This window comes from Schistocerca cancellata, chromosome 9 (assembly GCF_023864275.1).
Source record: "Schistocerca cancellata isolate TAMUIC-IGC-003103 chromosome 9, iqSchCanc2.1, whole genome shotgun sequence".
In the NCBI taxonomy this organism is placed as follows: Eukaryota; Metazoa; Arthropoda; class Insecta; order Orthoptera; family Acrididae; genus Schistocerca; species Schistocerca cancellata.
This window is the reverse complement of record NC_064634.1, coordinates 317,381,363-317,925,464: the sequence shown is the minus strand read 5'-3', so window position 1 is coordinate 317,925,464 and position 544,102 is coordinate 317,381,363. Positions and strand designations below refer to the sequence as shown.

The window sequence follows — 544,102 nt, the reverse complement described above, 5'->3', positions numbered from 1 at the left end:
AAAAACCGTTTACAATAGGCTGCATGATGCGCAACGTCCATGGTGAGGTCCATCTTTGAAACCACAACACCATGCAGTGCAGTACAGATGGGCCCAACAACATGCCGAATGGACCACTCAGAATTGGTATCGCATTCTCTTCACCGATGAGTATTGTATATGCCTTCAGCAAGACAGTCGTCGAAGATGAGTTGGAGGCAACCCGTTCAGGCTGAACACCTTAGATACACTGTCCAGCGAGTGTGGGAAGGTGGAGGTTCCGTGCTGTTTTGACGTGGCATTATGTGGGGCTGACGTACGCCGCTGGTGGTCGTGGAAGGCGCCGTAATGGCTGTACAATACGTGAGTGCCATCCTCTGACCAATAGTGCAACCGTATCAGCAACATATTGGTGAGGCATTCGTCTTCATGGACGACAATTCGCGCGCCCATTGTGCACATCTTATGAATGACTCCCTTCAGTATAACGACATCGCTCAACCAGAGTGGCCACCATGTTCTCCAGACATATGAACCCTATCGAACATGTGTGGGATAGAATGAAAAGGGTTGTTAATGGACGACATGACCCACCAACCACACTGAAGGACTTGTGCTGAATCGCTGTTGAGGAGTGGGACAATCTGCCGCGTGGGGTTAGCCGAGTTGTCTAAGGCACTGCAGTCATGGAGTGTGTGGCTGGTCCTGGCGGAGGTTTGAGTCCTCCCTCGGGCATGGGTGTGTTTGTTTGTCCTTAGGGACTGATGACCCATACGATTTCACACACATTTGAACATTTTTGAGTGGGACAATCTGGACAAACAGTGCCTTGACAAACTTATGGATAGTATACCACAATGAATACAGGGCTTCATCAATGAAAGAGGTCATACTAATAAGAGGTACCAGTGTGTACAACAATCTAGATCACCACCTCTGAAGGTCTCACTGTATGGTGGTACAACATGCAATGTGCAGTTTTCATGAGCATCAAAAAGGACAGAAATGATGTTTATGTTGATCTCAGTTCCAATTTTTTGTACAGGTTCCAGGACTCTCAGAACTGAGGTGATGCAAAAGTATTTTTGATGTGTGTATGATCTTTGTGAGATTAGCACTTAAACCGCCAGTTGTGAACCATTTGTGAGCATTTTCAGCTATCATCTGAGCTGTTTCTGGCAAGGCTGAGTTTGGACGCTCGATCAGCATACATGTGTCATCAATAAATATTACAGTTGTTTAACTGCCCTTACGGGTGCTGGAAGATCATTGATTCATGTTAAAAGTAAGAGTGGGCTCAGTACTGGTGCCTGTGGGGGTCACCATGGTATGTATCCCATTCTGAGGCTGTCTATGTGACCCTCTGATTTCAGCTGTGAAGGTAAGACTCCATCAGTGTAAGAGGAATATGCCATTTGTGCCATAACGTTTTAGCCAAGTGGCATTTAGTGGGCTTCACAATCAATAGCATTTCAGAAATGGGTTAACATTCCTTGTTTAGCTCTACCAGGACTTGACTTATGTGGTCTCGGATTGCTTCCTCTAGTTACCTGATACTCATTTTGCAGATAGTTCCCTTGCCATTTCTAACATTCACTTCTAACGATCTTTTCTTTCTTTTTACCATGGAAGTTATTCTGTGATGTCTTAACAGATGTCCTACCATCCTGCCTCTTCTCATCAATTCTCCGGAGAACCTCCTAATTCATTACCTTATTAGTCCACCTAATTTTCAATATCCTTCTGTAGCACGACATCTCACATGCTTCAATTCTTTTTTTCCCTGGTTTCCCCACTTTACTTGTTTCACTGTTATACAATGTTGTGCTCCAAATAAACATTCTCAGAAATTTCTTTCTCATATTAAGGCTTATGTTTAATGCTAGCAGATTTCTCTTGGCCAGAAATGCCCTTTTTTGCCAGTGCAAGTCTGCTTATTATATAGTCCTCCTTTCTCTGTCTATCATGGGTTATTTTGCTATCTAGGTAGCAGAATTTCTTAACTTCATCTAAGTCGTGATCACCAATCCTGATATTATATTTCTCATTGTTCTCATTTCCACTGTTTCATGACTACTATTCAGTAATAATGCCTTCTTGTCCTCCTTAAAGTTTTTCTCCTATACTGATACTTAGAGTGCACCCTGTGTCATGTACTGTTAGTTTGCTTCTGAACGAGGAGACTGAGTTGATACTGCAACATATGAAATATTAGATCACTTTATTTCAACTTGAACAAAATGAAATACTTAACTTTGTAACAATCCATGTCTACAGGCACGTCACGGTTATTTATCACTGTCACTGAAATTGGAGTATCACTTGATGCAGAATAAGATACTAGTCTCTTCTCAGATAGTACAAATTACAACAAACATTTATCCAGAGTTGTCTAACACAATTAACGCACTGCTGGCTCGGTCGAGAGACGATGTTGTCGTCTTCGGCAATGATCGCTGATTGGGCTGAGTGGCACTGCGCTCAGATGTAAGCAAACGCGCTGATGCTGTGGCGTATGGAAACTCTTCTGGGCGTGCTTTCGCTGACTCCACTCATTCATCATTGCATCCGACAGCGACTATGGTTGCTTGTGGTTTCGTCGCGAAACACCAGTCTCGCCTTGGCACCTCGCTCTTCTGAAGACACCACATAGTCTGAATGCTTTTATCCTCGGTCTCCAAAGCATTGAAACTAACAGAGACAGACTAAACGTGTCAAGCATGCTGTGTCTCATGGATCTCTTTACTGATTTGGAAACCCTAGCAGTAATCCAGTTTTCTGATCTGGACGTTACTGTTTAATATACCGGTAACAGTTCAGAAAACTGCTAAGTCCTCTTGCTCCACTGTCGTTCAGTTCAACGTTTCCAGATAAGATGCTATCTTTCTAGTACTGTGTAGCGGTAGAGACAGTCACTGAATGACCAAAATTTTATCGCTCATTACGTTTAGAAGTTTATTCTATGTGAGTGAAGTGGAAGTCTGGCTACATTCCCTCGTTAGAGGTATCTCAAGTAAACAATTTAGCTGCAGATATCAAAAATATGTACAGTACGCTGAATGATAACTGTTTGCAGCTCAGGATCAACCAGTGAACAAGCTTAGTCGTACCTATTCTGTTCACCTTTGTTACATGGGCTTTCTGATTACACCACTTTACGAGCGACAATTGCGGCCGTTAACATTCCTGTTGTCATTCTTTTTCGTCGTGTGATTTGTCCTCAGGGCTGATTTTATTTTATTTTTACGCAACATTACGTCTGAAGTGAGCAGAAAATAAGCCTGTGATGGTCCTGTAACTGCCCTTGTGGTTTTTTTATACGTACTATAACGAGTTCTAGCCTTTTCAGTATTCCGTGTGCGAAGTGTACATTCCTCTAACACATTTCCATTCTCTAACAAATTTACAGAATATAAATAAAAAACACTTACTAAAGAGGACTCACTTGCTTTGAAGTATGGTTGGTACTTAAAAGTGACAGCAGAAATAGTTGTTTTATGAAAAAGAGCTCTCCATATATTTATAGAATGTGGCATTTAGAGCAACGTTTCTGAATATTTGTTGCTCACGAGGCATACGAAAAACAATTTAAGCCGTCTGAATAGTGTTGTTGGATTCATCTAACAAATTATTGTTACGAATTTCCGCTAGTGCAAAACGCTGTCTCCCGCACTGGTAAACTAACATATACCAGTACCACTCAAAAATCAAAACGAGTACGATGATATCTCCGAAAGGCAACTTGAAATCACTACATGAAACCCTACATGCGATGTTTAAACTCCGTTGATAAAACAGTTTCTTTGGAATTACGAGTTTTATTGGGTTCATCTGTGCATTTTCGTAATAGTACCATACTGAAGTCCTGATGCATGCGCTTGAAGAAGTACCGCAGTAGAAAAGAAATAGGTGAAACAAAACCAAATGAAAAGTTGCTATACAAAATTTGACAAATATTGGCTTTACATAACACTTTTATTTGGTATATCGGAATATGCCATCGAAGTGGCTAGCCCAGTGGCTGTTCATCCCGTTTATATACAGCACTCCATAGTTAGCATTTTAACAGCATAATTAAAAATTCGTATTTGTTCATTAAGTGTGTCAGTGTATATTTACAGTTGCCATAAAACTCGTTAGTAGCCAGGGCGACAAAGTTTGCATTAGACGCAAATTACGTTGCGGTTCTGCAATAGAGACAACGCTCCTACGAAGATTGTCCGTTGGCGTACGCTTCTGACTGTGGTATTTTCGCCACGCCAGCGTTCGGATTACGTCGCTGCGCTCGAGCGCACTCGACGGCTCTGCGCATGCGCACTACGTGAAGGTCGATGCAATACGTCCGACATATTGTGAGTCAGCGTTGAGATGTAGCGAACGTATCACGTTCTTGAGCCGGGCGTCTTAACTCATTGTAACTGATTTTCTTCGCACACAGCAATACATCATCTTACCATCTTAATTAAAAATGTTAGACAACGCAACATTAATCCTCGCAGTGAAAAAGCGACCTTGTTTGTGGGATACGTCACATAAGTACTACACCGACCAAGCAGTTAAACGGAGAGCATGGGAGGATATAGCAAAATCATTTTTCGAAGACTGGGATGAGATTCCTCCTTCTGATCAACAAGCAGCAGGTACGTAAGCGTTTTGCTTGTAGATAATATTATTTAATTGTGTTATAAATGTTTCTTACCATATCTGTACTGACAATTCACTTTTTAACTGTGGGGCGAAGGGTGAAATATTGCACCGATCTTAAGGTTTCTTAAAGATGATACATGTGAAGAATTTTTGTCTGCGAGCTGCTATAGCCTGATTGAGCCTCGTGATCTCCATGGGAGCGATGTCTAAGTGATGAAGACGATTCACAGCTATGGTCCTGAAAGCGGTTGCAATTCCTGACTAGGTGCTCGGTAGACGCCAGGCATCTTATTTCACGTACCCCTCTCTTCAGTTTTTGTAGAGTTACTGTGCGCTTCTACGAGTCGAACAAGCGTATAACCATTCGCCCTGCCCTATTGTGTACCTCGTACGTTTCCTGTTTATACAACCTGTTTAGTTCCCGCACACCTGAATATCAGTAACGGGATTTAACTATTGTTCTGTAAACAGTCTCTTTCGTGGGCAGTGTGCAATTTTAAAGAAGAAAAAAGCGCTTTATAGAAATCTCGCGTTTTGTTTGCGTTGCCTACAAGGAAATTCAGTACCGGTCCAACGTAATAGCTATATTTCAGTCGTTGCGGTGACGTAATTTTAGCGAGTATCATCTTCCACTAGTCGAGTCAAGTATTTTCGCCGACCCGTCTCCCTCATTCTTGCCCTCTTCACTAAAAAACAGAACCGTCGATTCTCCAACATGTATTATTATATTGACGAGAAGAAGGGATGGATTGATAGGACATAACTGAAGTAGAAGATGTATAGTTAATTTCATGTTGGAGCAGGGAGGCACAAAAATGTAATTATAATTATAAAAATTTTCTGGGCTTTTTTACGAATATGGAGAGAAGGAGAGCAGTATCAAATTTTAAAGAGTTATATGAAGCCAAGGAATAACATTTGCTGACCCACAGCAACTGTTTGGAAGTAAAATGATTTTATTCCCACAAACTTTTATTTTCGTTTTTATGGCAGTGAAAACTATTTGAGGAATTTCTGCTACAGTTTTGTCAGAGTAAAGTTGAAGTTTTCCAAGATTCTTTTTAAAAGTATAGCACGCGGAACATTGTTAATTGTTGATGGGGATGGTGGTGGGATAGGCCTAATAATCAGTGTAAAGTGGAGCCCGTGAATATGGATACTAATCATCTCACTCATTCACAGGAGCCAGCAACAGTAAGAACTGTGTAATTACTAATTAAACTAACTGGAACTAGCGTGTAATTTTAGGAAATGAAGTTAAGCACTTGGTCATAATACGATTTAAAAAGTAATCCATCACTCTTGTTTAAATCTTTCTAATAATAGATGAATTGCCTTTGAGAGATACATATTTTAAAAAATATTTATTCTAACAGTGTCTGCTGCAAATTATCAGAAGTGATACCTAGTCTCGATCAAGTAATGATCAGTTGTGACAATTTGTTATGAGACTGTTACAATGAATATCTTTTCAATTTCGAGCGAATGGATAATCGGGCTTGGCCGGAGCTTGTGTGGCCACAAGAGTTGGTAACTTCGTCATATTATACTCACCAGATGCAATAACAACTAACATTTCAAACATACAGAAAATCTCATTTGTTCCATTAGGCCTACGTCCACTATTATCTTCCCCTTAGCGGCTGCCTACTTCAGCAACTGTATACTCGGTGGAGTTGATCCTGTCGACTATGTTGCACTGTTGTGACGAAAGAGATGAGGCTCGTATAAGTCGGTTGAATGCTGCCCTCCATTATTGCATAATATTTAGAACCTACGTCCTACCAAACAGGTGATACAAAATATCTAATTTTTACGTTTACACAAACAGGGCTTCGTATTTGAAAAAGATACGTTGCGAGGAGTTTAGAAAAATTCCCTAAATTTGCAGCTCCGGATATACGATGTTCCCGGACCGGAGCAAAAACTTGATCGTGGCACCCCCTCCTCTCGCCTCCCTCCCACTCGAGAATTTGAGATAGGACAACAATTTTTTTTTAAAATTGATTTTTTACAAACATGTTCATTTTGTAGCGCACATCTTTCTGAAAAATTTGATGTATGTTCGAGGAAATGTAAGACATGTTATTTGGTCTCAAGTGTGCCAAAGTGAAGTGCGACGCCTATTCATACAGCGTTCTTCTGTCGCACGTCACTGCGTTTCGCTCTGTGGAATTCAAACGTGCATATTTTGTAATGGAAACCATCAAACCCATATACAGGCCAGAGAAAATTAAAATGTCCTGTGGTGCCTCTCCTATTCCCAGTCGCCGGTTTGACATCCTACCCCCCTCCTGCCCCTCCCCCCCCCCTTTCACAAAAAAAAACACAATACTGGGTGGGCTTATTTGAGACCGGGAGAATAAGAACTCTTCAGAAACTTTACGCTGTTTATTGGCTGTTAGCTAATACCTTTGTCTTTTGTGTGTCATAAAATTAAATGTAGGAAACATAAAACCAGTAAAGACAAGAGACAAGCAAAGCAGTATACATTTCTTCACTCTGAGGTCCCAGCATTTTTTCTCTCTATCTTGCTACAGCTTTACACGGCGTGCTTCCCTTTCTGCAAAAGAATCTGTTAGCTCATCAAAATTCGTTAAACATTTTCCTACATGAAAAATCAAAATGTCGCTGTCCAATACTGAAAAAGCTGTTAATACGTATAGTACCCAAGAGTGGTGTAGTTTCTCGATTTGATTACGTCTATTTTGTCACTGTCTGCTAGATAAAACGAAATAGGCCTTTTTAATATTGCGAGACTGTATGGGCACAAATGGTCATTTTTATCTGCTTCATTTACATCAATAACACGAAATAATATAATTAACGAAGTACCAATCCCTTTTAGGCCTATTACAAGCAAAAAGTTTTATGTTAGGAAATAGTTTCACATTTCATTCATATGCTCCAGTTTCTCCAGCATGACCTCGGAAAGTAGTAGTAGTACGAACTTACTATATAAGTTTGGAATTGTCATGCTCTTCCATATTACTTGTGTGATGCCCCCGCTTCTTCTCCTTCCTCGTTGTAACAATCTTGTCATCACTAATTCTATAACTGTTCCTGCCATTGTCAAAACTTATTCTCCGGTTAATTTCACTAACCCTGCCAGAATAACCGGTTTAGCTATCCCTCGTTTATTCTCCTAACAGGCGTTATTACGTGTTCGCACAACACATTTTCCGCCATATGCCAAGAATAGAGCTTAAGCAGCTGCTAACTGGGGACTGTACAACTGGTCCTTGGTAGTGTAGCGACCTGGTAAGAATTTTCTGTCAGAATTTCATTTTCTTGGATACACTGAGAGGGTAATATGTAATCTTTCTTAACTGTTAGTCGTTTATTTCCACTCTGATAGTCTGAATCTATGGATTTTGCTTGTAATTATAACAACGCTTATCATTATTTGGAAATTTGTGGTAATGTCTTATAGGACCAAACTATTGAGGTCATCGGTCCCTAAGCTTACGCACTAATCTAACTTAAAATAACTTACGCTAAGCACAACACAGACAGATACCCATGCCCATGCCCGCGGGAGGACTCGAACCTTCGACGGGGAGAGCCGCGCGGACCGTGACAAGGCGCCCTAGACCACGCGGCTACCCCGCGGGGCACTTATCTTACGTACACTCAATCATTCATATATACAAACAGCGACTGGTTTTCACCCATTCGGATTTATTCGGTTAGCTTATAGTCCCGTCCGCTTTTGTCTTCGGGAAAGTTTTTTATTTCTTGTTGTGAAGGGAATTCCCCTGGCAGACACATCACGCACTCAATGCACGCAGCCGGCCGGAGTGACCGTGCGGTTCTAGGCGTTACAGGCTGGAAACGAACGACCGCTACGGTCGCAGGTTCGAATCCTGTCACGGGCATGAATGTGTGTGATGTTCTTAGGTTAGTTAGGTTTAATTAGTTCTAAGTTTTAGGCGACTGATGACCTCAGAAGTTAAGTTGCATAGTGCTCAGAGCCATTCCGTCATTGCGTTTTATCATTCCACTTCTCTACCAACAACGCAAATGCTTTACTGCAGTACACATCCGCAGAGTCACAGTTACGGCGCGTGGCATGCAAACCACTAGCCGAGTTATGTCTCTCACACAAAAGGCTTTCAATACGTCGTAACCTACACGCGTTCGTTGCGTTTTGTACTGCACTTCAGAGTAAAGACACGCCGTCCGTTTCGAGACATAAGTTTGACTTATTTTATTATTCCTTCTCCTGTCAGCAACAACTTCCTTTCAGTTTGTTGGCACAGTTTCTATCAAGTTGGATATTATTGTTGGTAAACATGGTTCTTCGAAAGGATTTGTTAAAGTTTTCATACACATGCAGACAGAAGGAACCGGCGACTTCCAGTCTAGAGTGCTGAACTGAAGAATTCAAGTACTACAGAAGAAAATTTTTCGTTTACTTACGAAGTAAATTTATTTACTCCATAACTGGTAGAGAGCACCATCAGAGATTACGCTACTACGTTAGTAACTTGACAGAGGAAATAAGGCCAAAATTTTCTCCTAAGCAGCAGTAGGAGCACAGGTGTTTTCTTTGGCTTCTGCGAGTTAAATCTCGAATTCTATAGATTACCTGGACTACGAGCAATATATAGGGATGGAAAAGGAAGTAGACATTCCAAAAATGAGAGTTTTAATGGAGAGGAGAGACCTGTTTGCGATGTATAGCCACAATGATTTCAAACAGCGGTTTGTGTTTCCTAAGGAATCTTTCTGGAGTCGTTATTGGGGCGTAATTCTGACAGGAGCCGTGCTTTGTCTCCTAGGTTTCAACTTCTTTCTGAACAGCGAATCTTTCGAATATGGAGCAAATAAAATATGTTTTATAAATATAAAACGTATTGATATTTAATTACAAAAATCTAAATTTCTTGAGCACATGGCCTGAAGAACTGGAACCGGAAGTTTGCTGCATTTAGTTCTTGAATTTGTCGTAACTTCCATTTTATGTTCTTCAACGATTTCTCTTTGTCTTTCAATTAACAACATTTTTACACTATATTCTTCTCGTATTGAAAGCATTTTTGACGAATGAAGCTTGTCTGCTTTTTTTGCAACAACTCCCTGTTCTTCACTAGAACTACACGTTCTCTGCCCTTTTTACATGGACGCATCTTCTGATAACCTTCCACATTATCTTCAGGTGTGTCATGGTCGTTAACTCCAGTTATTCCTCGAAAACTTGCGGGATCACATCAACAACCATATGGCTTATATCGTCTACCTTCGTCTCAGCTATTACACCGCCAGTTTGTGATTGTTCTCGATAACATTCAGCTTTCATGTTCTTCCAAATTGCTTAAGCTGCTTTTGTGATCTTCGAGTACGAGCTTCGGAGTTGTATTTTCCCGAAGAATCCTTCTTACTTTTTAGCATATTGACTTAATGCTTTTCAGATCCAATATTAGTTACGTAATTTTTCATTATTTCAAGAAACCGCTCTTTTTCACTTTCTGGTATGTTTTTTGAACGTTTCTTAACACTTAAATTTTCTTAGCTACCTTGATGTTGCTTCCTGCTTGTATCTCAAGTTGCACAAAAACTGTATGGAAAATGCCTTGACGATCGCTCCCGTCAGCCACCGCGCCGAGTGCTAACTTAGTTTGCGCGAATAATATATGGTGCCGCTTAAATTAGCACGTGTCATCCATCAGTAAAGGACGGTGGTAATTGTAGATGATGGTGTTAAGTACTGAACAATAGATTGATCCATTAATAGCAAGTGTCATTTTCATTAGATACCTACCTCATCATTGGTACAAGAGCATTTAGCTTCTTTGAATTTTAATAACCCTTTCTAGCTTAAATTACGTTACTACGATATTATTGTTAAATATGATGGAATAATGTCTGCCAACAATCAATATTTTCCGAGAAGAAACGAAAAACTAAGAAAGTAAATAGAAATTCTGCTCTCTAACAGTTACTAAAAGAGTATATTACTACGGAAGTATTTTACTAAAACAGTCCAGACTAGCCGTGTTAGTACAAGAGTAATTTAGACTAGTTTGGTGCTCGCCACCCTGCGCCAGTAATTTAAAACAGCAGTCACTTCTCTCTTTGCACTTAATAACCGGATAGATTAAGATATACAGGACATAAAATCCCGTCTGAAGCCTGCGATCATTTTTATGTTAATAATTGGCAACCAATGCTGTACAACCGCAATAAAGTCATGAGACGTTCAATTGACTCTCTTATTAGAACATGTTACGCGTTCCGGGATTACACCCATCTTCGGACATCACAAACTTCAACTCCTTCCTAATCAACCAGGCGTACAGCCTTGACAACTCGAAGAAAGTATCCAATAACATATGACTATAACTGCGACACAAGCAGTCTTGAAGCGGAGCGTATACGGTTGGTTAGAAAGGAGTTGAAGTTTGTGATGTCTGAAAATGGGTGTAATCACGAAACGTGTAACGTGTTCTAATAAGAGTCAATTGAACATCTCATGACTGTATTGCGAATGTGCAGCATTGGTTGCCAATTATTCGGATAGATTAATTTACACGTAGACGTATTAGCGGCATTTAAAAAGTTGTGCACGCTTACAGTATTCTGCCTATACACAAACAAATGTGTGTTGATGACCAGACCTAAACTTGGAGACATACACACTAATAGCGATTACCGTAGTTACACCATTCGCAACAGTGGGTCCCTCCACATAGGCCGACCGACGTGGCCGAGCGGTTCTAGGCGCTTCAGTCTGGAACCGCGCGACCGCTACGGTCGCAGGTTCGAATCCAGCATCGGGCATGGATGTGTGCGCTGTCCTTAGGTTACTTAGGTTTAAGAGTTCTAAGTTCTAGGTGACTGATGACCTCAGATGTTAAGTCCCATAGTGCCCAGAGGCATTTGAACCATTTTGAACCTCCACATAGGGCGCGCAAGGACAACACGTGCTCAAAGACATGTTAGCCGCCCTGGTGTCATACTTTGTAATGCACTGCCAACACACAGGGGCTCGGCAAAACTACGGAATAACAGTGAGAAACGCCTGGTTGGTTAGGAAGGAGTTGAAGTTTGTGATGTCCGAAGATGGGTGTAATCCCGGAACGCGTAACATGTTCTAATAAGAGAGTCAATTGAACGTCTCATGACTTTATTGCGGTTGTACAGCATTGGTTGCCAATTATTAACATAAAAATGATCGCAGGCTTCAGACGGGATTTTATGTCCTGTATATCTTAATCTATCCGGTTATTAAGTGCAAAGAGAGAAGTGACTGCTGTTTTAAATTACTAGCGCAGGGTGGCGAGCACCAAACTAGTCTAAATTACTCTTGTACTAACACGGCTAGTCTGGACTGTTTTAGTAAATTACTTCCGTAGTAATATACTCTTTTAGTAACTGTTAGAGAGCAGAATTTCTATTTACTTTCTTAGTTTTTCGTTTCTTCTCGGAAAATATTGATTGTTGGCAGACATTATTCCATCATATTTTAACAATAATATCGTAGTAACGTAATTTAAGCTAGAAAGGGTTATTAAAATTCAAAGAAGCTAAATGCTCTTGTACCAATGATGAGGTAGGTATCTAATGAAAATGACACTTGCTATTAATGGATCAATCTATTGTTCAGTACTTAACACCATCATCTACAATTACCACCGTCCTTTACTGATGGATGACACGTGATAATTTAAGCGGCACCATATATTATTCGCGCAAACTAAGTTAGTACTCGGCGCGGTGGCTGACGGGAGCGATCGTCAAGGCATTTTCCATACAGTTTTTGTGCAACTTGAGATACAAGCAGGAAGCAACATCAAGGTAGCTAAGAAAATTTAAGTGTTAAGAAACGTTCAAAAAACATACCAGAAAGTGAAAAAGAGCGGTTTCTTGAAATAATGAAAAATTACGTAACTAATATTGGATCTGAAAAGCATTAAGTCAATATGCTAAAAAGTAAGAAGGATTCTTCGGGAAAATACAACTCCGAAGCTCGTACTCGAAGATCACAAAAGCAGCTTAAGCAATTTGGAAGAACATGAAAGCTGAATGTTATCGAGAACAATTACAAACTGGCGGTGGAATAGCTGAGACGAAGGTTGACGATATAAGCCATATGGTTGTTGATGTGATCCCGCAAGTTTTCGAGGAATAACTGGAATTAACGACCATGACACAACTGAAGATAATGTGGAAGGTTATCAGAAGATGCGTCCATGAAAAAAAGGCAGAGAACGTGTAGTTCTAGTGAAGAACAGGGAGTTGTTGCAAAAAAGCAGACAAGCTTCATGCGTCAAAAATGCTTTTAATACGAGAAGAATATAGTGTAAAAATGTTGTTAATTGAAAGACAAAGAGAAATCGTTGAAGAACATAACGTTAAAGTGGAAGTTACGACAAATTCAAGAACTAAATGCAGCAAACTTCCGGTTCCAGTTCTTCAGGCCATGTGCTCAAGAAATTTAGATTTTTGTAATTAAATATCAATACGTTTTATATTTATAAAACATATTTTATTTGCTCCATATTCGAAAGATTCGCTGTTCAGAAAGAAGTTGAAACCTAGGAGACAAAGCACGGCTCCTGTCAGAATTACGCCCCAATAACGACTCCAGAAAGATTCCTTAGGAAACACAAACCGCTGTTTGAAATCATTGTGGCTATACATCGCAAACAGGTCTCTCCTCTCCATTAAAATTCTCATTTTTGGAATGTCTACTTCCTTTTCCATCCCTATATATTGCTCGTAGTCCAGGTAATCTATAGAATTCGAGATTTAACTCGCAGAAGCCAAAGAAAACACCTGTGCTCCTACTGCTGCTTAGGAGAAAATTTTGGCCTTATTTCCTCTGTCAAGTTACTAACGTAGTAGCGTAATCTCTGATGGTGCTCTCTACCAGTTATGGAGTAAATAAATTTACTTCGTAAGTACACGAAAAATTTTCTTCTGTAGCACTTGAATTCTTCAGTTCAGCTCTCTAGACTGGAAGTCGCCGGTTCCTTCTGTCTGCATGTGTATGAAAACTTTAACAAATCCTTTCGAAGAACCATGTTTACCAACAATAATATCCAACTTGATAGAAACTGTGCCAACAAACTGAAAGGAAGTTGTTGCTGACAGGAGAAGGAATAATAAAATAAGTCAAACTTATGTCTCGAAACGGACGGCGTGTCTTTACTCTGAAGTGCAGTACAAAACACAACGAACGCGTGTAGGTTACGGCGTATTGAAAGCCTTTTGTGTGAGAGACATAACTCGGCTAGTGGTTTGCATGCCACGCGCCGTAACTGACTCTGCGGATGTGTACTGCAGTGAAGCATTTGCGTTGTTGGTAGAGAAGTGGAATGATAAAACGCAATGACGGAATGGCTCTGAGCACTATGCAACTTAACTTCTGAGGTCATCAGTCGCCTAGAACTTAGAACTAATTAAACCTAACTAACCTAAGGACATCACACACATCCATGCCCGAGGCAGGATTCGAATCTACGACCGTAGAGGTCTCGTTTAGCCATTGTAATAGATGTTTGTTCCGTGGCCGTGGGTTGAAGTACTTGACATTACAACAATCAGCCACTTTTTAGGGTCTGTACAGATCCTTCATTTGGAGTACTACCCTTATGTCTTTGTCAACACGTTTTTATCGACAACATTCTGAGCGCTGCAGCTGTTTTTGCTCTGTAACTTGCAGCTCTTTTAACCGCGTTTATATACATAGCACTAACACTTGTATTTTCACTGTAGCTTCAGCTGCAGCCATCAGAATGCAGTCGATAAATCAGTTGCACTGAGGAAGAGGTAAATGTGTTATGGCAATTGAAGATGGGTGAAAGATCGACACATGTCTTTGAATAACTAGAGCTATATCAAAACTGTGTGGTTGTCTTTTGCTTTAGAATAGCATGAGAAGGCCAGTTGCGAGGTAGATGTGCAACTGTTGTAAATGCTCTTGCTTGCAGATTAATTTAAATACTCCATAAATTGTTGTTGTACATTATTTATTAAATACACAAGCCATCGAAAAAATATTTTTTCAATACTTTGCAATGGGTTCTAGCTAAATCTTATTTATGGTCTTTTGGCCGTGAACACATCTCTGCCCAGCAAGCCACCTTATGGTGTGTGACGGAGGATGGTTTGTGCATCACTGTCACTTCCTCCTTTCCTGTTCCAGTTGCGAATGGTTCGCGGGAGGAACGATTGTTGGTAATACTCCGTGCGAACTCGAACCTATTAAACTTTATCTTCATGGTCTTCTCGCGAGATATACGTAGGGCAACTCAGAACATTGGCTGAATTTTCTAGGAATGAATGCTCTCGGACTTTTAACGGTATACCACACCTTGACGCGCAATGTCTCTTGTTAAGACTGCCACCGGAGTTGCATGAACATCTCTGTGATGCTTTCTAATCGTACGCGCTGCTCTTCTTTGGATCTTTTCTGTTTTCTTTACCAATCCTGTCTGGTACGCACACCAGACTGACGAGCAATCTCTATATTTAAAAGGGCAATGTCCTGACTGACTCAACATCGCCCAGCCCAAATCGCTAAGGATAGAAACTTGAAGTTTGGAGAGGGTGTGGATCTTATACTGTATGCGTCGTTTAAGAAGGGATTTTTCGAAATTCCAACCCTAAGGGGGTGAAATAGGAGATGGATTTTTTTGAAAAATGTCGCTATTAAGGCAGTTTTGAAGCTAGACCTACAAAAATTGGTATTTGATCTCTTGGTCAGAAATAAAGAAATACGTGTTTCAACATTTTCAATGTAACCCTTTGGGAGTGAAATAGTAGGTGAAAGCTTTCTTTTGAAAATATATCATTATTAAAGAACTACTGAAGTATTTTTACAGCTACATCTGTGAACACTGGTATTTGACTTGTCGGTTACAAATACAAAAATAAGTGTTTCGGTGTTTTTCGAAGTTGAACCCCTCTGGGGGTGAAATAGAGGATGAGATTTTTTATGAAAATATTTTATTATGAAAGCATTTTAAAGCTAAATCTATGGCTTCTCTGTTAGAAGTAAAACATACGCATGTCACTACTTTTGGAAGTTCAACCCCTAAGGGGGTAAAATAGGGTGTGAAAAGTTTTACGAAAATATTTCATTGCGAAAGCATTTTTAAAGCTAAATCTTTGAAAATTGGTGTCTAGCTTCTCGGTTAGAGATGAAAAAATACGTGTTTCACTATTTTTGGAAGTTCAACCCATGAGAGGATGAAACAGCGATCAGACTGATTCACTGACTCATCATCGCCCAGTCCAAATGATTAAGGATAGAAATTTCAAGTTTGGAGAGGATGCGGATCTTATACTGTAGGCATCGTTTAAGGAGGTATTGTCCGAAATTCCACTCCTGATAGAGTGAAACAGGGGATGAAAGGCGTTTTGAAAGTATGTCGCTATTAAGGGAATTTTGAAGCAATAACTAAGAAAACATTTTTATGTGTTTTCTCAGACAGAAAACAAAAAATACGTGTTTTTTTAAAATTAAAACACTAAAGGGGTAAAATAGTGGGTGAAATTTTTTGAAAATAAATCTTTATTAAAAAACTGCTAACGCATTTTTAAAGCTACATTTATGAAAAATGGTATTTCACTTCTCGGTTAGATCCCAACTGTCTGAAGTGGCGAACTCTCTTGAACCTCATGCCATCTATTTCAAGAAATTCTTGCTGCTCGTATCTTCTTAACTGCATGAACTCCGCTCTGTCTTGATTCACCTGTAGCTCAACTTTCTGTGCACCATTTTCTGGCATATTTTTTTCAACTCATGGTTTGATTCAATTAGCAGTACTGTATCATCTGCTTATGCAGGACAGTTACAAGTATCATCCATCTGTATTCCAGAACACTCTATTTGAGTACATTCCTTTATTACTTTCTCGAAGATGACACTGAACAGTCTGTCTCGTATGTGTCTGACATGACACGTCGGAAACGCACTGCTGTCCTTAGACCCGTCCGTCCAAGTTTCACAATTCTCGCTAGCCGCTCAGAGATTCTGAAGTCACGTAGTGCATTATATAGGAAATTCCTGTGTATGCTGTCGTATGCACGTCGAGAATCGACGAAAAGACCCTATGCTGTATCCACTGTTTTTCAAACATTTGTCTTAGGGTAAAAATGTGCTCTATTGTCGATTGATTTGGTCGAAAGCAAGCTGATGCCTCTCTACAGTAATATCCATATTCCGTTTCCCTTCCCTTCTTGTGTATACAGCATATTACGGCCAGTTTCCACTGTTCTGGCAATGAGTCATTCTTCCGTATCAACTGGACCGGTTTATATATCTCTAAGTGCAAGCTTTCACCTCCGTCTTTGATTAATTCTCTTGTTATTCTGTTCTCCTCTGGAGCCTTGTTTCTGAGTCTTTTGATTGCAATCTTCACATCTTCTTCAGTCATTTCCCATTCTTCATCTTTCCTCCGTAGTATGTGCAGGTAGCTTCTCATCTGGGTCTGGGCGATTCAGGACTTCTGAGCAGTATTCTTTCCATCTTTCTACAATTCTTCCCTTGTTATTTGTCGAGTTGTCGTTCTTATTGCTAATGAATTCCGCATTTCCTGTTTTTGGTGCACTGGGAAAACTGTCTTGAATTCTTGTTGTGACTCTCTGCCTCAACTTGTTCTAATAAACTGGTTAGATATATTCGTTTCTCTGTTCTCATTATTCGCTTCGTCTCCTTTCTGATGCTGAGAGAAAATGATCTCTTTTCTGCTCATTATCCCTGCCAGGCAGTCATTCTCTCTCATCTTCCTCCTGTATTCTACAACCTCCTGACATGTCCCGTTGAACCATTTCTCTTCTTAATTCTTTTCCTTCTTCTCAACGTATCCTCTGCTACACTTAGTACCGTGGACTTGGGTATGCCCGAAGTAACTTTTAAGTCTGAAAATTTTTAATCCTGTAAAGAACGACATGCTGTGTTTTGTTTGCAAAAAATACTTCAATTTCACACTTGGTCTGATACTCCGTACTGCTGTATTTCGCTCATTAGGCGGCAGTGCGGAACTTTATCGAATGCCTTACGGAAGTCAAGAAACAAATCAACCCGGGCGCCGGTATCTACAGCTTTCTGGGCCTCGTGTGCGAACAGAGTGATCTAGGTTTCACACGATCGTTGTTTTCGGAACCCATGTTGATTCCTACGGAGGATATTTTCGGTCTCCAGAAAAGTCGTGATACTCTAGCAGAAAACGTGTACCAAAATTTTCCAACAGGCAGACATCAGCGATATACGCCTATTTTTTGGTGCGTCTGTTCTACGACCCTCCTTGAAAACGGCAGTGACACATTTTACAAATCATTGGGGAGTGGACCGAGCGAGGTAACGCAGTGGTTAGCACACTGGACTCGCATTCGGGAGGACGACGGTTCAATCCCGCTTCCGGCCATCCTGATTTAGGTTTTCCGTGATTTCCCTAAATCGCTCCAGGCAAATGCCGGGATGGTTCCTTTGAAAGGGCACGGCCGACTTCCTTCCCCATCCTTTCCTAATCCGATGAGACCGATGACCTCGCAGTTTGGTCTTTCCCCCCCCCCCCCCCCCCCCCCCCCAAAAACAATCCAAAACTGGGGAGTGGGGACGCTTCGCTTCTCCAGCGAGCCTACGGTATACTGCTGCTAGAAGTAGTTCGTTCGCGTGCAGTACATAGCCGTATAGAGATCCTGTATTCTTTCCTCAGATGAGCTATTTGAGGTGATTTTCTATCCCTCGGTCACTTACTTCGATGTTACTTTGCCGTTCGTCCAACCATTTGAAGGGCGAGCTGCAGTAGACCTTCCTCAGTGAAACAATTTTGCAAGAAGGAATTTTTCAAAGCGTGATTTTCCTATAATTTAGAAAATTAGCGAAACACGTGCACTTGGAATGAAAAATAATTTAGTTTTTCAGTACGAAAAAAGTTTTTATTGAAGTACAGATCTGAACACTTTATTACTTAGGAATCATGTGTTTGTTGGACTATATTTCTTTTCTGTCTCCGGTTAATTGTCTGTTGTGCGTCTCCCTGAAGTGCTAAACAACAGACTTCCATCACACTGGTATTTCAGCACTCCTGATACCGCCTTTCCACCACTTCGATGTCTCGATGAAAGATGTCACCTTGTTTCCAAATGACACCAACCATATTTTTTGAGAAGGAACTCAAAACGGCTTTTCAAAAAGTGAATTTGGAGGCTCATTAAACAACCTAAATTTCCTGAACATTTCCGACTTGTTGCTTATAACAGGAATATAATGTGGGCGGCGTTTGCTGCCTAAAAACTTAACAGTAATCTTCTCGAGTAATTCACAATCCTCTCTCTCTCACTCAGTCATGTTTATGATGCAGGCGGGTAAGTGAGAAACTGTGCGCATTCATATCCGTAAGTCTTTTATCTGTATCCGGGGGTATCAAAAAATTGTAAACTATTTAAAACCCTTTGGAATTCTGGTGTTATTACGGTAGGCTTGCGTCTCGCCTCAATTTTCGTCTGCTGAATTCGGACCTCGTAATTTATATTTTGCAGACATACGAACGCAGAGGCTGATGAAGACTACATTTTGATACAGCATAGTCAGCCATACTCTCGATTTGGATATTACGTTACAATTCCTTGTCGTGATTAATGAAACGGAGTTTGTGAAATTTTCCACACAATATTTATTCAACATCGGTAAGTCATATGAAGTCGTGTTACAAGTTGCCACATCTTGCATGCTGGCGTGCACACAAGAGGGCGGAGATGGGGCGATACGCAATGGCAGGCTACATTGTAGATCGAGCCGATAGCGTCATTGTGCCGCGTCCGTGGTGAGCTGTCTGAGGAAGATGGCCCCAAAAAGATTGAATGTTGTCAATAGGATACGAGCAAGAGGGGGCAAGATTTGACGGTTTGAGCAAATATTCGGCATTCGGATGTTGACGGAGCTTCATGAGCCAGCCACACAGCCTTTAGTGTGCACTATTTATGTTTTCAGTTAGTCTTTGAGCATAAAATCTCTGATTCACTTTTTCAAGAAACTCGGTAACACAAAAGTTTCAGTAGGACTATGCAGAGGTAGTCGCATTTACTGCTTTAAAATGGTCAATAGAGGATTCACTAAGAGATTGCTTTCTTTATTATCTAGAAAACGTAGTACGGCTCGCCATTATACACGATGATTGCGAAATACATGGGAGCTTCAGCACTTTATCACCAAACGTAAACAAATATTTTACTCTAATTACCTGAATATGTCATTGCAGGACAGGTAATTCCTTCACATGCTTCAATAATCGTTGTATTAATGGTACTAGCTGATATTACGACACTGAATCTCAAAGCATTCGATTAACCTACTGTCGCCTAAAAGGCTCCCAAGTCTGAAACTTCCTGGCAGATTAAAACTGTGTGCCGGACCAAGACTCGAACTCGGGACCTTTGCCTTTCATTCTAACATCTGAACTACCCAAGCACGACTCACGCCCGGTCCTCACAGCTTTACTTCGAGAGCTTCTGTGAAGTTTGGAAGGTAGGAGGCGAGGTACTGGCAGAAGTAAAGCTGTGAGGACGGGGTATGAGTCGAGCACTTGCTCGCGAAAGGCAAAGGTCCCGAGTTCGAATCTTGGTCCGGCACACAGTTTTAATCTGCCAGGAAGTTTCATATCAGCGCACACTCCGCTGCAGAGTGAAAAATCTCATTCTGGAAACTCTTCCAAGTATCATCTAATCTTCTGTCAACTGCTATTGGCTCTCCCATTAATATATTTTCTTCTCTATTATGTCGTATCAACATTAACAATTTGCCGTAAGATGCAGGTCTCAGCCGGAAACAGTTCCATAAAGTCTTTCGGTCCCGCGTTTATGATTTTAGTCACTAAATTAACATATGACAAGTCTCTTCTTTTTTCAGTTTTTCTCAGACCCATTTCCTAATTGTTTTCTGTTATTTACCGGCTATAGCTAAAATCATTGCGGTACTTGCTTTCTTTTGGTTGTTCAGTATCTTAACCTTGGAAAATCTCCTTTCCAAATAACAATATTATTGACGGTGTGATGGTTGCTATAATTTTTGAAGGTTTGATAAACTAGTGTTGTTAATAAATACTGAAAGTGCGCCGCCCCCAGAAGCAGAAACAGTGGCACCAACGGCTATAGCGTGAAGCATGGGCTAGAGACTATAGCGCACTGGCTCTCTTTCTCTGCGCGGAATGGATCACGCAACTGCCTTCTAAAGGCCGATTCACACTTGATAGGACGTCTAGTCACATCACAACATTTCACACACACTCGCACTTCAAATGGCGGCATTCATACAGGCCGTGAATGGGAGGAATGGAACGTCACGTCACGTCGCCGTCAGAGTTTCTCGCGAAGGAAGTTTTGAAGCTGACGATAGTGGGGGAACTGTGTCGTCATCTGCTAACATCGGAGTTAACATATATTCGCCCTGTTCATTAATTTTTATAATAGTATATTTTGTGCTTTTCGTTTTTTCCTTTTTATTCCTTCGCTTTGTTTTCGTGGAAAATTGCAAATGTCCCATAACGACTCGGATGTTTTTTACATTGCATGCTCTTTCATAAACTGTGGCTACTTTGGCCCTAAATAAACTTTATCATTGTTAGTTCCTCAATTACGATACTATACTCAGTCTTTTTGTATCGCGGATGGTATCTTCTAACCTCACCTTCACCTTTCGGTCGATACTGGGCTAACAGAATCGACGCGATCCAAACATTTCTCCGTAAATTTTTTTCTCATCGCTGGCAACAGTTTTACCTTTAAATGCCTCAGTCTTACAGCTCCTACGTACTCTCACCATCAAAACATGCTCTTCGCAATGTCAATATTCCGAATGAACTACCCCTGTATCGAGGAACTGATGACCTTGCTGTTTAGTCCCTTAAACCCCAATCAACAAACCATCCAACTAGTGTGCACCCGCTAGCGTTTGATAGTGACGTCACGTGGCAGTCTGTTCCTTTAATGTGCATTACTGGTAATTCACCAAGATGTACGCAGCTCTTTATCTAGTGGTTAGTGGTCAGTGTTGCTGTCTCAGAATCCTGGGGTCCGGGTTTGTTTCCTAGCTGAAAAAGTCATTTTAAAGTGATGCATTTCACAATATAATAAGCATTGCTTTGTGTAATGGTATCGTAGTACAGAGAAACATTGATAACATGAGTGATTCACATTGAAATTATAACAAATCATCGACACCTCCTTACAAGAACTAGGTGTTGTAATCACCTGATCCGGTCCTTATCATCCATTTATCCGACTTATTCCTTAGAGATTTATGAGTTAAACAGATCAGCCTCCCCTTTTCTTGTCTGTAACAAAACCCCACCGGAGAGGGTCGCTGCTTCCGTTCTTCAAGTCATTGTAGGGACGCCTGGTCCCACGTTGCCTCGTCGACCATTGCAGTTTTCGCTGGACCAGGTGAACCAAGATTTTTTAAAGAGTTGTTACTCCTCCCGCCTCCTCCTTCCTCTACGGCGGAGTTAATTATGACGTATGATATATGTGATATGAAAACAAGAATCAGACCATGAAGCGAAAATTCCAGTGGATAGAGTAATCGACAACAGCCTTGACGTCGCTTTGTGGCGGCTTTTGGTGAGGAAGAAAGGAATATCGCCATGTCACCGTCTTTAACCTTTGCAGAAGTCAACAACCAGGGCCGATTTAACCCTTTCACACATGAATTTTTTTGAGAGCAAAGTAAATTTTTCCTTATATGGTGGTACTCTTAGGTGATTTTTTAATGATTTTAGATACAAGGTTTATACAAAAATATGTACCCATTTTCAAAAATGCTTTGTACACTTTGCTTCATTTTTTGGACTAAAATAGGCAGAAGGCACCGCTTAGTGCGCCAAGCTCAGAGAGGCGCCAGATATGCAACAACTGTAAGATTATGAAAAATTCTCTATTTTCATAATCAGTAAAATGATCATTCAGTAGTTATGCAAAATGACAATAACAATATTCAATTATAAAGCAGCACATAGCCAACCAACCACATTTGTATTCTGATGATCTCGAGCTTCTGCGCACTGCTGCATTGACTTGCTGATATTTTCATAGTGATGCCCAACAGTTTGCAGCACTTGCACAGGATGGAAAGGTTGAACATTCACAAATGGGTACCTCGGCTTTCCTTTGGGAAAAAAATACTTCTGTAAAAATTAATGTACACAGTTGTAGCCAGAGGGTCTGAAAGGGTTAAGGCAGAAGGCACCGCATAGTGCGCCAAGCTCAGAGAGGCGCCAGATTTGCAGCTCTAAGATTTCTCACAGGCAGTACCACAGTTAGACGTGCCGAACAGGGAGGGGTGTCCAATGCAATTTTTATTTACAGTGTGTATCTCTATCAGCTTCGTGATTTCCCTAAATCACTCCAGGCAATTGCCGGGATGGTTCCTCTGAAAGGGCACGGCCGACTTCCTTCCCCATCCTTCCCTAATCCGATGAGACCGATGACCACGCTGTCTGGTCTCCTTCCCCAAACAACCAACCAACCAATCTATCAGCTTCGAAAACTGACACGTGTGAAAGTGTACGAAAGAAAAGGGGAGATGTGTGGAAAAATATTCTGCAACCAATCCTGTCAACAATGCATTCCCCTTCTTCATGATATTGCACATTCAAGCCAACATAGTGATGTTCCTTGCTGAGAGGGTGATTATTGTGATTTCCAAAATAAAAAAGGTAAAGATCTCATCTACCCAAGATTTGTTCGAAAAATTCACTGCTTTACTAGGTAAGGTCTTATTGGAGGTGGGATGCCGTTGCAGTCCTTCGTACTGACTGACCCAGCCAGTTACAGGAGGCCTACAGTTTAACGTGGACCTCAAAGCACGACGACCTCCTAATATCACGTCGGAGCTCCTTTTACCCGGTTTAGCGCAGCAACTCGGCGCGGCACGGACTGAAGAGGTCGTTGGAAGTCCCAGGCAGAAGTATTGAGTAATGCTGCCTCTGTAGCCGTCCATAGCTGCGAAAGTGTTTCCGGTGCAGGATTTTGTGCATGAGCTGACCCGTCGATTATGTCCCGTATATGTTCGATGGGATTCAAGTCGGGCGATCTGGGTGGCCAGATCATTCTCTCGAATTGCCCGCAATGTTTTTCAAACCAATCACGAACAGTTGCCTGGTGACAGACGTCGTTGTCTGGAAACAGGAAGACCATGAAGCCTGCTAATGGTCTCCAAATAGCCGAACATAACCACTTCCAGGATCCAGCCCATTCCGTGTAAACACCGCCCATACCATTATGGAGCCACCGCCAGCTTGCACAGCGCACCGTTGACAACTTGGGTCAATGGCTTCGTGGCGTCAGGGCTACATTCGAACCTTACCATCAGGTCGTATTAGCTGGAATTGGGACTCATCTTGCCAGGCCACGGTTTTCCTGTCGTCTACGGTCCAACCTATATGGTCACGAGCCCTGGAGAGAGCTGCTGTTAGCAAAGACACTCGCGTCAGTCGTCTAATGCTGTGGCCCATTAACGCCATATTACGCCTCACTGTCCTAACGGACACGTTCGTCGTACGTCCAATATTGATTTCTGCTGTTACTTCACACAGTGTTTCTTGTCTGTTATCACTGACAACTGTACGCAAACGCCGCTGCTCTCGGTCGGTAAGTGAAGGCCGTCGGTTTTTGCGTTGTCCACAGCGAGACGTAATGTCTGAAATTTGGTGTTCAAGGCGCCCTCTTGACATTGTGGATCTCGGAATACTGAACTGTATAACGATTTCCGCAATTGAAAGTTTCATGCGTTTAGCTCCAACTGCCATTCCGCGTTCAAAGTCTGTTAATTCCCATCGTGCGGCTATAATCATGTTGAAAACATTTTCACGCGAATCACCTCAGTACAAATGACAGATCTGCCAGTGCACTGCCCTTTTATACCTTGTATACTCGATACTATCGACATTTGTATATATGCATATTGCTATCCCATGACTTTTGTCGACGCAGTGTAATTGATCACTTGTAATAATATATAAGCCCGTGGTCTCGCGGTAGCGTTCTCGCTTCCCGAGCGCGGGGTCCCGGGTTCGATTCCAGGCGGGGTCAGGGATTTTTCCTGCCTCGAGATGACTGGGTGTTGTTGTGTCGTCTTCATCATCATCATCATCATTCATCCCCAGGGTCGGAGGAAGGCAGTGGCAAACCACCTTCACTAGGACCTTGCCTAGTAAGGCGGCGCTCCCCTACGCTCTGTAAAGCAGTAGGGGACTCATCATCAATACAGAAGTAGACAGACGTCTCAGTACTGATACTGCCCTTTAACATTTAACCACAAGGCAGTTATTATTGCGCGTATTCGCATTTGCACCCACCGATGTCTGCATTTGGCGCAGTCATTTACTCGCAAAGTCATCATTACTGCTGACATACCGTCGGATTCACGTAGATCCCTACATGTTCCGAGAAACATGCCTTCTTTCAGTTTCGCTTCTGACAGATGAGGAATCTTCTTGCAGACATGTTTAAAATGTTTACCTTTTGCGTAAGGCTGAGTTTCGTTGGGACCAGCGTATTGTAAAGATGGTAATAGAACTTTTATCGGATCCACGAGGTTTTTTCACAAAATGTTTTCCTCACCAGCCCTGATAATATTCTTGCAGGTCAATGTTTACGGATGAGTGCTGAAATCTCGCCCTACTTTCCCATTACACTCAAGTATTTGTATGAGTTACTGATCCCAGTTGTAACTCATTGATGTTGTAGCAATAGAATATTACTTTTCTGCATTTTGCGAAATGCACAGATTTACAGTTTTGAACGTTTATAGCAATTCGGAAGTATCTGCACCACTTCCCAATCTTATCAGTCTGAGTGCATATTTGTGCAGCTTTTGCATATTTGTGCAGCTTTTGCATATTTGTGCAGCTTTTTTTCAGATAATACTTCATTGTAGCTAACAGCATCGCATGCGAAACGTCTGACGCTGCCATTCTCACTGTCTGCCAAGTCATTAACATACAGCATCTCTAGTCACGTCCCCAACACTCTTTTTCCTGGGTCACGCCTGGAATTATTTCCACATTTTCTATGACTGTCCGTCCGAGATAACATGCTGCGTCCTGCCTATCAAGATATCTTTTGTAAGCGTAGGCTTCCGCGGCCGTTGTCATCTTCAATAAATTTCTTCAGGGTATCAGACCGCATCGTCATAATTTAAATTATGACGATGCGGTCTGATACCCTGAAGAATTTTATTGAAGAAGATATCTTTTATCCAGTGACAAGTTTCGTTTGATACCACGGCAATTGAAAGGACAGCACTATCTCCAGAGTAACACTTAAATTTTCCATTTAAAGAAACTATTTGCTAAGTTCAGCTAATCTTCCTCTGATAGAATTAAATTGTTGTCGGCAAACCTCAAAGTTATTATTTCTTCTCCCTGGACTTTAATTCCCTTTCCGAATTTCTCCTTTATTTCTTCCTTAGCTTGCGGCAAGGACACCGTACGAATTTCTTCTGACCGATTTTATTGATAGAAGCTGTAGGGAGCGACTAGGATTTCTACATATATAAACAGGAAAACGCAGCTTCCAATCGTTTTCGAGAAAATCGTGCTTTAAAATTTTAGGTGTACTTATACGCTTGATAAGTTCGCTAGCATTCAAGAATGCAATAGATTTGTTTATAAAAAAAATTTCTGCTACCAGTCATGATTTTTCTTTATTTACTTTTCTCACGGCGCGTTTTGGGAAATGATTCCCATTTTTTTCTTTATTTACTTTTCTCACGGCGCGTTTTGGGAAATGATTCCCATTTTTAAGTGCGTTTTTCGAGTGTATTAAGCCATTTCTATTAATGTTGTCAATATGTGAGGAACTGCTTCATTTCGTTGACTATTACTGCAATATATAAGAAACACGCCATTTTTAGTTGGTTATTGACTCTTTTGGTGAAGTTAGTGGTGAAATTTAGAAGAATTTGTACTTACAATTTTCTGATGGTCGATTTGTGCTGTCTCACACACATTAAACATCACACACAACTTGCTGTACACTTAACACATCGAAAATGTCGTATTACCGTGGCTGTTTGCTGATGATGCTGTGCTGTATGGGAAGGTGTCGTCGTTGAGTGACTGTAGGAGGATGCAAGATGACTTGAACATGATTTGTGATTGGTGTAAAGCATGGCAGCTAACTCTAAATATAGATAAATGTAAATTAATGCAGATGAATAGGAAAAAGAATCCTGTAATGTTTGAATACTCCATTAGTAGTGTAGCGCTTGACACAGTCGCATCGATTAAATATGTGGGCGTAACATTGCACAGCGATATGAAGTGGGACATGCATGTAATGGCAGTTGTGGGAAAGGCGGATAGTCGTCTATGGTTCATTGGTAGAATTTTGGGAAGATGTGGTTCATATGTAAGGGAGAGCGCTTATAAACACTAATACGACCTATTCTTGAGTATTGCTCGAGCGTTTGGGATCCGTATCAGGTCGGATTGAGGGAGAACCATTCCTAGACCGGCAAGGGAACTTGCTGTTCCAACAGGAAAATGCACGTCCGCATGTATCCCGTGCCACCCAACGTGCTCTAGAAGGTGTAAGTCAACTACCCTGGCCAGCAAGATCTCCGGATCTGTCCCCCATTGAGCATGTGTGGGACTGGATGAAGCGTCGTCTCACGCGGTCTGCACGTCCAGCACGAACGCTGGTCCAACTGAGGCGCCAGGTGGAAATGGCATGGCAAGCCGTTCCACAGGACTACATCCAGCATCTCTACGATCGTCTCCATGGGAGAATAGCAGCCTGCATTGCTGCGAAAGGTGGATATACACTGTACTAGTGCCGACATTGTGCATGCTCTGTTGCCTGTGTCTATGTGCCTGTGGTTCTGTCAGTGTGATCATGTGATGTATCTGACCCCAGGAATGTGTCAATAAAGTTTCCTCTTCCTGGGACAATGAATTCACGGTGTTCTTATTTCAATTTCCAGGAGTGTATTTAAAGTACCAGGGAAGCAGGTTGCTAGCCTTACTTGCCCCGAGTCCCATTGGGTTTTACCCCTAACGGCTGAGGGACTAACCGGTGGATTTGGTAGTCTTTGCCGTATGAGCACAAAGGTGACCACGACTCAGAATATGTCCGAGATGCCCAGCCTTATTCCAAAGTAACTGGTATCCCGACTGTCGGGACCATTTACTTGGCCACTCATACGTTGCCCGTGGTTTTCATGAACTAGGACATGACTACAGGAACCCACACCATGAACCACGAAAAAAGGCACGAAAACATGCACTCTAATAATAACAGTAATAACTACTACCTCATACTAAGGTTACGAAAGTAACAGAGTTGTAATTATACAAGCTTTGTTTCCAGACGTATAAAAAATATAAGTCCCACAGTGCTTAGAGCCATTTGAACCATTTGTCCTCTAAAATGTTTCGTTGTCCCACAATGTTTCATTTTTCACCGGGTCCCTCTCAAGTAGCGTAAGTTTAATTATAATCGCCCTGCACATAAGCAACTTAGCAATTTGCTCTAAACGTGGGAAAATGTAGGTTAATGCAGATGAGTAGGAAACACAATCCCGTTATATTTGAATGCAGTATTAGTGGTATGTTGCTTGACACAAAAACATTGATTTTATATCAAAGTGTAACATTGCAAAGCGACATGAAATGGAACAGTATGTAAAGTCAGTTGTAGGGAAGTCGAATGGTCGACTGACTTTCGTTTATTGAGAATTCGAGGGAAAGGTTGCTCTTCTCTAAAGTAGACTGCTTACAGAACACTTATGCAACCCATTCTTGAGTGCTGCTCATTTGTTTGGGGCCCCCGCCAGGTCGGCAGAAGGGAAGACATCAAAAGAATACAGAGGTGTGCTGATAGATTTGTTACTGGTAGGCTCTATCTACACGCTAGCATAACGGAAGTGCTCCGTGAACTCAAATGGGAATCCCTGGAGGGAAAGGCAGACTGCAGATTGATTCTACTGTCATCCATGTAAATCTCGTGTGATCCCCACGAAGAGAAAGTGTGACAAATCAAGGTTCGTGCAAAATAATATACACAGTCCCTTTTTCCTTCAAGCCATTTGCTAGTGCAAAAGGAAAAGCGAATTACTAACAGAAGTACAAGGTAACATCCGCCACTCACTGTATGGTGGCTTCCGGAGTATGTATGTAGATGTAGATATGTGTGTTCTTGTACGAGTGATGGTAAGTTTACCTTAATATTGGAACACTGAAACGTATTAAACACATTTTTACATAAACCTAAAAATTTGTAAACATGCAAATTATTCTTATTTTTCCGGAATTTTTGCATCCGAAACTGTCTGCGTCTAGTTTTATCTCATTTGAAAGTATGCCAACGTTTTCTCGATATTTGCAAATCGTGTAATAGAGGTGGGACGTGGGTGTCGTCCCAGTATTCACCCAGTCAAACATTGGAAACCGCCTAAAAACTACATCCATGCTGACCAGCACACCGGCCCACGTCGTTGTACACGGCTTCGGTTCTGGGCCAGCGCGCCTCCGCGAATCCCAGAACCGGCCTGCTAACGCGCGTGGCTACCAAGCCTAGCACAGTATTGTTCCCAAATTTTAACTTGTCACATCATCACTGGGATGTGGTGATCGCAATACTGTTAGTCGTTTAAATTTTTGCTGTCACGATCACAAAAGTACACTCCTGGAAATGGAAAAAAGAACACATTGACACCGGTGTGTCAGACCCACCATACTTGCTCCGGACACTGCGAGAGGGCTGTACAAGCAATGATCACACGCACGGCACAGCGGACACACCAGGAACCGCGGTGTTGGCCGTCGAATGGCGCTAGCTGCGCAGCATTTGTGCACCGCCACCGTCAGTGTCAGCCAGTTTGCCGTGGCATACGGAGCTCCATCGCAGTCTTTAACACTGGTAGCATGCCGCGACAGCGTGGACGTGAACCGTATGTGCAGTTGACGGACTTTGAGCGAGGGCGTATAGTGGGCATGCGGGAGGCCGGGTGGACGTACCGCCGAATTGCTCAACACGTGGGGCGCGAGGTCTCCACAGTACATCGATGTTGTCGCCAGTGGTCGGCGGAAGGTGCACGTGCCCGTCGACCTTTTTTTCAGAAATATATATTTTTTTCAGAGTTCTTGATAGATATGAAATAGTTCTAGAGTTCTTTGTACAAAATTTCAATAGTTCTGCAGAATTTAGCGAAGAAAACAACAATACTCGAAAAAATTTTCGTACCCAAATCATTCTTTGTCAATTTCCGCAAAATGTAAATAAGTATGACAGTACTGAGCACAGTTCTGAATAGAGCTCCAAGAGTTCTATCGAAAATCCCAGTAACATTTTTTTGTGCAGCTAATAGTTTACGAGATAATTGCAATTTAAGGAGAAAATTCTTTCACTTACTGTGAAGTTGGCACCCTTTTTTTCAGAAATTTATATTTTTTTCAGAGTTCTTGACAGATATGCCATAGTTCTAGAGTTCTTTTTACAAAATTTCAATAGTTCTGTAGAATTTAGCGAAGAAAACAACAATATTCGAAAACATTTTCGTATCGAAAACATTCATTGTCAATTTTCGCAAAAATTAAACTCGTACAACAGTTCTGAGGACGGTTCTGAACAGAATCCCAAAAGCTCTATCGAAAATGCCAATAACATTTTTCTATGGCTATAATAGTTTATGAGATAAATTGATTTAATGTGGGACACACTTTCTCTACAGAAAATATAAATATATTCGTACAACAGTTCTGATGACAGTTCTGGACACCACGTGAAGAGTTCTATCGAAAATCCTGGTAGTATTTTTTTGTGCAGGTAATAGTTTAAGAGGAAATTGCAACATAATTAAGAACTCTATAAGAGCTCCCACTGTGAAGCTGGCACCCTTTTTTACAGAAATATATATTTTTTTCAGAGTTCTTGATAGATAATCCATAGTTCTAGAGTTCTTTGTACAAAATTTCAATAGTTCTGCAGAATTTAGCGAAGAAAACAACAGTACTCCTAAAAATTGTGGTATCGAAACGATTTTTGGTCGATTTTTGCAAAAAGTAAATTCGTACAACAGTTCTGAGGACAGTTCTCAACAGAGCCCCAATAGTTCTATCGAAAATACAAATAACATTTTTTTGTGCAGCTAATAGTTTGCGAGATAATTGCAATTTAAGGAGAAAGTCTTTTCACTTACTGTGAAGTTGGCACCCTTTTTTTCAGAAATGTAGATTTTTTTCAGAGTTCTTGATAGAAATGCCATAGTTCTAGAGTTCTTTGTACAAAATTTGAATAGTTCTGCAGAGTTTAGCGAAGAAAACAACAATACTCGAAAAAATTTTCGTATAGCAAACATTATTTGTTAATTTTCGCGATAAGTAAATTCGTACAACAGTTCTGAGGACAGTTCTGAACAGAACCCCAATAGGTCTACCGAATATCCCAATAACAGTTTTTTGTGCAGCTAATAGGTTACGAGATAATTGCAATTTAAGGAGGAAACCTCTTCACTTACTGTGAATTTGGCACCCTTTTTTTCAGAAATGTACATTTTTTTCAGAGTTCTTGATAGAAATGCCATAGTTCTAGAGTTCTTTGTACAAAATTTGAATAGTCCTGCAGAATTTTGCGAAGAAAACAACAAAATTCGAATAAATTTTCGTATCTAAAACATTCTTTGTCAATTTTCGAAAAAAATAAATTCGTACAACAGTTGTGAACAGAACACCAAGAGCTCTATCGAAAATCCTAATAACATCTCTTTGTGGCGGTGATAGTTTATACGGTAACTGTTTTGATGGAAGACCTACTGTATCCACAGAAAAAAATTAAATCTTGCAACAGTTTTGATGAACAGTTCTGGATAACACCCCAAGACATCTATCGATAATCATAACAACATTTTTTGTGGTTATAATAGTTTGTAAGATAATTGATTAATTGTGGGGCTCACTTACTCTAAAAAAAATTATGTCTATTCGTATGCTCTGATGACAGCTCTGGATAGCAATGTAAGAGTTCTATCGAAAATACTGGTAACATATTCTGTGCAAGTGTATTGATTACATAGTGTATTGTTTAGTGTATCCTGAAGAAGAGTTGTTGACGGACCTGTACATCACAGCCTGTAGTTTTTACTGGTACTTTGAAATTTAATAATGCAAGACTGTCAATAGATTCAGGAATGAAACTTTTATCAAAGAATTGGTATATTGTGAGCTCCAGGTGAAAAAAATTGTAAATCTCTGGAATACACTGTGCAGTGAATATTGATGTTTTCTTACATACTGAATTACACGTAAATGTTATTTTAGGTTCAATGTACTTAACGCTATTCCAAATAAAAGATAAAAAACAAATTTTATTCTTTGAATTATTACATTGTTGAAACAGCAAACCAGTAATATTTACGTTTCATGTTTTGATTATTTAAAAAAAATGTATTTTAAGAGTAAATTTTTTCTCCTAATGATTTAAGAACATAATATGAGATACTGCAGCTTAAAATACTTAATCCATTGTTGAATAATGTGATTCAGTGTGTATGCAAGCACTATATTATTATTCATCCATAGCTTTGTTTATGTAGCTTTAATAGTGGATGAGATACCGGTAACAGTATCTCGGTATGCAAACACGTTGATTACAGAAAACTGAAACTAAAGATTTGTATCTTTTGTATCTTTGTATCTGCTTATCACTAGGCCGCTAATTTAGTCTAGTACTGAGTGATAAAGGAGCTCAGAGTGTTTGAATGACATTGTTTCTCAAGTATTGTACATTAATATAGCGGTGTATTGGTGTCCATCAAGTAAGTTGCATAGTAACCACGCCAACCGCACTCCACCAGAGCTCATTGTACCTCTGGTGCGCTTCTCGACAGGTGTGACACCACCTGGTTAGTGGCGTGTGTGAATGTATCTGCCCTCTCAGCCATCTGATTTGCACTGACGAGCCTTCTCTCTTTGAATCATCTAAGCGTGCACATCCCACGCTTCCACCTACAGTTACTACAATCAGTCTTAAGAAGGTGTACCGGCATTTGTACAGTGCTGAACATTTAGACTTTTTGTATTTAGTAGAATATATATCCGGATTTTCGGTTATCCGGATTACTTCCGGTCCCACATAGTCCGGATAAAAGAGCTTCTTGTGTACCGCACTGCACAAAGTAACATTGTTTATGTCTCACATAATTCCAAAATAAAGGTGAGAATTTACGATCCGTCCTCATAGCTGTACTTCTAGCAGTACCTCATCTCCTGCTTTCCCAATTTTGCAGAAGCTGTCCTACGAAAATTGCAGAAGTAGCACTCCTGGTAGAAAGGATATTGTGACGATGTTCCTTCGTCACAGCCTGGGGTTAGAGACCCGGCCCAGTACACAGTTTTTATCTGCCAGTAAGTTTTACATTGGCGCACACCCACTGCAGAGTGAACACACAATCTATTTCATAATCTATTGGCACCATAAAAATGTTATTAGGATTTTTAAAAGAACTCTTTCGGTGCTATCCAGAAAGGGTTGTGCCAATTTATTATAATGTAGACCAAGTGGATCTCTCGTAAATGATATTATCTCATTAATTGTTATCCCCACAAAAAATGTTATTACAGTTTTCGGTAGAACTCTTAGGTTCCTATTAAGAAATGCCATCAGACCTTTTTTACGAATTTATTACTTTTACATGACAAAAGTGAGTCTCACATTAATTATCTCATATAATGTCATCGTCACGAAAAATGTTGTTATAGTTTTTGGCAGAACTCTGTAGGTGCTATTTAGAACTGTCATCAGAACTATTCTACGAATTTTGTTTTCATAGAGAAAGTATGAGATTAAAACAATTATCGTATAAACTATTATCGCCACAAAATTGTTTTTATCAGTTTCAATACAACTCTTCTGGTGCTATCGAGAAATGCCAATAGAACTGTTATACAAATTTATTTTTTCCAAACTGACAAATAATTTTTTACTATACCAAAATTTTGCCCAGTTATTGTTTTCTACCCGAAATTCTGCAGAACTTTTCGTGTTTTGAGCAGGGAAATCTAGAACTATTGCATACATATAAAGAACTATTAAAAAATGTATATTTCTCGTAAAAGGGGTGCCAACTTCACGGGAAATGCTCATAAGCATTCCTTATTAAATGCAGTTACTACGTAAACAATACACTTGCACAGAATATGTTACCAGTATTTTCGATAGAACTCTCACATTGCTATCCAGAGCTGTCATCAAAACATACGAATAGACATAATTTTTTTTAGAGTAAGTGAGCCCCACAATTAATCAATTATCTTACAAACTATTATAACCACAAAAAATGTTATTATGATTATCGATAGATGTCTTGGGGTGTTATCCAGAACTGTTCATCAAAACTGTTGCAAGATTTAATTTTTTTCTGTGGATACAGTAGGTCTTCCATCAAAACAGTTACCGTATAAACTATCACCGCCACAAAGAGATGTTATTAGGATTTTCGATAGAGCTCTTGGTGTTCTGTTCACAACTGTTGTACGAATTTATTTTTTTCGATAATTGACAAAGAATGTTTTCGATACGAAAATTTATTCGAATTTTGTTGTTTTCTTCGCAAAATTCTGCAGGACTATTCAAATTTTGTACAAAGAACTCTAGAACTATGGCATTTCTATCAAGAACTCTGAAAAAAATGTACATTTCTGAAAAAAAGGGTGCCAACTTCACAGTAAGTGAAAAGACTTTCTCCTTAAATTGCAATTATCTCGCAAACTATTAGCTGCACAAAAAAATGTTATTTGTATTTTCGATAGAACTATTGGGGCTCTGTTGAGAACTGTCCTCAGAACTGTTGTACGAATTTACTTTTTGCAAAAATCGACCAAAAATCGTTTCGATACCACAATTTTTAGGAGTACTGTTGTTTTCTTCGCTAAATTCTGCAGAACTATTGAAATTTTGTACAAAGAACTCTAGAACTATGGATTATCTATCAAGAACTCTGAAAAAAATATATATTTCTGTAAAAAAGGGTGCCAGCTTCACAGTGGGAGCTCTTATAGAGTTCTTAATTATGTTGCAATTTCCTCTTAAACTATTACCTGCACAAAAAAATACTACCAGGATTTTCGATAGAACTCTTCACGTGGTGTCCAGAACTGTCATCAGAACTGTTGTACGAATATATTTATATTTTCTGTAGAGAAAGTGTGTCCCACATTAAATCAATTTATCTCATAAACTGTTATAGCCATAGAAAAATGTTATTGGCATTTTCGATAGAGCTCTTGGGGTTCTGTTCAGAACCGTCCTCAGAACTGTTGTACGAGTTTAATTTTTGCGAAAATTGACAATGAATGTTTTCGATACGAAAATGTTTTCGAATATTGTTGTTTTCTTCGCTAAATTCTACAGAACTATTGAAATTTTGTACAAAGAACTCTAGAACTATGGCATATCTGTCAAGAACTCTGAAAAAAATACAAATTTCTGAAAAAAAGGGTGCCAACTTCACAGTAAGTGAAAAGATTTTCTCCTTAAATTGCAATTATCTCGTAAACTATTAGCTGCACAAAAAAATGTTACTGGGATTTTCGATAGAACTCTTGGAGCTCCATTCAGAACTGTGCTCAGAACTGTCGTACTTATTTACATTTTGCGGAAATTGACAAAAAATGATTTCGAAGCGAAAATTTTTTCGAGTATTGTTGTTTTCTTCGCTAAATTCTGCAGAACTATTGAAATTTTGTACAAAGAACTCTAGAACTATTTCATATCTATCAAGAACTCTGAAAAAAATATACATTTCTGAAAAAAAGGGTGCCAACTTCACAGTAAGTGAAAAGATTTTCTCCTTAAATTGCAATTATCTCGTAAACTATTAGCTGCACAAAAAAATGTTACTGGGATTTTCGATAGAACTCTTGGAGCTTTATTCAGAACTGTGCTCAGAACTGTCGTACTTATTTACATTTTGCGGAAATTGACAAAGAATGTTTTCGATACGAAAATTTTTTCGAGTATTGTTGTTTTCTTCGCTAAATTCTGCAGAACTATTGAAATTTTGTACAAAGAACTCTAGAACTATTTCATATCTATCAAGAACTCTGAAAAAAATATACATTTCTGAAAAAAAGGGTGCTAACTTCACACGACTTCGACCTGGGACCGGACCGCAGCGACGCACGGATGCACGCCAAGACCGTAGGATCCTACGCAGTGCCGTAGGGGACCGCACCGCCACTTCCCAGCAAATTAGGGACACTGTTGCTCCTGGGGTATCGGCGAGGACCATTCGCAACCGTCTCCATGAAGCTAGGCTACGGTCCCGCACACCGTTAGGCCGTCTTCCGCTCACGCCCCAACATCGTGCAGCCCGCCTCCAGTGGTGTCGCGACAGGCGTGAATGGAGGGACGAATGGAGACATGTCGTCTTCAGCGATGAGAGTCGCTTCTGCCTTGGTGCCAATGATGGTCGTATGCGTGTTTGGCGCCGTGCAGGTGAGCGCCACAATCAGGACTGCATACGACCGAGGCACACAGGGCCAACACCCGGCATCATGGTGTGGGGAGCGATCTCCTACACTGGCCGTACACCACTGGTGATCGTCGAGGGGACACTGAATAGTTCACGGTACATCCAAACCGTCATCGAACCCATCGTTCTACCATTCCTAGACCGGCAAGGGAACTTACTGTTCCAACAGGACAATTCACGTCCGCATGTATCCCGTGCCACCCAACGTGCTCTAGAAGGTGTAAGTCAACTACCCTGGCCAGCAAGATCTCCGGATCTGTCCCCCATTGAGCATGTTTGGGACTGGATGAAGCGTCGTCTCACGCGGTCTGCACGTCCAGCACGAACGCTGGTCCAACTGAGGCGCCAGGTGGAAATGGCATGGCAAGCCGTTCCACAGGACTACATCCAGCATCTCTACGATCGTCTCCATGGGAGAATAGCAGCCTGCATTGCTGCGAAAGGTGGATATACACTGTACTAGTGCCGACATTGTGCATGCTCTGTTGCCTGTGTCTATGTGCCTGTGGTTCTGTCAGTGTGATCATGTGATGTATCTGACCCCAGGAATGTGTCAATAAAGTTTCCCCTTCCTGGGACAATGAATTCACAGTGTTCTTATTTCATTTTCCAGGAGTGTATTTTTAATTACTAATGATTGGTTTCAACGTCATATGCACTATGATCAGATATGAAATGCTTGGCAACAAATTGCACGTTAATGCACAATTATAAACATATCCTTCCAAATGACCCATTCTATATCTACTCATAATGCTGACATGTTGCTTTTACTGTTTAAAACTCTTAATGTTTTCCCTGTGGTCGGTGATGATGTTAACGAATATTTGTACGTCACAGTGAGGAGGCTGATAGCTTTATATAGATTTTTATGTGTTGTTTGTTACTTCTCTTGCGAAGAGTAATAACGACACCAGTATTCCATTTTTTGGGAATTTGTAGAAAAATTTTGCACGAACCTTTTGTATAATTTTCTCTCCACCTTTAAACATCTCTATAGAAATATCATAATCCCTGGTCTCTTCTTCACACCTCAAATTGCTTTTTAGATCTCATCCGGCATTACTTCAGAACTGCTAGTAATTTCTTTATTAACCGTATGTGTTTTTTATCTATAAAACATTTGAAGAAATCTTCTTAAGGTTACATAATTTTCTCTCTGTATATGTATGCAAAAAAAACCTTTCAATGTTGTAAAAAACAATACATTTTTCACAACTGTCGAAACGAGACATGACATTTTTATCTCACAATCAGCGCAGCATGCCACAGTTACTGCACAAAATTTGATCAGAAGGAAGTGCAGCTGACGCTTAATGGTGGCCTTACTATGGAAACATGTAGTGTATTTAAATAAATAGTGACCGAGGCATAAAGTCGATGTTACTTTCACATTATCATGTTAGCGGCAGCAGTCGATAAGCTGTCTCGTTATGAACGAGTGTTTTATATCGTCTATTCGTGTTGAGCAAAAGCAGGCCTTTACAACTCTAATACTGTTGTTTTCATGTTTGTTTCAGTTGAAGAAGTACAGAGGAAGTGGAAGTCTATCAGAGATTATTACACGCGGGAGAAAAGAAGAGAAGCGGATGGCCTTTGTTCAATACCTTCTAACAGACTAAAGAGAAATCCATATTTTGAGTTGATGACTTTTTTCCAGCCATCGAGAAGATCAACAAAATCGTTGGTGAAGTACCAGCATGAACCATCTGAAGAATATGTTACTGAAGAATTAAGTGAGGACTTCACAGAAGGGTTCAGCAACCAGTCACAAGAAGCAACTCAACTGCAGGGGTACTCGCTACAGGAGGTTCCAACTAAAAAACGTAGAGCTATTAGCTATACAGAAAGCACAGACGAAGTTGAGGCATATTACCAGGAACCAACGGCAGATGTCGACGCTAACAAAAGCTTCTTGCTGTCTTTTGTACCTGAAATGCAGAGAATGACAGAACGTCAAAATTTTGAATTTCGTATGGCAATAATGCACGCATTAAACAAGATTGTGTACCAAATACCTGCGGACTCGTAATAATTTGGAATGTATTGCAGGCAGCATTCTTGCGACTGTTTACAGTTTAACCAGCCTTCTGGCTAAGCTTGCTACTTCAAAATAATACGACCATTTTCTTGGCATAGAACTGGTAACGATTGAAACATTACAATTGTAACTATTTTGTAATAAAATAAATGAAAATTCATACAAAAGAAACATGAATATCAATGCGAACCACTCCATACCAACAACTAATTTTGGTGTTTTTGCGAGTATCTTCATATTACCCAGTGCAACAAATTTTCACTGAAAATCCATAATTTACTTATATTTAGGATTTTTAGATTTATTTAGATATCATATGATAAAAATTAGCCATTAAAAGAAATTCTTATCTCGGCTTCAGAAGTAAGTGCCCTGTTTAACCATTAGTTAAGTTGCAGTATAACCTAGAAACACTTAGTATAAGGAATTTATAAGTAATTGTGAATTACTGTTATCCGCTGTATGGTGAATGGCAACTATCCTTTTTATAGTATTGTCGTTATTCCATCCTGGATTTTCCATTGTTTGATTTTACTCAAATAATATTAAATCACTGGCACTGATAAAATTCACTAAACATCAACTCACAAAATGACTAAATTAAACCAAAAGAAACTCAACAATTCTCCATGTTTTATAGTTTCTTATAAAAATTAGGAAACATACAAAAATAATCCATTAATTTATATTGAAGAAAGATAATAACGGTAGGTATCACTCTAATACCTTTCATTCAGTACTATAAACACTTTTACCACCATCAATGTTATGACCTGGCATTTTGAAGCACTTTTTATTTCCCCTTGGCTTGTCAGTTATGAGTTACATCTGGAACAGCAATATCTTGAATAATAATAATAATAGTAATAGTAATTAGCTGTAGTCTGCTAGAATAGCAGGAGTACAATACTTACATACCTCTTCTCCAGGGCTGCAGTGTATTGATGATCTCACTTGCTTTGCCTATCAGAAAGTGTGTAGCATGCTGTTTCATATGTTGAGTGTATTACAGCTCATCTGTGATAGCAGTTAAGTGACTTCACTTAAAACAATAAACTAGATGGCATGGCCCTTTAAGCTGTCTCATTACTATTCCCACATAATAACACAGGTTATTTAACCACACAAGTGAATGAACTATTAAAAATATCTGTGTTTTAACATATTCAAGTAAGATTCTCAGGTTCTGGATTCTTTCAGGGTAACTCACACATTTTAGTTATACAGGGTGTTACAAAAAGGTACGGCCAAACTTTCAGGAAACATTCCTCACACACAAAGAAAGAAAATATGTTATGTGGACATGTGTCCGGAAACGCTTACTTTCCATGTTAGAGCTCATTTTATTACTTCTCTTCAAATCACATTAATCATGGAATGAAAACACACAGCAACAGAACGTACCAGAGTGACTTCAAACACTTTGTTACAGGAAATGTTCATAATGTCCTCCGTTAGGGAGGATACATGCATCCACCCTCCGTCGCATGGAATCCCTGATGCGCTGATGCAGCCCTGGAGAATGGTGTATTGTATCACAGCCGTCCACAATACGAGCATAAAGAGTCTCTACATTTGATACCGGGGTTGCGTAGACAAGAGCTTTCAAATGCCCCCATAAATGAAAGTCAACAGGGTTGAGGTCAGGAGAGCGTGGAGGCCATGGAATCGGTCCGCCTCTACCAATCCATCGGTCACCGAATCTGTTGTTGAGAAGCGTATGAACACTTCGACTGAAATGTGCAGGAGCTCCATCGTGCATGAAACACATGTTGTGTCGTACTTGTAAAGGCACATGTTCTAGCAGCACAGATAGAGTATCCCATATGAAATCATGATAACGTGCTCCATTGAGCGTAGGTGGAAGAAAATGGGGCCCAATCAAGACATCACAAACAATGCCTGCCCATACGTTCACAGAAAATCTGTGTTGATGACGTGATTGCACAATTGCGTGAGGATTCTCGTCAGGCCACACATGTTGATTGTAAAAATTTACAATTTGATCACGTTGGAATGAGGCCTCATCCGTAAAGAGAACATTTGCACTGAAATGAGAATTGACATATTGTTGGATGAACCATTCGCAGAAGGTGGCCAATCAGCTGCTGATAGTGCCTGCACACGCTGTACATGGTACGGAAACAACTGGTTCTGCCGTAGCACTCTCCATACAGTGACGTGGTCAAAGTTACCTTGTACAGCAGCATCTTCTCTGACGCTGACATTAGGGTTATCGTCAACTGCACGAAGAATTGCCTCGTCCATTGCAGGTGTCCTCGTCGTTCTAGGTCTTCCCCAGTCGCGAGTCATAGGCTGGAATGTTCCGTACTCCCTAAGACGCCGATCAATTGCTGCGAACGTCTTCCTGTCGGGACACCTTCGTTCTGAAAATCTGTCTCGATACAAACGTACCGCGCCACGGCTATTGCCCCGTGCTAATCCGTACATCAAATGGGAATCTGCCAACTCCGCATTTGTAAACATTGCACTGACTGCAAAACCACGTTCGTGATGAACACTAACCTGTTGACGCTACGTACTGATGTGCTTGATGCTAGTACTGTAGAGCAATGAGTCGCATGTCAACACAAGCACCGAAGTCAACATTACCTTCCTTCAATTGGGCCAACTGACTGTGAATCGAGGAAGTACAGTACATACTGACGAAAGCAAATGAGCTCTAACATGGAAATTAAGCGTTTACGGACACATGTCCACATAACATCTTTTCTTTATTTGTGTGTGAGGAATGTTTCCTGTAAGTTTGGCCGTACCTTTTTGTAACACCCTATATACTCTGTTCATAATAAGAATAAACCTATTGTAAACGTTACACCATGTATTCTTGCGCATTTGCTTGAAGCTTATTGATTTCGTTTCATGTGCAGAGGAAGCTAAGCTGTGTCCAGTAGTCAAGTACGATCATGAGGATACGTTTTGTGCTGTGATACACGCACATAGACTGAGCGATAGTGGGACAACAGCTTTAGCAGCGCATGATTCTTAAAAAAATGATGATGAGTTTACAATTACGAAATGTAGATATTACAAAGCGAACGAAAAAAAAGGACTTAGGCGAGACTTGAACTAGCGATCCATGAACTGCACTAATTATGAACCTACTGCGCCACTGATTCCACTATATATCCATTGTACGTTTGTATCTCAACTCTATCAAATAACGTCCCTCGAGAAACTTCAAAGCCGGTTTTGTCTGTAAATGTATGCAAAACGTAAGAAACTCCCATTTCTCGGCACTTTTTATCCGTGTTCCACATACGCGTTTCACAGAGCACAACAATACAGAGACTGTCACTGCACACGATTTTTAAATAAAAACTTCATAGCTAAAGCATGATTAAGAAAAGCGTTGATGGCTGTGAATGCGATAGTTTCCTAAAGTTTCTTTTAATGTAACTAAGTGATAAGATATCGAATACATAAGTAGGACCCACTTCCAAGAGCATAACAATGCGAGAGTATGTGGGCCGTGGGTTCTGACCAGACATCACGTTTGTGGTTGTTTAAATACATATGGTGAACAGAGTGTAGCAGTCTGGATGTGATAATACCTCACTTGGATAATTACACAACGCTTGGTTACACCTGCCTGTATACAAACCAGACACTGTCCAAACAGATGTGACAAGCTTTTAGAACTATGACTTTTACTGCTGTGATAATAACGTTACCCTAAAGACATGCATAAGAAAATGCACCTCACTTCATAAAATTTAGATGATTTATGAATTGAAAAGAAATTGCAACACCAAAAAATAATTGATGTAGAGTAATGAATCTTCTGGAATACATTTATCTAGGTAACTTATTTAAATGATTAACACTGCAACATCACAGTTTAATGTAAGTGCGAGATAAGCCATTGCAAATGTGAAATGTTGGTACATTAATAACCAGTGTAACTTCCAGGAAGTTGACTGCAAGCATGCAGACATGTCTGCTTTGTGTTCTTGTGCAGGTGCTGGATGTCAGTTTGTAGGCTGAAGTTCCATGCTTGTTGCACTTGGTCGGTCAATACACGGACGGTTAATGCTGGTTGTGGATGACGCTGGAGTTGTCATCCAGTGATGACCCAGATGTGCTCGACTGGGGATAGCTGGTGATCTAGCAGGACAAAGCAACATGTTGACACCCTGTACAGCATGTTGGATTACAACAGCAGTAAGTAGGCGAGCGTTTTCCTGTTGGAAAACTCCTCTGGAATGCTGTTCAGGAACGACTGGAATGCTTTACATGAGAGGCAGCGCAACAGGTCAAATCACTAGACTGGAGATTTTCAATCATCGTGGGTTAGCCATGAGAGTGCTCCTGTTCACCCCAGATAGTAAATCCAGATGTAGATCCAGTGCGTCGAGGCAGCAGTCAGTTTAGTTGCAGGCACTCATCTGGCCTCCTTATAACCAACACACAGCCATCTCCGGCATCAAGGCACAGCCAGCTATCATCAGAAAACACAACAGACCTCCATCCTACCATCCAATAAGCTTCTGCTTGACACCACTGAAGTCGCAAATGGTGGTGTTTTAGAGTCAGTGGAATGCATACGACAAGGCGTCTGGCTTGGGGCTGTCCTTCAAGTAACCAGTTTGTAAGATTTTCTTCTGTACTGTGGCGTCAGCTGCTGCTCAAATTGCCGCTGCGGATGCAGTAGGATGCTCCAGAACCATACACTAAACACGGTCTTCCCTTTCGGTAGTGCCACGTGGCCATCCCGAGCCCTGTCTTCGTGCAGCCATACATTCCTGTGATGACTGCTGTCAGCAGTCGTGTACATCGGCTACATTCCTGCCAAGTATTCCCGCAGTATAGCAGAAGGAACATACAGTTTCTCATAGCCCCATTACATGACATCGTTCGAACTCAGTGATGTGTTGACAACAAACAGCGTTTTTGTCGCCTTGAAGGCATTCTTGATACATAAACTCACCACATCCAATCTGAAAGGTAACCAACGCTCACTACTGTTACAGCGTGTATTTAAAGCAAACTTGTTTTGCGTCCTCATAGTAGCGCCTGTCTTATGCGAGTTCACCACCTAATAACCAATATTTAATATGAAAAATTTGCCTTTTGATCAAAACACACTGAAAATTCATAGTTCTATGCTATCAAGAAATACAAAGTAGTCAACAATTTTATACCAGGATACATAGGAACAATTGTAACCTTCCCAGTGTCTCGTGGCTTTGGTACAAATCTCGACCCATCTTGTAGACACCCATACCAAACTACCAATCAACTCAATTCTTTCAAAAGGCTCTAGACCGTTTTTCTTCCACTTCAAACTTACGCTTGCCATGAAGTCTTCTTCGCCTCCTCCAATAACAACTTGTAAAGTGTACCATCACTTCCTCGTACGAAAACCTTCTAGCTCTACACTCATTCTTACTTAGTAACTTCTCTGGGGTATGTCTTATTTCCCTCTATGCTCTAGCATATCGACAGCTCCAACCTTATTTGGAGAATACCTATTTGCCTCACGAAAATTGGTACATTTCCCCAACTGCGACATACAAACAGTGATCCAATTACTGCAATGACTGTGTGGACGATGTTGCCTATTCTACACCTTATTTTAGATCTACGTGACGATGCTGTGCTGATTATATTTATATGTTTTTACGATGCCATTATGGCCTTATCACCTAGGACATGGTGTAAAAAAGATCTGAGGATGGTCATTACGGACTGAAACCGGTCATCGTCTAAAGAATTGATATTGTGATCAAAGACGAATAAAAAACATTTGGTACATTTCCGTTTATATCCTTAATATCCTGTTCAACCTTCGCAGTAGGTTTTTTCTCCTACTAATAACTATTCTTACATTTATCATTGAACAATATTTACAATCACTTGTCCTCTTCTATAGCCCTGTCCACTGAATCACTGTTACATTCAATTTTATTCCTAACCAAAGCGAATACATACACTGATGAGCGAAAGCATTATGACCACCTGATTAATAGCTTGTTTGTGTGTTTTTAGATCGAAATACATCACTGATTCTGCGTATCAGGGATCCGAAAGTTTGCCGTTAGGTTTGTAGAGGTATGTGGCATTAGATGTCTACGCACAGGTCATGTAATTCGCGTAAATAACGGACCGCTGATATGCATATGCCCGATGCTTGGTTTTTAAGTGGCCTCGGACCAACACTTGAGCCCCCCCCCCCCCCCTTGAAACGAGCATTGAACTATTTTTCATTTAATCTAGATAACTTTCTCTTTAAATTTCTGTTCACCAAACTATGTATTTCATTTTCCCATTCTGCATTCTGAGGGGGACAGTGTATTTTATCTAACAGCCCGTCTCCTTTTATTGTTTTTAGTATAACTTTCCTATGAGCAAGCTCTGTACTATCAATAGGTAAAAAAATTAAGTCTCCACTCTCATTCATCCAGGAATATTGGCCATTTAGTATGCCTATTACAATAATAGGTGCTACACAAGCGATCAGATTCCCACAACACACTCGTGGCCACCTGGCCTGAGGATGAAATTTAGCGGTTACCGGCTGTATCACCTTTTCTCTTAAAAATTCTTTAAAAACATTTGATGCAAATTGAGCATCATTATCGGACAGGAACCGCTTACATTTCTCTAGCTTTGGAAAATATTCATTCTTCAGTATTCTGGTTATGGTTTTACTTTTAGAGGTTTTGACAGGAAATAATTTCCCAAAGTAGGACCACACTTGTAAAACTGCGACAGTATATAACACCCGACCTGATCCACATGGTAAGGGCCCCAAAATATTGATAGCTGAGAAATTCCATATGTGTGTGCAGGTATCATAGGAATTGGTTGAACCTTCATACCCTTGCTCAGGTGTTTGATTTGTTGGCATAGTTTTGGACGATCTTGTATAATCCCTTTCCAAAATAACAATTTTGAAAATGCGCCAACCATTTTTATGTCAAAATGGCCATGCATATCATGTATATATCATACAAATCTGTTTAGGTACACCATCGGAATACATATCAGCCATCGAGGTTCTACTATACAATTTCTATTAAATAATACTCCTTCGTGACATATGCAATTTGAATTTCACTTATTCGGTTCAGTACATTAACATAAACTACCTCACTACGTTGTGAGCCGTTGATACCTCTGTTGCTCATGTTCAATATTTTTCATCTATATTTTAACTCCTTTTCATGTTATTGTCTACTGACTTTATACACAGTGAATTATTTCTCCAGTTTGATGCAGTTTAGATCACCTTTCATTCCTAATGGTAAATGAGGTTAAGCATCTCGTATTTTTTTTCTTTTATTTTGCTGTAGCATATTTGTAAATTATGTTCTTGTAGAAAAACTAACCACCTTATCAGTTGGCAGTGCAATATCTTCCTAGTCATCAGGAACTTCAAAGCTTAAATTTCTTAACCGCCCACACTACAGCCAGAGTTTCTTTCGCTGTAGTTGAATAGTTTTTCTTAGAAGAGTCATCGTACTACTAACAAGGGCTAAGGTTGTAATTTTATTTCCTCCCTGAATTTCATATTTTTGAAATACTTCGCATACAGTACCATAGCCTGAAGCAACTACAGCCAAACAAAACTGTATACATATCCGGATGTCCTAAAATCTATGGATTCCTTGGAACCTGTTTTATGAATTCCTACCCCCGTTTATACATTTCATTCCAAGACTAGGGCACGTTATTTTTCAATAAAGCATGGAGGTTAACACAATTCATTATTTGATTCGGCACACACTTCCCATAAAATGCAATTAGTCGCAGAAACGATTTTTAATTGCTTCTTATTTCTAGGTTGGGGACAATAATTTATGTTTTCAGTTTTTTTCAAATTAGGTTTACTACAGTGTTGACTTACTCGATGCACCAAAAAATTTATCTTTTTGCACCCAAAGTAAGCTTTCGGAAACTTAATCTCAACTCCTTTCTTTCTCCATCTCTGTAACACTACTTCCAAAAGCGAAATGTTTTATTCGCAGTTTTTGGTCACAATCATAATGACAGACACATAGATAAATCCCTTCTCTTATAACTCCTTACATAATGCTAAATCGAGGGCACAAATAAACTCTGCCACTGTTACATTCAGTCAAAAGGTTAGGACTCTGAACTGATAGCACCTCTCCCCGGATAGAAATGTAGTATGCCTTCTAGCATCTGCGGCAAGAGGGACCTACCAATATACCGCAGTCAGACCGTGCTTAAATATTTAACGTCATGGAATCTTATAAAATTTCTTCCATGGGCAAGTGTCGATCTCTTTCTACACTCCTGGAAATGGAAAAAAGAACACATTGACACCGGTGTGTCAGACCCACCATACTTGCTCCGGACACTGCGAGAGGGCTGTACAAGCAATGATCACACGCACGGCACAGCGGACACACCAGGAACCGCGGTGTTGGCCGTCGAATGGCGCTAGCTGCGCAGCATTTGTGCACCGCCGCCGTCAGTGTCAGCCAGTTTGCCGTGGCATACGGAGCACCATCGCAGTCTTTAACACTGGTAGCATGCCGCGACAGCGTGGACGTGAACCGTATGTGCAGTTGACGGACTTTGAGCGAGGGCGTATAGTGGGCATGCGGGAGGCCGGGTGGACGTACCGCCGAATTGCTCAACACGTGGGGCGTGAGGTCTCCACAGTACATCGATGTTGTCGCCAGTGGTCGGCGGAAGGTGCACGTGCCCGTCGACCTGGGACCGGACCGCAGCGACGCACGGATGCACGCCAAGACCGTAGGATCCTACGCAGTGCCGTAGGGGACCGCACCGCCACTTCCCAGCAAATTAGGGACACTGTTGCTCCTGGGGTATCGGCGAGGACCATTCGCAACCGTCTCCATGAAGCTGGGCTACGGTCCCGCACACCGTTAGGCCGTCTTCCGCTCACGCCCCAACATCGTGCAGCCCGCCTCCAGTGGTGTCGCGACAGGCGTGAATGGAGGGACGAATGGAGACGTGTCGTCTTCAGCGATGAGAGTCGCTTCTGCCTTGGTGCCAATGATGGTCGTATGCGTGTTTGGCGCCGTGCAGGTGAGCGCCACAATCAGGACTGCATACGACCGAGGCACACAGGGCCAACACGCGGCATCATGGTGTGGGGAGCGATCTCCTACACTGGCCGTACATCACTGGTGATCGTCGAGGGGACACTGAATAGTGCACGGTACATCCAAACCGTCATCGAACCCATCGTTCTACCATTCCTAGACCGGCAAGGGAACTTGCTGTTCCAACAGGACAATGCACGTCCGCATGTATCCCGTGCCACCCAACGTGCTCTAGAAGGTGTAAGTCAACTACCCTGGCCAGCAAGATCTCCGGATCTGTCCCCCATTGAGCATGTTTGGGACTGGATGAAGCGTCGTCTCACGCGGTCTGCACGTCCAGCACGAACGCTGGTCCAACTGAGGCGCCAGGTGGAAATGGCATGGCAAGCCGTTCCACAGGACTACATCCAGCATCTCTACGATCGTCTCCATGGGAGAATAGCAGCCTGCATTGCTGCGAAAGGTGGATATACACTGTACTAGTGCCGACATTGTGCATGCTCTGTTGCCTGTGTCTATGTGCCTGTGGTTCTGTCAGTGTGATCATGTGATGTATCTGACCCCAGGAATGTGTCAATAAAGTTTCCCCTTCCTGGGACAATGAATTCACAGTGTTCTTATTTCAATTTCCAGGAGTGTATTTTTAATTACTAATGATTGGTTTCAACGTCATATGCACTATGATCAGATATGAAATGCTTGGCAACAAATTGCACGTTAATGCACAATTATAAACATATTATCCTTCCAAATGACCCATTCTATATCTACTCATAATGCTGACATGTTGCTTTTACTGTTTAAAACTCTTAATGTTTTCCCTGTGGTCGGTGATGATGTTAACGAATATTTGTACGTCACAGTGAGGAGGCTGATAGCTTTATATAGATGTTTATGTGTTGTTTGTTACTTCTCTTGCGAAGAGTAATAACGACACCAGTATTCCATTTTTTGGGAATTTGTAGAAAAATTTTGCACGAACCTTTTGTATAATTTTCTCTCCACCTTTAAACATCTCTATAGAAATATCATAATCCCTGGTCTCTTCTTCACACCTCAAATTGCTTTTTAGATCTCATCCGGCATTACTTCAGAACTGCTAGTAATTTCTTTATTAACCGTATGTGTTTTTTATCTATAAAACATTTGAAGAAATCTTCTTAAGATTACATAATTTTCTCTCTGTATATGTATGCAAAAAAAACCTTTCAATGTTGTAAAAAACAATACATTTTTCACAACTGTCGAAACGAGACATGACATTTTTATCTCACAATCAGCGCAGCATGCCACAGTTACTGCACAAAATTTGATCAGAAGGAAGTGCAGCTGACGCTTAATGGTGGCCTTACTATGGAAACATGTAGTGTATTTAAATAAATAGTGACCGAGGCATAAAGTCGATGTTACTTTCACATTATCATGTTAGCGGCAGCAGTCGATAAGCTGTCTCGTTATGAACGAGTGTTTTATATCGTCTATTCGTGTTGAGCAAAAGCAGGCCTTTACAACTCTAATACTGTTGTTTTCATGTTTGTTTCAGTTGAAGAAGTACAGAGGAAGTGGAAGTCTATCAGAGATTATTACACGCGGGAGAAAAGAAGAGAAGCGGATGGCCTTTGTTCAATACCTTCTAACAGACTAAAGAGAAATCCATATTTTGAGTTGATGACTTTTTTCCAGCCATCGAGAAGATCAACAAAATCGTTGGTGAAGTACCAGCATGAACCATCTGAAGAATATGTTACTGAAGAATTAAGTGAGGACTTCACAGAAGGGTTCAGCAACCAGTCACAAGAAGCAACTCAACTGCAGGGGTACTCGCTACAGGAGGTTCCAACTAAAAAACGTAGAGCTATTAGCTATACAGAAAGCACAGACGAAGTTGAGGCATATTACCAGGAACCAACGGCAGATGTCGACGCTAACAAAAGCTTCTTGCTGTCTTTTGTACCTGAAATGCAGAGAATGACAGAACGTCAAAATTTTGAATTTCGTATGGCAATAATGCACGCATTAAACAAGATTGTGTACCAAATACCTGCGGACTCGTAATAATTTGGAATGTATTGCAGGCAGCATTCTTGCGACTGTTTACAGTTTAACCAGCCTTCTGGCTAAGCTTGCTACTTCAAAATAATACGACCATTTTCTTGGCATAGAACTGGTAACGATTGAAACATTACAATTGTAACTATTTTGTAATAAAATAAATGAAAATTCATACAAAAGAAACATGAATATCAATGCGAACCACTCCATACCAACAACTAATTTTGGTGTTTTTGCGAGTATCTTCATATTACCCAGTGCAACAAATTTTCACTGAAAATCCATAATTTACTTATATTTAGGATTTTTAGATTTATTTAGATATCATATGATAAAAATTAGCCATTAAAAGAAATTCTTATCTCGGCTTCAGAAGTAAGTGCCCTGTTTAACCATTAGTTAAGTTGCAGTATAACCTAGAAACACTTAGTATAAGGAATTTATAAGTAATTGTGAATTACTGTTATCCGCTGTATGGTGAATGGCAACTATCCTTTTTATAGTATTGTCGTTATTCCATCCTGGATTTTCCATTGTTTGATTTTACTCAAATAATATTAAATCACTGGCACTGATAAAATTCACTAAACATCAACTCACAAAATGACTAAATTAAACCAAAAGAAACTCAACAATTCTCCATGTTTTATAGTTTCTTATAAAAATTAGGAAACATACAAAAATAATCCATTAATTTATATTGAAGAAAGATAATAACGGTAGGTATCACTCTAATACCTTTCATTCAGTACTATAAACACTTTTACCACCATCAATGTTATGACCTGGCATTTTGAAGCACTTTTTATTTCCCCTTGGCTTGTCAGTTATGAGTTACATCTGGAACAGCAATATCTTGAATAATAATAATAATAGTAATAGTAATTAGCTGTAGTCTGCTAGAATAGCAGGAGTACAATACTTACATACCTCTTCTCCAGGGCTGCAGTGTATTGATGATCTCACTTGCTTTGCCTATCAGAAAGTGTGTAGCATGCTGTTTCATATGTTGAGTGTATTACAGCTCATCTGTGATAGCAGTTAAGTGACTTCACTTAAAACAATAAACTAGATGGCATGGCCCTTTAAGCTGTCTCATTACTATTCCCACATAATAACACAGGTTATTTAACCACACAAGTGAATGAACTATTAAAAATATCTGTGTTTTAACATATTCAAGTAAGATTCTCAGGTTCTGGATTCTTTCAGGGTAACTCACACATTTTAGTTATACAGGGTGTTACAAAAAGGTACGGCCAAACTTTCAGGAAACATTCCTCACACACAAAGAAAGAAAATATGTTATGTGGACATGTGTCCGGAAACGCTTACTTTCCATGTTAGAGCTCATTTTATTACTTCTCTTCAAATCACATTAATCATGGAATGAAAACACACAGCAACAGAACGTACCAGAGTGACTTCAAACACTTTGTTACAGGAAATGTTCATAATGTCCTCCGTTAGGGAGGATACATGCATCCACCCTCCGTCGCATGGAATCCCTGATGCGCTGATGCAGCCCTGGAGAATGGTGTATTGTATCACAGCCGTCCACAATACGAGCATAAAGAGTCTCTACATTTGATACCGGGGTTGCGTAGACAAGAGCTTTCAAATGCCCCCATAAATGAAAGTCAACAGGGTTGAGGTCAGGAGAGCGTGGAGGCCATGGAATCGGTCCGCCTCTACCAATCCATCGGTCACCGAATCTGTTGTTGAGAAGCGTATGAACACTTCGACTGAAATGTGCAGGAGCTCCATCGTGCATGAAACACATGTTGTGTCGTACTTGTAAAGGCACATGTTCTAGCAGCACAGATAGAGTATCCCATATGAAATCATGATAACGTGCTCCATTGAGCGTAGGTGGAAGAAAATGGGGCCCAATCAAGACATCACAAACAATGCCTGCCCATACGTTCACAGAAAATCTGTGTTGATGACGTGATTGCACAATTGCGTGAGGATTCTCGTCAGGCCACACATGTTGATTGTAAAAATTTACAATTTGATCACGTTGGAATGAGGCCTCATCCGTAAAGAGAACATTTGCACTGAAATGAGAATTGACATATTGTTGGATGAACCATTCGCAGAAGGTGGCCAATCAGCTGCTGATAGTGCCTGCACACGCTGTACATGGTACGGAAACAACTGGTTCTGCCGTAGCACTCTCCATACAGTGACGTGGTCAAAGTTACCTTGTACAGCAGCATCTTCTCTGACGCTGACATTAGGGTTATCGTCAACTGCACGAAGAATTGCCTCGTCCATTGCAGGTGTCCTCGTCGTTCTAGGTCTTCCCCAGTCGCGAGTCATAGGCTGGAATGTTCCGTACTCCCTAAGACGCCGATCAATTGCTGCGAACGTCTTCCTGTCGGGACACCTTCGTTCTGAAAATCTGTCTCGATACAAACGTACCGCGCCACGGCTATTGCCCCGTGCTAATCCGTACATCAAATGGGAATCTGCCAACTCCGCATTTGTAAACATTGCACTGACTGCAAAACCACGTTCGTGATGAACACTAACCTGTTGACGCTACGTACTGATGTGCTTGATGCTAGTACTGTAGAGCAATGAGTCGCATGTCAACACAAGCACCGAAGTCAACATTACCTTCCTTCAATTGGGCCAACTGACTGTGAATCGAGGAAGTACAGTACATACTGACGAAAGCAAAATGAGCTCTAACATGGAAATTAAGCGTTTACGGACACATGTCCACATAACATCTTTTCTTTATTTGTGTGTGAGGAATGTTTCCTGTAAGTTTGGCCGTACCTTTTTGTAACACTCTGTTCATAATAAGAATAAACCTATTGTAAACGTTACACCATGTATTCTTGCGCATTTGCTTGAAGCTTATTGGATTTCGTTTCATGTGCAGAGGAAGCTAAGCTGTGTCCAGTAGTCAAGTACGATCATGAGGATACGTTTTGTGCTGTGATACACGCACATAGACTGAGCGATAGTGGGACAACAGCTTTAGCAGCGCATGATTCTTAAAAAAATGATGATGAGTTTACAATTACGAAATGTAGATATTACAAAGCGAACGAAAAAAAAGGACTTAGGCGAGACTTGAACTAGCGATCCATGAACTGCACTAATTATGAACCTACTGCGCCACTGATTCCACTATATATCCATTGTACGTTTGTATCTCAACTCTATCAAATAACGTCCCTCGAGAAACTTCAAAGCCGGTTTTGTCTGTAAATGTATGCAAAACGTTAAGAAACTCCCATTTCTCGGCACTTTTTATCCGTGTTCCACATACGCGTTTCACAGAGCACAACAATACAGAGACTGTCACTGCACACGATTTTTAAATAAAAACTTCATAGCTAAAGCATGATTAAGAAAAGCGTTGATGGCTGTGAATGCGATAGTTTCCTAAAGTTTCTTTTAATGTAACTAAGTGATAAGATATCGAATACATAAGTAGGACCCACTTCCAAGAGCATAACAATGCGAGAGTATGTGGGCCGTGGGTTCTGACCAGACATCACGTTTGTGGTTGTTTAAATACATATGGTGAACAGAGTGTAGCAGTCTGGATGTGATAATACCTCACTTGGATAATTACACAACGCTTGGTTACACCTGCCTGTATACAAACCAGACACTGTCCAAACAGATGTGACAAGCTTTTAGAACTATGACTTTTACTGCTGTGATAATAACGTTACCCTAAAGACATGCATAAGAAAATGCACCTCACTTCATAAAATTTAGATGATTTATGAATTGAAAAGAAATTGCAACACCAAAAAATAATTGATGTAGAGTAATGAATTTTCTGGAATACATTTATCTAGGTAACTTATTTAAATGATTAACACTGCAACATCACAGTTTAATGTAAGTGCGAGATAAGCCATTGCAAATGTGAAATGTTGGTACATTAATAACCAGTGTAACTTCCAGGAAGTTGACTGCAAGCATGCAGACATGTCTGCTTTGTGTTCTTGTGCAGGTGCTGGATGTCAGTTTGTAGGCTGAAGTTCCATGCTTGTTGCACTTGGTCGGTCAATACACGGACGGTTAATGCTGGTTGTGGATGACGCTGGAGTTGTCATCCAGTGATGACCCAGATGTGCTCGACTGGGGATAGCTGGTGATCTAGCAGGACAAAGCAACATGTTGACACCCTGTACAGCATGTTGGATTACAACAGCAGTAAGTAGGCGAGCGTTTTCCTGTTGGAAAACTCCTCTGGAATGCTGTTCAGGAACGACTGGAATGCTTTACATGAGAGGCAGCGCAACAGGTCAAATCACTAGACTGGAGATTTTCAATCATCGTGGGTTAGCCATGAGAGTGCTCCTGTTCACCCCAGATAGTAAATCCAGATGTAGATCCAGTGCGTCGAGGCAGCAGTCAGTTTAGTTGCAGGCACTCATCTGGCCTCCTTATAACCAACACACAGCCATCTCCGGCATCAAGGCACAGCCAGCTATCATCAGAAAACACAACAGACCTCCATCCTACCATCCAATAAGCTTCTGCTTGACACCACTGAAGTCGCAAATGGTGGTGTTTTAGAGTCAGTGGAATGCATACGACAAGGCGTCTGGCTTGGGGCTGTCCTTCAAGTAACCAGTTTGTAAGATTTTCTTCTGTACTGTGGCGTCAGCTGCTGCTCAAATTGCCGCTGCGGATGCAGTAGGATGCTCCAGAACCATACACTAAACACGGTCTTCCCTTTCGGTAGTGCCACGTGGCCATCCCGAGCCCTGTCTTCGTGCAGCCATACATTCCTGTGATGACTGCTGTCAGCAGTCGTGTACATCGGCTACATTCCTGCCAAGTATTCCCGCAGTATAGCAGAAGGAACATACAGTTTCTCATAGCCCCATTACATGACATCGTTCGAACTCAGTGATGTGTTGACAACAAACAGCGTTTTTGTCGCCTTGAAGGCATTCTTGATACATAAACTCACCACATCCAATCTGAAAGGTAACCAACGCTCACTACTGTTACAGCGTGTATTTAAAGCAAACTTGTTTTGCGTCCTCATAGTAGCGCCTGTCTTATGCGAGTTCACCACCTAATAACCAATATTTAATATGAAAAATTTGCCTTTTGATCAAAACACACTGAAAATTCATAGTTCTATGCTATCAAGAAATACAAAGTAGTCAACAATTTTATACCAGGATACATAGGAACAATTGTAACCTTCCCAGTGTCTCGTGGCTTTGGTACAAATCTCTACCCATCTTGTAGACACCCATACCAAACTACCAATCAACTCAATTCTTTCAAAAGGCTCTAGACCGTTTTTCTTCCACTTCAAACTTACGTTTGCCATGAAGTCTTCTTCGCCTCCTCCAATAACAACTTGTAAAGTGTACCATCACTTCCTCGTACGAAAACCTTCTAGCTCTACACTCATTCTTACTTAGTAACTTCTCTGGGGTATGTCTTATTTCCCTCTATGCTCTAGCATATCGACAGCTCCAACCTTATTTGGAGAATACCTATTTGCCTCACGAAAATTGGTACATTTCCCCAACTGCGACATACAAACAGTGATCCAATTACTGCAATGACTGTGTGGACGATGTTGCCTATTCTACACCTTATTTTAGATCTACGTGACGATGCTGTGCTGATTATATTTATATGTTTTTACGATGCCATTATGGCCTTATCACCTAGGACATGGTGTAAAAAAGATCTGAGGATGGTCATTACGGACTGAAACCGGTCATCGTCTAAAGAATTGATATTGTGATCAAAGACGAATAAAAAACATTTGGTACATTTCCGTTTATATCCTTAATATCCTGTTCAACCTTCGCAGTAGGTTTTTTCTCCTACTAATAACTATTCTTACATTTATCATTGAACAATATTTACAATCACTTGTCCTCTTCTATAGCCCTGTCCACTGAATCACTGTTACATTCAATTTTATTCCTAACCAAAGCGAATACATACACTGATGAGCGAAAGCATTATGACCACCTGATTAATAGCTTGTTTGTGTGTTTTTAGATCGAAATACATCACTGATTCTGCGTATCAGGGATCCGAAAGTTTGCCGTTAGGTTTGTAGAGGTATGTGGCATTAGATGACTACGCACAGGTCATGTAATTCGCGTAAATAACGGACCGCTGATATGCATATGCCCGATGCTTGGTTTTTAAGTGGCCTCGGACCAACACTTGAGCCCCCCCCCCCCCCCCCTTGAAACGAGCATTGAACTATTTTTCATTTAATCTAGATAACTTTCTCTTTAAATTTCTGTTCACCAAACTATGTATTTCATTTTCCCATTCTGCATTCTGAGGGGGACAGTGTATTTTATCTAACAGCCCGTCTCCTTTTATTGTTTTTAGTATAACTTTCCTATGAGCAAGCTCTGTACTATCAATAGGTAAAAAAATTAAGTCTCCACTCTCATTCATCCAGGAATATTGGCCATTTAGTATGCCTATTACAATAATAGGTGCTACACAAGCGATCAGATTCCCACAACACACTCGTGGCCACCTGGCCTGAGGATGAAATTTAGCGGTTACCGGCTGTATCACCTTTTCTCTTAAAAATTCTTTAAAAACATTTGATGCAAATTGAGCATCATTATCGGACAGGAACCGCTTACATTTCTCTAGCTTTGGAAAATATTCATTCTTCAGTATTCTGGTTATGGTTTTACTTTTAGAGGTTTTGACAGGAAATAATTTCCCAAAGTAGGACCACACTTGTAAAACTGCGACAGTATATAACACCCGACCTGATCCACATGGTAAGGGCCCCAAAATATTGATAGCTGAGAAATTCCATATGTGTGTGCAGGTATCATAGGAATTGGTTGAACCTTCATACCCTTGCTCAGGTGTTTGATTTGTTGGCATAGTTTTGGACGATCTTGTATAATCCCTTTCCAAAATAACAATTTTGAAAATGCGCCAACCATTTTTATGTCAAAATGGCCATGCATATCATGTATATATCATACAAATCTGTTTAGGTACACCATCGGAATACATATCAGCCATCGAGGTTCTACTATACAATTTCTATTAAATAATACTCCTTCGTGACATATGCAATTTGAATTTCACTTATTCGGTTCAGTACATTAACATAAACTACCTCACTACGTTGTGAGCCGTTGATACCTCTGTTGCTCATGTTCAATATTTTTCATCTATATTTTAACTCCTTTTCATGTTATTGTCTACTGACTTTATACACAGTGAATTATTTCTCCAGTTTGATGCAGTTTAGATCACCTTTCATTCCTAATGGTAAATGAGGTTAAGCATCTCGTATTTTTTTCTTTTATTTTGCTGTAGCATATTTGTAAATTATGTTCTTGTAGAAAAAGTAACCACCTTATCAGTTGGCAGTGCAATATCTTCCTAGTCATCAGGAATTTCAAAGCTTAAATTTCTTAACCGCCCACACTACAGCCAGAGTTTCTTTCGCTGTAGTTGAATAGTTTTTCTTAGAAGAGTCATCGTACTACTAACAAGGGCTAAGGTTGTAATTTTATTTCCTCCCTGAATTTCATATTTTTGAAATACTTCGCATACAGTACCATAGCCTGAAGCAACTACAGCCAAACAAAACTGTATACATATCCGGATGTCCTAAAATCTATGGATTCCTTGGAACCTGTTTTATGAATTCCTACCCCCGTTTATACATTTCATTCCAAGACTAGGGCACGTTATTTTTCAATAAAGCATGGAGGTTAACACAATTCATTATTTGATTCGGCACACACTTCCCATAAAATGCAATTAGTCGCAGAAACGATTTTTAATTGCTTCTTATTTCTAGGTTGGGGACAATAATTTATGTTTTCAGTTTTTTTCAAATTAGGTTTACTACAGTGTTGACTTACTCGATGCACCAAAAAATTTATCTTTTTGCACCCAAAGTAAGCTTTCGGAAACTTAATCTCAACTCCTTTCTTTCTCCATCTCTGTAACACTACTTCCAAAAGCGAAATGTTTTATTCGCAGTTTTTGGTCACAATCATAATGACAGACACATAGATAAATCCCTTCTCTTATAACTCCTTACATAATGCTAAATCGAGGGCACAAATAAACTCTGCCACTGTTACATTCAGTCAAAAGGTTAGGACTCTGAACTGATAGCACCTCTCCCCGGATAGAAATGTAGTATGCCTTCTAGCATCTGCGGCAAGAGGGACCTACCAATATACCGCAGTCAGACCGTGCTTAAATATTTAACGTCATGGAATCTTATAAAATTTCTTCCATGGGCAAGTGTCGATCTCTTTCTACACTCCTGGAAATGGAAAAAAGAACACATTGACACCGGTGTGTCAGACCCACCATACTTGCTCCGGACACTGCGAGAGGGCTGTACAAGCAATGATCACACGCACGGCACAGCGGACACACCAGGAACCGCGGTGTTGGCCGTCGAATGGCGCTAGCTGCGCAGCATTTGTGCACCGCCGCCGTCAGTGTCAGCCAGTTTGCCGTGGCATACGGAGCACCATCGCAGTCTTTAACACTGGTAGCATGCCGCGACAGCGTGGACGTGAACCGTATGTGCAGTTGACGGACTTTGAGCGAGGGCGTATAGTGGGCATGCGGGAGGCCGGGTGGACGTACCGCCGAATTGCTCAACACGTGGGGCGTGAGGTCTCCACAGTACATCGATGTTGTCGCCAGTGGTCGGCGGAAGGTGCACGTGCCCGTCGACCTGGGACCGGACCGCAGCGACGCACGGATGCACGCCAAGACCGTAGGATCCTACGCAGTGCCGTAGGGGACCGCACCGCCACTTCCCAGCAAATTAGGGACACTGTTGCTCCTGGGGTATCGGCGAGGACCATTCGCAACCGTCTCCATGAAGCTGGGCTACGGTCCCGCACACCGTTAGGCCGTCTTCCGCTCACGCCCCAACATCGTGCAGCCCGCCTCCAGTGGTGTCGCGACAGGCGTGAATGGAGGGACGAATGGAGACGTGTCGTCTTCAGCGATGAGAGTCGCTTCTGCCTTGGTGCCAATGATGGTCGTATGCGTGTTTGGCGCCGTGCAGGTGAGCGCCACAATCAGGACTGCATACGACCGAGGCACACAGGGCCAACACGCGGCATCATGGTGTGGGGAGCGATCTCCTACACTGGCCGTACATCACTGGTGATCGTCGAGGGGACACTGAATAGTGCACGGTACATCCAAACCGTCATCGAACCCATCGTTCTACCATTCCTAGACCGGCAAGGGAACTTGCTGTTCCAACAGGACAATGCACGTCCGCATGTATGCCGTGCCACCCAACGTGCTCTAGAAGGTGTAAGTCAACTACCCTGGCCAGCAAGATCTCCGGATCTGTCCCCCATTGAGCATGTTTGGGACTGGATGAAGCGTCGTCTCACGCGGTCTGCACGTCCAGCACGAACGCTGGACTGAGGCGCCAAGTGGAAATGGCATGGCAAGCCGTTCCACAGGACTACATCCAGCATCTCTACGATCGTCTCCATGGGAGAATAGTAGCCTGCATTGCTGCGAAAGGTGGATATACACTAATACCGACATTGTGCATGCTCTGTTGCCTGTGTCTGTGTGCCTGTGGTTCTGTCAGTGTGATCATGTGATGTATCTGACCCCAGGAATGTGTCAATAAAGTTTCCTCTTCCTGGGACAATGAATTCACGGTGTTCTTATTTCAATTTCCAGGAGTGTATTTCAATAATTTTGATTTAAGTTCGGGCATCAAGACCCGGCCCAATATCGCCATTGAACTTTTTTACTGTCATAATGGGATTACAGTAGGAACTATCTGATCGTCCGAAAATGCCCCAATTAATTATCCAATTTATTTCGTTACGCACAGCCTCGCGCTATATGATACAGAGGCTTAAAAAAGAAATATGAGGATAGATTTTTAACTTGCAACCATATCCTTCGATGACACTTGGTTGGTCCCTACATAATTCTCAGTTCCGTAACACTACTACTACTACTAATGGGTTTCCCTTTTTGATATTTAACTTTGACGCACTTGTTTTTCTACACTTCTCCTTCACCAAATTCGCCCATTCATTACTTTCATAGCTTTCCTCTAACTTTGGTCCATCCTGTTCTAATATCTCTACCTTGTTTTCAAACTTTATCCTCCAACTAATCAGTTCTGCTTCACTATGTGTGAGTGACTGCCCCTTATTTAACTAAATAAAAATTTGATAACCTGTCCAAACAACAGCACAGGCAAATTTATGTGGGCCAACGAAAGTGTCAACTGTTGAACTGTTGCATTAGAAATCCTGAAAGTAAGTAATTATGATTATTGTGCCACAGATTTGGTAGATCACCTTCAAACGATTTCAGAAACATAACTGGATGCACTGATGCCTTTGATATGAAACGGGGAAAGTGTAACCCACTATTCTTTATTCCTAGCTTCAGTTCTTCTATCAAATCCCATATACTAGAATCGGACTGACATATCTGTGCATCATTATTATTCGTGGACCTATGGAGCTCCCTCCACTACTATTATGAGCACAGCATGCTTCTTCCGTTACAGACATCATGGCCACAATTTTTATTACATTAATCTGCTAAGAAAATCGCTTCATTTAATCTTCTCAGTTACCCACCTTTTGGTTTTATCAATTCTAGATTCTATAGTTTTACTTAAACTTCACCTGGCTCTGAATTTCTTGATTATTCACTGCTATATCGTTAACATCTTTTACAAAAAAAGACTAATAGGGATTTCCTGTGATTCTTTAAACATTTCAATCTTTACAGGAAGTGTCCTCAGCTCACCTAATGACTTCTTTACATCCAACATCTTCTTGTTAACTTCATATTTTCGGCTTTGTTCAGTACATGAGGATTCTCGCTCCCTGTTTGCCTCCTTGTGCCCTTTTTCTAATTTTTTCTGTCCTGCTAAAATGCATCCGATAAGAGCCTTTAATCGTTCATCCTCTATTGAGCCTTATTATCAATGCAACACACGCTGTGTTGGAAGGTCCTCCAGGAGATACAAATGTGTAAATATCTGGTTAAACCAACAACAGTTGCGATTCACTGAAATGACAAGTATGTGATCTTCACACGATCTAACCGCACGAAGAAAGCACAATCAACATTAAATAAATAAATGTTATACTCAGAGTTCGTAGCTCGTAGTTTTTTGTCCTGTCCTGCCCATCAGATTGTCAGCGGCGTGGCTGGCAGGATCCAGGTGTGTCGTCGCTGATCGAAGGTACATCAGGCCCCACTCAACTGCTACTAATTTAGCATCTGGACAAACTTATAACTATGCCACAGCTTACGAAATTTGTTGGATTACAAAAATACATTTTTTTGCTTATGTAGACAGTATAAAATATTACTTCACTTAACATGATATTTCTGTCGGCAAGATGTAATTCACCTGTGCGCTATAGTTCAGTACCTACTACACAGTACCTACTACACAATGATCCAAATTACTAAAACTCTTCCCGCACATATATTTCAACTTTCAGCATTCACTTTGTACGTCCTGGAAACCCACGGACAACATTTTCTGTAGCGTGGTATTTTATATATTTCGTATTACAGCACATGGGTGATAGCAGTTAAGTGACTCTACTTCAAAGAACTGGTAAAGTACTAGCAGACGGCACAACCTTGCAAACTGAGCCCTTACCATCCCTACTTATTGTCACAGATTCTCTGACCATGCGTATGGATGACCTATTAGCGTATCTGGCTGTGTCATAAAATTTCAAATGAGATTCTTAGGTCATGGGTTTCTCTGGGCTCGCTCACACGTAATTGGGTTATAGCAATGTGGATGTAGTAGTACCAACTCGGATTACTGCACAAAACTGGGTTACACGTGTCCTTATTTAAACTAGACACCGTCTAAACAATTGTAGTAAGCATTTAATGCTATTACTTTTAGTATTATGATGATAACACCTTACCCCAAAGGTGTGCATAAGGAAGTGCACTTCGTTTCATAAAAGATGGCGGTATAAATTTTATTAATATTTAGATATCTGTGAATGCTAATCAGTAGAATTCTTTATTTACTTTATCCTCTGTAATTAGACTCTGATTTTTTGAGTAATTTTTGCTCTTTATATAATATTCCATAGTCACAGGAAATCATTAAGCTAGGGTTGCCATCCGTCTCAATATATCAGGACCGTGACCATTATGGACCTTCTTGTCTCGACAAGACCACATTTTGCAAAATACTGTTATGAGCTTGGCTCAAGTGTTGAAGTAACACCATCTGTTAGCACAAAACGTAAATTATGCAAGTATTTGTTTTCTATTCCCGCACACAACGGCACTGCGAAAAGAGTATTTTCGCTGATATCGGCCCAGTGGACTGATGACTGTTTCCAGGAACTGAGGAATTAGTGTCACGGTGTCAGGTTAATTGCAAGCTAACTTGCGTGGAGCTTGTATGTAAAAGGGAAAATAGACATGCTGAAAAAGGTGAAATCTTCCGAAAAATATGGTGTACAACTACTTCTGCAGCAACAAGTTCCATCATGTGATTGTGTTCTAAATAAAAAGTAATTATATCAAATAAACTTTTTACTTCATGTCTACATTTCCATCTCACAGTGTCCCGACGAGCTGCCAGCTGGATATGGCAACCCTAGATTAAGCGAATTATAGTATCTTGTAAAGAACATAACTGAATTTGATCGTTTCACATAAGCACTTTATTTATCCTTCCAATAGACTACAAAATTACTGTCTTCTTTATGATTAAGAAATGGGATAAAATTATCACCCACAAAATTATGTAATAGCCCAAGTAACTGATGTAAACTCAAAATGCAAAAATAGCGACTCCTCTTTTGTTCATAACTCAGCGATTAATGCGAGCGAAGATTGTTCTCGCGATAAAGTCAGCGATGGTGACTACTTCTTAACAGTATCAAATCAAATATCTATCTGGAAAATAGCAATCTTTGCTCTCATATTATCTGTCGGTTTATCTGGGTGATTCCTATCTCAAACAAATATTAAATAATTCAGTAAATAATTATGTCAACCACAGATATTACCACTGACTACTATCTCTGGTTAGATATAATCAGAACCTGTAAATTCGGCTAAACATAAATTTAATTTTTTTAATAATGAAGAAATTGGTTTCCCCCCTTCTATCCCTATTAGAATCTTTTCTTATGAGGCAATTTTAAACTTTTAAATTAAATATAACTTGCCTATTCTGCACATAACAGCGAATTCTATTTTTTAATGATTTTGACTTCAATTAATAATACCTTACTTTGTAATAAAACATTCTCAGCTTCAAGGGTAGGGTTGAAAGGATTATACGCTCACTACTTTTTCAGTTTACATACGACCATGAAGCTCGTCTTTTTATTTGCTTTCTTCAAATACGATCCACGACGCGTCAGTTGTAAACGAGTGCCTATTAATCCTGTAACGCAAATTACAAAGAAAGCTGCTCTGGAACAAAATGCTTGTTTTGTTATCACTTATTTAGGCCTTAACTTTCACAAATTGCGCAAAGTTTCCCTCTTTTTCAGGCGTTGGCACTACTCAGAAAGTTTCCCTTTAATTAACACCAAGTAAATATGGATCACTCGTCACAAGATTTCCAAGGGTACGATATCGCCAGTCGTGATTCTAATTAACAATTTCTCTGGCAATAACGTTACTAAAACTCAGAATTTCGGATCTCGGCAGCCTGTAAAGTTTTCTTTTATTGAAAATGAAACTCCTCCAGCTGCATTTAAGATTTACTGCCCGCCATCCATGTGGAGCACGTGTTGGTCTCACCGCGAACTTCTAGTACTCAGCCACACACAACTGATATCATCAAAGTGTACGGGCCTGAAGATGACGTTGACGGAACGTCGAAACTAGTAGCCAAATAAATATGAAATCTTAAATACAGCTAGAGGAGTTTTATTTTCAATAAAAAAATTATACCAGCTTATGTCCCACCATCGTCCAATTTAAATATAGATGTACGAAGAATAAAGTTTGGAATTGTAAAGCTGATCCGCAAAATTAACCATCGTATTCACTGCTCATTGCAAATCAACACCAATAATCAGCGACTGAGACTGTACCTTGCTCAGTGCTATTCTTCACATTGCACCAATTAATGGGATAACCTCTTCCGTATGAGAACATAACTCACACAGAACCATTGGCTATTTCACTGGAACTCGTTCGATATTAAGCCGATCAAAAACAATATCCTCAACACACTAAATCCCCAACGCTGTTGGTTACAATACCTACTACCACTGAATAATCCGAAATGAATTTCACTGTCAAATATTTTCTTACGTTGACAAAGATCTCCGCAAGTTTTCACCGTGTACCGTAAAATATCTTATGCCAGCTGCTTCGCTCGCATGGACTGTGTGGTTTGCACAGTATTTTTCTGCTTTTCCTTAATCGAATCTTTATGTTGCTCTCAAATTGCAACACCTTCTAAACTTTCCACGCTAATTAAAGCCATAGAGAGCATGGCCTTTTACGAATGCACTTCTGACCAAAAGTGGTTCTGGAAGCTGGAGCTCGCGGTTTTTCTTATTAACCATGACTTTTGCGTTGCTGTGGAGATATTTCCATAAAAACCTACATCCTGTAAGACGTATTTCTTTTTATCTAACCGAGAAGTGAAATACCAGTTTTCATAGATTTACGTTTAAAATTTTTTTAATATAACGAGTTTCACCCTCTTAAGGACTGAATTTGCAAAAAGACTGAAAGACTTTTTTTCTAACAGAGAAGCCAAATACAAATTTTCATGGAATCTTTCATCCCCTCTATCACTCCCTTAGGGGTTTGAATTTCCAAAACCAATGAAAACTCTGAAACAAGTATTTTGTTATTTCTAACTGAGAAGTCATATATCAATTTTCATAGATTTAGTTTTAAAATGCATTATTAGTTCCTTAATAATGATTAATTTAAAAAAATTCATCGACCATTTTACCCCCTTAGTGTCTTCATTTCCAAAAACGCTGAAGCACGTATTTATTTCGTTCTGACTGAGAAACCTAGCCCATTTTCGTAGTTTTAGCTTAAAAATTGTCTTAACAACGATAAATTTTCAAAAAACCTTTCATCCCCTGTTTCACCCCCTTAGGAGTGAAATTTCGAACAATCCCTTCATAAACTCCACCCCATCTCCAAATTTCAAGTTTCTATCCTTAGCGGTTTGGGCTGGTCGATGATGAGCAAGTGAATCAGTCTAGTTCTTTTTCACCCTTTTAGGGCTTAAATTTCCAAAAAGAGTGAAACACATATTTTTTCATTTCTACCGAGAAGCCAAATACAAAGTATCAAAGATTTAGCTTTAAAAATGCTTTCAGAATGAACTTTTTCATAAAACAGTTCACCTCTATGTCACCCCCTTAGAGGTTGAATTTCCAAAAAACAGTGAAATCCGTATTGTTTTATTTCTCACAGGGAAGCCAAAGAAAAATTTTCATAGATTTAGCTTCAAAAATGCTTCCACAATCAACTGCTCCTATAAAACAGGTCTTCCTTTCTTTCACTCCTTTAGGAGTTAAATTTATAAAAACATGGAAACATGTACTTTTTAAATTTATAATCGAGAAGTCAAATACCAATTTTCATTAATGTAGCTTCAAAAATACTTTAGAAGTTCTTTAATAGTGATTTATCTAAAAAATAATTTCACCCCCACAGGTGTTAAATTTTCAAAAATGCTGAAACACTTATTGCTTTATTTCTGACCAAATACCGAATACTGTAGGTCTAGCTTCAAAACTGGCTTAATAAACATTAATTTTCAGAAATCTTTCGTCTACTATTACACTCCCTTAGGGTTAGAATTTCGAAAAATCCATTCTTAAACGGTGCCTACAGTATGTTTTTTTATTAAAATATGTTAAACTGTAATGACTACTTCACAGACAAACCCCTCACCTTTCGTAAGACTATTTTTAAAACATCACACCTGGCGTTTCTGAAGCGCAAAAGGCAGTTCTTATATTTGTAGACTTGTCTGAGTATCTTATTCTTTTTGCTGAAGTTTGAGCTCCTGCTTGCTCTGAATTATTTGATTTAACGTGTCTACCTAAATTGTTCCTATATGCTCATTCCATGTATTCACTTGGATCTTTTTATTAATATAATATTAATATATTATTATATTATATTATATGTATTATATTATTAATATAAACATGTACAGTTCAGTGATTAATTCAGTTCTTATGTTGAAATTTCCCTATTTTAATTAAATTGGGTGACGACCCAGCAAAATTTTGTGGCACACGAAACTTACAGTAGACTGCAGAGTTCCAGATCGACGAACTTCCCCTAGTTTCTATTTGCAAATCACTTTCCAAATAACTATTCACCCATAGTAACCATTAGTAAGGTATTTTCTCAATGGGCTGTAGTGAGTTTCTTGTGGGATAGTGAGTTTTAGTATAGTGAGACGTATGAGCCGTACTGTCTCGTTCATAAATGAAGCAAAATTTATTTTTAGTGTATCCTCTTGCATACCCAGTGAAAGTGCAACAGATTTAAGGTCACCCTAAATCTGCCACTGAATTTACATGATGATTTCATGTAATTATTTAATATTTACTTCCGACTCTTCCATGTGAAGACTGGAACTGAAGGATTCTTATTACCAAAATGGAGTAGTAAGTATGTTGGCAATAAGCCCGCTCGGCTAGCCGTGCGATCTAACGCGCTGCTTCCCGAGTGGGAACGCGTGCCGGTCCCCGGCATGAATCCGCCCGGCGGATTGGCCAGTCTGTGGATGGTTTTTACGGCGGTTTTCCATCTGCTTCGGTGAATGCGAGCTGGTTCCCCTTATTCCGCCTCAGTTACACTATGTCGGTGATTGCTGTGCAAACATTATCTCCACGTATGCGTACACCATAATTTCTTTATCACGCAAACATTGGGGTTACATTCATCTGGAAATAGACGTTCCCGGGGGGGCGGGGGGTGAGGGGGGGGGGGGGTGTCCACTGGGGGTCGAACCGCACAAAACCCTGGGTTCGGTGTGGGGCGGCGGTGGGGTGAGTGCTATAGCCTTTTGTGGGGTTGTGTACCACTGAGGGCTACGGTGGGGACGAAGCCTTTCCGTCGTTTCTCGGTTCCCGGTTCAATATATACATACATACATATTGGCAATAAATTTCCTCTGTTTTTCTCTATAGGCGAGAATTACTGTTAATAAAAAAATCATACCTGAGTTTCAATTTTCTTTGTGATATTCTTTGTCAGCACAATAAAATTGGTAAGAATTAGTGGTTTTCATGTTCGTTGCTGTATGGTGTGTAAGTAGGCTGTTTATGTTTTCTTATTGGCAACGTTACGTAGCGCTCTGTATGAAAATCACTGGCTGTGCTGTGTGCAGTCTGTGGCTAGTTTGCATTGTTGTCTGCCAGTGTAGTGTTGGGCAGCGGCAGCTGGATGTGAACAGCGCGTAGCGTTGCGCAGTTGGAGGTGAACCGCCAGCAGTGGTGGATGTGGGGAGAAAGATGGCGGAGTTTTGTAATTTGTCACGAACTGCTATATATATTATGACTATTAAGGTAAATACATTGTTTGTTCTCTATTAAAATCTTTCATTTGCTATCTATGCCTATCAGTAGTTAGTGCCTTCCGTAGTTTGAATCTTTTATTTAGCTGGCAGTAGTGGCGCTCGCTGTGTTGCAGTAGTTCGAGTAATGAAGATTTTTGTGAGGTAAGTGATTTGTGAAAGGTATAGATTAATGTTAGTCAGGGCCATTCTTTTGTAGGGAATTTTGAAAGTCAGATTGCGTTGCGCTAAAAATATTGTGTGTCAGTTTAAGCACAGTCTTGTATAATTCTTCAAAGGGGACGTTTCAGGTGATACCCGAATGTGTTTCTTGTTGTAACTAATTACTCATTCTGATTCGTTGATCTTCTTTGTGAGGGGAATGCAAGTCCCAGATAACGATCTATTGTAACCACTCGATAGCAAAATTTACTTTTTCTGTCACTCTGTATCTTGGTCAAATCACACCCATCGACAAGAGGAGTAGCAGAGGCGATCCAGAAAACTGCTATTTACTATCGTTGGCAATAATCTGTTGTATTATGTTATAAAATATTCTGCTTACAAACGCAATATGGTATGTCGGACAGAACGACCTCCTACATACCAAGCAGCGCGCATTCCGAAAACATTGCTCATGCGAGACCCAACTCGCACATTTCTGGCACCTTGACGGTCGGTGCCTGCAGTATTGACTTCCAAAAAGTGTGTGACTCAGTACCACACAAACTTACGATCATAACATGTAACAATTAAATTTGTAACTGGATTAATGATTTGTTTGTAGGAAGGATGCATGATGTTTTCGGTGGTGTGTGATCGACAAATGTAGAATTCAGTTTAGGTGTGGCCCATGGGAATGTTTTGGTATCCTTACTGTTCACGTTGTATATTAATGACCTGTTTCACATTATTAATGCTAGCCTCACACTTTTTGCTGTTATTTATTGTGAGTTACGATATTCAGACTAGATTTGAAAGAGGTGCGAAGATGGGCAAATTAATTGTAATATTCAGAAATCTAAAACTGTACACTTTACAAAACGCAAAAGCATACTGTCACAAAACTAAAATAGAGGTTGGTGCACCAAAAACTGGCCCCGAGTACAGACTGCTTGCCAATTACGCACCAATTATTGCCCACCATGAGCAGGTACAACAACAAATAGACAAACATGTAATAATTAGACGATAAAGAAGTATCAGATAAGTTAATAAAAAGGTCTATATTTCCTGCATTTAGCTTGTCTTTTACATTACATTACATTAGGTGCTGAAAATGCCCATGCGCTTCAATGCACTTTTGCGCATGTCCTAACATGTTAATATACACTTTGAGCAACTCTGCCGCATGGTTCTTCAAATTTCATTACGAATATTGTCCCTCAAGTGTTGTTAAGTTATTGGGTTATTTGCGTAACGTTTACCTTCAGACTGCCCCACAGATAAAAAGATCCGGCGGACGCGGCGGCTACAATTCTTTGCTGACAGTCCTTTCTTCTGTGAATCTTTCAGAATTCATGTGATTGACTTGCATTGAAGTGTGACAGGTCGCCCCATCCTGTTGAAAGACAACGCACGCACGTTCAAGAGTGTGTGTGTGTGTGTGTGTGTGTGTGTGTGTGGAGGTTGGAGGGCGTGGCGAGGGGGGGGGGGGGGGGCGGCTCGGGGCTCAATGCTCAATTGTGCGTAGAATTCCTAAAAAGATTCGCGTATACACAGTAGTTCCTCCTCTTGCTTCGAAAAGTGAGATCCACAATCCAGCTTGCTGACACGGCACACCACACTCCGATTTTTTCACTGTGAAGAGGCTTCTCATTAATCATATAGGGATTGTTTATGGCCATTACCTGATGTTGCGGGAATTCACATATCTTGTCAGGTGGAATCAGGCTTCATCACTCATGCAATTCAACATTCCACTTTCAGTTATTTGACATAGCCACGTACAATAATTCATACGTTTTGGATAACCTTCCTCCTTCAGTTCTTGGATACATGTCATTTTGAAGGGCTTCATCCCAATACGGTGTAAAACATGTTGACAAGACATACCCAATACGGTCAGTTGTTGCGACAATTTACGTGTCGACTTCTTTGGAGTCTTGATCTTTGGTGTTGAGGCGTAGCGCCATATAACGATCCTACCTTGGAGGCGGTTTAAAGTGGGAGATGTGTCTCTGAGCTGGAGAGTGACAGATGGTGACGCGAGACTGGACGCGCACGTAGTTTATGTATCAGCCGATAGAGGACAATATTGGATAGGGGACTGTGATTTTAGTTTCGATTGTGCCCACTAGACTGCACTAAAGTAATAGAATGTTTTTCATAAACTGTTCTAGTATTTTCATAAAGTGTTATTATGTCTTTTTGTGTAGGTAAAATGTTATAAATGTGTTTTAGCAGTATGAATGATGCGTAAGTGTGGTTTAAGATTAATATGAAGATAATTGTTTAACGAGTTGTGTAGAAGGATTTAGTGTGGGAACATTTCGAAGAAAGGGGATTTTTGTACAATAGGTTTATAAAGTAAGTTTATGGTAAAAGGAAAAGTTAATTCAGGTATAAATAACAATAGTAAATAACTTTATGAATAAAGTAAAACTTCAGTATATTAGATAATTACGTCGGTAAAAAGTGCAGTCGTGAGGCTTACTATTTTGCGATTGGTTATGGATGAAAAGCGCGGACTGACGCGGGAGAATGTTGTTTTGCTATTGGCTGTTGAGTAAACTGACCAATGGTAAAGCAATATTCTTCGCGCGCCTTTCTCTGCTGGTAGAGAAGAGTATTCTAGAGAAGAGAAGAGTATTCTAGAGAAGAGTCGAAGCCTAGCCTTGAAAGAGATCGGACGTGTACAGTAGTAGTTCCGATGGAAACGATAAGTTGCCGGATCTAGCAGTGTTTCATACATCAAAAGTGTTGGAAAGTGACGCCATAATTATTCCGATGTGTGTGTGTAGAAATTTCGGAATTTTTAAGTGAATTTTTTGACGAGATAAGACTATATTCCGCGTGGCGTATTGAGCAGGTCGGTGGCTAAAAACTGTGACTGCGTTTGGTACCGACAGACTTAATATTTGGCGAGCATTATAGATATAAAACAATCAGTATTTTTGTAGCTATTACGTTTCCTTGAAATGCAACACCATAAACTTGCTAACGTGAGTGAAAGGGATTGTGAATGACTGTGTTAAGACTAGCACGGGCTTGACAGTGATACTTGTTCATCTACGTTTCAGAATATATTAATTGAGGACAAAATTTCCAACCTTTCATTTCGTGTTTCTCCAGAAACGTAGATTAGTGATTTTAATTGCAGCCTGGTTCAGGTCGAAGTGCAGTAGGTTTCACTCGGCTTTCCTACTGATGATCTGCTGAGACAATGTTCACAGGTAGGTGCAGGTTCGTCGTAAAGGGACGGAAAGAACGACGCCGCCGCAGTGTCGAATATCCGCGATCACAGTAAGGTGTACGAATGGAGAGGGATCGATCCTTTGTGAACGCTGCTGATCCTGTAGTGCGTCACTTTGTCACGAAATTTTGTATACTGCTGTTTGCTGGTATGGAAACGCCAGGAAACTTGTTTGCAAAAATGTGAAGCATTTCCTTAAATGAAGTGGTAGACATGTACGCCTCCACTATTGCCATTCTTTTCTGAGGAGGATACATCTCAGTGAGATATTTACTTTACACATCTTAACCAAGTCACAACGGTTTCCTTACTGACGATACAAAACGTAGTCACCACAGCTTCCGAAGACTAGATGACAATTGGCCGGTTTTTCGTGTACCAACCTGTATCAAGAAATCTGTAAACTCATACAAGTATCTGAGTGCAACAACTGGCAGGGATATGAAATGCAATTATCGCATAAGTTTAATCGCAGGTGTGGTACGTGGCAGTCTGCTGTTCATTGGTAGCATAAAGAGAAAACACAGGCACTCAACAAAGGAGATTCCTTTCAAAAACGCTCGTTATTGCTCCATTGTGAGGGATCCATATCAAGGAAGAGTAAATTGAACGTAAACGACGGGGGACAGCAAGACTGGCCAAAGATCTGAATCACTGGAGAGCATACACAAATGCTGAAAAAACATGTATTGCAAGATACCTGAAGACAGGTGTCAGCAAAATCTGTGAACCAGAATTGAATGATGAATGCTGGAGTAGCTGACAGCCCCTACTTCCCTATCATAGGGATTGCGAAGACAAGTTCAGTCTACTTAACGGCGCTCACAGCAGTATTTAAGTAGTTCACACCGGTGTGTACCACCTGTGTCTCACCTCGATTACCAGTACCTGCAGTACTTAATGTACACTCATGTTCAGAAGAAAAGAACGCCTTGAACGACTACCGATAGGATGTTCGTATTCACAGGACATATACATTAGTATGTTTTGCAGAAATTATTAGTATTTAAACCATGTCAGCATGCGAATCAACATTGATATCGCGGTGCAACGCCACCTACCGGTAAAATGTGTCTGTGGCTCTCGTCGTTGCTATAAAATGAAGGCAATGGATCATTCTAATTGAGAAGACGTGCAGAATGCCTCGAAGATGTATGTTCGAACCGTATCGTCAAATCAGTGACTAAAAAGAGGGCGCATTATTGTCATGGGAGAATATCATGCATTCTTCCGGGAAATTGCTGCTCTTGTGGGACGAAGTGTTTCGACTGTGCAACGGGAGTCTGCAGAATGGTTCACGGAAGGTCGTAGAACACGATAAGATTGGTCGGGTCACACCACCCAGACTCTGAGAAGATCGAATGACATTTCAGAACAGATCTGCATCCTCCTTGGCTCTGACGCAACTGTGGAACAGTGTAACACATCGTACACTGTCAGGGGTGACAGTCCATCGCTGTTTATCACGGTATGCTTAACATGCGCATCGTCCACTTTTCCGTCTACCTTTGAAGAACGTGCAGAAACATGCTAGACGGCAATGCTATATGGAACGACGTCACTGGGGACAGGAGTGGCACCAGATAGTGTTTTAGGACGAGTCCAGGTTATGTTTGTTTAAAAATTATGGCCGTATTTTGGTTCGCCCCTGGGCGAGCATCATCACAGTGACTGCTTTCACACAAGACATACAGAGCCAACCCAAGGCCTTATGGTGTGGGGTGCTACTGGGTACAACCACAAATCACAGTTAGTGCGTGGCCAGGTCACTGTGGCCAGCGTGTCCTACGTGAATGATGTCCTGCGACCTGTAGCCATACCCCTTCTGCACAACACCTCGCCATTTTTCAGTAAGACAATGCGCGATCACATGTTGGTGCACAAATACGTGTCTTCTTGATGTCACAGGATGTCAGCCTTTTTCTCTGGCTCGCCAGATCACCAGACCTGTCACCAATAAAAAATGTGTGAGATATTGTGAAACAACGGGTGCAGCACTGTGACCCAGTGCCAACCGTCACAGATGAACTTTGGAACCAGATGAATACAGCATGGATGGCTATACCACAGGACGCCATTCGCGCCTTACACACGTCCAAGCCATCACACATGGAACAAGTTATCAGGACCCATGGCGAACCCTGTGCCTATTAGGCAACAGACATGTGCTGAACTGAGGTGCCTGAATCATTTCTGCAGAACATAATAATATATTTGTCCTGCAAATAAGAACGTGCTATCGCTAGTCATTCAAGGTGTTCTGTTTTTTTTCTGAACATGAGTGTACGATATATTCCCTATACGTCAGGTAGAAAAAACAGCAGTTAATACAATTTTGTGAGTCCCTTCAACGAGAGAGCTTTCTGAACAAACGAGATATCACATAATTTGTTACTGGTTTAGTGTAAAATAATTTTATGTGATCTCTCGTTGTTTTAAAACAATAGATTTTCAAAATAAAAACTCAGTGTATTAAAATGGTAGCCTAGGGCGTTTGAATTACAGATGGGCAGACTCATTCAACTTTGGGAACTAGTTCACTAGTGACCATTCCTTTTTGGGAACTGTTCATTTTTAATTGTTCCTTTATTATCTGATCGTGTGTTATATGGATTTTAGGTAAATTTCCCGAAAAAGTCAAGTATGCTCAAGTATTATTTCTCCATGATGAATTCACTGATGACCTACTGTAGACTTCAATTTTATTTGCTCAATGTGCTCTGAGAGCACATCATGTTAGTCAGGTGACGTGACAGGCCAATAAGTACAAGCAATCAGGTAGAGCCCAGGACAAGCTGAACGGAAGTAAGAATTATGGAACCTCTTTACGACCCAGTGCGAACAACCCCAACTGTCATTCACTTTTGAGGGAAGCTTGTAATCATAGCAAGTACAATGTCATGGCTTTCTCTATGTTTACTGAAAATTATACATATTCGTGTGTGCAATACTAGCATAAAAAAACTGGAAGTAAACATCGTCTGTTGAACCTAAATTAATAGTTTTCTTTTACAATTTGCAAATGTGTAAATTAACTATGTATGAAGTGTGGTTTTGTGTGGGAAATGAAGATTTACTTGGAAAATTAACGACTCCTGACAAAGGAGCGTAGAAACTGCATTCTAAAATTGGATGTGAAATGACACAATTTCTGAGACTTAACTGATTTCATTCAGATATGGTTTTATGTATATAGACTGCAGCGGCGAGTGAAAACTTGTATCAAGGCTGGGTATCGAACCCAGGTCACCTGCTTACTAGGCAGGTATGTTGGTCACTAAGCCACACTGGCACAGCTGTTAAGACCACTGCACAGATTACTCTGGCGTACCTCCCTCCTTGATACAGTTATATAAATACCTGCACCTAGGTTTCAGACTGGATATCCCATTTGCATTCGATGCTGAGGTGCTATTCCAGAACATAGAAAGCCTCGGGAGTTTTGTTCATATGTAGGGATAATTATTCCGAACAAAAATTTCCAGACCCTAACTGTTCAACCTGTACATTGAAGAAGCAATGATGGAAATAAAAGAAAGGTTCAGGATTGGGATTAAAATTCAAGAGGAAAGAATATCAGTGATATGATTCGCTGATGAAACTTCCTGGCAGATTAAAACTATGTGCCAGACCGAGACTCGAACTTCGGATCTTTGCCTTTCGCAGGCAAGTGCTCTACCATCTGAGCTACCCAAGCACGACTCACGGTCTCTCCTCACAGCTTTACTTCTGCCAGGACCTCGTCTCCTACCTTCCAAGCTTTACAGAAGCTCTCCTGCGAACCTTGCAGAACTAGCACTCCTGAAAGAAAGGATATTGCAGAGACATGGCTTAGCCACAGCCTGGAGGATGTTTCCAGAATGACATTTTCACTCGGCAGCAGAGTGTGTTCTGATATGAAACTTCCTTGCAGATTAAAACTGTGTGCTGGACCTTTCTTTCAGGAGTGCTAGTTCTGCTAGGTTCGCAGGAGAGCTCCTGTTAAGTTTGGAAGGTAGGAGACGAGGTACTGGCAGAAGTAAAGCTGTGAGGACGGGGCGTGAGTCGTGCTTGAATAGCTCAGATCATGCCGGCACGGTAGCTCAGCGTGTTCGGTCAGAGAGATGTTTGGCACACAATTTTAATCTTCCAGGAAGTTTCATATCGGCACACACTCCGCTGTCAAGTGAAAATGTCATTCTGGATTCACTGATGACAATGCTATCCTGAGAGAGAGTGAAGAAGAATTAAATGATTTGCTGAATGGAATGAGCAGTCTCTGACGAAGCAAGCCGGGATATTTTTACTTCCCCCTTGTTTTGCCATCTGCCTCCTTAAAATTCATTTTATCGTTTCCAACTAATTACGATTAACATACGTGAGCATAATTTGCATTTTCATAAAAGAGAAAGGTTGGCCCTCAGTTTTAAATGATATAGCACCAGATCTAACTTTGTGCTTAGTTTTACGTATTTAATTGATTTTCTAATTTATTTCGACTATTACTAATTAATACAAATTCTGTGGTTGATTTATAAGCAAAAATATAAACATTTGCAAGACGAAACACTAGCATTCTTCAAGTATTTATTTGGCTCTATTCAAAAACACGTTAGCAAAGCCAGTCCTTAATTATTCCAAAATAATCAACAGTTTTGTCAAAAGTATTGTTTGCGTAACTATACAGTATATGTTAATTTCGTGATTTAAACAAACAATTCGGCCTAACTTTTGTAGTAGAAGAAACTGTTAAAAAGAACCAGTTTATAGATGTATACAGTTAATCGAATGCGTTAAGTTTTGATTGTAATTTCTGTAAATTAATCCGTAACTGGTGATGTTGAGTGTCAGATACCCAGCTAAATCTTTGAAGCCCCATTATTACCAGATTGTCGTGAGTACATCATTGTTAGTTCCAATACCTTCAAGTCAGTTTGTTGCAAGTCGGCCTGAAGCGCGGTCCTCAACAGAGCGGCGAGTGTTTGATTTTACGCGCGATTTTTTAAAGTTACTGGGTATTTTTAACCCAACCTCACCAGTTGCGGAACTTTTTTTGGAATATTCTCGTATTCTATTTTATAGGTAGTATGGCATCTAGCAGGTTTCCTGTGATAACTAATAACCCTGGATGCAGTTCTCATCAAAGCAGTGAGTTTATTTGATTCGTTTTTACTAGAAACTCTGCTTATTGATAACCACGTTAGTTACCCTGAGATTTTCTCGTTATCCGATTTTCAGCTGACATGCCATCTAAAAGGTGGTCTATGAAACTTAATGATCCTGGATTTGGTGACTGGGCGAGATCTATACTGGATGAGTCTGAGAGTGAATGTAGTGGGGATGAAAATGTTATAGAACAAGGTTTCGAGAGTGCCCATGAAACCGAATCAGAGCAAGAATTATGTGAAGCTGAGAATGAAGTGCTTGGTATACCTAATGCTACAGTTCCTGGCACACCACCAAGTTCACTACAACCACCACATTCCTTTGAAACAGACACATCGTCATCAGAGGAAATGATTCCCTTTCAAAAAGGCAGAATTGTCAATACGAGCGAAAGAAGTATTATGGGAAGAACCGTTTCATATGGTCCAAAAAACCTCCAGCTTCAAATGTTTGCACAAGGAAACATAATATCGTTTCACATTTACCGGGGATAATTGGTCCTGCTAAAGCCCTTGGTCAGATTTGTAGACCCCAGACTGCTTGGACGCTACTTTTTAGTGAGAGAATACTAAATGAAATAATTCTGCAAACCAATAAAAAATTGACCCTCATGAGGGAAAAGTTGTCTGATGATACAAGAACTGACTACAAAGACTTGGAACTGATCGAGTTCAAGGCTTTTTTTGGGGATTCTCATGTTCACAGCCATCTTCAAATCTAATAATTATAAGATCTATGTTTGCAACTGACGGTACTGGTCGTGATATTTTTCGTTGTACAATGTCACTGAAGAGGGTCTTGGTGTTACTGCTCAGTATACGTTTTGATGTGGCCTCAGACAGAGATGTGAGGAAAAAATGTGATGCAACAGCTCCTATAAAATGGGTTTTCCAAGAGTTTATGAAAAACTGTATGGCTAGTTGCTCAATTGGAATGTACCCTTGCATTGACGAAATGTTGGTGGGCTTTCGTGGTCGATGCTGCTTTAAAATGTATATCCCCAGCAAACCTAGAAAATATAGACTCAAAATAATGGCTTTGGCAGATGCAAAAACTCACTACTTGCTAAATGCCTGCATTTACTCCGGAAAGGATAGTGAAGGCAGAACACTCACTGATGAGGAGAAAAAAATTTTCCAAGCCAACTCAAGCAGTGTTGCAATTAACCAAACCCATTATCGGAAGTAACCACAATATCACAGCAGATAATTGGATTTCGTCCATAGCCCTCGTACAGGAACTATGTAAAAGTGGCTTGACATACGTAGGAACACTGCGAAAAAATAAACAAGAAATACCGAAAGAATTTTTACCTGCCAGGGAAAGAGAAGTAGGAAAAGCTATCTATGGTTTCACAAAGGAGACAACACTACTCTCTTATGTACCAAAGAAAGGCATGGCCATCCTACTTGTATCCTCAATGCACCATACCCAGTCAACTGATCCAGAAACCATAAATCATTGCCTTTTATAACAACACAAAAAGTGGGGTCGACACCTTATATGAGAAATGCACAGTATACTCAACAAGTTGACACACAAGGCGATGGCCATTAGCCATATTTTTCACTCTAATGAACATTAGCCTAGTGAATGCCTAAGTTATCTACCGTGGATTCCCAGGGAATCCAGAGCTAATCAGATTGGAATACATCAAAAATCTTGCCAAGGAACTCATAGATCCTCATCTCAATCGTCGACTTCAAAACGACTATTTGCCCCGTGAATTGCGGCTAAACATCAACAGAATTCTCAAGACACCAGTTCCATGTGAAGCCAAACGAGACTTGGGCAAACAAGTGAGGGTTAAGAAATGCCCACCAGACTCTGACAGAAAAACGAAAAAGGTCTGTAACAGCTGCAACATACCGATTTGCGGAGCCTGCACGATTCCTGTATGCCGAGATTGAGTAGAGTAATGGCTTGCCATTTCTTCTGTGTGTAATAACTTGTCAGAAAATAACATGCTTTTATAAAGGTTCATCGTTGCTTTATATTGTAATATTCAAATTTGGTTTATTTGTTTTTAAAAACTTTGCAGATATATGTATTTCATGACATGTTGCAAAATTTGTTTTGGACTTACATATATTTGAAAAATTGTCTATTCTATTCACTCTAAATAATTTTCTGCTGCCAAAAGTTGTTCAGAGATGTCAATAAAAGTTACTTTTGCAATGTATGTAGAAACTTTTCATTTCTCCTTCACCATTGAAGTATGAGGGCCATGGAAATTATTGGGTATCTATAACCCAACTTCACCAGTTCTGTTACAAAAATATCACCTCACCAGTTACGGGTTAAACGTCAAACACTGCGTAATTTCAGTGTCTTTTATTGTAAGGATATATAAGGGCCTGAATTTTGGTCCCGAGACAGTCAGTCCACGACCGAATTTCAGACGGGGAACCAGTATTGGTTAGATCAACAACAATGCATCCGTGAAATACATGTGACACAATTAGGCTATGTGTTAAAACAATGACAGTGTCTGTTCCATACGTATCTTGTTATTCTTCAAGAACTGTGTGGTTAGGTTTTTATTGCCCGTAGATGTTCAATAGTAAACTAGTGTAGCAGTATGTGGATGTTCACCTGTAAACTGTTAATGAGGTTTACTGAAAGTTATCCAATAGTGCACTGGCCATATTAAGTGTGTATATGGGGGGTTGTGAACAGTGAAAGTAAACAACTGTGAAATGCAAATGTGCACCTGTTGGCTACATCATTTAAAGTAGTATGTGTTCGAATTCCACCCCCAGTTTTCAGCCAGTATAGCAATGCAGTATGTGACACTGAGGACAACAAATGAAGAAATAAAGCAGGCACAATGTCACAAGTCTAATGAGTACTGAATATGGTTTGAAAGTAAATTAAAGAAAGACTTAACATCAGGACTGATGGTCATAAAGTAGATGAAGTTAAGGAATTCTGCTGTGTAAGCAGCAAAATAACCAATGACAAACAGAGCAAGGAGGCCATCAAAAGCAGACCAGCACTGGTGAAAAGGGCATTCCTGGCCAAGAGAAGTTTACTACTATCAATTATTAATTTGAAGAGGAAAATTTTGAGAACGTATATTTGGAGCACAGCATTGAATGATAGTGAAACGTGGACTGTGGCAAAACTGGAATGAAAGAGTATTGAAGGATCTGAGATGTGGTGCTACAGGTAAATGTTGAAAATTAGGTGGACTGATAAGGAATGAGGAGGTTCTGCGCAGAATTGGAGAGGAAAGGAATATGTGGAAAACACTGACAAGATGAGGGGACAGGGAATGACTTTCATGGTACTAGAGGGAATAGTAGAGGGCAAAAACTGTAGAGGAAGACAGAGACTGGAATACATCCAGAAAGTAATTGAGAACATAGGTTGCAAGTGCTACTCTGAGATGAAGAGGCTGGCACAGAAGAGCAATTCGTGGTGGGCCACAACAAACCAGTCAGAAGACTGATGACTCAAATAAGTAGCAAAAATGAGACTTCTAAGCTCTGTATTAGGAGTGTGAGGCTTAATAATTATTGTAACAGATTAGAGAGAGAATGAAAGAAATGAGTAAAAATATGAGTGATTGTGCAGCTGCAAACTGTAACAATTATGGCAATAAACCTAGTGGTGTAATATATCACAGATTCCCTGAAAGTGCAGTACAAAGATATAGGATACCTCGTTGCAAGTGAGCAGATAAAATCAGTGTCAACAAGTTTTGAAATGTGCAAAGGAGTTGGTGATACAATTGATCTACGGTTATCAGTAGTGAAAGAGTACTAACATAAGTGGTTCCAACACCTAATGACAGTGCCCTCTGTGAGACCTCAGCAAGCATTACTATACCACCAGTAGGACAATGGGACTTTCAGCAACACATAAAATGATGAAGAGAGTAGATCTTCTCATCTCAGAATGGCATTTCATTCACCAGTTGATTAGGAAGAAGATACAGTATCAGAATTCCAGTGGCCAATGTCTTATTTAGATGAGATGCTGTTTCAAACGTTACACTGCAAACACATGCCACCAAAGTGACAGTATCCAACAAGTATTATCAAATAACAGTGCTGATCAACATTTAACTTTGGCAAGATATTTTGTTATGTGACAGAATTCCACTTGTAGGAATAGGAGATTTATACTGTTCTTGTCTCTGTCTCTCTTTTCCATGAGGGTAATGACAAAATGTTGTCATTATTCTCTGTCATGTTATGTACCTGTATATAACAGCTACTAGAAGTTCATGTAGTGATTATAAGTAATGGTACAGCAGATTTTCCCTAACCAATCTTACAAATACTTTCATAGTTAGTATACATTTGGTGTTCTGGACAATATATTATACAGTATAGGGACCACAGAAAAATGTATCTTCCTTACTGAAGCTTGTATTAGTTTAAGTCACAGGCAAATTTGCTCATAATCTAACATTGTTACTGTGTTTGTCACACTTTTACATCCTATTATTATGATTCTCTTATTGTTTACCGTACATTAATGCATTCAGAATATAAACCTATAGAAATGATAGCATTTTCAGCATTTAAAGTAATCATTTATGTTGCTGTTTGCACTTCTCTTGTACATCAATGGCTCTGTTCCAGTTTATGATAGCAGGGTGTGAAGAACACACCTAGCAACCACTTTTGGTTTGTTTCCAAGCCACAGTGACAGCCTGCAAGAGACAAAAGCCCTTAACATTCTGCCACTACCCATCTGGCAGAACACCATTGGGCAACCATGATTCCAGACATGGTCTTCACAAGGAGACAACCCAAGCTGCTGCTTGCCAGCAGTCAGAAGAAGTGCCCACCTGAAGCTGTCAAGCAGCTGACTTGATGAAGTTCATTGAATTTGCACCCTGTGATATCGCAGCAGTGAGAGCCATTTTCTCATGATACATGGTTCTCACATGTGCTTAGGGAAAGTTTTTGCTTGTTGTGTGGAATTTAAAAAATTGTTGATGAAATGATCATTTATATGAGTTGTGAGCTTCCAGAATGTATAGGAAGCACAAGTAGAGGAGGGATTCTGGGTGAAGGATCAACTTAGTGGCATTTATAATAAGAGATTCTCCAGCAAAGTCTTGAGCCACACGCATAAAGTGTTATATAAGAGAAGCAAAAAATTCCGTTGAGGAGTGACAGAAAATAGATGGAGCCATTTTTGCAGGTTATGAAAACCCAGCATAAATTAAAATCAATGTGTCTAATAATGGAGCCATTCGTGGACTCTATGGCAAAAACCAAAAGATGTGTATGGTTAGTAACATGTTAAGAAAAGAGAAGCTTCATAGATGTGGAATGCATCAAGGTTAACATTAAGAAAAGATACATTACTTTTATAATTTCAAACTGTGTACTGTATTAACAGAAAACTATCACTGTACTGGTACTACCTTGAACTACTTGTGCTTATGACAACTAAATGTCATCATCTTCCTTTCAAGGATTAGACTGTTGTCTGCTCCAAACTCACAAAAAAAAAAAAAAAAAAAAAAAAAAATCATTCCCATCTTTTTCTAGGTCTTCCAATATATCTTTTCCAATTCAGCTCATAGTTAAGGATCTTCCAGGGAATTCTGTGAGCTGGAATTCTTATGAGGTGTTGTCTCCAATCTTCATGATATTTTTCAATTTTTTCATTGATGCTGAACATATTTAATCCTGTTGTAATATCTTTGTTTCCAATCAGATCTCTTATTGTGCAGTCCTTCATCTTTCTTATGAACCTCATCTCTGCTGTTTGAATTTTATTTTTAATTTTTTTTTAAATTTATTTTTTTGTGCTAACCCAACATTTGCTTCCACCATTACTTTATAGAATTTCATGGTAGTTTCTTTTTGTACTTTATGGCCAAATGTTCAGTTAATGGTATCATAGACAGCTTGGAATTTGTGTATTTTATTTTCAAAATCAGGGTCAAAATCAAAAACTTATAGCACAGCCTGAACAAGAGACTTCAGACACTTGTTCTAATATTAAATTATCGTAAACAATATGTGATCTGGCTGGATATTTTCATCAGATGCCATTATTTTTGTTTCGCTGCCAGAAATTTTGAAGTCATAATTCTTGCAAATCTCGCTCAGTTGATACTCTGATCATTGGAGGTAATTTTCTTTCTTTTGAATAATAATGATTTCATCAGCAAACAAAAGTACATCCAGATATTCCTCATTTATTATCTTAATTCCTTTGCTTAATTTCCATTTCCATTTGTGAATTCAATGTAAATATTAAAAAGGGCAGGTGATAATGCACACCCTTGGTTAATAATTATTTCTTGTAATTGATTCCTACCTGTGTTTATTACAATGTGTGTAGTTTTTTAAAGACTTTTACTACTTCTATTAGGTGATAAGGGTACCCACATTCAGACATAACCTTCCATAAACTATCATTGCTCACACAGTCAAAAGCATTCTCAAGGTTGATCAAGGTCATATGGGTTTTTATATTAAATTCTCTGTGACTTTCTACGGTTTTAAGTACAAACACATTGTCTGTGCATGAACAACCTGATCTAAATTCATTTTGCTCTTCATAAATAATCGTTTAGTGAAATTCTTCACTCACACACACACACACACACACACACACACACACACACACACACACACACACTTATATATATAAGTGTGAGGCACTCTTTGCAGATGACATAGCAATGCCGCACTTGTGGCCTTTTGAATGTACATGCATGCGTCAATGCATTCCACCTCTCTTCTAGGGGGATTGCAGATTCTTGAGATGTCCATGCTGTCCTCCTTGTCCACTAGCTCTGGCTAAGGTGTTATGCCACAATGGAAGGTTATGGTCTGAACTTTTTTGGGTGCAGACACATTCTGTGCCCACTTTCCCTTATAAAACTGTATTGTACTACCGGATATGCTGAGGCAGTTTCTATGTCAATCTCAGGCTTTGGCTTTGGTGACAGTACTTGTGGTGCTGAAAATATTGGTATCAGTAGTTATCGAGGAATGGGTGACGTAATCCCCAATAATGGTGTCTGAAGCAATAGAGGAGCTGCTGGCTCAGCCACTGAGGATGGATGCCCTTGCCTGCATGGGAGTGGGGAACCAGAGCAGCAGGTGATGTGGTGCCCGACGTGGATGGGCTTGGAGGTGATAGTGTGACATCAGGACATGCCTGGCTAGCTGTGTGAAGGTGAAGCTGATACCTCATACAGAGACTATCCCCAGTGCAGATGTCACAGAGATGCCATCCCGCCATCTAGCCATGACAGCTGGAATCCATTTAGGATGACGTCTGAAACCATGTTTCCAGACAACCACATCTGGCCAGAAGAGATGCGGTGGCTGCACAGGTTAATGTCCAGGTAAACAACACAGGAGGTGTAGCAGTGTCTGTGGAATAGTTCCATGGGCCTCTTTTGGCCAAATGGGGTGAATGGTACGAGGAGAAAAAAATGAGCTAAGGCAATGTCGGATGAAGAGCTGGCAACACACTGTTTCATCTGAGATTTGAATGTATTTACTAAACATTCCACCTCACCATTAGATTATGGATAGAATGGCAGAGCAAGGATGTAATGCATTCCACAGGAATCGCAAAATGGCACAGATTCTTGCGATGGATATTGTGGACCATTATCAGACACTAATATTGTGGGTAAGCAAGAGCTGAAAAAATTTGGACAAGGGTGTAACAGTGGCTGTTGTGGATGTGAAAACACAATGAATGATATATGGAAAATGAGAATATGCTTCGACGACCAACAGCCAATAACCACTGTCAGAATGGCCAGCGAAATTGATACTTATGCAGCCCCATACACACGATGGTATCGGCCAAGGAAGCAGCAATTCCCAAGGAGCTGTTTGATGCATTGGACGCTGTGAACAGAAGGCAACCAGATGGGTAATGTCACCAACTGAGCCAGGTCAAAACGTGTCAATGGGCCAGTGCTTTTGTGCTTGATACACCCCAATGATCAGCATGTAATAAATGGAGAACCTCCAAATGAAGCATTGAGAGGATCACTAAATGAGGGGCACACAATCCGCATCTAAAAGCAGAACACATCCACAAAAGAGAATCAATGTTGAAAGATGCAATAATTATGGACGGGGTTGGATGCCCAAGAAGATGGAGGATCCGGCAAACATTGTTGTGTGAATACTTTGACTTTCTGCAAAATGAGATCTGAAGCTACAGCCTTTGCAATCCATGTGGTAGTTATAGAAAAACCATCAACCATCTGTTGTGCAATGATGTCAATGTGGAAACAAAGCAATTTCTCCTGATGAACTCCTGGGTTCAGATTGACCAGTAGGTGCGACAAAGCATTGGCATTTGCATGTTAATTCATAGGGCAGAAACATTTCTCGTAGTTGTAACATGAAAGCAAAAGAGCTCAAAGTTGAATGTGACGTGCAGGTTTTGCTGATAACAAAGCAAAAAGACTGAATAAGGAAACCAACGGTTTGTGATCGGCGACCAGGTGGAACTTAGTACCATTGAGAAAAACATGGAATTTTTTCAAGGCATTTACAATGGCCAAAGCTTTCTCATCTCTCTGAGATTACGTAGTCTGAACAGGAGTCAGCATTTTTTAGGCATAAGCAACAGGCCACTCGTAGCCATTGGGATATCTATGAGCAAGTACCACTCCCAACCCATACTCTGAAACGTCCATACAGGGACCAAGTGGAGGCCTGGTTGGTAGTAGAACTGATGCACAAAACTATGTCCAATATCATGGACATCAGTTCCTTGCAGAAGCTAAGAATATATTCTGAGCTCAAACGTAGTGAGGTATCTCGAATAGAATGACCTCCTCAGTGCCAACCAGCAAGGATTTCAAAAGCATTGATCATGTGAAACTCAACTCACACTTTTCTCATGTGACATACTGAAAGCGTTGGATCGAGACAACCAGGTAAATGCTGTATTGCTTGATTTCTGAAAAGTGTATGACTCAGTACTGCAACTACCCTTATTGTCAAAAGATCATGTGGGATATCAAGTAAAATTTGTGACTGGACTGAGGACTTATTGGTAGGGAGGACGCAGCATGTTATCTTTGATGGAGAGTCATCATCAGATGTAGAAGTAGCTTCGGGTGTGTCCCAGGGAAATGTGTTAGGTCCTTGTTGTGTACGAATAACCTTGCAGACAATATTATTAACAAAATCAGGCTTTCTGTAATGATGCAGTTATCTATAATGAAGTACTGTCTGAAAGAAGCTACATAAATATTCAGTCAGATCTTGATAAGATTTCAATGTGGTGCAGAGATTGGCAACTTGGTCTAAATGTCCAGAAATGTAAAATTTTGCACTTCACATAATGAAAAAAATGTAGTATCCTATGACTTTATCAATGTGTCACTGTTGGAATTGGCCAGTTCATACTAATATTTGGGTGTAACACTTTTTAGGGATGTGAAAGGGAATTATCACATTGGTTGTCATGGGCAAAGACGATGGCAGAATTTGGTTTATTGGTAGAATACTGGGGAAGTGCAATCAGTCTGCAAATCAACATTATCATCATTAGTGTTCTGCCAAAAGGCAGGTTTTCATGTGGTAGTTCTCCAGGCTGCTTGGTCTTCTGCCGTCCTCTGCAGGCCCACATAATTTCCTCTTCCCTTTATGTCATCTATCATCTTGTATCTCCTTCTTCCTTTCAGTCTTCTTCCACAAACTAGTCCTTCCAAAGCATCTGCTAGCAAGCACTCCATTCTCAATGAATGTCCCACCAATACATATTCCTCTTTTCCCATCTAAGCCTTTCGCAATAATCTCTTCAAGGTATGCATTAAACAACAGTGGGGAAAGACAACAACCTTGTCTGACACCTCGTCCGATGCTGCTTCCTTCAGACATTTCATTTCTAATCCTTATCCATAGATTCTGTATCAGTCATCTCTCTTTCCAATCTATTCCTTTCCTCTTCAAAATATCCATCAATTTATCCCAATGAACTCTGTCAAAAGCCTTTTCTAAATCTATAAAAACAGCAAAGATTTCTCTACCTTTTCCATATATCCATCCCCTATAGTTCTTAACAGGCCAATAGCATCTCTTGTGCCTTTTTCTCTTCTAAATCCAAACTGCTCCTCTGCAATCCCTGTATCCAGCTTGCCATATAGCCTTCTATTCAACACTCTCAGCAACACTTTGGCTGCATGAGAAATTAGACTGATGGTCCTATGCTCATCACATTTTTTAGTGTTTCTCTTTTTCTCTGTTGGTGTCATAACTGTTGCAAGGAAGTCCGCAGGCCATTCCCCTTTGTCATATATCTCATTATAGAGGTAGACTATTTCTTTTCTTGCCTTGTTTCCCAGGCTCTTCAACAGTTCTGCTGGCAAATCATCAATTCCACATGCCTTCCTATTCTTCATCTCCTTCAGTGCCTTTTCTACTTCTGCTTCCAAAATGGTGAATCCCTTTCCATCTTCCGGCACATATTACTCCTCTTCAACCTTAATTTTGCTTTGTATTTCATCCCTCCTATACAGACATTCAATATATTCTTGCCATCTGTTCACAACCTCCTGTGTTCTTCTGCTAGAGTACCATCCGCTCTTTCTTTTTCCATGTTATTCCTCTTTCTTTTATGTTCAAAAATCTCACTAGCCAGACTACGCATCATTTCACACTTTCCCTTTTTCTCCATTTTCTCTATTTCATCGAATTTCTGTTTCATCCTTTTTCCTGTGCTTCTTCAGTTTCTCTTCTTAATTCATTATTCAGTTTCCTGTACTTCTTTTTGCCTTCTTCAGTTTCTACATTTTTCCACTTTCTCCATTCTACCATATTTTTCCAACATGTTTTCTGTTATCCATTCTTTCCTGGTACTTTGGGATAGTCTAATTCCTAGTACTTCTTTGGCAGAGTCCATGAGCCATTCCCTCCTTTTTACCTATTTGTCATTAACACTTTCATCAACACTACCTCTTTCCTATTTATCCATATATCTGTTTTCCAAATCTGATGCCTTTCCTACCTCTTTGAGTCTTTCTAGTTTAGTCTTTCTTTTGCTTTACCTCTCCAGACCTCTGCAAAGGAGATTGCTTACAAATAACTGGTGTGACCAGTTTGAGAATATTGCTGAAGTATGTAGGACCCATATCAGATAGAAGTAACTGGGGATATTGAACATATGTGGAGAAGGGCAGTGTGAATAGTCAAAGGTTTGTTTGATCCATGGGAGAGCATCACAGAGTTACTGAAGGAATTGAACTGGAAGACTATTGAAGATGACACAAACTATTCTGAGAAAGTCTATTAACAAAGTTTCAAAAACCAGCATTAAATGATTACTCTAGGAATATACTACAACCCCCTATGTATTACTCACAGAGGCCTGTCAGAATAAGATTATGGTAATTACTGTATGTACAGAGGCTTTCAAATAATCATTCTTCCTACACTCCATACATGAATGGAACAGAAAGAAGCCCTAACAACTGGTACAATATGACATGCCCTTTGCCATGCATCTGACAGTGGTTTGCAGGTTATAAATATAGATGTAGGTACATCACTAAGCAGGGTGCAGACTCCAACATGATCTTAGGGGTGGAAGACCTGGTTTCACAAGTCTGTGACCAGTGAAACTTAGTCCCTTTGCACAGCAATGCATGTAATGGGTGCACGATTGTTGCTAGCCCTAGGCAAAAATTTATGGTGGCAGGCGACTTTGCCTAGAAAAATCTGCTTTGATTGACGTAGGGCATGGAACCATCACAATAGCAGAAACATGTTGATGCAGGTGTTTGAGGGTCTCACAAGAAACTTCAAACCCAAAACAATGATAGAAGGTTGAAAAAATTGACATTTGTTTAAATTACACTTCGGCCAGTTTCGCTGGAGAACAGAAAAAAAGAGTACGGAGATTCTGTTAATGTTCTTCAGTGGAGGCACTGGACACAACAATATCATCCAAATAGTTTGCACAACACAGCACAGACACTACAAGTAGTTCCAAAACCTTTTGAAAAATAGTGGGAGTGCTGGTGACTCGAAAAGGCAACCAAAAGTATTGGTATAGTCCAAAATAGATATTGAAAACTAACATATGTTGTGACTCAGAATCTAAATGGAGTTGTAAATAGGCATCCAACAAGTAGATGTTTGAGAAATTTGGACCACCTGATAACTTTGCAAAGAGTGTACCCGGCGCTGTATCGGGTAGTATCTACTATAGATTGTGCATTCACATAAACTTTAAAATCGCCACAGAGGCATAACTGGCCTGATGGTTTCTTTACTATAGCTAAGAGGGTAGACCATTCACTTGAATCAATAGGCTGAACAACACTGGATTCTATGAGGTGGTCTAATTCATCTTTGACTTTTTGCCTGAGTGCTGCTGGAACTGACAGATTTGGAAAAAATGAGGCCGAGCATGTTTCATGGTAATGTGTACTTTAAAATTGTTGGCACAGCCCAATGCAGGAGAGAAGAAAAAGGAAAACTAAGAACAAAACAAACAACTTAAAAACATCTAATCCAAAAAGATTTTCCTTACGTGCATTATCTACAACAAGGAACGTAAGTGACTGGACTACTGACTTGTAGATCACAGGGGTGGAGAATTGGATGAGAGTAAGACTACTCTGTTTACTGTAATTTACTAACTTTCGTGACAAAAGGAGAAGGGGAAGGGAGCCCAAGTCCATATAAGTTTGTGAGTTTAACAAGGGTACCACAACTCCTGTATCCACTTGCATGTGGAGAACTTTACAAAAAAGAAAACCATAACATCAGTGAAAAGCTTGTTTGGACCAACAGAAACAGGCAATACAATATTTATGTTCATTCCCACAACAGGTTTGCTGTGCTGAATTTTTACATTGCAAACAGTAGCAATGTGACCTGTTTTGTTGCAATTATGACAGGTAGCCCACTATTTTGGGTAGTCTGGGCACTCATGGTTAGTGAAACAATAGGGGCAGGATATGAGTGTGGAATGTGTACATTACTGCTCACTGACCTGTTTACTTTGTTGGTGTGGCTGCTGCAGGGAGTGAGACTGGCCACCTCGGTTCTGTTATTGTGTGTGGACCGCCATGACCATGTTTTCCCTCTGAAAATTATCTGAAGATGGGTGTGGACAAGAGAGTTGGACTGCTGACACCTCACAAAGTTACTCAGTTTGGTTACCTGCAACTCGCAACACTTCAGACAACTGTGCAATATCTAAAACCTTGGAGAGGGGGTGGATTTTCACACTGGGAGACATATTCTCACATCTCATGATCCGGAGCTAATGATAACATTCCTCACCATCTAATCAGCATACAGCTCTTTGCACATCAGATATAAAATGATGATGATTACTTAACCCATGGAGTTCAGCCACCCAAGTTTGGTAGGATTGGTTGCTTTCTACGGCAGTAAAACTCAATGTAAGATGCAATAACATGGGTGCACTTACAGTAGTATTATTAAAGAAGTTCACACATTTGGTCAAACATTTAAGAAGATGGATCCTGCAAAGCAATGAGTTGACAAAGATCTTGATCACTCTTCGCAATAACCATGACAGGACAAGGCATGACGTAAAATGGCATCAGTAATCCCAAAAGCTTGAAAGTAATGTTGCAGATGTTTCTTGTAGGCATTCCATTCCTCAATGGACTCATTGTATGTAGAAAAGGGAAGCGGGTGAACCAGGGGGTCATGGAGGGCAAAACACCAGGTGACACAGACTAGGGAGCATGTCAACTAAACAAAACAGTATCCAATGATTGAAGTACTTGAGTTTCATTGTCCTGCACATATGATTGGTGTAAATGCTGTTGCAAATGATTCTTGCCGTTTGATCAACCGACACAAAATGTCTTCCATAACACCATCAGCCATTGCGAAAATAAACAAATGAACCACAGTTGAATTTTGCACAGAGAACAGGACCACAGTTGTCACCAATTGTATTGCAGTTATTTCAAGTACAACATGACCAGTGGACTGAACACAGTTTGATTCCATGAATCATTAACTACTTGAACACAGTATTTAAGTAACTTTCAGCGGGAACCGATTATGTGCACAAAGAGCTGTAGTAATACACCCACAGAACTGAGGCAAAGTATAGCTCGGCTAGCCTTCTCTCTGCCACACACACACACACACACACACACACACACACACACACACACACACACACACACACACCCATACATCTGATTTGAAAGTAAGTGCATGATTCACTGCACTGTGGTTAATTCATTCCTGTAACATCACCTGACACTGTGATTTTCTGCTTAGCTCCCTAAAAGAGGAATGTCACTAATGCCATAACGTTTTAATTGTTGATAACATTAAATGTGTTGCATTTAATGAGAACTGTACGTACTGATTTCACTGATGTTACATTTTCACCACGGGGCAGTGTTATCTAAATTTTGGTTAAGTTACTGTGCTTACTTTTTAACAAAAATTGAAATAAATACATATGAACACAATTCCTTCTATTGACACAGTCTTATAAAAGGGATTTAAAGTGCAATAATTTTATGAATTCAGATGATTTTTGAGTACAGAGTAGTAAAGTCTGGTAGTATAACTTGAGTGACATGAACTGTGGCAGTTTTAGCAAATGCTTGACAATCTAAGCTGTAAGTGCACTGTAGCTATGAAATTGTAAAAAAAATAGGACTTAAACTATTAATGTTGTTAGTCTGAGTAGCAGTTCAGCAATGAGATGTTCCTTTAACACAACTGCCATCTCTGACTCAATGCTTCTGTGTGGAGCATCAAAGGTAATTACATTATGTTGTTCCCTTATGCATAACAAGATGGCTGTAAAAAGACCAACATGGGTGAAAGAGATAGAAGGCAGAAATTTGAAACAGAAAATATTATGATATTAATTCTTAAGATTTTAACAAATTCTTTATTGCACATAAATAATATAAGGTACAAAATTCATGTTAATGTTCAAAGTCTGAGTGCTTGCATTCAGTTTTTTCTTAGCAGGGAAACTATATGCAGCTTGAAGCATTGACACAGGTTATTCTATATGAACATATTATCTTGTAATGGCATTTAAACATTTTGTTTGTCATCATGATTATCTTTATCATCATCATCATCATCACTGCCATATCTCCTTTAAAATACAGCTAGAAACTTAGGTTATTTTAATCACTTTTTTGGCTTCGTATTTATTGTCTCCCCTGTAATGAGTCTTCATTCTTCAAATGAAGAGAAGGAAAAATGGAATGAAGAAAAGTTATAGGAAGAAACTGTTACATGTGTGTGATTTTTGTGTAAATGCTCATGTTTAATGATTAAAAAATCTCCACCCACTCACCTCAGTGCTGTAGTGTGAACTGCTAGAGAATCTAGCACTGGTAACAAGAAGAATCATACTGGGTCACTACATTTTTAATCAATGTTGAAGGTACACTGGCAATGCCTAATCATGACAGATGTGTAGGTAGGAGAGCATCAGGTCAGTATCCTGTATATTTGCCTGAACTCAATCTTTTGGATTTTCATTTGTGGGAGTCCCTAAAAGAATTAATTTACACAAATGACATTCCAGTACAGAGTTGCCATATCTTGCAAACCTGAATAACCATTTGACACCATTTGGAGGTCTTTAACAAGGTGTGGCAGGCTATAAAATAAGTCATGCGTATTTAGCAACAACATGAGACTATTTTGAACATTTGCCATGAGCTTAATACAATTTGAATATTTGCTATATCTCATGGTAAAATGTTGTCTCAATAACTACTCAAATACAAAGCACTTGTGAATACAGATTTGCATTATTATTTTCATTGTTCTCATGGTATGTTTTGGTACACCCCTTACTGTACCAAAAGAAATGCAAGAGGCTACAAGATGCATGTTGAGAAAGCAACAACATATTGTGTACTGTCACTTCAAAGTGCACCAGCTTGCCAGCAGTTCTTTTCCAGATTGCTTGTACAGGAACACAGACTGGCAGGTGCTTACTCATCACTAGTTCCACAAACATTTAATGCGTCTCTGTTTACTGACATAGAAATACATGAAACAACAACTATATTTGTGATATATAACATGGTGAAAAAGACAGCAGCACTATCTGAATGTAAGTTTTATGGAAATCTTTGCAAAGCTTTGTTGGAGGTATTTGTACTTTGTCATAGATGAATCTACAAACTAAACATAGAAAATATTGAGAGATTACCTTGTATGCCATCTATTTCATAATTAAAAATGACAATAACATATTTTTGAGCCTTAATAGAATTTGCAAACAACTCCATTACTTTTTTACAATTGTAATGAATATTTTACTTGTAGGAACACAGTACAGTTACTGTGTAGTGCTTTATGTGATTATACTTCTTCAGGAATTTATTCTTTTATGTATTACACTCACTTATCTCAGGTGTCAATACACACTTCATGCATATATATCAATACTTATTTCCCTACAGTTATACATCCATAACAGGAACACAGTTTCAGTAATTGAGATTACACCTGAATTGGAAAGAGTAGTATGTAATGTGTGCTATACACAATGAATGTAAGGACTTATAAAGCGTATTATGTTGTACATCATCTCCATGTCCTTAACTCATTTGCCTCCTGACAACAAGGAGTGCCTTATGCAACAAACTCAGTACACACTATTTACCAGTGAATCAAAGAAGTGACTTGTCTTGTATCACTGGTGTTACCGATGGTGACTGTGAAGAGCTTGAGTTGAAAACATTGAAGATCTGTACTACAGAGTAATTTAAAAGTCTCAGAAAGGCACGTAGGAAGTCGAAGATGGCATCAGAGTATGACACCAGTGTCCACAATAACAGCCCAAGGAACACAGCTTTTGTTATTTTGTCCACCCAGTACATTCTGAAAATTGAAATGACAGTTTATAAATAACATTTAAAACAATAATTGCATCAATAAATACAGACAACTGATTATTATTTTTACATTTTTAAAGTAAATTAACAGTATGTTAGTTTGTATTCCAGTTATGAAAAAAGGGAGTCCCTCATTCCATTGGCATTCTTATCTAGCAATTAATATACGTACATGGAATACATAAAAGAAGTAAAATATATTTTTAGAAGTTGCATTGAACTGTTCTGCTTTGGCACTCTTCAGGTGATTGCACGCTAAACCTTGACACTAGGTATTGTGCTGATAATATGCAGCCTGTAACTTTTTTTCTCATAATTCCTGTCTGTCATGCAACATATCCTGTGTATAATATACAATGTTATTATGCCAGTTAGCATCATTAAATGTAGTGAATCCTTTGTATAATATACAATGTTATTATGCCAGTTAGCATCATTAAATGTAGTGAAGATAGGAGAGTTAGCCACAGAAGATGATTAGCATAGGAGCATGTTATGTGTTGTTTAATATACCTTGTTCATATGGAGTAGCAAAATTTTTAACTGCACGTTTGGCAACTGAAGGCCAAGGGTAACAACAGGTGATGACAACTGGTATATGCTGTAAGGGACTATGAAGAATGAACCTTCTTTGCTGGATGTTCTGAGCAGGTTCTTCCATAAGGCACTGTGACTGCTCATGTATGTAGAGCAATAGGTGACAGTTTATCCTTCAAGGCAAAATTACTCAACCATGCATGGTTCATTTTATGGATGAATATTGTGAACAAAAAGACAAATTAATGGAGTTATAATATGGACTACTGAGTCTCATACAGATGGCTTATAGTGCTCTCAGAAAATGTGTTGTTGCTCACAACTGTTCTCCCCAGACCAAACTCTGCTGGGACAGCAACTGTGCAAGACGAGTGGTAGTTATCACTGGGGCATGTTACATGTTGTTTGCTGTACCCTTGTTATCATCTTTATCATCACATATTGCTGCAGGTGCATTGTTCAAGAGCAGTTCAATAGGTATCCTTCTTAGGGCTGAAGGTGAAATTTTAAAAAAAGAAACTTAATAATTTTTTTATGTATATACCATTTCCCAGTATTTTGGACATTTTTAAGCCCCTCCAAAAATAGTAAAAATCAAGATTTCTTAAGTATGCCTCTGTTTCAACAGTGATCTCATTTAAGCAGAATTTTTCTGCCTGTAAGTATTTTTTCATGTTTGGAAACAAGAAGAAACAGCAGGGAACCAGGTCAGGCAGCTAGGAAAATGGAATAGTAACTATTTTGTATGCATTATTGGTGGCAGTAGCTTTGGAAATCAAGTACGCCTTGGGAAAAGAAGAAGGCACAATTCAAACAGCTATCCACTGTGGTTCAACTTGAAGCTGATTCTTCTTTCAGTCTCTGGACTGTGTGAAGAAGACATGTGCCATTGGTGCCCAGAAAGTTTGGCAGGAATGTCATAAAAACTATGAATGCACAACTGTACTTGCTTTCAGAAACTACCCACCACTTGTTGCATTTATTGGTCCTGAGGGAAACACAGATGTATGAATCCACATGGACAAATTCACTGAATGTAAGAAAGTGAATTGCCAAGTTTTCATATTCTTAATGAATCCATTCATCACAAAGCACATTTTTTTAAAGGAAGATACAAAAAAGCATGCATGTAAATTGACCAGTGAAAGGAACAAGAGAAGTACAACCATATCACACACATGCACTGAAAGATTACATAAAACCACTCTGTTTTTTCTAGTAGAATGAAGCCTAAAACACTTTTCGTGTAATGTTAGTGTAAGATTAATTAATTAGTTCATGAGCTCTGGCAATATAAGAAAAAATCTTTTATTTTATTGCTACATATAATACAGAGATATCAACATTTTTCAATCATGTAATCTAAAAATGAATTTATCTTCCATTTTATAGCTGTGTTTTCATATGTAATTTACATTACCTATTGGTTAAAACTAGACTAAAATTCAAACAGTTGACTATTACCAACAGTTTAGAGTAACCCAAAGCTAAATTAAAAATTGCACTGCCTACAACATTTTTCTTGCTATCTTTATCCATCAGAGGTCACCCTTGGAATAGACTTCATTCACTGTTACTGTCACACACACACGCACACACACACACACACACACACACACACACACACACACACACACACACATACACACAGCAGATGCATATTGAGATATATGATTATGAATAAGAATCAATAAAAATTATGTCTGTATGTAATACTTAATGATGTATGTGGTAGTTTTTATATTCTTCTTTTAATTGTGCTTTTGTCACACATTAATGCAGGGTTGGCATGATTCTTAACAGATTTGGCATGGTTATGTTAAGTAATGGCCATATGCCTTTTCTGTTGCCGCAACATTACTCCTTGTCTGCGTGTAGTGTTATTCGTGTGAAATGGAATGAAAGTTTTCTAAATATTTGTGAATCGAGTAACTGAAGCAGGAATTTGTTACTAGCCTAATATTCAGCTAGTGGGATGTGGGAAATCACCTAAAAACCATATCCAAGCTGGCCAGCACATTGACCCTCATTGTTAGTCCACCAGACGGATTTGATCTGGGGCTTACACACATTCCCATTCTTGATGCAGTGCTTTAACACACATAGCTATCCAGGAGGGTATTTTTTGTTTTATAGCCCATGTAAAATCTGTTTTGATAGTGATGGTCAGACTTGTGATTATTTCTGTGTTGTACTTTGTGGTTTGATCACTAAGTGGATAAGAGCCACCCCACAACTCCACATTCATGATTCAGTTCTCTGCTAGTGTGGGTTTTTACTGTGAATTATCATTTCTTTCACTTCAAGCAATGATTTTCAAAAGTAACTAAAACCTGACGAGTTGCCCCAGGGCCTAGATTCCATGTTATACTGTAGGCTTCTTTCTACTGTAACTGTGTGGGTAAAACAGTTCAATAGACAGAGCTAGACAATGTAATACTGTCACTCCCACCCCCTCCCCCCATGTGCCCCCCCCCCCCCCTGTCCCCCTCCTCCAACACACTCATGCAAAGTAATGCACTGTTGTTTTCAAAGAAGCCTCAGTTCGGGAGAAGATTTAGTTTATAGGAAATAATCTGCTAGACTAGTAACCTGGACTGCATTTGGTGGGCAATTGCTTGATCACAAGAAAAATGTTTAATTATTATTTATTAATCCTGGTCAGGTGGCAAAACTGCATTGTAGACTAAACTAATGCTTGATCACAAGAAAAATGTTTAATTATTATTTATTAATCCTGGTCAGGTGGCAAAACTGCATTGTAGACTAAACTAATGTCTAACAATGGAGAGTCCAGGATGGATTAATAACAATAAGGGAAAGGATACACTGCTACTCACCACGTAGAGGAGCCATTGAGACACAGACAGGCACAATGAAAAAGTCTGATAAATTGTTATAAGCTTTTGGACAAAGTCCTTCTCTGGGTGTTTGTGTGCCCGTTTTGGTAGAAGTACTTTGTATGAAAGCATATAACATTTTAGCAGTGTACCTGTCTTTGACTCAGTGATCCCTCTACATGATGAAAAGCAATCCATCCTTTCCACTTTGTTGTTAAACTAATGTCTAAGGTTCATTATATTGTACTAAACAAATGTCTGGTACTATACGCAGTAATCTTTGGAATCTGTTAGTGGACATCAGCAGTATACTCGCTACTTTCTACATCTACTTATATGGTCTAGAAATCACTATACAGTGCATGATTACTGTGATCCCTTATAAAAACCCTAATTTGTCTAATTCCCATGATTCCTGTGTTAGATACTGAATGGTGGCAGAATAATTGTTCTGAGGTCCATCTCAAATATTGTTTTCCTGTAAACTGATCCACCACAGTTACATGAAACCTCACATTTCAGCCAGTGATTCTCATTTAAATTCTTCCAGGGCGCTCATGGTTCTTTTGTGAGTTTGTGTGCGGTGCACATGGGGCCCTGAGCTATTGCAGACCATTCTGCCTTCCCAGGCTGCATTTCCTTCACTGCACCCCTTCTTCCCCATCCTGGCTCCTTTGCTGCTGCCCCCTCTTTTGGTGATTTTGTTTACGTCGAGCTAGCTATCTGTCTGGTTCCCTGTATTTCTTGTGAATTTGTTCCTTTTGCCTGTTCTCTTTCATCCATTTTGGTCCCCATTTGTGGTTTGATCTCCATGTCTAAATTTTCTGTTTTTAGTGTGAGCAATTTGGGGAAGAACTTCCTTCTTAGTGCCTACAGCATGGATTCCTCTCCTCCCTTTCCTCCCCGTCTTCCTTCCCCACACAGCCCCCTCCACCCTGCTAGATCACCAGCATGTGTGGCCAGTCCGTGTGGTGGGGCTTTTATGTATCCATCTGGCTGAGCCCCTGGCAACACAAGGATCACACTACTGATACCTATGTTGTTACCTCCACATGTATGCCAAGAAATGGTTGCTTGTTATCCTGGAGCATAAGAACTCCCAGCAATGGTCATCTTGCCAGGTGGTCCTTGCTGTGGTAGGGTGGCACACATGGGGAAAGTCCATGATCGGAATGGGTGGATGTTTGATGCATGAAGCATATCAAGCTGCAAAACTTTGTCTGTTCTCAAACGGCTGTCTCTTTGAGTGGCAGCAGATCACTGAATGCTGCTTTGTATTACTCTGTAGCCTTCCCTTCCCAGGCTACACCCTGGGAGGAGGGCCACACCCACTGTCTTGGGATGAAAACTTTCCCCACTACCTGGTTGTACTAGGATGGACAGGGACACATTCATTGCCACAAAGCCATTATTTTTTGTGGAGAATGTCAAGGACAAGTCCGGCAAAATGGAGTACCTCACTAAGATGCAGTCAGGTTCCCTGTTGATCGAAGCTTATCCTGCCACCCAACCTGTAGCTCTTCATGCTTGTGATCATCTTGGAAATGTTCCAGTTCCTATTACCTCTCATCAGTCCCTGAATATGGTCCAGGGAGTGACTTTTCACAGGGACCGCATCCTGTGAACTAATGAGAAACTCTAGGCTAATCTGGAGAAACGTGGCATTCGTTTTGTTTGACATGTGCACAAGGGTCATAAAGACCTTTATTTCAGCTTCCAATGGGGACATCTTCCCAGAGAAGTCGTGGTCACATGTTACTGATGTGACATGAAGCCATATGGCCTGCCACCATGAGGTGCTTTCAGTGCTTGTGTTTTGGGCGTATATCTCCCACCCTCTGTGTGGTGACTGGCCACCCACTCCATGAGAGAAGCCCTGGTGTTCCACCACTTATGTGTGTAAATTGTCATTACTGTCACTCTCCTTGCTTGCCAGATTGCTCAGGTTACAAGAAAGAAAAGAAGATCCAAGAGTAAAAGGCCCTGGATCATCTATCTTATGCTAGTGTTGATTTATTCTACTTTTGCCTCTGTTACTTCCTTTCCCCTTCTACCTCTTCCTTTTCTCTGTCCCATCCCCCTCTCATATCTCCCTCCCCTACAGTTCCCATGCTCTCCCCTCCGGCTGCCACTCCGCCTGTATAGCCAACGAAGTGCCCCCCTTCTTCAGGACCCTCCAGTGATGGGGCTCCCTGCCCCCCTTTGGAATCCTTCCCTCCAGCATCTCTCAGAACAGAGGCCTGCTACCACAACTCATCCATGGGATGCATCATCTGTGCACCCCAAGGTCACCCACTCTCTTTCAGTTCCAGAGCCTGCAGAAGCCTGCTCTCCCTCTGTGCCCTGCCCCACTCAACCTCCAAAAGAGGAGAAGAAGAAACGTAAGTCCAAAGGCATTTCTGTGATGACCACTCTCCAACATTTTGTGGTTATCAGGTGTTCTGTTCGAGCTGTGCCAGCCCTAGGACAGTATCTGGAGAGGTCTGCACTTTGGTTCACACCAATGCCATTGGTGATTGGACCACCCTTGATACCAACCTGGAAGCAATAGCAGTATGGGTGTGAATGATTCCAGCAATCACCATCTGCAATGTCTAGGTTCCTCCAGGTAGGCCACTTCTTTGTGTTTACCTGCCTAACTTAATACAGAAACTCCTGCCCCCATATCTCCTCCTTGGGGACCTCAATGCACACCATCCCCTGTGGTGGAGTGCTACTTCGATGGGTAGTGGTCTTCTAATTGACCAACATATTACAGACTTTGATTTGTGTCTCCTCAATGATGGTTCCCCTACCCACTTCAGTACCACTCATGGCACCTTTTCTGCTATCAATCTTATGATCTCCTTCCCTGCTCTTGTGGCTTCCCTACATTGGTCACTCCATGATGATCTCTGTGACAGTGATCACTTTCTGGTGATTCTATTGTTCACCTGCCACTGCCAGCAGACAGGCCCCCACGTTGGGCATTCCACAAAGCCAATTGACATTTATCTGCATCTCCTGTGTACTTCAACACCTCTCCCTCAGATTGCATTGATGCGGTCATGCAAGACATCCCTGGCACTGTTCTTCATGATACTGGCACTGCTATCCCCCTATCCACTGGTCCCGCCTTGTCATTGACCAGTACAGTGGTGGCTGTTGACAAGTACTGTGGTGGACCAAGAATGCAGCAGTCACTATCCAGGACTGCTGACGGGTACTGCAGTGATTTACACGACACCCTTCTTTGACCAACCCTATTGCTCTTAAGCATCTCCATGCTAATGCTTGCTACCTCATTAAGCAGAGTAAAAAGGAATGCTGGAAATGCAATGTTTTTCCCCAGATACATATGTGTCTTCATTGCAGGTTTGGTCCATAGCCTTCTGGGCCACCAGAGACAATCAACCGGCCCAGGTTCACACACTTTGCCACAGCATCGGTGTCCTCTACCTTTCTCCAGCAGAAAGACTGAGTTGAAGAAACCTCCCCCTATTTCAACCCTCACCAAACTGAGTCCTATAATGAACCCTTCATTGAATGGGAATTCTTGCATGTTCTTATATCTTCACATGACACAGCCCCAAGCCCAGATTCCATCCACAACCAGATGATCCAACACTTGGATGTTACCCAAAGGCAACATCTACTCAGGGTCTTCAACCGCATTTGGCTCATTTGTTCCCTCCCCTCACTATAGCAAGACAGCATAGTTATCCCTGTCCTTAAGCCTGGGAAGTACCCAATGTCTCCTGACAGCTACCCGCAGATCAGCCTGACCAACATGCTTTGAAAACTGCTCAAGAGGCTGGTTAGCTTCTGATTATGATGGGTACTTGAATCTCAGGACTTTTGCCTAATATCAGTAAGCTTCTGGGAAGGATGATGTAGAACTGATCATTGATCTCACTCGAGTGTGTTATTTTGCATTTATCCATATCTAAGGGAATGGAAGTACTGTATAAGTCATTTTGCATTTTCTTATACCATCTAAGTGACAATACTTTCATGTAGACAACAATACTGTCAACAAATAATTATAGTGGTGCTATGCTATAACCCTGTACACAACTTTTGGATATGATGATAAAATCTTCTCATGTTGACAGCTCAGTCAATGTGTCATTCTCCGGCAACGTTTCAGCAAGTTTCTTAGTTGCCATCTTCAGGTGACTTCGCAGATATGCACTTGATGACATGCATATTGCAATGAGTGTTCCACATAGGTACTATTCATGTGATGGCATGCTACAGCATGTCTTCTTAGAGATGCCCATGTATATTCAAACTCCCAAGGTGTGTTCAAAATGAACGACAACAATCCACAGTGCACTCCCAGAGTTCATCAACACTATCAGCAGGGCTGTAATACACCAAAACTTTTAAATTTATTTAGACAAAATTCAGTGGATTCAATTCAGGGGACCTAGGATGCCACTCTATTGGTGAGCCATGGCACACACATTTGTTATTGAAATGGTATTTAACAGTACTTTGGAATTCAGGGTGATGGTTATAGATTTGTTATTAGTGCATAACTTGTGGTGTCTTGAAATAAAAATAGTCTGATGCATTAAGAGTGTTGTAATGTTGACATGGTTGCACTTATGCATGTATCATATTGTGGAACCCTTTGGTTTCTCAACTTACATTTATTAGGATTATTTGCTTCTGCCATCATTCTCTACTCAGCCTTTCCATTTGCCCCTATAATGGTCAAACACTGTGTACATCTGAGTAATCAATGTTTCCTTAGATTAGCCATAAAGTGTGTTCCATGTGATTGTGAGCATTACAGTACAGGATGAAAACTGCAGCTGCCAATGTAGGTAATTTGATACTTATTGGTGTGATTTGTGTAAAAAATTCCCTGTTCGGCAGAGCTATTAGTAAGGAGCATGTTATTCCTATGTAGCATACATTTATAAAAGTGATGCATATTAAAAGTCCCAGAGACTGCATATAATCTTTTATGCTGGTGTATGTATACTTACATTCGCAGATGTCTTCTGGCAGCTGGAAGTGTTTCTGGTAGCTCTTTCAAGATGTATAATCTTGCAGCCCTTATACAATCTTCAAAGTAAGCATCTATATCCAAATCATCTCCATCGATCTTATAAAGAAGCCTTTCCCTTTTGTTCAACTGTTTTCTAACTTCAAGTGCAGAATCATTTATAAACTGCCACTGATTGTTTGCATAGTACTCAAACACCTCAAAACCTTTCATGATTCTTCGTTGGACTCTCATCATTCTGAAAAGAATAGTCATAAGTCACAATGATTATATTGGCAATGTTAATAAATGATCATTCAATTTTATATTTTATTAGATTATTTCCATAATTGTATTGTTATGGCACTTTAATAAAGAAATGCTTTATATTGGCCATGTTCTGAGGCAGTCAGTTGCGCCACTGAATAAGTGTCTGCTACTCGCGTATTGAGTGGGGTGAATAGTGACATCTCTTATTACACGCCAACAGCAGACATTACTTATATGTGAAAGTGGAAGGCTCTTGTGTGTCTAGCCAGGTGAAAATGTGGAAACCATGCAATATTTTGATGAAACACATTTGCGTTTCCAGTCAGGCAGCAGTGCTGAAAACCATGACTTTCGAGGACTGTCATACTCATCACTATCACCTTCTGGCAATGTGTTGATATGAAACTTGATAAAAAAAAGAATTTATAACCATCTCCTAAACAGGAAGGAGAGCTATTGGTGAGGCAACACATGTGAGAAGCTGTATGTCAAGAGTTCAACCAGCAGAGTTCAACTCACTTTGTGGGTCAAGAATGCCTACACCACCAGCCCAGACAGTGTTTCAGCACTTTGCCAGAAGATGACAGACATGTCACTTGTTGAAATGTCACAGTTTTTCGACAATACCACATGGCTGGTGACCGAAGAGCTTTCCATCAGCAGTATATGATGGCTACACACACAGATACAGACAGACAGACAGCCAGGCAGGTGCACGCACACACAAAACACAAACAAACAAACAAATTGTTTTGTCACCAGAAGTGGCAATGATCAAGGAGTGATCGGGACTGCATGCATCAGATGAAAACACATAAATCAGTCAGACAAATACTGTACAAATGATATCACTGATCTGACTACATTACCAAAAACACATCTTCTATAGGTTTTAGGGACCTGAAAATGTAGCATCTTTTTTTGGCAAAATTAGATCTTTCTTGGCAAAATTAATATCCTTTTTGTACATGGTTGTATACACAAATTTAAATTTTTTCATTGCTGCATGTCTACAGGAAAAATTAATTGCAAAAGAGGTGATTGGGAAGAAAATAATAACATATAATAAATAACTTTTATTCTCTCTGATAAGAGCTTTTTGTGTGGAACATTTCCTTTTGTAAAATCTTCAGCAGTTTTTTGCTTGTTCTGGTACCCAGCTCCAGGGAAACTGAATGCTGTCTAGAGGAAATGAGCCTAGGGCATAGTCTTGCTGCAGCTCTGCTCTTGCAGCATGAGCATACTACTCATTCCGCCATGAGAATACACTGGCCAATAACGTTCCTCACGGCCAATACAAATGTGGCAGCTCAATGAACAGCCAGTTGGTTCTGTACTTGCATCTGATATTGTTGATTACTGTCATCACTGTACCATAGACTATTCAATAACAACCTTGCTTGGTACTTGGTTTTTCTCTTTGGTCTCAATTCAGATTGTGTCTCTTTTTGCTCCTGGCATGTTGACACCATTGTGGTGAAGGTCTCTGATTTGGATTTCATTGCTTACATAGGTTGCTTTGACCCTGTTCTTCCAGGCCTGTTTTTGGGATCAATGTGCCCACTGTTAGTCAGCTGTGTTTAGCTGGGCTACCACTTGGTGTCATGTTTTCTTCCACAGGTGGTCATACCAGTGTGCAACTTCAGATGTTTCTCTCCTGGGTTCCGATGCGCATGCTCAAGGATATAGCATTGTTAATGAGGAAAAGAGAAGTTGTTGAGTATCATGGATGCTAAATTGGTTTGCCTGTTGGAGCAACAGCAGCATCTAATGCAACGGTAGCAGCTTCATGTAGAATTGTTACAAAAGTCACTTGAGCTTCAGGTGGACAAATTTTGAGTGTATGAGGCCACTTTTCTCTAGGCCTCAGCAACCTCTGCAGTCCATGCCCCCATTTTTCCTCTGTCATTTCCACATTTCAGTGATACTATGTAGGACTGGATCACATATTTGCATTGACTGAAGAAATATTTAATTGCATTTCAAGTCACTGGAGATTCATTGATCCATTCAAGTCACTAGTGTTTTTGTCTTGGGAATCATCACAAATATCCTTCCTGCTCCACAAACTGACATATCTGTCTTACCATATTGCACTCTCCATTCAAGACATATGTGCTCTGTTGACTAACTATTATTCCCAAAGAAATCAGGTGGTTACCTACAGGCTTGAGTTTCACCAATAACCTAAATACCTGGACAATCATGGTGCTCGTGAGTTCCTGACTTGCAACCTGTCATCTACAAGTGCAATGTCACTTGTGGACAATCAAGGCTGCAAGACTTCATACATGGACTCTTTGATTTATGATGTGGTGCAGCTGGCACCCAATCCTGAGATCTGCACAGTGGTGCTAAAACTGGACAGCCCATTGTTGGAGAACATCTTATGTATCATACATTCATTCAGGATTGTGCAGGATGCTAACAAATGACTCATGGTGATGCCCAACCTATGGTAGTTAGTGCACCACCATACATTCCAGCCCAGCATCACAGGCTGCAGTGACATTGTGATTCATTATTGTCTGAAGTCTCTATGGTGTCTGAGCCTCCAGTAACCCTTATTGATGGTCATGTTGATCGTTCCCTTCAAGCCCACAGCATTTTTTCGCTCACTCCTGAGCAGACTGTCCAGATTGTTGGGGATCCTGCAGATGCTGTGGCAAATAGGAATGTCTGTGACCAGTTTGCTGAAGTTGTGGAACCCTCTCCCATCCTGCCCTGCAAGTACACAAGGACAATGTACATGTACTGTAGTTGACTCGTGGTCTCCCCAGATGAATCTTTGATGTATAAATTGTTTCTCATACTTCATGTTTTTCACTGGCACTTCAGTTTCCAGGTGGACAGCGGAGTTACCATTTCTTTGCTGAAGAGGCCACACCTGAGTTGTTCCCATCCTCATGGCATTTGGTGGCCTATGAAGATGGTTCTATTTCTCTTTGTGGGCAGTTCTCAATCACTATGATGTACATAAGCATCATGCGTCTCATCATGTTCTTTGTAATGGAACACCCATTTGCTATCAACATTTTCAGCCTCAATGCCTTTACATCATCTGGATTTTCTGTTTGCAATGAATTCAAGATCAAATCAACTGCGGTTTATTTCCAGGAACTGGACAATATCTGCACTATGTTTGCATCTCTGTTTCAGTCAGATCTGGGATGTGCCTCTGGCTTTCAGGCACACATCATCCTAAGGCCAGATGATACACCTTGTTTTTATCATTACAGACCAGTTCTGGTCTGCCACGAAGCAGGAGCTAAATCATCAAGCCACATGGATCACTCCCCTACTTATCATCAGAACACCCACTGGTTCTCTCAGATTCTGTAGAGAGTTCTAGGCTACAATCAACATTCAATCATAGGTGGAAACTTACCCTACCCCTGGCTGGAACATCTTCTCACCAAATATGCTGGAGGGGAACACAGTTCCAAGATCGACCTCACTAAGCCTTACCTCCAGTTACCCTTAGATGAGGAATCATAGAACATCATTGCCATTAGTACTACTTTTGGTTTGTACAAGTACGAGAGGCTCCCATTTGGCATTGCCTCAGCCCCCACAATTTTCCAAAAGTTTCTGAAACAGCTGACACAGCATGATTTACTTGGATGATTTCATTCTGATACAGCCCTGCTACGAGGAGCATTTGCAAAATCTCCATATCCTTTTTATAACCTTGCGGGATGCAGACTTGCATTGTCATTTAGAGAAGTGCAGGTTTTTTCAGCCAGAAGTGCAGTATTTGGGGCACTGTTTCACCAAAGAGGGAACAGGCCAACTGATCAGAAAGTCACCGTGATAGACTCCTTTCCTCGCCCAACAAACTTTCCTAAATTGCAGATGTTTTTGGGCAACATCAACTATTATTCCAAGTTCTTACTCGCGTGGCCCACATTGCACAACCACTCATTCGGCTATGTAAAAAGGTTTTGTCCCACAGCTGGATCCTTGCCTGTGAATGGAATTCTACCCAATTGAAAACCATGCTAAAATTCGCTCACACTATTCTCTCATCGTCACCCGTTGGTTGTGGCAGCTGATGCATCTGCATATGGCATCGAGGTGGCCTTGGTGCAAAGGAATGGGGATGACTCCAACCAGTCTATAGCTTACCAGTCAAAGATATGAAACCTGCACAGTGCACCTGTTCCCATACTGAAAAGGAGGCACTGGGGATAGTTTTTACCATTTAAAAAACTTCATTCGTACCTTTTTGGGAAACAGTTTCCCCTAATTACTGATCAAAAGCCATTGATGGCATTATCTGGGCCATGCTCCAGCCTCCCGGAGTGAACAGGCCAATGCCTCCATCAAGCTTGTGGCACAGCATTCCAATGCTGATGCATTGTCACATCTACCCGCTGGCCCAAAGGAGGTCTTCAGCTTCTATATCAATACTGAGTGGCAACACATTTTGGACAGTTTCCCATTACAGCTGCTTGCGTCACTGCCACCCTGTGCCAGGATTCCACCTTGTAGCTAGATCCCCACTAAATGACCAATGGCTGGCAAACTTACCTCACCCACCAGCTTGGAAATGAATTCAGCTGGAAACGTATTTCTCACAGACTCTCAGCTATTGATGACATCATTCTTTTTCAATCTGAGATGAACATGTATTGAGTGGCCATCCTGGCTGACTTGCACTAACAGGTGTTGAGTCTGTTGCATTATGGACATTGTGGGACGTCCTGCATGAAGGTACTAGCTTGTTGACATATGTACTAGCTGGGGGTCAATGATGACATTGAAGGAATGGTCCATGGCTGCACGAAGTGTGCTTGGCACTAGGCAGTGCCCTCACAGTCTTTCACCCACAGGCCTACCTCTTCCTGCCCTGGGGCCACATCTACCTCGATCTTCCAGGCCTGTTTTTGGGATCAATGTCATTGTTCATTGTGGACACTTGCTTAAAATACTCACATGTTGTATGCATGGCATCCAGCATGATCAATGCCATCTTCAGTGCCATGGCTCAGGTTTTGGCCATCAAAGGGTGGCATCGCACACTGGTCTGTACTAATGGGATGCAATTCATGGAATTTGCTTTTAAAACTTTCTATGAGGCCTATGGCATAAAACAAACCTGCAGTCATCTGTTCCATGCTTCCTCAAATAGTGAAGCAGAATGTCTCATTCCAAATGAAAAATGCAGTTGATTCCTTTGCCAGAATGTCAGACATCATCCTGTTTTTGACCACTTATCAGACCATGCTAATTAACAGTCATAGCTCCTTGAGTTCCTCCTGCTTCATCTTCTGATATGGCCTCCTTTAGAACCACAGTCCCATTCCTCCCACTGTTACTCAACTGGAGCGGTTATATGGGCACATTTTTATTGGAGTACTGAGGATTGAACACCAGTGACAGTGTGGGGACCCACAGGCGGTGGGTTATGTCAATCCAAACACAGGTGAGGCTTGAGCATCATCACCACAACCAACTTTGGCTTCAAGTGCATGCACTGCATCTGCTGCCACCTCCTTCACTGCCTTCTGGTGACAATATAGCAGCATGGTCACCACCCCTGGTGGCAGCCTATGACTCTGCATTGTTGTACCAGTGAACCCTTCTGCATTTGCAGAAGTGGAGCTCTCTGGCACCCCCATTGCCAATGCTATCCCAATGAAGGCCGCAACACCCTCTCTGCAACACTGGAGGTTGAAGGGACCAAGTCTTCATCAGTACCTCCATTTCAGCCACACACACTATCTGGGGCATTTCTGCCCAAATGTGCCTGTTTCAGAGAGGAGGGATCTGGCATCCAGCTCCTCAGAAGCTGACAGGACGAGATGGACCTAGTTGGGCATTGGAAGGTAGAATCTTGCTGCAGAACATCACTCTGCAATGTGAGTGTGCACATGAATACACTAGCCAATAGTGTTTCTTACGTTTGATATAAGTACAGCCACCAGCAAACGATCAGTCAGCTAGTCAGTTCTGTATTTGTGTCTGATATTGTCAATTACTGTCATCACTGTACTATGGACCACTCAATAACAAGCTTGCTTGGCCCTTGATCTTTGTCTCTGGTCACAATTTGGATTGAGTCTCTCTTTGCTCTTGGCCTATTGACAGCATTGTGCCGAAAATTTCCACTTTGCATTTCATTTTTTTTTTTTTACATTAGTTGCTTTCATCGTGTCCTTGTCTGCGTTATAACCACTGTCAATTATCTGTGTTTAGCCCAGCTACTGCTTGGTGTTGTGTTCTCTTCTTCAGGAGGCCCTTCTGCATTGTGGCTTCAGGTGTTTCTCTCCTGGGTCCTGACATGTGTGCTGGTATTTGGCTACTCACAGATATAGCATTTGTTTTCTTCTTTTTGCTCTATATCAGCTTTCAGAAAATTATTGTTTCTTTTGAGAAGCAGCAGTATTTTCTTGTCGGTGAACAGAGCACTTCTCTGATTTAATCACCTACTTTTTGATGCGACAGCACAGCAGAAGTTAACTGATACATTCTTATGTTCTCGCATAGTTGCAGTCTTTCTTTGCACACTCGTTCTTGCACACATTCTTTTTCCAAACTGGGCTTCAGCACATGTTGTACAATTTCTGATACTTATATGAAGAAAATAAAGATCTTTCAAATCATCTCTGATAGAATAGGTCATGTGGATACAGTTCACTATGAAATAGAATTTTTAAGTAAATTTGCATTTATTAATTAAAACTTCTGGGCATTTCTGCTTTTAGAAACAGAATTTGTATCTATCTGGAAAATAATTTTTTTCAGGTTTGTATGAATAACAGACCATTAAATGTGGTATGTTGGTTAATTAATGATCTTTCACATTTTTCTGGAGAAAGATTTAATTTGATGGGAAATGAATGTAAACCATATGTGAAATATTCCATCAGATTGTAGTATATCTATTCTAAGCCGGTAAGAAGGAATAATTATTCACCGTAGAGACTTATTTTATGTGTATTAGATGGGGTAAGAGAGACTTCCATAGAAATCGAAATGAGAGTGAGCACCAGTGGAATTATCAGCTACCTGAACAATGCAGGAGGAGATATACTTTTTATTAGCAGCTTTATAGGATGGAGTGGGTTTTCCCCAAATCCAAGCAATTTGTGTCATTCACACCTTTCAGAAACTCTGGGACCATCACCTGGACTGGCCAGCATGCAGAAGATTTCCTGTCACATCACATGAACATTCCCGCCAGTTAGTTTCCAAATTAGGTTACGAGGGGTTCTACATGGCAGTTGCATTGAACAGAGGGTTGTCATTACCTGTATAAGAGCTGAATGACAAACAAGCCAATAATTTTGCAGTTACTCTGACACTTGCCTAAAGTACTTAATATGCTCAACAGACTTTGAAAGTTCCTCAGTACTCAGTACTCAGTACACATAGAGTTATTGGCAGTTCTGCATTAGATGTCTAGTGCTGTTATTTTAGTGCAGACAGATTTGATTTTCTGGTGATAGCTTTATGGAAGTATTATCTGAATGACACATATGTTGGTTAGCTGGACTGGGTGTGATGTTTTGGTAACATCCTTATATTAGACTGGGGAGCTAAACATTAACATCAAGAGGTACTAACTGAAGAAACAAACTTGACAAGGATTATTAAAGAGATAATAAATTGATGTATTTGATTTTTTGAATGGATTCTTGACTTTTATATCTTTGAGCTACTATTGTGAGACATTTTCTTTGTTGAACTTTATGAGGAAGTCAAAACAGCTAGTTCATGGATAAAAATACCATTAAGTTTTGTATGTTATTAATACAGTTGTTGAATCCTAGAACTTCTCTGAGCGCAATCGAATTGCTACAGGGTGGAAATCAGTAGTGTTAGAGTTGTCAATTGTTAAGCTTCTCTTGCAGCTCAAGTAGAGGTTCTGAACCCTCTCAAATAGAGGTTCTCAACCCTCATCAGAAACTATTTCACTCACACATGGGCTAGTGTAGACAGTTTATGTGGCTGCATTGATTAGCAGGACCTTCACTGAGAGTGGTATAATTACGCTGCCTAGCAGGATTGTGTGTGTTGCCAGCATAGGGAGCATGTGGACTGCGGCATGGACATGTTTTTACAACTTGACACAGCTAAGAAGAGGAGAAGGGGTTAGTTACATGAAGTCTAATAGTAGATAGTAGCTCATGTAAGTTCAGCAACAAAAAATGCATCTTGTACCATTTCCTGAAAATATAACTGACATGTGGTGCACATCCATTGTGTGTCATTGTGGACATCTATGTTGAGCACATCATGAACAAGACATTGAGGTGACAAAAGTTATCAGATAGTATACACACATGTATGGATGGCTGTACTGTTCCATACACAAGGTATAAAAGGGCAGTGCATTGACAGAGCTGTCATTTGTACTCATGTGAAAATGTTTCTGGCGTAATTATGGATGTGTAATGGGAGTTAACAGACTTCAAGTGTAAAATGGTAGTTGGAACTAGATGCTTTGGACATTCCATTTCATAGATCATTAGGGAATTCATTGATTTGTAGATCCACAGTGTCAAGAATGCACAGAGAACACCAAATTTTGGGCATTAACTCTCACAATGGACAACGCAGTGGCTGACAGCCTTCACTTAATGACTGAGATCAGTGGCATTTGCGTAGAGCTGTCAGTGCTAACAGACAAGCAACACTCGCATAAAATAACCTCAGAATTTAATGTGGGATGTACAATGAATGTATCTGTTAGGACAGTGCAACAAAATTTGGCATTAACAGGCTATGGCAGCAGACGACCATACCTTTGCTAACAGCACAGCATCACCTGCAGCCATTCTGCTGGTCTCATGGCCATATGGGTTGGATCCTAGACAGCTAGACAACCATGGCCTGGTCAGATGTGTCCCGAATTCAGTTGGTAAGATATGATGGTAGTGTCTGAGTGTGGCGCAGATGCCATGAAGCCATGGACCAAGGTTGTCAACAAGGCACTGTGCAAACTTGTGGTGGCTGCATAATGGTCTGGGATGTGTTTACATGGGGTAGACTAGGTCCTCTGGTCCAACTGAACTGATCATTAACTGGAAATGGTTATGTTTGGCTACTTGGAGACCATTTGCAGCTACTCATGGACTTCATGTTCCCAAAGATGTCACCAGGCAACAAGTGTTTGCAACTGGCTTGAACATTGTGAACCATTCAAGTGAATGATTTGGCCACCCACATTGTTCAACACGAATCCCATCAAACACTCATGGGACATAATTAAGAGGCCACTTCATGTACAAAATCCCTCTCCGGCAACACTTCTGCAGTTATGTATGGCTATAGAGCCAACATGGCTCAATATTTCTACAGGGGACATCCAACAACTTGTTGAGTCAATGCCAATTTCAGTTGCTGCGCTATTCTGGGCCAAAGGAGGTCCAACCTGATATTAGAAGGCATCATATGACTTTTGTCACCAAAGTGTAAAAGTTAATTGCATGCCAAAGTACAGCCACAATTAATCCCAAGAAAGAGCATGTTCTGGTTTCCCAAGTTCACTGAGAGTTTGACAAGAATGTCATGTGTAAAGTGCGGTTGATGGTATGTCACATGATGGTGTGAAAATGTCAAGCATCCACTCCAAAATCAAGGAAGAAATATGTTACAGTATTTTGTTGGTGATTTGTGTAAAAATTGTGTGAGCCAGCTGTTTCTCCAATGCAGTTGATAGCAGAAGGAAGTACCAACTCTGTGGAAACTTCAGAACTATTGTTCCAAAGAGCTTGAATTTACAGATGTCAAATGAATTTTATTTCAAATGTGGTTTGTCATTCATCACTGAAAGACTCAAAGGTCTGAAAAAGAACCATAACTTGTCCATCTTTTATCTATTTTCTTTTCTGTTTTACAGGTTATGAAGCATTCCCTTGGCAACAATGAGCAAAACTTATCAAGTTGTTATGTTGTAGCAAAAGGTTAATTACTGAAACTCAAAGCAGATACCGGTAACATTTTAGTATCAGACTGTCTCATAGTGATAGCATGATTTTGAACCCGATCTCCCAATCTGAAATAACTGGACCAGTCAGTAATTTTTAGAAGAGGTCTTAAGCATGCTGATGCAGTGGTGAAAGCAGTATGAGTATACTTGAGGACCCACCTGCCCCTACTGGTAATCACTTTTCTTTAAGTAGCCATCAACATTATGTTGATGGCTACTTAAAGCAACAATCAGGAGATTGCAAAAGTTGGTTTAAAAATGTGTCTATACTGCATCCATATAATCAAGGCTTTACTGCCCACAAGATACTCAGCAGCACCTGCGGTCTGCTGTTCCATTTTAACCTCTAACAAGTTACTCTACAACTTGGTAGTGACTCATCAGGCTCATTTCCATTCAAACTGGTACATCTCAAACCAAATTGCAGAGTTTGGGAAGTGAGAATCTGCTGGTACTGCACCAGCAACAGTTGTATCACTAAAAATGCACTGTAAAGTCCAGGTTGGAATATTAACAATATTATTAAAATGAAAGGCTACTATTCACCATAAATTAGGCATGTTGAGTTCCAGATAGGCACAATGAGAAGATTATTACACATTGAGCTTTTGGCCAAAGCCTCCATCAGAAAGGAAAATACGCAAACATTCACACAAGGAAGCACATCTCACACACGTGACTGCTATCTCTGGCCACACTGGAGTTGCTGGAGATAGCAGTCATGTGGTGTGTGTGTGTGTGTGTGTGTGTGTGTGTGTGTGTGTGTGTGTGTGTGTGTGTATGTGTGTGTGTGTGTGTGTGTGAGGTGTGCTTGCTTGCAAGAATGTGTATGTTTTCCTTTCTGAAGAAGGCTTTGACCAGAAGTCCAATACCTGAAAGTCTCTTTGTCATGCTTGTCTGCAACTCAGTGTAGCATCTTTATCATGAGTGGAAATCTAATCCTTTTCATAGTATTTTTAGAAATGTACTGTTGTGGATGAAAGAGTTATTGGACCAAAACAAGGAGGTCAGGCTGTAAGAATTATTGAAGACTTTCCTCACAGACTGGAAATCGAAAGTGACGAGTGTCACAGCATTAATACTCACATCGGTTTGTGGCCAGCCAGGAAGATGAGTGTGTCAATGAGTATGGCTGGGATGAAGTGGAAGAACAGCAGGCAGATGTTGTGCAGCAGGCGGCTCCTCTTCATGCTGCCGCCCGGGTACCACACCACACCGTTGAGCGGCACGCGCTCCGTGATCTTCCTGCCCCGCTCGATGATCTCTGCCCATGAAATTTGGAACTCGGAGCTGGAAGTCATGTTCACAATGCTCCTCTCTTTATCCCTGGAAGCATAGTTCTGTGGTTAGAATTTTCCATTTTGCCTGTACCTCAACAGGCAGACGTCTACAGAGTGTTGCTGAAGGAAACATATCCAATGTATATTTATACATATAACTAAATTAAGGCATCCCACTGTGTTTTTCTGTATGTATTTTGCTGTGGTTTTCACTAATAGGTGGTATGCAATGGAACGAGCATGTGAGAACTATGACAGGGAAGGCGAATGGTCGACGTCTGTTTATTGGGGGAGTTTTATGAAAGAATGGTTCACCTGTGAAGGATGCTGGTGCTACCTATTCTTGAGTACTGCTCGAGTGTTTGGGACCTGTACCAGATTAGACTGAAGGAAAATGTAGAAGCAAGTCAGAGGCGGGCTGCTAGATTTTTTACCGGTAGTTTTGAACAACATGGAAGTATCATGGAAATGCTTAGGTAACTCAAATGGGAATCCCTGGAGGGAAGGCGACGTTCCTATCGAGAAACACTATTGAGAAAATTTTGAGAACTGGCATTTGAAACTGATTGCCAAACGATCTTATTTCCACCAACATACATTGCGCGTAAGGACCACGAAGATAAGACACGAGAAATTGGGGACCATACGGAGGCATATAGACAGTTGTTTTTCCCTCGTTCTATTTGCGAGGGGAACAGAAAAGGAAATGACCAGCAGTGGGACAGGGTACCCTAAGCAACGCGCCGTTCGGCGGCTTGGGCAGTATCTATGCAGATGTAGACGTAGATAGGTAGACCGATTCACGAGCATTGTTTGTGTATGTAATTTATTGCCATTATGTCAGTCTGCGTATGCATGTCTGATCTAGCTAGATACTAGACGACCACCGTATAATTGCACCTGAGAGTGAGAGCACTTCGGTCGGTAACTGAAACGCATCAAAACGTCCTCTGCTTGTTCGTGAAGCTTTTCGGACTTTCCACTATGTATGTCGAAAAAACTGATATGATTTTTGTTTACTGTGATGTCACCCCGTGGGTCAGACGGCTACCACAGAGACAAAGTCCAGAAATATCATGGTTTGGTAGTAATTAGTGCAAAGCTGGAGCGTCTCATTAGTTATACCTACATCTATATTCATACTCTGGAAGGTACTGTGTACGGTGCATGGTGGAGGGTACCTTGTACCACTGCTAGTCATTCCCTTTTTCTGTTGCGCTCGCAAATGGAGCAGGGAAAAAACGACTCTCTACATGCATCCATACGGACCTTGATTTGTCTTACCTAGTCTTTACGGTCCTTCCACGACATGTATACTCCTGGCAGTAGAATCGGTCTGCACTATGTCGCAAATGACGGTATATAAACCTTCTCAATAGGATTTCACAAAAAGTGTGTATCCTCCCTTCCAAAGATTCCCGTCTGAGTTCATGGAGCGTTTCCACAACACTTGCTTGTTGATCGAACTTATTGCTTTCATGTCTTCCTATAATCCGATCTGGTGGGGATCCCAAAAAGTCGAGCAGTACTCAACAATGGGTCGCACACCATTTCACGCCGCATTGCTACTGTATCCCAAGATATTTGAAGCGTGCGCACGAATAACGCTGTATGGCACATTTTGACATTTCGTCAAATCGCGTAGAATAATGCTGTATACGGCAGTCTGCATCGCCTGCTGTTATAGTTGACATGTTCACCGTCCGATGGCAGCACTAAACACCGACGACACGCGCACAGTTTTTGCGCCTCTGCGCGAACAATGCTGTATGTTACAAGAATGGCGGAGTGCAGCAAGGTGACGCTTACCGCAAGTGGTTTGAAACGTGCAAATAATGCACGGAAAAAGGAAAATTAACATTGGTAGTTGGCAGGATATTAAGAGGAAATGGCTTCGTGATGCTGGACTGGAGCATAAATCACGAAAAGGAAAGGTAGTTCCTTCGAAACAACCTCCAACACAGCTGAGTGGAATAATGCTGTATGGGTTTTGTAAAAAGGTGTATGTCTTTAGAGAAGCATATGTGTCCTGTAAAGCGGCGACGTGCCCTGTAGAGTACATGGCTCTAATGGCATGTTATGTGTATCTTCTGAAAACTTTACGGTAAAAGTATGTAATGTGAATGAAATTAACTACAGTTCTGTAGTTATCATTGGCGAAAAAATAGAATACTCAGTCTGAGTAATGCTATATTATTAAAAGAGAATGTGAAATTTGATAATCTAGTTGAATATTAGGTAGTAATAGTGATTGTTTTCGTGATTCAGGATCCTGTATGCAATGCAGACGTGTGCTCAAAAGAAGGATGCAAGGACATAAACCTGGAAATATAAATAAAATCCATGGAAATTGGCGTGCCAGCCAGGCGCAAGAGAGGTAAGACAGACGATACTTCACGGAAACAATCTACTTTCAAATAAAAAGTTTACTCAAAAGAAGTGTGTCAAAAAACATTGCTTGACATATTCTCCATCACCCACCGACGAATGCAGTAAAAGGTGGAATGACCACTCCTAAAGACGGCAGAGGAAAACATTGCAATATGCTACATGCCATATCAAATGACGACAGGGCTCTTATTCGGCAACACATATCGAGTTTCCCAAAGCAGATGAGCCATTACAGCAGGAATAAATCCTCAAAAGAATGTCTGCACCCCGATCTCAACCTCTGTAGAATGTATCGGTTGTTTACCGAAAAGTTTCCTGATAAGTCAATAAGCAGGTCATACTATCAATGTGTGTTTCAAACAGATTTTAATCAGCGTTTCGGAACACCTAGATCAGATATTTGCAGACTGTGCGATTTGTTGTTTAACAAAATGATTGCAGCTTCAGATGAAATAGAACTGCACAAGATCGAAATTAAGAGTCAGTTGCATCATTCAAGGGCAGACCAAGCATACAAAGCCCTAAAAAACGATACGGAAATGGCTAAGAGGAATAAGAATATACATGTTATATGTGTTGACCTACAACAGGTTTTACTTTGTCCTACATTGACTCATTCCACGGTATACTACCAGAGACAGCTGTCGTATAATTTCACGATTCATGACGTTGGTACTGGAAACATCACCGTAAATTTGAGGGATGAATCCACCGCAAGGAGAGGTTCAGCCGAAATAGTTTCCTGTCTGCTTAAATTTGTGATGCACAATTGTGATACGCTTGAAGAAGGTATGGAACGAAAAATGATTGTTTGGTCTGACCGCTGTGTCGGGCAGAACAACTGGAGAGCTTCAGCGCTTAATTTCTATCTGATCAGCTGCAAGTACTTTACAGAAATACATCAGAAGTTTTTATGTTCGGGTCACAGTTTCCTACCTTGTGACAGGGAATTTGGAATCATCGAGAAAAGAAAGAAAGTGTCAAAAGTTTTGGTTCCTTCAAAATGAAAGCACGTCATTGCTGAGGCCTTTGTCGATCCTTCAAAACTGACCATTCACGAGATGATGATGGAAGACTTCAAGGACATAGGATCCATCGAGTTGCTTTTGAAGAAGCCGCGTGCTTTGAAAATTACCTATGTACTTTGGTTGAAGCTGTGTAGTGACGATCCTCGAGGTTTAAGCGTGCGCCGTACCCACAATGTGCTTCGCCCATGGGAAAGACACTGTATTGTAAAGCACGGTTGTGAACAGCAAGTAAAAAATTGTCCATTGCCTTCTGAATTCCGGTTGCTCTATAACGGGACACTGAAAGTTCATAAGGAGAAGAAAAGGGATCTATTGGACATGACGAAATATATGGAACCAAAATACTGGCAGTTTTATGAAAATCTGCAACGTGACAACTGACTATAATGTACTAGATTTGAGCCTAAACTTGATAAACTAATGTTGTATTTTTTTTAAGATCAAGCAATTCAGTTTACAATAAATATTATTTAGTATCTTGTTTTAAATCTCTTACTTACTATTTTTGGATTCTAGACACCTTATAATTACAGCAGAGCACTGGCTGATCTGGAATAACGCTGTATATCCATTGCCATACAGCGTTATTCCATTTTAAAACTTACTTATTTTCGAAAAATCTGTGCTCAGCGCAATTTTAAAAACCAGAAATTACTATTTTTCACAGTCTGTATGCACAAACAATACATATCTGCTATTACATTATTATATCGTATTAATTCTCTGGAACTAACAGTTTTTGTCAATTTCCCAAGAACTGCAAAATGTGCCATACAGCATTATTCGTGCGCACGCTTCATTTAACTGACGTTATTGTCAGCCGCAAACCATGCAAGGTGATCCGGGTTTAAATGATCCGGATCGCAAAAATATTAGTGTACTCTCCAAAATGATGACTGAGGAAATTTATGATTACTAAATGAGGCACAAATCACAATCATTATTTAGATATGTATTTCAGAGCCCATGTTTACTGGACTTTTTTTATTGTTTTGGTGTAAGGATCCTGTCCTCCAAATTTTTAAAACGTCATTCTGAAACACCTTTTAGATAAATACCTACATATACTCTGATAGCACCTGATTTCTTTTCACTCTTCTGTATTACGTGTACCACAATTTAAGAGTGCAGCTGCCACAATGGCGTCTATGCAGAAGAAACCGCAATGCGTTTTGTGGTTTCATTAAACACGGTCGCCTGTTATAGTTCAGCAACAGTTCGAAAGTGCCATTGGCCGGCATCCGCCAGATGTGACTAGCATCAGTGGATGGTCTGATAAGTTTAGGGAGACTGGCAGTGTTGCTGGCAAGACAAGAAGCGGTAGAGTTGGAGTGAGTGACGTCCCCGTTGATACTGTGTGTACATGGAATTTCAACTCAATTCGCGGAAATCGACGCGTCGTGTTTCCAGCGACATGGGCATACCTCAGAACGTTACGGTCAAGATTTTACATAAAATGCTGCATTTTCATGCATACAAAGTGCAATTCCTACAAGCTGTGAAGCCGGACGATAGGCTCCGAGATGCTCAATTTGCTAGTAACATGCTGGAATGAATCGATGCAAACAATAGTTACCCAATAAAGTACGTTTTTCCGATGGAGCCACTTTTCACAACTCTGGGATAGTAAACGGGCATAATGTCCGGATCTGGAGGTCGGAGAACACACATATCGTGGTACAGCTCATAAGGGACAGCAGGAAACTTAATGTGTGGTATGGCTTAATGCACAACACAAATATTTTACCTCTCTTTTTGATTGCATCTACCATTAAGTTCGCCCCTCTGCAGCTGAGTAGTCGGCGCGGCTATGTGGAGAACCCGGGTTCTGTTCCCAGGACTGCCAAGAATTTTTCTTTAATAGGAGGAATGGAACGGGATGCACTCAGCCTCGTGATGTCAGTTTCCAAGAATTTTCTATGCCACTCATAAATCTACTTGTGTATAAGCGGCTTCTTGCTCAGTCGACAGAGGAATGCACTTTCCACTTGAACAGTGCATTGACTTCGCCCAAATATAGTCGCCATATTGCTACAAACAAATAACAGCGGAGCTCTGTCAAAACTCTGTCCAGTGACATGCGCAAAGTGTTTCTATATTTTATGGTTGGTAACAAACAAGTGAAATCCGTTTCTTATTTTTAAACCACCCGCATAGTCTCTGGCTAATATTGTACATTTTTGGCACCCAGTCTCGTACACCGCACTATTTATTTTGCATGACTTGTTATTTATTTTGCATTATTTGTTGTCTTCCGAAGTGGAAATGGCTTTGAAATCAGCGGAACGCACGTCCGTTTGGGAATTACTGGAAGTATACAGCGGTTGCTAACCTTATGGTGTGTTAAACGAGTATAGCAATAGCTAAAAGAAAACGGTACAATACGGTTAGTTGTTGTGGAAATACAGGGAAATGTACCTGGAAGCATTTGAGCCTCAATTAGTACAGAAATTAAACTTATTGCAGGCAAATTATAGCACAGATCTGGAAAGAATTATGAGTGTTTCGAAAAGCAGAGCTGGTCCTGACGAGCTACTAGAGGCAGCGCATCGGTATTTTGATAGCAGGAACTTTTTGCAAGGGTAGGGAATTTTTAGCGCAGTTCATATACAAATATGTGTACTTGTTTTTTAAAATTGGATTTAAATGAATAAATATTATATAAATATTATGCAGACACAATCGCAGTTACCGGTGTAACCATTTGCAAAATACACTCCTGGAAATTGAAATAAGAACACCGTGAATTCATTGTCCCAGGAAGGGGAAACTTTATTGACTCAATTCCTGGGGTCAGATACATCACATGATCACACTGACAGAACCACAGGCACATAGACACAGGCAACAGAGCATGCACAATGTCGGCACTAGTACAGTGTATATCCACCTTTCGCAGCAATGCAGGCTGCTATTCTCCCATGGAGACGATCGTAGAGATGCTGGATGTAGTCCTGTGGAACGGCTTGCCATGCCATTTCCACCTGGCGCCTCAGATGGACCAGCGTTCGTGCTGGACGTGCAGACCGCGTGAGACGACGCTTCATCCAGTCCCAAACATGCTCAATGGGGGACAGATCCGGAGATCTTGCTGGCCAGGGTAGTTGACTTACACCTTCTAGAGCACGTTGGGTGGCACGGGATACATGCGGACGTGCATTGTCCTGTTGGAACAGGAAGTTCCCTTGCCGGTCTAGGAATGGTAGAACGATGGGTTCGATGACGGTTTGGATGTACCGTGCACTATTCAGTGTCCCCTCGACGATCACCAGTGGTGTACGGCCAGTGTAGGAGATCGCTCCCCACACCATGATGCCGGGTGTTGGCCCTGTGTGCCTCGGTCGTATGCAGTCCTGATTGTGGCGCTCACCTGCACGGCGTCAAACACGCATACGACCATCATTGGCACCAAGGCAGAAGCGACTCTCATCGCTGAAGACGACACGTCTCCATTCGTCCCTCCATTCACGCCTGTCGCGACACCACTGGAGGCGGGCTGCACAATGTTGGGGCGTGAGCGGAAGACGGCCTAACGGTGTGCGGGACCGTAGCCCAGCTTCATGGAGACGGTTGCGAATGGTCCTCGCCGATACCCCAGGAGCAACAGTGTCCCTAATTTGCTGGGAACTGGCGGTGCGGTCCCCTACGGCACTGCGTAGGATCCTACGGTCTTGGCGTACATCCGTGCGTCGCTGTGGTCCGGTCCCAGGTCGACGGGCACGTGCACCTTCCGCCGACCACTGGCGACAACATCGATGTACTGTGGAGACCTCACGCCCCACGTGTTGAGCAATTCGGCGGTACGTCCACCCGGCCTCCCGCATGCCCACTATACGCCCTCGCTCAAAGTCCGTCAACTGCACATACGGTTCACGTCCACGCTGTCGCGGCATGCTACCAGTGTTAAAGACTGCGATGGAGCTCCGTATGCCACGGCAAACTGGCTGACACTGACGGCGGCGGTGCACAAATGCTGCGCAGCTAGCGCCATTCGACGGCCAACACCGCGGTTCCTGGTGTGTCCGCTGTGCCGTGCGTGTGATCATTGCTTGTACAGCCCTCTCGCAGTGTCCGGAGCAAGTATGGTGGGTCTGACACACCGGTGTCAATGTGTTCTTTTTTCCATTTCCAGGAGTGTACATACACGCTCCGAAAGTTCCGATAATCATCTGGCACGCTTATACTCAAGTCACTCAGTAAATTTCATAGCGTCAATCTTCCTCTCTTCTTGTACCACTTATTCATCAGTCTACGTTTCCTGTTTCCCTTATGAGACTGAAAAGCCTGTCCAAGAGCCAAATAACAGCCCGTGTCCGTAGCTGACACTAATATTGCGCAATATCGATTCGCTCTGGAGCGAACGGGTCGTTACGCTGAATATTATTATCCAGTATTACTGATAGTCTACGCACACCTAGGGGTCGCTTTAGCCGGCCATCAATAATGTGAGTCGGTGTTATAGAAAGTATATGACGTATTTCTGCTTCTGTTGCTGAAAAAATGGACGTCCTTTTTAATCATTACTGTCGCGTTTTTCATGAATGAAACATACGTTTTTCTTCAATCGGCCTACAGTATTCTGACACTTGGAAATACTGAGTGAAACATGTACTAAAATTACTAGTGCAAGCGGTTATGATCATTCACGTTGCCAATCGTTAGGCACAAACATGCTCTAAAATCGTAACGCATTTCCACTTACCCATTAGCAACATAATTCCACGTAGCAATCATTATTCCGTTCACTGCGATGTCTACAGGCAGGTAGTCAGCATAGCCGTTCTGGTCGCAGTACATTGTACGGATCACACCCTTGCCTGCTCCGATCAGCAGACCCGTTGGTCCGTTTATATTGTCTGTCCATCCCGGTAGAGGCTCCTTCCATATCGGAATCACTGGAAAAAATTATACTGGTTCAAGGTCTAAATTTAAACACATAATGTGAAGCGTATTTTACGCCTCATAATTTTTTTAAGTAATCAGTTTCGAAGCACTTGTGGAGAGGTTCAAGCTTAAGCGAAATATTTATTATTTGTTTTGAACTCACCTACAGAAGGCCGAAGTATCAACACTGGTAAACCTTTCTCCATCGCTTCGACGCAAAGGCCTTCTGCGAGGGCCTTTGTGAAGGCGTAAGTGTTCGGAAGATTTCCCAAAACACTGCGGATTAGACATAGTCATGATAATTAAGTGCCCATTATTGTCAGGCTTAATTTCTTTTAATTAGAATGTAGTAATGATGTAGCGATAAAACAAAATACACATACAGATGTAAAAATTGGATACGAGATAAAGGGAGGAGGTACTAATTGTTGCACTTGTGATAAGTTACGATGCTAAAAATTCGTCAAGGTACCGTTACTCTCCTCACTACCTATTAGCATGCGGGATGCATCACCTAATGCGGTTTTTGACTTGCTCACGCCTTGTGCCCTAGGTATGTACGACCGTGAACCACCACCCATCAGCTAAATTAACCTTGTCGATGTTCTGAGCATCCATTGGTGGAGTTCCACCGCTGATGCCAATATGACATGAAGTGCGGTGAGCAGAGGTACAAGTTTGAGGCAGATTTCAGAGGAAGCACTCCTAAATCTGATAATCCATGTAACTCACTGTCGATCGTAGAAGTATCGTTTTTCGTTTCTGTGTGCTGAATGGTCTTTCAGCCTACGCCACAGATTTAGGCAGTGAAGAAAACATTTTTACAGTAACGCTGTTCTTGCACAATGTCTACAAAGAGCGCCACGGGGAATGTGATTAATCCAGCAACGGGGATAAGCTAGGCGGTCAACTTAACAAGAAAATGTAGTAGGAGGCAATAAGGAAAGTCGGCAGAGCACAAAAGAGTCGCTTTTTACTCATTTCCTTTATTTCGCGGGAAAAAACTTTTAAAGAAAATGGCTCGCAAACTACAGTAAGGATACCAGACTGCCTGTTGTTACCTTTTCTCTCTGCTTTCTAAAGGCCACTGGACCGTGAATAGCATTGCACAACATTTCCAGATGCCCAGTAATCATCAAAAACTTTTTAAATATATTGCACTTCGGAAATATCTTACCGTCTCTAGCAGTATTGACAACGTCCTTCCCAATCCCTCGCGCGCTACTGGCTCTGGACATCTTTTGTGTTCACAGTTCTTTGTTGCTTTTCTTGTTTCGAAAACAAGACTGCATCAAAATGTGCAAATCATTGCGAGCATTGTGGGATGATGAGGCAGGTGAGCACAAAAACAGAAATATTAAGAAAGATTCGAACAAGTTGTTGCTCACAAATTGCGGAGAACGGCAGCCTACAGCCACGAAGGATGCTTTAAAAGCTAATCAATGAAAAGTTTTCACTAAAAGTATATATAGATATTTATGTATAAGTATACATTACTTACGTGAATATAATCCCTTAGTGCACGTGTTATTGCGTGACATATTTCCATAGCTCTGTCTCAAATACTTATACTTTGATTGAAACTGCGCTAGTGAAGTCTTCGAAGTAATTGCCATTAGCAAGATATCGAAGCATGGAGGTATGATAAAAACTGTCATGACGTCGCAAATCTGAAGTCGGCGTCTCCCATGTTAGTAGCCCCAAACGTTAGCTTCTGGTCGAAGTGTTTTGATAAAAAAAAGGACAACTTGTACTGTTTACATGTATACTAGTCGTTCTGATTGTAGTCTAAAGTGTAAAGGAATCACATTTCACTCGTAATTGGACCAGTTCAAGCGATATTTCTTTTATATATATGATTTTAGTTGCACTGGTTACTTTTAAAGTAATTGTTTATTTCTGCAATTTGACTTTAGATTTTCTATCAACACGATTCGAAGAGCGCTCTAGTTGAACGCTGTGAGAAGGAAATATTGCAAACCACTCAGACGTAGCAAAATACCTTCTCAACATTTTCGGGAAGAGGACATAGACGGAACATTAGTTTCATCATTCTGTATTCAGGAAGATCCTGGGTTACGAAAGTAACTTTTCACATCACATACTTCGCTTCTTGTTTGTCCGAAACGTGTAACAAAAAGAAAGTTACATTAAAGAGGCCAATGAGTCATATTACTGGATCAAATATGGTTTTAAGGCCAAACAACATCTGAAGAAACCTTTATGACGATGTGTTACTCACGAAAGCGCTGTAATACTTATTATTTGTAACAGCTGTTGCGTGGACGCGACAGAAATTAACGATAAGAAGCAATAGCAAACTATAGTCTGCTAATATTTAGGAGTTGCTATTATGGCAGCGCCATCTTCAAAGCAGTGTACAGCGTTAAGTACGTAGCGTCATCCTCCACTCTGCTGTATCTCCATGTATGGTAGCGCATTAGATAAACGCTGAATTGGTGGAGTCGCATCTCACACTGTTGTGTGTGTTTTTTTCACCATTGGGACAACCATTTTCCAGTACTGTATCAAACGTTGGACCATCAACACGTAAAAAGTCATGATCTCTTCTGTTTCGTTCAACCTCAACTCTCTCAACAAGAATGATTTCAAAAAATCAACTAACCAGTTGCAGGTATAAAGGTTTATTAACACTCATTGACCATGGTTTTGGTTTCAACAACTGTAACATTGTCTTCTTTAGAAGTACATGGACGCGTAAAATCGCATTCTGGGGACGATAAATTTTAGAGCAAAGAAGCTCATGTCAAGTAATATGGAATGTGTGAACATCAGTAAAACCAAATAAAATCCATTAAAAGACATTCCCAATGGAGCTGTCTTCACATTAAAATGTACATCTTCACATTAAAATGTACGTTGAAGTGAAAAGCAGTGAAACGGCTCATGTGGCTGGTGCATGCGGCGACCTCACAACAAACACAAATACCGTATTTGGCTTTGTGGTTCCTGGCAGTTGGCGTGATACATCCAACGTTTTATTTAGAATTTTTTTTTCGAAAATCGAGTTCATGAAGAAAGATCTTCAGAATTTTTTCCCGTATTTTGCATGTAACTATTGATTTGATTTGTTTCAACCGGGGAGACAAAACCACAATGATGTTAGTACCCTATTGCCCGCACCGAAACAGAACGTATTGTGCAGTGTTTCTCCCTGTCATTTCAGTAAAGCCGACCAGTACTCTTAAAGAATAGTAGGAATGCTGTTATTGGGTCTCTGTTAGTCACAATCTCTTCAGGAATTAGCGACCCAAGCATTTTGTGTCTTTGGTCGCCAGTGCTTCGCTTTGCAAGAGTAAATGTGATGCGGTTTCATCTGCAGTATCTTACAGTATGCGCTTGTGTGCTTCTTACTCTGTTCCCATCACGTATAGAAGTTTGTTTAAGTTCCCATGCCAGCCATTAAACGTACCACGAGTTTAATAATCCTCCTGCACATGTCCAGGATTACAGAAATTCTCGTTAAACATGTTTCAGCACCATTAACTCGCCATGTTTTTGTTTTTGTGTTTTAGACCAGCGTTCTTCATGCAGCCTCTCGATACGAGCGCTCTACGTATTTTAGATTTTACCGTCCCCTTAATGAAGGTTATACCAGATTCCGGTCAAACAAACGGGAGTCATCGCCCCTGGCTAGCTCATCAGTTTGTTCATTTCCACTGGTATCTGAGTGACCATCGACACGCAGTGGGTTTACACTGTAGCTTTTCACTAGTCTCACAAGGGCTTCACGGCATTCTGCAACGACCTTTCATCTCAGTGCAGGGACTGATAAGGATTTCAGAGCTACTTGGCTGTCTGAATGAATGTAGACGCTACGACCCTTGTACAATCTCGTCTGCGCATACTCCGATGTCGAACATCTCTGTCTAGAATAGCATGGCCAGCTTCTCTTGAGACAATGGGCTCTTTGGTCAAGGCTGTACCGCTATACTCGACCCCGGCACCTTCGTCTGTTTTCGACCCGTCAGTAAACCAGACGATGTCAGCTGAACAGAGTTGTTCTTTTTTGTTTTCACTGTTCCCTATTACCTGTTGTTCCATACAAAGGCCTGTTGAAGCATTTGGGATTATTTTACACCCAGTGGGCATTTTCATGACAATTCCCATATATTAGTGCAGGATTCTTGATATCGTAAGATTTCCAGTTTTTAACCGGTGTGATCACAACGGTGTGTAGCCATCATAACGACAACACTTGCAGCAGCAATGAGAAGCATTTTGTAAGTGAGTTGTCCTACAGCACCCCGACAGGCTGCAGCTGAGCTCTACCTGTGGGTCGAAGATCGGCTGTAGGTAACGGAACACTGCATACAGGTGCACGGCTTCACCTTCCGTGTGAAAGGGAGTTGTGGATCTTTCCCAAACCGATTATTAAGCTAAGTAAGAGACACAGAGGACGGACTTACCTTTTGGTCATCGAATTGCAGATCTCGTCGCTCATATTTTCGCAGAATTTTATCGTTTTGTGTGGATCTGCGGGAGGCGGGTACGCTTTCTCGTGGAGCACTTTCTCCTCCAAATGGCAGTATGCCGTTGAGATGTAGACGAATGCCTGGAAAATAGAGCAAGGTGTTGCAGGTACAACAGAGATGGCGCCAGTTTGAAGCAATACGTAAAATCAGCAACTGAGTAGGACAGGAGCAGCAGCTTCCGTCAAAGTACCGTCAACTAGGACGACTTTGCCCTAGGGACAACTTCATCGGCTTATAAAAACGATTATATTTGGTGCGCTGCCAAGTTCCTAAACTATCCGCTAGGAGCGCCACTGTTTCCTAACGCACAAAGAGGACTTACCATCGGCCAATTCACGCGTTTTCAGTACTGTCACGCTTTTTTAGGTCTTGGCCGTGTTTTAGCTTTCGTTTTGAAGGTGACGATTTTTGGTATTCAATAGAAGTGCCTAGCCTTTCTTATTTGTTCATGTCTGAATAAAAATTACTTGTTTTACTTAATAGAATATAATAATATACAGTGGAACCTCGCACAGCGAGCATAATTCGTTCCAGAATATTACTCGCAGTGTGAAACACTCTTTAAGCGAAACAGTTTATCCCATAAATCAATATAAAATACGATAGTGCGTTCCTTATAGAAAAAGTACTAAAAGTTTTATCTTATTCATGCCATTTATTCAAAAAAGCTACGCATACATAACTAATTCTTTTTTACTAGGAACCTATCTGTAGTCATTTGTTTCTGCCGAGACTTGGACACTTGGCAAAAATGCGACACTGCATCATCGTCACGTAGAGCTCGTAGCCACTGCTTCATTGGGGTGATGATTTTCATTGTATGATGCAACTGATTCCCATGCTTTCCTCATTTCTCTTATTGACTCAGAAGATTGCTGCTTTGTTATTATCACCTTCTTCTCCTCCTCCTCCTCTGAAGCACTCCTCTCCACAACTTCCTGCTGTGAAACACACTGCAACTCCATAACCTCTTTGGTGGTCATTCCTTGGCTGTGATCTTCCACAAGCTCACTGATATAATTGTTACCCTAGCCCCTTGCTCTTGGCCAAAGACACAATCTCGTAGACTATTCACTCCACAGGTACTGACTCAAGTGCCTCAGAGTCACATTCGACAATGCATTGCGGCCAAGACTTCTTCCGAGCAGAAGTAAGGGTTCTCTTGGTAACCCCTTCCCACGCCTTTTCGATCATCTTGACGCAGGCAACGATGTTGAAGTGATATTTCCAAAACTCTCTGATAGTGAGATTGGTAGCTTCAGTCAGCTCACGGCAATGCTCTAAGAATGCTTTAGTGTAGAGCTTCTTAAAGTTAGAAGTAATCTTCTGGTCCATAGGCTGGAGTAACGGAGTGGTGTTGGGAGGCGGAAATTGGATCTTGATGGATTGAAATTTTTTAAGGAGGTGGTCTTGTGGGCCTGGAGAATGGGCAGGAGCGTTGTCCATAACAAGCAAGACATGGAGTGGCAGATTCATCTCAAGCAAATATTTTTTTCACATAAAAAAGCTTATGTGCCACCCAAGCTCTGGTACCGCGCGCCGCAGAATTTGAATGCCCGCCAGACGTCATGGACGTCGAAGACCCCTAAAGGTCTCTGCACCATCGCGCCGTAAGCTGTGGTGGCGCGCGCCTTCTGGCCTGCATTTAGTGTGAGGGCGCCACAGTGGAACACGTGGTTCCAGCGGCCAATAGCGGCGCCCCCCGATAGAGTACTTAAGCGCCTGCCTCTCGCTCAGCCAGCCCACCTTAACCAGCACCGCCTCCTTCCTCTTACCCAATGTGGCTTCCGGCCTTCCTTCTCTGCCGACGACCAGTTCCTTAACCTTACCAATCTTCTTTCCCTCCAACTTAACTCCCGTCGCTCCGCTATCTTTGTTTCCCTTGACCTCCAGAACGCCTATGACCGTGTCTGGCATCCCAGGCTCCTCTTCAAACTCCAGACCTATGCTCTCCCCATCAATTTCTTCCGTCTCATTGCTTCCTTCCTCTCCCATCGTCCCTCCTATGTGACTATCCACAATTCCAACTCAAGTACTTTCTACCCCTCTGCCGGCGTGCCCCAAGGTTCTGTCCTTTCTCCTCTCCTCTATCTCCTGTACACTGCTGATATGCCCAAACCTCCCCCTCCTGTTCATCTTCTCCAGTTCGCTGATGAAACCGCCTTCCTAGCCCTTTATCCTACCCTTCAACGGTCCCAACGTACCCTCCAAACCCACCTTGACCAATTCACCACTTGGTGCAACCAGTGGTTCCTCTGTGTTAATCCCTCCAAGACCCAGGCGATCATCATAGGCCACACCACCCGCTCCTTCCGCCTCCATGATTTCTACCTCACCATTTATGGCCGTCCTATCCACCTCATTCCTACCCTCAAATACCTTGGCCTCACACTCGACCGACACCTCACCTGGACTCTCCATCTCCTTGCCATCCAAAACAAAGCTCACAACCGTCTCCGCCTCCTGAAACTCCTGTCCGGCCAGACTTGCGGTCTGCATCCTTCCACCATCCTTCACACCTACAAATCCGTGATCCGCCCCATCTTTTGTTATGCCAGCGTCGCTTGGATTTCCGCCCCTCCCCAGTTCTATAAAGCCCTCCAAATCCTCGAACGCTGTGCACTCCGCCTCGCCTTCCGCATCCGCCTTCCGTCCCCCACGCGTATCCTCTACGACCTCATCCCCTTCCCCCACCTACTCCTTTTCCTTGAACACATCCGCACACTATACATTGTCTGCCGCCTTGATCCCCATCACCCCCTGGTGTCTCCCTTCCTCTCCACCCCAACCAGTAGCTGCGCCTTTACCGTTGTGTCCCTCCCTCTCTCCATCTCCACACCCTCCATCTCCTTTCCCAACACAACTTCCACCGTCTACCCCTCCCGGATGATGAGCTTCGCCCTGACATCTACCCTTACTACCAACTCTAACCCCCTCTTCCTGCCTCCTCCTCAGGGCTCCCTCTCCTCCCCCACCCTCTTTCTGAGCGGCTTTCCCCTCCTACTTCCCCTCCATCTCTTGTGCCTCCTTTCAGTGTCTCTGCGCTCCCTCCTGCCCTGTCTTCCCTTTTCCTCTCCCTCCCCACGTGTCTCCTGCCTCTTCGTTAACCCACGGTTGCCCCTCCTCTCTTCATCCCGCTGCTTCCGCAGCTGCCCCATGCTTTCCTCTCCTTTTCCAACCTCTCTGACCTTTCCCTCGGCAGGTCCCACCTGGTAGTTTTATTCTTCGTCGTGTGTGCTCCAAGTGGGTTTTAAGTGTGTTGTTTCGGAGTGTTTTTAATACTGTGGCCAACTTTTAACCTGTGCATGCGCATTCAGTGTCTTCTCTGTGTTTTAAGAATCGCCAACTGTGTTTTTTAACTTTCTGGTGACTGTCCCCCATGAACGTCTACATGTCAGTGTATTTTTACCTCCATTTTCTCCCCTTACTCTGTTTTATGTTCCCCTTTTTTATCTCCTTATGTATGTATCATTTTATTCTTGTTTTAGTTGTCGTGTCACTCGGCTGAAGAGCGGCGAATTGTGCCGCTGACAGCCCTCCCCTGCCCATACGGGGGGAAATGAAATCACAATAAAGAAAAAAAAAAAAAAAAGCTCAGCCAGCCAGTCTAATCTTGTGTACGTCTCTGGACACATCGCCTCGCGTTAGACAGCTTACTTAATTTCTTGTTCTGTGTACGAGTGGACGTGGTTGTTAGGTTTCCTTGTGACTCCGCTGTTTCGATCTTGTTGTTGTTCGTTCTTTCCTTCGTCGGTCGTGTCCATCCTCTCCCATTGTGTTATTGTTCACAGGCCTGTCCGCAGGCCCCGCTACGCTTTCCGTCATTTCAACCCCGTGAGCATCCCGGTCGCAGTTACAACACAAGCCTTTTTGGACATCCACAACACATTTAACCTGCTCTTCTGGACTTTACACTTCTTGAAGGCTTGTGGAGTTTCTGAATGGTAAACAAGCAGTGGCTTAATTGTCAAGTCGTAGCTCGCATTGGTCCAGAACAGCAGTGTGAGGTGGTCTTTCATTGAATTGTGACCAGGCAACGCATTCTCCTCTGCTGTTATGAAGATACGCCTCGGCATCTTTTTCCAGAATAGACCCGTCTCGTCACAATTAAAAACCTGTTGCGGCAGATAATGCTCAGAATCTATGAGCATCTTGAAGTTGCTGATGAAGTTCTCTGCTGCCTTTGTGTCGGAGCTGCTTGCCTCGCCATGCCTCACAACGCTGTGGACGCCGGTTCTTCTCTTAAATTTCTCGAACCACCAACGGCTTCCCTTAAACACTTCTTCGGCCGCTGATGATCCTGGCGTCTTCTTCACGAGATCGGCTAAAGTCATTCTCGCTTCTCACAGATGATGTTCTAGTAAATAGTGTTGCCTTATAATTGCTTTTCATTTATCCCTATAAGGAACAACCTTTCGACATCGTCAAGAATACGAAACCGATTTTTAGATACTCTTGTCACGCCTCTGAAGCATCTAGCTCCTTAATATTGATCTTAGGGATAGTGTAAATGGTTGATATAGACCGATTGTATTGTGCGCGTGCTAAATCAGCAACGCTCACACCATGTTCGCGTTTTTCAATGTTTTGCGTTTCATTTCTAAGGTCCTTTTCTGTCTCTTAAGGTCATCTTCTTGCGGCTTTATCTTCCGGGACAGTTCTAGGAAAGTTATTAAAATTTGGACACAAAAAACTCTGTGTGAACACAAGGTTAGAAAAATGTGTGCACACAAGCTGCACTACGACGGTAACAGAAAGAACGCTAAACCCAGACTGCAGCACGTACTGAAGACATTGTTCATATCTCGCTACCGACAGTGAGATGTGTTCATATTGTCGAACGTTTCCCCCGCCCCGCGCGAACGGCTGGTAACATCACACTAAATCGTCGTCACTCGTTACGCGAAACATCGCTCTTTAAGCGAGTGTCTTTTTTTTTTTTTTTTTTTTTTTTACAATTGGTTTTGCTCGTTATGCGAATTGCGCGTTATAGGAGGTGCTCGTTAAGCGAGGTCCCACTGTATTCTATTTCAGAATGAATTTTACGACGCTTCGAGCGATTCTTCATGAAGCGTTTGGTGACAGTTTCCAACAGCTTTACAATCGATGTCAGAAGTGTGTTGTTGCTAATGGTGATTACTTTGAAGGTCAGTAACGGGGCTTTTTTTTTTTTTTTAGCTCTTCAGTCATATCATTTTCCGATCGAGGTGGCAACTTTAATTTATAAGAAGTACAATGTTGCACCAGAAAGCCTGATGGAAACGGGACAGCTTCGCCAACCCAAATTTTCAAAATTTTCTTAATTTTTTCCGTAGTTGTTTTCAGATCGTGCTTTTTCCATTTTGTTTTACACGCTGTTAAAATGAAGAGACGCATTAGGACCAATAAGGTATCAAAATTATCATAATGTTACTCTGCAGCTACTGGACTCGCATTCAGGAGGACGATGGTTCAATCCCGTCTCCAGCCATCCTGATTTAGGTTTTCCGTGATTTCCCTAAATCGTTTCAGGCAAATGCCGGGATGTTTCCTTTGAAAGGGCACGGCCGATTTCCTTCTCCATCCTTCCCTAACCCGAGCTTGTGCTCCGTCTCTAACGACCTCGTTGTCGACGGGCCGTTAAAAAACATTAACCTAACCTTACTCTGCAGCTTGTTGTCCCTCCAGTGGTTAGTACGGAAATGTATAGCTGAGAAGCAGCTGAAATGTATAATACCCCTGTTGGAACTATAGACAATAAAGTGCCTCCATCGAAGGACACACGAGGCCATATTATATTGAGCACAGAAGAGAAAGTTTTTACTTCTCAAACATTCTTGATGAACTTTTACTCAGTGAGAAAGATATTATTAATCGCTCACTCTGAGAAGACTATCGGAGCGGTGGATGACGGAAGTAACTGCTTGTACAAGTCTGAAGGTCCTGTACGACTTTGGACCGATATTCACTTGTTTCCGGTCGCTACCAACTGTAGTGTGCACTACACGTGGTGACAAACATTGATAGGTTCCGCTGAGCGACGCCAGAACAGTAGGAATAAATGTTTTAATATTGTATTCTAAATTTTGTATGAGTTGATGTACTGAAAATGTGTTTTGTATTTGTTTCATGACCCACGATGCCACGATGGGCAAAGTATTCCAGCGCTATTCTTACGACGCGGTAGCGGGTGTTCTGGGAGCCAGTGGACGGCTGACGACTTAAAGGGCATTGTCGAGACTGAATGTGATGAAAAATGTCTTGCTAATAAATGAACATAAAATTGTGTTCACTTCTGTATCTGATGTCCGACTGTTAACGTTAAACAATTGTGATATATCAGATCTGCACGTGATGGTGACTGGTTGCACGTAGTAGGTTCTGAAAAGACGTATTAAAACAGTTCAGTTGCGAGAATCGGTTGATGGGGCAATATTCAATTTTGAGATTTTCTACTTGGACGAAGATTAGCTAGGTAACTTTAAATGAATTGTCAGTTAAACGACAAAGTGTTCTTAAACACAGAATAAGATCGGAAGTGTAGCAATATCCCTGACATTTAATATTACGATGATTTAGACTGGTTATTTTGCACTTCAGTACTCAAAGAGTATTGAACTCTAATGAAGCTTTACGACCTGTTAATGCTTGTTTAACCAGTTTAATAGTGATTTGCTGTTTAGAGGAAAATCAATGAACGATATTACTGCGATTGTGAATTCAGAGCTTGTGATTTACGAATAGAATTATTAACGGCACTAAGGCATTATTGAAGAACTTATAAAATCTAATTGAGATGTTTGGTAGGTTTCTGGGGTCTTGCAAGTCAGCTAGAATTAATATCGGAGTGATATCTGAACACGCACTGTTCCGATCATCAATAAGATTCTTATCTCTGAATGTGATTGTAGCTGATATGTACACTGACCCTGAAACTCTATTGACGAGCTCCCGTTAATGATATCATTAGAAGTGAGTTGTTCAAACGCTTATTTAGGTAGGAAAAGGCGTACCGTTAAATACTATAGTTACCGAATAGAAGTACTCGAAACGGCATTGTGTGCTCGATAAGGTACTCTAGGTTGGCTGCGCCGAGAAAATTCTCGGTAGCGCATGAGGCCTTTCGACTTCTGTCGATACATTTACTCGCGTCGGACACCATGCCAGTAGTCTTCTCGGTGTAAACAAATAATCTGAATTATTAAATGGCTAATAGGAGCCGCACAGTTTGAGGCGCCATGTCACGGATTGCGCGGCCCCTCCCGCCGGAGGCTCGAGTCCTCCCTCGGGTATGGGTGTGTGTGTTGTTGTTAGCGTAAGTTAGTTTAAGTCGTGTGTAAGTCTAGGGACCGATGACCTCAGCAGTTTGGTCCCTTAGGAATTCACACACCCACCCACACACACACACATATACACATCACTAATAGGAGCAGTTGCACGCTGCCTATATGACAGCTTTCAGGAGCAACAAATATTCGATTCTCAGTATTATTCATATAGGAGGGCTATTCATTCCCATGATTTAGATGGTCGCTTTCAAAGTAGTCTGAATGCGGTGCATTTGTCCCAGCGTGCCGGCCGCAATGGCCGAGTGGTTCTAGGCGCTACAGTCTGGAACCGCGCGACCGCTACGGTCGCAGGTTCGAATCCTGCCTCGGGCATGGATGTGTGTGATGTCCTTACGTTAGTTGGTTTGAGTAGTTCTAAGTCTAGGGGACTGATGACCACGGCAGTTAAGTCCCATAGTGTTCAGAGCCATTTGAACCATTTGTCCCAGCGTTTCTGCCAGTCTTCAAATACATGCTGGAAACCATTTTTTGAGAGGTCCTTCAAAATCGCCTCCGCAGCCTTCACTACCGCTTCTAATGATTGATAGTGCCTCCCTTGAGGGCGTTACTTCATGATAGGGAACAGAAAAAAGTCACACGGGGCTAAATCCGGACTAAAGGGAGGGTGAGGGATGCACATCACGTTGATTTTTGCAAGATATTCAGAAACAACATTGGCAATATGCTCCGCGCATTATAGTGGTGCAGCATCCAGCCTGTTTCACGAAAATGTGGTCTTTTGCGCCTGATATGGACTTGCAATGTTTCCAGGACATCCCTGTAGTATTTTACAGTTATTGAAGTGTGTGCAGGTACAAAATGCTGATAAACCATTCCATGAATATCAAAGAATGAGATGACCATAACTTTCCCAGCAGAAGCAACCACTTTTGCTTTTTTGGGAGTTGGTGATGAAGAAGATTTCCACACCGAGCTTTACTGTTTGCTCTCAGGATCAAAATGATGTAGCCAAGTTTCTTCAGCAGTGATTACATTTGAAAGAAATTCCGGATCTTCCTCTAATATCAACTTTAACTGCATGCAGACCTGCACGCGAATGTCCTTTTGTTCGGGAATCAACAGTGTTGGAACCCATCGCGCACAGACACGTGTCATGTGCAAATTTTCTGTCACCAACGTGCGGGTGACACCCAATGAAATGTTCAGTATTTTGGAAAGTGAGCTTAAGGTAATTCGTCGATCCTCTCTCGCACTGACAGCAGTAGTGTTGATGTTTTCTTCCTTAAGAGCAGTAACTGGAACACTGGATCCATCTTCCTTTGAAATTAATTGTCTCCCCTCTTTAAACATTTTAAACCACCTTCGATCTGTGCTCTAGTGAAGAACAGACTCTCCACAGGCATCCTGTAACATTGTATAGGTCTCAGCTGAAGATCTGTTGAGACGAAAGCAGAATTTCAAAGCCACATATTGCTCTTCGGGTGTTACCACCACTGCAGCGGTAGGCGATACTGACCATGTCTGACCTTGCCTGTCTCTCACATGTGGGAACCAGGAGTCCCAACAATGAAACTACTACGGCCGGCGTGTTTGTTGCACATTAAGCTAACAGAATATCATAAGATTAACTTTTAGCTCGAGAAATTATGACCATAAAAAAATTATGATCCATCTTTATTGAACAGCCCTCGTAATTATTGACCAGATTTAAAAGTTTAAAATGCTGTCATAATCTGCTCACTAAGAGATATATATAATCTTAAGTCAAAGGCTTACAAGAATAATTCAAGTGTTAAAATTAGAAACTGTGTGTGTCTTGAGGCACGTAACTCAAGGCGTGCAAATTACCCAGACTATAGTCATCCAGTTAAGAAAGAGAACACTTATTGATTTCCAAAAGCTTCTCACATAATTTTAAACCTTTTCGAAACATTTTCTCGCTGAAACCCCCACCAAACAATGGAAGACAAACAAGTTTAGCGCTTATTACGTTTTCGCTGTTATACAGTAAAATTTCAGCATCAAGCTTGATGTTTTAGTTTATTATTTCTTCACCACTATCTCTATAAAACAAATTTGCACGTATACCACTCCATATCCCTGCAAAGTTATATCACTGTACATCACATAAAGCAGGAGATATGACGTCATAAGCATTGATATGCGTAGTGGACTAGCTTTTCTCAAAAGACTTTTGTAAAGCACTCACATGTTTGATACTGTTTTATTCGATGGAGTTCCGATCTTTAAAGGTGATGGGGTGGGGGGGAGGGGGGAAGGGGTTACTGGTGTGTATATCATTGACCCTCCTTGCAATAAATGAGGAAAAACAATGTGCCTTTTTTGGGAAATTCCGGAATTTTCTTTGAAGTCCGAAATGTTACCTATTTTCGTGTTTTAAATACATAATGTATGTATTATGCCATGAGACCAAGACGCTGCTGTGTTCGGTTACACTTTTTATTACAACAGGCCTATTTCGGCGAGATTGTCATCGTTAGGTGATATCAGGTGGTCTTGATGTCCATATGATGTCGCTGTCTAAGTTGCTGTCACTCACTACTGTATAAGTTTGCTCCTTTGATGTTGATGGAGCTATAGTGGGTGTTAAACTGTAACTGGAGCAGTTATTTCTGAAGTCGTCCAATATCATGAAAGTTTGTGTCATAATGATGTTACTTGAAAGCTGCATTGACAGATGAGTGGGCGATGGTATATAGTTACAGGCTCCACCAACATCAAAGGAGCGAACTTATAAAGTAGTGACAGCAGCTAGAACAGCAATATCATTGGGACATTAAGACCAGCTCATACAAGCTGACGTATATATATATATACTCCTGGAAATGGAAAAAAGAACACATTGACACCGGTGTGTCAGACCCACCATACTTGCTCCGGACACTGCGAGAGGGCTGTACAAGCAATGATCACACGCACGGCACAGCGGACACACCAGGAACCGCGGTGTTGGCCGTCGAATGGCGCTAGCTGCGCAGCATTTGTGCACCGCCGCCGTCAGTGTCAGCCAGTTTGCCGTGGCATACGGAGCTCCATCGCAGTCTTTAACACTGGTAGCATGCCGCGACAGCGTGGACGTGAACCGTATGTGCAGTTGACGGACTTTGAGCGAGGGCGTATAGTGGGCATGCGGGAGGCCGGGTGGACGTACCGCCGAATTGCTCAACACGTGGGGCGTGAGGTCTCCACAGTACATCGATGTTGTCGCCAGTGGTCGGCGGAAGGTGCACGTGCCCGTCGACCTGGGACCGGACCGCAGCGACGCACGGATGCACGCCAAGACCGTAGGATCCTACGCAGTGCCGTAGGGGACCGCAACGCCACTTCCCAGCAAATTAGGGACACTGTTGCTCCTGGGGTATCGGCGAGGACCATTAGCAACCGTCTCCATGGAGCTGGGCTACGGTCCCGCACACCGTTAGGCCGTCTTCCGCTCATGCCCCAACATCGTGCAGCCCGCCTCCAGTGGTGTCGCGACAGGCGTGAATGGAGGGACGAATGGAGACGTGTCGTCTTCAGCGATGAGAGTCGCTTCTGCCTTGGTGCCAATGATGGTCGTATGCGTGTTTGGCGCCGTGCAGGTGAGCACCACAATCAGGACTGCATACGACCGAGGCACACAGGGCCAACACCCGGCATCATGGTGTGGGGAGCGATCTCCTACACTGGCCGTACACCACTGGTGATCGTCGAGGGGACACTGAATAGTGCACGGTACATCCAAACCGTCATCGAACCCATCGTTCTACCATTCCTAGACCGGCAAGGGAACTTGCTGTTCCAATAGGACAATGCACGTCCGCATGTATCCAGTGCCACCCAACGTGCTCTAGAAGGTGTAAGTCAACTACCCTGGCCAGCAAGATCTCCGGATCTGTCCCCCATTGAGCATGTTTGGGACTGGATGAAGCGTCGTCTCACGCGGTCTGCACGTCCAGCACGAACGCTGGTCCAACTGAGGCGCCAGGTGGAAATGGCATGGCAAGCCGTTCCACAGGACTACATCCAGCATCTCTACGATCGTCTCCATGGGAGAATAGCAGCCTGCATTGCTGCGAAAGGTGGATATACACTGTACTAGTGCCGACATTGTGCATGCTCTGTTGCCTGTGTCTATGTGCGTGTGGTTCTGTCAGTGTGATCATGTGATGTATCTGACCCCAGGAATGTGTCAATAAAGTTTCCCCTTCCTGGGACAATGAATTCACGGTGTTCTTATTTCAATTTCCAGGAGTACGTCAAAAATATATACACACTTTGCACTGTCACAGACAATTTATTTCCCGTTCTACAAGGTTAAATATTTGTGAGAAAGTAATGTTATGTTTCTTCAACAGGTGGTAGCAGTGGCAAGAAAGTAACTGCAACATGACGGACGTGCGTTTGAGCTTTGAAGCGCGGAAGCAGATAATTAAGTGGTACTGGAAGTTTGAGAATGTAGCTGCGGTTCGAAGACAGTGGAGAAGTGAGTATGGTACAGAACCACCTTCAAGGTTAACAATTACACGTCTACGAGACAAATTCGAAATTCATGGAACAGTGTGTGATGTGCATAAAGGTCGATCAGGGCGACCTCGTACAGCTACAAGTGATGATTCCACAACTGCGGTCTTGGAAGTGTGTCAGCGTTCGCCTCAAAAATCTTCAAGGCAAGCGACACGTGAGAGTAATGTAAGTGCTAGTAGTGTGCTACGCATTCTGAAGAAAGGCAAGTTTCTTGTGTACATTCCAAGGCTGGTGCAACAGCTAAGTGACGACGATCCAGATCGAAGGTTAGAATTTTGTGAATGGGTTCGGGAGATTGTGAGACGTGAACTGGGATTTATGGGTAGCATAATTTGGTCGGATGAAACCCAATTTAAACTCAATGAAACTATCAATAGGCAAAATTGTGTTTACTGGGCTGAAGATAATCCTCACATTACAGTTGAAAAGGCTGTGAATTTGCCTGGTGTAAATGTGTGGTGTGGTTTGTCTGCAAGGGGACTCATTGGGCCTTTCTGCTTTGAAGGTACTGTTACTGGAGAAACGTGCCTAACAATGCTTGCTGACTCCATATTCCCTGCCATTAGTGAATTATACGGTAATGATGAGTTTTATTTCCAACAAGATGGCACCCCATCGCACTATCATCGGGACATACGAGCATACCTGGATCACAGTGTGCCAGGCCAGTGGATAGGACGCAGGGGACCAATCGAGTTTCCTGCACGCTCTCCAGACCTCATACCGCTGGATTTCTTTTTATGGGGCACAGTAAAAGATGAGGTGTACAAACGTAAACCACGTACCCTGGACACACTTTGGAATGAGATTCAGGCGGTGTGCGCAGAAATCTCATTGGACACTTTGGTACGATGTACGGCATCAGTGGTGACTCGAACTCAGAAATGTATTGACGCTGAACGCCACCAGTTTGAACATTAATCACATTTGCAAAGTACATTTATTTTTACAATTGGACTTTAAGGTTTCCATTTCCAGAAATTTAACATTGTAGAACAGGAAATAAATTTTCTATGACGCTTCAGAGCGTGTATACATTTTTTGACGCACTCACTATACTTATCTGCGCCCGCTGCGTCGTCATATAAAGACATTATATATTATGCCATGAGAGTTTTGATAATTTTGTTCCTCCGCCACATTGCCTCCTTTGCTTGCAGATACTGTATGTGAGACTCGTGTCATATGTGTATTTTTGGAGCGTAGGTGAATGTAACGTCTACGTGTGTAATTCAGTGTTATGTTTGTACCGTATTATGAGGATGATGAGAGAAGGGAGAGGGTGAAACCTGGTGCCGACACATAGTTCCTCTCCTCTCAAATAACACGGAGCGGGCCGCAGAACTCAACGTTCCCATCCAACGGACGGATCACCGTCAACAGCGTCACATAACATCACTCCTTTGTCCTTAAACCAGGACAATGGCGCAGAGTCTGGTGATGAGGAACTTCACGCCGCCACCTCTTCTCCCCTTGCTGGACAAACACTGGCGGTGAAAACCGTGTGCAGTGGCTGCTCCTTGCCTGTCAATGTATGACTTTCCTTGTTCCAAGGCTCTCCTTCACGTTGGAATTTACAGAAGACGATGTGTGAATGAATGAATGAATGAACAATACTTAATCAAACATGTTCCAGTGCAGCTGTTATACACTCCTGGAAATTCCTTTTAAAAACTTTCACGAGTTGTGTGTATTTATTCCAGTAGTACGAGAGATTAAAGGAGCCACGAAGCCGTGCTAACGAAGTACTCGAGGCATTTCTATTATTTTAATAGCCATCAGAAAGTGGAATACATGTGTAGATGATGTATAAATACACTCCTGGAAATGGAAGAAAGAACACATTGACACCGGTGTGTCAGACCCACCATACTTGCTCCGGACACTGCGAGAGGGCTGTACAAGCAATGATCACACGCACGGCACAGCGGACACACCAGGAACCGCGGTGTTGGCCGTCGAATGGCGCTAGCTGCGCAGCATTTGTGCACCGCCGCCGTCAGTGTCAGCCAGTTTGCCGTGGCATACGGAGCTCCATCGCAGTCTTTAACACTGGTAGCATGCCGCGACAGCGTGGACGTGAACCGTATGTGCAGTTGACGGACTTTGAGCGAGGGCGTATAGTGGGCATGCGGGAGGCCGGGTGGACGTACCGCCGAATTGCTCAAAACGTGGGGCATGAGGTCTCCACAGTACATCGATGTTGTCGCCAGTGGTCGGCGGAAGGTGCACGTGCCCGTCGACCTGGGACCGGACCGCAGCGACGCACGGATGCACGCCAAGACCGTAGGATACTACGCAGTGCCGTAGGGGACCGCACCGCCACTTCCCAGCAAATTAGGGACACTGTTGCTCCTGGGGTATCGGCGAGGACCATTCGCAACCGTCTCCATGAAGCTGGGCTACGGTCCCGCACACCGTTAGGCCGTCTTCCGCTCACGCCCCAACATCGTGCAGCCCGCCTCCAGTGGTGTCGCGACAGGCGTGAATGGAGGGACGAATGGAGACGTGTCGTCTTCAGCGATGAGAGTCGCTTCTGCCTTGGTGCCAATGATGGTCGTATGCGTGTTTGGCGCCGTGCAGGTGAGCGTCACAATCAGGACTGCATACGACCGAGGCACACAGGGCCAACACCCGGCATCATGGTGTGGGGAGCGATCTGCTACACTGGCCGTACACCACTGGTGATCGTCGAGGGGACACTAAATAGTGCACGGTACATCCAAACCGTCATCGAACCCATCGTTCTACCATTCCTAGACCGGCAAGGGAACTTGCTGTTCCAACAGGAAAATGCACGTCCGCATGTATCCCGTGCCATCCAACGTGCTCTAGAAGGTGTAAGTCAACTACCCTGGCCAGCAAGATCTCCGGATCTGTCCCCCATTGAGCATGTTTGGGACTGGATGAAGCGTCGTCTCACGCGGTCTGCACGTCCAGCACGAACGCTGGTCCAACTGAGGCGCCAGGTGGAAATGGCATGGCAAGCCGTTCCACAGGACTACATCCAGCATCTCTACGATCGTCTCCATGGGAGAATAGCAGCCTGCATTGCTGCGAAAGGTGGATATACACTTACTAGTGCCGACATTGTGCATGCTCTGTTGCCTGTGTCTATGTGCGTGTGGTTCTGTCAGTGTGATCATGTGATGTATCTGACCCCAGGAATGTGTCAATAAAGTTTCCCCTTCCTGGGACAATGAATTCACGGTGTTCTTATTTCAATTTCCAGGAGTGTATAACAGCTGCACTGGAACATGTTTGATTAAGTATTGTTCATTCATTCATTCATTCACACATCGTCTTCTGTAAATTCCAACGTGAAGGAGAGCCTTGGAACAAGGAAAGTCATACATTGACAGGCAAGGAGCAGCCACTGCACACGGTTTTCACCGCCAGTGTTTGTCCAGCAAGGGGAGAAGAGGTGGCGGCGTGAAGTTCCTCATCACCAGACTCTGCGCCATTGTCCTGGTTTAAGGACAAAGGAGTGATGTTATGTGACGCTGTTGACGGTGATCCGTCCGTTGGATGGGAACGTTGAGTTCTGCGGCCCGCTCCGTGTTATTTGAGAGGAGAGGAACTATGTGTCGGCACCAGGTTTCACCCTCTCCCTTCTCTCATCATCCTCATAATACGGTACAAACATGACACTGAATTACACACGTAGACGTTACATTCACCTACGCTCCAAAAATACACATATGACACGAGTCTCACATACAGTATCTGCAAGCAAAGGAGGCAATGTGGCGGAGGAACAAAATTATCAAAACTCTCATGGCATAATATATAATGTCTTTATATGACGACGCAGCGGGCGCAGATAAGTATAGTGAGTGCGTCAAAAAATGTATACACGCTCTGAAGCGTCATAGAAAATTTATTTCCTGTTCTACAATGTTAAATTTCTGGAAATGGAAACCTTAAAGTCCAATTGTAAAAATAAATGTACTTTGCAAATGTGATTAATGTTCAAACTGGTGGCGTTCAGCGTCAATACATTTCTGAGTTCGAGTCACCACTGATGCCGTACATCGTACCAAAGTGTCCAATGAGATTTCTGCGCACACCGCCTGAATCTCATTCCAAAGTGTGTCCAGGGTACGTGGTTTACGTTTGTACACCTCATCTTTTACTGTGCCCCATAAAAAGAAATCCAGCGGTATGAGGTCTGGAGAGCGTGCAGGAAACTCGATTGGTCCCCTGCGTCCTATCCACTGGCCTGGCACACTGTGATCCAGGTATGCTCGTATGTCCCGATGATAGTGCGATGGGGTGTATTATAATCAGCTTCAAGCGGACATGCACATCAGGCAGTAGCATGAACTGGAGGAAATACTGTTCCGTATGATCAGTAGATACTCCAGAACGAAATATGGAAGCCGTGAACACTGACAGAAACTGCCAGTCACGAGTGACGGAAGCATTCATGACAAAAAAGGGATAACACTGAAATGCAGTTGCTGTGTTATGGCGTTAGGTGGTTCGTGTAGACTCTTGTTGCCCTGGTTCTCACAATCCGGAGAAATCTTGACCTCAAAATCAAGAATATAGTACAGACAACATTGTTTTTTCTTTTGTTTCGCTTTGTGAAATATGCTGTTGAACCATTCCTATCACTTGATATAAAGCTGGAAGTATGCTGTACTAAACTTCAAATTACGTCAAACAGAAACGACTGCTTTCACTGTGAAACTTGCAGTGGTATTACTTCTACTACTACTTCTACCAATAATAATAATAATAATAATAATACACTTACATTTACACGTTCACAATGCCACAAATATAGAATACATCACATACATTCAGCAACAGAAAGATTCACATTAAGCAGAAAGGAAGGAGGAAGGGGATTCATCGACATAAAAAACCTACATTATGGACAGGTAGACAATTTAAGAAAATTCTTTCTAGAACGAGCAGAAACTAGCAAAATACACAAAGCAATCAATCATATAAATACATCGGCTACACCACTGCAATTTCATAACCACTTCTACAACCCTTTAGATCACATAACATCAACAGATACGAAGAAAGTAAGTTGGAAAAAGAAAACACTACATGGCAAGCACCCGTATCATCTAACACAGCCACACATCGATCAAGACGCATCCAACACATGGCTAAGAAAAGGCAATATATACAGTGAGACGGAAGGATTCATGATTGCAATACAGGATCAAACAATAAACACCAGATATTACAGCAAGCATATTATTAAAGATCCCAATACCACAACAGATAAATGCAGACTTTGCAAACAACAAATAGAAACAGTAGATCACATCACAAGTGGATGTACAATACTAGCAAATACAGAATACCCCAGAAGACATGACAATGTAGCAAAAATAATACATCAACAACTTGCCATAAAACATAAACTAATAAAACAATACGTTCCCACATACAAGTATGCACCACAAAATGTACTGGAGAATGATGAATACAAATTATACTGGAACAGAACCATTATAACAGATAAAACAACACCACATAACAAACCTGACATCATACTCACCAATAAAAAGAAGAAATTAACACAACTAATCGAAATATCCATACCCAATACAACAAATATACAGAAGAAAACAGGAGAAAAAATTGAAAAATACATCCAACTGGCTGAGGAAGTCAAGGACATGTGGCATCAGGATAAAGTTGACATTATACCGATTATACTATCAACTACAGGAGTCATACCACACAATATCCACCAGTACATCAATGCAATACAGCTACATCCAAACGTATATATACAACTACAGAAATCCGTAATTATTGATACGTGTTCAATAACCCGAAAGTTCCTAAATACAATGTAACATATACCATACAGTTAAAAGGAAGTCACGCTTGATGAAGGTCCGCGTCACTTTCCATTTTTAACCAGACCTAAGGTCTGAGAAAAATAGAAATAATAATAATAAAATAAATAATAAATAAGGTATAGCCGTCATGGGACATTTCGTCTACTGTATGACACAATCTTAGAAGAAAGATTAAGGAAAGACAAATCTACATTTCTAGCATTTGTAGACTTAGAGAAAGCTTTTGACAACGTTGATTGGAATACTCTCTTTCAAATTCTGAAGGTGGCAGGGGTAAAATACAGGGAGCGAAAGGCTATTTACAATTTGTACAGAAAGCAGATGGCAGTTATAAGAGTCGAGGGGTATGAAAGGCAAGCAGTCGTTGGGAAGGGAGTGAGACAGGGTTGTAGCCTCTCCCCGATGTTATTCAATCTGTATATTGAGCAAGCAATAAAGGAAACAAAAGAAAAGTTCGGAGTAGGTATTAAAATCCATGGAGAAGAAATAAAAACTTTGAGGTTCGCCGATGACATTGTAATTCTGTCAGAGACAGCAAAGGACTTGGAAGAGCAGTTGAACGGAATGGACAGTGTCTTGAAAAGAGGGTATAAGATGATCATCAACAAAAGCAAAACGAGGATAATGGAATGTAATCGAATTAAGTCGGGTGATGCTGAGGGAATTAGATTAGGAAATGAGACACTTAAAGTAGTAAAGGAGTTTTGCTATTTGGGGAGCAAAATAACTGATGATGGTCGAAGTAGAGAGGATATAAAATGTAGACTGGCAATGGGAAGGAAAGTGTTTCTGAAGAAGAAAAATTTGTTAGCATCGAGTATAGATTTAAGTGTCAGGAAGTCGTTTCTGAAAGTACTTGTATGGAGTGTAGCCATGTATGGAAGTGAAACGTGGACGATAAATAGTTTAGACAAGAAGAGAATAGAAGCTTTCGAAATGTGGTGCTACAGAAGAATGCTGAAGATTAGATGTGTAGATCACATAACTAATGAGGAGGTATTGAATAGAGTTGGGGAGAAGAGGAGCTTGTGGCACAACTTGACTAGAAGAAGGGATCGGTTGGTAGGACATGTTCTGAGACATCAAGGGATCACCAATTTAGTATTGGAGGGCAGCGTGGAGGGTAAAAATCGTAGAGGGAGACCAAGAGATGAATACACTAAGCAGATTCAGAAGGATGTAGGCTGCAGTAGGTACTGGGAGACGAAGAAGCTTGCACAGGATAGAGTAGCATGGAGAGCTGCATCAAACCAGTCTCAAGACTGAAGACCACAACAACAACAACAACATGACACTGTGCCGAGTCAACGGTCACTTCAACCTGGAAGCTTGCACAGTCGTGAGCCCACTTGTTTACGGAAGATGCAAAGAATTCCGGTGACAAGGAACCGGTTCTGTTCACGCCACTATCATTAGCATTATGCAGCTCTAATCGTTCCACTTCGCGCGGACGCTGTCGTTAGCTCATGGTTAGTAAACTGGACACAACCGTTACTGCAGTTGTGTAATACAAATTACAGCACGTAAATTAATAATTTACTACCTGAAGAGAACCCACTTCGTTGATATTTTCTCCGTTTGTTTTCTGAATTGGAAAAAAATGCGGTTAATCATCTCCTTTGTATAACATTTAACATGCTGTAGGCTAATCTTGCCATAGATTGGTGTTTTTTAAAGCTGAGTGGTAAGTAAGTGGAAATGAGTAGAATTTCTGACAGGAATACTGACTTTCGTTTTTCGTTTCCGGTTATTACCTTCGCTTCTATGGCACCGTTTAAAACCTTTCTTACGAGGGTATATCGGGAACACAGAACGAATTTGGAATCTTCATCTTTACGCTTTCGTCTTGATTCATCTGGCGGTTTTAGTGTATTGCAGAGTGGCTGACTCCTCCCTTTTTTCCTTGCGGTCAGCCAGCCACTTCCATCTGCTCCATTGTTTTAGCTCCCTATACCTTTTTCTTCCTGTGTTGTCCACGTTTTACTGCTGACGCCCTGCTTCATCCCACGCTTCGGTGTGGGTGAGCACATATTTTTTTATGATTGTTCCCTGTGTTTTATGTTCTGTTTGATGTAAATGTTCTGAGTTTTTTTTCTTGACACCCGTCTCACTATGCTACTGAACGGGCGCTGAAGACCTTGCTGTCGTGCGCCCACAAAACCCTTCTACTACTACTACTACTACTACATTGCGTTTGCTGCACTTTGTCGTCCCGACAATGCGAGGTTTTCGAGTAGAGCGCGACTGCGTTTTCAAACATGAGTGCGAGGTTAGGAGCTGAGAATCGATTACGAAAGTGTGGTGCAATGGGAAGAAAAGGGAATGTCGAGTAAAACGAGTTATATTGATTATAACCACAGCTACCAAACGAACGAAGATGGCCGCCTGCTGCAGGGTGCTACCACTTAGAGGCACAGAATGAAACTTGTAGTTGAATGGTAAGGCGTACCTGTGCACGCCACAAACCGTGCACATTGTTGATCAAATCTGTATATATTAGAACCATGTGGCAATTCGTCATGCCAGCTGCGCGTGCGCAGAAGAACCCTTAAAACGTGCGCAACTGAAGATGTGCTTGTGTCCCTGACGCCAAGTTTCAGAAGGTCTACATGAGAAGTAGTGGGGTAGATTTAGGGGCCGTATATTTCACAGTATCTGATCTATGTTACATTTAACAACATTCAGAGAAAAATAACCAATAAATCCGCAAGGTCTCAAAAGAAGGGTGTTCACGTGCTCTTGTGCTCTGACACGGCAACCACCACTGGAGCTAAGTGTCGACAGAAGGCATGAGGCGAAAGTGCGATAAAAGGAAATCTATTAATTAAAGACTTTAGGGAAAAAGTAGTGTAATGAGAAGTTATGAGCGAAACCTGTAGGACGAATGATGGCACAAATGTTCCAAGATTAACAATGCACATGATGAGAAATGGTACTTGCCTGAACCATTATTTGATTTAAGATTCGACAAAATTCATAGGATCTGTCGGCCTGTAAAAAGCAATTGTGAGTGTAAAGTAGTGTAAGCTGTTCGAAATTCTTAAAATAATTGAAGTAAGCTACAGGGAAAACGCATGTTATACAAAATGTATCGCAACAACCCTCATACTCTTCAAGAATTGCCGCAGAACATTTTGGATGAGACTGCAGCAATTCCAGCAGTCCAGCTTCGACAAGGGCCCAAAACGACAGTCACTTTCAATGTCTGCTATAGTCAGGTTAGTACCGTATTGTCTTTCCTCTGTTATGTTTCTTTGTATCGTGGAACTGTTCTCTGGGCGGTTTTTATTTGCCTCTCCCTGTACAATAAGAAGCAGGAGATAATATGAATGAAAAGCAAGACAAACTGAGAAGTGCCTGTGAGTCAGCGACGCAGTCTTACGCCTCTACTGTCCAATCTATACATCGAAAAAACAATGACGTAAATAGAAGAGAGGTTCAAGAGAAGAACTAACATTCAGGGTCAAAGGATATCAATGCTAGCGTTCGCTGAAGACGTAGCTAGCCTCGGTGAAAGTAAGAAAGAATCGCAGGACATGGTAAATGGAACGATTATTCTAGTGAGTATACAACATGGACTAAGAATAAAATGAGGAAACAAATGAGGATAAACAGAAATAGGATTAGCAATAAAATTGTCAGAATTGATTACCACAAAGTAAATGAAGCTAAGGAATTTAGCTACGTTGACAACAAATTGACATGTGATGGACGAACTAAGGGGTGCATAAAATGCAGACAAGACAGCTAATGAGAGCATTTTTGGCTAAGAAAACCTATTGGTATCAAACATCGGCCTTAATTTGAGAATAAATTTCTGAGAATTTACGTTTGGAGCGCAGCATTGTGTCGTACTGACTCATCGGCTGCACGAAAACCGGAACAGAAGAGAATCGATGCGTTTGTGATATGGTGCTGTGTTGAGAATTAGGTGGACTGATGAGATAAGGAATGAGGAGGTTCTGTGCAGAATTGACGGAGAGAGAAACGCATGGAAAACACTGACAAGAAGAAGGGATCGTATGACGGGACATGTGCTATGGCGTCACGGAATAGCTTTCATGGTACTACAGGGAGCTGTAGAATGTAAAAACTATAGGGAAAGACAGGGATTGGGATATATCCAAGAAATAATTGAGGATGTAGGATGCAAGTGATACTCTGAGATGAAGGGGCTAGTGCAAGACAGGAATTCGTGGTGGGTTGCATCAAACCAGAAATCAGTCAGAAGACTGATGACTCAAAAATAAATAAAAAAACTGATGGTAAGATCAAACTGTTGATGAATCTGACGCAGCCAGTGTTGTAACTCAACCATGACTGGGAGTGCGGGCGAAACAGTTGTTAATCAAATTTGTCGTCTGATGGACAGTGATGTCGACTGCAAGTACTTTTTCTTAATCGCTAAGTAACACCAAATGCATTACACGCGGTCCGGTCACATTGATGTGACGATCTGTCAAAAGTCTGAATAACCGCCTTTAGCAGTGCGAGAGTGCAGGGAGAGACTCGTTGAGGTTCTGGGAAGGGGGGGGGATATTAGTGTTTAACGTCCCGTCGACAACGAGGTCATTAGAGACGGAGCGCAAGCTCGGGTGAGGGAAGGATGGGGAAGGAAATCGGCCGTGCCCTTTCAAAGGAACCATCCCGGCATTTGCCTGAAGCGATTTAGGGAAATCACGGAAAACCTAAATCAGGATGGCCGGAGACGGGATTGAACCGTCGTCCTCCCGAATGCGAGTCCAGTGTGCTAACCACTGCGCCACCTCGCTCGGTATTCTGGGAAGTATTGGCAGGGATGTGGGGCCTCGCTAACTACAGTGCCGTGGACAGATGCGCTATGTTTCTCAGTTGAGGATCTGTGGCACGAACAGACCGCTCGACGTCGTCCCACGGATTCTCGACTGAGTTTAGATCGAAGGGGTTTGCTGGTCAGTAGAGTATGGTGAACTCTCTGGTGCACTTCGAACTAAGCACGTACACTGCAAGCTATTCGACATGTAGCACTGTCCCGCCGGTTGATGCCATCGTGCCAAGGAAAAAACAAATTGCATGCGGGGGAGGGGGGGAGGGGGGGAGGTGAACATGCTACCTGGGCCCTTACGACAACTGTCGCAGTGCACGCCAACGTCCATCTGTACGATGGAGCATAAAACGTGATTCATCTGTCACCACTCATTGGACGTCCAGTTACGCTACTGGCGTGCAAATTCTAGCCTTCGTCCCCTATGAACAGTAGTCGAAGGTGCGGAATACTATACGCAGCAACGTTCGTTGAACGGTCGACGAGGAAACGCTATTAGTAGTCGCTTGGTTCATCTGCTCAACATTTGCACATTTATTCGCCCGTACACATTTCTGCAGCCGTCATTCACCGCAGTCATCTATGGTATGTGGTGGATGAAATCAGTTTTGAATAGCGCCATTTGCCATGCGCAGTATACTTTATACTTTAGCCATGGGGGCATGCTAACAGTTTACAAAATAAGCTGTTTCGGAAATGCTTGCACCCTTGGCCTGAAAGCCAATGACCGTGACGTCAGATAAATCGCTCCATTTACAGCTCATACAACAACGAATGTACTATTTTCAACGTAATCCCCCCCTCCCCCACCAACACGCTTTATACGCTGAAGCGCCAAATAAACTGGTATAGACATGCGTATTCAAATAAAGAGATATGTAAACAGGCAGAATACGGCACTGCGGTCGGCAACGCCTATATAAGCAACAAGTGTCAGGCGCAGTTGTTAGATCGGTCACTGCTGCTACAATGACAGGTTTCCAAGATTTAAGTGAATTTGAACGTGGTGATATAATCGGCGTTCGAGCGATGGGAGACAGCATCTCTGAGATAGCGATGAAATGGTGACCTTCCCGTACAATCATTTCACCGTGGATATCAGGAATCCGGTAAAACGTCAAATCTCCGTCATCGCTGCTGCCGGGAAAGGATCCCGCAATAAAGGGACCAACGACGACTGAACAGAATCGTCCAACGTGACAGAAGTGCAATCCTTCCGTAAATTGCTGCAGATTTCAATGCTGGGCGAGCATGCGAACCATTCAACGAAATGTCATCGGTATGGGCTTTCGGAGCCAAAGGTCCACTCGTGTACGCTTGACGACAGCACGACACAAAGCTTTACGTGGCACCTGGGCCCGTCAGCACAGACATTGAACTACTGATGACTGGAAACATGTTTGCTGGTCGAACGAGTCTCGTTTCAAATTGTATCGAGCGGATGGACGTGTACGGGTATGGAGGCAACCTCATGAATCCATGGACCCTGCATGTCAGCAGGGGACTGTTCAAGCTGACGGAGGCTCTGTAATGGCGTAGGGGGTGTGCAGTTGGAGTGATACGGGACCCCTAATACGTCTAGATACGACTTTGAGAGGTGACGTACGTAAGCATCCTGTCTCATCACCTGCATCCATTCATGTCAATAGTGCATTCCGACGGACTTGGGCAATTTCAGTAGAACATTGCGACACCCCAAACGTCCAGAATTGCTACAGAGTGCCTCCAGGAACACTCTTGTGAGTTTAAAGACTTCCGCTGGGGACTCCTGAAACATGAACGTTAATGAACATACCTGGTTCAAATGGCTCTGAGCACTATGGGACTCAACTGCTGTGGTCATAAGTCCCCTAGAACGTAGAACTAATTAAACCTAACTAGCCTAAGGACATCACACACATCCATGCCCGAAGCAGGATTCGAACCTGCGACCGTAGCGGTCGTGCGGTTCCAGACTGTAGCGCCTTTAACCGCTCGGCCACTTCGGCCGGCGAACATACCTGGTGTGGTGTCACCGCCAGACACCACACTTGCTAGGTGGTAGCCTTTAAATCGGCCGCGGTCCGCTAGTATACGTCGGACCCGCGTGTCGCCACTGTCAGTGATTGCAGACCGAGCGCCGCCACACGGCAGGTCTAGAGACACGTCCTAGCACTCGCCCCAGTTGTACAGCCGACTTTGCTGGCGAAGCTACACTGACAAATACGCTCTCATTTGCCGAGACGATAGTTAGCATAGCCTTCAGCTACGTCAATTGCTACGACCTAGCAAGGCGCCATTACCAGTTAATATTGACATTGTAAAACCTGTACCGTCAAGAGCGATGTACACCCATTATGGATTATAGTTAAGTATTACATCAACTCCGTACTTTATTTATTAGGGTCAACTCCTTTAATCTGTTCCAGACCTCACGCCAGTCTGCGTGAGCTTAAACGCGTGCTATTCGGCTACAAGTCATAGTGGATTGGCTGTCGGGTCAGTCCACTACACCTGGCTTGCCTTGAAACGTGCTATTCAGAAGAGAACTCCACACCTTAAGTATCCTTACGGACTTATGGGCAGGCCTGTAGGATTCATGGTGTCAGTTCCCTCCAGCACTACTGCAGACGTTAGTCGAGTCCATTGCACGTCGTGCTGCGGCACTTCTACGTGCTCGCGGGGACCCTACACGATATTTGGCAGGTGTACCAGTTTCTTTGGCTCTTCAGCGTCTATCCTCCACCGCTATTGTTGACATATGCCGTCTGTGAGTTGTTTTTGCACGTGGTGGTCATATTAATGCGACTGGGCTGGACCTTGTATTATCTATTGAATTTCAGTGCACAAATACTGTCATCTCTATCAAAAGTTGACAACAGGGACTTGCGGTTGGTAATAAGCGAACGGTCAAAACTGTTGTACTTCCCTCGTTCACCTGTATGTAACTTCTTCGCTCCCGACTAAATACAAATTCTGGCGTTCCAGATTACATTTTCGACCGCTAAACGAACATTTTAAGCACGACGAGAGGGGGAGGAGTGTTACAAGCTGCCGTTCGACATCCAGTCCGGGTACGGGTTGTTGAGAAGATGGTACGGAGGGTGGTACTTACATCGAGCTTCTTGACCTCCTTGGCGAGCTCGAGCATGAGCCTGGTGCCCCTGGTGTTGAGCATGACGGCCTTTCTGAGCTCCTCGTCGAAGCGGATGGTGGCGGCGGCGTGGTAGATGATGGAGACGCGCTCGCACAGCGTCTCGCGGTCGGCCGCCGACAGGCCCAGGTCGGGCGCCGCCACGTCCCCAGCCACGCCCACCACCTTCCGGGCGATCACGTCCGCTCCGCGCTCCGCCTTCAGCTTGTCGAACAGCTGCAACCGACACGTCGGCACGGTTCAACCACTGACTGCACCCGAGACAGTTTCAATTGCTTCCTGATCAGAACCCTATAGAGTCGAATAGAATTGTGTGATGGAACTCTCATGTTGATGTTGTCACTCTTGGTCGTCCTCAGAAATTTATCCGAGAGGGTGCAAAATTATATACGAGGGCTGTCCAGAAAGTGAGTTACGATTGATCGCGAAATGAAAATCACAGTGCAAATCAGAAATGTTTCATTTGTAACAGTTAGCTACACCTTTCAGCTCAGACATTCGTCGTAGCGTTGTACCAACTTTCCAATACCCTCATCATAGAAGACAGCCGCCAGTGCTTTCCGCCAATTCTCTACGCTGGCCTAAAGCTCGTTGTCTGTGCCAAAATGTTGTCTTCATAGCCAGTGGTTCGTTTGAGCAGAGATGAAACTCAGTGGGAGACAATTACGGGCTGTATTGTGGATAACAAAACTTTCCAATTGAAACGATGCAGGAACATCTTCATTCCCCTTCAGAATGAGGCTGAGAATTGTCTTGAAGAAGAAACCTCACGACAGTTATGTAATGTTGGTTGCATAACTTCAGGGGAAAATTCTCACCAGGCTCTCGTACTTGGCGGGAGACACTATTTTCTATAACATCTTTACGCGCTCACTAAGAGCTCAGGAATGAAAAGAGCGACATAATTCTACCTAGAGTCATACTAGAGACACTGCCCAACACATCTTTGCAAAGCTTTATCGGATTTTCATAGTCGTTTCCATTTCGCGACCGATCGTAACTTACTTTCTGGACAGCCCTCGTAATTTGCCATTTCTTTTATGCAGGCTACTTCAAAAAAATTTATAACATATTGCTAGTCAAAATTAAAAGTTCCTATAATTGCAAGGGTTGCTGAAAAGTGATGCCTCCGAATTTTTATGTGAAAATTATTAAAAACTTTTATTAACATTCTACATCTTTATTCTACATGTCTACATATTTATTTCTCACCGTAGTCACCCCGGCAACGAACACACTTTGTTACACCATAGCTTAGACACTACATACCTTTTGTTGATTCGTTTAGCTTTCTGTTTCATCCCATCGTTGAACTTCTGTAATTAGTGTACGATTAATTCGATACTGTAATGAAGTGTAATCTCTGTAATATGCACAATATGAGCAAATGATCTTTTGTCTTCCTCACATAATCTCCTTGGTTATCTTTAAAATTAAGTAATTTTATTTAAATAATTTTGTGTAGAACTACCAATATATGCAAATGTTCTGTTTTATTTAAAATGTTTGTTTGCTGTTATGTAAACTGCTGACCTTCACTTAGGGTTCTTAGTTATTTTGTATGTAAAATTTGTTGTGGTTCCCCTCAGGAATGGGACTGTGTAGCACGTGCAAATTGTGGTTGGCTTAGGTAGAAAAGGTGGAACAAAGAGTCAGACGGGGACGAGCTACCAAACTGTCAACTGCTCATGTAAAAGTTGTATATTGAGCTGGTTCCCAGAGAGGCTTTTCCTAACGCTTTCCAATGCCTCGCATGGATGGATAAAGAGTTGGAACTGTTCTGGAATTGATAGCTATCATCGCCACTATGAAATGTCAGAGTCCAGCAACTCCACCTGCAAATCCACCTACCAACATGCAATCGCCACCACATTGCGCAATCACTGTAATAGAATAGAAGAGCTATAGTAATGTACAGTGAAGGATCAGCTCATTGGATGTGTTAGTGTGCTCAAATATAAGATAATTTATAACTGAATTTATGTACCTACATTGATTTTTTCCTTATCACAACACCTTTCAGGTTTCTCTCTGTTTGAACTGTGATTACCGAGTGTCCTTTATTGAAAGCATATTAAAATTAATATGGCAATAGAGTGTGCTAAAATTAATATTATTTGTTGAAAAGATCTTACAAATATCTCAAAGTTGTGTTTCACTGCAGTAAAAGTTCAGAACTGCAACTGTTGAGAGTTATATGTTCATCCTTGCTAAGTACTTGTCTCTCTAGTGTATTGAAAGTGTGTTTAGTTTGCTCTGCTACAGTGGTCACGATTAAGGGCCCCCCTCCATTGAAAGTAGTTCAAATGCACAAAGTTACTTAATTAAAGAAAGTTTTAATTACTCTTGCTATTCAAGTCAAATTCTGTACAATAGTGGGCTCCTCTTGTGTATTGACAGTGCATGTTAATAGTGTAATAGGATCCACGGTTTATCCTTTATGCTCATGATAAATAACAACTAATAGAAAGCAGCAACTTCTTCTATTCAAAATTCAGTGAGAAATTGTTTGTTAGTGAAGTACATTTAACTTTCATTCCAAATAGAAAAGTATTTAGCTGAGAGAGACTTAACCCATGACCAATTCATACATTTGCAGTGAACTACATTTACAATTTTTTGTCAGACAGGAAAATGTTTGAAAAGTAATATTGAACCTATGCCCATTTTATGATTCTACAGTGACTATTAATAGTAATGTTATAAAGACCATTCAGTTTGAATAAGCCCTGGAAGTAATAGTGTGTATGATTATCTGTTATATTTATGCAAATACTTTGTTTGCTCTGTCAGCCCCAACCTTACCGTGAACATATGCAATTGTCAGAGATCATTGCACTCTCGAGTGACAAAAGTATATAGGCTGTGTTTGCCCATTGAAGTTACTTATTTTCAGTTCTTGAACAAGAATGTTACTCATTCTCTTGCATAATTAGGCTGGCGACCGTTTCCTTTATTCTTCGAACAGTGTAGATAGGTAAAACATTGTTTGTTACTGTTTAAATATTCACGTAATTTTGACTTTCACTTCCGATAGGCCACCTCCGTTAGGTACAACACAGTCAACATAGCAAAATTCCTCTCAGAGGGTAACACTGCTCTGCTTCTTTATACTATAATTGCTTGAATAAAAATAATTTCATTATACAAACTGCCTCCAGATTTGAGGTTATGGTATAATAGTAGCGGGTGAAAGTGTTATACGTGGCTTTTCCGTGACAGGACTATTTGCTCTGTTGGGGCATGGTACGTAATATACTAAATTTGACATTTGATTGCACAAGCTACATATTGCAGTATTATAACTTCTCCCAACTGCAGTTTGTTAATACCTTCACTGTAGAGTGACTGTCTTCATCAACGGAGCCACAACCTCCATCACTATCAAAGGGAAGTCCTCGCAGGTACTCCTTAAGTTGATGAAACAGATGAAAATCGGATGAGGCCAAATCGGGTCTGTATGGAGGATGATCGATGGCAGTGAACCCAGGGCGTCGGGTTGTTGCAGCTGTCTCAGAGGTCGTGTGTGGTCCGGCATTGTCATGCTGAAGAAGAGGGTGCTACATGCACGAACGAACTCTTCGCATCCCTGCTTTCAGTTTTTCTGAGGGCCTCGCAGTACTTTGCAGAGTTTATGGTGGTGCCTTTAGGCATGAACTCGAAGTGCACCACATCTTAAGCGTCCCAGAGCACTGTGAGCATGACTTTCCCTGCTGGTGACATGGTCTTGCAGTTTTTGGCGTCCTCTCTTGTTTTCGGGGTCAAAATGGTGAACCCAGCTTTCATCACCTGTCACGATGTTGTTAATCCTGGACACTCTCGCTCAAAACCCCAAAGATATTATTGGAAGAAGACTGGTCTCCTCTGTGTCATGTCAGGAGTGAGCATTAGAGCCACCCACTGTGCCCACAGCACGCTGTTGCTCACGCACCAACAGAGTTGCATTACACGCCGCCTTGTCACACTGTACAATTGGAAATTTGTGGTAAGTTTCTGTGGGGCCAAACTACTGAGATCATCGGTCCATGGGCTTACACACTACATAACCTAACTTAAACTAACTTACGCTGAGGACAACACACACACACACACCAATGCCGGAGGGAGGACTCGAACCTCCGATGGGGGAGCAGCGCGAACCGTGACAAGGCGCCTAAGACCTCGCGGCTACCCAGCGCTTCACACTGTACAATTCCGAGTCCTCTAGCAACAGAGGGTTGCAGCCTGCGTCCGTGTTGCGGTAAAGCCGACCAAGTAATATGCATGACACGTAATACCTCAACCGATATTGGGAACGCATTATTTTCCAGCACTCTCTCGTATCTGTCTGGAAAACATTATCTGTTGAGATATGGGCCGTTAAAAGTCAGCAGTTGATAGCTTGATTTTGTTGACAGACGAGGCAGGATTCACAACAGATGGGATAATAAATTACCGCAATACGCACGTGTGGGCATATGCAAATAATCGAACAGTCAGGGAGCTGAGGCATCAGGACCGCTTCAGTATCGATGTTGAAGAGGCGCCGTCTTAAATTAGAATCTATAGATTTGGTACAGTGTGTGTGCTCAAGCTGCTTCTACTACGGCTAGTGAAACAATGTCCTCTCGTCTAATTTGGCCACTGTACGCAAGGGACAAGACCGACGCAGCAAAGCAGAATTTGTTACTACACCAAGTTATCCTTATACTGCCTAATTAGGAAAGCTGTAGGAGAGTCAAGTCTGCTTTAAACAAAATTTTTATTTACTCTAAAAACGAGGAAAATGGGTCAAAAGATACTTTTCATTAACAGTATTTCATTTTTGCTTATTGATAAACGACGGATGCAGCATCTCGTCGACGTCTCCGGTACTAATATAGAACGAAGTGTGAAAGCAGCTGTTAATAACAAAATAAACATTATGCCTCTCTCGTTTATATGACCTTTTCTGCCTGCGTCCTGCTCGTAATTCATTACATTTGAAAACATGTCTATACGTCTTTCATGCATTCACAGCGCCACATTTGCACCTGGTGGCCAAAATTGCAACTAATTTTTTTCAGCGTAAATCTGTTCCGCTTTAAAGCATTAGAATTTGTACCAAGTTTCGCTGACATACGATAATTAAAGCCCACACTGGATAACTGCGAGTAGTTGCATCTTAATTATAAGCACCTGGTATATTTCGTAGCAGTTGGTACTTTTAACTCTGACTGTGCTCATTTCCAAATAATTATTGTAAGATGAAATTTCGTTACAATATTAGAAACTTGGGACTGACATAATCCTAATTCCTCACTTGACGATCGCTTCAGTCTTTTTCACCTAGGCGCTTCCATCTCTATCTTTCAACTCAAGATGCGCAGATAACTACTGTACGTCTTGTCCCCACCACTCTTTCTTTCAGCCACTTACATAAACCAGAGGTTATACAGATGGAACAACTTCGGTAAAGGCGGGACATTAAGCTCAAAGAAAGGACAAACAAAAGCTTCACCCTGGACGAGTTCCGCTGTTTGCATATTGAGTACTTCTGCCAGTCACGCTATAGAGAAAAGACGTTTGTGTGATTTTCACTGATACGAGTTTTTCCCCGTACCTCTGACCGCAGATTTATGTTGAGTGACGCTGTCTACATTTACATGTGGAAAATACGCCGCACGTTATCTGATGCATCTCTTTCATGGTACAGAGAATTTAATAGCATGCCGGTTACCGGCAACAGCAAACAGCAGTGCTGCACCGTGACCTTTGACAAGGCATGTTTATACAAACGAAACACTTGCAGAGGCTACGAAAACAACAGACACAGCCCTTAATCTGCTGTAAAGGAAGACGAACTGGAAAGTTTTCAAGAGGAAACTCCTCTCTAGAAATACGAGGCGCGTTCAGTAAGTAATGCAACACTTTTTTTCTGAAAGGAAGTTGGTTTTATACAGGATTCCAATGCACCATGTTATTCTCCACTCATTTGGTTACAAAATCTTGTTTTTCAACATAATCTCCGTCCAGTGCGAGGGCATTACGCCAGCTTTCTGGGAGGGCTTATATACCCGCATCGTACCACTTTGCTGGTCGACGTCCAAGGCAACGTCTTGCTGCGTTAATAATCTCCCCATCATCCACATACTGCTTTCCGCAGGGTGCATTCTTCATTGGACCAAGCAGATGCAAGTTGGAAGTTGCGAGATGCCGGTTGTGAAGTGGCTGAGAAACAGTCCAATGAAGTTCTGAGGACGTTCTGCAAGCGCCTATGAATATCTGCGATGTTTGGTTTTACGAAAAAAAAAAAAAAACAATGACAGCTCCCTACTTGCAACACAACTCCATTACAGACGCCATGTTGAACAGTACGTATAGCGCCGCCACGTATCGGAACTTCATGAAATGATAGTGACTGAAGTGGAAATATTCCGCGATGTCCGACAACAAATTCCGCATTTTTTCAAACGAAATTGGTCGAGGAATAAAACAGCAGGAGAAATTATAACAAATAGTATAAAGCATGTTTCGTTAACACCACCAGCGCAAATCAGCTCGTAGATTTATGTGAGAGTAATAAGGAAAAAGTCCCTGAAGGTACGACATGAAGTGCTGAAACATATAAAGAGAAACGAAATATAAATGAATTGTGTTTCACATAAGGCGGAAATTTTGGAAGCAAAGAAATTAATAAGACGTATAATATTCAAAAGATAACAAAGTGTATGAAAACAGTGATTAAAGATATACTATGATCGAAACAGGAGTTAGGCAAGAAGATAAAAGCACAGAGACAACGGAGAAGACCTACCAGTGGACCATTATGGAACCATCTTAGTTTTTATGATACCGTGTTCTGTTCATTGCAGGTAAACTTCAGATCACATGAAGAGCTTAATACACAAAAAATTTGGAAGTAGACATGGGAATAAATTATAAGGACACTAAAATAAACCTCAATCAACGAGTCGAAAATTGTACAAATTAACAGCGAAGTCACAGAACCAGTTGAAGAGCTTTTTTCCCTTTTTGAGTCATCCTGTGTCCTCAATTATGTTCCGTGTTTATTACAATATCTGTATTCTCCTAAGTTGTTAACCGCTGCGGCTTCCTCGGGCACCATAGATGTTATTCCCTGATGTCTTAACACATGCCACGACATCTCGTCCCTTCTTTGTGTATACCTTCCTTTCTTCGCCGGCTTTGAGGAGTACCTCTTCGTTCCTTATCTTATCACTATCATCTAACTATAGTGTCATTATCTCAAACGCCTCGATTTTCTTCTTTTCTGGTTTTCCCACTGTCAGTGATTCACTACATACATCGCTTTGCACTAAATGTACATTCTCAGAAATTTATTCCTGAGATTAAGGCCGATGTTTGATACACCTTTTTGGCCAAGAATGGCCTCTTTGCTCGTCCTAGTTAACTTCCTTCTTGCTTCCTCCCTCGTGTGTTATTTTGGTTCCAAGGTAGCAGAATACCTTAACGTCTTGTATTCCGTGGTCCTCAGTTTTGATGTTAAGTTTATTATTAATTTCATTTCTGCTGCCCCCCACCCCCTCCCGTTAATTTCCCCTTTCTTCGGTTTACTCTCAATCCATACTATGTACTCATGCCATTCAACTTTAATCCCTCTCCTGAAGCTTTCTTTTATTTGGGTCATTGCATGTGAGATGTGAAGGTTTTACAAAGACTGCACCTCTGCCTTATATCCTTTTTAACCTGAACACTTCTCTCTTGGTTTTCCATTCTTATCGTACACTCTTGGTTTTGGAACATGTGATATACACTCCTGGAAATGGAAAAAAGAACACATTGACACCGGTGTGTCAGACCCACCATACTTGCTCCGGACACTGCGAGAGGGCTGTACAAGCAATGATCACACGCACGGCACAGCGGACACACCAGGAACCGCGGTGTTGGCCGTCGAATGGCGCTAGCTGCGCAGCATTTGTGCACCGCCGCCGTCAGTGTCAGCCAGTTTGCCGTGGCATACGGAGCTCCATCGCAGTCTTTAACACTGGTAGCATGCCGCGACAGCGTGGACGTGAACCGTATGTGCAGTTGACGGACTTTGAGCGAGGGCGTATAGTGGGCATGCGGGAGGCCGGGTGGACGTACCGCCGAATTGCTCAACACGTGGGGCGTGAGGTCTCCACAGTACATCGATGTTGTCGCCAGTGGTCGGCGGAAGGTGCACGTGCCCGTCGACCTGGGACCGGACCGCAGCGACGCACGGATGCACGCCAAGACCGTAGGATCCTACGCAGTGCCGTAGGGGACCGCACCGCCACTTCCCAGCAAATTAGGGACACTGTTGCTCCTGGGGTATCGGCGAGGACCCTTCGCAACTGTCTCCATGAAGCTGGGCTACGGTCCCGCACACCGTTAGGCCGTCTTCCGCTCACGCCCCAACATCGTGCAGCCCGCCTCCAGTGGTGTCGCGACAGGCGTGAATGGAGGGACGAATGGAGACGTGTCGTCTTCAGCGATGAGAGTCGCTTCTGCCTTGGTGCCAATGATGGTCGTATGCGTGTTTGGCGCCGTGCAGGTGAGCGCCACAATCAGGACTGCATACGACCGAGGCACACAGGACAATGCACGTCCGCATGTATCCCGTGCCACCCGACGTGCTCTAGAAGGCGTAAGTCAACTACCCTGGCCAGCAAGATCTCCGGATCTGTCCCCCATTGAGCATGTTTGGGACTGGATGAAGCGTCGTCTCACGCGGTCTGCACGTCCAGCACGAACGCTGGTCCAACTGAGGCGCCAGGTGGAAATGGCATGGCAAGCCGTTCCACAGGACTACATCCAGCATCTCTACGATCGTCTCCATGGGAGAATAGCAGCCTGCATTGCTGCGAAAGGTGGATATACACTGTACTAGTGCCGACATTGTGCATGCTCTGTTGCCTGTGTCTATGTGCCTGTGGTTCTGTCAGCGTGATCATGTGATGTATCTGACCCCAGGAATGTGTCAATAAAGTTTCCCCTTCCTGGGACAATGAATTCACGGTGTTCTTATTTCAATTTCCAGGAGTGTATTATCCAGCTTTAGCTGCACGTTACACTTATTTTTCTGAGAATTTGGAACACCTTGCACCATTTCAGACTCTCGGACGATATTTCTGTGTGGGTCTTTATTTTTCTTGAATGTTGCTTCAATTTATCAAGCTCAACGTCAGAACTGCCGTGCCCTTATCCTTCGTTAAGACAAACTGATCGTCCTCTAACTGAGCCTCGATTTCCTTTTCCATTCTTCTATATGTTTTTTGTATCTAAGGCGATGAAAGACAATGATTGGAAAGGTAGCAACAGAGATAATGGGAAGAGTATAAAAACGGAGTAAAATGTTTGTAGTAATGAAAACAGGGCTTTCGAAAGAAAGCTTCTGGCTTGTCTAGAAATGAAACTACACAGATACTAATTTTAACATATGGCAATGACATGTGAATTTTTAACGCAAAAACCATTGAAAAACTGAGGCTTAGTCAGCTCTCGATCTTTTTCGTCCATAATCATCAGATTAAAAATTAAAAGAAGAAAAAGGAAGTACATGCTATGGACCCAGAAGTCTTCTATATTTGCTGCACTTTTAATACAAATTACACATTAGTAATTAAACACTACAAAACAGGTGGTGTTTGTTAGGCTACGGTAGCTTAGCTCAGATGTGACATTAGGAGTTACTAACATGAATGAGGTCGTCCTACACGGAATGACCAACCAGTGCAGCGTGTAGGACACATCTTGGCTTGCCTGGCCTCACCATGATTGTACTGGCTAGGTATCTGCAGCAATGTAGAGACGCATGTTGGGAATTACTACGCCTTCATTGGACAGCATATGTCTAATATGACTGATGTTGATTCCTAGTTTGAGTTTCATTTGTAAATAATAGATTGTCGTATATCACCGACATGTTACTGAAAGTGTAACCTTCCTTAAAAATAATAACCTACAGACAGAAATCTGTTCTCGACTTCAGTTGCTCGTGATGAGGAAACTACGAATACAATCGACAAACGGGACAAGTGGGATTTACGAAGCTGGCCAGTTCTCCCAGCAGCCCCACGGTAGTGTCACGTGAACAATTTATGAGCCTATGAATCTCCTCTTCGGCTTTCGCCCTGGAGTTACTGGTTCCGGTCCTATACCGTCCCACACAACTGCATTCGTGCGTAAGCCGCTCACGGGTGCCGCAGTATGAGGGACTCTTTCAAAATGTGGAACTTTCTCTCCTGGAATCCAGGTCCGTGGTCCGTCGAGAACTGGTGTGGACTTCCCACAGGCGTTTCGGGCAATCTGCTCTTTACCGTTCTGTCGACCACCGCGTTCAATTTCAGTGTTCCGTTTGAAACCACTCCCAAGCAACAAAATGTGGCGGGCTCAAAAATGGTTTAATCTCATGTATTTGCACCTACGGAATTCAAATATTACCATAAAAAACTGGCCAAGTGCCCATAGGACTCGCGTTCTGAAGGTTCCGTACAAACTTATGTCTGTGGCAGTTCACTCATCCCAGGAATCGATTTTTGTCTCTTATGGGCATTGAAACTTGCGAGATATCGGTCCCGGAATTTGAAGAAATCGGATAACAATTGGAAAAAAGGTCTTCACGTGTAAAATAATTAAAAATGAACACTTTTCTAATTGTTCCTTTACTTGTACTGCTAAACTTTCCTTCTTGCCAAATTTCATGATTCTATGTCAACGGTAAGTACCCTACAAGATTCTCTGCCTTTGATGAGTGAGTTTGCGAGTATTAAGATATGTGACATACATTGACGTATCTTTTGAATGCATTGAGTTAGAATCTTATATTTATTACTGCGCCAGGGAGCTGTAGACTTGTAAATTTCAACTCAGTACGTGTGCCCGTTCCTGACAAAATGGTAACTTAACAGATGGACGGAGAGACGGACAGTCGGATAACAAATGACAAAATAAATATTTTTTTTCGTATTACGTAATTACATTTTTCGGAAGCTTCAATTATTTACACCTCCAAGGGACCGTAGACCATAGCATATGACATAGATATCAACTTGACATGTCTAACTATTTCTGAGAAAGAGGGTTTTTAACAACTGGACAGACAGACAGACAGATAACAAAGTGATCTTGTGATGATTCCGATTGAAGTACAGAACCCAAGAAATGACCGATTAGGTCTCGCTGTGTCGATAAAATGGCATGTTCTTACTTCCCGATGCACATTTTAGTTGGCTGATTGGATGGTTGATTCGGGGGAGGGGGCCATACATCCGAGGTCATCGGTCCCATTGGATTAGGAAAGGATGGAGAAGGAAGTCGGCCGTGCACTTTCAAAGAAACCATTTAGGCATTTGCCTGAAGCCGTTTAGGGAAATCACGGAAAACCTAAATCAGGATGGCCGGACGCGGGTTTGAACCGTCGTCCTCCCGAATGTGAATCCAGTGTGCTAACCAATGCGCCACCTCGTTCGGTTTTTAGTTTGGAATAATTTTGATTTTGGAGTTGCCACACCTGTTAAATGACAAAACACAATATTCTTGTGTTGTTTATAGGTTACAAATTTTATTACTGTTGCTTGTGTTGTAACTAGTGCAGAATTTCTAGTTTTGAATTTTTCTGAAGAGCAAAGTTTATCAAACCAAAATGCGACGAAAACGTGTAAATTCGGTGTTACGTTCTCCCTGAAATAAATTTTCGTCACAAAAATGTAATTTGGTGTTTGTTGTGGAGACACCCCACCAGCATTATTTTGGTATGAAGGAAGGGGAGCAGGATAAGTCATGGGCTACGCATATGTGTTACAACTTTTGTGGAATTATGCTACGAGAATGCTGCCAAAAAGAAAGATCTATGACTTTTACTGTGCCTATTGTTTGGCGGGGGCCTGCAGATTATACAGACAACTGCTGTTTCTTCTTGACTTCACTTACACTGACAGGTTTGTCAATAAAAAAAGAAATAGTTCAATACCCTAAGCCTCCATCTGCTATTCGATCTATTCCACATTCAAATAGTTTATAACTTCCTACTCCACCCCAAAATTATGATCATGAAGTAGAAAATGAAGTCAGTGTGGAAGAACAAGAATCCAACAGGCATTCCACAACCCACGAGTGTAATTTTGTGAAAAAGATGATAAACCACACAGACGGAGTCACACGAAATCTCATTCGACACCTTGCTTTGTCGAAGAAGAAGACAGAACTTCTAGGGTCCAGACTACAGCAATGAAATCTTCTCCAACATCGTCATGATGATCTGATTCCTTTTCTTCAGAAGGAAGACAATCTTGTTGTTTACTGAGACGTTAATACCTAGATGAAATATTTGAATCATGATCCAACTGATTCAAGGCTGCTCATAGACTCCTCCAAGCTTAATTTGAAAGCTGTGTTACTTCACAACGGCAAACCGTCTTACTTCTGTTCCTGCTGGTCATGTACTTCACAAACAGGAAACATATGCCCACGTGACAGTTCTCTTCGATTCAGTCCAATATGCTAACACAAATGAAGTTTCGCTGACCTCTTAGGAATGCAAACCGTGTACACTAAAGGCTGCTGCCTTTTATATCTACGTAAGACAGTAAAAATAGGAAATAACATTATATTCAAGTAGAATGGCCCGCAGAAAACATAAACTCCTGTGAGAAAGATATCATTGCTGAGCCTGTCCTTGACCCAAAGATATGTTCTTCTTCCATCCCTCCATATAAAGGTGGTTTGATGAAAAATTTTGTCAGAAGTATGAACTGCGAAAGAAATGACTTTAAGTACTTAACAGGCTGCTTTCAGTGATACAAAAGTTATGGAAGGTATATTTACTGAACCACAGATTCGACAACATATAAAGCCTGCGTCTGAACGAAATTTGAAGGATAAGGGAAAGGAAACTTGGAAAGCTTCCAAGGGAGTCATTCATGAATTTTTAGGCACGAGACTTTTTCCTTCCTCGTTGTGTTCTCAGTCATGAACACAAAGAAACATTTAGGTATATATTTCTGTTATACAACAAAGATATCAGGGCCGTTGCAATGAAGCAAATGTTTGCGGATTAGCACTGTTTTGTGTGTAGGGATGCTCCGGAACTCACTTAAATGAGGCAAGCCACAAGACAGCCATCTCGTAAATACACCACATGATTCTCTTAATATCCAACCTACTGCCGTGTATTCTTCCATCAGTTTACAATTCTAGGAAATACTTTCCATGCTGTTGGAAAATGAAAATGTATTGTATTGTATAAATCCGTTAAATAAAATACTTCCACCTGTTGTGTATTACTAAAACTAGAGCTAATTTTTCTTTGTCATATTCGCTTTTCCAACCCTAAAGCTAGTAAGGTTTCACTGATGAAGCGTTTACCAGTTTATTCGACAATCTCTTCATGATTCAACCTGTGCATTCGTTTCCCGAGGTTTCTTTGCTAAATTTAGCTTTCCATAACTCTGAGCACGCCTCTCGCCGAAGCCTCCATATCACCGTCTTGCCTGCTCCAAATAGTCGTAACAATTTCGTATGGTTCATTGGCGTTGTGCAATGATGATGAATGTATCTTCGCTGCAAAACGAGGTTAAAGAGCTCCTGATCTATACATGTCGTAGGAAATGTCTATTTCCTGCCCAGACAGCACAAAAAAGTCAACAAAAGATAGTTATTTATTTCTTGTGTTTAGATCTCTTTCGCTTCCAGATGGTCACTAAGTTTAACGTAATAATATTTTTAGAAAGTTGGCAAAGCGTTTCTTACAGTCTTTCGTGGCTGGCTCTGAGCACTATGGGACTTAACTTCTAAGGTCATCAGTCCCTTAGAACTTAGAACTACTTAAACCTAACTAACCTAAGGACATCACACACATCCATGCCCGAGGCAGGATTCGAACCTGCGACCGTAGCGGTCACGCAGTTCCAGACTGTAGCGCCTTTAACCGCTTGGCCACACCGGCCGGCAGTCTTTCGTCTTAATTAGGTTATAGTGTTGAAATACAAGGTATAGCCGGGAATCTTCTTTGCTTCCTTTTCTTCGGTTAGGAGGTAATGTACTGTCTGGCCTTTTAGTCCGGTTACGGCATTTCTTTTTGTGATGCGTAGGGCACATTACTGGGATTCAAAACACTTGCAGCCATTATATTGTTAAGTGCTGTTTGGGTTATCCTGACAAACATTTGCCACATGAGTGTCCAGATTTCCTTCATTGTAGTGTACACAAATTTATGTTCTTGGGATTCTATTAAGCCGCAACTGTCGCACGTTGGCGAATCCGCTACATGGACGGCGTAAGGTTCCGATTTTGTTGCGACTTTCCTCTTTACTGCCTTGTACGATGAAGCTTTCACTTTTGTTGGTAAATTATGGTCACATGCCAAATTACTTTCCAGACATAACGAAAGTGTTTTTCTTGAATCAAATTTCTACTTTTATCTTCTATTGCTTTCTCATGTGTGCCTTTAACTTTTGTCATAGTCGCTGCACGGACTCTGTACCCAAGTTCTGTTAAAAACTGTTTAAAATGATAAAAGGAACGTGTCGCACGTCTATGGGTGAGTTCAGAGCACAACTGAGCTACAAAGGCGGACGCACAACCATGAAAACTATCCTACTCTTATTATTATTATTCATTTTTTGTGTGATGTAACATTCCTATGCTGAGGATGTTAATAACTGTTAATCGTGTCAGCCGTAGTATGTGTTAGGGAGTTAGTCATTTGAGATAATAAGTGAAAGGATTAACACCGTGCACAAGAAACCGATTACAAAAATGAGCGCACGCGAATTTCTTTCGGCATTAGCAGATCTGTGATCACCTGCAGAGCCAATGAAGAAACTTTGTGGCTGTTGCTCGGTGTCTTCACGTCTTGGGATTCAGAGACGAATGCCCTTCTCTTGAAAGCACCTTGCGATGTGAACGTAGATTTTTGCCTGTCAAGCAAGGTTCGTGACACTTGCATGTAGCGGAAATTCCACTACTGTCGACTGTCTTATAGAGTTTGGCGGCCAAGACGGTGCGGGAACAACCGAGGAATCGATGGGATTTAGATCTGCCTGTTCTGAAGGGTCATCTTCGCATCATGATGAAGTTACAGCTTTCAGTCTGCGGAGATATGTAGGATAAAATCTGTGTCCTCATTATTGATTTTAGGTCGTCGTCAAGGTTTCGTATTTATATCGTGTGACCACCTGTCAAAAGCCTAAGTAACCACCTTTTGCAGCGCGGACTGCTGTGAGGCACGCAGGAGCAGAGTCACTGAGGATCTGGAAGGTACTGACGGGGATGTAGAGCCATGCCGACCCCAGTGTCGTGGCTAGCTGTGCTAGGTTTCTCGGTATAGGATTCATAGCGTGAAAGCCCGATCGAGGCGGTCCCACAAATTCTCGACTGGGTTTAAATCCGGGGAGTTGGTGGCCAGGGGAGAACGGTAACCTCATCCTGCTGCTCTTAAAGCACGCACGTGGAATGCGAATTGTGACACATGTTGGATTATTCTGCTGGTAGATGCTATCGTGCCAAGAAAAAACAAGCAGCGTATAGGAGTGGATAGATGCGTACTTGTGTTACCAAGCAAAGTGGCACAGTAGTTAGCACACTGGACTCGCATTCGGGAGGACGACGGTTCAAAGCCGCGTTCGGCTGTCCTGATTTAGGTTTTCTCTGATTTCACTCAATCGCTTCAGGCAAATGCCGGGATGGTTCCTTTGAAAAGGCACGGCCGACATCCTTCCCCATCCTTCCCTAATCCCGTGGGACTGATGACCTCGCTGTTTGGTCCCCTCCCCCAAATCAACCAACCAGCCATACTTGTGTTGATACATTGACCCTTCTAGAACGACGAGATCGCCAAGGGAATGCCAAGAGAACATTTCCCAGGCCACATCGCCTCCTCCTTGTTGCATGGTGTTTGCCTTCAGACGTTTCACACTATGTTATCTGTCCGATGGAGCTTCAAACGTAATTCACCCGAAAAGGCCACCTGCCGCCACTCAGGGCACGTCCAGGTGCGGTAATGGCGTGTAATTTCCAGCCTTCGTCGCCCATGAAGTGCAGTCAGCATGGATGCATGATCCCCAGCTGTGGCGGCCCATACGCAGTAACTAAGCTGAACGGTCGTTCAGGACACACTGTTGATAGCTCCTTGGTTCAACTGAGCGGTCATTTGCTCAACAGTTGCAGGTCTATCCACCAGTACACATCTCCGCAGTCTTCGTTTACCCGTATCATCTGTGCTCCGCGGTGCGCTATAGTTGCCTCTGCGCCAGTTTTGGACAGCACCATTTTGCGACGTACTGTATACTTCAACCGCGGCGGAACAATAAAAGTATAAAAACTTAGCCATTCCGGAAATGCTTCCCGCATCACGGAATGACCGTGCTGTTAGAGGCGCCATGTCGCGGATTCCGCGTTCCCTCCCGCCGGAGGTTCGAGTCCTCCTTCGGGCATTGGTGTAGGAGTGTTGTTCTTAGCATAAGTTACTTTAAGCAGTGTGTAAGTCTAGGCACCGACGACCTCAGCAGTTTGGTCCTTTAGGAATTCACACGAATTTGAACATCTGAAATGCTTCTCCTTGAAACTTCCTGGCAGATTAAAACTGTGTGCCGGACCGAGACTCGAACTCGGGACCTTTGCTATTCGCGGGCAAGTGCTCTAACAACTGAGCTACCCAAGCACGACTCACACCCCGTCCTCACAGCTTTACTTCTGCCAGTATCTCGTCTCCTACCTTCCAAACTTAGATTCGCAGGAGAGCTTCTATGAAGTTTGGAAGTTAGGAGACGAGATACTAGCAGAAGTAAAGCTGTGAGGACGGGGCGTGAGTCGTGCTTGGGTAGCTCAGATGGAAGAGCACTTGCCCGCGAAAGGCAAAGGTCCCGAGTTCGTGTCTCGGTCCGGCACACAGTTTTAATTTGCCAGGAAGTTTCATATCAGGGCACACTCCGATGCAGAGTGAAAATCTCATTCTGCTTCTCCTTGGCCGAAAGCCAATGACCATGCCCATTTGGACGTCAGATAAATCGCTCCGTCTCACTATTACCACAATGCCTGCACTGTTTCCGCGTCCCACCGACATGTTTTATATACCCTCCACTGCTAGTGCTGCGGCCTGCCGTCAGTGAGTGGTTATTGCACGTTGACGGCGAAGATAGTCGGCGGTCCCATTAATGTGACCGGAGCGTCTAGTTCGTTTTCAAGATCCAGAACTGATTTTCTGAATTTTTCAGTGTGCTCCACGAATTCGTCGTTATCAGAATATCGTTAATGTTATGCACTGCGTATTAGAATGCTCCTCCTATTGCGAGAGCGTCGGAAGTAAAGTTGTTCATTTTCGATGGAAGCATGTAGACAGGTTTGTTTTGCACACTGGGGCAGAAGTATGCGAATCCTCTTCCTTCAGGTCGGTTTGTAGATCCGTCAGTGTATATCGGGATCGCTGTCGGGCATTGCGTCAAAATGTGCTGAGTGATATTTAGTTCCTCCCTGCTAGACGTAAAGAAGGGTCTTGCTTGATACAGCTTAGGTGGTTCCTAACTTGTTCTTTAATTTCACGCTAAGGTGGCGACGCTGGAGCGGCAACGAGGAGACGTTCGCATTGTGCGGAGAAAGCGGGCAGAACCGCATTGCGTGACTTCCACCGAGGTGTAAAATTTCGCGGAGGGTGTAAAGTGAGAGTGCGAAAACACTTTCGACGTCTTGCCGTGACTACACCGCAGACAGAGAAACAGAGAGTCTTGCTTCATACAACAAAGCGGAAGGAAACACACTTCTGCAGTACGCATGTAATGCCCCGCTCGACTGGGAAGTAGTCGTTCGAATTTCGATAGTGGGAACAATTTTGATCGCAAGCGTTTGACTGGCAACGGGATGCGACGTGGTGGCGCCAAGTACTTGATCACAAGATTATGCACCGGGCTGGAAGACATCTCAGCAGCGTCTCCTGGAGGAACGACATGTGATTCTGTTGACGGTGATCCACCTGTCACAGTGGGATGTTAAACTCAGCGGTTTACTTGATGTTATCAGAGAGGGAAAGCAGGATAACTTCCGACGTTGAGTTTCACTATCTACCTTCTGTCGTTATCAACATACTACATAAGCGCGAACAGAACATTATAATACACCCTATACGCATTCAACACAATCATCTGCACTGAATGGGTACAACCACTAACCCCCCCCCCCCACACACACACACCGAGTCCTTAAACAATCGACTTCCATGTATGAAACAGCTTTAAAAATTTGATTACATTATGAATGAATTAATATGTTGAGCATTTGATGTTAAGCGTCGTGTGACTAGGGCCCCCCGTCAGGTAGGCCGTTCGCCGGATGCAAGTCTTTCGATTTGACGCCACTTCGGCGACTTGCGCGTCGATAGGGATGAAATGATGATCTATGGTTACTCTGCTACTCACAATAAAGTGCCTGGCAGAGGGTTCAATGAACCACCTTCATGCTGTCTCTCTACCGATCCATTCTCGTGGGGAAAACGAGCACTTAAATTTTTCCGTGCGAGCCCTGATTTCTCTTATTTTATCGTGATGACCATTTCTCCCTATGTAGGTGGGTGCCAACAGAATGTTTTCGCAATCGGAGGAGATCCTGTCGCATCGAAAAACGCCTTTGCTTTAATGATTGCCACTCCAATTAACGTATCATGTCTGTGACACTATCTCCCCTATTTCACGATAGTACAAAACAAGCTGCGCTTCTTTGTTCTCTTTCGGTGTCATCCGTCAGTCCCACCTGATGCGGATCCCACACCGCACAGCAGTACTCCAGAATAGGGCGGACAAGCGTAGTGTAAGCAATCTCTTTGGTAGACCTGTTGCACCTTCTGAGTATTCTGCCAATGAATCGCAGTCTTTGGTTTGCTCTAATGATGATCAGGACAACACAACAACCAGTCCATGAGCGGAAAAAATCTCCGACCCAGCCGGGAATCGGACCCGGACCCTTAGGATTGTCATTCTGTCACACTGACCACCTTTTTTTTTTTTGTCTCATTTTCTTCGTTGAATTTGTTCGTGGCGGACGTCCGATGACACCCGTTCAGGTTGTTCATTGATCCGTTCACTCAGCTTTTTTATTACAGAGGATAGCTAACCTCTGACCGAACACGCTGAGGTACCGTGCCGGCACCAGTCAGCTACAGGGGGCGGACACGTTAAGCGTGTGAAAAACGTTTATGATTGAGTACGCACAATCTTAATTACGTTGGTTTTTATTAGTTTTGAATCATTCCCCATAGACTAATGAAAAGCTTGAAATATAAACTACGACGAGCGTATTTTTTACCGGCCAATTTTGTTGAAAAATACGATATTTGTTTTGGGACATCGTGGAATATACCCGCTTCAGCCCTTATATTTTAATGAAGTTTCCATAGATGGCGGCGCAGTATGCAGCCTCCAAAATGGCGTCTGTGACGGAGGTGTGTTCCAAGCACAGCACTGTCATTGAGTTTCTTTTGACGGAAACCAGAGCATCGCAGATATTCATATGGGCTTGCAGGATGTCTGCGGAAACCTGGCACCGAACAAAAGCACTGTAAGCGTTGGGCGAAACGTTTGTCAAAGATCGCGCAAACCTGCCCGATGTCCCGCGTGCCGGCCGGGCGTACACTGGCGCGAGCCCTGCGATGTTGGAGCGTGTCGACACTCTCGTTCGAGATGATCGACCGGGAATCAAACACCTCGCTGCACAAAAGGACGTCTCTGCTGGTAAAGCTGACACACCTGTCCACGAGTTGCGGCACTCAAAGGTGTGTCGTCGGTGGATTCCTTCCCGCAAAACAGAAGAACATAAGAGCAACGAAGGGCCACCTGTGCGAAATTGCTTGCGCGTTGCGAGGCTGACTGTGACAAATTTTTGTTGAACATATTCACAGGAAATGAAACGTAGGTGCATCACTTGAAACCAGAAACAAAACGGCAACACAGGGAGGGGCACCGACCACGTCTCCTCCGAAGAAAAAATCAAAGCCACACCATCCGTCGGTAAAGTCATGGCGACGGTGTTCTGAGACTCTGAAGGGCTTACTCCGTTTGATGTTCTCCCTCGTGGTGCAACGACCAACGCAAAAGTGTATTATGCTAACCTTAGGAAGCTGAAGAGCCGACTTCAGCGTGTTCGTCGATACAAAAATGAAAATGAACTTCCTCTTCTCCATGATAACGGAAGGCCTCACGAAAGTCTGCGTAACTTAGAGGAGCCCACAAAACTTCATTGGGCTGTTCTTCTCCATCGATGCTACAACACGGTTCAAAATGGTTCAAATGGCTCTAAGCACTATGGGACTTAACATCTGAGGTCATCAGTACCCTAGACTTAGAACTACTTAAACCTAACTCACCTAAGGACATCACACACATCCATGCCCGAGGCAGGATTTGAACCTGCGACCGTAGCAGTCGCGGGGTTCCGGACTGAAGCGCCTAGAACCGCTCGACCACAGTGGCCGGTGCTACAGCACAGATCTTGCATCTTCCGAATTCCATCTGTCTGGCCCAATGAAAAATCCACTCCACGGGAAGAAGTACGTGGATGATGGAGGAGGTTATTATTGATGCAGCAAGACGTTGGTACCATGCGGATATACAGGCCCTCGCAGTAATGTACGTAATGCAGATGCATTGAACCGAGATTGTGTTGAAAAATAGGGTTCTGTAGCTAAAAGTGAGGAATAATTTGGCATATTTGAATTCTGAATAAAACCAACCTCCTTTCAGAAAATATGTGTTGCATTACTTATTGAACGTCCCTCGTATTTTTCTGTTATTATTTTGTGGTGCAGCAGCCAAAAAAAAGTTCAGAATGGTTTCAAATTGTATTGTAAATTTGTCGGAAGTGATTATCAAACAGCAGATGAGTATAATCTGAGTAATTCGCGCTCCATTTTAAGAAAGGCTAGTTTTTCACTCATCTCGCTGTTTATGACAATATATCCCCTAAACTATGTAGCGTACAATGCTTTAACTATGCAGGAAAAAGTTAGTGGTGTATATGGATGTTGTTTGCAGAATGTGTTGCGAATAGAGTCAGTAGTAAAGAAGCAAGAAATTTAAACGTCGTGCCTTATGCTGAAGTTTTAATGCATGAACATCTAAAATGTAGTGAGGCAACAATAATAAATTACGGGAAGATCAAAATAATGTACTATCAATACACTAAACAGGAATTTACGAGAGATTTACAAAAAATATTGACAAATTTATGTATTCAGCGCAACTGACAACAACAAGAAAATGGACACTGCATGAAATAAACTCGTGGGTAAAAATGATTTGGTGTACATTTGGAAAACTAGATGCTGTATTCAGAAGTAAATTTCCATTGTGCCTTAAACGGAAGATCGACGGTATACCCACTGTAATACTGCCAATACTAACTTCCGGAAGTGAAACATGGGTGCTAAATGCGCAAAAATTTCTGAAGAATGCATGTTTGGAATAACAAGAAGGTGAAGAAGGATACAAACAAATCGAGAACGAAACTGTCGGAGTTCAGCACGTGATATTAACTACTAGGAAACTGAAATGTATCTGCCTCGTGATGACTGGGTGTTGTGTGACGTCCTTAGGTTAGTTAGGTTTAAGTAGTTCTAAGTTCTAGGGGGACTGATGACCATAGATGTTAAGTCCCACAGTGCTCAGAGCCATTTGAACTGAAATGTAGATGGACTAGGCATGTGATAAGACGAAGTTGTGGGAGATGTACAAACAATGCTTCTGACATGAAAACAGCTCGAGGAAGTCTTAATGGGATCTGATGGACTGACGACATAAAGAAACCAACGGGGCAAACGTGAATGCCAGAATCTGATGATCGCAACGTAGGGAGACGCCTGGGATAGATGTACATCCATGAGCGGGCGGTAAATACCTGGTGAAATTGTTACACAAAATTTTCCGTAAAACGCAGCAGTCAAGATCTCTAGTTTAACATATTTGTACTGTTGCAGTTTTAATGGATTGTGTTTGCCATTCTTCTGTTCACCTTTCACTTTCCTCTTTGGTTTTTAAGTGCGACATAATGTCGAGTGTCAGTGTTTTATCACCATGCTCCCGCCTTCCTCGCTCAGTTCGTTTCGCTACTTGGCCTGCCCTGCCGCACAACTTGGAAAGAAGTTTCAGACCAGCGGTTGATCTGCGGTCCAAAGATATACAGCACAACAATGATCTTCTATGGACTGCAGATGGAAGCCGTTGCTTAGCAGCGGTCTCCACGCGGTCTGCGCCCGTACCACGTTCTCTCCTCATTGCGTCCGTCATCTTTCGTAAGCGAGCTAGAGAGCCTATTGCGGAAGATGCGTAAACAGCACAGAAGCTCTCAGTGTGGAAAGCTGTGATTGGTGCCGAAGGGCAGGTGAATCTCTTTTTATTATTTATAACGCTTATTGCTTTACGACATAGATGATGCTTTATGTTCTCAAAAGGAAATGTGTACTATACGCACACATTAAATCAAACTTGAAATGCATTTCATTAAATCAGACTTGAAATGCATTACCGGAAATACTCAAGTTACACCTAACTCCTTGTTTAAAACGCATCTAACAAGTAAACCTAACCAAGAGATGCGCTTCTGTTTTGATCGACTTTGAATATGTTAGTGTGTAAAGCAAAATAAGAGACACGTATTTTTATACGTGTCCATTCGGCCGTTAAGGGGGTGAAATACCCTCTTAAAAAATTGAGTTTAATATTTCTGAATAAATACCATCAAAATATTTTTAGAGCTTTCAAATAAAAGTTCTATTGTTTTTAATATTTTCATTTTTTAAATCCTCTCCCCTCCCCCCCCCCCTACTCTTTTGTTTTACATTTCGACATTGTCTTGTGACAGCGAGAGCGAGAGCACCAGCAGCAGCACAGTACTGTTTGTATAAAGCGTTTATTTTGCATTTTGTTTACGACCTTCCACTAAGGAAGGGATTCTATTTGTGTTTATCTGCTCTGCATAGTAACTAACAGTTCTTGACAAAACTTTACGTAGTTTTCGTGTTAGATTTCTTAGTGTTTTCTTGATCGTTTAGAACAGAAAGCGCCCTAAAACCGTCATTTGTTTGTTTCGCGGCCGTTAGCCACTAGTCACTTGAAACAGCAGTTGTCTTGTGACAGCGAGAGCGAGAGCACCAGCAGCAGCACAGTACTGTTTGTATAAAGCGTTTATTTTGCATTTTGTTTACGACCTTCCACTAAGGAAGGGATTCTATTTGTGTTTATCTGCTCTGCATAGTAACTAACAGTTCTTGATAAAACTTTACGTAGTTTTCGTGTTAGATTTCTTAGTGTTTTCTTGATCGTTTAGAACAGAAAGCGCCCTAAAACCGTCTTTGTTTGTTTCGCGGCCGTTAGCCACTAGTCACTTGAATCAGCAGTTGTCTTGTGACAGCCAGAGCGAGAGCACCAGCAGCAGCGAGTACTGTTTGTATAAAGCGTTTTTGTACTTATTTGCTGCGCTTAGCTTTTAAATAGTTTTTCTGGGAAAACCTAGCGTAGTTTTCGCGTCTCGTATTTCAGTGAGTGTTTCTTGATTATCAGAGTAGCTCATCAGAAGATTATCTTGGGAATTTGTCACCGTATAGGGTAGGGTAAACATAGTCATGTGTAGGGACTGTGGTTGTTGTGAGCGGACGCAAGGAGAATTGGCCACTCTTCGGGGGCAGGTGGAGGCTTTGTCTGTTAGGCTCGTCGAGCTCGAGGCGCAGGCGTCGGCTCGTAGTGGCGTTGGGGCAACTGTGGTGAGACCTATGCCTACTTCGGTGGCCTTGGAATCACATGGAACCCCTGATGTCGCTGCGTCTTCCGGCAGTGAGCATCTTACCGGTCAGCCATCACTCCAGGGTGAATGGCGGACAGTGGTGGGCTCTCGCGTGCCTGGCCGAAAGGCGAAGGTGGGATCTGGCCGCGTGGCAGCTGCCTTACCCCTTTCCAACAGGTACGGGGTGCTTCCTAGTGGTGATGACATCGTTTCCGAGCCACCACAGGATGCCTCGCCTGTTGGGCCAGTGGCCGATTCTCCGGCAAGGTCCCGACAGTCACAGAGGGCGGGCCTATTAGTTATAGGGAGCTCCAACGTTAGGCGGGTTATGGAGCCCCTCAGGAAAATAGCGGGTAGGTCGGGGAAGAATGCCAGTGTGCACTCGGTGTGCTTGCCGGGGGGTCTCGTCCGTAATGTGGAGGAGGCCCTTCCGGCAGCTATTGAACGCACTGGGTGTGACCGGCTGCAGATAGTAGCACATGTCGGAACGAATGACGCCTGCCGCTTGGGTTCTGAGGCCATCCTTGGTTCCTTCCGGCGGCTGGCTGATTTGGTGAAGACAACCAGCATCGCACGCGGAGTGCAAGCTGAGCTTAATATCTGCAGCATAGTGCCCAGAGTCGATCGCGGTCCTCTGGTTTGGAGCCGTGTGGAGGGTCTAAACCAGAGGCTCAGACGACTCTGCGACTATAATGGTTGCAAATTCATCGACCTCCGTTATTGGGTGGAGAACTGTAGGGCCCCCCTAGACAGGTCAGGCGTGCACTACACACCGGAAGCAGCTACTAGGGTAGCAGAGTACGTGTGGCGTGCACACGGGGGTTTTTTAGGTTAGAGGGACCCCCCCTTGGGCGAAACGATAAAATACCTGACGGCTTACCAGAGAGGACATTATCATCGTTGATAAAGAACGTCCGTCCTCAGAGACCAAAAACAGGAAAAGTTAACGTAATATTGGTAAACTGCAGGAGTATCCAGGGCAAGGTTCCTGAATTAGTATCTCTTATTGAAGGAAATAGTGCGCATATAGTATTAGGAACGGAAAGTTGGTTAAAACCGGAAGTGAACAGTAACGAAATCCTAGACACAGAATGGAATATATACCGCAAGGATAGGATAAACGCCAATGGTGGAGGAGTATTTATAGCAGTAAAGAATTCAATAATATCCAGTGAAGTTATTAGCGAATGCGAATGTGAAATAATCTGGGTTAAGCTAAGTATCAAAGGTGGGTCAGATATGATAGTCGGATGCTTCTATAGACCACCTGCATCAGCAACCGTAGTAGTTGAGCGCCTCAGAGAGAACCTGCAGAACGTCGTGAAGAAGTTTCGTGATCATACTATTGTAATAGGGGGAGACTTCAATCTACCAGGTATAGAATGGGATAGTCACACAATCAGAACTGGAGCCAGGGACAGAGACTCTTGTGACATTATCCTGACTGCCTTGTCCGAGAATTACTTCGAGCAGATAGTTAGAGAACCAACTCGTGAAGCTAACGTTTTAGACCTCATAGCAACAAATAGACCGGAACTTTTCGACTCTGTGAATGTAGAAGAGGGTATCAGTGATCATAAGTCAGTGGTTGCATCAATGACTACAAGTGTAATAAGAAATGCCAAGAAAGGAAGGAAAATATATTTGCTTAACAAGAGTGATAGGGCACAAATCGCAGAATATCTGAGTGACCACCATCAAACGTTCATTTCTGAGGAAGAGGATGTGGAACAAAAATGGAAAAAATTCAGAAACATCGTCCAGTACGCCTTAGATAAGTTCGTACCGACTAAGGTCCAAAGCGAGGGGAAAGATCCACCGTGGTATAACAATCATGTACGAAAGGTACTACGGAAACAAAGAAAGCTTCATCATAGGTTTAAGAGTAGTCGAATCATAGCTGATAAGGAAAAGCTGAACGAAGCGAAAAAGAGCGTAAAGAGAGCAATGAGAGAAGCATTCAACGAATTCGAACATAAAACATTGGCAAACAATCTGAACAAGAACCCTAAAAAGTTTTGGTCATATGTAAAATCGGTAAGCGGATCTAAATCCCCTATTCAGTCACTCGTTGACCACGATGGCACCGAAACAGAGGACGACCGAAGAAAGGCAGAAATACTGAATTCAGTGTTCCGAAACTGTTTCACTGCGGAAAATCGTAACACGGTCCCTGACTTCAGCCGTCGCACGGACGCCAAAATGGAAAATATTGAAATAAACGATATCGGAATTGAAAAACAACTGCTATCACTTAGTAGCGGAAAAGCATCCGGACCAGACGAGATACCCTTAAGATTCTACAGTGATTATGCTAAAGAACTTGCCCCCTTTCTATCAGCAATTTATCGTAGATCGCTGGAAGAACGTAAAGTACCTAGCGACTGGAAGAAAGCGCAGGTCGTTCCCATTTTCAAGAAGGCTCATAAATCAGATGCGAATAATTATAGGCCTATTTCGCTTACGTCAATCAGTTGTAGAATAATGGAACATGTTTTGTGTTCTCGTATTATGACGTTCTTAGATAATACAAATCTCCTTCATCATAACCAACATGGATTCCGCAAACAGAGATCATGTGAAACTCAGCTCGCCCTATTTGCCCAAGAAATTCACAGTGCCGTAGACACTGGCGAGCAGATTGATGCCGTATTCCTGGACTTCAGGAAGGCATTTGATACGGTTCCGCACTTACGTTTAATGAAAAAAATACGAGCTTACGGAATATCGGACCAGGTTTGTGATTGGATTCAGGATTTCCTAGAAGAAAGAACTCAACATGTCATTCTTAACGGTTCAAAATCTGCAGATGTAGAGGTAATTTCGGGAGTACCGCAAGGAAGCGTGATAGGACCTTTATTGTTTACAATATACATAAATGACTTAGTTGACAACATCGGTAGCTCCGTGAGGCTATTTGCAGATGACACGGTTGTCTACAAGAAAGTAGCAACATCAGAAGACTCGTACGTACTCCAGGAAGACCTGCAGAGGATTAATGCATGGTGCGACAGCTGGCAGCTTTCCCTAAACGTAGATAAATGTAATATAATGCGCATACATAGGGGCAGAAATCCATTCCAGTACGATTATGCCATAGGTGGTAAATCATTGGAAGCGGTAACGACCGTAAAATACTTAGGAGTTACTATCCGGAGCGATCTGAAGTGGAATGATCACATAAAACAAATAGTGGGAAAAGCAGGCGCCAGGTTGAGATTCATAGGAAGAATTCTAAGAAAATGTGACTCGTCGACGAAAGAAGTAGCTTACAAAACGCTTGTTCGTCCGATTCTTGAGTATTGCTCATCAGTATGGGACCCTTACCAGGTTGGATTAATAGAAGAGATAGACATGATCCAGCGAAAAGCAGCGCGATTCGTCATGGGGACATTTAGTCAGCGCGAGAGCGTTACGGAGATGCTGAACAAGCTCCAGTGGCGGACACTTCAAGAAAGGCGTTACGCAATACGGAGAGGTTTATTATCGAAATTACGAGAGAGCACATTCCGGGAAGAGATGGGCAACATATTACTACCGCCCACATATATCTCGCGTAATGATCACAACGAAAAGATCCGAGAAATTAGAGCAAATACGGAGACTTACAAGCAGTCGTTCTTCCCACGCACAATTCGTGAATGGAACAGGGAAGGGGGGATCAGATAGTGGTACAATAAGTACCCTCCGCCACACACCGTAAGGTGGCTCGCGGAGTATTGATGTAGATGTAGATGATGTAGATGTAATAGCAAAACGTATAGCATCTTTAATGCCAAATTCAATCATATGTGGTGAAGTGGTATTTGTCAGAAATAAGCTAGGTGTCTGCTTCAGTGCCAGTTGTCATGTTGGGCTGTTTCATAAGTCTTTCCCAGATAAATAAAATTACACACACACACACACACACACACACATACATATATATATATATATATATATAGTCCTTTAATTTTATGAAATATAAAATATCTTATGTTGTATTTGTGTTTTCTTTTTACGTTTGTTGTATGTTTCATCTTCAAGTTGCAATGTTTTCAGATTTACTCATGTTTGAAACTGTTTGTGCATTATTGTTGTAACATTATTGTAAACCTGTACAACAATAAGAAAGGCAAAGGATTGTTCAAGAAGTAGCTATACGTTATACAACGTGGACAATATGCAACAAATAGTGGAAGTATGGATTAATACACTGACGATTCTTCGACAAGGACAGAAGCTGAAGTAATGAATTAAAATTTACACCAAGGCCTGTACTTGAACCAGGGAGTCTTACTCACTACGCAGATGCGCTTACCACTACGCCACCTGCAGCCCCAGTGCCATGGTGGTGTAGTGGTTAGCACATCTGCCTAATTAGCGTGACACCGTGATTCAAGTCCTGGCCTTGGCACAAATTTTCATTCATTATTTCAGCTTTTATCCCCATCAGAGATAAAGGTGAGAGTCATATGTCTCCAGGAAAATGTAATTCCATCATACAGTTACTATTGTATCAGCATTGTATTCTTCATTTTCAATCGTTTCACGTATCACATATCAACCAACAAAAGCGTTTCCACAGATATGATAAAGATCAAAAGTCAAATAGTAAATAACTTTTTCAAAGAGTAAATATTTTTCTCAGACTCGCGTAACATTCTTCAAATCAATAACTACCCTGTACCACATACATTATAAAATAGCCTACGTTCTTCCTCAGTGCACAAGTTATCTCCATACCAAATTTGATCGAAATCGGATCAACAGGTCACCCGTGAAAATGTAACAGCCAGAGTTACTTCCGCATTTATAGAATTACTATGGATGAAACTATCAGTTACGGTACCTTTTTGTTTCGTGATGCGATTTTAACGAAATAAAACCTATACGGTGCCCCAAGCTATGCTCAATTACCTGAGAAAACCCCACTGAAATACAACCAACAGGTTTGGAGAATCTTATTTAAACAGACAGACAGACAGATAGACTCGACAACGTAACAGATTTATAATTAGTACAATGTTAGTAGTGCCCAAAAGTCGATTCATTTATCGTCGCCGCGCGGCCTTAAGCGGTTCGCCCCGCCCCCCCCCCCCCCCCTCCATCCCGTTGGAGATTCGAGTCCTCCCTCGCGCATGGGTGTGTGTGTCGTCCTTAGCGTAAGTTAGTTTAAGTTAAATTAAGTAGTGCGTAAGCTTAGGGACCGATGACATCAGCAGTCAGGTCCCATAAGACCTTCCCACAAATTTCCAATTTTCCATTTGGCGTCCCGAATGAAGCTTACGCGGAACGGGTCAGACACGTAGTCCGCAGCTCGTGGTCGTGCGGTAGCGTTCTCGCTTCCCACGCCCGGGTTCGATTCCCGGCGGGATCAGGGATTTTCTCTACCTCGTGATGACTGTGTGTTGTGTGCTGTCCTTAGGTTAGTTAGGTTTAAGTAGTTCTAAGTTCTAGGGGACTGATGACCACAGATGTTAAGTTCCATAGTGCTCAGAACCATTTGAACCATTTTTTTTCAGACACGTAAACAAATCGGGACATCTCGCAAAAGTCGAGAGATATGTCAACATTACTTAATGACCTCGGTCACGGGCACGCGTGTTGATAACCTGTGTCGGTAGCAGTGCGATCGTGACATTTGCAACCGTCCAGCGAAGATGCGTTGTGAAAGCAGCTTGAATTTATGTGTGCTTCCTACCTTAGATATTTCCTATTTACTTTGTAAAAGGTGGCGATGAAGACGGCGTGCTGTTACGTGGCAGGTTACACAAAGAAGAAAACAAGAGCTGCTCTTGAGAAGGCAGCGAGAGGTGTTACGTTTTCTAGCACGTCATGTTTAAATTATATCTTGCAGTGGCAGTAGCAATCGCAAGCGCTCATTTACGACGTCAGAAACTCGTTACGCGTTAACAGGCTTATTAAGCGGGAAGTACTGAAGTCGGTTGTGGCTGCTTTTTTCAGCACTGCAAAACGAAGGATAGCACAAGTGGAGACGTTCGGCACCATATGGACGTGGCAAAGCGTTGGTGCCGGCCAGCGTGGCCGAGCGGTTCTAGGCGCTTCAGTCTGGAACCGCGCGACCGCTACGGTCGCAGGTTCGAATCCTGCCTCGGGCATGGATGTGTGTGATGTCCTTAGATTAGTTAGGTTTAAATAGTTCTAAGTTCTAGGGGACTGATGACCTCAGATGTTAAGTCCCATAGTGCTCAGAGCCATTTGAACCATTTGAACCAAAGCGTAGGTGATCGCCACAGACTGTCATTGAAGAGGCTTGTAACGAGAAACAAGAGGACGACAGCCGCATAAGTAGCTGCAAAACTGATTGTCGCACTCGCGAAACCCACACGGAATTACAGGCTGGGCTGGAATACCAAAACAATTCAGTAGTTATGCAAACATTCGTAACAGGAAAACGTGGTGCGGAAGCCGTAAGACCTGGACAACAGAGCGATGAAAGAATGTCTTTTCGTCGGATGAGCCTTTTTTCACGTTGTTTCCAACTTTTGATCCAGCCTATGCTCCTGGGTAGATGTGGCGGGAGTTCGGTGATGATTTTGGCCATACTGCTGTATTTCACGGGCCCCGTGATTATTCTGCAATGTCGAATTACTGCCATGGATTATGTGACCATTTTGGTTGATCAGATCCATCCCACGGTGCAATGGTTGTTGACCCATTGGTAACGCAGTGTTCCAGACGACGGGTCCCTGTTCACAGAGCTCGTATCATCCATGACAGGTTTTGTGACCACGAAGAAGAATTGTCGCACCTCTCCTGTCCACCACATTCGCCAGATTTCAACATGATTGAGTCTACTTTGGAAAGAACCGTGTGGAATCCTTATCCACATCCATCATCATTTCCTGAACTTGCGACTATTATGCAGGAAGAACGGTGTAAGATTCCATTGATATCATACGGGATCTGTATTTATTCTTTCCTAGTTAACTGGAAGCCGTTACAAGTGCCAATGGTTTCCTTGCACCGTATTAGGCATGGTAATGTGTTTTTCGTGTTTCCACATTTTGTCCCGACCCTGTACATCTGATGTGAAATTTAAAACTCTTCATGTGACTCATGCGTAAAACTTTTGTAACTCTATTACAAATCAATCAATGGAAATGTGACTGTCTGGGACCCTTATCAATCGGAACAGTGGTTTCCATTTAGATACAACTAGGAATCCAGTCACTGAAAAATTTCTAGCTCTGCGTACCCGGTGTCATACCACGATTTGACAGTGTGAGGACGGTCGATCTGATATCGATGAGGTGAGCTTTCGCCATGGAGGGCGCTCACATCAACTGCACAGACTTGGTGGCAGAAGTACATGTTCTCGAGCAACGCACGTGCGCTGACAATTAGGTACACCATGCATGCGCTAGTATTCGTTTGAAGATCGCAAGAATTATCTGCGCCGAAATATCGTGGATGCAAGTTCCAGACACCCGGTATCGTCCGAAATTTCAAGGAATAATCTAACTGTAGTTGGCCGGGACTTTGCAGTCATACACTGCTCTCGAAAACTTAAGAACGAGGTAGATTAAGTAACATAACATATTAACATCTCGGTGGAGATGAATGAAGGTGAGGGAGAATGATAGTAGAAGTCTCTCAATCGTGCGCAAAAAGCTCGACTTCACAAAGTGTGACTTCAGCGTGACTTCAGTGCCATACGGAGCTGCCCCGCAACACTGTATGGAGTGAAACGTACGGGAAAAGACAGTGTGTGCCAATCAGCGAGCAGTTACGGTGCAATTTGGCAGTGTTGTCCATATCAACATGGCACGGAGAAAACATTTGGATTACTCCACACGGGGAAGAATTGTCGGAGAACTGGCAGGAGGACGAAGTGTGAAGAGTGTAGCCCAGTAGTTTGTTATTGTCCACATCATCGTTCCATGTACATTGGGAGCATTCTGAACCACAGGCAATGCTGCTCGCAGGAGAGAAGGTGGTCGAAGACGGTCAACTACAGTAGCGGATGAGCGCTACGTTGTCCAGCAGGCAAGAAAAGACCCGCGTCAAACAGGATGTGCAATTGCAACTACATTTAAAAGGACTGCAAGGCACGCAATCTCACGATGCACAGTGGCACGGTGATCTCTTTGGCCGATGACCAGGAGGTTGTGTTCCGTTGACACCCGCACATGGGCTGTACATTTTGCGATGGTGCCAGGAGCATAGGACGAGTGGGGTCTTGTGCTCTTCTCGGATGAGAGAAGATTCAGTCTGAGTAGCGATTCCGGGCATACCTCCAACGTAATGCAGCGAGGAACATCGTTGAATATAGCCGTTATGGTGGTAGAGATGTTATGGTATTTGTGAGGCATAATGTTAAAGTAGTAAAGGAGTTTTGCTATTTGGGGAGCAAAATAACTGATGATGGTCGAAGTAGAGAGGATATAAAATGTAGACTGACAATGGCAAGGAAAGAGTTTCTGAAGAAGAGAAATTTGTTAACATCCAGTATAGATTTAAGTGTCAGGGAGACTTTTCTGAAAGTATTTGTATGGAGTGTAGCCATGTATGGAAGTGAAACGTGAACGATAAATAGTTTGGACAAGAAGAGAATAGAAGCTTTCGAAATGTGGTGCTACAGAAGAATGCTGAAGATTAGCTGGGTAGATCACATAAATAATGAGGAGATATTGAATAGAATTGGGGAGAAGAGAAGTTTGTGGCACAACTTGACTAGAAGAAGGGATCGGTTGGTAGGACATATTCTGAGGTATCAAGGGATCGCCAGTTTAGTATTGGAGGGCAGCGTGGAGGGTGAAAATCGTAGAGGGAGACCGAGAGATGAATACACTAAATAGATTCAGAAGGATGTAGGTTGCGGTAGGCACTGGGAGATGAAGAAGCTTGCACAGGATAGAGTAGCATGGAGAGCTGTATCAAACCAGTCTCAGGACTGAAGACCACAACAACAACAATGTAGCATGGGCGTGCTGAACTCCAAATTTTCGAACACGGTTCACTCATCGATAAACGTTTTGGTGGCAACGTATTCCTTCCTAACGCGCCTCTTCTCAGGGATGCATTCAGCCCTTGCTTCGTTTTTATGGTTGACGATGCGCCACCGCATCGAACAGCGCAGGTGGAGGGGCGCTTGCAACGAGATAATATTAGAGGAACGGACTGGCGCGCCCGTTCCTCCAACTTTAATCCCATCGCGCACATATGGGCGTAATAGGGAGATGTTCTGCAGGATGTCCATGGACACCAGCAACAATATAGAAGTTGTCGACAGCACTGAGGGGGCATTGGAACGTCCCATCACGAGAACTCCTTACCAACCTTGTTGCCACCATGGGAGAACATTACAGAGAATGCGTTGTTGACCGTGGTCATCACGCGCCCTATTAAGAACCTTTTGTAATGTCCAAGAGATTATCATGAATCGCAGTCACTTCATTGTAATTATATTACTTGAATAAAACTGTCGTTTCTGTACGTATTATGGCCCATTTCTGTCCGTTATCTTCTGCACTATACCGTTGGAGTTATATATACACTACTGGCCATTAAAATTGCTGCACCAAGAAGACATGCAGATGATAAACGGGTGTTCGTTGGACAAATATATTATACTAGAACTGACATGTGATTACATTTTCACGCAATTTGGGTGCATAGATCCTGAGAAATAAATACCCAGAACAACCACCTCTGGCCGTAATAACGGCCTTGATACGCCTGGGCATTGAGTCAAACAGAGCTTGGATGGCTTGTACACGTACAGCTACCCATGCATCTTCAACACGATACCACAGTTCATCAAGAGTAGTGCCTGGCATATTGTGACGAGCCAGACGTTTTCAGTTGGTGAGAGATCTGGAAAATGTGGTGGACACAGCAGCAGCCGAACATCTTCTGTATCCAGAAAGGCCCTTACAGGACCTGCAACATGCGGTCGTGCATTATCCTGCTGAAATGTAGGGTTTCGCAGGGATCGAATGAAGGGTAGAGCCACGGATCGTAACACATCTGAAATGTAACGCCCACTGTTCGAAGTGCCGTCAATGCGAACAAGAAGTGACCGAGACGTGTAACCAATGGCACCCCATACCATCACGCCGAGTGATACGCCAGTATGGCGATGACGAATACAAGCTTTTAATGTGCGTTCACCGCGATGTCGCCAAACACGGATTCGATCATCTTGATGCTGTAAACAGAACCTAGATTCATCCGACAAAATGACGTTTTGCCATTCGTGCACCCAGGTTTTTCGTTGAGTACACCATCGCAGGCGCTCCTGTCTGTGATGCAGCGTCAAGGGTAACCGCAGCCATGGTCTCCGAGCCATCTGTTGACTCAGGGATCGATACGTGGCTGCACGATCCGTTACAGCCATGCGGATAAGATGCCTGTCTTCTCGACTGCTAGCGATACGAGGCCGTTGGGATCCAGCACGGCGTTCCATATTACCCGCCTGAACCCACCGATTCCATATTCTGCTAACAGTCATTGGATCTCGACCAACGCGAACAGCAATGTCGCGATACGATAAACTGCAATCCCGATAGTCTACAATACCACCTTTATCAAAGTCAGAAACGTGATAATACGCATTTCTCCTCCTTACACGAGGCATCACAACAACGTTTCACCAGGCAACGCCAGTTAACTGCTGTTTGTGTATGAGAAATTGGTTGGAAACTTTCCTCATGTCAGCACGTTGTAGGTGTCGCCACCGGCGCCAACCTTGTGTGAATGTTCTGAAAAGCTAATCATTTGCATTTCAAAGCATCTTCTTCCTGTCGGTTAAGCAGTTAACTCCATAAATTATCTGGGAGTAGGCATTAGGAGTGATTTAAAATGGAATGGCCATATAAAATTAATCGTCGGTAAAGCAGATGCCAGACTTAGATTATTTGGGAGAATCCTAAGGAAATGCAGTCCGAAAACAAAGGAAGTAGATTACAGTACACTTGTTCGCCCACTGCTTGAATACTGCTCACTGGTGTGGGATCCGTACCAGGTGGGGATGGTAGGAGAGATAGAGAAGATCCAACGGAGAGCAGCGCGCTTCGTTACAGGATCATTTAGTAATCGCGAAAGCGTTACGGAGATGATAGATAAACTCCAGTGGAAGACTCTGCAGGAGAGACGCTCAGTAGTTCGGTACGGGCTTTTGTTGATGTTTAAAGAACACCTTCACCGAGGAGTCAAGGAGTATATTGCTCCCTCCTACGTATATCTCTCGAAGAGACCATGAGGATAAAATCAGAGAGATTAGAGCCCACACAGAGGCATACCGACAATCTTTCTTTCCACGAACAATATGAGACTGGAATAGAAGGAAGAACAGATAGAGGTACTCAAGGTACCCTCCGCCACATACCGTCAGGTGGCTTGCGGAGTATGGATGTGGATGTAGATGTAGATGTAGACCACGAAGCTTTGTAATGACTGGATTCCTTGGTTCTAGTGGAAACCCCCGTTACGGTTGATACGGGCCCCAGACAGTCGTATTTCCACAAATTCTTTTTAAACCTGCCAGTTTTAAGCACGAGTCAGACGAAAAGTTTTAAATTTCACATCATATGTACAGGGTGTGGACGAATATATGGAAAATCACGAAGAACACAGCAGATTACCATGTGTACTGCGCACTCAAAACAGCTTCCAGTCGTACCGGAAGCGATAAATGCAGATCATGTATAGTTTCAAGAGACTCTTATAGCATTCCTTCCGCAATATAGTGGCAAGTCAAGGTAACGATGATGGAGGTGGATAACAATCAGTCACAGTTCTTTCCAAAGTAGACCATAAAGACTCGGTAATATTGAGAACTCGCGACTGTAGTGGCCTGGGGAGTTGCGACAGTTCATCTTCGTGCTCACAAAACAAAGCAAGGATGATACGAGCTGTGTGAGCAGCGGTCCTGTCTCGTCTTGGAACACAACATTACCAATGGCGCAACAAATACTGCACCGTGGGATGGACTTGAACAGCCAAAATGGCCACAGTAATGTCACCTTGCAGAATAACAATGGGGCCTGTGGAATACCACAATATGACTGCCCATATCATCATTCAACTCCAGCTATATTTCCCCCTCGGGGCATAAGCTGGACCAGACGTTAGAAACAGTGTGAAACAAGATTCTTCCGATCAAATGACATTCTTCCATTGCTCCGCTGTCAAGGTTTTATGCCTTTGACACCACTACTTCCTGTTACGGATATTTGCATAACTGCTGAGTTGTTTTGGAATTCCAGACCACTCACGGATTCCTTGCTAATGAGCTTCCTTCGTGTTGTTTTGGCACTGACAGGGTTCGCGACTGCGACATTCAGTTCTGCAGTGACTTTTACAGCTGTCGTCCTCTTATTTTTCGTTAGAAGCCATTTCAATGACCGTGTGTCACGATTGCTCAACACACACTTTCGGCCGTGCCGTGTCTTAGCTAGTGACGTTTTTCCGCTGTCTCTGTGCTATTGACAAGGGATTTCAGATCGATTCCGTATTTCTGGATTTCCGGAAGGCTTTTGATACTGTACCACACAAGCGTCTCGTCGTGAAATGGCGTGCTTATGGAATATCGTCTCAGTTATGTGACTGGGTTTGTGATTTCCTGTCAGAGAGGTCACAGTTCGTAGTAATTGACGGAAAGTCATCGAGTATCATCGAGTAAAACAGAAGAGATTTCTGGCGTTCCCCAAGGTAGTGTTATAGGCTCTCTGCTGTTACTTTAAACGATTTGGGAGACAATCTGAGCAGCCGTCTTCGGTTGTTTGCGGATGATGCTGTCGTTTTTCGAGTAATAAGGTCATCAGAATATCAAAACAAACGGCAAAACGATTTAGTAAATACATCTGAATGGTGCGAAAAGTGTCAGTTGACCATAAATAACGAAAAGTGTGACGATATCCACATGAGTGAAAAGGAACTCGTTAAACTTCGGTTACACGATAAATCAGTCTAATCTAAAAGCCGTAAATTCAACTAAATACCTAGGTATTACAATTACGAACAACTTAAGTTGGAAGGAACACACAGAATAATGTTGTGGGGAAGGGTAACCAAAGACTGCTTTTTATTGGCAGGACACTTAGAAAATGTAGCAGACCTACTAAGGAGACTGCCTACACTACGCTTGTTCGTCTTCTTTTAGAATACTGCTGTGCGGTGTGGGATCCTTATCACATAGGACTGACGGAGTACATCGAAAAAGTTCAGAGAAAGGCAACACGTTTTGTATTATCGCGAAATATGGGAGAGAGTATCACAGAAATGATACAGGATTTGGGCTGGACATCATTGAAAGAAAGGCGTTTTACGTTGCGACGGAATCTTCTCACGAAATTCCAATCACCAACTTTCTCCTCCGAATGCGAAAATATTTTATTGACGCCGATCGACATAGCGAGGAACGATCACCATGATAAAATAATGGAAAGGAGAGCTCGTACGGAAAGATATAGGTGTTCATTCTTTCCGCGAGCTATACGAGATTAGGATAATAGAGAATTGTGAAGGTGGTTCGATGAACCCTTTGCCAGGCATTTAAATGTGATTTGCAGAGTATCCATGTAAATGTAGATGTAGATACATCTTGAAACACCAAACTCTTTGTCTACCTTGATTACGGAAGCGCCCAGCATACAACCACCAAAAATTTGCCCAAATTCGTCTTCACTGAGCTTCTACGTAATGCAGTCACCAGTACACAGAATGCTGTTCTGGCTACGAATGACACTCGCAACATATTGGCAGCGACGGGGTTCGTGTCCGGCTTTGGCGCACGACAGTTCTAGTGCAGAGCTCCAGGGCTGCTGTCCGTAGCTACAGTTCGCAGTGGAGAACAGTCAGGGAGACATGATCTTCTAGTGGAGTCGGCTATAGCCTTCGCATAGGGACAAGTGTTTACTATAGTGATTGACAGTATGGCGCCCAGGACGGACACAGTCTTGCTGATCCTGTATTCATTAACGCACACCTTGACAGGCCATTGGGTTAGGTGTATCTGTCCGCAAACACATCCAACGAGTTGTTGTACAACTTTAGTCAAGTATCGCAATGCAATGAAGTGTATATTTGTGTGTCACTAATCTGTTTGCACTGTTTCAGTTTCTCCGTCCACCTTGGAGGACCTAAACCTATAGTACAACGTATGCGACCATTCTATCCAGACGACCTGTACACACCATAGCTAATCACAATCTTTCAGATTTTGAGAAAGGCCGACTTATTGGCTTGAGGGACATAGGAGCATCTTATAGTCACATCGCAGATACAGTTGGCTGTAGTGCAATGAAGCAGATCGAGTGGTGGCAAGGAGAATGGCACGGCTCCGCCCAGAAGGCCTACACCACGAGAAGGTCGTAGGATTGTTGCTGTGGTGTCACCGCAAGGCACCACACTGGCTAGGTTGTAGGCTTCAAATCGGACCCGCGAGTCGCCACTGTCGACGCTAGCAGACCGAGCGCCGCCACTCGGCTGGTCTTAGGAGACAAGCTAGCGCACTGGCCAGTTCTACAGCCGACTTGAATAGGAATGGTTCACCTGTTATAGCTTCAGAGATCTCATTTGCAGGGACGCTAGTTAGCATAGCCTTCAGCTAAGTCAGTAGCTACAACCTAGCCAGGCGCCACATACAGTTTATGCATTGACAATTAATTTATATGTCTGAAGCAATCAGAATTGTAAGGAAGTATTCGCAGTTCAGTCTATAACTGCACTTGTAAATATTATTGTACAAAGTCAAGATCGAAGTTCACCGCTCCTGCTGAATTAAAGCTAAGTATTTAATTGTATTCCTGTCTACTAATTTTCTAACCGTGTAAGATGTTTCAGATACATCCCGTCAAGTATAGTTCATTGATCCTCACGTCAGCCTACGTGATCAACGTGTGCAATTAATGGCCACACCACGTGATCAGACTAAGAGTAAAATTGAGTGACTCAGCCACGTCATCCCTTTTTCCCTGAGGCCCATAGTTCCGCCTCATACATAACAGTTCCACCGTCTGTGACGAATAAATGGGTGACAATAGGTGAAATCCGTGCGGAGGTTACAGACTGAGTGCCGCAACAGGCTGGCGGGAACAGATTACTGGAAGCTCAGTTGGTGTCTCAAGTTGCCTAGCGTCGATAACTGCTCACATCACACCGCAAACAGATACTTTCATGGTGTAGACCTAGAGTCAACTGGGACGCTGTCTGGCGCGTTCTGTGGATTCAGCGATGAGTCGCGCTTATGTTTCCGGCACTCAGATCGACGTCAATGAGTCTGTAGACCACACGGTGAAAGGCCACAGCAAGCAGCGATTCTCGAGACGCACAACTCTCACACTTCTGAAGGCATGGCGTGAGAAATTGTTACATATGACAGCAGGATTGATTCGGTAATTGTCGGTGGGAGGCTGAATGCTCGTTAGTATGTGGGAATAATGCTCAACGAACTTGTCATATCCTTCGTGACCAGGACACCAAATGGCATATTCAAGCGCGATAATGGGAAACTCCACGCACCTGCTTGCACAACAAAAGCCTTGAGGAAAGTATGTACAACTGTGTGGCCCACCCTGTCCCCTCATCTGTCACCCATAGAACATGTCAGGCATCTGATGGGGCGATGTATACTTTGATCCCAGCCTCCAGCCAGTAATTTTCACGAACTGACACAGCAACTGTTTCAGGCCCGGCAAGATATCCCTAAAGAAGATATTCACAGGCTGTTTGCTTTCAAATGGTTCAAATGGCTCTGAGCACTATGGGAATTAACATCTCAGCTCACCAGTCCCCTAGAACTTAGAACTACTTAAACCTAACTAACCTAAGGACATCACACACATCCATTCCCGAGGCAGGATTCGAACCTGCGACCGTAGCGATCGCGCGGTTCCAGACTGAAGCGCCTAGAACCACTCGGTCAACGTGGCCGGCTGTTTGCTTTCATTCACAGCTAATACATTAGTGTAAGGTGCTTATTGGGGTCACAATGCATGCAGAGGAACATTGCACTGTAATTCTTAATAACATAAGCACTACTATTTCGCATTTATTTGCCAATACCAGGCCTTCGACTCACAATAAATGTGTCCTTCATGGGTGGGAATATACGAAACGTACGACTGTAGATTGTGACACATGGACGACGGCATATTGAAGTTTGGGCCTGACCATGATTCGTGCTCGGATGGCTGAAGCGCTTAAGGCTACTGACCGCGCAAAGTGGGAAATCCGGGTTGGACTCACGGTACGGCACAAATTTTCACTGTCGTAATTCCCATCTGCAACCAAAAGTGGTTCGTATTCGCAACTGCTAATACATTTCCTGCAGCACAAACGAAAGCGTAGTTAGCTTTATCTCGCCTACCGATCTGGATGCTAACAGCTGCATCACTATCAAATCACAAATGAAATACTTGCAACTGTATTACTGATAAAAGCTGGACCAACACAAGTTGCACGACCGTGGCTGCTACTAAGTTAAGGGAGCGTGCACACAAACAAGAAAATGGCGGTAATATCCGCGCTAATGAGGATAATGACGAGCTCCAACTTAGAACTGCGACCGACTGAGATTGCGAGCTCCTTTCTCGACATTTTTGTTAACGCGGACCCCGCACCATAGTATGCGTGTGCCAGCAGAAAGAGGACTCCGTGGCCAACATAGACAAGGTAGCCGTTATCTTACCTCATAGCTCAGACATTGGAGTTACTGGAGTGGTGAAAATTCGGAGAAGGCTGGTCCATCCGCCGCGAATTAGCAGTGGAATCAACTTCAAAGTGACGGTTCGGTCAGTCTTAGTGGATTTCCGCCATCTTGCAAAATATTATAAATAATTTATGTGGACCGAGCGAGATGGCGTAGTGGTTAGCAGATGGACTCGTATTCGGAAGGACGACGGTTCAAACTTGCGTCCGGCCATCCTGATTTAGGTTTTCCGTGATTTCCCTAAATCGCTCCAAGAAAATGCCGGGATGGTTCCTTCTAAGGGCATGGCTGACCCCCTTCCCCATCCTTCTCTAATCCGATGGGGCCGATGACCTCTCTGTTTGGGCCCCTCCCCGAAACTAACCAACCAACCTAATTAGTCTGGTGTTCGGATAATTGCATCACCCCCCCCCCCCTCCCCCCAAAGAGACGGCAGTCCTTTGATTAGGTAAGGCTATGGTGGTCTCTAATTATTGGGGAAAATTTTACCATTTGTTTAACAATTAATTTCGCCGACTTTTGAAGTAATAATCAGATCAACCCTTGATTTATGTCAATCAATTCTTAATTTAATGGACAATCTGAATCTGCGACCGGAAATTTTTATATTATATTTAATTTTTTAAATATATTCGTATATATTTTTATTTAATTTAATTTTATATTTAATTTAATTTTTTATTTTTCATGTTTTATTTATGTATGTTTTATTTTTATTGCATTATTTATTTAGTCATGTATATTATTTGTTATTTATTTAGTTATATTTTATGTAATTACTCTCTCTTTGTCAGGAAACTGAACAGGGCTGCAGTCGCATCTTCTGCATGCTTTGTGGTACGTTAGACAAAAAGTCTGCTCCGGAAGAAGCCCTCTAAGCACATCCCTCAATTACCTGTGTTTCCCCTTTGTACTATGCATAGCCTTCTGTTGACAAAGCTTTTGCTGGGCATAGGTAGGCCCCGCGTTACAGACTAACTAGTAGCCAGAAGTGACGTCATCACATGAGGTGAGAAAGAGGGCGTGGGTGAGGGGCTCGTCGAGTTTTGAGACGTCATAGCGTGGAATTTCACGTTCCCAGAGCATTTTGAAGAATGACAGGTCAGTCCATCTCTAGGGAGCAAGAATCTAACATGCTTAGCGCATCGCCGATGAGGTGTAATATCACATTTACGTCAGAAGTAGAACCTGGGAAACGCCATAGTGGATTGCCTCGTTTGTGGTTGGGGCCCGTTTTTAGTGGTTTTTACACTATTACTTACGTTTTATGAATATATACTGTTTTATAGCACCGGCACAGTGAGGGTGTTATGGAAACGTGTCACTATCAGTACGATTTGCTATAATGAAATGACAGGAAACGACATACTGATGGTTTAAAGGTTCTTTTTGTACTGAGTGCTATTATAACTTGCGTACTGTGAAAATATGCTGTATCACGGCACTGGCGCATTACAGGTTTATACAAAACATGTCTTTCTGGTAAGATATTACGCAACTAAATCTCGGTTAGTGACATAACGTTGGTTAAAGCTTTAAGGGCATTCTACGCTCGAATGACAAGACCCAAACTGCCGTCTATTCACTGTGTTGTAGTGGACAGATGGACGGTATTAAGCGTCGCAGATTCGCTACCTGCTTTCTGCGCACGATTCTTTATTCACCTTCATGTTTTGAAAAGGTTTCTGTGACTTTGTCATGAGTCCAATAGAAGTATGTTATGTAATATTTGAGATCAGATAAGAGTGTTCTAGAGCTTCAGGAGTGAGTTTGATCGACTGTCTGAACGTCCCAGAGAACACTGAACAATGAAATGCGAGATTGTTCGCATCGCCAAATGTCACTATGGCGCCAGTATATTAGGTCACGTTTTTTATAAGCAGATATGAAGATGGTCATTGCTGACAAAAATCGATAGTCTGAGGACCTACAATATTTGAGCTCATAGACGTGAAATAAAGAAATGTATTCTACATTTTCGGACCACTGTTCCGTTCACGACCATGTCGCAGCTTGTGAGGTAAGGTTTATTACTTTACTTACCGGTCAAGCGGTCTCCGCTGTTTATTTCAGAGTACAGTACTATTACAACCTATCATATAGTAACATATGAAAATGAGTATAAGCTTCCGAATTTGGTCGTTTCCGGTAAATGACCTACGTTTTCTTTACTATTAATGTCTGTAAACAAAGAAAGAAAGGAAAGAGAGGAAAAAAGGATAGCAACCCAAAATAATAGTAGCTTTTGCTTGGCTACCGTGAGGACAGTAATTTTTTAATTTCTACCTTTACAACAGAATTACACAAAGCGTTCGAAATTTGCACCGTTGTGCAAGAATGTATGACACTTCCCCCCTCGGCGAGTGTAGGATCGACAAGACCAACCACTGCCCTTGCGGCGAAGTACCTCATCTGGTGGCGTCACTTGTTTAACATTTGTCATTCACTTTTGGGGTGAATCTCGACATTTGTGGCCCCCTTGTGTCTTATTTTAAAGTACTTGTCGCAGAGGCGTCTACGTCGCTTCGGGTGTTTTTAAACGTTAATAAGACTAAACTGTATAGTTAGTGGGAGGGCAGACAGCGTCATCTCAGATAAACGATTTTTATTTACCATCAAAAATCTCTAACATAACAGTGATCCATCAGCCATGTAATTACAGCTACCGTTAACGTAAGCTATCAAATGATCACGCTTTTCGCATATTTTTAATTTCATTCAGCATAACTGATACAAATTCGTACTTGTTTGTGTTCAAGGAACTGTATTGTGCTTTACTTTTGTAATAAAAAGAATTACAAAGCTTGTGGTAATTCATCCTGTTTGCGCCTAATACTAGTATCTAATGAACTTATCGTCTTTCTCACTTCCCCATTTGATATTGGAATGCTTCGGTAGTTTTCTACCAATCATATTTCCTTTCCTTTGGTATGTGTGATGTCGATCTCTTGGATCCCAGAAGCACCTATGATAATCTATAGTCTTCTATCAGAAACATTAAATTCTTTTCAGACTGCCCCATGACTCAAACCTACAACAGAAGTAGAAAAGTGAGTAATCTTTCTGTACTGCTAGTTACGAGGTGGAGAAGACGCGACCTTCCTCTGATGCTTCGCTAAAAGGCTAACAATCTATGGAACATGAGCGAAGACTAGCGGATGCGGACACCACCGAATGCAGTTCGCTCGCGTTCGCATACCGTTTACACTAAAGAGTGTGCTCGTTGGCTTGCTTTCGCTCCGGTGTAACCCAGGCCTCATGTGTTACGTACCAGCTCGTTTCCGTGCATCCACCAACCACGGTGGAAACCACGTCTGACGTGCTTCGCGGTGAGAAACACGTCGCGTGCGAGGGCGGTTCCAGGCCACAGCTTCATTTGAGAGCCAGTCTGAGGTGATTTAAAGGCGTTCACGCTCGAGTCCGCAGCGGCGAGCGCTGGCGTTTAGCCGGCGTGTGGAGTGCCTGCCACTCGGCCAGTGAGCGGGGTGCAGGTGAAAGTGGCGGCCCGCTTTCTCGTGGGCGACGTCCCCCCTGAAACTGTCTCAAGCGCGGCCGCCGACTGACTGCTTGCATAGCTCGCAGCTCTGCAGTTAGCCAAGTTCCGCGGCATAAGTTCCCTCTGGCTGCCCACCTGCACCGGAAGCTCACGGGGAAGCAGCACGTTCGTCATACGCAAAAACGAAGACTCAGCGGCTGTGCGCACCTTGTCCAATTCTGAATGAGAAGTCCTCGCCATCGGTAAACTGCAGTCTCGACCGGACGAGCACACGGATTCCGCCTGCGAAGTGAGTCACGACACGGCTTCTAGCCACATCAAACGGCTGCAGGGCCATTCGGAATACGGCCATGTGTAGAATATTTCACGTGCCGCTCCACTTTGCAGCACACTATACAGGGTGGTCCACTGATCGCGAGCGGGCCAAATATCTCACGAAATAAGCGTCAAACGAAAAAAACTACAAAGAACGAAACTTGTCTGGTTTGAAGGAGGAAACCAGATGGCGCTATGGTTGTCCCGCTAGATGGCGCTGCCATAGGTCAAACGGATATCAACTGCGTTTTTTTTTAAAAATAGGAACCCCCATTTTTTATTACATATTCGTGTAGTACGTAAAGAAACATGAATGTTTTAGTTGGACCACTTTTTTCGCTTTGTGATAGATGACGCTGTAATAGTCACAAACGCATAACTACGTGGTATCACGTAACATTCCCCCAGTGCGGACGGTATTTGCTTCGTGATACATTACCCGTGTTAAAATGGACCGTTTACCAATTGAGGAAAAGGTCGATATCGTGTTGATGTACGGCTATTGTGGTCAAAATGCCCAACGGGTGTGTGCTATTTATGCTGCTCGGTATCCTGGACGACATCATCCAAGTGTCCGGACCGTTCGCCGGATAGTTACGTTATTTAAGGAAACAGGAAGTTTTCAGCCACATGTGAAACGTCAACCACGACCTGCAACAAATGATGATGCCCAAGTAGGTCTTTTAGCTGCTGTCGCGGCTAATCCGCACATCAGTAGCAGACAAATTGCGCGAGAATCGGGAATCTCAAGAACGTCGGTGTTGAGAATGCTACATCAGCATCGATTTGCACCCGTACCATATTTCTATGCACCACGGCAATGACTTTGAACGTCGTGTACAGTTCTGCCACTGGGCACAAGAGAAATTACGGGACGATGACAGATTTTTTGCACGCGTTCTATTTAGCGACGAAGCGTCATTCACCAACAGTGGTAGCGTAAACCGGCATAATATCCACTACTGGGCAACGAAAAATCCACGATGGCTGCGACAAGTGGAACATCAGCGACCTTGGCAGGTTAATGTATGGCGCGGCATTATGGAAGGAAGGATAATTGGCCCCCATTTTATCGATGGGCAATCTAAATGGTGCAATGTATGCTGATTTCCTACGTAATGTTCTACCGATGTTACTACAAGATGTTTCACTGCATGACAGAATAGCGATGTACTTCCAACGTGATGGATGTCCGGCAAATAGCTCGCGTGCATTTGAAACGGTATTGAATAGCATATTTCATGACAGGTGGATTGGTCGTCGAAGCACCATACCATGGCCCGCACGTTTACCGGATCTGACGTCCCCGGATTTCTTTCTGTGGGGAAAGTTGAAGGATATTTGCCATCGTGATCCACCGGCAATGCCTGACAACATGCGTCAACGCATTGTCAATGCACGTGCGAACATTACGGAAGGCGAACTACTTGTTGTTGAGAGGAATGTCGTTACACGTATTGCCAAATGCATTGAGGTTGATGGACATCATTTTGAGCATTTATTGCATTTATGTCGTATTTACAGGTAATCACGCCGTAAGAGCATGCGTTCTCAGAAATGATGTCACATTGGAACAAAAGAAATAAAATGTTCAAACATACCTACGTTCTGTATTTTAATTTAAAAAACCTACCTGATACTAACTGTTCGTCTAAAAATTGTGAGTCATATGTTTGTTACTATTACAGCGCCATCTATCACAAAGCGAAAAAAGTGGTTCAACTAAAACATCCATACTTCTTTACTTACTACACGAATATATAATAAAAATGGGGGTTCCTGTTTTAAAAAACGCAGTTGATATCCGTTTGACCTAAGGCAGCGCCGTCTAGGGGGCCAACTATAGCGCCATCTGGTTTCCCCCTTCAAGCTAGGCGTTTGATGTTTATTTCGTGAGATATTTGGCCCGGTCACTATCAATGGATCACCCTGTATACAGGGCCCGGCTGAAGAACCGTACGTCGATGACAGAGATGACAGAGGCCACGCTTGCCGGGGCGTACAGCTCACACCCTCATCAGCCAGCTTGAATGGAAAAATGAGGATCATAGCCGCTATAAGCGATTAATGGCACTACTTCATCGGCAAGTAGGGCCCCCTGATAATGAAGAATTAACTTCCATCACCCCTGCAAAGAAGACAGCACCGGGAACAAGAGACGACGAATACACCAGACAACACGAGAATACAAGCAGTCAAAGCCACCAGGTTAGAACTACGCAATGGTCCGCCTCGAGGGCTGCGCAGTCAGTGCGTCGGATTCCTAACCGAAGGAGCCCGGGTTCGGTTCCCGGCAGGGTCGGAGATTTACTCCGCTCGAGGACTGGGTATTGTGTTGTCCTTGCGTTCAAATCGTCGCAACTGACAATAAAATCGTCTCCAATATGTTACCGCATCGTGTTTCCGTGATGGGGAAAAGGGCACGACCCGAAAGCCAAAAAAATTGAGTGAAATTAAATAAAGTACAAACTTTGCTGAGTCCGCATGATGTGTCGCTGCCAAGTAACATATAGCGATGAAATTTGGACTGCGCACAGAAAGAATGCTAGAGTATAGTATACTACAGTATAGAAGATAACCGAAATAAATACGCAACGAGACAAACAGAAATTACACTTTTATTCATAGACAATAGATGCACTGACGTCAACGCGGTTTATGATGATGGTTCCCTAGACATTACAAAAGGCGAGATATGGTTCTCAATAGAGTGTGTGATCACCACGAACGGCACAGTATGCTTCGCAATGTGCTACCATATTGGCTACAATGTTGTTAAAGGGTTCTTGTGGAAGGGCGTTCCAGTCCTTCACCGCCGCCGTTGATGAAAGTTGGTGCATTTGTGCGTGCTGGAATGCGTCTCCCCAACGCATCCTACACGTGCCCGACTGCATGTAAGTCGGGGGAATAGATAGGCCAGTCCAGTCGTCGAATGTCCTCTCGTTCCAAGAACTCTACATGCGCAGTTCGATGCGGTCGCACATGATCGTCCATGAAAATGAAAATGAATTCAGGGCCGAATGCACCCCTGGAAAGACGCACGTGGGAAAGCAATACCGTGTCACAGTAACGTTGCCCTGTGAATGTACGTGTGCAAGGATTTGGAGGTCAGTAGGCTCATACAGTGTTATGCATTATCTTTCCGCGCCCCATAACACCTGGACCACCAAAACCAGCACGTGTTCAAATGGCTCTGAGCACTATGCGACTCAACTTCTGAGGTCATTAGTCGCCTAGAACTTAGAACTAATTAAACCTAACTAACCTAAGGACATCACACACATCCATGCCCGAGGCAGGATTCGAACCTGCGACCGTAGCGGTCACGCGGTTCCAGACTGAAGCGCCTTTAACCGCACGGCCACACCGGTCGGCAAAACCAGCATGTGTAACAGTGTTCCTCGGTGCATTACGTGTTCCAGCCTCTCGCCATGTGAAGGCATGTCTAGCGCTGGTGAAGGAACAGAATGCCCTGGCACACGAAATCCTTACCAGCCTTCTAGCCAGCATGCGAGCGAGCAGCAGAGCATGCATTACCGTCCGCGGTGGTCACACTCCGTATTATCAAGCATTTCCCCTGTATTGTAATGTTCAGCTGAGAATAATAAATCGCGGCGAGTTCACTGTAATTATTGTCTCTTAAAAGAAGTGTGATTTCTGTTCGTATCATTGCGTATTTCTTTCAGTTACGTTCTGTACAATACCATAGCAGTTCTTTATACGAGGCGTGTTTTTTAAGTAAGTACCGCTGTGAAATTAGAAAAAGACGTTCTAAGATATCTCAATAATTTTATTTTTACATGAAAGCCTGTACCTTAATCTACATTTCTACATAATTTCCGTCAATGTTGAGGCACTTGTCATAACGTTGTATCAGGTTTTTAATACCCTCCTCAGAGAAATCTGCCTCCTGACGTGTTAACTACTGCATCACCACTGTTTTGACTTCATCATCGTCTTGAAGACGCTGACCGCCAGGTGTTTCTTCAAGATGAAACACGGGTGGCCTACGTTATACCAGAATCAAAGCAACAGTCTTTGGAATGGCGGCATTCAGATTCATCCAGAAAAGTGAAGTTTAAGCAAACAATTTCAGCCCGGAAAATCATGTGCACAGTTTTTTGGCACATAAAAGGAGTACTGTTTGTGGAATTTCTGCCTCGTAATGAGACAATCAATGCAGCAACCTCCAGTAAGACATTGCACAATCTATGCCGTTCAATTCAGAACAAAAGACGTGGCGAGTTGAGCAAGGACATCTTTTTGCTGCAAGACAATGCCCGTCCCCGCATGTGACGAATCAGATCAAAGATCTCATCACATCTTTTCGATGGGAAACTCTAGATCATCCTCCGTACAGCCCCGATCTTGCACCCAGTGACTACTATCTGTTGCTGCACCTGGGAAAAAAAAAAAAACCTGGGGGGTCAGCGTCTTCATGACGAAGTCAAAACAGTGGTGATGCAGTGGTTAACAAGTCAGGCGGCGGAGTTCTATGAGGAGGGTATTCAAAAACTGGTACAACGTTATGACTAGTGCATCAATATTGACGGAAATTATGCAGAAAAGTAGATTAAGGTACAGGCTTTCATGTAAAAGTAAAATTATTGAGATATATTAGCACGTCTTTTTTTAATATCAAAACTGTACTTACTTAAAAAACACACCTCGTATCTACTGTCCAACTTTCGTAACGTGGCAGTAAGATATCATGCGAAAGTTACTTTCGTCCTTAAGTTTTGCAGTTGTGGATGAATGTCCCAACCAGAAGAAGGATGCTAGCGCTTTAGGCTTACTGGATTAGCGGCTAGAAGAGCTCAACGCCGGCTACTTGACATGCTAGCCACATGATAGGTTCGTAACTGGGTACTTTTTCGTAGGATTATAAAGATAAATAGGGTTTCATATCCGGTCAACGGTGAGGTCATTTGAGCCGTATCACATCTTCAGATTCAATAAGAACACCCGGCGACTGCGGAAACCGCGGCAAATTCGTATCTGAATGGCTGAAAGGGGATGTGAACCCAGGACCTCACGAATGCGACATCGCTCTAGTCTGTCGGTAAACTAAAGACCGAGCTGGCAAGTCCCCACTCTCTCTCTCTAGCCATCTACGTCACACGTAACACCTACATGTTGCTTCTCTATATTAAAGCCGGCTCTTCCGCAGCGCACATTTTAAATCAGTGGCAACGCAGCGCTCAGAATCACCTGGGAGTGTTTATTTTCCACCAAATGCGTTAACAATATACGGAGTATAGATATGAGTGCCTAATATAACTATCGCAAAAAACGCACATCAACCACCGCATGCTACATTCCACTGCTAGATGGAAAGGCTAACTTCCATTTCTCTCACCACAAGCGCTGCTTGTTCAATTTTCAGACAACTACGGTTATATATTTACGAGGGACAGTCTTGAAGTTCCGAATTATAAACTCGATGAAATCGAGCTGAGACTACGAATCTTGTTGGAGTTGTTAGTCCTTCTCTACATATTCAGCCGACCGGGATGGCCCAATACAAGGCCCAAAGGCTTTTATAGAATTTACTAACTCCTTGTCCACACATTGAAGGCCCTAGGGATGCCGACAGGCCGCCGCATCATCCTCTGTCACTCGGCGTCGTTTGGATGCGGTATGGGGGACATGTGGTCAGTACACCGCTCTGCCCCCCGTATCGCTGATTTGCCAAGACCTTGAAGCCGCTACTTCTCCAAGTAGCTTCCCAGTGCGCTTCCTGAGGGTGAGTACCGCTACTCCCAGCAAGAAAAAGTCCTTTGGAGTCCTGGAATCTCACTGACTGGGATAGAACTGTCTTCAGTGATGAGTCCCACTCCGAAATGAGCTCTGAGCTCTGTTAACCAGCGAAAACGTGTCTGTAGACGCCCCGGACAACGGTGGTATACCAACTTGACTGGGTGGTATAAAAAAAACCTGAATTCCTCCCGGACAGGCCATGAAGGCCCAAAGGTACCGACCGGCCGCCGTGTCATCCTCAGCCCACAGGCGTCACTGGATGCGGATATGGAGGGGCATGTGGTCAGCACACTGCTCTCCCGGCCGTATGTCAGTTTTCGGGACCGGAGCCGCTACTTCTCAATCAAGTAGCTCCTCAGTTTGCCTCACGAGGGCTGAGTGCACTCCACTTGCCAACAGCGCTCGGCAGACCGGATCGTCACCCATCCAAGTGCTAGCCCAGCCCGACAGCAGTTAACTTTTGTGACCTGACGGGAACCGGTGTTACCATTAGGGCAAGGCTGTTGGCCAACCTGACTGTGGCCCGCCGTATTTCAGGAAAACCACCAGTGATGGTCTGGGATGCCATTTCTTTTCATAGCAGAATCCCTTTGGCTGTCACCCGTAGCACCAGTACAGTACAATGTTTCGTTGACGATATTCTACGTCCCGTTTTGTTGCCTTTCATGGCAAGCCATCTTGGGCTTACATTTCAGCAAGATAATGTTCGCCCGTACACAGCGAGAGATTTTCTGCTGCTTGTCTTCGTTCTTGTCAAACCCCACCTTGGCCAGGAAGGTCGCCGGACCTCTCCCCAACTGATAACGTATGGAGCCTTATGGCCAGGGCCCGCCGAGAAACTCGGGACTCTGATGATCTAACGCGACAATTGAACAGAATTTGCACGATATGCATATTCTCAAGAGAGGAATGCAGCAACTTAATCAATGGCAAGCTGAATAACTGCTTGCATAAGGGCCAGAGGCAGACCGATGCGTTATTAACTTGCTCAATTTGTGAAACTCTCTTTCTTGAATAAATCATCCAAATGTTCTGAAACTGTAATCATTTATTTCTATTTGTTCATCAATTTATCGATTTCCGTCCCATTAGCATTACTGCTTCATAATGCGTCTTTTCTTGTTTTAGGGTGTAATATACAGAACCAACCAACGGAGGTGAAACTTATGGATCTAACAGTGCTTACAATACCTCCTCCAGAGTTTAAATAAAGAGCACCCTTAAATCCTATCGTACCACAGAAAAGCGGAGATGACCGAAGACATGACGGACCTTCGGGAAAAAAAAGAATCTCGAAATCGCTTGTCAAGCACATTTTGCTATACCTACACTATGTTATCAAAAGTATCCGGGGACACCCAAAAACATTTTCGTTATTAGATGCATTGTGCTGCCACCTACTGCGTGAGAGATCAGAATGGGGCGCTCCGCGTAACTCACGGACTTCGAATGTGGTCAGGTGACTGACTGGGTGTCACTTGTGTCATAAGTTCGTGCGCGAGATTTCCACACTCCTAAACATCCCTAGGTCCACGGTTTCCAATGTGATAGTGAAGTGGAACCGTGAAGGGACACGTACAGCACAAAAGCGTACAGGCCGATCTTGTCCGTTGACGGACAAAGACCGCTGACAGTTGAAGAGGGTCGTAATGTGTAATAGGCAGACATCTATCTAGAACATCATGCAGGAATTCCAAACTGCATCAGGATCCACTGCAAGTACTATGATAGGCGGGAGGTGAGAAAACTTGGATTTCGTGGTCGAGCGGCTACTCATAAGCCACACATCACGCAGGTAAATGTCAAACGACGCCTCGACTCGTGTAAGGAGCGTAAACATTGGACGATTGAACAGTGGAAAAACGTTGTGTGGAGTGACGAATCACGGTACACAATGTGGCGATCCGATGGTAGGGTGTGGGTATGGCGAATGCCTGGTGTGTAGTGCCAACAGTAAAATTCGGAAGTGGTGAAGTGGTGGTGTTACGGTGTGGTCGTGTTTTTCATGGAGGGGGCTTGCATCCCTTGTTGTTTTGCATGGCACTATCACAGCACAGGCCTACATTGATGTTTTAAGCACCTTCTTGCTTCCCACTGTTGAAGAGCAATTCGGGGACGGTATTGTATCGTTCAACACGGTCGACCACCTGTTAATAATGCACGGCTTTGGCGGAGTGGTTACACGACAATAACATCCCTGTAATAGACTGGCCTGCACAGAGCCCTGACCTGAATCCTACAGAACACCTTAGAGAAGTTTTGGAACGCCGACTTCGTGCCAGGCCTCACCGACCGACATCGTTACCTATCCTCAGTGCAGCACCCTGCGAAGAATGGGCCGCCATTCCCCAACAAACCTTCCAGCACCTGATTGAACGTATGCCTGCGAGAGTGGAAGCTGCCATCAACGCTAAAGGTGGGCCCACACCATATTCCAGCATTAGGAGGGCGCCACGAACTTGTAAGTCATTTTCAGCCAGGTGTCCGTATACTTTTGATCGCATAGTGTAAGTCTGTAGCACAACGGTGCGAAATATGAGCAGAATCGGTGACCCACAAACTACAGCCGTCTAGTCAATGCTTGGGAAACCCAGGGGCACATACGAGACGAGACAGCGTGCTTCCGGTGACAGTGGCTGCGTGGGAGGAAGGCGGAGGTGGAAGAGGGGGGAGGGGGGCTGAGAGGGGAGAAGCCAGGCAATGGGCTGCGTTGCTCAGTTTATTGCAGGTCTCGGCGAGCGCTCCTCAAAGCCTGTCTGTCACGAGGACACTAACGACTATTATTACCTAATTACCTTCTGGCGTTACCTAACAGGCGGCAGTGCCTTCCCCGGCGAAAACAGCGGATTTGCGTCATGCGGTGGGCAATAAGATTGATTGCACAACAATCACACTGCGTTGCTTTCTTTCTTTCCCACATCTGTGGTGAATTATACGACTCGTAACTGCATTCGTCGTTATTGAAGCAATATATGCGAGTTATTTCTAATGCACTTATCTATAATTTGCGCATGTTATGGAGGGACGCAAATAAGCAGTCCAGAAATTAAATATTTTATACACGCCAAGTTCTCGTTATCCAGAATGCATAACAAAGGTGCTAACCTTCGGGGTTCTTCTGCATCTACTTCTACATACACTACTGGTCATTAAAATTGCTACACCAAGAAGAAATGCAGATGGTAAACAGGTATTCATTGGTCAAATATATTATACTAGAACTGACATGTGATTACATTTTCACGCAATTTTGGTGCATAGATCCTGAGAAATCAATTCCCAGAACAACCACCTCTGGCCGTAATAACGACCTTGATACGCCTGGGCATTGAGTCGAACAGAGCTTGGATGGCGTGTACAGGTTCAGCTGCCCATGCAGCTTCAACACGATACCACAGTTCATCAAGAGTAGTGACTGGCGTATTGTGACGAGCCAGTTGCTCGGCCACCATTGACCAGACGTTTTCAATTGGTGAGAGATCTGGAGAATGTGCTGACCGGGGCAGCAGTCGAACATTTTCTGTATCGAGAAAGGCCCGTACAGGCCCTGCAACACGTGGTCGTGCATTATCCTGCTGAAATGTAGGATTTCACAGGGATCGAATGAAGGGTAGAGCCACGGGTCGTAACACATCTGAAATGTAACGTTCACTATTCAAAGTGCTGTCAATGCGAACAAGAGGTGACCGATACGTGTAACCAATGGCACCCCATACCATCACACCGGGTGATACGCCAGTATGGCGATGCCGAATACACGCTTCCAATGTGCGTTCACCGCGATGTCGCCAAACACGGATGCGACCATCATGATGCTGTAAACAGAACCTGGATTCATCCGAAAAAATGACGTTTCGCCATTCTTGCACCTAGGTTCGTCGTTGAGTATACCATCGCAGGCGCTCCTGTCTGTGATGCAGCGTCAAGGGTAACCGCAGGTAGTCCATGCTGCTGCAAACGTCGTCGAAGTGTTCGTGCAGATGGTTGTTGTCTTGCAAACGTCCCCATCTGTTGACTCAGGGATCGAGACGTGGCTGCACGATCCGTTACAGCCATGCGGATAAGATGCCTGTCATGTCGACTGCTAGTGATACGAGGCCGTTGGGATCCAGCACGGCGTTCCGTATTACCCTCCTGAACCCACCGATTCCATATTCTGCTAACAGTCATTGGATCTCGACCAACGCGAGCAGCAATGTCGCGATACGATAAACCGCAAACGCGAATGGCTACAATCCAAACTTTATCAAAGTCGGAAACGTGATGGTACGCATTTCTTCTGATTACACGATGCATCACAACAACGTTTCACCAGGCAACGCCGATCAACTGCTGTTTGTGTATGAGAAATCGGTTGGAAACTTTCCTCATGTCAGCACGTTGTAGGTGTCGGCACCGGCGCCAACTTCGTGTGAATGCTCTGAAAAGCTAAACATTTGCGTATCACAGCATCTTCTTCCTGTCGGTTAAATTTCGCATCTCTAGCACGTCATCTTCGTGGTGTAGCAATTTTAATGACCAGTAGTGTACTTCTACGTACATAATCCGCAAGCCACTATACGGTGCATGGCGGAGTGTACCTTGAACCACTGATATTACTTTCCTTTGTTGTTGCACTCGCAAATGGAGCAGGGACAAAACGACTGCGTGTATGCTTCTGCACGAGCCCTGATTTCTCTTATCTCGTCTTCGCGATCCTTACCCCAGCTGTACACTGTCCAGTCGCATTAATGTGGCCGTCTGTCAGTAGCCTGAACAGCCACCTTATGCAGCGCGGGCCGCTGACGTCGCAACTCCAGACTTCGTCTCCGATGAACAGAGTGAGCATGTGTGCGTGAACGAGGCGCCTGCAGCGAGGGCCCACACGCAGCAGCGTTAGCTGAACGGTCGCTGAGCCGATACTGTTGGTAGCCACTTGGTTCATTTGGGCGTTCACTTGCTCAGCAGTTGCACTTCTATTTTCCCGTACAAATCTCCGCAGCCGTCATTCACGCCTGTCATCTATGGCCCGCGGTGGACCACAATTGCTTCGGTGCCGGTTTCGGATGACGTCATTTTTTCATGCAAGGTGTATTTGAACCACGTTCTCAACAAATGTACATTACCGTGACGGCGCTAATGCGCAGCACGTTTGTATGGATTATGTTCAGACAGACGTTTGTGACGGTTGCATACTAGTACGATCGACATGTGGTTATGTCGCATTCGACGAATACGTATTTTTTATCCACTGGTGTACTGTGGAATATTACGGTTTAAATAACTTTTTTGCTTTCCCCCATTCTCTATCTTTCCCGTAAATATTTTACGTTCGCCTCTCTTTTATACCTTATACACTCCTGGGAATTGAAATAAGAACACCGTGAATTCATTGTCCCGGGAAGAGGAAACTTTATTGACACATTCCTGGGGTCAGATACATCACATGATCACACTGACAGAACCACAGGCACATAGACACACGCAACAGAGCATGCACAATGTCGGCACTAGTACAGTGTATATCCACCTTTCGCAGCAATGCAGGCTGCTATTCTCCCATGGAGACGATCGTAGAGATGCTGGATGTAGTCCTGTGGAACGGCTTGCCATGCCATTTCCACCTGGCGCCTCAATTGGACCAGCGTTCGTGCTGGACGTGCAGACCGCGTGAGACGACGCTTCATCCAGTCCCAAACATGCTCAATGGGGGACAGATCCGGAGATCTTGCTGGCCAGGGTAGTTGACTTACACCTTCTAGAGCACGTTGGGTGGCACGGGATACATGCGGACGTGCATTGTCCTGTTGGAACAGCACGTTCCCTTGCCGGTCTAGGAATGGTAGAACGATGGGTTCGATGACGGTTTGGATGTACCGTGCACTATTCAGTGTCCCCTCGACGATCACCAGTGGTGTACGGCCAGTGTAGGAGATCGCTCCCCACACCATGATGCCGGGTGTTGGCCCTGTGTGCCTCGGTCGTATGCAGTCCTGATTGTGGCGCTCACCTGCACGGCGCCAAACACGCATACGACCATCATTGGCACCAAGGCAGAAGCGACTCTCATCGCTGAAGACGACACGTCTCCATTCGTCCCTCCATTCACGCCTGTCGCGACACCACTGGAGGCGGGCTGCACGATGTTGGGGCGTGAGCGGAAGACGGCCTAACGGTGTGCGGGACCGTAGCCCAGCTTCATGGAGACGGTTGCGAATGGTCCTCGCCGATACCCCAGGAGCAACAGTGTCCCTAATTTGCTGGGTAGTGGCGGTGCGGTCCCCTACGACACTGCGTAGGATCCTACGGTCTTGGCGTGCATCCGTGCGTCGCTGCGGTCCGGTCCCAGGTCGACGGGCACGTGCACCTTCCGCCGACCACTGGCGACAACATCGATGTACTGTGGAGACCTCACGCCCCACGTGTTGAGCAATTCGGCGGTACGTCCACCCGGCCTCCCGCATGCCCACTATACACCCTCGCTCGAAGTCCGTCAACTGCACATACGGTTCACGTCCACGCTGTCGCGGCATGCTACCAGTGTTAAAGACTGCGATGGAGCTCCGTATGCCACGGCAAACTGGCTGACACTGACGGCGGCGGTGCACAAATGCTGCGCAGCTAGCGCCATTCGACGGCCAACACCGCGGTTCCTGGTGTGTCCGCTGTGCCGTGCGTGTGATCATTGCTTGTACAGCCCTCTCGCAGTGTCCGGAGCAAGTATGGTGGGTCTGACACAACGGTGTCAATGTGTTCTTTTTTCCATTTCCAGGAGTGTATTTGTATCCTGTGATGATGCTGGTTATAACGGAAACCGGTAGAGAATAAATATGCTGTAGAATTGTACAGCTGATGGTGCAGTTATGCTTTTTTCAGAGTACTTAACAGCCGAAGACAGTCACAGAAGAAAAGTTTTATCATCATTTAAAGCCGGTTCTTGAAACTTTATACTCATGAGGCAAGGTGGCTCATGACTATTCTGAATGGGCCTTGACGTGCTAGACACTTGCATTTGGGTGCAGTTGACATGCGCGTTGGTCCCACACAAATTCTATCAGGGACGGATGTGGGAATCCTGCTGGCCGCAGGAGGACGTCTGTATCACGCAGGCAGTTGATGGAGACACGTGCCATTTGTGGACGAGCGTTGTCCTGTTGAAAAATGGCACCACGATGCTGTCGCATTACAGGTAACACATGTGGACATAGGATGTCCTTAATGTACCGCTGGGCCATCATAATTCCCTCAGTCACTGCCAGCCGTGATCTGAAGGCTTACAAGAACGGGACCTCCATCACTCCTCAACAGTCCATACTTTCCGGTCACTCCAAACGCAACCGGTTGTGTCGTGGTGTTAACGGCAGTCTGCGGAAGGAGAAGCAATTCCCTAGCATGGCCACACGATGGGAGTTAACAGCCTTTGAACGCGGAATGGTAGCTGGTGCTAGACGCATGGAACATTCCCTTTCGGAAACAGTTAGGGAATTCAACATCTCGAGATTCACAGTGTCAAAAGTGTGGCGAGAATACAAAAATTCAGACATTACCTCTCACCGTGGACATGCAGTGGCCGACGGCCTTCATTTAACGACCGAGAGCAGCGGCGTTTGTGTAGTGTTGTCAGTGCTAACAAACAAGGAACACCACGTGAAATAATCGCAGAAATCAACGTGGGACATACGACAAACGTATTTGTTAGGACAGTGCGGCAAATTGTGACGTTCATAGACTATGGCAGCAGACGACTTTAGGTTACAATATCTCCGGATGTAATTAACATTTTACAATGCAACAAACGGCACTGATTACGTATTTGTTTATATGTTCAGATGTGCTAACAAAACTAACGTGGTTCCATTTAAAAAAACGTAAGTTTGTGTTAAAAAACATACTTCCGTGCATTTTTGTATGGTTTGTATTAAAAAATTACACTAGCCCCTCTCCTCACGTTCGGTCTGTGGAATCGGTTCGTCAGTATCAGTATTTGATGTGGTTTACGAAATATATCCAGCGGTAACGTTAGGTGACTCACCCTGTATATCGCCGCGTAACTATCGTGCAAAACGCTTTTCTTGAAATGTGTAGTAAGTTTACACTGTTTATTTTTCCACTATTTGGTATTCTTTTTACGAATTTGACTTACAAAATTCATAACCTGAGACCTTTTCGCGACAGGAACGTGCATTTCACCTCATTCAAGAGCGAAAATAAATCATGTAGTAAGACGATTTACAGCTGATGACGGAGCCACTGGATCCGAAAAGCATCGTGTATTTACTAAAACACGGAAAGATTTGTCACTGAAGGCGTTTTTTAATCCATACTTCCAGCGTATTGAATACAATGACGTTTGCAGCTGTAAAATATGGATAAAAATAAATTAAATTTTCTGAATATTTTGGATAGGGCAACGGTCTTGCCCCGGTTCCCGTGAGATCACCGAAGTTAAGCGCTGTTGGGCGTGGCCGGCACTTGGATGGGTGACCGTCAGGCCGCCACGCGCTGTTGCCATTTTTCGGGGTGCACTCAGCCTCGTGATGCCAATTGAGGAGCTTCTCGACCGAATAGTAGCGGCTTCGGTCAAGCATACCATCATAACGAGCGGGAGTGCGGTGTGCTGACCCCACGCCCCTCCTGTCCTCATCCTCCTCTGAGGATGACACGGCGATCGGATGGTCCCGGTAGGCCACTCGTGGCCTGAAGACGGAGTGAATATTTTGGATAAGGAATAAGGGATCCACGGGCTCCGGTGTCACGTTACAGAGTAATTATATTTTGTTTTACTTCTTACCAAATTTATCTCTGTATCTCTGCTGAACAGAAAATTTGGTGAAAAGCTTGTTGCTTTCATTCGCGGTACTCACTTTGCTCTTTGGCTTCATGCCTGCCTCCAGTACTGCCCGCTTCTCTCCCATATTGTTTCAGCTGCAGTGTCAGTTGTATGTTGACAGTGATACACAGTAGCATGGATAGGTGTACTGACGAAGAGTCAGCCGATGTGCGCCTCGTGTGTAGCGTCGCTGAATGCAGTGCAAGAGCGCCAGAACGACGGCACGCTAAGCTGTTCCCGCAGCGATGTCAATCACACCTGTTCTCGGGTACGCAGCCGATTAATGCAGTCACCTTGGCACAATATTTCAACGTACCATATTGGTGCCCTCTTCAGGTGAGTATGATGATGGACGCTCTCACCGGAACAGTTTCTACAGAATCGGCGGCTCCTATATACACTGTGGCGAGCAGCAGTGCTGTGAAGGATTACTGCGCCGATGGAAGAAATAGATAAAACAACATACACTGACAAAGGGAATGCGCCGGTCGAAATGAAGACTGTTGTTGTCTCATATCAGCTCAAATCGGATTCCACATCTTAGTTAAAGGGAAACCATTATCCCCATTAATAACATTATCAGACAATCGAATCCCAGTAGATTCCTTTAGAATACATTCCCTGTAGCGGGAAGCAGCAGCGATCGTTTGCATCTCATTACACACCATTTTATGTCCCTCGTCATCTACGTACTCATACATCACAGCAATTCTGAATCTGAGAGCTGTTGCATTATTACAAAGATTCTGGGGCGGACATTTTGGTGAATGGACATTGCAGCCTTTTTCACTATTGTGGAGGTATTTTCAGAGGGAAAAAAGGTAACAAACTGAGTAAATCATAATTACACTATTACTGTGTAACGATTCATTGGAGCCCACAGGTTCCGAATACCAAGATTTATCCGTCTTAGCAATATGGCAAAGGCCGTTTAACTTTTATTCTGGACCTCCGTTTCTCTGTGGCGTATTTTGTAGACCTTTCTCCACGTCCCTGTTTTTAGATGTCTTCTGTTCCGTCGATTGGGATTGACGTGTAGTCGTTTTTAACTTCTCTTCGTCTTCGTGTTCTACAGTTTTGACATGGGTCCGTATGACCCAAGTTGTTTGTGTGCCCTAAAAGAAACAAACTCAGGAAATGACGTTGGACAGTCCCCGAAATGATGTCAGCGGAGTTTGGCCTCAGTCTGTATAATTTTCGGCACTGCCAACTTAACTAAACCATTTCGCCCACGTCCCCAAATTGAAGAAGTAATTGCATTCTTTCGGAAACAAGTAAGGTTACGACCCTGTAATTTGTGTGATTTCGCAGCCACAGCCGACGCCCCCTCTTCTAAAAGCTATTACATGCAACCGCAAGTCCCTAGCAATGTCAAGTGCGGTAGCAATTTTCGGATTTAGAATGCGTTCTGGACTTAAGTGGCATGACAAAGGTGATTTGGCCAACTTTCAGTTCCAAAGGTGAATCATCAGTGCGTTCGCAGTAAAATAATTTCTCGATAACCACAGTCGCTTTATAAAAAGACCATTTCATTAAAATTTTCATTGTTAAGGAAACTGCCGCCTCTTCAGTTGTCTTCTGTAATTGTGTGCCATTTAAAACACTGAAACCGCACAAATATGCATATGCACGTTCATCATCTTCGGTAACGCGCATCATGAAAGCGAGTTGGTACGTTTTGAGAGACATGTGATGCGAGATTTCTCGAACTGGCCACTCAGTTCCCGTGGATTATAGGATAGTAATTTGTGGGCGCCTGACTGCGACCCAGACGTGTTCCATGAATTGGCTGAATTCACTTTTATGCTCTTCAAAGAATGTAGCACGATTGTGGCCTTGTATCATGGACAGTTATCCTGCTGGAAAATGCCGTCACCGTTGGAGAACGTATCAAATATGAAGGGAACCAAGTCGCCCATAGTAATATTCACGTAGTCCACAGTTGAGATGGTGCATTCTCTTACTACCGTAGGTCGCACCAAGAAACCCAAAATATGTATGTTTAAAAAAGCATATAAATATTCACTCGATGTCTTCCCAAAAGACAGCCTCCATTCCTTCCGAACTAATTATGAAAGCGTACACCAGATGTGACTTGAATTCACAGAAATACTATCGGCAGCAGTGGAGAGCTTTGTACCAAATAAATTAATATGAGACGGAACTGACCTGCCAGGTTCATAAAACAGGCCAAAACACTGTAACAGAAGCAACAGAAAACCCATGCCAAACTTAAAAGAACGTAAAATCTCTAAGATTGGCGCAGTTGTACAGAAATTCGAAGCTTTGCGCGGATTTCAGTCCTAGATGCTTTTAATACTTTACAAAGCGGAACTCTCGAAATCTGACAGAAAATCCAAAGAGATCCTGGTCGTATGTAACGTACACCAGCGGCATGACCCAATCAATACCTTCACCATACGACAGCGATGGTAATGTTACCAATGACAGTGCCACTACAGCGGACTTAATAAGCTCGACATTCTGACATTCCTTCACCAAACAAAACAGAGTAAATATTCCGGAATTCGAATCAAGAACTGTAGCAAACATGAATAACCTAATAGATATCCACTGTGTAGCGAAGCAACTAAAATCCCTTAGTGAGGGAAATCTTTCGGTCCAGACTGCATAGCAGTTGGGTTCCTTTTAGAGTATGCTGTAGCAATAGCGCCATACTTAGCAATGATATGAAGTCTCTCACTCAACGAAAGGTCCGTACAAAAAAGACTGGAAAAGCTGCACGTGTCACTCCGAAACTCAAGAAAGAAAGTAAGAGTAATCAGATGAGTTACAGACACGTATCGCTGACGTCGATTTGTGATAGTGTTTTGGAACATATACTGTCTTCGAATATTATGAATTATCTCGAGGAAAACAATCTGTTGATTCAGCGAGCACGGATTCGTAAAATATCGTTATTGTGGAACACAACTAGCTTTTTATTCTCACGAAGTAATGGGTGCTATCAATAGTGGATATCAATTGGTTCCATATTTCCGGATTTCCAAAAGCCTTTTCATAATGTTTCTCACAAGTGGCACCTGATAAAATTGCGTGCCTGTATTATCGTCTCAGTTAAGCGACTAGATTCGTGATTTCCTGTCAGAAAGAGCAAAGTTCGAAGTAATTCACGGACATCATCGAGCAAAAGAGAAGTGGTACTTGATGTTCCGCAAGGAAGGTCCATAGGCTCTCTGCTGTTTCTAACCTACGTAAACCATTTAGGAGAAAATCGGATCAGACCTCTTAGATTCTTTGGAGATGATGTTGTCATTTACCATTTAGCAAAATCATCAGAAGGTCGAAAACTATTGCCAAATGGTTTAGGGAATATATCTGTGTGGTACGAAAAGTGGCAATTGATCCTGAATAATAATAACACTAACAGGAGTCCGTTAAATTTAGTTTCGTGATAAATCGACCAAATATAAAGGATGCCAAGTCAACCAAATACTTAGGGATTACGCATAATGTAACTTGGGAGGATCACATACGTAATATTGTGGGGAAGGAAAACCAAACACTGCGTTTTACTGGCGGAACACTTAGAAATGCAACAGGTCTACTAAAGAGACTGTTCCCACTACGCTTTTCCGCCCTCTTCTGGAGTACTGCTGTGCAATGTGGGATCTATGTCACATAGGACTGACGCAGGACATCGAAAATGTTCAACGAAGGGCAGCACATTTCGTGTTATCGCGAGATAAGTGATAGAATGGCACAAATATGATAATGAGTAGGAGTGGCAACCATTATAATAAAGGCAGTTTCAGTTGCGTCGAGATCTTTTTACGAAATTTAATCTCCAACCTCCTCCTCCGAATGCGAAAGTATTTTGTTGACAGCGACCTACTTACGGAGAAATGATCATTGTAATAAAATAGGAGAAATTAGAGCTCACACGGATAGATTTAAGTATTCGTTTTTCCCGCTCGCTGTTAGAGTGTGGAAGAGAAATGGCGTGAAAGTGATTCGATGAACCTTCTGCGAGGCACTTACTCTACGCGTATACAAGTAACTTCCGTACATAAGTATTACATTTGTAAATTCTAACGCATTTTTATTGTTGCACTGCAGTATTTATTAATGTTCCATTCCCGCTTTGTTCTTCATATTTAAGAAGTCGTGAGTAAATGTATACTGGAATAATACAGTTTTCTTTTTGCCTGTGATGGAGATTCGAAACACTCGCATCCTAATTTTTACATAAATAAAAATGTCACTAAGAGTTACTCGTTTGTTCCATCAGAATCTACATTTTACTCTCATTCTGTTACAGGACTTAACTCACATCGAGATCGTTTGCTTTTGTAGTTTTTATACTTCGTTTTCGGTAGCTACATCCTATGGAGAAATTCAACACTGGCCTGACAAGAACTGCAAAATTATCTTACGATAACTGTGAGATATTTTCACTTAGTGCCCTCTGTCTTGTTCGTGTATATTAGTGTTGCTAAAAAAAATCAAAAAATGCTCACTTGAACAGGTGCATGATGCATGCACGCGCATCCATCCACCCAACCCCCCCTCCCTCCCCCCCCCCCCCCCACACACACACACAGAGAGAGAGAGAGAGAGAGAGAGAGAGAGAGAGAGAGAGAAGAGAGACAGACAGACAGACAGACAGAGTGAGTGAGAGAGAGAGAGAGGAGAAAACAGAAAACAAAAGGGAACAAACGATATGGTAGCACAGTGTCACGAATACACGGATAAGGTCCCTCACATTTCTTTTACGGTAAGGCTGTAGTTCTTGCGAGATCAGTAATGGTCAGCAGCTCGTGGTCGTGCGGTAGCGTTCTCGCTTCCCGCGCCCGGGTTCCCGGGTTCGATTCCCGGCGGGGTCACGGATTTTCTCTGCCTCGTGATGACTGGGTGTTGTGTGACATCCTTAGGTTAGTTAGGTTTAAGTTGTTCTATGTTCTAGGGGACTGATGACCATAGATGTTAAGTCCCATAGTGCTCGGAGCCATTTTTTAGATCAGTAATGTTTGCGATCATGTAACTGACTAAGCCACAAAGCATGAAAACTACAAAAGCAGATCTGGACATGAATATGGACGATTTTTCATTAACCGAATTGGAAGTGCTCCATTTAACCTATGACAAGATGAGAACAAATGCAGATTTGGGCAGGACAGCCAATTAACTGTGAGTAACTCGTTTATTTATGAGAGCATTATGTTGTCAACTGATTCGAATCTGCGATAATGATGGAAGCATAAGAAAGGAATTAAAATCTGTGCCACGGCCGGGACTCGAAGCCGGGTCTTCTTATCTGTAAGTACACGTAACACCACCCTCTAGTATTTAATGAATCGAGCTCCCGTGTATAAAACAGCTTCAAATTTCGATTAAAGCTTGTTGGAAGTTGGTAAGTCGTCTCACTATTGAACATTGGATGGGTACAGCCTGCGTAATTGGCGCTCCAATTTGTGAAAAGCTAGTTTTTCGGGCATCTCACTTTTTATGACGTCATATCTCCTGGACTACGTGTCGTACAATGATATAATTGCGCAGGTTCGATCAGTGGTGTATGTACATACTTCCCGCAAAATGTGTTGCGAATACAGGCGGTATTAAAGAAGTAATAAATTAACATCATGCCTGCTGCTGGAGTTTTACTGGCCGAGCAGGGAAAATGTAGTAAGAGATAAACTTTTTCCTTTCTTTATTTTGTGGGGACTGCGGGGGGGGGGGGGGGGGTTTAACAGCAACAAAAAAGTTCAGGAACGTGTGAAATTATGTGTAAAATCTCTTGGAAGTCACTAAGGGTTCTTATTCTCAAATACCGTATGACTATAGTGTCGGTAACTTGCGCGCATGAGGCACGCTACGTCAATACAAATACGCAGTCGCTGATTTCAATAGTTAATGCATTGTGTTAAGCGTTTAATGCAATGTTATACCTCTTAATGAGTAGATTATGACAGCATTTACAATTCTAAATTCGGTTAGTAATTGTGTGAAAACACAGGCAATTCAATTTTTTTGCCCCTGGAAGCCGTTAGAAAGGTAACCTGCACCTGGTACAGGGTGACTGGCTGACCGCTTTAGCCGTTTAGAAGAGACAAAGAAACTAGCACACCGCCTAATATCGTGTAGCATCCCCGCGAGCACGCAGAAGTGCCGCAAAACAACGTGGCATGGACTTGACTAATGTCTGAAGTAGTGCTGGAGGGAACTGACACCATGAATCTTGCAGGCCAACTATAAATTCATAAGAGTACGAGGGGGTGTAGATCTCTTCTGAACAGCGTGTTGCGAGGCATCCCAGATATACTCAATAATATTCGTGTCTGGGGAGTTTAGTGGCCAGTGGAAGTATTTAAACTCAGGAGAGTGTTCCTGGAGCCACTATGTGCCAATTCTGGACGTGTGGGGCATCGCATTGTCCTGGTGGAATTGTCCAAGTCCGTCGGAATGCTCAATGGACATGAAAGGATGCAGGTGATCAGACAGGATGCTTACGTACGTGTTACCTGTCAGAGTCGTATCTAGATGTATCAGGGGACTCATATCACTCCAACAGCCCACGCTCCACACCATTACAGACCCCCACCATCTTGAACAGTCCCCTGCTGACATGCAGCGTCCATGGATTTATTAGGTTGTCTCCATACCTGTACGCTTCTGTCCGCTCGATACATTTTCAACATCAGCAGTTCAATGTCGGTGTTGATGGGCCCAGGCGAGGCGTAAAAAATGGTTCAAATGGCTCTGAGCACTATGGGACTTAACTTCTGAGGTCATCAGTCCCCTAGACTTAGAACTACTTAAACCTAAATAACCTACGGACATCACACACATCCATGCCCGAGGCAGGATTCGAACCTGCGACCGTACGGTCGCGCGGTTCCAGACTGTAGCGCCTAGAACCGCTCGGCCACTCCGGCCGGCCGAGGCGTAAAGCTTGGTCTCGTGCAGTCATCGAGGGTACACGAATGGGTCTTCGGCTCCGAGAGCACATATCGATGATGTTTTGTTGAATAGTTCGCACGCTGACACTTGTCGATGGACCAGCGTTGAAATCTACAGCGATCTGCGGAAGGGTTGCATTTCTGTCACGTTAAACGATTTTCTTCAGTCGTCGTTGGTCCCGTTCTTGCAGGATCTTTTTCCGGCCGCAGCGGTGTCGGAGATTTGATGTTTTACTGGATTCCTAATATTCACGGTACACTCCTGAAATGGTGGTGCGGGAGAATCCGCAATTCATCGCTACCTCGGAGATGCTGTGTCCTATCGCTCGTGCGCCGACTATAACACGGCGTTCAAACTCTCTTAAATCTTGATAACCTGCCATTGTAGCAGTAGTAACCGATCTAACAACTGCGCCAGACACTTGTTGTCTTATGTGGGCTTGCCGACGGCAGCGCCGTATTCTGCTTGTTTACATACCTCTGTATTTGAATACGCATGCCTATACCAGTTTCTTTGGCTCTTCATTGTAGATGGATAGGAAGAAGTGGGAGAGAAAGAAGAAGAAGAAGCAGAGGAAGAAGAAGAGGGCAGCACTGAATCCGCTGACCCGCTCAAGGACAGCAGGACGTGAGCAGCCGGAACAGTACCGCAGGCTGCACGCCGACAGCGATGCCGCGTCTCGACTGGCACCAGGCCGGCACCAGCGCCGGCAGTGACCACTCAGCCGCACTCTGTGACCGAGCGGGTCTAGGCGCTTCAGTCTGGAACCACGCAACCGCCGCGGTCGCAGGTTCGAATCCTGCCTCGGGCATGTATGTACGTGATGTCCGTAGGTTAGTTAGGTTTATGTAGTTCTAAGTTCTAGGGGACTGATGAGCTCAGCTGTTAAGTCCCATAGTGCTCAGAGCCATTTGAAGGGACCACTCCCCCTCACGCGCTGTCCTGCTGTTTACTGGTTGACGGCAACTCTGTTGCTCGCACGCTAGACGGGTCGCATTCCGCGGGGAGAGTGCCCCAATTGCATCGTGTATATGACTTCGCAATTTATTTATACATCCGTTTTTGAACCTTTTTTATCTTCTTGGTATGCGTGTTCCTGATGTATGTTTGCATTTTCAGCTGTTAGTGTTTTCCAGCGTACGGCGATTTTTTACTCTCGAAAAAGATGGAACAAAGACTTTTCATTACATTTTGCTTGAAAACCGAAACAAAGTACAGCAGGGCATTCGATATATTGATTGTAGCTTTTGGCGAATTTACTACGACTTACAAGGAGACGGCACGACCGTGGGGTTGGGGATTTGTCCGCAATTTTGTGTGGTGAAAGAGGACCCCTAACACCTCACGTTTTTAAAATATTAGGACGCACTACTCGGAAAATCCCGAGAAAAATCGATCCATAGTTTCTTAGGTGCCGTATGACTATAAAATGTTAATCCAGTGCCGAGCCGCCGTTTGGCCTACATGGTTAGCGTTCAGACCCTTATGCCAAAGGTCTCGGGTTCGATTCCTCCTCCCGCACAATTTTTTCTTCTGTTGCTTGCAAAATTGCAGCGTATTGTTACAGGAGAATCGTGAAATTAATTCCCGGGACGATTGTACAAAAATTCATTCTATAATTCACCATCAATCTTCGTCACCAATATTCCGAGACATAATTCAATATTCATAGTTTGCCTCAAAATTATCAGAAACTCAAAACATTTTCGTGAATGTTAATGGGGCATGTTTTTGTACAGATTTATTGCAAACGCCCTGTGATTGTAAAAAGTCCGCTTTCATATGTTGTGCAAGATGTCGCAAAAGCTATTGCTTTGTTTGTTTTTACGATAATTACCACTGCGGATCTTGTTTATAATTTTTATATGAATAAAAATTGAATGTTTCCCAATCGATTTTGTTATTCTGATTAAAAACCCAATGTTTCTCCTCATATACTTTACAATGAAAAATGGGAAACCCACCGCCATGAATTGTGTTGTTGGACAAAAAGAAAATAATTTTTATTCAATAATGTAACTAATTTGTTAAATATAATGTAGGTTTGGGAAACTTCCTGAATAATTGGTGGAATAACAAAAGAAAATGAAACAGAAGAAAAAAAGTGCCGGAAGAGGAATCGAACACGAGACCTCTCGCGTAAGAGTCCGAGCCCTAAAAATCTAGGCCAGACGGCGCCTTGGCAGTAGACTAACGTTTTATACTCTTACGGCATCTAAGAAACTTTGGATCAATTTTTCCCGGGATTTTCCGGGTAGTGCGTCCTAATATTTTAACCACGTGAGGTGTTTGGCGTCCTCCATCACCACACAAAATTTCAGAAAAATCCCCGACCCCACGGTCGTGCCGTCTCCTTGTTAGACAAGAATGTACGATTGGTAGAGGGTGGGACAAACATAAGTCGCTCGGAGAACAGAGCTCCGGTTGCGGCGGAGCGGGGTTCGCGGGCCTCGTTTCGCGATTTATTTGATGCCCACCTACCTCAGTATAGTGTCCAATCACTACCCGTTGCACTGCATTCGCTGGTACTATGTAGACGATGAGAAAATCAACGTTCAAGAAAACCTCCGTCCATACTTACGACTACAAAGTCCGCGAAACTCCAGTAACAAGATAAACCTGTAAATCTCTATTGATAACGGGCAAAGTGGGTGCATCCTCCCTTCATTAAAAACGTTTGTTTTTAGATACTGATGTTTTATTGCGGTCCTTTTCATTTATTGTGTCACCAAGCCCACATTTACGTTGGTAGTACATCTACTACTAGTTCGTGCAGCTTATATCACACGTAAGACAGCCAGGACTATGCTAAGTCCAACCCGAAATATTACGAGATTCACAGAGGCAGCACACTGTTACAAAACGAGTTCACATTCGGTTCTTTTCAGTGGATTCTTCAAAAGAAGATGGTCGCCAAAATGTTCTGCACATGCATACGGAACGCTCCACGCAGAATATTCACAAAGGCCGATAGTTTCACACGCGGTGTTTCTGCAACCATAACCTCTCCAAACTTCACCGAAATGTCCGTAATTGCATTTGCTAGCACGGCGATATAAGCCGAGCGCGATTTAGCCGTCATTTCATCATGTTACAGATAATTTTTTCGGACACATTTTGAAGTGTTGGCAGAAGAGCCAACACTGTGTTGCTAGAGGAGGCCGAAATGCACGCGTTTAATTACACGCTGACTGGCGTGAGGTCTGGAACAGTTAAGGGAATTAATAGTAGCAAATAAAGTACGTAGTTGATATAATACTTAACTTTAATCCACAATTGGTGTACATCGCTCTTGACGGTACATGTTATAATCTCAATATCAAGTGCTATGGCGCCTGCTAGGTCGTACCAAATGACGTAGCTAGAGGCTATGCTAACTATCGTCTCGGCAAATGAGAGCGCAGTTATCAGTGATCCATCTCTGGCTAAGTCGGCTGTCCAACTGGGGCGAGTGCTAGTACGTCTCACTAGACCTGCCGTGTGGCGGCGCTCGGTCTGCAATCACTGACAGTGGCGACACGCGGGTCCGTCGTATACTAGCGGACCGCGGCCGATTTAAAAGCTACCACCTAGCAAGTGTGGTGTCTGGCGGTGACACCACACATTTAACATGACCTTTTCGTCCGACAGCGAATCCACGACTGACTGCAAGCCGTCGCTCACATGGCATGTGACTCATTCAATTACGCGGGAGAGACTTCTCTCTCATTGGTTGATCAAAATGATCATCCAGTCTGATTAACCTTTCATGATCAATTTTTCGCGCAAACCACTTTACTCTAATCAGCATTCGCAGATGCATCTACGTCATTTCATATTGCAAAATTTCACAAAATGTTCCACAAAACCAAACGAAACGAAAATAAAAAAAAACTATGCTTGAAATATACTTTAGAAATAAGTATCCTCTTACTATCTTTCTGGCTGCCTTATTACAAAAGCAAACGCTCCTAGACATCCACCAGTCAGGGGGCTCCACCATTTTCAGGACGTCCTGGTTACGTAACACTTGCTAGTTACGGATGGTGTAGTACATTATAAAATTGAAATTTGACGTATGTCCCCACATACACACTCACATTCAGTCTCACCTACTCCCACCCTAACACAAAATATAAATATCAACTTTTAAACTATTATTTTCCTTACGAAAGCAAAATTATTAAATGTTTAGAACTACAATTCTTTAAAAATAGCTTGTGCGCACTGAGACTGCTGTTAGTATTTTCAAATGGCAAAGAAACTTAAACTGTCATGATTCGTATCTGAAGTTACTAAGCGTCGGTTAAGTACTTTTTTATAGGGTTTTTATATTTTCAAAACTATTAAAGTAAGCCATCAAATTTTGACACAAAGATTCTCTGATTAACAAAAGGTGATGTACCAAAATTGAAATAAACAGGTAATATTTAACGTAGTTATTTAGTTTCTTAGGTGAAGTGAATAAGTGATTTTAGTACGCGCCACAGTGAGCATTCTGACGGTCCGCTGTAGCGACAGGTGGGGCTATGACGCATACGGCAGGCCACATGCCGACCGCCACCGAACGCTACGATACTGCAGCCTTCCAAAACAGCTTGCCGAACGCTACTATACTGCAGGCTTCCAAAACAGAGTGCCATAACTTAACAAACTTACTGCGAAAATCTGCAGTCGCATAAAAGCTGCGACGCTACGCCGTGTGGTCGTTCGGTAGCATTCTCGCTTCCCACGCCCGGGTTCCCGGGTTCGATTCCCGACGGGGTCAGGGATTTTCTCTGCCTCGTAATGACTGGGTGTTGTGTGATGTCCTTAGGTTAGTTAGGTTCAAGTAGTTCTAAGTTCTAGGGGACTGATGACCAAAGATGTTAAGTCCCATAGTGCTCAGAGCCATTTGAATCATTTTTGAAAGCTACACCGTGTAGAAAGGAATACGGCAGAGGAAAGGAAATACAGTACTAACCTGACTACAGCAGGTGTTAAAGTGACTGTCATTCATCTCTTGGCCATTTTTGGCCCTGGTCAGCAAGCTGCTGAAGGCGGATCGAATCTGTACTGCTTGAATGGCTGCAGTCTCGCCCTAAATATTCTGCCGCAGCTTTTGGAGACTATGAGCGTTGTTGCGACACGACCTAGACTTGGGGGTTCCCATACACAGTAACTGCACGCTGAGAGATGAGATCATCTCAATGGCTAGCTAGAGCCGCGATCAGACTGACATTTGCTAACAACCCCGGCCGGCCAGAGTGGCCGAGCGGTTCTAGGCGCTTCAGTCTGGAACCGCGCCACCGCTACGGTCGCAGGTTCGAATCCTGTCTCGGGCATGGATGTGTGTGATGTTCTTAGGTTAGTTAGGTTTAAGTAGTTCTAAGTTCTAGGGGACTGATGACCTCAGATGTTAAGTCCCATAGTGCTCAGAGCCACTTATAACAACCCTGTCAAGCGTGAAGACTGTGTAAATGTGCTTCGACGTTCGGCCGGCAGTGTGATAAATTGCTCCATCCTGTTGGAAGTAGCTGTAGGTCTTTTCCTCCTCCCTTAATGCTGCCGCAACTGGTGCGGGCCACTTTTATTTGCTCCACACTGTATAAACTTTTCAAAGAGCGTCGAGAAGACGTTGAAGACGACGCTTTTCCTGGACGCCATATCGCGTCAATCACTGACGACAGTGTGGAAGAAGTAAAGAAAATCGTTCTGGAAAATCACCGAATCACTATCAGAGAGGTTGCTGATGATGTCAGCATAACCTTTGGCTCACACCAAGCATATTTTCTCTCTGCATGCTTTGCGCACGAAACGTGTAGCAAAAAAATTTGTATCGAAATTGTTGAATTTCGACCAAAGACGACGTCGCATAGACGTCGCCGAGAAATTGCTGCGTGAAATCGACGACGACCGAGGACTTCTACACAAGGTTATAACAGGTGACGAAACAGCAGTACATGGGCGTGACGTCGATATCAAGACCCAATCGCCCCAGTGAAAACTGACTGAAGAGCCAACACGGAAAAAATTCGACAAGTTCGATCACATGTGAAGGTTCATCTCATTGTTTTCTTCGATTACAATGGAATAGTGCATCACGAGTTCCTGCCTTATGGTCGCACGGTCAGTAAGGGATACTGCCTGGAAGTTATGCGCCATGGAAACTGTGTCATCATAATGCTGCCTCTCACATCTCAATGCTTGTCAGTGATCGTCTGCCAAAAAACGAAACCGTTATGTTGGTTAAGCTACCATATTCGCCGGCATGGCCCCCTGCAACTTCTTCCTAATCCCGATGCTGATGAGAACCATGAAAGGACGTCGTTTTGCCATCACAGACGACATTAAAACAGAATCGTTGAAGGAGCTGAATATCAAAACGAAATGTGAGTTCCAGAAGTGCTTCCAAGATTGGAAAAAGCGCTGGCTGAAGTTTATTATGTCTGAGGGGGTTTACTTTGAAGGGGACAAAGTTGATGTTGATGAATAAATAAAGATTCTTATAGAAAAAACAAAAATTCCCATTACTTTTTGATCACCGCTCGCTTTGGGCGCAACAAACTCTCGACGTTTCGAAGTAGCATCGACAGCTTAAAACACTGGATTCGCATTATCGATGGGCCACGGATCCCCTAAATCAGTGCCGGGATGCGTGGTTCATGTAGGTGTCTTACAATGTTGGGCAGATGATATTTAACGACTAATGCTGTTATGAAAAACATTTTTCTATCAAATTAGAATTTTGTTTCGTACACTGTTGAGCCATACGATTATGACAACCCGCTTAATAGCGTGTTGGTCAACCTAAGGTACGCAAAATAGTAGCGATTCTGGGTGACACGGATTCGACAAGTCCTTGATAATTTTCCGGGTCGCACGTAGCACCAGATGACTGAGCTAAGGGTCCTGAAATGCCCATCCATACAGGATGGTGATTTGCGGGTGCAGGGCTGCACCCAGTAGCGTCTCATGCCTGCTTTGGTGGCCAAAGACTTTTTACGTCAGCTGACTGTCTTGCTCTTCAAACCACATAAGCATGCTTCTGGACCTGTGGCACGTACATTAGTCCTGTTGGAAGACATGGAGCGTGAAGGGGTGCAGGCAGTCAGCAATCATGTTCACGTAGTCCACAGCTGTGTTGGTGCGTTTGATTGCTGCATGACGGGTCGTAATCTGACGTCGGACGCAACATACTTCATTTAGAAGCTCAAGGGCAAATCAGAGATGAAACAGGGCTTTTGGTCATCCGTTTCTTGGTACATGAGCGGTTGCGTACACGAGTGAAACAGAGTCGGTGTCAAACAGATTTTTCAGGTCTCTGTGCCGGGAGACAGTACAGAATGTTCGGATGTTAGGCTAACGAGGTAGATATGGTGATGATAGGGGGAATGACACTCTGGATTGGCTTACTGTTCTTGTTTTTAATTGCTTCTTCACATGTTAGCAAGTAATGTGCTTGAGAGCACAGACATCGGTTTTATAAGAACTACATTCTCCAATAAATTACCAGAACAAATGGCCAACGTGGTCTCTCTTAGTTAAGAATCAGGTATACACAGTGATGCATGGTACTACAGACCACGAACCATGGAGGTGCCAGATTCTACTTTTGTAATCGAACCCTTTAGGTTCAAAATGGTTCAAATGGCTCTGAGCACTATGGGACTCAACATCTTAGGTCATAAGTCCCCTAGAACTTAGAACTACTTAAACCTAACTAACCTAAGGACATCACACACACCCATGCCCGAGGCAGGATTCGAACCTGCGACCGTAGCAGTCCCGCGGTTCCGGACTGCAGCGCCAGAACCGCTAGACCACCGCGGGCGGCGAACCCTTTAGGCTGAAGTAACTGACGTACAGACATAGGTACACGTAGACAAGTGTATGATGCAAACCAAACAAGTCCTCTTCAATGCACAAAGTTAATTGAGGCTGACTGCTCACTTACATATTATTTGCTGTGCGCTCGTCGATCCGAGACCACTGTCGCTCGCTGGAACTTCTGAACGCTGCCCAACTCTGGCTGGCTTGGCGTTTGAGGCCTCTGTGTATGGTGTTTGGGGCTGTCTGTTTATACATGATACGTGATTACGTCGATTTTTACCTCCGATTTCCAATCAGTGTGCGTCAAATAAGCGGTTTCTCAAAACGTATGACCTATTATTCCACTGACAAAAGCGGTTTCACTGTGCACCTCTACCTAAGTTATAGGCTAACATTCATACTTTGATGATTTTTCTTTTTCTTTCTGGCAACCTTTCGCGGTTGGGTCATTACAACATCGTTTCCGTACACGACCAGTGGCGCAGTGTAACAAAAAACGTAATTCGTCCAACCAGGCGACATGTTTCCATTTATCTACAGTCCAGTCTCGATCATATCCTGTCCACCATTGTCGTAAATGGTGCCGCTCAACAACGTACTCTGAACGGTGTGCTCCAAAACACTTGTGCCTACACCAGCATTATACTCTGTCGTCGGACTTACCACAGATCTCCGCCTAGCTCGCTCTATAGAGCGGGCAAGTCTCCGACCTCTATGTACTGTGCTGAGGTGTGGACGCCCAGCGCTTTGTCGCCTACTGGTGGTTTCACCGACCTTTTCTAGAGATGATCACGACAGGAGCTCGCGAACAGCCGACCAGCTTCGCCGTTTCTGAGGTGATCGATCCCAGGCGCTGGGCCGTTACAATCTCCCCTTTGCCAAAGTCGCTTCTGTCAGGGGATTTCCTAACATCGTGGCTAGAATGACTGCCCATTCATCTCTGCTCCACTCGTGTACTGTCCTGATGATGTCACACGCCCGTAACGCCACCAATCTTATCTGTGTATCCTTATTAAACGTTTCAACAGTATTATTGTGCAATAATCCGCCTTCCTCATCCCCACCGCCCAAAAGCAATAATGCGGTTGGCTTCCGCCACCTACAAGCGGACAGAATACTTACTGGGCTACGCAGTCACCTTGTGGTTAATATCACGTCACCTACAACTGGCATGTCCACCATGTTATTAATTTAACTCTGTGTAGGTATCAACAAATACGCACACACGCAATGAGCTTTCACATTTATGGCTGGCACATATCATTCCAGGAGGACACCCCAATTAGTTCCCATCCCCCGTTTCCGACCAAGTTTTGCGAGGGTTTCCCCTTATTCGTAAAGCAATAGTTTCCCCCTTGGTTGTGAAGCTACGATTATAACTGAAGATCCCCTTCCAAATATTCCCAGCGGCACTGCCTCTGCCCGGCCATCAAGTCAGCCTGGTGTTTTTCAGAAAAGACCCTGATTCGAAAACGGATCGCAATTAGAACAGCATACAATACTTTGAGAGACAGAGTTTTGTTTAAACATTGATGTATAAAAGTTAAAGACGAAAGTAATTTTCGCTGGCCGGTGTGGCCGAGCGGTTCTAGGCGCTTCAGTCTGGAACCACGCTACCGCTATGGTCGCAGGTTCGAATCCTGCCTCGGGCATGGGTGTGTGTTATGTCCTTAGGTTAGTTAGGTTGAAGTAGTTCTAAGTTCTGATGACCTCAGATGTTAGGTCCCATAGTGCTCAGAGCCATTTGAACCAAAGTAATTTTCGCATGATGTGTCACTACCAAGTAAAGTTGCTGGTGAATCATGGACCATACATAGAAAGAGCTGCTGCAGTGTGGTAGAGAAGATAACTGAAATACGCAGTGAGATGAACATAAATGACGCTTTTATTCAAAGACAATAATTACACTGAAGTCATCGCGATTCATTATGCTCTCCTGAACATAACAAAAGATGGAACATGGTTCTTATTAGTGTATGTGATCACCAAGGACGGCAATGTATGCTTTTCAGCGCGCTCCCGTGCCGGCCACAAGGAGGTTGGTAAGGAGAGATTTCAGTTCCTCCACCAGCGCGGCTGATAACTGATGGATTGTCGCTAACGCACGTAGATTCCTAGATCACCACAACGATTATATTCCACAATGCTGAACGTATCCTCATAGGGCGAGAGGTGGAAACAGGTAATGCACCCAGGGACATTTCGAACAGGATCGTTTTGGTGGTGCAGGTGTTATGGTGTGGCGATGTATAATGTTGCATGGGCGTAAAGAGTTCCAAATCTTTGAGTACGGTTATTGTGACACTGTACTCTTTTCTCCATGTGCGTTTTCTCAGGGGTGCATTTGCCCCTGACATCATTTCTGTGAGTGACAATCCACGACCGCATCGAACAACGCTAGTGGACGAGCTCTTGGAACGGCAGGATATTCGGCGAGTGGGCTGGCCTCTGCCCGTTCGCCCTATGTAAATCCCAGCGAGCACGTGTGGGACATATTGGGGCGACGTATTGCAGCGAGTCCCCATGTAGCAACGGCCCATCAAACAGTTCGCGACCGGGCTGCCGGCAGAATGAGAATGCAACGTCCTACCACAAGGACCGGCCGGCCGAAGTGGCCGTGCGGTTAAAGGCGCTGCAGTCTGGAACCGCAAGACCGCTACGGTCGCAGGTTCGAATCCTGCCTCGGGCATGGATGTTTGTGATGTCCTTAGGTTAGTTACGTTTAACTAGTTCTAAGTTCTAGGGGACTAATGACCTCAGCAGTTGAGTACCATAGTGCTCAGAGCCATATGAACCATTTTGAACCACAAGGACCCCCTCCGCCCCCGCCCCCCCCCCCCCCCCCCCCACAACCCCCACCCAAACTCGTGGCCAGAATGGGAGCGCGTTGCAGAGCCTGCACTGCCGTCCATGGTGGTCACATATCTTGCTAAGTAACATGTCCCGCCTTTAGTGATGTCGAGGGGATAATCATAAATCGTGGTGACTTCAGCGCCATTTTTGTTTTTGAATAAATGTGTGATTTCTGTTCGTCTCATTGCGTATTTCTTTCCGTTACCATCTATTCTACACTGTCGCAGTTCTTTCTATATACGATCCAAGTTTCATCGAGTTATTTTAATTGTCAGGGCCACATCGTACGAAAATTACTTTCATCCATAAGTTTTTGACACCAGTTGGTGGCCAGCTCTAATGCGCTACGAACAGATCAGAGTTCAAGCAAGTCGACCGTAATTGAACTTCGATGCATGCGGTATTTTCAAAGGCAAATCCCTTGCTGCCTTATATTTGTCCGGCTGGGTTCGACAGTTCTACAGTCTTACAACGTTGTAAAATACAGACCGGCCTTCCCTGCTTCCCGAAAGAAGTAGCCAAAAAACTACAAACGGGTATCAGCTTTCAGATTTGAAGAAACAGACTAATTTCCGAAGTAAATAATTCTCAGAGCTTAAAATGCAAGAGATCACTATCTTTCTCTTCACAATGAACAACCTGACATGATACTACTCGCAGCTGTAATTTGTTGCAGCTACCATAAGATGCCTTTGAGCTTGCGCAGAAAGGGTATACGAATGAAAGTCATTTTGGTCGCTATCCAATGACCTAGTTGATTGTTAAACGTCTTGTGAGGTGTATGCCAAGTGGTGTAGTCGTATAGTGTACATGAAAGTCATATTGACCGTTATTTAGAAACCTAGATCAATGTTACACGTTATGTTTGGTGAACGTAACGCGGAGTAATTGAACAGTGTAAGTGGGTTCGAAGTATGTAGGAAGTTGTAATTCAGATAGCAAAGAAAACAACCAGAGCAATATTGAGGTTTCAGAATCTGGATGTGTAAGTGGATTCAAAGTGTATAGAAAGTTGTGATGTAGACAGGAAAGAAAACACAACGAAAACGAACATTTAAGTCGTAGTCGATGCAAAGCATATTTTTGACCATCATAAGATGGCAGTCTAGTTGTTCATGTTATAAACGTTTTCTATATCAGTTTGCTCGACATTCGAGAAGAGACGTTGCCATTTGACATTTTTGCGGTACTTTGTGTTACTGATAACTTACTCAGATGATGCTGGAAGAAACTTACTTGTCTGGCGTGAACTTACATATCTACATGACTACTCTCCAGTTCACATTTAAGTGGCTGATAGAGAATTCTTCGAAACACCATTACACTGTTTCTCTCCGCTCCACTCTCAAACAGCGTGTGGGAAAAATGAACACTAAACTCATTCTCCAGGAAATTCTTCCAATCCATATGTCCATCTAGAAAAGTTTTTACTGAATTTAACGAAGGCGATGTTGGCCTGATGTATTCGACGATGCCCTATGGCTAAACTGTCGAAAGGATCGTTTTAAGAAATACCAAATTAAGATCAACCTGAAGATGCCTCAATAAGGCGAAACGCGTAGTTAAAACCTGAAATTGCAACCAAGACTGTTTTTAACCAATACTCTTTCTCCAAGAGCTCTTTTTATTTTAGGATGATCGTTTCTCCCTATGTAGGCTGGCTATATTAATTTTTTTTTCTCATTGAGAGGAGAAAGTCGGTGATTGAAATTTCGTGAAAAGATGTCGCCGAGGAAAACGCCTTTCCTTTAATGATTACCCTCCCAACTCGCTTATCAAATCCCTGACACTCTCTCCTCTATTTAGCGAAAATAAAAATATGTATATATTTTGCATTGGAGGGCAAATAAGTGTACTCCAGTTGTGCCAACAATAAACGTCTTTTCTGTCATACTGTTTCAACGAAGAAAATAAAGAGTTTTCGGCCGGATCCTTGTCGTAGCGGTCCGCTTTCTGTCCAAGAGACTTCGTAGCAGTAACGTGTGTCTATGTTCAGAGTTAGTCATATCGTTGTGGAGACGTTAGGAAAACACAAAATCTGACCACTATTCTCATAGGCGTCATAATTTACAGAAGTTAAGCTCCCAAATTACAGCGTTCAGTACGACGCAGTAGCCAAAATGCTGAGCAACTGAATTAGCCGAAGCCCCACGGCGAGGCCACAGACTGGAATGTCGCCGACCTTCTCCAGGCCGTGGCCGCTGTGAGAGGAACCTAAGACACGCTACATCTGCAGCTACGTCTACAGGATATCTCTGCAATCCACCATTAAGAATTTGGCCGAGGATGCAGTGAGCCAGTTTCAAACTATTTCTTGACCGTTCCACTCTCTAACAGCGCGTGGGAAAAATTAACCTCAGTGTATCCGAGCGCCGGCCAGGGTGGCCGAGCGGTTCTACGCGCTTCAGTGTGGAACCGGGGGACCGTTACGGTCGCAGGTTCGAATCCTGCCTCGGACATGGATGAGTGTGATGTCGTTAGGTTAGTTAGGTTTAAGTTGTTTTAAGTTCTAGGGGACTGATGACCTTAGAAGTTAAGTCCCATAGTGCTCAGAGCCATTTGAACCATTTTTTGTATCCGAGCGAGTTCTAATTTGTGTTATTTTATCACGATGGTCATTACTCCCAATGCAGTTGGGAGCCAACGAAATATTTTGGCACTGGGAGAAGGAAGTTGGTGACTGAAATTTCGTGAAAAGATCTTGCCACAAGGAAAAACACCTCTGTTTCAATGACAGTCACCCCAACTCACCTCTATTTCACGATAATACAAAACTATCTCCCGCTCTAGCAGAGGACGGACGAGCAGTCTCTTTAGTAGATTCGTTACATCTTCTAGGTATTTTGCCAATAAAATGCAGTCTTTAGTGCTTTCCTCACATTATTTCCAAAGTCATCCTTCAAGTTTAAGTTGTTTGTAATCGCAATCCATAGGTATTTAATTGAACCAACAACTTTTAGATAAAAAAGGTGCAAATGGCTCTGAGCACTATGGGACTTTAACATCTGAGGTCATCAGTCCCCTAGAACTTAGAACTACTTAAACCTAACTAACCTAAGGACAAAACACACATCCATGCCCGAGGCAGGATTCGAACCTGCGACTGTAGCAGTCGTGCGGTTCCGGCTTGTAGCGTGTAGACCCGCTCGGCCACAACGGCCGGCACAACCTTTAGACACGTGTGACTTACCATGTAATCGAAATCTAAAGGGATTGTTTGATACTCATTTGGAGCACTTCAATCTTTTTATTGTTCAGGGCCGATTGCTACTTTTCGCGCCATACACATATCTTGTCTAGATGATTTTGTAATTCGTTTTGATCTTCCTGTGACTGTACTATACGGTATACGGCGCCATCATAAGCAAGGAATCTAAGGTGAATGTTCATATTGTCTCCTAAATCCTTTATATACGAGGGTCAGTCAATAATTAAACAGACAACTAGCCGTACAGTAAAAACGGTTTATTAAATCAATACTGTGTTTTGTCTATTTTTTCAAGTAATCATCACCAATTTCTACGCATTTGTGCTATCTTCTTACAACTCTTTTTATCTCCAATGCGAAGAAATCTTTCTCTAGATCCCGAAGCTAGGCTTTGTACTTTTTGCTTTGCTTCTTCATTGCTGTTGAACTTGATGCCTCACAATGCTTCTTTCATTGGACCAGACAAAAATAAATCCGAGAGCACTCTAAGTAATTTCCAGCGTCAGGTGTGCTAAAAAATGAGATCGGACGTTACCTTCATGAAGAAAGACGTCGTTACCTCTAACCCTGGACGTGTCCTCTTCAACGATGATTGACTTTGTTGTCAATCATTTACGAGCAGTATAGACTGTTGATAGTGTCTTGCTCCCCAAAAGATCACAGAAAATCGACTTTCGGACACTCCAAAGGATGGTTTACATGACGATACCACCTGGTGGTTGCACTTTTAATTTCTTACGGAAAGACGATTCAGGGTGTTTCTAGTGCATGCCTTAACGCTTGGACTCTGGCTCAAAATCATGTATCCAAGTTTCATCACCGATTAAAATACTGTCCAAAAGTGCACTACCTTTGCTGTCGAAATAGTGTTTGAACAGATGCGAAGGCGAACCCTTGTACTCAGTGATGAAAGGTACCCAACTTGCACAAATTTTACTGTAGTTTATTTGTTTTGAATTCCGTTGTTCTAATACTACTTACTTCACATTTCCCAGCAACCTGTTCAACTGTAAGTCGCCGCTCTTCTTGGAGAAGTGAATCAATACGAGCTTGCTACATCGAGATCATTACTGCTACTGGCCGAGAGCAGTGGTGCTCGTCGGTTACGCTTTTGCGGCCACTTTTAAACGTTTCCACCAACGAGTAAACACTCACAAGTACTACCAAGTTGTTAATTCATCTGTGAGAATATTTCCAACAGCGGTACGTTTTCCGAAAGTAAAAATCGGTTCATAGTACGCTGCTCTTCAGAGATACGGTGGCGTCTAATAAGTAATGCAACACTTTTTTCCTGATAGCTAGCTGGTTTTATTCAGGATTCCAATATAACGTTTTATTCCCCACTCTTTTACCTATCAAAACTTATTGTTGAACACCATCTCCACTCAATGAGACAGCATTACGCCACCTTACAGTGAGGGCCTGTATGTCAGTATGGTACCACTCTACTGGTCGTCGATGGAGCTAGCGTCTTGTTGCATCAGTAACTTTCCCATCATCCACTTACTGCTTCCTGCGGAGCGCATCCTTCATTGGGCCAAAATCGGGCTGTTGGGTGAATGACGAAACAGTGAAGTGAAGTTTTGTGAGGTCCTCTCGGGTGTACAGCCTTATGTGAGGTTTTGCGTTGTCGTGGAGAAGGATAAATTCGTTTGCGTCCATCGATCACCTCGAGGGAGAGTGTCCGCACGTCCCAACATTGCAGTAGTCATGGCTGTGTGCGGCCGGTCACACGCGGGAGATAGGATAGGTTTGCTGGACGTTACTGCGATGATGATAGACGCCACGCCCAAGTACTCACCGTCTTTGTTCATGCCGGGTCTCCTTAGAATTCTGGAAGCACCTGTAAGTATCTGCGATGCTATGGTTTTCCGCCGAAAGAATTTCAGTGACAGCACTCTGCTTGGAACGCGCCTCTTTACAGACGCCATTTTGGAGGCTACGTATAGCGCTGCCACCTGTCGGAACTTCACGAAACTACAGGGGCTGACAGGAATATTCCACGATGTGCCACAACAAATGTCGCAATTTTTTCAACCGAATGGAGCCGTGAAAAAAAAGTGTTGCATTACTTATTGAATACCCCTCGTACTTTCTTTGTAGCTAAGACTTTAAATGTTACATTCACGGACGAGTAAATACTGATAGAACACGACTAACATTCTTCGCGTAGTTGCCAAGTAACGCAAAAGTTTCAGTTCCCTCCATGATACGTTGCATTTGTAACGATTACATTTCATTCCGTGAAAAAATAAAATAAAAAGTTGTGATTTATTACCGGTGTTGAAGTGTTGCGCAATATAGGAGCCGTAAGCCAGACTGTGGGCGTCATCTATAGGACGAGCAAATACGAAAATGTTTCTTTAATTGATGGAGACAGTAAATTGCCTTAGATATTAATGTTGTTGTTGTTGTCGTCTTCAGTCCAGAGACTGGTTTGATGCAGCCCTCCATGCTACTCTATCCTGTGCAAGCTTCATCTCCCAGTACATACTGCAACCTACATCCTTCTGAATCTGTTTAGTGTATTCATCTCTTGGTCTCCCTCTACGATTTTTAGCCTCCACGCTGCCCTTCAGTACTAAATTGGTGATCCCTTGATGCCTCAGAATATGCCCTACTATCCGACACCTTCTTCTAGTCAAGTTTTACCACAAATTTCTCGTCTCCTCAATTCTATTCAGTACCTCCTCATTAGTTATGTGGTCTACCCATCTAACCTTCAGTATGCTTCTGTAGCACAAGATTTCGAAAGCTTCTATTCTCTTCTTGTCTAAACTACCTATCAGCCACGTTTCACTTCCATACTTGGCTACACTACATACAAATACTTTCAGAAACGACTTCCTGACACTTAAATCTATACTGGATGTCAACAAACTTCTCTTCTTCAGAAACGCTTTCCTGATCATTGCCAGTCAACATTTTATATCCTCTCTACGTCCACCATCATCACTTATTTTGCTCTCCAAATGGCAAAACTTATTTACTAACTTAAGCGTATCATTTCCTAATCTAATTACCGCAGCATCACCCGATTTAATTCGACTACAATCCATTATCCTCGTTTTGCTTTTGTTGATGTTCATCTTATATCCTCCTTTCAAGACACTGTCCATTCCGTTCAGCTGCTCTACCGGGTCCTTTTCTGTCTCTATTAATAGCAACCAAAAATAAGGAAACTAAAGAGTAATTTGGAAAGATACAGTAAAAGCATGTATATAAACGGTGTGTAATAAAGACCACAATTTACTACAACAGTACCAATTGAAAAAAGATGTGTGAAAGCCAGTCCAGGTGGTGTGGGGAGAGGAGGGGACGGGGGGAGGAGAGGAGAGGGCGTGGAGGGTGAATGGAACAGCCAGCTGCCGGCCTTAATCGTAGCGAGTCAGGCGGAACGGACAACTGTGGAATGCCAGACAAGTGGTAGCTGCGGTGCACTTGTATGAAAGAACTCTGTGAGAATTACGTGCGCTTCGCTTCAACTCCATGTTCTACACCGACTGTTTTATGTATCCATGGCAGACTTTCCAAGTTAGTTAATTCAGTTGTTAATCGGACATCAGCTGTGTTTTTGAATGATTACAAACATTACTACTGATCTGTTCACAACTGTCCCAATTGATTACCTGCCTCCTCCAATAGCACATTTACAGTATATAGATTAAATAGACGACAAAAGGTAAGGAGTTGATGGGGATTCAACAGCCCTCAAATTGGGAAGAAACAGACTGTTGTCCAATGAGTCAACTGTCGGTGTATCAGTTCATTCAGTTAATAGTTCATAGCTGACTCAAAATCTGACGAATTTAAGTTTCTGTTAAACAGTTCCATCTGAATAACACTCATTTTAATGTTCTAAAGGTCACAGTAATTAAAAGAAGTAATTTATCTACTTTTACTTTAAAAAATCTGACCACTCGAGTACTATCTCGTTCTTTTTTTTTTGTATGTGATTCCAGATTTATCCAAGTCTGGAGACTGTCCTTTGGCGTTGCCACTGTTGGTCTTGTTATTCATCCAGTGAATTCGAGCAGTCTGACAGTACTGTTCCAGAGTTTACGATCGGTAATTGGTCTTACCAACTGAAGCCTCATACGATTAGCCGCTCCTGCCGACTGCGTGAAAAGCTGAATTCCGCAGGTAACACGCCGTGAATGCAAGGCCGCCGCCCGTTCTCTAGATAGTGACAAGCGGTCTAGGACGGAGGACCAAGGAGAGGCCATTAAGACTCTGCCCCTACCGACCGCCTTGGGATGGCGGATGGGGAATGACAAAAACACTGGCGACGTTGCGGTGGTCGAAACGGCAAGTGCAGACATCCCGAATAGGGTCATACGTCAGCGCTAGCATCAACAAACGTTTGAGTCCAAACCGATTACAGAATCGATGCTGTACATAGCATTCACCATTTAGCTCTCCAGCGGCCTGTAATTACCCCCGTGATCTAAGTGCAAAGAGTAACAGAATCTCGGCTGAATAATAGTGAAGTTAATAATATTTGACGTTTGATTAGCCGTGAAAGAACAGCCAGGACTGACAATGACAACGATGAAAAAATTCTCTTGAGGTTCCAGCCGCGCCAAATGGTTTAAAATCTACGAGCCTTCGGCCAGTTACCCCTCGGCCATTGTCAAGTGTTGATTGTCTTTTGTTTCTGCTACCATTCCTTATATAGCCGCTTTGCCGTCTGTGACGCCACTGGTGCTCGCTCCAACGCCGTATAAGGTAATGTTTTCATTACGCGCCCTCCGCGGCCGGTTTAATCTTCCGATGGTCAGGTCCCAAGCCGTGACCAGCTGCAGGCCACCGTCTTCATTGAGGGCGTGGTCACGAATTTTTATCTCGGTCGCATCTTTATTATGCTATCCTAGAAACTGTAGGTCTGAGCGATAACAGATGTCTCGTCCAATGCAGTACGACGTCCGTTTTGTAGAACACGCTCTGCTACCAAAGGCGAAAACATCCCCCGTGTTCTACACAGCGCTGTTCAATAGCACGCACAGTCTGTCCCACGTAAAACGGTCCACATCCACACGGTGTTCAACATACTCCTGGAGTTTGAGGCCTACATCGTCTTTCACGGGCCGCATAAGATGTTGAATTTTGGCTGGCTCCCTGAAGACAGCATCGATTTTATTCCTCGTTAGGAGCCGGCTAATCTTCTCTGTTACTGAGCCACAGAACGGCAAAAACGGAAGCTTCTTCGGGTCCTCCTCGGAGTCTTTCTGCTTACACGTTTTCGGAAAGATGGGTTGCAAAATCTGGCGGTTGTTGTAGCTGTTTTCCTTGAATACTTTCCCTAAGTGTCTCAGTTCCTTCGACAGGTTTCAGCGTCTGAAACGGCTTCCGCTCGATGCACCAAGGTTTTCGGAACAGAACGTTTCTCCGACGGATGGTGATAGCTGTTAGTGAGCAGTCACAGGTCGTTGCTGGTGCCTTTTCGGTAAATTCTGTGGCTGAGACACCTAGTTGCTTTATATTGGACGAGTAAGCCAAGGGACGGAAAGGCACCATCTGTCTCTACCTCCATCGTGAACTCGATCCTGTCACGGATATTGTTTATATGGTCCAAAAATTGTCCCAGCTTTTCACGTCCATAGACCTGACAACGAACGTGTCGTGACTTAACGAGAAAAGCAACTGGGCTGTGGAGGGGTCGTGTTCAGGGCGATGTCCTCAAAATACTCCATAAACTCGAAATGAGCGTTTGACGTCATTGGTCGGGAGGCCCCTTGCGGAGCAGGTCCGGCCGCCTTGGTGCAGGTCTTATTACATTCGACCCACATTGGGCGACCTGCGCGCCGGATGGGGATAAATGATGATGAAGACAACACAACACCCAGTCCCTGACGAGAAAATCTCCGATCCAGCCGCGGGAATCGAACCCGGGCCCGTAGGACGGCAACCCGTCACGCTATCCACTCAGCTATCGGAGTGGACGGTACACAAACTGATTGACTATAACTGGAGCTAATGGGCTCCCCATCGCGATGCGGGCCGCCTGGTTACAATATTGTCCATCGTACAAAAAATACGACGATGTGTGTCCTTGATTAAATCCACAACAATGTCGTCGAAATAACTGAGAGAGCAGAGCTATAGAATATTATATGGGAAATCGTGTGAATAATGACACCACATCAAAGCCGGCCATAATATGCCCTTCTCCAAGATGCAGGAATTTGATTCGACTTGATGTGGCACACACGGTCAGCAACTTGCAGAGTAAGGACGCTAGCAGCAACAATAGGAAAGTCGCCACTTGATGTTGGCCGAGGAGAACTCGGCCGGAAGCTTGTGGATTTTAAACCATTCGACACGGCTGGAAGCTCGAGAAAATTTTATCAGTACGTATGGCTGCGAAACCATACACTCGTGTGTTTCACGACATATATTTACTGCTTATTGGTCGTGCGGTAGCGTTCTCGCTTCCCACGCCCGGGTTCCCGGGTTCGATTCCCGGCGGGGTCAGGCATTTTCTCTGCCTCGTGATGGCTGGGTGTTGTGTGATGTCCTTAGGTTAGTTAGGTTTAAGTAGTTCTAAGTTCTAGGGGACTGATGACCATAGATGTTAAGTCCCATAGTCCTCAGAGCCATTTACTGCTTATTTTACTGAATGACTCTTGTAGAGTAAGAAGAGCACAGGGCCTGTAACGCTTCTACATCTACATCTACATGGTTACTCTGCAAATCACATTTAAGTGCATGGCAGAGGGTTCATCGAACCACCTTCACAATTCTATATTATTCCAATCTCGTATAGCGCGCAGAAAGAATGAACACCTATATCTTTCCGTACGAGCTCTGATTTCCCTTATTTTATCGTTGTGATCGTTCCTCCCTATGTAGGTCGGTGTCAACAAAATATTTTCGAATTCGGAGGAGAAAGTTGGTGACTGGAATTTCGTGAGAAGATTCCGTCGCAACGGAAAACGCCTTTCTTTTAACGATTTCCAGCCCAAATCCTGAATCATTTCTGTGACACTCTCTCTCGTATTTCGCGATAATACAAATCGTGCTGCCTTTCTTTGAACTTTTTCGATGTACGAGGGTTGTTTTTTAAGTAAGGGCCGTTTTTATTTTTTAAAAAACTGCCCGCCAAGATGGTGTTTCAGGTACCCGAAAAGGTGAAAATCGCTAGGAGCAAGGTCAGGGCTGTATGGTGCATGGTTCAAAACTTCCCAGCCAAAAGAATCAATCAAATCCAGAGTCTTTTGAGAGGTGTGAGGCCTAGCGTTATCGCGCCTTTTGTTTTGAATTGCTCTGCGGAGCTTCTTTAGAGTTGCACAGTAGGCATCTGAGTTGATTGTCGTTCCTCGTGGCATAAAGTCCACTAGCAAAACACCGCGCCGGTCCCAGAACATAGTTGCCATAATATTGCGCTTTGACAGCGTCTGTTTGGCTTTGACCTTGACGGGTGAGGTGTGTCGCCATTCCATCGATTGTCGCTTGCTTTCGGGAGTGATGTGGGATACCCATGTTTCATCTCCAGTGACAATTTGACTCAACATGTCATCCCCTTCTTCCTCGTAACGAATCAAAAAGTCCAATGAAGTGGCAAATCTCTTCCCTTTGTGGTCCTCTGTGAGGAGTCTGGGTACCCACCGAGAACACAGTTTCTTAAAGTTTAGGTTTTCAGACACAATTTTGTACAAAACCGATCTTGAAACTTGTGGAAATTCCAAAGAAAGAGTGGAAATTGTGAATCTTCTGTCCTCACGAATCTTTGTTTCGACTGCAGCCACCAAATCATCAGTGATCACAGAGGGCCGGCCTGAGCGTTCTTCGTCATGGACGTTTTGACGGCCATTTTTAAACTCTAACCAATTGACGCACTTTACCTTCACTCATTGCATTCAAGCCATAAACTTCTGTTAACTGACGATGAATTTCTGCAGCTGATAGGCTTCTCGCGGTCAAAAAACGTATCACAGACCGTATCTCACACGCGGCGGGCGATTCAATAATCGTAAACATTATAAAGTAGCACAGCGATGCGTACACGTCAGCTACAGAGCTGCAACTTGCATCAGTGTGAACGGGAAGGAAGCCGGCAAGTGGCGCGGTGGCTTGTTGCAGCATCCGCGCGAACTACGGGACTATACGCGCGAACGGCCCTTACTTAAAAAACAACCCTCGTACTCCGTCAGTCCTATCTGGTAAGGATCCCACACTGCGCAGCAGTATTCTAAAAGAGGACGGACAAGCGTAGTGTAGGCAGTCTCCTTAGTAGGTCTGTTACAATTTCTAAGTGTCCTGCCAATAAAACGCAGTCTTTGCTTAACCTTCCCCACAACGTTTGCTATGTCTTCCTTCCAATTTAAGTTGTTCGTAATTGTAATACTTACGTATTTAGCTGAATTTACGGCTTTTAGATTAGACTGATTTATGGTGTAGCCGAAGTTTAAACGAGTTCCTTTTAGCACTCATATGGATGACCTCACACTTTTCGTTATTTAGGGTCAACTGCCACTTTTCGCACCATTCACATATCTTTTCTAAATCGTTTTGCAGTTTGTTTTGATCTTCTGATGACTTTATTAGTCGCTAAACAACAGCGTCATCTACAAACAACCGAAGACGGCTGCTCAGATTGTCTCCCAAATCGTTTATATAGATAAGGAACAGCAAAGGATCTACATCTACATCTACATACATACTCCGCAATCCACCATACGGTGCGTGGCGGAGGGTACCTCGTACCACAACTAGCATCTTCTCTCCCTGTTCCACTCCTAAACAGAACGAGGGAAAAATGACAGCCTATATGGCTCTGTACGAGCCCTAATCTCTCTTATCTTATCTTTGTGGTCTTTCCGCGAAATGTAAGTTGGCGGCAGTAAAATTGTACTGCAGTCAGCCTCAAATGCTGGTTCTCTAAATTTACTCAGTAGCCATTCACGAAAAGAATGCCCCCTTTCCTCTAGAGAGTCCCACCCGAGTTCCTGAAGCATTTCCGTAACACTCCCGTGATGATCAGACCTACCAGTAACAAATCTAGCAGCCCGCCTCTGAATTGCTTCTATGTCCTTCCTCCGACCTGATAGGGATCCCAAACGCTCGAGCAGTACTCAAGAATAGGTCGTATTAGTGTTTTATAAGCGGTCTGTCTCCTTTACAGATGAACCATATCTTCCCAAAATTCTACCAATGAACCTTCTCCACAACTGCCATTACATGCTTGTCCCACTTCATATCGCTCTGCAGTGTTAGGCCCAAATATTTAATCGACGTGACTGTGTCAAGCGCTACACTACTAATGGAGTATTCAAACATTACAGGATTCTTTTTCCTATTCATCTGCATTAATTTACATTTATCTATATTTAGAGTTAGCTGCCATTCTTTACACCAATCACAAATCCTGTCCAAGTCATCTTGTATCCTCCTACAGTCACTCTACGCGACACCTTCCCGTACACCACAGCATCATCAGCAAACAGCCGCACATTGCTATCCACCCTATCCAAAAGATCATTTATGTAGATAGAAAACAACAGCGGACCTACCACACTTCCCTGGGGCACTCCAGATGATACCCTCACCTCCGATGAACACTCACCATGGAGGACAACACTACCTTGGGGAACGCCGAAATCACTTCTGTTTTACTCGATGACTTTGCGTCAGTTTCTACGAACTGTGACCTCTCTGACAGGAAATCACTACTCCAGTCACATAACTGAGACGATATTCCATAAGCACGCAATTTCACTACGAGCCGCTTGTGTGGTACAGTGGTAAAAGCCTTCCGGAAATGCAGAAATATGGGATTCGATCTGAAATCCGTTGTCAATAGCACTAACTACTTCCTTGAGGAATTCTAGATACACACTGACTGAGCAAAAGTGTCCGGACATGTATGTGTAATGGGGAATTGACCATTGGGCGTTGTGACGACGCACCTGCCAGTACAGCAGGAGGCGTGAGTATTGCGTTGTCAGCAGAGAAGCAGTAACTCCAGATCAGGAGAGCCCAGTGACACGCAAAGGAACAATCGCAGATAAACCAAGACCAGGTAGACCCCATGCACTGACTGACACCGACGGTCGAGTATTGCGAAACGTGATTGTAAAATGTCACACGCATTAAGCGGAAAGAATGACTTGTGAGTTGCAAAGCTATAGCGGCAGGTCAGCTAGCACAATGAATATGTGTAGGGAGTTAAGAAGAACGAAATCGAGCAGCTCCTCATAGCCACACATTTCTGTAGGCAGTGCTATGCGACGCTAGAAATAGAGTACAGAGCGGCAACACTGGACAACGGATGGCTGGAAACTAGTGATGGATCGTGGACTCTGATGGAGAGGTTTGGGTTTGCCGAATATCTTGGGAACGTTGCTTGCCACTGTATGTAGTGGCAACGGTGAAGTGTCAACAAGGCGGCGTTACGGTATGGGAGTGTTTTTCATCTTAAGGGTGTGAACCACTTATTGCGTTTAAGAAAACGCTAAAGACGGAAGGATACGAACACATTTTACAGCATCGCATCCTGCGTACAGTAAAGAAATACAATGGCGTCCTAAATTAAAGCAACAAACGGAAATTTTGCAAAGTTGACGTGGTTAATTGGAAATTATTATTCCGAACAATGAAGGAACAAAATCTTGATTGGACGGACAGAAGATTAATCTGGAACCTGTATAAAAGGCAGGAAGCAGAGATAGAAGTGAATGGTGTAAAAGAAAAAGGCAAAAATAGGGAGGGGAGTAAGGCAAGGATGTCCATTATAACCATATTAGTTCAACTTATTTATTGAAAAATTGAAAAGAATAACCAAAGTAATTAAAATTAACGGGGAACGAATACACTGTATCCGTTTTGCAGATGATACAGCTGTACTTGCTGACTCAGTAAAGGAAAGGGAGTTTTTGTTGCTAAAATTTGCGAAAATCATAAGAGAATTTAATCTAAAAATAAATAAGAAGAAAACAAAAACTATGGTAGTAGGGAAGACAAAAGAAAATGGTAAAGTTAGTATTAAACTATAAGACGGTGTTATAGAGCAGGTTGAGAACTTCTGTTATTTGGGGAGCACAATGACTGACGACAATAAATGTATCACAGATATAAAGAGAAGAATAGCCTTGGCAAAGCAAGCTTTCAAAATAAAACTAATTTACTAACAGACAATCATATAAGCCTAGAAAGTAGGAAAAAGTTTGTCAAAACTTTTGCCTGGAGTGTCTTAACAAGCCGGCCGCGGTGGTCTAGCGGTTCTGGCGCTGCAGTCCGGAACCGCGGGACTGCTACGGTCGTAGGTTCGAATCCTGCCTCGGGCATGGGTGTGTGTGATGTCGTTAGGTTAGTTAGGTTTAAGTAGTTCTAAGTTCTAGGGGACTTATGACCTAAGATGTTGAGTCCCATAGTGCTCAGAGCCATTTTTGTCTTAACATACGGATGTGAAGCGTGGACTCTGGGAAAAGCAGAGAAAAAGAGACTGGAAGCAATGGAAATGTGGATATGGAGAAGAATGACGAAAACAAGCTGGGTAGATAGAAAAAGTGATGAACAGATCTTAAGAGAAGTGAATGAGGACAGAACGCTGCTAAATTATATAGGAAGAAGAAAGTCAAAAATGATAGGGCACACAATCAGTTCCTAAAGAATGTATTTGAAGGAAAAGTTCTAGGGAAAAAACCAAGAGGCAGGCCAAGAGCAACGTATTTTAATAACATCAAAGAGGATATGGGGATAAAATCGTATAACAATGGAGAGAGGGACATGGCTAAATCGACAAGGCATAGCCTTTAGTTTATGATGATGCGTTTATTTTGGCACAAAACAGTATAAGCAGATTATAGTAAAGTAGAAACAATGTAAAGAACACAGAGCGTAACCAATTGCAAGATGCATAGCGGTAGACAAAAATGTTGTTCGTTTTTTCCCAACTTAACGGATTTGCACACACATTCTGACAACTGGTTAATGTGCTCGGTACGGGGTGTGACCACCTCTGGCACCAATAAAGACCGGACTACGACGGGACGTGCTGTGAATGATGTCATAAATCTTTTGTTGAGGCAATAACGCCCATTCTTCCTGCAGAGCTGCTCGCAGTGGTTGGTAATTGCCCACGTGATGCATCCCAGATAAGCTTTATCGGTTTGAAATTGGGAGAGCGAGCAGGCCATGTCATGTGTGCGATATCTTCCGTTTCCAAAAAAACATCAACCACCCGTACACTATGAGGCCGAGCATTACCGTCCATTAATACAAAGTCTGGGCCCACAGCACCTCGCAACAACCGCGGATGAGATCCCAAGATCTCCTCACGGTACCTGACACCAGTTAAATCATGCAGATTCACCTGTACAATTTCATGAAGATGTGTTCGAGTCGTCAACCACACTACTAGGGATCCTCCTCGGTATCGGTCTCTTTTCACAATCTTTGGGTCTCGAAATCGTGTACTACGTTCTCTTCAGAAGCGAATTCGTCGAGAATCACTCCCCAGACCAAATCGGGATTCATCTGTGGAAAGAACATTGACCCATTGTTCGACGTACAGGTGGCATGTTGACGGCTCCACTCTAGACGTTGTCTTCCTTGAAGACCCATCAGAGGTAAACATACAGCAGAGCTCCAGCAATAAAGGCCACTCTGCTGAAGCCTTCTGTACATCGTTTCCCTCGATACAGCGCGTCCAGAGGATGTTGCGAAGTCAGACGCCAGTTGCAGTGCAGTACTAAGGCCGTATCGTCGTGCCCTTACAGCCAATTAACTCTTTCTTATGGCACACGTGGTTGGCCCTGTCCTGGTCTCCGGGATACAATTTCGGTCTCTATAAACTGTCGCCTCATCCGAGAAACAACAGAATGATTCACATTCAGCTATCGGGCCACATCAGTTTGCGACTCTCCTGCTTCAATTCCTCCTATAGCTTTCCACTGCAGGGAGTCTGTGGGCGTCTTCTCCGTGCCGTACCGCACCGTCTGTGCATGTGTGCACTGCGATTGTGGACATAGGACTACCCTGCAAACACTGCCTCGCTTGATACGGGCCCTGACGTCATTGTTGGCGTGGTTGTCCGTTTATCAGAATGCCATCTTCCGTGGAGAACACGATCGTAACGACACCTTTTGACAGTTTGTACGATTACATCGTGAATTAGACACAGGACGGCGAAACAGCAGTTTGTTGCTTTAATTTTGGACACCAGTGTAGTTCGGAGACGATGATTGTATCAGCATGACAAATTAGCTGTGTCATAAAGCAGCATCTGTGAGGCAGCGGTTTGTGGTTAGTAACGTTCCTGAAATGGACTGGCCTGCTGAGAGTCCTGACCTGTACCAAGCGTAACATCTCTGGGATGAGTTAGGACGTCGACTTCGCTCCAGACTCGAGCGTCCAGTGTCGTTATCTTCTCTCCTTTCGGATCTTGAGGAATAACGTGCTACCATTCCTCCACGGACGTTCGGAAACCTTATTAAATGTGTCCCCAGCAGAGCCGAAACCTTCATAAATGAGAAAGGTCGTGAACACATTTTACGGCTTTGTGTATCGTGCACAGTAGAGGAACACTTCGGAGATGATGATTGATTCTATCAGCACGACAAATGCTCCCTGTCATGAAGCAGCACCTATGAGGCAATGGTTTGTGGACAATAACATTCTTGAACTGGACTGGCCTATCCGGAGGCCCGATCTGAAACCAACGTAACATCTCTGGGGTGAGTTAGAACGTCGACTTCCCTCCAAGCTCCAGTGTCCCACACCAATACGTTCTCTGGTTTCGGCTCTTGAGGAAGCACGGGTCTACAGATATCCAGAAACGCTATTGAAAGTATCCCCAGCAGAGCTCAAGCTGTCACAAAGGCGACGGATGGATTGACTCCATATTAATGTCCACTAATAGGTATCTATTTTCTATTTTCTAATAATTTCTAGAAAATAGATTAAGGAAAGGAAAATCTACGATTCTAGGATTTGTAGACATAGAGACAGCTTTTGACAATGTTGATTGGAATACTCTATTTCAAATTCTGAAGGTGGCAGGGGTAAAATACAGGGAGCGAAAGATTATTTACAATTTATACAGAAAGCAGATGGCAGTTATAAGAGTCAAGGGACACGAAAGGGAAGCAGTGGTTGGGAAGGGAGTGAGACAGGGTTGTAGCCTCTCCCCGATGTTATTCAATCTGTATATTGAGCAAGCAGTGAAGGAAACAAAAGAAAAATTCGGAGTAGGTAATAAAATGCATGGAGAAGAAATAAAAACTTAGAAGTTCGCCGACGACATTGTAATTCTGCCAGAGACAGCAAAGGACCTGGAAGAGCAGCTGAACGGAATGGACAGTGTCTTGAAAAGAGGATATAAGATGAACATCAACAGAAGCAAAACGAGGATAATGGAATGTAGTCGAATTACGTCGGGTGATGGTGCGGGAATTAGATTAGGAAATGAGACACTTAAAGTAGTAGGTGAGTTTTGCTATTTGGGGAGCAAAATAACTGATGAACGTCGAGGTAGAGAGGATATAAAATGTAGACTGGCATTGGCAAGGAAAGCGTTTCTGAAGAAGAGAAATTTGTTAACATCGAGTGTAGATTTAAGTGTCAGGAAGTCGTTTCTGAAAGTATTTGTATGGAGTTCAAATGGTTCAAATGGCTCTGAGCACTATGGGACTTAACTGCTGAGGTCATCAGTCTCCTAGAACTTAGAACTAATTAAACCTAACTAACCTAAGGACATCACACACATCCATGCCCGAGGCAGGATTCGAACCTGCGACCGTAGCGGTCGCGCGGTTCCAGACTGTAGCGCCTAGAACCGCTCGGCCACTCTGGCCGGCCTTGTATGGAGTGTAGCCATGTATGGAAGTGAAACGTGGACGATAAATAGTTTAGACAAGAAGAGAATAGAAGCTTTCGAAATCTGGTGCTACAGAAGAATGCTGAAGATTAGATTGGTAGATCACATAACTAATGAGGAGATATTGAATAGAATTGGAGAGAAGAGAAATTTGTGGCACAACTTGACAAGGAGAAGGGATCGGTTGATAGGGCATATTCTGAGACATCAAGGGATCACCAATTTAGTACCTGAGGGCAGCGTGGAGGCTAAAAATCGTAGAGGGAGACCAAGAGAGGAATACACCTAGCAGATTCCGAAGGATGTAGGTTGCAGTAGGTACTGGGTGATGAAGAAGCTTGCACAGGATAGAGTAGCATGGAGAGCTGCATCAAACCAGTCTCAGGACTGAAGACCACAACAACAGACAACAGGTATCTGTGTAGTTTTGATCAGATAGCGTAACTTCGGTTTCACTAGATGGCTTCCCATCAGGTATATGGTTGTGAGAGTACTCACCGGCGAGCTGAAGATATCGTCGATGCGCTGTCGGGGGTCCTTGCCCTTCTTGGCGCGGACGAGCAGGTAGATGCGCACGATGCCGGGGCAGACGCGCAGCAGCTTCTCGACGAAGACCTTGCCCAGGAAGCCGGTGCCGCCCGTGACCAGCACCTCCCGGCCGTTCAGCATGCTGCTGATGCGGTCCGGCAGCGACTCCACGTCCAGCGACTCCACCGCCCCGTCCGCTGCCGAAGGCTCCTCGCGCGACATCGTCCTCTCGTTGCCGCTCGTCCCAGATTCCTCCAGCCTGTCGACAACGACAACCACCTCTCAGACACTTGTCTGCCATGCGTGCTCCAGTCATGTAACATGGCAGCTTCCAAATACACTCCTGGAAATTGAAATAAGAACACCATGAATTCATTGTCCCAGGAAGGGGAAACTTTATTGACACATTCCTGGGGTCAGATACATCACATGATCACACTGACAGAACCACAGGCACATAGACACAGGCAACAGAGCATGCACAATGTCGGCACTAGTACAGTGTATATCCACCTTTCGCAGCAATGCAGGCTGCTATTCTCCCATGGAGACGATCGTAGAGATGCTGGATGTAGTCCTGTGGAACGGCTTGCCATGCCATTCCCACCTGGCGCCTCAGTTGGACCAGCGATCGTGCTGGACGTGCAGACCGCGTGAGACGACACTTCATCCAGTCGCAAACATGCTCAATGGGGGACAGATCCGCAGATCTTGCTGGCCAGGGTAGTTGACTTACACCTTCTAGAGCACGTTGGGTGGCACGGGATACATGCGGACGTGCATTGTCCTGTTGAAACAGCAAGTTCCCTTGCCGGTCTAGGAATGGTAGAACGATGGGTTCGATGACGGTTTGGATGTACCGTGCACTATTCAGTGTCCCCTCGACGATCACCAGTGGTGTACGGCCAGTGTAGGAGATCGCTCCCCACACCATGATGCCGGGTGTTGGCCCTGTGTGCCTCGGTCGTATGCAGTCCTGATTGTGGCGCTCACCTGCACGGCGCCAAACACGCATACGACCATCATTGGCACCAAGGCAGAAGCGACTCTCATCGCTGAAGACGACACGTCTCCATTCGTCCCTCCATTCACGCCTGTCGCGACACCACTGGAGGCGGGCTGCACGATGTTGGGGCGTGAGCGGAAGACGGCCTAACGGTGTGCGGGACCGTAGCCCAGCTTCATGGAGACGGTTGCGAATGGTCCTCGCCGATACCCCAGGAGCAACAGTGTTCCTAATTTGCTGGGAAGTGGCGGTGCGGTCCCCTACGGCACTGCGTAGCATCCTACGGTCTTGGCGTGCATCCGTGCGTCGCTGCGGTCCGGTCCCAGGTCGACAGGCACGTGCACCTTCCGCCGACCACTGGCGACAACATCGATGTACTGTGGAGACCTCACGCCCCATGTGTTGAGCAATTCGGCGGTACGTCCACCCGGCCTCCCGCATGCCCACTATACGCCCTCGCTCAAAGTCCGTCAACTGCACATACGGTTCACGTCCACGCTGTCGCGGCATGCTACCAGTGTTAAAGACTGCGATGGAGCTCCGTATGCCACGGCAAACTGGCTGACACTGACGGCGGCGGTGCACAAATGCTGCGCAGCTAGCGCCATTCGACGGCCAACACCGCGGTTCCTGGTGTGTCCGCTGTGCCGTGCGTGTGATCATTGCTTGTACAGCCCTCTCGCAGTGTCCGGAGCAAGTATGGTGGGTCGGACACACCGGTGTCAATGTGTTCTTTTTTCCATTTCCAGGAGTGTATCTGGGAGACACCTACACTGCTGCCCATTAAAATGGCAGCACAACGGAGGCGACGTGCAACCAACTTCAAATTGGCATCAACAGAACACAATCGGTCGTACGGGAAAGGTGACTGATGTGAAGTAAAATACAAGATTACAATGAAATGAACACCCTTAGCTGCTTACATGCGTTGACATACGTCAACGGGGACAAATGAGTAATGAATATAATGGGTGGGGGCACTATGAATGTAGTGCGGGACAATAAGTTGAGAATGTGGGTTCCGCGGGAGGCGTGCTAGAGATAAATCCCTGCAGTCGCGCTATCCTCTGTGTCCTCGGTGGCTCAGATGGATAGACGCCGGCACGGTAGCTCAGCGTGTTCGGTCAGAGGGTTAGCTGCCCTCTGTAATAAAAATAACTGAGGGAATGGATCAATAACGAACTTCAATGGGCGTCAGGGGACGTCCGCCACCAACAATTGCAACGAACTATACCGAACAAAATAAGATTAAAAAAAAAAAAAAAGAAAGAAAGAGCGTCTGCCATGTAAGCAGCAGATCCCGGGTTCGAGTCCCGGTTGGGGCACACATTTTCATCTGTCCCCGTTGACATATGTCAACGCCTGTAAGCAGCTAGGGGTGTTCATTTCATTGTAATTTCATTCTAACGAGCTGCATGGTCACCGATGATATCTGTTCTTTCGGACATGTTCTTCTGAGCCAGTACATGACTGCAAGCTTTAGAAAAATTGTTCAAAGCAATTCTGATACTCAGTCTTTAAAATTGCCAGCAGTACCATGATCGTAACCTTCTGGATACATAAAATATTATCGAATCGCTTATCTTCATTGCCGCCTTCAGTTTTGAAAATAAGCAAAAGTGGCACAGAAACAAATGAGGCAAATAAGGAGAATGTTCAAGCACCACGATACCTTTTTGGAGCCAAGAAATTGCATGCGATCTTGCTTTTGTGCGCCGGTGCATTGTTGTGCAAAAACCACCATGTTTCTAGATTACGGTATTCCAGTCGATCCCAAACAAACCCCGCACATATACGATTTGAAAGACCCAAGCGGTGATTTCCATTCACATCTGACCTTGTGGAGCGAATTTCTTTTTGGATACTTCCTTTTGAAGCAAAGGAAATAGTGAACAGCCTCTCGATACGGCTTTCTGGCATGCATTCTCTCTCCGGTCTCGGAGATTCTGGACCTTTTAATTCCGAGCTCTGGCGCTTTGTAAATGGCTCGTACTGGAAACACCACGTTTCACGAATTGTTACTATGCAAGACATGAAGTACTGGTCTATACCGACCTAATTTTTCAGTGTTCCATTCGGCAATCGCTTTGATCACTAGTGAATGTGTAGGACACAAAAAGACAACAGATCTTCGTTTTGCCCAAATTTTCAGTTTTAATGTGGTACACGATTGTTTTAGGAATTTCAGTGAGCTCCTCAATTAACCTGGTAGACACACAACCATAATTTCGAAGAATATCAGGTACTTCTTGAACATTTTCTTGAGTCGCACTGTCGATGATGCTTCTGGATCATCTTCGGTTAACAGTTACTTGAGTATAAACACAGCCACCTTTATTAAGGGGCGGCTTGTGTGCTATATGGTTCGATATGCAAATGGTATTTCAGTGCAGCTGCATAAACTAGGTAGGATCAACAGCATTTAATTACATTCTCCAGTCAAGAAAAGTTTAAACAGCGGGTTTCTCATTCAGAAATCACGTTTCAATACTGTTGTATTACGCCTCGAATAAGACGGATAAACATCTACTAGCATCTATCGCAATGACAGTGGCAGTATCGTGACTTATCGATACTGCAATTTATCGTTCCGCAATATTGCTGCTCGCATTGACCGGAATTTAACGACTGCAAGGCGAATATGCAAATGTAAGATTGGCAGTCTCCTCGAAAAATTTAGGAAGCTGTCGTTGTAATTCTTTCTAGGCCACGCTGATTTCTTCAAGTCTCGCGTTTCCTTTAATATCAGTGAGCTTGGGGAACTGGACCATGTTTGTCAGAGTTTTTCCCTTCTACAATGCGATTTTCTTCTTAAGTGCACATCAAATACACATTAAATCAAAAATAAGTTGTTTCTCACCATGCAATGTGTTACTGTGAGCAGTGTGTAGGAAAGTCCACTTAAAATTCGAGAACTAAACCCATTCGGGATGTTCTAATTTTCGTTTCTGAACTATTTCCTTTGTAAATTCAACAAAAGCGAGTTTTAAATCTAAAAAATCGTTAACGATATGCCCCTTGGCTTCACCAACGTATTTTTCATTATATAAAGTCTCCACATACCTCTACAATTCCATCGAAAACTTTTGCAGTTGACAGTGAAATAATGTCTAAAACTTCAGATATGCTATTACCATTCTTTTTAAGATTCAAAAAATGGTTCAAATGGCTCTGAGCACTATGGAACTTAACATATGAGGTCCTCAGTCCCCTAGAACTTAGAACTACTTAAACCTAAAAAAAATGGTTCAAATGGCTCTGAGCACTATGGGACTTAACATCTGTGGTCATCAGTCCCCTAGAACTTAGAACTACTGAAACCTAACTAACCTAAGGACATCACACACATCCATGCCCGAGGCAGGATTCGAACCTGCGACCGTAGCAGTCGCGCGGTTCCGGACTGAGCGCCTAGAACCGCTAGACCACCGCGGCCGGCCAGTTTTAAGGGTTTGTGATGACAGATAGCCAGATAACACGAAAAAATAGCGAAGGGTAAACAGCGCTGACATCGCGATTCCGCCGAAATGAAGAGAGTTGTGCCGACTGAAAAATGCCGCACTATACCGAGTACTTCCGAGAAGAACCGAGCGAACCCGTGACAGGCCGACCCACGGCCGGCAAGCGGCCCACACACCGGGCTCGCGTGAAGTTTGGTACGCCGTGGCCGGCCCTGCTGTAGCCTTTGGTCCCTCTGATGGACGACACCTTAAGACACAGGATGCACACTGCGGTGGGATCCTTGGAGAAGTAAGAACTGTGTAGGCTGGAGCTTATCTGATGACTATCAGACTTCCCCCGACTTTACGACTCGGTCGACCTCGGGTGACGGCTTGCGCATTGCACTTATTCTCTTTACTGCCGCGCAGCTGAATACCTCGACGCAACTATATGGTACAAAGTGTTCTTTGAATGCTGCAACAAGAACGGCAGTTCTCACTTAAGCAGACATTCGTTGACAACTGCGGAAAAAGGACTCCCCCCTCTCACAAAGAACACTTTAATGCCTCTATATATTACATAAAGTGTTCCAATCTGCGTAGCAAGAAGGACTGTTACGAGTTAGAAAAAAAATCCAATAATTACGGAAAAAAGGCTTCCTTCTTTTAACTGGGGAGCGAACTTCCTGAGTTCTTGTTCTTCGCTGTTTAGAAGTTCGAAACTTTCGTCAAATTACCCTTCCAATGGTTCTGAGCACTATGGGACTTAACTGCTGTGGTCATCAGTCCCCCAGAACTTAGAACTACTTAAACCTAACTAACCTAAGGACATCACACAACACCCAGTCATCACGAGGCAGAGAAAATCCCTGACCCCGCCGGGAATCGAACCCGGGAACCCGGGCGCGGGAAGCGAGAACGCTACCGCACGACCACGAGCTGCTGACAATTACCCTTCCTAAACAGTCTTCCGAAATGCCTTCACAAAAGAAGACTACGTAAATATTCCAGAATTCGAATCGAGAACAGTTACCAACGTGAGTAACGAAGAAGTAAATATCCTCGGAGTAGTGAAGCAACTCAAATCACTTAATAAAAGCAAGTCTTCTGGTCCACACTGTATACCAATTAGGTTCCTTTCGGAGTATGCTGTGCATTAGCTCCATACTTAACAATCATATATAACCGTTTGCTCGACGAAAGATCCGTAACCAAAGACTCGAAAGCTGCACAGGTCACACCAATATTCAAGAAAGGTAGTAGGAGTAATCCACTAAATTACACGCCCATATCGCTAACGTCGATATGCAGCAGGATTTTAGAATATAATTTGGGTTCGAACATTGTGAATTTCCTCGAAGGAAACGGTCTATTGATACACAGTCAACATGGGTTTAGAAAACATCGTTCCTCTGAAACCCAACTAGCTCTTTATTCACATGAAGTGCTGAGTGCTATTGACAAGGGATTTCAGATCGATTCCGTATTCCTGGATTTCCGAAAGGCTTTTGACAGTGTATCACACAAGCGGCTCGTAGTAAAATCGCGTGCTGATAGAATATCGTCTGAGTTATGTGACTGGATTTGTGATTTCCTGTCAGAGAGGTCACAGTAAGTAGTAATTGACGGAAAGTCATCGAGTAAAACAGAAGTGATTTCTGGCGTTCCCCAAGGCAGTGTTATTGGCCCTTTGCTGTTTCTTATCTATATAAACGATTTGGGAGACAATCCGAGCAGCCGTCTTCGGTTGTTTACTGATGACCCTGACGTTTATCGACTAATAAAGCCATCAGAAGATCAAAACAAACTGCAAAACGATTCAGAAAATATATGAGAGTGGTGCGAAAAGTTTTAGTTGACCCTAAATAACGAAAAGTGTGAGGTCATGCACATGAGTGCTAAAAGAACTCGTTAAACTTGGGTTACACGATAAATAAGTCTAATCTAAAAGCCGTAAATTTGACTAAATACCTAGGTATTACAATTACGAACAACTTAAGTTGGAAAGAACACACAGAAAATGTTGTGGGGAAGGCAAACAAAAGGCTGCGTTGTATTGTCAGGACACTTAGAAAATGTAACAGACCTACTAAGGAGACTGCCTACACTACGCTTGTCCGTCCTCTTTTAGAATACTGCTGCAAGGTGTGGGATCCTTACCAGATAGGACTGACGGAGTTCATCGAAAAAGTTCAAAGAAAGGCAGCAAGTTTTATATTATCGCGAAATATGTGTGGGAGTGTCACAGAAATGAACAGGATTTGGGCTGGAAATCATTAAAAGAAAGGCGTTTGTCGTTGCGACGGAATCTTCTGACGAAATTCCAATCACCAACTTTCTCCTCCGATTGCGAAAATATTTTCTTGGCACCGTCCTACATAGGGCGGAACGAGCACCACGATAAAATAAGGGAAATCAGAGCTCGTACGGAAAGATGTAGGTGTTCATTCTTTCCGCTCGCTATACGAGATTGGAATAAAAGAGAATTGTGAAGGTGGTTCGATGAACCCTCTGCCAGGCACTTAAATGTGATTTGCAGAGTATCCATGTAGATGTAAATGTACCACTATTTCATCAGTTAACGTAAAGTGAGAGGGAAAGTCATTTTCTCCAGCTGTTGGCGAACGGTGTATGCTCAGTCCTGGACACTTAGGTGCTTATCTATTGGTTATCCAGACACCTAATTGAGGTTTCTTCAAAGGAATGGTGTCCTGATAGACAAGCGTTGCGTTATGATTGCTAACACTTTACGGAGGAGGTCCTGGAATAAAGTTAAACATAGGAGAAAGCTGATTAGCCATTGGGGCAGGCGCCTCCTTCGTCGACTTGAGATCAAAAGAGTGTTATTCCAGTCATTGGCGAGTGGGTTGGAGAGCGTTAAATCGTTGTCGCAGAACTTGCTGCTATTGTTATGTGACTGAATGCGATACGAAGTACATAGATAACAAATTATCAGCGCCAGATTCGCGGTGACCGTTGCTCATTCTTCCACTCCGTCATGACGAGATCGCTTGTAGCAGGTCTATTTTTGTGCAGAATATGGAAAGAGGCAATAAAGGGTTTTCGGTGATGTATGAACAGTCATTGTTCCCCGGCAAATAGTTCAGCTGCCGATCATCTGTCTCTGGACCGTCCTTTCGTCTGGCTCCGTCTCCTACAACAGGTGTTTCGCTGGCCACAAATGAATCAACTAAACAATAGAGGGAGAACCAGGAAACTACAAATCAGTGGAAGTCAGTAGACTCTGATAATGAAACCGTACAGTATATTCAGAAATTAACGCACAAGTACGAGGTAACCCTGTCACAACGTCTTCCTTTACACCCTCTTGGCGAGTAATTGATTTGCTGTAGGACAAGCTAGAAGTTACAAATGAACTCTAAGATAAAAGAAAAACTTTGGCCGCCGCTGGATGAACGTGTGACGCTACAGCGCAATTTCAGCTCGCAGGTGGCAAAGATAGTAAACAGGGGACATGCCGTTACCAGGTCATAAAGTTTTACCGAATTTCCTTTCGTGTACTCTGTTGGAAAGTAACTATGTCTCGCAGACAGACGCGTGAACGCAGATGTCAGCATTTGAAAGAGGACGTGTAGCTGGGTTGAAATGTGCTGATTGGAGTAATTGGCAAATAGCTCGACGTTTGAATAGAGGCGAAGCCACGATTTTGGCAGGAATGAATGAACCGTGATCGATCTAGAAAGACGACGGAATATGAGGACCAAGCAATGGTCAGAGAGGCAGTCAGAGCCCCGGATTTATTGTTATCATCGATCTCTAGTGCGCCGGCCGTTGTGGCCGAGCGGTTCTAGGCGCTCCAGTCTGGAACCGCGCGACCACTACGGTCGCAGGTTCGAATCCCGCCTCAGGCATGGATGTGTGTGATGTCCTTAGGTTAGTTAGGTTTAAGTGGTTCTAAGTTCTAGGGGACTGATGATCTCAGATGTTAAGTCCCATAGTGATTAGAGCCACTTGAACCATTTGAGCCCATCTGTAGTGCAACTGGTGCTTCAGTGACCACAGGGACCATTAACATGCGACTCAAGAAAGGGAAGTGCGCTCACGCTGCCCCTTGCGCTGACTACCATCGACCTCTGTATACCAACAATCCCCTATGCAGTGGTTTCAGATACATTCGGCATGGAATACCATTGGATGGGGTAGGACTGTCTCCAGTGACGAGTCTAGCTTCGAACGGCTCCCCTATGACCAGCCATGACTTGTCTGGATGGGCCCCGGACAGCAATTGGATGTCAAACTAACGGTCCCCTGTCGTACGGCCCAACAGCCAGCAGTGACGCTCTGGGCCGCCAGTTTATTTCATTGCAGGACTCCTTAGGTTGTCATCCGCGGCACATTTACAGCACAGCAGTACATCGACGATAATCTACGCTTCGTTTCGTTGCCCTTCATGGAAAACTATCCTGGGCTGACATTTGAGCAAGATAATGTCCACCCGCACACAATGAGAGTTTCTACTGCTTGGCTTCGTGCTTGCCAAACCCTACCTTGGCCAGCAAGGTCGCCGGATCTCTCCACAACTCCCAACGTTTAGAGCTTTATGGGTAGGGCCCTTCAACCAGCTCGACATTCCGTCGATCCAACGCCTCAATTGGGCAGAATTCAGGAGGACAGCCAATAACTGTATCAATCAATACCAATCAGAATAACTGCTTGTATAAGGACCAGAGGTGAACCAATTTGTGAAGCTCTTTGTCTTGAATATATCTTCCAAGTTCTACGAGGGCTGGAACTTAAATAGTGGCAGCTATTTATTCACAACCGACACAAAAGAGTTACATGTTTGCACCTATTACTGTCCTTCAAAGGCCGGACGAAGTGGCCGAGCGGTTCTAGGCGCTACAGTCTGGAACCACGTGACCGCTACGGTCGCAGTTCTTAGGTTAGCTAGGTTTAAGTAGTTCTAAGTTCTAGGGGACTGATGACCACAGAAGTTAAGTCCCATAGTGCTCAGAGCCATTTGAACCATTTTGTCTTTCAAAGTAGTCACCAGCGTTGTGTCGAACCCGTTGCCAGCGATGTGGGAGGCATAGTATACCGTCAGCAGAGCCTGTTGTGTTGATGGTGCAAATGGAGCGGTGTACTGCCTGTCGAATCTCTGGAATCGTTCTGAAGCGAATGCCACAAAGTGGTTCCTTCATCTTCAGAATCAAATCAAAGTCTCTAGGACTTAAGTCCGGGGAGTATTGTGGATGGTGCAGTACTTACCAGCCACAACGATCGAACAGAGCAGCTACAGCTTGCGCTGTATACGCCCACGCATTGTCGTGCAAAATTATGGGTGGTTTGCGCAGAAAGTGGAGCCTCTTCTTTCTCAAAGCTGGTCGCAGTTGATGCTCCAAAAACGAACAGTAAGACTGTGCATTGATGGTCTGCCGTGGAGGAACGTAATGCGTTAGGATAACACCATCACAGTTTTACACGAGAATGACCATAACTTTCTCCATACTGGGGCTCTGACGCACTTTCGGCTTTCGCGGCGACCCCTAATGACGCCATTAGTTGGATTGGCGTTTCAGTTTTGGCTCTTACGATGTGGCTCATATCTCATCCAGTGTTACGATACGGCGTAAGAAAGTCTCTCATTCGCCCTCATAGCGCTCCAACTGCGTCTGAGCAGCGTCGTAACGCATTCATTTCTGCATTTCCGTCAAGTCATGCGGAACCCATCGTGACGCAATTTTTCGCATGCCCAGGCGTTCCTTCAGGATGCGAAGCACAGTCGTATGTGCTAATCTGGTTTCGTGGACGAGCTCACGAATCGTATGGCGTCGATCACTGTCCACTAACGCCGCAACTGCATACACTTCTTCAGAGACGCTAGGACGACTTGCCCGATGCAGTTTGCCGACCTTCGTTGAAGGCTTGTACCCAACGTGCCACTGATCTGTACGGCAATGCCGATTCCCCGCACGCCTCTTGAAGACCTTGATGGCACTGTTGTGCTGTACGACCTGTGGCACATTCAACCTTGATCCGACTCCGTTGTTCTGTTTCGAAAACATAGTGACATCGTTGCGTTAGACCGCTCGCTCACAAGTTACAGTGTTTCCCACGATGATTGTGTGCACGCCGGTGACGTTGGACGAGCGAGTCCATTTATTCGGAGGTAAAGTATGTATGTCAACAACTTGTGCTATCAGCAACAATAGTAGATTCCATTGCACAGTGTCTCCACAGCATTGTTGGCAATATTTAAGTTCCAACATACGTATAAATAGTTACACTATCAGAAAAATGTCCAGTCCCTAAAGAGAGTGCAGAGAGTGGAACACAATAATGAAAGAATGGGTAAGGGATTCTACCACAGAAAACAGGGATTGGACGGTAAAGCTTACCACACTATGACATGTGTGTGGATTTGCAATGCCGGTAACTCGCGGTACAGGTTTCGCGATTGCACGGTCGCAACCTCCGTAATCGTGGCGCGCTTCTTAACGCAAATCATGACGGACAGTTCGGATATGGCTAAACACCATGCTGCTCCCAAAGTGATGGATTTCAACACTTGCAATTAAACGGCGGTAACTTCCACGCTATGACTCTCGCGATGCACTGTACACTCGTTCAGGAACTGCAGATGAATAGGTCTGCTACTTGTAACTTCGGATCTTCTCAATGTCCCCTACCAGCCCTATCCGGTAAGATTCCAGTCTGACGAGCGATATTCAAGTAATGGTAGAACGATATTCTGTAAGCTATTTCCTGTGTGGGTGAACGACATTCCCTGAGGATTCTTGCGATGAATCTCAGTCTGCCATTTACCTTACCTGCAATTAGTTGTATGTGGTTATTCCACTACAAATCACTCCATAATATTACTCGTTGATTTTTATGGATGTGACTTCTTCCAGTGATTATTCTGCAGTCGTGTACTCCATACTTTCTTACTAATATTATAAATGCGAAAGTAACAGTGTCATGTGATCACTGCTAAACCGCTGAACCAGATTTCGATGAAATTTGGTTTGGAGAGGAAGAACACAGGCTACTTTAGGAACTGGGGAATGGTACATATTTTTTATATCAGTGAACATAAACCATATTTAAAAAAAAATATCAAATTTGTTGCATAGTATACACGTTGTATAATATAGAGGGTGGAGAAAAAATGTGTCACGCCATTTTAACCCTGGATAGCTGATGCCAGTAGGAACCAAAATTACTAATGTTGTGTAGGTCGGCAACCCAGAATTTTTAAACTACGGAAACTTGGCGCCACGTGCTCCGATTGGTCGCGGGATTGCCCTGTTGCCGGATGCTCTGGACAACGCATGAGCGAGAATGCTTTGCCTGCTGGAGATCGCGATGTATCCAAGGAAGGACGTTTGTATGTGCGAACCGACAACCATAGCTCTGCCTATAAACCCACAAACGGCAACAGAGCACTCCGACGGCCAATCGAAGCGCGTGGCGCGTAGTTTCCGCAGTTTAAAAATAGTGCGTTCTCGAACTAGTAATTTTCGTTCCTAATGGCATCAGCTATCCAGGGTTAAAATTTTGTGCACAGTTTTTCTCCACCCTGTATAGCTACATCAATATCACAACGCTTAGCCATGTGCTCCTGCCTACGACCGACAGCACACACCGATCGGCAGCGAATGCTGCGTCATTGTGCGTTACGCAGACATGTGAGGGCAACTGATGTTATTGAATGTCCCATACCTTACTTACTCACCATCGTTTACATAACCTAATTAGTGAAATGAGAGCACAGTAACGGGCAACAGGTAGTCATACCATGATGCGGGGTCTTTCTGGCTATTATATGCAATAAGTTACATTTGTTTATTTTGAGGATCATCTGCTAATCCCTGCACCAAGCCTAGCATTTCGCTATAATTCTCTAGCAATGCGACTTCCATATTTACAACAGCCTTATCTGCGAATGGAATGGCTTAGACGAGCTTTAGGCCTTACCCAGCAAGTTATTTATATATGTATTTCTCTTCATGCTACGCTCTGTTTGATAGTGAAACGTCCCCTTTGAACAATTATACATGACTGTGCTTAAACTGACATACAATATTTTTTAGCGCAACGCAATCTGACTTTAAGAAATCCCTACAAAGGAATGGGCCTGACTAACATTAACCTATACCTTTCACAAATAACTTACCTCACAAAAATCTTCGTTACTCGAACTACTGAAATACAGCGAGCGCCACTACTACCAGCTAAATAAAAGATTCAAACTACAGAAGGCACTAACTACTGATAGGCATAGTTAGCAAATGAAAGATTTTAATAGAGAACAAACAATGTATTTACCTTAATAGTCATCAAAAGTCATAATATATACAGCAGTTCAAGACATCCATTTTTACAAATTTCAAAACTCCGCCATTTCTCCCCCCACATCCACCACTGCTGGCGGCTCACCTCCAACTGCGCAACGCTACGCGCTGTTCACATCCAGCTGCCCAACACTACAATGGCCGACAACAATGCAAACTAGCCACAGACTGCACACAGCACAGCCAGTGATTTTCATACAAAGCGCTACGTAACGTTGCCAATAAGAAAACCTAAACAGCCTATTTACAATAGGAACTCTTCAATGTAATCACTAAGCTGAGCTGATATTCTATACGCTGGTCTTTTGTTCATATAAATGACGGTAAGGTAGTGTGTTGAACATGTTCTGGAAGTCAAGAAACAGATTAATTTTGGGAGCCGCCATCTGCTGCCTTCTGGGATCCTTGCATGAACAGAGCAATCTGGGTTTCAAAAGATTATTGTTTAAGTAATCCATGTTGATTTCCAGATGGAGATTGCCAGTCTCCAGAACGGCCATAATACGCGAGCATAAAACGTGTACCAAAATTTATCAATAGATTGATGTCAGAGATATAGGACTGTAGTTGTGCACATCTTCTTGTAAAGGAGGATAAACAGTGCATATTAGACTTGTTTCGTACTCTTCTTTATTCCAGCGACGGATATTAGCTGGAATCTGGGACCCGAAGCAAGATGGTCAACTTGACCTCGGCGAGCAACACTTTTTAGAACGGTGGACACGTCATCGCGACGGTATACGAGTATTTCCTTTCATTTGTTGCGTTTACCCAAAAGTGAATATCAGTTCAGTCTAGCCATATTTTGCAGAAGAGATGCGCCGTTTACGTAAGGACTGATGCGCCTAAGTGGACTGCATGGGAAAGGTTAACGAGTTGCCGCTGACTCGTGACAAATGAAGAGCTCGCCCCTGGTCTCCACTGTGCCAGTGGAGAGACCGGTGCGCGCCTGGGACGTTACTCAGGATGGCTTTCCTGGTCGACGAGGCTTTTGCGCTCATTTTCGCTCGTCACGCACCGAAGACGGCGCGTTTCACACCGCCTCCGTGGCGGCACCAACTGAACTCGTGCGACTCGTAATAATCTCTACACAATTCAGGGCTGCGTGATGGTAAACCGAGGAGAATGAAAAGGATCCGCGGCGGTTGCGTACTTTAAGACCACTACAGCTCAATTAAGAAGAATGTCTACATTCAACTGCTTGGGAAGTGTTAGTACATTACGCGTGAAATTCAGATGGTAAACCCAAAGAGAAAATAGTCCGTCTTTGCTTGGGAAAGACAGATCTTTGGTAAGCCAAACGGCATTGCTAAAGGAACTTAGCGGTACTCTTTTAGTAAACGTGAAGACTGGTGAAACCATATTGCATAAGCCTTCATAAACACGAGATACAGTTGATACAGTGACGCAACAGTGAAGAAAGGGGCGTTCTACAAGTTTAGTCTCGACGTGAGACACAGCTTTCTCGTCACAAAAATTGGCGAGCACAGCACGTCTTTGGCCAAAATACTCTACCTGATAAAAAAGTGGTGCGCCAGATGGGGAAGAGGAAACGAAGTGAAACTTCAAGGGTTGATGGGGTATGTGATGTTATTTCAGTGGTTACGAAATCGAGTCAAATTTACAAAGAACTGATGAGTATGCTGTTGCACATTCTCTGGCCTGGATGCATGCAATGATGCTGTTGTGACGGTCGTCATAAAGCCATTGTATCCTGTCCTGAGCCAAGCTGGCCCACAACTGTTGACACTGGTTGACCCGTGTTCTATCGGGGCAAAATACGGCAATCTTGCTGGCTACAAGGAGACCTCTACATCACGCTGACAGCTATTAGAGACACTTGCCGCAAGTGGAGGAACATTGTCCTGTTGCAAAATGGTTCCAGGGTAGCAATGAGGATGCAAAATGTCCTCGACGCCCCATTGGGCCTCCACAGTTCCGTCAATCACTTCCAACCCTGGCCTGGACTCTTATCCGGTGGCTCCCCACACTACGACGCCAGGAGTAATAACATTTCGCCTCTCCAAAGCACTGGAAGAATGGGAATTCTCTGGTCGCTGCCATACTCGCCGTCGATGATCGTCGTGGGCAGTGTAGACCTGTGATCCATCGCTGAACAGAATGCACCTCTATTCACTGACTTTCCATGCTTCCTGCTCCCGGCAACGCGTCAAAAGCAGATGTTGTATTGTATTGTATTGTATGTTAACGTTGGCCCTAGAAATGACGGAGAGGCTCCGTCCCAGCCGCAGCCGCAGTGGTCCACAACCCTACGAGGACTACCGCGCCGGCCGGGGTGGCCCGAGCGGTTCTAGGCGCTTTAGTCTGGAACCGGGCGACCGCTACGGTCACAGGTTCGAATCCTGCCTCGGGCATGGATGTGTGTGATGTCCTTAGGTTAGTTAGGTTTAAGTAGTTCTAAGTTCTCGGGGACAGATGACCTCAGATGTTAAGTCCCATAGTGCTCAGAGCCATTTGAGCCATTTTTTTGACTACCACAGTCCACTTCACCCCACCGTCGCCCGACATCGAACCGCTCTTTCAGGGTTATTGTGCCTTCGGCCGCCGGTGGATTCCCCCCCCCCCCTCCCCACACACACACACACACACACCGGGAACGTCTCACGTCTCACACAAGACGAGTGTAACCCCTATGTTTCTATGTTTGCGTGGTAGAGTAATTGTGGTGCACGCGTATGTGGAGAACTTGTTTGCGCAGCAGTCGCCGACTTAGTGTAGGTGATGCGGAATAAGGGTGTGATAGTATGGCAACGAACTATCGTTAAGTTTCACATGGAACTAGGAAAATTTTCAACTGAAATCTATCTTTTACTAAAAGAAGTGTATGGCGAAGACTGTTTATCGGGTACGCGAGGTTTTGAGTGGTTCAAGCGTTGCAAGGCAGCTGAGAAGACTTAGAAGATGACTCACGCCCTGGATTTTCTTCAACATAAAAAACGGATGAAAACAGCGGAAAAGTCAGTAATCTGACTAGATGTGACCGCCGGTTGAGTACTCCATCGATTGCTGAAACTCTAGGAATTGATAAAGAATGCGTAAGACAAAATTTACATAAACAATCCAACACGAGGAAAGTGTATGCGAAACTAGCCCCGAAAATTATGACTATTGAAGAGGAACAAGCTCGTGAAAATGTTTGGCACTTTGAGTACCACTGAAAATGATCCAGATATCTTAGAAGAGTGGTAACTTGTAACGGAACTTAAGTTTTTCACTCATGATTCAGAAAATAAGTACCAACCCATGCTCCAGAAAGGGCCAACTTCACAGAGAGCGAAAAAAGCACGAATGAGTAAATCAAGATTTAGAGCGAAGATGATAGTTTTTTATTATATTCATGGAATTGTTTATGCTCACTGGGTTCCTGAAAGTCAAACTATTAAACAACATTACTGTCTCGAGATTTCTGCTCAACTCCGTGAGGAAATAGGGAAAAAAGACCCAAATTGCGGAAGAACAAGTCATGAATTCTACATTACGACGGATGAACCGGCTCCTACCACATTGTCTGCTGAGAGGTTGTTAGCGAAGTACAGCAACCCAGTGTAGGATGATATGATTTTAATCTGTTTTCCAAAGTCAAATCTACATTAAAAAGCCGGCCGGAGTGGCCGAGCGGTTCTAGGCGCTTTAGTCTGGAACCGCGCGACCGCTACGGTCGCAGGTTCGAATCCTGCCTCGGGCATGGATGTGTGTGATGTTCTTAGGTTAGTTAGGTTTGACTAGTTCTAAGTTCTAGGGGACTAATGACCTCAGCTGTTAAGTCCCATAGTGCTCAGAGCCATTTGAACCATTTCTACATTAAAAGTAACGCGATTTCATTCCGTTGAAGCAGTGGAAGGTAAAGCGGCACGTGTCATCAAGGAGCTCACAGAGGAAGACTTCCAACACTGTTTCCATCAATGGAAAACTCTCATGGGGCGTTGTAGGGATAGAAGAGGAGAGTATACTGAGGGTGACAGTAAATAAATATGTATGTTTTTTAAATAAAATGTTTTACCGTGATAGTCCCCATATTTTATAGCCACACCTCATATCTTCATTGTGAGTAGGCTGCTGAACACTCCCGCCTTCCAAGATAACAACAGTCTTGTTCACAGGGCCACATACATATGTTCGCAGGTTGACAACCACTCAGGCGCCCTATGGTACCTTGACTGCCTCGTTAAATCATCCGATCTCAATCAGAGAGAAAATGTTTGGGACTGATCGGGTAAGTAGGTATTTGCTGTGGATTTTATAGGCACATGTATATGTGCGTTACCTGTCTGCAAAATGAGCTGGATAACATAGGCTACAGCCGGCCGTAGTGGCCGAGCGGTTAAAGGCGTTACAGTCTGGAACCGCACGACCGCTACGGTTGCAGGTTCGAATCCTGCCTCGGGCATGGATGTGTGTGATGTCCTTAGGTTAGTTAGGTTTAAGTAGTTCTAAGTTCTAGGGGACTTATGACCACAGCAGTTGAGTCCCATAGTGCTCAGAGCCACATAGGCTACATGTAGCAGTGGTTATAAATAAACCTGGTCTGTCAACAAACTTTCACTGTTTGGGAAAGTTGGTGTCCGGTACGGATTTTATAGGCACCTACTTACATGTGGGTTGCGCTTATTCAAAGTGAGCCAGATAACATAGGCTACGTGTAGCAGTGATTATAAATAATGCAGGTCTGTCAAAATATGGAGTCTGCTTGGGAAAGTCGGTGTTTGCTATTGATGTTGTGGGTATCTACTTACTTGTGCGTTGCGCATATTCTTAATAAGCCACGTTATACACTACTGGCCATTAAAATTGCTACACCAAGAAGAAATGCAGATGACAAACGGATATTCATTAGACAAATATATTGCACCAGAACTTACATGTGATTACATTTTCACGCAATTTGGGTGCATAGATCCTGAGAAATCAGTACCCAGAACAACCACCTCTGGCCGTAATAACGGCCTTGATACGCCTCGGCATTGAGTCAAACAGAGCTTGGATGGCGTGTACAGGTACAGCTGCGCATGCAGCTTCAACACGATACCACAATTCATCAAGAGTAGTGACTGGCGTATTGTGACGAGCCAGTTGCTCGGCCACCATTGACCAGACGTTTCCAGTTGGTGTGAGATCTGGAGAATGTCTTGGCCAGGGCAGCAGTCGAACATTTTCTGTATCCAGAGAGGCACGTACGGGACCTGCAACATGCGGTTGTTCATTACAATTTGTGCTGAAATGTATGGTTTCGCAGGGGTCTAATGAAGGGTAGAGCCACGGGTCGTAACATCTCTGAAATGTAACGTCCACTGTTCAAAGTGCCGTCAATGCAAACAAGAGGTGACCGAGACGTGTAACCAATGGCACCCCATACCATCACGCCGGGTGATACGCCAGTATGGCGATGACGAATACACGCTTCCAATGTGCGTTCACCGCGATGTCGCCAAACACGAATGCGACCATCATGATGCTGTAAACAGAACCTGGATTCATCCGAAAAAAATGACGTTTTGCCATTCGTGCACCCAGGTTCATCGTTGAGTACACCATCGCAGGCGCTCCTGTCTGTGATGCAGCATCTAGGGTAACCGCAGCCATGGTCTCCGAGCTGATAGTCCATGCTGCTGCAAACGTCGTCCAACTGTTCGTGCAGATGGTTGTTATCTTGCAAACGTCCCCATCTGTTGACTCAGGGATCGAGACGTGGCTGCACGATCCGTTACATACATGCGGATAAGATGCCTGTCATCTCGACTGCTAGTGATACGAGGCCGTTGGGATCGAGCACGGCGTTCCATATTACCCTCCTTAACCCACTGATTCCATATTCTGCTAACACTCATTGGATCTCGACCAACGCGAGCAGCAATGTCACGATACGATAAACCGCATCACAACAACGTTTCACCAGGCAACGCCGATCAACTGTTGTTTGTGTACGAGAAATCGGTTGTAAACTTTCCCCATGTCAGCACGTTGTAGGTGTCGCCACCGGCGCCAACCTTGTGTGAATGCTCTGAAAAGGTGATCATTTGCATATCACAGCATCTTCTTCCTGTCGGTTAAATTTCGCGTCTGCAGCACGTCATCTTCGTGGTGTAGCAATTTTAATGGCCAGTGGTGTATATGCTATGTTTAGCAGCGATTATAAATAATCCGGGGCTGTCAACAAACGTTTCGTATGAAGTCTATGCAGCAGTACGTGGCGTGATTTGTGTGGCGCAGCGCACAGCAGTGAGAGTGCGTGGACTCTAAAGCAGTGTCATCGTCAGGCGATGGGAGGTAATTTCAGTGGCTTCTGCCGAAACCTGTCTGCGGTGACAAAGATCTTCTCTTGAAGCGTGTTCTCATGAAGTTTTCAAATCTTCTTGTTTTGTCACACCGCACAACTACTTCGTAGTTCTGCAGTTTGCGGGGGTAGGAAGGTGAGATGATCGATTATTCTGTCGCATCGACCGTGACGGAACGGTTAGCTGCGCAGCCTAGGGCGGCGGCAACGCCCATTAAGTTTGCCGTTTGTGAAGTAAATCGCGTTGCCTTGCAATGGATTTTTTTGTGCTGCTGTCTACCTTATCAAATTACATGAAAATACTTCCGTGTCTTCTCGCGGTTGCCGCGAAGTTTGCACAAATTGTAATACAGTAGTGTGTATCAGCGTGCACGACCAGGACTGCGATAATAACGAGTATTAACATGCAGACGCGCCTTACATCACTGAAACACCGGGTCGACCGTGTCAGAGACCTTGGCTGCTTCACAAGGCGAGCGGGAACGGCGTCCGTCAGCCGATGAACCTCTTTGCTAGTATTCTGAAAACACGGCTTCCAGGGCTTCGTCGGTCAGAGTCAAGGTAGCGTTTTCATTCATACTTCAATTGAGTGAAGGCTTTTGTTGTTGATGTGATGTCCGGTTGGTGGCAGAATATTTCTGTATCCTATAGTTTCGATAAAAGCTCAAAGAACTTTCATATAGTACTAGCTGAAAAAGACCCGTTTCGGTTCGTCTTTTTCTCCATTTGTATTCTGCATTAGAAAACAAATGTAATTAATAATCTCATTTGCATGGCATCTACCTTATTAAAAGTACAGTGTTATAAACTACATCCAGTGTTCTGATTTCGGTTGTAAAGACGAGTAAGTTGTGTGCTTCTCCATCACGCGAACACGCTACGTATAATTTTGTTCATATGTTTGTCCACGGCCTCCAAGAATTCTGTGAAAGAAAACGTTGTCTGTAGAATTTCCCTTTATTTATTGTGCGATTGGCCAATTTCGACCCTTTAACTCATTTTCCATCTCCTACAAAAATACATGAATATGGATGACTATTACATTAAAATATAGACACTGTGGAATCTCATCAACTATAACTGTAATTATGTATGCGTTCCACAATATGAATGTCGTGTTCGTGTGGTTTATGCGTAAGATAAATGGTTATTTGCTTCTTGTACAACGTTTTCAATCTCAGATTGCAGTGCAGATGTATTATTCCACGTATGAATGAACATATGGAATGTTTTTTGTTTTGTTTGTTTGTTTGTATGCCACTATAAGGAGGGAATATAGGACATTGCTTATGAGTAAGTAAGTAAGACTGCCTTTGTGAAATGTAAACACAGTGGTAGTTACGGTTAATGATATTCCACAGTGTGTGTATTTTAATGTAATATTCGTTATGTTCATGTGCTTTTTTAGGTGCTGGAAAACGACTTAAGAGACGAAATTGGCCAGTCGCACAACGATTAAAGGATAACAATACAGACTAATATGGACAATATTTTATTTCACTTGTACGACCGAGGAACACGATCTTTTCAAGTTCACTCAGCAACATTGGGACACTGGGTTGTTTACGCTTGTGCTTTATTGGTAGTGATAGTGATGCTAGTCTTACCCGAAATTCTAGCCTTTTACGGCTGAATGGTAAGTTAGTTGAAGTAAGTGGAATTTGTGGTATGATTACTGACTTGACTTTTTCTTTTCCGATTAATATTTCCGCTTCTATGATGTTATTTACAAAGCTTCTTTGCGAGAATATACAGGAGACAGTGAGCGAAATTAGGAACTCTGTTGCCAAAATTTACGCTTTCGTCTTGATTCATCACTGTATGAATAGATTTATATGTTTCTTTCTTACACTGCTATCGTATATTGTATTCACTATTTGTTTCTTGAAGTATATCATTGTTATTGTTGAAACTGTTCACCTATACAACTATTCTTTATTTACGTAGTTTCTCTCCGTAAGCGGGTACACCATTTAGATGAGTTCTTCGTCTGTCTTTGCTAGCTGCCAACTCATCGGTTAACACAACTTTGCCTGAGTTGGGCTCGATGCGATATGTGCCGTTTCCATGTCCTTTTCTAGAACATTCGAAAATATTCATTATCTTTCAAAATTCATTAAAATTCAATAATATTAGTTAACATTCGATAATAAACGCAATAGTTCGACAACATTATAGAACAATCTCGACATTTTTACACATGATGCTCTGATGATCACTACCATGTGACGGGGTCCACATCAGTCACATCTCCGCAACCAGAACAGTTACCACCACATAACAACAAAAACCACCTTTTATGCTACAAGAGAAGTACCACATACGTTAAACTATAATAGAAAAGAAATAACTCTTTAATGGTCAGAGCAACCTGGTAACTGACATACCACACACTTTTTAAATTAATAATCACATAGTGTAATATTAAATATAGACATATGATCCCGCCATTATCTATGAGACCAATTTAATGTCCAACCCTTCTTCTTCCTAACTTCACATCCCCACTACCAGCTTCCAGCTTCTCCCCGATGCCTTCCAAAATAATTACTGTTGCCCTCTCCCAAAATTATAACACACTCATGGCCTCCTTCCCCCCCCCCCCCCTCACTTCACTCACAAATATCTCTACGATGTCAACTGTTTACGAAATTTTGTAAAAATGAAGTGCTGAAAAAAGCAAATTTGGCAGATAAAAATCCGGGTTCGTAAAATCGGAAAGATTTAGAAACGTGAAACGAAGTGTTTTTTGATTTGAACCTCCACTAACAACAAGAGGAACAGCAATGGACTTCATAAAATGTGAAAAAGAGGTAAAAACACCGTAAAAAAAGTACGCCAAATTTATAAGGAAAAACTGTTTTTAATATCTAAGTAGCAAAACGTAGAAACAGAAGATAACAACTGAAAATCCTCTGTAAATAACAGCGGAACGCGCCTGGTAGGGAACACTTTTAAACTGCATTAAGCTTAACTCGTGCTGGCTCAGGGCGAAGACGCACGTTCTTCTTGGACAAGTGTCTAAGGCAGTCGCATCTCAGGATGTTTCGCGTGACGTTTTAGCTCACGAATTTCCTGAAGCTGACTCTCTCTGAAATTGTGGGGTATAATTAGGCGGCAATTAACTCTAGGGACGATGCGAATTATACGGGAGGAGTCGGAAATTGCGGTCGTCGTGCTAAGCTACAAATTAATGATGTTTTCGCACGCGTAAGTCTTTTAAGATGCACTGATGAAATTCTCAGGTAATACTAATGTGTCTGTCAGGCATTACTTAATCATATCTTTTTCTCGGAATAGTGTGATTGTAGTAGTTTCCGCTACCCCTCCGAATAGCAGTACGTGTTAAAGCCCTGCTACCGGAACGAGGATCTGCGCTGGGCCCCGACTCGGCTGATTCCGCTGAATCAGGTCGGTGTGCCGGCCAACCTGGATGTGGTTTTTAGGCTGTTTACCACGGCCCGCTACGTGAATATCGGGCTGGTATCCAAGATCTGCCTGAGTTGCACCATTTGGAAAAATTTCGTACACTTTTACATGAGTAACTTGACACACAGATAGCTGTGGCACACACGTTCCGCCCCAGAGGTTCACAGGATTGTGACAGGAAGGGCATTCGGTCACACCTTAAACTAACCATGCCACAACTGTTCATAGCCATGCCGATCCTACGCCGATGCGGGACAAAGGCACGAGAAAAATAAGAAGTGTGAGTTCACTAGTTTTCCGGCGACTGCAGTGAGCAAGAAGCTGACTACTTGTAGAGTTTTGATGGAGTGTCGTGAACTTTTTGTTTCAGCCGTTCGGAAAGTATGCCAGGAAGACTATTAAACGTTTGTACACTGCAGTCTCACTGTTCTAAGAAACTGAACAAATCTGAATGATAAATTTGTTTTCGATTGGCGTCAACATCAAAGGTTTATCAAAGCATATGCACGGTCGCACGGTTGCACTAAGAGTCAGCCAGTTAATTGCTGCAGGTAGAAGAGATGTGCAAACAGAATGAGGTAGAGGCCTAATCCTCAAAATAAAGAAGTTAATATTGTCAGTTAAATAGCATATTGCCAGCCTTAGTGATCATTTATGGTTAACTTAAACAGTGAATCATAAACTGTCACCAAGACTGACAATATATTATCACATTGACATTGACATTGACCTTGCAAGATACAATATTAACTTCTTTATTTCAAGGCTTAAGCCTTTATCTCATTCCGTTTTCACATCCCATCTACCTGCAGGTTTGCAAGCTAATGCTAATTTCCACTTTCGCGTGTTGCCTAGCCTCTGCATTCTGGCCACGTAATGCGGAAATTACTTGTTCTACTTTCTGTTGGGTTTAATTCCAACTTCAGCCACTCTTTCGCTTGAAATGCGGTTTGTTTTTGCGTAACCTGTTGTTCGTGTCAAAACATTAATTTTTGCGTCTAATGTGTTACCTAAAGCTATTTTTTTTGTTGTTAAACAGAATTATCTCCCATGATGAAGAAGTTGTGGAAGATAAATGATTTTATAAAATGTTAACCATTTTTTTAACGTGCTGCGTGTGACGCCGCATATACTTCCAGAAGTGACAAGTTTTACACAAGGCATTTATTACTATTTACGCTTGTCTCATATTTCAAAGTAGTACAGGATGATACTTTTTCGCTACTCATACTATGTATTATGATTCTATTTCGGATAAGATCTTTGTTTCATACAGTCATCACTTTAGTCTTTGTTTTAGAGATCTCATCAGATTGTTTATACAGACGATTCGAGTAGTGAAGTACATGTTGAAGTCTTCTTTCCTTTTCTTTGTTTTTTGTAAATAATACATTTCAGCAATCAGTCGTCCTTTGGAATTTTTATTGGCACATCTAGATTTCAGCTAGAAACTAGCCATCCTCAATGCACTATCATTTTTGGTCAATGCATGTAATGCCTGTTGGTCGGACTTTGCCCACAGTTCATTGAATACTCAATGATCTTGTAAACAAACTGAGTGATTTGCAAGCTAGATAGAGCCGACGTGACGAAGGCTTAAAACCGTCTCCCATGGGATGAGGCAATTAACATTGACGTGGGCACGGAAGGGACATCTTAAGAGAGCTAGAGCGGGTGGCACACAATACGAGCTGATTAACGTGATTTGCGCTCACAGCGCTTTACTGCTGCTGTAGTCGGTTTTGTTTGGCTTGCAAACCACACAGTTTCTTTATGGAAATGGATGCACATAAAATAGCTGCGTTAACACTGTTAGCGATTGGCGAAGAAGAGTGGAGAGAACCGTGAAGAATATTCTAGGCACGTCAATGGTTCGATCAGCGGATTGCTCCTTGAGAAACATTACATAATGTTGTAGAACTACTTGAAGAAGTTATTCGTTAACTCAATTGCATTTTTATCCCATTTCTAGCTGACTATAGTTAAGGGATAATGTCTAATGTTAGTTTGTGCGTCCATAATATCCATATTCTCGGTTTTGCATAGACTATCAACACACTGAAATAACGCACTTTATCACATGTATTTCAAGATCGAGATTCGTTTCGTAATTTCATTCATATGGAACAGGAGATTTATTTCGAAGCTACTCATCATCAATGAAAAAGATGTTTACCGGCAAGATACAAACGTGAGCCAGTCTATAAACCTAGAGATAGGTATATATATTTTACAGAAAGTTTCATTATAGGAAAAACTACCACCGTGTAACTTGTGTTTACTTAGTGACACTGACTGGCAGTCATCTTAAGAGTTGTGTCCAGTGGGGAAACATTCCAGTCATTGGCTTACGCAACAAGAAGTGGAGCAAAATGGAAACGAACGTATGGCATCGTTGGCCGGGAGGCCCCATACGGGGAAGTTCGGCCGCCCGGTTCTAGTCTAATTTTAGTCGACGCCACATTGAGCGACTTGCGCACTGGCTGTGGGGATGAAATGATGGTGAGGACAACACAACACCCAGTCCCAGAGCGGAGAAAATCTCCAACCCGGCCGGGAATCGAACCCGGGTCCGCTTGCATGGGAGGCGAGCACGTTATCACCCAGCTAAGCAGGCGGACATTGGAGCAAATTTATTATTTATAATAAATAACATCGGGTTTTGAGACACTAATTCTATTAAATTAATTAAAAAGGCCCATAAGGTGAAAAAATGAGGAGGAGGTGGATGGGGACCTCATATTCTTCTTTAAATAACTCAGAGTTCACGACGCTATCAACTGCGCTACAATTTCGACGTAACAACTCCTCCTCAGTATACGGGATACACTGTTTAAAGACGTTATCTGTAAATGTCAAAAATGTTTCAAATGGCACTAAGCACTATGGGACTTAACATCTGAGGTCATCAGTGCCCTAGACTTAGAACTACTTAAACCTAACTAACCTAAGGACATCACACACATCCATGCCCGAGGCAGGATTCGAACCTGCGACCGTAGCAGCAGCGTGGTTCCGGACTGAAGCGCCTAGAACCGCTCGGCAACAGCGGCCGGCTGTAAATGTCATTATTTGATATTTAATATGCAAATTGTACCAGAAAGACGTGTTTTTTTAGATCATCATTGCGCCATTGCATTGAAGCGACAGAGCTACGTAACACACAAGTTGTAACACTGAGAACGTCAACTGCAGGAAGCCGTTACATACCGATATGTAGCTTCCTGTCATTCTGTTATAACAAATAGTAGCTAAATCGACTCGTTTTCGAGAGATCCTTAATCTGCTAACGCACTGAAACAGCTTACATTCCTACCACATACTCTATGAGAAAGACAACCCACCAAATGCGATATTTGACGCCGTGCAACATGGCGGCTCCTCTGTTCCGCGTGTGACGTAAAACGATGTCGTATGTAGAAGACGAGATACTGGCAGAAGTAAAGCTGTGAGAACCGGGCGTGAGTCGTGCTTCGGTAGCTCAGATGGTAGAGCACTTGCCCGCGAAAGGCAAAGGTTCCGAGTTCGAGTCTCGGTCGGGCACACAGTTTTAATCTGCCAGGAAGTTTCGATGTCGTATGTCATTGGCCACGTTTCGCTCCACGAGGCAAAGGTCTAACATGCCATGTTGTTTATTTCGCGCTCTGTAGTGTAATGGAAAGCGAATTCCATGCTATGACGTCGCCAGCTCCTCGTCCACGTGCGTTTTTACGCCTCTTGAGAGGACAGCTTTAAGACTCAGTGAGTCAGAGAACGGGCTCACCTCGCGTGCAGAACTCGCCGCTGACCGCCACGCTGGGCCTTGTACAGGGCAGACGACGCGGGCACGGCCTAGGCCTTTACGTGTGCCACCCTTCGACCATAGATACTAGTAGACTGGCCTTGCTGTGCAGAAGCTATAGGGCTGGTGTGGCTCCAACATAAACCACGTGACTGTTGGCAAAACGTGGCGGGATTTCAAATCAGCGGTCTGCCATCCTATCTTTGTATCGTATTTTACCCATATTTCTCAGTTGACTGCCAAACGCTTCCAACAAAAATTACTTTTTTATTTGCGAAAAATTATGTCAGAACTAAATTTGACCTGGATTTGTTCACAGTACCATTTATAAAATCTAACAAATACATCGAACGCCCCTCTGGTGGCCAGCGGGACGAAATTACTATAAACTATCAATTAAAGTAAAATGTCGTTAAAATTCTTTTAAACGGTAAGAGTGGGCTCGTGTCAAAACTTCTAACATTGGATTCGCCGCGTTTTGAACTCTAGTAACTTATAAAAGAAAATGGGATATGGGAATTACGTCAACTATAGGTGCAAAAATTGTCAACTTTAGGAGCAGGTTCATTTTAGAATATCAATTTTAGGTGCACTGTAAAGGTTCAGTTCCTACTATTTTTACAAAAGTTTAAACTATCAGTTAAAAAAAATGATATTTTAGATGAGAGGTGAGACTTTGAAGTTTCAGAAAATAATTTTGGAGCCTACATTTATTTAATAGTATCAGAAGGTAGAAAGAAAATCTCTTCATGTGTCGACTATAGGTGCTCTTACCTTATTATAATCTCACTTGTATATACAAAAAGGCGCGTATATGCAGATGGCTTAAAGTTTTTCCATTTTCCATTTGGCCTGTATCCAAAGCTGCCTTCGGTTTTCATCCTTAGGGAACCTATCAGTAGGAGCGAGAAACAGTTATACTTACTTCTGTAACAGAATTATCACAGATACTTTCGAAAATGGGATATGAGTCTGACTTTACAGGTATCACTTTCAACACTTTAATTTACGTGATACTCTATTTCAAGTGTAAAAAACATAAAAGTCACTTCAGCAGATTTCCATAAACGCATCTGCACCATCATAGGAACACTTACACGTGAAATGTAATGCCATTTCCGCCGACAAAACGCTGAGTACAGCCGTAAGCGCAACACGAAACAACCATGTTTTGCCAACATTCACGTGACTTTAGCCCTGAGATGTTGGAGCCACGAAAATGACGTCAGGGCCAGTCTATTATATCTATGGTCGAAGGTCCCACCTGATGCCACCGCCTTGCGGCGGGACTCGGCTTCCGGTGTGCGTCTTGTCGACGTCACAGCTGGTCCCCGGGGAAAGCCGCGGCGCGCCGCTTAGAGAAAGCGGCCGCGGACGCAGCCGACTGACCCAGCCACGGCAGTGGCAGCAGCAGGAGCAGCGTGGTGCGAGCCGTCTCACTGCCCACTCCACAGTCCCCCAGTCAGCGAAATGTTGCAGACGTCTCCGCTTGCGCAACTGCCTCTGCTCTCGCCGGCTCCAGCCGCGTCACCGGGCGTTACGCTGCCTCGCGTAATTCCGCGTAACGGGACTCGCTCTGGTGGGTGCTATGCTCCTCTTCTCTGCTCCACTGCGCTCCACGCAGCTCGACCGCAGGGCTCACCGGACCGCGGCCGCCAGCCTTCACCGAGATTAGTTCGATTCTTCGCACTTCACATTTCACAAAAGCCGTCCCCCTTTCTGCTTCTCCTCTTGTTACGTCTCACTGGCAAGTAGTGCAATCGTTCTGGCCGTTAGCAGTAGCGCGAGATCTGGCGGAACCAATGGAGCGCGCCCACTGAGCCACACCTCCAGCGGCTCTGGACTACGAGCATGATATACAACCGCACCAAAAGAGTATTGGCACACGTGCGTATTTATCGTTGCTGGTTACAAACGCCGCACCTTCCTGTACATAGCACATGTACGTGCTACCTCACATACCAGACATTACAATTCTGCCCACAGTGCCTACCATTTACAAAGAAACGCGGTGTTAAGGGCAAACATGTATCTCCTTTGTACACGAAAAGTATTGGCACAGAGCGTGGCTTCTCGGTATATTGCTGGGTTTTCAGGTACCTGAGCCGGCCAGAGTGGCCGAGCGGTTAAAGGCGCTACAGTCTGGAACCGCACGACCGCTACGGTCGCAGGTTCGAATCCTGCCTCGGGCATGGACGTGTGTGATGTCCTTAGGTTGGTTAGGTTTAAGTAGTTCTAAGTTCTAGGGGACTTATGATCACAGCAGTTGAGTCCCATAGTGCTCAGAGCCATTTGAACCATTTTGAACCAGGTACCTGAAAGCCATCTGCTGACGCAACAGACACTGCGTGTTCTTGACGGCCCAGTCGCTAGTATGTTGCTGTATTGCGCGATAGTGGTCAACATGGGGCCGAAGAAGGAACATTCAGTGGCGTTGCGCGAGAGAGTGGTATTGCTCCATTCACAAGGGAGAAGCTACCGGCAAATCGGAGCAGAGGTGTCTGTTAGCTAAATAACGGTACGAGGCATCATTCATAAATATAAAGAGACTGGAATAACAGTGAATAAGTGTCGTCCTGGACGCCCAAAAGTGCTTACAACCCGAGAGCGTCGCCGTATCATCGCACTTGCTCGGAAGGAACCTGCTACAAGTGCAGCAACTAATGCCGAGGTTGTTCGGACAACGTCCGACAAGACGGTTAGTGTTCAAACTATACGAAATGTGTTGAATGAGGCTGACATGTATAGACGTTCTCCCAGGAAAAAGCCATACATATCGGAAATTAATCGGTAGAAACGCTGCAATTTGCTAAGGACTACATCAGCAAGCCGATGGAGTTCTGGAACACTGTGATATTTAGCGACGAATCGAAGTTCATTGTGTACGGATATGATACAAGAAAGAAAGTTTGGAGCAAGCCGAATACGCACCTCGACGTCAAACACATGCATCCCACAGTCAAACACGATGGAGCGGTATCATTGTCTGGGGCTGTATGGCGGCGTCCGGCGTTGGAAATCTAGCTTTAATCCACGGTACAATGGTTCATATGAGATACATCGACGTGTTGCGAGGTAATTTACACGCTAGTGCACTGACATTGGACCTTACTGGGATGTTTCATTTCCAGCAAGACAGCGACCCAAAACATGCCGCCATGAAAACCCCCAGAAGGGTTCTAACACCACCTCAGAGCCCTGATTTCAACCCCATTGAGAACCTGTGGACTCATCTTCACACACAAGGCAGAAAAAAGGCGTCCGTTCGATAAAAACGACTTTGAGTAAGTGCTCCTGGAGGAATGGTCGAAAATTACCCCTGATATCACCCGGAATTTATTACAAATCATTCCTAGGCGTTTATGTGCTGTTATAGATGCTAAAGAGATGCACACTAGCTATTAGAAGGTGAAAATCAGTGAAGAAAACGAACACACTGTCCGATTCATACCCGTGTGCCAATACATTTTTGGCTGCAGAAGAGAGATGTTTATTTTCATAAAAGTGTATGTTACTTTACGGACAGGTGATTTGGACATATTTGTAACCTATGTAATGTAAGGTGGCACGTGTCTGAGTTCTGTTCTGAAATATATGTTTCGTTTAACCTACAACCACTAAAATGTAACTATGCCAATACTTTTTGGTGCGATTGTAGGCAGCCGGTGACAGCGACTTAGCCCAGTTGCACTTGGAGCCTCTTCGCTACGACACCATCGTTCGTGTTAACTCCAGTGAGCCTTTTCCTTGTTGACATTGTGATAGCTGGGCTCCGTTTCTTGCTGCATTATTTGTAATGACTCTTTGTACACTTGGAGAGAGACAAGTTAAGTAAGTCTTCTGTTTATTGTGTTAACTTGTTGGCTAATCATATCTGCTTCTGTCCAGCTTTACTTTGACGTCAGTTGCTGCACCACTCTGTAGCCGAACTCTCCTTATCGTTGTGTATGAGGACGAACACAACAATGATCATCACAATTACATCGAGATCAGGCTGAGAAGACAGTGCACGAGTACGGCGGTTCAAGCGCCGACCGAGCCAGTGCATGTGCCTGCCTACTCTGATTGGTGCTGGAACCCTATGTGTTCACATCACGTGATTTAGTCCCCTTCCCTGTGTCAGTATTTGATCATCCGAGAACGGTAATTTACAACTTCTCAGGGAATGGGGAATCTTAAAAATTACCAATTATAAATTAAATTCGCTCTTGAGTAGCATTATTGGAAATTTGGACCTTGGATTGTGTGGGATGCTTCCTAGAGTTTCTGTTAGTGTGTGAGGCGAGTTTCCTGTTCTATCATAGCTTCCTCTTGGATAACGTGATATGCTGTATAGTTACAGTTAATGTGCAGCTACTCACAGAGGTTCAGTGTGGGCTATAATTACCGCATGACAGCGAAACTTGGTAGAAATGCTAATACAATAATGCACAATAGATTTACACGGGAAAACAGATCAGTTCCAGTTGTGGCCACCAGGTGCAAATCTACTGCTGCCGTTCTTTATACACTCCTGGAAATGGAAAAAAGAACACATTGACACCGGTGTGTCAGACCCACCATACTTGCTCCGGACACTGCGAGAGGGCTGTACAAGCAATGATCACACGCACGGCACAGCGGACACACCAGGAACCGCGGTGTTGGCCGTCGAATGGCGCTAGCTGCGCAGCATTTGTGCACCGCCGCCGTCAGTGTCAGCCAGTTTGCCGTGGCATACGGAGCTCCATCGCAGTCTTTAACACTGGTAGCATGCCGCAACAGCGTGGACGTGAACCGTATGTGCAGTTGACGGACTTTGAGCGAGGGCGTATAGTGGGCATGCGGGAGGCCGGGTGGACGTACCGCCGAATTGCTCAACACGTGGGGCGTGAGGTCTCCACAGTACATCGATGTTGTCGCCAGTGGTCGGCGGAAGGTGCGCGTGCCCGTCGACCTGGGACCGGACCGCAGCGACGCACGGATGCACGCCAAGACCGTAGGATCCTACGCAGTGCCGTAGGGGACCGCACCGCCACTTCCCAGCAAATTAGGGACACTGTTGCTCCTGGGGTATCGGCGAGGACCATTCGCAACCGTCTCCATGAAGCTGGGCTACGGTCCCGCACACCGTTAGGCCGTCTTCCGCTCACGCCCCAACATCGTGCAGCCCGCCTCCAGTGGTGTCGCGACAGGCGTGAATGGAGGGACGAATGGAGACGTGTCGTCTTCAGCGATGAGAGTCGCTTCTGCCTTGGTGCCAATGATGGTCGTATGCGTGTTTGGCGCCGTGCAGGTGAGCGCCACAATCAGGACTGCATACGACCGAGGCACACAGGGCCAACACCCGGCATCATGGTGTGGGGAGCGATCTCCTACACTGGCCGTACACCACTGGTGATCGTCGAGGGGACACTGAATAGTGCACGGTACACCCAAACCGTCATCGAACCCATCGTTCTACCATTCCTAGACCGGCAAGGGAACTTGCTGTTCCAACAGGACAATGCACGTCCGCATGTATCCCGTGCCACCCAACGTGCTCTAGAAGGTGTAAGTCAACTACCCTGGCCAGCAAGATCTCCGGATCTGTGCCCCATTGAGCATGTTTGGGACTGGATGAAGCGTCGTCTCACGCGGTCTGCACGTCCAGCACGAACGCTGGTCCAACTGAGGCGCCAGGTGGAAATGGCATGGCAAGCCGTTCCACAGGACTACATCCAGCATCTCTACGATCGTCTCCATGGGAGAATAGCAGCCTGCATTGCTGCGAAAGGTGGATATACACTGTACTAGTGCCGACATTGTGCATGCTCTGTTGCCTGTGTCTATGTGCCTGTGGTTCTGTCAGTGTGATCATGTGATGTATCTGACCACAGGAATGTGTCAATAAAGTTTCCCCTTCCTGGGACAATGAATTCACGGTGTTCTTATTTCAATTTCCAGGAGTGTATGAAGTATGACATGCACGCTGTGCTTTGACAGGCAATAATGTGTGTGAACAGCAGGGCTCTCGAGAAGAGAGACCATGTGCGTTGATGAAACTGTTTCATGTGAATTGCAATACTTACAGTGCTGGGTAGACAATCGCCCCTGGAAAGTCAGAGGGCAGGCCCATTATAATTAAGTAGTCTAAAGAAGATGACAATGATATTAGAAATCAAGGGTGACCTTGGTGTGGCCTTTGGAAGACGTCGTACCCTGATGGCAGTTATTGACGAGGGTCTGTTGCTACAACTGACCACGCAGCACGTGTCCTGGGTAGTGCTGGTGCTGGTGCTCGTGCAGCGTCATGACAATCGCCCATCCCATCGTCAACAGTAAGGAAAGTTTTGGGGTCTGTTTTACATTGGAACACATACAAGATGCAGACGATGTAGCAGCTGAAGCCTCGTCATCTGCAGCAGTGTTATGAATTTGCCCTTCAGGTTCTGACACGGATGGAAGTTGACGGCATGTGGCCGGCCAATATTCTATGGAATGACGAGGCACATTTTACACTACAGGGAGGAGAGAATACATAGAATTGTTGTGTACGAAGAGCCATTTCACTCGCCGTATGTAACAGTGTGGCGTGGATTCACAAGCGCCTTTATGCTCTGTCCGTTCTTCGAAGAGAACACATCCAGAGGGCTTGTCAGATGTACCGTGAGATCTGCACGATATCGAGATCTCTTTGTACGGTATGTGATTCCCGCTCTGTAAGAGCGCAGCTGTGTAGAAACCACTGTTTCCATGCAAGATGGGATAAAACCTCATGTCTCTCGCCTAGTGAAAGATCTGCTTGCCAGCCACTGTAGCCGAGCGGCTCTAGGAGCTTCAGTCCGGAACCGCGCATTTGCTACGGTCGTAGGTTCGAATCCTGCCTCGGGCATGGATGTGTGTGATGTCCTCAGGTTAGTTTGGTTTAAGTAGTTCTAAGTTCTAGGGGACTGATGACCTCAGATATTATCTCCAGAGCTTTCCCAAGTGCATGGCAGCCAATATCACCTGATCTGAATCCATGTGACTGTTTGTTCTGAGGAGATGTAAAAGAAAGCTTTTAATGGCGACGTGTTCGGTCACTATTTGATCTGAGGAATACGTTGCTCAGATTCCACAGTAGCTGCAGCGAGCAACTGTTGATCAGGTCGTTTTACGAATGCAGCATCTCGTCAACGTCTCCGGTGCACATCTTCAACAAACTATGCAAGTGGCGATTAATAATAAAGTCAACATTATGACTTCTTCACTTGTTTGAAGTTTTCTGCCAAAGTGCCGTTGCTAATTCGTTACATATGGAAACATTTCTATACGTCTTTTTTGCAGTCAGTTTCAGATATGCGTCTGGTGGCCAAAACTGAAACTAATGTTTTCTCCAGCGTAAATGGGTTTCACATTAAAGCATTAGAATATTTACCAAGTGTCGCTGCCATACGATAATTACAACCCACACTGGACCTCTGCGAGCAGCTGCACTGAAGTTATAACCAACCGGTATTTTCGGAAGTTAGAAGTCATTGTAGATATAAGTGCTAGGAAGGAAGTGTGGTGCATCAGTGGCTATGCGGAATAATCTAATTTGCTGCGTCTGAATTCTCCTGATGTATGTGTCTGCAGCCAATGCCCAATTTCCGATCCGTAACTGACATTGGCTGGAGGAACTGGTGGAACAGTCGGATCATCAGCATCCATTTCATTTTATGAGAGGTTAAATTTAGTACATGAGTCCTTGTCCTCTATTGCGGATGTAGTATACATGCTTCCTGAAGGTTAAACGGGAGTCGAGAATTATGCCCATATAATGTTTAAGTTTTGGCTTTCCATGGAATGTTAGTCCTCCTGAGTTGAGTGTGGCATCTTGGGATATTCTTTTGAACGTGAAGACGTTGGCTTGAGTTTTAATTGAATTTATAGAGAACCTCAATATGGGTGTTCGGCCATGAATTTCTTCCAATTGCTTCTTTAGTTTTCTTGCGATGTAAGCTAGATTTGAACTACTCCTGTTGTAAGTAGGCTGTTTAGGTTTTTATGTTGATAACGTCACGTAGCTCTCTGTATGAAAATCCTTGACTGTGCTGTGTGCAGTCTGTGTCTGGTTGGCATTGTTGGAATATTTGCTCGTGTAGTGTTGGGCAGTTGGATGTGAACAGCGCGTAGCGTTGGCCAGTTGCAGGTGAGCCGCCAGCAGTGGTTGACGAGGGGAGAGAGATGCCAGAGTTTTGAGAACAGAAGATCTGGACGGGAGTCCGTCAGAAAAAGGAAATTTGTTTAATTTGGTGTCACAAAATTGTATATACATTATGACTTTTGAACGCTATTAAGGTAAATACATTGTTCTCTATCAAAATCTTTCATTTGCCAACTATGCCTATCAGTAGTTACGCCTTCAGTAGTTAGAATCTTTTATTTAGCTGGACTGGGTATTGTGTGATGTCCTTAGGTTAGTTAGGTTTAAGTAGTTCTAAGTTCTACGGGACTGATGACCATAGATGTTAAGTCCCATAGTGCTCAGAGCCATTTGAACCATTTATTTAGCTGGCAGTACTGGTGCTTGCTGTATTGCAGTAGTTCGAGTAACGAAGATTTATGTGGGGTAAGTGATTCATGAAAGGTAGGTTATTGTTAGACAGGGCCATTCTTTTGTAGGAATTATTGAAAGTCAGATTGCGTTGCCCAAAAATATTTTGTGTCAGTTTAGTGATGATCAGAATAAGTAAAGAGAAAACTATCTGAGTACGTTGAGTTGTCCTCAACTGTTTGAAAATCAAATAACGTAAGAGTTTTTCCAGCACTGTCATTCTTAATTTTTCAAAGGGGACGTTTCACTGTGTATAACCATATGATCCGCGAAAACGGATAAATGACCTCCAAGTTGGTGCAGAATATCGTTTGTGTATACAGACTGGGCCTCATGAAGAAGCCTTGGATGACTCCTGCAGCAGTATTTTGAACGTGGCTGTTGCAATTTTGGACCGTGACGTACGACTGCCTACTGCGTAGGCAGAAGTGATTGATCTTGGCAATGTGAGGAGTGCACTTGTGACGGACGAGTTTTTAAATAATGCCCAAGTGCCAAACGTTATCGATTGCCTTTTCAGCATCTAAAAATGTGGCTCCGATACTATGTCTAATCTACGACGCTTAACAGACAAGGTCTGGCCAATGTGGTAACACTGAAAACACAGCACATTAGCACTCCTAATGCGGTGCAGCAAAACCATAGGCAATCAGAACAGCTTCCTGCCGTCCGAGAATGCAAAAATACGAGACCTGTGTGGTTTCCAAGAGAATCTTATACCATCCTTCCTGCAAAACAATGGCAAGTTCAGGCAACAAAGATGGAGGTGGATAACGATCGCGCACCTCTCTAAAGCAGGTCGGGAAGACTCAATAACATTGAGATCTGATGCCTGTGGCGGCTAGGGAAGATTGCGACAATTCATCCGCGTGCTCAGTAACCAGTCCTGGACGATGCCAGCTGTGTGAACAGGGACTGAGTCGTCTTGGAACACGGTGTCACAATTGAGGAACAAATATTGTGTCACGGGATGGACCTGATCAGCCAAAATCGTCACATAATCTTCGACAGTAATGAGATGTTGCAGAGTAACCATGAGGTACATGGAACACCACGATTTGGCTGCCCACATCATCACCGAATCCCCGACATGTTTCACTCTTGGCAGCAGACAGTCTGCATCAGTGTGCTCCAGATGTAAACTCGACCAGAAGTTGGAAACAGTTTGCAACAAGATTCATCCGATCAAGTGACTTCTGTCCATTGCTCCATAGCCCAGGTTACATGGCTTCGGCATCACTGTCACCTACGAGGTGCATTCAAGTTCTAAGGCCTCCGATTTTTTTTCTAATTAACTACTCACCCGAAATCGATGAAACTGGCGTTACTTCTCGATGTAATCGCCCTGCAGACGTACACATTTTTCACAACGCTGACGCCATGATTCCATGGCAGCGGCGAAGGCTTATTTAGGAGTCTGTTTTGACCACTGGAAAATCGCTGAGGCAATAGCAGCACGGCTGGTGAATGTGCGGCCACGGAGAGTGTCTTTCGTTGTTGGAAAAAGCCAAAAGTCACTAGGAGCCAGCTCAAGTGAGTAGGGAGCATGAGGAATCACTTCAAAGTTGTTATCACGAAGAAACTGTTGCGTAACGTTAGCTCGATGTGCGGGTGCGTTGTCTCGGTGAAACAGCACACGCGCAGCCCTTCCTGGACGTTTTTGTTGCAGTGCAGGAAGGAATTTGTTCTTCAAAACATTTTCGTAGGATGCACCTGTTACCGTAGTGTCCTTTGGAACGCAATGGGTAAGGATTACGCCCTCGCTGTCCCAGAACATGGACACCATCATTTTTTCAGCACTGGCGGTTACCCGAAATCTTTTTGGTGGTGGTGAATCTGTGTGCTTCCATTGAGCTGACTGGCGCTTTGTTTCTGGATTGAAAAATGCCATCCACGTCTCATCCATTGTCACAACCGACGAAAAGAAAGTCCCATTTGTGCTGTCGTTGCGTGTCAACATTGCTCGGCAACGTGCCACACGGGCAGCCGTGTGGTCGTCCGTCAGCATTCGTGGCACCCACCTGGATGACACTTTTCGCATTTTCAGGTCGTCATGCAGGATTGTGTGCACAGAACCCACAGAAATGCCAACTCTGGAGGCGGTCTGTTCAACAGTCATTCGGCGATCCCCCAAAACAATTCTCTCCACTTTCTCGATCATGTCGTCAGACCGGCTTGTGCGAGCCCGAGGTTGTTTCGGTTTGTTGTCTCACGATGTTCTGCCTTCATTAAACTGTCGCACCCACGAACGCACTTTCGACACATCTGTAACTCCATCACCACATGTCTCCTTCAACTGTCGATGAATTTCAGTTGGTTCAGAAAACGAATGATTGCATGCTGTTCAAGTAAGGAAAACGTCGCCATTTTAAGTATTTAAAACAGTTCTCATTCTCGCCGCTGGCGGTAAAATTCCATTTGCCGTACGGTGCTGCCATCTCTGGGACGTATTGACAATGAACACGGCCTCATTTTAAAACAATGCGCATGTTTCTATCTCTTTCCAGCCCGGAGAAAAAAAATCGGAGGCCTTAGAACTTGAATGCACCTCGTATTACGGGTATTTGAACCAGTGACGTGTAGCTTTGGAATTCCAGCTCGCCCTGGAATTCCCTGCTTATGTTTTTTTCGTGTTGACTCAACAAACACCTTCGTCTGCGGTGTGATTTAGCAGGTGATGTTTTTCCGCTTTCTCCTTAGGTAGTATAAATCTTCGATACGGTGCCCCTTGAAACACACGTTCATATTCATATAGCTCCGACACAATGCACTCAGACTGCTCAGAACACTGTTGTGACTACGACTGACAATTGCAACGTGTCGAGGACTAGTTCCAAGAAATGCGTCACTTCCTTGCAGATGACCGTAATGGTCAAATCAGACAAAATTGATCTTATAGGAAAGCTTATAACATTCACTCTTCCCGCGCACCATTCACAAATGCAACATCGAGGAAATGATAGTGTTATTCGAAATACCCTTCACCACACACTATAAGATGGCTGCATTACTGTTTGTGACTGGAGAAGACGTTTGATCTTCCTCTGGCCTATAGTGTTTGAATGGTTGTATGTTTCACCCAACTCGTGGTTTGACGCGTCCGTTGTTTGCATCTTATGTTAGACCCAAGACCTACCATCAGAGGTCCTTTTGATATGACGGAATTGTTTTCGACTGCTCACATACATATAACATCGGCGACTGGATAGATGTGCTACATATCAATATTTTTGAACTCACTCTGCTGGCAAACTACACTCCTGGAAATGGAAAAAAGAACACATTGACACCGGTGTGTCAGACCCACCATACTTGCTCCGGACACTGCGAGAGGGCTGTACAAGCAATGATCACACGCACGTCACAGCGGACACACCAGGAACCGCGCTGTTGGCCGTCGAATGGCGCTAGCTGCGCAGCATTTGCGCACCGCCGCCGTCAGTGTCAGCCAGTTTGCCGTGGCATACGGAGCTCCATCGCAGTCTTTAACACTGGTAGCATGCCGCGACAGCGTGGACGTGAACCGTATGTGCAGTTGACGGACTTTGAGCGAGGGCGTATAGTGGGCATGCGGGAGGCCGGGTGGACGTACCGCCGAATTGCTCAACACGTGGGGCGTGAGGTCTCCACAGTACATCGATGTTGTCGCCAGTGGTCGGCGGAAGGTGCACGTGCCCGTCGACCTGGGACCGGACCGCAGCGACGCACGGATGCACGCCAAGACCGTAGGATCCTACGCAGTGCCGTAGGGGACCGCACCGCCACTTCCCAGCAAATTAGGGACACTGTTGCTCCTGGGGTATCGGCGAGGACCATTCGCAACCGTCTCCATGAAGCTGGGCTACGGTCCCGCACACCGTTAGGCCGTCTTCCGCTCACGCCCCAACATCGTGCAGCCCGCCTCCAGTGGTGTCGCGACAGGCGTGAATGGAGGGACGAATGGAGACGTGTCGTCTTCAGCGATGAGAGTCGCTTCTGCCTTGGTGCCAATGATGGTCGTATGCGTGTTTGGCGCCGTGCAGGTGAGCGCCACAATCAGGACTGCATACGACCGAGGCACACAGGGCCAACACCCGGCATCATGGTGTGGGGAGCGATCTCCTACACTGGCCGTACACCACTGGTGATCGTCGAGGGGACACTGAATAGTGCACGGTACATCCAAACCGTCATCGAACCCATCGTTCTACCATTCCTAGACCGGCAAGGGAACTTGCTGTTCCAACAGGACAATGCACGTCCGCATGTATCTCGTGCCACCCAACGTGCTCTAGAAGGTGTAAGTCAACTACCCTGGCCAGCAAGATCTCCGGATCTGTCCCCCATTGAGCATGTTTGGGACTGGATGAAGCGTCGTCTCACGCGGTCTGCACGTCCAGCACGAACGCTGGTCCAACTGAGGCGCCAGGTGGAAATGGCATAGCAAGCCGTTCCACAGGACTACATCCAGCATCTCTACGATCGTCTCCATGGGAGAATAGCAGCCTGCATTGCTGCGAAAGGTGGATATACACTGTACTAGTGCCGACATTGTGCATGCTCTGTTGTCTGTGTCTATGTGCCTGTGGTTCTGTCAGTGTGATCATGTGATGTATCTGACCCCAGGAATGTGTCAATAAAGTTTCCCCTTCCTGGGACAATGAATTCACGGTGTTCTTATTTCAATTTCCAGGAGTGTATCTTGACCGGCTGTCTGAGACTGAAGGAAGATCGATTTCCGGTTTGAACGTCTCCTTGACATTGCCTCGTCTTTTGAACTCGCTCCGAAGCACTTCATTTCTCTCTTTCGTAGGATTATTTTATAAATAACAGTGTAGCAAAATTATATATACACTCTTTAAAACTGAGCCTTGTGGTTCCAGGCGCTTCAGTCTGGAACCGCGTGACCGCTACGGTCGTAGATTCGAATCCTGCCTCGGGCATGGATGTGTGTGATGTCAGGTTAGTTAGGTTCAAGTAGTTCTAAGTTCTAGGGGACTGATGACCACAGATGTTAAGTCCCATAGTACTCAGAGCCATTTTTCTTTGAAACTGAATATTTCTTTAACTACAAGAGACAGAAACGAAAAGACTTCGGTTTCTTAAGATGTGGCTTTAGGTGGTATATGTTCAAATGAGCATCTTCCAACGCGCTGCATCGTCCACAACGGCTTAGAACGGAGCCACATACCAACTATATTATTTATTATGGGGTACTATCGCAAGCTTGCTCTCTTGGATTGTCCATTGTTTCTGGATTTGCTGCGCACACCGTGTTGTTGGCAGTACCCAAGGACAGAAGTCTAAAGGGGTGAAATCCGACGATCGCGCAGGATACTCCACAGCACATTCTCTTCGTTCATCTCTAAAGGAATGTGCGTTTGAGGAATTCTCTCACATCAAGTTGAAAGTGAGATGCCACCAGATTCCGTTGCAAGTAATAATTTTCATTGTCAAAAATGTCGTTTAACCCTCTAAATAACGGACCGTACCAAACTGATACTCCTGGAAAATCAACATGCCTTTCTTCAGTTAGCCCAGTACGGAAAATTATGCCGGCTAATTGTTCCTTTAACTTTAAAGGTCACCTCGTCCGACCAAAGAATTAGACCTTGAAAACGTTCACTCTGTTCACTCATCGCAATGAACGATTCACAAAATTCAATTCGCGACCTCGATGATTGTTCCGTGCATGCGGAGGTATCGGAATGCAAAGCTTCCACGTCTGAGTCTGCAGAATTCTGCAAACACTGGTTTTGCTGATCTCAGTCGCACGAGAGCATTGTCTCACAGACTTTTACGAGGTTTGTGTGTACACTTGAATCACTGAATCAAGAGTTTCGTTGTCGGTTGAACATCTCTTTCTTCCGCTAGGTTCCTTCTTCACATTATGCACCGTTCTATCGATCCCCATATAGGTTCTTAAAATAATAAAGCCTTGTTTATTTCCTATTCTAAAACAACAGGGAACGTTGTTAAGGTGTTCACCGCCTTCTCAATGATTACCCACAGTAAACTATTTCTATCTGCATTAGTTAAGGATTGAGTTTTAAAGGTGTATTCATTGTTTTGGACTCGCTTTGTTAGTAGATAGTGTGGGTCTCTTCCACCTGCTCTATCTGTATTTTAACAAAATTATGACTTATTTTCTTTTCCATTTTTGCCCCATGGTCAAGCTCTTATTACCACGATATTGACGAGGTGTTAAACGCTAAAATTCTTTACTTCCGTCCAGTGAGACTTTGCCGAAAGATAGTTCTCATTTTGTGTCATGCGTGAAAGCTTGATACTGGAGCAAGGAAGTTGGAAAGAATAAGGAACAGACGGTGCACTGAAGTTGGTTAAGGAATAGGATTCTTCCTGTCGTCGTGTGGAAGCGACCCGTTGCAGGAGCCATGCCTACGGTGCCATTTGAAGACGGTGCCAAGATGTTAGAGGAGTAAAAGGAAGTTTTCAGTAATTCGGACGGCCAATCTAGCGAAGAGAACAAGCGAAAACGAAACCGATAAGATCCAGGTCCATCCACTTCTACCTAGGTCGGTTTCTCGATCACCAGCTGCTCCAATGGAACGGACGGCTGCAATTTACATTTCCACATTCTAGCTGTCTGGTTTCATCGATTAAAATTACCTGCCTGCTACCCGCAAGCATAATATTTGTTGTCTGTCTTAATGTGGCGCCCCTATCTATGAAATCACTTCAATCACATTTTCGTGTGGCCCCTTATATCAGGGATGCGGTACAGCTGCCAACATTCTCTATTGGAATAAAGGGAAACGTGGTGTTATAAAACTTATGATAGTTCAGCTCTCGTTGTCATCGTTTGTTGATCTCAGAAAAGCAGTTGATGAGTCGAAAAGCATTTATTCTTGTAGCGGTACCTAAAGGTTTTTAGCTCGAAATAAACTGTATAAGGCAGTCGGTACAAGTTCAGAACCCTAGCAAAGGGGATAATGATTAGGGGCAGACACCCCTTCAACAAGAAGGCGATTAGAGGCGGACTGGTGAAGGAAATCGATTGCGTCCTTTTCAAAGTAATAATACGAGCATTTTCCTCGCAGCGATTTGAGGAAATCAAGATAAACATAAATGTGGATGGTCTGGCGGGGATCTGAACCGATATCCTCCAGGAAGCGAGCCCAAAGTTTTACCACTGCCCCAACAACGCGCGCTCCTGGTTAAAGGGTATCTCAAACATGTATAAAGGGGAAGAAATACCACGCATGGCGAAGACACGAAGGAACACAAGCTTCTGGACTAACACCGGTGGGTGTTTCTAACGTAGCGGTAGAAGAAATGAGAAAGCGACAACCATCAGAGGAAAGATCACCGAGAGGGTAAACAAGAAGCAGGCGCCTAGACTTGGAAATTCCCCCACTCATTCTTGTCTCGAATGGCCATCACCAGCGGGTAAGTACCGTACATCCTGTGGACAACCAGGGAGTACCTTGTTACGGCACAGTGACTTGGAGAGTGAAAGGAGGCGATGGACAGCAGAAGACTCTTTGCACGTGGGCGTGGGGAAAAGTCTGCGTTCGCAGCAACGCAGTCATCTATGACTGGATCAGAATGGCAAAGTAGCTGACAGTTGACCATGGAAACCGGGACGGGGGTGGGGGTGGGGCATGGAAGGGGTTACCGGTCCGCTGACGCGCGCAAGAGGGACGTGTCTCCCTCCGCTAGCAGCAGCTGAGTGGCCCCGTACTAAATACGTACTACGAGAAACGTGCAGCACTGAGTTCGCTTTACAGCAGTGGTGTCCTCACTAACAATAAAAATGATGATAATAAAAGGCGGGATGGACCAATGAAGGAATAGCATCCTGTGGCGGGAGTTTCAGATTGAAAATCTTTAGTTTATCATAACTTTGCATAAATGGTTTTTTTTCCGATCGTGTACATATGCTCACTTCTTCGGCCGCATTGGTACTTGATTTAGGCCGCATGCTGCCTGCGGGCCGCGGGTTGGTCATCCCTGCTTTACATGATCATAACAGACTTATCACTTTCCTAAGCAAGATCACAACTGGCTTCACGCATTCCGTAAAACAAACGTACTACGCAAACGAAATATGCAAGTAGAAATGACGAAAAATTATGTTACAGGCCGCAGTTGTCGTACGCAGCTGAGGTAGCAGAGCGGTATGGCAACCGTGCACAGGACCAGTGTTGCCAACTCTCCAAACTGAAATAAGCTAGATGTGTCTAAGTAAAAGGCTGCAAAAAGTGAAATATGAAATAAAAAAGGTGTATTATTTTAAGTTTTATTTCTGCAATAATTATACTGTGTAAGGTATGTAAGTGGGGGAGGGACATATACAAAGGTCCAGTAAGGTAGATATTATTGTTAGCTCCAGCTATCAAATTTTACACGCAGACAAACCAAAATGTAATTGACGCTGATGGATTTTTTTCCATTGGAATCAAGTTCTTGCAAAGTAGTTTCCTCAGATTTACTCATAACAGGTGTGCAAGTCAGTTTAAAACAACTTCAGGATATAGCTGTGCACAGGGTTTTGCATTACATCTTAAATGCGCGTACGACGTTTGACGTTAATGGCTTTAATAGCCGGAGAGAAAAACAGAAAAAAATAAAAATTTAGAGTCGTGCCTTATGCATCTGCTCAGGGAAACAATTTTCGAGATACTAGTACTTCGAACGCAGAGATAAAAATTTCGGTTTTTGTTTTTATGATGCGCATTTAAATGTCAGCCCATTTCTAAAACCTCGATATTTCGACACAAAAATTAATTAAACTAAACATCATCATGTCAGTTTCTTTCGCATAACTTTCTTTTTCTCACAACAAAAATGAAATGTAAATTACGTTTCTGCTGGGGATTTACAGGAAAAACTTCACAATAGCTGCACTGTAATATTACATTGTTTTTTACACGAAGCAAACAACTGCACTGAAGTCAAATCCACTGTTCCTCTCCTCACTGCAGCTGCCGGCACGCTAATGTTGCAACTGTGATGCATATGACTTCTGATTCATCCTGCATAAATAAAAACCTGCCTTGCTTAGGAAATTTTCCTTCATTGTTGTGAATATGCTATGGTGCAACAACGTTTTCAGTAAGGCTCTCAACTATTTATTTCTCGTAGTTATGTTTCTGGTCTGTGTATGCTGACTTCCCCAGAGCACATACCAACACAAATTTAGTTTGCTTTGTTGTGTTTTTTAATTCAATCGAGTAATACATTTTCATGGAATATTGAAGCGAGTTTTGAAAGCTTGATTCATTGCAACAAATTTTCCTTTGACAAATAGTGATTTTAATGCTTCCCTGTTTTCAAGAAAGAAGCTAGGAAAAAGCCAAATGATTGTGAAAAATACCTATATTTTCGGATGCCAGGTAAATCACTCATTTGTCAGATAAAGAGTATTTAAAAGAAGTCAGAGTTCGCTCTAAAAAATGCGATATGGCAGTACTGCACGGAACTGAATGTGTGACGAAACTCGTGTTCTGATTGGTTGTTGCTATGGTAATTGTCCTGTAAAGAACTAGAGCTGTCGGAGGCTGTTATCCTAATTCAGATACACCTTGTGAAAAGGTTTTTCAGAGTTCACTAACAGACACAAATTTTGTTGAATTACTTAAATCATCAGAATCACTCTCACTTCCACCAACAGTTCAAGGAAGAAACTGACCCATGACATCCTACAACCAACTGAGAAATTGAACAAATCAGGCATTCACAAAGTGGGATGCTGTCATTGAAACAAGTGCTACATTTTCCAAACGGGCAGCGACTTTAAAACCCGTTTTAAAGAATCTGTTAACTGTTTCATATTTGATGAAGCTTAGAAATCAGCTATAGCGAAGCATACAGTCGGAATAGGGCATAGTGTTAGCATACATAACGATCTTAAAGTGCTCCACACATGATCGTCCATAGAAAATTTTTGTGGGTGAGGGGAGGGACAAAACTCGAAAATTGTCATTTTCTATATGAGGAAGATTCAATAATTAGAGAGATAAACCGGTATAGGAATGAAACATTGTAGGAGGAGTTTTGTACTTTCACGACTTTAGTCAGGCATTACTGGTGTCAGCTGAGAACAGCTGAAGGATAAAAGCTGTTTTATTTTCAAGTCTAATACTGCACTTAACGACAGCGTGTCCGATTGAAGTTTCCACGTTAGTTGAACAGCGTTCAGTGATCAAATTTTTGTTTTCTGAAGCTGAAAAACTGAGTAAAATCTTCTCTCGAATGATTTTACAGTGTGGCTGTATGAACAGCGGGTCTTTTTAAAAATGGATAGAACCGTTTAAAACACTGTCGAACCTCAGCGACTGACGAGCAACGTCCTGGCTGACCGCTTGAAGTGTCAACTCCTTCGCTTGAAACCTGCACTGACGACGTTATTCCTGAAGACATTTATACTATAGAAGAGCATACAGCAAAAACTGTTCATAACGTTATCTGTAATAAGCTCAAGCGCAGCAAAATACACTCCTGGAAATTGAAATAAGAACACCGTGAATTCATTGTCCCAGGAAGGGGAAACTTTATTGACACATTCCTGGGGTCAGATACATCACATGATCACACTGACAGAACCACAGGCACATAGACACAGGCAACAGAGCATGCACAATGTCGGCACTAGTACAGTGTATATCCACCTTTCGCAGCAATTGCAGGCTGCTATTCTCCCATGGAGACGATCGTAGAGATGCTGGATGTAGTCCTGTGGAACGGCTTGCCATGCCATTTCCACCTGGCGCCTCAGTTGGACCAGCGTTCGTGCTGGACGTGCAGACCGCGTGAGACGACGCTTCATCCAGTCCCAAACATGCTCAATGGGGGACAGATCCGGAGATCTTGCTGGCCAGGGTAGTTGACTTACACCTTCTAGAGCACGTAGGGTGGCACGGGATACATGCGGACGCGCATTGTCCTGTTGGAACAGCAAGTTCCCTTGCCGGTCTACGGATGGTAGAACGATGGGTTCAATGACGGTTTGGATGTACCGTGCACTATTCAGTGTCCCCTCGACGATCACCAGTGGTGTACGGCCAGTGTAGGAGATCGCTCCCCACACCATGATGCCGGGTGTTGGCCCTGTGTGCCTCGGTCGTATGCAGTCCTGATTGTGGCGCTCACCTGCACGGCGCCAAACACGCATACGACCATCATTGGCACCAAGGCAGAAGCGACTCTCATCGCTGAAGACGACACGTCTCCATTCGTCCCTCCATTCACGCCTGTCGCGACACCACTGAAGGCGGGCTGCACGATGTTGGGGCGTGAGCGGAAGACGGCCTAACGGTGTGCGGGACCGTAGGCCAGCTTCATGGAGACGGTTGCGAATGGTCCTCGCCGATACCCCAGGAGCAACAGTGTCCCTAATTTGCTGGGAAGTGGCGGTGCGGTCCCCTACGGCACTGCGTGAGACGACGCTTCATCCAGTCCCAAACATGCTCAATGGGGGACAGATCCGGAGCTCTTGCTGGCCAGGGTAGTTGACTTACACCTTCTAGAGCACGTTGGGTGGCACGGGATACATGCGGACGTGCATTGTCCTGTTGGCGTGCATCCGTGCGTCGCTGCGGTCCGGTCCCAGGTCGACGGGCACGTGCACCTTCCGCCGACCACTGGCGACAACATCGATGTACTGTGGAGACCTCACGCCCCACATGTTGAGCAATTCGGCGGTACGTCCACCCGGCCTCCCGCATGTCTACTATACGCCCTCGCTCAAAGTCCGTCAACTGCACATACGGTTCACGTCCACGCTGTCGCGGCATGCTACCAGGGTTAAAGACTGCGATGGAGCTCCGTATGCCACGGCAAACTGGCTGACACTGACGGCGGCGGTGCACAAATGCTGCGCAGCTAGCGCCATTCGACGGCCAACACCGCGGTTCCTGGTGTGTCCGCTGTGCCGTGCGTGTGATCATTGCTTGTACAGCCCTCTCGCAGTGTCCGGAGCAAGTATGGTGGGTCTGACACACCGGTGTCAATGTGCTCTTTTTTCCATTTCCAGGAGTGTAATTGCACTGTGGGTGCCGAAAGAGTTAACGCAACAACGCAAGGAAACAATGCTCAAAGTGTGGATGGACTTGAAAGAATGCTATGAAAGGGAAGGTAACGATTTTCTAAGAAATATTTTACAGTTGGCTGAAGTTTGGGTCTATCAAAGCAGGCACTACACGTAAAAAAGTTTGGCTACACCGAGAAGGTCAAAAAGAATTTGTGGGAAAGTGGCTCAAACAACAAAACAAAGACTCCTTGAATTAGGTGTAAAAAAAAATCCAGTTCATCATTGGGTTAAGTGTATTAATGTCGATGCGGATTATGTTGAGAAGTAGTCAAAATCTCACTCTGCAAAATTAAACAGTCATTTTTCTTCTTCAGTTTGTCGCTTTAATTATTGACTGGCCCTCGTATAAAGGAGTTGATCAGTTTCGAAAGATACACTGATCAGCCAGAACATTATGTCCATCGACCTACTAACTTTCCATGTAAACCCACCCAGGCGATAGCAGCGTCACCTGGCGAGGAATGACTGCTGGTCAGACACACACACGGTGAATGCAGTATCAGTCAGCATGCTGTTCGTGTGTAGAGTCGGGAAGGCGCGTGATCTGCCTGAGTTTGACCGACTTAAGATTGTGATGCCTCGGAGGCTCGGCACGACCATTTCGGAAAATGCACGACTTGTCGGGTGTTCGAGGAGTGCCGTGGTGAGTGTCTTCAACACGTGGCGAAACCAAGGTGAAATCACGTTCAGACGTCGTTGGGTTGGACGACCACCTCCCATTACAGATGTCGGACGTCAGAGGCTGGACAGACTGGTAAAACAGGACGGGCGGTGAACTGGGACAGAACTAACATCAGGTGTTAATGCTGGACAGAGTGCAAGCGTGTCTGAACACACAGTGCACCGAACACTCCCAACGATAGGTGTCCGCAGCTGACGACTCATGCATGTGCCAATGTTAACAACACGATATCGCCAACAACGACTGAAGTGGGCACGTGACCATCGGCGTTGCATAGTCTGATGAATCCCGATACATTCTTCATTATGCCGATGGGAGGGCGCGAATCCGCAGTCTTGCAGGTGAACAGCTCCTTGACACCTGTACTGCGGGACTGAGACAACTGGCAGAGCCTCCATTATGTGATGGGGAACATTCACGTGAGGATCCATGGATCCAGTGAAGCTCGTGCAAAGCACCATGACGGCCAAGGAGTGTTTTGCACTGGTCGCATACCACATACGCCCCTTCATGAAGATCATCTTCCGCCGGCAGTGGAATTTTTGCAAGATAATGTGCCACGTTGCAAGGCTAGCATTGTGATGGAGTGTTTCGAGAAACACAGTGGCGAGTTCTGATTGATGTGCTGGACCCCCAACTCGGCAGATCTGAAACCGATCGAACACATCTGGGATGTGATTGAATGTGACGTCAGAGCTCATCGCCCCCCTGTCCTGAATTTACGGGAATTAGGTGAGTTGTGTGTGCAGATCGGGTGCCAACTCCCTCCAGCGACCTAGCAAGGCCTCACTGCTTCCACGCCACGACGCGTCGCCGCTGTTATCCGTGCCAAAGGTGGACATACCGGCTATTAAGTAGATGGTCACATTGTCCTGGCTATCAGAGTATCACGCTGTAGGAACTATATTTTATAGGTGACTCAGAGAAGTTACTACACCTCAGAGAGTTGGATGTACTAATGAAAACACTGACCGTTGAAATAGAAGGTATGTAAAGACTGAGATTATATACTGCCTGGCAAAAAAAAAGTGAAGTACCCTGAAGATATGGTCGGACGTCAACGTGACTCCGTACACGCGCACACCTTCGGTGGCGATGTAAGTGATTGGTGTTGCAGTTCTCTGTGATATATGGAACGGCCACCAGAGTGCATTACTGTTGCTCATATTATACTGTTATTACCAGGCCTGGTAGCGTATGTAAGGGACGTGAGTGCCCACTGTGAAGAAGACGGAGATACCGCGTAGCCTTCTCGTGTGAGACAGCGTTCTCAGCACGTGACAGGGTTTGAAAGGGGATATCCATTTACCTCGGTGGACGAATCGCGCAATGTCCAGATTCGTGGGGCACTCTTGGCTTGATAGGGCGATGTTGGACTGCATGGGAAGGCATCCTCGTTGTGAAGGTTTCAGTCGGTCACGTCTGACCAGCCCGAAGAAGGATCGACGTACTGTGCACCATACACATCGTAATCTCTTCACATCTGCCCCTACAGTATGAAAAAAAATCCGACAATGTCTTCTGCAAGCTTCACTATTTCCGTCGGGCGGTCTAGAGGTAACTAGGGATACTCAGTATATACAAAGGACACCACGGAGTCACCGGGAGAGCGTGAGAGCATTACGGCTATGCTACATCCCTGAACTTTGAGACGCTCGTAGATAGACGCTAGCGATCCCACGACAGCCTTCTCGCAAAGTGCCAAGAAAGCCTCCTACTTATAGCAACCGCAGTTGCAGCAAAGACAACATTAAGCCAGCTAAGTGCGCACGGAGACATTTATGTAATCATTCCTTCCGCGCTTCACCCAATAAGCAGCTCTAATCCGCGATGCAATGGTAAGTACCCTCTGCCACACGCTTCACAGTGGTTTACACACTAAGGATGAAGGTGTGAACAACAGCCCGCATAGAAGCGTACAAGCCGTCGTACTCCACACTCTCTATCCGTGAAAGTGAAACTTGTTTTGCATCGGTCCAACACAAGTGAAGGAGACTTCTCTCTGGTGTAATCGGGATGTGAGAGAGAGCGCACTGCATGTGGTCGTGTTCGGTTGGCATTCGCTAGTGTTCTTTGGTGTTCAGCTGGTTGTCAGTCTTTTAGCGAACCATGAAAGGAATTTTTGCGCGCTCTCCGCTTCGGCACTAGCCGTACAGAAAGCTTTCGCCTGTTGTCTTGTCTACTTCCGTTGACATGGGTTGCACGAGCGGTGGAGTGGTTTGAGGAGAATGTAATGCTGCTTATAGAAGAATATATATATATGCCATAGGTGCTTCTGAGATACATCAACATCTACGTGGGTACTCTGCAAATCAAGCTTAAGTGCCTGGCAGAGGGTTCATCGCACCACCTTCACACTAATTCTCTATTATTCCACTATCGAACAGCACACGTAAAAAACGAACACCTGTATCTTCCCGTGCGAGCTCTGATTTCCCTTGTTTTTTTATCATGACCGTTTCTCCCTATGTAATTCGTTGTCAAAAAATATTTTTGCATTCGGAGGAGAAAGTTGATGATTGAAATTTCGTGAAGAAACGCCTTTGTCTTAATGACGTCCACCCCAATTCCTGTATCATGTCAGTGACACACTCTCCCCTATTTCTCGATAGCACAAAACGTTCTGCTCTTCTTTGAACTTTCTCGGTGTACTCTGTTAATCATACCTGGTAAGGATGCCGAACCGCTCAGCAGTACTCCAAAAGAGGACGGATAAGCGTAGTGTAGGCAGTCTCTTTAGTAGATCTGTTATACACTATAGGCCATTAAAATTGCTACACCACGAAGATGACGTGCTACAGACGCGAAAATTAACCGACAGGAAGAAGATGCTGTGATATGCAAATCATTAGCTTTTCAGAGCATTCACACAAGGGTGGCGCCGTTGGCGACACCTACAATGTGCTGACACGAGGAAAGTTTCCAATCGATTTCTCATACACAAACAGCAGTTGACCGGCGTTGCCTGGTGAAACGTTGTTGTGATGCCTCTTGTAAGGAGGAGAAATGTGTACCATCACGTTTCCGACTTTGATAAAGGTCGGATTGTAGCCTATTGCGATTGCGGTTTATCGTATCGCGACATTGCTGTTCGCTTTGGTTCAGAATGGTTCAAATGGCTCTGAGCACTATGGGACTCAACATCTTAGGTCATAAGTCCCCTAGAACTTAGAACTACTTAAACCTAACTAACCTAAGGACATCAAACACACCCATGCCCGAGGCAGGATTCGAACCTGCGACCGTAGCAGTCCCGCGGTTCCGGTGTTCGCTTTGGTCTAGATCCAATGACTGTTAGCAGAATATGGAATCGGTGGGTTCAGGAGGCCAATACGGAACACCGTGATGGATCCCAACGGCCACGTATCACTAGCAGTCGAGATGACAGGCATCTTATCCGCACGGCTGTAACGGATCGTGCAGCCACGTCTCGATCCCTGAGTCAACAGATGGGGACGTTTGCAAGACAACAACCATCTGCACGAACAGTTCGACGACGTTTGCAGCAGCATGGACTATCAGCTCGGAGACCATAGCTGCGGTTACCTTTGACGCTGCGTCACAGATAGGAGTGCCTGCGATGGTGTACTCAGTGACGAACCTGGGTGCACGAATGGCAAAATGTCATTTTTTCGGATGAATCCAGGTTCTGTTTACAGCATCATGATGGTCACATCCGTGTTTGGCGACATCGCGGTGAACGCACATTGGAGGCGTGTATTCGTCAACGCCATACCGGCGTATCACCCGGCGTGATGGTATGGGTTACTATTGGTTACACGCCTCGATCGCGTCTCGTTCGCATTGACGGCACTTTGAGCAGTGGACGCTACATTTCAGATCTGTTACGACCCGTGGCTCTACCCATCATTCAATCCCTGCGAAACCCAACATTTCAGCAGGATAATGCACGACTGCATCTTGGAGGTCCTGTACGGGCCTTTCTCTATACAGAAAATGTTCGACTGCTGCCCTGGCCAGCACATTCTCCAGATCTCTCACCAACTGAAAACGTATGGTCAATGGTGGTCGCGCAACTGGCTCGTCACAATACGCCAGTCACTACTCTTGATGATCTGTGGTATCATGTTGATGCTGCATGGGCAGCTGTACCTGTACACACCATCCAAGCTTTGTCTGACTCAATGCCCAGGCGTATAAAGGCCGTTATAACGGCCAGAGGTGGTTGTGCTGGGTACTGATTTCTCAGGATCTATGCACCCAAATTGCGTGAAAATGTAATCAGATGTCAGTTCTAGTTTAATATATTGGTCCAATGGCTACCCGTTTATCATCTGCATTTCTTGTTGGTGTAGCAATTGTAATAGCCAGTAGTGTACTTTTTACGTGTTCTGTCAATAAAACGCCGTCTTTGGTTCGCCTTCCCCACAACATTTTTTGTGTTCTTTTAAATTTAAGTCGTTTGTATTTGTAATTCCTAGGTATCTAGTTCAATTTATGGCCTTTACATTTAATTGATATATTGTGTAACGGTAGTTTAACGGGTTCCTTTTACCACTCGTGTGGATGACTTCACATATTTCATTTTTTAGGGTCAACTGCATATTTTCATATCGTACAGATATGTTATCTAAATCGTTTTGCAGTTTGTTTTTATCTTCTGATGAGTTTACTAGACGATAATTGACGGAATCTCTATAAACAACCTAAGACGCCTGCCAGATTGACTGCTACAACGTTCATATACACTCCTGGAAATGGAAAAAAGAACACATTGACACCGGTGTGTCAGACCCACCATACTTGTTCCGGACACTGCGAGAGGGCTGTACAAGCAATGATCACATGCACGGCACAGCGGACACACCAGGAACCGCGGTGTTGGCCGTCGAATGGCGCTAGCTGCGCAGCATTTGTGCACCGCCGCCGTCAGTGTCAGCCAGTTTGCCGTGGCATACGGAGCTCCATCGCAGTCTTTAACACTGGTAGCATGCCGCGACAGCGTGGACGTGAACCGTATGTGCAGTTGACGGACTTGGAGCGAGGGCGTATAGTGGGCATGCGGGAGGCCGGGTGGACGTACCGCCGAATTGCTCAACACGTGGGGCGTGAGGTCTCCACAGTACATCGATGTTGTCGCCAGTGGTCGGCGGAAGGTGCACGTGCCCGTCGACCTGGGACCGGACCGCAGCGACGCACGGATGCACGTCAAGACCGTAGGATCCTACGCAGTGCCGTAGGGGACCGCACCGCCACTTCCCAGCAAATTAGGGACACTGTTGCTCCTGGGGTATCGGCGAGGACCATTCGCAACCGTCTCCATGAAGCTGGGCTACGGTCCCGCACACCGTCAGGCCGTCTTCCGCTCACGCCCCAACATCGTGCAGCCCGCCTCCAGTGGTGTCGCGACAGGCGTGAATGGAGGGACGAATGGAGACGTGTCGTCTTCAGCGATGAGAGTCGCTTCTGCCTTGGTGCCAATGATGGTCGTATGCGTGTTTGGCGCCGTGTAGGTGAGCGCCACAATCAGGACTGCATACGACCGAGGCACACAGGGCCAACACCCGGCATCATGGTGTGGGGAGCGATCTCCTACACTGGCCGTACACCACTGGTGATCGTCGAGGGGACACTGAATAGTGCACGGTACGTCCAAACCGTCATCGAACCCATCATTCTACCATTCCTAGACCGGCAAGGGAACTTGCTGTTCCAACAGGACAATGCACGTCCGCATGTATCCCGTGCCACCCAACGTGCTCTAGAAGGTGTAAGTCAACTACCCTGGCCAGCAAGATCTCCGGATCTGTCCCCCATTGAGCATGTTTGGGACTGGATGAAGCGTCGTCTCACGCGGTCTGCACGTCCAGCACGAACGCTAGTCCAACTGAGGCGCCAGGTGGAAATGGCATGGCAAGCCGTTCCACAGGACTACATCCAGCATCTCTACGATCGTCTCCATGGGAGAATAGCAGCCTGCATTGCTGCGAAAGGTGGATATACACTGTACTAGTGCCGACATTGTGCATGCTCTGTTGCCTGTGTCTATGTGCCTGTGGTTCTGTCAGTGTGATCATGTGATGTATCTGACCCCAGGAATGTGTCAATAAAGTTTCCCCTTCCTGGGACAATGAATTCACGGTGTTCTTATTTCAATTTCCAGGAGTGTAGGTAAAGAACAACACAGGGCGTATAACACTACCTTGTGGACCCCCAGCGACCTACAACACAAATGCCAAAGGAAAAGAATTATGTCTCGTAGAAAATTGCCGACGCATTCAGAGGACCAATATGGACGTGAGAAGCCGATAAATTCGTTAGATGTTTGCATCAATCAATGGAGTGAATAAGCTTTTCATTAAAAAAGAAAAGCTCAATAAATTTCCATGAATGTAAACGAGTGAGAGTGTATATCTGTTATGCTGATTAAAATTAAATATGTACGAACGATCTGATCATTCTCGTTGCTGAGTGATAGCTGTAATCACACAGTTGATGTATCACTGTTATGTTACAGGTTTTTGATGGTACTTAAAACTGCTTTCTCCGGAATCATGCTAGTTATCCTCCAGCAAACTATACTGCAGATTTTCTCACGTGACAGATCATATTTTATTGACGAATTATTTCTTGTACATAGATTAATAAAATCGCATGTGTCACTCCAGAAACAGTATGATATATATCAGATACTGAATTAAAAGAAGACGCTAACATAAATGTCTCCGCTTGCTAACAATTAGAACAGTGATTCCTAAAAACTTTTATCCCTGAGTGGAGTCAGAGCGTAGCTAGTCCCCGCCCCCCTTCCACACACACACACACACACAACCACTTTTCGTCACCCTCTCTAACTATGATGGATATTTGATCCTAACTAAACTTTAGAATGAAAAGCAATTTTATTTGAAACCTTTCATTTTAAATATGACAAAGAATAAATGATATTTCGCGTTTGTATGAGTTTATTAGCCCCCAAACTAATGTGTGAATGAGACAAATCTGTACTGCTTATTTCTCAAACCGTTTTTTTATAGAATGATGAGCCAATTCTCAGTGCATCGTGATTGCTACCACAACATCTTCTCAGAAAAGAAAGCTAACTATCCTGATTGAGGGTAGAAACTTGTTGGAATACATGGTTCCTTCACACCACACCTCTTTCTAATCACACTTGCTTCACCCACCCTGTACTTCTATTCAAAACCAGTCAAGTAAAAATGCGTGGACTACACTTAGTTCGTAAATCACTTGATTACGAGATTCCTTACTTCTGAGCTAGCAGAAATTGGAAGAATTCAGGTTGCCAATACTTTGTGTATAATTATACTGTGTAGGCAATATAGCAGTGTAGTTGTCCAGCAATTGTTGTGTTGGTCCGGCAGTTACTTATTTTGTTTCTTATGAAGTGGATAATAAAGCAATTTATGGTCCCTTGCAGGAACTATCTGTAACTCAGAGAAGGCATTTTCAAGAGATATTTAAGCATGTGTGATATATACAGGGTGGTCCATTGATAGTGACCGGGCCAAATATCTCACGAAATGAGCATCAAACGAAAAAAAACTACAAAGAACGAAAACCGTCTAGCTTAAAGGGGGAAACGAGATGGCGCTATGGTTGGCCCGCTAGATGGCACTGCCATAGGTCAAACGGATATCAACTGCGTTTTTTCAAGAGGAACGCCCATTTTTTATTACATATTCGTGTAGTACGTAAAGAAATATGAATGTTTTGGTTGGACCACTTTTTCGCTTTGTGATAGATGGCGCTGTAATAGTCACAAACGTATAAGTACGTGATATCACGTAACATTCCGCCAGTGCGGACGGTATTTGCTTCGTGATACATTAACCGTGTTAAAGTGGACCGTTTACCAATTGCGGAAAAGGTCTACATCTACATCTACATCCATACTCCGCAAGCCACCTGACGGTGTGTGGCGGAGTGTACCTTCAGTACCTCTATCGGTTCTCCCTTCTATTCCAGTCTCGTATTGTTCGTGGAAAGAAGGATTGTCGGTATGCCTCTGTGTGGGCTCTAATCTCTCTGATTTTATACTCATGGTCTCTTCGCGAGATATACGTAGGAGGGAGCAATATACTGCTTGACTCTTCGGTGAAGGTATGTTCTCGAAACTTTGACAAAAGCCCGTACCGAGCTACTGAGCGTCTCTCCTGCAGAGTCTTCCACTGGAGTTTATCTATCATCTCCGTAACGCTTTCGCGATTACTAAATGATCCTGTAACGAAGCGCGCTGCTCTCCGTTGGATCTTCTCTATGTCTTGTATCAACCCTATCTGGTACGGATCCCACACTGCTGAGCAGTATTCAAGCAGTGGGCGAACAAGCGTACTGTAACCTACTTCCTTTGTTTTCGGATTGCATTTCCTTAGGATTCTTCCAATGAATCTCAGTCTGGCATCTGCTTTACCGACAATCAACATTATGTGATCATTCCATTTTAAATCACTCCTAATGTGTACTCCCAGATAATTTATGGTATTAACTGCTTCCATTTGCTGACCTGCTATTTTGTAGCTAAATGATAAAGGATCTATCTTTCTGTGTATTCGCAGCACATTACACTTGTCTACATTGAGATTCAATTGCCATTCCCTGCACCATGCGTCAATTCGCTGCAGATCCTCCTGCATTTCAGTACAATTTTCCATTGTTACAACCTCTCGATACACCACAGCATCATCTGCAAAAAGCCTCAGTGAACTTCCGATGTCATCCACCAGGTCATTTATGTATATTGTGAATAGCAACGGTCCTATGACACTCCCCTGCGGCACACCTGAAATCACTCTTACTTCGGAAGACTTCTCTCCATTGAGAATAACATGCTGCGTCCTGTTATCTAGGAACTCTTCAATCCAATCACACAATTGGTCTGATAGTCCATATGCTCTTACTTTGTTCATTAAACGACTGTGGGGAACTGTATCGAACGCCTTGCGGAAGTCAAGAAACACGGCATCTACCTGTGAACCCGTGTCTATGGCCCTCTGGGTCTCGTGGACGAATATGGTTATTGTGATTAAAATGCCCAACGGGCGTGTGCTATGTATGCTGCTCGGCATCCTGGACGACGTTATCCCAGTGTACGGACCGTTCGCCGGATAGTTAGGTTACTTAAGGAGACAACAAATGATGATGCCCAAGTAGGTGTTTTAACTGCTGACGTGGCTAATCCGCACATCAGTAGTAGACAAATTGCGCAAGAATCGGGAATCTCAAAAAACGTCGGTGTTGAGAATGCTACATCAATAACGACTGCACCCGTACCATATTTCTATGCACCGGGAATTGCATGGCGACGACATTGAACATCGTGTACAGTTCTGTCACTGGGCACAAGAGAAAGTACGGGATGATGATAGATTTTTTGCTCGCGTTCTGTTTAGCGACGAAGCGTCATTCACCAACAGCGGTAACGGAAGCCGGAATAATATGCACTACTGGGCAACGGAAACTCCACGATGGCTGCGACAAGTGGAACATCAGCGACCTTGGTGGGTTAATGTATGGTGCGGCGTTATGTGAGGAAGGATAATTGGCCCCCATTTTATCGATGGCAATCTAAATGGTGCAATGTATGGTGATTTGCTACGTAATGTTCTACCGATGTTACTACAAGTGCATTACAGAATGGCGATTTACTTCCGACATGATGGATGTCCGGCACGTTGCTCGCGCGTGGTTGAAACGGTATTGAATAGCATATTTCATGACAGGTGGATTGGTGGATTGGCATGCACGTTCACGGGATCTGACGTCCCCGGATTTCTTTCTGTGGGGAAAGTTGAAGGATATTTGCTATCTTGATCCACCAACAACGCCTGACAACATTCGTCAGCGCATTTTCAGTGCATGTGCGAACATTACGGAAGGCGAACTACTCGCTGTTGAGAGGAATGTCGTTACACGTATTGTCAAATGCATTGAGGTTGACGGATATTTTGAGCATTTATTGCATTAATGTGGTATTTACAGGTAATCACGCTGTAACAGCATGCACTCTCAGAAATGATAAGTTCACAAAGGTACAGGGTGTTTCAAAAATTACCGGTATATTTGAAACGGCAATAAAAACTAAACGAGCAGCGATAGAAATACACCGTTTGTTGCAATATGCTTGGGACAACAGTACATTTTCAGGCGGACAAACTTTCGAAATTACAGTAGTTACAATTTTCAACAACAGATGGCGCTGCAAGTGATGTGAAAGACATAGAAGACAACGCAGTCTGTGGGTGCGCCATTCTGTACGTCGTCTTTCTGCTGTAAGCGTGTGCTGTTCACAACGTGCAAGTGTGCTGTAGACAACATGGTTTATTCCTTAGAACAGAAGTTTTTCTGGTGTTGGAATTCCACCGCCTAGAACACAGTGTTGTTGCAACAAGACGAAGTTTTCAACGGAGGTTTAATGTAACCAAAGGACCGAAAAGCGATACAATAAAGGATCTGTTTGAAAAATTTCAACGGACTGGGAACGTGACGGATGAACGTGCTGGAAAGGTAGGGCGACCGCGTACGGCAACCACAGAGGGCGACGCGCAGCTAGTGCGGCAGGTGATCCAACAACGGCCTCGGGTTTCCGTTCGCCGTGTTGCAGCTGCGGTCCAAATGACGCCAACGTCCACGTATCGTCTCATGCGCCAGAGTTTACACCTCTATCCATACAAAATTCAAACGCGGCAACCCCTCAGCGCCGCTACCATTGCTGCACGAGAGACATTCGCTAACGATATAGTGCACAGGATTGATGACGGCGATATGCATGTGGGCAGCATTTGGTTTACTGACGAAGCTTATTTTTACCTGGACGGCTTCGTCAATAAACAGAACTGGCGCATATGGGGAACCGAAAAGCCCCATGTTGCAGTCCCATCGTCCCTGCATCCTCAAAAAGTACTGGTCTGGGCCGCCATTTCTTCCAAAGGAATCATTGGCCCATTTTTCAGATCCGAAACGATTACTGCATCACGCTATCTGGACATTCTTCGTGAATTTGTGGCGGTACAAACTGCCTTAGACGACACTGCAAACACCTCGTGGTTTATGCAAGATGGTGCCCGGCCACATCGCACGGCCGACGTCTTTAATTTCCTAAATGAATATTTCGATGATCGTGTGATTGCTTTGGGCTATCCGAAACATACAGGAGGCGGCGTGGATTGGCCTCCCTATTCGCCAGACATGAACCCCTGTGACTTCTTTCTGTGGGGACACTTGAAAGACCAGGTGTACCGCCAGAATCCAGAAACAATTGAACAGCTGAAGCAGTACATCTCATCTGCATGTGAAGCCATTCCGCCAGACACGTTGTCAAAGGTTTCGGGTAATTTCATTCAGAGACTACGCCATATTATTGCTACGCGTGGTGGATATGTGGAAAATATCGTTCTATAGAGTTTCCCAGACCGCAGCGCCATCTGTTGTTGAAAATTGTAACTACTGTAATTTCGAAAGTTTGTCTGCCTGAAAATGTACTGTTGTCCCAAGCATATTGCAACAAACGGTGTGTTTCTATCGCTGCTCGTTTAGTTTTTATTGCCGTTTCAAATATACCGGTCATTTTTGAAACACCCTGTACATGTAGCACATTGGAACAACCGAAATAAAATGTTCAAACGTACCTACCTTCTGTATTTTAATTTAGAAAACCTACCTGTTACCAACTGTTAGTCTAAAATTGTGAGCCATATGTTTGTGACTATTAAGCGCCATCTATCACAAAGCGAAAAAAGTGGTCCAACTAAAACATTTATATTTCTTTACGTACTATACGAATATGTAATAAAAAATGGGGGTTCCTATTTAAAAAAACGCAGTTGATATCCGTTTAACCAATGGCAGTTCCATCTAGCGGGCCAACCATAGCGCCATCTGGTTTCCCCCTTCAAGCTAGACAAGTTTCGTTCTTTTCAGTTTTTTCGTTTGACGCTTATTTCGTGAGATATTTGGCCTTGTCAAGATCAATGGACCACCCTGTATACAGGGTGTCCCGGAAATGTTGCGAGAAACTTCGAATGGTTGTACAGGATGTCTTGAGGAATCAATCAAGGACAGGAACCCTTGTCTGGAAACATCATGCTACGACGGTACAGAGCGTCGAAGTTATAGGCGCCTGCGCCTGTCACTAGACCACCCTTTCGGCAGTAAACGTGACTTGCGTACCTTGACAGGCTGTAGGCAGAACGTTTCGCAGTCTTGTTTGTTGGTCAGTGATCGCAATTGAATGCCATGATCGCCAGCGGAGAAGATGGAGTTAGCTGCTGTGTAGACAAGCCTTGTATTCTATGAACATGATGCTCTTTTGCCATGGTGGCTGATGGCTTCAGACACACGTTACCATCAGCACTTTATTTTTCTCCTGTGTACCGATGACACTGAAGATTTTAGAGTAATTCACGAGAAAAATAAACTGCAGTTGGAAGCCTGTGTCCGAAGCAGTCATCCATCAAGGCAGCATCGTTTTCATAGGAGACAAGGCCTGTACATCCAGCAGGTAGCTCCATCTTCTCCATCCACTGTCACTGAACGTAAACAACATTACGAGACATTCCGCCTACGGTCCGTCAGCGTGCAGAGTCACTTTTGCTGCCGAAGGGGTAGCCTCGTATCAGACGCCGGTGCCTTTAACTTCCACGCTCTGTACTGTCGTCGAATGACCTTTCTGGAGACTCATTCCCATCCTCGATTTGTTCCTGAAGATACCCTCTAGAACACCGCGAAGTCTGTCGCAACATTTCTGGGACATCCTGTGTATGTTTCTATTCTAGTGTCATACTGTAGATGCATGGTAGAGAGTACAAAGCATGTGCACAGTGGGTAGACTCACACATTCGTTTCGTAAGCTGTAACCTCGAGCACATAATGTCACAGGTTGATGCTAGCATTTAAAAAATAGTGAAAATAGTAGTGATGTTTTAAAAATGATTTAGTTACGTGACCGAAACACAATCGATCCCTTTTGTTACCCCTCCGGGGGTAATTACGCCCAGGTTTGGAACTACTGAACTAGAAAGTAAATGGTAGCCTTCCTTCACGCTACGTTGTTCGTCAATGTTGTGTTTTGAAATTCCCTCCTCAACTGTAGTAAGAAGCAAGCGTAAAACGCCAACCGATGTTCAGAGTTTTGGAATAATGCTAAGGAAAGATGGAGCTGCAATACAGTGTTACGTGCACTATCTCCTATGATCTCACTACCTAAACTCTTCTTTTCCTGCTCCATTTTGCTTATTTCGTCAGAAATAGTGCGCTCGCCATGCACAGCAATCCTCTCTGAATATCAAAGTTTTGCGTCCTAGCTCTAGCCATATAGTGTCGTATCCCGCATACCGATTTTTAGCGCCAAAGAACAATGACGTAGCGTCAATATGGTTAAAATGGCTATAAGCACTATAGGACTTAACGTTTGAGGTCATCAGTCTCCTAGACTTAGAACTACTTAAACCTAACTAACCTAAGGACATCACACACATCCATGCCCGAGGCAGGATTCGAACCTGCGACCGTAGCAGCAGCCCGGTTCCGGACTGAAGCGCCTAGAACCGCTCGGTCACATCGGCTGTCGAACCAGGCTTGACGGCAAAAAACTTTAGTGTATGGCAGAGTAAACGTACTTTGTGCAACGCACCTCAGGGTAATGCTCAGAGTATAGCTGTAGACGTATATGTAGAAGATTAAAATGCAGTGTATGTACCATAATGAGTCCGTTAAACGTCGTTGGCCTTTCTTTGTCATGCGTACGGCATCAGACAGTCGCTTGTTGTGCAACACGGAAGAGGAAACAATAGTTCTGACCGAATGTTGGTAGTCATCGCCCAGCTGCGTAACATTTTCGCAATTTTCGGGAGAAAGCGTGCGTGACGGATAGGAAATCACCGCCGAGAGGAAAGCGCGTCTCGGTCGGCTTGATGCTCGCGCGCGGCGCCAGCAAAAGTGCGTGGCGTGTCTAGAGCTGGCTACTGCATCACAGACACTGAAAATTTCAATTTAGACTTTGTTCACACGAACGCAACGAGCGCTCGCAATACGTAGGATTGCCTCATCGGGCTCGATGAATCAAGGAAAACGCCAAAATCCTGTTCACACAATTCCAGTAGGTGTCGATTTGTGCCGTAAATCTAAGGTGCGTTAGAAAGCCGTTTAATAATGTCTTCTCACGGTATCTGCCCAGGAAATCTGGCCAGTGATTTACCTGTCCACCCAGCTTTATGAGTTATCCCTCCTTCTCTCCATATCAGCCCTCCTCCTATCCTCTCCCCCCCCCACACACACATACTACATCCTTATCCTTAGCAAAACACTACCCCTCAACAACTCGCCTCACTTGCCGCAGATTTTGTACGTTTCACGAAGAGAACTCGCAAGTACCATCACCCAATTTCCCAGCGACTTTGTTCAGTGAAAGTGGACTAAAAATAAGGGAATACGTGCCTTGCCTTATCCGCAAATACGAAACCGTTTGTGAAAAAACGAAGGTCAAAGTCTTCGAGGTATTTTCGGGGAACTTTATGTGCCTTTTACGCACACTACGTCTTTACAGGAACTGGTGGCTCGGTGGTTAGTGTCGTGGATTCTTAAATTTGCGCCCTATGTTCGAAACCCGATTATTGTTTTTAGTTTATTTTTATTCTTTTCATGTATGTGCGCATGTCTGTAGAAGGTTCAAATGGTTAAAATACCACTAAACTCTATGGGACTTAACATCTGAGGTCATTAGTCCCCTAGACTTAGAACTACTTAAACCTAACTAACCTAAGGCCATCACACACATCCATGCCCGAGGCAGGATTTGAACCTGCGACCGTAGCAGCCGCGTGGTTCCGGACTGAAGCACCTACAACCGCTCGACCATAGCAGCCGGCTCTGTAGAAGGTTACTACACAAAAGTTTCTTGTCAAATTAGGGGATACAAGGGCTTTATATTAATTGTACCACTACAATTGACTTTCACAATAAGTGTCACAAAAAATGAGAGTCAATTCCTAAGGAACCAAACCGCTGAGGTCATCGGCCCCTAGACTTACACACTACTTAAACTAACGTATGCTAAGAACAAGACACACGCCCATGCCTGAGGGAGGACTCGCACTTCCGGCGAGAGGTGACGCGCAATCCGTGACATGGCGCCTCAAACCGCGCGGCCACTCAGCGCGGCAGTAAGTGTCACACATTTATTACGTAATATGTTTGTGTAGGGTTACCTCAGAGGTTACGATCTTTTTAAATTCTCATTTTCTGATATCTCATTCTCATATCAATTCTTGTATTAATTCGTATATTTCATTCTTTTTTTTTCAAAAATAGCTCTGAACGCTATGGGACTTAATTTCTGAGGTCATCAGTCCCCTAGAACTTAGAACTACTTAAACCTAACTAACCTAAGGACGTCACACACATCCATGCCCGAGGCAGAATTCGAACCTGCGACCGCAGCGGTCGCGCCTGGAACCGCTCGGCTACTCCGGCCGTCTCATGTGTTTATCTTCAGGAGGATTTGTCACATCCTCTTGGATGATAACGATCGTACAAACATTCGAAACGCTCATATTCTGAGCACCTCGAGCATCGCGCGAAGGCAGGTTTGCCACGGTGATACTTCTGTGTATGAATCTCAGTCGGGAAAGAAACGTCGTTAACATTGACGAAGATTTCATGCGTTGGCAATAATTTCGCGGCAAACCACGCACAACGGACCTCTTTTCCGAAAACTGGCGCTCGTAGTTGATTATGAATCAGGGTACAGTATAGCAATTTTACTCGATGACAATTTCAAATAATTTTCTCATTTTAAAAAAAATTCATTAATCTAACGTAAAATTAGTAGACGAAGAAGGACAACGTTACTTCAATATACACGGAAAAAATACACGTAATAATCGTTTACAGACATGGGATATAAATAAAGAACAAAAATAAAAGTAATATCAGGTTTCGGACACAGGGCGCAAAATTAAAAAACGCCTTGGCACTAACCGCTGTGCTACCGTTTCGTCTGAGGATCTTCCGCGGTAAAAGGCACATAATGTTTCTACAGAATACCTCGAAAACTTTGACCGTCGTTTTTTCAGAAACGGTCGACTATCTACGAATAAGTCGAGACCCGTGTTTGCTTCTTTTGAGCTCTCTTCCAACGAGCGATGTTTCGAGGAAATCAGGTGGTGGCACTTCCGTGTTCTTCTCGTCAGTCCGGTTGAAATGAAGTAGCCCCGTTTTTAAATAAAGATTATCGTCAATTTTATGTATTTAAAAAAAATTCTTTTCTTTAAAATATTCAATGTACAATCGACCGCTTTAACAGTCTTAAAACTAAGTTCTTATTTTAATCATTTTACTTTTTTAGAAAACTGTGCTTATATATTTTATTTTTTAAAGTTCTCGGACGAAAATGGTAATATACCAATCCTATTTTTCTTCTTTTCCCTAGCCTTTTTCCGCACCTTTACAGGATCGGCATATTAATTTTCATTTGGCTAAGTTAGTGACAGAGGGTGGCAGGATAGCCTTCCTGTCACCAACACTTCCTCCCCCGTCCCCGTCCTCGGACGGAATTTGCATACTCCCTTTGCCTGCGTCTAGTGTTATACCATATCAAAGTGTGAGAATATTTTCGGACTGTTTTTGAATCGTGTAACTGGGACGGGTTGTGAGTGCCAGCCGCGAATACGCCTTGTCGGATGTGGGAAATCGCCTCCAGGTTGGTCAACATCCGCGCCTCTCTTCGTTAATCCACCAGACGGATTCTTCGTGGGTCTGGCGCGGCTCCCCGCATCCTGGAAGTGGCGTGACGATGCGCGTAGCCATCAGGGCTGTTCGACGGGAAAGGGAATGCAATTACGATAAAGGGTAAAACCGTTTAGTAAGTTGTCGCCCAGTAGATGCGATTAATTCATCAATATCACTAAAAGGCCGTCCGATCCCGGTAGCTGAGTGGTCAGTGCGACAGAATTTCAATCGTAAGGGCCCGGGTTCGATTCCCGACTGTGTCGGAGATTTTCTCCGCTCAGGGAGTGGGTGTTGTGTTGTCCTAATCATTATCTTTTCATCCCCATGGACATGCAAGTCGCAGAAGTGGCGTCAAATCCAAAGGTTTGCACTTGGCGAACGGTCTACCTGATGGGAGGCTCTAGTCACACGACATTTATATTTTTACTAGAAGACCAGCCGTCCGTTTCCCGGAAGCCACGATGTTCTGAAGTGCAGAGACTGAGGAGATAATTTTACGGATGTGGCACTCGTTAGAAAACTTGAGCCTGCACCGAATAACAGACAAAAAAGGCTCCTCTGTTTTTTACGGAATTTGCCTGGTTCAGTAGTATTCGATTATTCTCTTGCGAGGTAGCATGGATAATCTGCTGAAGGAAACCCACACTGAACACAATTTGCAGGTAAAGTCACGACGGAAGTCTCGAGGTGGACATGTAAAAATTGGTTCATTGTGTATACCTGCCACAATATACACGGAGGTCACAAAACTCATGGGATAGTGATATGTACATATATAGGTGGCAATAGTACCGCGTACCCAAGGTGTAAAAGGGCAATGCATTGGCGGTGAAAATGTGTCCGACGTGATTATGGCTCCACGACGGGAATTAACATTTTGAACGTAGAATGGTATTTGGAGGTAGACACACGGGATATTCCATTTCGGAAATCGTTAGGAAAATCAATATTCCGAGAGCCAGAGTGTGAAGAGTACTAAATTTCAGGCATTACTTCTCACCACCGACAACGTCTGCGTAGACGTCTCATTGCAGCAGACGACCGACGCGAGAGCCTTCGCTAAACAGCAAGACATCGCCTCCAGCGCCTCTCCTGGGCTCGTGAGAATGTCGGTTGGACCCTAGATAACTGTAAAACGGTGGCCAGTTTGGGTGAGTGCCGATTTCAGTTGGCGAGAGGTGATGGTAGTGTTCCTGTGCGGCCTGGGCACCACGAAGCCATGGACCCAGCTTGTCAGCAAGGCACTGTGCAAGTTGGTGGTGGCTCCATAATGGTGTGGGCTATGTTTACATGAAATGGACTGGGTCCTCTGGTGCAACTGAACCGATCATTGACAGGAAATATGCCGGCCGCGGTGGCCGAGCGGTTCTAGGCGCTCAGTCCGGAACCGCGCGACTGCTACGGTCGCAGGTTCGAATCCTGCCTCGGGCATTGCTGTGTGTGATGTCCTTAGGTTAGTTAGGTTTAAGTAGTTCTAAGTTCTAGGGGACTGATGACCATAGAAGTTAAGTCCCATAGTGCTCAGAGCCATTTGAACCATTTTTTTGACAGGGAATAGTTATATTTGACTACTTGGAGATCGTTTGCGGCCATTCATGAACTTCATATTCCCAAACAACGAATGAATTTCTATGGATGACAATGCGCCATGTCACCGGGCCACAACCGTTCGCCATTGGTTTGAAGAACATTCTGGACAATTCGAGCGAATGATTTGACCACCCAGAATGAGTCCCATCGAACATTTATGAGACATAATCGAGAGGTCAGCTCGTGCACAAAATACTGCGCCGGCAACACTTTCGCAACTACGGATGGCTATAGAGGCATCTTGGCTCAGTATTTTTCAGGGGCTTCCAAGGACATGTCGAGTCCGTGCCCCGTCGAGTTGATGCACTAGGCCAAGCAAAAGGAGGACCGACACGATGTAAAGAGATAATCCATGACTTTTTTCGCCTCAGGCAACAGCCTTGCCGCAGTGGATACAGCACCTCCCGTGAGATCACAGAAGTTAAGCGCTGTCTGGCGTAGCTGGCACTTGGATGGGTGACCATCCAGCCGCCTTGCGCTGTCGCCATTTTTCGGGGTGCAATTATAGTCTGTCGGTAAACTGAAGAGCGAGCGAGCGAGTCCCCACTCTGCCTACCCAGCTACGTCACGAGGCGCTTCTACAGGCTGTTTCACAACTTAGTACCGGTCCTGCCGCGGCGCGCGTTTTAAACCTTTGTCGACGCCGTGTACAGATACGTCCTGGCAGCGTTTATTTTTAGACAAATGCGTTAAGACCATAATGAATCCAAAAGAAGATAGCTTCTTCCGAAACACAACATTATAGAGTAAGTAATATTAATGTAGGAACGGAAGTCAGGATTCTGCTACAAATACAGAACCGAATGCCTGTTCATGTGAATGTATGTACCCTCTACCGCTATTCGCAAAACGAACCCCGTATGGTGCAATCAATCTGTAGAATTTAAGCCTTGTTCTTACTTTATCTTTCTATTAAAAGCTAGAAATTTCCAGGTAAATCCCATTTTACACTGCGTCATACGTAAAACATCTTTCTGTCAAAGAAAACAGATTTTTTTTTTTTGACGGCAGTAAGCAATGTCCATAATGTCGTCATTATTTTTTTGTTTATGTGAAAGTCCTCCATCGTTTGTCGAATGACCGATTTTGTGAAACTGCCTATAACGAAGAGTTTCCTCCCAAAATTATCAGTTTTCCTTCGTGGCGGTTCCAGTAAACCACGCGTTTCTTCCTTATGCGTCCTATTGTGGCGAGACTGACGTTTGCATAAATTGCAGCCCTCTGATTGGGACTGGTAATATTAGCCCACAGTTCTTTTGTGCCGCCTCTTTAACACATGATGTTGTAACATTACAGACAATCGAACGCTCGTTACTCCATAAATACCTCCTCTTCTCCATATTCTGCACATTTTCTTGCAATGCAGGGCGATTATCCATCACTTCCGGATACCGAAGTATATCAGTAAGCATACAAAATTAACTGTCTGACACTGGCAATTAAGATCCCACGAACAGAACGACGTGTATCACTGTTCGCTGATCTACACCGCTAGGCAGGTAACGGGCAACTGATTTTGGGTGCCCCTGTAGGCCAGTGGCAGGGTTCTTCTGGGAAAGGCCGCTTCCCCCACCAAAAGCACTGCTCGCTCTTGAGTTTACAGACAGACTATAGCCTCGTGATGCCAATTGAGGAGCTATTTGACCGCACAGTAGCGGCTCCGTTCAAAGAAAACCATCATAACAACCGGGAGAGCGGTGTGCTGACCACATGCCCCTCCTATCCGCATCTTCAACTGAGGATGACACGGCGGTCGGATGGTCCTGATGGGCCACTTATGGCCTGAAGACGGAGTGCTTTTTTCACCTCAGAGTGTAACTTAATTCTTTTGATCCTAGTCCAGCTGGCATTGGGACAGGAAGGTGTCGATTTGAAATAATAAGAATACTCATAATAACTTGTCTCACGTGGTGTTATTTTTGAGCTTGCAGCCCCTACGTAGTCACGGTGAGGGTTTAGCGACCCGCGGTGCTAGCTGGTCTGTACACCCCTGTATCCTGCGTGTTCATGTCGTTCAAAAACATTCACAAGGCTAACTTCGGCCTAGGCCATAGTGGGTGCCGCCTACTTACTGTCGACCATCTCCACCAGTCGCTTAAGAAAACTGTTACTGCGACCGGAAAATAACGGAGGAACACCACTTTGTCCCGTACTTACACATAGCGGCTTCTCCCATCGGGAAACACGGTATGGAACATCGGCCTGGGGGTCTAGTGGTAAAACGCGTGCCTGGGAACTGAAAGGTAGCGCTATCGTGGGACCACAGAATATTTCAGTCTGCCTTTAACCTAGCTTTCACCTCTCAATAATGTGAAGATTTGCCAGGACGACACGTGTGTCAGATTCCACACTGAACTGTAGGTCCCCTTTCCCCAGCAGAGCTACTGGGATAGCTTAGAGACACGCAAGTCACCGAAGTGCCCTCTAATGGGGAGAGGAAAAAAAAATTCAGAAAACACATCCAGGCATTTGTATATTCCGCCCTTCTTCCAATTCCACGCACTTTCGTTTTTAAATGTCAACAATTGTTTGTATGGGTGCAGGAAGATGAATGATATCTCAGAACAGAAAAGCATGTTAATATTTTTACTGTCTATTAATTTCATTTTAGAAGGTTCTGTAGAGTTCTACTAATTTCTAAAAATTTCCAGAAGGGTCTCGAGATTTCCGTTCATTTCATTCCACAAGGACTCACGCTTAAATGGCAATGGGACTGACAAGACTGACCCTAGTGACCGCCATAATGTTTGATGCGACGATTGTATCCACTGCTTTTGATTATTTTTTACATATTCTGTACGTTCTTATCTCCAATCCCAACAGTACGTTTTCTCCCAGTTAGTAAGTTGTAAGTGTGCCAGATTTACTGGAAACTTCGCTGTACTTTCCCGAGTTATGTTAAGATTTCACTTCCTTCCGTCCCCTACGAGACACACGACATCTCTAGAAGAGCTAGATCAATTACTGTCCTACAATATGTCTTTTATGTAGCAAGTCATATACGTACCAAGTTTTATTGAAGTAGTTCCAGACGCTCCAAATTTGTTATTACGTATCACTACATTTCCACCCTTCCGCCACACGTAAAAATGGAGACACTAGTGGTGTTTACCTCTATGGTAATTGTCCCACAGTATCATGTCACATTTGCGCCAAGTTTGAATGAAATCACTGAAGGTATTCCAGAGCTATGCTGGAACATTCAAACATATAGTCACTTTTATAAATAGAAAGACAGATGAGTCCAACATCCCTAAAATAAGACCAGTTGAATGACTACATCTACTTCAGTGGTTCAACTACGTCAGTCACTGACGAGCACCGGCAGCTGAACAGCTTTAGAAGAACAGAATTAAATTGGCCAAGTAAAGGTGTGCAATTACGTAACTATCCAGGTAGACATGGGAGGTTCCGCGCAGGTATTGCTCATAGTAATTAGCAAATCAGAAATTAGCGAAAAGGTGTGAATCATTTCAGTTATTTTGCCATGTAAAGCGTTTCCACATTGATTACTGTCCTTACTGCCGTCTTGCAATCGGCAATTTTATGCCGTGAGCTTTCTGATTTTACGGATGTTATGGGGACTGTATTTATGACCCGACGCTCATTAATCACCTCATGCCTCCTTTCGGCCTGCGGCGAAGGTGATTCACTGGAGAACGCAACGCTCTTGACATTCGGAGGTCGACACCATCCCGTTTAGTCGACTTCGGCTTTAATAATTGATTTAGTCATATCGCATTCTTAGATAATATATCTCATTTTGCGTTACTGCCTGCCGCATCTTTCAATATACTAGAGGCGTTCAGTAAATAAGGCAACACTTTTTTTCCCTGAAAGTAAATTTTTTTTTCAGGACTCCAATATACCATATTATTCCCCACTATTTTGGCTACAAAACTCTATTTTTCAACATAACGAACGAACCTCGTAGAAGATAAGGTGAGGAAGGATTTGTGTATGCGTTCGCTTCTTAAAGCTTAGAAACAGATGTGTGAAAGGATGCAGCCGATTACGACAAGAAGAGCCAACATATTCAACTAATTTAGTTAGCAAATGCACTCTTTAGTGTTACCGGCACTATCTGGACCAAATTAGTTTAAATTCACGTAGTTCCCCATGCTCGTCGATCACTGGCTGTCTCTTTGTGCCCACACAAGGAAGAACACTTGTTAAAGAAGATACAAAATGCGTTGTGCATGCGTTATTCTCGATGTTGCAGACTTAACACACCAGGAAAGAATGCATCCTATGAGGACAAAAAGAGCCATTATCTTACACAAATTTAATTAATAAGAGCGCTCTTTAGCATAATAGGTACTAGTTGGCGCAAATTACGACCGTAGCAGCGACCTTACGTAACTACGTCCCCTCGTGTTGGTTGTCGAGCTACAAAACGAAGCAAGAGATGTCACCCGTCTCCGATATCTAGGCAACACAATAACCCAATAATGCAACGGAGACATCCACAAACCGCTGTAACCGCAGCTCAGTCATTGCCAAACGTTGTGTGGTTTTCATTACACTTATTGCGCGCTCATAAGGCACATTATTGTTAACGCGTCTGGAAAGAGAGCTTTCATTGTGGCGGGTTGCAGCCAAGGATAGAGTTGGAAGAAGCCATCACGAAGTTGAAGTAAAGGTCCTTGGGTAAATAGTCATTTTCGCACCCACGTATCGTGGCAACTGCCGAGCATGGTACGGTTCAAGTTTCGGGAAACTGTTATACGAAGCGGCTGAGACCTCGAGGAACTATCATTAAATGGTACAGCACTAGACTCGCGTATGTATCCATATAATGGGGATGGCGGTTATCGCTGAAACAACCGGTTTTCTCTTATATCGTCCTTTTCCCACGCCAGTTTAACCTGACAGTTAAAACCGCTCAAAAATACCGGTTCCAGAAATTTCCGATTTTCGGTTTTTTATACCTGTTGTTTCCTAAAATAAACGTAGAAATCAAACAGAGATCGAAAAATTTTGACTCTATCAGTTTCAAGATGTACAGAATTAAAATATTAAATTACATAAACAAATAAAAGAAAACTTAGTCCGTTCACTGTTTTTCTCGAAAAGTGATAAGTTGATTGAATGCTACAATAAATCGTTAGTATTCGCCTATTAATTGTATTTTTTTTAACTTTGCTCAAAAATCATATTGTAATCGTAGATCATACCACTATTTGTGCATTACGAATAGTCAGGGACGCCGGCCGCGGTGGTCTAGCGGTTCTGACGCTGCAGTCCGGAACCGCGGGACTGCTACGGTCGCAGGTTCGAATCCTGGCTCGGGCATGGGTGTGTGTGATGTCCTTAGGTTAGTTGGGTTTAAGTAGTTCTAAGTTCTAGGGGACTTATGACCTAAGTTGTTGAGCCCCATAGTGCTCAGAGCCATTTGAGCCAATAGTCAGGGCGTTGTGGTCGTTTATTCGTCTTTCCACTGCGCAATCACATCTCCAGAAGTCGATTTGGGCAGCTTTAGAGGGTTGAAATGTCTGTGTAGGACATGGTACTCGACACACGTCCAATGGGTGGCTCGCGTTCCAAGTGGCTGAGCTCTCCTAACCGATCCCTTCTGCTGCTACTGCATCTGTACTGACGACGGGGTACTTGCCGCCCCCTGTTATGCTGCCAGGTCCGCGTCTCGTAACGTCTGGCGGTCAATTCCGCATTTCATAGGCGTGTCCGGATACTACTGATGAGATTTAAAGCAAGAAAACTTAGTGTCGAAATTAGCAGGGAATTCCAGAAAACTGCAAACTGCGTTTAACACAGCGGATAATTTTCAGTTTCTTGCTTAACTGCGGGGCCGCGTGGGTGGGTTTCCGGCCTGACCTGCGGCAAAAAATACTCCCGCCAGGAAAGGCCAGCCATTCATAGATTGACCGTACCAAATGTCAACAACAAATACGACACGGTTCGTGAGTGCACATGTAAAATCGGGAAACCACTGGACGCTGAATAAGTCAAGTTTGTCTTCAGCAGTGGATGTTGCTAGTATATAATTTCGTTGGTTAAAACTAATGGTAAGCACTGTGTAGCCAAGAGAAATGTGGACTACAGAACAGTCGGTGAAAAGACACCGTCACCCAAAGAGTGAGCGTCCCTGTGGGTTCCACATTTTCATCCACAGCCTGCGCAGTGGTACGGCCCCAAAGGGCAGCCGGCGTTTGTTAAGTCAGAGCGCGGGACTGAGTGTGTAGACGTATGTACAAGCGATTGGTTTTTGATAGCGGTGTCTCTCCGCCAACTGCTCTGCAGTCGACATTTTTGTTGGCTACACAATGCTTACCAATAACTTCAACCAACGTAATTACCTAACAGCTACACTCTTTGCTAATGGCAAATTTTTATAGCTGCCAATAGATATAACTTAACAATCTGGACCCAAAAAACAAAAGTCGTGGCTTTTAAAGGTGAAGACCCAGTCCGAAGCAAAACTGTAACAAGCGACCAGATAAAAGAGTGATAGAATCAGTTCAACTTTTTGGAAATTCGTGGGTTCAAAACACCTTAATAGTCAAGAACGCAAATATAATTTTATTTGATTACTAGTTTCGGCTTATCTACTTGCTATCTTCAGGTCTGTAATATATAAAAATTTCCTGTAAAACGAGCAGAAGTTTAAACTACTGATATAAAAGTTTCATCCCACAGTACATATCATAATAAAATACACTGATTAGTGTACAACACTGAATAAAAAGTTGCTGAAACAAATAGCTATAAATTTGAACAGAAAATAACATTACCTTCTGTACTTTACAGCAATGTGACTTTGACAATAACAGCTGAAAGTTAACGAAGAATGTAAGTTGCGGAAATGAGGTTTTTGAGAACAGCAGCTGGCCACAAACTATGTAATATTATTGCAATACAAGAATCAGAAGAGAACTATGACTTAAAAGCATAAATAAACAGATCATACAGTACAGCAATAAATGGAGAGATCCTGTCACAAGAATGAAAGCAAATAGAATGCCTCAAATACCAATGAATTATCGAACAACAGGGAAAATATAGATAGGTAGACCACCAAAAAAGTGGAGAGATCAAAATTTGTTCTCTCCATTTATTTCAACTAACCAACAATAGAGGCACTGGACAAGAGCACGTGAAAGGCAAATGCTAAACCGCTGAGGAAAGAGGAAGAAGGTAGTACCATCCATGAGTGTTCCACAACTGCTCGGTCATAAATTAATATATTGCAGATATGAGCAACCTTTATCTCCAACGCTTTATGTAGGATTCATTTTTATTTTCGTAGTATTGTGATAATATCGAATTGCATATGTAGATTATCTCTTCTGTACACGTATAAAAACCTATGTGCTTTGTTGTTAATCTTGCCGGCCGCGGTGGCCGAGCGGTTATAGGCGCCTTAGTCCGGTACCGCGCGATTGCTGCGGTCGCAGGTTAGAATCCTGCCTCGGGCATGCATGCGTGTGATGTCCTTAGGTTAGTTAGGTTTAAGTAGTTCTAAGTTCTAGGGGACTGATGACCTCAGATGTTAAGTCCCATAGTGCTCAGAGCCATTTGAACCAATTTTTTGTTGTTGTTAATTTTTTACTCTTAAGCACAGGATGAGCGAAATAATACTTTCCAGGAACACTGACGGAAAATCGTAACACCAAGAAGGAGTTGTGCGACATAAACGAAAGTTAGTAGGTGTGTTTCTACATCTGAAAGATTATGTCTGTTCAGATTTCGCGCCAGCCGTAAGGAGTGACGCAGCTTGGGGTAGTATGAAGATGCAAGTCAACTTTACTTTAAATACACCATGTAACGGTCGTCAGCGTTATTTACTTTTGAGACTGGACGTGGTGAGCTGAAGTTAGTCAAGAATGACTTTAGGGCGGCAAAGGCGCCATTATCATTACCTCACTGAGTTTGAACGAGGTCGTGTAGTAGGGCTACGGAGGCTGGATGTTCCTTCTGCTATAGTGCAGAAAGACTTGGCAGGAATGTAGCCACTGTTCGTGACTGCTGGCAGCGGTGGTCACGAGAATGTACGGTCGCAAGAAGACCTGGCTCCGTACGGCTACATGGCAGTACCGAGAGGGAAGACAAACGTGTTCGGCGTATGGCTCAGTCGCAGCAATGTGAGCGGCAGTTGGCACCACGGAGACACAACGAACGGATAAAAATTGGTCACTTCTGGGAAAGCTCCGAGGTAGCCCCCCTGTAGCGCGCAATCCATTGACCCTAAACGAGAGCTTATTGGAGGGCAGGGGGGAGTCTGTTGTGTTTTCTGATGAAAGGTGGTCGTGCCGCGATGCCAGTGATGGCCGTGTGTCGGTTAGAAGAAGGCCAGCTGAGGACCTGCACGCAATCTGTTTGCGTGCTAAACACACTGGATCTACACCTGGAGCTATGGTCTCCGGTGCGATTTCGGGTGACAGCTGGAGCAGTCTTGTGGTTATCCCACGCACCCGGACTGCAAATCTGTACGTCAATCTGGTGATTCGACCTGTTGTGCTGCCATTAATGAACAAAATTCCAGCTGGTGTTTTCCAACAGGACAACGCCCGACCGCATATCGCTGTTGTAACACAACATGCGCAACATAGTGGCTACGTGTTGTCTTAACCTGCTCGATCACCAGATCTGTCTCAAATCACGGACATATGGTATATCATCGGAGGACAACTCCAGCGTCATCCACAAACAGTATCTGCAGTCCGTGTGTCGACCGATCAAGTGCAACAGGCGTGGAACTGCATCCCACAAACTGTCAGGTGACACCTGTACAACACAATGCGTTCGCGTTTGCACGCTCGCATTCAGCATCCTGACGTTTACACTGATTTAACAGCGTACCAGCATTTCACATTTACAATGGCTTCTCTCGCTCTTACATTAACTTGCCATCTTGAAATATTAATCTCTTAAGTATCTTACGCACACAAATATATTCCCGAAATATCATTAATCTGCATTTGCGTCATCGTATTTCATGCGCCTAACTGTAGGCAACCCAGCTTACATAATAAGCAGATAGAGTGTATAGAGTATGTTGGGTTGCCTACCTCAAGGTGTCTGAAATATTTTCCAGGAGAGTTTTATTTTGCCTATTGTGTCAAATGCGTTTTTTCCTTCACTAAATTTCTGACTCTTCAATGTTTAAACTAATTTCCAATGATGTCAGTCCAAACTTTTGTTTAATATTTGCATTTTTTTATCAATTAGGTTGAAAATACTGTCACAATAAGAACTGCTGTACCAGTGAACGGGAACGAACATTTCGCAATGAAAGCGCATTTACTGAACACACACGAAAATACAGACGGAGCTGAACCGTCTTCCTCAGCAAAGATTGTCACTGTTTATACGTACAATGCTCTATTAATACTTATTTGATAAATAAGTAAGTCCAGGTGCCTCCAGGAATCAGAAAGGTTAATTGATAAATGACTGCAGAAGGTGAGAAACGAACTTGTGACCCTCACGGCGCCAGCCACAGACTTTAATCGTTATATCAAGGCCGACAACGTCCAGGAGACCGTAAAAACAAGTTGACTTTGACCATGGGTCTCGCGGGTACTAAATGGTTACAGACCGTCATGTTTGGAGTCGGGAGGAAGGCTGTGTCGCAGCACTCGTTGTACACTGGCTGCTGCTGCTGCTGCTGCTGCTGTTGGCGGTACTGACATGCATACCCATTCATTCTTCTGTGGAATCGAATATTTTTAAGAATATTCTTGTTATTGTTGTTGTGGTCTTCAGTCCTGAGACTGATTTGATGCAGCTCTCCATGCTACTCTATCCTGTGCAACCTTCTTCATCTCCCAGTACCTACTGCAGCCTACATCCTTATGAATCTGTTTAGTGTATTCATCTCTTGGTATCCCTCTACGATTTTTACTTCCCACGCTGCCCTCCAATACAAAATTGGTGATCCCTTGATGCCTCAGAATATGCCCTACCAACCGATCCCCTCTTCCAGTCAAGTTGTGCCACAAACTCCTCTTCTCCCCAATTCTATTCAATACTTCCTCATTAGTTATGTGATCTACCCATCTAATCTTCAGCTTTCTTCTGTAGCACCACATTTCGAAAGCTTCTATTCTCTTCTTGTCTAAACTATTTATCGTCCATGTTTCACTTCCATACGTAGCTACACTCCATACAAATACTTTCAGAAACGACTTCCTGACACTTAAATCAATACTCGATGTTAACAAATTTCCGTTCTTCAGAAACGTTTTTCTTGCCATTGCCAGTCTACATTTTATATCCTCTCTACTTCGACCATCATCAGTTATTTTGCACCCCAAATAGCAAAACCCATTTACTACTTTAAGCCTCTCATTTCCTAATCTAATTCCCTCAGCATCACCCGACTTAATTCGACTACATTCCATTATCCTCGTTTTGCTTTTGTTGATGTTTATCTTATATACTCCTTTCAAGACACTGTTCATTCCGTTCAACTGCTCTTCCAAGTCCTTTGCTGTCTCTGACAGAATTACAATGTCATCGGCGAACTTCAAACTTTTTATTTCTTCTCCATGGATTTTAATGCCTACTCCGAACTTTTCTTTTGTTTCCTTTACTGCTTGCTCAATATACAGATTGAATAGCATCGGGGAGAGGCTACAACCCTGTCTTACTCCCTTCCCAACCACTGGTTCCCTTTCATATCCCTCGACTCTTATAACTGCCATCTGGTTTCTGTACAAATTGTAAGTAGCCTTTCGCTCCCTGTATTTTACCCCTACCACCTTCAGAATTCGAAAGAGAGTATCCCAGTCAACATTGTCAAAAGCTTTCTCTAAGTCTACAAATGCTAGAAACGTAGGTTTGCCTTTCCTTAATCTTTCTTCTAAGGTAAGTTGTAGGGTCAGTATTGCCTCGGGGGTTCCAACATTTCTATGGAATCCAAACTGATCTTCCCCGAGATCGGCTTCTATCAGTTTTTCCATTCGTCTGTAAAGAATTCGCGTTAGTACTTTGCAGCCGTGACTTATTAAACTGGTAGTTCGGTAATTTTCACATCTTCAACACCTGCTTTCTTTGGGGTTGGAATTATTATATTCTTCTTGAAGTCTGAGGGAATTTCGCCTGTCTCATACATCTTGCGCACCAGATCGTAGAGTTTTGTCAGGACTGGCTCTCCCAAGGCTATCAGTAGTTCTAAATGAATGTTATCTACTCCGGGGGCCTTGTTTCGACTTAGGTCTTTCAGTGCTCTGTCAAACTCTTCACGCAGTATCATACCTCCCATTTCATCTTCATCTACATCCTCTTCCATTTCCATAATATTGTCCTCAAGAACATCGCCCCTGTATAGACCCTCTATATACTCCTTCCACCTTTCTGGTTTTATTCTTATAAATTATTATTCGTGGTTCTGAAGTACTCGTGGCTGCTAATCTGAGAATGGGTAGTTCACTGACGCGATTCCTTTGTGAAAGTCTTGCGTGTAGGTCGGGAACGGAAACGCCTAAAGACACTTGGGCGGAGGGCCTAACGTACAGTGTACACGGGACTGGGGTTTTCAAATAATGACTCACGCTTCGCCTGTGTGAAGGCTTGAGTGTGGGAAAGACTCCAAGGAGTTGCAAGAGCGAACCGACCACAGCGGTAACACCGTATTTCCCCGAGTGCTACATAGTTAACCTGGTGTGACGGTGGGAAAGGACAAGCAAAGGTCAGCGCAGACGGACAAGGAAGTGCTCCTATAAGGGTTCCGTTTTTACCGGTTGAGGTACAGAACACTAACAAAACATTGCAGCTGCCTTAAGTACAACATTTGAGAGGCATTCGTCCGAAAATCTAGAGAAGTACATGTCTTACGCATTAAAATTGCTACACCAAGAAGAAATGCAGATGATAAACGGGTATTCATTGGACAAATATATTATACTATAATTGACATGTGATTACATTTTCACGCAATTTGGGTGCATAGATCCTGAGAAATCAGTTCCCAGAACAACCACCTCTGTCCGTAATAACGGCCTTGATACGCCTGTGCATTGAGTCAAACAGACCTTGGATGGTGTGTACAGATACAGCTGCCCATGCAGCTTCAACACGATGCCACAGTTCATCAAGAGTAGTGACTGGCGTATTGTGATGAGCCAGTTGCTCGGCCACCATTGCCAGATGTTTTCAATTGGTGAGAGATCTGGAGAACGTGCTGACCAGGGCAGCAGTCGAACATTTTTTGTATCCAGAAAGGCCCATACAGGACTTGCAATATGCGGTCGTGCATTATCCTGGTTAAATGTAGGGTTTCGCAGAGATCGAATGAAGGGTAGAGCCACGGGTCGTAACACATCTGAAATGTAGCGCCCACTGTTCAAAGTGCCGTCAATGCGAGCAAGAGGTGACCGAGACGTGTAACCAATGGCACCCCATACCATCACGCCGGGTGATACGCCAGTATGGCGATGACGAATACACGCTTCCAATGTGCGTTCACCGCGATGTTGCCAAACACGGATGCGACCATCGTGATGCTGTAAGCAGAACCTGGATTCATCCGAAAAAAATGACGTTTTGCTATTCGTGCACCTAGGTTCGTCATTGAGTACACCATCGTAGGCTCTCCTGACTGTGATGCAGCGTCAAGGGTAACTGCAACCATGGTCTCCGAGCTGATAGTCCATGCTGCTGCAAACGTCGTCGAACTGTTGGTGCAGATGGTTGTTGTCTTGCAAACGTCCCCATCTGTTGACTCAGGGTTCGAGACGTGGCTCCACGATCCGTTACAGCCATGCGGATAAGATGCCTGTCATCTCGACTGCTAGTGATACGAGGCCGTTGGGATCCAGCACGGCGTTCCGTAGTACCCTTCTGGACCCACAGATTCCATATTCTGCTAACAGTCATTGGATCTCGACCAACGCGAGCAGCAGTGTCGCGATACGATAAACCGCAATCGCGATAGGCTACAATCCGACTTTTATCAAAGTCGGAAACGTGTGGTACGCATTTCTCCTCCTTACACGAGGCATCACAACAACGTTTCACCAGGAAACTTTTCTTATGTCAGCACGTGTAGGTGTCGCCACCGGCACCAACCTTGTGTGAATGCTCTGAAAAGCTAATTATTTGCATATCACAGCATCTTCTTCCTGTAGGTTAAATTTCGCGTCTGTAGCACGTCATCTCCGTGGTGTAGCAATTTTAATGTCCGTTAGTGTAATAACTAAGACAACAACAGACTCTCACTACTTTAACGACGTCACAATGTACACAGCATCGCACCCGGTATTATCAGAGTTTCACTTAACACCAGGACTGTGAACACATGTTTACTCGATACGAGTATGCAAGCGTGTAAACAGTGATAACGCAGTTCCTTTGAGCCGCCTCCTCCAACGTCCGGGGAGTCGGCTTTTCTGTTATTTATTTTTCTTGGTGGACCGTCTCCCCCTTTCCGTCTTGCCTTACTCAACTTCCTACTTGTGAACTCACGCTGCGTCGGATTTGTTGTTGACAGAGTCGCGGTCTGCCTGTGGGTGGGCGACTTTTGCTGGCTGAAACGTTGCCGGTCAGGCGGTCAGGACGTAAGCACATCCATGAGGGCAGATCCTCGCGCGAAAACAAGTGTCCTGTGTTAAACGTAGCTTATAATTTCTAAAAGTCCTTGCCATTTTCGAGTCTGATACTTCATTCTCCAGGAGTTACCTGAGAAATCTGGAGATCAATATAAATAAAACTACAATCGCATTTACTAAAATGTTGCCTTGTTTGAGGGCAAGGGTATATGACTCCCATGAACCACCATCTTCTGCCATCACCTCTTTGGACCCGCGTCTTCTTTGTGAGTAGTAGAACAGACACACATATGTCATTAAAATCGTCCTTTAGATGTTGTAGCTCTCATTTTCTGTGGTTTCCAAATTGGTACTCTAGGCTTACTTTTCAGCAAGGATAAACGAACCACATCTAATCCCTCATCTCTGTAATATTTGGTTTTAGTTGCATGTATAAATTAATGTAAAATTTAACGCCAAATTATCGCTCCATTAAAGTCGAAATTCATATGACATCCAGAAGACATTATCATACAATAATTTTCACAAAGAACAATAAACGAAATGCAAAAACAACTTGGAGATAGTCGAGATGGTTTTCTAAAGGCAAGATCCTGCACAGAACAGATTTTTAACTTAAAATCAATAGTTCTCCACAAAGTGTTAACCAGGAAAACTATAACTGCTTCAGTTATTGATCTCAAGAAAGTATGTTATTCGGTAGACAGAGGAACAATAAATAAAACCATCAACGAATTTGGTGTTAAAACCAAATCAGCTAACGTAATTCATGAAACTATAAGAAGTATCACATCTAAAGTTAAATTTGTGTGGGAAGTATCACAACCACTCTAAGTGAAAACTCACGTTACACCAGGGGGCGGACTATCACCTTTACTGTTTAACTGCGTTTTAGAAAAAAAAATTGTAAGGATCTGGAATTTGGTGCGAAAAAACTGCAAAACTGCTCCAGTATTTCTGGCAAGTATACAACTAGAATTAAACTGCGTGGCTTTTGAAAACTATTTTACAATACTTTCAGAAAATCTGATTGAAGCACTTACCTAAATAAGACTTCTAAAAGAAATGGCGAACAGAACTGATCTCAAAATTTCAACTTAAAAAAAAAATTAGTAAGAAGTATTTAAAAAATTCAGGAGAACACACAGAAACACAAATAAGCAAAATAGTGCTACTTACTAAATTAAAGTGTCTAGGAGAAACTATATAATAAGATGGACTAGAGAAATTTTCAATAAATGTAAGAGTTAATAAGATAGAAAGAGCATATTAGTGGCAAAAATATCTCCAACAAGAAATTCATATTCAGAAAAACAAAAATAAAATAGTATATCACAGCAGTAAGACCACAATATTTACATGCATATGAATACTAACTTGAAAGACGCGTTGTTAGGAAAATAGTGGGTGTATTAGAAACTACAAATGTTTGCAGAATGAGAAGTAACGAGATCTACGAAGACACATCGAAAATATCAGAAGTAATGGCAAGAGTGGGACTAATCTTGTACGGGATGAAGGAGAACCTGTTAAAGAAACAAAGCATGGATTACACAAATAAGAAAAGAACTAGAAAGAAACATCATCAAAGAATCGGAAATATCAAACTCTTTTAAGTATAAAATATGAAGTTTAGAAGGCTTTAAAGTAGAAGAAATAAGAAATTGGGAAGAATATGCGCAGAAGAAAGGAAAAGACAACCCGGAGAGAAAATGAGGGAGTACTGTAAAAACAGGAAACGACAAAGAAAGAACAGGAATTGGATTTGTTACATGACGCTGACTAGTCAGCACCAAAACAAAAAAAGAAATACTGAAGGTAGTAAAGAAACTATTGAGAAACTATTGAAAAACAAAAGTAGTGTCCTGCATAAGGCGCAATTTATCTCCAAATAAAATTAATTTTATTCGGCTTTAGCCGTTCGATCTGGAAAAATCTAATCGTAAGCAAGTAGAAAAACTGAGCGCGTGTTTGCATAATGTCTGTATTTTTCCGTTTTCCTCACAACAGAACTCCGCAACTACCGGACGAAGCTCTGTGAGGTTCTGCAGACACGACTGAGTTCTCACGAGGGGACGCGCCTACTCGTCACCATCGATTTCGTCCAAATTTATGGTGTGTACACTGGGCGCGGCCAATAATGAAAGCAACGGAGGTGGGAGCTCCAGATGGCTAAACGCTTAGAGAAAATGGCATTCTTGGCCCCTGACGGCTGAGGTATGAGCTATTTATATTAGCGTAGGTTCCAGGCAGTGGTTAGCGCAGCGGAAAGAGTGGAGAACGGTAACCAGGGGTAGCGGGTTCGAGTCTCCATGCGGAAACTATCTTTGTTTTCAGTTTTTACGTTGTTGACACTGCAAATAAGCCGAAACTGAACAAAGTAAATCACTCGTGTTCAGCGCAGTGTGCTGTGACACTTTCTGGAAAATTACTGCGAACAGTCTACGTATGCCTACACTGAAATACTGGTTCATTTGGACAGAGGTTGGTTGGTTGGTTGTTTGGGGAAGGAGACCAGACAGCGTGGTCATCGGTCTCATCGGATTAGGGAAGGATGGGGAAGGAAGTCGGCCGTGCCCTATCAGAGGAACCATCCCGGCATTTGCCTGGAGTGATTTAGGGAAATCACGGAAAACCTAAATCAGGATGGCCGGACGCGGGATTGAACCGTCGTCCTCCCGAATGCGAGTCCAGTGTTTGGACAGAGGATGCAGAACATGGTGGATGAGTAAATAGCAAAATACAGAAATGTCGTCATTACTTCGTCAAAATGTGGGATACTTACAACAGCCTTATAAGTACATTTTCGGTCTAATTTGATGAAGCTCTACGCACCGAAGAACAAATTTCTTCTGTTACTTGATTCGTGGGGAAGACAAATATACACATTAAACAAAAAGATTTTTCAAGATGAAGACGGATTGCCATACGGACTATTTAACTTATTCCCACTAAATTCACTACGCTAGTGAAACTATGCAATGTCTTTTTTGTTTTAGCCATGTGATGAATTTTATGAAACATTTTCAAAACTGCTCTTACCTCATCGAGAAAGAAGAAAAAATCACATCTCGAGAAGACTGCTTCAAAATACATTCCATTGTTATCCTTGCCAATATACAAGGGATGGTCTGAAAGCAATTTCCGATCGGCCGCGAAATGGAAACCACTGTCAAAATCAAAAATGTTTTGTTTGCAACAGTTAGCTATCCCTTCTCCACATAGTCGGCGCTCCGACTTAGAAATCTGTCGTAGTATTGTAGCAACTTTCCAATGCCCTCATCATACAAGGCAGCCGCCAGTGCTTTCCACCAATTTTCTGCGCTGGTCTGGAGCTAGTTGACAGTGACAAAATCTTGTCTTCATAACCAGCGGTTCATGTGAGCAGAGATGAAACTCAGGAGGAGCCAATTACTGGCTGTATTGTGGGTGATCAAACATTTTGTATCGAAAACGCAGAAGGAGCATCTTCATTACTCCTGCAGAGTGCTGTTGATAATTGTCTTGAACGAAGCCAGTAACAGTTTTGTTATGTGGGCTGCATAGCTTCAGGCCAAATTTCTCACCAGGCCTTCGTACTTGGCGGGAGGCGCTACTTTCTATGCATCTTTACGTGCTCACTGTGCGCTCGGATTTTCACAATGGTTTCCATTTCGCGACAGATCGGAACTCACTTTCCGAAATGTCGAAATTATGCGTTACGCGTCGTTTGCTCCCAAATTCTGCTATGAGAACAAACCTTTTACGGATATAAACCAAGTTTTTGCTTGTATGGGATCTTTACAACAAACATGTAATTGTAAATATTAGTACTTATAATATAGTGAACATTATTTCTGCTTATTTTCAGTGTAAGTAAAGTAAAAATTGAAGATGAAAAAATTACAAAAGCTTTCGCCGAGAGACTTGGTCTCACATTTCTCGGATTACCATTCTGCACTCTTTCGGCTGCACCAACCGCTGCGTGGAACATACGCCAACATCGATGGCGACGGCAGAACCATGCTGATGCAAGTGGCGATCTCATCATTTCAAGAAAACTAAGGAAACGCATTTGTGTTTGCTTTAACGAAAGGGATCATTTATTATATTTTAAGATCTAATGAAATGTTAACTAATATGTTAGAATAAGTAAGAAATGTTTTATTGAAGTCTTTTTGTCGGAAGATACAAAAAATTTGGTTTCTTCATCATTAGGTAACCTTAGTACAACCAAAGAATGAAATTACAATTGCGTTACATCGAAACACTGGAGACCTAAGGACGTAATCAAATTTACTCCTCTTCAGATCCGGAGGTTAGCATGTTTTTAGCGTCCTGGGCCTCATCACTCCGTCCTCTTCTGGGTACATGAGGAATCTATAGGTGGAATGGATGATGAACTGATGGAACAAATATAAGAAATTTTTTATGTCTTGCATTTTTTGTATGGTATTGGCGTTGCTGCACTAGACTATACATATATGAATTTCGGAGGCTTAGCAGAAATGCCTGCAAATCTGTTTCATTAGGTGTGAGGTCACTCGCTTTATACTTTTGTGTTACAGTCATCATTTTAATGCATACGGATTGAGTCTTTGAAGAATTTTGTTTTTCGGATTTCTTTGCAGCCTCTCCGAAAACAGTCTGGTAGTCTTTGTAATGACCTGATAGGCTGTCAAAATCCAGGAACTCGTCAGTCATATCTCGATCTATGACAGGCCTACGCTTCCGAGAGCCACGCACGAAGTCCATCCATGCTTCAGGCGGGAAGATATCTGTCCCCTTCTTTTGCTCTTGTTTTGACTTTAATGGAACAAATTACATGAACTCCAAACTATAAGTCACAATCATCACAATACCGCGTGGTCAAAAAGTCAGTATAAATTTGAAAACTTAATAAACCACGGAATAATGTAGATAGAGAGGTAAAAATTGACACACATGCTTGGAACGACGTGAGGTTTTATTAGAACAAAAAAAAGTTCACAAAATGTCCGACAGATGACGCTGGACAGCAAAACTGCTACCGTGACGGGTGAGAGGTACGCCGATATGTTACAGAATCGCATCATCTCCAGCCTGGCTGATGAACACCTGCTGGAACGTACGATGTTTATGCAGGATGGCGCTCCACCCCATATTACTAGACGCGTGAAAGATCTCTTGCGCGCGTCGTTTGGTGATGATCGTGTGCTCAGCCGCCACTTTCGTCATGCTTGGCCTCCCAGGTCCACAGACCTCAGTCCGAGCGATTATTGGCTTTGGGGTTACCTGAAGTCGCAAGTGTATCGTGATCGACCGACATCTCTAGGGATGCTGAAAGACAACATCCGACGCCAATGCCTCACCATAACTCTGGACATGCTTTACAGTGCTGTTCACAACATTATTCCTCAACTACAGCTATTGTTGAGGAATGATGGTGGACATATTGAGCATTTCATGTAAAGAACATCATCTTTGCTTTGTCTTACTTTGTTATGCTAATTATTGCTATTCTGATCAGGTGAAGCGCCGTCTGTAGGACATTCTTTGAACTTTTGTATTTTTTTTTGGTTCTAATAAAACCCCATGTCATTCCAAGCATGTGTGTCAATTTGTACCTCTCTATCTACATTATTCCGTGATTTATTCAGTTTTCAAATTTATACTGACTTTTTGATCACCCGGTATTTTAAGCTTGGAGAACTTCAGCTTTCGCGCTAATCAGAGCTATAACTTGCAGCCATAACTCTCCCAGTGTGGTTTTTCGCTTCGATGAGAACGGCAGGATGTATTTTTAAATGCAAAATCAATTCTAAAGTGGAGGTAGAGACGTTTTTACAAAAGACGGTGGCTTTTGCACGTGGTTCAAGGTGGCACGAAAGTTTATATTTTCTTCTATGCATCCGTGCGTTAAGAACAAAGGGAAACTGTCACTTGGATCAGTATGGTCCTACTGTTCCCAAATGGCTAACGATGCATCTGGCCCGCGCTAAAAATGCTATTTTTCTCTAAACGTTCGTCCATCTGGAGCTACCACTTCCGTCCCTTTCATTCCTTTTGTATCCCGCCTGGGAGGCGGCGCGTGGGTAGGAACGAAAAAAGGTAATACAAGTCGGTACTGCAAGAACGTGGTTTACTGGCTGCGAAAAAAAGGTGATAAACGATTACATAACTTTGTACGTAGGTGCGATGCTGAAGCGAAGTGTCCTGGCTGGCTGCACCTGATCAAATGTGCAGAATCTGTAGCGATGCTCTCAGGGCTCTCCAGCGCCGGCTAGAGGGCGCTGTCGTCGGTGTCGGTCGTAGTGGCAACCTAAGCAGTGGCATCGTAGCTATCGGTACCACAATTCCCGTCCGAGCTGTGCGTAGTCCACAAATATGGACGAAATCTGTGGAGACGAGGACGCTCGATCCCCCCGTCGGTGGCAATGGCGGGTGGCGGCTCCGCCGTTTCGAGGGCCGCACGCCGCTCTTCACGGCAGACGGAGCGCCTCGGCCGGCCGCCGTGAGGTCCAACACGTGTCCAACGGCGAGGCGCGGCGGCGGGACACGTGATGCAACTGCGGCCCAGCTCACTTTCTCCGCAGCACACCACACCACGCCACGCTCCCAGTCGTAACCAAACAACGCAGCCAGGCCTCGCAACTTTCTACTTACGCACGACGGAATTTTGTCGCTCGAAGTGGCTACGCAAAGTCACGCAGAAAACCTTGCAAAGCGTTCGCGTGAAAGCGCTGCCCTCTGTTAGAGCAGCAGCCTCTCACAATACGGTAACTTTTGGTATAAAATAACGTTGCGCAACGGAATAAGAAGTTCTTGAAAGTGAAAGTGCATGTCCGTCTGGACAACTGCATTGTTTGGAACTGAAGCTTAAGATATCTGAAGAAGAATAAGAAGAAGAAGAATACTGTATTTGAAATGTAATGCTACGAAAAGTTGTTTAAGTCAACAGATGAAATAGGAACTTAAGAGGAAATAAACGCAGTCGACGAGAAAATTAAGACTTAATGTTCCGTCGACGATAAGTTCATTAGACATGAAGCTCAAGATGCCATTAGAAAAGGATGGGAAAGGAAACTGAGTGTGTCGTTTGCAAAGGAATCATTGCAGTATTTGCTTTAAGCTATCTATGGAAATCTTAGAAGACATAAATGTGGACGACCGGTTTAGGATTTGTACTGTACCGATACGTTTCCTTACCCACTGCGACTTCTATTCGGATCCTCCTCGACAAATACTATAAGGTGAAAAGTCTCAAGAAAAGTATTTGGGGCAGACAAACATTGGAATACGCGAAACGGATCATGCAGAGTATTACGTATTGTAACTACGTGAAGTGGGAGAGATTAGCGCAGTATAGGAAGAAATGAGGACAATGTCGAATCAATCTAGTCGAATCCTTTCCAGCTAAGTATCGTGGAGCCTTCTTATTTGTAACCTCCAATGTGTTTTATTCGACTGTCGATGTAATTTCTCGTGCAAGAAGACGGTAAAGCACTTGTGAGTCCTACTGACCGATCTATTCTTTTAATCAAGTTATGCCATAAACTTCTTTTTCCCGCAATACGATTCAGTACGCCATCATTAGTTATGCGATTTAACCTTCAGCACTCCAAAACTACATTTCAGAAGCCTCTATTCTCGCTTTGTCTGAAATACTTATCGTCCACGTTCTGGTTCCGTGCGAGGCTACACCCCAGACAAATACGTTAAGAAAGAAGCTCCTAACACTTAAATTCACATCCGATGTTAACAAAAATTCCCATTTTTTCCAGAAATACTTTGGTTCCTATAGCCAGTCTACATTTTACATACTCTCTACTTCGGCCATTGTCAGTTATTTTGCTGCCAACATAGCAAAACTCACCTGCTACTCTTAGTGTCTCATTTACGAATCTATTTCCTTCAGTATCTTCCAATTTAACTCTACTACATTCAAACGCAAATAAATATGCGTATCTCCTACTTATTTTGCGTGAATGACGTCATTTTCATATAACTGTCAGAAACATTATCGTATGCGGTTGTGTCTCTGCTTTTTTGGCAACACTGCGCGGGTGTCGAGAAATAAGAAAATATGCTGCATGAGCACTTCATCTCCACATGACGCAAGGATGACGCAGCGCAATTACAACCGGCTGCATTTCCCTACAATGAATTCAGCTTAAAGTCATCGCTTCTCAAAGGCATCACGCTCGGTAGCACACAGGTACTAGAGTTTCTCACGGAGTTCATATATTGTTACTGATTTTAATTCTCGCCACAACATTGTTGCCAGATCGCAAACACGAGACACCAAGCGTCTGTGGCATTGAAGCAACGACGAAAATTCGAGTCTTTATATTTCAGTACTGCTACATAAACAGTATTGACGAGCACATATGGAGCGAAACGCAGCCTCTACTACTACGAAACACTGCCCAATGTCGAAAGGGTCGACTGATAAGAGTAAGTGGTTGACAAATTAAACTCGTATTCGGAAGAACTGAGGTTTCAAATTATTATATCCCCATAGTGGTTAGACTTATCGTTTAGGTGAAAGCAGCATTGTTTCTGTCATTATAATCACAACCGATTGCCACCCGCATTTATCTGAGCTAGGAATCAGTCTCTAAAACCTCGGACGTAATGTTAAATGTCGATCTTTTATTGGAAATCATGTCACGGAGCATTCCAGAAGTAAACGAGACGTCCTGGAAGTTACATTGCTTAACACGTTTTTCGGAGGACAGATGTTCATATTTTGAAATGATAATTAAGATTTATGTTTTCTGTGTCAATATTAGCAACAACACTCTCCATCATCTCAGCTGTTAGTTTGTATGTAATAACGATATTACAGAAACACACATAAACACCCTGTCTACCCACCCACACACTAACCCCCCCCCCGTCCCTCTACCCCCCTCCCCCCCTCACCAAACAAAAATCAGTCGTTCCTTTTTTTGTTTTGACGTTTGACTGAATAGGACCTCACATTCGACCTATTTGTGAATTGACAATAACAAGTTAACATGATCGTCTTACATTTCAAACGAACTATATTAAATTTCTTAAGATCCAATAGTGGAATCAAACGTCCTTGATCGAGATACGCAGATTTGGACAAAACGTCTTGTACAAACTTTTGTGCACGCGATCTACAGTCTGGAACCGCGCTGCTGCTACGGTCGCAGGTTCGAATCCTGCCTCGGGCATGGTTGTGTGTGATGTCCTTAGGTTGGTTAGGTTTAAGTAGTTTTAAGTTCTAGGGGACTGATGACCTCAGAAGTTAAGTCCCATACTGCTCAGAGCCATTTGAACCATAGTTCACGTCGAGATCAGTTTGGCAAGATTAATTACAGTGTGCATAGAGGCGTTTAAACTGTCGTAATTACCGCGTTCCATACGTGAATGGAACAGAAAGAAAGCTTCATGTTTGGTACAATATAAAGTACCCTCAGCCACCCGCTTCACAGTGGTTTATCGAATACATACATACTGATGTATAAAGAAGGGCATGTGAAGGGCAATTCAAAATGAATATAGCAATTACAACCGGAAATAACAGTTTGATGGATAGAGATACATCGATAAGAAGTTAAAAGAAATTGTTATATACTTTACAGGTGTTTTATGAGACTCCCCTCGGTCACACGGGTAACGTCTAAGACGGTGATTCCCAGCGTTATCACCCTCCCTCCCTACCCCCTCTCCACCGCCTGCGCTTCCCCCACCAGTTTTAGCAACAACTAATCTTCGAATAAAAGTTTCCTTGAACACTTTTATTTTTACAATGTTAAAAGATGAACGATGTTTAGTTTTGGTGGTTGTTTTCTTGAATGTCGAACTACTGACCCACTTAGACAATTGGCACAGCTTTTGTCTAATAACTTTTCTTGTATTTGACTTGTTCTCAGTCAGCGCATATCATGAATCACGCTCCAGTTTCATTCACTTCATTGTTTCTGTTTTCATTGCTGTGATATTCAAAAATTTACTTTCACATCTATTAATCTTGAATGCCGCATGTCTTCTCCAGATGTTGTGTTCGGGTAGTGTGTGTGTGTGTGTGTGTGTGTGTGTGTGTGTGTGTGTGTGTATTAGAATGAATGATGAAGCAAAAAATGGTTCAAATGGCTCTGAGCACTATGGGACTTAACATCTTAGGTCATCAGTCCCCTAGAACTTAGAACTACTTAAACCTAACTAACTTAAGGACATGACACACATCCATGCCCGAGGCACGATTCGAACCTGCGACCGTAGCAGTCCCGCGTTTCCGGGCTGCAGCGCCTAGAACCGCACGGCTACCGCGGCCGGCGATGATGAAGCAATTTCTGGTGCATCACTTGTGCTACCTACAACACCTTCACATATAAGAATGCTAGAGCCACTCGCATCCTGCACCCCAATTTGAAATCAACCAAGTTAAAATAAGTTTACTGTTCGTAAACCATTTGATTGCTGAACCTCTCACTTGTGAACTGGCGGAAATTCTAACAACTCGGGCTGCCAATGCTTTGTGTAATACCTTTCCAATATAACAATAATATTAATATTAATAATACTGTGTACGGCACTAAACTTACTGTTGTCATGCTGGAAATTAGTTCATTTATCTGTTTTGAGGTTAGCAATGAAGCAATTATTTCTCCTCTACTGGAGGAGCTATCTACAATATGTAGAAGACATCTTCGTTATGTATTTAGCATTTGTTACATATGTGCGTCACTTTCATCGTCGTCGATAATAGGTACAAAGCACAAAATATGTGTGTGGTCCATGGTCTGATTGAGGAACCTTAATATCCACCGCACAGAGTTTGGCATTTATGTTAGTAATTGAAAAAAAGTAATTACTCATAACTTTTCAAACGAATATTAGAGTCTTACAAAATTTTGATAGTAGTAATGATGTTTTAAAAATAATTTGGTTTCATAGCTGACACAGAGTCAAACCCTTTTGGTTTTTACCCAGCAGAAAATTCTATTTTATCCCTCAGGGGGAATTACGCCCAGACTGACAACTACTGATCTAAGACGATAATCGATTTCACGCCGTAATTCCTGAAGCGTATGTGGAGTTACCGACGCGAGTATATTAGAAATACACGTTTTGCGTTCTGGAACTGTTTTCTCTATACGCTCATAGACAAGGTCTTGCACAGAGCGTCCTAAACAGGAATCTATGGTTGTCACGTTCGAAAATCTAGGTTCCTAAGCGCAGACCACTGCATCCTCACGTTCAGTACGACCGAGCCAACAATTTGGAAGATACTGATTTCAAAATGTGCGTGCCGATTCTCTGCGTTCGCGCAACGACCGATTTTTTTTTTAAATTTCTTTTACTTCCTCTGTATATTATCGATGTTTCTCTGAGCATGAAACAGTTATAGCTGCTTTTAATCACTATGTTCTTTACGAATTGCCCTGTACTCAGGATAACAAAACAGATTGTACTTAATTTGTTTGTCTGTATAGTCGTCTTCCGCAGCAGCTGTTGTAATCAATTTTATTATTGGTTTTTCCGGGTCACAATTATTGTAGGGAACGAGTATTTTTACCAGACTCGTTCCACTTATTTATAAAACAAATTCTACGTGATGAGCGTGAAACACGTGGAAGCCACAGTACAGTACTCTTTTTGTTCTGAAATTTACGAAGATGAGGTGACTGCGAAAAAGCACAGACGCAACGTAAGAAAAAGCGGGTCCATAAAAGTCAGAAAACAGCGAAACCACCGTTAACAATGAAGGAAAAATACAGGACTTCAGAAAATAAAAAAAGGGCGCAAAAACATCAATGGTCGCAGAAGATGCTTTATAAATGAAAGCGAAACGCGTCTGGTGAAAAATACACTGTCGTTGCAGTCAGCTTAAGGGGGCCGTCTTGGAGCAGGAGAGATACCACAGGACATTTTAATTTCCACTGTCTATACTTTTACGAATAAATTCATAAAACTTTGTCAGCATGACCAGGAGGGATTAAGCATTCACAATCATAGCAGTAGAAAGTTCAAAAAAATAACAAAATAATTGTTTTTACAAGTGAAAGTTCATCATTTTTTCACTTCTATTGGCTGCGTTTGTTGCTATAGGTAAGTAAGAGAGATTCTTCGATGAATTTTGTACAGCCTACAAACCATACTCATAGGTGTATGAAACTCTAGAAATTATTTAATTTATGAAAAAATGAATGTGCTGTTACATTCTAAACTTCATGTTTAGAAAAAAACTCAAATTTTATAGTTAATTATCTCAATTTTTACCACAGTTTTTAATAGATTTGGAAAATTCTAGAGTTTCATACACCTGTACGTATGGTTTGTATGCTGTGCAAAATTCATCGAAGAATCTGCCTTACTTATGAAGAAAAGTGTACCTATAGCAACAAATACAGCCAGTGGTAAGTGAAAAAAAAGGTGAAATACAAATGTAAAAAATAAATTATTTTCTTATATTTTTGAACTTCCACCACTATAAGTGTAAATCCTGAACCCTTTCTGGTCATTCTGACAAAGTTTTATGAATTTATTTTTAAAAGTACAGACAGTGGAAATTAAAAATTCCTGTGGTGTGTCTCCTGCTCCAAGTCGTCCCGTTTGACGTCCTACCCCCCTTAAGACGGAAAAAACAATAACAGTTTTCGCATTTTTGTGCCATGACCAAAACATATTTGTTACCAGTTAATGCGAAATCGGGACAAGAAACCTAGTATCTCCACATTGACACCTAAGTGTACCGAGATATAATTCGGAAACATTTTAAAATGACTTCACATCCGATTTACGGAAAGTATAACCACGCCGATAATGGCAAAAGTTTGTCGAAACAGATTTAGCTGCCAAGGGGACCTCCCCATCGCAGCCCCCTCAGATTTAGTTATAAGTTGGCACAGTGGATAGATAGGCCTTGAAAAACTGAACACAGATCAATCGAGAAAACAGGAAGAAGTTGTGTGGAACTATGAAAGAAATAAGCTAAATATACAAACTGAGTAGTCTAGGAGCAAGATAGGCAACATCACGGCTATTATGAGCTCAGGAGCGCCGTGGTGTCGTTGATAGCGTGAGCAGCTGGGTTCCCTCGAGTGATAATTTTAATTTTTTATTTTCAGACGATTATCAAAGTTCAGGCACTCACACATAATCAACTTCGCTCTCCAAAATTTCAGGACATGTTAAGATTTGCTTGGACATATGCAGGATTTGACGGTCTACACACGGAAAAATATGAATACGTTAAAAACATACGTTTTGACAGAGCACAGGGAAAATTGTGCGACTGTGAAACTGTTGCATTCATTTGTTGCAGTTTATGTGACAAACTGTTATGTTTTCATCACTTTTTTGGGAGTGATTATCACATCCACAAGAAAACCTAAATCGGGGAAGGTAAAAGGATCTTTTTACCCATTCGCCAAGTGTACAAGTTAGGTGGGTCGGCAACATATTCCTGTCATGTGACGCACATTCCGTGACCAGTGTCGTATAGAATATGTCAGACGTGTTTTCCTGTGGAAGAATCGGTTGACCTATGACCTTGCGATCAAATTTTTTCGGTCCCCATTAGAGAGGCACGTCCTTTCGTCTACTAATCGCACGGTTATGTGCTGCGGTCGCAAAACACAGACACTAAACTTATTAAAGTGAACAGAGATGTCAATGAACGAACGGGCAGATCATAACTTTGCGAAAAAAGACTTTTCACTCGAGGGAAGACTTGAACCAAGGACCTGTCGTTCCGCAGCTGCTCACGCTAACCACGGGACCACGGCGCTCCTGAGCTCAGATTATCCTTGATGTTGCCAATCGCATGGACTACTCAGTTTGTATATTTTGCTTATTTTTTTTCATAGTTCCGCACAACTTCTTCCTGTTTTCTCGATTGATCTGTGATCAGTTTTTCAAGGCCTATCCAGTGTGCCAACTTATAACTAAGTCTGAGGGGGGTGCGATGGAGAGGTTCCCTTGTGAGAAGTGGTACCAGAAGTTCTTATATTGTTGCACCAGACAGGGAACAGAGTAAGAAGAAGAAAGCGTCGAATGACTGTTTAATAACACTTTGTGGAGAAGAAACTCACCCGTCGACGGTCATGGCTGCCCGTGTGGTGTGTGAGTGGGTCCGCGCAACGCTGTCCGGTATTCCCGTGTGTAGCCCGCTGCGTGTGTCTTGCCGCCGCCTTCGTCCAGCTGCCGGCAGCGTTCGGGTAGCACTGTGCGGCGACCGCCTCTGCCCGCCACCTCAAAGCGACGCCGGTGGGAACTGACAGCGGCGCCGGGGGGATGGGGAAGGGGCGGCAGGGGCGGAGGGGGAACGGAGAAACTGGACGCGGTCGAGGAATCCGCGCTGCCCACCTGCAACGTGCAGACAATGGCCGCGGGCGTGCAATTAAGAGGTCCTCCTAATGGAAGGATCCGCACGTTACGCAAGGGAACGCACCGCCTCGTCCACTGGGCCCTCAGCAGATTCGCGACGTCCTTCTGGAATCGTCGCCAAAGTCTCAGATTGACGTCACGTTTCCTCAAAGGACAGAGATGGATTTTTCCGTCAGCACAAGAGTGCTGCCTTCTGGAGAATACCTGGAGTGTAAGCTTGGCGAGGGGGGGGGGGGGGGAGAGGAGTGTGAGGAGGGGGGACCCTCATATTGACATCACACTGGAGGGGCGGGCGATTGAGGAGACGAACCATAATTTCTCACAAAATTAAGCTAAATCTACTTCTACATGGATACTCTGCGAATCACATTTAATAGCCTGGCAGAGGGTTCATCGAACCACCTTCACAAGTCTCTATTATTCCAATCTCATATAGCCCGCGGAAAGAATGAACACCTATATCTTTCCGTACGAGCTCTGATTTCCCTTATTTTATCGTGGTGATCTTTTCTCGCTATGTAGGTCGGTGTCAACAAAATATTTTCGCATTCGGAGGAGAAAGTTGGTGATTGGAATTTCGTGAGAAGATTCCATACCAACGAGAAACGCCTGTCTTTCGATGATGTCGCCGGCCGGTGTGGCCGTGCGGTTCTAGGCGCTTCAGTATGGAACCGCGTTACCGGTACGGTCGCAGGTTTGAATCCTGCCTCGGGCATGGATGTGTGTGATGTCCGTAGGTTAATTAGGTTTAAGTAGTTGTAAGTCTAGGGGACTGATGACCACAGATGTTAAGTCCCATAGTGCTCAAAGCCATTTGAACCATTATAATGATGTCCAGCCCAAATCCTGTATCATTTCTATGACACTCTCTCCCATATTTCGCGAGAATACAAAACGTGCTGCCGTTCTTTGAACTTTCTCGATGGTCTCCGTCAGTCCTATCTGGTAAGGATCCCACACCGCGCAGCAGCATTCTAAAAGACGATGGACAAGCGTAAGTGTTGGCAGTCTCCATAGTAGATCTGTTACATTTTCCAAGTGTCCTGCCAATAAAACGCAGTCTTTGGTTAGTGTTCCCCATAACATTTTCAATGTGTTCCTTCCAATTTAAGTTGTTCATAATTGTATTTAGTTGAATTTACGGCTTTTAGATTAGACTGATTTATTGTGTAACCGAAGTTTAACGAATTCCTTTTAGCACTCATGTGGATGACCTCACACTTTTAGTTATTTATGGTCAACTGCCACTTCTCGCACCAATCAGATTACTTTTCTAAATCGTTGTGCAGTTTGTTTTGATCTTCTCATGACTTTATTAGTCGATAAACGACAACGTCATCTGCAAACAACCGAAGACGACTGCTCAGATTGTCTCTCAAATCTTTTATATAGATAAGAAACAGCAAAGGGCCTATAACACTACCTTGGGGAACGCCTGAAATCACTTCTGTTTTACTCGATGACTTTCCGTCAATTACTACGAACTGTGACTGCTCTGACAGGAAATCGCAAATCCAGTCACATAACTGAGACGATATTCCATAAGCACGCAATTTCACTACGAGCCGCTTGTGTGGTACAGTGTCAAAAGCCTTCCGGAAATCCAGGAATACGGAATCGATCTGAAATCCCTTGTCAATAGCGCTCAGCACTTCATGTGAATAAAGAACTAGTTCTGTTTCACAGGAACGATGTTTTCTAAACCCCTGTTGACTGTGTGTCAATAGATCGTTTCCTTCGAGGTAATTCAAATGGTTCAAATGGCTCTGAGCACTATGGGACTTAACTTCTGAGGTCATCAGTCCCCTAGAACTTAGAACTACTTAAACCTAACTAACCTAAGGACATCACACACATCCATGCCCGCGGCAGGATTCGAACCTGCGACCGTAGCGGTCGCGCGGTTCCAGACTGTAGCGCCTAGAACCGCTCGGCCACAACGGCCGGCCTTCGAGGTAATTCATAATGTTCGAACACATTATATGTTCTAAAATCCTGCTGCATATCGACATTAACGATATGGGCCTGTAATCAAGTGGATTACTCCTACTACCTTTCTTGAATATTGGTGAGCTCTTACAACAAAGAAATACATCTCCTGTTTTCAAACTGAGACACTATAATTCTACGGTGAAAACAGATTGCCTGTACGCCAGCGAACGCCTCTCGATGACCTAGAATTAGAGAAGTTGGAGATCCAGAAGGGAAGAATGTGGAGAGGATCTCAGAGAGCGTGCGGAAAGGGAAGCTAACATTTCTTGAACTCGTATCACAGTAGACAAAACCAGAAAACCCAAGAAAATACTTTAAAATCTCTGAAACGAGAAGACTGACTGATACGACTTGAATTAAACAAGCTCAAGAACACCCTGAGAGGTCCTCGTAGAGGGCTGAAGTCTGGAGGGGTTCCAAGTCCAAAGAAGAACTATAAAGAACAGAACGACATGGACTTTCAGAGGCTGTATAAAGAAGTGTTGGAAACAGAGGAAACACTAAAAAAAGAAGACAAAATCAATATGTAGCGTGATCCTCAATGGTTAATTTGTAAGTAGGCTGTGTAAGATTTTATGTTGGTAACGCCACGTAGCGCTTTGTATGAAAATTACTGATTGTGCAGTCTGTGGCTGGTTGGACTCATTCGCTTGAGTAGTGTTAGGCAGTTGGATGGGAACAGCGCGTAGCGTTGGGCGGTTGGAGGTGAGCCGCCACAGTGGTGGATGTGGAGAGAGAGATGCCAGAGTTTTGAGAGATCACTATAAGCGGACGATCTGGACGTGTGTCCTCCAGAAAAAGGAAATTTGTAAAGATGGATGTCATGAATTGAAAGATCTATATATATGATGACTTTTGAACATTATTAAGGTAAATACATTGTTTGTTCTCTGTCAAAATCTTTCATTTGCTGATTATGCCTATCAGTAGTTAGTGCCTTCAGTAGTTAGAATCTTTTATTTAGATTGCAGTATTGGCGCTCGCTGTATTGCAGTAGTTCGAGTAACGAAGATTTTTGTGAGGTAAGTGATTCATGAAAGGTATAGGTTATTGTTAGTCAGGGCCATTCATTTGTAGGGATTTTTGAGAGTCAGATTGGGTAGCGCTAAAAATATTGTGTGTGAGTTTAGTGATGATCAGAATAAGTAAAGAGAAAACTGTTTCAGTACGTTGAGTTTTGCTCAGCTGTTTGTAAATCAAATAACGTAAGAGGTTTACCAGCACAGTAATTCATAATTTTTCTAAGGGGACGTTATAAATTCACCAATAAAAAAACTAAAAACTACAGCAAGTTCCCTGTTATCACGGTGCGCATTGTCTGCGCATAGTTCGAAAATTTTTAATAAAAAGGGAAGGAAGGAACCGGGATCATCAACAAAAGTAAAATAAGGGCAATGGAATGCAGTCCAACTAAATTAGGTGATGCTAGTGGATTAGGAAATGAGACGCTTCAAAGCAGTTCATTAGTTTTCCTATGTGGGCAGCAAAATAACGGACGATGGTCGATGTACAGAGGGTATAAAAAGCAGACTGACAATGACAAGAAAAGCATAACTGAAAAATAGGATTTGTTAACGTGTATACATATTATAAATTAAAATCTTCCCAGCCCTGCTGTTTATTTTCCGACCACGGATTTTAATACGGTTTTCACTGAAAGATTGACTGATTCATGAGAAATGTTTGTGTACATAATTTATAAATAATCGTCCAAATTGGCTGAACTGTAATGAGTTAAATCCCTCTTCCACGTTTTTCTGTCTGTTTGTGAAGGGTACTCCCCTTGAACAATTGCAGGGGTTTTAACACGGTTTTCAGTAATACACAGATTAATTCATGAGGAGGATTTGCCTATACTATTTATTACCGCCACGCCAGACAAGCCACCGGTCGTAGACAGTGATAACCGCGTGAACCCGCGAGTGCTTGCTAGTCAAATGTACACTTTTCAGACAGAACATTATGACCGTCTACTTAACAGCTGGTATGTCTACCTTTGGCACGGATAACAGCAGCAGCGTGTCGTGGCATGGAAGCAATGAGGCCTCGGTAGGTCGCTCTGAGACAGTTAGCACCACATCAGCACACACAGGTCACCTAATCCCTGTAAATTCTGGGGAGGGTGGAGATGAACTCGGACGCCACTTTCAATCAGATGCCAGATGCGTTCGAACCAGTTCAGATCTGCCGAGTTTGGGGGGGGGGGGGGAGGGGGGAGCAACATATCACTTACAACTCGCCACTGTGTTCCTAGAATCACTCCATCACACTCCTGGCCTTGTGACATGGCACGTTATCTTGTTGAAAAAATGCCACTGCCGTCAGGAAACGTTATCGTCATGAACGGGTGTACATGGTCTGCAACCAGTGTCCGATACTCCTTGGCCGTCATGGTGCCTTGAACGAGCTCCACTGGACCCCGTGGATGCCCACATGAATGTTCCCCACATCATAATGGAGCCACTGCACAGCTTGTCTGCGTCCTGCAGTACAGCTGTCAAGGAGATGTTCCCGTGGAAGACGATAGATTCGCCCCCCCCCCCCCCCGCCCAACAGCATGATGAAGACGGTGTCGGGTTTCGTCAGACCACGTGACGCTCTGCCCCCTGCGCCAACATCCAGTGCCAGTGGTCAAGTGTCCATTCCAGTAGTAGTCTCCGATGTCGTGGTGTTGACTTCGGCATATGATGGGTCATCGACTGTCGTGACCCGTCGTTAGGAGTGTTCGGTGCACTGTGTGTTCAGGCACACTTGTACTCGAACCAGTATTAAAGTCTGGTGTTAGTTCACCGACTGTCCAGTTTTACAAGTTTGGCTTCGCCACGTGCTGAAGACACTCACCACAGCACTCTTCGAACGCCCGAAAAGTTGTGCAGTTTCTGAAACGTTCGCGCCGGTCCTCAGGGCCATCATAATCTGCCCTTGATCAAGCTCAGATAGATCGCACGCCTTTCCCATTCTATACACGGACCGCCCACTCACTTACAGTGTGTGTGTGTGTGTGTGTGTGTGTGTGTGTGTGTGTGTGTGTGTGAGTAGCCGTCTTTCCTCACCAGATGATGCTACTGTCACATGGACGGGTTTGTATTGATAGTATGTCAGAAGTCATAATGTTCTGGCAAATCAGTGAAAATGGAAATTCTTTGCTGAAAATATTTGTGTGGAATGTAGGTAGGCTTGTACGGAAGTAAAACGTGGACGAGAAATAGTTCACACAAGAAGAGAACAGAAGCTGTTGCAATGTGGTGCTGCAGAAGAATACTAGAGAGTAGATGGCTAGATCGAAGAACCGATGAACAAATGATGAAGCTAACCGAGGAAAAAGGAAATTTGTGGCACAGTTGCACTAAAAGAAGCGATTAGTTAACTGCACACATACTGAGACATAAAGAAATCGTCTGTTTGATAATAGAATGAAGTGTCGGGAGACCAAGGCTTGAATATAGCAAACAGGTTCAAATTCGTGTAGGTTTCAGTAGTTATGCACTCATGTAGAGGCTTGCACAGGATTGACCAGCGTTAAGTAATGCATCAGACCAATCTTCTGAATTAAGATCACAACAATAACAACAAGAAACTAAACCCAAAATAGTTTGCTACAATTACAAGAAATATTTCAGTGTATAAGTCACGATTACACATGTAAATCACGTTTTCCCACCGGAAGACGATGTGTCGGACCCTGGGACATGCCTGAAATATTTTCCCGTTGTTTCCCACTTCAGGTAGATGCGGGGACTCTAGCGTTGTAACATACCTCCGATCGATTTCCTGTTAATATGTCTGTCTCGTCCCTAATCTCGAAGCTAAAAGTCGATAATATACGAAAGCGATTTTTCTCTGCGTTGAGACGAAATGAAGCATACTGTTGAACATCGCAAGGAGGAATGCATTGTCGATCGTACTTTTCTTGCAGTCGACAGACTTCAATAATACCATACCTTCTAAAATGGATTATACCAATGAGTGCTGCATCCATATCACATTTTTTATCGTTTCTGAAGTTAAGCACTATTTAAATGTGCTTGGACGATGATAAATGCAACTTCTAATGTGTTGTTCTAACGAATGACAAGAAATTAGTGTTATGACCAGACGAAACTACAGTCGTCTGGCCATAAATGTGGGTTCTTTGACTGCTCATCAGAACTACAACGTACGAAATAAAAAGTTCACTTTATTACATAAATGATAAAAGATTTACTTAACATGATACAGTTTCTTGGCACAGGAGTGCTGGATAATTTACAACTGCCACTTTAAAGCATTTCTTGAGACACTACTTAACAAACTAGTCTATTGAAGTACAACGTTCAACGTTTCCAAAAGAGCGTTTCCATCTCATACTTGAATAACTCTTTAGGCCTATTCTGTGATGCTGACTGCTTCAGCTGAGGTCACGAACTGGGGCAGGGTGCTTCCAAGCTCGGCTGTATATTGACTTCCGTGTGAGAGTGCTGTTCTGTGGAGAGAGAGGGCGTGTCTTCTTTAGCCTCTCCCACTCGTCCTTGAGGATTGCAGCGAGAGGTCGGTAATGTCTGTGACATCGATGTGCACCGCAGACTTTCGTGTGGCGCCGCGATCTTTGGGAGATACCTCAATTAGAAGTAAGTTAGAAAAGAACGAACGTGGAGTAACTTTTTATTTCCTTAAAGTGAACTGAAAGTAAATGACGCGAAATATAGTGTGTTTGAAGTGTAGTTTAGTACAAGAAATGTTAAATTCTAGCGAGTAACGTCTAAATAATGCAGATTTCTTTCGAATGTGACGGTAGCATGTCTTGTAAATACAGTAGACAGAAGTTTCCTGCGTAAAACGAGTATATTTTGGATTATCCCCGTGTTTTTTGTCACCTGTGTAGACTCGGGTCTATATTAAACCGTGTTATAAGAACTTTGCTGAATTTAAACACAAAGAGAAGATATGGGTCCACTGAGGATATCTGTTATTCGAAAAAAGTTTTAATCCTCACTATTATCAAATTCCGACTATATAGTCGCAATCTAATGTCCTGAGCATGTGGTTGTTGACGATCCAAAACATGATGGCCACTGCCCACTGTGAGATTCAATGCCATCTGGTGGTGTTGCGCGCATGTGACGCAGTGAGCAACGTATGCAAGAAGAGAAGAGACGCATGCGTAATTAAGGAATTCCAACATTGTTTCTTGTATCCGGATTAGCAATGCAATATATTTCTAATTTATTGATTAAGATTTCTGTCAGAGTTGTAAATAATATTTTTACTAGTCACCGGTCTCGAACTTTTTGATTACTCTCAAATCATTACCTATAGTTGAAGGTACAATGTTGTTAACAAAACATGAAGTACAACATTTTCAAACATTTTATGTGCACAGATTATAGCAGTGCAATAAATCTTTAGTGCCATACCTATATTTGTAATGTTTCACTGTACATAATAGATCTGTTTTTACATCATATCAACAAAGCAAATGTTACATGACTGTATTACTGTTGCCTGAATGTATTCAAAATTCAATAGGCATCTTCAGTTGTGTAGATACAAAAATTTGGCAGGCGGTTTCAGTCGTTTATTGGGTATTCATATGCTCTGTCTCTCAGAGATCGTAATGTTACAACTTAATACATAGATGCTATATTGGTAAAGGTCTCAGAGATTATCGTACTATTTTATAAATTGTTGTTATGTCACGAGCTAAGTGCTTTACTGAGACGTGAATTATTTTTGAGAAGTGCAAAAAATTATTGTATTTAAACTCGGATTTTTCGTTCATCAATTTGTTCGGGTCCTTAATTTTCCGTTTACATGTTTCTTATTCTTGAACTATGTCTAGGTTCATTCCCTTAGGTGTCACGTGTAATGTTTTTACAGTACTGTCAATACCACCCACTTTATCTTTCGAGATTCGAAATTATGTCCAAAAGCAGTTCAGTTTTTTGTATATAAATAGCAGTCTTGTTCCTTGGACCTAGTTGCGAAATTTCGATCAGTTTGTATTGCATAAAATCGATGATTTGTTCTACATTGAAATCTATGTACACCAGATACAAAACACTTTCTAAAAAAATTTTTACGATTTTATATTTTAATTTAAACCTTAACTGAACTGCTCTTTGACGTGCTACTTTGTGCTGCTTAGGGAAAGCGTGCGCTAAGTTTTTGGTAAAACAGCCATAATATTTCAATGTAATAAATTTCTTTCCTTCCATATGTATGTTTTTTTCGCTTGTTAATAATTTGTGTAAGTAAGCTTCTCTTAAAACCAGTGGCTACTGCTACTGGTTTGAAGATGCATAACTTCCGTTGCATTTCCGTTTCATCTAATGGAAGCTTAAACAGACGAATTTCCATAGCAAACAAATAAGTCTTTTTATGTTGTGGTGGTTGGTTTGAATTATCCCTTATTACTGCATCAGAGTGTGTTGGGTTACGATGAATGGAAAATTTCACCTTATTTTGTGCCCTTGTTACTGTTAAGTCTAATACGCTAACTTTGCTTTTTGACTCTTTCTCTAAATTGTATTTAATACTGTGATACTGTTTCATGTTTTGTTAATAACATTGTATCATCTAATACAGGGTAAGGCTTGAGAATGAACGAGAATTTCGAAACTTTCCACTAATAATATTATTATTTGCGACTTGACGGAGCCGGCCGTTGACCGCTACGGTCGCAGGTTCGAATGCTGCCTCGGACATGGATGTGTGTCATGTCCTTAGGTTAGTCAGGTTTAAGTAGTTCTAAGTTCTAGGGGACTGATGACCTCAGATGTTAAGTCCCATAGTACTCAGAGCCATTTTTGACTCTGGCGGAAACTTTAATAAATAAATTACAAATTGGTAATTATTATAGCTACGATACGGGCTGCATGTGGGGGAATCCACTGAGATAAGCGACACTGACAAAAAGAGATTGTCGTGGCCTGACGCCTGGGAACGAGCAACTCGGAAGCGGCGAAGCTGTCGTTGGACATCCGCACCTCGTGATAGAAAGTGGAGGGCAGACGTTTCCCCGCTCTGTAAAGCAAGATATGCGGCGATCTGTGGCATATCTGACGATGGAGTACGGTTCTGGTGCAGGTACAGGTCTTTCAGAGCACACCGTTCCGCGCGTGTTGTTGAACATATGACTCCGGAGCAGACGATTCCTAAGTGTTGCCATGTTAATGCAAGGACATCGTCGGTTACCATTGCAATTGGCACGGTATCATCGAGACTGGACCGTGGATCAATGGAAACGTCGTTCCTGGTCAGATGAATTACGTTTCGTATTGTACTAGGTTGATGATAGCGTCTGGAACGGTCAGTAACGAATTAAGCCAGCGTGGGTCCCGTAGTTAATTCTAACCAAGAATTTCTTCCCGATCCTCTGGGTAAGCACTGATGATAATTGGAGCTACACTCTATGGAAGAAACGACGCACACAAATGGGAAATTTAAAGGGCACAGAAATAGATAGAGGTGATGTACATGTACAGACGGAAAAGTGATTACAATTTCAGAAAAATTGGATGATTTATTCGAGAGAATAACCTATACAAAACTGAGCAAGACAAAAATGCGCAGGTGTACTTCTGACCTTTATGAAAGCAGTTATTGGGCTTGGGATTGCTCGATAGAGTTGTTGGCAGTACTCCTGAGGGATATCGTGCCAAACTGAGCCCAATTGGCACGTTGATCGTCAAAATACCGACTTGTTTGGAGGACCCTGTCCATAATGTTCCAAATGTTCCGTTGCTCACTTGTAAGCCGAGGATGGTTTGCCAAGGAGGGTAACACAATGTGGCATAGAATATCATCGACGTAAAGGTGCAGTGGATGACAACCGAAAGAGTTCTCCTGTGAAATAAAATGGCAACCCAGCTAATCCAGTACCGAGAGAGATGTTTGCATAGCAGCTAAAAGGTTCTCAATGTTATACTGACGTCACAGGTACGCTATAAAAATATGTTCGACTGAGATCCTGTTCGTCTCTGAATTTACCCATCAAACTGCTGCTGGTGTGGGAGCACCGTTCGCCATTGTTTTCTGCAGACGAAACTGCAAAAAAATTATTTTTTTGCTGATCGCCATATTGCACTGACAGTTAAACCCTGCAAAAGTGCCCTACATATCGTTAAATGCGGAAAGACTTTTACTCAATTGCACTGCTCCACTGCTGAGGACGGGAGCAAAGATTGGATGGGAGCAAAGACCTAATTGCAGACTGACTCACCCTCACACAAACTGAAGAAATGCGTTCCATCGCTTTCCACAATAGCGCAGGCTGCTTACTGTTCCTCGCAATCCTAACAGGATATACGAGCTGTGTCTAGCTGTGCTTACCTGCCCAGTATGGCTGACACATCGCTGCGAAATGTGCGTGCAAAGCTACACACCATTGACAGCGTATCTAAAAAGTTGCCAATGTTATACTGATGTCACATGGCTGTGTAAGATTTCGTATGGCACAGGATACGAATTGCATGTTCACTACAGTCATATACTGCTGGGTTGGAGATCAATTCCATGCTCTAATATTCAAGATTCTGTCCTCAGTGGGAGAGAAATTAATTGAATAAGAGTCTTTCCATATTTGACGATATGTAGGGGCACTCTGCAGGGTTTAATTGTCAGTGCAATATGGCGATCTGTGTAAAGTAGTGTTTTGCAGCTGAAAGTCTTGTCTGCATAAAAAAAAGGCAGAAGGTGATTCCACATCAGTGGCATCAGTAATTCGGTGGGTAAGTTCGATAAGAGTCAATCATAATGCTCCATTCATTCACAAGACATCCTTTGTGCTGGGATATAGGAGTCTCTACATAGTGGTCAAACATTTGCATATGTTGGAGCCTCTACATAGTGGTGAAACATTTGCATATGTTGGAGTCTCTACATAGCGGTGAAACATTTGCATATGTTAAAAGCAGGAAGGGTAGCATGTGATGGATGGGGTGCCACATTAGGACAGTGAGGAAGAATGCATTCGACGTTATTCTGTGCTATTTTCGTAAACAGGTTCTGTTAGGGCAAGAATTTCCATGCAGACAAGCTGAGAGATGAAGAATGCTCCTTCAAAAGTGAGCGTTAACTATTTCTGGGACACTGTACAATTTCCGAGAGGTCGACTTGGTTCTTATTTTATATAACTATGTGACATCAGTATAACATTGAGAACCTTTTTAGATGCACTTGTGGTGGTGTGTAACTATGCACGCGCAATTTGCGGTGATGCATCAACAATGCTGAGCAGGTAAGCACGGTTAGACACAGCTCCAATGTCCTGTTAGAATCACAAGGAAGAGAAAGCAACCTGTGCTATTGTGGGAAGCAAAGCAACGGATTTCTGCAGCATCTGTGAGAGTGCGTCAATCTGCAATTAGGTCTTCGCTCTCGTCCAATCTTCGATCCCGTCCTCAGTGGCGGAGCAGTGTAATTGAGTGAAAGTCTTTCTGTATTTGACGATATGTAGGGCTGTTCTGCAGGGTTTCACTGTCGATGTAATATGGCGATCAGTAAGAAAAATAGATTTTTGCAGCTGGAAGTCTCGCCTGCGGAAAGCAATGGTGGATGGTGCTCCCACACTGGCTGCAGTTTGATGGGTAAATTCAGTGATAAATGGCTTGTCCTGTTAGGATTGCAGTAGAATATATTTCTATAGCACAACCTGTGACTTCAGTATAACATTGCGAAACTTTTTACCTGCTATGCCAACAACCCTCTCAGCACTGGACTTGCACTGCAGCTATGCATTATCACGTCAACTATGGTGCCTAGGAATTCTGTCACGTGACAAGTATGAAAGGGATGCCACAGTCTCATTCTTGCAGGACCCAAATGGGCACCTGTGCGTGGCTTAGCAGCTGACAGCCATGTCGTCACTTTGCACAGGGGCTGCTGGTGTATTCCGACTTCTGGGATCGTATGTCACAGCACCCTGTGCAGTCCAGTGGACAGGGGCATTTGGCGGGGCATGAGCACATTGGAGCCTTTTTTTTTTACAAGTTGTTTGTGTTTCTGTTGCACTATTTTGCGAGCTGGTCTGTAGGCTGTGCTATGCATTATTTAGACAGTTTAGGAATAGTGAGCATGTCTGCAGAGCGTTTTACATGCTTTATTTTGATAATTTGGAAGTTGTTTTCATGTCTGCACTTCAATGTACTGCATTATTTCGGTGATTTACGTGTAGTTTACAGGTCTGTATGCTGTGTGCTGCATTATTTCGGTGATTTATGAGTTGTTAGGGTGTCTGCACATCAGTGTACTGCATTATTTACGAGTAGTTTGCAGGTCTGCAGACTGTGTATTGTGGCCCCAAGCCCCCTCCAGACCACCATCTTCGATTACATCATGGGATGACAGCACCCTCTGGTGGCAGTACTGTGTACCGGGTCAGTTGGACTCTGGACCTCATGGTGAACATGCTGGATTGTGGTACTGACTCTAATTGTTTAAATAAAGACATACGTCCAGTACAGGTTGAGTCCTTTTCCCACCATTTTCCCCCTCCAGACCGCCATCTTGGATTATGTCACAGGAGGGGCGATGGCACCTTCTGGTGGCAGTAATGTATACTACATCAGTTGTACTCCAGAACCCATGGCGAACACACTTGATGGCAATACTGGCTCTAATTGTTTACATAAAGACTGAAAAGAAACACATGTCCAGCACAGGGTGAGTCCCTTTGCTGCCAGTTCGTAGGAAGGGGTGGCAGTTGAGTGACTTAGATTAGTGGAGGTAGCCCATGTGCCCTTTTGTCTCGCCATTTTCTGTGGTTAGTGGAGGTAGCCATGGTGTGTAGCACTGTCCTAATGGAATGTGAACTTACCGCCATTTTCTGGGGAAGGGGTGGGCAGGGGGGAGGGGAGGGTGTTAGGTTAGTGGAGGTAGCCCAATTGACCTATCTTCCCACCAAAATTCATACTTCCCACCAAAAGCCGCTATCTTGGATAATGGTACTTGTGTCATCAGCTGATATCACGGCCGCCATCTTGGATGACGTTATGCGCTATTGCCAAGTCTACAGGCTGCCATCTAGGATGACATCATGGACGTCAGCTTGAATAAATTTGGCAACAATGGAGAGTGGGTTGACACATACTTTGTCCCACTACTCACCACCACCTCTGTAACCCACATCCAAACAAGGGATTGGTACCGTCTCCTGATGAAAATAGTTGATTCCTCTAGTTGTATGGGGTCCATTCCCAACCTCAACTCTGATAACTAGGTGGTCATAATGCTTTGACTCATCAGTGTATATAAACAGATCGCACTTCTTCTTTTCCTTAAAGTCACTCCATGTAGGACGAGCTCCACTACACTCAAATTTTGGCACTCTTATTTTATTTGTACTTTGTGGCCAGAAATCCTTTTTTCAGCTATTGCCAATTACATAAATGGCCCTTTACAAATTCCCATTAGTCTGAGCAGACATGTTTGCAATTGCCCACTTCGCTTCATCTACAGTATGCAATTCGGATTTACACCTTTCAATCACAATGCAACTATCCCACAGTGCTTAAGGGTCCAGTCTCCTCAGTCAGTCAATGAAATAAGTGGTTCTTATAATTTTTTTGAAAAAACTAAAGAAGCAATCAATATAAATCTTTTTGCACAATATTTTTTGATTCTCGGACGACATTTTCTTATTTCTTTAACAAATTCACTCATCTTTAGGCCCCTCCCCCATCTGAGTAGATAAAGTTGCTGTGTCCATAACGGAAATCCTCCAGTCTGAGAATCTAATCTCAGATCAAAAATAAACAATTTTTTAATGTGTAGGATATTGTGCACGGTGTAATAGCACAGTTTTTTGAAATCTAAAAAAATTAAATAAGATAAACTGATGGTCGTTTGAAACGACGATGTTGTTTGCCTTGCGTTTTTGGTCACATTTCTTGCAGTAACTAATGAATAAATGAAAATAAAAAATTAACCTATTATTGTCAGTGAACATGTCAGAGAAGTAATACAGTCTAATTTCCAAAACATATCTGTGTTATCATGCCCACAATCTATTCCGTCAGCTTGAAATGTACTGTATCTCAAGCTGGCTGAATGGGCTGTGGGCACACTAACAAAGATATCTTTCTGAATCTTGGCTGAATCACTCCCGTGACCGACTGCGGTGGCCGAGCGGTTTTAGGCGCTTCAGTATGGAACCACGCGGCTACTATGGTCGCAGGTTCGAATCCTGCCTCGATCATGGATGTGTTGTGATGTCCTTATGTTAGTTAGGTTTATGTACTTCTAAGTCTAGGGGACTGATGACCTCAGATGTTAAGTCACATAGTGCTTAGAGCCATTTGAACCATATTTGAATTACTCCTTCTGGTACCGTGTGCCACGGAATTTGAATCTGCGCCAGACGTCATGGACGTCGAAGACCCATAGAGGTCTCTGCACCATCGCCCCGTAAGCTGTGGTGGTGCGCGCCTCCTGGCCCGCTTTTAGTGTGAGGGCGCCACCGTGGAACATGTGGTCTCAGCAGCCAATAGCGGCGCCCCCTGATAGCATACTTAAGCGCCTGCCTCGCACTCAGCCACCCTTCCAAAACCCAGGCGATCATTGTAGGCAAAACCACCCCTTCCTTCCGCCTCCTCGACTTCTATGTCACCATCTATAGTCATCCTATCGCCCTCAACCCCACCCTTAAGTACCTTGGCGTCACGCTTGATCGTCGCCTCTCCTGGACCCCCCAACTCCGGACAATCCAAGCCAAGGCATGCTCCCGACTCCATCTCCTCAAGCTCCTTTCTGGCCGTACGTGGGGTCTGGACCCCTCCACCATCCTCCACACCTATAATTCCCTCATTCGCCCTATTCTCTGCTATGCCCACCCTGCCTAGATGTCCACCCCTCCCACCTTTTACAAATCCCTACAAACCCTTGAACGCCATGCTCTTCGCCTCACCTATCGCATCCATCTCCCGTCCCCCACGTGGATCCTGTACGACCTTATTCCGTTCCCCCACGTCCTCCTTTTCCTCAAACAGATGCAGCTCCTATACACCTCCTGTAAACTAGATCCCCCTCACCCACTTGTCTCTCACATCCTCTCCCACCCCCATCCAATGCCGCGCCTGTATTTCCACATCCCACCTTCTCTCCATCTCTCCACCCTCCTTACCCTCTCCCAATGTGGCTTCCGCCAGCTCCCCCTCCCTGATAACGCCATCCTCCCCTCCATCTACCCCTCCCATCAACTTTTATCCTCCCCTCCCACTTCCTGTGTCTTTTCCTCAGGGCACCCTCTCCCTTCTTTCTCCATTCCCTCCCTCCTCCCTTCCTCCCCCCTCTTCCCACGGGCTTCCCCTACCCCCCCCCATACCTTCATTCCTCCCCCCATCTCCTCTGCCATTGGCATCTCTGCTCTCCCCTCTCCCTCCCCCACCACCTTCTTCCCCTCTTGGCAGGTCCCCGGACTCGCACACGTTACGTGGACATTCGCGCGCCAGTGATCATCGCCATCGGTTTAGTGTGTGTGCCGTCGTGTTTGTGATTCAGTGTTTTTCGCCGCCCACGCTCCTTCGTTCACGTGTGTCGTCTAAATCATCAGCGTTTGTGCACAGTGCCGCCAGTTTTCTCGTTTTTCGTCGAGTGTGAACGGCTTCATGTTTTTTATTTACTGTATCTACTGTTTTTTAACCACCATTACGTTACTTTTCTGTCTTCATTGGTTTTCTCTCTTATTGTACTGCTTGTGGCTGAAGAGCGGAGTAAAATTTTCCGCTATCAGCCCACCTTGTATGAGGTGCAAAATGACAATAAAGAGAAAAAAAAAAAAAAAAAAAGCGCAGCCAGCAGTCTAACATCGCGTTGCGCCTCAGGACATATCGTCTCAGACAGCGTATAGACTTCGTGTTTCTATCCAGTGGACGTGGTTATATGTTCTTGTTGTGTCGTAAGGTCCTCCGTTGGTCGTGTCCGTCCTCTCCCGTTGTGTTGTTCGCGGGCCACTCCGCGGGTCCCGCCGCGTTTCCGTCGCCGTTGCAACACTCCCCACACATGTTCGCAAGGAGTGATGGGCTAATTTTCTTAATTTAATTTATTCATGATATACATTTGATGCTTCGCCTTTATCTTCGGTAATGATGTAGGAGGAAGCAAAGGATTAAAATTATCGTAGATAAAGGTGAGACTCAATATGTCTCAGGAAGGCCAACTGCTTACGATTAATATATGACCTAGGCCTGAGGTATAGGCAGATTTAAACCCATTTTGCTCATTGCTAAGGTGCTATTTCAATATTGGACATCGTCGGCAATACTGACGCGAGTTTAGAAGCTGAACAGCAATGGACTGAGGCGTGGGTTGAAATTTGTATCGGGGAGGGAGATGTTCTAAGGTAATGCGTGTACCTGTACTAGCCGCGCTAGCAGTGTGGCATAACGGTTGGGTCATCTGCCTTGTAAATAGAAGACCTGTGTTCGAATCTTTGCACTGGCACAAATTTTAGATCATTGCTTCGGCCTACATCATTAATTTATTCATTTGTTACAGCAAGAAACGAAACAAAAACCACCCAACAAAACCACATCTTTGTTTCAGACATCTGCCATTTTAATCTATTTTTCAAGTTTCAAAAAACTGTGCTAATACTCCATGTGCAACATCCTATAGATTAAGAAAATAATTTGATGTTAGATTTCAGATAAGGTTTGCAAACGACTGGACTTTTGTCATGGACACAACTCATTTTTACAGAGTAGCTTTAAGTGCTCGGATGGGTGGCTTAATGGCGACTGAATTTCTTTAAAAAGTCAGAAAAAGTTGTCCAAAATCAATAATTAATGTGCAAATGGTTTATACTGATTAGTTAATCAGTTTTAAAAATCGGTTGTTTCATTGGCTGTCTGAGGAGAATAGACCCTTAACCAGTTGTCCGAGACTTTAGAGTATTTTCTGTCCATGGGCAAATTGAGTAAATTTGTTTATAAAACAATTATCCTGTCCAGGGCTATTACTTCGGATGTTTTAAAAACATTAGTACGGAGAATGCTTTTCCTTACGACGACTGAAAGTGGCAGGCAACAATCTTATCTATAGTTTCCTACCTTTCTTTCGTTCTCTTCTAAATTACTAACAGTTTTACTTGACATGCACCATTTTTCTTAACTAATTTGCAGGTTCTATTTTGATTAATTTTTTAACTCACTATTATTACTTTGATCTTTCTTTGCTGAAAATAATATTTTGCATAAAGATAAAATTTATGTTGTTACATGATTGAAAACTAACATGTTCTGAAATATGCAACAAATGAAATGAAAAGTACGGAGAAGGTGGAAAAAAGAATGGCTTCTAAAACGTGCAACGATTTCGCATATTGATCTTTTGAAGTAGCTAAAAACTGTAAGATGACTGGCTGAATTACCTAAGAATGGACGAGAAAACGTTCTTTGTGTTGCAGTTACATTACAACATAGGATGTGGCCGAGCGGTTCTAGGCGCTTCAGTCCGGAACCGCGCGACTGCTATGATCGCAGGTTCGAATCCTGCCTCGGGCATGGATGTGTGTGATGGTCTTAGGTTAGTTAGGTTTAAGTACTTCTAAGTTCTAGGGGACTGATGACCTCAAATGTTAAGTCCCATAGTGCTCAGAGCCATTTGAACACCATAACTTCAGTTACCTGCTCTAGGCGGTCCAGAGGATGTTAATTTTCTTTACATTCATTTCATGACGTGCGTCATATGCATGTATGTTGCGTAAGCTGCGCCCAGTTTGTGATCGTATTTCAGCTGTCTGTATATCTTATTTTCTGAGGCAACAATTGAGTACCAGCCAGACACATCTAACAAGCGTGGGAAACCACCTAAAATCCACCCTCAAGTTGGCTGGTATACCAACCACGAACGTCAATCCGTCATCCTGTTTCGATCCTGGTCTAGCTCACGTTCTTCAGTATTAAGTTAGGGCGCTGTGAGTTACACTATTCGAGCAGGTTAATCGCAGATTGTACATGCATTCAAGATTGGAAAACAAAGTGCTGAGGTACAACTCAACTGACTATACAGGGTGAGTCACCTAACGTTACCGCTTGATATATTTCGTAAACCACATCAAATACTGACGAACCGATTCCACAGACCGAACGTGAAGGGCTAGTGTAATTGTTTAATACAAAACATACAAAAATGCACGGAAGTATGTTTTTTAACACAAACCTATGTTTTTTTAAATGGAACCACGTTAGTTTTGTTAGCACATCTGAACATATAAACAAATACTTAATCAGTGCCGTTTGTTGCATTGTAAAATGTTAATTACATCCGGAGATATTGTAACCTAAAGTTGACGCTTGAAACCTCCGACGTTCAGTTGCGTGTTGTAACAAACACGGGCCACGGTCGGCGAGCAGCATCTGCAGGGACATGTTTACGATGACGACCGTGTTTACGAGTGTGGCTGTAGTGCACTGTTGTGGTTTGGTCTAGCTGTCGCAGTGTCCGCATGTAGCGCTTGCTGCTATTGTTATTCTGCATTCGTCTCCGCACGCAGACCAACTGTAGTACACCGTGTTACCAGACGTCTGTGATAGTATAGTGTTGTAGGAACTGTGACCATGGTGTATTCGAACTCTGAAAAGGCGGAGATGATACTCATCTATGGCGAGTGTCGACGAAATGCAGCTGAAGCCTGCAGGGTGTATGCAGAACGGTACACGGACAGAGAGCATCCAACGTGCCGCACATTGCAAAACATCTACCGCCAACTGTATGCAATAGGTACGGTCGTAGCACGCAAACGGGTCCGTAACAGGCCCGTCACAGGAGAAGCGGGTGCAGTTGGTGTGTTAGCTGCTGTTGCCATGAACCCACACATGAGTACACGGGACATTGCGAGAGCCGGTGGACTGAGTCAAAGTAGTGTCATGCGCATACTGCATCGTCACCGCTTTCACCCGTTTCATGTGTCACTACATCAGCAATTACATGGTGATGACTTTAATCATCGAGTGCAATTTTGTCAATGGGCATTAACAGAGAATGCGTTGCAGTTCTACCTGTTTACCGATGAAGCGGGTTTCACAAACCACGGGGCAGTGAATCTACGGAACATGCATTACTGGTCCGTGGACAATCCTCGCTGGCTCAGACAGGTAGAGCGACAGCGACCGTGGACTGTGAATGTATGGTGCGGAATCATTGGCGACCACCTCATTGGTCCTCACTTCATTGCAAGGGCCCAAACAGCTGCAACACATATCGCGTTTCTACAGAATGATCTGCCGACGTTGCTCGAAAATGTCCCACTGGAAACGCGTCGACGTATGTGGCATCAGCATGATGGTGCACCTGCACTTTCCGCAATTAACACTAGGCTGGCCCTTGACAGGATGTTCGACGGGCGTTTCATAGGACGTGGAGGACGCATAAATTGGCCAGCCCGTTCTCCTGATCTTACACCTCTGGACTTCTTTCTGTGGGGTACGTTAAAGGAGAATGTGTACCGTGATGTGCCTACAACCCCAGAGGATATGAAACAACGTATTGTGGCAGCCTGCGGTGACATTACACCAGATGTACTGCGGCGTGTACGACATTCATTACGCCAGAGATTGCAATTGTGTGCAGCAAATGATGGCCACCACATTGAACATCTATTGGCCTGACATGTCGGGACACACTCTATTCCACTCCGTAATTGAAAACGGAAACCATGTGTGTACGTGTACCTCACCCCTCATGGTAATGTACATGTGTGTCAGTGAAAAAGACCAATAAAAAGGTGTTAGCATGTGGACGTAATGTACTGTTCCAGTCTCTTCTGTACCTAAGGTCCATCACCGTTCCCTTTGGATCCCTACGTAATTCGGTGCTCTCCGATACACACGATCGAACAGCGGAGGAGTGGTACTCAAGCGTCAACTTTTGGTTACAATATCTCCGGATGTAATTAACATTTTACAATGCAACAAACGGCGCTGATTACGTATTTGTTTATATGTTCAGATGTGCTAACAAAACTAACGTGCTTCCAATTAAAAAAACGTAGGTTTGTGTTAAAAAACATACTTCCGTGCATTTTTTATGGTTTGTATTAACCAATTACACTAGCCCCTCTCCTCACGTTCGGTCTGTGGAATCGATTCGTCAGTATTTGATGTGGTTTACGAAATATATCCAGCGGTAATGTTAGGTGACTCACCCTGTATAGTACACTGTAGAGGGGGGTATAGTACACTTTAGAGGGTGAAAAAAGAAATCTTCAAATGGAATATACAAAAAACACACACAAACACGTATTGCTGTGCCGTTTGCATGCAACCTAATGACTAGCCATTTACAAGGGTACAACCATACCTATTTATCTGTAATGTCCGTTAAACAGTACATGACAGCAGAGTACCTTGTTATTTTGTTTCACGACTGTTTCTGTTGCGACCAGGCGAAACTACTTTCGTCTGGCCACAACTGTGGGTTCTTTGATTTCCCGGGAAGAAGGCTCATCAAACTTGAACACGTGAAATATTAGTTCGCTTTATTATATAAAAGAATAAAAGATTTACTTACACTTGATATACTTCTTTACCACAGGAGTACAGGATAATTTATAACTGGTCTGGACTAGCAAAGCATCACTTAGAGGCACTAATTAACGAATTGTTCTCTTGGGATACAATGTTCAACAATAACAACACTACAAGTTCGTATGAAACTTCAACTACTCGTTGGTCCTAGACCATGGTGACTGCTCTAGATGAGGTCGAACTGTCGATCTGGGGCAGAGCGCTTGCATTCTCGACACTATATTAATCTCAGCACTGCTGTTGTTGAGACGGAGGTGTGGTCTTCTGTAGCGCCTCCCATACGACGTTGTGGATTGCAGCGAGTCTTCACTAAAGTCTGTGGCATCGATTGCCGACTCTGTCGTGGCAGTGTGATCTCTTTTTGATACCACAGTATCTGTAGTCAACTGAGTCGAAGGTTTATTTAGACAGTCCCAGGCAGTTTGTTTTTTGAATGGATGTACAATGCGGTATTAGCGTGTACGAGGTGAGTGGCATTGGGATGTAACATTCGTTTCATTTCGTGAACTGTTCGAGATATCGAAACAATAAGTTGATGGAAGAGTTAAGAGGAGTAAACAGAGAATGAAATTACATGCGTCTGTGCATACTATCATAAGCCCATAATATCATTTCGGTATCTTGAATCATCCACAAAATAAATGTTGTCTTACGTGTTACATGACGCACGCCTTATATGATCATTTAGAGGGCGCTTGATAATGAGCATATTGTCAAAATTGATCAACAATGACGATTGAAAGAGTTCATTAAAAAAACAGACAGTCGCAGAGACATCAAGTCTTCTTTTAATCAGTGCTAAACTACTTAAAACGGCTGAAAGCAAGGGGAAACTACAGCCGTAATTTTTCCCGCGGACATGCAGCTCTACTGTATGGTTAAATGATGATGGCGTCCTCTTGGGTAAAATATTCCGGAGGTAAAATAGTCCCCCATTCGGATCTCCGGGCGGGGACTACTCAGGAGGACGTCGTTATCAGGAGAAAGAAAACTGGTGTTCTACGGATCGGAGCGTGGAATGTCAGATCCCTTAATCGGGCAGGTAGGTTAGAAAATTTAAAAAGGGAAATGGATAGGTTAAAGTTGGATATAGTGGGAATTAGTGAAGTTCGGTGGCAGGAAGAACAAGACTTTTGGTCAGGTGATTATAGGGTTATAAATACAAAATCAAATAGGGGTAATGCAGGAGTAGGTTTAATAATGAATAAAAAAATAGGAGTGCGGGTTAGCTACTACAAACAGCATAGTGAACGCATTATTGTGGCCAAGATAGACACGAAGCCCACGCCTACTACAGTAGTACAAGTTTATATGCCAACTACCTCTGCAGATGATGAAGAAATAGATGAAATGTATGACGAGATAAAAGAAATTATTCAGGTAGTGAAGGGAGACGAAAATTTAATAGTCATGGGTGACTGGAATTCGTCAGTAGGAAAAGGGAGAGAAGGAAACATAGTAGGTGAATATGGATTGGGGGGAAGGAATGAAAGGGGAAGCCGCCTTGTAGAATTTTGCACAGAGCATAACTTAATCATAGCTAACACTTGGTTCAAGAATCATAAAAGAAGGTTGTATACATGGAAGAATCCTGGAGATACTAAAAGGTATCAGATAGATTATATAATGGTAAGACAGAGATTTAGGAACCAGGTTTTAAATTGTAAGACATTTCCTGGGGCAGATGTGGATTCTGACCACAATCTATTGGTTATTTACTGCAGATTGAAACTGAAGAAACTGCAAAAAGGTGGGAATTTAAGGAGATGGGACCTGGATAAACTGAAAGAACCACAGGTTGTAGAGAGTTTCAGGGAGAGCATAAGGGAACAATTGACAGGAATGGGGGAAAGAAATACAGTAGAAGAAGAATGGGTAGCTCTGAGGGATGAAGTAGTGAAGGCAGCAGAGGATCAGGTAGGTAAAAAGACGAGGGCTAATAGAAATCCTTGGGTAACAGAAGAAATATTGAATTTAATTGATGAAAGGAGAAAATATAAAAATGCAGTAAATGAAGCAGGCAAAAAGGAATACAAACGTCCCAAAAATGATATCGACAGGAAGTGCAAAATGGCTAAGCAGGGATGGCTAGAGGACAAATGTAAGGATGTAGAGGCTTGTCTCACTAGGGGTGAGATAGATACTGCCTACAGGAAAATTAAAGAGCCCTTTGGAGAGAAGAGAACCACTTGTATGAATATCAAGAGCTCAGATTGCAACCCAGTTCTAAGCAAAGAAGGGAAGGCAGAAAGGTGGAAGGAGTATATAAAGGGTTTATACAAGGGCGATGTACTTGAGGACAATATTATGGAAATGGAAGAGGATGTAGATGAAGACGAAATGGGAGATAAGATACTGCGTGAAGAGTTTGACAGAGCACTGAAAGACCTGAGTCGAAACAAGGCCCCGGGAGTAGACAACATTCCATTTGAACTACTGATGGCCTCGGGAGAGCCAGTCATGATAAAACTCTACCATCTGGTGAGCACGATGTATGAGACAGGCGAAATACCCTCAGACTTCAAGAAGAATATAATAATTCCAATCCCAAAGAAAGCAGGTGTTGACAGATGTGAAAATTACCGAACTATCAGTTTAATAAGTCACAGCTGCAAAATACTAACGCGAATTCTTTACAGACGAATGGAAAAACTGGTAGAAGCCGACCTCGGGGAAGATCAGTTTGGATTCCGTAGAAATGTTGGAACACGTGAGGCAATACTGACCTTACGACTTATCTTAGAAGAAAGATTAAGAAAAGGCAAACCTACGTTTCTAGCATTTGTAGACTTAGAGAAAGCTTTTGACAATGTTAACTGGAATACTCTCTTTCAAATTCTGAAGGTGGCAGGGATAAAATACAGGGAGCGAAAGGCTATTTACAGTTTGTACAGAAACCAGATGGCAGTTATAAGAGTCGAGGGGCATGAAAGGGAAGCAGTGGTTGGGAAAGGAGTAAGACAGGGTTGTAGCCTCTCCCCGATGTTATTCAATCTGTATATTGAGCAAGCAGTAAAGGAAACAAAAGAAAAATTCGGAGTAGGTATTAAAATTCATGGAGAAGAAGTAAAAACTTTGAGGTTCGCCGATGACATTGTAATTCTGTCAGAGACAGCAAAGGACTTGGAAGAGCAGTTGAACGGAATGGACAGTGTCTTGAAAGGAGGATATAAGATGAACATCAACAAAAGCAAAACGAGGATAATGGAATGTAGTCAAATTAAGTCGGGTGATGCTGAGGGAATTAGATTAGGAAATGAGACACTTAAAGTAGTAAAGGAGTTTTGCTATTTAGGGAGTAAAATAACCGATGATGGTCGAAGTAGAGAGGATATAAAATGTAGACTGGCAATGGCAAGGAAAGCGTTTCTCAAGAAGAGGAATTTGTTAACATCGAGTATAGATTTAAGTGTCAGGAAGTCGTTTCTGAAAGTATTTGTATGGAGTGTAGCCATGTATGGAAGTGAAACATGGACGATAACTAGTTTGGACAAGAAGAGAATAGAAGCTTTCGAAATGTGGTGCTACAGAAGAATGCTGAAGATAAGGTGGGTAGATCACGTAACTAATGAGGAGGTATTGAATAGGATTGGGGAGAAGAGAAGTTTGTGGCACAACTTGACTAGAAGAAGGGATCGGTTGGTAGGACATGTTTTGAGGCATCAAGGGATCACAAATTTAGCATTGGAGGGCAGTGTGGAAGGTAAAAATCGTAGAGAGAGACCAAGAGATGAATACACTAAGCAGATTCAGAAGGATGTAGGTTGCAGTAGATACTGGGAGATGAAGAAGCTTGCACAGGATAGAGTAGCATGGAGAGCTGCATCAAACCAGTCTCAGGACTGAAGACCACAACAACGACAAACTACTTAAGGGCCATATGGAAAACTATTGAAGAATTGTCTTTATTAATCACAAAACATAGTAATGCTGCTATTATGTAATACGTTCCTGCTAGCCAAAAACTGGTCGGCCGCCATGTCTTCCTCTGCAACACGGAGTCATTCAGACGCGGAATGTAGGGGCAAGGGGTCAGCACGCCGCTCTCCCGCCTGATCGGCTTTTCGAACCTACGTATCATTCAGGTAGCTCCTCAACTGCCATCATGAGGCTGAGTGCATTCCGCACAAGTCCTCCCACCGAGGAAAAATCGTTGGCAGTACCGGGAATCGAACAAGGGTCCACATAGTACTCAGACGCGCTGATCACACAGCTACGCAAACAGGTACCTGCTGCCTCAGACAATATAAATAGTACGAGATACGTACATTTTATTTTGGTGTCCAGAATATAACTTTCAGATACATGCGAATAATTTCTATACTAACATTTTTACCACATTTTATTATGGCCAGTAACGCGAGAAAAACTCGAATTGACAGTACAACAGTAGTGGATGCTTTTGGAGAAAACGACATTTTGTCAATGGCGTGAGTGATTGATTATTTTGTAAAATTTTATTGTTTATTTATAGACGCAGTCACATTCTTATGACACAGTCATAACCGGTTTCGGCTATGCAATGACCATCTTCAGATTCAATAACAGTACAAAAGAAAATTTATATTAAAACCTAAAAGTAAGTGCAATATTTAACCAGGCTTATTAGTATTCTAACTGAATTTAAGTCTAAATTTTATAGTTCACACCTAAAGGCGGCATACATTGAACTAGGGTTCATGCGTTGTTAAACTAGCTATAAAATGTAAAACACCGGTCTTATATAGACACAAAAATTTGTTAGATTTTGTTCCCCCTCTTTGAGCTGGATGCGCGCGACCTCTATAAGTTAGTCTTTGTTTTTTAAAAGCCTAAAATATGACAAATTTACTATTAATATTTAGGTCAAATGTATATAAAATTTAAAATTACAGAACAGATCGTTACATCAGTGAAATAACATTTCAGAACAAGGAGAAAACATTGCTATAGATGAAAATAGTAGTAGCACTAGTAGAGTGTATTTCTGACGCCTGATGGCTATTGCCTGTTTATGCCGTTGTCCATCACTACGACAGGGACAACACGGGCAGGACGACGAGTGTAGTGCTCTGCTGCACGTGGATGGCACGCTCCTCCACCTTAAGGGTGGTTGACAACTGCTGCGGCTCGCACTAGGCAGTACAATACTCGTCCCCCGATTTACTATATTTATTACTTTTCCGTGGCAAGTTATGACGCGTTAGCCTGTTTAAGTTATCGGAAGTCCTAAATGCAATTTTAACCCCGTTTCTTCGGAATATATGTTCGATTTTCTCTGATGTTTGGCCTATATATTTCATAGTGGCGTACTTTTCCTTTTCGGATGTCGGTTTCGCTTCCCGCTCATTTTTATCTTCTTTTTAATTTTGCTATATATGGAGTTAACTATATCTGGGTCATAAGCATTTGCAAGGGCGACCTGTCTTAATATGTCAAGTTCTTTTTACACTTCAATTTGGCATAATGGAAGTCTTACTATTCTTTGTGGCATTGAATAAAAATATGCATGTTTCTGACGTAGCGGGTGATTGCAGTGGGCGTTGATAATCACGTCCGTACGTGTTGGTTTCCTAAATATTTGGAACGCATGTGTACCATTTTTGTTATGAATCGTCAGATCTAGGAAATTTATGTTTTTGGCTACTTCAATTTCTGTCGTTAATTTTATCTTGGAATGCATACTGCGTAACTTCTGTGCCACATCTTCTAATTGCGTTTTACTTCCTCTATAAAGAATAATTGAGTCATCGACATATCTTCTGTAATTTACCATATTCGTCAAAATCTCTGGATTCGTGTCGAAGAAAGTCTTTTCTACCTGGTTACTAAAAATGTCTGCTATTGTTCCTGCTAAGCAGTTTCCCATAGCGTGTCCGTCACCTTGTCTGTAACATTTATTGTTAAATAGAAACTAGCTATACAACAGAACAAACTACAATATCTCAATCAGTTCTACAACTTCAGCTTGGCCTAGACGCCCAGTTCCCTCCAGGTGGCCCACAGTCATCTTGTGGGTACGTGTGTGGCGCGCACGTGGTCCCGAGCTATTGCAGTCTCCTCTCCTTTCCAGGCTGCCTTACCATCCCTGCTCCTCTCCCTCCCTAGCCTTACTCCTTTGACCTTGCCCCCTCTTTTCCCTCTTAGTGGACTTCTTTATGTCGGACTGACTATCCTCCTGGCTTTGTTTTGGTCTCTGCTATTGTTCAGTTTGCTGTTTCCATCTCCTTTTCGGCGTTTGTGGTCCCCTTGGGGTTTGACCTTCATTCCCAAAATTTTCCGTTTAGTGTGGACCTTTTGGGGATGAACTCCCTACCTAGCTTCCATGGTGCAGATTCCTCCCCCCCTCCCCTCACCCTTCCCTTTGCACCCTGGCCCCCCTCCTGCTAGGTCACCAGCGCAGTAGCCAGTCTGTGTGCTGGGGATGTTAAGTACCCGCTTGGCTGAGCCCCCTGAAGCAACAGGGATCACACTGTTAGTACCTGAGCTGTTAACGCCTCGTGTATGTGCGGGAGTCGATGCTCATCACTTTGGGGCACCAGAACTCCCGGAAATGGCCGCTGTGGCAGACGGTCTTTCTGTGGCTGGGTGGCACCCATGGGTCGAGCCCCTGATCGAAGTGGGTGGTACTAGGGCGGGCGACTTGCACGTGAAGCGACAAAAGCTTCACCATCCTGGCCATTCTGTGGCCGTCTCTAAGAGTGGTAGCAGACGTGACACTCATTCTTCTGATCCTTCGGCCTTCCTCTCCCTGGTCACCCCCTGGGAGGAGGGTCAAGCACGCCGGCTTGGGTTGAAACCTTTCCCTCGGTACCTGGTTTGTAACAGGACGGATGGCGGAAGTTATGCCATGACCAAGCCTTTGTTTTTCGTGGAGACGATTGAAGATAAGTATGGCGAAGTGGAATCGATGAGTAAAGTGAGGTCCGGTGCTTTCCTCATAAAGACATCTTCTGCTGTCCAATCTGACGCCCTGCGTGTTTGTGACCATCTCGGTGACGTCCCAGTCTCTGTCACGCCCCACCAATGTTTGAACTCCGCACAGGGTATTATTTTCCACCGAGATCTTATTCTCCAAACTGACGAGAAGCTCCGTGCTAACCTCGAGCGGCCATGTGCAGCGATGCCCTCCAAACAATCGCACCACTACGGGCGCCTTTATCCTGCCCTTTGAGGGGATGTCCTCCCTGAGAAGGTCAAGGTAATGATGTATCGGTGTGATGTAAAACCTTATAATCCACCATAAATGAGATGCTTTAAATGCTTACAGTTTGCTCACATGTCTTCCCGCTGCACCACTGATCTCCTCTGTGGTGACTGTGGGCGCCCCCTCCATGGGGGAGTGCCTGTGCTCCCCCACCAGTGTGTGTAAATTGTCATGGACAGCATTCTCTGCACTCGCCTGTATGTCCAGTGTTCGTGAAAGAAAGAAGGATTCAAGAGTACAAACCTTAGATTGGCTCACCTACTCTGAGGTTCGTCATAAGTATGATCGGCTCCATCTCATGTCTGTGTCTTCTACTTTTGCTTCCGTAACGTCCATTCCCCTCCTACCCCCCTCCTCTTCCCAGCCCCACTCCATTTGCCCCATGCCTTCAGCCTCTTCCTCCCTCTCCCACTGTTCCTCCCCCTCCCCATCAGTACCCATACCCCCCCTTCGGGTGCTGCTCCCCCTCCCCCACTGGAGAAGTGCTCCCCTCCTTCGGTGGCCGCTGGTACTGGAGCTCCCTCCTGGGACTCCTCTTCTCGGCACCGCCCTGAAAGTCGATCTACGGCTCCACATCAGCAGCGCGATTCGTGGCCGGTGGGCACCAAGATCGCCCAATGTAATTGTGTGCTCGCCCTCGCTGAAGTCTGTCCTCCTCTTCCTTTCCAAGAGAAGAAGCAGAAACGAAAGAACAAGGGCAAGGCCTCTCCAGTACACCCTGAGATGCAGCCTTCCCCTCCTCCAGTCAATAAACCAACAGAGTCTGACCCCACCTATATGGATATTACCCCATCCTTATCAGTGATGGACGGTGACTCAGCGGTGTGACCGACTTGGCTCCCTTTGTTTCCCGTTTGGACTCTGGCTTGAGTATCCTCCAGTGGAATTGTAATGGGTATTTGCGTAACCTTCCAGAGTTGCAGCCCCTTCTTTCCTTCTACTTTGCCGCTTGTATTGTGCTCCAGGAGACCCATTTTGTCAATTCTTACTCACCCACTCTTCGTGGATTCCACACTTTCTGTCAGAACCAAATTGGCCTTTTGTGGGCTTCTGGTGGTGTTTGCACATTGGTCTGCAAGGACATTTTTAGTAAATGGGTTCTCCTCCATACCATTCTGGAAGCCATTGCTGTCAGGGTCCATCTGGCCACTCCAATCACAATCTGTAATCTCTACCTCCCACTCACATCCCATGCCCTCACCACCCTTCTTCAACAACTCCATTCTCCCTTCCTCCTATTAGGGGACTTTAATGCCCACAACCCTCTTTGGGGTAGTCATACGACTACTTCCCTGGGCAGGACAGTTGAAGAAGTTTCTATACCATTGACCTCTCCATCTGTAGTCCCGGCCTTCTTCCCTCCATTCAGTCGGGAGTCCATGATGACTTGTGTGACAGCAACCATTATCCTATTGTTTTGACCTTCCTTCAGTGTCTCTCGCTCCATCACCCTCCCAGGTGGGCCATATCTAAGACTGATTGGGGTGCCTTCTCCTCTGCTCCCATCCCCTCTGTATTGCCACACGACAATGTTGATGAATCTACTCAGACTTTGACTGCTGCCATCCTTTCAGCAGCTGTTTCAGCAATCCCTTCTTCCTCAGGTTCCCCATCCAGGAAGATGGTCCCTTCGTAGACTCCAGAAATTGCTGCAGCCATAAAAGACCGCTACTCTGCTCTTCAACGCTTCAAGTGGCACATTTCTGCACGCTGCAGATCCTAGACCCCATCAACCACTATTGGGTCCGACTTGCGACTGGTGCCTTCCGGACTAGCCCCATACTTAACCTCCTCGCAAAGGCAGGGATTCCACCACTCCGAGTTTTACGCCAACAACATCTGATTTGCTGCACCACAAAGCACCCCAATTATGGTCTCCTTTATCCAGACACAGAGATCACCCTGCCGCAGCAGCAACCACGATGTGGGCTTACCATGGCTGTCCACATTCAGTCGCTCTTATCTGAGCTCCAGCAATTCCCTTTACCACCTCTCTTCTCTGCTCATGAATGTACCCCTCCTTGGTGCATCTCTCGGCAACAGCTCTGTCTTGATCTCTCAATCGATTCAAGGGATTCTGTCCCTCTGATGGCTCTTTGCCACCAATTCTACTGTCTCCTAAGTTCTTTCCAAGGTTCAGAAGTGATTTATACTGATGGCTCCATGATTGCTGGCCACACCGGTTTTGCTTACACCTATCCGCAATGCACAGAACTTCATTCCTTGCCTGATAGCTGTAGTGTTTTTACTGCAGAATTGGTAGCCATCTTGCGCGCACTGGACCATATCTGCTCCTGCTTAGGACTATCCTTCACTATCTGTAGTGACTCATTGAGCGGTTTGCACGTTATAGGCCTGTGCTTCCCTCTGCCACCCATTGGTCATCACTATCCAGGACTCACTTTCTCTCCTTGCTCAACGTGGATGCTTGGTGGTTTTCATTTGGACCCCAGGCCATGTCGGGATTCCTGGCAATGAACTTGCCGATCGACTGGCTAAGTTAGCTACTACCAGGCCATCTCTTGTTACTGGCGTTCCGGAAAAAGACCTTCGCTCTGCATTACGTCATCAGGTTTCGGGTCTTTGGGATGCAGAATGGCACACTCTTTCTTCGCCGAACAAGTTAAGGGCGATTAAGGATTCTACAACATCGTGGCGGTCCTCCTCCTGGGCCTCTCGTAAGGCCTCTGTTGTCCTATGCCAGCTCCGCATCGGCCATACTTGGATGACTCACGGTTATCTCCTATGTCGTGAGGACCCCCCTCTCTGTCGTTATGGATCGATGTTGACTGTGGCTCACAATTTATTGGACTGCCCCAACTTAGCCACACTGCGTCGGACTTTTAGCTTTCCAGACTCCCTACTCCTGGTGTTGGCTGACAATGCCTCAACGGCGGAACGCGTTTTCGTTTTATTCGTGATGGGGTTTTTTATCGCTTTATGTAAGGGAGGGACCTTCCACCTTATCGGTGAATGGAGGGGATGGCAGTCCCTGTTGCTCCCCCCTTCACCCCGGCTAGATTGGCTTCAAATGGGCTTGGTGGTTCATCCTGGCCCTCTGCCTTCCCACTCCTTTCCTTATGGGGTTTGTTATGTCTTGAGCATCTGTCTTGTCTCCTGTGCTTCTTCCTTCACGCCCCAGTCATTAGTCACTTTCTTTCGCTCACCTCTTCTGTGTTTTTCCTTCATTCAGTTTCTCATTTTATGGATATTGTAGTTGCCTCTTTTAATGTGGGATTTTGTCAGTTTTAATTAATCTAAGGTCGGAGGGACTGATAACCGTGTAGTTTGGTCCCTTCTCCACCCAACCAACCAAATAGACTCCCGTTACGTAATAGATTAGTTTTTATTATCTCTAAGGCTTCATCGATGGGAACATTTGTATATAAGTTCTCGATATCCACTGATGCGAGTGTAGCATCCTCTGATAACTCGATATCTTTTACTTCCTGCGCAAAGGCCGCACTGCTTTTAACATGGTGTGATTCTTCGTAAACAAATTATCTTTCAAAATTTTGTTGAGTTCCCTATTAATCTTATATGTAGGACAATCTATATTATTAATCACTGGCCTAAAGGGTTTTTCTTGTTTATGAAGCTTAATTTGCGCTCTTAGGTTTGGTGTACGTGTGTTCATTACCTTTAGGTACATTTTTTCTTTATCTGAAAACAAGAAATTCAAATTATCTATCCTTTTGTTTAATTCTTTCTGGCAACTCTTTGTCGGGTCATTTTTCACTTCTGCAATGTTATTTTTATTAAAGAAATCTTCTGTCTTTTTTATGTAATCGGTGTCATGAATCAAAACGGCTGTGTTGCCTTTATCTGCTCTGGCGACGAGAACCTTTTGATCTTTAAGTTTATCATTGAGCTTTGTAATAACTTTATCCTCGGTGATTTCCTTTCGTGAAAGATTTTGGGATCTTTTTAAGAACTTTTCACTTTTGGCAGTAATGATAAACTGTTCACTTCTGCTCAATTTTCCTACCTCACCTGCAATTTTAAGCTCAGTTACCGCATTTCTAATTGTAGCTATATCTTATTTCTTTCTTATATTATATTGTAATGCTCTGTTTAAAAGCTGTTCTTCGTCAGTGTTTAAAATCAGAGTAGACAAATTTTCAACATGATTAAAAAAATTTTGGACTTGTTGTACTTTACTTTTATGCTGTCTCAAACAGCTGGAATTTAAATTAAAAATAGTCTTCTCGTGTCTCGTCTTAACTAAAATTAGCCCTTTATGTACGTGATCTTCAATCATATCCCACACGTCAGAAAACTGTATTGGTGAAAGCATATAATGTTAAAAGCAGTGCGGCCTTTGCGCAGGAAGTAAAAGATATCTAGATACCGGAGGATGCCACATTCGCATCAATGGATATCGAGAACTTATATACAAATATTCCCATCCATGAAGCCTTAGAGATAATAAGAACCATTCTATTACGTAACGTGCGTCTAGGCTAAGCTGAAGTTATAGAACTGTTTGACATATTGCAGTCTGTTCTGTTGTATAACTACTTTCTATTTGACAATAAATGTTACAGACAAGGCGATGGACTCGCTATGGGAAACTGCTTAGCAGGAACAATAGCAGACATTTTTATTAACCAGCTAGAAAAGACTTTCTTCGACACGAATCCAGAGATTTTGACGAATATGGTAATTTACGGAAGATATGTCGATGACTCAATTATTCTTTATAGAGGAAGTAAAACGCAAATAGAAGATGTGGCACAGAAGTTACGCAGTATGCATTCCAAGATAAAATTAACGACAGAAATTGAAGTAGCCAAAAAGATAAATTTCCTAGATCTGACGATTCATAACAAAAATGGTAGACATGCGTTCCAAATATTTAGGAAACCATCACGTACGGACTTGATTATCAACGCCCATTCCAAACACCCGCTACGTCAGAAACATGCATATTTTCATTCAATGTTACATAGAATAGTAAGACTTCCATTATGCCAAATTGAAGTGAAAAAGGAATTGACATATTAAGACAGGTCGCCCTTGCAAATGCTTATGACCCAGATATAGTTAACTCAACACATAGCAAAATTAAAAAGAAAAGAAAAGGGAGCGAGAAACGAAACCGACATCCGAAAAGGGTAAGTACGCCACTATGAAATATGGCTCAAACGGCTCTGAGCACTATGGGACTTAACTTCTATGGTCATCAGTCCCCTAGAACTTAGAACTACTTAAACCTAACTAACCTAAGGACATCACTGTTGTGGGGTAACAAGACAGCCACGCCACTCGGAAGTAGCCGAAATGCACGCGTTACACACGCCGGCTGGCGTGATGTCTGAAACAGGATACGTAATGAATGCTATAAAGAAAAGTACGTAGCTTCTTTAATACTTAACTTTAATCCATCATTTTTATACAGCATTCTTGATGATACAAGTGAGACTCTCTCTATAAATGGTTAATGACGCCTTGCTAGGTCGTAGCCATGGACTTAGCTGAAGGCTATTCTAACTATCTCTCGGCAAATGAGAGAAAGGCTTCGTCAGTGCAGTCGCTAGCAAATCCGTACAACTGGGGCGAGTGCTAGTACGTCTCTCTAGACCTGCCGTGTGGTGGCGCTCGGTCTGCAATTACTGACAGTGGCGACACGCGGGTCCGACATGTACTAATGGACCGCGGCCGATTTAAAGCTACCACCTAGCAAGTGTGGTGTCTGGCGGTGACACCACAATCACACAACACCCAGTCATCACGAGGCAGAGAAAATCCCTGACCCCGCCGGGAATCGAACCCGGGAACCCGGGCGCGGGAAGCGAGAACGCTACCGCACGACCACGAGCTGTGGACACACTATGAAATATATAAGCAAAACATCAGAGGAGATCGAACATATATTCCGAAGAAACGGGGTTAAAATTGCATTCAGGACTTTCAATAATTTAAAAATACACTACTGGAATTGGAAAAAAGAACACATTGACGCCGGTGTGTCAGACCCACCATATTTGCTGTACAAGCAATGATCACACGCACGGCACAGCGGACACACCAGGAACCGCGGTGTTGGCCGTCGAATGGCGCTAGCTACGCAGCATTTGTGCACCGCCGCCGTCAGTGTCAGCCAGTTTGCCGTGGCATACGGAGCTCCATCGCAGTCTTTAACACTGGTAGCATGCCGCGACAGCGTGGACGTGAACCGTATGTGCAGTTGACGGACTTTGAGCGAGGGCGTATAGTGGGCATGCGGGAGGCCGGGTGGACGTACCGCCGAATTGCTCAACACGTGGGGCGTGAGGTCTCCACAGTACATCGATGTTGTCGCCAGTGGTCGGCGGAAGGTGCACGTGCCCGTCGACCTGGGACCGGACCGCAGCGACGCACGGATGCACGCCAAGACCGTAGGATGCTACGCAGTGCCGTAGGGGACCGCACCGCCACTTCCCAGGAAATTAGGGACACTGTTGCTCCTGGGGTATCGGCGAGGACCATTCGCAACCGTCTCCATGAAGCTGGGCTACGGTCCCGCACACCGTTAGGCCGTCTTCCGCTCACGCCCCAACATCGTGCAGCCCGCCTCCAGTGGTGTCGCGACAGGCGTGAATGGAGGGACGAATGGAGACGTGTCGTCTTCAGCGATGAGAGTCGCTTCTGCCTTGGTGCCAATGATGGTCGTATGCGTGTTTGGCGCCGTGCAGGTGAGCGCCACAATCAGGACTGCATACGACCGAGGCACACAGGGCCAACACCCGGCATCATGGTGTGGGGAGCGATTTCCTACACTGGCCGTACACCACTGGTGATCGTCGAGGGGACACTGAATAGTGCACGGTACATCCAAACCGTCATCGAACCCATCGTTCTACCATTCCTAGACCGGCAAGGGAACTTGCTGTTCCAACAGGACAATGCACGTCCGCATGTATCCCGTGCCACCCAACGTGCTCTAGAAGGTGTAAGTCAACTACCCTGGCCAGCAAGATCTCCGGATCTGTCCCCCATTGAGCATGTTTGGGACTGGATGAAGCGTCGTCTCACACGGTCTGCACGTCCAGCACGAACGCTGGTCCAACTGAGGCGCCAGGTGGAAATGGCATGGCAAGCCGTTCCACAGGACTACATCCAGCATCTCTACGATCGTCTCCATGGGAGAATTGCAGCCTGCATTGCTGCGAAAGGTGGATATACACTGTACTAGTGCCGACATTGTGCATGCTCTGTTGCCTGTGTCTATGTGCCTGTGGTTCTGTCAGTGTGATCATGTGATGTATCTGACCCCAAGAATGTGTCAATAAAGTTTCCCCTTCCTGGGACAATGAATTCACGGTGTTCTTATTTCAATTTCCAGGAGTGTAGTAGTGCGTCATAACTTGCCACGGAAAAGTAATAAATATAGTAAGTCGGGGGTCTACAAAATATCGTGTTATGAACGCGAATAAAGCTATGTCGGACAGACAGGCAGGACATTTGATGTCAGGTTTAAAGAACACACGTATCCCAGTAATAAGACAGCACTAAGCTTACATGCAAGAGGAGGGTCATAATATAGGTAACATCGACGAACAGCTTCAAATTCTACATGAAATTACAAAAAGTAAACGATCAGACATTTTAGGACAGCTGGAGATTTATGTTACGAGACGCAGAGAACCTGACAAACTCCTCAATGAACAGAACGAACTTGCAATATACGTATACTTCAACATTTACGACGATCTGTTCACCTGAGCGAATCGCTTTTTCTACATACGTGCTTCAGCTGAGGATGGTGCCTCCGGCGGTCGAGTATTGCACTGCCTAGTGCGAGCCGCAGCAGATGTCAACAACTGTTCTCACAGTCGGAGAAGCGTGCCAGCCACCTGCAGCAGAGCACTGCACTCGTCGTCCTGCCCGTGTTGTCGCTGCCATACTAACTGACAACGGCATAAACAGGCAATAGCCGGAAATACAGCGCCATCGGGGGTCAGAAATACGCTCTATTAGTGCTACTACTATTTTCATCTGTAGCAATGTTTTCTCCTTGTTCTGAAATGTTATTTCACTGATGTAACGATCTGTTCTGTAATTTTAAATTTTATATACATTTGACCTAAATATTAATAGTAAATTTGTCATATTTTAGGCTTTTAAAAAACAAAGACTAACTTATAGAGGACGCGCGCATCCAGCGCAAAGAGGGGGAACAAAATCTAACAAATTTTTGTATCTATATCAGACTGGTGTTTTACATTTTATAGCTAGTTTAACAATGCATAGACCTGAGTTCAGTGTATGCCGCCTTTAGGTGTGAACTATAAAATTCAGACCTAAATTCAGTTAGATTACTAATAAGCCTGGTTAAATATAGCACTTGTTTTAGGTTTTAATATAAATTTTCTTTTGTGTTGTTATATAATCTCAAGATGGTCATTGTATGGCCAAAAGCGGTTATGACTGTGTCATAAGAATGTGATTGCGTCTATAAAGAAACAAAAAATTTTTACTAGTGGATGCTAGTTGGCAGTATATCCATTTGGGATTTGCAGTGTCAAGGGAAACAGCGTTGTTGTGTTCGCCTTGGGCAGTTGCCCGTTCCGTCTTCATAAAAGTTTATGGCCGCTGTTTTCTTGGTCGGCCGGCCGGAGTGGCCGAGCGGTTCTAGGCGCTATAGTCTGGAGCCGAGCGACCGCTACGGTCGCAGGTTCGAATCCTGCCTCGGGCATGGATGTGTGTGATGTCCTTAGGTTAGTTAGGTTTAAGTAGTTCTAAGTTCTAGGGGACTGATGACCTCAGATGTTAAAGTCCCATAGTGCTCAGAGCCATTTGAACCATTTGATTTTCTTGGTCCTCTGTGGCACAACAGACTTTCGCTGTACGTTGTTTTGGTGCCAGAGTGGGCGGAGCCTGCTGCCTTTTTAAGTAGCCCAGAACGTTAGCGGACTAATGTTTACGAGTGTTTCTTGCTCATTCTTTCTGTCGTGTGCGCGCAATAACTGTTTGAAATTGTAAAAATTATATAGCTTCCATGAATAACATAGTGTCGGGAAGGCAATTTAGAAAGTTTTTCTGTTGTTGTACGCGTATTTCCTCTAGTAATACGCCACAGAATGACGTCACAGAGAAGTGTCACTGCGGTGAACTATTGGGATATGAATGGGCTTGTTAAGACGGCGGATATCGGCTTCACGTTTGTGGCATAATCCATCTCCATTCTTTTTTTACCTCCATGTAATCAATAGAAGTAAAAAAAGAAGGGAGTCGTCATTACGTTACAAGCTTGAAGCCAATGTCCTCCATTTTATGTAGCCCAAAACATTAGGTTTACAGCATATACACTTCCATAGTTCGGGCCGCAGTGATACTTGCCCGTGATGTCACTCTGACGCGCCCGTGCCCATTGTCGACAGTTGAGGATATCTGTCCTCTTTTGTGGTCGTATGCTAAACAGCATCTGATGCTCTGAGTGCAGACGTACCTGATTTATCGAAACTGCCAGCTTGCGTCGTTTACTAGTGTATTAATCGATCCGATCGTAATCTAAAGTTTGAAAGCGCGGCCCTTCAAGCAATATTTTCTTTTGTTTACCTGAATTACGATTGCGCTGTTAATTTTTAGTTTTTCCTTTGGTTTTCAGTGCCTTCCAAACGGCGAAGGCTCCGACATCCGAGCCGCACTGGACCAACGGTCTCGTTCCGCACAAGTAAGTGCATTACGCACGGATACATGACCGTGCTGATTGCTGGTGCAGCAGGCCGTTGTTTAAATTGCTCCCGCCGGTAATTATTCACTGTTCACATTAATTCCCACTTTAAATTAAAAATATTCTGCCTATAACAGCTGGAGACAGCTGTCTTGTGTCTGTGAGCTTTGGGTATATGCGTATATGTATGTGCGTGGGTGGGTGGCAGGGCAAACTATCCATTTTGCGGGATGTAAGAGTTTGAGTCCATTCCCTGAATCATATTTATGGCACTGCTCAATGTTGGAACTTGTTTCAGTAATGGTTCAAATGGCTCTAAGCAATATGGGGCTTAACATCTGAGGTCATCAGTCCCCTAGACTTAGAACTACTTAAACCTAACTAACCTAAGGACATCACACACATCCATGCCCGACGCAGGATTCCAACCTGCGACCGTAGCAGCAGCGCGGTTCCGGACTGAAGCGCCTAGAACCGTTCGGCGGCACGGTCGGTCTTGTTTGAAACATGTATCGTCCTTTTACCCTGTAAATTGCTATTATTGGTCACATACTGAATGAGGAATCATAAGTAAGTTTTCAGAGTGAGTGATGTGTGGTGTCACCGCCAGACACCACACTTGCTAGGTGGTAGCCTTTAAATCGGCCACGGTCCGTTAGTATACGTCGGACCCGCGTGTCGCCACTATCAGTGATTGCAGACCGAGCGCCGCCACACGGCAGGTCTAGAGAGACTTCCTAGCACTCGCCCCAGTTGTACAGCCGACTTTGCTAGCGATGGTTCACTGACAAAATACGCTCTCATTTGCCGAGACGATAGTTAGCATAGCCTTCAGCTACGTCATTTGCTACTACCTAGCAAGGCGGCATTACCAGTAACTATTGATGCTGTAAAACATGTACCGTCCAGAGCGATGTTCACCAGTTATGGATTAAAGTTAAGTATTCCAGCAGCTACGTACGTTTTTTGCTAGTATAATTTCCTTGACCTGTTCCAGACCTCACGCCAGCCTGCGTGAGCTAAAACGCGTGCCTTTCGGCTTCCTCATAGTGGGTTGGCTGTCTTGCCAATCCACAACATGATGTGTAATCTACACTGAAAAAAATGTTCAAATGTGTGTGAATTCCCAAGGGACCAAACTGCTGAGGTCATCGGTTCCTACACTTAGACACTCCTTAAACTAATAACTTAACGCTAGGGACAACACTCAAACCCATGCCCGAGGGAGGACTCGAACCTCCGGCGGGAAGGGCCGCACGATTAGTGACACGGCGCCTCTAACCGCGCGGCAATTCCGCTCGGCAATCTACAGTGAAACTAATGCACTGACATTCTAATAATTCAAGAACTATTTTTTGCATGGAGTTATGCAGTTCTGTTTCTTTGACATTTCAGTAATCAAATGGTTCAAATGGCTCTGAGCACTATGGGACTTAACTTCTAAGGTCATCAGTCCCCTAGAACTTAGAACTACTTAAACCTAACTAACCTAAGGACATCACACAACACCCAGCCATCACGAGGCAGAGAAAATCCCTGACCCCGCCGGGAATCGAACCCGGGAACCCGGGCGTGGGAAGCGAGAACGCTACCGCACGACCACGAGATGCGGGCTTCAGTAATCGCTCACTTTGTTGTCATGCAAAGATACGGTAGCATACCTTTCTTATTTCTCACTGCACACGTTTATGGGCTGATAAAGAACACTAGGTAAGTTTTTTGGAAACGTGAACATAAAAAAATGTTGTGCATACGAGATGAAATCAGAAAACGTAACGAACAAGAAGCAGTACCAGTTAGCAAACAAGCATTTGTTTCGGAGTTCTACCTTCATTTGCCATCGATACAAATATAGAAAAAGTGGAATTAAAGGGATTACGAAACCATGATTTCCGCATCAGTTCCTTCTCTTCTTGGTTATACGAAATTTGCCCACAAAAACAAGTTAGATTAACGAGGCCACATGGGTCGTATTACTGGAGCAAATAGGTATTCAAGGACAAAAAAAAATCGAAATTGCCTTCCTGTCATTATGTTTGTCATTAAAGCACTATAATTCTTAGTATTTCAGACAGTTATTGCGCGCACACGATAAAGATAATAAAAAACAGGAAATCGTAAACTATAATCTTCTAATGTTTTGGGCTATTTTTCCTGAGAAGTGGGCACATGTAATTTATTTATTTATTTTATCGTATGGCTAGGGCCCCCCGTCGGGAAGACCGTTCGCCGGGTGCCCGTCTTTCAATTTGACGCCACTTCGGCGACCTGCAGTCGATGACGATGATAGGATGATGAGGAGAGAACAACACCCAGTCCCTGGGCGGAGAAAATTCCCCTACCCAGCCGGGAATCGAACCCGGGCCCAGAGGATTGACAGTACGTCACGCTGACCATTCAGCTACAGACGGCGGACGTCAAATGTAATAGATATCCACGAATATCTTTTGCTTTCTACGCCTAAGAGCCAAAGAAACTGGTACACCTGCAACGTGACGTGGCAGGGACTCGACTAATGTCTGATGTAGTGCTCGAGGGAACTGACACCATGAATCCTGCAGGGCTGTACATAAATCTGTAAGAGTACGAGACATTGGAGATCTCTTGTTATCAGCACGTTGAAAGACATCCCAGAATGCTCAATAATGTTCATGTCTGGGGAGTTTGCTGGCTAGCGGAAGTATTCAAACTCAGAAGAGTTTTCCTGGAGCCACTCTGTAACAATTTTGGACGTGTGGGGTATCGCATTGTCCTGCATTGAAATCTATAGCAATTTGCGGATGGGTTGCTCTTCTGTAACGTTGAACGATTCTCTTCAGTCGTCGTTGGTCCCGTTCTTGCAGGATCTTTCTCCGACCGCAGCGATGTCGGAGATTTGATGTTTTACCAGATTCCTGATTTTTCACGGTACACTCGTTTTGATGATGATGTTTGGTTTATGGGGTGCGCAACTGCGCGGTCATCAGCGTCCATACAAAGTCCCAATTTTGACACAGTCCATTTTTTTACGCAGTTCAATCTAGCCACTGACGCGAATGATGATGATGATGAAATGATGAGGACAACACAAATACCCAGACCCACGGCACAGAAGATCCCCAACACGATCGGACCCCGTGATCCAGAGGCAGCAACGCTAGCCACTAGATGTAGATGTAGATGTAGATGACACCGTGAATCCTGTAGATGTAGATGTAGATGTAGACCACGAGCTGCGGACACGATACAGTCGTGAAATGGTCATACAGGAATATCCCCACTTCATCGCTAACTCGGAGATGCTGTGTCCCATCGGTCGTGGGCCGACTATAGCACTACCTTCAGACTCACTTTAATCTGTAGCAGCAGTAACCGTTCTAACAACTGCGCCATACACTTGTCTTATATAGGCGTTGCCGACCTCAATGACGTATTCTGCCTGTTTACATATCTCTGTATTTGAGAACGAATGCCGGCCGGAGTGGCCGAGCGGTTCTAGGCGCTACAGTCTGGAACCGCGCGACCGCTACGGTCGCAGGTTCGAATCCTGCCTCGGGCATGGATGTGTGTGATGTCCTTAGGTTAGTTAGGTTTAAGTAGCTCTAAGTTCTAGGGGACTGAGGACCTCAGATGTTAAGTCCCTTAGTGCACAGAGCCATTTGAATCATTTTTTTGAATACGAATGCCTATACCATTTTCTTTGGCACTTCACAGTATTGAAACGGTTATAAAGGCCCTGAGCACTATGGGACTTAACATCTGAGGTCATCAGCTCCCAAGAACTTAGAACTACTTAAACCTATCTTACCTAAGGACATTACACACATCCATGCCCGAGGCAGGATTCGCACCTGCGACGGTAGCAGTCGCGCGGTTCCGGACTGAAGCGTCTAGAACCGCTCGGCCACAGCGGCCGGCCTCAGTATTTTACCTTTACGATTTAAACACTATGTCGTAATGAGAACTTTAGATAGCGTGTCAGTTGATCGTAATTTATAGCAAAGATAACACGATCTTTGAATGTCAACTATAATCCGCAAGTGCTATTAAACTTCGTTACAAAGTGTTATTTACTCAACAGAAAGTCTCAAAATACCAATCTGGTTTTCTTTCGGATAACTTTTTGTCTACTTTTTACGTTAACCAGGCGAAAATATCAAACAGATCTCCAATTATGTATGTAGTTTCACTAAACCCGAATTTATGACTAACGAGCAATTGCTATTTTACGTTCAAAGTGAAATTCTTAACTTTGCTTCCTTTAGCTCTTGCAGATTGCTGTATTCTTTACAGAAACCTATATGTTTTAGCAAATTCACTTACTGATTGTGATTACTATACCGAATTTAGGTAAATGCTACAAATATTAACTCTCTTTCCAGCTCACTTTACCTACGTCAAACTAGCACATTCAATGCAAATTCTATGATACTGAGTTCGGAACTACTACATCTATCTACAATAATTATAATTCAGAACGCAATCTTTCTTTATATTTCAATTACTTAGTCTCTTTATTTGAACAGTGTAATGTATTTCAGTACATTTTTCTCGACTTTAATTCCAGTGCCAGCAACAAATCCACACCCCACGAATCTGTAATACACAATCGACAAAAATAAAACAAAAGTCCTAAACGCCACCGCCTCTTTGACTCTGACAGTTAACAATCAAAGCAAAGCGCTGCCTCTTCAGGCTTTGGTGTGACGCGACCCGCTACAATTCCCTATCTGAAAATAGGCCTCTCGGCACTTTTCATTCAAATAACAGTTTAGTTACGAGCAGTTCGTTAGTGTTTCCATTTTACTACGGTGCGCACTAAAAATCGGCTGAAGGTACGATTTAAAATTAACGAGCCAAATGATGTTAGGGCCCAAAACTCCACCAAAATGCTCTCGAGCCTTTATCACGTTTGGTGCACTTAGAAAGCTTAATCCGCAACTGACTTACTAGCAAACAACCCAATTACGTCTTGGCGAGCTGTAAGCCGCTAACAATTGATCGCGTATCAAAAAATCGGATATCTCTACCACCACAAAATTCAGTCACTATTATCGCATCAAACTTTGCTCTAGCTGTGCTATCCACAGCCTAAATTTACCACAATGTACTACAATCGCCCATAGCACTAAAAATCTAGGAAATGGTCACAACTGCCAGCTTTTCAAGAATTCTGACGGCTAACCGCTGCTATGAAAACTCATAAGAACCGAAATATTCCAAGATAGGCCTTGGAGGGGGAACAATTCTCTCAGCTGTGGCCATTCATGATAGTCTCTTCTAAGAAATCTGATTTCACGCACCAGTAAGCCTGCTACACAGACAGTCTGGTCACGTCAGACAGTTACTTCACCAACGCTAAGGCCTTGCTAAACTTGATCACCTTGCGACTGTCCAAGTCGCACGATGCTCGTGTGTAAACAGACTGAGACGTACGTATGGACTCTCGTTCTCTCTCTCTCATGAAAATAATTCTGGAGCCATTAAAGACTTAGAAACACGTAACGCCACCTCAACTGTTGACATTTAGAGCATTATCGGCAGGGGCCTTCGGTAAACTCAAATTGCGGCCGAATGCTTCGTAGCGCTATTGTTGCATCGCTGACTTCAGCGGCAGCCAGTGGTAGTGTCGCAGCTACAACATGCGTCATCAGCCTTCTGTCATCTTGGCGCGTACTGTGCATCCAAAACATTGTTTTTACACGTCGTCCAACATATCATAAATATCAAATTATACATTTTCACTTGGTTTTCAAAAATGGCTCTGAGCACTATGGGACTCAACATCTTAGGTCATAAGTCCCCTAGAACTTAGAAATACTTAAACCTAACTAACCTAAGGACATCACACACACCCATGCCCGAGGCAGGATTCGAACCTGCGACCGTAGCAGTCCCGCGGTTCCGGACTGCAGCGCCAGAACAGCACGGCCACCGCGGCCGGCGTTCACTTGGTTTTAATAGACATAGATGTTGGGATGCCGAGCAGTAATAAACGCGAATATATGACGTGCGTCTGACACACGACAAGTCGTGTGTCTCTCCTGCCGCCTAGGTTGTAGTTCAGGATTTTTCAGCGTAGTCATCCATCACTCTTTCTGTTCAACTGTTGTTTTCACTTCTCTATGCATTCGGTTATATCCTCATTCAAAGTATTTATTAACATTTATGTCTTTAATTAAATATCTCCTTCTGCTGCCCTTCACTCACCTCAGGAATCTCACCTCTGCTGCTTGTAATTTGCTGTATCTTTATTTTTATGTAATCAACTCTACCTTCAATAAAACAGTAATGATTTCGCATTAGTTGTATAAAAATGATTTTTGTCTCTTTTTCGCGTTTTATGTATATGTGGTGCTCTTCTTTTGGACATGCCCGAAAGAGCAGACACCACATACCAGGTGATCAAAAGGTCAGTATAAATTTGAAAACTGAATAAATCACGGAATAATGTAGATAGAGAGGTACAAATTGACACACATGCTGGCAATGACATGGGGTTTTATTAGAACCAAAAAAATACAAACGTTCAAAAAATGTCCGACAGATGGCGCTTCATCTGATCAGAATAGCAATAATTAGCACAACAAAGTAAAAAAAAGCAAAGTTGATGTTTTTTTTACAGGAAATGCTCAATATGTCCACCATCATTCCTCAACAATAGCTGTAGTCGAGGAATAATGTCGTGAACAGCACTGTAAAGCATGTCCGGAGTTATGGTAGGACATTGGCGTCGGGTGTTGTCTTTCAGCATCCCTAGATATGTCGGTCGATCACGATACACTTGCGACTTCAGGTAACCCCAAAGCCAATAATCGCACGGACTGAGGTCTGGGGACCTGACAGACCAAGCATGACGAAAGTGGCGGCTGAGCACACGATCATCACCAAACGACGCGCGCAAGAGATCTTTCACGCGTCTAGCAATATGGGATGTTTGTTTGGTTCTAATAAAACCCCATGTCATTCCAAGCATGTGTGTCAATTTTTACCTCTCTATCTACATTATTCCGTGGTTTATTAAGTTTTCAAATTTATGCTGACTTTTTGATCACCCGGTATATACGCATAATTGAGACAAAGACGGCCAGTTACACACCAAGCTCGGGCTCTTACGAGAATCGGCGAGAAGCCGCGAGTAATGAGGCTAATGAGGAGGGGCACTACATCGGTAGTTTGTGGTGTAAGTTGGGAATTTGGATCTGAAGGAAGACGTGTCAGGGTCAGGGTCAGGTGTGACCGCCGTGTCTAGATGGCGTAGTGGTCAGCGCATCTGTGTAGTAAGCAGGAGACATGGGTTCGAATCCCGATGTCGTACAAATTTTCAGCTGGCCTCACTGACATAAATCAATGCCCACTGGCAGCTAATGTCTTTAATTCCTTTGTGCCTTTTCGGGTTTTGTTTATCGTATCATATATTGCTTGGAATTTGTTCAGCTTTTCAGTTTTACCATACTCTGTATGACAGCCCAGCTATTTTAAATGCGATACCTGTTCAGTTGTATCGTTGTTAATGTTCGATAGTATTGGATACTTGTCTCGAAATACTGCAAGGTTCACCTGATGTAATGAGATTTTAATAGTGTATGCTGTGCATATTTTATTTGACCGACGTACTACTAGCTAGAAATAATTTTCGTTTTCTTGTACTATTATTTTATCTGCAAATAGTATACCACAGGTATTAATGTGTTTATACAACTGAAATCCTGAGTAGTTAGCCGATTTGCAATTTCTTAAGGATATTGTTATTATAAATGTTAAAGAAAGAGTAGAACAAGGAGAACACCCTCGTTTCCTCCTGGGTTCATCTTCCTTCTTTCCGATTGCAATTATGCGATGTGTCACTCGTTAGTCCTCATAATATATTTCTATCAATTCTGTCAAAACCTGCAAAAGTAATGTGGATTTCATGATTATATTCCATTTCGATTTCCTGTGAACCGTTTTATTTAAAAAAAATTGTCACCATGCGGAAGTCTTCCTGTAAATTCACGTTGATCCTCCTTAGGTTTTTTGAATAGCTCATCTACTCTAATTCAACTTAGTGATACCTCTGAACTTCATCAGCTGCTAATGGCGAAATAGTTTTCACATTTCATGACACATGGCTCAGGGTCTTCTCTTGGAAGGAGGACCTAAGATGAGCATCAACAAAAGCAAAACGAGGTTAATGGAATGGAGTCGAATTAAATCAGGCGATGCTGAGTGAGTTATATTAGTAAACGAGACACATAGAATAGTATAAGAGTTTGCTATTGGGCAGCAAAGTAGCTGATGATAGCCGAAGTAGAGGGGATATAAAATGTAAACTGACTATGCTAAGAAAAACATTTCTGAAAAAGAGAAATTTGTTAACATTGAATACCTATTTAATTGTAAGAAAGTCTTTTATGAAAGTAGGAGCGTTATAGTGTATGGAAGTGAAACATGGCCAAAAAAAAAAGTTTGGACAGAAAGAGAATACATGCTTTCGAAATGTGGTGCTACAGAAGAATATTGAAGATTAGATGAGTAAATCACGTGACTAATGAGGAGGTAATGAACAGAAAGGGGGAGGAAAGAAATCTGCCGAACAACCTCTCCAAAAGCAGAGATCGGTTGATAGGACACATTCTGAGACATCAAGGGACCACTAACATAGCATTGGAGAGAAATTTGTGTGTAAAAGTCGCAGAGTGAGAGCAGGAGATGAATAGAGGCAGCAAATTCAGAAGGATGTAGGTTGCAGTAGTTATTCGGAGATGAAGAAGTTCGCACAGGATAAAGTGGCGTGGAGAGCTGTATCAAGCCAGTCTTCGGACTGAAGACCACAACAACAACAATAACAACAGCAGCTCAGGGTACACTTGCTACTAGTCAGTACCCTCTACATGTTGCGAGTGTTTTCAAACTATGACTGAATACGAGTTCGATTTTTGAAGATCGTAATTTTTATAAGCAGGTCGGAGGAGGAGTGGCTGGTGGTGGGGTGTGCTGGGGAGGAAGGCAGGTGTCCAAACCTGTTCTGCGCTGCCTACGCCCTTGGCTACTTCAATGACCTAGCAGCCGAGTAGAAAATTGACAGCAATTGCGAAAGAGGAAACAACGCCCTGGCAGCAAAATCCTTGTCCGTCATTATGACGTCAGTACCTTCGACCTGCCTGATATGAAGGCTAAGAATCAGAGTGCTTTACTAGCCGTCGTTACGTAGCAAGCCGTCTGGTACGGCTTTGTGGGCAGCCCCTCATACGCTAATAGGGCGCTCCACAGATGTCAGTGATTGCCTCCCAGTGCCTCTCTTTGCACTATTTTCTAAAGTTTTTGAAGAGGTAATGTTCTCCAGTGTTGTCAGCTACCAATCTTATTCAATCACAGTTTGTGTTTCAAAAGGGCCACTCTACTGCGTCACCTATTTATACATTTACAGAGCACGTAATAAAATCTTTAAATAATGAAATATACCAGTTGGGGTCTTCTTTTACTTAGCGAAGGCATTTGATTGAATCAATCATAACATTCTATGGGAGAAGTTAAGGTTTTGTGGATTACATAGTTTAGCACAAGCGTGGTTTACTTCCTATTTTAAAAAAAAGAACGCAACAAATTGCGGTGGCGTATTCGAGTAATGCAAAGAGGGACTCAACATCATCTACATGGGTAGAAATCACAATGGGAGTCACAACGTACATTCTTTGGCCAACTACTGTTCTTTCTTTATCTTAACTATTTGACTTTTGTCTGAATAAAGAGCTACTAGTATTTTTTACAGTGGTAATAGCATTTTTCTGTAACCCAACAAAGAAGCGTCAACACAGAAAATAATAAATGCACTTTTTGTGAAAGTTTGTGACCGGTTTATTGCAAATGAATTAACTTTAATCTTTGAAGAAAAACGTCATTCAGTTTTCTACTGTCAATAATATACCACCTCTTATTAAACTAGTATGTTAATAAGAAATAATAAACAGAATAGAAAGTTCTAAGTTCTTGAGTGTATGTATTAATAGGAACTTAAAGTGAGAAAAACCATACAGTAGACCTGCAAAAAGGATAGGTTCAACAACTTTCTCCAAAAGAATGAACTCCAATTCTGGGGATACAGAAGTCGGCAAGTTAGAATGTTTCACACATCTTCATGCGCTGATGTCCTATGGCAGTGGTTCCCAAACATTCTTAACGAGATCATTCGTCATTCAATACCCTGAATGAAATTTGGGACCCAACTAAACATTACACGGGAAAAATTAACACTCTTATTTTTACATTAACAAATGATTTATAATACTTGATTAAAAATCGTGAAAAAGAAACATTTTATACTTTTATCAGTAAACTAAGTAATAATGAGTCAATGAAATGTCTGGTTATACTTATTTCTAGCAGAAAATTTATATATTTGATTGTATGTCGGCCACTGCACATCACAAGTAACCCGCCAAGTTAATTTAGTTCCTCAAGTTTGTTTTATTACTACAATAGTCGAAGGTCTAGTTTCATGCCTGTAAGATGAGGCGGATGAAATCCGTATTCCGAAGAGTTCTTTTTCTTGTAATAATAACAGGTAGTAACCACCAACGTTTAGCTAGAATAATGCCAGTTCTGTTCCATGAAAATGTCTAAAAATGGTTCAAATGGCTCTAAGCACTATGGGACTTAACATCTGAGGTCATCAGTCCCCTAGACTTACACTTACTTAAACCTAACTAACCTAAGGACATCACACACATCCATGCCCGAGGCGGGATTCGAACCTGCGACCGTAGCAGCAGCGCGGTTCCGGACTGAAGCGCCTAGAACCGCTCGGTCACAGCGGCCTTCCATGAAAATGTGTTTATTAATGTGTTACCTTTCGGGGTCCAAGAAATAGTACTTTCGCTCGAATTTCATCATGTGAAAATATTCATTCATTTACCGAAACAGGTCTTAGAACTCAGATATTTACTTGTCAGTTATCCAAATCAGAAAAATAGTTGATATTAGAAGTTCTTATTGATTACGAATGATAGTACAATGACTAGATGAAGAGCAAAATAAAGCACTGAAAAGGTAAAAGTGGCCTCCAGTGCTCATGAAAGAATAAACTAAATAAATTTTCAAAATGGAGCTTTTACTGTATACTGTACACTAAGCAGATTCAGAAGGATGTAGGTTGCAGTAGGTACTGGGAGATGAAGAAGCTTGCACAGGATAGAGTAGCATGGAGAGCTGCATCAAACCAGTCTCAGGACTGAAGACCACAACAACAACAACAACTGTATATGTACCGAAAGACTATAAACAGTTCGTATGAGCAATTTTTGATCTTAGCAGTGGTACTTCGTCTTTTAACAAGAAGACGATTCAAAATTTGAGAGTGGGTCAACGACTTATGGAGAGCTCAATGTTGCACATTACTGGAATAGACAGGAAAACAAGTAAATGGGTTAGGGAACAAGCTAGAATGGAAGACATAGCCATGACAATGGTTTAAAAAAGTGGGAGTAAGCTGTACAGTAGCCAGGAACATGAATGATAGGTGGCCCAACGAAGCTGTTTTCTGGATTACAAAAAATAACAGAAGATTGACAAGAGAAACTAATTAAAGGTAGGCAGATGACATGCTGGAGCAACAGGGATTGGTATCGCGAAGAAGATCACAACATCCTGAAGAGGCGACTTTTATCCAGCAATGGATGTCAAATGAATGCTGATGATCTGTTATACAGTGACGAAAACAATTGCAATGCCAAGAAGGAGTTGTGCGAAAGAAACGTAAGTTGCTAGACGTGTTTCTACCTCTAAAAGATATTATCTATTCAAATTACGCGCCAGTCGCATAAGAATGGCGCTAGTAACGCTACTACCAGGATGAAAATCAGGTTCGCTTGAAACAGTCATGGGGGTTAGTTATCTCAGACTTGTAGCGGGACTTTGAATTTCGCCGCGCTACACTCGTTCCCTCAGATAAAAAATATCCCGTCGCAGCGGTACGAGCGCTCGACGGCAGAGAAACTACTAAAATTGTAACTTTTTATGTTTTCTATTCGTTTCTTTAATTGTCTCTTGTTAGCGGAAGCTTAAGGCAGACGTGATCTGATGAAGACGTTAAAAAAAACTTATTAGCTAGTCTTGATCTGATTTTAATGTGTAGACATATTGTGGAAGTTGTTAAGAAATTCGGAGGATGGAAGTAGCAAAGTAAATTAAATTGCATACAGTATCAAGATGATTTTAATTGGTATAAATTAGTGATTCCTGGACGATTGCAAGATTTCGGAGCAGACTTTTCACGCCGAAATGAAGGAGATTTTTGAAGACCTGGACGCCGCACGAAAGAAGACAAGTTAACCCGGTAAAGGATGAACTCTTATCTACGCCACTTCCCCCTGTCAGTTACATTTTGTTATTCTCTGTTCTTTTTCAATACTTTTTGTAGTGGAAATTGGTTTAACTTTTGCTCAAAAACGCCACAAGGACCACCCCTAACAAAAGCTTTTCTTTAATACGAAGTCCGATTTGCTTTTCATTCTTTCCCTTTTTTCACGGTCATTAACGATTTAAAAAAAAACCATTTTCACTTACGTTTTCTTCCCACATTTTCAACCTTTTTTCTTTTTCTTTTCTTCTCTTTTCTTTTTTTATTAACCACTACAGACTGTAGAAAATGTTGTCGAAGAGGGTCAGAGGGCGCAGAACATCCCATGTAAACTCAGGCCAAACCGTTATGGAGCCACCATCAGCTTGCACAGTGCCGTGTTGACAACTTGGGTCCAAGGCGTTGTGGGGCCTACGCCACACTCGAACCCTGCCATCAGCTCTTACCAACTGAAATCGGGATTTATATGACCGGGCCACGGTTTTCCAGTCGTCTGGGGTCCAACCGATATGGTCACGAGCCCAGGAGAGGCGCTGCAGGCGCTGTCGTGCTGTTAGCAAAGGCACTCGCGTTTGTCTTCTGATGCTACAGCCCATTAACGCCAAATTTCGCCTCGCTGAGATTTTTGTGGTTATTTCACGCAATGTTGGTTGTCTATCGTCGAGGTGCTAGGGTTGAGAGATGGACATGTCACCCAGATTCATGAAATAAATCTATATTAATTACGATAATACATTCAACCCCCTCCCCCAAACTTTATCTACCATATTTCCTATCACGCAACAGGCAATTTATGGAGGAAGTTACGATATGGCCCTGTTTGTGATCAGTTTAAGAGGTGCTCCTTCGACATAATTCTATTTATACTAGGTCTAAAACTTTGCTTCCGCCGTTTTTTCTCGAAGTTCGGGGGCTTCATTGTGAAAAACTTAAAAAAAAATTGTGATTCATAGTATTGTCCATCGCTGGCCACTACATTCTCCCATCTTTCGGATAGCATACGAATCCCGTGGCGGAAGAACTGGGCGTCTTTTGTGGGGATCCATGAATCGATGCAATTTTGCACTTGTTCACGTGATCGGAAGTGCTGGTCATCCAGACTGTATGCCACTGGTAATCAGAGAGCAGCGTATGGAGAATACGGCGGAAGGGATAGCACTTCTCATTTCAACGTTTCCATGTACACTCCTGGAAATTGAAATAAAAACACCGTGAATTCATTGTCCCAGGAAGGGGAAACTTTATTGACACATTCCTGGGGTCAGATACATCACATGATCACACTGACAGAACCACAGGCACATAGACACAGGCAACAGAGCATGCACAATGTCGGCACTAGTACAGTGTATATCCACCTTTCGCAGCAATGCAGGCTGCTATTCTCCCATTGAGACGATCGTAGAGATGCTGGATGTAGTCCTGTGGAACGGCTTGCCATGCCATTTCCACCTGGCGCCTCAGTTGGACCAGCGTTCGTGCTGGACGTGCAGACCGCGTGAGACGACGCTTCATCCAGTCCCAAACATGCTCAATGGGGGACAGATCCGGAGATCTTGCTGGCCAGGTTAGTTGACTTACACCTTCTAGAGCACGTTGGGTGGCACGGGATACATGCGGACGTGCATTGCCCTGTTGGAACAGCAAGTTCCCTTGCCGGTCTAGGAATGGTAGAACGATGGGTTCGATGACGGTTTGGATGTACCGTGCACTATTCAGTGTCCCCTCGACGATCACCAGTGGTGTACGGCCAGTGTAGGAGATCGCTCCCCACACCATGATGCCGGGTGTTGGCCCTGTGTGCCTTGGTCGTATGCAGTCCTGATTGTGGCGCTCACCTGCACGGCGCCAAACACGCATACGACCATCATTGGCACCAAGGCAGAAGCGACTCTCATCGCTGAAGACGACACGTCTCCATTCGTCCCTCCATTCACGCCTGTCGCGACACCACTGGAGGCGGGCTGCACGACGTTGGGGCGTGAGCGGAAGACGGCCTAACGGTGTGCGGGACCGTAGCCCAGCTTCATGGAGACGGTTGCGAATGGTCCTCGCCGATACCCCAGGAGCAACAGTGTCCCTAATTTGCTGGGAAGTGGCGGTGCGGTTCCCTACGGCACTGCGTAGGATCCTACGGTCTTGGCGTGCATCCGTGCGTCGCTGCGGTCCGGTCCCAGGTCGACGGGCACGTGCACCTTCCGCCGACCACTGGCGACAACATCGATGTACTGTGGAGACCTCACGCCCCACGTGCTGAGCAATTCGGCGGTACGTCCACCCGGCCTCCCGCATGCCCACTATACGCCCTCGCTCAAAGTCCGTCAACTGCACATACGGTTCACGTCCACGCTGTCGCGGCATGCTACCAGTGTTAAAGACTGCGATGGAGCTCCGTATGCCACGGCAAACTGGCTGACACTGACGGCGGCGGTGCACAAATGCTGAGCAGCTAGCGCCATTCGACGGCCAACACCGCGGTTCCTGGTGTGTCCGCTGTGCCGTGCGTGTGATCATTGCTTGTACAGCCCTCTCGCAGTGTCCGGAGCAAGTATGGTGGGTCTGACACACCGGTGTCAATGTGTTCTTTTTTCCATTTCCAGGAGTGTATTTATATTAGGTCTAAAACTTTGCTTCCGCCGTTTTTTCTCAAAGTTCGGGGCTTCATTGTGAAAAACTTAAAAAATAATTGTGATTCATAGTATTGTCCATCGCTGGCCACTACATTCTCCCATCTTTCGGATAGCATACGAATCCCGTGGCGGAAGAACTGGGTGTCTTTTGTGGGGATCCATGAATCGATGCAATTTTGCACTTGTCCACGTGATCGGAAGTGCTGGTCATCCAGGCTGTATGCCACTGGTAATCAGAGACCAGCGTATGGAGAATACGGCGGAAGGGATAGCACTTCTCATTTCAACGTTTCCATGTATATTTTGACGAGTTTTGCGACATGGCGTCGAGCACTGACCTGCTGCAAAATTACCTTTGCGTGTCTATCGCTGTATTGTGGCCGTTTGTGCTTCAGTGCTGGGCTCGAAAGCATCAGTTGCTTTCGATATTGATGTCCTGTGACTGTCTTCGTCTGTTTCAGTAGCTACGAAAACGTTCTGTCTTCCGCCGCCATGCTGGTCTTCGACATCCAAATCACCGTTCTTAAGGCGTTGAAAACATTCTCTGCACGTTCTTGCACTAATAGTTCACTCACCATTGGTCGTAACCAACATTTTAAGAGCCACAGCACAGATTTCTTCATGTTAAAGCAGAAAATTAAAACTTCCCGCAAATGGCAATAAACGGGTACGTAAGTTGACGTACTTAATCGAGAATAATCTTATGATGCAATGACAAATCGACTAATATTTTTATGGAATTATGTTCACAGATACCTAAGCTTATTGTATTACACCTATGACCAACCACCCGAACCGCACTTGCCGCTACTGCCGTCTATTGCAAAACGGCGGAAGCAAAGTTGTAGACCTAATAGCAATTTAACACCTGATTACTCGTATCTGGCAAAGGGCGCTGATAATAAAGGTGCAATTCAGCTGCTAAATAAAACGAAGATTTTGGCGTCACAAAGTGATTTATTGTGAGAATTCCTAAAGTATTACAAAACATAAATATTGAATGGAATATAAATAAGAACAACTTAACCTGGGTAATGATATGTTGTTGAATTCATGTTCAGGAATGCGATTAATTATCACATTATTGAACCTTGCAAGCATTGAGAGTGAGAGTATGCCTTAACACGGTACCACTGACTGTTACAAACAATATAGATCAGGAATGAGAGCCCTTCATACAGATCACACATGCGAACAGTAGCTGTGTATCGCGACAAGGAGGCAGTGTAATCTGGGAGGGGTCAAATTAATTAGACAAGTCCCTATCCCACACATGCTGCAAATACATTATCACACCTGAAAGACTGGATGATGTTGAGCTGTGGCAGTCCGCACCTGAAGATAAAGACCAGACCGAAATAGAGCAAGTGCGAAAGGACAAACAATACAGACTGTTGTCACCACGTGGTAACAAACAGGCTCTGCTCGGACTACACTGACAGTAATACTTCTGACTCTTGCGATCAGCTTCACTCTGGCTGAGCAGGAGGGAAGAACTCTAATGTTCGCTCTGGTGATCCAGATGCGAAACACGACCGATCTCTCAGGCCGCCCAAAAATGAATCCCTTAAACTCCTCACTTCGTCTTCACTCCAAAGGATTAGTGCCTTGTCCCCACTACGAAGGAAAATCTAAAATTGTGGGAGGACGCAGAAACAGCTGCCAATCATACTCTTAGATTCTGCCGCTCCTTTCCCCACCAGACCATTACAATAGATATTTTCCTCCTACCGCAGGTCATCCCACCAAATTCGGATTGCACTATTTTGCACCAGCACATAACATACCGGTCCACCAATCATATGGCGTTTTTCGGTCTATGCGTGGGGAAACATAGGCCTGAAACTGTAAAAAAAAAAAAAAATGGCTCTGAGCACTATGGGACTTAACATCTCTGGTCATCAGTCCCCTAGAACTTAGAACCACTTAAACCTAACTAAGCTAAGGACACCACACACATCGATGCCCGAGGCAGGATTCGAACCTGCGACCGTAGCAGCCGGGCGGGTCCGGACTGAAGCGCCTAGAACCGCTCGGTCACCATGGCCGGCCTGAAACTGTTTCTGGACATTGGACGGCAACGGTGTACGTCAGCGCAGTACTGTCGACGCCCCATGGACGCAGACATTAAAATTATCCGGAAGGATCAGACAGTGCAGCCGTCCGACGTCGTCCTTTAGCATGCTTCTGTAGCGATTTGTCTCTTACGAGCGTAATCAGTTAGCGGCACCCAATGGGAGTCTCAAAAATACCCAGCACCATCTGCCTTTTACGGCATTGGTTAATCCTCGTGTTTCCACTACCTTCTTCGCCTCTCTGCCTCGAGATCAAGACCATACGCCCTGCGCTCGTCTACGGTGAGTAGGAGGCTAAAGAAGTCACAATTGTGTGGCGTGACACAGCCGCAATATTTCCGCTCTTACCTCGGTTCGGAGTGCTTCTTAATGGGCGTGAGGAGTCCCAGAAACCAGCAGTTGGCGACATCCGTCGTGTTCAAAATGTTGTGGGTTGGCAAGAGAGCCAACCCGGTATACCAGAGGAAGCCGAAAGGCACGCGTTTTAGCTCACGCAGGCTGGCGTGAGGTCTGGAACAGGACAAGGAAATTAGACTTTAGCAAAAAACGTACGTTGCTGCTGGAATACTTAACTTTAATCCATAAATGGTGAACATCGCTCTTGATGGTACATTATTCATAATGTCAATAGTAACTGGCAATGGCGCCTTGCTAGGTCGTAGCAAATGACGTAGCTGAAGCCTATGCTAACTATCGTCTCGGCAAATGAGAGCGTATTTTGTCAGTGAACCATCGCTAGCAAAGTCGGCTGTACAACTGGGGCGAGTGCTAGGAAGTCTCTCTAGACCTGCCGTGTGGCGGCGCTCGGTCTGCAGTCACTGATAGTGGCGACACGCGGGTCCGACGTATACTAACGGACCGCGGCCGATTTAAAGGCTACCACCTAGCAAATGTGGTGTCTGGCGGTGACAGCACACAAAATATCGTACAATACATTGAACTGATCCACGACTGATTTTCACTTCTTCCAGTATCGTCCCGATCTTGATAGGCCGGGCTTCGAGCATCAGGGCCGCCAATTATCTGGAGATTCTCGGTTCGTCACAGAAGGATGATTTGCCACTTGGTTCTCCGTCATTCATTCTTGTTTGAGCACACTGGAAGTGTATGAAAACTACCATTCGGAGTCCAGCAACGGTCCGGCGCACATCATTCGGTGCAAGGTTGTTTACCCTTCTCTACCGCCTTCAAGAAAGTGTGTTCATTAAGTTATCTGTCATATCCACGACATCAATGTCAGATTTAGTGCTACGAACTGTTCCCGCGATTTGTAGCACGTGACCAGGACGTTCATACGATCACCCGACGGTACATTTGTGAACCGTTGACAAAGCGTGAATAATTAACGAAGGTATCGAACATCGCGACAACCTGGCAAACTTCCCGGAAGTTATTCCTCATTGTAATGGCACGGTTCCCAATACCAACAGCATCAAGACCCACAGATATTTCCAGAACAACGTCACGACAACGTATGACCAACTGCACAGAAGCTTCACATTGTTCAGGACCCGAACAGCGTCCAGCATCAACAACAGCTCGTTCAGTCCCTGCAAGCAGGAGACCAGCAGCTGCCGCCCACCGACCACATGCCGATGCACTGTGAATCCTCAGCTTCCTACGACATCCAGCTGGCCCAGCGACCATCCCATCAACAGCGGCAGGCAGCAGCTACCCGTTCGACAGGTATGCACAACCCTGGTATCAAGGACTACAACATAACGTGGCAGTTCAAAATCGCCTCGAAGTTGTTACAAATTCTTGGGGCAGTGAAAGTGAACTACCTGTCAATAAAAACCTCCGCAGCCGGCCGGAGTGGCCGAGCGGTTAAAGGCGCTGCAGTCTGGAACCGCACGACCGCTACGGTCGCAGGTTCGAATCCTGCCTCGGGCATGGATGTGTGTGATGTCCTTAGGTTAGTTAGGTTTAAGTAGTTCTAAGTTCTAGGGGACTTATGACCACAGCAGTTGAGTCCCATAGTGCTCAGAGCCATTTGAACCACTTTGAAAATCCTCCGCAAGCAACTAAAAAAGTTAAGATCCCTCCTGTCTTTATGTATGACAGTGAAAGGTGGAGAGATATAGCAAAACAGCTGGAGGGTATCCTTTCTCATTAGTACTTGGCTAGGTCACGACGTAATATTCAAATGTGTGTGGATTCCTGAGGGATCAAACTTCTGAGGTCATCGGTCCCTAGACTTACACATTACTTACAATTACTTATGCTAAGAACAACAAACACACCCATGCCCGAGGGAGGACTCGAACCTCCGGCTCGAGGGTCCGCGCAATTCGTTTCGTGACATGGCGCCGCAAACCGAACGGTCACTCCGCACGGCTACGACGTGATGCTGTAAGTATTGCGACGGAGGCTCCTGTCCATTACGGGAAGTGTGTTAGTTACACAGGAGAGAACCACAACCAGTTTCACTCTTATAAATTTGAGGAGACAAACAAACCTCTAAAAGTAGTCACTAGAGGGCTATCAATCACAATATCGGACGAAGAGATCGCTGCTGAATTAACTAACTAAGGATATCAAAAATACACTCCTGGAAATTGAAATAAGAACACCGTGAATTCATTGTCCCAGGAAGGGGAAACTTTATTGACACATTCCTGGGGTCAGATACATCACATGATCACACTGACAGAACCACAGGCACATAGACACAGGCAACAGAGCATGCACAATGTCGGCACTAGTACAGTGTATATCCACCTTTCGCAGCAATGCAGGCTGCTATTCTCCCATGGAGACGATCGTAGATATGCTGGATGTAGTCCTGTGGAACGGCTTGCCATGCCATTTCCACCTGGCGCCTCAGTTGGACCAGCGTTCGTGCTGGACGTGCAGACCGCGTGAGACGACGCTTCATCCAGTCCCAAACATGCTCAATGGGGGACAGATCCGGAGATCTTGCTGGCCAGGGTAGTTGACTTACACCTTCTAGAGCACGTTGGGTGGCACGGGATACATGTGGACGTGCATTGTCCTGTTGGAACAGCAAGTTCCCTTGCCGGTCTAGGAATGGTAGAACGATGGGTTCGATGACGGTTTGGATGTACCGTGCACTATTCAGTGTCCCCTCGACGATCACCAGTGGTGTACGGCCAGTGTAGGAGATCGCTCCCCACACCATGATGCCGGGTGTTGGCCCTGTGTGCCTCGGTCGTATGCAGTCCTGATTGTGGCGCTCACCTGCACGGCGCCAAACACGCATACGACCATCATTGGCACCAAGGCAGAAGCGACTCTCATCGCTGAAGACGACACGTCTCCATTCGTCCCTCCATTCACGCCTGTCGCGACACCACTGGAGGCGGGCTGCACGATGTTGGGGCGTGAGCGGAAGACGGCCTAACGGTGTGCGGGACCGTAGCCCAGCCTCATGGAGACGGTTGCGAATGGTCCTCGCCGATACCCCAGGAGCAACAGTGTCCCTAATTGGTGGGAAGTGGCGGTGCGGTCCCCTACGGCACTGCGTAGGATCCTACGGTCTTGGCGTGCATCCGTGCGTCGCTGCGGTCCGGTCCCAGGTCGACGGGCACGTGCACCTTCCGCCGACCACTGGCGACAACGTCGATGTACTGTGGAGACCTCACGCCCCACGTGTTGAGCAATTCGGCGGTACGTCCACCCGGCCTCCCGCATGCCCACTATACGCCCTCGCTCAAAGTCCGTCAACTGCACATACGGTTCACGTCCACGCTGTCGCGGCATGCTACCAGTGTTAAAGACTGCGATGGAGCTCCGTATGCCACGGCAAACTGGCTAACACTGACGGCGGCGGTGCACAAATGCTGCGCAGCTAGCGCCATTCGACGGCCAACACCGCGGTTCCTGGTGTGTCCGCTGTGCCGTGCGTGTGATCATTGCTTGTACAGCTCTCTCGCAGTGTCCGGAGCAAGTATGGTGGGTCTGACACACCGGTGTCAATGTGTTCTTTTTTCCATTTCCAGGAGTGTACGTTCTGTAGTACAAATTCTTTCGCCATGTGACAAACTACCACATCCCTTATTCTTAGTAATATAACTCGTAATGCTGAAGCTGCAGACATATACTCTTTGCAAAAGTTATGTCGTATTTCAGGTCTGACTGTGGAAGATTACAGATCACGTAGTCCCAACCTTTGTCATAGTTGTCAAAGATTTAATCATTGGTCAGCACATTGTAACGCGGAACCGCGTTTTGTGAAGAGCACTCAAAGCCACCTACCTTCAGGCGGTAAAAAACCCAGAGACACTCCAGCCTCTTGTATTGACTGCGGCGGAAGCCACCTCGCGTCACGCTAAGATTTCCTCGTTTGCAGCAACCACGCTCGCGCCAGCACCGGCCACGCGTCAGCAGCCAGCCCTGCTGCCACAAACAGCGGCCGGTGCCAAACAAGACACGCCCACTCCGACCGACCAACCACGTTACACCTCCTTTTCCAGGGAGAGTGAATCAGTGTCGACATAATGAAAGGCATTATACCGCGACGGTCAGCTAACCCGCGCCTCCTACAGGCAAACTTGCGTTCTCCGTAACTGTTACGTACTTCAACGGCCCCACTCAGAGATTATCACTATGTCATACCTGTATCTAATAAAACTTTTACAAATGTTATCGCATCCGAGAGTAAAAGGTCTGCTAAACTGGCTCTGTAGAAGTCTAGGAACAGTCATCAGTTCACGACAAAATACGTCAATATCAGAGATGTTATGACATCTACTGACTAACAATCCTTAAATAGCGAACAATGTAGTAGTGGAAAACCGGAATGCAAACGAAACAAAAAACACAAAGCTCCTGAACTAAAACTTTTCATTAGTGAAATCTTACCTGATACAATCTTACTGACTGAAACTCACTTGCGACCTTCAGAAACTTTTAAGACATCACGATTTAAATTCTACCACGCTGATAAACAATTCCGACGGGGTGTGGGACTGCCGTACTCGTCCGGCAAAACATACGGCTCTGGGAAATTCTTTTGCCGCAGACAGTTAACCTAGAAGCCACAGATAGATGTGAAGATACGAACGTGTCCGGGTGACGTAACATTAGTCTCCGTGAACCAGTCGCCCCAAGGGAAACTTCTACCGGCTGGTCTCGATAGTGTTTGGGAGGGTCCTACTGCACCTGTAACAGTAGCAGGTGATCTGAATTCTAAACATCCCATGTAGCATTCGAGGATCACCAACCATAACGGAAATATATTGTTCACCCATTACAATACGTCTAATCTAGCAATTCTTTCGCGAAATGAACCAACTTATTAGCCCACAAATACTGAGTTCCTACCAGAGGTTCTGGACGTCGTACTCTATGAAAATCTGCCGATCTTTATAGCTCTTAATACTTTTTGTACCCTAAATTCTGATCTAAAGCCATTAGTAGAATGTACTGGAGATACGTCGCCTCGCCAGGCAGAGAGATAAGATGCACAGGAATGTTAATTGGGAACTATACAGGGTGTTACAAAAAGGTACGGCCAAACTTTCAGGAAACATTCCTCACATACAAATAAAGAAAATATGTTACGTGGACATGTGTCCGGAAACGCTTAATTTCCATGTTAGAGCTCATTTTAGTTTCGTTAGTATGTACTGTACTTCCTCGATTCACCGCCAGTTGGCCCAATTGAAGGAAGGTAATGTTGACTTCGGTGCTTGTGTTGACATGCGACTCATTGCTCTACAGTACTAGCATCAAGCGCATCAGTACGTAGCATCAACGGGTTAGTGTTCATCACGAACGTGGTTTTGCAGTCAGTGCAATGTTTACAAATGCGGAGTTGGCAGATGCCCATTTGATGTATGGATTAGCACGGGGCAATAGCCGTGGCGCGGTACGTTTGTATCGAGACAGATTTCGAGAACGAAGGTGTCCTGACAGGAAGACGTTCGAAGCAATTGATCGGCGTTTTAGGGAGCACGGAACATTCCAGCATATGACTCGCGACTCGGGAAGACCAAGAACGACGTGGACACCTGCAATGGACGAGGCAATTCTTCGTGCAGTTGACGATAACCCTAATGTCAGCGTCAGAGAAGTTGCTGCTGTACAAGGTAACGTTGACCACGTCACTGTATGGAGAGTGCTACGGGTGAACTAGTTGTTTCCGTACCATGTACAGCGTGTACAGGCACTATCAGCAGCTGATTGGCCTTCACGGGTACACTTCTGCGAATGGTTCATCCAATAATGTGTCAATCCTCATTTCAGTGCAAATGTTCTCTTTACGGATGAGGCTTCATTCCAACGTGATCAAATTGTAAATTTTCACAATCAACATGTGTGGGCTGACGAGAATCCGCACGCAATTGTGCAATCACGTCATCAACACAGATTTTCTGTGAACGTTTGGGCTGCCATTGTTGGTGATGTCTTGATTGGGCCCCATTTTCTTCCACCTACGCTCAATTGAGCACGTTATCGTGATTTCATACGGGATACTCTACCTGTGGTGCTAGAGCATGTGCCTTTACAAGTACGACACAACATGTGGTTCATGCACGATGGAGCTCCTGCACATTTCAGTCGAAGTGTTCGTACGTTTCTCAACAACAGATTCGGTGACCGATGGATTGTTAGAGGCGGACCAATCCCATGGCCTCCACGCTCTCCTGACCTCAACCCTCTTGACTTTCAGTTATGGGGGCATTTGAAAGCTCTTGTCTACGCAACACTGGTACCAAATATAGAGACTCTTCGTGCTCGTATTGTGGACGGCTGTGATACAATACGCCACCCTCCAGGGCTGCATCAGCGCATCAGGGATTCCATGCGACGGAGGGTGGATCCATGTATCCTCGCTAACGGAGAATATTTTGAACATTTCCTGTAACAAAGTGTTTGAAGTCACGCTGGTACGTTCTGTTGCTGTGTGTTTCCATTCCATGATTAATGTGATTTGAAGAGAAGTAATAAAATGTGCTCTAACATGGAAAGTAAGCGTTTCCGGACACATGTCCACATAACATATTTTCTTTCTTTGTGTGTGAGGAATGTTTCCTGAAAGTTTGGCTGTACCTTTTTGTAACACCCTGTATAAGCAACTACTGGAGACAATGACTGATATTGTCCCTCGCATACAGACTGTTGAAGAGCTGGTATTGCAAGCTGTTTTATTTACCGACCTTTTGTCCACAGCGGCCAATCTCAGCACCTTGCCTTCTTCCGTCGCACAAATTACACCCCTGAATTTGCTCCTGAAGTACATAGGGAAACACTTGCAACGGACACATAATACAGTAGTAAAAACCGAATTAAGTAGGGTAAATAGGAAACTCAGCGAAAAAAATAAAGCAACATGAAAACGATGCATGGAACTATAGACTTAAACTCATAAATCCAGGTTCAAATTCTGTCTGGGACGTTACTCAGAAAATCCTTTGCAAGCCATCCATCTATTCCACCACCACACTGTAGCTACTTCACCGAGAGAAAAGGGGTAGGCTTTTGTAAAAGAAATTACGTCATCGTTTCCTCCAAATTCTGCACCCTTCGATCCCTACAACATTGTTACTGTCGATAATGCTGTCACCAACTACATCTATGATGGAAATGAGATCATTAACTTCACTAGTCTGCGGGGAAATTAACGAAGTTCTGTCTCACCTGAAATCAATCAAACTTCTGTCTTACCTAAATCAGATAAGTTCCCTGATATTGAATGGATAAACAACACGATATTACGAAACTTGCCTCCCACTGCCCGAAAAGTGTTTGTCAACTATATTAATTCGGTATTAATACTAAGGTATTTTCGCAGTCAGTGGAAGCATGCTAGCCGGCCAGTGTGGCCGAACGATTCTAGGCGCTACAGTCTGGAGCCGCGCGACCGCTACGGTCGCAGGTTCGAATCCTGCCTCGGGCATGGCTGTGTGTGGTGTCCTTAGGTTAATTAGGTGTAAGTAGTTCTAAGTTCTAGGGGACTGATGACTTCTGAAGTTTAGTGCCATAGTGCTCAGAGCCATTTCATTTGGAAGCAAGCCAATGTCATTGCTATGCCCAAACCAACCAAAGACCTGAGGTATCCCAAAAATTACGGGTCAGTTAGTCTCTTATCATCAATTTCAAAAGTAGCGGAGAGGGTCATACTTCTTCGACTCCGCAAAGCCTGTAATGACAAATGAGTTCTCCAAAATAGGCAGTTCGAAATTCGCCCAAAACATGCAGCTCTGCTATAGTTGCTGCGGCTGCTGGAAGCAATTAGAGGTGCTTACAGTGATGCTGAGCCCGCCGCAGTTATATACCAGAACACTGCTGAAGCATTCATTAGGGTACGGCTAATTGTTTACTGTATAAGTCAATAAAATTACAATTCCCGAGGTACGTTGTAGGATCACTTAGTTGGTCAGAACGCTACATAAAGGAAATAATGAAGAACAAGAAGAAGTAAAAAACAATAACATAATATAACTTGAAACCCGCTACTTTGATAATTGCTGCTACTTTCCTACGCGAAATGCCTGCAATTTAAGTCGTACTCTACTTAATGACTGACCAACCAAAATACACTCCTGGAAATGGAAAAAAGAACACATTGACACCGGTGTGTCAGACCCACCATACTTGCTCCGGACACTGCGAGAGGGCTGTACAAGCAATGATCACACGCACGGCACAGCGGACACACCAGGAACCGCGGTGTTGGCCGTCGAATGGCGCTAGCTGCGCAGCATTTGTGCACCGCCGCCGTCAGTGTCTGCCAGTTTGCCGTGGCATACGGAGCTCCATCGCAGTCTTTAACACTGGTAGCATGCCGCGACAGCGTGGACGTGAACCGTATGTGCAGTTGACGGACTTTGAGCGAGGGCGTATAGTGGGCATGCGGGAGGCCGGGTGGACGTACCGCCGAATTGCTCAACACGTGAGGCGTGAGGTCTCCACAGTACATCGATGTTGTCGCCAGTGTTCGGCGGAAGGTGCACGTGCCCGACGACCTGGGACCGGACCGCAGCGACGCACGGATGCACGCCAAGACCGTAGGATCCTACGCAGTGCCGTAGGGGACCGCACCTCCACTTCCCAGCAAATTAGGGACACTATTGCTCCTGGGGTATCGGCGAGGACCATTCGCAACCGTCTCCATGAAGCTGGGCTACGGTCCCGCACACCGTTAGGCCGTCTTCCGCTCACGCCCCAACATCGTGCAGCCCGCCTCCAGTGGTGTCGCGACAGGCGTGAATGGAGGGACGAATGGAGACGTGTCGTCTTCAGCGATGAGAGTCGCTTCTGCCTTGGTGCCAATGATGGTCGTATGCGTGTTTGGCGCCGTGCAGGTGAGCGCCACAATCAGGACTGAATACGACCGAGGCACACAGGGCCAACACCCGGCATCATGGTGTGGGGAGCGATCTCCTACACTGGCCGTACACCACTGGTGATCGTCGAGGGGACACTGAATAGTGCACGGTACATCCAAACCGTCATCGAACCCATCGTTCTACCATTCCTAGACCGGCAAGGGAACTTGCTGTTCCAACAGGACAATGCACGTCCGCATGTATCCCGTGCCACCCAACGTGCTCTAGAAGGTGTAAGTCAACTACCCTGGCCAGCAAGATCTCCGGATCTGTCCCCCATTGAGCATGTTTGGGACTGGATGAAGCGTCGTCTCACGCGGTCTGCACGTCCAGCACGAACGCTGGTCCAACTGAGGCGCCAGGTGGAAATGACATGGCAAGCCGTTCCACAGGACTACATCCAGCATCTCTACGATCGTCTCCATGGGAGAATAGCAGCCTGCATTGCTGCGAAAGGTGGATATACACTGTACTAGTGCCGACATTGTGCATGCTCTGTTGCCTGTGTCTATGTGCCTGTGGTTCTGTCAGTGTGATCATGTGATGTATCTGACCCCAGGAATGTGTCAATAAAGTTTCCCCTTCCTGGGACAATGAATTCACGGTGTTCTTATTTCAATTTCCAGGAGTGTATATTTATAAAATAAACTACTAAGAATAGGCCTGCAAAGCGAAAAAAACTAGCGCACACTATCTTGTAACGATTAGTTGACTGTCATTATACAGCTTGCAAGAGAACCATGAAAAATAATGAGTGAAGATACGAAAAAACAGGAACGGAAAATCTGTATTTTTCTCTATTACTGTCTCCGAAATTAATTTAGCGAGTGATTACGTGATAACTACTTAATCACATAGGGTGTCGCCAGCATCAAAGCGAGTGAAAAGAACAGACGCATTTTGTCGATGGGAAGCTCGCCAGAGACCACAAACGTAAATAGTGGCTTTAATTGGCAACTGGTAGCGTTTTCTGCGAAACAGCTGACGCAGCGGGAAGTACGGGCAGAGCGCAGTCGGTTGAATAATCAGCCTCGTTCTAACGTTCTTCAAATGGCTCTGAGCACTATGGGACTTAACATCTGGGGTCATCAGTCCCCTAGAACTTAGAACTACTTAAACCTAACTAACCTAAGGACATCACACACATCCATGCCCGAGGCAGGATTCGAACCTGCGACCGTAGCAGTCGCGCGGTTCCGGACTAAAGCTCCTAGAACCGCTCGGCCAGCGCGGCCGGCTGATTTTAAATCCTGAGAGTTTAGTGGCCAGGGGAGTACGGTAGACATATCCTGGTGCTCTTCGAACAGCACACGTACACCGCGAGCTGTGTGACACGTTGCATTTTTATATTGGCAGATGCCATCGTGCCGAGAAAAAAAAATCATGTAGGGGTTAACATCGTCCTCAAGGACAGATGCATGTTTGTGTTGATCCATTGTTAGTTTCAGAATGACGAGATCACGCAGGGAATGCCACGAAAACGTTCTGCAGACCATAACACTGCGTCCTCCGGCCTGGACCCTTCTGACGACTGTTACAAGGGGCGTTTGAAAAGTCCGTGCACAAATAAAAACTACTTACGTGTTTGGCGTACACCTTTTTTATTTTTCGACATAGTCTCCTTTTAGACTCATACACTTCGTCCAACGCTGTTCTAATTCGTTGATCGCTTCCGAATAATAGGAATTAACCAAGTCTGCAAAATAGCTATTAGTTGCTGCAATCACCTCCTCGTTTGAATAAAATCTTTGTCCCGTCAGCCACTTCTTTAAATTGGGGAACAAATAGTAGTCCGAGGGAGCTAAGTCTGGATAACAGGGGGAATGTGAAACGAGTTGGAATCCTGTTTCCATTAATTTGGCGACCACAACTGCAGAGGTGTGTGCTGGTGCATAGTCGTGAAGACTTTTTTGCGGCCCAATCGCCGGCGTTTTTCTTGCAGATCGGTTTTCAAACGGTCCAATAAAGATGACTAATATGCACCTGTAATAGTTTTACCCTTTTCCAGACAGTGCATGAGGATTATCCCTTGCAAATCCCAAAAGACAGTCGCCATAAGCTTTTTGGCCGAAGGAATGGTCTTCACCTTTTTTGGTGCAGATTCTTCATTGGTAACCCATTGTTTAGATTGTTGTTTGGTCTCAGGAGGATACTAATGTGTCCCTCCACAGCGACGAAACGAAGCTTAAAGTCCTGCGGATTCTTCCTGAACAGCTGCAAACCATCCTTGCAACACTTCACACGATTCCGTTTTTGGTCAAGTGTGAGCAATCGCAGAACCCATCTTACGGATAGCTCTCTCATGTCCAACTGTTTATGCAAAATATTATGTACCCGTTCATTCGAGATGCCCACAGCACTAGCAATCCCACGCACCTTAACTCTTCTGTCATCCATCACCATATCGTGGATTTTATCCATGATTTCTGTAGTCGTAACCTCCACAGGGCGTCCACAACGTTCACCATCACTTGTGCCCATATGACCACTCCGAAAATTTTGAAACAACTTATAAACTGTTCTAACCGAAGGTGCAGAGTCACCATAATGTTTATCAAGCTTCTCTTTAGTCTCCTGAGACGTTTTGCCTTTCATGAAGTAATGTTTAATCACCACACGAAATTCTTTTTCGTCCATTTTTTGACAATCACTCGACTTCCTTGATTCACACGAATGCCAAACACAAAGAAATAGACCAATATCGCTGAAACTTGGTGTGCGTTCTTTCCAAAGATGCTACTAACTAAACATGACCTCGATACGCGCCGTTGGTGCCATCTCTCGGACTTTGCACGGACTTTTCAAACGCCCCTCGTACAAGGTGTTTGCTTTCAAACATTTCACGCCATACACGCCAATGGTCAGCTGTCATATGGAGCATAAAACATCATTCATCTGAAAACGACACTTGTCACGACTCACTGGACGCCCAGTTGCGGTACTGGCTTGCAAATTCCAGCCTACATAACTTATCAACAACAGTCAGCATGACTGCGTGGACCAAGCGTCTGCTACGCAGGTCATTACCCAGCAACGTTGTCTGAACGGTCGTTTAGAAGACACTATTTATAGCCCCTTGGTTCATCTGGGCGTGTCAGTTGCTCAACAGCTGCACGACTATTCGCTCTGCAACCGTCGTTCACTCCTGTCGTATATGAGTCGTTGTGTTACACAGTTGCCTCGGAGCCGGTTTTGGGTTGCACCATTTTGACACACACGGTATACTTTAAACATGGAGGCTCATGAACTGTTTACCAACTTAGCCGCATCGGTAGTGCTCCTATCCTTGTCCCGAAAGCCAATGATCATACCCTTTTGGTTGTGAGATAAATCGCTCCGTTTCCACGTTACATGTAATCTATATACATACCCCGGTGCGAGGCGTAGCCTATCCTTTACCACAACTAGTGGTTCCCTTTCCTGTTCCACTCGCAGATAAAGCGAAGGAAAAACGACTATCTATATGCCTCCGTATGCCCCTAATTTCTCGTATCCTGTCTTCATGGTACTTACACCAAATGTATGTTGCCGGCAGTAGGGTCGTTCTGCAGTCAGCTTCGAATGCCGGTTCTCTAAACTCTCTCAGTAGTGTTCTTCGAAATGAATGTCCTCTTCCCTCCAGGGACTTCCAGTTGAGCTCCAGAAGTATGACCGTAACACCTACCGGTAACAATCTAGCACTCCAGGTCTGAACAGCTTCGATGTCTTCTTTCAATCCAACCTGGTGTGGATCTCTAACAATCGAGCAGTACTCAAGAATAGGTCGCCGTAGTGTCCTATATGCGGTCTCCTTTACAGATGAACCACACTTTCATAAAATTCTCCCAATAAACCGAAGTCGACTATTCGTCTTCTCTACCACGAACTCTCACATACTCGTTCCATTTCACATCGCTTCGCAACAGTACACCCAGATACTCAAACTATGTGACTGTGTCAAGCAGGATACTGCTAATGCTGTATCTGAATATTACGCATTTGTTTTTCCTACTCATCAGCATTAACTATCCACGCCCGGTAGCTGAATAGTCAGCGTGACGGATTGTCAATCCTCTGGGCCCGGGTTCGATTCCCGGCTGGGTCGGGGAATTTTCTCCGCTCAGGGACTGGGTGTTGCGCTGTCATTATCATCCTATCATCCTATCATCGTCATCGACTGCAGGTCGCCGAAGTGGCGTCAAATTGAAAGACCGGCACCCAGCGAACGGTCTGCCCGATGGGGTCCCTAGCCATACGATTAAATTAAATTAAAAACAGCATTAACTTACATTTCTCTACATTAAGAGCCACCTACCATTCATCATACCTACTAGAAATTTTGTCTAGGTCATCTTGTATCATCACGACGACGACTGCACTGTTTCTCGTGGCCTCCACACACGCACTTTATACACTTTATATACCCTCCTCTGCTAGCGCTGCCACCTGTCGTTTGAAGGGTGTTTATGGTATCGATGCCAGTGATAGGTCTACTGTAAATCGATGGGTAGTAAAATTTCGTGCTTGCGCGCCTGGAAAAGCCATAATTGTTGGCGAAACAGGCAAAGCACTAAAAGAGAAGGGAGTGGAAAAAAGACAAGCAGAATGGAGGAGACGTAATGTGGAAATTTGAGTATTGTGAAAGTGGAACATGAAAGGACGGCTTGGTTCCAGCAAACAGGTTGTGTGAACCAGAGCAGTGGATTTTCATCCGTCCTCTTCACTATAAATTTGGATACGATAATAACTAAGGTGGCAGAAAAAGCTGGAGGAGGCAAGATGAAAGCAATGGTGTTTGCAGATGACTTGAAGATCTGCGGAAACAGGAGGATGGGATTCAGGAACAGTTGGATGCTTGGGAATGATTTTTAATGTTGTCGAATGTGAGATCCTGGTTAGAAGTAGAAAGAAAGACGAACTAGCGGAATAAGGATTGTAGGAGAACAGTTGAAGAAGATTGAAAGAATAAAAGTACTTGGAATGTGTGGCAGAGAAAAATGGAAGAAATGGGAAAGAGATGAGTGAACGTGGCCGGCATGCGGAAGCATTCCTGCGGAGTGTTAGGAGCGGGGTTTGGAACAGAAACGTCCCACAGAAAAGTAAATTAATAATGTATAGATGTTACTACGTCCCAGTACTGACCTATGCATCAGAAATATGGTTTATGAAGAAAAGAGATGTAAAAAGATTGTAGGCATATGAAATGATGTTCCTAACGTAGGGGTAACAAGGAGAGATAGGATGAGGAATGAAAGGTTGAGGCGGGTAATGAAAATGTAATCCTAGGAGAGCAGGATAGAAACATGGTAAGGGCACTTAAAGAGACTGGAAAAGAAGAGGATTCCCAAGAAAACACAGGAAATGGATGTATGAAAGAAATGACCAAGAGGAAGACCAAGGGATTGATGGCTGAAAGGTGTGGAGGAGTATGATGAAAAAAAAAAAAAAAAGGCGAGTACTCGGCCAGAGTGCACACAGAAAGATGGTGGGAAACAGGACTAGATGGCGAGACTTATGTTCCAAACAGACGCAGCCTTGGGCTAGAAACTGTTCTAGATGATGATGCTGATGAGTATGATGTAAAAGGCCCTACACACATGGCTTTAATGCCAACAGTATGGCTTCGTTCAAGTTCGGTATAAGAATGTTCAGAGAAATTCCAGTTCCATGGTACTAGTTGAAACACAAACCTACCAAAGAGAAATCCAGACATAAACAGCCAAAGTGTAGATCAGAAAAATGGAGTATCGCAAAGGCAGGTATAACATTATACGGGAAACACAGTACTGTTGTGAGATCCATCACTGGATTATTGCATCCTGATGTTATGTTGGAGTCTAAACCCACTGGTTCTTCCTCCAGTACGTTTTATAGCATTTTTCTTCTTCTTCTTTTCCTTTCTGTGTCTCTCGGCACACTTATTTTAGTAATTTTAGTGATTTTTTCCCTTGTCATTTCATTTACCACTCTCCCACTCTGCATTGCGGTTGGGTGCGAGGGAGAGGACGAATTGTTAGCAGCCACATTGATGATCTTTAGGCAAAGAAGTTTGAAAAATATGTACACGAATTGTTTTTTACAGTTACATAGATTAAAATAGTATAATGAAAGTAGAATAGAAATTATTTCTTTTGATTTACTATGAAACACTAGTGTACGACTGTTATGTGTGGTGCTAAGATAATAATAATGATGATGCGTCTGGAAAGTTCCTTGAGGTCAACTCCTGGTAATGCCGTGTGGATCTGAGGGAGAGACAGATAGATGAGGGCCAATTAGTCGATGCAGATAGGGTGAGAAGGTTATGAAATTTGGGGAGGGAGTGGGATATATAAATGGAAGGTGAAAGAGCAAGGAGCGAGGGTGGATCAGGAAGCTGGGAGAGGTAATGGAGCCCTGATCTGACGACAGGAAATGGGGTCTAGGAATGTGGTTGGTAGGGAGGGATGGTGTGGATGTAGAGGAAGGCTGGAACATGTTGGTGTAGGGAGACAGTTGGGGTATGATCTTAGAATTCACAGGATATATAGGATTTACGGCGATGTTCGAGGCGTTTGCAGAGAGGGGAGAAATTTTTATCAACTGTTAGGGGATGCGTATATGGGAGGGAAGACGTATACAAAAGGCGAGGTGGAGTACTTGCGCTAATAAGGACTGGTACTCTTTCGGGCGTGCAGAGTCCTAGGCTACGCTGGAAAAAATGTGGATGTGTATCAGTGAACAGAAAACAGAGCGAGGGAAGAATGTCAGGATGCTGAAACGGTGGGCATCCACAGGATTTTCAAATAAAGAACAAGGTTTAGTAGGTAAAAGTGTCGTACATTCTCCGTATGGGCGCTCCCTAGGTATGCGTGAAAGCTGTGTATGTTTGTTGGGGATATTCAGCCGCCAGATAATTGTTAAAATTCATGGTGAAACTTTCAGCTGTCCTTAATTTAATAATTAGCTCACTAACATACATTGTGTACATAGAACCAGAGATTATAATGTACCTCTCAGTAAATCGATACTGATATTGCTGGGATGTACTAAATTTTTTCCTGGACCTTTTGCCCTTATTACATCTATCAGTGTGTTACTGTCTGTCGATGTGGATTAGCGTTTTGACGAAAACTATTGTACAAGGTATTATTGTGAAAATTTTTTACGTTCTGTGATGGGCTCAAAGGAGCAAACCACTTCTGTTGTGATTGTGGTATATCTTTCGTGGCGTTTATGACAGTAAGTGTTATACTATTGGACCTTACCTCCTCTCCCTGTAAACTGTGTAATCTGTAAAGATTTATTCGTTGTAGTTTATGCTTGATAGTTGTCACTGACAGAAAATAGTAGCGAATTGTCCAAAATAAGGGAGAGCTGAAGGTTTCACCATGAATTTTAACTTGCCTAAAAGCGACCAGTCATCTGGCGCAAGTATCGCAGACGGTAAGAGGTGGATCGAAGTCCAAGAAACAGGAAAGTAACGTGAAGGACAGATGCGCGCTGTGGATTCGCACGCCTGGTACATGTAGAGGGAGTGAGTAGCTAGTTACACCCACGCGCTGCCAGCGCGGTCTGCACCGCAGCTGACTACTCTCCCACGCGCACCTTGGTTGACACAAGTGACTCTCTCACAGCGTGGCCTGTCGGCAGCTCTGACCGGAATTAACAATTTATAGCCCGAAATACAGGCCAACTTTAACGCATAGGCCACGGAAACGTTGCCAGTTTTTGTCACAATTCCAAATGTGGAAGAAAAAATTTTTAATTGCCAATGAACTTCATCCGATAGTACTGGAACCGATAATGGACTGTATGGAAGTGCCGGATACAGATTTTATATTTTTGGTGGTTGACAGAAGCATGTAATCACATATGCAGCTGCTTGTAGACTGATGTGAAAAATCTAAGGATGTGAGTAACTTTCACATGACGTGTCACTGCCTAGTAACATCATTCGAAAAACTCGGACCATGCATAGAAAGAATCGCTACAGTATAGTACAGAAGATAAATGAAAGAAATACGCAATGAGACGAACATATATGTCACCGAAGTCAGCCGCGCGGAGCGGCCGCGTGGTTTGAGGCGTCATGTCACGGATTGCGCGGCCCCTCCTCGGAAGTTCGAGTCCTCCCTCGGGCACGGGTGTATGTCTTGTTCTTTGTATAAGTTAGATTAAGTTAGTTGAAGTAGGTGTAAGTTTAAAGACCGATGACCTTAGCAGTTTGGTCCCTTAGGAATTCACACATTTGAACATTTGAACACTGAAGTCACCGAGTTATAATGGTCCCCTAGACATTACAAAAGGCGAGATGCGGTTCTTAATAGGGTGTCTGATCACAACGGACGGTAGGGCATGCCGTGCAATGTGATCCCATGCTGACTACGAAGCAGGCAAGGAATTTTTTTGGTGTGGTGTTCCATTTCACCACCAGCACTAGCGAATGTTTTGAACTATAGCTGTACTGGACTGGTTTTCCATTCTTAAACTTCGTGTGATTTCCATAAACCGTCCTTCTCTAATCTTCCCCTATCCAAGCTTGTGCTCCGTCCCTAACGAACTCGTTGTCGACGGGACGTTAAACACTAATCTTCTCCCTCTAAACTTCGTGAGTGTTTATGTGCTAATCCTGAACAACGCGGGTGGTGTAATTACGTTAATGAAATCTGGTAAAAAGGGTCGCCAGACAGTCTGAAACTGTATAACTGCATTTTAATTAATTTTTACGAAAAAAACTGTAAACTAAAGAAGTTATCCTGTGAACTCCTATGTTGTGCATTGCAGTGATTGAATAAATAACCAAAACGTTTCTATAAAAATCTACTCTAGATTTACGTGTGCAAGTTGACAAAAGAAAATTCCAAACGTTAGATAACACAAACGCAAATGTGACACTGCACAGTAAGAACAAGTCTGTGTGCATAAGAAATGAGATCTGTGCTAAACTTTATTCAAACTGAACCTGACAATAACTTTGGAATGAAAAGCTTAAGTCTGAATGATTTAACTGTTCCTGACTGAGATACTGAACTAGCCCTAACAAACTTTCCTGGTTTACCCTTGGCGACGGAAAGTCGATATCAGTGCAAATATTTTAATAAGACTGGCGATAATATGAGAGCGCAAAATAAAGTAAATAAATAAATTACTACAAGAACAAACTTCAGGTGATCTGATATCTTATTTATATTTGTATATTACGTATAATACAGGCACTTTATATAATTTTTTTATAATCATGATTGGCATTAACATGAATACCCAGGAATCAATGATACAGAGTTACTGTATCTGCAGTGAGATGCAGCTGTCTGTATGACTAGTACCTTTATATTTAAATTTAAATTAGTAAGTATTTTTTATAATCATGATTGGCATTAACATGAATACCCAGGAATCAATGATACAGAGTTACTGTATCTGCAGTGAGATGCAGCTGTCTGTATGACTAGTACCTTTATATTTAAATTTAAATTAGTAAGTATGCCTATGCCGTATCTTTCTGTCAAGATCTTTGTTACAAGCAACAATTGTAAAGCGCATGCTGGATACCGGAAAAATCTCGCTGTCAGATTGTAAATTAATATAGTTTGTGTGGAAGTGTGTGTAGTGATATAGCAACTGGACATCAAAATGGAGGCAGGCAGATGGACACTAACGGAAAAAAGCTGCCTATACTTTCACAAGCCAGTACCCAGCATTATGCTAGCAATAATGATGTAACTTCCTGAAACCATCTGAAGATGAACCTGAAAAGGTTCGAAAACCGGTTCATGGAATAAACCATAATTATTCAAAAAAGTGACTGGTTGCAGTTTTGTATAACTTATTTACATACGTTCGATGTCAAAGTGGTATAACCACTCCCAGATAGCATGTTGGAGCACTAGTAGTAGAGGGTATACATAGTTTGTCGGGGCGGTGGCGGGGGGGGGGGGGGGGGGGGGAGAGTGCCGTCGTTGTCGTAATGTGGAAAGGTCCTAAATGGCATGATCATTAGCTTTCGGCCCAAGAGTGGAAGCATTTCCGGAACGGTTGAGTCCCTAAATTGTTGACGTGCCACTGTGGTTAAAGTAATATGCATGGCAAAATGGCGCTGTCCAAAATCGGTGCAAGGCAACGGTGCTGCACAACAGGCCGTAGATGAGCAGATGACAGGTGTGTGCGACGGCTGCGGAGACGCCGCAGCTACTGAGCAACTGGGAGCCCAGATGAGCCAAGGGGCTATGAGCACTGTCTCCTCGACGACCGTTCTGCCACAGTTGCTCCGTATGGGCCTCCGCAGCGGGCGCCCGTTTCGTGCATCCATGCCGATTGCCGTTCATCGGCGACGAACCCTGGAATTTATACGCAAATACCGCAGCTAAAGCGGCGACAGGTGGCCTCTTCAGATTAATGAAGCTTTATACTTCATCGGAGGTGAAACGCCTGAAAGCAAACACCCTGCAACAATCGTCAGAAGGGTTCATGTCGGAGGTGGGAGCGTTATGGTCCGGGGAATGTTTTCGTGGCATTCCCTGAGTGATCTCGCCATTCTGGAAGGCACAGAGATCAATACTACTATGCATCTAATCTTGGGGAGCATGCACACTCTCACACGCAGTTCGTTTTTGCTCGGCACGACGGCATGTACCAGCACGACAATGCAACGTGCCAACCCAGCTACCCAGTCGTTTCAACAGCACCGGGGTACTCCACTGGCCATCAGATCCTATGATTTAGACCCAGTCGACGATCTGTGCGACCACTTCGATTGGGTTGTTCGCGCCGTGGATCCTCAATCGAGAAACCTAACGATACTGGAGTCGGCTTGGCTCCACGTCCCTGTCGGTACCTTTCAGGACTTCATTGACTCTCTTCCTAGACGTCTCGCAGCGGTCCACGCTGATAACAATAGTTATTCAGGATTTCGATAGGTCGTCACATTGTGACTGGACAGTGTATTTGGCCATGTTATCGCTTCATCCTAGCTCTGACCATCCATAAAACATAGGCATCCGCAAACTTCTTCTACACTAAATTCTGTACTCATTTCAATGACCTGTTGCAGATAAGGAAAAACTGAAGCACCTCCTTCTATGAACCTCATATATGTAGCCTAAAAAATTAAGATATATAGCCACTTTCTCTCTGTCAACCAGCATAGCCAATGCTCCCTTCTTCTTCCTGTTATGCTGCTCGCCCTCTCTTCATTACTCGTGTTGTCTCACGTTACTCTTTCCCTCGCTCTCCAGCTCTTCTCAAGCCGAGAGCCCTCACTTTAAATCTGTTAACCCGTAATTTGTCTTTGTTGTTCTACTTTTCATAAACTAAGGTACGCTATGGTTTTTCCGGTCTCGCTACTAATGTTTCCATCACTTGTCGTGTAATTATTATGTGACACCCCACCCGTCACTTATCTGGTTTTGGTGTGTGTTCACCCCAGGTAATTGACTAACAGATCAACAGAGAGTGCAAAACTACCACAATGTCGGATAACGCAAAGAAAGTAATAAGGTCCTGTGACTCCTGATTGAACTGCGGTGGCAGTGTTGACATTAATTGGTTCAGAATTGATCCCTTTTAATTAAAAAGGGGTGCACATTGATGTTACATTCAGCTATTGAACACCAGATGCAAATGTTGAACATAAAATTAATTAAGAAAGTGACTTGGGATTTCAACTACTTGATTGAAAACAGATGCAGTCGATTAGCACAGATTTATTTTAACTCACGACCTTCAATCATCACATTATATGACTCTCCTAGCAGGCAGTGGTAATAAATTGCGTTTGCGTGGAGTAAAGCACGATAAATCAAAAGTAATTCCTATCGACTGACCCAGGCATAATGCGAAGTGCGAGAAGAATTCTACAATACATGGCCCATGAAACCCTCATGGAGACTTTGCTGATGTGATCCAACAAATTAATCAGAGGCCGGAGCGGGCGCAATATCACCGAATTCAGTGTGGCGGAGCGGTGTCGTTTTGCGGACGTTGGCCGACCTCGTGGTGCTGCAAGGCTGCGCTCGTCTGTTCAATCCTAGCTATCTTGCTCAGTACATAGCTGAACCAAAACTTCCTATCTCCAAGCTCAATCATTCCATTTGCTAAGTCCTAAACTGCAGAGATGCTCACTCTTTCTCAAGCAAGCTGAGTAAAGAAAGCCACGTCCGCACTCTAGGCAAGCTGGGAACGGAAGACCTCTATGGAGACTTCTCCCAGTCCACTCTTCACCTTGGTTTCCCCTCCAGCAAAATCACTTACGCCAATTACAGCGCAAGTCACGTTAATTGTGCGTCGCTTCCCAGCGCCGACCATTGCCTGATCTGGTAAGTGGACAAATTCCCACAAAATTTCCCTTCCTCTCAACTTCTTTAATTTAGCTCCTCCCAGGCCACCCATCAAGGTTAGCGTCTGCACAAATACCAAGTTTTCCGGAATTCTGACTCCCAGGAGAGTACTTCAAATTCCTTGGTCCTACGTTCCCATCGGAGGCCGGCATATTTCATACTGTCGCTCTTCACCTGATTTACTTCAGACTCTGTGGACCGTGAATTCAGCGTGAAGTTGCTATAGTCATGAACATGCATATTTTGACCTCTGTTTACCGCTCCACCGTAGCTTTGCGCAGCTTTCTCGCATGTTTCACTGAAAACGGGATGACGGACGTTTATCAACAGGCGCACAAGTTCTCCGTTTGCTTCCCGCTACACCAGCATGGGGTCAACCACTCCCCCTCATTGTCACTCATCTTAAGGCAGCTGGAGGCCGCGCCCCGTTACCGCTTTCTAAAAAGTTTGAGCAGCCCTAAGCTGCCTATTGTCGCTTCCCATCGCCGCTCCCAAGCCACACGCCATTGTCAACTCGAATACTTCCCTGGGGTAAACTAGCCTCTAGTAAATCGATGCATTTCCACAAAGTTTTCATGTCGTGTGAATTACTTTAAAACCATCGCCCGACATTAATTATTCCAATACGTCCATACTATACCCTCTACAAGATGCATTGTGCCTTGTCAGTCATTTTTGTTCAGCCCTACTGTTCGCTCAACGTGAGTTAGGTGATGTTTAATGACTTCATGTAAGGGGCATACTTCTTGCCATCTTACAATTACTAAGTGTTGGATTTCATCTTAAGTGTAACACTCCTTATAACGTATGTAATACACTCCTGGAAATTGAAATAAGAACACCGTGAATTCATTGTCCCAGGAAGGGGAAACTTTATTGACACATTCCTGGGGTCAGATACATCACATGATCACACTGACAGAACCACAGCCACATAGACACAGGCAACAGAGCATGCACAATGTCGGCACTAGTACAGTGTATATCCACCTTTCGCAGCAATGCAGGCTGCTGTTCTCCCATGGAGACGATCGTAGAGATGCTGGATGTAGTCCTGTGGAACGGCTTGCCATGCCATTTCCACCTGGCGCCTCAGTTGGACCAGCGTTCGTGCTGGACGTGCAGACCGCGTGAGACGACGCTTCATCCAGTCCCAAACATGCTCAATGGGGGACAGATCCGGAGATCTTGCTGGCCAGGGTAGTTGACTTACACCTTCTAGAGCACGTTGGGTGGCACGGGATACATGCGGACATGCATTGTCCTGTTGGAACAGCAAGTTCCCTTGCCGGTCTAGGAATGGTAGAACGATGGGTTCGATGACGGTTTGGATGTACCGTGCACTATTCAGTGTCCCCTCGACGATCACCAGTGGTGTACGGCCAGTGTAGGAGATCGCTCCCCACACCATGATGCCGGGTGTTTGCCCTGTGTGCCTCGGTCGTATGCAGTCCTGATTGTGGTGCTCACCTGCACGGCGCCAAACACGCATACGACCATCATTGGCACCAAGGCAGAAGCGACTCTCATCGCTGAAGACGACACGTCTCCATTCGTCCCTCCATTCACGCCTGTCGCGACACCACTGGAGGCGGGCTGCACGATGTTGGGGCGTGAGCGGAAGACGGCCTAACGGTGTGCGGGACCGTAGCCCAGCTTCATGGAGACGGTTGCGAATGGTCCTCGCCGATACCCCAGGAGCAACAGTGTCCCTAATTTGCTGGGAAGTGGCGGTGCGGTCCCCTACGGCACTGCGTAGGATCCTACGGTCTTGGCGTGCATCCGTGCGTCGCTGCGGTCCGGTCCCAGGTCGACGGGCACGTGCACCTTCCGCCGACCACTGGCGACAACATCGATGTACTGTGGAGACCTCACGCCCCACGTGTTGAGCAATTCGGCGGTACGTCCACCCGGCCTCCCGCATGCCCACTATACGCCCTCGCTCAAAGTCCGTCAACTGCACATACGGTTCACGTCCACGCTGTCGCGGCATGCTACCAGTGTTAAAGACTGCGATGGAGCTCCGTATGCCACGGCAAACTGGCTGACACTGACGGCGGCGGTGCACAAATGCTGCGCAGCTAGCGCCATTCGACGGCCAACACCGCGGTTCCTGGTGTGTCCGCTGTGCCGTGCATGTGATCATTGCTTGTACAGCCCTCTCGCAGTGTCCGGAGCAAGTATGGTGGGTCTGACACACCGGTGTCAATGTGTTCTTTTTTCCATTTACAGGAGTGTATAAACTATATGGTCTATAACTTTGCTTCTGACATTTTTCCTGAAATTCTGGGACATTACTATGAAGAACTCACAAAAAATTTACAAATTAAAGTATTGGCCATTGCTGACCACTCCTTTTTCCCACCTTTCGGACTGCATACGAATCCCACCGCGGAGGAACTGTGCGTCGTTTGACGAGATCTATGAATCGTTCATATATGGACTAGTTAAAATGACTGGAGGTGGTCGTCGCCCAGGCCGTGTTCCTCTGATAGGGAAAGGTGTTAAGTCACAGGAAGAAATGTCTGGAGATCACGGCGGGCAGGCTAGGACTTCCCATTCCAACGTTTCCAAACACGTTTTGACGAGTGTTGTGACATGAGGTCGAGCCTTGTCATGATGCAATATCACTTTTCCATATCTATCGCTGTATTGTGTCCGTTTGTCTTACAGTCTGGTGGAATGCATCAACTTTCGATAACGATCTGCCGTGATTGTTTCCGTCGGTTTCAGTAACATGGAAAACCTTCCCTCTTTCACCGCCATGCCTGTCTTCGACGTCAAAATCACCGTTCTTGAAGCGCTGAAACGATTCTCTAGCACGGTCTTTCACTAATAGGCGCTTGACGATAGGTCTTACCGTGCATTTTTGAGTCTCAGCCGGAGATTTCTTTATCTTAAGGCAGAAAATTATAACCCCCGCAAATGACGAGAACTGGGCCCGTAACGTAACATATTCAATCGAGAATGACTTTATTATGCAATAACAAGACAGGTAACATTTCGATGTGTGATGTTTACAAATTTCTAACCATTTTGTATGACGTTTACGACCTATCACCTGCACCACTACTAACAGCTACTGCTATCTCTTGTAAAACGGCGGAAACAAAGTTATAGACCCTGTATAAAGTTTTGTTAGAATTAAGAGAGGTCTGCTGGCCCTAATCATCCCAGGATAAACTAATAAATATAAAGTGGTACCAGTATGTTCGTATAATACTTATTCAGTGTTTTGAGCATCAGCCTTAGGTTGTGGCTGTCCTTCTCTACGTCGAAAAATGCCATGGATGCATCTTGGTATTCTTTAGCCCATTACAAAACAAAACGGCAGAACTGTATCTCTGATCCCTTGAGCTATTCTGAAGGCAAACTAATTTTTGTCCAGTAGCTGCAAAAGATCAGGTGGATGTTATAGTTGTTACTTCCCATCCATCCCTCGTTGCCTTGTTTTTATTGTGCCAAATGAATGTGACTGAGCATATAACGTCAATAGGTCTCTCGCTTTCTTCTAAACCTTGGTTGTACAATATTCTCCTTGTGACATCAAGAACGTGCAATGTCTCTGGTTGAGACAGAGTAACCGTACACGCGACGGTTACCGGGAACGTAAAAATCCTTCAGATCTCGCGAGTGCTGCCTGTAATCCAGTAATCTTTCTTCTTCAGAGATGCCTTTCACACGGTCCTAGCCTCGCATAAATGTGGTGCTGAAATTTCGAGAACTGAAGGAAAGCCTTAATTACTTCGCAGTCAAGAGCACACAATCTTTAACAAATGATGCCTTTCATTAATTCTTCTGGTTTTTGATTATATCAGAGACGACACTACATTCATTGTGTTACGCGGCATTAAAATTCTGAAATCACTCTCAGATTAAATCTTTAATTAATTCTAGCTCACATACGTGACCACACTATCCACCGGCCAGCGATTAAGTATTTCTAATACAGTAATAAATCATATTTTTTAGAATAATTCTCAACAGCTGGCCAGAGTAGCCACCGATTCGATTGTCAGCCGTGGTCCCCGCTCCATGACCGACGCCACCAACATTCCCTCACCATCGAATTCCTGCCGACATAAGGGACCTGCTGTCTCGCACGTTTTAGCCAATCACAGCAAAGGAAATGTTATGCTACTATATGTAGTGGAGCCTTACTTGACCAATGGCAAGCGAGGACGTTGTTCCCAGGTGGCTGACGCCTTGCCACGTCAGCAAGGTGACACGCTGGAACCTCTACGTCATTCTGACCAGGCTATAGCCTTTAAGACGTGCTGCACCATATTACAGAATTTAGTATCTGTTTTAATATAAATCTTATAGTTGGTGCTTGGATGAGCCTACATTGAAAGATAAGAAGAACAGTAATACCAGGATCTAAGTATTGGCCTCTACTCTGGGAACTCACAAGTCTACAGCGTTGTAGTTAGACACTGAATGTTTCCCAAGCCGCGTCACATCATGTGGTGATTGGAAACTGTGTGCCACCGCTTTCTTCCTTCCCCCGTTTCCTTCTCGCCCGCCAACTCTTCGCCGCCAGGAACCGTTAATTTTACCACTAAGACGAATGACACAGTGGCCTTCTCAGTTACGACTTCATCTCTGAAGCGTGAGTGCACCAATGCGACATGCTCAACTGAATGAGAGGAAACTTTTAAGTCTTTTTCCCGCTATTCGAGAATACCTAGCCGCACGGGATTAGCCGAGTGGTCTAGGGCGCTGCAGTCATGGACTGTGCGGCTGGTCTCGGCGGAGGTTCGAATCCTCCCTCGGGCATTGGTGTGTATGCTTGTTCTTAGGACAATTTAGGTTAACTATTGTGTAAGCTTAGGGACTTATGACCTTAGCAGTTAAGTCTCATAAGATATAAAAAAAACAAAAAGAAAACGGGAATACCAAGTTTCAAACTGGACTTACTAGCAGAGAATATTATTGCGAAATTTTGTGGGCATTTATGCTGTCTTGAGCCTAAAATTGCACTGTCACTGGCAGATCGTTCTCCACTACGGACCTGCCCTCACAAGACTATTTTCATGTCGATTGACACTTGTCGTGCTTCTGCATGAATCAGTGGAAATGGCTGGCGAAATTTACTTCTAGTTATTTCGTTCCCATCTTTGTTGATACGACTGTAGTAATGGTTACTAATTTTATATTCCTCTGCTTTCCTTCTAATGCTTGCATTGGAACTGATGAATCTATGCACAAAGCAGAGTCGACGGAGAACGCTCTTATTCCTAAGTTAACCGAGAATTCTCCTTCTTATTTTACAGTCTAACAAAAATAAATAAATAAATAAATAAATAAATAAATAAATAAAAAATAAAAAAACGATGCACCACGAAGAAATTACACGAATGGGACGGAAATTGGCAGATGTGATTTACATACGCAGGCAAACAACTGATTAAAATTTCAGAAAAATTGGATAATCTGTTCAAGAGAAAGAGCTTCACACCGTGAGCCCTGGCCCTTATGCAAGTAATAATTCGGCTTGGCATTGGTTGATAGAGTCGTTGGATGTTCTTCTGCGGGATTTCGTGCCAAATTATATCAAATTGGGGCGTTATATCGTCAAAATCTCGAGCTAGTTGCAGGGCGTTGCCCACAATTCTCGAAATGGTCTCAATTGGGTGGTGATCCGGTCACCTTGCTGGTCAATGTAGGGTTTGGCAAGCAAGAAGTCCAGTAGTACAAACTCTCGCCATATGTGGGTGGGCATCATCTTGCTGAAATATAAGCCTAGAATGACTTGGCGTGTAGGGCAACAAAACGGGACGTAGAATATCGTCGGCCTACCGCTGTAAGGATGCAGCGGATTACGATCAAAGGGGTCTTGCCAAGGAAAGAAATGGCACCCCGGACCATCGTTCCTGGTTGCCGAAACGTATGATGGGCGACAGTCAGGGCGTAAGCCGCTACATGGCTTGTTACAAGAGTCACATGCTCAAAACACACCTGGGTGCCCTTCCGACACTCGGGGAATATTAATCCGGAATTATGTTATATTATCACTCTTAGTATAGTCTGCAAATGTGAATGCGGGTCGTCTGCTGACGTATGAGTGGGCTGTCTGCTGTGGGTTCCCTGAATGTGGAGCTGCAGTTTAGCCAACCATTGTATCAAGTAGAGTACGACCGCACTGGACCAGAGAGACATAAGTTCCCCGCGAGTTAGCAGGCCCTGTTAGGTTGGCAAATAGCCACCGTGCAGACTCTCTGTGCCCTTCCGGCCACCGTGTGTGGACCCCGGACGAGGGGAGACGGTCAGGCATTCCCTGCTGAGACTCTGGTGAGTATAGACGCTCTGCGTGATGGCTCCTATAGTCATCTTAGTTAGGACATATAACCAGGTTGCATAAAATTGCTTTTTTTTTTGTAATCACTGATGACGGACCAGCATTCCATATAACCGTCAAGTGAGTGATCAAGTAGTTATTTTCATGATTTTATTAAATAAAATGTTGTTGTTATATAAAATTCGTTGTCTCACAGCAACGCCTTATTTCCGTTATTCAAACTTTCAGCTTAAAGTTAACCAATAATCAGAAATTTTGTAGTGATATTTGCTCATGCAAACGGTCGTAGGCGTCTTTCACAAAAGATACAGGTGCTATTTTCAAGTTGAGGATGCCTGCCAAGGTTTTGCGGAAAGCAAGTATCATGCAAAAGGTGATTTCCCACCGCTGTCTGGGGCGTCCCCAGACGGGTCGTCGGCCTGGAATGACATTGACTGGAGTAGAATTGTCTTGAATGATGAGCCCCACTTCGAACTAACTCCCGATGACCAGCGAAGACATGTCTGAGACACCCTGGACAGAGGTGGAATACCAACCAGAATGTCGTTCGCCATACGGCCAGACAAGCAGGAGTGACAGTCTCGGATACAATTTCTTTTCACAGCAGGACCCCTTCGGTTGTCATCCGCGGCACTGTTACATCACAGCGGTACGTTCACATTTCTCTACGCCCCTTTTCGTTGGCCCTCATGCAAGCCATCCTGAGTTTACCGTTCAGCAAGACAATGCCCGCCCACACGGAGCGAGAGTTTCTGTTGCTAGTCTCCGTGCTTGCCAAGCCGTACCCTGGCCAGCAAGATCGCGAGATCTCTACACAAGACAGAGCGTTTGAAGCCAATGGGCAGGGACCTCCGATTTAACGCGTCAGTTGGACAGAATCTGGCATGATGCCCCTCGAGAGGACATCGAACTGTGCTGTTAATCAATGCCCTTAAGCAAACAGTTAAAGGGCCAGAGATGGATCAACGGGTTATTGACTTGCACAATTTGTGAAGCTCTTTCTCTTGAATAAATTAGCCAGCTTTTCCGAAAATGTACTCTTTTGTTAGTCTGCACATGTGCGTCACATCTGTCGATTTCCATCCCATTCGCACAATTCTTTCGTGATACATCTTTTTTTTTGTCTTACAGTGTATTTCATGCTTTGCCGTATATCCCTGAACTGGTAGGGAACTCTGTTTATTAATTGCGAAGGGACCACGAAGACAAGATTAGAGTAACAATGCAGACTAACACTTCACTGTGGTTTGAAGAGTGTAGAGGTACACTGTTGGTCATCAGAACTGCGGTACAAGCAAGGAGTAAACGGTTTAGTAGGATGACTACATCATTAAATTCCTAGGTGATACGAGGATATAAATAAATTGAAACTTAATACACAGTCGCCATCTTTGGCAGCAACAACAGCTCTAATATGACATGATATCGACTCCATTTGTGCTTGGATGACAGATATGGGTTCGTCATTTCAAGCTGCTTCAACTCTGTGCCAGAGTTCATCAATCGTAGTGGCTGGTGAGTACTGGCGTTCCAGTCACTCTGCAACCCATGTCCGAATGTTTTTAGTGGGTCAGAGATCTGAAGCATGTTCTTGCTAGAGCGACAGTCCAACGCCTCTGTTTCGATATAGGCGAGAAAAGCACGGAAAGCATGAGGTATTGAGCTATTTTTTTTTAAAATAAAGTCACAGCCATCAGCCTTAATACAAAACAAAGGTAACACCAGTTCCCCAAGTTATCAGTTATGCGAAACAGAGATGACCTTGTGTACCCAACAGCACCCTATACATTGCGCTCTTACGACGAGGACGAAGGCAATCTAGCAATGTCCATTCCCCTCGGATCCTCAACGCATGGATATGTCTATTGTGATGCTGTTTGCAGAATCTGACTCTTCTGAGAAAATGTCGCAGTGTTACTCGCGTGTCCGGGCGCTACACTATCGACATGCCCCTCTCTCTCTCTGCTGCCGCATCACATTGTCCATGTGGATTGTGGCGGTGAAATAAAGGACGGTTCCCATATCTAGTCTGACTTTGTGTTCTGTTCGTATTGGTTTCATCGCTGACACCGAGTTAAACCCTTTATCACATTACTACCTTTTGTTGGCACCAGTACTGAATAAGTACCTTGAAGACAAAATGACGTTGGTGTCATCATGTGACATTACTGTTACTGAGGCGTGCGCGGCTCGTGTTCGTGCCGTTTATTGCTTGACATCTCGTATTTGTGGTACTGCCGTCCCGTTTCTTATTCGATTTACTGGCGTCACTAAGTTGCTGGCTTGCCTGCCCGTGAGTGGCAGCAGCAGTGCTTATCGATAAGAGCACTGTTGTACTATCTTTGGAGCGACCGCTAGTATTTCTGGGTCTACATCTACATCTACATCCATACTCCGCAAGCCACCTGACGGTGTGTGGCGGAGGGTACCTTGAGTACCTCTATCGGTTCTCACTTCTATTCCAGTCTCGTATTGTTCGTGGAAAGAAGGATTGTCGGTATGCCTGTGTGTGGGCTCTAATCTCTCTGATTTTATCCTCATGGTCTCTTCGCGAGATATACGTAGGAGGGAGCAATATACTGCTTGACTCTTCGGTGAAGGTATGTTCTCGAAACTTTGACAAAAGCCCGTACCGAGCTACTGAGCGTCTCTCCTGCAGAGTCTTCCACTGGAGTTTATCTATCATCTCCGTAACGCTTTCGCGATTACCAAATGATCCTGTAACGAAGCGCGCTGCTCTCCGTTGGATCTTCTCTATATCTTCTATCAACCCTATCTGGTATGGATCCCACACTGCTGAGCAGTATTCAAGCAGTGGGCGAACAAGCGTACTGTAACCTACTTCCTTTGTTTTCGGATTGCATTTCCTTAGGATTCTTCCAATGAATCTCAGTCTGGCATCTGCTTTACCGACGGTCAACATCATATGATCATTCCATTTTAAATCACTCCTAATGCGTACTCCCAGATAATTTATGGTATTAACTGCTTCCAGTTGCTGACCTGCTATTTTGTAGCTAAATGATAAAGGATCTATCTTTCTGTGTATTCGCAGCACATTACACATGTCTACATTGAGATTCAATTGCCATTCCCTGCACCATGCGTCAATTCGTTGCAGATCCTCCTGCATTTCAGTACAATTTTCCATTGTTACAACCTCTCGATACACCACAGCATCATCTGCAAAAAGCCTCAGTGAACTTCCGATGTCATCCACCAGGTCATTTTTGTATATTGTGAATAGCAACGGTCCTATGACACTCCCCTGCGGCACACCTGAAATCACTCTTACTTCGGAAGACTTCTCTCCATTGAGAATGACATGCTGCGTCCTGTTCGGGAGTTCAGTCGGGACGCAGCAGCAGTGAGGTCCGGACAGCCATGACTTGAGTGGGGACGACCTCGGTTGGTCGTTCAGTCAGCCGTCTCGTCGGACGACGTGTATTCGGTCACCGACCGCTTCTGGGATCTCCATGTGTGTTGACTTGTGATTCGTCCGTGTCATAGTCACTGGTTTTAGTATTGTTCAAGTTGTTTGTGGGATTGGTTTCGTGGAATCGTGTGTAACTTGTGTGGTTTTGACTGAGCAGCTATTTTAATGCTGTCTGCTTGCTGCATGTGGTCAGTCGGTTGGGATGGAGCAGCGAGCAAGTTTCTGCGGCGCGAGGCCGGGCTGGGACTGCTGGCGGCATGCACGCGCTGTCGGATCGTGAGGCGCTAGCTGCGAGAGCGACAAAGTTCGTTGCCCACCGAACCTGGACACCGAAGTTGAGTGATCAGTTAAACTGTTATGTGACATCTCTTCGTTCATTTGCTTGTTGGTGCTCCCTGGGCCGTTCGGACTAGCAGCAACGTATGATGTGTTAGAGTTGGCGAAATCTTGCAGCTGTCTTCCTACATTGTGATTTATCATTAAATTGACTGTTACTTACCGGTGAAGTGCACCAGCAGTAGTCTCTGCCCTGTGGCCGTTAATGCCCCAGTTACCTGCTCTGGTCGTTAGCATAGTTTTGTGGCGGTGTTCCTTTCCTCGCCGTGTTGATGCTGACTGGCACGGCATGTAATTCGACACCCTATTAAGTAATTTGGTTCATACACTCCTGGAAATTGAAATAAGAACACCGTGAATTCATTGTCCCAGGAAGGGGAAACTTTATTGACACATTCCTGGGGTCAGATACATCACATGATCACACTGACAGAACCACAGCCACATAGACACAGGCAACAGAGCATGCACAATGTCGGCACTAGTACAGTGTATATCCACCTTTCGCAGCAATGCAGGCTGCTGTTCTCCCATGGAGACGATCGTAGAGATGCTGGATGTAGTCCTGTGGAACGGCTTGCCATGCCATTTCCACCTGGCGCCTCAGTTGGACCAGCGTTCGTGCTGGACGTGCAGACCGCGTGAGACGAAGCTTCATCCAGTCCCAAACATGCTCAATGGGGGACAGATCCGGAGATCTTGCTGGCCAGGGTAGTTGACTTACACCTTCTAGAGCACGTTGGGTGGCACGGGATACATGCGGACGTGCATTGTCCTGTTGGAACAGCAAGTTCCCTTGCCGGTGTAGGAATGGTAGAACGATGGGTTCGATGACGGTTTGGATGTATCGTGCACTATTCAGTGTCCCCTCGACGATCACCACTGGTGTACGGCCAATGTAGGAGATCGCTCCCCACACCATGATGCCGGGTGTTGGCCCTGTGTGCCTCGGTCGTAAGCAGTCCTGATTGTGGCGCTCAGCTGCACGGCGCCAAACACGCATACGACCATCATTGGCACCAAGGCAGAAGCGACTCTCATCGCTGAAGACGACACGTCTCCATTCGTCCCTCCATTCACGCCTGTCGCGACACCACTGGAGGCGGGCTGCACGATGTTGGGGCGTGAGCGGAAGACGGCCTAACGGTGTGCGGGACCGTAGCCCAGGTTCATGGAGACGGTTGCGAATGGTCCTCGCCGATACCCCAGGAGCAACAGTGTCCCTAATTTGCTGGGAAGTGGCGGTGCGGTCCCCTACGGCACTGCGTAGGATCCTACGGTCTTGGCGTGCATCCGTGCGTCGCTGCGGTCCGGTCCCAGGTCGACGGGCACGTGCACCTTCCGCCGACCACTGGCGACAACATCGATGTACTGTGGAGACCTCACGCCCCACGTGTTGAGCAATTCGGCGGTACGTCCACCCGGCCTCCCGCATGCCCACTATACGCCCTCGCTCAAAGTCCGTCAACTGCACATACGGTTCACGTCCACGCTGTCGCGGCATGCTACCAGTGTTAAAGACTGCGATGGAGCTCCGTATGCCACGGCAAACTGGCTGACACTGACGGCGGCGGTGCACAAATGCTGCGCAGCTAGCGCCATTCGACGGCCAACACCGCGGTTCCTGGTGTGTCCGCTGTGCCGTGCGTGTGATCATTGCTTGTACAGCCCTCTCGCAGTGTCCGGAGCAAGTATGGTGGGTCTGACACACCGGTGTCAATGTGTTCTTTTTTCCATTTCCAGGAGTGTATTTTGCTTAGAGTGGTTATTTTTCCCTTAGCTGTTTTAGTCGCCAATTCCTGAAGACGTAGTGCTGTTCGTATCCTCGGCCTCAGCCGATATTTTCCATCATTGTGCCATTGGTCGGACAGATGGGAATTGGTTAAATTTTTGGTCGGTTCTTGGGCTGTCCCTAGTTTGGGTCACCATCCGATTATTTAACTTCAACTCTTGGCTGCCTGTCTCACCTCACCTCACGTTTGATCTACCTTCTCAGGCTGACCCTTCGAACACTTCTGAGCACCTTTTGTTCTGTTTGTTTTAGATTGTGATTTTCATGTTAGTTTGAAGTATTGTGCGAGGCCTTCGGCCATCTATTAAATCAGTTCTTTTAAATTTTACATTTCAGCTGTGTTAAATTAAAATTTTGAAGATAGATTTTATTTTATACAAAATTTTTTTCCTTAAAATTGGTTCTACCTGTAATTGTATGTAATCCAGGCTCCAAGCCGTTAGTTGTTCGATGTGTTATGTGTAGCCTTCAGCCGAGGATTTACGTCAACCCCTTTTAATATGGCCTTCAGCTGTGTGTGTTCTTTAAAAGAAAAATTTTAATAAGAAGGAAGGGGTTTATTTTAAATTGTTTGTCTGACTTGTTCTTCAGGCCTTCAGTCGTTGTTTCATATTTGTTTGTGGCCTTCAGCTGTGCAATAAATTAATATTTCTTTAATTATGCTTTCGGCCATTCTGTTGTAAGTTTAAAAGGAAATTTCTTGGTTAGTAAAATTGTTTATTAATGTGTTTTAATTATAGTTGTCCTTCAGACGTGTAGTGTAAGCCTTCATCCGCTAATTGTTTCAATTGCATATTTTTAAAAAAATTTGCCTTCTGTTTTTAACTGCTTTTGATTTCTAAGCCAGGCCTTCAGCCATTCTTGTTTTTGGTGTGGTTTTGGGCCTTCAGCCGAGAAAGCATCTCAGGTTTTCTTTAACTTGGCCTTCAGCCGTATTGTTAATTGTGATCTTTAAAGCAATGTGTAAATAAGTGGTTCTTAGAAAAATAAAGTTGTGTGTTTGATTGTGCAACCCACAGTAATTGTTTACGGCCCAATCCACAACCGTAACCTTATCCTGTGCACTCTCTGAGTACCTACCAACCAGGTTTCAGTTACATATTGCTATATGATACTAATTCATATTCTGCATATATTTCAACCAGGATACTAGATCAGTCCGTTTGGAAAGACAACCTTGCAATTGCCACGCAGGGGTGGTGTGACGCCAGAAGCGTCTCTATGGCTTGTTTTGTCGGCAGAAGGCAGTCGGTGACTCTCACTAAGTGGAGAGGGTCTCCTTTGGTAATATAGGCAGTGCTGGAGAAACTGTTGAGCAACCTGCTCTGTGGCTGTTGCATGCTGGGTGGGTAGCTACACCCCCTGTGGGCAGTGAACGCCATCGGCGCCCTGTAGGCTCCAGAGAATAATTATTGAGCACAACATGCATATTTGCCTTTCTGTGTGTACTTCAAGGAGCCGGATTCTAGGGCACCATCTGCTCGCATGGGAGAGTCAGTCACGTTCGCTCTAAGGACTTTGTTCACCAACTAGCGTTGTATTTCTCTGGACAATGTTCACGTTGCGTAATGTTGACTAATCCTGAAGGCACTGCTTCGGCCTGGTACCAAGTTTGTGTTTAAAAATATTTGTTTTGTTTGCAAAAGAAGAGAAGCTGTGTGTCTTTTCCTCTAATTTTTCATGAACTTAGCAAAAATCTCGCCTGTCACACTGGCATTACTTTCGAGTCGTTTGCTCCGTATGGCGCTTTTTGCAAATAGAGAGCGGAGGACCGGGAACAGAGATTCTAGACTTCCTGCTCCAGGCCGTCGCAGAGAGAGGATATCTCCAGTAGCCGTTTGGTACCGATCGGTGTACACTAACTGTTTAGCGGAATGTAAGTGTCGCAACTGCTGTAGCATGATCCATATTCTATGCAGCCCGTTAATTGCCAAATTGCCACGCAACTTGTGTCGTATAATATGGGTATAATTAGTGGCTTCTTGTTGTAACGTTAACTTTGATCCGTGAGCTTTCCAAACAAGCAGATCACTCTCCATACAGCCTTTCACACTTTTTGGCGCCTTCTCACTGTATTAGCGTCAATTTATAGTTTCACTTGAGTTGTATAGTAGCTGTTTGTTAATTTTATTGTAATTTATGTCAGTTATCAGAGCGTTATAAATGTCACTCCCAGTCCGTACTCCGATTTCGCAATACCCTACCTTGTCCTGCAGTTTGTCCTGGTTAGTGTATTATATTATTTTTTGTTGTTTACTGAAATTCTATGCAGAAATAAAAGTATATTCTTGACCTCAATGTATTAGTGCGGTGGATTAAATTCGTTCTTCTTTATATGAAACAAAGGATGTTCATTAGAATCCTACTTTCTTCCAGCTTCTTGTGTCTAGATGCATGTAAGAGCGCGATATTTACGTCTTTAAGTTAATTATGAATAATAAGCTTCATTCTGAGTTAAAAGGACTTAATACATGTTGAATATGTGCCTTAAATATCACTACCTGTCTCCTCTTCTACAGCGATCTCTGCGTCTGGTTTCATCACAGCGGGAAAAATAATAGTAATGCGCAGAGTCAGCTACAGTGCGAGTTCGTTCAAATTATATCTAAATAGAATCGTTGTCTCTCCTGCTGCAGCTTTTGTGACGTTCTCACCTCAAAACAATTAGTATTATGAAGTACAATGGAACCTAGCATTCCATCTTTAGTGCGACTAAATTTTTATGGGAAACACTGCACTTTGTGACCCATTAAAATAATTATAATATGTTGTGTATCGAACCGGTTCACTTCACTGTGTCGGCGTTGTGCTTGTCCACAGCGGCGAGCTACAGAAAAAATGGTTCGCCTGCATCTCGTGGTCGTGCGGTAGCGTTCTCGCTTCCCACGCCCGGGTTCGATTCCCGGCGGGGTCAGGGATTTTCTCTGCCTCGTGATGGCTGGGTGTTGTGTGCTGTCCTTAGGTTAGTTAGGTTTAAGTAGTTTTAAGTTCTAGGGGACTGATGACCATAGCTGTTAAGTCCCATAGTGCTCAGAGCCATTTGAACCATTTTTGAAAAAATGGTTCAAATGGCTCTGAGCACTATGGGACTTAACATCTGTGGTCATCAGTCCCCTAGAACTTAGAACTACTTAAACCTAACTAACCTAAGGACATCACACACATCCATGCCCGAGGCAGGATTCGAACCTGCGACCATAGCAGTCGCGCGGTTCCGGACTGCGCGCCTAGAACCGCTAGACCACCGCGGCCGGCTGCGAGCTACAGAGATAATTTACTTATTATTTTGCTCTCGCCCGTCTTTCATCAGCGTGATTTGGTTGTACTTGTTATCCTGCAACAACAGAAAGCATTGCTGCCGCGCATCTTGTATTGCTACAAGTTAGTTTCATAAACAAAGGGGATAGAACTTTTTACAGGAAACAAAATCCTAAGGAAAACATGTTTTTAGTACAACGAAGGAACAGCGCCGCGTTCCGACGATGTCTAGGATGCTATAGGATAAAAAATATCCCACCATTCTCCTAAAGTGGAAACCACAAACACCTAAATTAGGGTAAGCGGACGTGGATTCTATCTCGGGTGAAACAATCAGACACCTCGCTCTATGTTTCTGCTGCGTTCATAGAACTAATCCATGCTCGAAAACAGAGACATCCTAGGTAAAACGTTTTTGAACAGGGTGTAGTTGTAAACTACTCTACAGTTTCGAAGAGTACAAAGCCAGACATAAACAACGAAATGATTGGAATAGTTGAGTTTAAACGGAGCATGAGCCACAGTCGTAGTAGTTCGTTAGTTTTTTTTAAAGTAACCTTGCAGAGTGTGGTAAAGAAAACAAACGACAATGATGTCAAATTGCAGTCGGATACCAGGGATCCAAATCATATTCGTGTCGTGGCGAGAAAAATCAACAATGGCTATTAAAAATGTACAAAAATGAAACTGGAATAAAAGTTTTCAAAATTGCCTCCCTGTATAGCAAAAAAAGAGAAAAAGTCCATGGTAATGTTGACGCCCAAGGTCTAATGATCGCGAAACGGAAACCGTTCAAAAATGTTTACAGCAATTAGTGGCTGCAACATGCGACAGTGCACCAGAGAATGGGTAGTAGCAGGAAACAGAGCAAATTTTACAAATATGCAGTTACAGTCCTTGACTCAAGATAATACGATAACAACGAAATGAAAGTGTGTTACACTTGTGCCCGGCCAGCGTTTACATATGGTTTATATGGAGACAAAACAACTAAAAAGTTCGTGAATGTAAAATCCTCTGAAATATCTAAACAAGTCTAAGTATTACAGGTGAATTGATGATTAGATACAATGTTGAACTTTAAGTACTTATAAAAAGGTAAGACATGGTCAAATTCATTAAGCGTCAAAGATAATGAAGACTAATATACGAGGAAAGAATGACAGAGGACTGATGCTGAGGAAGAATGGTCACAGTACGGCCAGAACACCAGAGTATTTACAAACTGATAGCTTGCTGGCGTCCTTAACAGGTTGGAAATCTGAGGGTGGTGAAGGAAAACGGAGAACAGAAATGTGGGGGTGCAGACTGTTGAAGAGTCTAATGCCCAATAAGGACTACACTGAGGCGACAAAAGGCACGGGACAGGAATATGCACATATACAGATGGTGGTAGTACTACGTACAGCAGGTACAAAAGGCCAGTGCATTAGTGGATCAGTCATTTGTAGATTCCTGTGAAAAAATTTCGGACGTGATCACAACCACATGACGGAAATTAACAGACTTTGAATGCGGAATGGTAGCCGGAGCTAAAAGCATGGTCACTCCATTTCAGAAATCGCCAGGAAATTCAATATTTCACGATCCACAGTGTCAAGAGTGTGGCGAGAATATCAGATTTTAGGCATTACCTCTCATCACGTACAACGCAGTGGCCGACGGCCTTCGCTTAACGACAGAGAGCAGTGGCGCTTGTGTAGAGTTGTGAATTTTAACAGACAAGCAACATTGTATGAAACAACCGCACAAATCAATGTGGTAGGTACGACGAACGTATCCGTTAGGACAGTGCGGCGAAATTTGGCGTAAATGGGCTGTGGCAGCAGACGACCGACGCTAGTGCCTTTGCTAACAGCACGGCATCGCCTGCAGCGCCTCTCCCGGTCTCTCCTGCGCAAGCAGGTGGTAGCTCCGAAATGGTGTGGTCTATGTTCATATGGAATACACTCAGTCCTCCGGACGTTCGGCTACGTGGAGACCATTTGCAGCCATTCGTGGTGGGTATGTTCCCTAACAACGACAGAATTTTTATATATGACAATGTGCCACGCCACAGCGTCATAAGCGTTGGCAATTGGTTTGTGGAATATTCTGAACAATTCGAGCGAAGGGTTGATCGCCCAGATTGTCGGCATGAATCTCATCCAACATTTATGGGACATAATCGAGAGGTCATTTAGTGCCCAAACCCTGCAACTGCAACAATTTCGCAATTATGGTCGGCTACAGCTGCAGGGGACTTCCAACGACTTGTCGAGTCTGCGCCACGTGGAGTTCTTGCACTAAGCCGAGCAAAAGGAGGTCCTACATAATATTACGATGTATGCGATGACTTTTGTCTCCTCAGTGTGTACTACTGAAGAAGAAACTCATTTTTTTCCGTTATGAGACAGTATCACCTACACAACAGAATCATTTGGGAAGGGGGGAGGGGGGACGGCACAGTTTCACACCTGTAATATTCATTTGCAACTTTGCTAAAGAAACGGACCAGATATTAGTTTACAAGGTGAGACGAGACGATTTCGCTAAATTCAACAGTACCACTTTCAAAGATCCCTTTCCAACCAAGTGGAATGGCTAGAAAATTCTAAAATTACGACATTTGATTTACAAATACCAGACTCGCATTGAATATTTTCTGGGATATCGACGGATTAGTGGTTTCGATGTGTTGAACATAGACTTGAGGAGTTAATATTTGCCTAACTTGAATTGGTGGGCAAACAATTAAACAGATTGAAACTTCCTGGCAGATTAAAACTGTGTGCCGGACCGAGACTCGAACTCGGGACCTTTGTCTTTCGCGGGCAAGTGCTCTACCATCCTTTCTTTCAGGAGTGCTAGTTCTGCAAGGTTCGCAGGAGAGCTTCTGTAAAGTTTGGAAGGTAGGAGACGAGGTACTGGCAGAAGTAAAGCTGTGAGGACGCGGCGTGAGTCGTGCTTGGGTAGCTCAGTTGGTAGAGCACTTGCCCGCGAAAGGCAAAGGACCCGAGTTCGAGTCTCGGTCCGGCACACAGTTTTAATCTGCCAGGAAGTTTCATATCAGCGCACACTCCGCTGCAGAGTGAAAATCTCATTCTGGAAACATCCCCCAGGCTGTGGCTAAGCCATGTCTCTGCAATATCCTTTCTTTCAGGAGTGCTAGTTCTGCAAGGTTCGCAGGAGAGCGTCTGTAAAGTTTGGAAGGTAGGAGACGAGGTACTGGCAGAAGTAAAGCTGTGAGGACGGGGCGTGAGTCGTGCTTGGGTAGCTCAGTTGGTAGAGCACTTGCCCGCGAAAGGCAAAGGTCCCGAGTTGGAGTCTCGGTCCGGCATACAGTTTTAATCTGGGCACACAGTTTTAATCTGGCAGGAAGTTTCATATCAACGCACACTCCGCTGCAGAGTGAAAATCTCATTCTCAATTAAACAGATTAATTGCGCTTAGCTACCCAGCACCGCTAATCCTAATATACAGGGTGTTTTTGCTGAATGGGGACAAGCAACGATCTTTGAGAAGGAGAAAAAATGGTCTTACGGAAATGTGACCAGAAAGGAACGGTGTTTGTGCTACAGGGTATTTGTTAATTCACCATGCGTGCACAGTACAGTGTAGCATCCGACGTGTTGTGATGAGACCACCGTTAGACAAAGCATTTAATGTGACCCCTGCGGACCTCTAAGCATGTGCGAACACGACACAGTAGCGACTGATGTAGTCTACACATTCAAATGTGTCCACTTGTAACCGAAAGGTGTCACCGCCAGCATGAGTGCGTTGTTTCAGAGTCTACACGGCCGCGATGGACTCCATATAGATCACTTCTATCAGGTGCTCCCACAGGCAGACATTTAAAGAATTAATATACGGCGGGCCATGAGACTGGACCACTTCGTTCGATTCATCGAACCTGGGTAGATGTTGCCGACATGACTTCGCACAGACGCACGGAAGTAAGCTGGAGCACCACCATGTTTAGCCATATTACCCACCCACCACAGGTGGGCGCGTGCTCCATCAGGGGAGGCAGGGTCACCTGCTGAAAGTGCTGATATACCTCGCCTGTGAGGCACTGTGGAAGGATCACTGTCCCCCCCCCCCCCCCCCCCCCCACATTGAGGCTGAACCGGTGCTATCTCTTCGCTGCCACGATTCCATGTGGATTCTGCGAAGCCCCCAAGGTGCATATTGTGTAAGGTAGCCTCATCTGTGGATCGGATGGATGACAAAAACGGCAACATAAACTCTTTGCAACGGTGTTTGGCCGTTTGTGTGAAACAGCCACATTTACGGAAATGGATAACAGTGAAAGGTTGCTACGCCCGGCACAAAAAGAGACCTTTGAGGAACCGCTGTTAAACACCGTAGAACATTCTGTTATCAGTACCAGGCATATGGACCACCAGAGTGGGGTAAGCCAGACGACCACGTTGAAGGTCTTATAACACTATCTTCAAGTGAGTGTATCTCCCTTGGAGCACCTTCCGGTTCATATGTCCATGTGGCGTTTTTTTCTCCTAACTGCCTCAAGGATCTTTTCATGCAATTTGCCACCGTTTATCAAAATCATCCTGTACAATTCTCAGAGTGTCTAATATATTAGCATTTGAAGCTTCAAACAAGCATTACAAATCGACACAGAAAACCCTTTCAAAACTGTTTCAGTATAATTCTCTCTGTTCCTTAAACTGGTAGCAAAAATCCAACGTGGTGGTGCAATTCAAGACACGTCAAGAAGGGACATCTAAGTTTTTTCTTTTCTGTTTCTACAATTTTCATCAAAAACTCTCATCCACAAGAAGGAAATTGCCAATTAATTTACCCGCACCCTAAGATGAGGCAAAGTGGAATGATAATTGCATAAGGCAGATTTTAAATTCTGTCTTTATTTCACGTCACCAAATTAATATGGCTATTCTGTTTCTTCACTCGTGAATTTCAGCAGCCAGGACAGTTGCCGTTGTGTTCGCTCTTTACAGTTTTACGCTTTATTTAATGTTGTTTTCATGATTACACAACCGTATTTTTCTTCATGAAAATTGTAATGGTAACCACTATTATCTCCTATTAGACTAATGGATCGTGAATGTGAGCAGCTTATTTGTACCTGCATATACTTTTTTGCTTTGTTAAAAAATTATTCTGAACAGTGGGGTTCAAAAACTGGTATACATATAAATAAATTGTTTTTGAAGAATGAAGTGGTATAGTCCGGCACCCAGATAACAACTTTGCTTCAAGCCACACTTACAGTAATATATATTTTTTTCTTTGGCAGGTGATAGAAACCAGTTCTAAAATGTAAACGCCCTTTATACGTAATTTTTAAAAAAAAGTATACATTTCACAACAGCTTTATTTCACTTGAAAAAAAAGAAAAAAATAAGAAAAAAAAACGTACCAAGAAGTCAGGTTCGAACCAACATGCACCTAAGATGGTTGTGATTTGAACGCAGGCCTCATGTCATTGACATAATTTTAAAACCAGGGCAGCCACAGCTAAAAAGTTACATATAATAAATTGACCAACTCATGTAAAGGTGTTAAAACTATTAAAATGTAGCCGGCCGAAGTGGCCGTGCGGTTAAAGACGCTGCAGTCTGGAACCGCAAGACCGCCACGGTCGCAGGTTCGAATCCTGCCTCGGGCATGGGTGTTTGTGATGTCCTTAGATTAGTTAGGTTTAACTAGTTCTAAGTTCTAGGGGACTAATGACCTCAGCAGTTGAGTCCCATAGTGCTCAGAGCCATTTGAACCATTTATTAAAATGTAGAACTGAATGGAAAGTCCAAGCCGCGCGGTATTAGCCGAGACGTCAGCGGTAGTATCACCGACGTTCCAATCTGCAATATTGGCAGCCGAGGCCAACAGTTCAAGTGGCGACCGCAGTACTGCAACACCAGCAGCGCACTTCTCTTGTCTCCCGCTTTGCCTGCATTAGGTCGATTTCCTTAAACGTCTCAGTACGCGGACCGCAGCCACCGCACACGCCTCGGCGAGAGACTATGGACATATTGTAGCCTGTGTTGTCAGCCGCTACGATTACTACACTCCTGGAAATTGAAATAAGAACACCGTGAATTCATTGTCCCAGGAAGGGGAAACTTTATTGACACATTCCTGGGGTCAGATACATCACATGATCACACTGACAGAACCACAGGCACATAGACACAGGCAACAGAGCATGCACAATGTCGGCACTAGTACAGTGTATATCCACCTTTCGCAGCAATGCAGGCTGCTATTCTCCCATGGAGACGATCGTAGAGATGCTGGATGTAGTCCTGTGGAACGGCTTGCCATGCCATTTCCACCTGCCGCCTCAGTTGGACCAGCGTTCGTGCTGGACGTGCAGACCGCGTGAGACGACGCTTCATCCAGTCCCAAACATGCTCAATGGGGGACAGATCCGGAGATCTTGCTGGCCAGGGTAGTTGACTTACACCTTCTAGAGCACGTTGGGCGGCACGGGATACATGCGGACGTGCATTGTCCTGTTGGAACAGCAAGTTCCCTTGCCGGTCTAGGAATGGTAGAACGATGGGTTCGATGACGGTTTGGATGTACCGTGCACTATTCAGTGTCCCCTCGACGATCACCAGTGGTGTACGGCCAGTGTAGGGGATCGCTCCCCACACCATGATGCCAGGTGTTGGCCTTGTGTGCCTCGGTCGTATGCAGTCCTGATTGTGGCGCTCACCTGCACGGCGCCAAACACGCATACGACCATCATTGGCACCAAGGCAGAAGCGACTCTCATCGCTGAAGACGACACGTCTCCATTCGTCCCTCCATTCACGCCTGTCGCGACACCACTGGAGGCGGGCTGCACGATGTTGGGGCGTGAGCGGAAGACGGCCTAACGGTGTGCGGGACCGTAGCCCAGCTTCATGGAGACGGTTGCGAATGGTCCTCGCCGATACCCCAGGAGCAACAGTGTCCCTAATTTGCTGGGAAGTGGCGGTGCGGTCCCCTACGACACTGCGTAGGATCCTACGGTCTTGGCGTGCATCCGTGCGTCGCTGCGGTCCGGTCCCAGGTCGACAGGCACGTGCACCTTCCGCCGACCACTGGCGACAACATCGATGTACTGTGGAGACCTCACGCCCCACGTGTTGAGCAATTCGGCGGTACGTCCACCCGGCCTCCCGCATGCCCACTATACGCCCTCGCTCAAAGTCCGTCAACTGCACATACGGTTCACGTCCACGCTGTCGCGGCATGCTACCAGTGTTAAAGACTGCGATGGAGCTCCGTATGCCACGGCAAACTGGCTGACACTGACGGCGGCGGTGCACAAATGCTGCGCAGCTAGCGCCATTCGACGGCCAACACCGCGGTTCCTGGTGTGTCCGCTGTGCCGTGCGTGTGATCATTGCTTGTACAGCCCTCTCGCAGTGTCCGGAGCAAGTATGGTGGATCTGACACACCGGTGTCAATGTGTTCTTTTTTCCATTTCCAGGAGTGTATTATACTGGTGACAAACACATATAGGAGTGTCGGCTTCCGGTAAGTCTGACCTTCAGCATAGTCTTCATCCTTTCGATCACTGGTTAAAGCAGTTTTTTCAGTGTACTTATATACATTATAAACGTTAATTTTTTATTGTTCAATCACTCCAAGATGCAATATTTTCATGGATAACATTTACGTGGGGCATCGTCCGTTGCGTGATATAGGCCCACAGGAAAATACTCGTATTTTAATCGGTAGAAGTGGTGACCGTTCGTGATTTTAACACAAGTTAGTTCCGGTTTTTGTTCTACGTCTGTTCAATCACTATTTTAAGGTATAACAGATAACTTCATTTCCCCATTTTCACAGTACTGATTTACAAAATTTTCTGTGCAGGTATACACCAGAAGATTGCAATTTAAAAGTTGCCAAATCGGTTGTGTGCGTCTCTAAGCGACTTCAATATAAAGAGCTACTGCAGACTATTGGACGTCTCATTCAGTTCGATATTTTAATAGTGCCCAAAGATTCTTTCTAAAAGGACGTACCAACTACGACCGATGATCTGCAACGACGTATTACTGCAGCTGGCTCGGACCTCTCCATTGAAATGTTGGCACGTGTGCAGTAGTCGTTCTATACCAGACTGGAAGCTTGAATTTCCGCTGCCGATCGTCACAGGCTTGAACACAACCTGTGATGGTCAGGTGTCTCGTTACTAGTCGGAATCCACATAACTAGCGTACGCACTTGTGTTGTTCTTTAGTGTGTGCTACCACAGGTGCTGTACAAGTGTCGGTGTGGGAACTTTCAATATATATACGTCCAACAGTCTGCAGTATATACATACAGGTGTTAAAACTATTAAAATATTGTACTCAATATATATATATATATATATATATATATATATATATATATATATATATGTGTGTGTGTGTGTGTGTGTGTGTGTGTGTGTGTGTGTGTGTATACTTGTAGTTAATGAGAAGTTTTCTCTCTTGAAACTATTAAAATATCGAACTGAATGAAACGTCCAATATATATAGGTGTATTGATTGTATTAATTGCTGAATCATTTATGCTCACACTATTTGTCTACCATACTTATAAGCACTATTCAACTATATCTGCAAAGGAACCACTAATTCTTCTGTTTCTCAGAGGTATCATTTTGCTGTTCTGGTAACATATATAAATAAAAGTTTCTTGTTTTGTAGTGCTCTGGTGGTCCGTCTTGATCCGAAACGGCTAGCATGTCATGACATTTGACATCGATATTTTTGGAACGGAAGTGTAGTGGCCTAAACGTATTCACAGAAGCTACACCCAAGTACTCCCGATTAGCATTCCGAACCGCATCGAATTCGGCATTACCAGCCCTGGAATCTCATTGTTAGAGTGAATTTGAACACTCAGGGAAAATCTAAGTCACAGTCTGCATTTGAATACATAATTCCTGATAAAATCTGACATCTAAATACAATCTTAAGCATAAAATCATGTACGCATCTGGAAGATGGTTCGTTCAAGAGCCATCAGTCTTCATAAAACAAGGGGTAATTTAAAGCATGTCATGAGTCACAGGTTTCTTATTCGACTGAATAAGGAAGATGTTACTTTACACCACGGCAATGAATGAACTCGTATAGGTGCTGGAAGAGCAATTGGGGCCTCAGATACATGCGATTCAGACTGACCTAAAGTGATCCCTAGTGAAACGCCATTTCCTGACGTCGTCTTCAATTAGGAAACAAGGAACGAGTGAAGATGCCACGTAATGACGACTGCAATTTGTATCCAGCCAAATAAGGACCACCACTTTCCAGCGCAACCTGGTTCTGCAGCTCCATACCGGTACCGGTAGTCTCTTTCTCTCTCTCTCTCTCTCTCTCTCTCTCTCCGTCTCTCCCTCTCTCCCCCCTCTTTTCTCTTTCACTCTCACTCTGTCTCTAGCTGACTCCATATCACACAGTTCTCTGTATGAAGATCCTTAATTACTGAGATTTAGCAGATGACGCAGTTGGCTCACTTTCGCAATCTGCACCTATGTGGATAATTTGGACATCTTTAAATTACTGTGGTGTCTGTTATGGCAGCATTTTATAGCCTAATGAGTGTAATTTCCTTTATGTTTGTAGTTAATGACAAGCTTTCTGTCTGAACTATAAAGTTGTACTTTGATTTCGCTAGTATATTCTGAATCTGAGTCGGAGGAAGGAAACACACTATGGCCTGTAATGATCTACGCACAGATACCAGATGGCAGTTATAAGAGTCGAGGGACATCAAAGGGAAGCAGTGGTTGGGAAGGGAGTAAGACAGGGTTGTAGCCTCTCCCCGATGTTATTCAATCTGTATATTGAGCAAGCAGTAAAGGAAACAAAAAAAATTCGGAGTAGGTATTAAAATCCATGGAGAAGAAATAAAAACTTTGAGGTTCGCCGATGACATTGTAATTCTGTCAGAGACAGCAAAGGACTTGGAAGAGCAGTTGAATGGAATGGACAGTGTCTTGAAAGGAGGATATAAGATGAACATCAACAAGAGCAAAACGAGGATAATGGAATGTAGTCGAATTAAGTCGGGTGATGCTGAGGGAATTAGATTAGGAAATGAGACACTTAAAGTAGTAAAGGAGTTTTGCTATTTGGGGAGCAAAATAACTGATGATGGTCGAAGTAGAGAGGATATAAAATGTAGACTGGCAATGGCAAGGAAAGCGTTTCTGAAGAAGAGATATTTGTTAACATCGAGTATAGATTTAAGTGTCAGGAAGTCGTTCCTGAAAGTATTTGTATGGAGTGTAGCCATGTATGGAAGTGAAACATGGACGATAACTAGTTTGGACAAGAAGAGAATAGAAGCTTTCGAAAAGTGGCGCTACGGAAGAATGCTGAAGATTAGATGCGTAGATCACATAACTAATGAGGAAGTATTGAATAGGATTGGGGAGAAGAGAAGTTTGTGACACAACTTGACCAGAAGAAGGGATCGGTTGGTAGGACATGTTCTGAGGCATCAAGGGATCACCAGTTTAGTATTGAGAGCAGCGTGGAGGGTAAAAATCGTAGAGGGAGACCAAGAGATGAATACACTAAGCAGATTCAGAAGGATGTAGGTTGCAGTAGGTACTGGGAGATGAAGCAGCTTGCACAGGATAGAGTAGCATGGAGAGCTGCATCAAACCAGTCTCAGGACTGAAGACCACAACAACAAACAACTACGGTGAAGTTTTAAATTTAGGTCAGAGATGTCTACAACCTTCTTCTGAAACAGAACAAACCCTTGGCGGCGTGTGATATCACTTTCGGATTCGACGACGCTTCAAACAGAAACGTCTCAACATATAAGAAAAAGAAAAAGAGGCAGAAGCTCAGATGTGAAGTGTAAGGTGGGTTAATGTCTTTACAGTGCACCAAATTTTACCATAATTCCGTGCAGCGCCACAGTGGACATGTTATAACCCTGCCACTAGTGTTGTAATTTAGTATGCTTTTACCTAAATAACAGAAAACACTGTCTCTATGCCGCCACGTATAACCCTATTACTAAAATTTAGTTTAGTTTCCAAATAAAGTACACTATGGGAGGATAGTCCTGTTAATAGGAAAACCTAATCAATAGAGTTACCCTTTTTACAGAATTTCAACGTGTGTTGTGTCTAATGGATAAGTAAATCAGACTAGTCACTTCTCTTACTAAAATCTTACCCATCGCTTAGACAGAAATGCAGTGTGAAAAATACTACACTGAAGCCAGGACAACTCAGTTCCAAGATCATTTAGTGGTTTAAAACATGTACTAATGGTCGCCAGCCTATCCAGGCAATGAAACAGTGAAGTGTTGGAAAAGCAGAAATATGAATTTTGCCTACTTTCTTGCTACTGTTTAATTTGGTTCTTCAAATAAATATTACTCCACTGAAAAAAATGTTGGACTACACCCTTATACATTACGTTTTAAAAGAGAAGAAGTCCAGTAGATAACTTCAAGGAAACTAAAAAAATTTGGTCGGGGGGGGGGGGGGGGACATTTAGAAAAGCGCTTTCCATAATGAACAAATGTAAATACTAAAATACTTAGATACTAACGCATACACTTTTTATACTGAAAATTTCGCTTCAAGAAAACTTCTTTCTTACAGAAATTTCCTATCGAAAGCTATTACCCTTTGAACTAATTCTGTATAGTCATTTAACAGATTCTAGTAACTTTGAAACGTCCCCTTAGAAAAATTTATACATGACTGTGCTTAAACTGACACACAATATTTTTAGCGCAACGCAATCTGACTTTCAGAAATCCCTACAAAAGAAAGGCCCTGACTAACATTAACCTATACCTTTCACAAATCACTTACCTCACCAAAAATCTTCGTTACTCGAACTACTGCAATACAGCGAGCGCCACTACTGCCAGCTAAATAAAAGATTCAAACTACTGAAGGCACTAACCACTGATAGGCATAGTTAGCAAATAAAAGATTTTAATATAGAACAAACAATGTATTTACCTTAATAATCATAATATATATGCCATCCAGTCTTACAAATTTCAAATCTCCGCCATTTCTCTCCCCACATCCACCACTGCTGGCGGCTCACCTCCAACTGCGCAACGCTACGCGCTGTTAACATCCAGCAGCCCAACACTACAATGGCAGACAACGATGCAAACTAGCCACAGACTGCACACAGCACAGGCAGTGATTTTCATACAGAGCGCTACGTGGCGTTATCAATATATAAACCTAAACAGCCTACATATAAGAACCTAAACAGCCTACTTACATAGCCCCCATGCTCCCCACAAAAAATTTTACAAAATGTTTTTGGGCAGTGGCCAATACATATTTGTTAAAATTTTTCATATTCGTTATTACAATAACAGAGAAGTCAAATGCACACACTTATTGATACAATGTTGGTCAAAAGCTAAAATTTTCTCACAGTCCATAAAGATAGTCCTGATCATTCATCATAATAGTAATTACAGTTTTTTTTCTCACAAAGTCTCATTAGTAAAAGAAATTGCACACAGAAGTAGTGGATTTCCATGCAGTCTTGAAGAAGTAGTGTTGTCCTTCCAACGGAAAGACAGTGCTGACTCTTGACATGCAGGCAGGTAATGGGCCACAACAGAGCAAACCCACAGCAGAGTCAGTCGAAGTTTTGAAGAATATTGGTAGGTAGGTCATCACAGAGTAGACCCACTGTAGTCCTGGTAGAGATGACCAGCAGCCATCTGTTGTGACTGTGCGGGTGCACAATCACCAGTGAAGAGTCTTGCAGTTAATATAGCAAGTCCATAACCACCACTTGTGTACTCACAAAGTTTTTTTGGATTTGTCCTTAGAACGAGCAATGCTGTTATCCAGTCCCTTGCTGAATTATCAACACACATGCAAACACTAACAGTCCCTACTTCTCACATATTGTCCATATACTATGACCAACAGAAATGTGTGAAGTGAAATGAAACTTACAAGTTAATAATATGATGAACTCGTGTCAATTACAATTTTATAACATAAGAATACAATTACAAAGGTACAAAATACATCATTAAAGAACATAACAATACAGATAACATTTGTAGTACAGGCTTTACAACAGAATAGAAATAAACACATACATCAGTGTTACAGGAATTATGACATGAGTACAAAATAAAAGATCAGAATCACTTTCAAAACATCAACTTCACACATGAGCATTAAAACAGAACAGAATACATAATGTCTAAACATCTTTACAAAGAAAATACCATATTATTAATGCAAAGTATATTTGAGGATAACAGTATTCCTCATCATAGTGAATGTAGCTGAGTATTAGAAAAATTCTACAACATAAGTCTTATCAGATAAACATATAAAGACAGGAAGAACATAATTACACACGGGTACACAAACACATAGAGGGATAAGACAAAAGGAAAGGACAGGGTTTGTTTTACTGCAGGATTTTGCATGGAGATCTCCGTTCGTTCATCATTATTCTTAGAAAGTCCTATCTATACCTGCTTTCTGTATTCTATACATATTTCTTTCAAAATAATTATTTCTCAATGTACAATACTCATTTTGGCCCAAATCTTTTTCATATAACTTCTCAATGCATTCTTTCCCTATTGTCCATAGTTTCTTATATAGTCTACCCCCTCAAGCTAACTTAAATCTACTGAGCTCAGATGCTAAACTAAGGGACGAGGGAATGCAGCAGCACAAAACAATTAACACAAACATCAATGAAAAAATGCAGATTTGCGAAGCAAGCAGCATTATAGAAATTAGCAAAGCAATTGCAATATTACAACTAATATAAGGCAATGTGCAGCAAACAAGAAAAATAAATCAGTAGTAAACTGGCTTAGCAGAGTAACACAAAGTCAAATTCAGTAACGCTATGCCTGGCATACAGCAGCAGCAAATGAAATAACTTACGTGCAGGTGGTCACTTAATTTTCTTACGGAAATATTTACGACAGCAGCTTCCGCTACAGTGACAGTCTCATATAAAAATTTCACAGGTCGAGAATTTACGTTGCAAATGTGTAGAAACAAAGTCCTAAGAATATAAGAGTGTCCAAAAATTTTCGCCGGCATTGTGATACATTCACACATCTACACACACATTTCATAACTCTTAAAGTACAATTCTTGGTTTCCAACATCCTTTTTCACAAATCAGCGTCCCTAACCACTACTCACTATTCCTTACCTTATTCGTCGACACTTCTTCAATATTTCATCATAACAGACACGTAGATTAATCAAATAGCTCATATAGCATCATCTTATTCATCATAAACATACCTCAGCAGCATAATACACATCGTCATCGTAATAATAACATCATAACACTTCAGTCAAATCTCAAAAACGTCGTAGCTTTCTGCAATAATTTCAAAACCTAAAGAAAATTCTCTGCTCATTTCAGTAGTGTCATCTACCTCAAACGTACTTTAAAAATCGTGATCCCATACCAAATATATCATTCAAAGCACTCATAATATCACAATGGGTCCGAAAAAATATGAACAGTTTACAAAGTACAGACAAAATACAATTTCGTAAGTGTGAAGTTATCCAACGGTGTAATCACGTAAACATCTGTCACTGACGTAATAAAAAAGTTTGTCTCTCCCAGTTAAATGATCAGATAGCTGTGTAATTTATGTTTTAGAGAAATATGGTAACGATGTGTAAAGTTGTATAAGCAAATACCATATTAGCTAGGGCTCCTTGTGCTTGCCAAACACATGGTACACAAAGTAAGCGTGTACCCCCCTGAGGATTATTGTAATTACACCCTCAGGTGTTACAGATTACAGCAATGGAATGAAATGTATCACGGAAAACTTTCTTTGTAATTCAAAAATCTTTAAAAATAAATGTTTTAAGTACAAAATTAATCACTGAAATGAGTGTCCTGTAGCGCTAAAGGTGCATCTTGTTGTAAGATAATCTCTGTGGAAGTGTCGTAGTTATTGTCCTCCGAAAGCTAAGTTCTGGAGAAGTCAATGTACTTACCTCATGATAAACAAAAGTGAACTGCTTTGCGTATAGATTTCTTAGTTATTACGCTTATTGTTGTGATGAAGAAATTACTGTGCTGTAACGTATTGTTGTGCTACGGAAAAGGCTGTCTCATTGTAGCTATACCACAAAAGTTACTGATAAAACATGTTTTGCTTTCCAGAAGAATTCAGAAAAACTGTGCAGATATAAAACAGATACGCCGCAAAAGCAACATTGTAAATTGTCACTTATTAGTAGCGTCGTGATATAATCATGTAGCTGTCACATAAACTAACCACTGTGTCATCTGGTATCTCACAGAAAGTACTTTAAATCCAGAACGTATTTTCAAGTAAACCAAAATATTGCATTAGAATCTCATTAGCAGTACCAGATATAATGTTATTTTTCTCGGAGCCAGCCGGCGCACGTGTATGCCTGCGGTGCGAGTCATTGTCTGTCTCTTTGTTGCCGCGCATCGTTACTGGGATTAGGAGGCCTAACTTCCACAAATTCGCCTTGCCGAGAGGGCCCAGCTCTGTTAGAAACCCGCCAGTCCTGATGAAATTCACGTCTGTCGTTTTGTCGGTAGTTCCTGTAGTTTCTTTCTTGTCGGATAAGTGGTGGAGATCTTCTCCCTGAAATATCACTGCACGGTGGACCGTTGGGTCTGAAGTTATTCTGTCTCCCGTGATAATAATAGTTCTGGTTGCCATATTGTCTGTTTCTATGATTGTCTCTGTCTTATTCATTACTACGGAAATGCGATCTTTCTCTGTAACTATTACTACTCTGCCAACGGTTGTCATAGACACACACTAATGGCTTTTTCTCCAGACGTCTGACACAGCTAGGTGCCCACGATGCATTACGTGCAGGTGGTCACTTAACTTTCTTACGGAAATATTTACGACAGCAGTTTCCGCTACAGTGACAGTCTCATATAAAAATATTTCACAGGTCAAAAATTTGCCTTACAAAACTGTAGAAACAAAATCCTATTGATATAACAGTGTCCAAAAAATTTTCGTCGGCGTTGTAATACATTCACGCATTTACATACATTTCATAACTCTTAAAGTACGATTCTTGGTTTCCAACAACCTTTTTCACAAACCAGAGTCCCTAAACACTACTCATTATACCTTACCTTATTCGTCGACACTTCTTCAATATTTCATCATAACAGCTACGTAGCATAATCAAATAACTCATATAGCATCAGCTTATTGATCATAAACATACCGCAACAGCATAATACACATAGTCATCGTAATTATAACATCATAACACCTCAGTCAACTCTCAAAATCGTCGTAGCTTCCTCCAATAATTAAAATAATTCTCTGCTCATGTCAAAAGTGTCATCTGCCTCAAACGTACATTAAAAATCGTGATCCCATACCAAATATATCATTCAAAGCTCTCATAATATCACAATGGGTCTGAAAAAATATGAACAGTTCACAAAGTACAGACAAAATACAATTTCGTAAGTGTGAAGTTACCCAACTGTGTAATTGCGTAAACATGTGTCACTGATGTAGTAAAAAAGTTTGTCTCTCTCAGTTAAATGATCAGATAGCTGTGTAATTTGTGTTAGAGAAATATGGTACCGATGTGTAAAGTTGTATAAGCAAATACCATATTAGCTAGGGCTCCGTGTGCTTGCCAAACACATGGTACACAAAGTAAGCGTGTACCCCCCTGAGGATTAATGTAATTATGCTCTCAGGTGTTACAGATTACAACAATGGAATGCAATGTATTACGAAAAACCTTTGTATCGTTGTACTTCAAATATCTTTAAAAATAAATGATTTAAGTACAAAATTACTCACTCAAATACGTGTCCTGTAGCGCTAAACTGTGCGTCTTGTTGTAAGATAATCTCTGTGGAAGTGTCGTAGTTATCGTCCTCTGAAAGCTAAGTTCTGCAGAAGCCAATGTACTTACCTCATGATACACAAAAGTGAAATGCTTTGCTTATAGATATCTTAGTGATTACGCTTATTGCCGTGATGAGGAAAGTACTGTGCTGTAACGTATTGTTGTCCTACAGAAAAGGCTGTCTCCTTGTAGCCATAGCACAAAAGTCACCACTAAAACATGTCTCACTTTACAAAAGAATTCAGAAAAAACTGTGCAGATATAAAACAGATACACCGCAAAAGCAACATTGTAAATTGTCACTCATTAGTAGCGTCGAGATAAAATCGTGTAGCTGTCACATAAACTAACCATTGTCTCATCTGGTATCTCACAGAAAGTAACTTAAATCCAGAATGTATTTTCAAGTAAACCAAAATGTTGCATTAGAATCTCATTAGCAGTACTGGTAAATGTTCTAAGTATGTGAGCCTTATAGTCGTTACGTAATCGTGCAACTAACAAGCAAGAATGTACACACACAATAACACTGTGTCGTCTGTTCGCAATAACAATGCATTCGTAATTTCTGTTTAAATATGTTCTCCTGGTTCTTGACTGGATATTTAACTTCAAAACATAGTTGCATGATAACAGTTTCTAAAGCATACTAGTAACGTGAAGTGAAACGTTTTCTGGTAAAGACAAAGTTAAAAAGCAGATTATCTTTCAATAAACGGTTTTACATGTGAAATGTGCTGCAATCTTTTACCCTTTCTACAATGCAGAGTTTCAACTTCAACGCAATTATAATGTGGTATACGTCGGTAAAGGATACTGGAATTTTTCTCAAGGTTAGCGTCTATGTTATTTTTCCCTGAGCCAGCGGGCGCAGGTGGCTGCCTGCTGTGCGAGTCATTGTCTGTTCCTTTGTTGGCGCGCGTCGTTATTGGGATTTGGAGGCCTAACTTCCACAAATTCGCCTTGCCGAGAGGGCCCAGCTCTGTTTAAAGCTCGCCAGTTCTGATGGAATTCAGGTCTGTCGTTTTGTCAGTAGTTTACACAGTTTCTTTCTTGTCGGTTAAGTGGTGGAGAATTTCTCCCTGAATCATAACTGCGCGCTGGACCGTTGCATCTGAAGTTATTCTGTCTCCCTTGATAATAATTGTTTTGGTTCCCATATTGTCTGTTTCTAAGGTAATCTCTGTCATATTCATTACAACGAAAATGCGATCTTTCTCTGTAACTATTATTACTCTGCCAGTGGTTGTCATATGGGTGGTGTCTGTTTTGATCACGATTTGCGTTGTAAGAATAGCCTTGTCGTGTCCAGTTACTGTTTCTGTCGTCACGGAATTGTGACGTATGTGACCTGTAGTGATTGTTTTCCTGTTTTCGCATCCGGCGACTGTCTGTGTCAATTTCTAATTCTTGTAGGAGTCCCTGAAAAGCTTCAATGTCGTCTTTGCAACGTCCTGCCAAAATAATATGCCGTAAATGTTCAGGTAATTTGATTAAGCAAATGCGGATGAGTTCTGAGGGGGGTTATGGGTTTGACAGGTACTGATTCTTGTGCAACATGTCTTTAAAATATTTCACAAGACTGTAAAATTCAGATTCTTCGAAATGTTTCATCATTATGATGCTATGTTTTACTCGGTCTTGTGTAGCTTGAGACCAATATGCTGAGAGGAAGGCATGATAAAAATCTCCTTCACTATGACAATCGTGAATGACCGATCGCATTCTTACAGCTGGTTCATTCACCAAGTAGCCACACATAAATTCTAACCTGTGCTCCAATGACCAGTTGGGAGAGAAACAATGAGAGAATTGATGGAGCCACGCTTGTGGATGAATGTCGTTGACAGAATTCTTAAACGTTTTGAATTTACGTGTAGTAATGAACAGCTTATAGTCAAAATCATCATGTCGGCGAGTCACATGTCGGTCATTGTTACGTCGTTTCGGCGGTTCCATCTCAAAATTCGGTGTGCCTTGCCAATTTCTTTCATAATTTCCGAAGTGTCCTGTGTTATTATTTTGTGTTTGTTCCGCATTTTTAAGTCCATCTTCCCGTGTTGGAGCGCGAGTGTCCTCTGAAGTATGTAATTTTTGTATTACTTGTGTCAGCTGATCTTGTACTTCCCGGACTTCTCTTTGGTGTTGTGTATCAATTTGATTCTGATTTTGTTTGAATTTCCTAATTTGTTCGCACTCTTCTGTGTCATTAAAGACTACCGGTTGTGTGTCATTCAGTAGTTGAACTACTTTCTCTGATAATGAAGTAATTTCGTCCATGTGTCTTTCTACTGTGTTCTTTAAGTTTTCCTGTGTTTTTGCAAGTTGCGTAACCGAATCGGTAGATGCAACTGAGTCAATTTTAGCTTGCAAGGTCTCATGATTTTCATGAACAATAATTTGCAGTTCTTTTATGGCTGCTTCGTGATTCTGTAATGCATTTTCATGCCGCAAAAAAATAGGTTGAAAATGCTCACAAATTTGTGTTTTTATGTCGTTACAGGCTTTTTGACATTTCAATTCGATTTTATGTAACTCAGTAGTTAAATCTTCACGTGTTTGTTCAAGCGTGGTGTGAAGATTTTGTTCCATTGCGTCTAACTGTTGCTGTGTTTGTCTCTGGTGTCGTTCCATTGTGTCTAACTTTTGAAGCTTTTGCTGTGTTTGTCTCTGATTTTGTTCCATTGTGTCTAACGTTTGAAGATTTTGTTCCATTGTGTCTAACTTTTGAAGCTTTAGCTGTATCTGTCCTTGATTTTGTTCCATTTGTTGCATTAGCTGTAATAACAATGCATTAGTGTCTGGAATCTGTTCCTCTACGCTTTTCGGCAGTGCATTTGCACCGGCAACATTCACATTTTGACAAGCTGAAAATGTGTCTTGACTTATTTGAGAAAACGGTGAGGACGCAAAACCTGAATCTACAGTATTTGTAAAATTGTGTCCTGTCATTTCGGATTCCTGAGGCGAGCTATTGCCGATCGATCGATCGATAATGCTTCCCTGTTCACTAATTGTTTCACTGCCTACGCCATTGTTTGCCGCCCGCTCCATTTCCCTATGCACAATTACCAAATTACTATGTTGAACATTAGTTAGTTCATTACACGGTGGCGCTAACACACTGCTATCGTCTTCACTGTCATTTCTCAGTTTACTTTGGAGCCTAGTATTACGTTTTTCACACGCCGTTATTGTCACAATATTTCACACGATAACACAGAAAAGCACAATTTGAATAGCAAAAATAAGAGAACACATTAACATAGAACTGAAAATAATATCTAGTTAATTGCAAGCGCAGCTGCGAAATACTTGGTGCAAATCTACATGCATGCCACAACTGTTTTACTGTACAACAATGAAAGACTGCAACTACAAAGGAGATTCTCTCTACAATTACGCACTAGCAATAAACAAAATCTACACTAATTACACAAACTACAAGAAAAAATCAGAAGATTCCAGTGAGGTATCCTAGGCTAAGGGTCGACATATGGAACGTCCCCTTAGAACAATTTATACATGACTGTGCTTAAACTGACACACAATATTTTTAGCGCAACGCAATCTGACTTTCATAAATCCCTACAAAAGAATGGCCCTGACTAACATTAACCTATACCTTTCACAAATCACTTACCTCACCAAAAATCTTCGTTACTCGAACTACTGCAATGCAGCGAGCGCCACTACTGCCAGCTAAATAAAAGATTCAAACTACTGAAGGCACTTACCACTGATAGGCATAGTTAGCAAATGAAAGATTTTAATATAGAACAAACAATGTATTTACCTTAATAATCATAATATATATGCCATCCAGTCTTACAAATTTCAAATCTCCGCCATTTCTCTCCCCACATCCACCACTGCTGGCGGCTCACCTCCAACTGCGCAACGCTACGCGCTGTTAACATCCAGCAGCCCAACACTACAATGGCAGACAACAATGCAAACTAGCCACAGACTGCACACAGCACAGGCAGTGATTTTCATACAGAGTGCTATGTGGCGTTATCAATATATAAACCTAAACAGCCTACATATAAGAACCTAAACAGCCTACTTACAACTTGGCTTCCCTCTCATTGATTTTTAAGTAAGCAAACGTTTACTATAACACTTTGTAATAGCTAAGAAAAGTTTTTTTTACTATTTACGCAAAAACAATTTACATGGTGCCCCTTTATATAAACTTGGCACTTCACACGTCTGTAAAACAGGATACACAGATTAATCAGACACCAGGAAGAAATCCTATATAAGCGTATAATTAGGATGAAATAACAAGGTGAACTAGTTTCTTTAAAGTTCAAGAATGATTATTAAAACACAGTTTAAATTAATGGTTCACGCTGTACAAAAGTAAAAATACAAAAATATCTTATCTGGTGGCTGTAGGCTTGGGTATGGCGAACAATTATGACTGCTACACTACCCACAGTACGGCCTGCAAGTATCTTGCTGTATGGGCTCAATTTATCTTCTTGGCGTCGTTCAGTACAATAGTCCAACAACTCGCAGCAATGCCATAAGCCGTTTGCAGTCTTCATCCGAGGCATTTTTGTGCAAATTTGTAGGCAAAGCTTCTCCTGCTCCACAAAGGTGCTGCCTCAATCACTGCTGCCTACAGACTGTGTGACTTACTTCCCGCGCTTGCTCTTCGTAGTGCACCAATTCGCCCTTCCCACCTTTTCCACTATCCAGCCACTTTCGTTTCAAACAAAAGCGCAACAGCACAAACAAAAGATTTTACATAACACCGACTTCTTGCATTGTTCCTAAGCGTGACCATTTCTTAAAACGTCAAATTAACATCAACATGAACAATTTATACATACGAATATTTTTAAATACAAAGGTCATCAGAAAATTATTCGACGTAATAAACAATTTTGCCGGCCGCGGTGGTCTAGCGATTCTAGGCGCTCAGTTCGGAACCGCGCGACTGCTACGGTTGCAGGTTCGAATTCTGCCTCGGGCATGGGTGTGTGTGATGTCCTTAGGTTAGTTAGGTTTAAGTAGTTCTATGTTCTAGGGGACTGATGACCACAGATTTTAAGTCCCATAGTGCTCAGAGCCATTTGAACCAATAAACAATTTACAGAGTATTTTACAAACATTACTGACATACAATGCAAAGAACTTCAAAATCCAGTGTAGCATACTTTACTTTACATCTGCAGAAAATATAGTACCAATGTGCGAAAATTTTAAAGCAAAAAAATTATAATAATTTAAATGACCCATAAAGAAATAAAGTTATAGTGTCACACCATGGGAAGATCGTCACATCTGCTCTTATCCACATTCCAGCCATTCTCTTGAGCATCTGTGATGGAGGTCAGATCTACGACGCCCAGCTTTGAAATCAAGCGATTTTCTTCTGGGTGGTCAAGGATAACATTCCAGACTCACTGTCGCTCAGAATAGAGACTAAAAGACCTCAGGAGATGGCATAAAGGGCATCAATGAAAGCACCCCTTTTCTTGGGGCAAGCATTTTGTACACTCTTGTACCACAAGGAAGCAAGGGAGAGGATGTTATGAGTGTCAGGTAGCCTCTTTCTACAACACAAATGCAAACGTGGATTAATAGTCTTCTTTATTTACATGAACATTTACTGAACTTGAACTGAGTCCATGTGTTGTAACCTGTGACCTGCTCTGCGAATAACTGACGGACGCCAACTGGATGAGTGAGTTAGTGAGGTCCTCTGGTCAGCGGCGGAGGCCTAAATCATGCTCTCCAGAGGACGTTGGCGGCGTGTTGCTTGTCAGTGTGTCTCTGGTCTCTCTCGTGGTAGTAGCGCTTGATCCAGTGGCTACTAATCGATATTCGCTTCATCTTTGCCGACTGGTGTGTTGGCGACAGCTTACGCCACCACATTCCTCCCCTCCAAAATGCTTCGCTGTTGTCGTGTAGTGAGGCTGCGAACGACAATGGGGGAGGAGGCAGGACGCTGGCCGTAGAGATGAGCGGGGAGCCGTGACTGTGGAAGACGGCGTATTCCCGACCGTACCCCGCCATCTGGCTTGCGAGGCAACAGGAACATCCTCCGGGAATCTGCTGCCAGAGCACGTTGCGGGCCTGAGGGTGTGTCGTAGGGCGATGATGTCGACGGCGATTGCGGATCCACGTCCATCGGGTCGGCGAGCGGGGGCGGCGGGGACGAGGGCGCATCGTCCACCCACTCCTCATGGCGTTCTCTGGTGACATCAGCGGGCAGCTGCGAAGGCTGCACGGTCCCGTGAGGCCGTGAATCTGGGGGAAGAAAAGCAGCAGAGTCACGGGGCAAATGACACGCACGAATTAGATTCTGGTGGCGGTGCTGCAAACCATCCGGACCTGCAATCAAGTACAGGATCACGCCTCTTTCCCAGCGCCCACGGTTACCATTAATACTGAAAATAGCAAGATCGCGCAGCGCAAAGCGATACTTCCGGATCGCCCGGGCCTGAAGCCGAACTGCCTGCTGCTCATCCAGCACAGCGCTCTGTGTGCAGTCAGTCTGTCAGCTAGCAATTTCTCTAGGAGTTTTCCAAACACGTCTAATAAGCAAATGGGTCTACAGGACTTAGCCTCAGCTGGGTCTTTACCAGGGCCTTTCTTAATAATTACCACATTAGCGACTTTCCTGATTTTCGGGAATCTTTCCTGTCTGAGGCATTCATTGAACAGGTGGGTAAGTGGAGCTACCAGCTGGGGGGCTAAGAACTGCACCACCTCCGTCACAATGCCGTCTTGTCCGGTGGCTTTCCCTCTCGTTAGAGATTTGATGTGGGCAGCCACCTCCTCTTCAGAAAAGGGATGGACTGCCCCGTCATTTACGTGCCTGTCGAGCTCTTCGTTTCGTAATTGGTGCTGATCTTCAGTGTCTCCTTCCATACCGTCATCAGGCAGCAGGGATCAGAGGAGGACCTCGGTAGTCTCCTGCCAGGATTCCGTTATCCCGTCCCCATGCCTGATCGTTGATATCATCATTGGGGAGCGGATCTTTTCCCTAACTAGCTTATAGGGTACTCCCCATGGGCCCAAAGCTATTGGTTCAGCACAAAACTTTCCCAACTTTGTATTCTGACTGCCCGAAGTTCGTTTTGAAACTTTTCTTTCGCCTCCCGGTATAGCAACAATCATCTTTGCTTTTCCCACCAGACGACACTGCGCTGGTAGTAACTCCTCAGCTTTCTCACTGACTGACGCAATTCCTCTAGTTCAGCTGACCATGGTGACAGAGAGGCCACCATGGCCCTTCTCCTAGTTGGTACGGCTGCCTTTACTGCGCTGGTTACTGCACTCACCAGTTCCTCAGCCGTCTTGTCTACGTCAAGGTCCTGATGTTCGTCACCTTCTGGCAATGGAGGAATGTCGCACTCTCTCGCTAGGTGCTCCCAATCTACTCTTTTGTAGTTCATTTACACCTCCCACCCCATGGCCCAGTGGCACTCTCTTTCCTAAAGTGAAGGTAATGAGATTGTGATCACTTGTGGTGGCATTGTCTTCAACTTTCCGGTTTTGCAACATGTTTACGGCATTCGGCGTGACTAAAGTCACTTCGATGTTGGTACCTTGCCCTCCTTCCGCTGCATAGGTGGGAGGATTTCCAGGCTTGTTAGCCACCACAAGCTGTAGAGCCATGATCGTCTCTTCCACTTTTCCACCATTTTCATCTCTTGTGCCACTGTACCATAGTGGGGATTTTGAATTTATGTCAACTGTTATGACTATTTTTCGCCCCCGCAACGCCGTGGCTACTCTTGTGAAGTGGTTTAAGTGTTCAGAATGAGATTTTCACTCTGCAGCGGAGTGTGCGCTGATATGAAACTTCCTGGCAGATTAAAACTGTGTGCCGGACCGAGACTCGAACTCGGGACCTTTGCCTTTCGCGGACAAGTGCTCTACCAACTGAGCTACCCAAGCACGACTCACGCCCCGTCCTCACATCTCTGTTCGTTTTCGGAGACTGCCACAGGCGGGGCCACCACCACAGGATGCTGCTGCTGGTCTCAAATCGGTCTCATTCCCCGGTTTTGGGAGGAGGGAGCTGTGATCTTCAGGGAAAGATCTGTTTGCATACTTATGTCTATCGTGGGGAATTCTGTTTGAATTCCTTTATCCATAGTTTCAACTTTGGCGGGGCCCGAAAGCGACGATAGAAACTCTTTAAATTTGTTTGCCCTCATGGCACCCTCCCCCTTTTGCTCGGGGATTTTCGCTTTGGCATCCTTTTCACTGTGCCCTGCTCAGCCATAATAAATCCTTGAGATCAATCTTTGTTCAAGCATTCGGTAGGTGGGGCAATTCCGTTCAGTGGCTCCACAGGATTTCTTGCCACGACTTTTGTCACGACTTTTGCATGGGATGCAAACTCCTGCTGCTCTGAAATCTTTTCGAGTGTGACCACTCTCACCATAGTTGTAGCATGCCGACCCCCTAGTGCAGTGCCTCAGAAAGTGGTCCAGGTCACCACAGTTGTGGCAACGAGGTACCACGATATAATACCTCGTATTTCAAATGGTTCAAATGGCTCTGAGCACTATGGGACTTAACATCTATGGTCATCAGTCCCCTAGAACTTAGAACTACTTAAACCTAACTAACCTAAGGACATCAGACACATCCATGCCCGAGGCAGGATTCGAACCTGCGACCGTAGCAGTCCCGCGGTTCCGGACTGCAGTGCCTAGAACCGCACGGTCACCGCGGTCGGCCCCTCGTATTTACCGCATGGAAACCAACGTATAGTATGCCTATTGACTTGATTCTTTTCCACATTTGTGCGGTGACCTCGGCAACGTGATGAACAACATCACGGTCCCGAGGTCCCGTTTTAAATCTTAGCTTGAAGGAATTTTTGAACTCCTCATCACTTATGTCGTCGAAATTCTGTGCCCTTATTGTCTCATAAAATTCGTCATTACTGTTGGTAATTCATACAGAATGACTATGGGGTTACTTTTCCTAGGTGGTTCACATTTGACCACCGAATTCAACTTTTGATTGTTTAATAGCTTTTCTTTATCCTCCTCGGTGGCAGCTTCTACAATCACCGAGTTTCTGCTTGGTTTAATCCTCTAATTTTAATTTTATCTTTGATAGAATCAATTGTAGTTGTCAACAATTCTTGAATTTTTCTGACACTAGTATCTTGGCCAGGCAGGGTCCTAAGAAAGACCGCCGTGTCTGGCCGCATGATAATTCTTTCGATCGTATCTTTTGTCGTTTGTGGTTTGGTTGGCGCTTGAGCAGCCACACCCGCCCAGGTCTAGTAGGTTGCCTCCTTGATCTGTCGTTCTCTTTCTCAAATTCTACGACGCGGCCTTCAAGTTTTGCATTGGCTATAGCCCATGCAGCCAACTCCTTTTTAATAACAGACAAAGCCGCTTGACTGATTTTACCGTTTTTAATATTTTGCTCCAAGAGCAGTGTAATTCTCGCGTATATCTGTGTGACTGTTTTATCCTCTGCCTGTCCCATCTCGTCCTGTGGAGAGGGAGCAGACACCACAGATGCCCGTTTAGGTGCACTCGAATCACTCGTTTCGATTTCAGCCATCTTAGTAACGAGTGATAAAATGGTGGGAGCCCGTCACTTGCCACGAACTGGCTCTTCTGGCATGGTGGGAGGGGGGGGGGGATAAGACGCAGCTGGCCCACCGACCTCGCCCCAAGGGCAAGGGCACTCCTGAGCTGCCTGGTTCAAGGCACCGTCGCCAGCGCACTGGTCCCCATCGATGGCCCCGTCATCGACGATTTCACCCGACGCCCCTCAGCAAGTGCACCCCGCACACCGGAGAGGCGGATGCACCTCTCGCCCTTCGCCGCCTACTAGCCCGAGCTTCCACCTCTCGTGTTTTTTTGTGATCAGCCCAGGACCCACTCCTGCTTAGGTGGTGGGCCGGTCACCCAGTCGTTATACTTGGGGAAGTGATGGATCAGAGTACTTTAAGATCTGTTCCCGTATTCTATCTGGGACACTGAATGTTATTGCATCGCGGATCATTAAATCACTGTAAAAGTTGTCACAACTATACTTAAATTTGCAGTTGCGAGTCATGGCCGTTAATTCTGTGTACCATGGCGGTACGTCTGTTCTGGCTTTTTCTGCAAGCGAAAAATTGATATCTGGCTGCAGCTACCTAGCCTTGGTCATAGTATTGACTTAATACCGCGATTACTTGGTCCTAGCTGAGTTCGTCGGGAGATGAGGTTGGGAGTGGTTTCTGTACTAACCTGAACGCTGGGGATCGCACAATCGAAAGGAAGTACTGTAAATTTACAATACCTTTAACGCGATGAACTTGACAATGGCTTGGAACTGAGTCAGGTATTCAATCCATTCCTCTTCTGTTTCGTTAAGTTGCCGGAACGGTGGTATACTGATCAGCGTCAGCGGCACTTGTCGGGCTGGATGGTTGGTCTGTTGTGGTTGTGCAGCCGACGCAGCTTGTGCAGCCAGAAGTTGTTGTATCGTCGTTAGTGAGGTTGCAATTTGTTGGTTCTGAAACTGAAAAACATGTATTAGGTCCATTACATTAGCCGACTGTGGCTGATGCGCGGGGGAAAGGGCTGGAGGGGGCGGGGAATTCGTGGTTTACAGAAATACGTTATATCAAAAAGCAAGCAAAGCCTCTGAAAAGAGATATTTCTTTAGTTCCGCGGCTCCCCTCTTGTAATACATGCAAGAGCACCACAGAAAATTAGCAAAAAGAAACAGTTATACACGAGCACCCCTGCACGCTGAAACACAAGTAAGCAAAATCTTTGGTCATGTTCATTAACTTCGATCGCCACTGAATTATCCTCGTTCGCCACTTTAGTATCCTCGTCGCCACTGTAGTGTCTTGTACCGCAAGGAAGCAAGGGAGAGGATGTTGTTATGGGTGGCCACTATCCTCTTTCTACAACACAAACGCACGCTTGGATTAATACGGTTCTTTCGTTCAAATGGCTCTGAGCACTATGGGACTTAAATTCTGAGGTCATCAGTCCCCTAGAACTTAGAACTACTTAAACCTAATTAACCTAAGGACAGCACTCACAGCCATGCCCGAGGCAGGATTCGAACCTGCGACCGTAGCGGTCGCGCGGTTCCAGACTGTAGCGCCTAGAACCGCTCGGCGACTCCAGCCGGCTACGGTTCTTTATTTACATGAACATTTACTTAACTTGAATAGAGTCCATGTGTTGGGTACAAACTCATTGGTAATAGTCCTCTTGCTATTACCAACTTTAGTCTCATTGCTAGTCCCGCTATAGGCACTAATCTGGTCGCTAGGTACTATCGTAGCTTGTGACCCGCTCTGCGAATAACTGACAGACGCCAACTGGATAAATGAGTCAGTGAGGCCCTCCGGTCAGTGAAGGCGGCCTGAATACTTGCTGTCGAGAGTGCGTTGTCACATGTTGCTTTTCGGTGTGTCTCTGGCCTCTCTCGTGATAGGCGTGCTTGGTCCAGCGCCTACTAATCGATCTTGGCTTCATATTTGCCGACCGGTGTGCTGGCGACAGTTCACGCCAGCACACATTTATACACATTTCTCAGTCTAAAACGACAGTTTTCAGAGCGTTGTGCAACAGAACGAAGCTCTTAATAACCGACCGATGACCGTAGCAATCTGGTCCCTTTAATCCCACAAACCAACCACAACCTTAAAACCTTTGACGCTGCTGACACCCCCGTTTGACTTAATCCTTCTCTAAGGACATCGTGGGGCTGGAGCGCCTTTGAACATGACCTGACCCCTTTGAAGTGTAGCACAACGGTTATTTTTGCTGTGGGACACATGGTGAAACCACTAGAAACCATTCAAAACCATTTGACGCTATTAGAACAAGATCCAAAAGAGCAAAGGGTGTTTCTGGTTTTTCAATCCTCCTTATTGGATTCCTCCTGTGACATGATCACAGGGGATGCAACATTCAGAGACGCATGGTAAAACGGCAAAGGGTCCCTCTAAACCCTCCAGTTTGGCAGCACCTGCAGCACCATCTGTGCACCTTTCTTGAGCCCTTAAAAAATATAGCTGTGTGGAGACAATCGTTGACAATTTCTAAACGCCTGCAGGTGGGCATCCCCTTGAACAGATCTGCTGGAGGTTCGAGTCCTCCCTCGGGCATGGGTGTGTGTGTTCTTCTTAGCATAAGTTAGTTTAAGTTAGTTTCAGTAGCGTATAAGTATAGGACTGATGACCTCAGCAGTTCGGTCCCTTAAGAATTCACACACATTTGAACATTTGAAGCAGTCAGATGCCACATGCTTGCAAGCAGGTGCTAGAGCGGCAGTGTAGCATCACTCAGCTGAAAGGTGTCAAGGGGTTGCATGCCCACAGGCGCCTAAGAATCGGTCAATGGTTGTCTCTGAACAGGCACATTTTCAAAGTAATCAATAAAGGTGTAGCACTGGGTGTGTTGCCGAACTGTGGGGTCTTAGAGGGATCCTTTGTCACAGTTGCATCCCCGCCCCCTTCCTGTGATAACGCCACAAGAGGCGACAATAGCAGGGTTGAAAAAGTATAAACAATCTTTGTTGCTTTCGATCATTTCCAAATTTCGTTGAATAGTTTTGAACAGCTCCTAGTGATTCGACCCTGTATGCCAGCACAAAAACAGCTGTTGTTCTCCACTCCAAAGGATTCAGATCATGTTCAGTGGAGTTGCAGCTCCACAGTGTCTTTGGGTTGAATCGTCTGGATGGTATCAGCAGTATCAAAGGTTGTCAAGAATGTCGTTCTGTTGCGCACTGGCCTGTCTTTTTTGATATCGAAATGTGTGTAAATAAACGATCCACAGAAAGGTATGGTTACATAAACGCCCTTTGTTCCCCCTCCTGAGGCTTTTCCGTCGCTATTATGAGCGGCGGAATGTCTGAAACGTTTTCCCTGACGTCTCATAAGAAAACAGCGTGAGTTCAACTCTGCGAATCGCGGTTCTGGCCTCCAACACAGAAGCATCAAGAGAAGGGATGAGATGTGGATCACGGAGGGGGACGTGACGACCTCCGCGTCGTGTGACACATCAGCGGTGGTGTTGAGAAGAATTGCAGTTAAATTTGGTGGCAATGTGACACCATTAACTCACCTTACATCTCGCATGAACCCTTTTGCACAGTGACAGAGAAAGGTTGCAGGTACCTTGAAAAAAATTGGAAGCTTCTGGGTTGTAATAGGGAAAATTGACGGGTTTCAAAAAAGTGACTCTATAATTATTTGGCGCAGTTTATTCGTTAGTGGTTATCACTGTGTCGCCTAGAAGATATGGGAATCAGCCTACACAGGAGAGCACCGAACTGTTTATGACTCTCGTGCAACATAATTTGGGTCAGATTTCTACATAAGACTCACTGGACAAGGGCTATTTTACGCTTCTATCTTACATCACACAAATAGTTCTAAAATCGACATCCTTCCACCAAACGTGGATATTAATTGACGCATGGCTCCACTTATCAGCCGTTTAGTTAATACCTCAGGAAAATGTTTCATCGAGTGTCCTAGGACTCATCTACAATCTCCGCCAAGAAAAGCAGTAGTGGACAGTATACCAGTGATGTCAGATATTGTTCTGGACGTAGAACTGTACCAGTGTTTAAAGACAGATCAGTGCAAGTGAAAATTGATTTACATTGCCACACACATCTTCGAATTGCAGTTGAGCATTCCAAAACTTTTATCAATATATTGTTGTGAACTGTTGCTAATCTATACTGCCACCTATCTTTACTGTAGCTGTTAGCCAACACTATGTGGCTCTGTGATACGTGTGAGTAGTAGCTGTGTGCAAGCGGGCCACCTCGTAACCGTGACTACTTTTGGTGATACATGATTCCCTTCCTGCCATATTTATACGTTTGATGAATACAGCAGTTGTAAATCTTGTGTCATTGGCCGTAACGCTGTCTGAAGCAGAGTACCATCAGATCAGCACGATATGTCCGCCTCCTTAGCTCAGTGATCAGTACGTCAGACTGCCATTCAGCAGGCCTGGTTTCGATTCCCAATCTGGTTGGAAGTTTTGCTCCACTCAGGAACTGGGTGTTGTGTTGTCCTCGTCATCATTGCGTGGCACGCAAGTCGCCCATTAGGGTGTCAACTGAAAAAACTTGCAACTCGGCGGCTGATCTTCCCAAGGTGGGACTCTTGGCCGTCAGTGCTAAACAATCATTCAGTTTGATTTCAGCACGATATTGGAATCCTTGATTAGACAAGTCCCACGTAACGAGAATGAGTCCTTTCTTTTACGAATATTACTATGTATCTTGTTGTTTCTTTTCCCATGTCTCTTTCTAACTTACGATTTATTTATGTTAACCAATGCTGAAGGTTTTTACATTGTGTAAACATTTGTTTTTGGCTCAGTCAAAATATTCAGATGTGAATCAGGCTAGATGTTTTGGATGCTTATCCGTAGTTTTAAATGATTTCTGGAGAAACGGCCAACTTTTTATATTTTCAGAACACTGATGCCTTCCGATAACGCTGAATCTTCTCATTCCACTCCCAGGTCATAAAATATTTTTACCAGGAGTTTACTCCACGGGAGGTGCTATCTCTGTTTGCAGACAAGGTGGCCAGATGTCCCAGAGCAGAAACACAAAGGGATGGCCAGTCGCCTGGTGACCCTTGGCCTTCCCTGACGGTCCTTCGGTGAACTGGCTCTGAAGGGTGGTTGCCTCTACAGTCTCTGGCGATCAGTGTAAATCCTCACTGCTCAGAATGCTTTCAACGTTTTCTCTCCTCTTCAAGGCATGTCAATTCGAATTAATAGCAAAAGAATATAAGGTTGCATTATTCAGTTAGCAACAATCCCTAATAATGCTGTTATCGTAACCCTCAGTTTCAATTAAATATCCCAATCAAATGGGAATTTCATTATGAACTTGCATATGACATTTAACTGTTTTCGGGAAAACGGTTCTCTAATTGCTGTCCTCGTCATCATTTCGTCATCACCATCAACATGCAAGTCGTCAAAGTGGTGTCAAATAGAGAGAGTTACACCAAGCTGTCAAACATCCCGAATTTCACAAACATACGAGTGTAGCCACAGATCACAGCTACACACAATACAATGCTTACAAAATTCTCAACATTTTTAGTCTGTTCTTCTATACTGTTATTATTGAATGCGAAAGTAACTCTGTCAGTTATGTTTCCACGACGAAACCAATGAACCCATTTAGATGAAATCTGGTATGATGATAGTTTGGACCCTGAAGAAGAACACAGACAAACTTTAGAAAGCTAAAAGGGGGGGGGGGGTGAAGTAAGGAATGGAACATCTTTCTTTTTTACGTCATTGAACATAAACCATGTTAGAAAGCTAAAAAAGAAAAAATGTGAAGTAAGAAATGGAACATTTTTTTTACATCATTGAACATAAACCATGTTAAAAACATATTAAACTTGTTACATAATTATTTATTATTTATTAATTATAATTTATGGGTGACCATGTCCCTCCGCACGTGCTGCTTGACAGTGACAGAGAACAAACTTAATCTTCGTGCACTGGAGCAGTTAGAAGAGAGCTCACATCATGAGCAATTCTTGTCCTAACACGCAGATACGTGGGGACAGCTGACGTGATTGCACGTACAATAGCTTACTCATTCATTACTCATGATCACTCATCATCACAAAACTCATGATACGTGAATGCGGCCAGACACACACACACACACACACACACACACACAGACACAGACACGTGTGTCCGGGTGTCTTTTACTGTCATTTAATTACTGCATAAAAACCTCAGTGGGTGCTATAATTAGTTTGTCTTTGTGGTACTATAGGGGCAACGGCCTTGCCGCAGTGCATACACCTGTTCCCGTGAAATCACCGAAGTTAAGCGCTGTTGAGCGTGGCCGGCACTTGGATGGTTGACCATCCGGCCGCCCTGCGCTGTTGCCATTTTTCGGGGTGCACTCAGCCTCGTGATGCCAAATGGGGAGCTACTCGACCGAATAGTAGCGGCTTCGGTCAAGAATACCATCGTAACGACCGGGCGATCGGTGTGCTGACCCCACGCCCCTCCAATCCGCATCCTCCTCGGAGGATGACACGGCGGTCGGGTAGTCCCGCTAGGCCACTCGTGGCCTGAAGACGGAGTTCTTTGTGGTACTATAGGGGTGAGAACTGAATATTAGTTCCAACTTCTTCACTTAATACTTATTCTTGAAACTCTGTAAGTAGGTTAACACGCCATAAATGACATCTATATTCAAGGATTTGCTTGATCACGTTTTCCAACATTTCTTTGGCCCTATCACGTGCGTCAAAGAATCCTGTGACCTTTCAGTCGTCCTTGGTTGTATATGTTCAATAATCATCACTAGCCACATTTCATATGGGTCACACACACAAATGTTATTCTAAAATCATATGTAAGCAGTCTCCTTTGCAGGCTGACTTCATTTTATCAGTTTTCTGCCAATGAACACAAGTCCGTCTCATTTAATTTAGACTTTTAAGCTGTTTCTGTAGGTCTCTGACAGTAATATCTTTGCAGTGATGGGAGCATTAAATAGGAACTGTACATTTGTACCTTCCGTTATAAAAAATAAAAATAAATTTAAAAACTTGGAAAAGACTTGAGCATTTCTGTTTTTGTTTTGGTACTCTCAGTTTCAATTACTATATTCCCCATGAGTGCCTGGGCGCCAAGTATGCTGCCATTAGCAGCCTCGATACATATCAGAATTTCTTTACGTTTTGTGGGAGCCCTTTGCAAAAGATTCTGCTAAGGCAGTCATTGAAAGCTTCACACTTTGTCGTCTTGACACCTAAAGGCGTTTTATTTAGCATCTCCCTATTGCCGTGTATTTTGTTTTAAACCAATTGCACAGTAATTACTGCTTCTTTAGACGTATGTTTACAGTGGTCGTATACCACGAAGGGCCCCTCCCATCACAAACTTTAGTACTCCGGAGCCGAGTCTCGCGAGCTGAAAAGCTACGGTGAAGCTCAGCGGCGTCAAGGGAGTGGAAAGAAACCCCGTGCCAGATGACATGCTCTTAGCCGGAAAGGTAACGATAACATTACATAAATCAAACAACATAAACACCTGTACCATGACGCAAATTTTTCTTGTCGATGGTCCTGAGACAACGCCCCACACGGTCTAAGCGGCTGGTCCGGGGAAAACCTTTGGAAAGACGTCATCAGCAAAAAGAAACAACCTGAAACAAGTTCTTGCGGAAGGCGCTCCACCGTAGGCAGGAGTTGGTTGTTTTGTGTTGTGGACCGACCCGGCGTCCTTGACGTCCGTAATTTGCTGGATACCGTTCTGGCGATTAAGCTGGCGCGAACAGCTCGGTCATTTACTCCGGCTGAGCGAAAAAATGCTCGGGAGTGTTGACACCAAGCTAGAGCTGAATGCACGGAACTTGCAGTTTTCTCCCGGTGGATGCGTACGATAACAGGTGACGTTACTGACTGTTCTGAACGGAAAGCAACGCATGGATAGAAGCTCTACTCTCTAGAGAAAACATACTTGGAAGTAAACATCTTGTGACGCACTAGTGTGGTTTCGCATTGGCAAGCCTTCATTTTCCTGTATTTGGCTATATTTTCTCACTTCATAGTGAATTTTACCTAAGTCACCAGTTCTGTTACATTGTTGCTTCACGGATATGGTCGTATGCTGGTGATACATCACAGCTACAAGACAACAGTTTAGCATTTTTGTTAATATTAAACAACTTTAAAAACCTAGGTATCACGTAATAATAAGAGATACAAACAGGAATATTTTTCTCTTCCATATCCAAAGACGAGATTATAAGTCGAGAAAAAAAGTGCTGTACCGATTTCGAAGGGTTATACTAGGGGCAATTAACAGCCAGAAGAAGGGTCTGCCATCACCATGAACAAAATAATTTACGTCACAAAATAAATAGAAAATCTATTATTTTGTTCATGGAAATGCACAGACAGCAAAGGGACAATTGTCTTTGGTTTTGTAATTTTAATGTCCGTTTTTATATCATGGACATGGGTTACTGACCTGTTTCTGTTAATATATTTCGTATTCAGACTGATGAATATAGTTACTCACCAGAGCTTATTGAATAAAGGTACCATGTACTTGACCTTTGTCAAGATTTTATGATTAATTATTTAAAGTGAACTGGTTTTGGCGTTTTGTGCGATCCGCAGTATCAGTAGGTAAATGTAAATGCGGTATTTGCTACCTAGCTTTGCATTGATAATAAAATGACGCACAAACACTGGAATTCATTTTTCTTGTTGAAGTAAGATAAACGGATTTTAACTATGGTTAAACTCTTCTCACTCAAAATGAATCAAAGATTAATTATGTTTATTACTTTACGACGTGTGAACAGTAATCGAAACCAAAATACCAGGAGGTCAGGAGTTACTAGACGAATATTTCATTAAGAATTCTGCGGGCACTCTGAGTGTTCAATGACTAAGAAAATTGACTTAGTCTGTGCAGTTGGATCTTACCACAGAGACAGGATTGAGTAATGACTGCTGCTAATCCGTACTAAGTGATATTAAAACATTTTTCATCACTGCAACTTTTAGATTTACTATCCCAAATACAGTGGTTATGGATAAGTATTTGCAATGGAGCATATTATTACAAAATATATGTTATCCGTCAAGTTGTGCCACAAACTCCTCTTCTCCCCAATCCTATTCAATACCTTCTCATTAGTTACGTGATCTACCCATCTAATCTTCAGCAATCTTCTGTACTACCACATTTCGAAAGCTTCTATTCCCTTCTTATCCAAACTATTTATCGTCCACGTTTCACTTCCATACATGGCTACACTCCGTACAAATACTTACAGAAACGACTTCCTAACACTTAAATCAATACTCGATGTTAAAAAATTTCTCTTCTTCAGAAACGCTTTCCTTGCCATTGCCAGTCTACATTTTAAATCCTCTCTACTTCGACCATCATCAGTTATTTTGCTCCCCAAATAGCAAAACTCCTTTACTACTTTAAGTGTCTCATTCCCTAATCTGATTTCCTCAGCGTCACCCGACTTAATTCGAATACATTCCATTATCCTTGTTTTGCTTTTGTTGAGGCATCAAGGGATCACCAATTTAGTATTGGAGGGCAGCGTGGAGGGTAAAAATCATAGAGGGAGACAAAGAGTTGAATACGCTAAGCAGATTCAGAAAGATGTTGGCTGAAATAGGTACTGGGAGATGTAGAAGCTTGCACAGGATGGAGAGCTGCATCAAACCAGTCTCAGGACTGAAGACCACAACAGCATGTTTTCCGTTCCTGAACTTCATTTTAAGATCAAAACTGATGAGCTGAGTTTTTCGAAACAACGATACTGTTTTAAAACTAACCTGAAACTGCAGCTTATAATTAACATAATTTCACATCCATTCTGTTTTGGGGACACTCGTTTCACACAGAGCTCCCTCGTTATCATTTATTTTCAGAATTGATGCATGAACTTCACAACAAGCTTGTTTCGGCATATATGCCATTATCGAGTATTTCTGTTGACATATTTATATATAATTTTATTCTATATCTAAGCAGCGGTACTATGACATTTTATCTTGTATTACACTTACGTGTAGATGGAGTGACGTCCATAAATCATCTTGGAACGTAAGTTCTTTTATGTACTATCTTGCTAATATAGTTCACATATTTATTTCCTACAGAAGAACAATAGTGAAATTTCGTATCATCTTTTTACAGTTGTAAAATCATAGATCGTTCTTTTGCCAATGTGGTAGTACTATAAGATTTTATCTTATATTGTACTTACGTCTAGATGGACTGACGTCCTTAAATCATCTTGGAACGTAAGTTCTTTTACGTATTGTGTTAACATAGATCACGTATTTTCTTTTTATAGAAAAAAAATACCGGAATTTCGTGTTATTTTTTGAAAAATCGTTGCAATGATGCTTATGTTTAGAAGTAAATTATAACTACGGTAGCCAGAGGTATTTTATCAGAAATGTTGTGCGTTATGTAGATGCACGATCTTAATGGTGTCTATTGATTTTTGTTTATTATGTTGTGTTTATTCCTTTTCTTTTTCTATTACGTCAGCTGAGGTTCCCAGGTAATTTTTATGTTTGAGGTCCGTCTGCTCATTCAGGACGCCATTTGGATATCTATTTGTGTGTGCATAAATTTCCAGTTATTCAAAAAAATGGTTCAAATACCTCTGAGCACTATGGGGCTTAACTGCTGAGGTCATCAGTACCCTAGAACTTAGAACTACTTAAACCTAACTAACATAAGGACATCACACACATCCATGCCCGAGGCAGTATTCGAACCTGCGACGGTAGCGGTTTCTCGGCCCCAGACTGTAGCGCCTAGAACCGCTCGGCCACTCCGGCCGGCTCCAGTTATTCCAAAAAGTTAATGTTTTGACGTTTTGGTATACTTCACAGAATTGTGATAGCATTTTCGCTTACTTTCGCACTATGATTTTTGTTTTTTAAGTGTAAGTAAAAATTCGGTTGGTTGCTTGCACAATCACTCGTGTGTTCTTTAAGTCTGATGGAAAATTTTTTTGTCCAAGTGGAAATTATTGCAGTTGTAACATGAAATTTCGTGTATAACTGGATTAGAATAGATATCGGTAGTGCAAAATACTAGTTGTATTTTCGTACTCCTTAACAAGTTCTTTATTGTGTGTTTATATTGTCTATGTACAGTATACTGCTGGTACATATGTCGGTTTGGTTTCAGTTTTCTCATCTCTTGTCAGTGTTATATCTTATGTCATCTGTATTAGGCTCTGTATGGCCTTTGTAGATTTTGAGTAGTGTATATGAGTCGAAATTATTTTTCTGTGCTACGAAACGTACAGTAGCTACATACATGATTCACTACCGAAAGATACATTACAAATAAGGAATAGGTAGTCTCAAGAACCATCGGTTCTGCCCCATATGAGTCAAGCCCTAAATTACGCTTATATTACACCAACCAAAACATCATCTGCATATTAGGTTATCAAATTAATATTCACTGAAGCGGCAAAGAAACTGGTATTGGCCTGCGTATTCTATAAAAAAATGGCTCTGAGCGCTATGGGACTCAACATCTGTGGTCATCAGTCCCCTAGAACTCAGAACTACTTAAACCTAACTAACCTAAGGACATCACACACATCCATGCCCGAGGCAGGATTCGAACCTGCGACCGTAGCAGTCGCGCGGTTTCGTACTGAGCGCCTAGAACCGCTAGACCACCGCGGCCGGCTTCAATAAAAAGACACGTAAACAGACAGAATACGACGCCGCGGCCGGCAACGCATATATAAGGCAACAAGTGTCTGGCGCAGTTTTTAGATCGGTTACTGCTGTTACAATGGCAGGTTATCAAGTGTAATGTTGTAAGTTTAATTTGGTATGCTGAAATCGGAGCTCATTGACAATGAAAGTGGGTTATAAGCCGTGATCTGTCTGGGGACGTTAACCGTGGATTACTGGGCAACTGTTTCATCAGATATTTAGTCTAGGTTTACCAAGCAGACTAACATTAATGATAATCTTTTAATAGTCATACAAAACCGGTAAAATATATATATAAAAAGGAGAATTTAAATAAAAAGAAAGAAATCAGTTTATATTTGGAAATTTATTTTAAGATTGTTCATTGAAATTTCAGCATATTATACGTGAGTTATAACTGAGCTGGTGCCTTATTTACGATTGAAAAGAATGTGAGATTGTAATCTTACGGAACACATAAAATATGGAGCCAAGATTTGGAAAACTGCATACAACACTCCATTCATAAAATAACACACGAAGAACATTGAAACATAAGCAAGAAGAAATTAACCACAACCAACAGATTCAGTTTTTACCCAAAGAAATTACGTTCATACCACAATCCTGTCCGTCATGTAATTGCCACACACTGGTATACTAAATTCATATTAACTCTTTGTGAAGTCTTCGCAAAAAGAATAGCTGAGGGCTACTTTGATGATTACACCACATGCTCCACGTGGTCAACTTGGTTTACACAAAGCGTACAACTCCACAATAATTTTGATAATTAAAATACATTAGATCGAAAAGCAATTGACAAAAGAATAACCTTGAACTGGTTACTAACGTCTTACTATTAACCTGATGGGTCAAACAGTTATATAAGCACGTGGTACTGGTCTCGCAAAGTACACCCCACGTGGGTTGAACATAAAGAAAAGCATAAAGAAAAGTTGCTATATTAAAAAAATATTCTCAAGACGAGACGTTATAATCTCACGCACATTCGGATTTAAGATTGATGAACTTAGTTAGAGTTACTGATCAACACGTGGTTCCACTTTACTCACAAAGTAGTAACAAAGCAACTACCGGAAAATAATCTGAACTTCACACGATAATTACACTGCGCTGCAATTTAAGATAACATCGGATATTTTAGACCTAAACCCGAAATAAAGGTGATTAAATTTTCAGTTAGGCTGAACTTAAGAAATCCATTGTCCTACGGACTTAACAGACACGCGCTTAGCCGGAGATCTTACCACTTCAGACGCTCGCCACGGCCACACAGCAACTGCCCTACTGCCGAGCGTGCTTCCTGAGGGTGGCTCACAAAGACCAACGGAAGTGGCCAGAGGGGCAGCTTCCTATACCAACATGACAACGGACGGACAGGACCATACTAAGGATAGAAACCTCTTTGCTTTTAGGAAGCGTAGCTACCTGTTCCGACGTTGGTCCTACTGTTCTCTGGCAGACAGCCTTGTCTGCTACCCTCAAGCATGCAACTAGAAATACATATGCTCATTCATCCTCTCACACAAAAGGGAAGGGGGATGACAGTATCTTATCATATACAGTATATAAAAGAAAGCGGATGTAGGTTCCATATGAGACTGTGTGACATGAATTACATATAAGAATTACATATAAACTGTGCTTTAAAGTGTAGTAGTGTGACAGATCGTTCTTGTTTATGTGTAAAAGTAACACGTTCCACTGCTCAGTCTCCTCCCAGATAGTCAGAAACGCCACAGTACATTTAGAAGAGGAATTTATTCCATAAATGGCAACAGATTTAAGAAATTAAACATGAAAGGAATCCAACAGAGACCTTTCACAAGATTTAAGTGAATTTGAACGTGGTGTTACAATCGGCGCACGAGCGATAGGACACAGCTTCTCCGAGGCAGAAGTGAAGTGGGGATTTTCCAGTATGACCATTTCACGAGTGTACCGTGATTATCAGGAATCTGGTAAAACATCAAATCTCCGACACCGCTACGGGCGAAAAAAACATCCTGCAAGAGCGGGACCAACGACGACTGAGGAGAATCGTTTAACGTGACATAAGTGCAACCCTTCCGCAAATTGCTGCAGATTTCAATGCTGGCCCATCAACAAGTGTCAGCGTGCGAGCCATTCAACGAAACATCATCGATATGGGCTTTCAGAGCCGAAAACCCACTCGTGTACCCTTGATGGCTGCACGACACAAAACTTTATACCTCGCCTAGACTGTTGATGACTGGAAGCATGTTGCCTGGTTGGACTGGTCTCGTTTCAAATTGTATTGAGCGGATGGAGCGTACGGATATGGAGACAACTTCATGAATTCATAGACGCTGCATGTCAGCAGTGGACTGTTCAAGCTGGTAGAGTCTCTGTAATGGTGTGGGGCGTGCGCAGTTGGTGTGATATGAGACTCCTGATAGGTCTAGATACGACTCTGACAAGTGACAAGTGTCTGTTCACTTCCATCCATTCATGTCCATTGTGCATTCCGACGAACTTGGGCAATTCCAACAGGACAATACGACACCCCACACGTCCAGAATTGCTACAGAGTGGCTCCAGGAACACTTTTCTGATTTTAAACGCTTCCGCTGCCCACCAAACTCCACAGACATGAAAATTATTGAACATATCTGGGATGCCTTCTAACGTGCTGTTTAGAAGAGATCTCCACCCCCTCGTGCTCTTACAGATTTATGGCCAGCCCTGCAGGATTCATGGTGTCAGTTCCCTCCAGCCTACTACAGACGTTAGTCGAATCCATTTCACGTCGTGTTGCGGCACTTCTCCTCGTGGGGGCCGTACACGACATTAGGCAGGTGTATCAGTTTCTTTGTCTCTTCAGTGTATGTGCATAATAAGAATGAAACGTCAGGCTGGCTCCATCCGGATGAATTTCATCGCTTTCAGCACAATTAAAAATTTAAGCCAAGGTTGTCGTATTTAGACTAGTCTTATAACGGCAAATCTCGAGTAAGTTTTTGAACGCCCACGCTCCTACCTTCAGTTACCAGAGGGGAAAGGAGGGAAAGGAAAAGCGATACTAAGTCTGTTTGGCTTAGTTTTCTTCACTAATTTCATGCCATAGACATATGGGTCAAAGCGTCACCCTCAAACGCCCAATTGTTACTTTAACTTACAGCCAAAAACCACCAACGCAACTACTTTCATAAATCGCCAAAGGATTTGATTAACAACAGTCCCATACTGTCACGCTCAGTCCGTCCTGCGAGAGAGAATAATTGCTGACACCTTTGAAGACGCACACACTCGCTCACTTAACCATGTGATGACTTGTCTAGACAAGCACTCACCTCTTAATTACATTTCGACAAAGGCATACATACATTTTACTAATTAAACGCAAGCCTAACATGAATTCTCGCATGTGTGTATGTTATCGAACTATTAGTTTAATAAGTCGCGATAGTTAAATACTGACACGAATTATTTACAGAGGAATCGACAAATTGGTAATAGCCGACCTGGGGGTACATCATTTCAGATTCCCTTAGAAGGTAGGTTAAGGAAAGACAAACCTACATTTATGACATTTACAGACTTAGAGAAAAATTCTGGCAATGTTACGTGGAATACACTCTTAGAAATTATGAAGGCAGCAGGGGTAAAATACAGGAGCAAAAAGTTATTTACAGCTCGTACAGAAACCAGACGGCAATTATCAGATTTGACGGGCACGAAAGGGAAGCAGTGGTTGAGAAGGGAGTGAATCAAGGTTGTGGTCGAATGTAGACGAATAAAATCAGGCGATGCTGAGGGAACTAGAAATGAGGCACTACAAATAATAGATGAGTTTTACTGTTTAACACTAAAATAACTGATGATGGCCGAAGTATAGAGGATATAAAGTGCAGACTGGCAATAACACGAAAAACGTTTCTGAAGAAGAAAAATTTGTTAACAACAAATATAGAATCAAGCGTAAGGAAGATATTTCTGAGATATTTGTATGCAGATTAGACAATAAGGTATCAGAAGCTTTCGGAATGGGGTACTACGGAAGAATGCTAAAGACTAGAGGGGAGCCTGCGTAACTATTGAGGAGGCGCTAAAAGGCATTGGGGAGACAAGAATTTTGTGAACAAGTTGACTAAAAGACGGGATCAGTTGATAGTACACATCCTGAGATATCAGGGAATCACCAGTTTAGTGCTGTAGGGAAGTGTCCGTGTGGGGGAGAGGGGGAGTAAAAATTGTAGAGGGAGAACCCAAGAGATGAATACAATAAGCAGGTTCAGTGCATGTAGGGTGCCGTAGCTACTCGGACATGAAGAGACCTTCACAGAATACACAACAACAACAATAACAACAACACTGAGTACTTCATCACGGGCTTAGAAAAATTTGTTCTCGACTATTGTGTATGCTTCATCTCTGGATGCACGAATAGCTTTACTAATGATATCACTGTATGTTGTGGTGTTTCATGTATTTCTTCCGCTGGTGATTTCGTGTCATGGGGACTAGCTCTGTAGTGTGAAAGAAAAATTAGCAATGCATTATCGTTATTGTACTGCTGTGTTAGGTTTGTCATATGAGATCTAAATTTCTTACAAATATTTTAGTGAGTCCGTTTGGTTCTGGATGAAATGGTATGGCTTTAAAATGTGCTATGCCATTTCGTTCACAGAAATATCTAAACTCCTGTGACGAAAATTGGGTGTCGTTATCTCAAACTAAAGATTTAAGTAACCTTTCTATTCAGAAAATTCTTGAAAGAGGTTAAATTGTTTTTATAGAGGGTATGGCCTACATTTTTATCACATACGGAAACTCAGAAAGTGCATGCATGACAATCAGCCAGTAGCATAAAAAAAAAATCGAGCATAGTCTGTGTGTTTACGTGACCTGGGTTCTAGTCATGGGAGAGTTGACTGGTATTTTTGCCATAAGTGACATTTATCCAGCGACATTTCTAGGTCATTATCTAGACGATGTATAGATGGCATTCAGTTAAAGTGTTACGCAACAGATTTTACTTAACTATATTAAAAAAAGGGTGGCCCTAGCTCTGAGTATTTGGTATCGACACTGCCATAATTCAGTATTAATGAACAGCATGAAAAAGGATTCACGAACTGTAAAACCAAAAACTTTACCTAAATGAACCCAACTTTTATAGCAATGCATTCATTGTACACAAACTGATAAGGATATTACGTTGAATTTAATGAAATGAACAACAAAGAACATCTAACTGAAACATGACATTAAGCCATAATATACACTGGCAAGTTTGCCAAAGTTATCTGGTATGGAAATGAGGTCAGTGGAAGTCAACTTTCTAGCACTTAAGCGTAACACAGCAACAGGTGGATAACCAGAACTGTACCAGAAAGAAAAGTGAAATTAAACATGCATCTGCGCCTACCCACGTGGCTATGGTTGAGCCAACGTGAATTTAGTGAAGTGTCGAACATCTTTAACTTCATTCAATTCCAGCCAGCCATTGCCACCAGGTATTCTAACCACTGTTGTTGTGTGTGGATGAGCAGGATGCGAATGGCGCAGATTTAATGCAACTGGAACTCGCTTGCTAAGTGCATGCATCATCTTCGAATCTGCCATTAAGGAAGTTAGAACGCTTGCTCTGCTCAGCGTATGCGTCTGGAATCACCCATCAATCAGAAAAAGATCTATGACCAATGACGTAATTGTTATCTTGCTACTTTCCTCCCACCAGAAACTGTGTAAAAATCATTCGCCAATAGTCTGGCTTTCCATCCACGCTGTTCAGAAAGTCTCGGACCTGCAAGTTAATGTCGTCTTTTTTCCCACCTGTTAGATTTCTTTTAACGTACAAAAACTCAGACAATGGCTCACGGCCTCCCACTCTATCTGTTTTTAAGAACACCCAACGCATCACTGGAAAAAGTCTCCCATCCCAAAGAGTCTTGGCGTCTGTTTATCCGAACGACCTTCCACTGGGTGATGAAAAGTACAAGACATGAGTCCGAATTGTTTGGCTGCTTTCGGGAGAGACACTTTCCTCTTGCCTTCTCAGAACTCTGTGGACAAAGTACAATGCCCTCAGCAGAAAGAACTTTGTTGGAGGGGCCTAACTCTAAAACGATCATTTATTTGCTGGGATGAGCCCCACAGATCACCGTTTTTAGCATGTGTTTCATTCTAACATTGTTCACTGTTTTCTAAAGCATGAGGAAAGTTTTGCTACGGATGCTAGAAAGACGGTGAGCCAAAACAATGTGAGCCAGCAGCGTGCTTGCCACGTCTGGTTGTGGTCAGCACCTCATCCAACCAGTCTCCCCTGGTCCCGAGAGAGTGACATGGCAGGGCATCGCAGCTGGCAGCCCCTGGTCTGTCTAACCGATGGCTTTCCAACCTCAGCTGGCTTTCCAACCTCAGCTGATACAGACGAAAAATCTCCCATTACATGCACAGATACCCTTTGATAATATAGAGAAGAACATTAAAAGATGGCTTGGCCATATAATCATTGTGGTTAATCTCATAACTTGAATTAACATAGGATGGTTGGTCGAAACATAACTATAATTGATGAATAATTGGATTTGTTTATTAAAATGAACAAATATCAGTCAGAAGAAAGCTTGACGCTTCTCATCACAACCAACCTAGAATGAAAAATTTGTGGCTGTGCTGTTACACTAACGATTATAGTATGACAACAACAATCAAAAAGTTCTCTCTCCCTTTCATTTGTTCTACACTCCTGGAAATTGAAATAAGAACACCGTGAATTCATTGTCCCAGGAAGGGGAAACTTTATTGACACATTCCTGGGGTCAGATACATCACATGATCACACTGACAGAACCACAGGCACATAGAGACAGGCAACAGAGCATGCACAATGTCGGCACTAGTACAGTGTATATCCACCTTTCGCAGCAATGCAGGCTGCTATTCTCCTATGGAGACGATCGTAGAGATGCTGGATGTAGTCCTGTGGAACGGCTTGCCATGCCATTTCCACCTGGCGCCTCAGTTGGACCAGCGTTCGTGCTGGACGTGCAGACCGCGTGAGACGACGCTTCATCCAGTCCCAAACATGCTCAATGGGGGACAGATCCGGAGATCTTGCTGGCCAGGGTAGTTGACTTACACCTTCTAGAGCACGTTGGGTGGCACGGGATACATGCGGACGTGCATTGTCCTGTTGGAACAGCAAGTTCCCTTGCCGGTCTAGGAATGGTAGAACGATGGGTTCGATGACGGTTTGGATGCACCGTGCACTATTCAGTGTCCCCTCGACGATCACCAGTGGTGTACGGCCAGTGTAGGAGATCGCTCCCCACACCATGATGCCGGGTGTTGGCCCTGTGTGCCTCGGTCGTATGCAGTCCTGATTGTGGCGCTCACCTGCACGGCGCCAAACACGCATACGACCATCATTGGCACCAAGGCAGAAGCGACTCTCATCGCTGAAGACGACACGTCTCCATTCGTCCCTCAATTCACGCCTGTCGCGACACCACTGGAGGCGGGCTGCACGATGTTGGGGCGTGAGCGGAAGACGGCCTAACGGTGTGCGGGACCGTAGCCCAGCTTCATGGAGACGGTTGCGAATGGTCCTCGCCGATACCCCAGGAGCAACAGTGTCCCTAATTTGCTGGGAAGTGGCGGTGCGGTCCCCTACGGCACTGCGTAGGATCCTACGGTCTTGGCGTGCATCCGTGCGTCGCTGCGGTCCGGTCCCAGGTCGACGGGCACGTGCACCTTCCGCCGACCACTGGCGACAACATCGATGTACTGTGGAGACCTCACGCCCCACGTGTTGAGCAATTCGGCGGTACGTCCACCCGGCCTCCCGCATGCCCACTATACGCCCTCGCTCAAAGTCCGTCAACTGCACATACGGTTCACGTCCACGCTGTCGCGGCATGCTACCAGTGTTAAAGACTGCGATGGAGCTCCGTATGCCACGGCAAACTGGCTGACACTGACGGCGGCGGTGCACAAATGCTGCACAGCTAGCGCCATTCGACGGCCAACACCGCGGTTCCTGGTGTGTCCGCTGTGCCGTGCGTGTGATCATTGCTTGTACAGCCCTCTCGCAGTGTCCGGAGCAAGTATGGTGGGTCTGACACATCGGTGTCAATGTGTTCTTTTTTCCATTTCCAGGAGTGTATTTTATTTGGCATTTGGGTACACCATACCATCAGTTGAAATATGATCTATTAGGATATAGGAACAGGGTTATTTTGCCAATCTATAAAGCCTAGAAATCTTTCACTCATGGGAACCACACAGATTCATTCGCTCACATTGCTCCCTACTTAGCAATCATATACAACCGCTCGCTCACCGATAGATCTGTACCTACAGATTGGAAAATTGCGCAGGTCGCACCAGTGTTTAAGAAGGGTAGTAGGAGTAATCCATCGAACTACAGACTTATATCATTGACGTCGGTTTGCAGTAGGGTTTTGGAGCATATACTGTATTCAATAATTATGAATCACCTCGAATGGAACGATCTATTGATACGTAATCAGCATGGATTCAGAAAGCATCTTTCTTGTGCAACGCAGCTAGCTCTTTACTCGCACAAAGTAACGGCCGCTGTCGACAGAGGATCTCAAGTTGATTCCGTATTCCTAGATTTCCGGAAAGCTTTTGACACCGTTCCTCACAAGCTGCGGGCCTACGGGTTATCGTCTCAGTTGTGCGACTGGATTTGTGTTTTCCTGTCGGGAAGGTCGCAGTTCGTAGTAATAGATGGCAAATCATCGAGTAAAACTGAAGTGATATCAAGTGTTCCCCAGGGAAGCGTCCTGGGACCTCTGCTGTTCCTGATCTATATAAATGACCTGGGTGACAATCTGAGCAGTTCTCTTAGGTTGTTCGCAGATGATGCTGTAATTTACCGTCTAGTAAGGTCATCCGAAGACCAGTATCAGTTGCAAAGCGATTTAGAAAAGATTGTTGTATGGTGTGGCAGGTGGCAGTTGACGCTAAATAACGAAAAGTGTGAGGTGATCCACATGAGTTCCAAAAGAAATCAGTTGGAATTCGATTACTCGATAAATAGTACAATCTCAAGGCTGTCAATTCAACTAAGTACCTGGGTGTTAAAATTACGAACAACCTCAGTTGGAAAGACCACATAGATAATATTGTGGGGAAGGCGAGCCAAAGGTTGCGTTTCATTGACAGGGCACTTAGCGGATGCAACAAGTCCACTAAGGAGACAGTTTACACTACACTCGTTCGTCCTCTGTTAGAATATTGCTGCGCGGTGTGGGATCCTTACCAGGTGGGATTGACGGAGGACATCGAAAGGGTGCAAAAAAGGGCAGCTCGTTTTGTATTATCACGTAATAGGGGAGAGAGTGTGGCAGACATGATACGTGAGTTTGGGACTAACATTGTGTGAAAAAGGTTGTATATGTAATATTTGTTAATGTATGAACATAAAACTGTCTCTGGTGATACCAAGCAATTATTTAACTATAAAGATACATGTAGCACTTTTCTTTTTAAAATGAAATAATAGAATAAGATTAAAAATTGGTTGTGTTAGTGAAAGGGTGCAGCCTATGAGAGTGTGATATAAAATCAGCTGGCTTTTCACTTGCGCTGTTCAGAGATTTTGGAGTTGCATGCTTCCACCATTATCTTGCTTCTTTTTTAAACCAATGCACAGTCTTTTACACAAAAAAATTCAGATATTGGTCCCGACCTCCCAGTCTAGCTGTTTTTATAGAACATCCGAAGTATTTCTTTCGTGGGTGGAGAAAAAATCTTCCATCCCAAAGGGTCTTGGCGTCTTTTTGTCACAATGTGCTTTCACTAGGTGGCCAAAGGAAATGATTCTGCGTTAGGGAGAGGCAGGCGGATTGCGATCTGTTCACGTGGGTTTCCCACCCACCTGCCACTGGACGGGGTAGACTGCTCCCTGCAGGAAGGGCCTTGACGGAAGGAGCTAGCTGTAAAACGACAGCTGATTTGCTGAAGCGAGTCTCTACAGATCGCCGTTTTTAGCGTACTGATGTTTTCTAGGATTGTGCACTGTTTTTTAAAGCATGAGGAGAAAGTTTTGTATGAGTGCCAGAGTGATGTCGAGCCCAAAAAATATGGTTCGCAGTGTACCTGCCATATCTGATCGGGTCAACACTTCATCCCCCCATCGGCCCCTAGAGTGACACAGCAGAGTATCTCAGCTGGTCTGTTTAATTACTTGGTTTGCCAAACATCAGCCCACACAGGCGAAACATCTACCATTACATGCACTGAAACACAACCGCTGCTGTTATTCACATAACATGAATTTAAAAAAGCTGATGTGTCCAAACATATGTCAATGATGAATTGAATGTGAAACTGAAAACCATTTCATAATAATAGTTCGATAAAAGGCTGGTATTTGCAGACAGTGATGAGTCGTTCTGGACAGAATATTGTTACTGGGTCCAAATAAAACCAGCAGTGGATTGTGATCTGTAGGTAGAATGAACTTTTGGCTTCAAATTTATTCGTGGAACCTTTCAACAGCAAAGAGAACTGTAAGAGCTTCCTTTTCAAGCTCATTGTAATTCTTCTGAACAATTGCCAGAGCTCTCGATGCGACGTGAACCATACTGTATTTGTGACAAGACAGTGCCAACTCTGTAACTGGAAGTATCTTGTTAACGTTTTAGTCAGATCGGATGTTATAATACATTTCGCGGATGTTATAATACATTTCTCTGTATGAATTTGTCAAATGCACATTGGTATTCATTATTCCAGATACATTTTGTGAAGTAATTCGCTTATGGATGCTGTATGTGGAATGCAGTAATTGAATTGGCCTAGAACATCACTTAACCGCTTGAGATCTTCAGGAGGCAAAAGTAACGCTTCTGTGTGTTGCAGTGTCAGCCTGATGCCTTTTAGTGATAGAGTGTGTTCGAAGTATTGAAACTCTTGCTGGAAAATTATACACTTTGCGCTGTCACATTTCAAACTGGCTGCTTTAAATATTCAAATACACATTTCCAATTATTATTATTATTATTATTAATGAATCCGGATCGGGAAGGAGCGCCTGGTCCCCGGCACGAATCCGCCCGTCGGACTTGTGTAGAGGTCCGGTGAATCGTCCAGCCTGTGGATGGTTTTTAGGCGGTTTTCCATCTGCCTTGGCGAATGCGGGTTGGTTCCCCTTATTCCGCCTCAGCCACACTATGTCGGCGATTGCTGCGCAAACGAGTTCTCCACGTACGCGTACACCACCATTACGCTACCACGCAAACATAGGGGCTACACTTGTCTGGTGGAGGTGGGGGGGGGGGGGAGAGGCGAACAGCACAATAACCCTGGGTTCGGTGTGGGGTGGCGGAGGGGTGAAGTGGACTGCGGTAGTCGTCGTGGGGTTATGAAACACTGCGGCTGCGGCGGGGACGGAGCCTCTCCGTCTTTTCTAGGCCCCGGTTCACATACAACATACAGCATTATTAATGAGTGAAATATGGTCACGTTGAACATTAACATACAAGTTTATACAAATTTTTGTCGGTATCTGTTATAGTACATAATAGGTTTTGTTCTCTTCCTACACGTTTTGCAAAAAAACAAAAAGAAAAAATGGTTCAAATGGCTCTGAGCACTATGGGACTTAACATCTGAGGTCATCAGTCCCCTAGAACTTAGAACTACTTAAACCTAACCAACCTAAGGACATCACACACATCCATGCTCGAGGCAGGATTCGACTCCTGTGACCGTAGCGACCGCTTGGTTCCAGACTGAAGCGCCTAGAACCGCTCGGCCACAACGGCCGGCACACGTTTTGTGTTCTTGTTCCTATGACACATATTTTTCGTGGAATTTGTCCTTGACATGTGCTTTATGATGAAACTCATTTATTACGATGCTTGTTGTTAGACATTTCTGGATCCTACATTCTCTGGTCCATCAGAACTATAGTTCTGTCTCCTTCTTTTGGTCCATGGTGTCAACCAGTTCCTGATTTGTTCCTGTGGGAGGTAGCCAGACTTGTAATCTGATGTCCTCTAGGAGATAAACCTCTTTCGCGAGTTCGTATGTAAGTCGGGATGACACTGTTTTTCCCACTTCTGGTATCCGTTTGATGAAAATTAGCTTGAATTTTTCCATTCTTTTCACATCACGCATTTCCAGTTCCTTCCATGTCATCTTTCTTCATACGTTATGACTGGTGCACTGCCGTTTTGAACGATGTCAGCGCTGTGTGTCGCCAGATCAGTTACGTTCGGAATACTGAGGCTCTGATGACTGCTGCTACTCTTCCTGAATATGCGTACCAAACGCTGTTGCTCTTCTGTTTGATGTAATTCCCAGGTATTTTATACTGTTTGCAGTGGTTCAATGTATCTCTTGGAGGTACTCAGCCACATTTCCAGAATGTTATTTGAACTTTCGGTTTACTTTTAGGCTATTTGCCTTTCTCCTAGTGTCTCGTCATTATGCGTCTTCTGCACATCCTCTCTCAGTGCTCACCCTGTCACCATGTCATCTGCATGACGGATCATATCTGCTGTTTTGAATGTTCCTCTATTACGTTCGTCACTACTCCTGCGGAGATGCTGAAAAACTTTGGATTCAAAAGAGTCTCATTGGGGAACTTCATTCGTCTGTGTAATTTTCTCTGAGACTGCAACATTGTTATTTATTTGGATGATTTTTATTTCGTTGACTCCATCCCATTTGTCGCTAGTGGGCCTCCCTCTCTGGTAATTCTTTTCAGTTTCTCTTTTATTTTTTCTATTTACAGCATCGAATCCTTTCCTGGGACCTACAAAGACGGCGTAATAGTTTTCTCTTTTGCGTCTATGTGTGTCTTCTATTAGGTCCGTTAAGTCTTTCACTCCCTGCTCCGTGCTCTAGCCTTCCATAAGCCCTAAGTACATTCCGGGATGTTTCCGCCGACTGCGCCGACCGGCCAAGTAGCCTTTTGTTGAATATTTTGGTGAGTATTTTGAGGGAAGCGTTTTCTAGTGCCACTCTTCTAAATGAATCTGGGGAAGCTATTGTCTAAACCTGCTGCATTCTTGTTTCTTCCTTCTTTCATTGCTTGTCTCAGTTCAGTTGTTAATTGTTAATTCGGAGTCGTGTGTGCTCTCCGTTGCTTCAGTTTCATATCTCTTGTCTTTTTTTGTGTTTATTCAGCATTTCAGAAATGTGCTACCAAAATTCTTCGTGTAGATTTCTCATGTCGTGGGTGAGACTTTCTTTCTCATGGATTTGGATGGGTCTGATTTCTCATCATTACTAATTTTATTACCTCCTTCTCTATGTAATCTTATGTTTTTCTTTTAATTGTAGGTTTGTATTTTCTTCTTTTTTTTCTCATATATAGCTAAGCTATCTGTTCTCTGTGTGTTTTTGTTACGTATATTCTTACATTTCCCTGTAGCAACCTCGGTCAAATTACTTTCGCGCTTGTCTTCTTTTTTATCTTTGTGCCTCTGTTCAACGCTTCTGTGAATATTTTCGGGGCTTCTCTCAGTTTGCCTTCCTTTCTTAGAATCCTCACTCTTTCGATGTTATCTTTGTTTGCTCTGTTACACAGTGTTGCATTTTTCAAACTTTTCAACACCGTTTGAGTACAAATAACAAACAGGAATGCAGCAGGATGACGTCTTCTACAACCGTCGATATTTCTAAAGTTGCACACTCTGTAATTTTTAAAGCACTAATGTCACAAGAAAGCGCAGTACAAGGGATTTTAAAACCCTAGTTTGCGTAGCATGTGCGGAAGGTTACACTCACTCACACACACACACACACACACACACACACACACATATATATATATATATATATATATATTCTAAATTCTAGCGTCACCATACAGCCAAAGACGACCGACGTCAGAAGTTATCGATAGTGAATATTAATAACCAACAGGAGAGGTAGCGAGGAAGAAAGAAGGATTCCACGCAGAATTAAAGTAGAAATTTTCAACTGTATTGATAAGTGCAGTTGCTAATTTAATGTCAACTGCTTTCTTAATAACATTACCCCAATAGGTGGAAGTACGTAGTATAATCTCCGTGTTGTTATAATTCACAGGACGACCGGTCCCAAGATAATGTTCCACAATAGCAGATTTGCTCGAATGTTGTAAGTGTGTGTGACTCTTATGCTCAGTAAATCGGCCCTCTATCGTCCTAATGGTCTGACCAATATGTGACATGCCATAACTGCAAGGAATAAGATAGACACCGGCCTTACGCAAACCCAGATCATTCTTTACGGATCCTATAAAGGGACCTAATCTTAGACTGTTGTAGAAACACACATATCACATTATAATTCCGAAAAATACGACCGATCCTGTTGGAAATGCTTGTTGAGTAAGGAAAATATGTCGCAGATTTCGGTGCCACCTTGGTATTATCGTCACTCACTCGGGACTGCGGTCGGTCGATAGCACAATACGCGTCTGATGTGTCTTTCTCTATATTCGTTCTGATGGGAGGAGACCTCAAGATGGGTAAACGCAGCTGACATACTTTCAGGGTCTGAGATGACGTGGGCTCCGTGAACCAAGGTATGAAGTACCTCTTCACGCTGAACCAGGTGGTGAGAACTACCAACCAGTAGATACGAGTCGGTGTGAGCTGGCTTCCTATAAACAGCTGGTCCAAAAGTACCTTCAAACTTCCTCCTCGCCGACTCATCAAGGAAGGGAAGACTGCGACCCTTTACGATCTCCAGTGTGAAAGGAATATACGGATGGACTGAATTCAGATGTTCTAAAAAGCCGTTTAAATTCTCACTACCATGAGGCCAAGCAACAAAGGTATCTTCTACATATCTAAAAAAAGGACGCAGGTTTCAATGCCGCTGACTCCGAATCACATTCCTGGAAGTCTTCCATAAACTAATGGACAATATTAGGTAACAACGAGCTTCCCACCTCAACTCCATCAATGTGTTCATAGTACTGGTCATGATTAAAAAGTAAGTGGAAATCAACACATGTCGAAATAGATTCGTTTAATCAACAGTAACCTAACCTCAATTACCATATTGGAATTATGGGTACAGTTCCCATGCTCGCAGAAAATAATGTTATAAGTTTGGGTCCGCCTTTTTGCCAGTGCACAATTATTGTTTTCTTTCAACGTCCAAACACGTTTCACCAAAGTTGTGGCATGTTCAGTATGATTTTTTCTTTTATTTTTTCTGAAATGCGAACATACAGATCATATTTAGCTTAGAAAATATGTTACCGGTACATCGAATTTCGTTGTTATTTGACTTACATATTTCCTTACCTTTTATTTTAGTTTTTTTTATTCCATGAGTTTAACGGAATATACATTTTAAAGATTGGACTATAAACAAAAATTCAATTCAGTTGATATCCTTACATATCTTATGTTTGTAGATGACACGATCTGCTAATTTAGACATATGGTAAATTTCGATTGGCAGTCACAGGACACAGGCAATGCAAAATAAAACGCAAAGGACATGTATAATTTAAATAACAACAAAATCGTATTTACTGTTAAAATATTACGTAATCTAAACATAATCTCTAGTGTATATTTTTGAAAAATAGAAGAAAAAAGCCCGTTGAGGATGCCACAACTGATGTGAAACATGCGTTAAAGGAAGACAATAAATATGTACTTGCAAAAGATGGGCCCATCCCTTGCTCATTACTAACCTCAATTAACCGCAATAAATGAGACAGAGGAGGGCAGTAAGGCGTATGTCTACCTTATTCCTTCCAGTTGTGGCAGGTCAGATGCTGGACGGGACCATCAAGACCGTGGAGGACCGATGTTCTGAGCACAAGCGACACACACGCTTACAACAGCCGGGCATATCTGCTATTGTAGAACATCGCCTTAGCACCGGTCATCGTGTGGAATACGGCAACACGGAGATTCTGGGATGAACTTCCAGCTACCGGGGTAGTGTTATTAGGCCTAAGGAAGCAGCTGAAGTTAAATTAGCAAGTGAGCTTGTAAATAGCGACGGTGGATTTGATTAAGTTCTGCATAGAACCCTGCCCTTCCCTTCTCAAAAAACGGAGGGACAGAGTTAATGTTACCTCACCCATTGGTCATCAGTTTCACTATAGATAACTTCTGACATCGATCACCTTTGGTTGTGTGATGGCGCTAGTGTTCACAGTATGTGTGTATATGTGTGCTTTTGTGCGTGTGTGTGTGTGTGTGTGTCTGGGCGCCCGCGCGCCTCCGCGCGCGCGCGCGGTTGTGTGTGTGTGTGTGTGTGTGTGTGTGTGTGTGTTATATGTTTCGGCGAATACTCTGCAAACCGATTGCACATCGCTTCCTCGTTGCCTTAGTGACACGAAAGTGGCAGGGAGTGCACTAGGCGGTTTTCGAAAACGTCGTCCATCTGCATTCCTGTAAGTTATTTGAACACTTTATTCGTCAGGAGAAACTCAGCTATCACTGAATTTTAGGCGTCTGCCCCTGAGACACTGGAATCATCCGGGTAGTTCACAACGTTACTTGCTTTTCCAATTAATTATTCTAAATATCGGGGCAATGAGCCTGGTGCACTGGCTATGGCTATCTCTTGTATTTATAAGGTACAAACAAAATATTTGTGACCAAGTATTTATGTGTTTCATCATCCAGAGGTACGTATTTGTAAATAGCCATTTGTCAAATCTAGTTTTGCGAACTACAGTTAAAAAAAAAAGTGTGTGTGAAATCTTATAGGACTTAACTGCTAAGGTCATCAGTCCCTAAGCTTATACACTACTTAACTTAAATTCATGCCCGAGGGAGGACTCGAACGTCCGCCGGGACCAGCCGCACAGTCCATGTCTGCGAACTACAGTCCGCCAGCTAATTTAGACATTAATTCTTCCAGTTTTAGAGCTGGAAATGAATCAGTGAATGACTGCAAATTGACAGCCGCCTTGAAATCATGCGCCATTTGGTTTTAGTACCACTACAAATGGCGTTGTTGGTTGGTTACTAGAAATTGGTTACGCGGTGCCCTTCTCTTCAAGGGCATCTAGCTATTGTTCTATTTTGACCTTTAATACAAATGGGATATTGCTCCCTTTACAGAATTTTGGCGCAGCGTTCGGCTTCAACGGCAAGTACGCTTTGCAGTTTTTAAAAATAGCTGTTGCTTCAGAAGAAACTCATACTAAATTTTTACAACAGGCTTTTTAACTCTTCACTAGTAACGTCAGTGTGAATCTGATTCGTCGCTTCATGGACTGTGAAGCCTAGTTTACTGAATAAATCGAGATCGACTAACTTCGCTACCTTTCATGAGTGTACTACTATAATGCTAGCCTGTTTTGTAAAATATTTGCTGCTCTTTCACTGGTATTTGCTGGCTGCTGTAGCTGAACAGTACCCTCGTGTCTACAACGTGACTTTACAATGAAATGAACACCCCTAGCTGCTTATAGGGGTTGACATACGTCAACGGGGACAGATGAAAATGTGTGCCCCGACCGGGACTCGAACCGGGGATCTCCTGCTTACATGGCAGACGCTCTATCCATCTGAGCCACCGAGGACACAGAGGAGAGCGCGACTGCAGGGAGTTATCTCTGACATGCCTCCCGCGAAACCCACACTCTCAACGTATTGTCCCGCACTATATTCGTAGTGCCCCCGCCCATTATACTCATTACTCGCGGCGCGTTTCCGATTCCCGTAACAGTTCGGGCACTGTTAGTGCATTCGCAGAAAAGAAGAAGATGGTCAAGTGGCCGGTGAGCCTTAACTATATTTATACTAAGATGGTATCTGTTCTTTCGGACACGTCCGAAAGAACAGATACCATCTTAGTATAAATACAACGTGACTGTCAATTATACATTGACGAGAAAAAAATTGCATCACCAAGAAGCAGATGTGCGACATAAACGGAAGTTCGTAGGCATTTTTCTACATCCAAAATATGTCTATTCAAATTACTCACCAGGCGCATAAGAGTGGCGCTGGTAGCTCCACTGTGAGGCTGCAAAGCAAGGTTGCTGTAACGGTCGTGAGCGTTAGTTACCCCTGAGATTGGACGTGGTGAGTTGATATTAGTCAGGAATGCTTTTAAGGCGAGAAAGACGCCGTTGTCAACACCCCACTAGGTTTAAAAGAGGTCGTGTAATAGTACTCCGGGAAGCTGGATGGTCCTTCTGCGATACTGCAGAAAGGCTTGACAGGAATGAATACTGGCAGCGATGGTCACGGGAATCTACGTTAGCAAGAAGATCGGGCTTCGGACGGTCACGTGGCACTACGGAGAGAGGAGGCCACCGTGATCAGCGAGTAGCTCTGGCGCGTCCTGTTGCATTTGCAGCAGCAGTTTGAGCAGCAGTTGACACCACAGTGACACAACGAACTGTTAAAAATCGGTTACTTCAAGGGGAAGCTCCGAACCAGACGCTCTGTGTCGTGCCTTTTATTGATCCCAAACCGCCCCATTTGCGACTTCGGTGGTGTCAAGGTTGCTTGGTTGATTCAGGTGATGTAACCAGTGGTGTCAAACGAGAGTTCATTGGAGGCGGGATGGAGGTCTGTTGTGTTTTCTGATGTAAGCTGGTTCTGACTCGGTGTCAGTGATGGCAGCGTGTTGATTATAAGGAGGCCAATTGAGGCCCTGCAACCAACTTGTCTGCATTCTAGACACACTGACCTACACCTGGAGTTATGGTCTGGGATGCGATTTCGTATGACAGCAGGAGCACTCTCGTGGTTATCCCAAGCACCTTCACTGTAAATTTGACCGTCAGACTGGTGATTCGACCCGTTGTGCTGCCATTCATGAACAGCACTTGAGGGAGTGCTTTCCAACATGATAACGCTCGCCCACATACCACTGTTGTAACCCAATATGCCCTATAGAGTGTCAACATGTTGCTTTGGCCTGCTCGATAACCAGACTGTCTCCAATCGAGCACATACGGCACATTATCTGATGACAGCTCCAGCGCCATCCACAAACAGCATTAACCGTCCCTGTATTGACCGACTAAATGCAGCAGACATGGAAGTCCTTGCCCCAAATGACATCCGGCACCTGTGCGACACAATGCTTGCAAGTTTGCATGGTTGTATTCAACATTCTGGTTGTTACATCGGATATTAACGTACCAGCATTTCACATGAGCAATGGTTTTTCTCCTCTGATCTTACAAAGTTAACCACTTAAATATGTTATCTAGGCATATGTATTCCTGAAATTTCATTACTCTACATTTTTCGGTGTTGCGATTTTTTTTTCTGCCAATGTATGTACCTGTCATGTCAACACCTGAGGTCTTTTTTCTGTCATTAGTGAGGTGGTTCTTCCCTTTCTACCCGCGACAGTCGTTTGATACAGTACGGCAGTCCAGCATATGTCTACCTTCAAGTTTCTTCCTTACTTGTAAAAACTGTTATCGTGTTTGTGAATTTCTGTGACTTCCCTGAACGAAAGGGCATGGTACGTCCTTCATGTCAGCGAATTTTGTTACATGGTTAGTGTCACTCTTCGCGTGCTCTGCCACGATTGATTCCTTATCGTCCGCCAACCTGTTGTACTGTTTGTGTCCAGTGATGTTGTGATGGATCGTCCAGTCATTCCCGCATAGACTTTTCCACGTGTGTAGGGTATGCGATACGTTCGCGACGTTACGGTTTGGTCCGTTTTTCCTTCACAGATCGGAGACGTACTCTGATCTCGGTCGGTTTGGAAATATTCTTTACGTCGTGTTTGAGTAATATACGTCCGATTCGGTCCGCTACACTGAGGATGTATGATAGAAAGCGCTTACCCGACATTTCTTCTTCCCACGTGTCACTTCGCCGCTTGTTAGCATTCATGACACCTCTTATGTGATTGGTGAGTATCTGGTGAGTATCAATTGCCTCCACGTGTTGCATCTCGCGTTCGAGGTGCAGTGACTGCTATACACACATCAAAAAAAGTTTTGCATTACCTCGGTTCCGCGAGTTCCGGGACCTTTACAGAAAACTGGAGTAGAGATTAACAAAACATCATTTCTGCCATTTTTATTGCTCATGAAAACCTTACATTGCGTGTTGTCCCACCATGCAGCGAGACCTTCAGAGGTAGTGATCGAGATTGCTGTACACACACGTAGCGATAATGCCCAGTAGCACGACCTCTTGCATTGATGCATGCCTGTATTCGTCGTGGCATACTATCCACAACTTAATCAAGGCACTGTTGGTCCAGATTGTCCCAGATTTCAACGGCGATTCCGTGTAGATCTCTCAGAGTGGATGGTGGGTCACGTCGTCCTTTCCAATCTATCTTAGGCATTTTCGATAGGGTTCATGTCTGGAGAACATGCTGGCCACTCTAGTCTACCGATGTCGTTACCTGAGGCAGTCATTCACGACATGTTCACGATGGTGACGCGAATTGTCGTCCATGAAGACTAATGCCGCACCAATAAGCTGCCGATACGGTTGCACTATCGGTCGGAGGATGGCATTCACGTATCGTACAGCCGTTACGGCGCGTTCCATGACCACCAACGGCGTACGTGAGGCCCCACATAATGTCAACCCGAAGCAGCAGTGAACCTCCAACTTGCTGCACTCGCTGGACAGTGTGTCTGAGGCGTTCAGCCTGACTGGGTTGCCTCCAAACACGACGATTGCATGGTTGAAGGCATATGCGACACTCATCGACGGAGAGAACGTGATGCGAATCGTGAGTGGTCCATTCGATATGTTGTTGAGCCCATCTGTACCGCACTGCACGGTGTCGTGGTTGCAAAGATGGACCTCGCCATGGACGTCGGGAGTGAAGTTGCGCATCATGCAGCCTATTGCGCACAGTTTGAGACGTAACACGATGTCCTGTAGCTGCACGAAAAGCATTATTCAACGTGGTGGCGTTGCTGTCAGGGTTCCTCCGAGCCATAATCCGCAGGTAGCGGTCGTCCACTGCAGTATTAGCCCTTGGGCGGCCTGAGCGAGGCATGTCATCGACAGTTCCTGGCTCTCTGTATCCCCTTCATGTCCTAATAACATCGCTTTGGCTCACTCTGAGACGCCTGGACACTTACCTTGTTGAGAACCCTTCCTGGCAAAAAGTAACAATGTGGACGCGATCGAACGGCGGTATTGATCGTCTAAGCACTGTTGAACTATAGACAACACGAGCCGTGTACCTCGTTCCTGGTGGAATGACTGGAACTGAACAGCTGCCGGACCCCCTCCGTCTAATAGGTGCTGCTCATGCGCGATTATTTACATCTTTGAGTGGGTTTAGTGACATCTCTGAACAGCCAAAGGGACTGTGTCTGTGATGGAATATCCATTGTCAACGTCTATCTTCAGGAGTTCTGAGAACTGGGGTGATGCAAAACTTTTGATGTGTGCATTTGTCTTTCACACGTTAAGAGCCTCTTAATCATGTCTCTTTCGTGGCTCGGGTGGTATTTGACACTTCGTAGGGGTATGAGTCCGTGTGAGTCGGTTTTCAGTACACACTGTGGACCATGTTCTCACCATTGTTGTAACCAGCACATCTGGAAAGGGTAGACGGTGATCTCTTTCTACCTCGATGATAAACTTAGTGTTGTCTTGGAGACTGTTTAATGACTTAAGAGGTCACCGAGATGAAGATGTCGTCGACGTATTTGGACCTGTGCCAAACCTTAGATTTGGCTCGGGTGGTATTTGACACTTCGTAGGGGTATGAGTCCGTGTGAGTCGGTTTTCAGTACACACTGTGGACCATGTTCTCACCATTGTTGTAACCAGCACATCTGGAAAGGGTAGACGGTGATCTCTTTCTACCTCCATGATAAACTTAGTGTTGACTTGGAGACTGTTTAATGACTTAAGAGGTCACCGAGATGAAGATGTCGTCGACGTATTTGGACCTGTGCCAAACCTTAGATTTACAAGGTGCCAAGTGCAGCGCCTGTCTTTCGAAATAGTACAAGAAGAAATTGACAAATGCTGGACTAATTCGGCTACCTGTGGCAACTCCTCACAGCTGCTCGGAAACAACGCCATCCCACGTATGTGAGTTAGTAACTTCTATCGCCTTTTACACATTACAATAATAGAAATTCCTCTGTGGAATAGGAATTGTAGAGAAGAAATTTTTTCATTTTGTTTCAGATTTAACTTTCGTATGTGTCAGACAATTTATATCAGGGCGTAAGTGATCAAAAATTTTAATTGTGGTATTGTAAACCTCTTTTTCTGCCGAAGACAATCTTAATAAGGCATAGTGAACGTTATTTTTTCATCTGGTGTTATTGTTACGTACATTATTATTCCGCTTGAACAGCAATTGATTATTTACAACAAACGTCATCAAGGAATAAACATACTATGAAACAGTAATTAGAATACGCAACTCCTTCAACGGATGTCTGTCTACGAGGTTATTGTGGGTGGGCAGAACATACTGTTCTTACGGTACGTTTTTGAGCAATGAAGACATTCTTTCTTAAAGATGAGTTACCCTAGGTCATTATTCCATATGACATAACTGAATGAAAAACTGTCTCTCCTCAGCACCTGCAATGATTCTAAACACAAATGTGCCTGAAATAAGTCGATTCAGGAGATGCCAAACGTGCTTTTCCCAGTTTAAATTCTGATCAATATGGAGACCTAACAATTTTGAAGTTTACACTCTATGTATTATTTCCTCACCGTGTGTTACAAATATCATTCGTGTAGTAAGCTTAGATGTGGAGAACTGAATATGTTGTATCTTTTTTTTAAACTGAGGGTTAGACCGTGCGCAGAAAACCAGTCAGTGACACTTTTAAGAACATTGTTTAACATTTCTTCTGTTTCTTTATGTGTGGTAGGGTTGATTACAGTATTAGGGTCATAAAAAAAAAGACGAACTGATTCTGCTTGGTGTATGTTAGACAGAAGATCGTTTAAATATGTGAGGAACACTAGTGGGTTGGGAACACCATACGGGATTTCTCTCTGTGAGGATAATGTCCCCATACTATATTTGTTAAATTACTAAGCACCAATTTCTGAATTGTTTTGGTTAGATATGACATTATTAACTGGTTGGGTGTACCGTAAATGCATTAAATTTCAATTTATCAAGGAGAATACTGTGATTCAGACAAATGGTTTAGGCAAATCCTTTAGACAGGTCGCAGAAAATACCAACCGGCAATATTTTATTATTTAATGCTTGTAAAAGTTGGTGAGTGAACATGTAAATGGCATTCTCAGTAGAGTAACTCTTGTGAAATTCGAATTGTGATTTGCTGAGAATATTGTTGTTACTGGAACGATATTCTCCACAGAGACACTTAGTGGTACTCTGTCAGACAAAAAAGAAACATCAGAGCTGACCAAAATGTCGTGTTATTCGTAGTATTAGTTTATTCAATTTCTCAATTAAATATCTGGATCTTTTTATATGTGTGTTGGTCTTTCCCACTTGCTACTGAAGCAGAGATGCTAAGTGTTTTGCTAGTTTGAGTCGATGAGCCAGCAGCACTTACAACTGTTAATAGTAATGTATACAGCTGAGGTGGTAGGGCTTCTGTGCTGCGTAGGTGTCTTTGTACGTTCGCTGAAAGAGAAGCCGCCTTGATTAAACGAAGATTGTGAGCAGAACATACATCACCGGCTAGGCCCGTCATCGTAATGAAAGCTAAGCGCGGATCCGACGCAGCGGATCACACGCAATATTAATCGGTTAATCGAGAGATGTGAGACAAGACCACCTTGTTGGATCACAGACTTGACACTGCGGACTTCCCCACAGCCAGTGTGCGGTCATCCCACTCGCCTGGGAGCAAAACATCCGGGGAATAACCTGCCAGGACTCGACGAGCGGGTGTAATGCGGCGCTCTCGCAGACATTCGACGTGGTTGCGCGGCCTTGGTGGTTTCTTCCACGTGTCGTCTGTGGAATGCTATGCATTACCCCGCATGTTATAAATTAACGTCCATACCATTTTTGACATCTCTATGGTGTCTGTTATTGATTTATCGACACCATTAGTCTCTATTATGTTGGTATTTGGTGAACGATCCCGCCTCGAATAGTCCATCTTTAGTGCTAGAAACTTGTTTCTCGGAAGCTTGTTTACTACCCATATTTCTGTTCCGTACATAGTGGTGTTTTCAGCAAATGAACGACGTGACATGTTTGGTCTTTTTGTTATTTTATTCCAAAGGAACGAGTTCAGTTAACGTAGGGCCCTCTTGCCCTGCGTTATGATATTGTTTATGTATTCTTCACTTTTTCTGTTTGATGATATCATACCAGCCAGATGCTTAAGACTTACAACTCCTGGTCTTACCGGCTCCAACCTCCTAATCCCACAAGGTATTGTCGCCAACGTTCTGATATTCGGTTTTTGTCAGCTAATTACTCTTTTAACTTCCGAAGCAACGACTTATCATCATCATCATCATCATCCTGATCTCCTGCTACGATGAACTCGTCATCAGCGAAGAGATGTGTACAAGATTTCGTCGTACATGGTAACTCCTATGCGTTCACATTTTCCTCCTCCAATCATTAGGCGGTTCCTCCACACAGTTTTTAAGTAGCATCCGCGCTACAGCATAGCCACGGCGTAGCCCTTTTGCAACAGGAAATTCCGGTGACGCTGAGTTTCCTACTTTGACAACACTCACACAATGCGTACAGAACTGTTTATCAGCTTTCATGTAAGTAGTTGAAACTCCACTGTTCCTCATACTTGTCCACGTGTTGTTTTCTGGCACCGCATCATAAGCCTTCCGCAAATACAAAAAGACTAAATGGTTCTCTGTCCATTTGGCAGTTCTCTACTCTATTAGATTCCGCAATGTGAACATTCCAACAATACATGAACCATTCTGTGCTTCAGGTATTACAGCATCCATCTCTAATCTTTCTTTTAAGATTCTCCCGTATAATCGTGCTTGTGATGTCATCACTCTTAAGTCTGTACTCCGATTATTTCCAAAGTCTTGTTTATACTCCTTCTTATAGACTGAAGAAATAACGTACTTTTTCGATTCATTGGGTATCTGGTCCCCTTCCGAACTCAATAGCTGGGCCAAGATATCATAAAAAATCGTAGGAGCTGCCTTTATTAATTCTGTGTTTATTCCACCCGGACACGATCATTTCTCAGTTCATACGCTTCATAACTATAAACATTTGTCAAGGTTATCTGTCGTGTACATGATTATCGTTATTGGTTTTCTTCTGTCAAATTTGACATACGTTATATAAACAGATTTCTATTCTCCGTGAACAACGTTTGGTAATACTTTACGCACTTCTCCATGCTTATTAGAGCAGAACCATCACTATCCTTATTTTCAAATCGCATCGACCTCAGTACCTTCCGCGCTCTAGTACTTCTCCCCCTTTCTGCCACGCCTCATTTTCAGCTTTAGTAACGACCTTATGTGTTTCTTTCCGTTTAATTCTAATGTTTTACGATCTTCATCAAGCTGAATGCTAAGCCATTTATTGTACGCCACCTTCTTCATCTTCACCAATTCATCTCCTTCCTCATTTCGTCATGCATTCCTCCACTTTTTCCCAATTTTGTTTTTACCTCCAGAGCTTCAAAGGTTGCCATTGCTTTAACTCATTCATTCTTATTCTCTGCAGTATCATCTTTGATATGTGATGCCTTGGCTACCATGAGATGCTTTAAATTAGGATAATGGGCGTAAGTGAATATTGCAAGCTTTAGGTATTTTCAAATGTTCCCAGTATTCATATACACTACTGGCCATTAAAATTGCTACACTAAGAAGAAATGAAGATGATAAACCGGTATTCATTGGACAAATATATTATACTAGAACTGACATGTGATTACATTTTCACGCAATTTGGGTGCAGAGATCCTGAGAAATCAGTACCCAGAACAACCACCTCTGGCCGTAATAACGGCCTTGATACGCCTGGGCATTGAGTCAAACAGAGCTTGGATGGCGTGTACAAGTACAGCTGCCCATGCAGCTTTAACACTATACCACAGTTCATCAAGAGTAGTGACTGGCGTATTGTGACGAGCCAGTTGCTCGGCCGCCATTGACCAGGCGTTTTCAATTGGTGAGAGATCTGGAGAATGTGCTGACCAGGGCAGCAGTCCAACATTTTCTGTATCCAGAAAGGCCTGTATATGACCTGCAACATGCGGTCGTGCATTATCCTGCTGAAATGTAAAGTTTCGCAGGGATCGAATAAATGGTAGAGCCACAGGTCGTAACACATTTGAAAGGTAACGTCCACTGTTCAAAGTGCCGTCAATGCGAACAAGAGGTGAGCGAGACGTGTAACCAATGGCACCCCATACCATCACGCCGGGTGATACGCCATAATGGCGATGACGAATACACGCTTCCAATATGCGTTCACCGCGATGTCGCCAAGAACGGATGCGACCATCACGAGGCTGTAAGCAGAACCTAGATTCATCGGAAAAAATGACGTTTTGCCATTCGTGCACCCAGGTTCGTCGTTGAGTACACCATCGCAGGCGCTTCTGTCTGTGATGCAGCGTCAAGGGTAACTGCAGCCATGGTCTCCGAGCTGATAGTCCATGCTGCTGCAAACATCGTCGAACTGTTCGTGCAGGTGGTTGTTGTCTTGCAAACGTCCCCATCTGTTGACTCAGGGATTGAGACGTGGCTGCACGATCCGTTACAGCCATGCGGACAAGATGCCTGTAATCTCGAATGCTAGTGATACGAGGCCGTTGGGATCCAGCACGGCGTTCCGTATTACCCTCCTGGACCCACCGATTCAATATTCTGCTAACAGTCATTGGATCTCGACCAACGCGAGCAGCAATGTCGCGATACGATAAACTGCAATCGCGATAGGCTACAATCCGACCTATATCAAAGTCGTAAACGTGATGGTATGCATTTCTCCTCCTTACATGAGGCATCACAACAACGTTTCACCAGGCAACGCCGGTCAACTGCTGTTTGTGTATGAGAAATCGGTTGGAAACTTTCCTCATGTCAGCACGTTATAGGTGTCACCACCGGCGCCAAACTTATGTGACTGCTCTGAAAAGCTAATCATTTGCATATCACAGCATCTTCTTCCTGTCGGTTAAATTTCGCGTCTGTAGCACGTTATCTTCGTGGTGTAGCAATTTTAATGGCCAGTAGTATAATCGAGGCGATCAAAAATTTTCAATTCGAAAGCCATACAGTCCAGAATAGGTGTGGCAATCAGACAAAACTGCCGTAGGCATTAAGGAAATCATACCACCAACGCACCAGATTGAAGATATTCCTATGGTAACACAGGTGTTCTCCGTGTCGTGTTGCATGAGGAAGACCCTACCTGCCTGCTGTACATCCTCGTCCGACAGGAATCGTCGTCCCTTCAAAGCCTTTTTTAGGGGGCCAAAGGCGCGATAATCGCACGGGTAGAGATCAGGGCTATATGGAGGGTGCTCTAGAGTTTCCCACTCGAGTTCGTCTAACTTCTGCATTAAGACATTTACTTAAGGGGACGTGCATTATCATGAAGCAGCAGCAGCCATTATCGCCTTAAATGCACACCTTAATTTCTACAGCGTTGGGCAGCACCGTTCCCCAGTGATGGAGGCACCAGGTTACTTGAAGTCAGTAACCCTTGGGCCCCTGTAATCAAAAAACAGGATGAGCGTCACCTTTCCAGCAGGCGGCTGGCTCTTGAATTCTTGGGTCAAGGGGACGATGTACATGACACCACTGCAACCGCTTGTTGTTGTCCGTAATGGATAAGGCTAATCTCTCAGATCGAACGGCATTTTGTGTCGAGTCGTAACTTGGACGGAACCTGGTGCACCATAAAACAGCGGTGTTTTTGACCCCATACACATCCTTCATACTCCGACGGAGGTCTAATGGTGCTTGTGTTTCGGATGCCAAGAAAAGAATAATAGCACGTTGATCCCGTCTGGACGCATTTGATAATAACGTTGCCATAGTTCACGTTTCTGTATTTACCGCACGCACGTCGAAAAGACATGGCCGCCACACTAATCCTTTTCCTACTTGTCAGTGGTTACATACCGGCATCGGAGTCGCAGTACTTTGCCTGTACGCTGAAGCAACGCCCAAGAACGGAAGCTTTTTGATCGTCCCTTATATATGGGAGACACAGAGGACCGTGGGAATTTGTAGATGCGTACACGCCTCATGGAAAAAAGGTAATATTAAATTGTACAGAACAAACCAGCTACAGGTAAAGTAATAAAAGAATGGAAAAATTACACGAATACTTGGCAGACAGAGATGAACGTGCTCAGTAAACGCAGAGATATGAATCAGCAACCACAAGGCTGTTATAGTGTTACTGCTCACTGGTCTTGAATGATAAGTTAATGAAAGTGGAAAGATATATACATTTAACATGTGAAACAGGAAAATGAGAAGAAACCATGTGACCAGTCAGTATCAAACAATCGCCACTTGAGAGGAAACTGTCGAGGATCTCTGGCAGAATATCAGACGTTTTGTTGGCCATGTGCAAGTATATTTTGGCCATGGATGATAGTAGGGGGTGAGGGGAACTCAGCATGTTTCAACAACAAAATTAGGAATTTACTGCAAAAGCTGAGGGATTAAAATTGTATGCCCAACAAAACAGAATAAGGACTTTACAAATTTAAAAATTCGTATAAATTTATTGAAAGAAGATATAGAGCTTGGTTTAGCGTCATTTTGTAGGGAAACACATCAAGTTTTTTCCTTAAACTATAGATATTGTAAGTGGTTTCCGTTGGTTATCCTGCCACATCCCATCGGAAGTCAATTTCTTCCCAAACCCGCTGTAACATTGCAGGTGTAACTTGCTCAGTGGCGGCGTAAATTCTTGCTCTAAGTTCAGGTAGAGAAGTCAGCACAGGAGGTACAAACACGATACCCTTGATGAATTCCCATTTTAAAAAAATCGAGTGGTGTCATGTATTGGAAACGTGGGGGCCATGCAATTGGCGCATTACGGCCAATCCACTGACCTGGAAAGCGGTCACTGAGAAAATTCCTGACGTCGGTCAGGTGGTGGGGTGGTGCACCATCTTGCGTGGCCATCCTCATCGATCTGTGATATCAAAAATTGCTGTAACATATCCAGGTACACTGCCGTTGATCGTTCTCTCACGGAAAAAAAGGGGCCGTACACTTTGTTCTTGCTCAGTGCACAAAAAACGTTCACTTTACGGCTATCACGGACATGTTGCAATGTTTGATGTGGATTTTCACTGCCCCAAATTCTACAGTTATGTGTGTTAACGTTTCCACTTATGTGAAGTTGACTCCCCAAAAAAGATGATTTTCTCCAAGAAATGTTCATTCTCATGTAATAGATTTAACATATCCGCACAGAAGTTCTTGCAAGCAATTTTATCAGTGTCTTTTATCGCTTGTACGATTGTCAATCTGTACAGTTTCAAATGCAAACGGTTTCTCAACACACGCCAAACAGTCGTATATGGGATTTGCAGTACACGAGATGCACGCCGGGTCGATTTCGCAGGGCTGTTGACAAAACCAATCAAAAACTAAAAAATAAAAAGTCAATAGGCTTAGATGAAGTACCAATGTTTGTACTGAAACAATGCATAGGTATTATACAAGGCCCCTTAACAAATATAATAAATGAATCCTTCACATCAGGGACATTTCCAGAGCATTTAAAACAGGCAAGAGTTGTACCTTTGCTTAAGGAAGGTAATGCAGAAGACATACAAAATTACCGGCCCATTTTCCTGCTGTCAGCATTCTCAAAAATACTAGAAGCAATTATGAAAGACAATTTAATGAATTACCTGAATAAATACAATCATTTAAGCGAATTACAGTTCGGTTTCCGAAGTGGCAAAAATACAGAGTCAGCCATATTAGAATTCACAAAAGTTGTACTTGATGTTCTTGATAAAGATGAGTGTGTCACAGGCATATTTTTGGATCTTTCTAAGGCGTTTGATACAGTCGACCACAAGATTCTATTAAATAAATTAGAAGCATTAGGAATAAGAGAGGGGTAGCTGACGACTGGTTTCGATCATACCTAACAGATAGGATGCAAAGAGTAGAGATAACATACTTGAAGTAGATCTAAGCTATTAATAAAACACTTATCAGAACCAAAATACATTAATATAGGGGTTCCGCAAGGTAGCATATTAGGACCAATACTGTTCCTGATATACATCAATGACTTTCCCAGTAGTGTTACTCATGGTGAAAAAATCCTCTTTGCTGATGACAGCAATATTATAGTCACTGAGAAAACAAGAGAACTCCTTGCCAAGAAAGCAAATGAAACTCTCAAGGAATTTTATGATTGGTCAATAAGTAATAAAGTGACATTAAACATAAAGAGAACTAATGCCATGAATTTCAGTTTGAAGAGGAAAAATGACAATGTTAAATTAAATGTAGATGGCACCTCTACAGACTGTGTAACAAATGCAAAATTTCTAGGAATGAATATTGAGTCTCAGTTGAAGTAGTGTGAACACACATAGGTACTTGCAAACAGAATGTCATCAGCATGTTATGCCCTTAGAATCCTATCAGTCTGTAACAATGCAGTGTCTTTTGGTAACATATTATTCATATGTACATTCAATTCATAGCTATGGAATTCTTTTTTGGGGAACAAATGCACAAAATATAAACACAATTTCCAAAATCCAGGAAAGACCCATAAGAATAACAACCAAAAATACTAGTCGAGCTCATTGTAAAGATCTGTTCAGAACACTGGGGATGTTAACTGCTCCATGAGAATACATTTACCAGTCAGTTGTACACATCAAAAATAACATTAGTAATTACTGCACAAACAGCTCTGTCCATGACCGTGCAACAAGAGATAGACTCAACTTACAGTTACCAATAAAAAATAACCATAAAACTCAAAACAGCATTTTCTACCAAGGAATAAAACTGTACAATAAATTACCAAAAGAGATTAAAGAAATTGCAAAAATACACTTATTTAAAAAGGCACCTAAAAAGTACCTATTATGCAATACATTTTATACATTGAAGGATTACTTAGATAAAACAGAGTAGGGGTTTGATAAAAAATAAATACAAATAAATAATAATAATAATAATATTGATTATAAAATATGCAATATTCCACATAGCACCTTCACTTTATGTTTTTTCCATTATTTTTTTCCTTTCTAGAAATACTTACCCCCAAGCTATGCATAGCACAATACTAGCACCTCTTCCTCTTTCTGATATCAACATCTCACTCATTATGGAGGGATGCTGACTCAGTTTATCAGGATAGCAAATGGGAAGTTGTGGTACAGAAAATGGCCCAGAGATCACCAGTGTGTGTGTGTATGTGTGTGTGTGTAGTGAGTGAAGTGTTATGAAACAATGTGTGTATAGTGTGTGCAGTGACTGATAGTGAGATATGAGTGAACAATGTGGCATTACATTATTTAATAAGTTATTTGTAAAAAAAGTATTGTATACCAGGAGTAAATCTAATGATCGTCTCTAACTAGGAGTCTGTAAACATATGTGTATAAGAATTAGCTTATTTTAAATTGATCTAAATTTGTAAATACTTTGAGATGTCCTATATTCTTGTAAAAAGAGATCTAAGGGATGAATAAAGCTACTATTACAACTACTACTGAAACATTGTCTCACTCGCTCAACGACGTCGTCAGATGTGCCTGGACGTTCAAATGGCTCTGAGCACTATGGGACTCAACTGCTGAGGTCATTAGTCCCCTAGAACTTAGAACTAGTTAAACCTAACTAACCTAAGGACATCACACACATCCACGCCCTAGGCAGGATTCGAACCTGCGACCGCAGCGGTCTCGCGGTTCCAGACTGCAGCGCCAGAACCGCGCGGCCACTTCGGCCGGCTGTGCCTGGACGACCTGATGATTTCCCATGTCTTACCGAGCACCCTGTTTCTACAAAACATTTACGCCACTCATAGGCTGTAGGCCTACTAGGAGGATCTACAGAAATTACGCTGAACAGTTGTCACCGACTTCGATTCTTCAAACCAAACCACACAGCTTGCACGCTCGGTACAATGAAGGCAGCCATCTTTAACGCTACTGCCGCTAGCGCTCCTTCCGGAGCGATTCGGCATTAGCAAACTACACGAGACAAAACTTCATGTTTTTCCCAACAGTCACCTCTTTAGGTACTATGAATTAAATTATATGAATTTTCAAAGTTGTAGTCCTTATTACCGAACTATCAGTTTAATAAGTCACAGCTGCAAAATACTAACGCGAATTCTTTACAGACGAATGGAAAAACTGGTAGAAGCCGACCTCGGAGAAGATCAGTTTGGATTCCGTAGAAATGTTGGAACACGTGAGGCAATACTGACCCTACGACTTATCTTAGAAAATAGATTAAGGAAAGGCAAACCTACGTTTCTAGCATTTGTAGACTTAGAGAAAGTTTTTGACAATGTTGATCTCTTTCAAATTCTGAAGGTGGCAGGGGTAAAATACAGGGAGCGAAAGGCTAGTTACAATTTGTACAGAAACCAGATGGCAGTTATAAGAGTCGAGGGGCATGAAAGGGAAGCAGCGGTTGGGAAGGGAGTGAGACAGGATTGTAGCCTGTCCCTGATGTTATTCAATCTGTATATTGAGCAAGCAGTAAAGGAAACAAAAGAAAAATTCGGAATAGGTATTAAAATCCATGGAGAAGAAATAAAAACTTTGAGGTTCGCCGATGACACTGTAATTCTGTCAGAGACAGCAAAGGACTTGGAAGAGCAGTTGAACGGAATGGACAGTGTCTTGAAAGGAGAATATAAGATGAACATCAACAAAAGCTAAACAAGGATAATGGAATGTGGTCAAATTAAGTCGGGTGATGCTGAGGGAATTAGATTAGGAAATGAGACACTTAAAGTAGTAAAGGAGTTTTGCTATTTGGGGAGCAAAATAACTGATGATGGTCGAAGTAGAGATGATATAAAATGTAGACTGGCAATGGCAAGGAAAGCGTTTCTGAAGAAGAGAAATTTGTTAACATTGAGTATAGATTTAAGTGTCAGGAAGTCGTTTCTGAAAGTATTTATATGGAGTGTAGCCATGTATGGAAGTGAAACATGGACGATAAATAGTTTAGACAAGAAGAGAATAGAAGCTTTCGAAATGTGGTGCTACAGAAGAATGCTGAAGATTAGATGGGTAGCTCACATAACTAATGAGGAAGTATTGAATAGGATTGGGGAGAAGAGGAGTTTGTGGCACAACTTGACAAGAAGAAGTGGCCGGTTGGTAGGACATGTTCTGAGGCATCAAGGGATCACAAATTTAGCATTGGAGGGCAGCGTGGAGGGTAAAAATCGTAGAGGGCGACCAAGAGATGAATACACTAAACAGATTCAGAAGGATGTAGGTTGCAGTAAGTACTGGGAGATGAAGAAGCTTGCACAGGATAGAGTAGCATGGAGGGCTGCATCAAACCAGTCTCAGGACTGAAGACCACAACAACAACAACAAAAGTCCTTATTGAAACTAAAAATCAAGAAATGGAACAAATGCATCTGTCTGTATGTTTGTTAATTATGATGACATCGAAATTAGAGATATTAAAAAGGAAGGCTGAAACACTAAATGCTCTTCTCATATTGGTGAGACCTCAAATTGCTTCTTAATTTGGACTGTCACAGTGATTAAAAAATTATAGGTATACATAAAGATAGATTAGTGTGCAACTGAAAATCACCTCAAATAGCTCGACAGGGGAAAGGCTATTGGACCTAATGATTTACCTGTTCGCTTCTGTATGAAGTACGAAGAAGAAGTGGTCCTTCCACTAACAACAGCCTGCAGTAGATCACTGACCGTTGTGGCCGAAGGGTTCTAGGCGCTTCGGTCGGGAACCATGTGGCTGCTACGGTCGCAGGTTCGAATCCTGCCTCGGGCATGGATGTGTGTGATGTCCTTAGGTTAGTTAGATTTAAGTAGTTCTAAGTTCTGGGGGACTGATGACCTCTGAAGTTAAGTCCCATAGTGCTCAGAGCCACTTGAACCACTTCTTGGGAGTCTGACCTGCGCCAAACGTGAATGTTATTTATGTCTGTTATCCTGCTTTGCTATGTTGTGAAAACAGTACCATTTTTCGTTATAAAGTATATCTATCCTCCTCTGTAACGTTTGTTCTCTGTTTCATGTCGTCCCTCACTGCTTGTGATTTTTCTCTGTTCCGTAGCAGTTGTCAAGCAGTGTACTTGCTGTTATTGGGGTAGAGTGTTAGGAACGCAGCAACTGAACTGTTCCTCGACATAGGGCCCAATGGATGGAAAGAAACACCGACAGAAAATGTTGACAACACAGATAAAGGTACAAGTATCTGTAGCTTAATAACAGAAAATTCGATAATATTATACACTGAAGCGCCAAAGAACTGGTATAGGCATACTTATTCAAACACAAAGATACGTAAACAGGCAGCATACGGCGCTCGGTCGGCAGCGCCTATATAAAACAAGAAGTGTCTGACGCAGTTGTTAAACCGGTTACTGCTGCTACAACGGCAACGTATCAAGATTTAAGTGAGTTTGAACGTGGTGGTATAGGCGGCACACAACAGATGGAACAGAGCATCTCCGAGGTAGCGATGAAGTGGGGATTTTCCCGTACAACCATTTCACGAATGTACCGCGAACATCAGGAATCCGGCAAAGCATCAAATTTCCGACATCACTGCGACCGGAAAAAGATCCTGCAAGAACGGGACCAACGACGACTGTAGAGAATCGTTTAATGTGTCAGAAGTTCAATCCTTCCGCAAATTGTTGGAGATTTCGTCGCTGGGCCATCAACAAGTTTCAGCGTCCGAACAATTCAACGAAACATCATCGAGATGCGCTTTCGAAGCCGAAGGCCCACTCGTGTACCCTTGATGACCACACAACACAAAGTTCTACGCCTCGCCTGGGCCCGTCAATACCGACATTGGACTTATGATGACTGGAAATGTGTTGCATGGTCGGAAAAGTCTCGTTTCCAATTGTATAGAACGGATGGACGTGTACGGGTATGGAGAAAACTTCATGAATTCATGGACTGTGCATGTCAGCAGGGGACTATTCAAGCTGGTGGAGGCTCTGTAATGGTGTGGGGCGTGTGCAGTTGGACTGATATAGGACTCCCGATACTTCTAGATACGACTCTAATAGGTGACACGTACGTAAGCATCTTGTCTGATGACCTGCATCCATTATTGTCCATTGTGCTTGAGCAGTTCCAGCAGGACACTGTGACAACACACACGTCCAGAATTGCTACAGAGTGGCCCCATGAACACTCTTCAGAGTTTAAATACTTCCACAGGCCACCAAACTCCCCAGACATGAACATTACTGAGCATACCTGGGATGTCTTGCAACGTGCCGTTCAGAAGAGAGGTCCACCCCTCGTACTGTTACGTATATGTGGCCAGCCTGCAGAATTCATGGTGTCAGTTCCCTCCAGCACTACTTCAGACATTAGTCGACTCCATGACACATCGCGTTGTGACATTTCTGCGTGCTCGCGGGGGCCCTACATGATATTAAGCAGGTGTACCAGTTTCTTTGGCTCTTCAGTGTACGGAACTTGCGTATGATGATGATGACGTGTGGCAAAGTTGTTAATGATCGCAAACTATAAACACTGGTCTGTTTCTGAATCCAGTTAACGATGACTAACCTGAGAACTAGCCCATCCTATCTGGCGGTGCCAGTGACGGCGGTGGGTAAGTCCTGCCACCGTTGCTATTTGCACACTGCGACATTGCTGACTGTCCGAGGCTGTGTCGCTGACGGAGTAGAGCCTTGCGTCCGCTTTTTATCTGCGATTGGTGGACGAAAGTTTACTCGAGAACTACTCGTTGGTTATAATTAAAGTGCAGCTACTAATCGAGGTCTGGTGTAGGTTGTAATTATCGTATGGCGGCGAAACTTGGTAGATGTGCTAATGCGTTAATGCGGAACTGATTTACAATGGAAAAAATTAGTCCCTTTTTTCGCCATCAGGTGCAAACTTGGCGTTGTGAATTGTAAGACGGTATGAGATCCACGCTGTCGTTTGACAATCCATTACGTGAATGAACAGTATGGCTATAGAGAAGAGAGACCGTGCGCTGCGAATGAAACTGTTTTACGGCAGTAATTAAAGTGCTGCATTAAGAGAGTATCGCTGACAGAAAGGGCTGAGAAGAGACCCGATCTCGTTAAATGGTTTAAAGAAGAAGATAATGAAACCCTAAAACACGGGTGAACTTCGTGTGGCACCTGGAAGAAGCAGGATTTCTATTCCGCTGGAAGTTATTGACAGGGTTGCTGTTACTGGAACTGACCACGCAGCCCGTCCCCCGGGTAGTGTTACGACAATTATCCATATCATGGTCAATAGTACGGAACGTCTTAGGGTCTATTTTACAATGGCACCCGCTCAAGACCCAGGTGATTCAGCAACTGAAGCCTCATGATCACAGCAACGTTCTGAATTTGCTCTTCGGTTTCTTGCATGGATGGAAGTTGATGACATGTGGCCGGGAAATATTTTGTGCAGAGATGAGGGAAATTTTACACTACAGGGTGCAGTCAATATACAGGACCACCGAATTTTGGGTACGTTAAACCGCGTATTGTGCACGAAGAGTCATTGCTCTTCTTATACGTGACTGTGTGGTGTGGACTCACAAGCACCTTTACTCTCGAAGTGTTCTTCTTTGAAGATAATATCCCCCGAGAGCCTGTCAGATGTACCATAAAGTCTCCACGTTATCGAGACCTCCTTCTACAGCATGTCTTTCCTGCTTTGGAAGATCGCAACTGTTTCCATGCTGGATGAGGCGACATCTCATGTAGCTCGCCCAGTGAAAGATCTGCTTACAGCAACATTTCTTAAACGTCTTAAGCCAGAGGCTTTCCAGATGGATGGCTCTCAAGATCGCCTGATCCGAATCCATATGACCTTTGGTTCTGGGCATATCTAATAGAACACGTTTATCAGTGACACGTTCGGTCTCTGCCTGACTTGAAACCAGTATACAGGAACATGCTGCTCGGATTCCACCGGAAGTGTAGCGAGCAACTATTGATTACGTCATTTTACGGATGCACCATCTCGTCCACAGCTCATATTCAATAAACTGTGTAAAAGGCGGTTGATAATAAACTCAACATTCTGCCTGCGTCTCGATCCTGATCCATTACATATGGAAACATTTCTATACGTATTTCTTGCATTCGTAGCTCGAGTTTTGTATTTGGTGGCAACATTTAGATTGTTTTTCAGCATAAATCGTTTCCGTATTAACGCATTACGATGTCTACCGGGTTTCGCTGGCATAGGATAGTTACAGTCCACAGTGGACCTCTGTGAGTATTTGCACTTTAATTACATACTCCCGATATTTGCATGATGCCGGGCGGAAGCATGATTCACTGCACGTCTGGAGTGGCCCATAACTATGGCTGTGGCATAAGACGTGTGGCGGAAGCACGGTACAGTCCGTGTTGTGGGAGCCCTCTGTGACGCCTCAGTGCAGCTGTGTTGGGCCAGTTTAGGGACTGGCGCTGCCGTGTGGCGTCCTCTCCGTACTCCCTATCTACTGGCGGGAAGAGCATGGAGAATACAATAGCTTTGTTCAAATGGTCCAAATGGCTCTGAGCACTATGGGACTTAACAGCTGTGGTCATCAGTCCCCTAGAACTTAGAACTACTTAAACCTAACTAACCTAAGGACATCACACACTTCCATGCCCGAGGCAGGATTCGAACCTGCGACCGTAGCAGTCGCGCGGAATAGCTTTGTGACCGACAGACTGCAGTGGAGGGAGGCAGTGTTGCTGGCGTGCAGTGTGGCGCTCCAGATTTTACTGAGCAGCGCCGTCCTTAGTTTCCACTTGAACGACGTCAGATAGGCAAGAAAAGTGTATCATTCAATTACGTATTTTGCGTATGACGTGTGTACTAAGATATTTTTCCTGTTTGTTTCATGTCCCACGCAGAAGATACTAGTAAGTGAGCCAACGGTGTTCTAACGACGCAGCGATCGTCAGCGCAGGTCACTAAACGGAAGTGGTTGTCGAATCTTCTCTGCACATTCTTATAAAAATTGATGTTTGTGTTTGTCACACTGATGGCAAGGATGGAGTTAACTAATATGTGTGACTGAGACTGTGTTACTTGTCTAGTTTACCCGCAGTGACGTGTCTCAGTAATATTTTTCATTATATTTTGCAAGAGATTGTTTTTCAGCATAAATCGTTTCCGTATTAACGCATTACGATGTCTACCGGGTTTCGCTGGCATAGGATAGTTACAGTCCACAGTGGACCTCTGTGAGTATTTGCACTTTAATTACATACTCCCGATATTTGCATGATGCTGGGCGGAAGCATGATTCACTGCACGTCTGGAGTGGCCCATAACTATGGCTGTGGCATAGGAAGTGTGGCGGAAGTGTTATTAAATAATTGTTAATTGAATCATGAACGATAATGCACGATACCAATCCGTTCCAAAAAGTCGCGCAGGAAAACGCTATTTTTCAGGTGGCCATATGTCCAGTTCTGTTTATCACAGGCACAAGGTTCAAATGGCTCTGAGCACTATGGGACTTAACATCTATGGTCATCAGTCCCCTAAAACTTAGAACTACTTAAACCTAACTAACCTAAGGACAGCACACAACACCCAGCCATTACGAGGCAGAGAAAATCCCTGACCCCGCCGGGAATCGAACCCGGGAACCCGGGCGTGCACAGGCACAAGGGATCAGGCGTTTTGTGTAGCACTTGGCCTAGCGACCATTTGTATACACATTGGAAGATATCCTACTGTACAGGGTCAAAGTTCAACCATTACACACTTCCCCTCCCACGGACAAACTGAGAAAATCTATTGGTTCTTTTTCATTTGGTGTGGTCTAGGGTGGGCCTTACATGGCTTTTAAAACCACCATTTGTTTGTGGGCCGTTCTTGGGAAAACCCAGAAAACCATGATTTTTGGTACCAAAAGTACTAACTGTGGGAATGGCCATTCCTGTAACTTCCATTCACTGCAAATGAATTTTGCAGTGTGTTCTTAATATGATGTTCTCAATAATCTTAAAACTTTTTCAGAGTCACTATACGTAAAATATGGTCGTAACATCCGGTCCGAGGCGTAAATGTACATTTAACTGTCGTAGCGACCACGTGACAAACGTTCTGGGGTCATTGCAAGGTTACTGCGGTCACCAAACTGTTTTTTTAGTCAACACTTTTTCACCAATAAAACTTTTGACATGCTGTCTCTTTATAATGGGCTCTTCATGACTATACAGACCTTCTTAACCTGGAAATTATTCATTGGTGCCATTCGGTGTAAGCACCTTACAAAGAATTACTTCGGCATTCGGAATTCTTAATACTTGAAAATCCCACGCCGGTTTTTTTAGACTCTAGGTGTAGCCTAAAAGTTATTTATTTTTATATAAAGTGTTCGATAGGAGCCGATTTTGTATTAACCTTATATAATGTGCGCTTATTTGTTGTTTGTATGTGTCAAAATATGTAAATGTGTCGAAGTACATAAATAAACTGTCAAAATTTTACTGACCTATGGTATTTGTTTTACATAAGCAGCACACTCTGCTGTGACAGGGAGAAGAACGGAACCAACTGACAAATGCTCCTGTCAGATCACAAAAAAGGTGAATGTGCTCCTCTTTAAACTACTATGACAGAAAAGTAGGGAACCAGCTGCCTCAGTCCTCATTCTGTCTAACTCACCAAAAATTTTGGCATACGAAGATGTTAGCGCTTCTTTGTGATGAAGGACAGCAGCAGAGAGGCAGTGACGGTGGAACAGAGAGGAGATAGTAGCAGTGGGAGACAAAGATAGAAAAGACAGTGATGGTGGGAGAGAAAAGTAGTAGTAAAAAAAAAGAGAGATGGATGAAGACAATAGCAATGGGAGCCAATAAAGACGAGATACTGATGGTGTGTTAGAGACAGTGACACTGAAAGAGAAAGAGAGAGATGGAAATGGTAGCAGTCAGAACAAAAGAGGAAATGAAAATGAGGGGTGAGTGTTCACTATGAATAGCCTCGGGGGGAGGGGGGGAGAGTGTTCGGGACCCTCACCCCTTTCCCCGCCTGATGAACGACAAGAGTTGTGCACCCTGCTCCATCCCTTATAACCATGTGTTAAAATTTCCTGGCCCAGGTTTCAAAACCCCAAAAAAACCATCCCCAAGGACATCTGTGCAGATGGGCCAATCATAGTTGAAGAGAAGGGCAGTATACATTAAGTGAGACAGAAAGAGACAGTGCAATGGGAGAGAAAAAGATTGGTACAAAGATATTGGCAGTGGGACAGTGAAAGTGAGAGAGGAAAAGAGAGTGGAAAGAAAGAGCAAGAGAAAGGGATGAAGACAGTGACAGTGGGAGAAAGACAGGAAAAAACGTCATTGGGGAGGAAACAGGGAAGTGGAATTGAGAGGGAGACGCTGAGTATGAAGGCTTCACTGCAAAGAGAGACAAGGGGAAAAGGATTTAAAATGTTCTGCTTTAAACGAGTGCGAATATGTTCACATGCCAAAATGTCTGGTGAGGAATGTGGAATGAGAACTGAGACAGCTAGTTAACTACCTTTCTGTCAGAGTCACTTAAAGAAGAGCATCTTCAACTTTTCTGTGCTCTGACAGGAGCATTTTTCAGCTGGTTCAATAATGTTTGTAAATGAACGCGAAATGGTTAATTCCTCATTTAAAGACAGGGACATAATTACCATGCTCACAGGATCTGCTGTATACTGGAAGGGGAAGGCCACAAACAAGCCGTCTTATAGTTTGATATACCTAAGTCTATAAGTCTGCTGTCATTTCAAATGGTTCAAATGGCTCTCAGCACTATGAGACTTAACATCTGAGGTCATCAGTCCTCTAGAACTTAGAACTACTTAAACCTAACTAACCTAAGGACATCACACACATCCATGCCCGAGGCAGGATTTAAACCAGCGACCGTAGCGGTCGCGCGGGTTCCAGACTGAAGCGCCTAGAACCGCTCGGCCACAATGCTGTCACTTCACTCACATCTACAGCTATATACAAACCACTGTGAAGTGCATGGGAGAGGGTATGTTGCATTGTACCAGTTTTTGATAATAGTTCCAAACAACTGCCGATCCTTTCCATGGTATATGACATTTACAGATTATGCATTAAAATACGCAGTTTTGAGAGTATCTTCAAATCATGCTCATCCAGAAAACAGAAAAAATTAATAACATGCTGAAGCAGACTGAAACCTGTTGAATACAGAGAAACTGTAGTGTCTTGCCCACACATCGCTAAGAGGGTGCCTACGGGATGCAGTGTTCTCGGAATGTTATACAACAATTCAATCAAATAACATTATTAATTTTATTTCCAGAAAGCAAATTGACAATACTTGGCTTGACTATGGCAAATGTCGCTAGCGAGAGGTGACATGGAAACAGTACAGTCTGATAGCGGAGCACTAAACACCTTGCAGACTCGCGCCAATCAAAGCGGCTGAGGCTATTTTTGTTTCCTTTATTGTAATTTCATTCCCCTGCCCCATATCGGCAGAGGAGGGCTGGAAGTGGCCCAGTCCACCGCTCTTCAGTCAACTGGCCTTAACAAAAATACAAGATGAACTCTTATATAAAAAACAGGGGTAAAAAGGGGGAAAGAAAAATACAGTAAATAGGGATGGTGGGAGTTAAAATATACACTAATATGGGGACAGTGGAGGACAATTAAAAAGTTGACATAGTTAAAAGAACACAGCTGGCAATTTATTGTGCGCTTAAAATCACTGGAGTTAAACACAAGTCAAAAGTCGGTCACAGTATAAAAATCACACAGAGGGATGCACTTAAAAAACAAAACCACTGGAAACGACAGAACACTCATAAAGAACAAAAACTGCTGGTAGGGACCTGCCGTAGGACTGGAGGTTGGAGAGAAGGAAAAAAGAGGGGAGGGGGGATGGGTGGCGGTAGGAAGAGGAAAAGGGGGGACAGGGCGCGCACCAAGAGGCAGGGGATGGGCAGGGTGGGAGATGAAGTGGGAAAACAAAGCAGGAGGGAGTGCAGAGACACACAGGACTGCATAGGAGAGAGAGAGGGCAGAGGAGGGGGAAAGCTGCTCAGAAGATGGGAGGTGGAGGAGAGGGAGCCCTGAGGAGGAGGCAAGAGGAAGGTGGGGTTAGAGTTGGTAGGAAGGGTAGCTGTCAGGGCGAAGCTCATCATCAGGGAGGGGAAGATGCTGGAAATTGCGTTGGGAAAGGAGGTGGAGGGTGTGGAGATGGAGAGAGGGTGGGTAGAATGGTAAAGGCGCAGCATCAGGCTGGGGGTGGTGAGGAAGGGAGACACCAGGTGTGAGGGGGATCGAGGCAACAGACAATATACAGGGTGCGGATGTGTTCAAGGGAAAGGGGAAGGTGGGGACAGGGGAAGAGGTTGTAGAGGATGTGTGTGGGGGACGGAGGGCGGATGTGGAGGGCAAGGTGGAATGCGTGGCGTTCGAGGATTTGGATACCTTATAGAACCTGGGAGGGCCACGCGGGATTAGCCAAGCGGTGTAAGGCGTTGCAGTCATGGACTGTGCGGCTGGTCCCGGCGGAGGTTCGAGTCCTCCCTCGGGCATGGGTGTGTGTGTTTGTGCTTTCTTCACAGCTTTCTCTCCTCTTGCACGCCGCCTCTTCGTTCTGGCGCTTGTGGTTATGCCAGAACAGAAACAACGTAAATCCTGTAAGCCAGACCTGTTTTCCTGCCATAAGTCAATAGCATCTAATTTATTCAATAGAATATGGCGAGGGGGGAGGGGGATAGGAGGAATTCTCCCGCAGTTGTGACAACATTTGCAGCTCATTTTACTCTATAACCACTTGCTGTGATGGAGAGGGCGCAAGGAAGTAACAAGGTTTCGTGGGAGCGTGTTACAGCAATTCATGTTCACATGTGATACTTATTTGTTGCTATGAATATAAAACGAAATTAAATTAATCCCACAACTGAATGACAAGTAGTTCTCGACGTAATGGCTAGTGTAGTGCCACTTAGTTTCAGCTCGCGTAGACTAGCAGGCATGATGGCAAGCGTCACGAAAGCTTTGGAATTGTGTCGACGAGTTCTGATCAGTGCTAAGGTGCATTGCTTCAAGAAAAGTTGGCAAAGCTATATAGCATTGTTATGTTACGTGCATGCAGTGGACCTCTATGTACAACATAAGAAACTGCAAGGTTACTTGACAAAAACAATTATCTACGAAGCGAATAAGTGGCTTGGATCGCCACCATAGGAGTGTGAAAGGAAAGGGAATGGTATGTTAATGTTGACTATGTTCACTTAGATACGGAAGCTTTTCGATTTTAAATAAAAATCCGGCGAGTTACATGTGAACTAAGATATGGCAATCACACTTTTTAATTTAAATCCAAAAAACTTCGAAACCGAAGTGTAAGGTGTGGAAAGACGTCTCGTCACACCCCTCTCACTCTGTTCAGTTTATCAGACAGATAAAAGAAAGGAATAATCCACTGACTGCTATACTAATACCTTCAAAATTAATAGTCATCTTGTAGTGATTAAAAAAACTGCAATGGTGGATTTTTTCTGAATTGATCTGTGTTTTGCAGTATTACCAAAGTCAGTCTGTGGAAATTTTAAACTTTTCGTATTGTGTAATTTCTCGCTTTTCAGATTATGCATTAGAAAATACAAGTTATTGAAAATAACTTTACTTATATTACTTTTATTCTTTTACTTTAATCCACAGTATCTATGATTATTTTAGTCCTGTATTGTCACAACATTTCCACACCGAACATTTCACATGTTTATTACCTCTTTTTAGGAACTATCATGGAGCTGACAGCTCAAAAGAGGTCTTTGAAAGCATCAGCTAAAACATTTTTTTTTCAAAGAAAAGCAGCCAAACTGATTCACTTCTTGATCTCAGTCTGATGCAGTCTATGCAGATGATAGGTACGATTGTGTTAACATTTCTCGATTTGCAATTCCATTTGTAAATGATGACATTTCTTCACTTGTTGTCAGAAGTAGCTTTAGGGTGCTGACTTTTTTGAAATGTTAAGCAATATATGGGTAATTATCCTGAGAGAGAAAGCACTGGAAGTGCACTGTCGTGCAACATACAGTTTCCAGACACTAAATACTCAATATTTACGGAGCAATTTAAATCTACATCAATAAGTTTAGCAACATTTCTACTACATTTCCATTCACGTGTATCAAAAATTTTAGTAGGTGCAACTTGTGTTTCAGTTCTAAACATTGAAACAGTTTATCACAGTTCAGCTACTGATATTTGCCATACGAATCTGAACGAACATCTGTACCGATAAGAAAAATTTAGATACACGCATGCTTTCAGAAGAAACTAGATGGATAATAAAGGAAAACAAAAATAATATGCTGATACCCACCCAGCAAAATAATGAGCAAAGTTGCACAACTGTGCTCTCACCATGAAAACAAGGGCAACAAAAATGGTTCAAATGGTTCTGAGCACTATGAGACTTAACATCTGTGGTCAGCAGTCCCCTAGACTTAGAACTACTTAAACCTAACTAACTGAAGGACATCACACACATCCATGTCCGAGGCAGGATTCGAACCTGCGACCGTAGCAGCAGCGAGGTTCCGCTGAAACGCCTAGAACCGCTCGCCCACAGCGGCAGTCAGTCAGAAGACTGATGACTAAAAAAAAAAGTAATGTAAAGTGACAGTAATTTTTACCATTTTGCCGGTTTGTCTCGTTAGAAATCTGATGTGTCACATATGATACACAGGCTGCAACGATGTACAAGTGTCCCAGAAACATTATTTACAAACTTACCATCAGTGGAGCGAATCAACGCAGACAGATTCCTAGGATTTGCGGTGGGTGTCAACGTGAATAAAATAATCTTGGTTCTTTACACCGCCTCGTTATAAAATACGGAAACAGCTACAAGACTGACGTTTAGCCGTCTTTGCAGTGGTAATCTTCAGGTCAGCTAACTGCAAAAATGATCGATATGTCGGCTGCGTAGTTATTTTACGGTCGAGTGCACCAGTCTCAATGAAAAGGCAAGACAACCGAGGTCCCGTGACCGCGTCTACGACGTCTCTGCGGTGCACCAACGTCAATCGCCGGACAGCAGATCGTCGTCATCCAACCGTGCATTTGACCGCCGTTAACTTTGTACATTGCAGTGGAAGGCTCCCTGGAGATACGAATTTGCGCACATCCGCCTATATACATAAATTTTCTACACAATCGCTGGTGAGTGAGGTCATTGTCACACGCTCTCACTTTCGTCAACAAGCAGAAGTGTGCTTATACCTCTGCTGTTAGTCCGATCATTTACGTTTGGAAAAATGGAAAAGAAAAGAAGAGCATCAACTTTTTCGAATTAAGAGAGGGGTAAACTTCTCAAATTATTCGGTGCGGATGCATCAGTTCTTGAAAATAAAAGCATTGATGGCTGCAGTTTAAAAGAAGAAACTACAGTGTCTCGTCTCGGTCGTTATTTTTTTAATTTTTTCCCGTTCAGGCCAAATACCTAAGTCATTTGAATGTAAAATTCATCAAATATATGCATGTTAACACGTCTAATTGTCGGTTTTATGTAAAAAACGTACGTATTCTTATTTCTTACTATATACTGTATACAAAAATTCTCATTGCAAAAATAAAAATAAATAAATAAGAATAATCCTTAGTTATGGATCTTTTATAAAAGATTGAGAATAATACTCTATAGTTAAAAAACTACAATTTAAATCTTTCCTTTTTGTATTTTATACACACATCAGAAAAAGTTTTGCATCACCTCGGTTCCGAGAGTTCCGGAACCTGTACAGAAAATTGGAATAGAGATCAACATAAACATCGTTTCCACCATTTTAATTGCTCATGAAAACTACACATTGCATGTTGTACCACCATACAGCGAGACCTTCAGAGGTGGTGGTCGAGATTGCTGTACCCACCGGTACCTCTAGTACCCAGTAGCATGTCCTCATGCATTGATGCATACCTGTATTCGTCATGGCATGCTATCCACAAGTTCATCTAGGCACTGTTGGTCCATATTGTCTCACTCCTCAACGGCGATTCGGCGTAGATCCCTCAGAGTGGTTGGTGGGTCACGTCGTCCATAAACAGCCCTTTTAAATCTGTCCCAGGCATGTTCGATAGGGTTAATGTCTGGAGAACATGCTGGCCACTCTAGTCGAGCGATGTGGTTATCCTGAAGGAAGCTATCCAAAAGATGTGCACGATGGGGGCGCGAATTGTTGTCCATGAAGACGAATGCCTAGCGGTTCTAGGCGCGCAGTCCGGAACCGCGTGACTGCTACGGTCGCAGGTTCGAATCCTGCCTCGGGCATGGATGTGTGTGATGCCCTTAGGTTGGTTAGGTATAAGTAGTTCTAAGTTCTAGGGGACTGATGACCACAGATGTTAAGTCCCATAGTGCTCAGAGCCATTTGCACCATTTTTCGAATGCCTCACCAATATCCTGCCGATATGGTTGCACTATCGGTCGGAGGATGCCATTCACGTATCGTACAGCTGTTACGGCGCCATCCATGACCACCAGCGGCGTACGTCGGCCCCACACAATGCCACTCCAAAACAGCAGGGAACCTTTCTGCACTCGCTGGGCAGTGTGTCTAAGGCGTTCATCCTGACCAGATTGCCTCCAAACACGTCTCCGACGATTGTTTGGTTGAAGGCATACGCTACACCCATCGGTGAAGAGAACGTGATGCCAATCCCGAGCGGTCCATTCGGCATGTTGTTGGGCCCAACTGTACCGCGCTACATGGTGTCGTGGTTGCAAAGGAGGACCTCGCCATGGACTTCGGGAGTGAAGTTGCGAATCATGCAGCATATTGTGCACATTGCTTTTGAATACATTATGGGAGTGAACAGTGATCAATGTGTTACAAATATTTACTATCAAAAACAGTCTTGATCACAATTTATTTATTACGTTTTTTTATTTTAGTGATCAATGTGTTACAGATATTAGTATCAAAAACAATCTTGGTCACAATTTATTTGTAACTGTGACAGGTTTCGACCACTAATGTTTTCATCTTCAGACCTACAAGTCGTATACAAAGCTTTAATTAGAGGGCTACATACATTAAAGAAAATACATGAAGTTATAAAGCTATAAAACGATGAATTACCAATGAGTAAGAACCTCCTTCTACTGAAGGAGACTTTCATTTACATAGATTACATAATAATTCTTACAGATCAATACTAAGAGAAAAAAAATCGAGAGGGCACAGTAGTTGTGCATATTTATGAAGTTCATATGTAGATTCCAATTTTTTTTTTATTATCACATGTGACAATCTTTAAAAGGCATTGGCATGTCTTATGTTGCATGACAGTCTTATAAACAAATAAAAATAATGAAAATGAAAGGAATTTAGAATTATAATACTATGAACCGTAGTGTTAAAAATAAAAGGATGTGAATTAGCAATATGCAGTCTAAAAGCATATAAGCAAACATTCTAAAAACAGATAGTCAGTCACAAAATAATGTTTGGTGAAATAAAATTACAAAGTAAAGATAAAACATTTCCTAAAGGTCTAAATAATTTTAAAAACGAAGGACAGAAGAGTGAACATTCTAAAGCAGATCATCGAAAAGCTCAAAGAAATGTTTGTCTTTGAACTCAAGTTGTTCGTTTAAAACAGACACCGGATTACTTTTGTGAATAAATAAATTGTGATCAGGACTGTTTTTGATAGTAAATGTTGTGCACAGTTTGAGGTGTAACACGATATCCGGTGGCTGTACGAAAAGCATTATTCAGCATGTTGGCGTTACTGCCAGGGTTCCTCCGAGCCACAATCCGTAGCTAGCGGTCACCCACTACAGGAATGCATTTCATCCTATACCTGTACTTCTTGTGCTTACATAAATTAATAAAATAATCCATACGATGTTGAGGTTATTTGTGATGCCAGCAGTGTACGCATTGCCAAGGAGCACAAAAATATTTGTCACCAGGCGGAGTCGATTCTACGACCCCTTCAATGCGAAATCCGATCTGTTACCGCTTTTTTCTTTTTTTTGATCTCATTTTGTTCTGTATTGTTCGTTAAATGAAGATGGTGTCTTTTCTTTCGGAACAGTTACCATCTTCATATAGTTAAGGCTAACCGGCCATTGACCTCCTTCTGTGCGGATGCACACGCATTGCCCGAAATCTTACGGGACTCGGTAAGATTGTCTGCCGCGAGTAATGAGTGTAATGGGCAGGGGCACAAGAAATGTAGTGTGTGGATATTAAGTTGGAATGTGGGTCTCACGGCGAGCGTGCACTGTCGCACTGTCCTCTGTGCCCTCGGTGGCCGGGGTCAGGGATTTTTCACCTGCCCCGAGATGACTGGATGTTTGTGTTGTCCTCATCATTTCATCATCATTCATGAAAGTGGCGGCTCTGGAAAGAGCAGAGTTTGGGAATTCGTACGGGCGCTGATAATCGCGCAGTTGAGCGCCCAACGAACCAACTTCATCATCATCATCATCATCATCATCATCATCATCATCACCCTCGGTGGCTCAGATGGATACAGCGTCTGCCATGTAATCAGGAGATCCCGGTTTCGAGTCCCGGTCGGGGCACACATTTCCAACTGTCCCCATTGATGTATATGAACGCCTGTCGGCAGCTTAGGGTCATGATTTAATTATCATGATATAAAATAGGAAGCGAGCGTTCGGGATCTGAAGGTTGTACTTTTATCACTTAAGCCCTAAGGTAGAGGTATTTAATATGAGAACCAATACCAGGGTTCATCACATTTCCTCTGACGTATAAAAATGAATGTCATCCAGACAAGCAATCAAGGGCTTCGTTTGTCACCGACAAAAGGTAAACTACTGTTGTGATTGAGTTGAGTAGCAAGGCGAAAGGTGTCCTTTTGGAATTGGAATGGATGTGCACCACATATATTACAGCCATATTGCAGAACCCAGCTTGTGTGAAAGTGAAGTTTAACTGAATCTTAATCATAAATATTTATCATTGAAAGTGACTGAAAGTGATAATAAATTCAAGATTTTAGCTTGCTCGATGGTTTATTCAAAAGACAGTGAAGTTTTAAAGCATTAAAAAACAATTATGTGAATTTGAACTTTACAGTGATGAATTTTCGGATGAGAATTTCAAAGCAAAACTCTGAGTTGGCAAAGTTCCTAAATTAGGTGGAGCTGCTTAATAATCTCGCATTTACAACCTGACTATGATGATTACAGTGATTGTTTGTATGCAATAACAACATAAGAATACCAAAGATCTGAGAAAGTACGTACGAGTATAAGACAGTGAAATCTATTTTGAATTTTAACTACAATACTTTCGCTTGTTATAATATGCCGGAGCTGTAAGCGACACTTACCATAATCGTCAATGTGATGTGAGAAAAGTGGAGATACCGCGGCTCCCTGGTCTGAAGTTTAACGCTGTGATCGAGCAGTTGAGGACTCGAACACTGGACCCCACACGTCACCGCCACTTGAGAGCTCAGCCGCAACTTTTGGCATCGTCTTCTGTCCACTACTTGTCTACATCTGCTATTTTCTCTGTCTCCAAATAGTAGCTTGCTCCTTCTTCCTGCCAACAAAATCCGTCCACTCAAAAGTTACTACAGCTTACCAAAGACATTATTGTTTCTTTGAGAAAATATCTCTCCAAGAAACGTCGAAACTTTAACAAACCTGCTGCACGGGGTAGCCGTGCGGTCCAAGGCGTCTTGTCACGGTTCGCGCGGCTCCCCCCCCCCCGTCGAAGGTTTGAGTCCGCCCTCGGACATGGACGTGTGTGTTGTCCTTAGGATAAGTTTAAATTAGATTAAGTAGTGCGTAAGCCTAGGGACCGATGACCTCAGCAGTTTGGTCCCATACTCCTTACCACAAATTTCCAATTTCAGCAGACCAATGTGTTGTATTTCTTCCCCTCTTCCCCCCCCCCCCCCAAAAAAAAAAACTTCCCCTTTAAGTGTCACGTCCTCCTGATGTCATTTCTAAAACACCAGTCAATGCTCGTTCAGCAATCAGCATCGCATTAGAGATCCCTCGAAAATGTTAAAGACCAGTTTATGAGGCTAGTCGCCGACATTGCTGCAATTTATGAACGTTAAGTACGAGGGCAGTTCAATAAGTAATGCAACACATTTTTTTTTCTGAAACAGGGGTTGTTTTATTCAGCATTGAAATACGCCAGGTTATTCCCCAATCCTTTAGCTACACAACACTATTTTTCAACGTAATCTCCATTCAATGCTACGGCCTTACGCCATCTTGAAATGAGGGCCTGTATGCCTGCACGGTACCATCCCACTGGTCGATGTCGGAGCCAACGTCGTACTGCATCAATAACTTCTTCATCATCCGCGTAGTGCCTCCCACGGATTGCGTCCTTCATTGGGCCAAACATATGTAAATCCGACGGTGCGAGATCTGGGCTGTAGGGTGCATGAGGAAGAACAGTCCACTGAAGTTTTGTGAGCTCCTCTCAGGTGCGAAGACTTGTGTGAGGTATTGCGTTGTCATGAAGAAGGAGAAGTTCGTTCAGATTTTTGTGCCTACGAACACGCTGAAGTCGTTTCTTCAATTTCTGAATACACTTCAGAGTTGATCGTTTGACCATGGGGAAGGACATCGAACAGAATAACCCCTTCAGCGTCCCAGAAGACTGTAACCATGACTTTACCGGCTGAGGGTATGGCTTTAAACTTTTTCTTGGTAGGGGAGTGGGTGTGGCGCCACTCCATTGATTGCCGTTTTGTTTCAGGTTCGAAGTGATGAACCCATGTTTCATCGCCTGTAACAATCTTTGACAAGAAATTGTCACCCTCAGCCACATGACGAGCAAGCAATTCCGCACAGATGGTTCTCCTTTGCTCTTTATGGTGTTCGGTTAGACAACGAGGGACCCAGCGGGAACAAACCTTTGAATATCCCAACTGGTGAACAATTGTGACAGCACTACCAACAGAGATGTCAAGTTGAGCACTGAGTTGTTTGATGGTGATCCGTCGATCATCTCGAACGAGTGTGTTCGCACGCTGCGCCATTGCAGGAGTCACAGCTGTGCACGGCCGGCCCGCACGCGGGAGATCAGACAGTCTTGCTTGACCTTGCGGCGATGATGACACACGCTTTGCCCAACGACTCACCGTGCTTTTGTCCACTGCCAGATCACCGTAGACATTCTGCAAGCGCCTATGAATATCTGAGATGCCCTGGTTTTCCGCCAAAAGAAACTCGATCACTGCCCGTTGTTTGCAACGCACATCCGTTACAGACGCCATTTTAACAGCTCCGTACAGTGCTGCCACCTGTCGGAAGTCAATGAAACTACACGAGACGAAGCGGGAATGTTTGAAAATATTCCACAAGAAATTTCCGGTTTTTTCAACCAAAATTGGCCGAGAAAAAAATGTGTTGCATTACTTATTGAACTGCCCTCGTAAGTCAAACCTGTTCTGTCACGTTTTTAGGAAAGCCAGAAGATGCTTATTTGCTCAAGTATTTCTTTCAACAAGCATCTAGCGCCAACCACTCGCCGGTAGAGTGCCGTCTTTTGTAACATCATGCTCTCAGTTCGACAAAGAGGCTTTCACCCCCCTTCCACCCGCCCACCACTTCCGACATCGCACGCACCGTGCACCTGCACTTCTCCTCCCTACATTTATCGAAAGGTCAGCATGCCCACAACTCCGTACGGCTTGTTTCGCTGGGCCTCACTGCAAGTCACCTGTCTCATACTCTCAGCATTCCTCAGTTCCAAACCTCGCCCATAAAGTAAACTGAAACACGCAGTACCATGTTAGGTTACAGAAGGTTAAGAAGAGGAAGTGAAATCAGCTCATATAATCACTGTGACATCATGACTACTGTTACAATAACTCAACTCTCCTCTAGTTGCATAATTAAATGTGAATAAATGAAAATGCTCGGATTGCTTGCCGTCTGTCAATATGTACGCGTCGCCAGTGAGGGAGGAGTAAGTTGTCCAGGTAATGGGCGCCAGATTCTGTATTGAGTGTCTTTTTTTGAACATCGGTAAGGATTGTACAAACAGGTGACAGAGGAAAGATTGGAAGACTGGGGACTGTTTCGTCAATGTTTGTCTAGGTTCTTATCCTTCTTGGCTGTTGGGTAGCACCAAACCCGCTCCTATGTCAAGTCAGCTTATTTCCACATTGTCACCTACCTGCACATTTGCGTCTACAGCCAGACACTGTTGTCCGCTGTGAGAAAGCATGGCAAACGGTGCTTCCCACTGTATCTGTTGTTAGTCCTTCTTCCTGTTACATTCACATATGGAGCATGGGAAGAACGATTGCTTAAATGCGCCTGTTCGTTCTGTAATTAATCTGGTCTCTCGTGATCACTACAGGAGTGAGATTTAGAAGGCTGTACTATATTCCTAAAGTCATGACTTACGGCTGGGTCTTAAAAGTTTTTAAGAAGGTTTTGTCGGGATAATCTGCCAGTTGGGTAGCACCAAAACCGCTCCTATGTCAAGTCAGCTTACTTCTACATTGTCACCTACCTGCACATCTGCGTCATTTCTGTGACACTCTCCCATTGGTCAGACAAACCTCTGACCATTCGTCCTGCTCTTGTCTGTATACTTTACGTATCCCTGTTAGTCCTACATGGTAGGGATTCCACAGACTTCAGCAATATTCGAGTGTACGTCGCACGAGTTTTTTTGCAACCAATCTCCTTTGTAGACTGATTGGATTTCTCTAGTCTTCTACCAAAGAACCGAAGCCTACCGCCCACTTTACGTACAATCATGCCTATGTGATCTTGCATTTAATATCACGACAAACTGTTACACCCAGATATTTGCATTAGTTGACCGATTCGAGCTGTGACTCACTGATATTGTAGTCACAGGATACTACTCGGTTCCGTTTAGCAAAGTTCAGAATTTTACATTTCTCAGCATTTAAACCAAGTTGCGTCTGTTTGAAATCTTACCAACATTCAAATCAAATGGCTCTAAGCACTATGGGACTTAACATCTGAGGTCATCAGTCCCCTAGACTTAGAACTATTTAAACCTAACTAAGGACTTCACACACATCCATGCCCGAGGCAGGATTCGAACCTGCGACCGTAGCAGCAGCTTGGTTAAGGACTGAAGCGCCTAGAACCGCTCGGCCACAACGACCGGCTATCAACATTCGATTGAATTTTTATGCAGCTTTTCTCAGTTAATGTTTCAATAGGGATAACCGCATACTAAAGTCTGAGGTTGCTATTACTAATATCTGCAAAGTCCAAACACACTTTTCTGTGGCAAACATGAAGTTATTTCTATATCTGTCAATGACTCTTTATGCAAGATAACATGCTGCGTCCGAGCTACCAAGAAATCCTCAATTAAGTTATAAATTTCCCTTGATGACTCATGTGATTGTACTTCTAATAATAGGCACACATGTGGTTCTGAGTCATAGTACTTTTCAGATGTCAAGAAATACTGCACCTACAGGACTGGCTCAAATCATAGCTTCTGCGAAACCGCTATACGTTTTTCATGAAAACCGGGTACAACAATTCACCGTGGCCTATCCACTAGTGCTCTGGCGTTTAAGGGTTCTTGTCAAGATAGTCTGATATAGAAAATGGACGAATTTTTGAGGCACGCTTGTAGGATGGCAAACAGTGACTACAACTGATATGAAGATGCAACATAAATAGTGAGGGACGTAAATGGTAATCGTTGGAGGAAGAGCGAAATTGTTCTGACCTAACCCTGTCGGACAAACTTAAGTAGAGAGCCAGTGTAGTGAGCGGTGGCCAGTAATACGGAGACTACCATGTTTCTACCAGACTGAGCGACAAATGAAAATTTAGGTAGCGTCGTGAAATGAAAAGCAGCCACCCACCAACCGTAACAAGATGTGGATTTGATAAGTGTTGCCATATCACCACTTCCAATATATTATTCGATACCAGATTAAAAAGCATGTTTAGTATACAGCTATATACGGTGAACCTGAACTACACCACTGAAATTTTCTTATGGAGTATTACTGTAATTATGATTTATATGCTGTGTTACCCCATGGACCTTCGCTTCTGTAAAAATACTTGCACCTCCTCCCTGAACTTTAATCCTCGTTTTAATGTTCTATGTGATTTAAGGATACTGAAAGAGTATCCATAAGGCTACACTACAGTTTTTCAACAGAACAAAAGCGTCATTGTTTTCTAGGTACTCGTGTAACTCGAGGGAAATGTGATCCCTCAGGCGACGCGCAACCGGTGTAAGAGTGTTCTTTACAGCAGTTATACTGAGCTCTAAGTGGCCGATTACTATGTTTTTTTCCTTGGTAATTGGGTGGTCATAAATAGCGACGTAATGTACTAGCTGCCTACAGTGGCTCGCTAATAAGAAACTGGTCACCCTGCGCGAGAACGTCTGCGCAGTGTTTACGTAAGTGTAATGAACTGCTAAAGGTGGTGGTTACCGCACAAGGGAACAAATCAGAGTTTACGATTGTCACTGGCAAGAACTGTGCTTGTTTTATTATTTATTAAAGGATGTGTTGTTTGAAGATCAGGAAAAGAAAATATCAGTTTAGAACAAAATGCGATAAAACAAGAGCTGCCGAAAGACTGAGAAAACCTATAAACCTCTTTTAAAAGATCACTCAGTATTATTAAAATACCATAACGTTAGTAACGAATATGGAGGGAAGAAGAAGAAAAGAGTTAACGTGAAAATATCACATTCTGGTAATACAGCTTGCAGATGACAGCCGACAGCTGACAAGGGAATGTGGCTATCTTTAATGTTTATGCATACAGGCCTGAAAATGACACAATGAAGCATCGAAACTGGTAGCGACAAAATAAAATAAAATAAAATCATAGACGGCTGCTGATGACATGGCACTGATCGCACAAGACATTACCGATGCACAGAAACAGCTAGAATTATTACAAGAACAGGCAGCTAAAATAGGATTACAAATTTCATTTGAAAAAACAAAATTTGTGACTGACGTCAAAGATGCACCTTCTGATCTCAAAATTGGTAATAACTACATCTCTCGAGTAAAAGAATTTAAATATTTAGGCGAATGGATTGCAGAAAATTGTAATGAAAAGAAATGTCAGATCAAGAGTTCAGAAAATGGAGACGGCGTTTCAGTTAACAAAAAACATTTACAACAAAAAGAGTCTCTCGTGGAACTGAAAAATACGACACTATACAACAGTAATTAGACCCGAAGCCCGACCGCCGTGTCAGTCTTTGCCACATGACGTCATTCGGATGTGGTATGGAGACACATGGTGTCGTTACCCTGCTCTCCCAGCCGTTGTCGGCTGTCCAGACATTTAAGCCGCCACTTCTCCTCAGTGAGCGACCCCAGGGTGAAGGCACCCCGTTCCATTCCTCCCACCAGGGAAAAGTCCCTACTTCCACCGGGAACTGAAGCAGCATGGCAGTCAGAAGCGATTACCGCTCAGCGACGGAGACGGGTGGATAGAAAGGTATGGCAGCTGTAACTAAACAATAAAACTGAAGGAGACGTTTACAGGCCGCGTGAAAAGCGAGGAAGGACAGGTAAAAGTCAGTAGCAGACATATGAAACACTATCACGTCTACCAAAACTTCTCGTTTGTCACAAGCGACGAGTCATCCTATACAGTTGGGGCATCACGTAGAGCTGAAGTTGAAAGCGTATTGTCATATCGCTGGCCTAGTTGTGGAGTATCTTTGCGGGCAGCCGCGTCTGTAGAGAGTCGAGCACGGGACACGAAACTGTTATGTTGCGTAGTGTGTAGCTATGCATGCAAGAAGCATTGTTAGTATTCAGGTTGAAGTGTTGCTACAAGTGCTACTACAGGAAAGTGATTAAATATGGGAGTAATTCAGAGGAAAGTGCGTCTAGATGTAATTAAAAATGAGCAGTGCCGCCGATAACGTATTTGTGTATCGTCTCGTTGCGTGTCGCACATATCAACCATCCGCGCCGTGTTCGGTCTCCCAGAATGAACTCATGTGAATCAGTAGAAATTAGTTACCATAAAAGACTGTAGTCAAATGCCAGCGTCTTGTAGCGAGCGTGAGGACGTGCGTTCGATCATCGCGTTTCCGCATTATCAACAATCAGCCGCGCCGCGACGGTTACGCGCACGCTCGTACAAGTGAGAACAGAGAACTGAAAAATTAACTTTACGAACAGTGTGACAAGGAGGACTATTACCAGATATCGGTATGTGTGACGAGCGTAAGAACTTTCGTTCGATCATTCGGCTTCCGCATCATCAACAATCACCCGCGTCGTGTCGGTTACGCGTACGCTCGTCCTAATGATCTTATTGGACTGTTAATCATCAAGATTGTTAATTGGGATAAACATTTACGAATCAGAGTGTAAACAGTGCAACCTGTGATTTCCATATCGTCTCAGAATATAGATGTTCATACCAGACATAGGACAGTGTTGAGTTTTAACGTTGATTGGCTCCCCTAAACCCGCTTGCATATTTCGACAGATAATTCCAGGCAAGCCAACAGCAGTGTGGAGCAGAACAGTACGACCGCCGCGGGATTATCAGGTACGTGGTGTGGACAGGGCGCACGGTCAAGAAAAGCAACGGTCACGAAACGAGAAGTCAGTTTAAAGTACCCCACCCATTTGTACTTCCGGGCGTGTTACAAAGTGTCAAATTTTCAGCAGGGTGACTAACTGATAAGTGGATGATCAGAAGGACGTTCCACACCTAATCTACCGAACTGCTGTCAACAGACTGCTTTTTAAAAACCTGAGACACTAAACGTTCAACACAGAACACTGAAAGAGGAATTAGAAGTGAAAGAACGTAAGATAATGAGGAAAATCCTAGGACCAAGAACTAAAGATGGGGTACATTATCCAAAACCCAATGCAGAAATATATAAAAATATCTCCAAAATAACAGACACAATGCGCATGAGAAGAATACAAATCATGGGGCACTTAGAAAGAATGGACTCAAACAGGTTATCGCACAAAATCCGTACATTTTTAAAGAACAAAACTACAAGACCGAACTGGTACAAACAGACGGAAAAAGACCTGAGAGAATTAGGGTCTCCAAATCTACATGATAGAAATGAAATCAGAAAAATCACAAACACACGGGGTTTTGACGAAGAAGAGAGAAAAACTAACCGACATACATGGTCGGTGTTTATGAAGGAATACTGGGCGAAAAGGAACGCCAACAAATGTTGATTACGCGTGGTCCTAAGTGATCCATCCGCGAAGAAGAAGAAGAAAGAAAGACGGCTGTAAGTGTTTTTACTTTTGTCACGACAGTAAACGGCCGTCGTCCCAGAGACGTCCTGCTGAAAGGATGGACATATAAAAGACAAGGGAATGGTCCTACATGTCAAGAGTTCCCATTCGTCCCAATTTTTAGCAAAATGTCCCTGCGTTCTCAAATCCTCTTTGTAAACAGCAAAATGTCCCACATTTTTGTCTTGCGTAGCGCGACTTTCTTTCTTTCTATTCTAATCACCTGCCGTAATAAAATGCTTAGTTCCCTTGAGGTTATGTAACGCTGATATAAGCTTTATTCGCACGAGAAAACTAAACTCAGGCTCGATATAATACAGCGATTCTTTCGGAAACCCGATGATATCGCGGTCTTGTAAAGAACTGCAAGCGTTTCAGGTTCGGTGTGTTGTACTTTTGTACTGTAATTTAACTTTTCGAGTGCTTACAGTAATGACTTTGATAAGCTTTGTCTTAATATTACGTGCGCTGATCATGGCACCACAAGCCCAAAGTAAACAGTTAAGTGCTACAAGAATTCCCGATTATTAAAGAGCACGGTGAGAATGGGGCCTGTAGGTCCATTCCTGGTGCGAAATTTAGCATTTGAGACGCACCGATACAGTATGTCACGTAACGTTCAACAAACAAAGCTGCGCTTTAGTTTGAATCTTAAAGATCAAAAATTGATAACTAATTGTCAGTGAAGGTAGTTTCAGACATGAATAAGCAGCTTTCGGCGCAAGAAGAACATGTGCATACCACAAGGAGATGCACAACTAGAATTTTAAGTCTATGGACTGCACCACTCACTTACTTATTTATTTATTTACTAAGTTGCCCACACTAACAGTAGTCTTTATTTGGCCGTCCGTCTCAGTCTCCTCCATCTTCTTCGGTCCAGGTATTTTCCTGGTCCCGTCAGCTAATTTCAGCCGTGGTCTTACCCTGGTCTGTTACCTCTGATGTCTTCTTGCACCAGCTGCCTGCTGATCTGGCCTTCTCGCCGCATTACGTGCCCATTCTACTTTAGTCCCCTCTCTTTAATCATTGCCACAATGTCCAGCGATTTGTACAGTTCCTGCAGTTCACGGTTTCTCCCTTTTCTCGTCTCTATCCTTCGCTGGTCCAAAAACCTGTCTCAGAAGAGCATTCTCAAATGTCACCAGCCTTCCGTGTCAGAGCCGAGGTCTCTGCACCATATAGGACGACAGGTTGTTTTGCAGTTCATTAGATCATAATCCTCATGGATCTCGATAGAAGCCAGGACTTCACAAACCTTTTCGAGTGCAAACCTTCACCTGTTTCCTTTTTTGATTCTTGTCATTATTTCCTGTTCTGTCTCACTCCTTTCACTGAGTAAAGCCCCTAGATACCTGAACTCCTTTACCTTTTCAACAGTGGAATGAACCACTGATGTAATTGAATCATCTTGCAACAGAAAGTTCTTATGCTCAAAGGCGGAAACCAAATTAATTATCACTAATGTGACTGGCCCCTTTGTTATTGAACAAATAATGAAGAAACTGCATCATTTACTTATTTTTATACTGTTTTTAATTTAATAATTTCTTTGGCTGTTTGAGTAATTTTTCCTTACTTACCACATTTTATTTCAGTGATGCTAAATACTGGTCCTGTGTAGGGGCTGAACCAATGATCCGTATGTAAACAAACCGTATAATTTAAGATTCTAATGTAAACAAAAACTGTTCAATTGTGCTCTTAGTAATCTTTCTTTAGGATGTGATTAATGGGCAAATATTTTTGACTAATCTCCGTTACTGTTATCGTAGTTCCTATAATTTATGGACAAAACAGCCACTTCCCCACTCCTCTGTGCGTTCCTGTTGGTAGGCTTTGAGGCCCCCTCCCCCACCGCTCACCACCTGCCCCGTCAGCACAACTCTTTAGGGTACCCAGCATCATGAGATGGGCTTGGCATTCTTGCTCTGTACACCGGTTCATGAACATCTAGAAGTGTATGGGGCAACAGCACATTCAAGTATGTACAATTTTAGGCAATTTTGTCGATTTTCTCCTAGTATTCCAAAGACACGCATACATACGGAACTTTAGATGTTTATCATTTAATGTGTTTACAAAGATACTCCAATAGTTTGACAATTGGTTCAGCTCCAGCAACGCACTCGGATGGGAGCAGCCCTCTGTGCCGTGGGCCCGACGCTACTACTGCAATGGGTGAGTCTGTCATGGATAAACAAGTGGGAAACAGATACATTCATGGAATGCTGCATGCACAGCACGTTTCTGCCACTGCACGTGTCTCCTACACAAGTATACTCTAAACTTTAATGACATGTAAACTATGCATAGCAGCTAAAGATGTGCTGTTGCTGTAGTTCTACAGTAAGATCTTTCAATGTTTAAAGTAGTCTTGTCAAGTACAAACTTTATTTATTTCATTTAGTTCGTTTATATAACGAAAACATTTTATTGGCAAGGTTGTCAACTATAGTGTTAGTGTTTTACCTGTTTGCTCACTTTATATTTTATTTATTTACTATACAACTTTTTTCCCTGTAAACTGCATTAGCACCACACTGCAAAAAATGACATTTACTGTGTGTTGCATATATTCCTCCATTTTCCTGTATTTATTTATTTCTTATTATCCTATTGTGATTGCTTATGCACTCCATAATTCAGTTGTTACAGTTGCTAATTCTTCCTTTTAATTGGTTTTCCTATTACTTTTCACATTTAATACTTCTTGGAGAAATCTTGTCAAATACTAATTTTATTTTATTTTATTGGGTTTGTTTATTAATGTGAACTGTTAGTACGTAGAGCTTTCAAGTGTATAGTTTATGTTTTTTTCTGTTTGATCCTTTTATATTCATTTAGTGTTCAACTTTTTACGTTTTAAATTGCATTACTAATACACTGTCAAAGATGACATTTACCGAGTGTTTGTGCCTCCGTATATATGTAAAACATTTTTTCAATGTTGTTTACAAATTCTCTGAGGACGAAAGTCACTTCAAGTCTGATGATGGGCTTGTTAGCCGAACCCCAGTTAACTCAATAAATTAATCCAGTAGAACATAAGCAATACTGTTCATACCATGTATTTCACTGTCTGCACTACACCCTGGGTTCTAGATCGAGCGCTCTTCACGTTGTGTCTTATTGCTCCCAACGCACCACAGATGATGGGGTTAACATAAGATTTTGCATTGCACATTCGACTGACCTCGATGCTCAGATCCTTATATTTCAGTTTCTTTTGGGCCACCTTATCATTAATGTTCTCATCACGTGGGACGGGTATATCGATTAAGAGGCACAGCCTTTTTCTAGCAGACATACAACGCTAAGCTAATTACCTGCAACCATTCGGTCAGTATGTCGTAGTTGGTGGTACGGCACGGCGTGGTTGCTTTACATACGTGGGTATACCATTTGCTGGAGAGATCTGGTATTTCTAGATTTCCAGATGGCTTTTGACACCGTTCCCCACAAGAGGCACCTCATCTACCTGCGTGCCTGTTGAGTATCGTCCCAGTTATGGGACTGGATTCGTGATTTCCGTGTTGGAAAGGTCACATTTATTTATTTATTTATTTATTTTACCTGGCAAGATTAGGGCCTTCAGGCCCTCTCTTACACCTAACCAGGCATACTCAGATTCAACAAATTTCAGTTTCTACAGAACATTAAGGACATATAACATGTTATACAGTATTAATGTTACAGAAAAAAATTAGAGATTATAAAAGTAATACAATGATAATTATAACAATCAAAAAATAATTATAATAATCGAGAATAATAATAATAATAGTAATGACTATGTATAGGAAAGTAAACATATTTTTTTCTTTTATGAATGTCAGTCCTATTGCTAGTTGGGAATTTTCTCGTTATATTCTTGCAGCTTGTGAGTTATTCTCATCAAGCAGAGACATAAGACGATAGAATGGGGTGAAAGAGATATAGAAGAGGTAGATAGGTTAGAGGAAGAGAAATAGAATGGTAAAATTCGAAGCTATGATGGAGAGGAGAAAGAAAAAGATGAGAGGCGCACGACAATGGTGGCTATACCGTCCCTAATATGTAAGTCTTGAGTTCCCTCTTGAATGTTAAGTGGTTCTGGATAAGACGCAGATCACAGGGGAGCGCGTTCCATAGTCGTATGGCTGAGATGGAGAATGACACAGAGAAAGATTTTGTGTTATGTAAAGGTACAGCCAAGATGCTAGACGTATCCGATCTGGTATTGCGGTTGTGGAATGATGATAGGTGTTTAATGTGAGAAGATAAGTATTGGGGCACCAGTGGTTAAGAAATCGATGAAGTAAGCACATCGTGTGGAGATCGCGTGCCTTATGTGGGCGTATCCAAACTAGCTGGGAGTATGAAGGACTGATATGATCATACAACCGTATATTGCATACGTATCTAACGCAAGCATTCATCACTAGCTCGAGGCATCTCGAATTTTCACTATTTGTGCCGTGTTGAACTACATCACAGTAGTAAAGATTAGGCAAGACTAGTGTTCGTAGTAACTGGCGGAAAGTCATCGAGTAACACGGAAATTATATCTGGCGTTTCCCAAGGACGTGTTGCAGATCCTCTGCTGTTTCTAATCTATATAAACAATCTAGGATACAATCTGAGCAGCCCTGTTATATTGTTTGTAGATGACGCTCTCATTTACCATCCAGTAAAGTTATCAGAAGATCAAAAAATTGTAAAATAATTTAGACAAGATATCTGTACGGTATGAAAAGAGCCAGTTGACTCTAAATAGTGACTCTAAAATGTGTGAGGTCATCCACACGAGCACTGAAAGGCATTCGTTAAATTTCGGTGACACGATACATCACATAAATCTGAAGGCTGTCAACTCAGCTAAATACCTAGGGATTGCAATTACGACCAGCTTAAACTGGAACGATCACGTACATAATGTTGTGGGGAAGGCCAACCATAGACTGCGTTTTACTGGCAGAATATTTAGAAAATGCGGTATATTTACTAAAGAGACTGCCTTCAGTATGCTTGTCCGACCTTTTCTGGTGTACTGCTGTGCGGTGTGCGATCCGTACCAGACCGGATTGACGGAGGACATCGAAAATATTCAAAGAAGAGCAGCTCATTTCGTATTATAGCGAAATAGGGGAGAGAGTGTTACGTATATGCGAGTAGGGGTACCAATCATTAAAACAAATGCGTTTTTTGTTTCGGTTAGATGTTTTCACGAAATTTATAACACCAACTTTCTTCTCCGAATAAAAATATATTTTGTTGATTGCAACCTATATAAGGAGAAATGATCACTGTAATAGAATCAGAGAAATCAGAGCTCGTATGGAAAGGTACTTAAGCGTCTTCTAGCACCTTCTGCAGTGAAGGTAAAAGCACACGTTATTGGGCCTCTTGGGGTATTCATTATGTGCCAGCCAGATACACTCTAAGACAAAAGAAATCCGTAACATGGAGGAGCTATGCAAACTGCTCACAAATCGAGATAGATATAGATGAAAAAATGCAAAATTGGAAACTTTGGCGGTCGATGGACGAATGTGTGATGCCGTAGCGCAGTTGCACCGCGCTGTTAACTTGGACAATTAATGAGGATATGTCACTACCAGGGTGAATTTAATTCTGTGTGCTCAACTGGGCAGTACTTGCATCTCGCGGACAGGCACGTGGACAGTATACGTAGATGTCAACTTTTGTGAGAGGACGTGTAGTTGGGCTCAAAGAAGCCGGATGGAGTGATTAGTGAATCACTCGACATTTGAATAGGAGCGATGCCACTGTTCGACGACATTGGCAGGAATGTATACTTACATGGGTATGGTGTCTGTTCTTTCCGACATGTCCGAAAGAACAGACACCATATCCATATAAGTATATAGTTCTGGCAATACCGGCCATGACCTTCTTCTTCTGTGCGGATGCACACACATTCCCCGAGCTCATACGGGACTTGGTAAGAATGTCATCCACGAGTAATGAGTGTGTTGGGGTGGGACACTGCGAATGTAGTGTGTGGACATACAAGGTGAGAATGTGGGTCTCGCGGGAGGCATGCGCGAGATAATCCCTGCAGCCGCGCTATCCTCTGTGCCCTCGGATTCCATGTAAGCAGGAGATCCCGGGTTCGAGTCCCGGTCGGGGCACACATTTTCACCTGACCCCGTTGATGTGTATCAACGCCCGTCAGCAGCTGAAGGTATTAATATATAATTCTAATTTGGCAGGAATAGCTGAACAATGGCCGAACACAGAGCCAAGAATGAAGTGGTCGACCTGGAGTTTTGTACGTATTGATCATGTATCATGAAAACTGAAATGTAATGAATATTTTTTACACTGGCTCTACACAAATAAAAAGATTACATGCATGTATAATTTGTAGTTATTTTATTCTTTGCAAAATCCTGTTTATGGCTAAAAAATAAAATTACAAAATCAGTCAGTTAGCAGAAAAGGTATCTTGCGTTGGTTCATGGGACATGTGTGTCCCACTTCCTGTTGTGAAAAAATGGAGAACTTAAGAAATATTTTGGTAGTGAAAATATAATAATGGGACTGAAAAGAAACTGTTATCACCATAATATTTTAAAAATCTGTAAAAAATGAATTTTATCCATGAAAGTGTTAAGAAGGAAAATTAATCCAAGCATTAATGGTGTCTATAAAGGAGTGGTCAATAATGAAGAAAATTAATTGCAATTGACATTAAATAACTTTTTAATTAAAGCACTGAACACAAATTATTAACATGCACACAAGCATGCTGCTAGAATTGATATATATCTTTCACTTTATGCTTTAAACCAGTCATATTTCTCTGAGCCCTGGACATAAGAAAGAAACTCGCTCAGAGTCTGAACCAGTCTATGAAAATCTGCGCAATTTCTGTTTTTCATGTTATATTGGATTTGGAGCATTGCACTGACTGATGTTAAAGCTAGGCTGTTTCTTTCTTCTGTCCATTGTGCATTCACTAGGGAAAACACTTTCTCCACATTGGCGTTATGCCCTTGAATGGAGAAATAGTACTGCACAATAGCAAGCAGTTCTGAATACTGCTCTTTAGAAACACAAGCCTCAAAAAATTTAACCCACTTTTTATGTGGCATCATCTCCAAAGTCTGGTTATCTTCCTGTGAAAACATTTCAGTTTCACTATCTGGTCAAATAGCAAACTCTCATCCACTTTGCAAGTTGTGTTTTCTTGCATCCACTTCAGTGTACATTCAACTTTTTCCCAATCAGGTAAAGCCTTCAACAGTATCCAGTCAAAATGTTCAAGTTCGGATAAAGGCTTGCACCATTTTATCAGGTAATCTGTAACTGTCTGATAAAATGCCATGATATCCTCTTGAAATTTTGACTGCCGATAGTGGGAGAGATCTGAAATTAACTCTTTTACTTTCGTAGTCATGAATTTACATTTCTTTCTTTCCTCTAAAACATGCACGAAGTTTTTAAGTTCCAACCTAACCTCATTCACAGAGATGTCCTCTTTCTCAGTGTTGGCGCTAGCCTTTTGAAATGGACTCATCTGATCAAGCAGAAAGTGTAAATACATCTCTCCACAAGCATCAGAAAAAAAAAGACTTGAGAAGACTTGGACACTTATCGAGAGACAGGAAGTATGATTTAAGAGCTTGGAACATGTATATGAATCTTTCAATTGCAGGAAATAAGCTCATCCACCTAAATAAATCTTCGTGAGCCATATGGAGGAAATCACAAAAATGCCTTAAAGCTGCTACACGAACAGTATAAATTGAAAATTGGTTATAGACCTTAATAATTATACTTTGCACATCTTGTGAAAGTATGTCGGTTCCACTTTCAGCAGCATTATGCAGTACATGAACTGGGCAACCTACCCCTACTATGGACCTGTTTAGTTTGTTTCCAAGTTTCTTGAATACATTGTTGCCCCCATTTGTTTCAACTCCTCCAACGTTAGTGTTTGTATTACTCCCACCGAAAGCACAAACTTTGCCAGTAAGGTTGAATTCTAAAATTATTTTATACACACACTCAGACACTGTGCTGGCGGTTTCATTGTCACACTATCAAATGGCTCTGAGCACTATGGGATTTAGCATCTGAGGTCATGAGTCCCCTAGAATTTAGAACTACTTAAACCTAACTAACCTAAGGACATCACACACATCCATGCCCGAGGCAAGATTCGAACCTGCGACCGTAGCGGTCGCGCGGTTCCAGACTGTAGCGCCTAGAACCGCTCGGCCATGTCACACTATCGTCAAGTTTGCAGGAGTTATGAAACACTTTTACTTGCGTAAAATTTTTTTTTACTTACTTAACACTTTTTTCGCGTAAATTTTCCTTTTCATCCATTCCGTCTTCGAGCATAAAATCGCGGACTGTCCGCGAAATCCGCGACGTATGGCAACCCTATTCACAGCAGGACCCCTTTGGTTGTCATCCGCGGCACCATCGCAGCACAGCGGCACGTCGACGATATTCTACACTCCGTTTTGTTGTCATTCGTGGCGAGATTATGCCGAACAACACACACGGCGACAGTTTCTGCAGCTTGTCTTCGTCCTTGATAAACCATTCCTTGGCCAGCAAGATGGCCGGATCTCTCCCCAATTGAGAACATTTGGAGCGTTATGGGCGGAGCCCTCCAACCAGATCGGGATTTTGACGCTCTAAGACGCCAGTCCGACAGAATTTGGCACGATATCCCTTAGCAGGCCATCCAACAACCCTGTCACTCAATTCAAAGCCGAATAACTGCTTGCATAAGAGCCAGAGTTGGACCAACACGTTATGGACTTACTTAATTTGTGAACCTATTTCTCTCTAACAAAAAGTCAAATTTTTTCTCAGATTGAAATTATTTGTTTGTCCGTACATGGAAATTATATCTACCGATTTTCGACCAATTCGGATAACTCCTTCGTGGTGTGTCGTATTCTTCTTTTTTTGGTCTTAGAGTGTATTACGTAGTTGTCCTCGACTGTGCTCCGCAAAATCAAAATCTGTCTTTTTGAATCACTTTCACTATAACTTTTCTATAATTCGTAGTTCCTTAAGGGTTATCCTCCACAGCTACAGTCAGTGATACTGCCACTGTTTCATCTTCGTTTTCTAAGCCACAGGTTCGTCTGATCACTGTCTACATTTAAGTCCTCCGAGCAGCTTGCGCCAAGAAGAGATTCCAGTCTCGGAGTTTATTTTTAGCTTATTGTGTGTTTTGTTTTAAGTTACTTTGCAGAAGTCAATATTCGTGACAATCGCATTCTGTAAGTACTTTCTTGGAACCATATTATTATTACTATTGTCATTTACTAAGCAGTGTGCTAAACGAAAGAACGAATATTCGCGCTATCATTTAAAGACCAAAGCAGAGCGAATACTACATTTAAAAATACACGATAAGAAACGAAAACTCTTTTTTGACACATCCGTCACGATGACAGTGACAAAATTGTAAACGATTACGAACATCAGAAGAGAGGAAATGACAGTGAGTATTTCAATCACAGAAGATAGAACTAAAAAAAATAAAGAAAAAATAAGCAAGAGTGTGAGTATTTTAATCATAGAACTTAGAAAAAAGGATCTAGATGAGGTAGCTATAAGATTATGGACTGCTAAATAAGCGATCTGGATTCTAACATGGCGTCCATTTTGACCGAAGATTTCTGCTGTTTTCGTACATCAAGTCAAGCAAAAGCCGCTATATGTCCGTGAAAAAAGAAACTGCGGATGACCCTCCGTATCCTTGTCTGAGTCATGCTCTGCTCAGTCTCTAATAATAGCACAACCGACGGTACATTAAACAAGAACGTCCACTCTTACAAAAAAAGGTAAGCTTTACCTACAGGCAAGAAAAAGCCTATCGGAATTGGAATGCGAACTGTCGGGGCATCTAGCAGTTAGCTTAAAGAGCAGAGGATGCACTCTTTTTTTTTTTTTTTAAGAAAACAGTAATCATTTGTTTGTCTGTACATATACATCGTATCTACCGATTTCCTTCCCATTTTGATAATTTCTTCGGGATGGGTCCTTCTTTTTGTCTTGGATTGTATTATGTGATCGTCTCAGATTATCAGATTATACACGTAATGTCAGGACGCTGTTGAAATCCACGACAGTAGCGCGCACATCTATCTTTCGCGTGTCTCCTTCTAAAGAACTGAGCACCTTGCGCGGTTGTGAAAGCCGCTAACACTTTGCTAAGTGGAGAGCAAATAGCAGGCTTTACCCAGGCACTGGGCTCAGATCCGCTCTCCGGAAACTAATGGCGCGTGCGCGTGCGTGTCGTCCGTCTCTCCCTCTCTCTTTTCTTTCACAAAACACACATACAAACGCGCGCGTGCGCGTCACGCCATTTTCCTTCTTGCACAACCGGGTAGGCCATTCAGATCGTCACTTCGGAAGTTGACATCGAGAGCATTAGAGACGAAGCACGGGCTCGGACTGTTCCGAGGATGGGAAAGAAAACAATTTGAAAGGCCCAGCGATTTCGGGAAATCACGGCGAAACTAAATCAGGAAGGTCGAATGCGGGTTTGAACCGTCGTCCTCCCGAATGCAAATCCAGTGTGCTAACCACTGCGACACCTTGTTTGGCCATGGATAACGTACCCGTCTTCTTTAGTGCGGACTAAAACAGTAGTAAAGAAAGAACATTTCAGCTTGTCCGGTGTGTTCACATGTGCGCTTTCAATCAGTGAACCCTATGCCGTTAAACATCTTTTATCTCCACCTTCAGTTGGGTGTACTTCCCTTGGAACGCATTTCTGGCCAAATGTTCAGATGACCTTCTTTGCTCCTAATCCTCTCAACGGTTGTTTCCTGCAGTTTTTCTCCATTTACGTAAATCACCCAGTATACAACAGCACATATCATGAAAACTGCTGCCTGACTTCTCTATCACTACAGTTTGCGGGTGCATGTCCGTAGTCCTCAAACAAATATTAGTCGCTGTCCTGTAGTACCAGTCACGCAGCCCATTGAAAAGTGGAGTATCGTGCAGTAGTTTGTCTTCTGTATTTCAAGGGGAACAATGCTGCAACAGGCATAGTGGAAGCGAACAGTAAGAATGAACCATCCTATGACACAGTGGGTAAGAGATGCAGATGCTCCCAGAGTGAAGAAATTTGTCTGGATGAAAAAGAACGAAGTGGTAGACCGTCTTTCCGCGAAGAACTGGGAATCGTTCCAAAAACTAGTGTATTGAGTCAGGGATCGCTTTTCAACATTTTCAACATGACGAAGATCTCCGATTCGAGCAGCATCGGGCCTGTTGATTCTGTATCAGTCCATTCCATACGATCTCTTTAGTCGCCGCGTCACTGTGGACAGCTGCTGGCTGTATATGATCACCAGACAAAGTAGCAAAGCAACCTGTGGAAACATGGGATTCACCGCAGACGAAAAAGGCGAAGGCCCAAACATCATTTGAGAAGGTGATGCTAAGAGGTTTTAGGGATTGCTATTGTGAGGTACTAACAGATTACGCTCGTAAGAAGCAAACCGTAACAGGGGTGCACTACCGAAATGTGACGAAGTTGTAGGAAGCTATCAAGAAGCGTCCAAGGAAGTGTCTTTGTTCCACAACAATGTCCCAACTCATTCTCCAGAGGACAGTCACATACGCTGCTTCTTTGGGCTATCAAATTTTACCTCATCTCCGTATTTTCCTGACGTGGCACCCAGAACTTTCCTCCTCTTTACTCGGATGAAGAAACCATTGCATGGAGAACGTTGTCAGAATGAAAACGAGGTGATTCTCCAGCTGTGGCGTTTCCTGAATAGCCAAAATGAAGACTTCTACAATCGAGGTCTGCGCCAAGTCCTGCAGCGTTGGGAAGAGTGTGTCACACTGAAAGGTGATTATGTGGAGATAGACACACCGTCACCATGTACTTCGGTGGCGTTATTTCTTCAAAAACATAATAAAAACTTATACCTTCCCTTCGAAATTTTTTACCTCTGCTAAGTACGGAATCATCCTTCTGCTTCTGATGTCCGAATTGTAAGGGGGTGGGGAATCTTTGTTGTTAAAAAATGAGACGTGGCAAACTTACCTCACCGGCGCCGATCCTGCGGCTGTTATTAGCGGATCTCGCGTTCGGTGACTGCTGCAACAAAGCCACTGCTATCCAGTCACGCGCGCCTGCGTTTAACTTACAAGGGGCAGTCAAATGAAAACGAGAATGATGGAAAAAAGTAATTAAATTGTTTATTATTTCGAAAGTAATCGCCATGACTGTAAATAGATTCAACCCACTGTGAGACAAGACGGTCAGTGCCTTCATGGAAGAATGTTTTCGTTTGCCTATGGAACCAAGATTGTACCCAGGCGTGCATCTCTTCGTCGGAAGCAATTCGATGGCCACGAATTTGTTTCTTCCAGACTCCAAAAATATGGAAATCGTGGGAGCTGGCCCACGCCAATGTGGCCGACGATTTGCTTTGAACAGAGGGGTGCCCTCTTGGGTACAATCAAGGATACGTGGGCAGCTGCAAAGGTTTTTCCATGAAGACACTGCACGTCTTGCCTCACACTAGGATAAATATGAAACTTCCTGGCATATTAAAACTGTGTCCGGACCTAGACTTGAACTCGGGACCTTTGCCTTTCGCGGGCAAGTGCTCTACCATCTGAGCAACCCAAGCACGTCTCACGCCCCGTCCTCACAGCTTTACTTCTGCCAGTTCCTCGTCTCCTACCTTCCAAACTTTACAGAAGCTCTCCTGCGAACCTTGCAGGAAGGTGGAAGACGAGATACTGGTAGAAGTAAAGCTGTGAGGACGGGGCGTGAGTCATGCTTGGGTTGCTCAGATGGTAGAGCACTTGCCTCCGAAAGGCAAAGGTCCCGAGTTCGAGTCTCGGTCCGGCACACAGTTTTAATCTGCCAGGAAGTTTCATAACAGCGCACATTCCGCTGCAGAGTGAAAATCTCATTCTAGGATAAATATGTTAAGAGTTACGGCGATTGCTTTCGAAATAACAGGCATGTTACTTTTTTCTATCTGTCTTGTTTTCATTTGACTTCCCCTCTTATAAAGTTCGTCTTCGAATTTTGGAACTGCCTGAACGTCCGGGGAAATTTACTGGACACTTGGTACTTTCATGCTGCCAGCATTCTGGCTGGCGAACGTTTGAGTGTTTTTTGGCGCAGAGACCGCCTCATCCTTCAGCCCCGTCCACTGCTAATAAGCATTCTAGCTAGTTCTGCCGGTTGGCAGAGTCACTCGTGACCGAAATTAGCGAGACTAATAACCAGCAAAGTTCCCGCAACGTCACGGGAAACCCTCGGAATCCTTCGGGCGTTCCAAAGCTTCCCTAATGCTGCACTCAGCATGGACGTAGGAAATTTTCCATTCTCTCAAGTGAGCATTCTAGCTTCTGTACTGTTCATACCGCGTCCCGAACATTCCAACGTATGAGTGAATAATTCACGCGTGTTCGGTCAGACCTCGGTGTCCAACGGGAGAAATATTTCGTTAGCGAACCTAGCAGGCAACATTTTCGTTTGCTGACATACTGCGCCCCTTTGGACATGTATTTCAATGTTTTTATTATAACGCTAGTTGTAGATGATTATATGGGTCCTAAATATACTCTATTACATTAGCACTGTTTTCTAACTTTCTGCTTGTAGAGTCTTTGCGATTACACTGTTAGTTACTTTAATAACATTACACATTTGAAATAGGCAATGTGAATCCAAATATTTACAATGCTGTATGAATTTTACTTTACACTCTACATCGTTAACAATTTCTTTCATAACTACAGTGGATCACTTAACGTCGCCCGGGTGGTCCTGGTGACATTCCCTCCCTGCATACGAGGAAGTTGATCTCTTCTAAGTGTGAACACAGTGCTTTTCGTTTACTTTCAATTAGCCAGATCCTTTCATCGTTTATTTTTTTATTTTTTATTTATTTTTTTTTTTGAGTCATCACTCTTCTGACTTGTTTGATGTGGCCGGCTACGAATTACTCTCCTGTGCCAACATTTTCATCTCAAAGTAGGGCTTGCAAAATGGCTATGAGCACTATGGGACTTAACTTCTGAGGTCATCAGTCCCCTAGAACTAAATAACCTAAGGACATCACACACATCCATGCCCGAGGCAGGATTCGAACCTGCGACCGTAGCGGTCGCGTGGTTCCAGACTGAAGCGCCAAGAACCGATCGGCCACTCTGGCCGGCGTAGCGCTTGCAACCCATGTGCTCAATTATTTGCTGCACGTATTCCATTCTATATCTTCCTCTTCAGTTTTTGCCCTCTACAGCTCCCTCTAGTACAATGGAAACTGCTCCATTATGTCTTAACAGATACGTTATCATCCTTCAATCTTCTCGGTTTACAAGCCACGTCACTTCGGGTAAAACACTCGGTATTTTGATACCTGTCCCCACCATCGTCATCAGGAGTTAAAATCACTGACTGCCGGGTGTTTTGCTTATATAGATGCAAGGGACGGAGACACACGTGGGCGGAAGGCAAGTTGAGCAGTGTATTTCCTTGTGAAAGTGGTAGCATTTACATAGGTCAGACTGAGCAAACTGTTGCTGAGCGTTGTGCAGATCAATCGCGACATATTAAACAAAGAGAACTTTAGAAATCGGCCGTGGCTGAAGACTGCCTAGAAAATGGGCATAAAATACAACTTGAAAAGACGAGAGTTTTGGCTCAGGCTCCATCATATAGGTTGGGTGAAACTGGAATAAACAGCAGCAAATTTACTAGTGACCAGGAGTACACAGTTAGTAGAGCATGGGGACGGGCTTTGGACACTGAACGAAAGCAAAGACGGAGGCTTGACATCACAGGAAAGCGGTAGCGTCGGTTTCAAACGAGGCGCCGTATGACGTCACTGTCTCGCGCGAGGCCCACAAGAAAGAGAGGCCGAGGCGCTTACGTCCCGGCAGAAGACGCTGCAGGGCTTACGAGTGTAGCAGCCGTCTCCGGCGGGGTGCAGATAACCTCACTGGTTTCCAAAATTAAAGCAACAAACCTCTATTTCCCCACCGTCCGCATGATCGTGTTCAGACATTCTGGTAGACGAACAACCACGCCAACGCTGACGTCAGGACACCTGTCAAATGGGATAATGTGTGCTGGCTAGTCTCACATCCATAATCGCTGTGTACACAGTCACAGACGGTGCGGTATCGCACAGAGAAGATGCCTACCAGACTCACTGCGGTGGAGGTGCATAGGAAGACTGAAAGGGGGACAGTGGGAAACTGATGTAACCCGATGGCTTAATGCGAATCGTTCTGTTGTTTCTCAGATGAAGCGACAGTTTGTAGGGACCGAATCTGTATCCCGAAGACCAGGGCACAGCCGGCCACGCGTGACATCAGAAAGAGTGGACCGTTAGCTGGCTGTAAGGGCACGACGATAGTGCACGGCAACTGTCATCTGACATCGCAGCATCCACTGGACGTATTGTATCGAGGCAAAGGGTGTACAGAAGACTCTTGCAAAGTGCCCCCCTTATTGTCAGAGACTGCTGTATATGTACCTCTGACGTGTCTTCGCAGAAGCGAATGTTCGTCTAGAGTGGAGTCGTCAACATGTCACATGGACGGTCGAACAACGGGACAATGTTCTTTTCACATATGAGTCCTGATTTGGTCTGGAGATTGATTCTCGACGGTTTCGCATGTGGAGGGAACACGAATTTGGGTCCCAAATATGGTGGAAAGAGAATTATATTAAGGAGGATCCCTGAAGGTGTGGGCAGGGAATATGGTGACCACTCGAGCACCTCTTCATGAGATTGTCCGGGTGAACCGGTAGGGTTTAACTGCTGTCAGGTATCGTGAGATCTCGGGACCTCATGTGCGGTTGTTGTGGGGTGCTGTCGATCCAGACTTCATATTGATGGACGATAGTGCTCGACCTCATAGAGCACAGATGATTGATGTTTTCTTGGAAACGGGAGGTACTGCATGCGTGGCGTGGCCTGCTTACTCTCCCTATCTGAATACCGCAGAGCATGTCTGGGAAGCACTAAGGAGACAGGCTGCATCACGTCAACACCGACCAACCACTCTCCAAGACTTTCGAACAGCTCTGCAGGAAGAATGGGCGTTATTGCCTCAAAGTGAGACTGATGACATGTTTTTTACAAATCTTTAACATATTGCAGCGCGTCAGCAACCGTGTATGTATAGAAAATAAACAATTTTTCCAGCCTTCAGTTGCAAGGTAATTTTTACTCGTTTACCTAGGTTTCGATTCCAGTAATGTAATCTTCTTCAGAACCTATAAATTAAACCACATACGGACATATATTACTCACTGAAATGCATCATCAGTCTAGTGATTGAATAATAAAGAAATCGTGATACTTACAAAAAATTAAATTATTTTGAGAGTCAAACACTGGTCATATCACAAATTAAAAATTAAAACAATAAAGACGCATAATCATAAGATTATGTCTGTCAAAATTAAAACCATCAAGGCGAACGTAGACGGAGCTACGCCGGCCAGAAATACGGACCACACGTGAGCGGCACGGAAACTAGGCGTCGCGAGCAGTTCCGCGGCGAGGCTCGGCTGCGGCCAAGCGCATGCGCGAGCGCAAGCGCAAGCGCAGGCGCGAGAGACAAACTGTCTCAAAATTATTTAGAGCAAATATACATATAAACAAAATGTGACTGAAAGCCGTCCTACAAATGGACAAACCTATCTATTGGTATGGCAACATTAAACAATTTACATGAGAACAAACTACAAAGCCAAGGTATAAAAAATTTTTTTTTACGTTTAAATATTATAGTAAGAGGGCAAAGCCCCGCTACAGTAACTAAAAAATTAGTGTCGAAACCATGCGTGCTAAGCATAAAATGTCTTTAACATAAAAACGCCTTTGCAACTATGTGTCATTAACAAGCATATTACGAAATACAAAGACACACATGTACAATCGCACTATAATAAAGGGACAAAGCAGATAGGGAAACAGCATCGGCCATTCGAAGCGGACTGTGGGTCAACTCCACTGGAGTAAAGGTTGAAATCCTTCGAAATAACTTCTATTTTCTTTAGTTGCAACTGATCATTAAGTAAGTTGTCTCTATCAATAATAAGATGTTTAAAAATTTGCAATTCTTCGAGGGTGTCTAGCCTACATCCCTTGACTTCATTATGCAACAGCTCTGCATCTTTTAGAGGCTTGGGAGCATGCGCCTTTTTGACCAGATGTTCAGAAAATGTAGATCCTCGTGTTCCATCACCGTTTTTTGTCGGCAGATGCTCTTCAAACCTAACAGACAGGGCCCTTCCTGTCTGGCCAATGTAATAAGAAGGACATTCAGCACACGTGATCTTATACACACCTGACAGCGATGATTTATCAGTACCTTTATCCAGAGAATGAACTAAATTCTTTTTGAGGTTGTTGATGGTAGAGTATGAAACATTACACCCTAGGTTTTTTAATAAAAGACCTACCTTATAGGATATGTTACCTATAAAGGGGACTGATATGTATTTCGTTGCCTGGTATTGATTGTGGGTACCTGAACTGGAAAGGGTGGTAGTCTTCTTTCGTGTTTTTTTGTTGAACAACTGTCTCACTATACTGGGATTATATCCATTATTCTGAGCGATGTTTTCGAGGACTTTTAATTCGTTCTGTAAGTTGACTGGCGAAAGCGGAATGGAAAGGAATCGATGGATACTCGAGTGAAAAAAGGCCATTTTATGGGCCTGAGGATGGGTGGAATCAGCTGGGATAATGATGTCGGAATAGGTTGCTTTCCGAAAAATTTTGAAATCTATTTTGTTGCCAATAATGGATAGAGTCATATCGAGATAGTCTAAGGTCCTATCAGCTGTCTGATTTTCTTTCGTGAAACTGATTTTTTCATGGAGGTTATTGAAAGTGGTAAATAACAGTTCTAGCTCTTCATGGGAACCTTCAAACCTGCTCGCGACGCCTAGTTTCCGTGCCGCTCACATGTGGTCCTTATTTCTGGCCGGCGTAGCTCCGTCTACGTTCGCCTTAATGGTTTTAATTTTGACAGACATAATCTTATGATTATGCGTCTTTATTGTTTTAATTTTTAATCTGTGACAGGGCCAGTGTTTGGCTCTCAAAATAATTTAATTTCTTGTATCACGATTTCTTTATTATTCAATCATTAGACTGATGATGCATTTCAGTGAGTAATATATGTCCGTATGTGGTTTAATTTATAGGTTCTGAAGAAGATTCCATTACTGGATTCGAAACCTAGATAAACGAGTAAAAATTACCTTGCAACTGAAGGCTGAAAAAATTGTTTATTTTCTACTGATGACATCATTCACTGCATGCCCCGTCGTTTTCAGGCCTGCATTGATGCCAGAGGTGGTCACACCCCAGACCGAGCACATTAATCAGTTGTCTTATGTGTGTGCAAATCCATTAAGTTGAAGAAAAAGAAGAACATTTTTGTCTACCACTATGCACATTGAAATTGTTCACGTTCTTTATTCTTTACATTGTTTCTACTTTACTATCATCTGTTTATACTGTTTTTTAACAAGGCAACCGCAAACTTGCTTAAATTTTGGAAACCAAAATATTTCAGACGGGTTGAAAAATTCTTGACTGTACTTTCAAATGCATGCAAGCTCTCGATGCCACACGA

At 43.5% G+C, this 544,102-nt stretch overlaps 2 protein-coding genes across 3 annotated transcripts; one reads left to right on the top strand and one right to left on the bottom strand.

Annotated features, from left to right (window-relative positions):
- The first annotated feature begins 4,311 nt into the window (after window positions 1-4,311).
- On the top strand, window positions 4,312-49,447 carry LOC126100274 (uncharacterized). Of its 2 annotated transcripts, none has more exons than XM_049910870.1 (2): window positions 4,312-4,619; window positions 48,759-49,447. In XM_049910870.1, exons 1-2 carry the CDS (start codon window positions 4,448-4,450, stop codon window positions 49,268-49,270), a joined length of 684 nt encoding a protein of 227 aa, XP_049766827.1. In that variant the 5' UTR covers window positions 4,312-4,447; the 3' UTR covers window positions 49,271-49,447. The 2 variants fall into 2 exon arrangements, with proteins under 2 accessions (XP_049766827.1, XP_049766826.1); XM_049910869.1 differs by lacking the exon at window positions 48,759-49,447 and adding an exon at window positions 37,630-38,310.
- Window positions 49,448-91,523: 42,076 nt separating this feature from the next.
- Window positions 91,524-338,832, bottom strand: LOC126100633 (fatty acyl-CoA reductase 1). Its single transcript, XM_049911260.1, has 9 exons — window positions 338,671-338,832; window positions 245,282-245,570; window positions 150,390-150,644; window positions 124,794-124,939; window positions 120,527-120,639; window positions 120,182-120,374; window positions 111,867-112,106; window positions 100,572-100,829; window positions 91,524-92,201 (listed from the first exon to the last, which is right to left on the bottom strand). The coding sequence occupies exons 1-9, from the start codon at window positions 338,682-338,684 to the stop codon at window positions 91,991-91,993; spliced, it is 1,719 nt and encodes a 572-aa protein (XP_049767217.1). The 5' UTR covers window positions 338,685-338,832; the 3' UTR covers window positions 91,524-91,990.
- Between the last annotated feature and the right edge of the window lie 205,270 nt (window positions 338,833-544,102).

Bases quoted from the DNA above. Each gene is read 5' to 3' on its own strand.
- LOC126100274 (XM_049910870.1), top strand. From the start codon at position 4,448: ATGTTAGACAACGCAACATTAATCCTCGCAGTGAAAAAGCGACCTTGT. The intron at 4,620-48,758 runs GTACGTAAGCGT...TGTTTGTTTCAG, and splicing joins TTCTGATCAACAAGCAGCAG to TTGAAGAAGTACAGAGGAAG.
- LOC126100633 (XM_049911260.1), bottom strand. The intron at 120,640-124,793 runs GTAAGTCCGTCC...TCTAATCCGCAG, and splicing joins TGCAATTCGATGACCAAAAG to TGTTTTGGGAAATCTTCCGA. The intron at 112,107-120,181 runs GTAAGTGGAAAT...CTATGCTTCCAG, and splicing joins TGGAATTATGTTGCTAATGG to GGATAAAGAGAGGAGCATTG.